The 565,897-nt window shown below is 43.1% G+C and overlaps 11 protein-coding genes, 4 long non-coding RNA genes and 1 pseudogene across 55 annotated transcripts; 7 read left to right on the top strand and 9 right to left on the bottom strand.

The window, feature by feature from the left end:
• Window positions 1–27,991: 27,991 nt before the first annotated feature.
• LOC310695776 lies at window positions 27,992–30,240 on the bottom strand. Its single transcript, XR_014520227.1, has 2 exons — window positions 29,054–30,240; window positions 27,992–28,300 (listed from the first exon to the last, which is right to left on the bottom strand). It is a non-coding gene; the product is annotated as an uncharacterized lncRNA (long non-coding RNA).
• Window positions 30,241–30,288: 48 nt separating this feature from the next.
• CHKA (choline kinase alpha) lies at window positions 30,289–59,957 on the top strand. The gene is made up of 12 exons (XM_083480390.1): window positions 30,289–31,174; window positions 39,371–39,482; window positions 47,922–47,975; window positions 51,155–51,268; window positions 51,663–51,796; window positions 52,300–52,404; window positions 53,423–53,481; window positions 53,928–54,015; window positions 55,281–55,389; window positions 56,569–56,675; window positions 57,769–57,850; window positions 58,799–59,957. Exons 1-12 carry the CDS (start codon window positions 30,855–30,857, stop codon window positions 58,856–58,858), a joined length of 1,344 nt encoding a protein of 447 aa, XP_083336516.1. The 5' UTR covers window positions 30,289–30,854; the 3' UTR covers window positions 58,859–59,957.
• On the bottom strand, window positions 45,610–55,084 carry LOC310695795. Its single transcript, XR_014520232.1, has 2 exons — window positions 49,212–55,084; window positions 45,610–48,242 (listed from the first exon to the last, which is right to left on the bottom strand). It is a non-coding gene; the product is annotated as an uncharacterized lncRNA (long non-coding RNA).
• Window positions 59,958–73,823: 13,866 nt separating the features above from the next.
• LOC310705744 (synaptotagmin-5-like) lies at window positions 73,824–85,977 on the bottom strand. 3 transcript variants are annotated; one of them, XM_083500535.1, is made up of 7 exons: window positions 85,813–85,977; window positions 84,212–84,428; window positions 83,205–83,320; window positions 81,524–81,919; window positions 77,053–77,172; window positions 75,861–75,972; window positions 73,824–74,644 (listed from the first exon to the last, which is right to left on the bottom strand). In XM_083500535.1, exons 1-7 carry the CDS (start codon window positions 85,897–85,899, stop codon window positions 74,343–74,345), a joined length of 1,350 nt encoding a protein of 449 aa, XP_083356661.1. In that variant the 5' UTR covers window positions 85,900–85,977; the 3' UTR covers window positions 73,824–74,342. The 3 variants fall into 3 exon arrangements, with proteins under 3 accessions (XP_083356661.1, XP_083356662.1, XP_083356663.1); XM_083500536.1 differs by having other exon boundaries at window positions 84,212–84,374; XM_083500537.1 differs by having other exon boundaries at window positions 84,212–84,371.
• Window positions 85,978–97,355: 11,378 nt separating this feature from the next.
• Window positions 97,356–117,861, bottom strand: RNH1 (ribonuclease/angiogenin inhibitor 1). Of its 2 annotated transcripts, none has more exons than XM_083487149.1 (10): window positions 117,718–117,861; window positions 107,484–107,583; window positions 106,333–106,503; window positions 104,577–104,747; window positions 103,736–103,906; window positions 102,451–102,621; window positions 100,953–101,123; window positions 99,379–99,549; window positions 98,566–98,736; window positions 97,356–97,994 (listed from the first exon to the last, which is right to left on the bottom strand). In XM_083487149.1, the coding sequence occupies exons 2-10, from the start codon at window positions 107,567–107,569 to the stop codon at window positions 97,907–97,909; spliced, it is 1,371 nt and encodes a 456-aa protein (XP_083343275.1). In that variant the 5' UTR covers window positions 107,570–107,583; window positions 117,718–117,861; the 3' UTR covers window positions 97,356–97,906. The 2 variants fall into 2 exon arrangements, with proteins under 2 accessions (XP_083343275.1, XP_083343274.1); XM_083487148.1 differs by lacking the exon at window positions 117,718–117,861 and adding an exon at window positions 112,831–112,963.
• Window positions 117,862–120,052: 2,191 nt separating this feature from the next.
• Window positions 120,053–208,596, top strand: LOC310695360 (uncharacterized protein). 3 transcript variants are annotated; one of them, XM_083479532.1, is made up of 15 exons: window positions 120,053–120,123; window positions 179,370–179,671; window positions 181,400–181,473; window positions 182,287–182,372; window positions 183,343–183,382; window positions 185,056–185,136; window positions 188,171–188,278; window positions 192,255–192,364; window positions 193,337–193,385; window positions 195,000–195,120; window positions 196,270–196,364; window positions 196,945–197,010; window positions 197,416–197,515; window positions 200,075–200,227; window positions 201,367–208,596. In XM_083479532.1, exons 3-15 carry the CDS (start codon window positions 181,408–181,410, stop codon window positions 203,052–203,054), a joined length of 2,763 nt encoding a protein of 920 aa, XP_083335658.1. In that variant the 5' UTR covers window positions 120,053–120,123; window positions 179,370–179,671; window positions 181,400–181,407; the 3' UTR covers window positions 203,055–208,596. The 3 variants fall into 3 exon arrangements, with proteins under 3 accessions (XP_083335658.1, XP_083335659.1, XP_083335657.1); XM_083479533.1 differs by lacking the exon at window positions 120,053–120,123 and adding an exon at window positions 120,742–120,862; XM_083479531.1 differs by lacking the exon at window positions 120,053–120,123 and adding an exon at window positions 121,031–121,289.
• On the bottom strand, window positions 189,310–192,247 carry LOC310695802. The gene is made up of 2 exons (XR_014520233.1): window positions 190,696–192,247; window positions 189,310–189,748 (listed from the first exon to the last, which is right to left on the bottom strand). It is a non-coding gene; the product is annotated as an uncharacterized lncRNA (long non-coding RNA).
• Window positions 208,597–215,074: 6,478 nt separating the features above from the next.
• HRAS (HRas proto-oncogene, GTPase) lies at window positions 215,075–282,484 on the bottom strand. 4 transcript variants are annotated; one of them, XM_083480603.1, is made up of 6 exons: window positions 282,462–282,484; window positions 234,298–234,452; window positions 227,906–228,084; window positions 220,476–220,635; window positions 218,896–219,020; window positions 215,075–215,357 (listed from the first exon to the last, which is right to left on the bottom strand). In XM_083480603.1, the coding sequence occupies exons 2-5, from the start codon at window positions 234,406–234,408 to the stop codon at window positions 218,901–218,903; spliced, it is 570 nt and encodes a 189-aa protein (XP_083336729.1). In that variant the 5' UTR covers window positions 234,409–234,452; window positions 282,462–282,484; the 3' UTR covers window positions 215,075–215,357; window positions 218,896–218,900. The 4 variants fall into 4 exon arrangements, with proteins under 4 accessions (XP_083336729.1, XP_083336726.1, XP_083336727.1 ...); XM_083480600.1 differs by lacking the exon at window positions 282,462–282,484 and adding an exon at window positions 266,696–267,744; XM_083480601.1 differs by lacking the exon at window positions 282,462–282,484 and adding an exon at window positions 265,161–265,307.
• Window positions 282,485–282,574: 90 nt separating this feature from the next.
• Window positions 282,575–324,169, top strand: LRRC56 (leucine rich repeat containing 56). 7 transcript variants are annotated; one of them, XM_083480183.1, is made up of 15 exons: window positions 282,652–282,896; window positions 284,090–284,337; window positions 286,603–286,767; window positions 290,415–290,584; window positions 294,754–294,841; window positions 297,162–297,222; window positions 304,978–305,074; window positions 305,433–305,630; window positions 308,571–308,748; window positions 310,935–311,132; window positions 312,932–312,996; window positions 314,379–314,509; window positions 316,456–316,649; window positions 320,651–321,020; window positions 322,516–324,169. In XM_083480183.1, the coding sequence occupies exons 3-15, from the start codon at window positions 286,737–286,739 to the stop codon at window positions 322,706–322,708; spliced, it is 1,974 nt and encodes a 657-aa protein (XP_083336309.1). In that variant the 5' UTR covers window positions 282,652–282,896; window positions 284,090–284,337; window positions 286,603–286,736; the 3' UTR covers window positions 322,709–324,169. The 7 variants fall into 7 exon arrangements, with proteins under 7 accessions (XP_083336307.1, XP_083336312.1, XP_083336309.1 ...); XM_083480184.1 differs by lacking the exon at window positions 284,090–284,337 and adding an exon at window positions 283,729–283,820 and having other exon boundaries at window positions 282,672–282,896; XM_083480181.1 differs by lacking the exon at window positions 284,090–284,337 and having other exon boundaries at window positions 282,575–282,896.
• Window positions 324,170–325,820: 1,651 nt separating this feature from the next.
• LMNTD2 (lamin tail domain containing 2) lies at window positions 325,821–365,569 on the bottom strand. Its single transcript, XM_083480129.1, is given in 16 exon segments — window positions 325,821–326,032; window positions 330,201–330,283; window positions 332,167–332,315; window positions 333,952–334,142; window positions 335,108–335,227; window positions 336,439–336,634; window positions 339,717–339,831; window positions 342,827–342,963; window positions 344,283–344,380; window positions 345,558–345,656; window positions 351,812–351,973; window positions 353,376–353,457; window positions 357,769–357,954; window positions 361,818–362,030; window positions 365,444–365,478; window positions 365,480–365,569. Coding segments are annotated over 16 exon segments (2,088 nt in total). The 5' UTR covers window positions 365,555–365,569; the 3' UTR covers window positions 325,821–325,885.
• Window positions 341,126–454,251, top strand: RASSF7 (Ras association domain family member 7). 17 transcript variants are annotated; one of them, XM_083480415.1, is made up of 9 exons: window positions 341,131–341,236; window positions 341,597–341,691; window positions 377,546–377,666; window positions 391,836–391,892; window positions 438,934–439,084; window positions 442,490–443,397; window positions 446,044–446,212; window positions 448,587–448,694; window positions 451,207–454,251. In XM_083480415.1, the coding sequence occupies exons 5-9, from the start codon at window positions 438,982–438,984 to the stop codon at window positions 451,236–451,238; spliced, it is 1,320 nt and encodes a 439-aa protein (XP_083336541.1). In that variant the 5' UTR covers window positions 341,131–341,236; window positions 341,597–341,691; window positions 377,546–377,666; window positions 391,836–391,892; window positions 438,934–438,981; the 3' UTR covers window positions 451,239–454,251. The 17 variants fall into 17 exon arrangements, with proteins under 17 accessions (XP_083336543.1, XP_083336541.1, XP_083336530.1 ...); XM_083480413.1 differs by lacking the exons at window positions 341,131–341,236; window positions 341,597–341,691 and adding exons at window positions 365,626–365,663; window positions 392,499–392,623 and having other exon boundaries at window positions 377,541–377,666; XM_083480414.1 differs by lacking the exons at window positions 341,131–341,236; window positions 341,597–341,691 and adding exons at window positions 365,688–365,706; window positions 392,499–392,623.
• LOC310699469 (AP-1 complex subunit sigma-3-like) lies at window positions 389,326–390,082 on the top strand (annotated as a pseudogene). The gene has a single exon. The product of its transcript is annotated as an AP-1 complex subunit sigma-3-like (transcript).
• Window positions 454,252–466,916: 12,665 nt separating the features above from the next.
• On the bottom strand, window positions 466,917–471,573 carry LOC310695810. Its single transcript, XR_014520235.1, has 2 exons — window positions 471,405–471,573; window positions 466,917–470,281 (listed from the first exon to the last, which is right to left on the bottom strand). It is a non-coding gene; the product is annotated as an uncharacterized lncRNA (long non-coding RNA).
• A 15,625-nt stretch (window positions 471,574–487,198) lies between these two features.
• PHRF1 (PHD and ring finger domains 1) lies at window positions 487,199–512,397 on the top strand. Of its 6 annotated transcripts, none has more exons than XM_083479436.1 (18): window positions 487,199–487,415; window positions 489,410–489,524; window positions 490,786–490,899; window positions 491,843–492,081; window positions 492,764–492,847; window positions 493,461–493,582; window positions 494,503–494,603; window positions 495,131–495,297; window positions 495,467–495,596; window positions 497,045–497,169; window positions 497,488–497,675; window positions 498,001–498,120; window positions 504,048–504,202; window positions 504,960–507,722; window positions 508,635–508,711; window positions 509,538–509,798; window positions 511,054–511,182; window positions 511,385–512,397. In XM_083479436.1, exons 2-18 carry the CDS (start codon window positions 489,434–489,436, stop codon window positions 511,520–511,522), a joined length of 5,004 nt encoding a protein of 1,667 aa, XP_083335562.1. In that variant the 5' UTR covers window positions 487,199–487,415; window positions 489,410–489,433; the 3' UTR covers window positions 511,523–512,397. The 6 variants fall into 6 exon arrangements, with proteins under 6 accessions (XP_083335562.1, XP_083335561.1, XP_083335566.1 ...); XM_083479435.1 differs by having other exon boundaries at window positions 487,213–487,415; window positions 495,125–495,297; XM_083479440.1 differs by having other exon boundaries at window positions 487,214–487,415; window positions 491,972–492,081.
• Window positions 512,398–518,036: 5,639 nt separating this feature from the next.
• LOC310695451 (malignant fibrous histiocytoma-amplified sequence 1 homolog) lies at window positions 518,037–535,205 on the top strand. 3 transcript variants are annotated; one of them, XR_014520083.1, is made up of 11 exons: window positions 518,037–518,274; window positions 519,714–520,593; window positions 521,480–521,771; window positions 524,333–524,522; window positions 525,974–526,164; window positions 527,254–527,735; window positions 528,310–528,463; window positions 529,875–530,034; window positions 532,607–532,677; window positions 533,768–533,868; window positions 534,697–535,205. XR_014520083.1 is itself a non-coding variant. In XM_083479927.1 (11 exons), the coding sequence occupies exons 1-11, from the start codon at window positions 518,196–518,198 to the stop codon at window positions 534,712–534,714; spliced, it is 2,622 nt and encodes an 873-aa protein (XP_083336053.1). In that variant the 5' UTR covers window positions 518,037–518,195; the 3' UTR covers window positions 534,715–535,205. The 3 variants fall into 3 exon arrangements, 1 of the variants encoding a protein (XP_083336053.1); XM_083479927.1 differs by having other exon boundaries at window positions 528,310–528,467; XR_014520082.1 differs by lacking the exon at window positions 528,310–528,463.
• Window positions 535,206–539,058: 3,853 nt separating this feature from the next.
• On the bottom strand, window positions 539,059–556,105 carry IRF7 (interferon regulatory factor 7). Of its 3 annotated transcripts, none has more exons than XM_083480318.1 (12): window positions 555,805–556,105; window positions 551,552–551,693; window positions 550,271–550,436; window positions 549,376–549,571; window positions 548,847–548,932; window positions 547,509–547,560; window positions 545,533–545,616; window positions 544,834–545,055; window positions 543,836–544,048; window positions 543,074–543,457; window positions 541,148–541,266; window positions 539,059–539,575 (listed from the first exon to the last, which is right to left on the bottom strand). In XM_083480318.1, exons 2-12 carry the CDS (start codon window positions 551,572–551,574, stop codon window positions 539,429–539,431), a joined length of 1,692 nt encoding a protein of 563 aa, XP_083336444.1. In that variant the 5' UTR covers window positions 551,575–551,693; window positions 555,805–556,105; the 3' UTR covers window positions 539,059–539,428. The 3 variants fall into 3 exon arrangements, with proteins under 3 accessions (XP_083336444.1, XP_083336445.1, XP_083336446.1); XM_083480319.1 differs by having other exon boundaries at window positions 547,509–547,557; window positions 555,805–556,032; XM_083480320.1 differs by lacking the exon at window positions 544,834–545,055 and having other exon boundaries at window positions 555,805–556,032.
• Window positions 556,106–565,897: the final 9,792 nt, after the last annotated feature.

The following is a 565,897-nucleotide window of genomic DNA, read 5'->3' as shown; positions in this document are numbered from 1 at the left end:
CAGGACCACTCTTTATCTGTTTAAAATTGTAATAGTGGGGAGTAGAGACAGAACAGTCCACTAGACCTTGGCTTTCCTATATCCAAGCCTGTTTCTGTTATATCTCCCACTGAGTTGTAAAGCAGATGAAACAAGGGAAATCCTTACATAATTAGCGTGTGTGTTAAAATAAATATATCTGGTTTTCAACATTCTCTGCTAGCTCTTAGTGGGGTGCAGTTCTGCTGACTCTAGGATAGTTTCCAAACTTTGGATGCCCACTGAACAGTCTTATTTCTGGATTAAAATTGGAGGCACACATCGTGCTTAAGCTGAAATACAGTCAATGTGTGTTCTCTGAGCTCCCAGAACTGTGAGCCCATCCTCCATGCAGCTGCTGGATAAAATGTAACTTTGATGTAGGCACACAGCTGTCTGCCCTCTCATTTGTTCAGTTAACTGGATTTTGAGGGCAGGACCAGAGAAACTGAGAAACGCAGTTACTGCTGGGCTTTCCCTGTGACTGCTATATCTTCAGCTGCACTGTTCATATATTAGCGGAGGGCTTCTGCCATGCAGGGATTCCCTTCTGCAACTACAGAGCGGGGCAGTGTGTGAGTGTGTGTGTGTGTGACCTTTTAGATGTTGCTGGATTACATCTCCCATCAATCCTGACCATTAGCTATGCTGGCTGTGGCTGATGGGAGTTGGAGCCTACAAGCACATCATTTTAGACTTGCTCCTCTACCTTCCCACTAGCTGAAAGGAAGCAAATTCTGCTCCTTGTCTTTGTCAGTGTTCCCAAGGGCATCTCTTTATTTTCTCCCACTTCTTCTGCAAGGGAGCAGCACTATAATGGCAAAATCTACGAGTCTGTAATGTCAACGACTATTTTATTTATATAGTTTTAATATTATGTTCAAGGCAGTTTACATCCAAACTGACAAAATGTACCAAAATACAAAATCATAAAATAATGCAATAAATCATAAGGCTGTAGTATGTAAATGCCAAGGTATTAAATGGCAATCCCTTAAAGTTCAATTCAGCAAAATAGAACTACAAAAAACAAGCCCACTCATACAAACCAGTTCATAGTAACTTCGTTAATCTCAACAGTCAAATAGAGGGAAATGACCCCAAGTTAAAGGGTGGGGTGCACTGTGTCTCCCATGGAATATAGAAACATTCCTACACTTTCTGTTTAACTAGCATGGAATAAAGGCCAGTTCTCCAAAATAAAGTACAGCTGGCGACCCTGCTGCTGGCTATTGTTTCTTTCTTGGCTGAACTTCTATAAACCTTTAGCTTCCTAAGCTTCAAAGTGCTAAATGGAACTTTGCTTTACTTTAGAACTTTACACCTTTTCCTCGGAGGTTCTCGAGCTGTGACCTGCTAAATCTCTTCTGCTACAAGAGATTTTTCCTCCAGCTGGTGCCATGTGAGGTCATCCAAAGAAGTCGACTAGTGGTTAGTTTTGCCATTAAAAAAAATAATTGCCATGTATGAAACAAAACACTGTGCCTTTCATCACATTGGAGGGAGGTGAGAGGTTTAAGTGAACGGATGGTTGTTCACTATGTTTAACTGTGTTGAATTGACTGGAAAGAACTGGTGGCTGCATTCACAAAATCTGAACTGGCAGAGGTCAGTGAGGAACATTTAGCTACCTTAGCAAATGCCTGCTGCCTCACAGCCTTTGATTTTTGTAGTGAACCGTATTTAGTGCTGTACTTGGCATGACCTTTGACTTCTATTCTTGCTATGCTCCCACTGCATGGCTTGATGTTTTCACATTTTGAGACTTTTATTTTGCATAAATGTTCAGTAGAGGCAGAGCTGTGTGTGGAGTTTTTTATTCTGCACCCCACCCCCGCCCCCCAACCACTGAGCCTCTTGGGCTTGCCAATCAGAAGGTTGGCGGTTCGAATCCCCGCGATGGGGTGAGCTCCTGTTGCTCTGTCCCAGCTTCTGCCAGCCTAGCAGTTCAAAAGCATACCAGTGCAAGTAGATAAATAGGTACCACTGTGGCGAGAAGGTAAGTGCTGTTTCACTGCGCTCTGGCACTCGTCACAGTCCTCTGTGCACCAGAAGCGGTTTAGTCATGCTGGCCACACGACCTGGAAAGCTGTCTGTGGACAAACGCCGGCTCTCTCGGCCTGAAACAAGATGAGCACCACGCCCCATAGTCACCTTTGATTGGACTTAACCGTCCAGGGGTCCTTTACCTTTTCCTAGTACCTAATAACAAATATATTATGTCCACACATAGACATGGATGTGAATAGCTGCCTTTGGCGCATTGATGGCCTGAATGTTGCAAGAGCATCCTTGCCTATTGACTATTTTTTACAGGCTAGAGGAGATCATGTGGCTTATTGGTCCTTGCATAACATGCAGGATGAACTCTCTTAAGCTACTTAAAAAATAATGTGTAGCATTTGCACAGCAGTTTGTTTTTTAGCATACTATAGTAATCCTAACATTTAGAGCAGGACATTATTCATTTTCAGGATTTATAAACTGCTCTACATTCAGACTAGGACAGACCATAACCAAAATACAAAGCATAAAAATGATATTTAAACCAATAAGAATTAAAAGCAGCAGAATCAAAATAGACTCCTTGAGAGAAACCGTGTTGGGCCTGGCTTTCACTTCAAAGAGAAGAGAATGCCAGAGACCAGACGCTCCAGTACTAAAAGGTTTGCTGCAGGGACATGTGGCATCATCAACAGATTGTCATTCACAGATCTAAGTGACCAGGGTGGGATGCAGGGAGAGAGCAGGCTTCTTACATGATACATGCCCATATAGAACGTGGGGAACTGTCTCTTAGAGTGAGTCAGACAACTAGTCCAATATAATCTAGCTCAGTATTGTTTACCCTGGCAGGCAGGAGCTCTTTAAGGTTTCAGAAAGATGTATTTCCCAGTCCTACATGGAAGTGATGGGAACTGAACCTGAAACCTGTGTGTATTAGAGGCAGCATCTGAGGATGGGTGAGAATGGTTAAAGCCATATATTGGGTCAGCTTCCTGACTCATAGCTCACACTCTTAAGCCCAAATAGTACATCGCTACCATTTTTTAATTGGCTGAGTTTATCCAAATCACCCATAGCCCCTTGTTTTTTAATATCAAATATTCTATGGATTTCGATCCATAAGAGGAACTAGGAATGTTTGCTATGGAAATCATATACTTTGTATATATGCAAAGGTCTGTAGCTATGAAATATACTTGGTGCATGATATTAAATGGGAAATCAGCGACCAAATCCTCTTTAGGATTAAGTTTTATGTAAGAAAGTTAATAGACTAATATCAGTTTTTAATTGGAAACATGAATTGAACTGGAAAAGTAACTATAAGCCAATAAAGATAAACTGATTTCTGTAATACTTATTGTTACATGCCAGCCCAATCTCCACCGAGTGGTGCGTGAGACTTTGGGGGTCCCAGGTGCTTACCCAGGGAGAACGTAGCAAAGATGCTAAGTGAAAAACACAAGGGAATGAATGTAATCCTAACACTGAAAAAATGGGAAAACAGATTGTTTGATTTAGTCACCCATTTAACAATCATATTAGAAGGGTGTGTGTTCGTGCAGAGAACAAAATCTTTGTTGAAAAATGGCTGACACCCTCCGACAGGGAACTTGGGTGATGAGAGCCACTAAAAACTAAACCCTTAAGATGCTATAAGAGTGAAGCAAAACTAAGTGCATATGAATCCATGATAACTTCAGTATTGTAAATGGGATTAAGGTTAACAGGGATTCACACACTTGGGTTTGTTTTAGACTGTGTTTATGCGGTACTTAAAGTTACAGCTGTGCAAGATACTTTGTTGTGTCCAAGCCAAAAGCAAAGGGTGGCTCTGCCCAACTTTCCTAGAAATGCCCAACCCATCTCGATATCAATGAATAAGGCCTATTTTCATTGTACCCGGCCTTGCTATGCACAAAGCAGAGATAGGTCACCTTTGGCCCTCCAGATGAACATTGGCCAATCCTGGAGGGGAACTGGAGTCTAACAACGTTGGAGGACCGCAGCTTAGCTACACCTGGTCATTGTGTAACTATATGCACTCTAACTACACTGCATGTGCTCCCACCAGCAGAAGCATAGCATGGGGGGAGCCAGGGGTGCTGTGGCCCCGGGTGCAATTTTGAGAGGGGGCGCAAACAGGCACCCCCACAGCAGGTTCCTTCACTGGAGTCTGGCTCAGCACCAGAAGGAGCAGCACCTTGGCTGTGGCACTTGCGCCTGGTGCAGCTCCGCCCCCCGGGTCAAGCCTGATCCCGGTCTGATCTGGCAGCCGAGAGCAGGTATGTTGGTGGCAGTGCTGCCAGCCCCCCTCATTGGCTGCGAGGGTGGCACCCTCTGACCCAGCGGCGGAGAGCATGCCACTTCGGCCACAGTGAGGTGTGCCCACGGCGCTGCCAGGTCAGGCATGAGCCAGTAGCGGAGAACAGAAGGAGAGTGGGCAGCAGCTTCCTCACCTCTGAACTGTGGTGCATGGGAAGGCACCATCCGTGCCCCACCCCCTTGGGGGCGTATGTACCCGGGTACGCCGCTGCCCACCAGCATATGGCAATTACACTGTCACTTTATCCTGAACACCAGCCCCTGTGTGCTATTGCCTGCATCACCTCAGTGCATAGGTGTTTGCTTTTTCTTTTTTTTGTGTGTGTGTTTTTAAAAATACGTGTGGATTATTTTCTTTGGGTAGGGTGTGGAATGACAGGTTTCTACCTATACTTTAAAACAGACATTTACATAAAGTCCTTTTTCCTTAGGAAATCAACCGCACACATTGAATAGTAAGTTGCGCTAAATGTAACGCATTGCTATGATGCATTTATTTCCCAGCTCCTCCTCCTCCTCTCATGCAAATAGCTTTTCAAGAGAGCTTGTGGATGCTTTGATAACAGATATATATACTGCGCTCCCACCAGAAGAAAACTCTGGGTTGAGTCAAAAGCTGATGGGCTGCAATATGCATCAAAACGCCGCGCCAAACAACTCATGACTTCGTACCTTTGGCAACACAGCTGTGTGGATTGGCCTGTCTGATTCCTTCGCTGTCCACCCCACCTTTGCAGTGCAAAAAAATTGGCTTGCCTGAATTCACTGTGACATCAGGTGATTGACAGGTGGGTGGGGATCTACCCACCCTTGGAAGTGTTACAGTGGATCTAGCTCCCCAGGCCAGCTCTGATCCATGGTGACTTTATACCACTAGTTAGGTAGAAGAGCTGTTCAAACAAATGTATACACAGTAAAAGAAGCATGCATATCACACTTCAGAAGTGGCAATGTAGATTCCACAACCCCACACTCAGGGTTATCTTAGTGTGAATCTTCTCTTGTAAAATCTGCCTAAGAAACGGTTAAGAGTAAAGGCACTTGATATCCATTAGTCTTTCACCTAGTTCTCCAGCAGGTGGCGCTAACACTCCAAATCCTGGCTCTTTCTCCCAACATTGCCCATAATCACCTTAAAAGAAAAGAAAAAAAGGAGCTGTGCTTAACTTCCAAAAAGAGCCTGGCAGCATTCAAAACTGCCTGGTCAGTCCGCATTGAAATCCCTGCTCTTCATTCTTACATCTATGAAAGCCTGCCGTTGCTCAGTGGCGAAGGCACTCTGCCAATTGGAAGGGCGGGTTCCTTTATTATTGCTGGAGATAATCTCATATTTGAAAATGCATTCCAAAGCTGAGCCTTTATAACCCTGCAACTAATTAAACTTTGAATCCAGAAGTCCTCTGAAAGAACAGCTGATCCAGTTGGTATTCTTCCTATTTTAACAGAGTATCTATAGAATGAGGTACGATGCTAAAAGGGAAAAAGAGGTGATCTCAGTTGTAGAGTGACAGAATGAATCCTAACAATAAAAATAATTGCTATGTGGGGCATGGTGTCATCAATATGGCAATCACACACACAAACACACTTTCTCCTTTCCTTCAGCACTGATCTAAGAAATCATCCTACCACTGACTAACATTCTGATAGTGTTATTCGTACCTTTTGAAACATAAAAAGAATGATAAAAGAATGGGGAAGGAGCTGATCCATTCTTCTTTTCTTTTTTACTAATATCATGCTGGGAGACATTACTAATTGGGTGCTTGGGACACAGTTTGAACCTAGAGAATCTGGATTTGCTACACTCTTTGGATCTTATAGCGCAGAACTCTAGAGCTCCTCTGTGTGTGAGCCCAAAAGCAGAGTGGCAGTGGTGTACATGTCTTATTCAGGTCAGGGAAAGAACTGTGAAAAGAGACTTCCGGGTTAGCGCCACCGGCAATGGCGGGCTTCCTCTGATCTGGAGGAACCCGCTCCGTGAAAATCAGGGTCTGGACCGCCACGGCGAGGCGGAGACCCATCAAAAACCACAGGCAGGAGAAGCCTGTGGACCTGGGATTTCGGCTGGCACCTACTCACGGGGAAACCTGATTACGGGGATCCGAAGCGACGTGGGGTGAGCGGCGCGGTGCTTCGAATCGATTGCTCTTTTCACGGAGTGAAGCCGCATTGCTGTTGTCGGAGAGCGTTGACTTTTTTTCCTGTGGACAATTGGACTCTAAACAAGTACCCGTGAGTAGAACAGAAAATTGGATTACTAAACTTCGTCATTTGGCACCGAAGCGGGAAGGTCTAAACAGGAAGTCTGCCTTCCGCTTTTGTAAACAGCTTGAAGCAAAGACATCGCAAGCTAAAGTCTGGAAAGTCATCTGTAAAGGACTAAATTTCCATAGGTTAAAACTACAAACCCCCCTTGGAAGCAGGAGAAGGGGGGGAAATCTTAAATTGTTCAAGCCTGCAGGAGAGGGAGTAAAAAAAGTTAAATTTCTATCATCTTGAACCTGGGAACGGGCTGTCAGATAAACGTTTGGGGAAAGTTCATTGACTGTGAATAATAACGCATGTTGACAGATAGTTAAATAAGAAAAACATATTGACTCCAATGTTTCCTTTTGCACTAAAAAGGAACAAAGATTTGAAAAACGAAAGCAATTTTGTTGCTGGATCTGCTTGTAAAAGGATGGATACAAATAGAAATTGTTTCCTCTAGAGGGAGCTTTTGAACTGTTGTTGGAGTGGACCTGGGAAACTCTACAGCTGTAGAGATTAGAGAGCATGAGAAACAGGCTCTGACCTTGGATAAGAATGTTGACACAGGAAACCTTAGTGTCTGCTTTGTGCAGGACAAGTGCTTTGTTGGAGCAGCTTCATGCGAAGATGGATTTGATGACTACTGTAATTGATAATTTCGGTCAAACAGTGACCACTGATATAGAACCTGCTCAACAACTGACCCAGGAATCTGCCCTGACAGGGCAAGTTGCGGAGAAGACAAAGGAGGAGGTTGTTGTTGAACCTCAAGTAATACAAGTTGAGAGAGATGCGGCCCTGCAGGAGCATAAGCTGTCGTTTCTGAGGACTGAATCTGGAGTGAGGCAGACTTGGAGAGATGGAGTCCTGTCGGGACTGGAGATGGCAAGTTGGTCAGATCCTCCTATGCAGGGATGCTTTGACCTTTGGGATTTGGTTCTGGGCCAGGAGGAGATTGGACTGGTCGAGGCACTCAACTTTGGAGGGGCATTGAAGTATGTTTTGGAATATTTTTTGGATTTTAGTGCTAACCATGGAGAACGGGCTGACCGGCCGAGAAGGGATAAAGACACTCTTAGGTTGTTCCCCCGAGATCTACTCCTCAGAGACAAAGGAAGGAAATTAAGAACAAGACCAGCAGAAGACAAAGTAAAGTGCAGGTACAATTATGAAGAAGATCTGCAGAAGGGACATGGAAAAGAGTTAAGAGCCTCGGACATAAGATCACCAGGTTGATGGACTAGATGGAACAGATAGAAAGGACTGACAGAACCCGAGACCAGGAAGAAGAGACGGTGGATGAAGATTGGCAGAAAGTTTAAAAATTCATTTAGAGAAATATTGCAAAATTAACGACTGTTAGGAAAATCTTGGAATGAAACTATTAGGCTTTAGTAGAAATGTTATAAGGAGTTATGTATAAAAAAGTTTTTAAGTTCTAGGGTTTTTTATGGTAAGATAAGGCTAAAATAAATAATAATTAGAATACAAAAAAGGGAGGTGTGAGGAGGTCGAGGAAACAAGTTAATGAAGATAAGGGTATGGGAATACTGGATTTGTTTTTAAATTTATTTTTTTGTTCTTGTTTTTGATTTTGGTGTATTGTATGTTTGGTACTTTTTATTTTCTTTTTATTGATTTGTATTGTTTAATCTCTTTTTTCTTTGCTTTTCCTTCTTCTCTCTTTTCTGTAACTTTAAATTCCCAATAAATATCATTAAAAAAAACAAACTGTGAAAAGCCCACATTCACCCTATTGGCTCTAGAGCAGGAAACACTGTGCAGGGACATATATGTGTGTGCCTGTCTGTGTCAGTGAGCATTTTCTTAACCTACCAGGTCACTGAGTTCTGATGACGCACAGTGTTGATTTTGGAGATTGATTGCTAGAGCTTCCCACTGACTGACCAGAGTAAACAGTTCACACTGCAGCCAAAGTTCACTGTAGCCAAGCTGAGTTGTCATGTTCCAGTTCTCATTGATAAAAAGGAGGGGGTGGGGGTGGAATATAGAGCTGGAGTCTTGCCAGATTGTTGATGTGTCCATTCAAAGGGCAGCATGGAGCCAGATGGCTGTATTGTTACACACCGCTCCAATTTCCATGAATGTTACGAGATTCCAGGGGTTGCAGACATACTTATCGGGGTCTGTGTTCCCTTTTGGGACAATGAGGCACAACAGATATTGTGGTGTCTTTACAATATTTGATTTTATTTACACACACACACACATATACACAACCTGTGCCTAGATGGACTGCAGGGCATTCACATCCTACGGGGGTCTGTCTTCCCCCTTAAGGAAAGCACTGGATTCAAAAGGCAACCCAAAACCATCCTCTCTGTCTCTTGGTTCCAGCCTGTCATCCCTGGATCACTTGAAGTTCTGCCCCTTCTTTGCCTTCTTGCTGCTGACTCCCAGGACCTCCTCCCAGCATATGCCATTCAAAGCTGAAGCGCTGACCTCACCTTTGCCTCTGTCCACTTGCACTCAAAAGAGAAGGGCCCCCTCTCTCCCTTGCCTGGTAGCCTTGCCCTCTGATGGTTTCCATGATGGACCATCACTGGAACTTTGTCCCCTGCTAATGGCCCACCCAGCTAGCCCTGCTATGCTTGGCTCGGCTCATTAGCATAACTAAATCCAGGGCATTGGTGCTGGGGCCCTGGGTGCCCAAGCACCCACAAAATTCCCCATGAAGAGACAAATTTGAGCCCCAGGGCCATGCATACTGCATGGCACCCATGGCCCTGGGCACCCACAGTCGTGGGGTCATACTGGCACTCCTGTATTTAATCAAACCTTGATGAATTCAAGCTTTTACTAAAACCAGGAATTATGGAATTTAGGGGAATTTGGCCCTCCACAAACCCACATTCATAACAGCATGTTCTCTTTTATGGCAAGCTGATCTTAAGACTCTGATCCTCCACAGCTCTGGAAGAACACTACAGAAACCACCTTGCAATGTCTGAGTGACACATCCATTAAACAAAACGTTGACTTGAACTTTGGGGTAGGTATCTGCTGTCACAGCAATCAAATAATTTGGCTTGTATCTACAGCTTGATATGGAGCTTTGAAATACCGTAATACTGAATAATAATCCCGCTTGGAAGAATAGAGAATGTGATCTGGTCTGACATGTTGTCTCTATTAGCTTCTGTTAATGTTGTGAAAACATCAGAGCCTTGTGGCACTCTAAAAGATTAAGGGAGAAATTGCATGTTGCACAGAAATAAATGTTCATTTCTACTTGCCTGATGGAATGACCTTTCCTCTCCTTCCCAGGGCGGGGCTCTCTGATCCCCCAGAGCTGCTTTGTCCTGGCTCCTGATAGTGGAACTACTTAATTGATCTAGCCCTTACTGATTACTTGTAGCACAAGCTTTCATGGATTAGAGTACACTTTTTCAGATGCATGGAAGGTTGTACTCTGTTGGCAGGAATCTGTATCCATCTGCAAGAATGTGGAGGAGCACAGCTCTGGTCTTCTCCCTCCCTGCCCCCCCCCCAATAGCAGAATCAATGATGCCACATGGCAGAGCAGTCTTTGCTTGGGACACGCCAGATGATGTCTGGCCCAAGGTCACCTAATGGCTCATGCATGATCAAAGATGTGAATCGAAGTCTCGCCAGTCAAAGTCCAGCTCAGTATTGCACAACTGTCAACTGATCCCTGACTGTCAACTGGATGTTATGTTGTGCTCTGCTGCTTCTTTGGGTTAACACAGCTGACACGGTTATGGGCTATCCATGAGGGTGGGGGGGGCTGGGTGTTGTGCTCCTGCAACATTTATCACAACAACTATCCCTCTCCCTCTCCCTCTATGGGGCTGAATGGCAGTGCAAGCAAGGACAGCGTGTGACAGTTCTATAGAAAATGTAAGGTAAGGAAAGTGACCACAAGAGCAGTCATGCCCAGTTTGCTTTGTTGACCTACACCTGCAGTGGGAGAAGAATGCTTGGTCTTTTTTCAGCCCTAAACAAAAATGATCAAACTCTTTAATGATGGTACTGGTGTTCATTTATTTATATAATGTTGTCAAGAGTTCATTCTGTTTTAATGAAATGATGGAAATGATAGGGCTTGAAGCCACATTCCCTGAAGATGCTCAAAGCAGGTGTAGCTGGTGACACCGGCGTAAGACAATGCGAAAAGGCTGGTCATGGCTGGTGGGCACGGTAGGAAGACTGGATAAGGGCAGGGACTGACATTGTCTCTCTTTTGCTGATCCAATTTAGCCTAATAATAATAATAATAATAATAATAATAATAATAATAATAATATAGTAATTTATTATTTATACCCCACCCATCTGGCTGGGTTTCCCCAGCCACTTTGGACGGCTCCCAACAGAATATTAAAAACACAATAAAACATCAAATATTAGAAACTTCCCTAAACAGGGCTGCCTTCAGATGTCTTTTAGAAAGTCAGATAGTTGTTTATTTCCTTGACATCTGAAGGAAGGGCGTTCCACAGGGTGGGTGCCACTACTGAGAAGGCTCTCTGCCTGGTTCCCTGTAACTTGGCTTCTTGCAGTGAGGGAACCACTAGAACAGTGTTTCCCAAACGTTTTTGGGCAACGGCACACCTGTTTACCGGGAAAAAATCTCGCGGCACACCACCATTAAAGCCCCGCCCCGTGACGTCAGCGCGCAGCGTCACGCCGGGAGGGACGCACAAAAGTGAAAGTTTTTTCCCTTCCCCTTGCCGGGGTGGGAGGAGGCAGCAGAGCGAGGGATTGAGGGACGGCGGCAGCTGAGGCGGCGGCGGCTGTTGTGGTGGTGGCGGCGATAGCGGGCGGAGGAGGAGCCGTCGCCGGGAGTTGCTGCTGCTGCTGTTGCTGCTGCTGCCCGGACATGCCGGCCTCCTCCTCCTCCGCTGTCTCGCGCTCCTCCCTTTTGCGCGCGCTGCCCCGCCGCTCGGCACCAGCACCGCGGAGCCGCCCCCGGCTCGACGCGGATCCTCGCCGCCGCCGCCTCTCGCCGCCCGACTCGCCCGCCTCCCTCCCACGGCACACCAGCCGGTGTCTCACGGCACACTAGTGTGCCGCGGAACACCGGTTGGGAAACACTGCACTAGAAGGCCCTCGGAGATGGACCTCAGTGTCCGGGCAGAACGATGGGGTAGAGATGCTCCTTCAGGTATACAGGTCAGCACCAACACTTGGAATTGGGCTGAGAAACGTACTGGGAGCCAATGAAGGTCTTTCAGGACTGGTGTTATGTGGTCTCGGCAGCTGCTCCCAGTCACCAGTCCAGCTGCCACATTCTGGATTAGTTGTATAAAGCATTAAACAACCACTGGGATTTCTGATTCATTTTTAAAGCTGGTGCTGTATGATTGCCTGTCACTTACATTTACTTCTGGCGTCATCCAGTGGGATAAAGATATTCAGTACCAAACTCACCAACAGCAGAAGAGGTGTAATTGCCAGTTGATGCTGCTGCACTGAATTAAGTCCCCAATTCGCCCCAAATAATGGCATTGTTACTGTGACTCACCCACCTGACTTTATCCTTTAATGGCCCAGGAGGAGTAGGGGAATGTTTCCTTTATGGAAGGTGATGACTGGGAGAATTACAGAGATCATCTCTGGAATGTGAAAGGGCTTTGAGAAAATGACCTTCACTGCTGATGGGGGCAGGGAAGAAGCTGGTGGAAGCAGAAGCAGTTTGATAAACAGGGGGAAACAGAGATTGTGGGTGGGATGAGTTGCAAGCAAAAAGCTAGAAGGATCTTCAGGTGTAGGATGCCTGATATGAGATAGCGGTTCTTCTGTCTCGTAGGAGTGCACAGGCTGTTGCTGATGGGAGAGAGATCCAGCTGCAACCGAGGAGAAGAATGCTGAAGGTCATCCTTGAGAATATTTGTGGGAATGTGACCTCAGTGGCCCTGCTCTCTGGGTCTTGTGAGACTGTTGTAGCAGCCAATCAGAAGCGGTGTTGGGGCAAAACAAGCAACATTCTGGAGACAGGTGTGTTCGCGTTACCTGCTTCCAGCTATTTACCCCTTAGCTGTTCACATCAGCAGGGCTTCAATTATATTCTGACCAAGGGGCACTGACCGGGTGGGATGTCTTTACTCTAGGCACAGGTTCACACACCTTGGCTAGAGATGAATTAGGAATGCCTTAAGGACTGAACAATGCATCAAACAATAGTATGCTATAACAAAGTAAAGGATACATATGAATTTTGGATAACGTTGAGTGAACACGGATTGAAAAACAGCACTGGAAATGAGGTTAGTGCACAGGAAACAGGAGCCCACCCCTTGCTACGCCTCTGTTTTGCCCATGGAAAATATAGAAAAGGGAGTCAACCTACCAAGTTACCCAGAGAATAGGAACTGTTCCTCCTCCTGCCTCTCCCCACAGATGAGACAGCACAGGTGCTTGAACTAGGTGTAGCCAATTTCTAGCTACAGTGCCGCTCACTCATTTGCTAAGGCTGTCTTTGCCCCCCTTTTCAGGTTCTTGCCAAGGGCAGATCTAGACAGTGTTTCTTTAGGGATCAGCTGTGCTGCTGGAGTACAACCTGTTCCACACATCCCAGGGATATTAGCCCATGCTGGCCTCCATGGGAGTAGACAGGATTGGGGGGGGGGGCGCAGAACTGACATGATGGGTCAGTTAAGTATTTCTATTGTTTTGCTGAAGACAGGAGTGCCTGGTGTGCTCTGGTCCATGGGGTCATGAAGAGTCGGACATGACTAAATGACTAAACAACAACAAATTGTTTTGCTTGATGGGAGGGGGGACCTGCTGCCCCCCCCGCTATGCCCATGGATAATTGCTGGCCTAGAACTATCTACCCAGACAGGTTTCTACTCTTGGCAAACAGGCAAGAGTCTCCTGGAGGGAAAATGTTTGCTTTTTCCGAGGATTATTCATGTGCTTTCATCAGAGTGTCCACAAAAGTTGCTAGCAGCTGCCAAGCAGATATGCTCCAGGGCTAAAGGGAAGCATTTTGTATATTGGGGCCAGCCCTGGAAGAAATGACTTGGAACTAACTTTATGCAGGGCATTTTAATACACAAGGTTTTGAAAATTGGCAATACGGGAGAGAGGCATTTGAAGAGCGGAGGAGAATTTTGGCCAGTGTAGGTTTTACTTTACTAACGTATAGGATTTCTCGGTCCTAAACATACCTGCTCAGAAGTAAATCTTGCTGAGTTCGTATTACAAACTGAAGCACGAATCACTCTGAGGCTCATGTGTGAAAACAGTCTGGGCGGTTTTGCCTGCTCAAAAGGGAGAATGAAGGAAAGCAAAATCCAAGGCTGTGTGAGTATTCCATGATTTTGTCATGCAAGCATGAAATAAGTTGATATTAGGGCCTGGGTGCAGAGTCAGATAATCTAAACGTATTCATTTATTTTAAAGTCAACAGGTTTCCAACACATGGCTCTGAAGATAGACTTGAAAATGTATAAGCAATGCCCTGTGAAATCTCACACACTGGACTGAAGCCAAGTAAGATTTCCAGAAGCTGCTGTAAGAGAGAGGCAGGGCTCAGAATCACACCTTGCCCCACCCTATGGCTAATAGAAATGGAATAAATTCTATATAAAAAATCACTTTTGTCCAAATCAGGGGTGGGGAATCTCCACCTGTGGGCCAAATTTGGCCTGGGAGGGATCCCAATTTAGCCCATGAGGCCGTTCCTCACAAGTTACACCCACTTGCCTCATATTCGACATTGTATATGATGTAAGGTATGGGGCAGATACTAACATGGCTACAAAGGTACCATCAGGAGCTAAAGTGAGCCCTTTTACTGAAGCAAGAACCCCTCCAGCAGCATGAAGCAGTGTGCATTGAAACTGTTGCTAAAACTGAAGGCCCTCACCTCATTTTAGCAGCAGATTCAATGCAAACCACCTTGTGTCACTGGACCAAGGCATGCTTTCCCCTTCAACTGAAGGACCCCAGAAGAGGTTTCCCACCACAGTCTAAATGTGTCAGAATTTGGATTTGTTCAACTTTTCTTCCTTGATGTAATTCACATCCTGACCTTCAACCAAAGTTTCCCAGGGTAGCTGACAGTGATTAAAATTAAAAGTCAGCTATACAAATATAATGAAACCAATAATATAAATGGAACAGAAATTTAGAATAAAATAAGTCAACAGGAAATCCAGTAGCAGCTTAGGCCTTGCATCAACTATAGACATGGAGAGAAAAAATGTGCAAAAACTAGTGCAAAAAACAACTGTAGTCTCCATGGGGAAGAAGTTCCACACCCAGGCTGCCACAGTAGCAAGTGCATTGGTGGTCCTAAGTAAATGCCATCCCCACAAGCCCCATTGCTCAGAACCACATGGCACAGAAGAGGTGGCTAGCTCTGCCAGAAGATGCCATGGCTAAGAGTGTAAGCAGATGCGTACCCATATTCTTATTTAAATTGCCAGCAGGTGTGTTTTACAGTGCTAGGTATATGTTAGCCTGGTCTGGCCTTCAGTGTCTTGTCTGACTGTAGCAGCAGCAGAAGCAACTCTGCTTCGCCATCTATCTGTTTCCCTGGTCTCAACCAAATTGGTTTATATATTTAGCATCTCCCTGTTTTGTAAGTTTTCTTGGCATGCATTTATTGACAGGTAACGATTGTCAATGGAAGGACACCAAAGGGAGATAGAGGAGGAGGAAAGCAAGGACATCTGGAGTGGGAAAGTGTCAAAGGCAACAGCAGCAGAAGGAGTGTGATGAAGTCAGAAGGAGGTAAAACAGGAGGAGGCAGATAAGCGACTGATCTCCGGATGGGAAGACCTTGGGAAGGGAAGACTAAACATGAAGGAAGGACCCAACACTCTGGAGATGCAGGCAGCTGCTTTGCCACAAAATAAGGGGCAGAAACCTTCACTGATTTTGGCACATAAAATCCCCAACCAGGTGGCATGTTTGCTCTTATTCAAGCTGTTTTAGGAATAATGAATAGGTTTTCAGTTGCATCATCATGTTAAGACTAGAAGTATGGTATGATCTTATGGTATTTACTCCTATGTATTTGATGATACATTATAATGCAACTATAACCATAATTCCAGTTACAGATAGGTAGCCGTGTTGGTCTGCCATAGTCAAAATAAAAAAAATTCCTTCCAGTAGCACATTAAAGACCAACTAAGTTAGTTCTTAGTATGAGCTTTCGTGTGCATGCACAGTTCTTCAGATACAATGAAACAGAAGTTGCCAGATCTTTCTATATAGTGAGAAGGTGGGGAGGGGTATTACTCAGAAGGGTGGTGGGAATGGGAATGGGTGGTGGGAATGGGAATCTGCCATCACCCATTCCCACCACCCTAATGAAATTCCTTCCAGTAGCACATTAAAGACCAACTAAGTTAGTTCTTAGTATGAGCTTTCGTGTGCATGCACACTTCTTCAGATACACACTTCTTCAGATTTATAACCATAATGTTAGCCTTTGGCTACTGTTATTAGGAAGAAGCTGGTGCTGTATCTCTTCTGCAACATTTCTAAGACTTTGTTGTGTCTATATCCATGCTTCAAAACTAGATTAATTAATACAGGGAGGTCTAATTTTCTGCCTTGGTCAAAGCATTTTCTAATCTGAGTATCTGGTGTGGAAGATGCAAGGTCAAATTCTTCCCACTGCCTTGTCTTTATACATGCAGGTTTATTTTGCCCAGTCTTAGCTCGCATCCAATTTATTAATGGGAACAATTCTTCTATCAGAAGTTTAACATCAGACACGGCCTTCAGCAGTTGTGGGGAGGGAGGATTTATTATGCTTCACAGCTCCTGAACCCTCCCCATGGTTGGGAGATGCAGTATTCTTTATTTATTTTGCATACCTTTGGCAAAATAAGTCAAGGGAAGCTGGGGGGGTCACCAACATGGCGCCCTCCACATGCTGTGGGCTACAACTCCCATTAGCCTCAACCAACATGGCCAGTGGTTGGGGATGGTGGGAGTTGTGGTCCACAGTGGTGGAGTTGTGATTTGCAAGGCCCTGCACTTGCGAGTGCACTGCATTGGCATAACGCACCTGCACTGCTCCATCTGCAAACAACATGCAAACACCTTGGGCCAGGGCTTGGATGTAACTGCAGGTGGAACCAATGCACACCGTCCCCCCACCCTTTAAAAAAAAAACCCTTCCAAGGGCAGGCAAAGCAGAGGAAGTAGAACAGTGTTGGCACTTCCCCCACCCACAACACCCTCCAAAAACCCAAGAGGTGGCAACTATCCTACCACTCCTCTCCATCTTTGGATGCTCAGTCAAATCCTCTGCTGCAAAAAGGAGGTGAGGCATTGACATCATGGCCAAATGGTGATGGAAGTAGGCAAGCTTTTCCAGCTCCATGCTGCAGAGCCAGAAGAAGCATTGTGCCAGCTTGCATCAGGTTGGCAACCCCCAGGTTAGATGGCTGCCTGTATATTAAGCTTCATAACTTTCTTTCCAAAAGGGCTTAATACTTCTTTTAAAAATGCAAACTGAGTCCTTGCTGGCATAGGCCCTGGTGCAGTTAGTCTTTTAGTACCATTATGAATCCAGCCCTGCTGGACTCCAGAAACTGCTATTGCCTAGTGTCCAGTCCAAACAACTTAGTTATCAATCAGAATTCTGACTTCGCTCACTGGTTAAAAACACTGATGGGCGGCAGCAGCCAAGCTGGCTCGTGTAACAGAAACTGGTTAGAATGGTACCTACACAATGTGTTTCATAACATTGCAGATGACACCAAACTGGGAGGGGTAGCCAATGCCGCAGAAGACAGAATCAGGATTCAAGATGACCTTAACAGATTGCAAAACTGGGCCAAAACTAACAAAATGAATTTCAGTAGGGACAAATGAAAGGTTCCGCACTTAGGCAGGAAGAACCAGCTGCACAAATATAAGGTGAGGGACATCTGGCTTGCCAGTAGTACATGTGAAAAGGATCTAGGGGTCTTAGCAGACCACAAGCTTAACATGACGCAGCAGCAAAAATGGCTAATGCTGTGCTAGGCTGCATCAACAGAAGTATAGTGTCCAGATCAAGGGAAGTAATAGTTCTGCTTTATTCTGCCATGGTTAGGCCACACCTGGAACACTGTGTCCAGTTCTGGGCACCACAATTTAAGAAGGACATATTGACAAGCTGGAATGTGTGCAGAGGAAGGTGACCAATATGACAAAGGGTTCTGGTAACCAAGCCTTATGAGGAACAGTTGAGGGACTTGGGTATGTTCCTGGTAAAGAGGAGACTGAGATGAGATGATATCTTCAAATATCTAAAGGGCTATCATGTGGAGGATGGAGCAAGCTTGTCTTCTCCTGCTTCGGGGGCTGAACAAATGGATTCAAGTTACAAGAAAGGAGATTCCAACTAAACATCTGTCATGTTTGATGATGTTGAGATTCCTGCATTGCAGAGGGTTGGACTAGATGATCTTGGAATCCCTTCCAACTCTACAATTCTATTCTTCTTCTCAGAAGGGTTACTTTTTCTTTTTAAAGAAAGCTCAAAGTCGGGGGCTGTTTGGGGGAGCCAATGAAGACCTTCATGGCTGCTGGGCTGGCAAAACCTGCCCTAATGGGCTGGCTTCCGCTGACTTTAACTGAAGAACAAGAGAAATGAAGAGCAAAACAATGCAGCAAGCTAGAATTCAGCCATGGCACTTTGTTGCTTGTGTCCTGTTTCAAAGGTATCCTCTCAGTTCACAATCTATTATAACAATGAAGGGGGATGGAGGCAGCTTCAGTGCCCTGATTCTGTGCACACCTATAAATCTGCCACTGGTAGTACAACAAAATATGTACTGCACCATGTTGGCTGCCCCTGATGTAAACCATTTGTAATTAATTCAGGTTTCGAAACTTTGCTTTTCTCAGTGTAGAATCTGGACAGTTATTTTAAGCACAGAGTGGACATGCTTCCTGTAAGGTTTTCAGTGCTGTAGACACTATTGGTCATCAGCTGGGGGTCATCATAACCCACGGCAAGTGGGGTGCAATCTGATTCAAGGTGAGGCAGCTATTTGTAGGCACTTCCACTTCAGTCTGTTGAGCAAGTCCTGACTACGGCATTGCAGAAGAAGGGGAGCATCAGAAAGTTGGAGAGATGGGAAAGTAGAAGAAAGTGAGGGTGCAGGAGGTTACAAAATAGAGCCCCTATTGAAGGCTGGAGTCAAAATCTGGATAAACAGCAATGGAAGACTGCTGGTCTATCCAGTGCCAGATGAAAAGAAGAGCAGGGCTCCTTCACCTGGCAGAGGAATTTCAGCAGCCATAGTTCACATGGTGAAACTCCCTCTCCTATGCAGCTATTAAAAGGTGCAGGAGCCCCTTCGTCTTTTGCATCAGGTCACTCTAGCCGGAAATGCAGCTTTCAGAAAGCCCTTGCACCAATTATTGATGACTTTCATGGTACACGCTCTAAAAATAAAAATTCTGACAAAGAGTTGGCCCCCCGAGCAGCAAGCCTGTAAATCTTCCAACAACAGGCCACTGTGCTCTGATGAGCAAAGCTAATTTGGAGGAATTGACATTGAGGGACTTGGCTCTGAACAAGCTGTGCAAACAGGAACCCAAGATAAAAAGCCTTGAGTAAGAGCTACTAAAACAAACAGTGTGTGAAGTGGCATGCTGGTGGAGTGGCCTCCTCAAGGCTAGAGTAGTGAGTGGGTGGGAAGGAAAGTTCCCTGAAAACGCTGCTTGCTTTGCGCTGCACATCTCCTTTCCTCTGTGAAACATTTCAGCACATGATCTGAATTAGTTTGCAGGACTGGCTTGCCAGTCACTGAAAAAGAAGGTGGCAATTTTCTTTCCCGAGGTATGTGTTAATCAGCTATATGTACTGAATGTACAATATGAAGGTAAAATTTAAAAATCTGGACTCTTATTTCTCCCCTCCCCAGGGTTTCCTCCCAGGCACTTCTGGTAAAAGTTAGCTTTAAGTATTTTCAGAACAGCATTCAAAGTCTAACCAAAAGGATGGCATTCACCTCACCAGCCATCCCTTACTTTGACAGAATATTGGGAATTGCGATTGTGCACTATAGGATACAGTTGTACCTTGGTTTTCGAACAGCTTAGTTCTTGAACGTTTTGGCTCCTGAACGCTGTAAACCTGAAAGTGGGTGTTCTGGTTTGTGAACTATTTTGGGAAGCTGAACATCCAATGGGTCTTCCACGTCTTCTGATTGGCTGCAGGAGCTTCCTGCAGCCAATCAGAAGCCATGCTTTGGTTTTCAAACATTTTGGAAATTGAACGGACTTCCAGAACAGATTCCATTCGACTTCCAAGGTACAACTGTAGTTTTATGTTTCTTATAGTAATTTTTATTAGTTTTACATATAATCACATTGCGTCACATCATATCCTCTTATTAAATCTCTTTGGCTCTACTCTGTCGACTTCCCTCCCTCCCGCCTAATGGTTTACAAAATTACATTTTGCATCTTTGCATTTCACTTCCTTTCCTATTCTTGTTATATCATTACCTAATATATTAAATTACGCAACCTGAATAGGTAGCAATTTCATCTTACAAATCTTCATACAACCCTGCTAGTAATGTTAGTTGCTTACAGTTGTCTTTCAATTACAGTGGTGCCTCGCAAGGCAAAATTAATTCGTTCTGCGAGTTTTTTCATCTTGCGAATTTTTCGTCTTGCGAAGCACGGTTTCCCATAGGGTATTAACGGTTTTAAGAAAAAGGAAACAAACTTGCAAGACGTTTTCGTTTTTCGTCTTGCGAAGCAAGCCCATAGGGAAATTCGTCTTGCGAAGTGACTCAAAAAACGAAAAACTCTTTCGTCTTGCGCGTTTTTCGTCTTGCGAGGCATTCGTCTTGCGAGGTACCACTGTATAATATAAATTTATTCCAGTCTCTTTGGAATGCTTGATCTCGCTGGTTCCGGATTCTTTCCGTCAGTTTCGCCAGTTTTGCAAAGTCCATCAGTTTCATCTGCTACGCTTCTTTTGTTGGTACTTAATGTTTCCATTTTGGGGCTAACAAAATTCTTGCTGCAGTTGTTGCATAGAAGAACATTTTCTTATCTTGTCTCAGTATCTCTTTATCTGTAGTTTTAAGTTTCTATCCCTCGTGACTACAGCATGGAAGCCATGACCACCAGCCTCAGAAAGCAGATGGCATCTGAACATTGCTTCTAGCAGCCTGGTGCTGTAAAAACCTGGCCTTTCCTCAGTTTGCCCAAGCCTGCATTGGCACTAGCAAATGAAGAAGAAGAAGAGTTTGGATTTGATATCACACCTTTCACTCCCTTTAAGGAGTCTCAAAGCGGCTAACATTCTCCTTTTCCTTCCTCCCCCACAACAAACACTCTGTGAGGTGAGTGGGGCTGAGATACTTCAAAGAAGTGTGACTGGCCCAAGGTCACCCAGCAGCTGCATGTGGAGGAGCGGAGACGCAAACCCGGTTCCCCAGATTACGAGACTACCGCTCTTAACCACTACACCACACTATGCTTATAAGAAACCTCAGCTGTTTTCTGACAAGAGGCAACCTGCATTTTAGGCTCCATCACTCAGAGCCAAGCTAGACATACCTGGGGGTAGCCATGTTTGTTCTTTACTTGTCTCCCTCATTAATTTATAAAACAGGGAGAAGAGAGAGTATCCAATTTTTATAACAAAAGTGGAGGTGGAAGAAGCTTCTGTTTCCTTCACTCACACAAAAGCTCTTCATAAACACATGTTAGTAATAGTAGTAGTAGTAGTAGTAGTAGTAATAATAATAATAATAATAATAATGTCTAGTTTAGACCCTGGAGATCTTCTTACTCATTGCCATGGAGAACTCTGCTAAGATTCTGCTTTTCTTGGTACAGCATTTGATTTTGATTTTTGTTAGCAGAAAAAAACATTGCCCCATTATGGTTTTTATTGTTGTAAAGCACAATTGATATTCACTTGATGAGTCATAACTGGACCGAAGTTTAATTACAGCAGTGCTACTGCTACCATATATTTTTCTTTTCTTTTCTTTTTTCCTGATGGGCAGCTGGTGGGGTGGGGGGTGAGTTCCATAATGCAATTAAGGCAAATGGTTTAGCTGGTAGCACTTCTGCTCATCACAAGCCAAGTGGGCAGGGGAGTAAATGTACTTGCAACAAATAATGGATTGTCCCAGTGTTCTTAAGCGCCGCCAATCATTTCAAGGGACACAGAGTCCTCACACACACCTCTTCTGGCAGGTTCGGAACGCCAGCAACCCTGTTGTTAACTGAACCAGTAAGAAGGCAGAATCTGGTCTGGGAAGGATCAGAGAGGACCCCAGACTTCCCATGACTCTGTTTCTAAACCAAGAACTTCCATAGAAATAATTCAGAATATTGAATTCTGATTAAAGTTTAACCAAGTTGTGGTTTTTTTTTAGGACACTGGGTGATATTCAGCCAAATTTTATCCAGAACAGACACACTGAAATGAATGAACATGACCAATTAGAGCCATTTATGTTTATTCTGAGGATAATAATAATAATAATAATAATAATAATAATAATAATAATAATAATTTATACCCCACCCATCTGGCTGGGTTTCCCCAGCCACTCTGGGCGGCTCCCAACAGAATATTAAAAAGACGATAAAACATCAAACATTAAAAACAGGGCTGCCTTCAGATGTTTTCTAAAAGTCAGGTAGTTGTTTATTTCCTTGACATGTGATGTGAGGGCGTTCCACAGGGCAGGTACCACTACCGAGAAGGCCCTCTGCCTGGTTCCCTGTAACCTCACTTCTCTCAGTGAGAGAACTGCCAGAAGGCCCTCGACGCTAGACCTCAGTGTCTGGGCTGGATGATGGCAGTGGAGACGCTCCTTTGAGAAAACTTAGTTGACTACTACCCTTCATGTTTCAGTGCTTGTCCAAATAATCCAATATAATTTTCAAAACCTACTTCCGAATCATTTGTTTCCCCCCCATTCTTCTATATAATGAGCTCCCAAAATCCATTACCTCATCTTCCCCTATTTCCCATCCTTCCCACCTTCAGTCTTTCTTCTACCCAAATAGTACATACATGACCACTCATCTAGCTTCATTACCTTCCTGTCAGGGAACTGACATCGGAGCTAGAGGCGGAGGGAAGGCTCTCAAATGATGCTGGAGAAGGGCCCAGCAGGGAGAGAGACAGCTCAATAGATGGGGAAGCAAATCAGCGCAACACCAGGGATAAAGGGGGGCAGATGGGGGAATCAGCGAGAGGGCTCCAGGACTCTTCACCGGACACCAGCGGGGAGAGCACGGGTCAACACTTTACTTTGCTGCATATTTTGTGATTTTAAATCTCTGCTGGGGTTCTCTCATCAAAGAGAACTTACCCCAAACTTGGATCTTGGCATCCACAAGTACTCCTTTTTATACCCATTTTTTTCCTCGCACCAACAATCAGAAGGGCAAAACCCTTTTGTTTTTTCCTGCTCAGGTAGTATACACTGTTCTGTTCAGCTTGTTTTGTAAACTTTACCAGGATTTTCTCTCTGGACTCTGCCTGCCATATTCAGCAGCAATTGACTCTGCTGGTGCCCATGAGTACAGCCTGAAGGGACTGTTGCTGTTCAGTTTGCTTAAGCATAAAGAGAGGCGATATGTAAGGCAGTGCATGCTAAGAGCAGTGGTTCCGTCTCTAGCTTAAGCCAATATTTGCCTAAAGCCTAATGGTGATTTATACGGGAGTTATGTTGCAACAACTCCCACGTTACTCATTTGGATTCTCAGATATCTGGTTAATAAATGCCAGGCCACATCTGTAAGTTCATCAGGTTCACAATATTATCAAAGTGCAATGGTGAGAAGTGAAATGGTTAGAATACCACAATTTGTTTATATCTATATTTTGTAGGATTGTCTTCATAATTTTTATACTTGATTTCCTTTCTCCATAAGCTGATATTATCTGTTTGTAGGTAGATAAATATTATTCATTTTTAGGCTTAATTAATGAGGTAGAAAGCAAGTGTGGTCGCCCCATACACACTAGTTCTTGTAATTGTAAATATTGTAAACAAGTCACAAGGTAACAAGTGAGAAGGAGCTGAGGAAAGTCACGTCGTGTGAGTCCCGTGTGAATCGTTCATCAGAGAGAAGATCTGAGAGCAAGCTTACCTTGGGGTTCTGTTCTGATAAAGATTAGGGGGATGCAGAGTGTTTTCGTTGTTGCTGAAGCAATAAATAATCAGGACAGTCTTTTTTTTGCCTAGTCATGTCTTTCAGTACCAAGTCCCAACAATGACATTTTACTACACAGCAAAATGCAAGCAAATAAGAACTGAACTATTAAATTACAAATTGCTCTGGTAAAGTGCAATCTCATTAATGGAATTGGCCTGGGGAAATCCAAAATGTAAGGTTCCATTGGCACAGGTTTATGCAGGGAGATATAAAGAAAGAAGTTAGGATAATCAAAATTTGTTCAAGGATTGTTATAGTTTCTTGAATTTGTGTTAATGAGAGAAGACTTCAGATATAATACCTGAATTGTATCCTACACATTCATTCTATTTAGCCCAATGTAAAAACACATGCCTGATTCTTTGTTAGAAGTTTAGCAATTAGTGACTCTATATTGCAGCTTCTCCTATGCCTTTAATTGTGTAGGCACAGCATAGCAATACCACCCTGGATTGCCATGACCCCCTTAAGCCTTTTGCAACTTAGTGACCTCTACACGTAGCAAACTGTTCTTACAATAATCTCACTGTCTATTGAAGGTGTTTCCCAACCCCTGTCTTAAACTGGTTTTCCCCCTAGCCTGTGATTAGGAATGAACCAAGTAGACTGGCTGACACAGAAGCTGGTCCAAATATTTGCTCATAGAAGTTCTTATGCCTCTAGGTGCAAGATAAGCTTGGTCCTCATAAAACTGAACAAATACAAATACTTCTGAGTCAGAATTACTGCACGCACCTTTTTATCAAACACGCCAAGCAGAGGGAGCAATTGACTATACCAACCATTTTGTCTTTGAAGAGCAAACCTGTTATTCGAGCAAACTATTAAAATTGATTTACTCCGACTAGTATAAACAGTTGAAGTGATATCCCTCATTATGGTGATGATGATGATTTCAATTTGTCAGTCACCAAAAACACTGCAGTCCCTAGCCAACTGACAACAAATTGAAAAGCATACAAAAAATTAAAATATAAACAGCCTGCAGTTATTCAGCATCATAAAGTACCACCAAATCCTTCATAAAGTAATACTGTACTAAAAACAACATAGCAACTCAAAGCAGGTGAGCTCATCCTTGTGCTAGAGAGATGTTAATGTAGGCTCCAGGTAGGCCTCATTGGGGGCAGCATTCCATATATGTTCAGGAAGTGTGTGAGGATGTCATGTTTCCATCTACCATATCCACAGGAACAGCTAGACCCAGCTAGCAGTGGATGGAGGTAGTACTTTAAATCCAGGCCTGTACATTGAATGGTTTCATCTCAAGGACTTTTCTAAATGGGACTCTGGCTCCATGGGTTGCTTCCACCCTGGGGTGCAGGGGAGAGGGCCTAGGCACACTTACCTTGTTGGAATCCTTATGCAACAGGCCAGCATATGACCTGAAGGGTTATATGCTTCCCTAATATACAGCAATATATTAGATCATACAGTAGGGGATGCTGGAGGCCTCCAAATCGTATGGGAACCAGAAATTGACCACTCAACTGAAGAACACAAATGAGAGGGTATGTGGACTATTCCCCACCCCTAAAACCATCTCTGCCCACTTACAGAAGACCTTGCTGAACGTAATCTTGCACTGCCACTGAACTTGTCAGACTTGCTAAAATCAATCCCTCCCTCTCCCCTTTATGTTGGAAGGGTTGTGGAAAACTTGGTTCAATTGTTCATGTTTGGTGGGAATGCCCCGATGCTTTTTTTAAAAAATCATATCCATAATTACAAACCAACCTCTCTCCAAATCCTGCCTTAGCCCTACTAACACTAGACATAGACTTTGGCTCCAGCTTGCAGTACAGAGAATTAGTAGGCTTTTTACTGATTGCAGCACGACTAGCAACAGCACAACAGTAGAAAAACCAGTCTGAAATAGCCCTGAACATAGGGGAAACAATATCTGGATACAGCAATGTCTGAGGGTCTCACTACACTACAGAAATGGATTTAGGGCAGTGTGACTAGTTCCACAACACTGGGTGCCAAGCCTAGGGGGCGCTGTGGAGCACTGCAACTATGACATAGTGAACTGAGCAGAAATGAAGGCAAGGGTGGGGCTGAATTTTGGCCTTGCACAGGATGCTGCTGAAATGTGAAAGACTAAAATTCTTCCCTAGTCACTCTACAGAGGAGAGTGATCAAATCCATGACCAAAAGAGACACCTTTCAGGAAACCTGAACCCTTTTCTTGAACCATGTTAATGAGCAAAATCAAGACTTTGTTGTACCAAGTGCCCAGTCTTCACAGTGGAGAGATTATATTAGTTAATGTGTTTGACTACTGAATGTGTGAGATTATGTTTAAAGTCAGAGAATAGAACAGACACCATTAGATGTACTGCTGGGTAAATGTTTAACGCTTCTTGTTTTTGTATCTATTTAAAAACCAATACAAACTTGTTTTTTAAAAAAGGTCATCAAGATCACTTCCGAATGACCTGTTTATTGAAAATTTATCCTGGCTTGCTTGCACAAAGTTTGCGGGGGGGGGGTATGCAGCAGCTGCTAGTTACTGAGCATTCATTCTGATTTGTTTGGCGGTTATCCACCGTCAAGTCAGACAACTGTTATTGCCACAGTTTCCAGTGCATTTTCCTGGCCCTTTCATTTTTGGAAGTGGGTTTGTTGTGCAAGAGGGCAAAATCCAATTTGATTGTGCCATCTGAATTTGTTGGTATGTTCACAGGTTTTGGAACTGGAGACTAACTACAAACACCTCAGTTATGCAGTGATGTACTTCTTGGTCAACATAAGAACTTAAGAGCTCTTCTGGATCAAACGAAAGGCCTACCTAAGGACTAGTCAATGTGGTCTCTTCACACGTGAACCACAACTCCTATTATCCCTGAGCATAGTCAATGTGGGCTGGAGCTGATGGCAGTTGTAGTCCACAGCATCTGGATGGCACCATATTGGGTTATCTATTCCAGCAGCCCGTTTTCCACAGTAGTTGTAATTTTTTCCTTGATTTTCTTGTTTTATCTTATTGTAGACTGCTTTGAGGTTTTTTACAATCACACGATGTATGAGTTTTATGAAACAACCAAAATTGGGGAACCACTTATATCTGATGCAATAGCAAAATTGCAAAATTTGCTGTAATAGCAAATTTGAGTATAAACAGCAAGTCCCAATCTTGGAACAATTCAAGTTTCTTTGCACTTACCTGTTGACGAGAACAAGCAATAGTCTGTCTGCCGCTTGCTGTTACCAAGGAATAAAATGCCTGCTGTGTTTCTTGTGTTTTCTTCAAGGTTCAGGAGCTTTCACTTTGGCAAAGAATAAAGAAAAACAGAGGGAACACGTCGTATCAAATCAACCAGATGTTTTACCCAGCAAAACATAATGATCCATTAAATTTCAGCTAGGAATTGGGAGAGCTGTAATATTCAGTCGCTAATGGGACTGTCCATAAATAATATTAATTGCACTTTTAGAAACCTTTCAGAGCACCTTTTGCCCTTGCTGCCATTTTTCAGTGTAGTACAGACCCATCAGAAAGTAAGCCATAGGTATCACTACACCCCTACCAGCAAAATATTTTATGCCTGCCATGATGGAATATATTATCTTTATTTTTGTGTGTCAAACATAGAAAGTAATGAATAACACTTTTTTATTTTCTAAACTACTCCTTGAAAGAGTAGGCCCAAACTAGCCACCATGGGAGAGGTCTTCCCAGGGATGTCTAATGAAGATGCATATTGTGACTTCCTCATGCCAAGCACATCACCAGCACACTTCACTGACCACTACTTCTGGGAGCAAGGGAAACCCTTAGGTGTTATGAGGGAGATGTGTGTGGCAGCCATATGCTACCTCACAGTTCAGCTTCAGGCTATGAAAGGCGGTGTGTGTGTGTGTGTGTGTGTGTGTGTGTGTGTGTAGCAGGAAGCTGAGGGAAGCCTTGGAATAGGGAGAAGCAAAAAGGGCCCAAGGGACACTGGAGCATCTGCTTTGAGTGCAGAAGATCTCTGTTTCAGTCCCCAGCATCCTCAGACAGAACTGGGAATGTCCCCTTTTGAAACCCTTGCTGCCAGTTCGTGCAGACATCACTGAGCTTAATGGACCAATGGTCTGAGTCATCATAAAACAGCTTTTTGTGCTAGGCATTCACACTATTCACTGAGTGTTTCACTACTGAACAAAGTTCCATTATGCTGGAGATGGGTTCCCCTGCCCCCCACCTTTTCCTTGCACTTGAATTCTGCTCAAAGAAAACCCAGTATTTGCATTAAAAGCAAACTGACCACATGGAGTAATGCTTTATGTAAATGATATTTGGGGCCTTTGAAGAGTTTTGAAATTGGTGGGTACATAGGGACATAGTCATTTCCTTTCTGCTGTGTCTGTTGGTTTGATGTCTCTGCTCTGTGCTTGCTGTGCTCTTTCTTATATTATTATATCATTGTTTGAAGATGTAATCTCAGCTGTCATTGTAAGCCATCTTGGAAGCCTTTTTGGCTGGAAGGCTGGGTGTGTTTTCAACCAACCAAAATTCTTCCAGCACTACCAGAATCCAGTAACGCTGCTGAATCTGAACAGTGTTCACCTATGGAACATTTCCAGCATGCATCAGCAGTTCCATTGTGGTTTGTACATTTTGACCTTTCACCTTAAAAACAACCCTAGCAAATTTAGCATCCATAGTAACAGGAAGTTAATTTTTTCATACTCCAGTGAGCTGGCAAAGAACATCTGAGGCAATAAGAAAACTGCTTCAATCCAAGTCAGTAAGTCCATGAAGTTGATGGAAACCAATATGCTGTAACATATATTGAGTCACTTCTTACATAATCATAGCCATAGTCAGTGTTGCCAGGGAACAGAGTTTAGTTTTCTGGGATTGGTGCCATCTAAGCCTTTTATCTCATGACTTGCTGTACCTGGGACAGGTGTAGCCCTTTGCTCCCTGCACTGTTATCTGAAATCCACACTAAAGAGCCATGCTATACTTTTGGAAAATAATGGCATCATTCTACAAACCTCTGAATATCTATCTATCTATCTGAACTCAGTGGAGAAATTCTATGTAGCATAAAGATTATCCATTTGACCCAGCCTGCTTCCTCCAATGACAGCAGATCCTGACATTTTAAATCATACTTCGTACTCTTCTGCAGGAAACAAATAATGTGTGAAGCAGCTTCTGGGCCTTAAAGAAGAAATAGAAGGAGAGCACAGATTCTGGTTCCAGCAGACCATTACTGAGACACGCTAGATTAAAATATTGTACAGTATTTTAAGAAAGAACCTCCACCCCAAAACTAGTCAGACCTCTTGAGCAAACATACATCATAGTTATTACTCCAGGAAGCCCATCCTTCTTCTGTTAGTTGAGCAACAACAAACCTTTTGTTATGTGAACAAGGAAAGAGGATTGCATCCAAGATGACATAGATACAGGAGGGTGAGGGATCCTGATTTTGGGGATTCTTGTTTTCATTTAGCTCTTATGTGGATGAATTAAAAAGGGGAGGGGGCATTGTTTTAGGCTGAATGCAGCAGCAGCACAGACTCAAGATTTGAAGAGCTTTTTGTGATTTGTGGGTTTGAAAAGTAGCTTCTTTGCTTATTCCTTTATGACAAAAGAGGCTCTTTCACAACCTGCAAAGCTGACACACTGGTATGTGGCATCACATGATTATGATGTCACCACGCCAAGAAATTGCCCGTTCTAGGGAGAATCAAAATGAATCCCAACCTGAGCGGATTCTTTTATTGCAGAAGGGAGTGGACTTAAGGATAATAAACAAAACCATCCATTTCCCCTAACCACTGATGTCACATTACGTTCAATTCATTACACTATGAGTCAGCACTTGGGACTTTTTTTTCAGCCGTTAACTTTCCAGATGCTAAAGTGAGCGGCAACCTTCCCCCTCCTCCCCATTTTCTCTAAATTGTTGGTGCGTAGCACTCAAGCGTCCAAAATGAAATGCTTCAGTTTTGCACTGCTGCCGACTACTTGGCACTCGGAGCGGTGGCACCGCCGTCGCCTTCAAAGGAGACTTTGTTGCCGCCAATCTCGCGACAAACAATGCCGCAAAGATTAAATACCGAACGGAATGCGGCAGAATTGCATCGTCTTTGCAGCCCGGGCGGAGATGTTGATACCCTGAACCACATCGAGGAGGGGGAGGGGAAGGGAAGCCTACTCTGTCTTCTTGCGTTTCCTCCAATGATGCGGTGCATATTCATACCCATCCCACCTGCCTCCGCTTCCGATTACTTTTATTTAGTTTTAGTTTGAGATGTGAATCCTGAATAAAATCACCCCTGGTCCACGTGCCCGGGGAATGGGAGGAGGCTGGCCGAATGGATCAAGAAAAGAAAATGGAGTCTACAATACAAACAAGGGAGTGGAAATAAAGAAGTGCGTTGTGTGCGAGGGGGAATACACAACTGGCGGCGAGAGAGGGAGCGTGCAGAGAACCGCTGGAAGATGGAAAGCGGAGGAAGAGCTGCAGGCTGGGCTCGCGGAGTGGGTGGGTGGGGGAGGGAGGGAGTCTGGGCACAGCCGCCACTCCTTTTGTGCGCGCCGAGAGAGGCAGGAGGGAGGAAGCGGGGAGAGCAGCCGCCACCGCCGCTTGCCGCCACCTTGCTCCCTCCTTCCCCTCCCCCACAACCCCAAGGTTCTCTCCTCTGCATTTCAGCCTATGCGTATCGCAGGGATACGCGCGAGAGCCTAGGCAGCGCCGGATAACCAGAGCAACGGGGAAGGCAGCCAATGGACTTCCCGCGCCGCGTCTTCCCTCTGCACCAATCAGGGAGAGGCGCGGCCGCAACCTTGCGGTTGGCTCGGGCACGCAGCCAATCAATAGAGAGGAAGAGAGAGGGACGGCGGGGGGGGGGGTTGGTGGTGCGGATGCGAGCGGGTGGGAGGGGGCAAGGCTGATGAGCGCGAGGTGAACGCGCGCACGAGGTCGGCGTGCGAGCGGCTATAAGAACCCTCGCGAGCGCCGCGCGCCGCATACCGTCTGCGGGGCTCGAAGGCTGGAGGTGCGCAGCTGGGCATTTTCTGTGTGTGCGTGTGGCGCTACCGTTGTTCCTTCTGCCTCCCGAGCTCGCTCTCCTCTCGCTCGTCGGCCATGAAGACCAAGTTCTGTAACGGCGGCGAGGCCGACCCTTCCCCGCTGGGGCTCCTGCTGGGGTGCGCCCAGGGCCCGGTCTTGCCCGCCCTCACCCAGTCTCCCTCGTCGCCGCCGCTGCCGCCTTCCTCTCACGCCGAGGCCGAAGCCAAGCAGCAGCCCCTCGCCTTGCCGCCGACGCCGCCGACCCCTCCCTCCCCGCCGGCGGAGGAGCAGCCCGACCCCCGCACCCGCCGCAAGGCGTATTTTTGGTGCAGGGAGTTCCTGCGGGGGGCGTGGCGGGGGTTGCGGGAAGATCAGCTCCGCATCACGCCCATCAGGTCAGCCACATAGGGGTGGGGGTGGTGGGGTGGGGGAACATCAAGGGATCAGCCTTCTAGGGTGAATGAGATTAAGCTCTGTGTGTCTCTGAGCGTGTACAGAGTGCCTTCTCGTCGTCACGAAGCAACCACATCTGGCATCAGGTTTCCAAGAGAGGGTTGTCCCATGACGATGCGGCCCCTTCAAACCTGAAATGAGGGGAAGGGGTGGGGCTGTCGGCTCTTGTCGGACCTGGCACCTTTTGTCTCCCCACAGTCTTACTGATAACGACGTTATGGAGGGGAGTCATTAAGGCTTCATATCGGATCTATACGCACTGAAATGTTACAGGGAAACCATTGTCCATATGGTGGTACTGTCGTTTTCTACCAAGGGCACGCCACTGACCTCCCAAGAGTAATGGAAGGGTATGAGGAGACCTATGTTTTGGGGAGATGGCAGCTTCACTGCTGCCAAGGACCTGTCGGTGCCTATATGTATCTAGAGATGTTTCTGTATATTGCAAACATAGTGTTGCCTTATGTGTGAGAACATTTGAAGGTATCTCAATAGATAAATTAGTTAGATGAATGATTGACTCATTCCTGATACCTTCCTAGGCCATTGTTTGCACTAACCATGGTTTAGAATCCTTACAATAGTTCTGGCTTAAAAATGTATAGGAATATTGTAGTCTAGAGTTGCTTGACTGCTTTTGTTTCTCTTTTGCACTCCTATGGAGATAGAGCAGTAGCCCCAACTGTGAATTCAGACATCACAACCATATACAGTTGGCAAAGCTTATGGTTAACAAGCCCATTTTAAGACATAGTTTGTTTCCTCTCCCCCCAGTTTACTGGATAATTTATGAACTGAACCCCACAGTTCATCTTCTTTAACCATAGTTAGTGAATTGTGCCATTATCTACTCTTCAGAACCTTTGACACAAATGGGATAAGAATAGAAAGTAATGTGTGGACGTCCATTAACTTTTGGGAGCACATCTTTTATCTCTCTGTAGTATAGTATGAGACAGATTTTTTGACCACAAGCAAGGGTAGGGTGTGCATACATCTTTCAAGCCATCCCACAGTGATAAAGATGTTGTCTCTGTTAAGCCTTGAGCTGTTTTGTTGAACTCAGAAGTTACTTTCATCTAGGACAGAGTTTCCCAATCTTTGGTCTCCAGTAACTGCTGAACTACAACTCCCATCACCCCTAGCTAGCAGGAGCAGTGGTCAGGGATGATGGGGATTGTAGTCCAAAAACATCTGGAAGCTCAAGTTTGTGAAACCCTGATCTAGGAAATTAAATGAATTCCACTACATGTGTGGCTAAATAGATATGTATGTTTGTGCCAAAAATGTGTTGCACTTCACAAGTTTGATTTATTCAGTTTACTATTTTGAATTGATTTCTATACAGGAATTGCTTGTGTTCTACGATTTGAGCTGATGATATTCCTGGAGGTTTTTGTTTGCTTACATTAGCCCATAGTCCGAAAGGAAAATCCATTTTTAAAAAACTCTTTAAATACACTACTAAGTTGACTTCACTGATTGTCTAGTAGCCATTAAATGGGAATGTACCATTCAAAAAAGCTTCAGAGGTGATGAAAAGTTTAAGGCAATATTTTAAAAATGTGAGTCAAACTTAACTTGTAAGATGGTTTCTGAACAATGAAATGTGTATTCTACCCTGTGATTTTTTTTTGAATGAGACTGCTCAGCAGTATGAGTCATTTTTTGGCAACAAGTTACTGTAGTATCAGGTGCCTTGCTCTGACTCTCAATGCCAGCAATGAGTAGATAACTGGCTTGGGTATAGTATGGGTAAGTAATCAGGAATGGAAATTTTTAAAGATTTTGTATAATTGCCTCTGAAGAAAAGAAGTAAAACAAAAACCTTTTCTAATCACTTTAATTTTCCTAGAATGCCCAACAGTTAATACTCATACCAGATATGTCAGAGAGGGATTTATTGCCTTGTAATTTTTTTAATTTAAAATGCTTTGTTTAAAATATTTGTCCTGTCCTTTATCCCAGATCCATGGACAAGTAACATTAATTTTGAAAAACTAGAACCAATCCATTGGAATACATATAGCATTTCCCCATTTAACATGTTTAGAATGTTAATAGTTAATCTGAACTCTAAAAGCCATAGTTGCAGAATGTTCACAAGTAGCTGGATTCTGGCATTTGGCAGAATCACACTGGTGTGTAAAAGAGGTCATAATGTAACCCAAGAGGTCACAATATAATAGTGTTGAACATTATTACAGCCCAATTCTAAATACTGTATGTTGACTTAGATATATGGAATACTACGGAACTTAGTGGGACTTAAATTTCCTTTTAAGTATGCTTAGGAATGTAGCTTTAATATCTCTATAGTTTATTTAAAATAGACACTTTCTTAAACACACAACTGTTCGCAACTTTTAGCATGCAGTTCCTGCTGTTAAACGTTAATAATCTTTGCAGCATTGTGTCTATTCTTGGAGCTGCCATTTATAAAACTCATCTGAATCCCTATTTTGTATAAACATTACTTTAGTGTACAATCCAATACATGCCTACTCAGAAGTAAGTCCAATTGAATTTAATGTGATTTCCTCCTGGGGAAATGTGTATAGGATTACAGCCTGAATATGTTCTAGGAACAATCAGGAATTGTGATTAAATTTGCTTCAAATATACTAAAACTATCCAAATAACCCATTTTAGTTAACTTTGAGAAGTGGTCTTGTTCTATCAAAACATGGATGAAAAAGATGGGTGCATACTGCTCCCCTTGTGGTATCAAAACCAGAAACCAGCTTCTAGGATATCTTTACTTTTCTATGGGTTATATACTGTATAAATACATAAGAATACAATTCTTTTAGATACTGATATAGCTGTATTTAAAATAATCTGGGACTGCTGCCTATCTGTTGAGCCATGATCCTCAGCATCGGCAGTGCTTTGTTTCTGAGCAAGTCTGCTTAAGCTGCAACTGAGAATAGACCCACACGGTTTTTCCCCTTCAGTATCTCTTCCATCTCACATGCCCTGCAATAAAGACTTTACTCTTGCAAAAAACAAACCCCCCCCCAAACACCTGGGAATAGTTCCTTGCTACTTATCTTTGTGTAGAGCCTCATACCGGAGTGGGGGGGAAACCCTTCACTTCTGGAGCAGCCTTTGCCAATTCTAGCTTGGTCTGATGGGAGTTGTAGTTGAAAATATCGGGAGGGCAACAGCTTGTTGAAGGCTGTTCTGGAGTAACCAAGTCTTGGGGGTTGTAAACTTTATGGGGCCTTTAGGCACATTTGAAAACCAGAGAAGCAGTTGTTAGATCTATCTAACAATAGATCCTTCTTTCAACCCTAATTTTAGCAGTTGCGGGGGGAGGACCTTGTGTGTTCCAGGGGAGGCTTATGTGGGTGCATACACAGGTGCAAGTGCCGCACTGAAGACCCTTCACATCCTCCAAATGTTTAAAATGTGGGCATGACTAAACACAAATTTAGGTTTCTTCTATAAGGTTTTGTTTAAGAGGTGCTAAAGCATTGTTTTTCTGCTACTGTAAACTTTCACTTGTACCTGAAGAATAAAGAAGTGTGTTGTGGAGGGAGGTGCTTAATTTCGCCTACCTGTTTTTCTGGTACAGTGGTGCCCCGCAAGACGAATGCCTCGCAAGACGGAAAACTCGCTAGACGAAAGAGTTTTCCGTTTTGGAGGTGCTTCGCAAAACGAATTTCCTATGGGCTTGCTTCACAAGACGAAAATGTCTTGCGAGTTCCTGCGGGGTTTTTTTCCTTCCCCCCCTTTTTCTAAGCCGCTTATCAGCTGATCCGATAAGCCGCTAATAGCGCTAAGCCGCTAATCCGTCAATAGGCTTGCTTCGCAAGACGAAAAAACCGCTAGACGAAGAGAATCACAGAACGGATTCTTTTCGTCTTGCGAGGCACCGCTGTACTATAGGTTTGTTAGGGTAAACACAGAAAACTGTTGAAAGAGTGGGTGCACATACCTGTTTTCTGGTCCGAACCTTCCCCTACTCAAGCTGCTTTTCTCTCACAGAAAGAGATGTCAGGTTTTTCAATATAGCATGCTGTTCATCCTTAAAGTGCTGGTCGAAAGTTTTTACTTTCTGCTGCTTTGTCATCTTTTTCTGGTATATAGCTTGAGTATTCTCCGTGAAGGTTCTTAGTGATAGCAAATCAAGGGCTTTTCTTTGCAATTGAAGAAAAAGTGCCCCAGCTGCACTTCAGTTTTGGGTTTCTTGTAAAAGATTAGGAGTAGGGAATAACTCCAAAGAAAGATGGGCTAACTTGGCAGAGAGTAGTTTCCGGTACTGTACTCCTTTCTGTTGTAGTATCTTTGTGTAATTTGATACTCTGGACACAGATCGAGAGTAGCTTTTTGTGGTTTAATTATTAAATTGGACTATTCTGCCTCTAGGAAAAATAATCCAAACTAGCAAATGCTGCCTATCTCAAATGTTTGTTCATTTAGCTTCATACATATTTCTTCATTTAGCTTCATAAACCAGTTATGATGGTGTGCTTTTCCTCCTGAATGGAAGTGCACAACAGGGCTTGCTTTCAGATTTAGAGCTGCTACTACTTCAGCAGTACAAGCAACTGTAAGGTTCCTTGGTTTCAACTGGTGCTTTATTAAAACGAATAAGGCAGCAGATGCTTTGCATAGGCACATTCTTGCTGAAGGTTCCCCTCCCCCAACAAATAGATGTGTTGGCAGCCCAGTCCATTTATGAAATAAATGAGTAGCAAATTGCATCAATATGAATTGGTTTAAGTTTCTTCTAGTACTTGAGAACTTCAGCCAGGAAATTCCCCTCTTTTAGACTTGCTTAGAAGCAAGGCTACATCATCATCAGCTGGTCTGTTGGGGATTGCAAGCTAGAGTTCTTTCTCTTTCTTCTTCAGGAAAGAGAAAGTTCTGCCTGCCACAGTTCCCACAGGGCAGCCCTGTTTAACACACAGGCAGCATTGCTGAAGTTGTGTGTGAGAGGAGCCTTGTTAGCTATACATTGTGTAGAGGAGCACATCACTAATGTGCCCCTCAGATGAGGGATGGTCCTGCCTGCCTCTTAAATAAGAAGCGGGTGGTGTCAAAGCTATGTGCAAAACTATCTGCATTCTTCTGTTTAGTAATCTCTCATAAATTTAGAAAGAATGAATGCTAAGCAGGGGGCATCACAGGAAGCTGCTTTTATATCAAGTTGGACCATTGGCCCATCTAATTCCATATTGTCAGCACTGTCTGGCAGTAATGCTCTAGTCTAGGGGGTTTAAAGCAGGTTCTTTTCCCTTCCTGGAAATGCCACGGATTGAATCTTGAGATCTCATCTTGTAAAGCAGGCACTGAGCTGCAACCCTTCCTCTTACACAGAGCAGATACCCTAGTGGAACATTCCTTTATAACTGCGTATCAAAGGAGTTGTGCCTTGAATTGCTTCACCCTTTGTAGTTTGTCATGACAATTGCACTTTGACAGTTGAAATTAACGTAGTAAAGCATAAGCTTCAAGAGGCATCACTTAAGAATAATATTTTATTTATATGGCGCCACCCAATTTGGGAGAAAGGTGGGCTTCTATGTACACGAAATGAACACATTATAGAATCAGTGCATGTTGGAGGCACCCACAATAGTGTCCATGGCAAGGGCCTGAGATTCGAAGCTTTCTTTTAAAAAGGTAAGTCTCTAGCCCTCCTAGAAAGAAAGTAATGAAGCAAAGTGTGCAGCTATCATTCTAAGCAATTTCTGTGAAATGAGTCTGCCTACTCCCTGTCATTTTTTAGCCAATCAGTGAGTTGTCTGGACACAAGGCAGTAGGAGTCCCTGGGGTCCTAAATAATTACTATTTCCCCCTACACATGGGTGCACCTTTCCTGCATCTGTCTTATTTTCTAGTCCTCGAGTCCACCCATTTGCTGCTCTGCTTATTTTGTTTTGCTGCCTATCAGCTACATGGAGCAGGCAGCTCCTTCAGAGACTTTAAAAAAAGATGTGAGTTGAGGTAATGACCTAAATTAGTCATGGCCATTAATTTCAATTGGTCTACTCTGAGTAAAAGTTTATTACAACCCATAATAATTATAAGATTTCCCCTGGTTGTTCCCAAGTTGCTGTTGTGGGGGGGGGGGAGTGGGATTGTTCTCAAATTGCTTGGGGACTGGAGAGCATTATCTTCTCATCGTACAAAATATAAAAAATTTGAGAAGCTTGTAGGTGATATTCAGCCTCAAACGTTACACTAGTTTGGGCCAGTATTGCTCAACTACAACTCTGGTGATTTATTTAATTCATTTTCTGTGTTTTTTTTCCTTTTTTAATTCAATAAAGATAATATGCGTTTGTATTTCTAACTATGCCTCTGTATGGCTGACTGTAGCAATTGAAAATTATTCCTGGATTCAGTTATATTTTATTTTCTAGCTCTAATGTATAGTGACACGCAGCATAACAACCAAGACTTAAAACTGTGTGGAAAAGGAAGTTTTTCAAACATTTTTTGTTTACCAAAAAAATTCAAATGGATTTTTCCTAATTGGAACAAGTTTTGTTCCTGTGTGTCTCCTTTTTCTGCTCTTTTGGAGATGGTAGTCATTTTGTATTAGGCCACACCTCTGGTAGCAGCCATTTTGTGACTTTGCCCTTGGTATTGCCCTTATGTAGATTGTCAGTTAGGAATAAAGACTAAGGGGTTAAGCTGAACCAATGGCAGAATATCTTAAAGTACCAAATTAACTCCATTACAGCACTCATTGGTCATATACGCACCCCAGCCGTCTATAACTATATTCTATCTTCTGAGCTTTCAGAAATGTCCATGAAGTTCCACCATAGCACAGCAGTTTTCACTTTTCATACTCCTGCTGTAAATGCCTTTGGTTTTACAATAACTGGATGAATTAGGCTAGCTTTTTGAACTTAAAACATAGAATTAGTTCTTAATAAGGATATGTTTTATTGCTCTCCTAGATGATATGTGAAATTTTAAGAGCACACTAGAGGCTTTTAATGAGGTGGGAGGTAGTTTCTCTTGCATTCTCTGCACTACAGCCAAGCTGCTTGCAACTTCTCCTTCAGCACCTTGTTGCTAGGACCTCAAATGCTGCTGTGCACCACATTTGCACTGCGAGGAAGAATGTGCTATGCCACTTTGTTCCAAGAGGTAGTCATCCCAGCTTTTCTTCACCTCCACCTGTTCTCAGAGTAGAATACATCCTGGACTGAACAGGGCCCAACACCCAGATGACTTCACCAGTCCAAAAACTCATTTCGGAATGGGGTGGAGTGGGTGGGTGAGGAGAGGGGCAATGCATCACTAATGCATTGCACCCCTTCTCATCTTTCCAAAACCAGTCAGTAAGGTAGGAGCCATGCCCAACCCAATAACTCTTTTAAGGAAGCAGATAAAATAGATGTTCCCTCAAGGCTGATGTGAATATCAATCGTCATTATAGGGAAAAATGTGGACTGCTTAACTTTACTGAGAAGGACTAATTGTGGTCAGCCCATTCACTATACCTCAGTATTGTATACCTCATGGTGGTGTTGTGATAAAATCAGATAACTCAATGTATAGTGCCTTGAGTGAATGTCTTAGAAGTGCAGGATATATGAAAATACACTTTATAAGCTCAGCACTCTTATATACGGTAGCATTTTATCATTGTAGAGAACTCATTGTTATAAATAATCTAACAAACATGCTTTGCCTCTAGTCACATATTATGGTCCTTACCATTGTCCAAAATTATTTATTAGCTGTTCTACCTTAAACAGTGGCTTTGGAGACATAAATGCAAAGTACTAGTAAACATAAATTTCTTCCTAATTCTTCTAACTTATATTTAAATACAGATTTGGGAATGAAATTCAAGCTATGTATTAATAAAGTTAGTGTTAGGAGTAGAACCTGGAAGACCAGGGTTTACATCCGTACTCTGCCATGAAGTAACTCTACCTCAGAGGGTTGTTGTGTAGATAAAATGGGGAGTGGGAGGAGCATGGAGGAAATGTGGAATATAAATGTAGACATAATATAGTCAGTGCTGAAAAAATAGAAAGTTAGGCTGTGTAGAATAGCTCTTTCATGTCCAGTTGTCTAATTCAGGGTATTGGAATCTGAACTTCAGTCATGTGAGAAGTGCAAGTGTTCATATGTGTAACTCATAATACTTTCCTTCTTAGGGGAGGCCTCAGCAACATGCTGTTCCAGTGCTCATTACCTGATACCATGGAGACTGCTGCAGATGAACCACGCACAGTTCTTCTTCGCTTATATGGTGCCATTCTACAAATGGTGAGTATTTGGTGTGGGGGAGTGGGCTGATGTTTAAACATCTTGCATTAGAATAGGCTTGAAAATAGATTTTATTGCACATGCATAGTCTGATTTGAGAACTCTTCAGTTTAGATTTGTTCATTTCTTATTGCCTAGAAATTGCTTTCTACGCAGATCTCAGATGTATAGTTTTTTTTAGTTAGTGCGATGCACTGTCTTGTCAGTATGCATGCGGACGTTTCCTGGAGTTTTACTATTCAGAAAAATTGTCACTTATTACCCTCTTTGTGCTTTGCAGACTTAAACTGAGAAACAACATTCATGGTAAATCTGATAACTGTCTAGAATTGCGTTGAATCATTAACTACAAGCATATAGCAGCTTCAAGTCTTTCCCCAAAATTCCTTCCAGGAAACATGTACCAAGCTTTTACTGTCAGTAATCTAACAGCATTTGGTAGAAGCACTTCATTTTCCCTTTTCCCATTTTGTTGCTTCCAAGTGCATTGCTCTGGATGCATGCAGATGGAAATTGGAAATTGAGGCCATGATCAATTCACTGGTGCCGTATCTATGGACAAAGGATTCCTGTAGATCCAATAGCGCTCCTGTTTACTTATGTCAGGGTTTTACGTTATGCTTCAGCCACATTTCCAGCATGATTCACAATATATATAAATGACAGGATAAAAATACAAAACCCAGAATTGTGATATGCATAGCTGCAACTAAAAGCAATTGAACTTAAAACATGGGAAAATACATGTCTGTGCTTGGTGCTGAAAAAAATAGCAATGTGTGCATCAGACAAGCCTCCCTGGAAAGGGAATTTTACATGCAACATCAAGCAGGCAGTTTCTTTAGTTGCCATCCACTTGTTTCTGATGATAAGGATGCCTGGAGGAGTACTTCCAGAGATGGCCTCCAATAATGGACACGCTGACATGGAGGTGGGCCTTACTTCTGGTACCCAAGTCTTAAGCTATGTAAGCCTTTAAAGGTAAGCATCAGCACTTTGAATTGTACTTGGAAATGGACTAGAAACCAGTATTCTTTAATTACCTGTGAGGATAGATCCCAGTTAATAGGAATATTTTGAGCCAGTTGCAGATTCCAAGCAATCTTCAAAGGCAGGCACACAAACAGTTCATTACAATAGCTCAGGGATGGCAAATTAGATCTAGCCCGCTTGTCAGTGGGAATAATTGGGAGTCTAATCAAAGTGTGCCTCTGATTATTCCTTTCTAGCCCTGGCTGGACTGCAAAGGAACATTAATGGTTCAGTTGCAAAAATGGGAGGCTTGCTCAGCTTTCCCTAATGAAAATACGGTAGGTCTTCTGTTTGGCACCAAAAACAAGTCCAGCTTGGGGCAGGAGTTAAGTGCAGTTAGGAGCTCCCAAGTGGAATCAATCCCACAGAGCTTTTATTTTGCGTCAAATTTAAAAGGTGCTGAATGAAGGCCTTGCTTGAAGAGGAGCAGTTAGGAGTGCACTATAACACTCCTGATTGTTGTTTCGCAGCTGTGGCTGTATCTGCTGTACACCTGACGTCACAGGATGTTGGTGGGTTGGAGTTTTCCAAGCCATATTAGTTTTCCAAGCTAATCCTAGAGGTTACCAGGGTATGGTCATGCTATTCCTGTCTAGAATGAGACTGCAGCTGCCATAACAGTCTTAAGTAGATGAAAAACACTTTGTGTCGCAGAAGCTATCTGAGCCATGTGACATAAGTGGATCTAGGAGCACCTCTTGGACTTCTCTGTTGATCTTGTGGGAATCCTTCACACACAGGTACTGCACCAGCAGTGGACTGAATCATGCCACATATTTTTATGTAATGGTTGTGTTTAGCCACAGAATTTACACACAAAAATGCAAGTCTGTTTATTTCTTTTAGACATAGGATTCACTGTGGCATGTCTGACGAGTTGTAATGTGCCTCTGAGTAAGTTCCAGTGAGCAGGAAATGGCCTTAGGTCCTAGGTATAGATGTTGGTAGGTCTGTATTAAAACAATTTGTCCATGTAGACATTGACATACTCTTGAATTTCCATTTGTGAAATGAACCCACGTACAAGATTGTTGTCACTTCTGTGTTTTATACACAACACATTATCATTTAGAAAATGACCAAGCAATTTAGATTTAACGTATCTTGAATTGCTTTCTGACCAGCTATTTTGAATCTAGATTTATCAACAGAATGACAATCAACAACTGTGCATTAAAGCAGTTAATGATGTAGTAATCTTGATAGAGAGTGTTGAACTCATTGGCAAAATACAGGTAATCTATGACTAGTAAAAGGAAGATTTTCTCCTTGCACTTGCACTCTACAAGGGTGGCAAAATGAGTTCTGCTGTAACACTAAACAGCTGATGCATTATGGATAAAGGGATAAAGAAAATGCATTCACATATACAAACGATTATAGCAGTGGGGTAGAGTTCCCACTCCTATGGAGCTTCCTCATTGTAAACATATGCTTAGCCCCCAAAGTATCTCCACTTGCTTGTACTCCATGTTATAAAACTGATATACAGGCAATTTCCATATATTGAAATGAAGTGTTCTGCATGCCTTCATATAACTGAGAACAATGAGATTACTGGGGCATCAGTTGGTGCTTGTAAGTATGAAGCTCGGATTGTGTATTGCAGTATACAAAATACTTGGATTGGAAATATGTAAGCAAGTTACTGCTGCAATGTCTTTCTCTGGTCCATCTTAGCAATGTATTACAAGGAAACAGTGGCTTGAACCATTGGCACTAGAACTATCAATTAAACTAACAGTTCAGCGATAGTTACACTGAATGTTTTATTTTAACAAATTATTTAAGCCACACCCCTGGCTTTATAAAATCTTCAGTGTATGAGCTGATTGCATATTATAAGTAACCTTTATTTGTACAGGCTGCCTGTACAAAGTAGTTTGTAGAAATTAGGGCATCAGTGATTTGCTAATGTTTTCATCTGAAAAAAATAAGGCAGCGTTTTCAGGATCTCAGTAGTAATTTCCATCATATCTGTTGTAATCATTGTACTCTGAAGAAATTTTCCTATGAATATCCAAGTTTGGAGAATCCTAAACCAGAACATGGGCACATACTGCTTTCCCTCAATACCCACTTTTTAAACAAAACCTTCTGTGTCCTTATATGAAGAAAATAACACTGGAGCTCAGAATTTTTCTCCAAGATCTAGTTTGGCCAATTATTTGAGTGTTAATATCCTAACCTTTTTTGTCTTGGTATTTAAGATCTTTTGAGATTTCTAACTTCCTTTATTTCCATAGTGGCAGTGAAATGACTGCTCTTGTTGGTGCAGTTCACTAAGGGTTAAGTAAGCAGAGACAGTCCCAAGGTAAAACTTTCAGATTATATTGAGGGTTTCAGCATAAGCATTTGTCTTTTCCAGATCAGTATTCAATGCATAAGCAAACTGATTGTGCTATAGTTTTAGATCTTCATCTGAGATCTTAAGGAACTTCCTTGTACCAAACAGGAGTAATTTAGAAGAAAAATAATTTCAGTGATGCTGATATTTTTAAAAGTTCCGGGGATGCTGGTTTTAAATACTGATGCACATACGTATAATTTTCTTGCACTATTACTTACCCTCAATATCCATCTGTATGGCTTAAGACAGAAATATAGCTACCAACAATTCCAGCCATCATTAGCAATCATTGGAGTGATAAGAGTTGTAGTCTAACAACATCAGGAGGGCCATATGTTCCCCATCACTAGTTGAAACAGATAACATTTTGATTATAACTTAATTCTTCTTTGTTTATGCCTGCATGCAGAAAATAATAGTATCATTATCAAATACACATGTAATCTGAGGTTCAAAGTTTTGCCCCACCTCCCCATTCATTCAAAATTTACCATAGAAAACCAGTCCAGTAAATTTCAACTAAAGCCTTCTTTAAAAACAAACACTATTATTTACAGGCTAACAATGACTCCAGTTTGCTTGTCACATAAATTCTGGAAGACACAAATGTCAGTACATACTGTTCAATATAAATTGTTTCAGGTTGGCTAAAGTTACCATGCAAAAATGGCATGGGGCCTCCCTTAGTTATAGCTGTTATTTTAAGCCACATTTTATGCATGCATGATATGAAGGCAGGAAGTGAGCTTAGTTGGGTTGATCTGTGTAAAACTTGAAAGCCTGGTTGAGATTACTATAGTCTCCAATCACATAGGTGAGCTACTTTTTAAACAAGCTGAATATTTGTGCTTTTGTGGAATTGCTATTCTAATTAATCATTGGTGTGTTTGAAAAGCAAATGCACATGCTATACCTAGGATTCCCCTCCAAAAATCTGAAAGGATGTCTTAATAGCAGTTCAATCCTGTTACATCCACACACACATACACATATGAATGAAAACTAGAGTAGTTGTTGGCACCATTGCTTAGCTTTAAAAGGATTCATTTTTAGAAATGATTTCCTTGTAACAAAGAAACTAATGTTGGTCCAACAAAGCAATTTGAATTTGGAGTTCAAATACAAGTTCTTGCTTCTGTACACTGACACAAACTACTTTGCAGTATTGTTCATTGTTTCAAAGTACAGTGGTGCCTCGCAAGATGAAATTAATCCGTTCCGCGAGTCTCTTCGTCTAGCGGTTTTTTCGTCTTGCGAAGCAACCCTATTAGTGGATTAGCAGTTTAGCGGCTATTAAAGGATTAGCAGCTAAAAGGCTATTAGCGGCTTAGAAAAAGGGGGGGAAGCGAAAAAAATAGGAACACTTGCAAGACGTTTTCGTCTTGCAAAGCAAGCCCATAGGGGAAATCATCTTGCGAAGCAGCTCAAAAACGGAAAACCCTTTCGTCTAGCGGGTTTTCCGTCTTGCGAGGCATTCGTCTTGCGGGGCACCAATTTAGTACTTAATACCCATATATCCCAATTAAAGAAAGAGCTGGGGATAAGGGCCCGTGCCCTATTTTTGATGGCCAGGTATAAAACTTGGTTTTGCTATTACTAACTGTAAAATCACAATATTGTATAATAAAGGAAGCATTTAAGACTACTTAATCTTCCTATAGTCCATCATTCACAGTCATTTTGAGAAGAAGGTTGTGAGTACTGACTGCAATTCTGTGGTATTGAATACCTACTTTTTCTGCTTGTAACTAAACAAATATATAGAATTCTGCAATTGTAAAACTCCATTACTGATGTGATTCTTGCTCTTAATGTCTTGTAGCAAGGAATAACCACAAATGCCTCTTAGTGGCAGATAATTTGATAGCTGCACTCCTGTTAAGGGGACACTTGTTTTGTTGGGTGGCATTAAGGGTCTTCTGGGGGTGATGTACCATTTTAGTTGTATGTGCATGTGTTCTCTGCTGCAGGCTTGTCCATGCGATCGTGCCTAGAGCACTCTGGTTTCCAGGTGACAGACACGATTCACGGTATAGTATGAGATCTCTGAAGTTGGAGCATTCTCTACGGGTTTCATTTCTTTATGACTCAGAGTGTGAAGTTATCATGAAAATGCTTGCCTTATTAACATTTTTATAATGTCCAAACTGTTGAGAACTGACTACTAAAATAGTGCATTAAACACCCCACCTTCCTTTTGCTCCTTTTAAAGAATGGTAACTTGATCAGAAGTAAAAAGGATTAGGGATGTTCTTGGTGTTAGTAGGAATGTTGTAATAACATCTCTTATTCTTTCTGCTGTAGCATATTTTATTAAAAATGGTTGACACCACCTGTTTTGATGTTTCTCAGTCTTGAGAAACCTCCCTCTGTAGTCTCAACATTGCAACTTTTGTACTTATATTTTAAGCCTGGAATACAATTGGGTACAAAACTACCAGAGATAAGTAATTTCATCTTGTAAAGGTTAGGTGCATGGCCTGCAGAACTGGCCAGGATGATAAATAATGCCAAACTCTTGCTAGCTTTTCTGATGGCAGAGGAATTGCCACTCTGTCATTTTATTACTAAAGTCTGTATTTGGGTATTGACATAGTAAGACTGAACCTTAGTTTTCCAGGCTGCATTTCAGTTTATACTGGTAGCTTTTCTAGTGCTAAACTTCAGAACTTATTGTTATTACATGACAACCCAGTACAAATATGACCAGCTTCATATTTTGGATGTCCTGTCTCCTCAACTGGATTCATATTATCATGGAATTACATTCTCACCTCTCATCTGTTATATATAAATAGAAACTGTGAAAAGCAAAACATAATGTTCAGCCTAAAGTGCAGTAATGTATGATAATCAGTATTACTAGTTAAATTTTGCTGTTAAATTAGCCTTGCACCCTATTTTCATTTTTAAAAAATCAAATTGTACTACCAAAGAAAGTTTGGGCCACAATAGTGAAAATGGTATCCCCATCACTTCAATTTTATATGGAAGATCTGCACAATAGCGGTTTGTGCATTTTATAGTATTAAATTGGAAAATGACTACATTATTCTCTAGTCTCTTACTTCATCAGACTACTACGGCCTTGAGAGGCAGAGGTGGTAGCATCTCTTCATGTTTATAAGAGACCAACTAGCTTACTCTATTAAGCAGGTCTTGCTAACAAGCAGGAAGGAGTCTGACAGCATGATTACACAAAGATGATGTATTAGATGCCTGCTCATCTCAAGCCTCTGCAGGATATCAAACAGCTACAACAGCTTTTTCCTGCACCACAATCCCGTTAGCTTAGTTTTTGGTAGAAGCTGTACAATAGGTTTCCTGTTATCTCCTTGGAAATTGGCCATTGTCCACACAATAAGAGTCCTGTTTTAAGAATGTACTGGGTCACTATCTAAGCAGGTATCTGGAATGTGGGCAAATTAGTCTGGTGGTTTTTGCTTCAAAGTTCATGAAGCAAATACCTGAATATACTTTTAGCTTTAATGCTTTCCAGGCCCACTCTTTTTTTTGGTTGATACAGTCAAGTGTAGTATAGAATTCTTTTATTTGGATATCATATCCATAACATTTTCTTTCACTTCAAGCTAACAAACCAGTTTGGACAACTGAGGTTTTTTAGCGAAGTGTTTGAAGAGTACTAATGAAAAAATACTGACCAGTCTTTTCAGTGTGTAATCCAAGTACATTAGGTGGGTACTTTCTATGATCCTAGGAAAAACCTCTCTAATCCAATTTGCTTCTGATAGATTATACCATCACAGGGGAGCATCAAGCAGTAACTACTTCTGGGTGATATGCAGCTTTGACTGCTATTCAAGAAGTAGCCAAGGAGAAAATGGGGGCACTGACACATTATTTGTATAACATTGCTATTTTAATATGCAGTTGTAAACTTGCCCTTGTGAATATTCAAGATATGTGTGTTCATTGAAAGGGATGTAGTTTTACTGTAGCATATACTTATTCTTCTTAATTATAGCATTCTAATGGAAAGAATTATTATTTATGGGAAGCCATTTATTTCAAGTTGGAGCAAGGCAGCTGTGAGAAATTCATAAGCCTTTAAACAATTGGTATTGGTTATTTGTCCATTTGGTTCTTGGTTAAGGAATATTAGAGCAGAAAAAGTATCCTCAGTTCCATTGCCCTCATTTAATTTTAATAATTTTAATTGAAGGCTTCCTTTAGGGGCCTCTAAAGTAGCGTTGCAGATTTGCATCACTAGTAGCCATAGTAAACTACTGCTTAAAGGAACTGCAAAGTGGAATGGGCCTTATAGCTTTGAAGTTCTTAATGAACTACAAAGATTTTATTTCTGCAATTATAGTAAAAGCATGTGCCATTGAGTCCAGAAGCTAAAGCACAACTTGGGACCTTAGAAAATGCTTTGCGATAGGTCAGAACAAGCACGCTTCAGTTCGCTAGGTCTGGAACTGAAAATTGCTTTGCTTGCTTATATTGCTTTGAGAAATGACGTAAGATTATATCTAAAATGCCTTAAATATTGTTGTTACTTTACAGTAGAAAAGAGATCTGTCAACAAGTTGTAACTGGGATAAGTGAGTGCCTCCTTTATGTGTAAAACTAGATAAAGTATTATGTTTAAATAGTTTGTGAATATTGCTATATTTCCTTTAACTTGTTTCCACTGTTCTACTGGCTTGCTAGCTTGCATCTTTGTTGCAAAACTGAGTTTATAGTAAAGCTTCACCTGGTCCTTCCATATTTGGATGCTTCTGTGTACGGTACTAGGAATTTTGGGCTCCCAGCTGCTGTAGTCATACAGAAGACCACATCCCGTGCTAGTGGTCTTGTATGTTTTGTCTCTATAGGCAAGCTGATATATTAGGTTTCAATGGCACATCCTTTTTTTAAGTACCTAGAGTGATGTCTCGTGTGAAGTTGCATATCTCATCCTAATACTCTGTCAGATGAATATCAAGTAAATAGCTGTAAGACTTTCCGAATCCTCCTAATTGTGATGGCTGCAGCTTATTGCTTATGTTGATTTTCAACATCTCATTGTAAATGTTGACTTTTCTCATTCATAGAGGTCCTGTAATAAAGGAGGATCTGGACAGGCTCAGAAAGAAAATGATTTACAAGTAAGTTTTATCTTTTTTTTGTTACCATATCAGGCTGCTGCTATAAAGTGCAATATGTATTTGCTTTTTTATACTCTTAGAGCTTTTTTTAAAAAAACAAAACCCAATTTGCTCATGTCTAGGTCCTGTTTGTTTGCGCCAGTGTTTCAAAAACAGTGCTTTCCGCACCTGTCTTTGGGTTCTTACGTTCTGTAATTCTAGTCTAGGGGGTCTGCATGGTTCCCCTGCATAAAATAGGTTTCAGTAGGAAATACATGACACACATGACTGATATCAGTGGCGTAGCGTGGGGGGTGCCAGGGGTGCCAGCCGCACCGGGCGCAACACCTGGGGGGGGCGCGAGTCCAGAGGGAAGGGACAAGCAATCGAGGCTTGGTTGGGGTGGGGGGTCGTCGTCTCCGCCACTGCTTCTGTTTTCCGCTGCACTGAGGCGAGCTGGGCGCGGCCAGGCATGCAAGCGCTGCAGCCTGGGGAGCCGGCGCCTTAGCGCCTCGCCGTCGGCGGCGCAGCCGTTGCCCAAGCTCGACAACTCGTGGAGGGCGCCTCTCTCTCTCTCTCTCTCTGTGCCTGGAGGGGAGGGGCTTTCCCTGCTCTTTGTTCCGTTTGAGCAAACACAGCAACGAAACAGAGCAGGGTGGGCAGTAAGACCCTGAGGCTGAATGCAGGAAAGCAGCCGCTTTCTCTTTTCAGGTTTCCCTTCTCCGGTACCTACCCACCCACGTTTATTGCGAGGGAAATCTAGCTGACTGCAGGGAAGGGGTTGGGTGCATGTAATGTGTGACAAAGGCATCAGGTGTACGTCTTGGGTGGAAAGGGTATAAGGGTGGGGAGGTAGAGTGCATTTAAAAAAACCAAAACATTGTGGATTTAAACAAGGAAAATGTAGCATAATCTACTGTTTGTAAGGGCCCTTTGGGATTGGTTTTACCCATCTCAGACAGTTAGCTCATAGTGTAAATAAAGATGGCTGTTGTTTACATTTTTTTAATAAAAGCATCAACAACAATCCTTTTGCACGGTCTGTTGTGCTGTGTTGCAGAACTTTTTGCAGTTGCAGGATTAGGGATGGTGTTCTGTGCTACAGTGGCGTAGCGTGGGGGGTGCAGGCTGGGCCGGCCACACCGGGCGCAACATCTGGGGGGCCGCGCTCCACGGGTTAGGGGCCGCAAAATCCACGGGTTAGGGGGCGCAAATTACTTGCCTTGCCCCGGGTGCTGACAACCCACGCTACGCCACTGACTGATATTACAATTTGTAAACAGATTTGAGGGGTAACACTTCATCCTATGGGTTCATACAATTTATTCGCTTTAAGGGTTGTTAACAGTAAAGCATGCAAAACTTCTAAGATGACCTAGGCTATTCTTCTGTCCTGTCACATTGTGTAACCCTGCAGCTGTGTTTGTATATAATTATGTAGTACCGTAATTCACACTGCAAGGTACAGCAGTTCTTCATAAGCAAATCCGTTCAAGAAAAAAGGTTGCAACTTGCTGCCTGATCCAGCACAGACCTGCTGCAGAGAAAGTACTGCAGCCTACCAACATGTCCCCCATAAGCAAATTACTCATAGGGGGGAGACCTTTGAGGAATAAGAATGCATCTTAAAATAACTACTTAAAACATGGATCCTATCTCTGAATCCTGAGTCTACATTTTCGTAAATGCCTAACTAAAACACTGAAGGATTAACCTTGAAAGTCTCCATTTGAATTAGTCCAATAACTTTGAAGTTAAAAATTAACACCATTCATTGCCTAAAGCTTATTCTCAAATTGCTTTCAAGAGTTCTTTGAGTAAATCATTGGTAATTATAAAAGCCTTTATTTCCAAAGGTGCAATGAATCATTCATAAGATAAAGACAAAACTGAATTGAAACTAGTATATTTTTACTGAAGTACATCTGAACTAAACAATTTGATCTTGGATCCAAAGTATATGGCAGTACTTACTTTCTAGTATGCCTCTTTGAACTAGCAAACCTATGCAGACTACAAACATCATTTCTAGAATCACTCAATGAATCACATCAGCATTCTGCTTAAAAGACGGTCAGTAGAACAGTATATATTTGTATTTAGTGTAGTGGAATGTGTGCTGTAGGTCTACTTTGTATAAAACTGGCTACCATACATTGGATTGGAATTAATATGGTATGCCAAATCTAATGTAATCACTAGTTTTAGAACTGCAAAGGTAATAGCAAAATCAAGGTTAATTTTTAACCAACCTCATAGCTTAAATTGTTGTATTTTATTTTTATATTCAGTGCAAAAATTCAGTACGCAACACAAACAGTTAAATATTTAGAATTCCAAGTCTTCGTTGACTATATATTGTGAAGGATGAAAACAGCTGTTTTCTGTTAGTGATAAATTACAGTTTAAGAAATTAATACAGATACAGATTTGGATAGTTTTGGTTAATCAGGAAAGTATTCAGTGTACATGGCCTGACTGAACATAATAAGATTCTTAATCAGCTGGTGCTATTCAGGTCCTATTAAAAATTGGGGGGGGGGAGACTTCCTCTTGAGCAGTTGTGAGTGGCCTATGGGCCAGATTACCTTGCCAAAGGTCCTTATTTAGCTTGCAAGGTTGTTTCCTCCCCATTCTTGCCCACCTGGCATCATATGCAACATCAGGTGTAGTGCAGTAAAAGATGCAGCTGCAAATGAATAATGGGGTATCTTAAAAGTGTGCTCCTGGTTTGTTCCTTTTCCAGCTGGATTTGTGCTATGGTCTTATGGCTGGTGAAAGTAGTAGTCCAAACATCTGGAAGACACTAGATTGGTGAATGCTTAGACGAACTTAAAGAGGCATATTAACTCTCATAACAGGGAACTTTTGTTTGTAAACTCAAATAGTACTCATTTATTATTTTTTAAGCCACTTGTTCTCATTCTTAGACTGGAAGCTAGTATTACAACCCACCCAGTTGGTCAACAGGTAGCCAGTAATAAATTCTAATACTGTGATAGCATAATCTAAGTCTTACACAGTTTTTATTGCACGTTTTGCAATACTGTAGTTTGAATACTGCAATATTCTGTATCCGATTCTATATCTGAATCTAACTGATAGTTGTAAATCTCTTTTTGTTAATCTCCTCAACTGTATCTCCCTTCATATTATATATATTATATAAGTACCTGATTCAGTTACTTTGTTTTCTTTAGGGTGCAGAAGCTGTGGTTCTGGAGAGTGTTATGTTTGCCATTCTTGCAGAGAGAGCTCTTGGACCAAAGCTCTATGGAATCTTTCCACAAGGCCGGCTGGAGGAATTCATTCCTGTGAGTGCCAACTATTAGTATGTGGAAGTTGTAACTGAATAGGACTGTGTCCTTCCTTGTGGTGCTAGCAAAGATAAATGTGAGATATCTGCTAGTGTGTAGCTTTCTGTAGTTTGATTTGGCATAAGGAGAATGGAAGCTGCTGTCTCAGTTTTTGGATTTAACTCCTTATAGCTCTTAATTAGGGTGGAGCAGAGTGTACTGTACCCTACTCAGTAGTAGAGGAACCTGTGGTAAACTATAGCAGTGGGAAACCAAAGTGCACCCCACTCACTTCCTAGGTTCCTTATATTTGTTATTATCATTATTGGTTGGTTGTTTCAACAATAAAGTTGATATTGAAATTTCCAATGCTTGTATTCCTCCTAATTAATATCCATGCTATATGTTTCAGAGCAGGAAGTTGGATACGGATGAACTGGGCTTGCCTGATATATCAGCAGAAATAGCTGAGAAAATGGCTAGGTTTCATGGTATGAAAATGCCATTTAATAAAGAACCAAAGTGGCTCTTTGGAACCATGGAGAAGTAAGCAATTGTAATTTTATTGTCTATAATGTTAGATAACTAAGAGATTATTTATTTAATAAAAAAATAAAAATAAAAATTGTTATCTTACATTATTAAATTTGTATACCGCTGTATACCCGCAGATCTTAGGGTGGCTACAACATAAAATCACAACATAAAAACACTGTATATGTATATATATATAACCCCACACATGTTAAAAAGGGCATTAGATGCTGATCAGCCAAAGGCCTGGTTAAAAAGGAACGTTTTTGCCTGGTGCCTAAAGGTGTATAATGAAGTTTAATGCCACTTATTTCAGCTCAAAGGAGGGGTTTATTGGAAGGTTGCCTCCTTTTTTATGGTGTGGAAGGTATCTTTCCTTGGGCTAATTTGCGGTTGCCAGAAAGTCCTTTATAAAGTTTCTGTTTTATTTTTATTACACAATTACTTTGTGATGGTTATGGGGAGAGGCGGGGGAACTGTAGAAATACTAACTGTTCAACAAAATCTTTGTGCAGGTACTTAAACCAAGTGATGAGAATCAAGTTTACCAGAGAGTCACGTGTTAGAAAACTGAACAAGATCCTCAGTTACAACCTGCCTCAAGAAATGAAAAATCTACGGTAGCGTTCTAACTCTTGACAATTTTCATTTGCTTTACAACTCTCAAGTGACTGCAGACATTTTCAGTCAAACATAACGTTAACTAAAGAAACTTGCATTTTATTATTGTCTTGTATTTTATTATTGTCAGTGGATATTCCTAAACATCTAAGTATATAATTACATTGTAGCCGATTCAGACAACAGTGTTTTGATTGCTTAGCTTGGAAGTTTCCTTTTAGTGCACCACACAATGAAATTCCAATATAGTCAAATGGTCTAGCGTTCATTGGGTCTGTGCACAATGTTACAGCAAGTTAAGTCACTTCTGCAGAGTGTTGTCCATTGCAACTTGGATCCATAGAGATAGTCAAGGTAATTTGGGTTCCATACTGTGGTATAGCAGAAGTCTTTAACCTAGTTCTCCAGTGAGTGAAATAAATGATTAGATGCTTTAGAAATGAAAGCTGCTTCTTCCTTGGAAATATTTTAACAAGAGACACTCTTACCATGAATTATAATGTCAGCTTCGCTGTCCACACACAGGCAGTAAAGGAATCTCTAGTAGGCCTCCATGGCGGAATGTAGACTTGTTAAAAATAATAATTCTGGAGGCACTACGTGGTTCCTCTGCCCCACCATCCACAATAAACATTCTAAAAGGAGAAAAATAATTTGATAACATTAGAATCTCTTAAGCCCTCCTGACAGACCATTGCTGTTCCTAGAGTGGGGGAACGGAAAGCCAGCAAGTGCCTAAATGCACTTATTTGCAGTGCTTTGCCTTTTCCTTGGGGTAGGAGTAGGTACAGGAAAAAGCAGCTTTAGTGGACACACAGCTTGAGGAGTTTTGATTGAGAAGAGTTGTAATGTCTGCTCCTGAGGTTCTTCAGTGGCGGTAGGCAGCAGAGAGCTGAAAAATATTCTTATTTGCCGTACACTTTCAACACACTTTTCTTGCTTTTCTTTTACTGCTTAAGTGAGAGAACAGTTGACATTAGAACTACTATTCAGTTTAGCTCTTTTTCTCTCTTCCAGGTCCTTGCTTGAAGCTACTTTATCTCCAGTTGTGTTTTGCCATAATGACTGCCAAGAAGGTATCATAACACTGTTGCATTATTTTAAAAATGTAATAACTTTGCTTGAAAGTTTGTCTGTTACAAATTAAAGTCATTAGTTTGAGATAAATACCATATCATAATTGAAGGAATATTCTGTTTAGAATCTAGAACTGGTTTTTACTGGGGAAAGGTCTTAAGGCTGGAGTGAGACAGGCTAAGTAGTGATGCAAACCATGTTGTATCTTCATTACTTGCAGGTTACAGTGAAGAAAAATCTGGGCTGTATTAAAGTAAATCAACTTTGTACAATAGCCCCTGCTTATATTGTATACTGTGATAAAATAATACGGCATGGACAGTGCTGTTGTACAGCAAGTTGCCAATATCCCATCACAAGAAATGGAACCTAAGTTGAATAGAAGTAGGGACAGGTTATTTCAGTCTTTCCCAGTGCTTATTACTTTATATCTCTCTTCTCCCAGGAAATATTTTGCTTCTTGAAGGTAGAGAGGATTCTGAGAAGCAAAAATTGATGCTTATTGACTTTGAGTACAGCAGCTACAATTATAGGTAAACGTTGGACCTTTGTATTTTTCCAAAAACGAAATTTCCATCTTAGTTTTCCTCAACTATATTTCTGTACTTAGCCGTTTATTGATTTATTGAGATTTCCAGTGTTTCCCAAGTTTAATAAAATAACTTTGTGTTTGTATCTAATGCTTGAAAATCAGACTACTTTGCTAAATACTGGAAGGATTTTGAAAGTTTTTGCTAGATATATTTTGATTGTGTTTATGCTAGTCAGTAGCATTAAAAATTGCCTGTACGTACTCGCTTTCAGTTAGTAAAATGTAGCTGCAGCATTTTGTTTTCTTCTAACATGCTGTCTCGCCGGTACCTGGCTAACTTACTGGTGTTGTTACAAATGGAAATAACATCCACTGATAATGTTTATGGTAAAGCTCATGCTTTACATGTATAACATCCCCAGTTCACTTGTTTGTATTTTCAGTTACAGCAGTTGTTTGTTGGTTAAATTTGCTTGTTGCTTTATCTTGCATAAAGTAACCCAAAGCCACTTAAAGCCTCAACAGAGATACATTAAACCAAGAGGAAAAAATAATACATTAAAAACATCCTCCTCACTTCCAAAAGGTCACAGATAGTTAATGACCAAAGACCTCATTATAGAGGAAAGTTTTTGCCTGGAGCCTAAAGATATATAATGATGGTGCCAGGTGAACGTCCCTGGAGTAAGAGTTGAACAATACTGGCCTAGACTAATGTGATATTTGATGCTAAATGGCATCTGCAAGCTTCTCAAAATTAGGTGTGTGTGAGATGGTAGCAATAATTTTTCTGCCATTGTACTGTGATCTCCCTTCCCCAAACACATTGGGAACAATCAAATTGGTGGTAATAATGATGCCACTTGAATGCTGCTCCTAAAAAAAACCCTATACCATTGTACTGTAAATGACCTATGCAGTGAATTCTTAGTGAATGTCTGGTCTTTACCTCCTGCACAGCAGAGACATGCCTAAGCCTCATTCCAAAGTTTTCACTTTTGCTTGTGGTTAGAAGGTGGGATTCTTTAACATCTACCCACATTTACTGTGTAATCGTATTTGCAAAAAAATAGCTTCTAGGAGCAACCTGATCTCAGATATTGGATTGAAACTTGTTATTAGTATATGTGACATGGATTTCTGTGTCTGTGGATCAGTAATGAGGAGCCATGAAATGTTAATCTGGGAACAAGCAATAGAATGTGTTTCTGGTTTTTTTTGCAAAGCTTAAAAAATTCCTTATATTTTGAATATTCTTCACTCTAGAGGGTTTGACATTGGAAATCATTTCTGTGAATGGATGTATGACTATGTGTATGAAAAATACCCATTCTTTAAAGCGAACTTCCTGAAGTATCCCTCAAGGAAGCAACAGGTGAGCAGTAAAACAATTACCTTGAATTTTGAGGTCGTCTGGCTTCCAATTCCATTTCTAACTATCTGGATGTGAAAGGGATTTCATTTCAGAGCTTAGTCTGTGGGTGATTGTAGCCAGTGAAGCCAATGTTGCACAAGCAGATTTCTAATCGTACATCTGGATTTCCCCTTCCACTCCTGCCGCTTGCAGGTCCCTCAAAGTCTGCTCTATAGTGCCACCCAACCCCAAGCAGGTTTTGAGGGGCATGCAAGGGCGAAGTCTTATTATGTAGCCAAAGTCCATTTCACTGATAGGCAAACATAATTTGCTGTATCTTCCGCTTTAACTTTACAACTTGTCATACTCAATTTTTTCGACATTGTAAAATTTTATAACATGACCTCAGTAGCAGCCGTTCATGTTGCCCCACAGTAGTCCCAAAATCCCAAGTCCTCTGTAATAAAGTTTCTGAATTTCAGTGTTTGCTTAAAGAGCATCTAGAGTTGGAGGCAATGTTTATTACATACAGGATATCTTTTGTTAACTTCAGTACTCATGTCCCATTTTATACATGGCCAGTTAGTAATTGTTTTGCCACTATAACACTAAATCACATTTAGATTATTATTATTACCATATTTTTCCATATACGATGACCTTTTTTATGGAAAAAAATTAGTGATGAATTTCTTACTTTTGGGATCCCAAAAATAGGGGTTGTCTTACACATGGGGTCAGGTTATACACAAAAAAATATGGTAATTAAATTTCCATACCACCCTTCAAGGATCACAGGTTGGTTTACAGTATAACACAAAAATACATAACTTAGTAAGAAACGAAAACAATAACCACTCCAGCATAAAAGCCATAGATTGTTTATTTAGCCAAAGGCCTGGGAGAAAAGGTGTGCTTTTGCTTGGTGCCTAAAAATAATGTAACAAAGGCACCAGGTGAGCCTCTCTGGGATGAGCATCCCACAATCTTAAAGACTGAGCAACTTGTTTGGCCTCATGGAAATTTGTTAAAAGCAAAACTGGAATACAAAACTCTACTAGGACCAATACTTAGCTAAAAACAAATGTGACTGCAGGTATTAAAACTTCTTTGGAACCGTGCCACTGATTTAATAGCTGAAAATACCTATTTGCCCAAATGACTTGAGCCACTGTTCTGACTGCTTTCTGTGCTTTTCAGCTCCACTTCATCTCCAGTTACCTAGTTGCATCTCAAAGTGGGTTTGAAAATCTGAGCAACGAAGATAAGTCCAAAATAGAAGAAGAAATGTTGGTTGAAGTAAACAGGTAACTTCTGTCTTCATTCTGGATTTACAGTATGTGATCCTGTTGCTGAATTTTGCTTTCAGTGAAAATGTAAATTGTTCATGCTGCCTTAAGAAATCTTAGCAGTGTTTAATCTAGACTGTGCTCTGAAATGGTTAATTTTAAGCAATGAACATCTAGAAGCTATATATCCTTAAAGTAGGACAAGTGGGGACCCATATGGAATATTATCCATAATCATTTGTCCTGACTGGTGGAGCTCATTTGCTGCCTGCTTTGAGAACAGCTACTCCCATTTCCTAGAACTGAAGCAGAGGGTTCAGGGTGCAATGGTTAAAATCACAAAAAGCATTCACTCAGGGACATTTTTAGTTCTAAACAGCAATTCAAAGTATTGTTGTTGATCTTGAAAGCCCTAAATGATGGTTCTAGGATACCTTAGGGGGCATTTTCTCTCATTCCAGCCTTCCTGTGCCCTAAGAGGCCCTTCTGTGGAGAGGCTGAGGTAACATTGGTTGGCATGAGGGCTTTCTCAGTGACTGCACCCAGATTTTAGAGTACCTTTCCCCATGAGATCTATTTGGACATCCTGCTTTTTCAATGACTGGTTAAAGGTTCCCTGTCCTGGTAAGCATTTGTCTTGCTGGGCATGAGAGTTTTAGGGGACGGACCCTCACTTTTAGAACGTTTATCTGCTGAACCTGCATGGCAGATTCCTGCATTGCAGGGGGTTGGTATAGGTGACCCTTAGGATCCCTTCCAACTCTTACCATTCTACGATTCTATGAACCTGATTTCTGTTTTTCATGCTTTTACTTTATTTTTATGACTGTGGTTTTAGCTGTTAGAAGCTGCCTTGAGTAGTGCATATGTACTGGAAGGGTAGAGCATAAGTTTTCTACAATAAACAAACCACTCCGGAGGCAGAGTGAGAACGCATCCGGAGTTGTCCTCCTTGAGAAGTTGCATTTCTTATGTATTCTGTATGGTTGAAATGAGCATGCTGTTGATGTAACAAATCCTAGACTACTTCACTTTGGTTAAAAGAGGCAAGGGTGAATTTTACATTATATACTGGAACGTCTAAAAAAATAATACATTGTGTTCTTGACAGGTTTGCCCTTGCATCTCATTTCTTCTGGGGTCTGTGGTCCATTATACAGGCAAAGATATCATCTATTGAGTTTGGATACATGGTAAGTCTTCAAACTTTAAATGCTTAATGCTCAGCGGTGTGATTACTATGTCCATGAAATATAGATTACTCTACCTGATAATTATACCCTACCAAGCCTATGTTTGTACATCATTCAGTCTAACTGCCAGTCAGCCAGGACTGATCTTTGTTGGTGCAATACTGGAGTAGGTAGTGTATACAAGACCTTAATGAAGGGGCAAGAACTTCCTCCACAAAAGAGCCACATTCCCTCAGGCATAATTTGCCAGAGGCAAAAGTGGGGAGGGCACAGGTGTGCATGCACATAAACATGAATGGATTTGGGATGGGTGGGTAGATAATACTTCCCCCCCTGTAATTTGCATTGGGGGAGAGAGCTCCCATTTGTTCTAGTGGTAGGTTTTTCCCACTGTAAATTGCAGATTTGGGATGCCTGCTCTAGTTTTAACACGAGTGGAGAGAGAAAAATGTTAAAGTCTCCTGAATTTGCTGCATTTCTGAGCTGGCCAGGGAGACAGGTGTCTCTCCAGACACAGTCTGGAGGGGTGGGGAGGCCTGGGGAGGGAAGGCCTAACTGTCCAGATAAAAATATTCACTGGACCCAGAGGCTCACCATCCCTGCCTTTATGGATGCTGCTCTTAACACCCCAAAGAGCTGTCCATCGACATTACAGATGCCTTGCTTCAGTTATCTCATCAGTTTGATTTCTCCCATCTTATTATTGCTCTTTGACTTATTTTCAAAAATATGCCTGTAATATTCAGTGACAAGACTTTGAGTGGAAATGTAAATGTAGTTATCCTTTGCATCCATATTGTATCAGTAAAGATTTAACATATGTGACAGCTGCATTCAAGGCAGGTTTCTGGTATTTCATGCGAAATGTGATAGTTTGGCATTCTTTAATTGCTCTGGCATTAGGACAGAATACAAAATGACTCAACGATAATATTTTACGTCACTTAGGACTATGCACTCTCAAGATTTGATGCCTACTTCGACCAAAAGAGGAAGCTGAAAGTGTGAGGGTTGAAGACTGGACAATCTGTTTCTGTACTGTATAAGGAAGGCAGCTGGGCAGAAATTCCACTGTGCTTAGGCTACTGTAGTTGTAATGAAGGTTTTGCAAATTCCAACTACTCGGATGCAATGCTGAAGACTGCACAAAATGGCTAAGTTTACTTTTTTTTTACAGTTTCATAAGTCCTTGGAACGAGAATTGACAGCTGAAGTATAATATAACAGTGCAATATCAAGCTTTTAATCTAGAAGGTATTATGAGGGAAACCTTGAGTTTTAATGTGAACCATCCCATACTTCAAGAGTAAACAGTGTTAACTGTGGGTACCTATTTTAAGTAAGATATTTTTATCAAATTATCTTAATGCATTCTACATTTCTAGCATCAATGGGAAAACCACAATTCTGTTTAGGGGAAGTTGATATACTGTGAATTTTGGCTGAAAACCCATTTGAACAGAGGCTGTTCTTATGGGATAGGTCAAGCCATTCATCTCCAGAAAACTACTGGTGAACTAACACTAAAACATAATGGCTAAAAACCAACGAAAGGGTGCATTCTGGCTTCTTTCCATGCAGACTAAGGTAGCTTTCACATTCTGATATCTCGGTAGAACAAGGTACAACAGCTGCATCTCCAACTGGAACGCACGAATTGCTGTCCGATTAGTTCATTCCACATCTCTGACCAAGGATGTGCATTCACTGCCCAGCAACAGTCCTGCAGTATTGCATTGTTGTACAGGATGTTCCCTGTGCAGGCAGCACTGGGATGAGTGCCTTGAATTCCTCTACCTGCCCCTCTCTGGCTTGAGGGAGGAAGAGAGGGGCAAATGAGACGGGGAGCAAGCGAGGAACATTTGACCAATTGTGGCATGCTGGTGCCTTGTGGGGGCACACGGCTCCTTGTTTAAAACCCTGCTGCTTTCCCCATCAGCTAAGTGGATGTTTCTTGTGCAGAAAAGACATTAAAATATATACGTGAACTTTACAATAAGTGTATGTTACTTTGAGAGCTTCTAGAAACATATCTTTTACCATCCTTATTTGACTTGTGCTTTCTGCTAACATGTATTGTACAAATAAACTTTTTTAAAGTCTTTAACCTTTTGCTCTCTTTGATTCTTACTATGCGGCACATGTCATTTAAATTTTACCAAATTCTCTAAATGAAAGGTATTGTAAATATGGATATTGTAGCATGCCACAAATGAAAGCAAGCTTGAGGATTTTATGGTGTTAAGTGAGAAATTCTAATAGCACAGAAATGAAAGATTCCTCATGGTGGTCTATGTTGATCTCAAGTCCTGTGTTGAATTCGAGCCAGATACAACCCAAAAGCTGAGAACTAAAATAACAATGCCTCTTAATAAGAAATAGCCAGGTGACAAAATGCAATGGTAAGAAGGTTCTGGTAGTTAGGGGGAAATGCAGCAATAAAGACGATTAATTGCTGGCCTTGTTGGGTTGCAGGAGGGATTGTTTTATACTTTAGCAGCGTGCTCTCTTTTCTGGAAGGATAAAATGATATACGGTATGCAAGTAAACCTGCATGGATCAGTAAGAAAATTCAATCATCCACTGTATTCATGAATTTGAGAGAACTGTGCTGTATATTCCTTTGTTAACGCAGAGTGGGATTCACTTAACCAGCCCCTTTAGTGGAAGCCCTGAGGTAGCCGTCATATTTTTAATGCTCTCTTTTTTAAAAAACAACAAGCATTGCATGTCGAAAGCTCGCAGGTCGTAGAAAGGTTTAATGCAGCCTTTGTGATTTACTATAATAGTTTTGCTACATGTTGGACATTTTTGTAGATGGGAGAGCATTTTGTGATGTGGCCCCTGTTCCTCCATCCCCTGGCAATTGTAATCAAGGGATACGCTCCAGAATGCTACCACCTCAAGTCTACTACCTCTAAAGTGGTTAATATTAGCCACATTCTACATTAGCTCCTTAGTACCAGCGGGTGGCGCTGTGGGTAAAACCTCAGCGCCTAGGACTTGCCGATTGCATGGTCGGCGGTTCGAATCCCCGCGGCGGGGTGCGCTCCCGTCATTCGGTCCCAGTGCCTGCCAACCTAGCAGTTCGAAAGCACCTCCGGGTGCAAGTAGATAAATAGGGACCGCTTACCAGCGGGAAGGTAAACGGCGTTTCCGTGTGCTGCTCTGGTGCCGGTTCGCCGGAGCAGCTTCATCACACTGACCACGTGACCCGGATGTGTCTGTGGACAGCGCTGGCTCCCGGCCTATAGAGTGAGATGAGCGCACAACCCTAGAGTCTGGCAAGACTGGCCCGTACGGGCAGGGGTACCTTTACCTTTACCTTTTACATTAGCTCCTTGCGCACACTAGGCAACTTTCTCTGGCCCAGGTGTTGCAGTGAATACAGTTTGCTCTCACCAGTAGTTTTGCCTGAACAACACAGTGAGTCATCTAGCTATATGTCGCTCTTCTTAGAGCAGGAACATGTAGATATAAGAACACTGCAGTGAGAATGGAACATGTTTCTAAATGCAAGTGGTTGTACTAATTATCAAGCCCAGCAAGGGAGAGGAAACTCTAATAATAGACTTCTTCCTGAATCAAAAGGAACGGAACACAAGTTGTTTTTGAGTTTGATGAACAAGGAAGTTCACAAGGTGATGAGTTTTAAACATAAAAAGGCGTTTGAGGGTGATTGGCCATCTAGGCCTCATCTAGATTTAGCTGCATTAACACTTGCATAAGTGGTGCTACCGCTACTACTTAGTTTGGTGAGATTAACAACACAGACGTTAATAAGCAAAGGGATTCTACAAAAAAATAGGCAAAGCAAAGGTAAGTCATCTGATTCCCCCCCCCCCTTTATAAATGATAAGCCTTCAACACAAATTGAAAACATCACCTTGTAGAAGTTGTGGCTTTTCTACCTTAAGCCCTTAAACAAATAAATTGAACCAACTCTTAAAAACTATCCTCAATGATTGGGGGAAATGACACAAAAAATTGAATTCTGTGGTTTTATATATCAGGACATAATAGCAATCATTGGTCCCTAGCAGGCCTTAAAATTAGATAAATACAACCTCAGATGAGCAACAACACATGACATATTACACTGTGTTAGGAAGTTCACTGGGTGACCTTAGTCGAGTCACTGCTGCTCAGTCTAAATGACCTCACAGGGTTGTTGTGAGGAGGAAATGGGGAGGAGGAAAACTATGCACACCACCTTGAGTTCCTTGGAGGAAAAGTGTGATAAATTGCAAAAATTAGGTGAACAAGTAAAATATTTATTCCTAAATTGGCTCTGCAAAATGTTTATGATGGGGAAAATGAACACCTGTTACTGAAAGAATGGATTTAATTCATGCTGGGTGCAGTCAGATTGGTGGTAGCATGATTTTGGAGAGCAACCAAAAATGTGATGTCAGAGCAAAACTATGCCAAATTCTGGTTCATGGCTTCTGCAGAAAAACGCTAACTTTTCAAATACATTTGGACAAGGGGCAATCAGGAAATACGGATTTGCTGTATGGCAATACTTTAATTTTACAAATCAACAAGAAGCACAACAGCAGCTGCTGAAAATTTACCTTGAACTCAGGGAAAGTAAATGGAACTGTCATCTAAATTAAAGATTATTTCTCAAAATGTGAATACTGTGATCATCTCAATCATTCATGACCAATAACAACAAAAACCTCTTAATTGGTAAAAATGAAGCCTTAATGTACTAGTTACAGCTATGCTGCTTTGAAACAGCAACTATAAAAATGGTTTTTTATGCTATCACAGATGAGGAATATTGAAACCATCTTAAAAATAAATCCCCAGTTATACTCTTCCCATTATTCTGCATGTTAACAGAGAAAGTAATACCACGCTTGTTGAAGCCAAAATGTTTCAAGGACTTGAGCTATTTTTGGGAGGCAGAAGATTTATCACAAGAAAAGGCCATGGGAAATAATTTCTCAGCTCGCTGAACAAAAATACAGATAAGGAATCAATATAATGGTAGTTGTTGAAACAGGGTGGAGTTCGCCTAACAAGTTGTGTCAGCGTAAGCCAGGGGCCAGCAACCTTTTTCAGCTGTGGGCCGGTCCACCGTCCCTCAGACCATGTGGTGGGCTGGACTATATTGGGGGGGGGGGGGAGGAATGAACGAATTCCTATGCCCCACAAATAACCCAGAGATGCATTTTAAATAAATGCACACATTCTACTCATGTAAAAACACGCTGATTCCTGGACTGTCCGTGGGCCAGATTGAGAAGGCGATTGGGCTACATCTGGCCCACGTGCCTTAGGTTGCCTACCCCTGGCGTAAGCCCTGCACAAGGTCTTTGCTTGCTCAACAGACCTTTGTCTGGCTGAAGATGTCAATTCCCTTCCCCCTGCAGTTAGTAGAGAGTAAATTGTACTGTGCTCTCTGCATGAGTGCTTTCCATTTCACGTTTACTTTTATTTTGACCCTAAGATCCGTTATACATAGACCCCTAGCAGCACACTTGCTACTGCCTCTGTGCCTGTACTCAAATCTGTAAGGAGCATCTAAAGTCTTCCAGCCTACATGATGCTTTGGCAGGCATACTTCTTCACCTACCTAACACCCAGTTCTGTAGCTAAATATTTCCCCAGAATAATCATGTTCTCAGATTAAATTCAATGATCCCTAGAAAATTGCATTAATCCATGTATCCAGAAATACTTCTTCCCACCACACAGAGCATGTATGTTCATAATGCTTTTATCGCACTTAAATAAGCCCAGGAGGTTCTCAAATTTGTTCACAAAAGATGTCTCATCATAAAAGAATCGCATTGAAATCTGGTACCAGAAACAACGCGGTGTCCCTATGGGACCAGGGTTATTCAGTTGTTTTTTCCTGCCATCGTCCTTGTCTTCCCTGGTGTTGCCTCTGCCTACGTCCTCTGAAGCAACAAATGCCAATGGACTTCACTGCTTGTGGCAGGAATTCACAGCCTTCCTTCCACATAAACCACACTGAACACTGAGCTCCCTGAACTCCCTGACTTAAGTGCGTCAGCAGGCAGGAGCTTCCTGGACATGAAACGGATTAAAAGTTTTCCTTGAATCTGTCTCGGAGCACACTGTACCTACTAAGTACAGTGGTACCTCTAGTTACGAACTTAATTCGGAGGTCTGTTCTTAACCTGCAACTGTTCTTAACTAGAGGCTTGCTTTCACTAATGGGGCCTCACACAATTTCCGTTCTCATCCTGGGGCAAAGTTCTCAACTCGAGGTAACTCTTCCAGGTTAGCAGAGTTTGTAACCTGAAGCGTTTGTAATTTGAGGTACGACTGTATGAGGTTCCCTAATGCTCAGAATGAAGCTTGAATTTAAAACTTCCCAGGTGGCCTACGATTGTGACTTGTTCAGTGTTAAATACAAATGCCATTATAATCAGCACCCAGCCAGCATGAAAATGAATGAGTGGAGCATCTTATTGAACATGTCAATCCTCTTATATAAAGGCACCGTCTGTTTGAAGAGCTAGCCAGTCCAAGACCAGCATGATCCACAGTGGTCCCTCTTTCCTCCCCCATGATGGCCTTTGATCCCCACTTCAGCCATCGGATGAGGTTGATTTGATCCCCTACCCCATGTTCCTGATTTAGCTCTCCACTCACCCCTTTTTCCCTGGCCAGGGTGCGTGTGCCATTTTGTGATTCTCCTCAGGTGCCAAAATGTCTTGAGCTGGCCTTGCAAATGAACCACGGAGACTGGGTTAGGAGGAACAAACTTTACTTAGCAATGAGCTGCTACCAAATTAGGATACAAAAAAAATGAAACTAGTCAGCTTTTCCTGCTGGTCTCACCCAGAATTCCCCCATGCAACCATTTCTAAAACTCTTAATTCCTGCTCACGTTACACCTGACAGCAGACTGAAAAGTATTTCATTTCTATAGAAATTATAGAAATTGTTTCTAAATTGGCATCTGTATGTTTAATTAGCATGTGCAAATAACTCTCTTTTTTGGTGGTGCATTTCCTCTTGTTTGGCGATGTTTCATGGACCACCCTAGTAGCTCCCCTCAAGTCTGGTAGCCATTTTAAAGCACAGAAAATGGCCGATAGCCAGCAGTTTCTCCACCCAGCTCCCCATCTTTAATGAGTTTGATGTGTCTGGGCATCTATAATAAATATCACTTCAGCACTAAAGATGTGGAGGGAATCATTCCCTCCACCCTGACCCTTTCCTTTCCCTTTGGGCAAGTTCTTTCGAGGTGTGTTTGCTAGGAAGCCCATGACACAGAGATGGGAGAGGAGGAGGAGGAAAGATTTCTTCAGCAAGCTTTGACAAATCGCTGCTCTTCCTTTCTATGCACAATGCCAACTGCTTTGTCACAAGGCCCAGTGGCAGAACGGCCTGGCTCTGAGACTACAGCACACTAGCCCTGCTATTCAAAATGCAATCCATTCTCACTTGCCCTGCTGCCAAAGTGAAGTCAGTGTTGGGAATAAATAGCACGAGGAGCGTGGGAAGGAAGAGTGGAAAGGGGGGTGTCAAATTGGAATGCACAACACATACTCGCTCTTTATATCTTTTGTCTTTTGCTGTTATTTTTGCCTCCTCTGAGCTGGAACTTGCACAGCCATGGCAGATTTCTGTGTGCAAGTAGCAAAGGCTTGTAAGGAATTCTGCCCAGCTTCATCCCATCCTGGGGCACAGCAAGTTGGGAAACAATGCAGAGAAAACCTTGGTGGGGTATAAGAATGCCCACAGTGCATGGCAGGGCTGCTACAGCCCAGGGATGAGTTTTACAGATCTGTGCGACTAGAGCAACATTACAGGACTGGATGAGTTCTTTTGTGTTTTATTCTGTAGAGCTGAGGCTCTATGCGCCATATTCTGATTTGCCATAGATAGATAGAGTCTAGCCGAAGCCATTACCAACGATTGCCTTTCAGATAGAATCAAGACTACGTTCAAAGAGTACTTCAACACACTGCCTTGTTATGCAGGGCAGTAATACAGGGATAGCTAACGTTTCTTGGCCAAAGAACCATGGCGGGCGGGGGAGGGGGAGAATGTGTCAGTAGTGAGTGTGACCACTTCACATTTGCTGTCTCTCACACACTCTTGCAAGAAAATACACAGATAGGAATGGATCACTCCCTCCACAGCTTATCTATGCAGATCAGAAAAGGTGGGCTATCACCCCATCTTTCCTTATCAAATGACAAATTGAACGACTAGGAAGGGAGTACAGTGGTACCCCGGGTTACATACGCTTCAGGTTACATACGCTTCAGGTTATACACTCCGCTAACCCAGAAATAGAACCTCGGGTTAAGAACTTTGCTTCAGGATGAGAACAGAAATCGTGCAGCAGTGGTGCGGCGGCAGCAGGAGGCCCCATTAGCTAAAGTGGTGCTTCAGGTTAAGAACAGTTTCAGGTTAAGAACAGACCTCTGGAATGAATTAAGTATTTAACCCAAGGTACCACTGTACTTGGCATTCCAATCAGGGCAATGGGCAGCACCCACCCCAGCTCTGTGCCTATTTTATTTTTGTGTCTGCTGCCAAAATCAGCAGGGAGTACGACATAGAAATTTGCCGGAGGAGCCCCCTCAAATGGGGACTCTAAACAACTAAAGCAGGCAGTTTCCTAAGTATAGGTTGCCATCCTGCAACCTACACTGCGAGTCCCGAGCATTGCACCCATAATGGTTTTGCTCTTTGTCAGCCATGTAAGGAGAGGCAATAAGTTTGCGTTGGTTTCCAGCAAAGTGAGAAGCAAAACGGGACGTGCAGTGAACCATCTATTTTGTCCGGTGTCCCAGCTCCAGAACAGCACGTGCCACAGAAGGTAAGAAATAAACAGAGGCTTCAGGCCATACTATTAATGCCTGAGTCGAGAAGGACGTGTGACCAGTGGGTGGGTAGGCCTGGCAGAGTTTACATTCCCCTAGAAGCTGAAGAGATTATATCCAGTGTCACAATTCTGGCCAACATAGCCCATAAATAGCACACTGAATAAACTTCATTTGCCTTGCCAGGCTTCACAGAGTGATTTAAGGAGCACACTTAGTTGCACTTTAGCACAGTGTCTCTACGCAAGGCTGAATACAGAGAGAAATCTCCCTAATGTCAGTGAGGAGCTAAATAGTTTAAAGTTCATCAACACAAGAGCCTGAAAATTCCTTGAAATCGGTTACCATAGGAAACAAGACTTGGCAGGAACCTTAACGGCTACGATACAAAAGTGTGCTTGGATTTTATGTTCTTCAGGCTGCTGGGTTTTTTTTAGCTGAAATACATGTTGCACCATGTTTTTGATATCATCCCGAGCATAAACAAGTAAATCAAAAGTGAAGCCCACCAAGAGTGTAGAACCACACCCAGTTCTATGAAATAATTCTCAGAAACAACATGAGGTTAGCAGCAAACAGAGAACAATCAGCCTACCCGGCACTGCGATATTAACAGCTTCCATTTGTAACTTGGTTTCTCACTGAATTAAATTCACCTAAAGAGTGCATGGAACCATTTTTCAGATGCAGCTTGCCAGAAAGTGCAGCCTCCACGCCATCACATTTTTCATGGCTTACCACAGCTCTGTATGCGCATGTGTGAATCAACCCTAAGACTTGTTTCACTGTGAGATAAGAACGCAACAGCAAGAGAAATGCAATAATACATGGGGCACCCGTAGTAGTAGTAGTGAAGGAATGAAGGTGAAGACAGGTGACCCCACCTAGGCCCGAAGTCAACCCCCCCCCAAAACAGCAGGCTCAAAGCTTCTCAAAGCTTTTCCAGGTGCAATATTTTTCCCACCCGAGGGCAAAGACTCATAAGGCTACAGTAGTAGTAGTAATAATAATAATAATTTATCTATACCCCGCCCTCCACAGCCAAGACCAGGCTCAGGGCGGCTAACAACCAATAATAAAACAAGTTGATTAAAATACAATTTAAAAAAGATTAAAATACAACATTAAAACATTAGGATGCAGCCTCTTCACAGGAGGAGAAAGGAAAAAGAAAGAGGGGGAGGGAATCAAACTGATTCTAAGCCAAAGGCCAGATGGAACAACTCTGCCTTATAGGCCCTGCGGAAAGAAATCAGATCCTGCAGGGCCCTGGTCTCATGAGACAGAGCGTTCCACCAGGCTGGAGCCAGTGTTGAAAAAGCCCTGGCTCTGGTTGAGGCTAATCTAACTTCCTTAGGGCCCGGGACCTCTAGGGTGTTGCTATTTATGGATCCTAAGGTCCTCCGTGGGGCATACCAGGAGAGGCGGTCCTGTAGGTATGAGGGTCCTAGGCCACAAAGGGCTTTAAAGTAGAGCCCACTATTTGTATTTCTCCAAGAACAGCACCTGTTTAATCCTAATGCCACTGCCATGATGCCAACCAGGCAAACCCAAATGCAGTGTGTATCCTTCCCATGGGAATCTTTTAAAGAATGGACAATCCCAACAACAAACACTTTGAAAATAGGTTGTAGTTTTTCTTAGGGGGTGCTTTAGGAATTTGACGTTTGTTTCCAGTGCCAGCAATGGTGTTAGCCACACACACACACTTGTGTATACACACATACAGGCCCTTCTCCTCATCTAATCTGCATGATATATCACCTCATGGTCGAACCAAAAGCTTGGAAGAGGGCAATTTTCATCTCCATCAGGGCACTGGGTCTGCATCAGGTGTGTGGGGAACTCTTGGCCTGCCAAATGTTGCTGAACTAGAACTCCCACAATCCCTGTTCACTGGCCATCTTTGTTATAAGGTGCATAATCTCTGTTGTTTCTTCAGCTTTGTAAACCGCCTTGTGTATAATAATACAGCAAGGCGGTTTACAAATTAAAAGCGAAATGAAATGAAACTCTACCAAATTTATATCGGCATAAGCTTTTGTGGATCAAAACACATTGATCACGAAGTAGACCCTAGCCCACAAACACTTATGCCACTATAAGCCCATGGGCGTTTCCAAACTATTGTGATTTGGAGGTGGGATCCAATCACATATCAGCAAATTCAGACTGCATAATTGAAGTTGATTTGGAACATGGGTGCAGCTCCAGTTCCTGGCAGAAAGGATATTTTTTGCTGAAAGGAAACTGAAGGGAAAATGCACTAGAAAGTATGGGAAAACAATTGCTCTGTCATATAACCTCCTTGCAAATAAATCAGGATGAATGCTCAAGAAGCAACCAAGCCATCTTAAAGGTGCCAAAAGACTTTCTGTTGATTTCACTAGTGGTCTTCAGAGTGCTGCACTAGGGGACAACAAATATAATAAGGCATCCCACAGCCGTTACATGAACAAACAGGGCTGAATATGGAGTTAAAATTCTGCCCCTTCAGCACTCCAGTGCAAGTTATAATGAAGGCACAAGGTGAAGCAAAATGGAAGGCACTGCCAGGGTTTATACATGCTCCATGATTCACAGTCAAGAACATACTGTTCTGGGACAATCAGACCAGCACACCATACTAATGGTCCACTATTTGAAGGCAGTCATCCTACACAGCATCATGGAATTACCATATTTATCTCTAGAAGGATTCAGTATCCTCAGAGTTCTTTGTAGATATACCACTGGATACTCAAGTCCACCTTAACAGTTTAGTCACCAGCAGAGCTGTGGCATGAATTAAAGGTTTCATAATGGGAGTGTTAATGGTTTTGATATTCTATTCCTAGTTCCTTTCCCCTGGGAAGCAAACATGAATAGAAAACTACCCATTTACTGTAATAAATGATGCAGGAAGAGTATATTGATGTAAGAATCCTCACCTACTGACTTCACTCAAGCGGCAGTGATTAACATCCAGTATGAAGATCCCGTTTCTCATTTCCACCCCACAATGATTTTATTAAATTGTAGGTTCAGGAGGGTGCCAAAGTCTTCCGAGTCCAGCTCTGCCAGGCCCCAGGGAAGATTGCTTACCACAATACACATACCCCATAATCCTGTCCACAGTGTAGTGCATAATGCAAGGCATCAGAGCAAACAAGGTTAAACACCACAACAGAGGACCTGCAAATTAGCCAGCCCCAGATAGCTCAAGAAAGTGAACCACCCCACATTCTACAGGAGAAATAAAAAGGATTAACTAATGCAAGGGTAGAGATATTGCTGGGCTACAACTCGTTACCACCGACCAACAGCCTTGCCAGCTGAGGCTAATGGGGGTTATATTCCAAGATGATCTAAAGGGCACCACATTGGCTACCCCTAACCTGAGTAGAAGAGTCTGAGAGGATACAAAATCACACGGGTGCAAGGTGCCAGAAAATTCATAGCAGTTTTTCTTGTGAAAGGGGGATATATATGTGTGTCAGTTGGCTTTATGTTAAAAGCAATCAGATCAGTAAACCAGGGGTTTGCTGACATGCTTACACATTTACTATGGAGGGTCAGCGGTCACACAGCAATTTCTTTTTACTTAGCCATTCAGTTTTCGATCTGCTTCTGGCAAAGCAGCAGCAGGGCAAGGAGTTCACATAACTCAGAGATCAACCTCCTTACCGTTCATTCACTTATGCTGTACTTCCACATTTAGCCTGCCCCAGGGTCACAAAAGTCTGAATTCAAATACTGCATGTTTATTTTTAACTTCTTGAATGGCTAAGCAAAAGATCCCTGATAGGCACACTAGGACATTTAGCTTCCGCATTCAGCGGGAAGCAGATCTGTTCCTGAGATTCCACACAGCATTTAACGTAGCGTAATATCCCCCATTACAATCTAGCAATGCTCACCACCCCCAGGGTAAACGCTAAAGTGCACCAGCCATAGGAACCTCAAGCAAGTTTCCATTTTGTCCTTTAACTTTCATTTGCACGCTTGTTTTTTTTAAACACAAAATCAAAACAATTAAAAGAGGGAGAGAGAAAAGGCAAATTCCAGTTATTGAAAAGCAATGGGAGAAGGGAACGGACTACAAGGTACATAATGGCAAAGGGACAAGAGGTTCAAATCCTGTGGATCATCACTTTGGTAGTGGAGATTTAATCTAATCACCAATTCCTCTTTCTCCCAAATCTGTGTGGAAAAATGTAATCTTTTAGATTACAGTGGTACCTCAGGTTAAGTACTTAATTCATTCCGGAGGTCCGTTCTTAACCTGAAACTGTTCTTAACCTGAAGCACCACTTTAGCTAATGGGGCCTCCTGCTGCCGCCGCACCACCACTGCACGATTTCTGTTCTTATCCTGAAGCAAAGTTCTTAACCTGAGGTACCAGTTTTGAGTTAGCAGAGTCTGTAACCTGAAGCATATGTAACCTGAAGCGTATGTAACCCGAGGTACCACTGTACTGTACTGTTGTAATGTGCACAAATAGCCACTAGGGGCCTAGGAGCCAACTCCTAGGGGCCAAGGTCCCTTTGCCCCCCCTAAAATATTTGAGGGACCCCCACAGTTGAGGGGAATTCCCAATCAAATGGTGTGTGTGCTGTGTCACATGATCGATTATGCGGAACAGGGTTTATCTCCCCCCCAATATTTTATTCAATATTGGCTGATTAACATTAACATTCTGTGGCCTTTTAAATGTGTTTGTGGGAGGAGGGTTATTAGTTTGTGCTTGTTTTTGCTTTGTGATATATTTTGTTTTCTAATTTTAAGTTTTTATGTTGCAGACCGCCCTGTGATCTTTGGATTAAGAGCAGTATACAATTATTATTATTATTATTATTATTATTATTATTATTATTATTAAGCATACAGGCTTTAGGACCCAGTTGAAAAGTCAACAATTATATCTGAGATAGGTATTTGCAATAGAAGTCAGCGGCTGTTACATATTCTGCACTCATTCAGAATCCAAATAATGTTCACTGACATTCTATCTCAAATTAAGATTGACATGGCTTCTATCTTTATTTATTTATTTATTAATTACACTCCATCCAGCAACAAAGGCTCTGAGGGCAGGGCACAGCAACAGTAATGACACAATAAAAGCAAAACAAGAATACAAAAACCAGCTGAAACTGACACGGGGACAAATAGAAGACACCTTCTTTATGGCTCCCCTTTATGCCATACAAAGCCCAACAAGACAATGACAAAAATCCACCAACAGCATACAAATCAATATGGCTAACCTGATCCAAAACACCCACCCACCCCACTCGCACATGAAAACAAAGACCACCACAGCCAACCACAAATGCATATCCACACCCTAGGGCCAACCCCAACCTCTCTCACCACCAAAAGAACACAAGTGAACAGCAAAGAACCTGCACAAGCAATGCTGACACCAAACCCTACATATAGTAAGTAAAATAGAAACATTGCCACCCATACCCCACTCCCACCCATCTTCCCCCCCCTCCACCTCTTTCCCCCTTTTCTTCCTAATGTCTCAACAAATGAAACTGATTTGTCAAAATGTTACTGGGGGGGGGGGAATATAAGAGAGAGACATTGCACATACTTTTGTAAATCAAGAAAATCTTTAATAATAATAATAATAAAAAGAATACAAAAACCATTTCCATCCAAACATGAAAAAGCACAATAAAATGGCACATCTTAACAATGAAAACTCAGCAGACAACCACAGATAGATATAGACGGATGTGTTGGGGGGGAGAGAGAGAGAGAGAATCAAGCGTGGGAACATTTAAAAGCTCTTTGCCTGGCACTGAAATGATATAAACACAGGCACTTTGCAAGCATTCCTGAGAACACTGCAGAGGTGGCGTACCAGAAGCAAAAAGACTCTCTCTGGCCATCACTTGCTTTGAATGACTAGGGCACCCCAGTTCATATTAACATCACAGTGACTGAGCAGACCACTAGGGAGGAAGACAAACATCTGTCCACTAAACTATGTAGGGCTTTAAATCTCAGTACCCACAAGTTGAATGGACTCTGAAACCCATTGGGAGCTGGTCAATCTGCTAGCATGAACTGGAAGTGTAGAGGCAGCGTGGGGTGGGCACACAGTGGATTTTCATCACTCGTGATGAAAAAGTGTCTTTAGCTTTGCTTTCATCTCTATCAGAAGCTCCCTTATATTATCATTATTTCTTGAATTTATATACCGCCCTATACCCGGAAGTGTCAGGGCTGTTCAGGAACACAGGAACTGTCAGGAACACAGGCAGCTGCTTCCTACCAAGCCCAGCATTGTCTACACTAACTGGCAGCAGCTTCAGAGTTTTCGGACAGGAGCCTGACTTGGCGTTGCCAGGGAGTTGGAGCTGTCTACCCCTGAGCCACAGTTCTCCCTTCACTACTGTGCTGGCAGCTATGTGGGCCCTCAGGCAGAGGTCTTCCCCAGACACATTAGCTGCGATCTTTTTAACTGGAAATGTCAGGGATCCTACATGGGATCTTCTGCACACAAAGTGTGTGCTCTGACACTGAGCTATAGCCTCTTCCCAGCTGTAGGCCAACTGGCAGAAAATGTGGCAAATGAACTTGAGTTCAAAATGGAGAATGAACACAGGTTTCCTATGCAATCCTAGGCATCCCATTCCTCTTCCTCTCCGTGTCCAATTCATCCCTTGACTATTTTAATGGCAAGGGGGTGTCTGTGTTTTCTTAGTGTGTTTAAGCCCCAGTTCCAGCCACACCATGCTGCCATTAGGTTCCCCAATGCACAGTGGCGTAGCGTGGGTTGTCAGCACCCGGGGCAAGGCAAGTAATTTGCACCCCCTAACCTGCCGCCACTGCCAGCTTCTTCTTGCTGCTGCCTGGTCTGGTCTGGTGTGGTTCTCTCCCGCGCTCAGCGCTGCGCTGGGCGGCCGCTGCACTGTCCCTCCCCCAGATAGTCCCTCGCTCTCTCTCCGCACCGCACGCCTGGCACCGCCCCCCCTCCACAGTGGGCGGCGACCCGGCGGCTCGGATCGGATTCGCACAGCCAGCACTGCAGTGAGAGAGAGTGAGTGAGCCAGGTAGGGGCAGAGAGCTGAGAGTGCGAGCGCCCCCCCAGATGTTGCGCCCGGTGCGGCTGGCCCCCCTGCACCCCCCTCGCTACGCCACTGCCAATGCAGTGCCTGTGAGCACAAATGGAGCCCTCAGAACACCCACCTTTGGCACCAATAAAAACATACAGTTGTTTTGGCTTTTTGCTTGTTTGTTTGGCAGGAGAGTTGCCTGCTTTTTTCTTAGTGTCACGGGGCACATGTGGCTGTTTGCTCTCTTTTTTTGTGGGGGCTGGGTTCTGAACATTGCCAGTTTTTCTTCTGTGAAATGGGTATATTTTTGGTGCCCACAACCGTTTCTTTGATTTCCATCTATGCCCCTTGGCCCAGTATCCTTGTTTGCTATAAAGTACAATGGCACTGTGGCAGTGATGGGGGAAATCCTTTTCTTCAATAGAAACACCTGCGAGAATGAAAAGAAATAAGTTTTTCATGAAAGAAGCCACGTGGCCTCTACTGCTGCTGCTCTGACCAAACTCTGCCGGTCATTATTCACCTCTGCTTAAGAGGGCTTGCTTGGATGCTGAAGCTCCAATGTTAAGGAGGAAAGTTTGGGCACATCCACATAACTGCAAAATCCTCCTTTTAAATGAGCAAAGGGTGCCACTTAGCTACAGGGTGCTGGATGGACTGTGCCATGCGATGCCAGTGGTCATTCATATCGTTGGGTCCTCGTTTCCCCAGCACAGCCTGTCCTACAAGCTGCTTGCTTCTGGGACGCAGCTCATAAATGGAAATGAGGAGAGCACAATCCCAAACTATAGGCTGAGGCAGGTGGAACAGGAATGTTTCATTGAAGACAGTAATTGATGTGAGGGTCTTGGGCTTGGATTTCTGATGCTTCTGCTTATGGAGATTGCAGAAGACATCGATCCTTGCATATATACCTGGAACAGAAAAAGCATCAGAAGGAGTGGCAACATGAACACCAGAGTCTCTGTCAATTCTGGAGTTATTGACCCAAGATCACAACTATTCCTCTGAACTGGGCAGAGATTTAATAATTTATCTTTTCCTTGCATTAAGGCTGAGAGGGAGGAATTTGACGATTATTGGAAGCAGCAATACCTTCTATCTCTGGGAGAGGGAAGACTACAAATGTCTGTGACACAGCCATACAAGAGAGGCAAAAGGAGGAAGAATCTAACACTGCAAATGAGATATAATGAGCTAAGGCTTCAGAAGCACTAAGAACAACATACTCTGGAGCAAACTGGATATGCATATTAATCTCTAACTTGGTCGCAAGAAAGCAATTACAGAATATAAAACAAGGGTTCTAGTAGGGTTGCCATATTTCAAAAAGTAAAAACCAGAATACATCGAAAGCTCTTTTTTTAGGAAGACCCCAACATTCTTGAGCTTTTTTTAAAGGAAAACCCAAAAGGGCAAAGTGTTGCTTTTTGGAAATTCACCCCACCTTTGAAATCCCAGTAATGTCCAGGATAATCCAGATGTATGGTAGCCCTAGTTCTAGAGATCTTTTGGAAATTTAGATAAACATGAACTCATATTCCAGTAAAACAAAAAACAAAAAAAAAAGCAAGCCTGTAGTCCTCATCTTTGTATGGAAAAGCCTTGTAGTTTTGTATCTGCTGGTGTCCGAGATCAAAGCTGGACTTCCATTTATCAGAAGATGAGGGTCCTAGGTCCCTATATAGTTCCCCCACTCCCTTCAATTATTATTATTTGGTCATTTCTCCAGCCCACCTATCTCAGTTTTTGTGCTCAGCAGTATGCTACATTCATTCTCTTCAGTCACATCTTTGGACCACTTCCTGCACTACAGCCTGAAACAACTTCAAGGGGACAGAGATAGTGAGCTGGGATTTCAAGATTGACTTTATGCTTTTAATGCATGGGGTGAGGAGAAAATGATCATTTCCCAAGACACTCTCCACCTTCAACTATTACTGCTACAGTGTCTGTAGAACTTTAATCTGGCTCTAATGATACCAAGACTCTACATCTCTGGGTCAGTTTTTATCAACATATTCAAGAATACACCTCTCTTGTGAGTCACCGCTTTCCAGGTGGGACAGCAGGTCCGAAGGAGGCAGCACCCAAACATCAGGGAAAGAACAAGAAAACAGATATATTTACGTTTCTCTGGACTGTTGTACAAGAAGGCAGTTTTCACTTTTAGTAGCCCAACCTCTATCTTCTGAGAGATCGGAAGACACTTCAGTGACACAAGAACTTCTCCAACTGTGTCCTGTGAAAAGATGTAAGGGAAACGCTGGAGGGGAAGGCCAGCAAATCCACTTGCAATTCTCCTTCAGCCTTACCAACCTTGAGGCCCAGGAATTTCCTTTGGATTGGAATGGGGGAGAGAGAAATCAGCTATGGCTTATTGCCACCCGCTTTTTATTTTGTGTCTGTTTCTTACTCTGTTGCTTCTATGGACAAGGGGTGGCAGTTTCTTCCTGTGGATGCTTGTGGGCAACAATTCATGGCGGGGAAAGGTAGTAAGTTGTTCAAAAGCCACAGAGTGAAAGTCTACTTGGCACAGAGTGGGCTATTCTAAGTGAAAAACAGGGTGGGAACTATTACTAAGGCCGTTGGTTGTTTAATCTGTTCGAATGTATTGTGTGCATGTTTCTGTTCTACCCAGGTGTTTGGTTAAACTGGCTTAATTTTTGTCGTTGTACTTTTGCTTGTTTTCCTTACAACAGAATAGTTAATTTCTTGTTTATTTGATTTGGTAAGATTCAGCATGGATATTGAAATCCCTCGGGCCTGTTGTCTTTTACATTTCATCTTGTTGGTTTCAGCTTGGTTTTCCAGCTTGCCAAAATTACATTAAATCTTAATTCTGTCTTTTATGGTGTTAGCTGTTCCTTCCAGCTTTATGTCATCTGCAAATTTATAAGCATCCCATCTATAAATAGGAACTCTGCAGCTCTGATAATGCACGAATCATGTCTTCGTACTTTTGAGAATTTTCTGGGTGATCTCTCTTTGTGGCAGTCTCCTTGTGTGACAGAAATCCACTTGCACAAAGGGACTTTCTATTTCTCCTTTTCCATCCCACTCTAACCCCCCTCCCCACCAGGCACCCTCAAAATCATTTCTGGAGTGTTCCCTCAACACTTGGGAGCAGATTTTGTGGGTGAATTGAAGGCTGAAGGGGTGAGAAAGGGAAGTAGATGCCCCGTTCCATGAGCAAGTGGCTGCTTGCACTACTCTTGATCTCACCTTCTGTGTCAATAACCTGGAATTTTTATTTTGTAATAAAAAAATTAATGTAGGATTTTGAGAATTCTTCCAAAGTAATGAAGAAATCCCCCACTACCTTTGTCGCCTTCTGCAATTCTTCACAGAATTCGATCTTTCTGGAAGTATTAAGTGCATTCAGAGCTATTCTCACTTCCCCCAGAGGCATATGCCGGGAATATCTGTCAAAGTGTTTAACCTGTGGAATAATTGACATCATAAAATAATAACAATAACAATAACAGTAATAATCTGTATTGATTTATGGTGTTTATTCCTGAAATGCTTCACATGCATTTATCCCTGCAATTCATATATATATATGCATAGAAATGATGATGATGATGATATACTAATGGCCCTATAAATTAGGCCGACGGTATTATCCCTATGGATGGTGGACTGAAGAGAGATAGTGGTTTGCTTAAAGCCACACAAAGAGCTCAAAAGTGAGGCAATATTTAAACTGAAAATTTCTACACATAGACCACCATAGTATATGAAGTTTGAAAAGACAAATCAATAGGTCATAGTCAATTAATCTTTACTCAGAGTAGACCCATTAAAATTAGTGGACATGACTAACCGAGTGTAGTCTGAGAAACAGTTCAGGCTTCCTCAACCTCGGCCCTCCAGATGTTTTGAGACTACAATTCCCATCATCCCTGACCACTGGTCCTGCTAGCTAGGGATCATGGGAGTTGTAGGCCAAAAACATCTGGAGGGCCGAGGTTGAGGAAGCCGGAGTTACCATAGTTGAATACAGCCCAGTATTTCCTGTAAAGGTCATAAGACCTCAGGGGAATTTCCACTCAGATATGTAAGACGGTGTTGAAATTCCAGGCCTTACTTTGCTCACGCAAATTGCTTAAGGAACATTTTCCTGCATCACGTAAGTTGACCCTAGATGCTGTTTCTCAGTTCAGGTGTTATTAATGTGATTTCCACATGAATATTTTGCTTTTCATTCCAAGTGCAAAAGTTTGCACTCCATTAATTAATTATGGCCTGGATTTGAACCCATAATACAACAATACAACCACTACCCCACACTGATTTTCTGGGAAATAACCTTCATAATTATTTTACACTTATTTGAACAGACACCCCACCATATTCCTTATAACACAAGTCCCATGCTGTTGCTTTTCCCATTATCTGATTTGTTCAGTTGCCGCCTCCCTTTCACACTGGGGTTGATAAAAGCACTATTTCATTCACCTCATCAACAAACACGTCAAAATTTTATCCATTTGCTTTTTTGTGTAGCTCACAAAAACAGTTTCCCCTACATGCAAGATAAAATGTAGGTATGTAGTCCACCAGGCAGCCTGAGAAGCTTGGGGGAGGATTTTTTTTTTAAAAAAATGGCTTAAGAGCCCAATATATTGAGAAAAAAGGAAACATACGCTGACAGGAAATGCACAAATAGCAGTAATGGGGCACCATGTGTCAAGCCAAGCAAAAGGAATGGAACAAAGTGGAACAGAGGGCAACCGCATGTACCCCATGGTTGCAGGAAAGACATGCACTTATTGGAGATTTCCACAAGATGGAGGCATTGCTCCATAGGCAGCTGAAAGATCAGCAGTTCAGATCTATGATGCACCTAGTTTTTTATTTACAATTAAAATTATATCATTACATGCTTTGAAAGGGTTTTCTGCCCCACCCCACTCCTCAAACCACATGACTATAGCCCTGTGTTTTTTTGAGGCAATTTCTTCCCTCATTTTGAGAACAGCAGCTTCATGTATGAAATGTCATAAAACTTCAGCTTGCAAGTCTCAGTCTTAGTTAGTTGGTGTTAGGGCAATGGTGATGCTTCGCATCTGTATGTATCTGAAAAGCCTACCAAGCTGGAGCTTTCTTTTCTGTGTATAACTTCATCCGGAGTTGTTTTCTAAGCCTACTATTTATACAGCAGATCTGGACCTTTCTCTGCTTCTGTATGGTGGCTGGTACTGCAAGCAAGATCTACACTTTCACTGTGCGTGTATCTTATATCAGATTCCCAATGAATTACAATGGTACTTTGGTTCTCAAACGCCTTGGTTCCCAAACGCCAAAAACCCGGAAGTGTTCCAGTTTTCGAACGTTTTTCAGAAACCGACGTCTGATGCAGCTGTTGGCTATTGTTTCTGGGGCGCCTGCACCAATCAGAAGCTGTTTTCGAACATTTTGGAAGTCAAACGGACTTCTGGAACGGATTACGTTTGGTGCTTTTGTTTTTGCTATTTATTTTGCGTTTTAGTCTTTGAGGCTTTTTTGGTTAATTTGTTTTTGTGACTGTGTGGAACCCAGTTCAGCTACTGATTGATTGATTGATTGATTGATTGTGTGACCGTGGAAATGGATAAAAGCCCCCCACCCAAACAATGACTATAAGCAGTGCAGGTAAGAAAAAAATATTAATGTTAATTTTTATCATCTACAATACTGTCTTATTTTATAGTACATTGATTAGTTCTTTCATTTTATGGATCAATGGTCTCGTTAGACAGTAAAATTCATGTTGAATTGCTGTTTTAGGGGTTGTTTTTAAAAGTCTGGAATGGATTAATCCATTTTGCATTACTTTCTATGGGAAAGCGCGCCTTGGTTTTCAAACACTTTGGTTTTGGAACGGACTTCCAGAACGGATTAAGTTTGAGAACCAAGGAACCACTGTATACCCCAGCCAATCCACACTTCACAAGATAACAAAGATTGCAGGGCATAGGGGGATGGAGGAGTGCTCAGCCCCACCTGCAGCCACTGCTTTCCCCTTGCAACTGCCCTCAGGCCCCCCCTTCTCCTCTTCAGCTAGGCTCACTTCCATTTTGGAGCCTTTTTGGGGGGGACATTTGCAGTGAGAAATCAGGAGCCGGCAGAAGAGTTCAGTATCTCCTCCTCCTCCTCCTGGCTGGGAACTGTGTCTTTCCCTCAGCTAGGAGAGATGGCACCTCTCAAATGTGTGGGGAGGACCTATACATGATTTTGGCAGCTCGACTGTCTATTGCAGTTCAAGGGAAAATGGCTCAGAATCTCACATACCACCCCTTACTGCATGTAGATGTGACTTGAGATTTAAACAAGGGCTGGAACTTCCAGGTGCTTTCCACATGATATGGCGTTGCCTTCTTACACATACATACAGCAAGACCAACATTTGCAAGGCAACCCTCATTACAAGCCTGGGAGATTTGGAATTACACTTGACTTCGGTATACTTTATTTATACGAGAACAACCTCCATTTTCATATCTCTCTCTTGGGACTGGACTTTGTTACTCACCTTAAATACAGACGAACCTATGTTACATGCCTCCTATTTGTGTTGTGTTTTCCACCTTTAAAAAATATTTCTTATAACTGTCTTTCATGTTATATGTACACTGAAAATCAGCAACAGCAACAACCGGGGGGAAACCGACATAACATTTCACAAGGACAGGAAGAAACACCACAGACAGAATAATTGCCAACCAGGAAGAACAAGGATATAGCTTGAGTGCCTCACTTGTAGTTCTATAAATCATCTAATGTGTCAGCACAAATGGAAGTTATTCATATTGCAGTTGTTGTATAAGGGATTCTTATTTTGACTGGAATGTAATTGAAATTAATAAGATTTTGGAACGCAGAAATAAAGAAAATAATCAAACCATCAAATCTAGCATGCAGGGGGCCACCTAAATTATATAATTTAGTACAGTGGTACCTTGGTTTACGAACTTAATCCGTTCCGGACGTTTGTTCTTAAACCAAGGCACGCTTTCCCTAGTGAAGCCTCCTGCCGCCGGTGCCCTTCCACCGTTCAGATTCCGTTCTTAGACCAAAGTAAAGTTCGCAAACCGGGACATTACTTCTGGTTTTGCGGAGTTTGTAAACCGAATTGTTTGTAAACAGGGCTGTTCTTAAACCGAGGTACCGCTGTATTTGAATGAATGGTATTAGAAATTGTATTATAATTTGGTATTGTTATAATGAGGCTATTATTGGATTGTAATTGAAAAATTAATAAAAATTCTTATTAGAAAATATTTTAAAAGTCTATTTAAAAAAATATGTGGGGGAAGAGGAATGGAAGAGAGGAACCTTGGGTGATGCAGGTCTCTGGGCTACCGAGGAGAGGAATCAGCATAACAGAAGCATGAGAAGGGACCCTGAGGATTATCTAGTCCAACCCCCTGCAAGGCAGGAATATGCAGCTGTCTCATACTGGGATTGAACCTGCAACCTTGGAGTTATTAGCACCATGCTCTAACCAACTGAGCTATCCATGCTGACCTCCTTAATATTCTGGGGCATATCCACTCCCTTGAAGCCGCCTGCCACTGATTCACCCGAGCCCCCACCTGCTTGCACTACAGCTTGGTCTGAAGCAACAACCAGGCTCACCAAGACTCCATTACCAGCCACTGAGACACACTAGCCCATATCATCTGGCCTACTTTTTTGTGGGAACAGAAGTTTAGTGCTAAAACACTGAACCAGGAATGTGCGAAGCTCTTCTCTAAATGCGCCCTTCTGTAAAACTATAGAAGACTACCCACTATCGCTCTCACCTGTAACTTGATGCTGCTTGTTGTCAGTTCGGCCTCCTGCAGGGTACAAGTAAACTGATCCCCAAAGGCTGGGCTGCTGGAGTTCTTTGCAACGTGGGTCTGCCATTCGTGGACAATATACTGGAGATCAGGAGACTGGGAGGAGGCCCAGCTCAGCAGCCTAACCTTGACAAAGGTGTTGGTGCACTGTTGGATGGGTAGGCCCAGGGCTCCTGTGACGGTCAAGAGGAGCTCCAGCTGCTCTTTGTTGTAGAGAAGCGAGAACTTCAGTTTGCCTGGATACTCATCAGAAACAACTGCATCACTACTCAAGTTGCCCATTTCATGGCTATTTTCTGAAGCTGGTGGCGAAAAGCAGATCCCAAGCTTCTTGAGCTTCTTTTGGATTCTTTGGATCTGGACAAAATGAGAAAGGTGTGCTCTTAAAAGTGACTGACTTCTGAGTAAACAAACATTGGGTTGAACTGTTATAGGCGTATTTATTTATTCATAAAAAATACTTGTATACCACCATTTTAAAACGATCAAATGGTGGTTTACAACAATTATAAATACACAATTAAAAAACACAGATCACTAGCTATTACAGAAAATGTTTTTCTTAATTGTCTGCATAGGCCTGGCAGCATAGAAAAGTCTTCGGCAAATGTTTAAAGGTTAATGCAGAAGATGCCTACTGAATCTGTATTCTACAGGGCTGGGCCAATGAAAGGCTCAGTTTCATGTAGATGTCCAAGGAGTTCCATCAGCTTGTGGGACAACCAGTGACGCACCTATGGATGATTTCAGTGATCAAGCAGGAAAAGAAGTGTTCAGGCAGCCCTAAGGTATCTTGAACCTAAGATAAATTAATACAAGGGCCTGGAACCTGGCTCAATAGTGGATGGGCAGCCACTGCAGATGTTATCACCATTAGCAGTCTAATGATGTCCCCTTCAGCAGTCTGGCCACCACTTTCTGCAGCAGCTGGAGCTCCCAAAGAACAGATATCCATAGAGCACATTGCAGTAAACCAGCCCCAGTGCATGAACTACAGTGGTCAGGCTATTCCTGTCCAGGAAAGGCTGTAGCTGACCAACCACACTTCGGCTTCTAGCGACAGGAATGTACCCAGGAGTACCCAAGCTTACATATCTGCACTTCCAGAGGAAGTGCGACCCTGTCCAGAATGGGTAACTTGCCTACCTCCCAGACATGCAAATCACCCTCTCAAAGAGCTTCCGTTTTTCCAGGATTTAAACAGTTTATTGGCCCTCAACTAATCCAGCACTGCATTCGGACACCAGTCCAGAGCTTGCATAACCACTCCTGATTCAAATGTTATGGAGAAGTAGAGCTGTATGTCATCAGCATACCAGTGACACCTTGCTCCAAGACTCCTAACGAGTGCTCCCAATAGCTTCATATAGATGTTAAATTAATTATATAGGTTCAGTTGATTAAAATAACATAAAACAACATCCCATTTAAAAGAGCTGTAAAACACTTCAGGGATTGAAGGGTGGGGTTCTGATGTTACCAACACCAGCCAGTCACTGCTATGCACAGCTGCACACTGATAGATATCTTTATTGTCATTGTCCCATGCAGAACAATGAAATTGAAACAACCAATTTACCCCAAACTCAATGCCAGGCAGGTAATTCCACATATGGTTGCAACCAGGGATTATTATACTTGCCTTGACCTCTTGAATATACTCTCGAGCAATGCCAAGAAGAGGTGTCTGCGATCTTTCCCCCTCGAAGGCAAGCTCTTCTGATATCCTTCTCCGGGCTTCATTGGCAAATTTTCTTTCTGCAAGAACAAACATAGCTGAGTGCATATCATCAGAGACAAGTAGGTCCATACATGAATATAAGGGGGGAAGGAACAAATATTTTTCAAAAAGGATCCTTGATGGGTCGGAGCATGAAAGGGTGGTATCCATTGGCCCTGGTTGGGCAGAAGACAGAAAGGGCAATAGGCAGAGCTAGGGTGAATGATAGGCAGAGCCAACTAATATCAGTTTCATCCCCACCCTCCTCCCTTCTGAGTTATGTAGCACTGAGACTAAGGAGGAGGCTGAACTGGAGGTACGAAAGCAGGTAGGTGGGGGCTGGCTGAGAGCAGACCAAGGTTGGTGGGCAGTGCCCCATTCTCCTGGGTGGACCAGCCTCTGCTTGGTTGAACGCATAGAAAATTTTTATTACAAAGTAATGAGGTCATAAGGAAATGATGCCTCCTACCAAGTTTTGCATTAGAGTATTGTACAATAAAATGAAAAGCTGCTCACATAGGTTTGTCAGCATGCACCTAGATATAATGCCCTCTTTGTGTTTTCATGCACCTGTGCAGCTTCCATGCTTGCAATTCCCCCCATTCAGATTAATGGAAGGAGAGGGGATGTGGAAAGGGGATCCGCTCGCAGAGCTATGCCTCCATTGACACGAATGGGGAAGCTCTTCTAAAGAGCAGTTGCACCTCTTCAGTTGCCTTCAGTTCTTTCCTAGTTAGGCTGCAAGTGTTCCTGACAAGAGTAAGAAGCAAGCCCAGGAGAGCGAGGCTTATTCAAGTAACACTCCAACAAGCCTTGTCTTTTTGTGATAGGTCATCGTGATTTTCCGCCTAATTTGGCTTAGTCCTTGATATAATTGTTCAACCCAAAGGAACACATGCTTCTTATCCACAATGTTCTCTGTAACGTACCTTCCCATAATCTGCTGGACTTCCGGCATCTGCTCAGTTGGCAAGTCAGAATGATTAATGCCACCACCAGCAGGAGAACAGACAGTGCCAACATGCCATATTTCCAGATATCGGGGAAGGGCAGCTGAAGTAGGCTGAGCTTTGGCTGGGTCATAGCTCCCTGCTGGAAACAGAATGGATGCCCTTCAAGACTACTAGCAGTCACATCATGTTCAGTCTGTACCATGGAAATGGAACCACATGGAACAATGTCCTCCAGATGTTGGGCTCCCAATCCTCATCATTCCTAGCAAGTATGGCCAATGAACATCTGGAGGTTACCACATTGGTAATCCCTGGCCTAAAACAAGGTTGGCAAGCCTGCAGTCCAGGATCTAGCTAGGCAATGGATTTGATGTGGCTGCTAACCCCCTTCTTTCCCCCCACTGAAGGCTGGTCTCTACCATGAATGGAGAACCACAGTTTTGTACTGGGGAGGAAAATTCCCTGTCCCTAGACCCATCACTCAGATAAGAGGTTTCAACTTTTAAATATGTAAAAAGCAAAAGCAAATGGGCAAGTGTTGCAAAATGCCTGGATATGTAACTGCAGGTGAAATAACACCATATCTACATGGCCAGAATTTAGTTTTCAATTAGGCTTATTGCCCTTTCCTTCAAGCTGCATTCCCAAGCTATCCAGCTTGCGAAGGCCAGGCCGGTGACCTGTATGAGCCTTACATTGTCCACTGGAACCTATATGTTATGGGGCCATCTCTTTAACCCTGTTTTGAGTAGCTTGCTTATTAATAAAAATATTCAGTGCAGATAAATACAGTTCTTCAAGCCAACATGCAGACATGTCACCGCTGCGAAAGCAGAGTTTAGACAAGATCCAAAGAAGCCAACGTGAAAACCTTAACTGTGCCAACGAAGGTGAAAACTAACAGGGGGAAAGCGGTTGCCTGAGTTACAGTCCTGAATTATGGGATCTGCAGCTTAGCATCGTACTGTGCAAAATATTAACAGGTGTTCTCTTCAAAATATTTTGCGCACATATATTTATCCATTATTTTCCAGATATCTTGTGCCCCAACTTTAAAAACCAAAACAACGATGAGTCAGTCATGCCTTGTTATTCATGCTTACTTGACTCTCCCTGTTGTGGCTGCTGCTGCTGCCACAACAGGGGAGAGGGATCTCGGGTATGCTGGTTCAGTGCACCCAATTCCCAGAAGCTATGCTGCTTAGTTCATGTGAATGGATGGGCAATCTGCAGATTTGCTGGATGCAGACAATCTCAGACGGTGCACAGGATGTTCAGTCATTGGAACTCAGGAGGAGATGCCAATGCTGGCAAAGTGCAGCCACATGCCACACCGTGCCTCCTCTTTGCAAGCACCGCTTGCCACAATTCTGATTGTCCTCTAGAGTACAAAGGCATATTCCATGTCATCATGTCTCAGTGGGAATCCACAGGAGAGCCAGTTTGCTTATGATTATCCTACAACAGGTGTCTCAAGCTCCTGGCACACTGTGAACCTACCACCTCCACTTGCCACAACACACCCACCCACTCACCCACCCACCCACTCACCCACAAGCCACAACTTTGAATCATACCTTTTCAGACGCCTGCTTGAGAAGGGAGATCCTGGTGCTTGCTGCAAAAAAGTGGTGTAGGACTTCCAGTGCAGAAAGGGCTGGCATGCTTCACCAGAAAAACAAGTTCTGCCTCATACAGCAAGAAAACTGGGATACAACTGATCTGGATTCATTCTGCAGAGCTGAAAAATAAGATCTTTATCTCCTTTTCCTAAAACAAAGTGCAGGTGCCCAGGTGCCCAGATCTCTTTTAAGGCTCAGGATCAGCATCTGGGACTGCTTTCAGATGACACCAAATCTATTAGCTACCTGCTTGCTAAAACAAGGAGAATCTGCACTCCCCTGATTTATGTTGCCCCAAAGCATTTTGTACTTGGTCAACACGGAACCAACTTCCTAGAGCTATTGCACCGTACAATTTAATAGGTATGTTCAGTCACCCTGAAACCAGCACATGTTTAGGGCAAGAGTAACTACAACCTGGGGTGGCTTTGTGTTTTCCTAAAAGTAACAGATTGCTCCAGAATTCTGATTAGAAATATAGAATTCCATGGAAATTAGGATGCAAGTGTCCTAACAGGGGCCAACTGGGCGATGTGTGCTCAGAGAGACATGCACACACCATCATTCCTATAGGTAAGAGAGTTTTTCAGCATAGGTAAAGGTAAAGGGACCCCTCACCATTAGGTCTAGTCGTGGCCGACTCTGGGGTTGCAGCGCTCATCTCGCTTTATTGGCCAAGGGAGCTGGCATACAGCTTCCGGGTCATGTGGCCAGCATGACTAAGCCACTTCTGGCGAACCAGAGCAGCACACGGAAATGCCGTTTACCTTCCCGCCGGAGTAGTACCTATTTATCTACTTGCACTTTGAAGTGCTTTCGAACTGCTAGGTTGGCAGGAGCAGGGACCGAGCAACGGGAGCTCACCCTGTCATGGGGATTCAAACCGCCAACCTTCTGATCGGCAAGTCCTAGGCTCTGTGGTTTAACCCACAGCGCCACCCGCGTCCCCCAGACTGCCAGTTACTCACCTGTTAAAAGCCAACTGATATTTTGCAGAGAGTTTGGCACAAGAGCAAAGGAAACAAATTCAAATAGAATGGAACAATAGAAATAGCATGTAAAGAGGGCTGGCAAAGTACAGTAGTATTTCGTAGCCCTAAGCAGGGGGAAAGGTATTCCCATATAAACCAAGAGGCACTACAGATTTCTCCTGCAACAGAGGGATCAGGGGTGCATGGGCTTCCTGGTCATACCAAGAACAGTGCAACAGCTGGGCTCATGTGGGAGGGCAGCCCTTGAATTCTGAAACAGGTCACGTTGTCTATCTTACTAACCTCAGGTGTAGTGGAGGATGCTACCCTGTCACCAGTTTTGAAAAAGTTTCAATTTGTAGTCCAATCATCTTCAAAATGTGAAATGGGGGTGCCATTCTGACCTTTGCCTCAGAAGGCAAAATGCCTTTCGTCAGCCCTCTAGTTATCACAATTACACATCTTCTGAGATGCTCAAGGAAGCATATGTGGTTTATCAGAGGAGGGAGAAAGGTTGTTTTCTGCTGCTCCAGAGAAGCGGACACGGAGCAATGGATCCAAACTACAAGAAAGAAGATTCCACCTAAACATTAGGAAGAACTTCCTGACAGTAAGAGCTGTTTGACAGTGGAATTTGCTGCCAAGGAGTGTGGTGGAGTCTCCTACTTTGGAGGTCTTTAAGCAGAGGCTTGACAGCCATATGTCAGGAGTGCTCTGATGGTGTTTCCTGCTTGGCAGGGGGTTGGACTCGATGGCCCTTGTGGTCTATTCCAACTCTATGATTCCATGATTCTATGATTCTATTCTATCCTCACATCCACCCTGTGAAGTAGATTAGTTTGACTGGCCCAATGTCACCCAGTAAGCTTCATGGCAGAGGAGGGATTTGAACCTGACTGTAGTCCCACACTTTTAACCACCACACCACACTGACTCTTACACACCTAATGCATTTGCTAGAGGAAAAATACACATCATTAGAGGCATTCCCCTCACTTACATGTGATGATCTCATGCGTGACTGCATATATGCCTGGCACTAGGAAATAACTAAATAATTCAGTTCATATCTGGAAATGGCAGGAAAGAGCTTGAGAGTCCTTGTGGCTCATGAGAAGACCTTCCCCAGAGCCCAAAGAGCACACCAGTGAGAGCGGAGAAGAGACTGGAGGCATGGCAGGGCTTTGTTTGGCTGCTCCGCTTCACCTTGTTTTTGGTATGGATCAAAGAGAAAATGGTACAAAGGGCATTTAAAGGGTGCTCCCCACTTTACATGATTTCACTTATGCATACAGGGGCCCTGAACACAACCCCTATGTAAATGGGGGGACAAACACATCTGTATATAATCTGCTATATGTTTGGGAAATTTGCTTGTCCATTTGCTATGAGTTTGGGGACAGCTCTTAAGATATCATTACCAAATTTTGCGCAATGTTTCCTCATATCAAGGAACAGGTTTTCATCTATGTTTGAATATACAACTGGATGCCATTTTGAATCAAGATGGTGCACCGAACCTTTCAAAACTGCACTGATTTGAACCACCAATTGCAAAACTTAACTGATTTGGGAATTTTAAGCTACGCCGGGTACAAGGCTCCTATTGGAGAATAAGCATGATGCAGAGTAATCCTTGTTGCACTACACTGCATTGCACTATATCTTTGGTGATCACTCGTAGCCGAGTAAGATTGTCTTCCATAAACACGGTTTTAACAATGAGACTGTGACTGTGGAGGCCGATTCTGGACCCCCAAGTCCTTCCACAGAGGGGACATTAGTTCCCGGGCAGGAGTTGATCCTGGTGAGGGTTTGCCAAGCGTGCCTTCCTCTTAGCATCTTTCTCCCTTGCGTTCTGAGTTCAAGTGTCTTCAAAGTCCATGACACCTTTGGTAAAGGCTGTTCTCCAACTGGAGCATTCGCAGGCCAGTGTTTCCCAGTTGTCTGTGTTTATAATACATTTATTTAAGATTTGCCTTGAGACAGTCACTATATAGGCAGCAGGTGGTGCTGTGGTCTAAACCACTGAGCCTCCTGGGCTTGCCGATTGGAAGGTTGGCAGTTTGAATCCCCATGATGGAATGAGCTCCTGTTGCTCTGTCCCAGCTCCTGCCAAACTAGCAGTTCGAAAGCACGCCAGTGCAAGTAGATAAATAGGTACTGCTGTGGCAGGAAGGTAAACGCTCTGGCTTCCTTCATGGAGTCCCATTGCACAGAAACAGCTTAGTCATGCTGGCCACATGACCCAGAAAGCTGTCTGTGGACAAACACTGGCTTCCTTGGTCTGAAAGCAAGATGAGCGCCACAACCCCATAGTCTTCTTTGACTGGTCTTAACCATCCAGGGATCCTTTACCTTTACCTTTTTTACCTATATAGGCAGCCAAGTCAACCAGCACTACCTATTATTCTGGAGTGGACTTAGTGAAATTATTCCCTCTTTATCAATTGTAACCACAAAGGCAAATGAGTAAGGAGCAGCCTTCCCATCAGGTTATTCTGCACCACTGAACACAAAGCTCATATGCCTTCGGGCTGGCCATATCCCAGAGCAAATACTGAGCACAAGAAGATTCCTGCCAGGAATGCCAAAAGACATTTCAAGGGTCAGAGAACAAGGTGTGTGGGGCCAGAACATTCCTTTGTCATGGAAGCCTAGCCTGTATTGAGAGAGTGAGTGCTGGCACTTGTCCCCTTGTTGAGACTACGGCAGCATGAGAGCATTGAAAGCTTTGATACCACGTCATCTAACTTCCCAGCAAACCAATCAGAATGAATGCTCAACAAAGAGGTTGCAGGGAGGAACCCTAAGTCTCAAACATATTGTGGAGCCCATCTTAGACATAACATGGTTGCATGCATCCAGGCCCCCGTTTGCTTTCACCAGGGGAAAAAATGACCCAGTCTGCAGATGTAGCAACCTAACTTCCTACCCATGTTAAAACCACCAAAGACTTACCAGAACTCAAGATCCTGAGCATTGGAAGACTCAAGATCTACCCACTTTGGAAGAATGGCAGATGAAGGTGATAGACTATATGGGACTGGCTGAAATGACCGGCAGAATCCGTGACCAGGGGAAAGAGACGGCGGAAGAAGACTGGAAGAAATTCAAAATATACCTTAAAAACATTGTAAAATTAATGAATGCTAAAATGTCGTGGTTTTTTTTTTAAAAAAAGGAGATTACAGCTGTAAAAGATTAAGTGTGAGGATTTGCTGAAATAATTTTTGAAATTGGGATGTAGAAAGGGGAGGTATGGGGAAGTCGGCGAAGTAAGGTTTAAGAAAAAGGCACATGAAATTATACATGTTTGTGTGTTTTTGTTTGTATTGTGTATTGTTTGTGTTTATAAAAACTGTGAAAAACCAATAAAAATTTTTATAAAAAAAACCACAGAACTCAAGATCCTGTTTGGAAGTGTTGCAAGAATATTTGTGTTTGCTTGTTTATTCTTTGTGGACATCCAAGAAAGTTTTTAGCAACCCGTTTTTGTTTGGATTTGTGTGTTTTAGTATGGTAGCCTGTGTTATGTTCTGGGTGTAACACAGGTGTTATGTAGTGTAGTTTCACCCTGGGCCAACAGGGGGATACTGTATATAGTTTTCACTCAGGTCTGTAGATAGTTTTCACTCAGGTCCGCGTCTGTTATTTTAGGCGGGAACTCTGGGCTGTTGTGGTTACAGTGTTGACAGCCGGCTGCCTATAAATACAGGCCGGCTGAGCTGTTCGCAGTCAGTTCTATTCCAGCTTACCATAATAAAGAGCTACTTGAAGAAATCGCTGTGCCGGCTGCTATGTCAACCCACGACTTAACACTGGCGACGAAGGTGGGATGGATGGACACCAGAGCACAGCCAGATGCGGCCAGCCTCTGAACTGAGCTGAATCACTGAGCTGAATCACAGAGCGAAATCACTGAGCGAAATCACTGGGCAGAACCAGTTCAGAGCTGACTGTTCTGGCTAGAGCACTGTGTTCCATCCATCGCCCTTCACGCCGGCATCGGAATCATGGCTTCACTTGTGCCTCTACCGCCTTTTGCGCCAGCCTCTGAATCATGGGACTCCTACCTCGCTCGGTTCGACTGCTACCTCCAAGCCAACGAGCTGACAGAAGTATCACAGGAGCGGAAGCGGGGCCTATTCCTCAGCCTCTGTGGGCCTGAGGTGTTTGAGACGGCCCGAGCGTTGGTTGCGCCTGAAGCAGTCCAGGCAACACCATGGGACACGATCCAAGAGAAGCTCCGCAACCACTACGCACCAAAGCCGTCCAAGATTGCTGCCCGCCATGCGTTCTACCACCGGAACCAGGCAGAGGGGGAGGCTGCAATGCACTGTGAGTTCCGAGACTTAGACGATGCCCTGATGGATCGAATCGTCTGCGGGGTCCGGGACATCCATCTGCAACGGCGCCTCCTAGCCAAGCCAGACCTCACGCTACAGAAAGCCATTGAGGAGGCTGTGGCCTCAGAAGCTGCTGAACGCTCCGCCCAGGAGATCCGCAAGTCCAGCAGCCCGCGTCTTGCTAGGGAGCCAGTTCCGGTGCATCATGAAGAGGCCAGCAGTGAGGAGGCATCCTCCAGTGAAGACAATGACGTGCACCAGACAAAGCGGGAGCGCAGGAAGTTCCAACAGAAGTCCAAGGGCCAACCGGAATGTGCTGGCTGCGGAGGCAACCATTCCCGTGCCAAGTGTCGATTCAGAGACGCCATCTGTAGGAAGTGTTCCAGAAGGGGCCACATCGCTAAGGTCTGCCGATCAGCTCCGTCTGACACCCCCCCTTCATCGACTCGCAAGTCCAAGTCTTCACTCCAGTCTGCCAAGGAAAGTTGTTTCGCTCTCACCAACTGCCGCTGCCCGTCTGGAACCACGATTGGCCAAACCGACTCGCCTACGCGACGCAAGCTGAACGTCACGGTGCTCATTGAAGGAGCTCCATGTGACATGGAGATCGACACCGGGTCTGCCCTGTCCATCGTGTCATGGAGCTCCATCAAAAGACTGGTACCCAGAGTGTCCAAAAGGCAACTCGACTCTCACCGCGTACACCTGAGAGACTACCAGGGAAACGACATTCCCGTGGTAGGCGTTGGCCGGTTCCGGATCGCCTTCAAGGATTTTTCGGGCCTGCTCCGGTTGGTGGTGGTCGAAGGTCAGCGGCCAAGCCTCCTAGGGCTAGACTGGTTTGATGCCCTCGGCCTGGAAGTCACCGGCATCAACTGCATCTCTAACGCAGAGACTGAGGGTCTGGTCAAAGACTTTGCCGAGGTTTTTGACGGCACCTTGGGCCAATATACAGGTACGCCCATCTCCTTTAGCCTTGATCCACAAGTCGCCCCCATCAAGCTAAAGCCACGCCGGGTTCCCTTTGCTCTCAAGGCTAAGGTGGACGAACAACTGGACAAACTGATCGCCCAAGGAGTTTTGGAGCCGGTTGACCACGCAAAGTGGGAAACCCCCATCATCACGCCTGTCAAGCCAGATGGGTCGGTGAGAATCTGCGCTGACTACAAGTGCACGATCAACAAGGCACTTCAGCAGCACGCTTACCCGGTTCCTGTTGTCCAACACCTGCTGCATTCCCTGGGTGAGGGTAAGGTCTTCGCTAAGCTGGACCTTGCCCAAGCCTATCAACAACTGCCAGTCAATGATGCCACTGCTGAAGCCCAGACGATCGTCACCCACCGGGGGGCATTCCGTTGCCGCCGCTTGCAGTTCGGGGTGAGTGTGGCTCCTGGCATCTTCCAAAGCCTTATGGAGCGTCTCCTGCAAGGGCTTCCGGGCGTGGTACCATATTTTGATGACGTCTTGGTGTCTGCAGACTCACACCAGCAGCTGTTCGAGCGCCTCCGTGCCGTGCTGACCAGGTTCCAGGAGGCCGGGCTCAAGGTAAAGAGGGACAAGTGCCAGATCGCTGTTCCACAGGTAGAGTTCCTGGGCTATCTTATCGATGCCTCCGGTCTTCATCCAACCACATCCAAGATCCGCGCTATCCAGCAGGCCCCCGCCCCAAAGAACAAAACGGAGTTGCAGGCATTCCTGCGGCTGCTGAACTTTTATAACATGTTCCTGCCCCACAAAGCCACAGTGGCTGAGCCTCTTCACCGACTCCTTAGCACTAAGACGCCTTGGGCCTGGGGTCATCGGGAGACGGCGGCCTTCAACGCGGTCAAGGCTCTCCTTTCTTCAGACAGTGTGCTGGTACAGTACAGTGAATCCAGGCCGCTGGTCCTTGCCTGCGACGCCTCACCTTTTGGCATCGGTGCTGTCCTTAGTCACCGTTTTCCAGATGGAAGAGAAGCACCGCTCGCCTACTTTTCCAGGACACTATCTCCGACGGAACGGAATTACAGCCAGCTCGACAAGGAGGCATTGGCACTTGTGGCTGGAGTGAAGAGGTTCCATGAATACCTCTATGGCAGGACTTTTGACCTCATCACTGACCACAAGCCACTCCTGGGCCTCCTCGCCGGTGATCGTCCAACTCCACCGGTCCTCTCACCACGCATGCTGCGATGGACTGTTTTCCTGGCTGCCTACCACTACCGGCTCATCCATCGCCCGGGGAAATCGATGGGCCATGCCGACGCCCTCAGCTGTTGCCCTCTTCCAGCATTTGTGGAAGACCCGGCTCCAGCTTCATCGCTCCTTCTGATTGAGGATCTTCCGGCAGCGCCTGTATCGGCTGCCACTGTGGCCTCCGCATCTGCCCATGATCGCACCATCAGCCGGGTGCTCAACTGGGTGTGGAGGGGGTGGCCACAAGGGCCTTTTGCATCGGAGTTCCAGCCCTTCGCAACCAGACAACATGAACTCTCAGCTCATCGCGGCTGCCTGCTGTGGGGAGACCGTGTCGTGATTCCCCAGGGACTCCGTCAGCGCGTCCTGGAGGCTCTGCACGTTGGCCACCCGGGAATTGTCAAAATGAAGGCGTTGGCTCGGTGTTACGTCTGGTGGCCTAATATGGACGATGCCATCACTGCCTGGGTGTCCGCCTGTCAAGCGTGCCAGGAGTCGAGGCCTGCACCACCGGCAGCTAAGAGACACACCTGGGAGACGCCAAAGACACCCTGGTCGAGGGTGCACATCGATCTGGCTGGCCCCTTTCACGGCCGGACCTTTATGGTAGTGGTGGACGCCTATTCCAAATGGCTGGAGGTCGCCCTGATGCCCTCCACCACTACCGAAGCTGTCATCCGGGTGCTGCGAGGCCTGTTTGCAACGCATGGGTGTCCTGATGTCCTTGTCTCTGACAACGGACCGCAGTTCACGTCAGGCACGTTTGAGCGGTATCTTTTGGGACTGGGCATCCGCCATGCCCTAACGGCACCCTTTCATCCATCCAGCAACGGGCAAGCGGAAAGAATGGTGCGCTCGACAAAAGAGGCACTGGCGCGCCTGGACCGGGGAGACTGGCATGAGCGGGTCGCCGAATACTTGTTCGTACAACACATCACCCCTCATGCGGCCACAGGGAGGAGTCCGGCTGAACTGCTTATGGGCCGCCGCCTCAGGTCACCGCTCGACCGGCTACACCCAGACTTTGCCGTGGCTGAACCCCCAGGCTGTGCCAACACACCACGGTCATTTGTCCCAGGAAACCAGGTCTTTGCCCGGAACTATGTGGGGGACATCCCTTGGGTGCCAGCCACAGTAGTGGGAGTCACTGGACCTCGCTCGTACCAGGTGGCACTCGAAGACGGACGCTTGTGGCGACGGCACATAGACCAGCTTAGGCGCAGGGTTGGGGACTTGGACACTACCGAGGTGCCCCCAACTGCGCTTGCGGCTCCAGAAGAGACACGTACAGATGGCGAGGCCCCACCTACACCTCCCTCGCAAGCTGCCAGCGTGGAGCCGAACCAAGCCGTTTCAGAACAGACTCAGACCACTCCACTTGCGGAGGCTCCACCCACAGCAGCGGATCCAGGGGAGTTGGTTCCAACGCCACCTAGGGTCGCACCACAGCCTCAGCGAGAACTGTGTGGCCCTCCGGACTTGGCTACCAGTCCCCGGCGGTCTGGCAGAGTTTCCAAGCGCCCAACTTATTTAAAGGACTATGTTGTTGGACAGGTATCACTGTTGGTCTAAGTATGGGAAATGTAACCGATATGCTTTTGTGCTTAATTGAACCATTACGCGTAGTGCTGTATATAAGGAAACCATTACGATTGTAACTAACGCCTTATCTCGGTGGGGAGGGGTGTTATGTAGTGTAGTTTCACCCTGGGCCAACAGGGGGATACTGTATATAGTTTTCACTCAGGTCTGTAGATAGTTTTCACTCAGGTCCGCGTCTGTTATTTTAGGCGGGAACTCTGGGCTGTTGTGGTTACAGTGTTGACAGCCGGCTGCCTATAAATACAGGCCGGCTGAGCTGTTCGCAGTCAGTTCTATTCCAGCTTACCATAATAAAGAGCTACTTGAAGAAATCGCTGTGCCGGCTGCTATGTCAACCCACGACTTAACAACAGGCTTCAGGTAAAAGTTTACAGATGCCTTAGTTATATACTACCCTTCCATTAAAAATAAATTATCAGGGCAGTATACAGCTAGGGTGGCTGTGTTTCTACTTTACAGAGCAGGGTCCTCTCTTTGAAGAGCTGTATGGTCCAGATCAGCATGAAAGATAAAGGACCCTAAGAAAAGAGTGTTGCTGCTTGTCTAGGCCCAGTCTTCCCCACTATGGTGAGATTCATTGCCATACACACATACACACACACACACACACACACACACACAAGTCTGTGTACTCTTATGGATTGCCCTCCAAAAGTGGCCATCCCATTTAGGCTAGCAAAGCAAATCATCCGGCAGAATATGAAAGAATTCAGCAGAAACAAACATAACAGCTGGAAGCAAATATTAAACAGAATTTCAGAAGCCCAAGGTTATACAGAAGTTTTAAACAAAGCTGCTAATGGCATGAGGAAACGTAACCAGTGGTTTCCATCTTGATTCTGGGCATGAAGTTTTAAGGTGTCATACCGACACCTAGTGGTTGGTTCCAGTTATCCACAAAAGGTAGCTCAGTCAGACAGAAAACCAAACATTAGCACCTCTTCACATTCTATTATCCATTGGAAGGTGAATTAAAACAGTGAGTGCTTCCAGGCATGTGTGCACATGCCAGCCCACATCACCCTACTCAACCTCCCCATTTAATGCAGATTTACCTTTTTCCAGGGAAAATCTGGTAGTGTGTTGGGGGGGGGTAGAGTTTCTGGCAATGCCTCTTTTTGCAAAGTAACCCCTCATCCAGAAAAACAGGATCATTTTGCCTGACTCCAAACAGAGCACAATCTTCCCCTGAAAACCTACAATGCTCACCCATAATGCAAAAAGGAAATGATGCATGTTTCTGAAGATTATGTAGGGGAGATGCACTTCCTGAGTAAATATTTTAAGATTATTAGAATGGCACAATTCTACTCCAACATCCTACCAACAAACCAGGAATAAACTTTTTTTTGGGGGGGGTGCATACTTCAGTGTTAGAGCATTTGTGTTGCATGCAAGAAGGTCCCAGATTCAACTTCCGCCGTCTCTAGTAGGGCTGGGAATGTCCCACCTGAGACCCTGTAGAGCTGGGCTGCCAGTCAGAACAGGCAATGCTGAGCTAGATGGACTAATGGCCTGACACTATTTAAGGCAGCTTCCTATATTCCTTTGATCTAAGACCTTGATGTTATGTTCCTCCTTGCCAGCAATGGAGCTGGTCCAGTCCCTCTGGGGTAGCAGAGCCATCCTTTTCCTTCCTCATCATTGTCCTCCCCCCTTGGGATGCTTCTCCTCCTTGTCCACCTTGCTATATGGAGCGTTGCCTTCCCAGGCCCTTCCCCACTCATAGACTCTCTGCAAAGGAGAGCAAAATCTCACTTCTTCTCCTCCAGAGCCTCAGGCTTGACTCCTTTTCCCCCCTCTTGTCCAGCCCAAGGCTTTGAAGAGCACATGGTGAAGTGGTTAGAGTGCTGAGCTGAGACCAGGGTTCGAATCCCCCTATCAGTTATGAAGTCCACTGGGTGACCTTGGACTTGTCACCATGCCTTGGCCTAATCCACTCACAAGGTTATGGTAAGGATAAAATTGGGATGAGGAAGAATCCTGTAGGCTACCTAGGAATTAAGGCACATTAACCATTTATTCAGGTGAACTGTCATCTTTATTGTCTCAAGACACTTACTGAATAATGCGAATGAACAACACCCAGAGCACCAACCTTCATGTAAACCTAGTATTACCTTACTACAAGTCCAGCTACACTAATGATATATCATGATTAACTACAATCAGTCAAGAAGAAAAATAGTATACCACTGGTGTTGCACAGAGCCATAATGTATAGGTAATATTTTCTTTTTAACTTGGCTGTGTATATGGGCTTTAAGGAACTCATGAAATGGTACTTCAGGTCTGAGCTTCTGAATATCCAAAGGGACCAAGATGTGACCCTTTGGTGTTCTTCACCATCAAAACCATAAAGCCATAAACCAAAACCAAAACCATAAAATCAGAAAGATAGTCTCTTTGCAATCAAACTTTATTTTGTATTCCTACAGGGCTAGATTTGTTGATCAAGATACAAAAAGTTCACTCCTTGCATTCTCAGCAGAAAATATTAATATCAGAGATACTTAAGGGGAGGGGCAATGTTGCGTCCTAATTTTTGGCAATTAAACGATGGGCATTATTCCCCAATTTTTCTAAAAGTCTCCAATATAGTTCTTCCTAAGGGAAGAGTTTCAAGTCATCTGCAAGTAACCATTATTGCTTTATGGCAGCTGGCAGGAGACGTATTCTACTTTGTGCTGATCTTAGTATTTCCCAAGAGGCAGAAAACCCACCAGCATATGCATTCTGGACTCAGCAGATAATTCCAGAACTTTCCCCATGCTGCCTCACCACTGAGGTACCAACACATTCCTAGCTTTGAATGTGGTTTCTACGCATATCACAGCTCCATGAAATCTGGAATCATAAAAGTCCACCATCATATGGTCTGGTGACTTGGTTTACAAAAAGAATCCGACAGAAGAAAAGGCAGCCGAAGTGGTCACAGCAACATTGCACCACTCATGTAACAACTTTAAATCCAGGCTTTGATTCTTCCAGGGCCTTCAGCTCATTATCCACGTCAGCAGTCCAGTAAGTGTCGTACAAACTGCAAGAGAGTTCAGATGAGAGTTCAGACATTAATGGTACTGAGAAGTCATGCAAAGCAGGTAACCTCCCTTATCTGTAAGAAAGAAGCAGCACACACAACACTCTATTTCCCCAAGGTGAAAGGGCTTCCAATTGTTAACTTCCATTTGTACAGAGAGAAGCAGTCTGGCTACTACGCCTGCCACCAATGGAAGTAAAACTTCCTTCAATATTAAAACTAGACAGAGGCTGTTCCTGATGAACAGACCCATGTTTTCAAAGAAGGAAGTCTAGGATTCATATTTTCGTTCAGGGGTACAGAACCTGTGTGCTTCCAGGTGTTGCTGAACTGCTCCATCTCCCATTAGTCCCAGACAGTGCAGCCAATGTAAGGGGTTGTAGTTATGGATGTTGGAGGAATCGACTGAAAATGGGTCACCATGCAGGTTTCATTCTATCTGCTCTTAGGGGTTCAGATGCCATTTTAATTGGGGGGTGCACTTATGGACTTCGTCATCAGACCCACATCTCTGAAACGCCTCCCCCAACCTCATTCCCAATGCCTATCACAGCACAAAAGAGTCACTTACATCAGGTACTTCAGGTTACAGTTGGGACTTCTCACTGCTTCGCAGAGCTTACGCACACCCTCATCTCCTATATGGCTGTAGCTTACATCCAGTTCTTGCAGGCAGGGTTTTCCAACGATGACTTCGGCAAGCTTATCGCAGCAAACCTCTGTGAGTTCCGATTGTCCCAGCCTATGAAGAAGGGCAGAATAAGCACCAGACATATCCATAAGGGAGGAATATCCCTGAAGATGTCTCCCCTGCTGAACCCACAAACAAATTTCACACTGCTGCCTTTCAAGCAAGCATTCAGCTAATGTGAAGAGGAACAAGTCTCAGCCTAGGAAAAACGTAGTTTGCCTTTTAGTTTACCCAAGTGTTCCAGCATTAAAACATGTTCCAAACTGGCAAATTTATTTTTATTTATTGTAAAACTTGTAATTGGGTATTTCACATCACATGCCCTTCTTTTCAAGTATGGCAGGCTGTCACCATAGATGAAACATAGCCATGGAAGAGATCTGCTGCCAAGCCTTAAGGCAGGCTTCCTCAACCTCGGCCCTCCAGATGTTTTGAGACTACAATTCCCATCATCCCTGACCATTGGTCCTCCTAGCTAGGGATCATGGGAGTTGTAGGCCAAAAACATCTGGAGGGCCGAGGTTGAGGAAGCCTGCCTTAAGGCAAAACAAAGAGGCACCAGAATGCCAAACAAGGCAGCCCCCTCCCCTCCGTATTTACAGCACTAACGCAAGAGTTTTAAGCTCAATAACGTTTTAGAAAAACCTTAACACATTGTTTTCAAGAGAGCAACAAATGTCTAAGGTGACTTACCAGAGGGATTGCAGGTTACAGCTGGGGCTCAGAACTCCTTCACAGAGATCAGTCACTCCTTCATCACACAGATTATTTCCACCGATATGCAGCTCTTTCAAAGTCCCGTTCACGCTGAGAGCAGAGCCAAGGCTCTTGCAACAGGCTGAAGTCAAACCACATTCTCTTAGCCTATGGTAGAGAAATAAGAATATCTCTGACAAGTCTGACAACTCTGCAGTGCAATAGCCATCTAGGGTTACTTTTCCTTTCTTTGGAGTCAATCCTATCTGACCAAAACAATATGAGAAACAGACGCAATACACATCCATTATAACTTTTTAAAATGGTGTCTGTTAGACAACTTGTAGCCATAAACAGATGGTAGATCAACATCAGGCAAATCGCTCCAGCAGAGAAATTAATAGACTGAGTGAAGAAGGCAGGAGGATGGGCTGACAATTTTAGAATGGAATTATTTAGTTCCTTCTCCTTTGGTAATGGAGCAGATTCTTCAACAGGGCCATCCTTGACTTATGGCTCCCTCTGAAGGGACACTAAGCTAAATCAGCTGGGAATTATATCAGGCAGGCTTGATCTAAAAGACAAGGCACAAGGGCAGCCCCATATAGACAGCATTGCAATAATCAAGTCTTGAGGTTACCAACTTTTAATAAAAATATTTGTTTATATATATTTTTAAACTCATGCATCAGTTCTCCATGGTGGTTTTTCAGCAGGGGCTATATTTTGAACTGAACCAAAGGCTGAAGGGTCAGCAACATTTGCCCCACTCAATTGCTCCCACATGGGCCTAGATGACAAATCACTTTCTTTTCCTCTTAGGAATAGCCCAACTTTTCATATGTATCATTCACTTATTATACCCAAGTTAAGCCTTCTCACACCTGACATCCAGCTGTTTCAGACTACAACCCCCATCATCCTGACCTTTGGTCCTGCTTGCTGGGGCTGGGGGGGAGTTGCAAATCCAAGAAGGGGAGGGCCAGAAGTGAGAGTAGGCTGGCCGAGGTCATAGACTGTGTGGTGTGGGAGATGCTGTCCTGCCAGACTGCTGACCAGTGGTGAGGAGTCTAGGAGCATGCAAATGGCTATCCAATCCATCTGCTCAGCCATTTCCTAGCAGCCCTGATGACCTGGGCACTTTCCTTGCCTTGGCTGACCTCGGAGGAGAACTCAAACAAGCTTTGGCCAACTTGAAACACCTGACTCATAGACTTATTTGAAGAGTGTTGTTGCTGCACTCACCCCCTTAGTAGGAGTAGTTTAATATTTTACGGGTTCCCCCTCCCCCTTCTCTATTTGGTTTTGGTCTGCTGATTCTCTCATGAAAGACAGCTGTTATTGTTCACTGCAACTTGACTTGGTGGACAAAAGTTGTATAAAGGGATCCTTATGATCAGAAGCTGGAATACTGTGTCATGCTGAAAGTCCTTGGAGCTGGACTGAGCCTCTTGATAAATATCCTTAATAGTCACAGACCCATCCTGTTTACTCATGACTTCCTTGTTACACCTGCAAAAAAAAAAAAAAAAAAAAAGCCACAACAGAAAAATAAGCCTCCAGCTCCTTACCACAATGACTCAAGTTTAGATTTTGGGTCCTTCAGTCCTTGGCATAAGAACTCCATCCCTGCATCTTTTAGATTATTTCCAATCAGGCTCATCTCCTTGAGAGTCTCTTTGGTACCAATGACATTGGAGAGGTCCTTGCAGCCAGGAGCTGAGATATTGCATTCCCATAACCTGAAATAATAATCAAGTCACTGTCTTTAGTCACTGGCAAGATCTGAAGTGTGTGTTATAGAAACTTCAAGCTGTGTGTGCTGTTTGGAACCCCTGGAGTCCACATGAGCGAGTCCGTTTGCTGTATTAAGACAAATCCTCATACACCAAGTTTCCCTCCTGCATTAAGCAGGAGCAGCAGACATCTCCAACCAAATGCGTGTGCGGCCTACAATGGAAACCCCATGTCAGCCAAACAGACACCTGCCAGAAGCGAAGTGCATTTACCAATGTGTCTAAGCCTGAAAGGTCCAATAACTCCTTAGGGCAGGGATGGCTAACCTGTAGTCCAGTTACTGTTGGAATTCAATGGCCATCAGTCCCAGCCAGGATGGTCACTGGTCAGGGATGTGGTCCAACAATATTGGAAAGCCACAAGCTCCCTGCCCTTGATTACGTCAATAAGTGTGTGTGCAATTTGGATAAATGACCCTTATTTACATAAACCTCCACACTTTCTCCCCTGGAAAATTCACCAGTGAAAGAAGCAGCCAGTGAGTGCTGCACATGGAGAGTTCCACTGATGCAACAGGTCATCCCTGTCCTCCAACCCTCTAAAACAGATTTTGAGCATTTGCAGAAGGCTGCAGAGGAGGTAAATTCTGTTGCACAAGCAGAAGTCTATTGCACTAGCAAGAAGAGCAACACTGGATATGAAACATTTAGCGTTCCATCTGCAAAACTTGTTTGGCAAACATTTACTTGGAGTCCTAGGAATTCACATTGGTGAAAAAAACGATTTACGGAGGATAGAGCCTTTACCATTGATTCCCATTGGCACTGCAAGAGTTTTAAAAAGCTCTGTTTTTCCAGGGCTGGGAAATGTACAGGCTTGCAGGAATGAAGTTTATGAGACTGAATTCTGCACGTTTTGTAACATGAGCACCTTTCAGGATCAGACATGTAGTTAAACAGATCTGGCTCCTACAACACACAATTCAGTATCCACCAGCACAACACAACCCACTATCTATTGCATTACAAAAAGGTACACATCTAGAAAAAAGTAAAAAAGGAGGTAAAAAATTACAAGGTTTATAAAGATATTATCAAAAAGGTACATGGAAAATATTTGAATTACACAGAAATTATTTAACTGGCACAGGAATTCTTTACAAGATGCATAGTAAAAAGACACATTAACACTCACATAGGGACACGAAAATACTGCAACCACAGTGACACTATTTGAAAACCAAGAAGGATTATATATATATTTTTAGAAAATAGTCCGCTCTTGTGACAGCCTAGTTGACAAGCTACACCTGCTCTAGATAAAGCCACTTACCACAGCTTGCGTATTTTGCAGTTGGGATTCAAGGCCCCCTGGCACAAGAGGGATACACCTGCGTTACCAATCTTGTTCTCGCCTATGCAGAGCTCGGTCAAGGACGACTTTGAACTTAGCACAGCGCTGAGGTCCCGACAGCTGGCAGGTGTGATGTCACAGCTCTCCAGTCTGCAGGAAAGCAAGAAGCCAAAGCACAAATTACGTTCCGTTCAGCAACCCTGCCCACAGCTGCTGCCACACACTAGCAGACGCACACATTATTTCAATTTTGCCAAAACTGCAGTTTTATTGGTCAGTAGTGAAACGCCTTAGAGGCTTATTGAGCACTGCAACCCCCCCCCCCAAAAAAAAACCCTTATCGAAATGATTGTGCATCAAGAATTGCAGTGGAATATGCAGTGTGTGTGTTTCTTTGTCATGAGATGGTTTTAGGAGAAAAGAGAACCTTCAATTGATTTTATTCAGAAGTGGCATCACATTAATCTTAAAGGAAGATTCCAATGCGCTGTAAAATTGCATATACAGTCGTACCTTGGCTTTCGAACAGAATGCTTTCCAGAAGTCCGTTTGACTTCCGAAACATTCAGAAACCCAGGCACGGCTTCCAACTAGCTGCAGGAGCGTCCTGCAGCCAATCAGAAGCTGCGGAAGCCGTGCTGGACATTCGGCTTCCAGGGCAAAGTTCGCAAACTGGAACACCTACTTCCGGGTTTGCGGCGTTTGAGTTCCAAGTTGTTCGTGAACTAAGCTGTTTGAAAACCAAGCTACAACTGTAACATGTCACACACACTGCCAAGACTTCTGCTTTAAGGGCCACAATCACAGAGGTTGCAGCAAGCAGGCACTGTTACACCCCACCCAAACCAATTTCTCCCCCCAAGTTACCCAGGAACCAGCTGAGCAGTTACAGAGAGGGGGCTGCTCCTTCTGCGACTTGTTGCATTAAAGCCCTCCACATGCATTGAGGGGGGAGCTCCCATTGAAGCTTCCTTCACTCGGCAGATAACCAGACATTTCTTCTTAATGGTGCCCCTCACTTTGAAGGCTCGTGAGAGCCATGAGGAGCTTGCGTAACTGCCCAAGCGGTTCTGATCGCCGGCAAAAATGCAGGAAGCACTGACAGAACCAAAGAGGTGAGCACTTCCAGAGAAGCCATGAAAGTTGCAGAAGAGACCATGGCTGTTGGTGAAGGATGTGTGGCAGGTGCAGTGAAGCGGGTGCAGCCTAAGCAAGAGGGGCTGAGCCTGGGGAGAGAGCCAGGGGTTGGAAAGAGAGGCCTTACTGCAGCGATTGCAGGTTACAGTTGTCGTCCAGCACGCCCTGGCAAAGCTGCTTCACTGCGGCATCCCCTAGTTTGTTGTTGCTCAGGTTGAGTTCCTTCAGGGATGGCTTGGTGCGCAGGGCAGAGCTGAGAGCCTCCACGTTCTCTGCTGAGAGCTCACAGTACTCCAGCCTATAGGAGAAGAAGAGAAAGACCACCACCCCAATAGATAAGAAGGAGCCTCAAACAGTCTGGCATTTTCAAGCACAAAGCTTCCTCCTTCTGAACACATCTGGACCAGCCCTCCACAACCTGGTGCCTCCAGAGGTTTGGGGGAGCTCCGTTGTCCATCATTCCCACCCAGTATGGTCAATAACCAGGGATGATGGGACCTGTAGTCCAAAAAACAACTGGAGACTCCTAGGTTGGGGAAAGCTGATCTAGACACAATGATTGTTCATGTAATTGTTTTAATGCATAGTTTATACTTTAATGTTTGTGTTGTTAGTTTGTATACCTGTTGCTTAAGAAGCTTATTTTGGCATTAAGGAGTTTATTAATTATTATTAATAGTAAATATTTTCACCTGTACCAGCTCTGATCTCTCTTGGATATTGTTATCAGAAAGTGTGTGTAGATCTGAGAAAAGACACTGTACAAAACACACTTTGTATGACTTTTTACAAGTAATTGGGGGATGGGGAGGAATTGTTCACCATCAGCCTCAGCTGTTTTCATCCAACTCCTTGAGGGTAACCCACGACCATGGCAAGATGCATCTTAGTTCGAAAAGAGATGCTTTCTAACTTGAGAAATCTTCTCAGCCAAGAGATCTTTGCTAACAAGTCTAGTAGTCACTTACTGAAGCTTCTCCAGCTGGCAGTTGGGATCCAAAAGTCCCTGGCACAATATCTTAACTCCTGCTGTGCCCAAACTGTTGTCTCCCAGGTGAAGCTCAGTCAGGGATGGTTTGCTGCTGAGCACAGAACGGAGACTCTCACAGCAGCCTTTGGTGAGGTTGCAGTTCTGCAGCCTGGAAGAACAAGGCAGAGTTAAGTCAGCCTCCCTAAAACTCCTCATTTATTGTTTTACCTTGACGCCTAGGTAACTGAAATATTATTTGAAATATACTGTACAATTCTGTGTTTGCATAAGACTATATCCTAAGCTTACATCTATAAATTCTCTGCAGATGATACTGATGCCCAGGGGGGACCAAATATTAACGCTGCTGTCTTTTGAGTGGGCAAAGGCCATGTATGTCCCTTAAGAGTTCTCTCAAGGGCACAAAGCTTCTCCCACCACAGCTCCTTTGTGCTATAGGCTCCCTGCCCCCCTTGATTTTTGCCTGCCTTATAGGTTTACGGACTGGCTTAGAAATGCTTGTTGGCTTTTGTTAGATGCAACACAAGGAATCCCACAGCAGAAAAAGAATCCCTATACAGTGTGTTTCAAGCCCTACCAGCCCAGCAGGTATGTAGAAAAAATGCTGCCTAACAAGTCATAACACTTTACAGAGTTTTCAAGAGGAAAAACAGAGGAGCCAACCCTCTGCACTCCTCTTCTCAGTCATGTAACTAGATACACCATCCCCTCCACAGTGATATTTTCTATATATTCAAGCCGTGTGTTATAACTGCAAACTGTGGTAGGAGAAAACAGCCTACAATATCAGAGACTGCACTGCACTAGTGCAGCCCAGACTGACAGGGGCCATTTAAGTCATCAAGCCATAAAGCCATATGATCAGGAAGGCCGTAATTGCCATTTGAAGAACAGCAATTCCAGACACATTTTACTAGAAGCCACTTTCCAGACTGCTCTCTGGGGTGCTGGCGCTAAAACCGAAACACATTGTTTCAGTTGCCAGGATGAGCTTATGAACACAAAGCCCTCTTGACACTTGAGATGTTCTTTGATCTGCTACTAGTTTCATATCTCCAGGTGCCCAGTACCACTTCACCCAATTCAGGAGTAGTCACAGAGATCCATTCCTTGTCCCATATGAAGCCAATAAGCCCATGTGAGCTTTAGAAGACGTGAGAGCTGGAAGAACTCAGCATCTAACCCCAAATAGGTAGACAGACAGACAGTCAGGAGCCCAAGTCCTGCAATCTAACCTATTGGATCTCTGTAAAGGTGAATCAAGGTGTGGCAGTCTTTTAAGAGCATGCAAAACAGCACCATTACTTCTGGGCAATGTTGGGGGGAAATACATTTTAATGTATTTTTAATCTCCTGTTGGAAGCCGCCCAGAGTGGCTGGGGAAGCCCAGCCAGATGGGTGGGGTATAAGTAATAAATTAATAAATTATTATTGATTTCCCCGCCTACTTGTATGCCAGCCCAAGCAAATGGTTTGATTATAGGTTAGCAGAGGTCCCCCAGTCCAGCTGCTCCAGGAAAAACTCATACAGTGGTAACTTGATGGGAAGAATATAAGAAGCAAAGACCACAGTTCAACAATAGCAAAAGTAGTTTAAGCCCAAAAGGAATTCTGAGCCACTTTCTTAGCCAGAAGGGATTTTATCACTGATAACCTTCCTACTGTGGACATTTCCATCTGTGGAGACCTTCAGCTAACAAAACTTAAGCCATGACAGATTGTAGGGGATTTACCATAGTTTCTGAAGGTTGCAGCTTGGACTCAGCAATCCTTTGCACAGCAACTCTACAGCAGCATCTCCCAGTTCATTGTTGTTCAATTTGAGTTCAGTCAATGTTTGCTTTGTGCTCAGAAAGGCGCAGAGATCTTTACAATGACTAGCTGATAGACTACAGTCATCCAACCTGAGAATGAAGGGGAAGAGGAGCCGGGTGTTAGCTCTAACAAACCAGCGGAGAGAAACATTTCTCCTCTACAGAATTCTTTTTCCCCCTTCCAGCCCGATTTGGAAGATTTCCAGAATATTTGAACAACAAAAGGTGAAATCCAACATTGTCTATCAGCAAATTGGAACCCTTGTTACAGCAGATTCCCCATATACCCTTAAGCAGTGCTTTTTTTCTTTAAAAAAAATGTTTCGAGGTACTCATTTTGACTCAAGAAAGTCACCATTTTATAGTTCAAATTGGGGAAAATAAATATAGTAAATGGACAAAAGTACAAAGATTCACAACATGTTTAGAGGTATGCGTACCTCTGAGTCCCCCCCCCCAAGAAAAAAAAGCACTGCCCTTAAGCCTCCCATGCATGCACAAAATAAATCTGCAACAATAAAATAATTCAACAAGCAATATGATTTTCAAATGAAACAAGAGCAGACAAAAATGGCTGCTGGTTAGAAACAATTAAGTTAGACATTGCTTTCATTCGCATGCAGCACTATGCCAAACCATGGCTTACAGCAGTGATGGTCAAACTTGGCCCGCCAGCTGTTTTGAGACTACAATTCCCATCATCCCTGGTCCTGTTAGCAAGGGATGATGGGAGTTGTAGTCCCCAAAAAGCTGGAGGGCCACGTTTGGCCATCACTGTCTTACAGGAACAAGCCAAAATCATATCTGACTTGCTCCTTCCCCTCTGTGTGCTGCTGCTGCCACGGTGAACTTGGGCTTGTCTCTCCCAGACAAACCATGAGCAGTTAACCAAGAACAAAACTTGGTAACTGATAAATGAGAATGTGAAATCTGGTTGTGAGAAGCATCTCTAGGTATTTTGGGGCAAGCAAGCATTACACCAGCTCAAGTTCCATCGGAATGGAACTCCTGCAGTTGTGAGACTTTATGCACACCTTAACACACATGGCTTTCGCTGACATTTTACTTACCTGATGGTTTTGTACTGGCTCAGGGTTGGAAGAAGTTCCTTCCAGCTGGACCCACTGAGCTCTTTGGACTGGATGTCAAGGTCCATTTTTGATGCAACAGCTGGAGAGAAGCGGGGGGGAGAGAGAGGTGTTATTTCCCTACAACAAGGGTCAAGGGGAAGGCTAATGTTCCCATTCAAACTACAGTGTTTTTGTTTGCTTGTCTATAGCAGAAGCCACTATGCTGCCCTCCACATGTTGATGAACTCCAACTCCCACCAGCCTCATGATGAGTGCTGACAGCCCAACAGCAGCTGGCGGCCTCACTGCTGGCCATCCCTGGTCTACAGCATTTGCAGCTATCTCAGTTGCAAGCAAGAATTTCTCAAAAGAAAAACTCCTGCATTTGCTCAAGAGCTAGCCCCCTGCTGAAAGGTCCTGTTTGTGGCCACTTGCAACTTAACCCAAAGAGGCCCCTTCTTAACAAGAGCTGATGCAACAGCCCGAAAGCACACACATGAATCATGCAACACTTTTGTCTCTCTGCCGACAACTGGTCTTAACCACATTTACTAGAAGTGAACCTCTGAAGGGCAATGTTTCAACATTTGTAAACTTTAGCCTCATTCTGAAGGCAACTACATTCCTGATCTGCACAGCCTATATTTGTAGTGAATATACGAGTTTAGAAAGGGCCCTTTGTTAAATGGAGCTGGCACTATGTTTACTCTGCAACTCTGGTATTTGGTACTGTTAATCTGGACCCTGCTAGGCCTGCAGCACCAGCAACTGCACTGGGTTTAACACACACAGCACAGCAGCCACGGTGGATCAAATCGGATACGCCATTTATTTGGTAATTCATGATCTACATCTTATGTAGCTCTGCCTGTATGAGCAATAAAATAAATACAAAAGATGGAAAATTCCACCTTCTGTTCCAGTTCTCAATAGATATAAAAGGTGTATTGAGAACCGTACTGTGATATCAGTTGATTCATTCTGAAAGTGTTTTTTTCAGGGTGAGTGTTTTTCTTCTTCTTTTCTTTCCTGATACTTGCTGTGCTTCATGTTCTTTCTCTCACCTGGTGGCCACAAGATCTTGGCCTGCTGTAAGTATGACTCCCTATATTCCTTGGGAGGGGTGGCTTTAAAAAAGAAAAAGCTTCATGAGATCTTCTCATAAACCTCCCACATCACACTTGGTTTGGTGCCAAGGTTAGGCCAGGATTTGTGATATCACTTTGCAAAGTGATAGAACTATTATATCATTCTCTCCAAGGGGTACACGTTATAATCAGCTTAATACCATCACAAACCACTCCCCTGAACTCCAGGCATTTGGTACCCTTGGGGTTCCCCCCCCCCTTTTGAAATTTCCAAGTGAAATTTGATATTAATCAGTGCTTTTTTCTATAGACAATGAAGTTGTTGCAATAAGTGCCACACTTTTAGCCTTTTGGGGGAAATGGTGCTGGTACTATGTACCTTTCAGTACCTCCAGGGGAAAAAAGCACTGAGCTTAATTATTCTGGGTTGAAGTGCTGTTACGAGACATTTCTGAAAGCTGATTCACCAGTGAGCTGGCAGAGAAAGCACATTTCATCAGCTCCAGAAAACCCAACGCAAATGCCCAACCTAACGACTGGATCTTCACAATATCTTTTCCTGGAAACAACACAGAAACAGACTCTGTGAATACTTGTCAAGCAGGTCACCTGGTATTAATATTACTGTGCCTCAGAAGCTAGCAACGTTAAACAGTTTTAAGGAAGCACTCACCTATGTGCAACTCCCTCTCACCTCCCTTTTCATAGCACAAAGCAGACACTGGATACTGCTGCCAGGAAGGGAAGTAGGACAGGTGAGCTAATGGTGCTTCACCCTTTCCATACCCTGTCATTTGTCCACTCAAATTACTTTCCACCAGCTTTGGATAGAAAAAGAGCTAGGAAAGATATGTGGTGGGGAGCCTATATCTTTCTCCCAAATGGGCGTGGGATGATTTTGAGTGGAAATAGCAGAAGGAGACAGGGTTACCTACCTACGACACTTTTTCTGTGCCTGATCACAGATTATGAAACTGTCTGGGGGCAAAAAAAAAAAAACCAACCCTCCCAAGTAATAGTTCACAAATTATCTGCCTGGTTTGGCCATCAAAGGACATATATACACATATATATATATATATATATATATGCAGGTTTTGGTGTCCTCGGGTGTCTTCCCGTGTAAAAGTTGGGGTGTCTAGGCGACGTTTCGACGAGGTCTCACTCGTCATCTTCAGGCTGGTGCTTTCGGCTTCTTGTTACTGGAACAGAGCGGGATCTCAGTGTTTGAGTTCCTATAAATACTGTAGAGGGGTGTGGTGTATTGCCTCAAAAGTTCTGGGCAGAGGGGAAGTTCCTCAGCTCCAGAAAACCCAACGCAAATGCCCAACCTAACGACTGGATCTTCACAATATCTTTTCCTGGAAACAACACAGAAACAGACTCTGTGCCGCATATTCTTTTTGTAGGCTGATAAACTGCACAGAGAGACTCTCAAGCCTTGGGGAGGTATTTGGCCATATGATATTCACTTCCAAGTAGTTCCACTAGAAAAGTTTGAATAACCAGTTCACTACTGATCACCTTTAAAGGAAACAGACCACATTGTCAGCATGTTCCTGGACATATCAAAGAAGGAAGTGTTCCCTAGAGATCACCAACTGTGCCCATACAATGCTTCTGGCTTAAACCATCTGCCTGCAAGAACCTTGCAAATTCCAGTAACGTCACTAGAAATTGACAGTTCCTTCCATTCATAGAGTTGCAAGGGACCAGGGGGGGTCATCTAGTCCAACCCCCTGCAATACAGGAATCTTCCACCCAACATGGGGCTCGAACCCACAGCCCTGAGATTAAGAGCCTCGGGCTCTACCAACGGAGCTTTCAAGCCACATCATATCCTCCCACTTTGCACAGATGAACTTTGGCCCCTCTCCAGGTAACTTTGTACCTCAATTTGTGCACTTTGTTGTTCCATCTGTCAAAACATCGCAATGCGTATAAAGCTCTGGTGGCTTCCAACTAGAAAAAGGAAAAGGACCATATCCGCAGATTCCCAGAACTCGGGGCACAGATTCAATGCTTCTCCCATGTTACCATTTTATTGCCTTCTGGAGGGATACTCTTGCACTATAGCACAATGAAAGCATGCACTCACACATGGAGCTTTTGAAGTGTGGAAAGTAGCAAGATTTCAGGAAGAAGCACCAATTGGAAATGAAGCAGTATGCCTACTCCGAAATCTCAGCAGGCACAAACCATATTGAAAGTGGGGTCATGTATCATCAGCCCTATACCATCATGAGCCCAAATCGTAATGAATGCACAATAAAAAGGACACCTGAAGCCTGTTCTCTTTTCTACCCCCTATTGCGATGGCTGGAAGAGACCACTAGTTTCTAGACATCAGCTATTTATAGCTGAACACACCCTTTTGGATAATTAGGCATCTAGGGATTTTCCATCCTTGCAACTCTATTCCCTTTCCTGTTTACATCATGCATGCAAATACAACATATGCAATGCCTGTCAACTCCCAGTCGTTAAGAGGAAAAATGTACCAAGTTGATAGGCTTCACTCAAAAGAAGCTGCTGGTTTTTGACAGCCATTATTTTACAATGGCACAAACGATGGTCCTTCACTTGTTCCAGGGATGGGAAATGTGTGGGTGTCCTTCTCTTTGGCTGTTGGCTACCCCCCCCCCACCCTTAACCATTGGCAATGCTGACTGGGACTGATGGGAATTGGCATCCAGGGAGCCACAGGTTCCTCATCTCTAACTTATACCAACAAAGAACTGGACTATATGGTCCTATCTAATATGATACGATCATAGAGGTTTATCATAGAATTGTAGAGTTGGAAGGGACCATGAGGGTCATCTAGTCCAATCTCCTGCAATGCAGGAATCTTTTTGCCCAATGTGGGGTTCGAACCCCTAACCCTGAGATTAAGAGTTGCCAGAGACCTATTTGTGAAAGCAGTCGGCTAATACTTTATGCCTCTCAATTGAACAGTCAAGAGCTCCAGTTTGTGGGGTGGGGAGAGAAACCAAAGCAAGCATTGGGAGGCTGGTTGTAAATTGCCTAGTAGTTGTGAGTTGTTTTTTATCTAGATGCCATGAACAATTAAAAGGAAATTCAGCAAGTTTGATTCCTGTGTTAGAGCATGAGCAACAGCTGACAATAGGCAATGCAGGGGAATGCCAACCACATGCTTTTCAAAACTGAAGCGCACTGCAAAATGCACAAAACCTCAGGTCACAAAACAGCCTGATGCCAGCAGTTGAGCAAAGCTAGCTAATGAAACATAAAATGCTGTTCACAGAGAAAACCGACATTCTTTTGGAACCATTTAAGTACCAGATTCATAGAGCTTGGGCAAGGGCCTTGCAAAGCCCAGCCCTCTGCTCTGTGCAGAAAACCCAGAGCGGGAGCATCCCCAAACAGACCTGGGAGTCTGGCCTCTGCGTGAAAGAGACAGACCCTGTCTTCCCTCAGACCAGCCTTTGCTAACCTGGTGGCCTCTGGGTCTTGCTGGAATACAGCTCCCTTCAGCCCCAGACAGCTCACCTAACCAAGATCTGACACCCTCCAACTTCAGCTCCACAAGTTGGCAGCGGAAGGTTTCCATGACAACTTCCAAACACACAAAACACACAGATCACTGGTGCCATTTATCCTCTCAAAGGATGAGAGCGGGAAAGCAACAAAACCCACCCATTTCTTACTGTGTTGCTACTTTGAAATGCCACCACTGTCCTTTGCAAATGGGAGGGAGGAATCCTCTATATACCTACCCAGTGCGAGTTCTTCCAGCACAAAGTTTCCAATATAATGTTATTATTCAGAAACTGAGCCACCGCTGCACACTTTCTGCCATAGTGAAGGGACAGAACTGACGGCTCATTAAAGTCATGCTATTTTAAATCGGGGAGGGCGGCTATTACAGCATATAAATGACAATGAATTGAGTTTATTTCACTGAAGCCCGAGAGCAAGTGCTCATTCCTAGCTAGGAACCATTTTTCCAGCCCCGATCGGCCACTTTCTGCAGTGTCAGGCTCAACAAGGAAGAGGCTGGAGTGCCTCCCTCTTTCCTTGCGACACAAACGCGTCAGAAGCGGGTTAATTAAAAACAGGAACTCAAAACCAGCCTTGCTTTCCAACCCCGCTGCCTAAACTAGAAATCCATTTTTTGCGCGCATCTCAGGCACCTATGACACCTGGTTTAAAACAAAAAACAACAACCCGACCACGCAGTACTTGTTGGCCAACCCCAATACCTTGAAAAGAGAGCGAGGTCTGCGCTTACTTACCCGATCTTCGGCCCGCGCGGAGAATCAACCCAAATACAGCTCTGCCGAAGCCAAGCGCCAGCGCCGCCGCCGCCCGAAACGCAATAAATAGCTTCTCGGCCAACCCGCCCCTAACGGGAAGCGCTGGAACTAATCTGCCTAGCCGAGCCCCCTTCTGGGCGGCAAAGGGAGAGGTTGGGCCCCGGGGATCGCACGCCTACGGAGCCGGCTGTAGTAATTAGACGGGCTCTGCTTTCCCCGCAACCAAGACGGAGCCGATTCTGTTTGGGCAAGCTCGATTCCCAGGGCGCCACGTGAGGCTTTCCCAGGTGTGTGGTGACGCATCAGTCTCCTCTTGGGAAGAGTAATCGCAGCAGCCACAGGCGGAAGGGAGTCCTGCTGGTTTTCTACGAGTCCCCTTGTTTTTACAATACCAGAGGTGCGAACGCCTTTGCTAAGATGATCTGGGATAGCTCTGACTTGCCCAGAGTCTGTAAATCTACCTCTCGATTAGGTTGTCACATCCTTGCTTTCGACCATTAGTGTGACATTCAAGAGGTGCAGATTCCCCCCAAAAGCAGGAATCCTATCCCAGGTTGCCAAATTGCCAAAATTCAAAACTTACAAATTTGTCGCACACACCCTGAGATTTTATTTATTTTTTAAGAAGTCCAAGCAAACAAGGTTCATGTTTTAAGAACCTGATGCTGGAAGGCTGATGTTTTCACAATTTTCTTCACAGGTTACTTTTGAAAGCGTGTCTTTATGCTTTTCTGCAAACAGGTGAACCTGTGCAACAAGCAAACTTTTGACCACTGTCTTATACTTCCAAGCATGAATTTTCACACACAACACTGCAATATATCCCATCTGTACAAAATAGGTCCAGTGATAACCTTCTGCATTGAGGAGGAAGGGGCCATGCTGTTCATCTCCTCTAACTGGCTAGGGGTGATTGATAGCTTATCCTGGTATACACACTGGAAGGATGCCTCTTTGAACTCAGCAGGCCTTACTCCTAAGTAAACATGTATAGGATCAGTATAGGATCAGGCTGCAAGTGTGCCCTGGAGATGCTCCCACAGAGGAATAGTAAGTAGAGCAGAGGAGCATGGCAGCCAAAACATTTTAATGAACACATACAACTAAATAAGGTTTTCAAAATGGGACTGAGAGAGCATTGCTGCTGTTCACCATTTCTGAAAAATAACTAGAAGTGTACTCTTGCCCAGAAAAGGTATAGCAGGGTGTGTATAGGTGATTAAAAAAAAAATCCCACCCATCATATGGCATAATGCCAAAGACAATTTCCAGGAGTACCTCAGATAAGCACAATTCATGTTATGAGGCAAATAATGTTATGTTCATACCTAAAGCATAAAGTCCTAGAAGCATCTCACCTCTTCCATAGCAACAAAAATATAACACCAACAACCTAAATAACTAACAATTTGCTACCCATTTAGGACATTCAAAATCTAGAACCTGAGGTGGCTGCCTCACACTGATAAACAGCAACTGCCACCCCTTGTCCCCATGGGCATCCATACACGTAGATAAAAATCAGCTGTTCTTGTTTGTCCACAAATCTATAAAAAGATGGAGACAGAGCTGATGTGGGCCATGGAACACTGATAATTGTCTGTCTCCTCCATTCTCTTCTCCTTCTGCCTGTGTAATCAATTTCAGACCTAGCCCAAGGCTGCCAGGTCTTTTCATACAAGCCTCTTTCAGAAATCCTCTGTTAATTAAGTGCCCTACACTTTGTCCCCCTTTGGAAGCATCTAGCTTTTTACCAGAAGGTTCTTCCAGTTGAATTTGTTTCTGGCCATACACAAATCCCATATTCTGTCCTGGTGTATCCTCCCGCAGCCTTGGACTGCTCCCCTGTCCATACCTGTTCAACAGTGTGGTGACCTTCATTAGTCTTAAGTAATTCCTGACATCCTTTTAAAAGACAACTGCCTATGAAGGAAATTCCAGTTTCCTCTTTTGGTAAATGCCTCCAGCAAAGATTACTTTGTTCTCTGATTTCACAAGTTCTAGTTCCTCTTACAACCGCCTGACCTAAGGAGAAGCAAAGGGCTGTTCTTCAGCTTTGCAGTTTGAAACAGGTACTGGGTGGAATTCAGTGTTGCATTATGTTAAACAATCTGTCTGCACAACCTTCTTGGGGAGTGTGAAACAGGAGTCTGGTAGAGCATAGGGATGGAGGAATGGGAGTTGTGAGACGTGGTGCTCTTCCACACTTCCACTTGTCCTGCCACTTTCCTCTGGGTAGCCCCACTGTTTACTGCCAATTAGAACATACATCAATCAGTTTTTCTATGGATTGACATTTGTTCTGATTCAGCAGTAAGCAGTGGATTTTCCTGGAGGAAGCAATGGGGCAAATGGAAAACCTCTCAGACCCGTGTTTTCTAGGCACAGAATAAGCAGAAGTGTGGATGAGCTTTTAGTGCAAAAGGAAGAAATTTCAGAGGCTACAGGGAGAGTCTGTTAGGGAGGCAGATGCAGAGAGAAAGGTTCTGTGGGTATGCATTTCCATGGGCTTTTTTAGGGGTGGGGTGGGGAAACCCAAATAAAGCATTGAAAGGGGGAACACCCTAGTCATGGGTAAGCAAACTAAGGCCCGGGGGCTAGAGCGGGCCCGATTGCCTTCTAAATCCAGCCCACGGACGGTCCAGGAATCAGCGTGTTTTTACATGAGTAGAATGTGTCCTTTTATTTAAAATGCATCTCTGGGTTATTTGTATGGTGTAGAAATTCGTTCTCCCCCCCCCCCAAAATATAGTCTGCCCCCCTGGAGGTCTGAGGGACAGTGGACAGGCCCTCTGCTGAAAAAGTTTGCTGGCCCCTGTGGCCTAGTCTCTCACCAAAAAAACAAACACCTGAGCAGAATTGTGCCTGCACATTTTGCCTCCTAGCTCAGGTTCTACAAATTCTAGAAACTTGCTCATTTTAAATGATAACTGGGGATCTGGAGATTATGTTTTACCAGGGGAGGAGAAACTGCCACGTTTGTGGGATACCTGTTGGGCTCCAGTAATGCAGGCTGTGCACGTCAGCTCTGAAACACCAACATATTTATGTACTTAGCACCGAGACTTATGAACTTTGGCCAGTTTCTTGACAAAAGACATTGCACCATAGCACTGATGGTAAACTTCTTGCTGCAGTGTATGTAGACTCACAAGGCTCTGACGGATAAGGTCATCCCAACCCATTCAAAAGTCCTATGATTTTAACAGCATGATTATTCAAACCATCTAAATTGGAGGACTTGATTTTACATAGTAAACTTCTTGCTTCGATGTGTCAGTGCTATATTGATTTTAGCGTGGCTGTGCCTATGCACACTGAGAATAAGTCCCATGGAATTGACTTATATCAAGAAGTCTGTTATTGAGCAATCTGAAGCTCTTTGTGGCAGTGACTGGCTGGTGCCAGGGAGTGGGTGGGTGGGTGTTATTCTGCTTGCATCTTGCTCCTCCTTTGTCTTGGGTTGTAGGAGCCACCCTCATCATCCTGCCCAGATACTGAGGTCCAGCTCCGAGGGTCTTCTGACAGTTCCCTCATTGTGAGACGTGAAGTTACAGGGAATCAGACAGAAGACCTTCTCGGTATCTGCACCCATTCTGATGTCAAAGAGTGGTGGTGGCCTGGGAACAATTCCAAGGGCCATCTGAAGAAGACTAGGGGCCACATTCAGGCCCCAGGTTTCCATCCTTGCCATAGGCACCTGGTTGGCCACTGTGGGGAACAGGATGTTGGCTCAGCAGGGCTCTACTCAAATAAATCCAGTCCCTTTGGAATAAATGGGGCTTTGGCTCTTACCTTTTTTCTAGACTGGGGCAATTGCTATTGAAAAACTGTCCTGGGAAATCTGCTGAGTAGTGGGGTACAACTCTTTTAAATAAACAAAGCAGACAAATGTTCCCTGTGTCCTGCATCACGGTGGACACTATTTGGGAAAGAGGTAGTGCCCTTAAGAAACATTAGGAAGCTGCCTTTAACCGACTCAGACCATTGTTCCATCTTGCTCAATACCACCCACACTGACTGGCAGCTACTCTCCAGGGCTTCGGACACGGTTCTCTCCCAGCCCTCCTTAGAGATGCTGGAGATTGACCTTCTACAACTGTGGTTCCTAACATGGGGCACATGCCCCACAGGGGGGCAATTTGATTTTTAAGGGAGGCAATTCGAAAATGTGTTAGACCAAGTTAATGGCCTTTTAGGTTTTCTCCACGTGAATCGGAGTTCACTTTTTGAATAATAAGAATTATATGTCGCGGGGGGGGGGGGCATCAGGATTTTAGGTGGGGCATGGCCAAAAAAAGGTTGAGAACCACTGTTCTACAAGCAGAGCAGATGTTCTCCACCCCACAGAACTTGCGGGGGGCGGGGCTTCTCCTTCTCTGACTTATTCCGAGCGCTAATCCACGAAGCGGGAAACGGCGTCCTCGCTTTCTAATGACTCATCCATCCCAATCCACTTCTCCAGCCTCATCATGAGCTGGCACTGGAAAATAGTGCGCCATCCCCGGCTGCTGCAGGCGGCTTGCTGACCGCGCCCTTCTTGCATTCGCTACCGAAACTCCTAAACGCTTGCATCCCTCGTTGGAGAAATCCCAGAGGGATCGCAGGGCTGAGAACTCCGACGCAGCGCCCTAAGCCACAGCGTAGCAGCAAACTGCGCGAAAGCACCCGCGTTCCTCTAGCGGCGGCCTGTGCTTGAGGTCAACAACCGAACAGAGAGCCTTTCTTTTTTGCACAAAGAAGCGCCATCGCGCCCTTTTATGACCGCCTTGGCCCTCAGATCGACTCTCTGCGCGCATCCCTCTCCAGGCCAGCCGCCCAAAGCTCCTTTAAGCAACCCCAGCTTGCCCGGCCTGCCATACTTACTGCGCGGGTCTGCCTTGGCAAGGAAGCTGCTGGGAAACGTCAGCCGGATACTTCCTACTCTCCGCCTGCTGGTATCCGCGCAACCGCCAGAGTTTGGGCTCCGCGCGCTTCCGCATTGCCAAATCGCAAGGAAACGCGTTGGATTGGGCGTGTAAACTTGCTTGGTTTTCTAACGGATGTATGCCCCCGATCATTCCTTCCTACACGTGTTGGAGTGGGGCAAGATCAGCAAGAGACACGCAGCAAGGGTGGCTAGTGTGTATGAACAGTTCTTTAAAAGAAGCGGGGGTTAAGAAAGGTATGCTGGAAAGCAAAGGGACTGGAAGCCCCCGCTGTTAGGTATTTATTGCATTTATACCCGACCACTTTCTCGAGGGGGCGCACATGGTTCTCCCCTTGCTCATTTAATACCCGCAACAACCCTGCGAGGTAGCTTAGGCTGCAAGGCTGTGATTGGCCCAAGGTAAGCTTCATGGCCAAGGGGGGCTTTAAACCCTGGTCTCCTCCCAGTGGTTTTCCCGGTCCGACACTATAACCACTACACCACACTGGTTCCGCGCGATCACTGATGCGCTCTGATTCCGAGTACTGGAAGCAACGTCACCCCTTTACAGACGCTTTTGCTATCTACCGACAGCCCTGGAAAGGCACGGCGCATGCGCACATCTTGGTCCAGGCCTGCTGCTGGGATGTTGTAAAACTGCCGCAAGGTGGCAGCGGGCAGCTTTCTCCGGCCCGCCCCTTGCGCGGCCCGCGCTGACACAACCGAGGGTTTTCTCTACCCTTCCAGTCACGCGCCAGGCTTAGTTACAGCTCCACGGCAACTCCTGATTGGTTGGAACGGCAGCGATTCAAAATGTGATTGGCTGCTTGTAGGAAAGGGAGAGTGTTGGACTCTTTATTTGTAATTCTCCGCTGAAGGCTGCAATTTCCTCATGCGGGCGTCTGGAATGCGCAGCTACCAGCAGCCTTTCCTCCTCGGCATCCAGTTTCCTATTCAAAAGAGCAACACCACCTTCCTGTCATCCAGCCGCTCTGCAGCAGGTGCTGTCCAGACAGTGAAAGCGGATTTTTGCATAATATGTCTATGAGCAGCAGCAAGGTGCCAACACTTATATAAAATATTTGGCAGAGCAGGAAAGCCCCGACCCACATAATCGATCACATGATGCGGTGCCCATCGATTTAGCCCCCCCCCCAAAGTATGTTATTGGGGCAGGGACAAAGCCCCCTCTGCCCCTAGGAGTTGGCTCTTGTGAGCAGCAATCACAGGGGGATTGTGTTTTATTCATTCATTTCTTGACCCAAGGAACTCCAAGGACATGGCTCTCATCTGCCCAATTCATCCTCCCCATAAGGCTGAGAGACAATTGCCAGTTCAAGTCTTCTCAGTGAACTTCAGTGCTGAAAACAGACTCGGCCCTGGGCCACTGGAGTCCTACAGTCACTTACCAAGCAGACAGCGTACACAGGGAATCTTTAGACCATAAGCCAGTGGGAAGGGCATGTATGATTTTTAATTTTTGTTACAATGCCTAGCAATTTTAGGTGTAACAAAGATAACTATCGAAGCAGATGAGTGAGCCTTCAAGTAAACTGGTCACAAGCTGTTAAGGGCTTCATATATGAATACTAACACATCGAATATGGCTCGCTAATAAATCAGCAGCCAGTCCAAGTGTAACCTTTGAAATGGAAATCCTGCTAAGGTTATGCTTCACCTTGGGACAGCAATTGATGGTCTGTATTGTTTTTCTGGAAGAGTTATGATTATCTCTGTTAAGTGAATAGCAATTCATTTGTTCCAGCATTTATTTTGATTTATCCAGAGAGCTGTCTGATTTGTGTTGTAAAATGTTACTGAAGAAGCAGTGTGTTCTGAGTTGTTAGGTGGGTTGGTGTCTCTACTGTTTGCTACATTTTGAGCTCAAAGTAGAAACAGATAGGAAGATCTTGCCATCAAATTCAGCTTTGACTTCTTTAGCAAATGAGCAAGGAAAACAAACAGGAACCTAATGCCAGAAAAAACAAAGATCTATACATATACCATCAGCTCATGAAGGAACCATAAAAAATCCTGAGACAGACAGTGAAGCATCTCTTCACTGCCCCCACCAGCACACGAGCGCTGCCCGGTGGCGGCAAACTTCGGGGGATGGCAGCCCCCTCAACATTGGGGAGGGCTCAGCCCCCTACCCTACGCACACCATGTCAAGAGAAACGTTGCCGAATTGTCCAGCAGAGGGCGCACAAGATACCTCGGACCAGCGTGATGTTTGAGGTGTCTTCTGGATAGCTCATGACCAAAGCGTCGTGATTGGCTAATTCGAAATAATCATATGAGGAAGAAATAATGAGCTTCGGACTATATATTTTGGCAGGTGAAGGATTACATATGTCACGGAGGTATTCATTTTTATATTTAAATGCTGGGCTTTATAATTGACTGATGATCTTAGAATTGAATTTAAGATTTAATAATTTGCTGCAACTGAGCATAACGTGCAATGCTTGCTAACTGGATTTATTAAACAGCATACATTTGAAGCACAGTGGCGCCAGTTCTGTATTTGTAAACTATGAGGCTGAAGTCTGATGAAATAATATTATATGCACTGGGATTAATAGAACTAGTCACGAGGTCTAGATTTATTTTATTTTATTTCCAAGGAAGCAGACTGCCTTCTTTTCGCTTGCAGAGCATGTTTTTGTTTGTTTTTGCTCTGAATTTTCCACAAGGGAAAATCATAACCAGCTGTAACATACAACAAGAACAGGACTAGCATGAACAATAGCAGTCCCCTCAATCTCTCAATAGAAGGATCTTTCCTACAACTGTAGGCTTGAGCATTGATAGAGGATTGTTAGAGGGGCTGCAACAACAACTGAGTACTATAGAGGAAGAGGCAGGCAAAAATGTAACTGGAGAATGCGGGCATCGATCCCGCTACCTCTCGCATGCTAAGCGAGCGCTCTACCATTTGAGCTAATTCCCCCTCGCGATGCAAGTTTCCCTTCAGCCGTTATAGATTATTACTCAACAGCGCCTGCGCTAGTTATAACGTTTTATCCGACTTGTTCTTGTGGGAAACGAACTTCCTCGCCAAACTTAAGCCTAGTTAAAACAAACGAAAAGCAGAGATAGGTAAGTTCTGTCACCCAGCGAAGAGAAGCCAAGCGGGGCTGGCGGGGGGAGAGAAGGAACGGTCTGTGGGGTGGGGGGGGAGGACTACATTTCCCATGAAACATCACAGCGCGCATGCGTAACGTTTTCCTTTAGCTCGCTAGGCCCCGGCGGCGAGTTCCTTCAGTCAGAAAGAGAGAGAGACGGGGGCGCGTGCGCGTGTGCGTGTGCGGAGCAGCTGCTTCGCATTGTGCGAGGCGGGGACTGTTTGTGTTGCCGCTCCTCTTGGCGCGCGCGCGCGCACACACACACACACACATATACAGAGCGGCGGCGGCGGCGGCAGCAGCATCCTCCTCTGCCAGAGGAGGATGAAGAGCGTGGCGAAGGAGGAGGAACGGATTCCAGCAGCCGGTTCGGCGCGCGCCCACTGCCCCACCGCTCTGAGGTAAGAAGAGGGGAGCCGGCGCCGCTCGCTCGGGGGCGAGCGAGGGAGATGTCGCTGGGTCCTCCTGCCGCTGCCGTCCCTCGCAGAGAGGGGCGCGGGAGCCGCCGTCCCGCGGGCTCCGAGAGAAGGCGACGGGTGTGTGTGTGTGTTGTGTGTGTTCGCCGCTACGAAGGGCGGGCAGTGCGGGGATGAGGGCAGGAGGCGTGCGCGCGGGGTCTGTCGAGGTGAGAAAGGACTTAGCGGGATAAATGCATTATCGTGTGTATGGAAGCGGGAGGGGGGTGGTCTGGGTTGACAGGCGAGGGGAGGACTGTGCGGGGCCGGCTGCTCCCTTTCCTGCGCCTGTGTGCGCTATAGGGTGGGTGGGGGGGGGTGGTGTCATATAATAGTGAACGGTTCTCGTGTTTTAGTTGTGCCCGGCGACCAGAGCGCGTGTTTACGTGTGTGTGTTGTTGTTGGGTGGGGGTGGGGAGTCGGGTGCACGCGAGGCTAGGAGGGTGTGCGCTTCCATAGTGGGAGGATGGAATTTGTGTTATCTGGATGTTGGCGGACTTGGGGAATTGGGTGTGTTGTGCTATTGTGCATGTGGAGCGCAGTCCTGGGGCTTGGAGAGCTTTTGTGGGATTGTGGGTAGGTCTCATCTGGCTTGGGCTGTGGAGAGTGGAAAGAAGCCCGGCATTGGGGGTAAAGTGGAAGGAATATAAGTTCATTGTATTATTGTCCCGAGAGGCTATGAATGGACGAAAGGCAGATGATGTTCAGGGGCGAACTGCTCTTTTCTTAAGTAGATGCTTGTGACTACACGCAGCATGAGCGAGGAGGAGACAGCTAGAAGGACCTATAGTTTTCCCCGTCGAGTTGTGACCTTTTCTGTGCTGTAGTTGGCACATCTAGAAGGGGTTGTACTGAGTTTATTAAATTCTTATTACAGGAATGATTTGTCAGGGGTAGATGAGAAAGCAGAAGTATAACCTGGTAATTTTCTCTTGAAGGGAAGGCATGAATGGAGTTTTCAGAGCATAAGAAAAAAGAGACTGCATTCTCTTCTCTGAACACCCAGAAAATGTAGTGACAGTTTCCCTCAAATGTGCAGGGTTCCATGTAAAGCACATTGCTACAGCCATAGGTGAATTGTTATTCGTTACCTTTTTGCAAAGACCAGCAAACAGCAGTGGGTAATCAAACCCTCCTGCTATGTGAGAGGGCTTGGTCCAGGTGTTTGTCTCTGTGCCAGAAAAGTCCAAGCCAGTATGAATACATACATTCAAGCAGTGGAAACTTTCAAATGGCTCATTGTCTATTTCGATGCTTAGTGGGGCTTTCATTTCTTCCTTTGACTAATAGTAGGCTCTGGCTTTAGTTGAGACATTGCTAAGTAATGGAACTTACATTATACAGTTCTTTTTTCTGTGGTTGGAATAGTTGCATAGAAAAACTATTCACAAATAATGGTACTCATCCACTGCAGACCATTTTAATACAGGGCACTGTTGCAGTATAGTCTCAAATAATTAAGAATTGTATAAACCAGAGGGGGCAAAGCTTGTAAATTGGAGGGGAAACACATTAAGGACATTTAAGAGAACATTTGTGTTGAAGACATCCCACATACTTTATTGTGACTGAAGTCTTTTTGATACATTATTACTTTAATAATTGAATAAGCACTGGAGGTAATTATATGGAATATTTGAGCTCATGAACCAAGGGTTATTTATTAATTAAATCCTTAAAAACATGGAGTGCAATACACAGTAATAGGATAGGTACCAAATACTCTGGCATAATCCAGTGAATTTTGGTTGTGCGGATCTGTGAGACAAGTGTGAATATCTTGCATTGATTTCACACATTTTGAGACTTACTTTGTATGGGGTCTTAAAAGTTTTGAGTGTGTGAAGCAGTCCACATGCATACATCTAGCTGTGTGCATTCATACACATCTCTTTGATTATGAGGTCATCAAACATATTTCCTTTCATAACAACATTGCTTTGGGGCTGTGCACTTATTTACCCCAAGCTACTGGATTTTGGTTGGCATTTGTAGTGGCAATTCTCATTAGCCAAAAGTCTACTACATGTTGCTGAGTGTTCTGCTTTGTGTTTTCTTACCTTTCGTTTTGATAATGGATTCTGCATTTAATCATTTCCCCAACTTCTTAAGTAGTCATCCCTGCTGTGCAAAAGTATTCTTGGCAATTGGTTTTGAAAAATTGTGCAGGCTTCATTCCATTAACATCCTAGCAATCTTCTTGTTCCCTTTTATCTTCCCTGCCTTGTTCATGTGGAAGACCTTATTGATTTATGTGCATATGTTTTTATTCTGATGCTTCAGAGCATTTCCTACATCTTCTTACTTTTATTGTGCATGGTGATAACTATACCTGGGTAATGTTTCTTTGATGTTTTCAAATCACAAAAAATAGCTTTATGTTTAATGAAGGAACTCTTTGAACTCTAAGTAGCCGTGAGCACTTTGGATCCATTTTGCTTGGACAATATTGGATTAAGAGGCATTAGGTAATTACTGCATAATATGTGTGTTTTCTGTCACTAGGAGTTCTGAAGTCAAAACCAGTTACATGAATTACTGTAAATGATGAACTGTAAATGTGGCAGGGGACTTTGAAGGGATTAGCTTACTCTTATCATGCTGTTGCCTCTGTACATATATGGCGACTCCTCTGCCTTTGGACTTGCAGCGTCCTTTTATATTATGTGATGCAGCTTTATAACCTCTGTTATATGCTTGATTTATATAGAAATGCTGCTTTCTGTAGAAGGAAATGTAATTGGAGGAAAGCAATAATCATTTTGATGTCATAACATTCCTGGTAGACCACTGTCTCGATTGGTTTTACTGTTGGAGACAAGCTGCTTGTTTGTAGAAATTGCCTTTTACATCACAGCATGGGCACATACATGAGTTAGAACATGGATTATTCTGCACAGAGTCCTCTCTCTGGACTTCTTTCACAGGTAGGAGTAATAATAAAAGACTGCTACCCTATTGCCAGTCTCTGTTGTTCAAAAATGAATGAATGAGGCTCCTAATCATTAGCAACTTAGTTAAGAAAAATGGTCCCAAAGAATGAGGCATTCGAAATGGTTGTGGTGAGGTATCTTGCTGGATCAGCAAATGCTGGTGAAAGTTTGTTATCTCATTACTAGAAGTTTTATTAAAAGGCATTGTCTTCAATTTTTGTACGAGTTTTGTGTTCATTTTATAGGTCATGTATATCTTTTTAGGATCCTTCCAAATGAAGGCTTAATACTGCAAACAGACCAGGTTGTTAGCAATTGCCCCCTCCCCCCCCCAACATCAGATTTCCCATTGAAAGGATAAATTGGATTAAACTGTGGGGGGATACAGGTTGACATTTGGGTGACAGTAATGTGTGGATGCTGCAACAATTTACATGCATGAGGAGTTTCATATCCGAGATTCTTGGGAACCTTGGTAAAGGTGCACTCAGTGGGGTTTTTTAATCTCGATAAGGAAAGCTATGCCAGCCAAGAATACTCTCATGCTGCTTCCGAATGCTCTTGATGCACTGTGCACAGGGGATGACTGCCCCATTTTTGCCACCCGAGGTGAAATGAGAAGTTGCTGCCGCTTCCCCACTGAAGCCAGGGTGCTGCTGTTGCCTCTCCTTGCTTTGCTGGTGCCTGTGGAACTTCAGTTCAGCCATGGGTGCCTCCCACCCTCTCCTGTTGCTGGAGCAACAGCAAGAGCTCGCCACTGCTTCTCCTCCCTTCCCTGGTGATGGCAGTGTGTGAGCTCAGTGGCAGGCAGGCACAGCTGCGGGAACTGCCACACCTGGACTCCGTTGGGATCCTGCCGCCTGAGGCAGTTACCTCAGTGTGCCTTACGGTGATGCCGGCTCTGGCTGTGCATAATGAGAACAGCGGAGCTCTTGCAATGGTGGACCCTTTGTGGCCTTGTGTTTCTGACAAATACATGACATTACAGCTCCCTACAACTATCTTTGCTTGGTTTCTGCATCCAAAGTGGTACAGAAGCCAATATATTAGCTTCATGCTTCTCACTGATAGAGGCTTCTTTAGATGAGAAAATTTCAGAGATGTGGAAGCCTCCTTGCCCTCTAATTGTATGGGGTGCAATTGTATTTTTTCCTGTTGTGTGATGATCCCTGGCAATAGTAATAGTAATCATGGGTGGGTGATATATTCAACTTAGACCTACTCAAAGTTAGACCCATTGGGTTCTATCCAAAGTACTGCTATCGAGAACGTTAGGCCAGCACAATAATTTCTCCTTATGTGACAGGATGTTCTTTCCATCTCTTTCCCCTCACCCTACAAAATCTGTTCTGGGGGTTTTCTAACTCTCCAGAGCAGATTTGGAGATTGTGTGGGGCATGTGCAGGGAGAGGAAAGTGAGGAAATCCTGGTGCTATTCCTTGTGCTAACACAACTATTTAGATGAATACTGTACCATGTATTGCAATAAAGGGATTTCACCCTATAATATATATATAAATCAGGATCTTGGGAGGCAGTTGAGACCAGAAACAAAGTTATTAAAAGAACTATCAGCACTGCTCCACATAAATCTGTATTACTAGTGTTACAAGTACCTGTTAGACAGTGACTCTGGCATCACTGGGGATGAGCAACACACTTCCCACTGTTCCAAGCCCAGCACTGCTTGAAATTTTGTTTTAGTTCAGTAAAGGTTGAACATATTCCTAAAGCTTACTTATTCCTAAAAGTGTACTAATGGATTTGGGCAGCATGTCTGTTTTGTTTCCTTTGTTTCTGCCCTGGTTTTATAACATATTTAAAACTATCCACAAAAATGAGTAATAGGGATATGAGCATAGTTGACACGATTCCAGCAAATATCAGCCTGAAGTGCTAAATCTGTACAACAGGGTTTTTTGTGTGTGTTTTTAAAGTGTCTGCTAATTCTATTAATGGCACTGTAGTCTGAATGATACAAGACTTATTTCCAGGATGAAGTTAATACTTGGACTCAAACTGAAATTATCTGCCTGCTTGTGGTCTGGTGTTAATAGAGGATAACTGAGAGCTCTTTTCTGTGAAGGAATTTGTGAAACCTGAGTTTGGGTATAAGTGTTAGCTTTGAAAAAAATACTGGCATTGAATTTATTGAATCATGAATCTACAGTTCAGTTGACAATTATTTTTAGTAATGAAAAGGAGGGTTTTTCAGAGTTTAAGAAATAAAGAAATTAAATACATGAGTGTATTTTACATGACTAGCAGATATTTAAGGGAAATGGCTTTAAGAAAATAAGCATTGAGAGAATGCCTGACTTGGTTTTATTGTGAATGTCCTTATGAATCCACGATACTATGAAGTCTTGAATTGCATAAATACATAGAGCAATTAGCTATATTTTTCCCATAATAAATGGGAGTTAGAGTAACACACAGCACAACTATACATCTTCCCTCTGCACATTTGTAATTGCTAGTCTTTTGTGGCAGTTTGACTATTCCAGAGGAGTTAGGAAATGTAAAAATTTAAAAGCATTGTCTTAGTCCTGGAAATAAAAGTGGAGCATTCTTCTCTTTGTCAGAATAATTTGATTTAGAATTTTATTCTAGCCCTTTTGCAAACCATTAATAGCTTTCACTCAAAGCAAATACTTAGTCTTGACAAGGATGTACACATGAACCAGCAGGACACCTCCACTGTTGAGCAGATTAAGCACTCATTCCTTTTAGTGCAGCACAGAGTTTCCCTGTTCTGGAAGTTACTTGGCTTTAATCCAGGGAAATTGTCCTTGAAGCATGTGGTATCCATTGCAAGAGGCCCAAATGATATATAAATCCCAGATGGAGTTATCGTCTATACAAAATTTCTTCAGACAAAACAAAGGAATATAGTCTTGATTGTGGTTCTGGATGGACAGAACCCAGCCTTATTTTTCGAGCCAGTTTTCCTTGATGTTAACACCATCATTTAATGCAGGTCTAGCTACTGCCAAATATACTCCTGTATAACGTACTGCTCAGTCTAGCTCCCCTCCAGGTTGTTTCTGCCCTGTTGTTCAAAAAGGAAAACTGGTCTCTCTCTCTTCCCCACCACCCAGTTTTCCTCTCTTTATATATTAAAAATTATTAATCTATTCCTTAGAAAATCAGGAGACAAGAGGGACAAAGCCAACTCTACACATAAATTTCAGTCAGCTACTGAACTAATGGGAAATGTGCCCTGCTTTCCAACTGCTGAAGCTCTCTCACTGGGTCTAACTACTGCTGTAATTTGGTATTTCAATTTAGAGCTTGACATGTGGGAATTCTTGAACATTTCCAGTTCTAAAGTACATCAGACTAGAAACTTGTTAAGATCATAGCTCTGGAGCTTGTTAAACAAATGTCATGTTCATAGAGCTTCAGGGATAAAGCCAACATGCTGTTCACAGATCAGGGGGGGGGGGAATTCTGACTCTTTTGTTGTGCTAGATAGATGCTGCTCCCACTCCGCTGGGTGAATTCTGTAGCTAATATGGTGAAAAAATACTATATAATTCTGTAATTGAGTTATGATTGGACTGGGACTTGGTGCATGAACTCAAGCCACTTCCAGCCCTCTAAGACACAGGCTTTGGTGGGAGAGGATGGTGAAGATTGAGGTTGTACTGTGTAATGGATAGCAACATCATCAGCTATGCACAGGACTTTTTTTCCAGTCGTGTGGATCTGTGAACTTCTGAATCTGCCTCCATTGATCTGAAATTATACAAATTCCTTCTTGTTTGTACACTTTTTATTTTTATTATTAAATTCATATATCTGAAAATCACAGAACAAAAAAATACAGAATGAGAATACAAAATACATCATAAAACAAAGACAAAACCCCCAATATGAATATCAGTATACATTCTGATAGCATTTTTGATTTTGACTTTACTGAAACTAGGGAAGTAACAGATGGCTACAAAATTGTGCCTGGATGGCTTAACCTCTTCCTTCTTTAGGGAACAACTGTTATCTCCTGTTGTTCTCTCTCAGATCAACCAAGAATGTCCTCTTTGATTATTTCATCTCTGCTGGTTGCGGAGACAGGACTTCTCAGTGGCTTGCTCATAACTACATAACGCCTGTCTCTTAGTTGCTCCCAAAGGCCGGGCTCTAAGAAGTTTGAGATGGCAGCTGGTGAATGTGTTTATGTAGGAGGTTTAGTTTAGTTTTACTTATGTTGAATAGTAACATGATCAACAGTGCATGCAATTTCTTAACCTTACTGAAGGCATGTAATTAAATGTCTTATATTTTCCCTTTGAAACCAGATGTTTTGGAGGAATTAAAACTGCTGCATTGGTTTTCAAGACTTCAATATAAATGTTGCCTGCCTGCTTTCATCTTTCCACATTCATTATTTTGGGGGGTTTTAGTGACTAGAAGCTAGTAACACTGTCCTTTTGGCTATCTAAGCTTGCTGTGTAAATTCTCAATATAGACTTGGGAGGTCATAAACTATGACTTGCCAAACTACTATGGTATATGTGGAGTGCAGACAACAGTGAATAACATTTAGTTTTCTGTTCATTCAGTCCTACATGCTTGCAGTGCTTAAGTGCTTCAGGATGAATAGTTTTTGAGCTAGTTTGTCTGCGAATGTTAGGCTCTTGAGTGTAAGGCTTAAATATTGGAGGCGGTTTTTGTAACACAAGTTATTAGTTGCACCTAAATCACATGTTGCATGCTTCATACTAGAGAGGGCTATAGGAAGTGGAAATATTTGGCTACATATCTGATAAAAATAGTTGCAGGAACTGCTACAGCTACATGAACTGCAGCTCTGGAGATGTTTTAGCTTATCTAAATTTAGCTAGTTCCTCATTTCTTATTTTTTATATGATATCTGACTCTTCTTAACTCCTTTCTGTAGAGTCTCTTTGCTGAATGAAAGGTCACCCACTGACTTGACAGTGCAAAAGGATTAAACTACAAAATCTTGTGACAGGGCACTCTTCATTCTCACAGAATTTAGAGATTCAGGATTGAGGTCAAGCTTGCCAACTGAATTTTCTACAACTAAAGCTGTGTTTTTGATGCTCTCTAAGTTACTGGTACATTTGTGTGTTCAACCAAATTAATTCTTAATAGAGGCTCATCCAGAGGGTGGCTGGAGCCAAATCTTTTCTGCTTGCTTTTTATTAGCATGGAGCTCTTCACTTCTGAGGGCCAGTGGCTTCAACTGTCGTCTTCTTATGGCTGGTTGCATAAGGCAAAATTGTGTGGTGTAGTGGTTAGGAGCGATAGATTCATAATCTGGGGAACCGGGTTCGCGTCTCCGCTCCTCCACATGCAGCTGCTGGGTGACCTTGGGCTAGTCACACTTCTCTGAAGTCTCTCAGCCCCACTCACCTCACAGAGTGTTTGTTGTGGGGGAGGAAGGGAAAGGAGAATGTTAGCCGCTTTGAGACTCCTTCGGGTAGTGATAAAGCAAGATATCAAATCCAAATTCTTCTTCTTCTTATGTGTTTCACTTCCATTAAAAGAAAACATTGCATTTACTTTATTTTGTTATGAAAGCCTGACTTCTGAAATCCGTTTGCTATACATGGGAATTGCCAGTTATGCCGGGGTTCCTTTCCCAGCCACTGCACACATCACTGGGGTGCATGCAAGTGAGGATTCCCCCATTCTGTCCCCACCCTGCCCCCTGTTGATGCCAAAAACAGCATGCACAAGTCACATGTGCATGAGAGAGGAGGTGCCTGAATGATCCCACACTGTTTCCACTATTTATACACTTTTTATCGAAATGTTCCTCTGTACATAATGTACAAAGTAAATGCAAGAGTAAGAAGTAATGTCAGATATAGTTCAAATGTTAACAGAACTGATCAGTGCTGTGCTTGAAAGTTGGCTATTTATCTGATCTTTCCCTTCAGAATAAAAGTATCATTTGGCAAGAACTGAATCTGGCTTAGGCAGGCCTCATGATGTTGGTTTTTACTTCTGTTTATTAATTGTGACCCCCTTCCTCTTCCAAGCATGCATAGTATGCTTTTAAAGAAATCCTCCTGACAAATCCGCAGGTAGGGTTAGGGAGCTATTTCTACAAAGTCATTCAGTGAGCTTTGCTGCTGAGCAAGGATTGGTGTCTCTCCCTGCCAATGCCCCAAGTCAAATACCCTAGGTGCCAGACCTCTGTGGTTCTATGAGCCACACAGAGTATTAAGTGCAGTGATGGGAAACCTGTCACTCTCCAAATGATGACAGGCTACAACTTCAGCCATCCCTGACTATTGGCTATGTTTCCTGTCGCTGATGAGAGCTGGAGTTCAACAACTTCTGGAGTTTCATGAATTAGCCACCCCTGTGTATTAAGACCATTCCTGCCTGAGAAGGTGATTGGTAGCATATTTCAGAGTTGCTTTTAAATGGCATTCTGTTGAAATCTGGGAAGCACTGTATATCTGGCAGTGGCAATCATTGTTGCCTTTTCCACTGTTTCTAAGTGATTCCTCATCTGCTGCAGTAGGGAGAAAGGTTGTGAGATTTATTCTCTTGGTGCTAAAGAACAGTCAAAACTACAACCATGATAACATAAATTACACAATGCAGTACTTAGGCCTTCATATTACTTAGGTCTTATAAACGTGCAAATATGAGGTACTTAATCATGCCGCAGAGTAATTCCTAGGCTACTTTCACAGAAAATATTGGCAAAGCACATTAAGTACTCATGGAGAAATTATCCAGGCATAATTATTTCATCTCTGTACTGCTCACACACAGAAGAGTGAATACAAATGAAGAAAGAGAAAAGTGTATATATCCATTTGAGCAGTGCTTTTCTTCAGTTATCACCAATGGAGATAAAGGGAAGAAGTAGTTTCAGTTCTAAGAGCATCTTTGTGAATGGTATCTTGAAGTGGTGTGCACAAAGATTTGTTTGGGTGATTGCCAATAAAGGTGCACATATATATAAGAATTGCAAGTAATCTGAGAACAAATGCAATGTTAGAGTAGAGATCAGTGTCAGTGGCAAACCTTGGGGTCTCAAATTTCAGCAGTACCCTGTGCAACACCAACATTTGGCCCCCTGCACCTTCCATTCTACATCATAGTTGTGGTGCCCCTGAGGCTCCATGCTCAGTGCAACTGAACCAGCTGCTCTCCCCTAAATCTGCCTCTGTCAGGATTATGGTGTCAGATTCATGGGGTTGGAATTCCAACTTCTCATTTTGAAAAGTAACATATTTGCTGTTGTATCATTGTCCTCTGTTATCTAAAAGAACACATGTACTGTACTGCCTCAATTTCATTTGGGACTAGAGATATGTACTTTTAGCACCTTTTAAAAAGCTGTGTGCCTTATAGAGGTATTTGACAATAATATTTAACACCATTGCAAAAAAACGTATTGAGCAGACTTCCTTCAATGATAATGTCATGAGATTTGTTTAAGAGTCCTATAAAATATAGAAAACAGAATTCTCTCTGCATAAATAACATGTGATACTTTCTCCAGGTGACAAGTTTTTGCTACATTATGTGTTACTATTAATCTCTTCCTAGTTCAATAACTGTTAGGTATAAAGAGCCTTGTGTACTGTGAATGGAAGATTACAGGAGCAGATGTTAAAATCTAGAGGATTTTAAGTGAAATTAAAGTTAAGTTAAAAAGTTAGCTGATGTTTTGTGGGAGGGCCAGCTATACAGTGAATTAGTAGAAACTAAGTTCCCTTCTACTGAAGGAAATATTGTTAGAAAGTGGTATAGGGGAGAAAGAGTCTATGTGGCAGAGAGAGCTAGAATGTACTGCAGTTATTAAACAGTTAATGCAAATCTGTTATTAAAAACCCACCAAAATAACTTCATGATTTTCAGAACCTTTCTTTCTAGCCTGAACCATCTCAGCAGGATTCACCTGTGATGTTTTATAACTGCATCACCTGTGATGCTTGGATTGTGCTTTTGATGATGGGAAGGAAATGATGTCTTTTCAACCTGCATCTGTGATACATCCCATTTCATTTAGTTTAATTCACTTCCTAGTTCCCATTATGAGGGCCTATTCCACTGCAGCAGAGGCACTGCTTCATCTGAAGTTAGATGACAACACTGTGTTATATTCAACAAAGTTGTCCTATTAGTGCAAGGCCTGTGTATTGGACTTCCTCTCCCTCTGTCTTCCCCAACATTTGCTCAGATTGCAGGGTTGCATGGAGAGAAAGAGAAGTCCCATTGCTTAGCTAGGTGTCTTTTCACTTACAGGACATTTGATGTTACCAAATGTGTTTGAAATTGCAAACCTATACTGTACCTAGTTTCCTGGGTGTTCTGAATAAACATGTATAGGATTGTACTGCAACTTCTTTATGTAGCACCATCTAAGATGAGTACGAAGGACCTAGTGAGGTCAATGAAATATTAACACAATGCATTCATTTTGTGGCTTAGAGAGGTAAACTGATGGGCTGTTCATTAATCTTCCATTCTTGATAGTCACTTGGTTTTAAAAATTGGCATTCTTGTACCAGACCATCATGTCACCTTAGATTCTGACCTCTGTATGCTGGTATGAAGCAGAATCTCCAAACACAGCCCAGGAGAAGGGGCTGGACCAAAGTCTTCATCCAGATAACAGGATTAAAGGAAATAAAAAGCTGAAAGCAGAATAATGGAGTTGGAGTATATAAAAGGGAAGGTGATAGAGTAGCACGTCATGAACAGAACAGATGGGGGCCCTGCACAGCATTAGCTGCTGTGGATCTGATATAAATGAGGAAAAGGTGAAGAACCACCATGCTCACCTTGGTTGGCATTTCTTGTGGCAAGGAGATTGGGCTTTACTCTTTTCCAGTTCTATGAAATAGAGAAGTGGGGGGCGGGGAAGCAACACATTCCTGATAATCAAACTCCTACAGTGTAGTAGCTGACATTGGGAGTAGAGGGAGAAATCACAATCTACAATCTGTCTACAATCACAGTTTCTCAGGTGGAAGGAGTGTTGGGGGATGGAGACAACTGTGTTAGTGCCATGCATTATCCTGAAATAGTTTGAATTGTGCCAATGGATGCCAGGCACTTAGATCAGATGCTCCCTAAGAACATATTCTCAGTATCACCCCTGATATTAAACTGTAGAGTGGTGCTATTCTGTGCTCTTAGAAGAACACACTGTGCCATTTGGGGTTGCAATTTAATCCCCCCCCAGCTGTCCATTAAAGGAAAATTCCTGCGATATATGTGGATGTGTTAGGAAGGGGACACCATCAAACTACAGTTTCATGTATGAGCCTTGTTTTCAGATTTACTAGTGATGCAGAGAGAATCTTCAAGCATTGCAGCTGGTTCTCCAGGTGTAGTTTCAGTTTTAGCAATACCTTTTCTGTTTGTGCCATTTGTTAATGTTAACATCATTAAAGCTCTTGGCTGAATTATATGAGGAACGGCTTAGGGAGCTGGGCATGTTTAGCCTGGAGAAGAGGAGGTTAAGGGGTGATATGATAGCCGTGTTCAAATATATAAAAGGATGTCATATAGAGGAGGGAGAAAGCTTGTTTTCTGCTGCTCCAGAGAAGCGGACACGGAGCAATGGATCCAAACTACAAGAAAGAAGATTCCACCTAAACATTAGGAAGAACTTCCTGACAGTAAGAGCTGTTCGACAGTGGAATTTGCTGCCAAGGAGTGTGGTGGAGTCTCCTACTTTGGAGGTCTTTAAGCAGAGGCTTGACAACCATATGTCAGGAGTGCTCTGATGGTGTTTGCTGCTTGGCAGTGGGTTGGACTCGATGGCCCTTGTGGTGTCTTCCAACTCTATGATTCTATGATTCTATGATATGGGAGGCAGAGGAAATATTAGCAACATTTTATTTCCCTTGGTGGTCACTTTCACTACTTTTTCTTCAACATAATTGGAAATCTGGTCTTTTCAGGATGCAGGAGAAACTTACACTCAGCTGCATAGTTTGTATTGTTTTAATCTTGGTGCATTAGACAACATACTGTTTTAATGCACCCATTTCCAAAGTGTGGAATGTTTCCACCATTAAGCGTAACATCAACAGAGAGATACTCATTTCACTGACACTAAAGCAAATTGGATTTCTGCAGAAAAAGAAACAATTTGCCACTGAAGTGGATTTGTCATTCTATTATTTTCATGTTCACTGTGTGTATATGTGTCTGACTCATACTCAATAAAGTGATTATTCTCACTTTGGAGTGTGCAGTCACTTAAGTTTGCACTTAAGTCTTACATGCTGTAGCTTGTAGCTTTCCATGCTCCTTCTAATCCACGAAACAATGATACATTCATGATGTCTACAATATATAAAAGTGTTTTTGTGGGGGGTAGTGTATCTCTGTTGAAAGAATTGGAATAGAATAAGGTTTTAATGTAAACTTTTTTGCTTAGATCCTGAGAAGTGTCAGAGGAAGGAGTGGACAGAGGGTGACTTTTCTCATTCTTTCTGAGCATTCTGAAAAATCTGTCCTGAGGGCCAGGGAACCTTCCTGAATAAGGTGGGCTGACTGAGGATCATGGAAAAATATGCAGAGGCAGTTTTAGTGAGAAAGCCTCAATTTTTCTTGAGGTAGCCAATAAGTAGTAGTAGGAGGCATGACCCTTCCATAGGGTTCTAGCAGTTATATAAGAATTGAAATAACCTGACTATTCTTATGCAACTTTTCTCTGAAGCTTTTCAGTTGCTTCCATAACCGTGTTTGTCATGTGATAATTACTACTTTCATGTAACAAATTGATTGGGTTGTATCCAACAGTCATTTTGTTTGCACAAGGACTTTCACCTGTGCAACAGAACTTTGCCAACTTCTCTTCCCCACACGTGCCTCCCAGATTTGTTCTGTGGTTTCCCCCAACCCTTCTGAGCAGATTTGGATGGTGGCATGTGGGGAGAGGGTAGGTCCTGATGTGCAAGCAGAAGTCCTTGTGTGAGTGGGGCAACTTCACTGGGTAACCTGTTTGCAGTGTTAGAAACTGAGATATAAAAGCTAGGAGGTAAATGGCACCTTAAACCTAGGTTATGGGCACCACAATGGAATGGTTAGGCACACTTTGTATAACAAGAATACAAAGCTTAAAATGAATGAACTGCAGCTAAAATCTTATGTTCATTTTTCACATGATCTAGTCCTCATCTGAAGACTGCAAAAAACAAAGTCATGCTTCCCCTGCGTGCCCCCTTGATATTCTTATGAGGGTCCCTCAAACTGCTGCCTTTCTGTAAAGCCAGCTTAGAGGCAGAACCTATCAGCTTGCCTGATGCTGCAGTGATTTCTTGGAAGTCAAGCAGGCTGGAATTTCTCCTCCCACGCCCTCAGCGTCAGCAGTGGCAGTTTTAATTTGAAATCATAGGCACAGTACTGCACCCTGAGCTCAGCAATTTCTCACGCTAATGAAATTCCCAGTCGCAAAATGTGCCTAGAACAATGGGAGTTTGTATATAATGCCTGTTTGTATATAATGGGTCTTGTGATTGTAACATGAACACTGTTGTCTTCAGAGGTGAAGTCATTGGTTGTAATTGACTTTTGATTCCTACTGTTGCAACCAAGGACAAGCCTACCATTAGGCATGGTGAGATAACTTCCTCAGGCAGCTGCTTTTGAATGTCATAAAAAGGCAGCAAATGGATAAATTATTTAATTTGTTGTATTTTTACTGCTAGTGAGGGGGAAATATGATTGTCGGATTTTCTGCTTAAAATGCCCAAATAACTTGGCTGGCCATGGGTGCACGTGACTTGTAGCAGCAGCATGTCTTGGTCTGGGCCTGGCCACAACTGGTCATGTACATTTTGGTTTACAGACTTGTGCTTTCTCAGGTTGGCTTTTGCATGTTCCAGCATACAGTGAATGCAAAAGCGCTGGTTCATTTGCATGTTTGCTTACTTTGCATGTTGTAACACGTGAATGCATCCTGAAGTAGGCTGCTTTTCTATACACATTTACCAGGAAGTAAGCCCCATTGAACTTACTGGAGTTTAATTTTGAGCTGACATTTGTAGGATTGGACTAAAGCAAAAGTGCAGATTGTGAATACTTTTGTTATGAGGATATTTGCATCAATTCAGACATTTAAAAATGTAGCAATCTTGTAGCTGTGGTGGGGCTGGACATACACTCCGCTTCCCATATGATATTACAAGTATCCCTGCTTCAGTTTATTGTTTAGTAACACAGAAATCAGAGGTATGCAAGTAATGAGGGTACATGTGTATGTCTCATCTTTCCAGTGGTACCTCGGGTTACATACGCTTCAGGTTACAGACCCAGGCTAACCCAGAAATAGTATCTCGGGTTAAGAACTTTGCTTCAGGATGAGAACAGAAATCGTGCAGCGGCGGCGCAGTGGCAGCAGGAGGCCCCATTAGCTAAAATGGTGCTTCAGGTTAAGAACAGTTTCAGGTTAAGAAGACACCTCCAGAACAAATTAAATACTTAACCTGAGGTACCACTGTATATTGTGTTGTGGAGTGGAGTGCGCACATGGAAATTTTCCATTCACCCATAAGTATAGTATTGCTGTATTTAAAATGTTTGAAGTGGCCCTACATTCCCTTTACTAAACTGATCTGCCACTTGAAACAGCTTTGTCACAATTTCTTAACACAGTGCAACACTTTGAAGTGTCTTTTTATATTTCATTTGAGAAATGTGTCTTAGCATGCACAAAAGAGTTTTTTTCTTGGTTCTTAGCCTCCTGGTTACACTTTTGTGGTTTTGTATACTTTTGAACAGGATGTAGCAACTGAACTTGATGCGGCATCGGATGAAGCCTAGAAGTATCCACAAATAGAACATACTTTTGCAAGCAAAATGTGCAGTGAATAAAAAAGTAAAGTGAAACACATGTTGCAGTTGCTTTGTTTGGAGGTAGCTGGAAATGGTTGCTCCTCAAATGATTGAAAAGTTCAAGTCTCTTTGCACTTAGAGTGCAATTCCTGTTGATTACTGGAAGTGCTTGCCCCAGTTCCACTGAAGCTAGTGGCAAACAGTGTTGAAGTTGGTTACTAGTTTCCTGTTCCTTGTTTCTACAATAGTTTGAAACACAGTCCAGTCTGAAAACATAAAAAAAGAATTAAAGTTTGCATGTCCCTAAACCCCAGCATCATATTTGGCTGAGGTCCGCAATAGATTTTTTTTTGCAATCAAAGCTGTTGCAGTTGTGCAATGCTGTAGGACAACTTCATATTCATTTTACCAGTATGGTCAGCTTATTAACAAATTGTATGCTGCACCAGTGAACTTGTGAAAGACAGAAGATCCATTCAATTTTCTGTATTTGAGGTGAATGGCTTCATGTTGATGAAGAAAAAAGGTTCTCATTGACTCCAATTTATGCAACATGGTTCTTTAATGTTGTATGGAAAAGAATTCCATACAGCGTGGGATACTTCTAATCCTGTATTAATGTTCCCTAAAGCTAGATGATGATGATTAAGTGAAGCAATATTTCTTGTAAACCTGGTTTGGTTAGAAATGGTGTAGGGCACTGAAGTTTGTTTTGTTGCAATTTCTTATGAAGAGTAGGAGCAGGGTGTGTCTGTTCTCACTCAGTTCTAAATGTGGTTCAGTATTCTGTGTCAATCTTGATGTGCTAAGCTTGGGGTTTGTTCTAAGAGCTGAACCAGCAGGAGTCTGAAAACAGTCTGAACCAACACTCCCAGGCAGGTAAGCCCCAAAGAGTGGGGAAGAACACATTTTGTGAGTTATTCGAGGTGGATTTAAGAAAACAACTATAATAGAAATAGTTCAGAATGCACACGTACATATTTTCCCAGGTGTCAACATCAACTTGAATTTATGTCCAAATTGCATCACTGTTTCATTCCTCCAGTAGCTTTCTTAAGCTACACAGCACAAATTGTTTAGTTGAAATGGCTCTACCAGTGTCAATAAAAAGAATAATTAGGTTTTTAAAAGTTGGCTCTGTATACATTTCTGTTTACCCAAGGTACTGCACCCAAAGTACTCCCAATGCTGGTTTGTAAAGCAGTGTTCATATGATGGCCACAATCCATATCTATCATGTTGCTTCTGATGGAATGCTGCATTTTGATGCACCCCCCCACCAGCATCAATCCATATTGAGAAAAAGATTGAGCTAGCTGCGTTTTAAGATAGTAATTACACAGCCATACAGTAGATTGATCTACATGGAGCCCTGCAAGACTCATGGTTGCTCAGCTTGTCAATGGCTAAATTGCTTTACTTTAGTAGTTCTGGCAAGGTGTCCTCTAAAGTAGCTAGAGGTAATTCACAAGAATCTACCACGGAGTACTGCACCCTCCTCTAGTATACTATGGGGACAGATAGGGACTGTTGTTGTTGTTTAGTCATTCAGTCGTGTCTGACTCTTCGTGACCCCATGGACCAGAGAACGCCAGGCACTCCTGTCTTCCACTGCCTCCCACAGTTTGGTCAAATTCATGCTGGTAGCTTCGAGAACACTGTCCAACCATCTCGTCCTCTGTCATCCCCTTCTCCTTGTGCCCTCCATCTTTCCCAACATCAGGGTCTTTTCCAGGGAGTCTTCTCTTCTCATGAGGTGGCCAAAGTATTGGAGCCTCAGCTTCAGGATCTGTCCTTCCAGTGAGCACTCAGGGCTGATTTCCTTAAGAATGGATAGGTTTAATCTTCTTGCAGTCCATGGGATTCTCAAGAGTCTCCTCCAGCACCATAATTCAAAAGCATCAATTCTTCGGTGACCAGCCTTCTTTACGGTCCAGCTCTCACTTCCATACATCACTACTGGGAAAACCATAGCTTTAACTATACGTACCTTTGTTGGCAAGGTGATGTCTCTGCTTTTTAGGATGCTGTCTAGGTGGGGATACTGTCTTGAAGGGGACTAGCTTGAAGAAATGCTGCAAAATGTAAAGTGCACAATAGCTCTTTAGATCATAGGCACATTTTATGGTGGTGGAATGAAATCAAGCAAGTGGTAGGGTTGGTGAGGGGGAGAAAGGTTTAATATTTGTCATCTGAGATTATAAACCTGTACTATTTACACTTAATTTACAGAGAGGGGAAATACCATAAAATAGCTAGAACACGTAAACTCAAACATGGACTGCTTTGGATATATGAAACATGGGTTGAACGGGAAACCTTGGCTATGGAGGAGAAGTTTTATATTTTTCATTTGTAGCTGCCTTGTACCACTCACCTAGGAGTAAGCCACATTGAACTTGATCAGACTTACTCCTGAGTAAATATGAAAAATACTGTAAAAAAAGAGAAACAACAGCATGAAACTTACATATGTTAACTGATGCTTCTTATTAACGTGTCTTCAGTGTAACTTATTTAAAACTTCAGACACAGATGTGTGTAGAAACTGAAGGAAAAGATAGCTGTGTGCCACTTGTGAATTCCGGTTGCTTTTTTCTCTTTCAGAACATCTGCTAATGCTATTTGCTGTTTCTCTTTTGTACTGTACTACATTACTTGTAATCAAAGCTGTCCTGATATTTGCATGGCTACATATTTGCCACACATTCTTCATAGTGTGCCAGTCAGAAGGATCACCAAGAGACCACTGAAATGTTGGTTGCTGTCAAGACAGGAGAATTCCTACGTGCACCAAGAGTTTACTACTGTTGTCTTGGGGGGGGGGAAATTAGATCATTCCCTTACAGATTACATTAAATAATGATGCACATAATTTTCGTTAAGCAGGTAAATTACATGATGCCTATTGGCCAGTCAAGTACAGTCGTACCTCGTTTTGCGGCCAGGATCTTTTCCGGAGCCCTGGCCACTAGCTGAAAAGGATGCAGGGCAAAGCACTACATCTGTGCGTGGAGCAGTTTGTGGTTCTGCGCATTTGCGATTTAGCGCTTTGCGCATGCGCAAGCAGCAAACCCAGAAGTAACCCATTCCGGTACTTCAGGGTTTGCCGCGGACGTTCACTGGTATGGATGCTAGACAAGGCGGACGTTTGCGGAGGTATTACTGTAATGGATGTACTGTATGTTTTCAGGACCACATGTGAACAAAACTAAGTGGAAGGCAGGGATTTGGCTACTGCTGTGCTTTAGTCACCAGGATTTAACAGCTCAGCCTTACACAGCTGCAGTGCTAAGTGAATCAAGCATGCTTTGTTCTACATAAAGTGTTGTTAGGATCCAGTTAGCTTAAAAACTAAGCTCCGTGGAATTACCCAGTTATTCCCAAGAATGTGTGTATGTCACTGTATTTTAGGAGGCAGCTGAGGATGAAATTGTACCATTAACAAAAGCAACCAAAAGTATTACATGAGAGACTTTGGGAACAAATGTCTCAATACCATGCTGGGATGCTAATATGAGAATAAATAGCTATTTCAAAGTCTCCCCCTCACCCGCTGCCCAAAGAAACAATGGTCACTGTTGTCCTGTATTGATATTCCATAATTTATCTTTTCTTCACAGTAGTAATCTTTTCTATAAAGGTAAGAGACACCTATAGAAAGAGTTGCAAGATTCATGTTATGGCAATGTTCTCATGCCAAACACTTCATCGGTAGAGACTTATTAAGGAATGGGAATTCCTGCTCCGTCCTCTTGCATTCAACTGATGAAAAAGTAAAGAACATTAGGTCCTTCACTTGAAATTATTCAGCATTTATTACCTAGTTTCTGTAGTGTTCTCCCTCACTCAGGGCCAAATTAAACATTATGCAGAGTTCCATGTGACTTTCCCCTGGCATTTTTTTTTTGGGGGGGGGGAGGTGGCAACCAGGAGATGAGGAAGAATAGAGAGCTGTGGAGAGTCAATCCTTTCCTTTTTTATATTGTTTTTTTCTCCCCAGATTACCACCAAATCACCTTTCTGTTTTGTGGGATAGAAGATAGGTTCATACAAACTTTGTAGCATGGAAGGGTGAAGAACCCTATACTCTTTCTCCACTCCCACTTGCAGCCTTTAACAGCTGCTATTCATATATTTAAAAATGTGGAAACTTACAACAAAAGCATAGTTTAGTTCTTTCTAATTCTATGGACTTCTTTCCTGTTTGTTAAAGCTGTGTGCATCTCCTCGAAAATGGTACTAATTTGTTTCCATAACCTTGGTTCTTTGCAATGTGTCTCCACATTCTGTCTACAGTTAAATCTACTTCCATAACGTTGCAGCCTAGACTGAAATAGCCACCCCTCTCTGGTGACAAGAGTCATCACTTTTCTTTGGTAACCCTCTGTTGTGGACCAGAATATTCAGAAATAGACACATGTATCCTGTATAAGGAGACTGTGCCCCCTTTGCTTGAATTTGCTTCTTAAAACCAAGTGTAGTTAAGTTAAAGCTAACTTAAAGGGTTTTTAGTGAAATAGCTATGGATGAGAACATGGCTGCAGAGATTACCGTAGATAGAAAGTTATCTGAAGCAGATGTTAACTTGGTTCCTTGATAGAACCTTTAAGCACTTCCTATTTATGTTATATTTTCCCTGATGTAACCTAAAGGGAAAGACCTGTGTTTCTATCATTCAAGGTAAGTCCTCTGAAGCTGGAATCATGGCATTTTGCTTTATTTATTTATAGGAGTTTTTCTAAAGTGCTGTTACAAAAATATGTACAATATAGCATTGCATATCCTTTGACCAATGAGGAACAAACTACATGTGACCATTTAATAGTGTGGTTGCCATTAATATCCAGGTTTTTATTTTTTAAGTTTATAGTAGCAGCAGGATTACAGAGAAGGAGGGGAGCCATTAAACTCTATAGCCCTCCTCACACGGTCTCTACAAAAATGTCCTCTCTGAAGCTGCTATTTACGTTTAGAAGGATTAAGAAGCTGTTGGAGGATTCCTTCCATTGTCAAATAATAGCTTTTAATGTGTTTCACTTTAAAATGTACATGTAAATTGCACTCATGCAATTAATGTAGCATTTAATTTAGCCCTCTAGTTGTATAGAGCCCTTCCTTGCATTGAGATGTCTAGCATGAAACATTAGCATGTATTCTGGATGTGTTGAAGCTCTTTAATTTAATGTCAAACGTGGCAAACTAGATTCATCTGTCTAAAAATGTGTTCAATCAGAGAATGAAAGAAATGTAGAAAATCGCTACAAATGTTTTCAGCTGCTTCCCTGTGGATATGGTCCCTCTATGACCTCTTGATGATTTCACATTCTTGAACCAAAGGCAAGGTTCACAACTGTCTATTTCTTCTTAGAAGCTCAATATCTCATCAGCACTGACTGTTCTTGTTTTAAAACACAACTTCCCTCTTCCTACAGTTTCAATAAACTTCCACCATAGTGTGTTAGAGTCTTCACTATGGTTTAAAATTTAACAAAACCTGAATCCATGGTATCAAAATGTGACTGTGTGTCAGTTTGTTTGTGTGTTTATACATTGGTACCTCGGCTTAAGTACTTAATTCATTCTGGAGGTCCGTTCTTAACCTGAAGCACCACTTTAGCTAATGGGGCCTCCTGCTGCTGCCGCGCCGCCGGAGCACGATTTCTGTTCTCATCCTGAAGCAAAGTTCTTAACCCGAGGTACTATTTCTGGGTTACAGTTACAGATAGGTAGCCGTGTTGGTCTGCCATAGTCAAAATAAAAAAATTCCTTCCAGTAGCACCTTAAAGACCAGCTAAGTTAGTTCTAGGTATGAGCTTTCGTGTGCATGCACACTTCTTCAGATACACTGAAACAGAAGTTGCCAGATCCTTCTATATAGTGAGAAGGTGGGGAGGGGTATTACTCAGAAGGGTGGTGGGAATGGGTGGTGGGAATCTGCCAATCACCCATTCCCACCACCCTTCTGAGTAATACCCCTCCCCACCTTCTCACTATATAGAAGGATCTGGCAACTTCTGTTTCAGTGTATCTGAAGAAGTGTGCATGCACACGAAAGCTCATACCTAGAACTAACTTAGCTGGTCTTTAAGGTGCTACTGGAAGGAATTTTTTTATTTCTGGGTTAGTGGAGTCTGTAACCTGAAGCATATGTAACCTGAAGCTTATGTTACTGAAGGTACCACTGTAAATCATTCAATCCAGTAAGTAACTGAATTGGTTCCTAATGTGCCTTATGGCTGCCCTTGCCATAACCTCATTGTGGCTTATCCTCCTTGAATATTGTCACACTCTGCACAGGGAAAGCGGTTTTTTGTACTTTTCCAAGTTGCAGTATGAACTGCAACAAATGGGTCATAGTAGATTTCAAAAACACATTGCAGGATATTTTGTATATTTGTAATAATTTCTTGCAAGATTACTTCAAGACAAAATACAGATTACAATTAAACTATTTTATGGAATTTTCTGTCTTGATTTTCATAGTGCAGTGATCCCAGAGTGGGTTACATAATAATTTAAAAAATGATGTTATACATAACTCTCATATCACATGAACAAAAATAAAATTCCCAACTGTGTCTCCAACAACACAACCAACACTGGCTGCACTTCCCCACTACAAGTCTAGATAAATTGCTGAGTTTCTAACAGGTGCCTAAAACCAAATAAAGTTAGTGCCAGTTGTACTTGATGGGAAAGGGAATTCCAAACCCTGGGTGCTTCCACTGAAAAGTTCTCTCATCATGTAAGCTTCACCCTTCCTTTCCTCCCTTATGCAACCTCCAAATCCGCTTCTGAGGTTCCCACTACCCTCAAATACATTTTGAAGGCACATTGGGGGGGGGGCGTTGCTAGGGGAGGAAAAGAAGGTGAAGTCCCATTGTAATATCGGATGTCTGGCTCAGTCGCACAGTGACACCTTTGGAGTTTACCATTTTTTTACAGAATGCAGAGGAGCAAAATGCATTACTATAATGCCAAGCTATTTTCCACTACTTGTTGTCAAAGAATAAAAGTTGCACTTTTGGTTTGAATATTTTTTTATTTCTATTAAAATGTTCACAAATATAATTTCCAACTCTTTCCTCCTCCTCTTTGCTTTAATGGTTGTTGATCTCTCTGGCACAAAGGTTACTTTGACTGTTCATTTGAACAGTGTGGCTAGATTTTTCCTTCATCAGTCTGATAATCCTTCAGTCGTAGGGGGATTTCTGGATGTTTATTAAAGTAGAAAAAGCAATTTGGGTTCTGGGACACATTGAACTACTTACGTTAATTAGAAATTCACAAGATGTGAATGAATCCTAAGTGCATACAGCAGGGTATATGCTGTAATTGGTTACAGAACTGAAACTTTTTCCTCTAGAGTAGTCAGCACTTAAAAGCTCCACTCATGTCTAATTTCTAGGAAAGAATTCTCTATGCTAATTTCTTGTGTGTTTTGTATTTTGCACATTGCTTTTCGTTTGTGCAATCAAATCCAAGTTTGGTTACCATTATTTAGGCTCAAACACGATGCCATATTTCTAACGGAAAGCATGTTGACATCATACGCACAGCAAAGAGAAGATGTTTCTCTTCCATTTCTGGTAGATGGGCATTCATCATTTTTCTGTGTTCAGTCTCATTTGGTACTAAGCAGAGATAGAATTGAAGCATGGTGCCAGTAGAGCTGCTTTAGCTTTCTGTCTGAAAGGAGGCAAGAACAGCATAAAAACCATTAATGTTGGCAACATGCACAAATCTCATGTACATAACCATGCTGATTATTTCAGCCTTTGGAAAGCTTTATTGTAGAACTTGGGTTGTATACAGATGTCAGGTTGGCCGAACTCCACCCATGGACTCTCCCACTTTAGAGGGAGTGAGTTATTTGCCAGTTCCTCCTTTACCCTGTAGGATCCTGTTTTCTCCCATAACAGCATGGGAAGTGATGCTGGGAGTTGCAGTGGTAAGGTGGACTTGGTAAAAATTGCCTCCCTTCCATCTTTCAGTCTTGCCCTTGCTGGCTATAGGTGCTTTCTACAAGCAGAAGTAGTCTGTTCATTTGTGGAAAGGAAAGTCTAGATCCATCTCCCCGTGTCTTGTTAATAAGATGGAATTCTCTCTGTGTAGTCAGTGTCTAGATCTGACCTGGAAACTTTGCACTACTTAGGTTTCTGAAAGCAATTATTCCAAGGAGAAGTCACAGGAATATAGTGTATGCCTCATATCTTCTTCTCTGCAGGCATATCATCTTGTGAATATTATTGCTTTGGTAATGCTAGTAAAATTTAAGCTGTTTAGCCTAATATTGGTTGATGTATGTGTTCCTCCAGTTTTAAACAAACTTATTGAAATCAACCTGCTTAAAGTGTGGAGGCATGTCTGACGACATTCAGCTTTCCCTTGCCTCTGTATCATGAAACCCAAGAGGACATGATCACTTGCTCCTAAGGATTCCAGTACTTCATTTTGTACGTTCAGTTCCTCCATGCTGGTGAGGTCTAGGTGCAAGATAGACGATCTCCCTTGTTGCTTCTTCCACCTTCTGGTCAATGAAATTATCAGCAAAACAATGGAGGAATTTGTTGAAATTTGGGACCCCCCCCAAAAAATACAATGTTCTACCAACATTGAACTGAGTTTCCTACAGATAGAATTAACAAGTTGTTGGTTGATCAGCTTCCTGCCTTCTAGCAGATATAGGGAGAAATTCAACCTTGCGCTAAGACGATTGTTCTGTCTGGACAAGCATTTCAGCTTGCCAGAGGGAACAATTCTGCCTTTTCTCCCTCTTTCATCATTCTTACTATTAAAAGGGAATCTACTATTAACCTGAAAAATTATTGTGCTAGATTGGATTACAGATTGAAAAGTGAGACATGTTTAAGTGAACCATCTTTAATTTTTTTCTTGTCAAATATGTACATGTATATTTGGACCACCAGCACATGTATGAGGCCTGCATACTGACATCCCCATAAGAGTCTGAAGTTGTGAAGTGCTTTCTTGTTGTCAGCCCCACTGATTGACTGGGGAAGGGCAGTGGGGAAAGCTTGGGGCCCACTACAGTATTGTCTGAATTGCTGTCCTGTTATTGCTCCCTTTCATACCTACATAAGAAATAATGATCTAGGGAGTTATGTTGTATGTTTTTGTTTTTTTAAAAAACTATATTGACTTGATAGACTGGGAAGTAGAATTTAGCACCTCTGCTCCAAAATTATACTCCTAATTAATTCTTCACCTTGAATAGCAATAGGTGTAACAAGTGGTTGTAGGGCTGGATAAGAAGGGACCATAGCGTGTTTCAATAGCATCTGAAGGTGAATGATTTTCATTACATCAGCTGTGCAATGACTGCCCTTTAAACTCTGTCATGCCATCTTAATTTCATAAGCAGAACATTGTTCAAAGGAGCATTACTACATCCAGACAAGCTTAATGATCTGCATAGGCTAAAAACTGAGCCCATTTCCTGAATTAAAAATCAAAATGCTTATTACATTTAGGAGACAATTACAGGTTTCCAGCAGAACATATGCTTTTCTTCAAGGAAATATATATATAAAAATCAGAAAGTGGGCATTACTTGGATATTATTACTTGCTGGTTTATATCCTCCCACCCATTTTACCTTAATCAGATTACTTTAGGAAAAATAGTTCACTCTCAGGAGTCTTTTCCATTTGCCTAAAGATTCCATATATATATAAAGATTCCACATTATGTTGGGAGGATCCTACATGTGTTTATATGGAGAGAAGATGCCTTCCTGCCAGAGCAGCTTTCCAGCATTTTGCTTTGCTTTGTATCTGAAATAGTGTATATGTTGTTGTTCAAAAATATTTCTGTTCCACCATTATATCAATAAGACACCCAAGATGGCAAAAACCAAAACCCATGCACAATCAATAGATCTCTCATAAAATTAGCTATAAACCACAAGCATAAAAAGCCAAAGACATAACAGCAAAATTATTTAAAAGTAAAAAAGGTAGCTGCAGATTGATTATATATGCAGGAGCAACAAGTAGCAGGTCACTAAAGTAACACACTTTCAAATGCCTTTTGGAATAATAACATTATTTTCTCTCCATCAGAACGTGAGTAGAGAGGAAAACAAATGGGTCTTCCAAGGCAAAGAATTTTGAATCCTGGGGTCAATTGCTCAGCGAGTTCACGCCTGTGTGGTCATCTAATCCCTCTTTGAGGGCCAAGAAACATGGAGCAAGGCCTCTTACAATGATCTGAGTGATTGGCAAGCTCTTATTTGGGGTCCTTCAGATATCCTAGGCCCAAACCATTTAGGACTTAAAAGGCTTGCATGTAGTTACATTCATGTTCTTTTTAAACAAGACCTGCTTAGACCAAAACCTTTTTTTCACTTTAGCCAGGAAGATGGTTGTTAAACTGAGGAATGTTCTCCATAGCTGTTGGCATGACAGCTGGAAGGTTTTAAGTATTTAACTTGTGCTGAATAGGCCAAAATTTGCAACAGTGTAGCTTTAAATAGGAAAAGCAAGTGTTTCCTACTGTGCATGTTAACAAAAGGAAGAATAAGACATTGCTATTTTGGAATGATCTTTTTGGAATTCCTTCCAGTCCCTTTTGTTATTACCGCTGTGATCACTTGGCATGCACCCTTAGCCCAATATTACTTATGAATGAGTTAAAAAGCATAAATCTTAATACTCACTACATGTATCCTTCCGTTTTGAGGATTGCCCATTTCCTCCTAATCTCTGCATCCTGATCAATACGAGGAACTCTCCTCTAGTTACTACTAAGTTTACTTAACAATCTTTTGGAGAAGCACTTTATCAAAAGCTTTTCAAAAATACAGAGTCTACTAGATCACCTCTAACCACATGCTAACACTTTGCTATCGCTATGAATTGCAACCGTTTTGGATTACAACCAATTTTTTGGCGAAAGTGCACCTTGGGTTACAACCTGTTTTGGTTTACAACTGGACCTCTGGAATGGATTGTGGTTGTAAACCAAGCTACCACTGTATGTCTAACCCTTTTGAGTTTTTGAGCAATACTAATTCTTCATCATTGGGACGCGGGTGATGCTGTGGTGTAAACCATTGAGTCTAGGGCTTGCCGATCGGAAGGTCGGCGGTTCAAATCCCTGTGACGGGGTGAGCTCCTGTTGCTCGGTCCCAGATCCTGCCAACCTAGCAATTTGAAAGCACATCAGAGTGCAATTAGATAAATAGGTACTGCTCCGGTGGGAAGTTAAATGGCATTTCCATGCACTGCTCTGGTTTCGCCAGAAGCTGCTTAGTTATGCTGGCCACATGACCCGGAAAACCTGTCTGTGGACAAACGTTGGCTCCCTCGCCCAGTAAAGCGAGATGAGTGCCGCAACCCCAGAGTCGTTCACGACTGGACATAACTGTCAGGGGTCCTTTACCTTTTTTAATTCTTCATCAGCAAAGCTTATTCTTCTATATTCTTGGTAATTTCACCTTTAATAATGCTATCCATCAGTTTTCTTACAACAGGCATTTAACTAACCAGCGTGTAACTTCCAGAATCACTTTTTAAGAATTGGTGTTATATTGGCCACTTTCTGGTCCTCAGGTAAGGAGGCTGGTCTTTTCAGTAGTAGCATCCAGGTTATGGAGTGCCTTCCTCAGGGAGGCTCACCTGGCTTCTGTCCTGGCTCAAATTTATTTTGGCTCCAGGCAAAACCCTTTTTGTTCCCACGGTTTTAAAAATCTTTCTGTAGCTTTTAAATTAAATATAGCTTTTTATGTTTTATTCTCTGCTCTTCGTTTTTGGTCTTAATTTGGCACTTGTTTTAGTCAGAGTTTAGTTTAGTTTAGATCTGGGTCGATAGTTTTGTATTACTCTTTTTATTGTTGCCTTTTAGCTGCTTTGTTTTTAGGCTGTAAGGCTCCTGGAGAACCTTTGTTATAAGGCAGCCTCTAAATATAAAAAATAAACAATGCTTTATAGGCATAGTGCCAAGAAATGTGTAGACTTCTCAGCAGTGGCAATAGTTTGTCTGATAAGACCCATATGCTATTTCTTTTCAAAGCTATTGCTTCCATGTACATTCTTGGATTTCTATCAACCTACTATAGCTTTTCTGTAAAGTTTTCCTATGAAATACTAGTGACGGCTCTTTCAGTTAAAGCAGGTTCATAAGAGTCCAAAATACTTACAGGAATAAACCTTTTTATGAGACTGCTTAAAGGCAAAATGCACACATTGAGCAAATTACATTTTCATTTTCAAGGGGCAAAGAAGACTGCTGTTGTTTTTTTAATGACACAACATGAAAGCTGACTTTTCTACAGTCTCTTTCATTTTAGCTGCAAGTTCTTTCATCAAAAGGTAAAACCTCTCGTCTGAAACTTTATCACTACCAGACTGCCAAAAGTCAGGGGCAATTGATGTTGTAATTAGGGTTTTTAAAAGGCTGTTGTGGAACACTGAAATGTACAGTGAGATCACTTGTATTTCTGAAGTCTGGTGTCTGGATATCTCCTTTTTGCATGAAACAACTCTAGCAAAATTGTGTGGTCTTCATTGTATATAAATGAACATCAGTCTATTACTGAGAATATTGCCACTACAGCTGATGGATTATTGTTGTCTTTAGTGCTGATGAATTATTCTTTTTCCTTGTAATGCAACATAGATCACTGGGAGATTATATAACCTGTCTTATACGTGTTGTAGTGTGTGAGAAGAGGCATATACTGTGTTCAGTGCATGGTGATTTGGGTTGTTAAATCATGCTTTGCAGTGTACGGCAAAATAAAAATATTCAGAATAAAATTGTAATGGCTATAATGAAAACACAAAAGCTGCACAAAATTATTAATACTGTCAGTCACAAATAAAATTTCATAATCATGATGTCCAGCAGTTAACCAGGAAAAGTCTTGCAGAACAAGTAGGTATTATGTTTTTTTCTAAATTCAGGGCCTGTCAGGAGAGCTTCCCTCTTTGTGTTGGACCCAGGCAGTGTTAAAATTCAGTAGATTTTTCTGCAGTACTTCAAATGAAATTTACCAGTGTTGTTTATGTATAATACAATAATGACAAGTTGAAGGTCAGAATCAGCACCTCAGATTGTGCACAGAAGCAAACCAGGACCCCTGTAGTTGCCTTCAATATTAATTGAATATTCTTCCACTCCCTATACCAAGTTTGTCAGGCCATGAACTATAGCCAAGGTTTTGCTATTGTTTTATTGCTTCTGTTTGTCTGAAGGAGACAAACTATGAGTCTAGGTTTGGATAATGCTAAGTCAGACCATGGCTTAGCAGCAGGACCATTAGAGGAATGCAGCAACTGTGATCTTCACTCTGGATGCCCACATTTGCTCACTTGTATGAAGCCATGTTTTGGCTTAGTGTTTTGAGCAAACTGAGTCTTTAAGTGGCTTTAGTCAAACCACCTCCTCTTAATCTTAACCCTCATCTGTGGTGCAGGGAAAATAATATTGATCGACCTTTATAATATTGTAAAGGTTACTGAGAAAATGTTTTATGCACTGTTTTAAAATTTCTAATAAAAATGGTATTTTAATACTAAACAACGACTACATTGTTACTCAATGCCTCCTGCACCATCCTGTAGACATGGGAAGATAAATAGAATCTGACTCTCTATGTAGTAGGAGATATGGGAAAGGCCCTTATTTGAGAATGTGTTTTTCCAGTCACCAGGTACAAAGCCTAGACTTCCAGTATGTTATAGTGCTCTGCCTGGACCCCATGGCTTTAAGATGAGCTGCAGCTTAAATAGGGAAGATACCATGTTCACCTGCAAATATTATTGCTAACATGTATTTTCCCTAAGAAACAATACTTGTAGTTTTGTTGTTCTAATGGTGTTTGATCCCTTAAGGCTGTACAGTTGAAAGGAGAAACCATATGACAGCCTAATAAGCATGTAGCAGAGAAAGCAAACAGAAAAACACAGGATTCTGAGTCATCACTGAAGTAGCGTGGAAAGCCAGAATGAATTGATATCTTATTTATTTTTATTTTCAATAATGTATATACTGCTCTTCCTCCCCAAGGAGATCAGAGCAGTATATAGTAAAACAGTAAAAGCAATATAAAATGTAAACAAATGATAGAAAACAGTGAAACTTGGACAATCTCAAGGAAGGCTCCAGAGTCTGATTTAAAACAACAATTTGAACAGCCCTCCTGAGTGTAAACAGTGAAGGAGACATGCATCACAAGTCCTTTAAGCTGATCTAAATAGTTTAAATGTTTCTAGGAAGGAAGCAAAAAAATAAATTATTTGCAGGTAATTGCATTAATTTGACCTTGGACATTAATCCTAGGAACAGGATCCTGAGAGTGGTAGAAAAGTAACACAAATTAACAATTCCAATAAAATGCCTTTATTGGTTGCTTAGCAAAAGCTTTCAAATAACAAAAAATGGTGGCTGAATTTAGGGTTTGTAACAGTAACCCCATTAATTTAATACTTTAAAAAACAAACAAACTCCTATTTTGAGGCATCTTTATAGAGCTTGCACCATATTGCGGAGGAGGAAAATGAATTGCCTGTCCTTTTCTTGACACCCAAAACTTCCCATTCCTCTATGCACATGGGAGTATGTTCTAAGTGTATTGTAGCATACAACGTGGTAAGAAGAGGTACTTCTCTGTGGCTCAGGGCTCCGGTTGTATATGCAGAGATCCTGGAGAGGACAAGATATGAGTGTTTTGTCTTTCTTCTGAAGGCACAATGCTCTCCCATCTATGTGCTATGGATATATTTTAGTATTGCTTTCAACAAGGTCTGTAAACACTGGTGACAGCTCTTGTTCTTTCAGTATGCTAGTGTATGCTAGCCCATTAAATATAAATATATAAATAATTTTTTATAGTTCCCTAGTGGTGCAACAATAAAATTGCTAATACATTTGCAATGCAAAGCGCAGGCCAGTATGGTTTCAAATTGGTTGGGGGACTGTGTGTTGAGATTCCTGCATTGCAGGGGGTTGGACTAGATAACCATCGGGGTCCCTTCTAACTCTACAATTCTGTGATTCCATCAGTGTATTATTCTGTATAAATATATAAAATACATAAAAGGGGGGAAAGGAAGACCGAGGTAACTGTTGACCGGTGAGCTTGACATTGATACCAGGAAAGGTCCTAGAATAGATAATCAAACAGCTGGAAAGATTTGGATGAATATGTTAGTTCTTGAGTTTTAGCCCATCTGCTGAAGAGGCTTTGTTCTCGCGAGCAGCTGGTTACTTGCTGAATCTTACTGAAGCAGCTGGGAGAGATTTCTTTTACAGGGCCTCCCCTTTTATTGTCTTCTCCATTTCCGCTTCTTAGCATAGATGTGTGTCCTTTATTCCTACCATAGCAGCATATGGTACAGAGGGTGGAAGTATGAGGCATGCTTACCAGAAGTGAGTGGTACTGTGTCTCCAGCTCAGAATTTTCTGGCAGTTTGTGCATTCAAAGGCATTCTTGTATGTGAGGCTAATACTTTTAGTAGTGTTTTAGTGGGACAGACTGTGTCTTAGTGCTCTTTGGAATGTATATGGCCTCTATCATAAATTTATGCATAATGGTTAATTGAAATTTCAACTTTGCTTTCAAAAAGCTGTAAAAAACATTCCAGGTACCTGGACAGTGTAGCATTTTCTAATCCCATTTGCTTACTCAGTTATTCTGGAGAAACCAGACAATATTACTTCCATGTTTTCTCTGTTTTCCCGTGTTTTTCTCAAGTGCTCACTTGCCTTGATTTGTGGGACTTTAAATATATTCAAGATTACAGTGTAGACTGGTGTGGCTGGTGACAGATACATGTATTCTGTATTGCATGCTCCTCTGCCATGTACTTTAAAGCAGTGTAGTCCCTTCTGCCATTGCATTTCCCATTAAAAAAAATGTCTTTGTGCAGAAGCTCAAAAATCCAACATCAGCAGGGGTGGGGGAACCTGTTAATGCATTAAAATGCATCGGTACAGGGCTACTTTTGTGCATGTTGCACTTTTCAGGTACCTAGAGGGTTGAGGATATTGCCCATCTGTGTGGAATAGGCCCATCAATACCGTGCCACCCACAGTTGTAGTTAAGACTGGCATTGTTAATGAAGATAAAAGTGCTATATTTAGCAATGTGTAACACACTTATAATTCCGTATCCAGCTGATTGCAGTAGAGCAGGACTATGTAATGGTAAAAGGCTCCAGTGCAGGCATTCCCAAACTCGGCCCTCCAGATGTTTTGGGACTACAACTCCCATCATCCCTAGCTAACAGGACTAATGGTCAGGGGTGATGGGAACTGTAGTCCCAAACCAGCTAGAGGGTCAAGTTTGGCCATGCATGCGTCTAGTGTAACAACACTGTACATCCTAAAACTGAGAATTGCAATAGTGCGTTGCTAATAAGTTTGATTTAGCTTTTTCACCTTCACGGTCATTTAAAACAGGCGATCCCCTAATATTGGCAGTGTATGCTTTTATATTTTAGATATCCTTGCTTGTTTCATGCTGCATGTACTTACTGCAGAACAATTAGGCTAACAGATGTTCCATGTATTGTCAGGTCATAATTAGTCCTACAGTTCACTGCAAGTTCAGAGCTCTAACACAGACCATCTCTTTTAATTATGTACTTCAAAGAAAGTCAATAGCAGTCATGTATTTTTACATTTTTATCCAGATAACTGTCTGTTCATATGCATTATTGCATTAATTACCATGAATATAAAGAGACAGATAACCTCTCAGGTCGTGTATCCATAGCAGTGACCAGAGGAGGTATGACCACTGGAAGGAATGCAGAGAGAAGAAACACTGTGATGCATATGTGGCACCAAAAAACAGATGCCTTCATCTGCCCCAGCTGCAAAACAACAACAACATGTCTCTCTCATATCAGCTTCTACATCCACAACAGGCACTGTAACTCTTCAACAGTTTGACTACACCCCCAAAGGTGCACTCCTCCATTGTCTGCTGAGACAGATGGATGCCAACGGGGAACTTTACCCATGTTATTTTCACTTACAATCACCTTCTTGATTTGTTTGCAGTTCTCTTCTCCTGAGATGCAGACTGTAGGATAAAATCTTATTTTTTAGAGACAGTCCTTAATTTGACCATTTATGACCTATTCCATGTTGCTGGAGTTCAGTTCACATCATGGATGTTCCTCAATTCCGCTACTGCTGCTGCTACTACTACCACCACCATTCCAAAAAAACTATCATTTTTGAACAGCTGATCTAGTTAACTTTAGCTGGGGTTGGATGGTGCTTGGGGAAAACTGCAAGGGGTTACCAACCAACAATACATTCACTGAGTTGCTAAAGTGGCTTCTAGCAGCATACCTCTCCTCTGGGAAAACACACTGAGTGCATGGTAGTCAACTACATTTTTGCTCTAAGGCTAGGGATTCCCTCCTCTCAACCCTTCTGTGTACCCTGTGCTGTCCCCAGGTCTGCTCTGGTGGGCTGGGGTAAAACCCAGAAAAGATTTTGGAGGTGCACAGTGGGAGAAGAGGAGTAGATTGTTCCATTGTGCAAGGAAAGAATCATTGCACTGATAGAACTCTCTGCTTAGTGCTGCATTGACTACAACCCCCTATGTGTGGACCTTTCCATATTTCTTAGAGGTGCTGATCCTGACTGGCAGATACTGGGGGGCGGGGGATGACAAAAAACTTTTGGAGACCTAATAGGAACTATCAGAGAGAGGAGAGAGCATATGACTCTCAGACCCAAAGTTCTGCTTTCTCTCTCCAGGATGATCTGTGTATAGGGTTGCACTGTTAGTTATAGTAGGGAAAGGCAGCTGGGAGATGGCACAAAAGAATTGATGGAAAATGTTAATTTTGAGGAGGTATTTGAGCTTCAGTGTGGCTATACCAGTGAAGTGGCCACTGTATCCTATAGCTCCACAACTGGCATATCTTACCCCATAAGTCTAATTGAAATGCCACATTCCCTTGTTTACCGCTCTCTGAATGATGGGTGATGGGAGGTGCCTGAAATTTTCTGAAATGTATGTATTTAAAGTAAACTCTTCCCCATTGGCCAAGTAGCTTTCCGGGGGCTTTTTCATTTTGCTCTGATGTGGTTGTAGTAAGCCTTTTAAAGAATGGCAGACCTTTTGGTACCATGAATCCTGAAAGGATCTCACAGATGCAGGTCCACAAAAGGGTTGTCTTTTTTTTTTTTTAAGCATCAGTGCAAATTCAAAAAGATTGTTATCATCTTCTGCAGCCAATGTGACTGAAAACACCCCACTGTTAACAGAACAGACAGTTTGCCAGACCATAACGATAGGTTAAAAAAGAGGGAAGAGAACATATGTTAAGCAGACACAGTTTAGTGGTGTCAGATAATAACCAAAGCTCATCAAAAGGGCTGTATTATCAAGTTACCTGCCACTATGTCAGAATTTTAGACATTGGTCAGCATTGTAAACTATAAGGGGAAGAAAGAAGTGGATGTGTCTTGAGAACCTTGCTTGTAGTTGCTGAACTTCTTATGGGTTAAGACAGTGGTTTTCAACCAGTCTGTCATGGCACCCTGGGGTGCCTTGGATGATGGTCAGGGGTGCCACGGACAACAGTGGCCTCTGTCCCTCTTCCCTTCCCTCCCTCCTCTGATGACCTCTCACATCTCTGCCTCCCAAAGGCTTTCACAGCTGTTTGTTGCAGCGACTCTGGCTACAAGCTCCCTAGGCAAATGGTGCCTCTGGGGCTGGCCAGGGGGTGCTGGCTGACAGAAGCTGAGATGGCCTCAGCAAGCAAGCAAGCAAGCAAGCAAGCGGGTGAGGGAGCCCAGCTCACCAGCCTGCCAGCCCTTGCTGTTGGGAAAGGACAGACAAGTGGGAGGCTGGGCAGGCAGGCAAGTGTTGCACTGGCCTTTCTTGTGCTTGCTGTGTGCAAGGTCTGCCTGGGAGCTGACTGCTGGCAGTAAATGCAGTATGTAGCTTAGATTAGATGCTTCAAGTTTTAAAGGTAGACTTGGTGGGGGTTTTTTTAAACAAAGCCATGGTTCTCTCTCTCTCTCTCTCTCTCTCTCTCTCTCTCTCTCTCTCTCTCTCTCTTTTAAGAGGACTGTTTATTCCTGGATGACATACTCATTACTACATAGTAAGCAGAGCAACAACAAAAAACCAACTGTTCATATTGTGTTTCCCTATCCTAGCTATAGAATATAGCAAATGGGAGGAAATGAGAGTACAACACTAGTGTTGAAGTATGTGCTAAAACACTGAGTATTCCTTTTAAAGAGAAGTTTGTTTGATCTGCCAGTGTAATATAGTGCCAGCACATGGGATTTTACTGTACAGGACAGACGGCTTGTATTGGCTCTACTGTCAGCTCTCATTTTCACACAGCTCAGAGACCACAAATAAAACAGACCCCCACTGGCAGGATGTCCTGGTTTTAACAGTTTCAGATGGGAGCGGTGTCTGCCCTGAGGCATCAAGATGCTTTGCATATTGGGCATTTGCTAGATCCTGCTGGGCAGAGGGAATTCCATTGATTCCATTTTAGTGTCCATCCTTTCATGCAACAGTAGAAGCACTTCTGTGTTAATGGTTTGGCATTTATTTATTTCATAAAATTTATATAGCATTTGACTGCTGAAAAAAACCTCAGAACAGTTTGTAAACTTGTTATTTATTTATTTATAAACATAGTTATATACAACTGTATCATAAAGATACACCACAGCGGTTTACAACAATATAAAAACATAAAACCAGATGTTTAAATTATAAGAAGTTAAAAACAAGTTAAATGCAAAAAGAAATTGAAAGCTCACATTAATAGACCATTGTGGGAAATGTACTCTTAATTGCCTGCAGGTGTTTAAAAGCTGGCACCTCAGGTGCCCACTGAATGTCTATTGGCAGGGTGTTCCACAGGATTGAGACCATAATAATAATAATAATAATAATAATAATAATAATAATAATAAATAATATAATTTATTATTTATACCCCGCTCATCTGGCTGGGTTTCCCCAGCCACTCTGGGTGGCTTCCAACCAAATATTAAAAACAATACAGCATCAAACATTAAAAACTTCCCTAAACAGGGCCGTCTTCAGTTGTCTTTTAAAGGTAAAATAGTTGCTTATTGCCTTGACATCTGCTGGGAGGGCATTCTACAGGGCAGGTGCCATTATCGCGAAGGCCCTCTGCCTGGTTCCCTGTAACCTCACTTTTCGCCTGGTTCCCTGTAAACCTCACTTTACCTGAAACCCCTGATAAGAGCAAATGGCATGCTAGCCTCAATTATCCTGAGGGAAAATTGCAGGCAACAGGGCCCCAAATGTGAGAAGAGCGCTACAGGGTTGAAGGGGCTCAATTGTTGGGCAGTGGAGGCTAGAATGATGTAATGTAAGTCTTCATGTGAAGCAACCAGTGAAGTCATTCTGAAAGCCCTGTCTATCCCCCAGGCTTACTTTCTTCTTTGTGTATGCAGCTTTAATTCACTGCATTTTGTTCAGAACCGCTTTATATCAGGTTCTCAGCTTCTTCCTGTATTAGAGCCAATTCACATTACATTTTGATGAATTGAGAATTTGCACATTATCTGATTTGGCCCCCCAAGCACAAACGTCAACCATGCTTTATAGATCTACGGGGGGGGTGGGGTGGGGTGGAATTCGCATTCATTAATTTCTATAAGGATGGCAAGAGCCCAAACTCCTTCATCATAGTCACTTACAAGGTGGCTCTAACCCTCAGATATGTCCTATCTACACGAATGGCACACCAATTTAGTTTGAGTGCATGTGTTTGTGTGTGAGTTTACTGTATAAAAGAAGCTGCCCCGCTTAATTGGCTGAACTGGAGAAGCCGATTCTGTTGCGGTCAGGTTGGTATCAAATCTGGGCACCTTTTCTCCACATCATCCTTAGAATCCCAATATGTACAGATTAAAAATTAAAAACAAGCTGTATTTTTTGGTAATCGCTTCATAAAAATATTGAATGCTTTTACAAAAAAACAATTTCCACAATTTACCTTAGGCTGCCAGATCAGTAGTCTGAAGGACTTTCTGAGAACTGTGATCTGTGCAAGCTGTGATAGCTTTTTATGGTTTTGGATATATTAGGCAAAGTGATGACATAGTGGAAAATCCATCCAGTGTAAGTCAGAGCTAAAGTTCCCACAGGAAACTTAGAGAGGTTCTTGACTAACTGTAAGCAATCTGTAGATGTGTATGTTTCTGCACATATGTATATACACATCTTGAAACTGTGTGGTTGCTTAGCTGCCCTCTTAGGTTTTGGAGGATTTTAGTGAAGGTTGATAGAGACATGGGATACTGTCCTTCTAAAATATTATTCATCCACCAAGTACATGTGGACTTTTGCAAATAATTAACCTTGTGCTGGTATTGGCTTATTTCACTAAACCCATTGTTAACGCTAACCACAGTGTGTGCAGATTTGCACATAAGAAACCAGGGTTAATTGAAAACAAAAGCAAATGCTTCTAGTTTTGCATCCACATCAGAGAAGGGGGGCAGAATAAGAGCATGAGTCTGGTGCATGTAACATTGAACTTTAGTTTAGCATTACACGCAAGTACAGGAATTGTTTCCTTTTATAAAATGTTGACAAAGATATTTTATTAGAATTGCTTTCATATACTATTTATATTGGAACAAGTGATACATAGTGAATGTAGTATGTGCACGCTCAGAGGATGACCTCCAAACCATCCTAAATATCTTTGCAGAAGCTTACGAAAAGCTTGACCTATCACTCAACATCCAAAAAATCAAAGTGCTGCACCAATAAGTACAAAATAACCCCTCTGCACAAATCCAACTCAATGGTGTAACGTTGGAAAATGTTGATCACTTCTCCTACCTAGGCAGTTATCTTTCCACCAGGGCCAACACTGATGCCGAAATCCAGCATCGCCTGAGCTCTGCGAGTGTGGCTTTCTCCCAATTGAAGTGCAGAGTGTTTGAGGACAGGGACATTTGCAGGGAAACCAAAATGCTTGTTTGCAAAGCTATTGTACTTACTATATGCTTGTGAACCTTACTATATGCTTGTGAAACATGGACCACGCATAAACACCATCTCCAACTCCTCAAAAGATTCCATCAACGGTGTCTCTGAAAAATTTTACACATCACTTGGGAAGACAGGCGAACTAATATCAGTATGCTGGAAGAAGCAAAAATCACCAGTGTTGAAGCAATGATTCTTCAACATCAACTTTGTTGGACTGATCGTGTTGTACAGATGCCTGATGATCGTCTTCCAAAGCAACTACTCTATTCCAAACTTAGAAATGGAAAGCGTAATGCTGGTGGTCAACAAAAGAGGTTTAAAGACTGTCTCAAGGCAAATCTTAAAAAATGTAGTATAAACACTGACAACTGGGAAACACTGGCATGTGAGCGCTCCAGTTGGAGAACAGCCTTTACCAAAGGTATCATGGGCTTGGAAGACACTCTAACTCAGGACACAAGGGAGAAACATGCTAAGAGGAAGGCACACTTGGCAAATCCACACCGTGATCAACTTCCACCCAGAAACCAATGTCCCCACTGTGGAAGGACGTGTGGATCCAGAATTGGCCTCCACAGTCACCTACGGACTCACTGTTAAAACCTTGTTTATGGAAGATAATCTTACTCGGCTATGAGTGATCACCAAAGAAAGAAAGTGAATGTGTATGTATAATTCAAAACTTAAACACTATTTTTCATCAACTGTGATGTATCCCCAAGAGTAATGCTTTCATTTCTGTTTTTAAGGCAAAGCTCAACCTACATCTGTTTCTAACCATTGGCACTATTAATTCTTTTCCTTGCCTATCTTATCAATGCTTTTTTTTTTTTTTTTTTGTATAGACATACCAAATTGAGGGGGGAAAGAACAACTTTGGTTTGAAGTGTACTGCTGTTGCATTCAGCTATCACTGGTTTAGGGTGTTCATTCACTAGTGTGTAGTAAAGTAGATTTCCACAACTAGAATTTACTTGCATTATTCAGACTGCACAGCTAGTCACACATGTGTTTCAGTCACTGGGCTTTTTGCCTTGCTAATATCCTCTATCTTCTATGGTGGTTAGTACAGAGAGATTTTGTAGTTGTTGTGGATAGCTCCCTGAAAAGAACAGATCAGTGTGGTATGTTTACCAAACTAGTAAATATGTTATAGAAAAAATTAGTAGAAATGCAAGAGTAAATCACGCATGAGGTGGTGTGTGGTAGTGTGCTCTGGTCCATTTTTAAAAATGGTTTCCCCATACCCCAAAAGTGCAAGAGAGGAGATCTTTGTGTTCTTCTATCCCTCTATAGGAAAACTGCTCCACAGTTGCTAATTTGAAAGGTCTCTAATATGTACTGCAAAGTTAAGGGTGATTTGACTGTGCAGATCTGACCACAGAAGCATTTAAATTAGCTTACTCTGTATCAGGCACATTTGGTGACAAGTAAAGCAAATTATTCCTCTGAGATGCCAACAATGAACTAATGTCTCAGATGAGTTATCTGCATTCAGTGCCTGCTACTGTCTCTGTGTAGATTGTCAGTGCCTCATCCCTTCCCCCAATAATTAATTATAGAATACATTGCTTCTGAGGATCACCAGTCTCTCTCCAGATGCCAAGGCACAAATCCAGCTATTATACCAAAAGTGACACACTTTGATAGCCTAGGGCAGCATTATTGTAGACAATTGCTAAGGGTAATAGTAACTCATTAACACCTGGCGTGGGTTTCACTTTCTGTCCCCCCCCCCCCACCTCCATAAGACAAATAGCTTGTTTAGCTACTTCCTATATTAGAGAATCACAGAGAGAGTCATCAAATACGATTACTCACCCACTTCTGTTGCCTGCTATTCTCCTTACGTTTTTAGAGCCCAGTGATAGTGATCTCTCTGGGCATTACTTCTACATGCTTTTAGTAATGGAGAATAGTCATGTATTTTTATGTTACCTAAACTTCTGTATTTGCCTTTTCAGCCAGACACCATGTGCTGCTGGGAAATGCTCTATATTTAGATATGATATTGCAGAGATGAAGAACCTGTAGCCCTCCAGATATGGTTGGATGCAACTTCCATCGTCCCTGGCTACAGGTCATTTTGACTGAAGCTGGTGAGAATTGGAGTCCAGCAACATCTGGAGGATTACAGGTTTCTCATCCCTGATTTGCTGTGGGGTGAGTGTCATTGGCTGCCAATTCATTTCTGGACCCAGTTCAAAGTGCTGGTACTTGATCAGCGCTCAGACCCTTACCTTGGAGAATGCCTTTTTCTCTATCTGAGCATCAGGGTCACCTGGAGCTATGTTTGTAACAAAAATTATTTAGCTTCCTCCCTCCTCTACCTCTGGAGGTTGGTAAAAACACTGCTTTTTCATAAAGCCATTGGGAACTGCTGATAACTGATTGCTGTATTTTTATGATCTGTCTAGAACACATGTCTTGGGTACTTCTGCTAATGTTTTAGTGTTGGATTGAGTGAGAAATGCTTAAAGCTTCCTGCCAAGTTCGCTTTCTGTTCTAAAATAATGTGGATCTATTCTAATCCATAATCAAATGAATGCAAATGAGAAATATGTTTTCCTTTATGTTTCTATTCCTATTCTCTCTTTCTGATTCCCTATAAAACATTGTGCAACATACTGTAATCTGGCATTAAGTACATGCATTCTGTTGTTTGTTCTTCTGATGTGTTTACAACTAAAGTTCTTATTTGAATTACATAATCCAAATTACTATATGAAGAGGTGGGGACAGGTCCAACACATATGGAATAAGGTTCCTTCTTTTTGTTTGCATCTCCAACATATGTTCGTGTTGTTTTTATATATTTTAGCCAATTTACATGGAGTTATATACCACCGGTATATAATCTTCATGAAGTTTTCTTTTATTAAATAACAGGCCATGAATTTTAAAACTATTTTCCACAATCTTTCCCAATCTTCCATTAGAATTGGGTATCCAAAATCTTGTGCCTATTTAACCATAACCTCCTTCACTTCTTAATCTTGTGTGTTCCCAATATAATAATAATCTATAGGTTTTTGATAATACAGTGGTGCCCCGCAAGACGAATGCCTCGCAAGACGAAAAACTCGCTAGACGAAAGGGTTTTCCGTTTTTGCGTTGCTTCGCTAGACAAATTTCCCTATGGGCTTGCTTCGCAAGACGAAAACGTCTTGAGCTTTTTTAAAAAAGCCGCTTGAAGAGGCGCAGTTGCGACGGACCGTGCTTCGCAAGACGAAAAACATCGCAAGACGAAAAGACTCGCGGAACGAATTCTTTTCGTCTTGCGAGGCACCACTGTATTTTCTTATTATTTATTAATACTTATTTCTCTAATTTTGATAACTGTGTCTCAAATACATTTTTTGTCTAATTTGAAGATTTCCTTTAATTGGTAATATTGTAGCCAATCCAAATCTAATTCTTCATGTTTTTAAATGATTATTTTCCTCTTCTAATATGTCTTTATATGTTGCCTAGTTGCTGTCCATGTTTTTCTTTTTAACCACAATAACCTCCAAGGGTGGTAGCCACCAAGGTGTCTTTGGTTCTAGTAATTTTTTATATCTTTCCCAAACTGTGTATAATGATTTTCTAATTATATGATTGAGGAAGCCTCTGTCTACCTTTACTTTAGTATACCCCAGATATCTGTGCCAGCTGAATCTATTATCCCACCCCTCCATATCCAATATATTAGTATTTTTCAAAATCATCCAATCTTTCATCCAACAAATACATATAGACTTATAATATAATTTAAGATCTGGTAATGTAAAACCTCCTCTATCCTTTACCTCGTTAATAATTTATACTTTATTTTCGGTTTATTTCCTTGCCATATAAACTTTGCCAATTCATTTTGCCACTCCTTGAAACAACTTGTCCCACCTATTATTGGAATCATCTGAATTAAAAATAGCATTTTGGGTAGCACGCACATCTTAATGGTCGCGATTCTTCCCCATAATGATAAATTTAATCTACCCCAAATTTCTAAAACTTTTTTTATCTCCCTCCATACTTTCACATATTCATCATTAAACAAATTTATATGTTTTGTAGTGACCCAAATTCCTAGATATTTGATTTTTTTTTTTACTATTGATAGATAGATTGTATCTCCTGTTTATCCCGCTCTTCTATATTTTTCACTAATAATTTCGTTTTGGTTTTGTTCACTTTAAATCCGTGAGAAAGCGGATTTAAAGGTTGATTGTTTCTCAAGACAGACACACACACAGAGAGAGACACCTTTTTCAACTTATAAAGCAACTTTGGGAGGAGCCAATAAGAAACAGAAATGCATCTGAGTGCGTATACGTGAATGCCTTGTTCTCTTCCTGCCCACTGTCATTGAGTTGCCTTTAGTCTGTTTTCCAAATGCATGTTTCAAGGGAGAATCCAAGCTGTGTCTAACAGAAGGTTGTTTCCTAGGAGATGGAGGGAAAATCCAGATGCAGTCAGTAGTAGCATGGAAGAAAAACAGTGGGAGATGGGGTATTACACTCAAAATAGTTACTTGAAAGGGTTAATGAAATGATTGGTTTGAAGTCTAAATTTCATTGGTGTTTTCTCTATTAGAGCTTGTATGTGATCCCACTGTTTTTTTTCATTAGATTTCAAAATGCACTCAGCTTGTACTTGCTTCCAAATGTGTTTTGAATTAGGGTGTGTGTCCCATTGATTTCCATGGCATTTACTCTAGTGCACTGTGTTGAGCACAGGGATGCCAGGGCTAATTTTACAGCAACACTAGAGCAATTTTCTTTATATTAAACATACTGTAGTATTTACAGTTCATTATGCTTCTTTACAGAAGAAACTGAAATGTGTTGTGTTCTTGTGGCTCATACAAGCTGTTTAGTAACACTGCATCCTGAAAAGTCTGTTCTGCTTTCACTGGTACACTGAACCGCAAAGTGCTGCAAGATACTTGAACAGCTTCTCCTCTAAAAATACCATAAAAGGCTGTGTCCTTAGAAATTGGGCATGGGATTTTTCCCACCCACATTACTTCAGCATGATTCACTTGGCTGCTGAAACAGTTTCTGAGCTCTGGTGGTTGTCCCATTAACATTACTATAAGAATCTATGCTGGTTAATGTGGGTGGAAAGGGAGAAAGAGGGGGAAATAGGAAGAAGTGGTCATAGGCTAGTGAAATGACTTTTATAAAATCCAGCTTTAAAATGACTGTTTTTCTCCATCTAACCCCACCTTGGAATGAAAAACCACACCTCTTGGCAACAGTTCACAACACAAGACAATAGCTGAATTTAATCTCTACTGTGTGAAATACTAAAAATACCTTCCTTCTTGGAAAATGTAACCATTTCCATTTGAATATGATGCTCAAAGAACACTATCCCCTTTAACTGTCTTTGAATAGTAGTTAACATGAATCTGAATCCTTGTCTGACTTTTTTCATCCTTTCTCTCACAGCTCGCAATATTACAACAGTTAGTGTTAATCAACACTTAAAATAGACACCTCTTGTCTTTTAAGAATGCCCCTTTGTCTTTGGACTCGGATCAAATGTTTATGATATGCTGTAAGAATCTGAAACTTATCACATACACATGCATTCTGTTTCTATTTGTATGTCTCAATTAGGTTTAGTTTTGGAGGTAGTACTTAGGCATGAAGATTTTGCTGCAGGTGAAGTTTAACCACAGAATTCTGGAGCAGGAGAAAACGCATGATAATACAATCTTTTTTTAAAAAAATGAATATTTCACAGTGAAATTTGGTTTTTGGTTGAGAGCCAGTGTGGTGTAGTGGTTAAGACTCATAATCTGGTGAAATGGGTTCGCGTCTCCGCTCCTCCACATGCAACTGCTGGGTGACCTTGGGCTAGTCACACTTCTCTGAAGTCTCTCAGCCCCACTCATCTCACAGAGTGTTTGTTGTGGGGGAGGAAGGGAAAGGAGAATGTTAGCCGCTATGAGACTCCTTCGGGTAGTGATAAAGCGGGATATCAAATCCAAACTCCTCCTCCTCCTCCTCCTCCTCCTCCTCCTCCTCCTCCTCTTCTTCTGTCTACCACTGTCTCAAATTCCTCTAATATTAAGTAATTTGTAATTGGAATATAGAAAACATTATTTCATCCGGTATGGAATTGCCTTGCTTTTATCGCTCACAGTTTGCAGAGACTCCACATGGTGTCATCATCCACTTCTAATCACCCCATGTTTTCCCAGTGCTTCTATCTTTTTTATTATCACAGAAAGTTTGACATCTATCGACTGCTCTTCCAGTCTTCTCAACCACCACACATGTCCTTAGTGCTACTCTTCCATCTTTAAGAGGGGGCGTTTTGAGATACCACAACTTGGCATGCATACACTATAACCTTAGTGGTAGGCATCATTTAATAACATTGTTTAATCTTTCCCTCAAATAACACCCCAAGCACTTACCTGGATAAATCTCTTTTTCACGTATTAAATTGTTAGTAAAATACTTCTTAAATAAGAGTGCTCTACAGTAGTTATATAATGTTATAATATAATGCCAGTTTAAAAAGTAGAGAGAAAACAATCTTTCTGGTTTGCCACTGTTTTAGAAATATGCTCTTCCACCTATAAAATCTACACTTTCAGTCCAAAACAAACTTTAAACATGTTTCTTGAAATTTCCTGGGTAGTAATGGGTAATCATGCTTAAATGAGGACAATAATTTACTTTTTTAGGGATCATTTGGATTCTCTGCCCCCCTCCCCCCATGACTGCTTAGAGGCCTTCCTGATCCCCAGTAGCTATTTCATGCCCACTGATCATAGTGGGATGAACATAAATGAAAAGTGCAATATGTCTTTTAGTGTGGAAAATCCACTGCAAATCTGCTGATAGTTCAGTGGAAGAACAGTGATTTAATCATGCTAGGAGCCACCCATCAGGAGCAGCCCAGGATAGCTTGGCTTATGATACAGAACATGTTGGTCTAATGATCGTTTTATTTTCCTTAGCATTCGCATGAATCAATGTGTGTAATTTGATACTGTCACCGGATGTGGGGTAAGCATAAAAAAGGGAACAGGGAAGGGAAAGGGCAAACTAGGGCTTATGACTTATAGCAAAACTGTTGTGCACGTTTCAAATGGAAAGAGGAATGCCTCACAGTTTCTTATCTGGTGGGAAATCTTACCATGTTCTTCAGTGGATAATTGTATTTAATTTTTTGTTTATTTAAAATTATGAGCTTTTGGCACTCAAAGCAGTTTACAACAATAATGAAAACTACGCAGCAGTCACTGCAAAAATAGAATACAGTTAAAATCATCTTAATTAAAATTGAGAAAGCAGCTAGACAAGATCATGTATGCCACAGGTTACTACAGCCTCCTCTTGGGCTGTATTGCTTCATTGTGCATTGAAAGCTGCAGATCTGCACTGTATAATTACGTAAGCATTCAGTCATTGGTTTGACTGAATGAGACAGAGGTAGCAGTAGCAGTAGCAATGTAGATGATGTAATCAACTTCTGTAACGGTAACGGAAACTGATGTTATTTTTATGTTATGTTTGGATATTTCTTTTGAAATTGTTGATTTGTTTTCTCTTTTGGTTATCTAAGTGAAATTCAATAAAAAAGAAATTGGGGGGGGGGACTTCTGTTGATAAAAGTGTGCAAAACTTTATATTTTGGAAGAGTGAGAAGAACGCAATTAAGGACCAAAGACCTTTACATGTTAACTAGTAGAAATTTGTCCTCTTGGGGGTTTACTGTTCCAAATGTATCACTTCATGTATCTGATGAAATGAACTGTATTCCACAAAAACTCATGCTGTGATAAATTTGATATTCTTTAAGGCGCCATGAATCTTTTTGTTATATTAGTTGTCATCCATATAGAAACATGTAAGCTTGGCCCCTTGACTTTCCTGTATAACACGTTATCTGCTTTCTTGTGTCTCCCTCTTCAAATGGTGAACATAAAATATGCTTCTGCTTTGACCTTGTGTTGGATGCAAAGGAGGGTTGTGCCACAGAGTGCTCTAGCTAGCCCTCAGAGAGATAAGTTGGAAGGGACCGTGAGGGTCATGTAGTACAACCCCCTGCAGGAATCTTATGCCCAACGTGGGAATCGAACCCATTACCCTGAGATTACAACTGAGCTATCCCAGCTGAGTCACTTCCACATGATCTGCTGAGCATTTATTCTGATGTGTGTATGTGTGTGTCATACAATGACCAAATTTTGAGCATTTGTTCTGATTTGTATGTGAGGAAGTTGTGTGTCAAGACCCCAAGGCCTCTCCCCCCCCCCCATGAAGAATAATGACACATGTACACAGTATATTAGGTTAATGGTTATCGGGCAAAATTTAGGCCACAACTTTATTGGTTACAGAATGTGAGTGGCATTGGCTTAGGCACTGGGAAATGAACAAACTCTATCTGGCTCCTGGCCGCCGTGCAGGGAGTCCTGTAAGGGTAAACCACCAATAGGGGGAGCCCCCCCGATGTGCATCGACTCGAACTCCCCCATGGTTCCCAATGGGGTCATGGCATGGCCCTAGCCCCTCCGTGGACTTCGGACAAGATCCACACCCCCAGACTCCTTTATCGGAATACCCTTCAACATGGAGGGGCAGGTGATGGCCACACTTCCCCTCCCCCAACAGAGTCATACCAATGCCTAACTGCCAAACCTTACAAAGTTGTGATGATTGCTATGTGGTAGGTGAAAACCAAATGGCCAGTGCCAATTTGCCAGATGGAAAAAATTCCTACCAGGCCCCTCAACGGCAACCAACCGCAGTCCATAGCAAGGCCAAAGCTGAAAAACCTGGAAAAGGGGAGGGAGGGAGGGAGATCCGAGGATGTGAGCCAGAGGAAGCTCCCTGGCTCGCGCCGGTGATTAAATGCAGCCGGCCACACACCCTGGCCAGCCGGATTGGCAGCCAGGCAATGATGTGGCTGGGTCTCCCTGATGACGCGGGATATTCTTCACGTCCCGACGCCAGCAGGCAGCCATGCGGTCAGACTGCAACCCCGCCCTGCTTGGAAGTGGAGCAGATTTGTACAACACCACATCAAGCAATTGTTATATTTTCCTATTGCTTTTCTTACCACAAAAAGTCCAATTTTTAAAAAATAGCAGGTGGTTGTGCAAGAGGTGGTTGTACTTCAGTAGCGCAATCTGAATTTGCTTGTATGAGATTGAATCTCACCTGTGACATAGCAGCAGTCTGCAAGTGGCATAGGTTTGCAAGTTGCTGTAGGTGGACAGGTGTGGATGAAAGGAGATGGATATGCCCTTTATACAACATCTGATTCAGGGACCTATATGCCACCCCCTTGCAGCTATAATATCTGTGTTGGAGGGCAGTTTGTATCAGGTCAGTGGATGGGGTGGTCAGAGTTGATTTTTGCTCCTTGCCCTGCAACCCCAATCAAAATTCCGCTGGTTGCTTTTGAGATAAATATGTTGGGCATTCTGTTCAGTACACTTCTGTACTGGGGCACTCTCATTCTTCCTGTTTAATTTTATGAATATAAATAGGCTTATCAACAAGCCTTTTAAGTTGAGATATTTCACTGTCTGCATCTGTATTGAAATTGTTCTAACAATGTTTTATTGCTTGTTTGCTGCCCTGAGCTCCTTTGTGAGGAAGGGTAAGATATACATGTAATAAATATATAAAAAATAGTAGTAGTTGTACTAGTAACAGATTGTGGGTACGGATGTGGGTGCTAATATCGCATAAAAAATTAAATGGCACTTAAAGTGGATATAGTAAATGAACAACAAAAAAATGATCTCAGACTCCATTCATTTGATGTAGACTTGCTCTCCACCCTTTCCTATTACGGTACCTTCTGGTTTTTATTCTTATGTTATTTGCTGTCAAACTATGAGCCCTGTTCTTATCAGTCTGTGGTTATTTTACAGGAAATAGTTGTACATCAAACAGAAAAGAAAACCGTGCTTAATAATACAGCTACTCTGCCTCCATATTAACTGCTTGTGTGCTTAATATTATGTATTGTTAAGTTTTCATTAAAGCTCACTCTTGAACAGTGGATCCACTTTCCTAAGAAAGCTGACTTGATGCATATTTGTTATTGAATGGTTATTGACTATGGTTGTTGTTTTTTCTAATAATGGGTTGCCTTTTGTAGCAGAGAAACTTGCAGGTACAGATCCTGCTGCTCTGCAGCATGGTTATAGCTGGCTCAAAGATATACTTCTACTTCTGAGCCCAACAAGATCAGGTGGTCTGAGACACAAATAACATCCCACCTGGTTTTATAAAATGGTCTTGCTCCTTAGTTTGACCAGCCTGCTGTTGAGTATAGGTAAAGCTGCTTACAGTCTTCCTAGAAGCCCTACAGGGACCACTTATAAGGCCTGACTGAAGGGACTTGGAAAAAGTTTGCAGTGTGGCATGGAGATCAGGTTAGCAATGTGGGAAATGTCAGAAATTCTATTGGCATAGCCAAGTCCCTTGCAGGAGCCCAAGCAGTTTTGCAAACTTTGTGGTGTGTATACTAACTCTAAATGTTGCATTTGTTTATTTTGTATGCAAGTCCTCCTGACCTTCTGTTTGTGGTTTCTTAAAAGCAAATAAATAGTTGTGTTTCAAACCAGAAATTTAAACTTAGTAACCTGGATATAAAGTTCCTTTTGCTTTTAAGTGCCTGACTACAAGTGTGCTGTAGAGCAGGCTGTGCCCCCACATGGTTGCTTGGGTTTGGGGAGGAAGAGGTGGTAGAAACTACAGCTGCCTCATTGCTGACTGCAGTAGGGAATTTAAAGGTTGTCCACCGATCTCTGGATTGTGACTTAGTAAGCCTAATAAGGAATGAGACCCTTGGTTCTCCCCTCTCCTCACTGCATTGGCAGAGTTGGGGGGAAGTAGGACAGTATGTTCTGTCCTATTAAACAGCAGGTTCCTGACTCAAAATTCTAATTTTGGTTTTGAGTCGAGAGCTGTATAATGGAGAGATTTCCAATCACACTCTGTGATTGCAGAACACATAATAAGTTTGAATGTACCCTGCCCCCCAGCAGCTTATTTGTACAGTTGCTTTTTTAAAAAGCTGCTTTTGATTCTGGATGTAAGAACACAAGTCCTGCACTTTTTGCAAGACTGGCACTTATTTAAAAGAAGCTCAGATTGCCATGAATGTGTGAGAAGCCATGAAAGTCACACTAGAACTGGTTGTCCAGAGTTCAAATCCCTACTCAGCCATGAAGCTCACCTTGGAGACAGGCACAGTGTGGTATCCTGTAGATGCACAAACTTTTTTTTTTAAAAAAAAGAGCTAAATGTATTCACAACACATTTAAATTTCTCTTGAATATAAGTCTGTCTTGGGTTTAAAAACATTTGAGAATGTCATTTGTGGCACATTTTATGTTTGCATTTTGATCACTCAGCATCACTGTACACAACTAGGCTAAAAGCCTTGTCTGTACCAGAAAAACTTTGGAACTGCTTTGCCTTTGACATCACCTTTTCTTATTTGTAAAGTACTATAAGATTTGAGAACTGTAGCTCTGTTTAGAAGTCTCCTCCAAGCTGATTCTTATTAGTACTAAAAGAACAAAAGGGCTTTTCTTTTTCATTCTCCATGGGTGTTTTCCTGCCTTGATGCTTTCTAATGTGCCTGGAGAACTTAAAAGAAAAACCTGTCCAATCCTAATTCAAAGCTTAGACTCTTTGTTCTAGCACAAAGGACAGAGTTTGTCCCCAGCTCTTGGGCCTCATTTAAAAAAAAAAAATCCAGTGCTTCCTTTTAGGCTGCCAAGCAAAACCTCACCTATTATCATCAGTAACTTTACTTGTTAGGTAGTTGTTGATAATATAAAGCCTCCTGAAAATAGAAGAATTCCCCTGCATCTGTCTCCAGTCCATGGCAATTGAAGGACCTTTTTAGGTGACAGGCAGTATGCTATTTTGACACCTTTAGTTCCTGGAAGCTGGCAACAATGTGAATAAACCAAATAGGAAATCTTATTTCATGTCAGAGAGCTACAAACGTAGCCCAGGTGACTGACTGTGCCCTTGGAAATGCCTCTCTGGCCAGTCTGTTCCAAAATGCTTGAAGAGTAAGGCAAGGAGAAGAGCACTCTTCCCTTCCCTGGTTTCTCCCCAGCCCCCTAACAGACAGCTAACTTCAGACATCTGTCTTCAGCTAGAAAAAGCACCTTGATGATTAATTGTTGAATAACATACTGTGTGCAGTTGGAACAGGGTGTCCATACAGATATTCTACAAAGCAAACAATTGTTCCCAATTTGAGGCAAGCTAATTTTATTTGAGCAGTACATTTGAAGAAGGGGAGGTATCTGCCTAAAACTCTATGTGTGTGACCAAGCAGAATTGCCTAAAGGCATCATCTTCACTGTGGCATAAGATGCATGGTTTCCCTGCATTTCATAGTTGGCGTTTTCCTTTTATGATATATTTAGATTGGTCTCAATGCTTGCATTATGGGGCAAAGGGTAGAAGATGTTAAGTAAATCCACAAGCCTCATAATCCCTCAACAACTCCCACTGTGTTGGATAATTTGTGTTCCCTGTAACTTTGTAAATAGAGCAGTGTGGGTGGTTGGGGGCAGCCTCTTCTGGCCCCCTTCCATTTAAGCTCTGATTTATCCAAATGTTTTAAGTATTTGCCATATTAAACCATAAATGCAATTGAGTAGTGGTAAGCACAAAATGATCACGTTCTTCAAACAACAACCACCCTATATTTTCTTACAGCCTTATTTTTACCAGGTTCTACAGTACACAGATAGGGGTTTTTCCATGCTATTTCTGAGAGCACCTTTATAAATTAAGTTTGTTTAAAAGGCAAGTACTATTGTTATGGGTGTTTGCAGGAGTTCCCTAAGGAGGCGTGGATGGGATGATCACCCATCCACTCACCCACCCACACCAAGCAACAGAGGAAAGCTCTACAAGTTCTGGCCACTGTGTGATTACAAGGTTTGGGCACCAGATCTACTGAAGTGGGTAAACATGGTCTCTGAGTAACTTGTTTCCAGGCCAGTTGTCTCCATAGATTCTCACTGGGTGAAACTGCTGTTCACATATTAGGAGACCTGGCATCCAGATGACAAACTTTCTACCTGCAACAGAAACCTCAATTCTTTCCCTGCCTCCCTTCATTTCCTCCTGCTGTTAATTTTCCACAGCTTAACGCTTCAATTTAGGGGCCCATCCATACAGTGGTGCCCCGCAAGACGAATGCCTCGCAAGATGGAAAACTCGCTAGACGAAAGAGTTTTCCGTTTTGGAGGTGCTTCGCAAAACGAATCTCCTATGGGCTTGCTTTGCAAGACGAAAATGTATTGTGAGTTCCTGCGGGGTTTTTTCCCTCCCGCCCCTTTTTCTAAGCCGCTAAGCCGCTTATCAGCTGATCCGATAAGCCGCTAAAAGCCGCTAATAGCGCTAATCCGCTAATCCATCAATGGGCTTGCTTCGCAAGATGAAAAAACCGCTAGACGAAGAGAATCACAGAACGGATTCTTTTCGTCTTGCGAGGCACCACTGTACTTTAGTTGGATTTGAAATCCCGTGATTTCAAGTCACAGGTTGGAGACGATTTTTGTGTGTGTCCCTCCTCTTTCCCTAAGAAAACCCGCTGTTTACTGCTGAATCAGAGCAAACGTCAATCCACAGAAAACCTGATCGATGTTTGTTCCAGTTCAGCAGTAAACAGCAGGTTTTTCTAGGAAAAGTGGTGGTGGTGGTGGTGGGGAAATCCCCTCTCAGATCCATGATTTATTTCCCCACCCCCTTGGAGTGATCAGGGTTTGATGGTGCTGTCCTGCTAGTTAAAGAAAAGTGCCCCTTACGTTCTGCTCTTCAAAATGTGTAAAGGAATAAGAGATTCATGTGCTGAGTACATGTAGGTGTGGTTAATAAATTATATATGATGCATAATTTATTAATAAAGCATAGACATAATTTATTGTAAATAAAAGATGGCCATACCATTTATCATTTAGATCAAGCTTCTTCAACCTCGGCCCTCCAGATGTTATAGGCCTACAACTCCCATGATCCCTAGTTAGCAGGACTAGTGGTCAGGGATGATGGGAATTGTAGTCTCAAATTATCTGGAGGGCCGAGGTTGAGGAAGCCTTGTTTAGATAGCAATATCTGAATATCCTGCAATTTTATAAACATGGAATACTCCTTGTTATATGTGAATTATTTGGAGTGTGTTAGATTGTGAATATATAAAAGGTTAAACATTTTCATTCCAAATTAATTAGCATACAGTAGCTGTTACTTTTTTCATACTCATCACTAATATATTTTATAAATTTGGTCTTAACTCTCACACACTTGTTCTAATCTAACTCTCATTTTCTTCATTATATATGTAATATACAGTGATTCATCTGATGCAAAAGCTACGAGAGAATGTGTTTGTGATCTGTAAAATATTTCTTGTCTTCTTCCACCCTTACCAAAGAACTTTTCATGGCATTCTATGACTTGTGCTGTTTGTATGAATAAGCGTGCCTTGCTTTGTGTGGCTGAATTTCTTTCTGATACCAGAACTCTCATTTTTATCCAGTTCTTATGAATATGAGTTACAAAAATCTCAGGGTAAGAAATAATCAAATAAAAATCACTCTATTTTTTACGGTTGTGTTACATATTTAGGGCTATCATGCATATTATACCTATGCCGTGTGTCAATTGTGTGGTTCTTTCTAACAAATCAATTGAGTCCCAGCCACCTTTTATCCATAATGTGGTATGTCTGTGAACCAGTAGCAGGAAACACAGACCCCAGACAGCTAATGGAAGGAGGGGTTTTAACGGCTGTTTATCCAGATTTTTAGGGGGTGGTGAATTGTGCCTTGACGATCAGTCTAGACTGGGTGTGCATAGCAGGGAAAGCACAGCTACCAAATAAATTTATTATAATAATAAATAAAAAAACCTAATGAGTTGACATGGGTTAGGGCAGAGGGAAAATCATGCTATGCATCACTGATGTGGCAGACAATATCCAGGACTACTAAGCCATGTTTTGTCAAGCAAAATATGCCAATGAGAGGCAATATTGCATTTTAGCAAGTTGAAAATGTGGTATTTGTCTTTGCAGAGATGGATGAAATATCTGACTGTTTCTCTCTCTCTCTCTCTCTCTCTCTCTCACACACACACACACACACACACACACACTCTCCCTCTAACAGCAGAGATGCTAAAGGATGTTTGTCCGCAAGACTCAGTTCAAAGCTGCAACCAGATTATATTCTGGCCAATTTTATTTATGTATGATCAAGTTGATAGAAGTGGGTTTCAGTAAGGAAAGGGACAAAGTCCTGTTTGGCTGTGTAGCTCACTGTAGTTACTTTGAAAAAGACATATATATATTTAACCAACTTCACAGAGCAGCAGGAAGAATAAAAGATGGTTATTAGACCACATTGTTGAACCACATCACAGTCGGCCCCAGCCTGTATTGCCAATGGTTCAAGTTGATGGGAGTTTTCATCCAACATCATCTGGAGGGCCACAGGTTCCCAATTCCTATTATAACTGGTCCTCAGCCTTTAGGTTAGATGAAAAAGAAAAACCATGTGCCTCATACATGCACAAATATAGGCCAAGCAGAAAGAGCATCAGTGGAAGTGAGCAGGCCAGCAAACCTCATGCAGTATGTGTGTTCAGTCAGGGCACGGTGACAGCTAATTTTCTCAGTGCTTCCTGCTGTGAAGAGCAGCTCAAGGACTCTCTTGAGCTTCTATTCTCGAGGGTTTGGCTTCAGACAGTCTCAGAACCTCATTATCCCTCAGTTTTATTTAAATACCATTATTGAATAATTGATATCCAGTAAGTGTAGAAAGCATCTCTTCCAGTGTTCAGTGTCCCACAGAAAAGGGGGGGGGGAGGAAGCACCCCTTCTTTTCATTTAGAAAACAAAACAAAAAACATCTTAGAACATCTTTCCAGAATGTGAGTTGTTACTTATAAACATCAGGAAAAAATCCAACTGTTAATGTTAATTGACACAGCTCTGGGACATTATGTAAAGTGACTTTAAGGCATAAGACCCCATGGACACAGTGGATTGCAGAGATCTGCAGCCTTATACAAAAGTCATTGCAGGGATTTAAGATACACTGTTTGTAATAATAAAGTGTGCTTGATGATTTTTTCCAGAATTAGAAGTCATTTCCAGCTTAAATGCAACATACAGGTTATGGGACTTTTAAGAAGAGGGTTATTGTTTGGTTTGGGCTAAGAAATTATCAGTCAGAACCAACAAGATTTCCCTCTTCTGGCCATGAAATACTAGGTTACGTGCTGTGGCTGCTTAATGTTTAAAACAGAGTGCAGAGATAGTTAGCAACCATATTTAACCAAGTTCTATGAAAGATTAAGGGACAACAAGATATTACAGCACTGGCCTGGCTTGCACATGACACCAAGCCACAGTTTAACAAACCACAAATCAAGACTGAATTGGCCACAGATGCTTTTCTTCTTGATTTCAGGGGTGTTTAAAGGAACTATTTTAATCAGGTTTAATGGCAAACATGAAAATAAAATGCAGGAGAAAGTGGTTGGCAGTTTTGGAACAGGACATATTTGTGTGTGTACAAAACACTTCCAAAGGCACAGCTGCATGTATTTGATCCTTTATGGAACATAAGAATGATTAATTTGTTTGTAAAATCTGTGAGAGAGGGGCTTAAGAAATGTGTGCATGCGTCAAAGATTTTTCTTCAGTTTGTCTACTTTTTCTGGTGTGGTCGGTACAATTTAATACTGTATGTGTCAAGTAAAAGGTTTTTTGTTTTGTTTTTTGTTTTAAACCAAGACCAAAAAAGAAACTCTTGTTTCTTTAGCTTCCATCATCTGGCAGATGAGTTCTAGGCTGAAGCAAAACAAATGTTTGTCTTAATTATCCTCTGCAAGATCTAAAAATAGCAGATGAAGAATTGCTGTGGAAGGCTTGGAAGAAAATGTTGACACTGAAGAGTTTAGTGTCTATTTAAAGTAGTTTGTCTCTGCTAGTATCACACCTACTTATTAACATCTTGTTTCTTCATTTTAAACCAAAGCAAAGTATACTTCTAACATGCAGAAGCAACACTAAGCTGTCCATCAAGTCTATAGAAAGTAGGAGTTGGGAGTACAACCTGTCCTATCAAGTCTTTACTGCTCATTACAAAAATATCCTCCCACTTATTTTCTGTCAACTCCTTTTGCTGATATGGCTCATCCAAAAGTATATTTTAAACTTTTATCTGGGTTGGTGGGAAGGGGAGGTCGCAGACTCAGAGGTTAATTTAGTTGAACTGGCCTGATGCCTAGCCATAGGGTACACCTTTATAACACTAAGCAGAACAGGGTTCATGCCAATGTGAAATCAAAGTACAGTGGTACCTCGAGTTACATACGCTTCAGGTTACAGACGCTTCAGGTTACACACTCCGCTAACCCAGAAATAGTACCTTGGGTTAAGAACTTTGCTTCAGGATGAGAACAGAAATCGTGCAGCAGCAGCACAGCATCGGCAGGAGGCCCCATTAGCTAAAGTGGTGCTTCAGGTTAAGAACAGTTTCAGGTTAAGAACGGACCTCTGGAACGAATTAAGTACTTAACCCAAGGTACCACTGTAGCTGCCATCATTCTGTTACATTTTCTATCAGGCTAGGAAGGTACAAGGTTAACCCTGAAGACATAGCTTGAGCACCACTCTCAGCATAGAGATCATAGGAAATCTCATCATTTCCACAGTAAGCATTATAACTACTTCGTTGCTTGACAACACAAATAGGTTTGACCATTGCATTGTGCTGTTTTACAAGTGATGGGTCAGGTTGCTAAGACCGAGTGAATGCCTGGATTACTGTAAAGGTAGTGAATCATCCTTCTGAGAGCATGCTTTGAGTGGATGGAGTCATGGGTGGAACAGAGTTGTTTCATATGTGCTCTTCATTCTAAAAGTTGAAAAAATTGTCAATTTCAAGCTGAAATGTCACTTTGTGACAAAATGGCACCGGTCTCATGGAGAAAAAACAAATAGGAGTGTGCTCTGAGTCAAGAGGCGTAGCTAGGACACTGGCTGCCACACTGTGGCATGTAGGAGTGACACGGTGGCTCGGGCGCCTGCAGGCTCGCAGTAAGGGGCTTACGCCTGCCAGCCACCTCTCCCTCAGCTGCCCTTTAGATGAGGGGGAGGCAGCGTCAAGGCTCTGCGCAGCGCACCCTGTCCCGGCTTGCCCCACCCAATGGTAGGCTTGCCCCGCCCCCATGGGCAGCTCACTTGAGCACAGGGCGTGTGTGCACTGCCCTGGGCACCTGGGTGGCTAGCTATGCCACTGCTCTGAGTGATTCCCAACTGCTGTGAAAATAGAATGATCATGTAAATTACAGCAAAATAGTATGAGGGCCTAATGTAGCTCCATCCTGTGCTGTGGTGATACAATTTAAAATGCTAGTGGTGTGCAGGGATGGGCGGCTGAATGCTGAATAATCCCCTTGCAACTGCTTTTCTCCAGTTGGACTTGCTTTCAATACTGGAGCCCACTCTTGAGAGGAGCGTGGGTGAGTTTAGCACATCTTGCCGGGTCTCCCACTTTTAGTATTCCAAATTGTACCTCCATCCCTTGCTTTGCACTTCCTTGGTGCAAAGGAAGGAGGAATCTCTCAGTTTCACATTTTTCTGACCTTCAGATCTCCAAATTTCTGCATTCGTTTGTGATTTTCTTTTCTTTCAAAAAGTCCTCATGAAATGTGAACAGAACTGAATTTCCCTCTCTATCCCAGCTTGCAGCAGATCTGCTTATGGAGACACTGATCTATGGCCATTGCATGTCATTTTGATTGTTGTCATATAGCTCTATCTCATTGCTCCCTCTTCTCTAAGCGAACTGGTTAAAAAGAATCAGTTTAACAACTGGTGTTGTGATTACCATTCTATGCTGGGGTGCTGTGCTGTGTGCTACTTCTTTAAGTTCTTTCTTAGTTTTTTCCAGAAATCTAGAAATCCAACTCAATCTGTCTCATTAAAGAATACTAACATCTCGTTTCTGCTGACATGAGCAAAGCCTTGCTGGGAGGTGGGCAGGGTTTTTTTTGATGAGTTTTATGGGTATCTGATGCATAGCATTTCTTTGAAGCCTCAATGACCTGAAGATACTGGTGCTGAACACAACTGATTTTGAGAGCCAATCGGCCATGTCAGAAAATAAAAGGCTGATTAAAATCAGATGTTGCCTTTAAACTGAGCTCCCTTACATAAGCAAATTGTCGACAAATGACATAATGCTACTATAGAAATACTAACTCCTGTGCTTCATACTCTCTCACCCTCTCTCTCTCTCTCTCTCTCTCATTCATTTTAAAAACTTAATCATGAGTGCCTTGTAAAGTGACAGCAAAATTCCACCCCTAAAAAAAATGCAGTACAGCATGAACAACTATTTACTGTTCAGAATAAATTTTTTTGCTAGCTAAGAAAAAAGTATAACTGGTATCAGAAAATACACAATGTTGTTAGATTGGGCTAAATCAGAGGTATCCAAAGTTATGTACTATCTAAAGCAGGGGTCTGCAACCTGCGGCTCCGGAGCCACATGTGGCTCTTTTACATCTTTGCTGCGGCTCCGGGGTGGATACTAGTGAGGGGAGGAGGCGCATTGTGCACCCCGACACTCCTCACTGTGGCGGGCGCTGTACTGGCTGTTACGTCGCATGGGGGCGGTGCGTGCGTTAGTCACACACCGTCCCGACGTCACCTTCCCGCCCGCTGTCAGATCGTGGCTCCAGAGATATATTTGTTTTAAATGTCACAATGGTTTTGCGGCTCCCAGTTGTTGTTTTTCCTTCGGAAACGGGTCCAAGTGGCTCTTTTTGTCTTAAAGGTTGCAGACCCCTGATCTAAAGCATACAGTGTGTTTTGCATAAGGAATAGTTTGTCTCTGTGAACTTCTGCACATATTATCTTATACAAATTCTGCTCCTTCCTGAAATCCCTTAATTGGTGGCTTCCCACTGGCAGACCCAGGCTTGAGATTTGTCTACCCCAAACAAGTCATTAGGAATAAATGAAGGAGAAATCTCATGGTTATTCTAGAGTGAGATAAGCCATGAGTGCAGGTTCACACATAATGCTAATCTAGACAATGGTTTTAGCTAGCACAGTGGCCATGATTTTTGCTCTGGGATTTTACATATCTGCTCCCTTACTCGAAGTAATATGAGAACTCAGTTTGTGATGAAGGCATTTCAATTCTTGGGGGGGGGGGTCGTAGTTTTTGAGGCTTAAAAAGTTATATTTGTTTTCAAATTTCCTCCCCAGTCAATCCATTGGAAGAAGGAGATCATCTGCATAAAAAGGAAAAGCAATATTTATTTCAACCTGACCAATGATCATCAGTTGTGTAGAAAAAAGCAGAAAAGTTTTCACTGACTATGGAGTTTGGTGGGCAAGGCTGAGAGGGACCATGCTAATGACTGCCTGAAAGTGCCAGCTGCGGACGGAAGAGGTGGATGCAAAGAGGCACATTGAGCACTTGGAATGTTTTCTGTCAGGTAGCATCAAGGAGGGAGAGGCCACCCCAGCCTCAAGACGTGCAGCGTGAGACGTAAGGACCATCTCAGGTAAGGCCTTCCGTGTTTCATCTGCAGCATTCACTTGTTTCATTTCCTGTGAATGCTTATGTGGATTTAGTGCTTTTGACAGAGCAGAATAAATACTGAGGCTAAATAAAGGGTTACCATGATTTAGGGCTTCCAGCTTGTGTACTGACCTACTTAGTATACTCTAAAGAAAGAAAGGGAGACTCAAAAGGCTGAGACTTCTGCTATTCCTGGACTTTTTCAGTGCAGGTGGAATCCCATGATGAAAGAGACCCAAGTTTTTGCTGCTCTACAGTTTTTCACCCAATTTGCATGCCTTTTTCTGCTGGGGAGGTCTACCCCAGGAGGTTTGAAACCAGTTCTGAAACACCTCCATGTTCTGTGATCAGCTGTCATCCTTCACAATCCTGGCAGCATTTGTACCACACAGAGTTGGCCGCCATTTCATAATGTTCTGCTTAACCTATTCCATGGATCAGGTTAGGTGGAAGAACTTACTCCTGATGTTAACTATCTGTTCTTTCCAACCACATAACCAAATTTATTGTGCATACGGGAGTGTACCTGTCATGAGCCCTATGGAGACCTCTTGGCATGACTAATCAGAAAGAGAGGAGAAATAGGATAAGAGGGGGAAGCTTGTTGTTTGGGAGAGGCCCAAGTAGTCTTATCAGAAGACACCCCCACCCCAGTGGTGCCAGATATTCCAACAGAAGATGGAGGTGCATCCACTACCCTCCCTCATGAACCGATGGCAGTCTTGTATTTTAGTATCTGGTTACCATTAAATTCCTGTAAGGTGCACAGGGGGTTTCATAAATGCAGAATAGGTGCTAAAATATATCTTCAGTACCACCCACCCCTTCAGGGACATTTTTCTTGCCCTAGGTATCCCAAGACTAGAAGTAACCCATGCAAAATGAAAAATAGCCAAAAGAAATGGGTTTAGGACTAAATTTTAGTTGAGAGAGGTGTTCAGCACTCTCCATTCTTCTTTATTTTTAATTGCCCTTCAATCCTGACCTCTGCTTTATGGGAATTTGGTGTGGCCTGTATTCTAACACAGTGGTTGTGCTGTCGTCTCATGCAGTTAGACAGGTATAAGTGAACGGCAGGATAAATTAACTCTGGTTTTTATCTTGAACAATTCTGGACTGGTAGCTTTCTGTCTCTATTTAAAAAGCATTATCAACATGTTTGATTAGGAGAGTGTCTAGGATTGCAGTTGCATTCCCCTTGTCATCACAAGTATGAGTCACAGCTTCAAGTCAACCCTTTCCTGTTGTTTTATTGCTTTTGTAGTTGCTTTGTTTATCTCATATTTTTGCTATGTTTATTTTATACTGTTGTAAGTGGACTTGAGTTGGCATATTATTATAGATAATGGAATATAATTTTCATTGTAAATCAATAATACTATATGTATATTCCTATCTGTAGAAAATTTGATAAATGTGATTGAAAACCTGGAAAGATTTTGAAGGTGCTGCTTCTTGCAATAATTACCTTTAGTTGCCTGTCTTTTTCTTGCTGGTGGTGATTCCCCCCCTCCAAAAAGCTTGAGTTGTGCAATATGAACTCAGTATATATTTTATTGGGATTTTGCAGCTTAAGCCTGTTATTTAGCTTTAGGATAGGGCTTATCGCTTTTAGTTGTAAGTGAAGCCTTTTTCTATTAACACATTTGCCGCCCCCCCTGCTATGACTGCTGCATATAATGTCATTGTTCACCTTTTCCTTTTCTTACAGCCTTTGACATGAAGAAAGATATAGATGCCTTAATAGCAGAGGAAAGGGCAGAAATCATTGCGAAGTATGAGAAGGTAAGAACCTTGCTTTCCTCCCACTTAATATGCTACCAACCAAAGATTTATTTTGGCTTAACTGTCTACAGAACACAGGAACTTGTAGTAAGTCAACCAGATTCAGAAAATAGCAATATAGGATATTCAATTTTCCCTTGATCAATGCCATCCATCTTCAAATCATCCTTATTATTTGGTTTTTCATACATTTTGGAGGGATGAAGGGACCATGGGGTCCTAGCAAGTGAGGGATTAATTGGCCCCAGTATATTGACTATATTCTATGCAGCTTGTTTTCGCTGTGTGCCCTCTGGTTCTGCAGCCAGACATGTATTTCCCCAACACTCTGCAGAAAGCAGAAACTTCAGTAAAGGGTTCAGGGTCTCAAAACACAATGATAAGGAAAGCTATAAGTGCTACATTTTCATTTCCCATCCTTGGTCCTTCTTGTCCATAATGTATAATCTTTTAAATGGTCCCCTCCAGTTTCATGCTGAGCCACAGGCAAAGAAGAGCAGTGATACTGTAGTCATTGTAGAAGTGAGGTACTTGCAACCCAAAACAACGTATTTGTGCCCAGTGCATATCATAGGTATGCACTGCTGCCATTGTACAAATATTGTACAAATATTAGTTCATACCCACCCATCACTTTGCTGACCTGCTTTACGCTTATAGCTTATAAAAGACACAAAATCAACCCATGGTTAGTCTCGGATGAGTAAAAATGACATAAGAACAGATGGCATCATAAATTTTCTCCATTTCTTCTCAAAATGATATCATCTGTTAGTCACCATAGTGTAAACTATTGTGCAACCTTCTTTACAGGGAAGGCAGGAAGGAGCTCAGATTGATCCATGGGAAGATGCTGACTTCACTCTCTACAAAGTCACTGACAGATTTGGGTTTTTGCAGTGAGTTCCCCTTTTCTTGTCCTCTTCATTTTGCTGAAACTAGTGCTGAAGGCCGCAGTTGCATCCCTTTCACTGTCATGGTTGTGTCCTCCACCACTGTACCTCAGCCAAGTGCCTTTACTAGTATTTTTGTCCACTTGTGCAAGTCAGAAGCAGAGAGAAAATTACTTTCTGTTGCTTATGAAAACTCCTGCCATGATAAGGTACAGCTAAGCTATGAGACAGCTTGGTCCTTGGAAATCAATATTTGTGTTTCCTTTATATGGGCAGATTATATACTTAGGATGTAAACAGTTTCTGAAAAGCATGGAAATGTAGCAGTGTTTCAGCTTTCTACAGCTGCCCTTTCGAGGGATGCAGGTGTTCAGAGTGGGTATCATTTTAACCCCTCTTTTTTGCCACCTCTATTATGTGGTTTATGCAAATTTATAGCTTTTTGTTTTATGTATTGTATCCATCTGTGAACAAGAGCCCAAGGGAGATCTCCCTTCTGACACTGTTTCCACATTTTCTGGGGCCAGGCATCATTGATCAAATGTGAAATAAAGAAATGGTCAAGTTAACAAGAACCTCCTTAGCCAAGTAGTAGACCAGTAAGCTGCTATGGGCAGTCTCCACCTAATGCATCCCATCAGTGCAAGAATTTTCACCTACACAGTGGAACTTCCTCCCTTCTTCACTCATACACACCCTGTAGCCTCTCCAAATCTGCTGTGGAGGGTTGGAGGAGCCCCTATAACAGATTTTTGGGCAGTAAAGGGAGAGAAGAGTGGTGAAATGTTCCATTGCAAAAGCAGAAATCCTTGCACTGGTGGAATGAGTCACTTAGTGCTACTTTATATACAATCCTATGTCTGTCCGTCCCCCATCATTTGAAGCTTACCGTCAGACCTCCTTTCTGTACAGGATCACTTTGCTTGTACACTTCTTGCATTATGCATTGGTTCATTTAGAATTTTTCATCTTTCAGTGAGCATGAGCTACCAACCCGCAGTGCTCTGGAGGAGAAGGTAGGAACTGGGAGCTTTTCTTTCTATGGAGTAATTGGGGGGGGGTGGCAGCTGCTGCTGTGTTTGTTTTTCAGTAGCAAGTGATGAAAGACACTGCAATTATTAACATAAGAATCTTAGCTCTCTGGATAAATAATAATAGCTCTTCATCCCAACATAAACACGCTTGCTTGGAAGCAAGTCCTGCTGATTTCAATTAGACTTCCAGATGACTGTGTTTAGGCCTTAGTCAGCTATGAAGATAATGGAACTTCATCACAAGGAAGGTTTGATTATATTTCCTCTGTAGATTCTAAAATGCAGCACCAAAACTTCACATGCAAAACTGGGAGGCTGCTTAGCAGCTTAGCTTGACCTGAGGAAGAATGGTCAGCTGCTGAATTCTTGTAAATTTTGCTGGCAATAATTAGAAGGATGGTTGGGCATTATGGATAAATTAGAGATGAGAAAGTGTGGCACTGTAGTCATTAGATCTGCAAACCTAGTTGAGGGAGTCTAAGCACCTCACTCTGTGATATTCCTGTCTTTTTTAGGGTCAAGTCCATCATCCATCAAATCATTCAGTATCTTGCTTGTGGGTCATATGTGCTGTTGCAGTTGAATGAAAGAGCATTTGCCATGCTCAGAGTAGGTTTATGCAAACCTAGCTGTACAGCATTTTGTTAAGCCATATCATACATTGTACAGTTTGGATGAGATTCAAGATAATAATACTAAAGGAATAGCACAGGAGTGCCTAACCTCAAACTCTCTAGATCCTGTAGTAGATAGGTAGCCGTGTTGGTCTGCCATAGTCAAAATAAAAAATTCCTTCCAGTAGCACCTTAAAGACCAACTAAGTTAGTTCTTGGTATGAGCTTTCGTGTGCATGCACACTTCTTCAGATACCAGCATAGTTTTCTTGCATATTCAGTGGGATATGTGGATTGTAGAGGGTTCTTAATTCTAAGACCCTTGGGTATAATGTCCAGGTTCTTGCATTTAGTAAGAAAGAAGATATCAGTCTGTACCTGTGCAAGTTTCTTGGTGAGGTTGATGGACTTCCATTTCATGCGGCTCAATGTGGTGCCTTCCATGGTTCCAGTAGTAGATAGGTAGCCGTGTTGGTCTGCCATAGTCAAAATAAAAAATTCCTTCCAGTAGCACCTTAAAGACCAACTAAGTTAGTTCTTGGTATGAGCTTTCGTGTGCATGCACACTTCTTCAGATATTCTTCAGATTCTTCAGATATCTGAAGAAGTGTGCATGCACACGAAAGCTCATACCAAGAACTAACTTAGTTGGTCTTTAAGGTGCTACTGGAAGGAATTTTTTATTTTTTCTCTAGATCCTGTTGGACTCCAGCTCCCATCCTTTTCAGCCAACATGGCCAATAGTCAAGGATGATGGAAGTTGTAGTCCAGTAATATCTGGAGAACTAATGGTTTTCTACCCCTAAAGTAGCATATGAGCTAAAATTTTATTTGGAACCTTCTACTTTCTAGCATAAGGAATGAATGCAGTTGGGGAAATTCCTTCTTGTCTGTTTAAAGCTAAAATATTTAAAGCTAATGTCTTACATGCACCATATGACTCTATATTCTGATGGCTTGGATATCTAGCTCTCCCTCCTTTCTTGCTCACACAAATTGGAAATAAACCCTCTAAACTACACTTTCAAAATTCTGTTCCAGCAAAAACTTCAGGAAATTGAACGAGTGGACAAATGGCTGAAGATGTTAAGAAAATGGGGAAAATACAGAAACAGTGAAAAGGTGCGGAATTGTAACACATTTTAGTAGCATTACAGTGGTACCTCGGGTTACATACACTTCAGGTTACATACGCTTCAGGTTACAGACTCCACTAACCCAGAAATAGTACCTCGGGTTAAGAACTTAGCTTCAGGATGAGAACAGAAATTGTGCAGTGGCAGCGCAGCGGCAGCAGGAGGCCCCATTAGCTAAAGTGGTGCTTCAGGTTAAGAACAGTTTCAGGATAAGAACAGACCTCTAGAACAAATTAAGTACTTAACCCGAGGTACCACTGTATTCTAGCCTTTATTTTAAGAAAATGGAAGACTGAAGAGTGTATTGTGTCCTTTCTTTTCACAATTGTGGTGCCGAAAACTGAGTAGGCCATTGAAGGCTTTGTTTCTGTCCTCTGGCCACTTTCAGCTATGTGAATGAGAAATGTGTGTAAATTTTTCAAGAAGATTGCTTGGGCCTCTGATTACAGCAGTACTTAATCCCAGTTGCTGAGTCTGACTGTTCAGTAACATTCTGTGGTGAATAATGCTCTGTCATACTCAGACTAAGGCATACGAATAAGCAAAAGGAGACTCCCCAATTGAATTGGAATTTATTAGCAAATTTGGCATTGTGGAATTAGGACTCTGCACATTCTGGGAATGGCTAGCTCACTACAGAAAGAAGCATACTAGACCCAACAGAGCAATTACAGAATGGTGAAGTGTTCATTTTGTGTCATTCACCCTACATATGAAATCTCAAATACTTAGTGCTACAACCGTCCCATTGTAATTAGTGTTCGGTTGCATTTTAATAATGGTCTTTTCTGTGTTTTTAGCTTGTTCTATTTTATCTGTGTAAGTCTCCTTGACTAGGGAAAAAACAGGATATAAATATTATAATAATTGTAAAAATGGATCATTTAGTCAACTGTGCCTAAGGCTTAAAAAAGTCCACCAGCCTTAAAGCATCTTATCATGCTGGAAAAGGAGCCCAAATATCAGTGCTCCTAGTCAGAGTTGTTCAACAACGTGTACATTGCACTAGTTTTGCTTGAATTGCAGGTTTCAGAGAAAAGGATGGGAGAGAGAGGCCTGGATTATGATCAGTGGCATTTGGCAAGCAGTTATTTGCAGAGTTGGTTGTACTGTAATTTTAGGAGTGCATGGGCCCTAATCCAAATGAAGGAAAGTTAAAATGCTTCCTTCTTGTAAGCACCTTCTTCTAAGAATTAGGTGAGCAGCTCTGCAATACCATGTAAAATTATTCAGCTCCCAGAGGTTGGTTTGTTTCAATTTGTCTTCTACATTTTCACCAAATGGTCTCAAAGCATTTATCAACAATAAGATAGCAATAAAAATACGGAATAAAAAAACATATAAAAACATAATAAAATATCCAGAGCAAATCCTTTCAGTTGCCTTTGGAAATCCTTCCTTATTTAAAAACGTTAAGAGTCAGAGAAAAACATGAAGGGAAAGAGGGAATTGCTTTCTCAGGGTGGATTATTGTTTCCTAAAACAGTTTGTTTCAAAGTGAAATGGCTGCCCTTCTGTGATTAGTGATTCTCAGGGCACTGAGGCATTTTACAACTTTGATTTTAAGTGGATGAGAACTTCAGATAGATAAACTAGAGGCAGTTTGTTCATTATAATTTTATTTTGTTGGGCACTTGCTCCCTGCAATGCTCTGAAATGAAATATTGGCAGAGAAGTAGTGCTGAAAGCTATTTACTCTACATGCTGTTGGGTTTGCACTAATTAAAAATCGAACTTTTAGAACCATAGCAAAAATCTGCTCCGTTCTCTGTAGACTTCTTAATTGTATAAGAAAATGCAGTTACCACTGATCTCTGAAGCAATGTGGAAAGGAATTTAACTAGCCTGGGATGGCCTGGAATCCTGGGTATCATATAATTTTTGTACTGCCATTGTACCCTGATTTAATAAACTACTGGTATTTATTGTGGCTTAATCTTTCCTCTGCTCATAGAATATCCCCCCATACCTTTCATTTTCTTTTTCTCATTAAATCAGTACATTCCAGTCCAGTTAGGAATACTGTAGTATTCAGATATCACACTGTATAAACATGGATTTTTTGTGAGCAGGGAATATGGTGCCCTAAAAATCTCTGTTTGAAAAATGTATACCGGTAGCTTTTATGGATACACAAATAAGCATGTTAATATCTGAACAGGTTCTGGTGAAACCATAGAAGCTGGGTGGTGTGGAATGGGGAGAATAGGATTTCTACTGAGCAATTGGTAAAGGCTTCAGTGCCTTGCATAGTTCCTCTTTTTCCTGTTCAGAAGTAAAAATAATTATGTAAAAAGAGGTAATTGTATGATTCTATACATGTCTCAAAGTGCTTCTGTTCCTGATACAGAATTTGTGTTACATTGCTGCTACATTTTGTGTGTGTGTGCACACGCGCGCGCACACACACATTTGTGTATTCAGGTGCCTTATTAAAACAATCATGATTCAACAAAGAATATAAGTGAAACTTAATGCACTGGTGCTAGTCATAACATCACCCATTTATTTCTGTGACTGTACTGCAGAGTCTTACCCACTGCTGGTCTATAATGAAAGAGCCAATGCTGGGGTTTTTTGTTTAAAGGTCTGGCCTTCTCTAGAATGCCTTATTCGTCTTATTATTCCCTAGAGAACTTGAGGGGAGTGAAATGGAGAGGAAGAATAAGTAAAAAAATGTTTTGCTGAATTGACAGTCACTTGTTTCAAGATTCTTTGAGCTTCTTGAGCAAAAATTAAATAGACCAGTGCCATTATATATATGTACACACACACGGGCCGGATTCAACTAAGTTGTTGCACTAGTTGAAGTCAGCACGACAAGTGCAGTGGGACTTCCTCCCCTCTGCTTCCCCCAAGGGATATCTCACTGGGACATTTTGTTTCAGAATGACTAGATAATCTGTATAAGCACTGCCAACCTGCTACAAGTTTTGTTACATTTAAAACACACACCCACACACCCACACCCCTCAGCAGTTTGTTCTGATTTACTTTACTTTTCTTTTAAAACTGTGTAGATGTTCCGCAGAGTTTATAAAGGGATTCCCCTCCAGGTGCGAGGCCAAGTCTGGTCACTCCTGCTGGATATTGAAAACATTAAGATGGAGAATGAAGGAAAGTATGAGGTAAGTCATATTTGGTTTCATACAACACAGAAGTTCATGGTATGGTGGGACACTAACCAGCCAACCGCTCAACTGCTTCCCCCCCCCTTTCAGTTCAGTAAGTTTTTCAGCTTTTTTCTTCTTCATATTTTAGCACTTTAACTTACTTTAATTCAAAAGTGAAGGAAGGCATTTGACTGTCAGAAATATGGTGTGCACAATGTTCAATGCTTCCCTTCTCTGTTTTAAAAAAGATAGAGAGTAAGTGAGCTCTCCCGTGCATAACTGTACAATAGGAGAATGCATACCCTCCAATAAATGAATGAATGAATGAGAGAAAAAATGTTTTTAAAAAATGCTTATCAAATGCTAAATTGTCCTAATTAGTTATGTGACCAAAGTTATCCAGTTGATGACCATGATACTTCTGCAATCATATTCCACACAGCAATGAATCACTCCCAGGAAGAAGAATATCATTTTCCCAAACACGAGACTTTGCGAACCCTAATGCTGAAAACCTGTCATATCCCCAATACAAAAGCACAGTCTTGAGGAACACGCAGACTGTATGCAATAAATGAAAAATATGGGTGTGAAAACCTAAGATTGTAAAAGATATCTGTACTTCTGTGAAACAAAGTATATTTGACTGCTAAAACACTATTCAATACATATTCCTGGGTCCAGAGATATCTTGCAGGAACAGAAATTTCCTTGTGCAAGGCAGCCCCACCAAATTATCTTAGTTTTCCTCTATCTTCTTGTAGGCTCTTGAATCACATTGTGTGCCATTCCAGGGGCTCATTAACTCTCTGGAACAGCTTGAGGGCAGGCAAGGGATAGTAGGAGAGGAACCAGGAAAGCTCTACTGCATGAGCAGAGTTTTGTTTTGTTTATCTCAGGATTCTATCCATTGATTTCTAGGCTGCTCTTCCTTTTAATAAAAACAGCATAATCTGCATCAATGACCAATATATTGGGAACTGTGTGCTGCATAATATGGAACTTGTGAAGAGAGACAGAATAATCAGACTAAACACCAACCTTCATTTTATATGTTACTTTTACTTACCGGTATCTATCATGTTTTTTTCTGGAGATTTCTCCCATATGTTATTTATGATTTTTAGCCTTTTTTATATACAAAAAATAAATTAAGTACCGTAAGTATCATTTAAACAAAAATGTATATAACAGTATTTGCTTTAGCAATATCTCCCTACCTCAATTTAATCCCAATTTTAGGGATTTTTTCCTTGGTAGCAAGCACCTGGTCAACAATGATTTGTCACTGACACCCCTGGAAGAATTCCATTTCTAAAAGCAGGCTTGTCACAGATGCAAGAGATTTATTGTCTTCTGAAAACTTTTGAGCTGTCCTGTTTTCTCCAAGGTTCTTTCCACAGCCAGTCTTGTGTCTCATAATATAAAAGCCACAAAGGTGCTTCTTTTGAAAGCAGAGGCACCATTTATACAGCCAGTTCTGTACTGCAAATGAGAGTGGTGTTTATTAAGAAAAGCAAAAGCATTTTGAAGGGGGGATTCAAACGGCTCTGTCATTTCCCAAATTATATGCATATGCCACAGTTAGTATGGGCCAAAACTTCAGAGCGAACATGTGATTGCCACATGCTCTCTGAAGCCAGAGTGGAGTTAACAACAGGGTCCACAAATAATTCTCTGTAGACCCCTCATCCTCTTTTCCTGGAGTCCTCAGAAATGTTTGATGTACAATGTTTAATAATTCAGACAGTTTCTTTCCTCAGAACATAGGAAGGAGGAAGGTGCTTCATCTGTGAGAATCTGTCAGTTTCTTATTTTGTTGAGCCATTGAGTCCCATAAACAATGTTTTGTAAGCCTATCAGTGGAACTTGGAAGTATGGACATAAGACTCCAGTTGGTTACAAAAGAGCGTAACAAAATCAGTTCTTTTAAAACATCCAGATAGTTGCAGAGTATAAAGTAATCACATGCTACCTATGAACACATGACTGGCGTGTCATCGATCCCAACATTTCCCAGTAACTACTTAGAATCATAGAGTTGGAAGAGACCACAAGGGCCATCGAGTCCAACCCCCTGCCAAGCAGGAAACACCATCAGAGCACTCCTGACATATGGTTGTCAAGCCTCTGCTTAAAGACCTCCAAAGAAGGAGACTCCACCACACTCCTTGGCAGCAAATTCCACTGTCGAACAGCTCTTACTGTCAGGAAGTTCTTCCTAATGTTTAGGTGGAATCTACTTCCACTAACTAAAACAGTTGTACTTCTGAGGCATGGTTATCAAGAGAATTATCTCAACTATTGCCTTTGCATCCTGTTCAGGGGATGTTCCCACCTAGCCATGTCACACAGCAAGTGATTAGAATAAACAAAAGTCACAAGCAGTTTAACTAAGCTCCTGAGGGGTCTGCAATAAACAAGAGACTCACTGTATAATAGGCTTTTCATGAACATAAATCCAGGAAATCGGCTCTTCATAATCCTCCTCATCCTTCGTGCCACCTGAGGCCAGAAATTAGCTCTTCGTGATCTCAAAGAAAGCCGGAGCCAGATTTTCATAAGGGAATGTGAAAGGATTGATTTCCAATAAAATCTATGGGCCTTTGTCGTCCAAACTATTTTAAGCATCTTGCTACTAGAAACAAAGATTCATGCTTGCTTTGGCTACAGCTTCATATCCAAATCCAGCACGCCTTCATCTATGCAAAATACATTCTGTATGCCCCTCTAGATTGGAGTTTATGTGTCTGACCAAAGTGTGTGCACACATTCTTCCTTCTCTGTCAGCAATCCATTTTGCCAACTCAGGACTATTTCCTTCAGTTTGATTTTTCACAAAGGGCATCTGTGTATTGCTTCCATCAATGAAAGTGTAATGCATTATCCATGTGCTTCTTTGAGGGCAGACACAGAAGGTTATGTTGAAAAGCAGGAGTGTCTGGCATGCAAGTAGACTGGCTTATATAGAATATGATGAACTTCCCAGCATGTTCCCTTGAGTAAAAATAATAACATAAGCGACCTGCAGTTTGAAAAAGACTCTGGGAAGATTGGGAAGATTTATGGGGTGGGACTTTTGTGGGATATGGCAAAAAGTTACATCAAGACAGCCTAAGAGATAACTGTAAAGTATTTCAGAATGTTTGTCTGCATTTGAATATTGTCATAGCTTGATAGCCCCAGATAACTGAACAACAGAAAAGTCTCTTTTGAGTTATTTGGTTAGTTAGTTGTTACTACACTTATATCCCACATTTCCTCCAAAGAGGTCAAGGTTCTCCCCTTTCCCATTTTATCCTCACAAACACCTTGTGAGGTTGGTTTGGTTGAGCGATAGTGACGGGCCCAAAATCACCCAGTTAACTTTATAGTTGAGTGGAGATTTTAACCCTGGTCCTAGTCAAACTCTCTAATCCGGCATTCAGGGTTCTGATCTGGCTCTCAGAGCATTTTTTTCTAACTCTCCCAAAACCCCACAAGATATTATTGGTGCCATAAGAGAAAAAAGCGGGGAAATAAAGTAGACACACTAGAGCCCCAGCACCCTAGTAAGGATGCAAATTGCTTCCTCCCTGGCCAAACATTTGCTGAGAGCCAAAGGGATGATTAACGCCCCCCTTCAACTGATCTGCACAGATTGGCTGTGTGCTATTTATGGGTTCACTCTCATGTATGTGAGAGTGTGGGCTGGCTACACCTACAACTGGTATGGAGCCCCCAGAGGGTTACCCAAGGGTGAATGTGGTCCTCTGGCCAAAAAAGTTAGCCATACCAGCTCTAACAGTTAGTTAAACCACATACATAAGTAGATTTTCCTTACCAGTAACACCTCTTATTTGACTGCTGTATTATTCCAAATTATGTGCATCAACTTCAGTTAGTGTTTTCTGTTGTCTATGTTGTTAAGCCATTCAAAAGCAGAGATTCCGATACCTCTAGATACTTCAAAATATTTTCTTAATGCTTTAACCCATCTTCCTTCATGCAGAAAATGAAAGAACAAGCCAAGAGTTTCTCATCAGAAATCAAGCAGATAGACCTTGATGTCAATCGCACCTTTCGAAACCACATCATGTTCCGGGATCGCTATGGAGTAAAGTGAGTTTCTCATGGATCTTCCCTCCTATTTTAAATATATATTATCTGTGATCCTTTGTCCAGCTGCTTCGTGTGCTTAATGAAAGCTTCTAGTTCCTGGAAAATGTCAAGGAAAACATAATGAACAGAGATCATGTAAGTCTCCAGGGAGATGATTATGTAAGAGTAATTAAGAAAAAATAGAGTACATTTTGATTCCAAGAAAATTTAAGCAAAGGAAAGAAATGGTAGCAAATAAATATTGCCCCATGAAGGACTACTGAAGAACCAGACATCACCCCATTGCTTTCAGAGGGAGGGGGGCACACCTTTTCTCATTCCAAATCTATTCTCCAGTCCTCCCTCTTCCTAAACATGCTTAGGATGTTAAGTTCCAACCTTCAGTGGATAAGGTGGAAGGCAAGAACTGGCAGACTACAGAATCATCTTGATGTTGTTTAGAGATGATGTTTGACAAGAGGACAGAGTCTCCCTCTTGCTAGTGCACCCTTGAGAATATTGCAACCTGTTTGTGTGCTCACTGGATTCCACAACCCATTTATTTATTAATTAAATTTCTCTACTGCCCTTCGTCCGAAGATCACAGGGCACTTCACAGTATAAAAACACAAGAATACACACCATAGTAACAAACAAAAACAATACCCCCCCCCCCCAGTTTAAAGGGCCATATATTGTTTAATTAGCCAAAGTCCTGGGAGAAGAGGAATGATTTTGCCTGGTGAAGTTGCCAAGCAAGCTTCCTTTGGGAGAGCATTCTCCATATGGGGAGACACACTGCACATGTTACCATTGTGCAGTGTGCCAGTTCTACTGCTTAGTTTCTCATACGATTACAATATCCTTCTTCTGAAGCACTACAAATAATGAGCACCTTAGCTGGTAAAAAAAATAAAAATAAAATACCAAAAAAGGGCAGATCCCACTCTTTGTTGTTTTTACTCATCCTTTTTTTTCTTTTTTCTTTAATAGGCAACAAGCCTTGTTTCATGTCCTGTCAGCCTACTCAGTTTACAACACGGTAAGCTGTTAAGAGATTCAGCAGGAAACTGAAAAGTGTTATATGGCAATAATGTTTTGTTTAGCTTAGAATAAGAATTTAGTTTCTGTCAAAACATACTGCTCTTGTACAAGAAATGAATGTACAGAAAATAGTGAGTGGCATGGAAAAATGATGGGAAAGTGCAATGAAAATTGTGGGATAACAGCAGGTCAGATGATGTCGCATAACCTCCACACAAACAAATCAGGATGAATGCTCAATAAACAGTGGCAATGTATAACCTCCACACAAATTTGGCAGAAGCAAATGGGGAGGAATGCAAAATGAGGTTATCTTGAAGAGCCTAGGGTCATTAAATACAGGAAAAGTACTTGATTCAATGTATATCGTTTTCTTGGATGGTATATTTATAAAATTGCATTCATATCTTTAGCTCCAGGTGCTGCTAGAAACATTAATAATGCTGGAAGCAAAAACCAAAACAATTAATGGGGGTGGGGGTTGTTCATGAAACTGGAAATTCTACAGATTTCAACCATGCTGTGATAGCTCTGTTTTTGATACAAAGAAAGACACAGCCGCATATTTGGGCCTTGCTATCATCATATTTTCTGAGTAGCTTTTCTGTGACTCTGACCTACTATTTGAATGGAAGATATTGGTCAATTCTCTTTGTGACTTCTTTTACTGCATTCAGTGGCTGCTTCACAGCTGAAGACTCCAATTTGTTACAGTCAGTTAAGTCACTTCCAGCCACAGGGCAGAGAAGAGAGAATATGCTTAAATTAGCTACAGAATTTACTGTTTCCATGAGCATGGGGAGACTCATCCCCACCCCCTTTAACAGAAGATGCTTATCCTATTCTTTGAATTGGCTATCCAGCAAGAATTTAAAGTGGCATGTGTGCAGTGTTTCTGTTTCATGCAGTGCTGCCTATAATGGTTGTGATATCTGAATTCACTTATTGCAAAGTAAGGAATTACTTTTATTACTCTGCAAATGCCAAGGCAGATAAAAGTCCATCATTATTATGCCTATATTGCAGGGAGCAGGACTGTAATAGGGAAAGAGTGAATTACACCAGCCAAGTGTTACATGCATTTTGCTGGGTAGAGGTATAGTGCATGGCAGCCTTGAAGCTTAGTTCATTGTGGCATATTGGGGATTTTATTGGAGGGGGCAGAGGGGTGCTGTGAAGCTGACTTGAACACCAGTGCAATTGATTAAGGGCTGGAGTGAGTAAAGTGAGCCAGGGAAAGAACAGAGAATTCCAGTGGTAAATGGGGATGTTTTTGGATGCCTGGTCTACACATAGGCAGATGGCAGGTCTACCCACTGAGAAACAATGAGAGGGATAGATCTAACATGCAAGCTTCTCAGAGACCAGGTCTACTCAGTCCTCTGCTGCCCAGTCACCAGATCTGCCAGAAGGGCCTGCTGCCCCAGAAAAATTCCTGCAGACTCCCATGTCCAAGGATCACCAGTCACCCCCTTGCCTGAATAGTTTGGATAAAACTTGTGTCCCATTCAATGTACTTATGGGAAAGTTGCCTTTTGTTTTTGTGTGTAATCTCTACTCTCCTGTAAAGCCGATCTTGTGTAATGTGTGTCTGCATCTTTGGATCTTTCAGGAAGTGAGCTACTGCCAAGGAATGAGTCAGATTGCAGCTATCCTGCTGATGTACTTAAACGAAGAGGATGCCTTTTGGGCACTGGCACAGCTACTTACCAATCAGAGGCACGCAATGCATGGTAAGGTTCAGCTGAAAACGCTCTTACTCTTTCCTGCCACCTTTGCAATATTTTGTTTGTTTATTTCCTTTATCATACATATTGTTAAAAGCTAAAGATAAAGGAACCCTGACAGTTAAGTCTAGTGGCGAACGACTCTGGGGTTGCGGCGCTCATCTCGCTTTACTGGCCGAGGGAGCCAACGTTTGTACCATCCTTCAATCATATTCCCAGGGCACTTTACAATAGGTTCTGATTTGCTGGACTTGGGAATTAGGCTGTCACCACTTTCTTTTTTCCTCACACCTCTCTCATTACCAATATATGCAACGAGGGTAGGGCTTTGTACTTTGATGAATATTTTGTAACTTTGAAATATTGTGATACCTAGGTACCTACAGGACTCTGCTTTAAATATGTAGCAAAATGCAATTCTTAACTGCGACTCTTCAAACACATCCAGAAAATGTTGGTCTGTTTGAAACTTGGCCACATTTAAGCTCCTTTATCATGCTGAAGCTTTGGGAAGGAGCAGAGAAGAATAATCTCTGTGCAGACTGTATTTTATTGAAAAAGGGAGGGTAGTTTGTATAATCCTGTAAGTAACAGGAGATTAAAGTTTGAGAGGTCGCTTTGACCAGCGCCTTGATCCCTTTGCGTATGTCTTGGCTTGTAAAGAGGACCAAAAGAGTCCTCTGGCTCTCCTTAAAAAACAACAACTTAGGTTTAAAGGAATCGGCTGCATTTTAGTGATATTAGAAGTTTGTGGTGCCATGTTGCATTCTACTGTTGTAACTAGCAGTAATCCTATCAGGGATGAACAAGGCCTGGCCCAAAGAAACTCAAGTCACAGTCTTATGAGCAGTCTTGGCTAAGTACAAGGTATTTTTGGAGAATAAAAATTACTCAACCTTTTGGATGTTCTGGTCTGCCACAGCATCCATGGGCAGAGTTCTAGATCTTGTCCAAATATGAAACTGCAAAACTCTGTTTTATGGACCAAACACTAGAGTTTTATATGCACATATGACATTCACCTTGCTTGGAACTGCTGGTATTTGGGCATTTTAGGAAAGGTCCCCATCATTGCACCCAGATCAGATGTTGTGCTGCTCTTTTTTTTTCTAATTCCTTCTGACTCTGTGCTTTTCCTCTCTTTTTCCTTCCAAGGATTTTTCATTCCTGGTTTCCCAAAGCTACAGAGATTCCAAGCCCATCATGAGGCAATCTTAAGCAAACTCTTTCCAAAGCTGAAGAAGCACATGGTAAATTTTTTTGTGGTTAAGTGAAAATTTGCTGTGTGTGTGTGTGTGTGTGTGTGTGTGTGTGTGTGTGTGTGTGTTTGTATACCCTACTCTTTCTCCTAATGGAGCCCAGGGTAACAACCATGTAAATATAGAGCTATCGAAGTATCATCTTTTGTTCACATATTCACAAGCACATTTTTCATCATGCACTACTTCCTTTTTAAACCTTTATTGCTCCTGTTAATGGAGAATGTGTCATTTATCTCAACAATTTATTCTGCAATTATGGCTGAACAGAATGAGGAACTTTTAAAAATCTGGATAATTTTATAGGAAAGCTAGAAGCAGGCAGCACTTTCAAGATAAAATGAGAGAGTAATTCAGCCACTGACAGGACATGGCTATCAAATTCAAACATAACTACAGTACATGGTTATTGTTCCATTTAACATTTGAGGGGAAATACAAGAATATTTAAAGAATGGGAAATACAAGAATATTTAAAGAATGCCAGTTTTCAGAGTTAAAAGAAATATTGTTTGCAACCCTCTAACTTGTCTGCTCAGTGAACATTTTCCTCATTTGTACTCTCCCTTAGGACAAGGAGCAGATGTCTACAGGGATTTATACAACAAAGTGGTTCCTTCAGTGCTTCATTGACCGGGTATGCGTCTTGAGGAATGATGTGTTCAACGTGCTTATGACTTCAGTGTCCTTTTTCCTTGTACCATATAATTTGTGCCTGATCAAAATTAATATTGTATTCTGCTTGTATTTTCATTAATTAGGATAATGATCTAAATTAAGATGGGACTGGTAAGCGAAAAGTCCTGTTATGCATAGGATTGTCAGTTGGACTAATTTGCTCTTTAACGTTAAAGTGCCCAAATGGGAATCAAATCTGTCTGAATTTACTTGCTGGAAAGATAATTAATACCAAAGTACAAATAGACTTGACTCTGGCTTGAAGATATGTATTGATTTGATACAGGACATTTTGCTACTGTGGCTGTGCATTGTGGTTTATGTGCAAATGTATAACATCTAAATTTTCTAATATTATAAACAGACCCCATTTACTTTAACTCTGCGGCTATGGGATATCTACATTCTGGAAGGAGAGAGGGTTCTGACAGCCATGGCCTACACTATCCTCAAGTTGCATAAAAGTAAGTTGTTTCTCTCAACTGTTCAATCTGAATGGTGCTAAGAACCTGGGAATGTAACTTTATAAAAAGAGAGCCAATTTTTATGGGCAAGAATCCTGCAGTTTCCCAAAATATTTTGTGTTCCTTTCATTGGCTCAAATATAAAAATGGCAATTCTTGGACTTCATATTGCATTTGTTCATGTTTAAATGCTTAGCCTCTTTACTAAATAGGTATCGTGATAAGTTGCTCATCTGCATCACGGGCTCTGTTAGCGTGCACTTCCACACCAACTCTTGAAGTGCCATTTTGTGATGCATCTTCTAGGCCTTCCTTGAAGCCACAGTGAAAGCAAGTAGGAAAACTAATAACCTAATTCAACTCTTTCTGAGCCTGCAGGAAAGCTCTTCATTTCACCATCCAGTGACTCAAGCTGGATCTGCTAACCAAATATTTACCAGCATGGAGCTGAATGCATTGTAGTTCAGATGAACTCAAAACAAGCCGAAACCACAATTATTTTCTTACATATGTTCCAGAAAATCTTATATACCGTTACAGAACTTACTTTATAAGGGGTAGTACTGGCTTGTTTGGCTGCTCTGCTGCATATTAATCCAACTATTAGGGCATTGACTGAGTGCCAAGCAGTGGCGTAGCGTGGGGGGTGCAGGGGGGGCCGGCCGCACCGGGCGCAACATCTGGGGGTTAGGGTAGGGGGCGCAAATCCACGGGTTAGGGGGCGCAAATCCATGGGTTAGGGGGCGCAAATTACTTGCCTTGCCCCGGGTGCTGACAACCCACGCTACGCCACTGGTGCCAAGTGTACCTGGAAATCACTTATATTACTGCCATGTAGTGAGGTTCTCTGTAAGCCACCAAATGGAGATATACAAACTATACAGCTAGCTAGATGTGCAGCAGTCCAATGTGCAGTCTTAGTGTTCTCTTCTTCCATCCATTCCTATGCCACTGCGGATATTTAATCATTTGTTGTTGTGGGAAGGAACTCATCTGATTGATGCAGTGAGCCACTGAAAACAAGTGGCTGATCACGGAGGCATTTACAGATGTGGATCCACAGCCTGCTGAGCCCCACCATTGCACTGATGTGAACAGAGAGGTTTCAGATTACTTAACCATTTTTATTTTATTTTTTAATAATTTGTCTATATGATTTGTTCAACAAAACTTTGCTTTTGCATGTAGGTTGTCTTGTATATAATAGGTGAGCACTGCCAGCCCTATGAGGAGTCCTCGTAGGATGCCTTGCAAATGCATTCTGTGTCTGCTGCACTAAGGAATAAGCTGGAATACCCATATATCTGTGTGAAAACTGTCTGAGCGAACCACAGTTTGGGTGGAGCTCACTTGTGTCTAGACAGTCAATAAAGGTTACCAGATGGCTTTAGCTAGCTGCTACTTTGTGCAAGGGGGAAAAAAACTGCCTTAAGTCTAGCATCTTGAACATGTTCAAGGGTTAAAAGTAAATTGTGTGCAGAAAACTAAATATCTGTCCTGAATTTTAAAGGAGACACAATGTAATTTGGTTTTAAGTGGTTTCTTTTTCTTCTAGGACTTATTTTTCTTTTCTTTGTTAGAGCATGTGCATGTGGAAGGAAAAAAGTGAAGGGCAATATTGAAATGCTTTTCTGACAAATTCCAGAGGAGGTAGTCATTTTAGTCTGTTATAAAACACACACACACAAAGAAGAGTCTGATGGCACTCTAAAGACCATTGGACTTACTGTAATGCATTGTTAGAAGTTTTTGTAAGTGGCATTCACTTGGTGGGCCACAACCCAGCCTGTTGGTCAGGCAAAGAAAGCTATTTGTTCAGAAGTGAAATCCCCAGGACAAGAATATGTGGGCAGTGGGAGCAAGATGGATGGAATAAATGCATTGCACTGTTATAATGTAGTCAGTGTTTATATGTAGTATTTCTGTGTATGTATAGCAATGTATATGCAAAAAAATTCATTTACATTGGCCCCAAAGGCGGAATGAAAAGGAACAGATTTCTGCACGCAAATTATGACTGACATTAGATATGTAAATACGGATGCTTTTCTGTGAAGTTATTCTGAATGCATAGAATTTAATTCCTGAGGATTGTGCATTTTCATGACCAAACAACATTGTCAGAAGCTGATCTGATGCAAACAAGTAATAGAGTGCAGCTTTACTCCCCCTAGAGGTGTTATTCTGAATCTGAGTCTGAACCATTGTTATAATGCCCAAAATATGGCTGCAGACAGCAGTGTGCCAGACATTGCTTTATTCAGGCAAGAGGTTCTGATTAATCTAAATACCACAATGATGAAGTTATGCAACACTATAAATTTCCACCAGGCTAGATCTAAGGGCATTAATCAGAGACAGAGAAAACTGTAAGTATAGAAGGCATGTAGAGGCATACAAAGCGGAACGTATCAATGACTCACACTTACTGCAAATTTTACCTTTTTATTGTCTGCATTGATAGTTGTTATTTTGTTGAGATCAGCATTATTCAGTGGAAACTATATGTCTGAACTCTCATGGTATCTTCATTGTGCTGTATTTTCTGCTGCCTGCCAGAGCGCTTGTTGAAAATGACCCTAGAGGATCTAAGGGAATTCCTGCAAGAAAAAATTGCTGGCTCTTTGCATTTTGAAGATGATATTGTAATTGAGCAATTGCAAGCATCCATGGCTGAACTGCGCAAAATGAAATTTGACCTGCCACCCCCGGGTAAGCAAAAGTAGAATATGTGTAATATTTTTATGATCTGCTGTGAACCCAAGCACACTCCCTTCACCTCCCCATCTCTCTGTCTGAGCAGAATTCAATTGGCCTAGCCTCCAATTCCAGTTAGAAGCTAGATGGGGAACTATTAGCACAAACACAAAGCCCTTTCCAAAGCCAAGACTGGAGAGGCAGGGTCTGGGGAAGTGTTGCTGTACTCCATTAGAGTTCACTTGCCACCATTGGGAAGCCCCTCTCCTCTCTTGAAGTGGGACTGGGGGGCCTGCATCTGATGTTGGGGCAAAGAGACATGACTATTCAATGATTCTGTTGGTGTACTGCCCATCCTGACCAAGCCGGCCGAGTTTGTCTTGGGTGTGATGTTGGAGGAACCCAGAACTGTGGTTTTGTGTGACTTCGACATCCAAGATGATGTTGCTCAGGTCTGGCTCAGGAGTTCATGGGCCTTCAGTGGCCTGTCTCAAGTGGTAATGGTAATTGGTCCAACACACCCATGATTTAGTATTTGCTCCATGTGGGGAAGGGGTAGTATTTGACCTTATCTGTTGATAGTGGGACACTACAAACCATGCACTACATCAAAATGGTGTGGTGCTGTGGTGGCATGCAATTAGGGGAGTATATATGAGTTCTCATGAAACACACTAGGAACTGTGGTTCTATAAGAAGCCCAGGAGTTCTAAATAGAGTGCTTGGTGTCAGCAATTCCTAGCCTTTGGGGGGAAGCTCTGGCAGGTTACGGTATGAACATGAGCATGATCCAGCAGGGCTCTTCCTAAGGTCCATCTACTAGCCCAGTATCCAGCAGCCAACTAGCTGCCTCTAGGAAGCTCTGAAGCTTCTGAGCCCTACTTGAGCTGTTTGCATATGTGCATGAATGTTAATGCAATATTTAAAAAAGAACCCCATTTAAATCAGATGAGGGGAGAGCTGCAAATATCACCATGAATTGGGGGGGGGGGGGAAGAATATATATGAATTAGATGTACTAGACTGACAGGTTGTTGTTCCTTTCCTGACCACTTGTTAAATTGGGCTACAGAAAGTTTGGGTTCCTTTCAGCTGCCCTTCATTGTTGCACTTGGATTCAAAATAAGAAACTAATGTGTGGCTTTTCATTACAGCAAAATCTGAAGAATTCCCCAAGAAACCTCTGGGGCTGGAGCTCTCTCTCAATCCAGTGTCAGTGAAGCCTAATGTTGCAGCTAACGGCCAGAAAAAGGCGGCCGGGGACCTCAACCATGACAAAGATGTTGTAATGCAACCTTCTCCAGATAAAAGTCCTACTTACTTGAACAAAACAATAGTTAATTCAAATAAGGCAATGCATGAGATAGCCTCTGTTCCACAACCCAATGGACCACCCATCCAAGCTGAACCAGCTGATGTGCACCAAAATCCATTCCAGAATCATCATCAGCCAAGCCAAAAGTTTGAAATGGAAGAGAAACAAGTAGAAGAAAATGCCAATGAAATCCCATTGGAGGATGGTCCTATAATGCTGGATGATATTGAGGTCATTGGAGAAAGTCAGGATGTGGTGATGGTCTGTAAGGTGGCTGAATCATTGGAGAGCAGTGGCGTAGAGAGGTATAGTTTACAGGAAAATAACCCCTGTCTTTTTATAGATGATATAGACCACGCTGCTCCCCAGCGGCTTCAAGGTGAGACAGATGGATTGCCAATGGACAACTCTCTCTGGGAGGAGTCTCACTTGCAGAGCCAGACCTTAGAAGCAGACCTGTCTATCACTCCCAATAGTACAGAGACAGTATCAGAGTCAGAGATATTCTGCCAAGTGCCATTGCTTCCATCTCTTGAAGAGAAAAGAACCTCAGAGTTGGCATCATCTGTGTGCAATGATGCAGCTCTTCAAGATGGGAGCATCACCTGCTCCTCTGAGGATTTATTATCTGAAGATGTTGTGCTGCTTCCAGATCACCTGTACCAGCCTCCAAGTCCAGACTTGTCTTCTATGGCAGAACACAGCCAGTCCACAACATGTGACTTGTCAGAAAGCACAGCTGCTCCATGTCCGACCAAAGCACTTGCTGCTCTTCTTCTCCCATTTCAGGATGGACAACGGCGACCTTCTAATGCATCTCAGTATGATAACCTGTCTGAAGGCGACAATGGAGAAGAGAAGTCTCCTATACAGGTGCCCGGTTCTAAGAAACTGGCAGTTTTAATACCACAGACTGAGCTCTGTGCTCCTGTGTTAAAGTGTACAGTGCCCAAGTCTGCATCAGTTGGGGAGCTAGAAAATCTGCAGAGGCAAAATTGGGAAATGGTAGATTTGATGCAACAGCCCAACGAATATGGCCAGCCCATTTCATTTGCGGTACTGCATCCTCACAAGAACCACCCTGGTGGGGGCAGTGTGCCAATCTTATCTGAGCTGGACTCCGAGATGCCGTTGCTGTCAGAAGGCTTCCAAGCCCGGCCCACTTCATCCCCGGTGTTGCAGGAGCAGCACAGCCCCTTCAGAATAGTAAAGACTACCACCCCGCTTCACTTGGCTCATGCTACTGAGCAAGACTTCTCAAGCAAAAAGCAAGTGGCTCTGCCCTTGCCAGAAGCCAGCTGCCATGATGCAGGTGATGCTGACACACTTCTTCCTGTAGCTATGGAAACCCTGGGTGGGGATGCCAGGGACTGTGACCAGAAGTCACGGAACACTTTGAGTGGTTCACCTGCCCTTCAAAGGCCAAAGCCAAAAATCCCACCCAAGGTTTTCAAAACTCATTCAGATAACAATTTCTACCCCGGCTGCCCTCCCATGGTGCAAATGTCTAAGTCAGTCACATTCTAGTAGAGCTGAGAATGAGGAGATTAAGGTTTCACAGCGCTTATTCATGAGAGGTTTGGAATGAGGAAACACAGCCTAAGGAGGCAACTGCATTGCCAGTCATACTGTATGCCAATAATTCAGGATGGAGCTTAGAATACAGGCCAGTAGACAATGCCTGTAGATGGATTCTTTACAAATTTGGGTTCTCCTCTTCAGACAGCTCCCAAAGTGCTTTTGAATCGGCTTTTCATCTCCTCTTTCACACCCGAGTAGATGTCTAACAGATTTAACCTGACAAAACCATTTGAACTATTTCTTTCCAAACCCATACAGCTGAAAATTTAAGGTGAGCATTAGAACACCAGGGAGGTGGAAGGAGTCATTTAAGGAAGCAGGCAGGCCACTCAGCTGTAGGTTTGGGCCAGTAGCACATCTTTTCAGTAGCAATAGTGGTGCGGCTCTTCTGTTTCAGTCTAGCAGCCAGTGTAGTCCTATAAATTAAGCAGTGGTTGATTCATGTCAGGAAAGTTAGCTTTTACAGCATCTATGCAATATCCAGCACACATTGTTCATGTGTGTGTTCTCTTGCAGTGAAACCAGGCGACTCAGCATGCCTGTTCTTTAGCTCCCTCACTTGTTTGCACTGATGAGGATTCTCAAAGATTAGTAAAAATATTTCATGCAGAGGAATGCTTTTCTGTTCAGTTGAACTGTGTGATGTCCTGCACATAGAGAGCAAGAGTAGTTTCTGAAAGAAGCCAAGGCGGTGGGCTGGATTCCATGCAGCTCACCAGGGATGGGTTCATGTCCTTGGACCACTTGCATCACCAGGAGGGGTGACTGTGGCAGACAGAAGAACTGTAGACAGAAGAACTGTCTACCCGTCTCTCCCTCTGTATTTTTCCTGTGCAGATTCTGGAAGTGAGCTGGCTCACAACCATGCAGGTGACTCAAAAAAGCTTCTGTAAAGAGGGGCTGCGCACTTGTACAAAAACTAGAACTGCTCTGTTATTCTTAGGCTGTTGGCAAACCACAAGAGTCCCGTGGAATTGACACTAAGGATACCATTTCCAGCCTAGCCTTGTGGAAAGCATGTTGGAGATGATAGGAAAGTCATCAAATTCTTGTGAATGTTTACACAGACATAAGCCCACTGAGTTCATTGGCGCTTACTACTAAGTAAGTGTGCATAGGATTGCAGCCTTTACTTTCCTAGATCCTTGATGCCATTCTTTGCCCATTTGTCTGTCAACAAAATGGCCAAGACAGAAAACATAGCTTTAGAAGATAGCCTTTCCTAGGAACGTAAGGTGTGCTGTAAGAACGTGTATAGTCCTGAAAACTATAGCTTTAGAAGGGAGCTTTCCTAAGACCTGGTTCTTCAAATACAAGCTTATACTTCATGCCTGACCTTCTTTCCAGAGCTGTTGTCCATCAGTATTTGCCCCCAGCCTTTTCAATGAATTATCTAGTTTTCACTCCTGGCTCCAAGAAATGCCTCCTTAAACAGATGTCTGGTTTGAAGTGAAGGACTGGATAGTGCACAGTTGCTTGTTTGAATGGTCTATTGCTTTTTAATATTTTTTATCTAGAAGTGAGGGAGCAAAGCAAGCAGTCTGCAGCTGGCAATCCTAACTTCCCTTTGCTAGCCACGAGGAGAGGCTACTTGTTTAGCCCTGGGAGCCAGGAATTCTTCTAATGTCACAGGAGCTTTGTTTATGATTTTAGGGGCTTGTATAGCTTCTTGTCTGCCTCTTCCTTTGGTGAGATGGGGAAGAGGGAATAATAATCCTTAATTCTTACCTCATGGGGTGGTGTGAGGCCTAATGATTAGTTAGTTCTTGCAGTGTTCTTGAAGGAAAAGAAGAATGGCGATGGGGGAAGACAAAGATTGTGCTTGTGTGGAATTTTACATTTTACTTCCCTAACTGCTGCACAGTTGCTGAAAAATGTTTGTGTATATCAATCGTTTCAGGATAGTATTTCAAGGGTAATGACTGATAAGTCTTCATTTTGCTCATTGGCTTCTAGAACAGAAAGAAAAGTGTTGAAAAACGGTTGATATCTAGGTTAGATTTCCCTCAATGCACACAAGACTCCTGTTTGCTATAGTTGGAGCAAAGGTTAATAGGAAAAAGATGGGATCCTGTTTAGTCAAATATGTGTTCATTCTACCAGTCTGATCTTCCAATTTCTGTATATTTTTTTATTTGTACCTCCATTTTCAGTCTAACAAGGTACGATCAGAATTAAGGTCATCATGCAATACATTAGTTTTAAAGGTGCTTATCCAGAAATATTTCACAGCTGTCAAATGCACATCCCAGTTAGCACCTACATGCCTTGAACTTGTGACGCACATTTTCCACAAAAAGAATTGCTAATGGACAATATATGCTCTAGCTAACTGCAGTAGGACAGCCAATAGTTACCTTAAGGAAAGGCGACCCTGCTGAGCTTTAGAGCACTGCACCCTAGTGGAAACAGCAGATGTTGCCTCAATTAGCTCTTTGGCTACCAGACAGCCAGAGAGCAGGACTGTGGCCCAATTAAAGTTTAAGATTATTTTTCAAAAATTATTATTAATGCATGCCACACTCTTCCTTGTACAACTCCTGGCTTCAAAATGTTCATCCGCAGGTGTCTGAGCAGTGCTATAATGTGTGGTCTCAAAATCAGCTGTTTAATTTCTGGAGCACTATATGTTTCAGTAATAGACTGGTACGATGACAAGCCACGGTGCCTATCTGTGTGCATGTCCTTTTTCAAGCAGCAGAACCAAGCTGGCTGTTGTTGTTTCGTTGTCCTAGCTTTTTTGTGCCCCTGTCTATTGCAGACTCCCAAAGAACTGCACAGGAACCAAGGGACACTTTGAAACAAAATGAACTGTAGCAGAACTCTACGAACTAGTCACTTTCCTCCAGCCCATTGGCTTTACAGCTGTTTCTTTTGGAGCCTTTCCTTTTCTCTTGATTCATACTGGGGCATTCATGGTCCCTCTGCCCCCCCCCCGGCCCCCTCTGGTCATAAGCCTGTGGCAATGAGCTGCTTCTCTTAAGGGCTTCCTTAAGAATATTGGGTTACTTTTTGCCTTTATATTGATTGCATATGCTGATCAGATTGTTTGCATCTTCAGAAAAAAAAAAGAATTGCAATGCATGTACGACTCACTAAACTGACCTTGCAGGAAAGCTCTAACACTTTCAACTTTTCCGTACAATGGGAGGGAGTACAAACGTGAGTTAAGGGTAAAGGAGTTCTAAAAATGACAGTATCATGGCCTGATTTGCTGTGAACCAAGGAGGACAAGTCATTTTTCTCCATGCAATTGATCAAAAGATGCAGGATTCTTTGCTGGGCTACTCTCCTTGAAACACAGCAAAATCCGGGAAATGTCTAGAGTTTTATTTAATCAGCGTGCTTCTTAAAAGGGACAAATCCCCAAAGAGGAGCAGACTTTGTATTACCTTCTTAAGGCATGACACTTCTCAAGCCAATAACTTGAGCAACCCACAGATCACTGCAAGGGGGGGGGGACCTCTGTGAGGAGTTGCAGCAGACATTAACCATGTGTAAGGTTACTAGGAAAATGTATAAATCAACTCTCTGGTTCTACCCAAAATTAGGTAGATACCTAGAGGATAAGGCAGGCTATCCACCCATCTTGTTTATGCTTTAGAGGTGTAACTGTCTTATTTACATTAGAAATGTAAAATGTAACTTTACATATAGGAGTTGGTCACAGTGCATATTGTACTTTGAAAAGGCATTCAGATAATAACAGTTGTGCAGGTATTAGTAAAACCTGGATGAAATAGTAATTAATGTTAGATGTATTTAAAATGTACGATTTCCCTAGGCAGTACAGCCACCCAGGTAAAAACTGATAAACAACGCCTACCCAGTAGGATCTCTGATGTTCATATGTGCAACATTCCCTGTGTGCAGCATTCTCATGTTAAAACCCAGGTGGAAGCTTTCTCTATCTGCAGTTATTGTCTAAATCTCTTTGTTGAGGGACTTTGTTGTCAAGCTCATGCAAACATTCTTCTCTGCCAGTGGCCTGTTCCAATTCTAGTTTGGAAGCTGCTGTTTCAAACTGGAACAGTAGAAAGGAGGGCATGGTACTTTGTTTCCCTTGCCGAATTACTCCCCCCCCCCCCGAAATTCCCTCAAATCCGACCAACCTCTCTCTTGGAAATGGCACTGGGACCAAAGCAAGTGTGAGAGTGACAAGGGGCATAAGAGGGCTTACCTTGGTGCACATGCCTGAAATTCTCCATCCTAAATTTTAGTTCAGTGTCACGTGCAGATAGGAAACCAATTTGATTCTGCTCTAACAGCACAATTAAATTTCCTGATGAAAGACCTTTGAGACATTATGGAAGTGGACCAGAATGCTAAAAAATTCAGCTGGTATGCCTGCAGCAAAAAAAGAGGATTAGGTAATGCAAGAGTGTAAAACAGACTCCAAACAGGATGCAAGAGGGACTAGTACAGTGCATCTTATGTGGAAAGATAAGAGGGTATTTAACCAAGATAGTAGTTTTTCATCACACTATCTGTTTTTCAGGTTCTCTCAGCTGGAGAGGACTAGTGAGGAGTTAGAAAAGGAGCAACTTTTTGTCCAGTATTCTAGCAACATTAGGGATGCCCTTGTACAAACTAGACTGCCATATGCAGAAAGCTATTTGGATTTCAACGGTATCTAGTTTAGGCACTATTTTACATGGTGTTTTGTAAGCTTAATGCTTCCTACTTTTGGACAATGCATTTACCACCTCTAGTTGCGAAGTGAGCTCTAGAGAGGTTTGCTAGTGGTATTTTTCTTTTGATGCCATTATTTCCTATTCAGGTTTGCCACCTTTAGGAGCATGCCCATTGTAAGTCAAGACAGGACAAGTACAATATCTCCCTTGAAAATAATGTGTGCTTGGTGGGGGCTCTGGAATATTCAGTGCAAAGACGCTTACCTGTGCAAGTAGGCAAACAGCAACTTCACCTGCTCTATAGCAAACAATGAATGGCTCCTACAGCCTTCCTAAGTAAGGGGAATGGAGCCAGTATTTCTTTAGGAACTCAGGAAAATACTCCCTCCCCCCACCCCAATCCCCAAATGGTGTGCATGTAGCCGAGATGTATTTAGTTTTAATGTTCAGCTAGGGGTTGGATCAGATCCAACACTTTTGAGCAGAAACAGTACAGCCATGTGGCAGAAATTCAGCATGGAGGTTCTGGAAACTCTTCCATTGTTGAAACTTGTAACCTCTGCAATTCAGTAGATTGGTCCTTTTGTGCACTTTGATCGCTCTGCTGCCATTGTCTTTTTTTATTATTACATTTTAATTGCTATTCTTGTTTACACTTCTTGAGAGCTTCCTCTGTAACTCCGTGTATTGTATTATTGCTTTCATGCCTTTTTATGTATATGCTTGGGGTGGGTGGGGGGGTGGGAGGGCAAAACAAAAACCATTCACTTTTTTTATTCTGATCCAGAAGGACTGTACAGTGTTCAAATGCTGTGTTTTACATGGTTGTAATAACAGTTAAATTTTAGCACAAACGGCTGCAAATTGATTCTGTAATTTGACACATGTGGATTTATTTCTTCTTGTGCTGAGCTCTTGTGCTGGGCTGGGCTGGGCAAGGCACTCAGCTAGAGAGCACCAAGAGTTCCCATGGGCACTGGGCCTCTTCCTATGGCTGCTGGAAGAAGTTACATGTGAAGAGGAGGGGAGCTAGAAGTTATTCACCATTGTTCATCCTATGAATCTTACTTAGAAGAAATTTGGCCTAACTATTGCAGCACCAAGTATGCCAAGCCTAAAAGGTAATATTTGTATCCAACATGGAACACTGCTATATCACGGCTTGTCAGCACTATTCCCTTGGCTAAGGATGTATTTTGCTTGGAGACACTCTGTAGTAGCTGGGGAGCAATGATTTCATGCAATCTTTTGCTGGGATGGTGCCAAAACTTTGGAGTTGCCTTCATGTGGACAGTACTATAAGTGTGTGTGTGTGTGTGTGTGTGTCCCTGGATGGTTAATATCCTTTCTGGGCTAATGGCAGGCAAATTCTAGTTTTCTGCTTCTATAGTACTTCACGCTAAGAATATGCAACAGTTGTAGGCTGTGGCCTGTGACCCGATAAACTAAAACAATTGTCTGCAAGTGGTGGGTCATGACTCGCTGCTGCATAACAGCCTGACTGAACTTGGGTCACAACAGAACCACATATATATAAGCTTTAAAAAGACAAAGGAATGGGCCCCTAAATGCACAATTGAGCTTCTGGTTCTGAAAGGGTAGAACACTATTTAAAGTACAGCAATAATTTACAAGGATGGCAATAATTTGCAAATTCTTCAATTTTACAGATCATTCCCTCTACTGTGCAGATCAGATGTCAATCACATGCATCTCAGATGGATTTTGTCTTTTCTTCCATAAGCAGCTAATTCCAGCTTTGTTCTTTGTTGCTGATACATAGAGGTCTATAAAATTATGCATGGCAGGGAGAAAGTTTTTTCTCCCTTGTTAATACTAGAACATGAGATCATCCAATGAAACAGAATATGGGAAGATTCAAGACAAAAGGACATAAACGGAATCCACTACTGCAAGGTATTGTTAGCAATGGTCAGCAAGACTGATGGCTTTAAAAGGGAGCTGGGCAATTTCATCGAGGATAAAGCTATGAATGCCATGATAGCTGTGTACTATCGCCAGTATTGGTGACGTTATGCCTCTGAATACTACTTAATGCCACTTAATACTACTTAATGCAAGCAGCAGTGCGGAGAGTGCTGCTGGGTTCCTGTGCTGCTTCTAGGTTTCTTCTAGGCATCTACAAGAGAGCCAGTGTGGTGTAGTGGTTAAGAGCGGTAGTCTCGTAATCTGGGGAGCCGGGTTCGCTTCCCTGCTCCTCCACATGCAGCTGCTGGGTGACCTTGAGCTAGTCACACTTCTCTGAAGTCTCTCAGCCCCACCCACCTCACAGAGTGTTTGTTGTGGGCGAGGAAGGGAAAGGAGAATGTTAGCCACTTTGAGACTCCTTCGGTTAGTGATAAAGGAGGATATCAAATCCAAACTCTTCTCCTCTTCTTCATCTGGTTGACCATTGCGAGAAGAGGATGCTGGATAGTCCTCATGTCTGATACAGCAGGTCTGCTCTAATGTTCTTAGGCAATAGTAGCCATTGCAAAAGATGTGCATAACATGACAGGTCCCTGAAGATGCGTATTGTGTTATTGGTTGCTATGTTGGTCTCAAGCGAGTAAAATCAAAATCAGTTAAATAATGCATATCTTTTTTCCTCAGTTTTAAGTTACTGGTATGCAAGTTCAGTGGGGAAACAGCAACTGCAATGTTTATACTACTGAATGGGCTGTGAAAATCACTGCCATTGCTGCTCTTTTTCTGCAGCTTGATGCAGCGCCTTGTGAACCTTGGAAGTTTGCATATTTTAAGTGCCATCGATAAAGGCTGCTTTTGAAATGCTTTGAGACATTTCTGTGCTCACAGTGTGGGTGTCTTCACACTGTCGCCACTTGTGCTGACAGCTTTTTAAAGTGTGGGTGTGAACCACAGAGGAGGCTCCACAAGCAGGTATTCGCCTCTGAATTGCTTGCTATGTGAGAGAGAAACCACGTGGAAGCAATCTGAGAGGAAGGCACAGGTGTTTGAAACACACTAAGCTGATTGGGGAGACTGAATTTTTTTTTGAGAGATTCTCAAAACAGCAATCATCAGATACTTGTGTTGAATGGAATATTTGGTTCTAAGGGTAGGGTACTTAAAAAAAATATATCTTTGAGTTTAATGTAGGCCTAGTTGCCACAACCAACCACTGCTGTGTCTGCAGTTCAGACATAGCCGGTGGTTTAATTCACTGCACAGAAACTAGGAAGTTAGGAAGAAGGCTGGGTTACAATCTTTCCATCCATCTGTGCAACTTTTTCCTATGGAGGAGTTCCAGCATGCGAGTCTGTCTTTGTGGCTGAAGTGGGATATTCCAGGTGCAGGTTTACTGTCTTAGTTGGCTAAAAAAGGGGGAAAAACTTTGCCACTAAAGGTCCAGAGAATGTGTTTAGGTTAACGGAAATATCCTGCTAGTTTAAATGAAAAGATGTAACTTGAGAATTCTTGCTGTGCTCACTGAAGGATTTTATGTATCACAGGAGTGTTTTAGCTAGTACTTAATTAGCATTGCTTGCTTAATAAGCTAGCTTCTACTTTTGCAGAGCCAGCTGGAAGTGTCGTTACATTTGCCTTCTCTTAATAAGCACACTGTGTGCCATGACGTTCTCCTACATATCAGCTCCCTTGGAAGCAAGAGGCACTCCTTACAATTCATTCCTTTAAGCTTTGAGCAAGAAATGCTCTCACAGGGCTAGGACCAAAGTGCAAATTAAACTTCTCCGTGCCCTGTCAGTCCTCCTCATAAATGTTTACATAGAAAGTGGAACAGGAGACAACTTGCAGAGAGACTTCCCTTACCAAAAGAAGACGAAGGCAGAGACTGCTGCAGCCACAAGAGGGCACTACCCCACCCTGCTTAGACATTTTGGATTTTTAAAATAGTTTTTCCATGTTATGACTTGTCTTCAAGTTTGCACTATATTGTTTTCAAGCAAACCAGAACATCTGGAATAAGCATGAGTACACACACCTCTTTTGGGGGAGTAGAGAATCCCCTCTTTTAGACTCGGCACTACTGAGTTTGAACATGAGACTTTGGACAACAGCAGCAACATTCTGAACTGGTTCAGAGGGAAAGTGCTAACTGCACTGGAGGCCCTTAAGACTTATACATCCATTGTTCACATGCTTTTTGCAACCTGGTGCTCCAATTTTTTTTTTTAATGGTAGCCAATGTTTCCCCCCGCCCTTTGTGAAGAGTTCCTGCCTGTGTTGCTAATCAGTCAATGAGTCAGTCCTGAATAATGGCTGCTAAGTAGGGCCTGGAGTGGACTTAGGCCCAAGCATGGCTCTTTGTCCTATTTTTAACTTAAACGCAACAGCAGGGAAAACAGAACAATAGTGAAGCCTGTTCATCATCCCAGCTGTAGAACCTATGTTTTTCCTTTAGCTTGGACAATTTCAACCTATCATTAGTCTGTTCTGTTAGATACATTTCTATCATAACAGGCTAGCACTGCCTATAGCAAGGAGGAAAAATTCACAGATGAAGGTTGCGGCTGTGATTTAGATTTAAATGTGGGTTTTCTCACTCATCTTTTAGGTTTTTTTAAAAAGCTTGGCAGTAACAAATGAGCCAGTTCCCTATGCCAGCTCTTAGGTGGATTTCTCCAGCTTGGTTGAATTCAGGAGCAAGGCAGGCTATCCTTGACAGAAAGGAATTTCTTCTGCTCTCTAAAGGGATCCAGCATCAGTTCCATAAAGAAAAAAAGTCACTCACTTGGATTCACATGCAGTAACCCCTCTTACCTAAGTGCTGAGGGCTCTTTAAGAATTATTAGTAAATCTTTCACTCTCAAACTTCAATTATGGGTTGGAATACTGTACTCGCAGATGTTTAGAAAACCGGAAGGCATAAGGGCCCTGTCTCATTTGTTGTCTTCAGAATCCTGGTGCCAGCTGCCTGCATGAAGACCACCATCAGGGAAAACTAACGTTCACCTTGTCAGATTATTCATGCCTCCTCCTGCACATCTATTGTGGTGGGACTGTGGTGATATAGCAGTTTAGACAACCTCATATTATGCTTACCTGATTGTAAAAAAGGTATTCAAGGAACCAAAAAAAGTATTCAAGGAACAATAGCAGCTTTGTCTCTGCTGTGCTGCATGTGCCATATTTATTTCTCCCATCATCATATCCCTGCTACAGCTGCTTGTATAACAAATGGCAAAACTAGAGGCTGTCTCTGTCCTCAGCTCTGAATCAGTAGTTGGATATCTAGCCACTATCTGCTGTCCAGGTATGCATACACACTTATGTACAAAGATGCTTTCCCCACCAAATGCCATGCCAAACTGAGCTAATGAGAAGTATTTGCAAAGAGCCCCATAGGAGATCCTGCTCACCATTTCTGCTTTTGTAGTAGCCTCAAGCAAGTGTTCATTTGTAGCCTTGTTAAGGTTGCATGATCCAACAAACTTGTAGCATGGGGTGAGGAAACTAGCTTTCTCCATGTTGCTGAACTACTTGCTATCGGCTATGCTGATGGGAACTGTAGATGGCCACAAGTTCTCTACCCCTGCTGTAGAGAATAGAAGTTATCCACAAAGGTAGGAATAATAATAATTTGTCAAGAGAGTATGCAACTGTATTGAGTCATCTTTGTTACCAAGCAACAGCTCTCTCTCTCCCAAAGACAGCCTCGGTTCAAGAAGATCAACCATGGAGGTGGGACTAAGATAGGACAGATTTCTGAGCATTTGTTTTCAAGAGAGCACGTGGTCCTATCTTCAGATGCAGCACAAAAAGGTGACTTAATACTCGGCAAACTTTAGAAAAAAGGTATCAAACCAGCGAGGTGCAACATGCAAATAGTCAACTTCAAAAATAAACACACCTTTGAGAACAACACTTTTTAATGACATTTAAGGCTAGATTTGGGTTCTCTTTTACACCTCCAACATTGGATCGACCCCCCCCCTTTAAAAATCCACACCAGTCACCTAATTATTGGAAGAAACTTGTTTCCCTTAGCTCAGCTAGGGCCGAGCACCTGGCTTGACTATCTTACTGGCAAAACCTTTAACAAAACAGCAAGTATAATTGGTACAGTCACATTAATACAGAGGAGCTGCTACCTGAAGAGCAGGAATTTGAGCTGTGCATGCAGCAGCATAGGCACAGCGGCTGCAAAGGAAAGAAGAGGTCAGAGCAGGAACAAGGAAACACACTCCTGTGCCTCCAGAGACCAGCTGCCCCTCCAGGAAGTTCACAAGATTTGCAACAAGCACATCAATGCAGTCAGCCCCAGCACAGGCAACAAGCATAAAAAACTGCTCAGGAAATGGCCAAACTTACAACAAAGAAGAAAGCCAACAAGTGACCATTTCTCGTCCATTAGGCACCCCTCCCCACCCCTTCATAAGACACAATGGTTCCGGGGGAAGAAAGACAGCACAGCTCCCAATGCCCTCCCCCCCCCCACAAAAGGGACAAGAAAGAGCTGTTCTCCTTCAAACTCCATCAGGTAATTAATGGATGAAACAGAAGTTGGGCTCAGTGAAACACAGAGACTAAAACTGAGAATCAAACATCCTTCAGTTGCAATCAACAAGCTGCTGTATAATCATTTATATATTTACACATACACACAAGTCCTCCCAACACCACAAAGGGGGGGGGTGACATGCTGCAAAGGAACACCCCCCTTCTCTCCCCTTCTTCACACACACACACACCCACACCCACTCCAGGCCTGCAGGGAACTTTCACCAGGCAGAACTACTCTCCGCAGAGAAAACTCACCGGGTTGTTCTAGCGCAGGGGAGAATTAACAATTGCCAAGAACAACGAGAAGGAATCGTCTTCCATGTTTATGCCAATGTAAACCAATAGGGGCAAAGGTAAATGAAACCCAACTCTGGGAACAGCAGTTTGAGAATTGGCTTAGAATCCATTCATAAAGGAGGTATGTTTATATGTCTTCCCCCCACCTCACCCCCAGAAATGGCTGAGACCAGTAAAGAGTTTCCCTACCACTATAGAATGGCAGAGTGTCAGTGGGTGGAATTTCTTGGCAACGCTTTCTGAAGAGGTATGATCTTCTGCAGGCCACAGCTAACTCTCTTTCTGAGATACAGTGGTGGAGCCACTCAACCCACATTTGCTCTTTTTCTATAAAAGGCTTCTTGAAAGAAAAGCAGCAGGCCAGGGCACAGCCACAGCTCCAACTAGGCTTTGGCCCCTGCCAAGGAGGCGAGCTCAAAGAGGCTGAAGCAGCGACCTGCCTGGCTGCTCTGCATGGGCCTCCCCCTCCCCTCTGCCAGTGCCTGCTCCAGAAGAACAGGCAATGCCAGTCAATCCTCAGGAACAGGGACAGAGATGCAGAAACCAGTGTCAAGACCATCATACAATAATTTACTTCCATCTGTGGCTTTGTACAAGTTGCCAGGAGAGGGAGGGAGGCAAGGAGAGGAGAGGAGCGTTTCAAAAATAAAAATAAAAAATAGTTCATTGCAGGCCTTGGTGAAGTTTTGAGACAGTCTGTGCAGAGCTCTTGGGGCCTGCAGACACCATCTCGTCTGTCCCCTTCCCTTGAATCCACTTGATTCTTCTTTCATGTCGCCTCTGTCTCTGCACTACACACAGTGGAAATCCCTCCAAGTCACAGTCTGGTCAGCTGGTGAACAGAGAAGACAGATATTAGAACAGCTCACCATTTCCTTAAGCACACATGGTTTCCCAATATATAACACACTTCAGAAACCTTTAAACGAACACTTTGCATTCTTCCTACCACACAGTTTTAAACAATGCCAAAAGACACAGAAAATAACTTTGTAGAATAAGAGAAATCCAGAGGGGGGACAGTTTGCTTTGGAGAAAGCAGTTCTATGACACGGTTTTCTCCAGTGTGCTCTTTTCTCAAGGTTTGATGGTGTGGACTCTGTGGCTGCAGCAACTCTGAGGCATGTTACCACTCATGGAGCGGCCTTTCTGCAGCAAACAGCTAATGCTTAGAATAAGAAGATGGTGCTCTGTTACAGCTGACTCTTGACAAGCAGAGCAGTAAGTTCATGCAGCTGCTAAAAAGCTACCTACTACACAACAGGGCAAATTGCTTAGTGCCAAGTGCATTTTGGGGTGTTGAACTTGATAGCTACTGAGAATTCTCTCCTCTCCCTGCCCCCAACTTTTACTGACTCTAGTTCCTTCCAACTTTTCATGGCATGGTTTGAAAGCACATGACACAGCAACCACGAAGAAGCTAAGAAAGGTGGGTCAGTGGGTTTGGGAGAGCAGCAGGGAATCATATGAACACAACCCAAAGTTCACTAAATTTCGCCAGCATTTTAATAGCAATGGCTCTCTTCTGGGAAGAGGTCTGAATTAGTCATTTTCTTCCTAAACCAGATTTAAGTCCAGATTCCCATGTTCATGTATATAACACATGGTGTCTTGCCCCTCAATGATTTACAGGCGGCTGTGTGAATGGTCTCCCTTAAAAAAGAATGGCATTGGCTGCAGTGGCTTAAAAGCTTCCCATGTGTGACATTCAATACCTGCTGGTGGTGGTGACAAGGTGGCTTAAATATGATGTCACCGTGGAGACTCTTTGTCAGTCAACTTACAACACCAGCTGGCCACAGAAAGCATCAAGACTGCTTTAATTTCCAGTCACTTGGCCATGCCTATCTCATCTTTCACTACCATTGAGCTGTGCTGTTTTAAGAAGCATAGCAAATTTAAAAAACAGTATAAAAATAGTATCAACATTTAACTAGGAATATGAAGGAAGTTTGGGTCAGTAATTGTATAATATTTGATAATGCTGAACTTCTCATTGAGGTTCCATTTCTTGCAGGAAAAATGGGTGCAGTACTCTTTAGTATCCTCGGGATGATGCTGTGACTCTTAAAGTCCATTACCCAAGTTCTTTGATTTACCCATCCACTGAGCATACAGTGTTTGCTGCATGTGGCTATTGGCCTAGCCATGGGATTCCAATATAGGCAAATCTGGAGAGAATGCATGGCCCAATCTGTGATGCCTTCCATCACGTGCTTTAGCGGTAACAGTACCATCACCTGTTTTTAGTGCATAATGCTAGCCTTATAAATAACTATCCAAAGGATGGACATCTACTGTCTGCTGATCCCTTCACAGTCACGGCACTGGGAATGGCTCTGCTGTCTCACAGCTACTACTACTTTGATACTAGAAGACAGAAGAAGGCTTTAAGTCCACTATGATCTCAGCTCTGCTTTGTGTTAGGCAATGAAGAGATGAATGCATGTGTGGCTGCCCTCTCATTTCCTTGAAGTACCACCCTTCTGGAAACTCAGAAGGCAGACTTGAACTCTGCATACACATGGGGCAGCTTAGAATCACAGAACTGCAGAGTTGGAAGGGAAAATTACGATCATCTAGTCTAACCCCTGCAATGCAGGAAACCCTTTTGGCTTGAACCCATGACCCTGAGATTAAGAGTCTCATGCTTTACCAACTGAGCTATCTATGAAGAAGGCTAAGGCCTGGCTATCATAATATATATTCATCCTTCTGGGTCTAGCATTCAGTGTTATGCTGCTTTTCTCAAAGCAGATATAAGATAAGGCTGGACACAGGTCAGGTGGACAGAAATGGCCCAAATTCAGTATTATTATTTTTTGGCCATCATTAGGGCAAAGAGGAAGGAAATATAGCCACAGCGCCCAAACACTGTTCCCAGCATTAAACATAATATGCAATTCTAATATGAAACGCTGGAAGATAGGGGATTACAAGATACAAACGCTACATGAACAGACAGCATGGCAACCAAAAAAAGGGAATTCACCTTCTGTAAAGATAGGACCTGTGGTGGTGGGATAAAAACTTGCAAGAAGCTTTCTATAGCTGGAAAGCTATTCTTTTGCATGACCCTGTCACTCCACTGCTCCCCTTTTAGGAATCCTAGACATCACACTTCCTGTAGCTTTACCCCTGCTTATGCAATTCTCCAAAGTCTTATGGGGACAGCTTGCTTTTACAGAAAGATGCTGTCCAACATAAAGCTGGATCCCATTTGCACTGCAGATAATTACGGGAAAACCAGCTCCCATTTCCTCCACAAAAGAGTCGGGACCACACCTATAAGCACATTGCCAAGTTATGCACTCCTCACTGGCGCAGCTTTCTAGTAAGAGAGAGAAAGAGAGGAGTTCAGGAAGGCCAGACCTTGACATTCCACAAACAACGAGGGTAGTGAATGGGGGTGTTGAAAGGAACACACATTTGGCAAGAACAGGGCTTTCTCCTCCCCACAAGCTGTTGGCAGTAGCATCTCTCTCAGGGCAGGCAGTTTAAGGAGCGTTTGGGATTCATCTGTGCACTTTCAGCAGCAAAAGAACAGGAAATGGCCCCCTACCCAACCAAACTCACAACCCCGGCCAGAGGAAATGCTCTCAGACATCTGGATTATTTGCACATCTGGAAACCCCCCTTTAAAACAACAATAGCTGCCCTAGGTACAGCTCAAGAATGGGGTCTGCTGGGAGATCCCAACCGACTTGACATCCATTCACTCTTCTGTCATAATTTTTCAGGCAGAGTAGAATTAAGTGTCATTTTTTTTATAATAAAGCAACACACAAGCTGCTGCTTCCATAGAGAAGGGAAGAGCTCTGCTTACTGCTCAGCTACACAGGAAGGGTAGATTATACATTAAGTTCCATACAGTGAATGTAGATATTCATACTTATCTTTGATAGTAAGCCAGTCTAGTCTGAAGCATCTCCCCCAGTAATTGTGATCAAAACACACTTTTAATTGCTCTAGAACTGTAAAACACAGGCTGCAAACTGCACCAGCCACACCCTACACCTTCCAAAATGCTTGAGGGACACCATCTAGTTCAGGCACCCCCAAACTCGGCCCTGCAGATGTTTTGGGACTACAACTCCCACCATCCCTAGCTAATAGAACCAATGGTCAGGGATGATGGGAACTGTAGTCCCAAAACATCTGGAGGGCCGAGTTTGGGGATGCCTGATCTAGTTCATAAATATGAACAACTAAGGGAATCACCCACTGCGAACAAGACTGAGGAACTCAGCACAGTGCCTTTAATGCTCATTGCTTCTGGTTTTGCCCCATTCAGGAGGTAAAAGGAACTCTTCAAGCACTTAAGTTGCAGTCGATGATTTGGGGAAGTGGGCATTTCCCCACCATCTTACCTTAGTCATGATATCACACATTTACAATTCATGCAGCCTGGGCCACTTTCATCTGGGGGATTCAATTTGCGTAGTTTGTGCTGCCGGATCTCCCGCACTAAAGTATAGAAGGCATCTTCAACTCCCTGTGAGAGAGCAACAAAGTGTCTTGAGAACAAACTCCTCTCTCTCACACACACATACATATTCACCAACACCAAATGTCCATCCAAAAGAGTCACTGAGAATCCATTTTCTGTTGCCGATGGGGTTGGTTCTGAATGCATGGACACTAGTGAAGAAAACAAAGACTACTTCTTTATAGTATAGATGAGAACTTGGAAATATGGATGTTTGATTTCAGAAATTGAGAACACACAAAATACCCTGTTGTTGTGAACTAGTAACACACCATTTCAACCTGTGAAGTCTGGTTCACAGACTGACCTATGTCTTCACACAAACATCTGTATTGCCTGTGAGTCTGTAATCACATGGAGAGAGCCAGGTATAAACTACAGGCCATATAAGGATATGGCAAACTGCTATTTCCCTGTGCTTTTTGCCCCCAGCCAGAACGCACCTCTCAGGTGGGTGCCACTGCCATTGTAAGAGAACAAGAGGTGAGTTCTGTCACCTCTTTTTCTGGAAAAATAGCACTGGTTATTCCCATGAGCACAGCAGCACTTTCTGTGTATTCTGCACTGCCCACTTTATCTGACCTCATGCCTCCACGGCGAGACCATTAACAGAGAGAACACAGAGGTGCCTAAACTTGGGCACAGGAAATGGCTTGTACAGAACAGCACAGTGAGAGTCCCTAGAGAACCACTGCCTCCGGCTGAATCCTTGTCTTCGCTGTCACTTAGAAGACTGCAGCCAGTAGCTGAGCCAGGCTGCTTGCCAGCTTTATCCGAGCATCGCCTTAATGGAAAAATCATTCTCAATCCCAGCCTCTGTAATTCACACTTATGTTCCCCAGCGCTCAGGGGCCATCAGCAGAGGCCACACAACCTGCTGCGTAATTAGCAGCTGGAGCACTGGGAGACCGACAGCACATGTGTGGCGTTTGCTCAGTGGGGCTACGTGCCAGCCTCACTCCTGTCAATCATGCAGCAGTCTTATACAAAGGAAAAGGAAAGCCCAACATCCATCCTTCTGTACAACACATGAAGGTAAGCAGGCTACCAGGAAGGGAGTGGAAGAGAAGGGTGGGGAGACAGGGCTTTCTGCCATTACTAGAACAACTGGACAGTTTCTCCCAGCCAGAGAAAGGGCAGAAAAACACTCAAAGCAGGCTTTTAAACTTGGAATGCTACACTATGAAAGTTGTGCTCTTCCTGAAAATTGGGGCCAAACGCTCATTCAGTCTCAATAATTTGACAGACCAAATCTGCAACTTGCTGAGATGTGATATGGGGATAGCAGAATCCCCATTTGGTTCACATGCCCAAAGCTTTAGAAATCCTCTACTGAAGTTATAGCTCGGTTTTCATAGGAGCTAGAAGAACACACTAAAAGATGATTTCTTGGGAGTACAGGCTGGATTCTTCTCTTTGTTCCAAAGGTGGAAAGTAATTGCCCGCCTGCCCGCTACATACCTGTCTAGTCTTGGCCGATGTCTCTATGTAGGGAATCCCATAGCTCCGAGCCAGCTCCTGGGCTTGCCGGGTTTCCACAGTCCGGGCTGGAAGGTCACACTTATTTCCCACCAATACCATTGGGACATCATCAGAGTCCTTCACCCTCTTGATCTGCTCCCTGCAGAGGAGAAAGCAAAAGTTGAGCAAATGAAGGAAAAGCTACCATTTTCTGCATTTTTAAGGTCCTGATCAGAGACGATGAAGCAAAGCAGAATGGTGCTGTAGACATTCTCTGCCTCCCAATTTTGCAAGTAGGGTTATATATTGCGTTTATTTTATTTAACAGAATTTGTACACCACTTCAACATAAAAAATATCTAAGCGGTTTAAATAAAATATGCCTGAAAATTGTCAATAAAAGCCGAAAGTTAAAAAGAAATGGATCAAAACATTTCAAAATGTAAATAAAACCAGGAATTTAAAGAATACTTTTAAAAACCTCTTAAAACGCACCTCACCTTTACATTTCTGGGTAAAAAAGGTAAAGGCAAAGGTACCCCTGACCGTTAGGTCCAGTCGCGGACGACTCTGGGGTTGCACACTCTGGCCTTGCCTAAATAAACAAGTTTTTAGCAAGCACCCAAAACAGTACAGCGAAGATATATAGGTTGCAATCTGTGTCCTGCCCCTTTTGAAAAGTTAAAGGCTAAATAAACTCAAATTCTCTACACAGAAGGAAGTTTATCAAGGCCAAGGTTCACACTGGCCATTTACTACAACATCTCTTCCACAGTAGCGATGACACTTCAGCAGTGTTTGTTCAGCATTGCTACTACTGGAAGAGCCTCGTGTCCCAAGGGAAATATGTCTTGCATAATTTAATTTAGCACAATATTTGTTTATGCAGAACTTGGTGGCGTTTGAGCAAACACTGAAGTGGTAGAAGGTGAGAACTCGCAGAACCGCAGATTTGAAAAACACCAGAAGGCAGCTCAAGTCTAATCCCTCCCCACCCCTCAAAGAATGCCAGGAACATTACCAATCCACACACATCTGCCAACAAATTAAAACCCATGATCTTGATGCAAAAAAAAAAAAAAGGAAAAAGGGGGGGGAGGAACTGGCCTATCACAGGAAGGTGTGGGGCTTCGGAACAAAATGGAGGGACAGGAGGCAAATGGAACAGGGGCCAGGACACAACAGCAAGGGAGCTATACTAGAGGTCTCCTGGTATCAACCTGTAATGGGTATGAGTTACTCGTGCATAAACTGGTGCCTCTCTAGGCTAAGTTGCCTTGTTAAACCTTTCTGACTGCACAGCCCTTGCTCATCGCGGCTGCCTCAATTGCTGGCAGAATCCGTCAGTGGGCGTTTCTTGAACCTCTTCCAACATAAAAGTTAAAATAAAAAAATTCCTTCCAGTAGCACCTTAAAGACCAACTAAGTTAGTTCTTGGTATGAGCTTTCGTGTGCATGCACACTTCTTCAGATACCTGAAACATAAAAGTAACTGAAACATAAAAGTTGTTTGACACTCAGTCTCCTCCTCCTCTCACTGCGCGGGCGTGGGCAGCGGAGGACCTGGGCTCTCCTCACTGATGTCCAGTGAAGAGTCCTGGAGCCCTCTCTCCGATTCCCCCATCTGCCCCCCTTTCTCCCTGGTGTTGCGCCGATTAGCTTCCCCCTCTACTGAGCTGTTTCTCCCCCTGCTGCTGGGTCCTTTGCCAGCATCATCTGTGAGCCTCCCCTTCGCCTCTCGCTCTGATGTCAGTTCCCTGACACAACCCAAGTGCAGAACCACTGCCAAACATCCTGATGCTTGGGGTTCTGAGCTTTCAGCAGACACAAACAGCCAAGAACAATAATGATAATAATTTACAAACAGAAGCGTAGCTTTGTTAACCTACTAGGGGAGCGGGGAATATGCAGGATGATGTGTATAAAATATTTGTGCAAACAGAAGTGAATATTTCACTGTATTTTTCTTATGGTCAAAAATGACTCAAGGTATCCCTGTTTTTCTGATATTCAGCACTGAGAATTGAGCAAGAAGTTAGTGTTTATGTGTGCACGTAGCATTTCTTGAAGGAAAGCTTTGTAGCAAACTCATCAGGAATCTGAGGATAGAGTGATTTGGAAAAGCCGTCCTGCATCTCTTGAGTCAATGTCCCTCAGTGTTTACATCTTTTGAAGTAGGGAGTTGAGCAGTCATCTGTTTGAGTAACAGAGGCCTGGCTCTTTCCCTAGGGACACATGGAAACATCCTGCACCTGGACAGCAGCCCGGTGGCTTGGGGAGATGTATGGCCCTGAGCCTGGGTGTAGTCTGTTGTTGACAAAGGGTCTGTGCTCACACCCTGAGCGATGTTCTTCCTGCTCAGCACAGTGGGACCCTGTTTGCCACTCTACAGTCACAGCTCTCAAACATTGCCATAGCAGAGTCTTTCCAGATCAAGAAAAAGAGATCCTCTGAGCCGTTTCAAATATAAGGCAGAAGAGAGGCCCTTACAGTTGCATAAATATGCTTAAATATATATAGGCAATGCCATCTGAAATCTTGAAACCTAGAGAAAGAGCAGGTTACTTTTTTAACAGAGACTGGGAACAGAACTTCATTGCTCAGGAATTTCTTGCCCTACCCCATGTCTAGTAAGAAAGGGGGAAGCAGAATAAATTGTGCAAACTAATGTGCTTAATTTGCACAGTTCATGTGGGAACCAGGTTTTCTAGTGCAAAATCTGCATTGTCTGAGCAATATATATATTGTGAGCAGGCCGGAAAGAAAAAGCATGGATCTCAAGGAAAGACACCACAACATCCCTTTCACGAAAACTACTGCTCCATTAATTAGCAGAGAAGCTGCTTCTCCTTTTAACCTCCCAGAAACATTAAAATGCTACATTACTGAGCTCTCACCCTGGCCCATCAGCAGTCTCCTTGGGATAATAACAACTGCTATTAGCCAGCTGCTGAACTTGATCATCAGGTAAAAGCTCCATTTTTCGGGTGGTGGAATTGTAGAACAGCATAATCTGAAAGTGGAGTCAGCATGGTCCCTCTGTTGGGATTCGCAGGATACTGGATAAGTCTGCAGGCTTCAACAGGATGATGCAATACTCTGCTGGGTCAGAGTGACTCAGCAGGAGTGTGATTAGTGTAATTGGCTATCACCTGTTTTAAAAAGGAAAGCCTGTTTAACAGGGGGTGTGGTGGTTGTGCTGTAGTGTGGTGGTGCTGTGGTGGAGAGTATTAGTTTGTAAGTACTCTGTATGGACTGTTTCTTTTGTAAATGCCTGTATATAACTCACATTAAAAAGGACTGCACTGAAAAACCTGGAACTCTTAGTGCTTTGCTGAAAACGCCGCGTGGAATACGCGACAGGGTTATGGGCCCAGCACGCTTCCGCTGTGCAAGAGTACAGGTGGCAGTTATCTAGCCGTGGGTGCTGGAGGTGAGCTGCAGGGATGGAGCAGTCCAGAACTGGCGTGTTGCTGGAGAAGCTGACGGCCACGAACTACAGCATCTGGTCGGTCCGCATGCAACACTTCCTCAAGCGTGAGGGCCTGTGGAAGGTGGTGGAAACTACACCGCAGCCCCCTGAGGAGGATGAGGACGACGATGAAAAGCTGGCACTAGCAGAGGCCCAGCTTGAAAAGGATGAGAAAGCTTTGGCTACGATCATCCTTGGAGTGGACGACAGCCAGCTAGTCTACGTAGCTGATAAGGTGACGGCAAGTGAGGCGTGGAATGCGCTCAAGGCTGTCCATGTGCGAGAGACAGCTGGCTCACTGATAACACTGACCAGGAGACTGTACCGGTGTCGGAAGAAACCGGGGGACTCCCTGGTAAACCACCTAAAATTCCTAACAGGCTGTTTCCAGGAGCTAGCCTTAAGAGGGAGGCCTGTGGGGGAAGAGGACAAAGTCTTTATAGTCCTGAGTTCCCTTGATGACAGCTATGATATGCTGGTCAACTCCCTCGAGTCTGTAGAGACTGATAAGCTGACTCTGGAATACGTGACCGGACGGTTGTATGCAGAGGAGGACAGGCGTGCAGAGCGAAAGATGACCTCAGCCCAGCTGTTGGAGCATCCCAGAGGGAACAACAGCCGGGAAGAGCAGAGGTGTCGGGAGCCGGAGAAACAGCCAGGAGGAGCTGCTGCAGACCAGCCGGTGGTCAACAAAGTAAAAAGGTGTTTTTGCTGCAAGTCCAGTGGACATCTGCTGCGGGACTGCCTGAGGAAACAACAAAAACAGCGGAAGCACAAGTGGCAGCAGAGGGAGTCTACTGCTTGGGTGTCTGCAGATGGTCAAGAAAATGAGGAGCTGTGGGTTCTGGACAGTGGAGCTTCTCAAACCTTTTGTAAAAGAAAAGGATTGCTAACTGATGCTAGGGCTTCAAACAAAAAACATGTAAGTCTTGCTACGGGCCAGAAAGCTAATGTGGTTTGTGAGGGGGAGGTTGTGTTCCCACAGCTGGGACACACATTCAGGAATGTATTGTGTGTGCCTAGTTTGCAAAACAATCTCCTGAGCATTCCTGATTTGGCAAAAGCAGGCTTTGAAGTAAATTTTGTGGGAGATCAGTGCCAGATAAAGCAAAATGGGGCAGTGTTGGCAAATGCTAGCCTTAGAACTAATATGTATGTACTGCAGTGTGAATCTAAGGTTGCAAATGTGCAAAATGTCCCGACCCATGATATGTGTATTCATCTCCTGCACAGGCGTCTAGCCCATGCTAGCTATAAGGTGCTAAACAAAACATTGGAGTTGTGTGGGGGGATGAAAAACATAAAAAGTTGTGATAATTACTTAGACTGCAATATCTGCAAGGAGGTTAAAAGCAGGGCTTGCCCAGTAGCAAGAGCAAGCCAGAGAGAAACCAAAAAACCACTGGAGTTGATCCATGCAGATGTAACTGGTCCTTTTCCACCTAGTGTCTCCCACAACAAGTATTGTTTAATCCTAGTGGATGATTTTTCTAGATTTGGCTGGGTCTATCCATTAAAGCAAAAGTCTGACGTTGCCCAAACTTTGAAGTTCTGGGTAAGAAGGGTAGAAAGGCAACTTGGTGAAAAGGTGTCCTCTATTCAATCAGACAGGGGAGGGGAGTTTATGGCAAGCTCCCTAAGAAACTGGTTGCGTTCCCAAGGGATTAAACATAGGCTTACCAATGTGGCCACGCCTCAGGAGAACGGAGTAGCAGAGCGTAGAGGAGGTGTCTTGCAGACACAAATGAAAGCATTGTTAGCAGATGCAAATCTTCCAATTAAGTACTGGGCTGAGAGTATTAAGACCGCGAATTATATTGGGAATCGCTTGTGGTCAAGGGTACTAGATGACATACCCTATAAAATTCTCTATAACAAAAGTCCCAGTTTGCAACATTTAAGAATCTTTGGGACAAAGGCATGGGTTGACATACCTGTGAAAAACCAAAGAAAAGGTGGGAAAAGGGCACAGCAGTTGCTATTTCTTGGGTATGAAAGTGGTACGAAAGCCTACAGGTTTGAAGATGATAAAAACCTTTTGAGTTATAGTCGATCAGCCAGCTTTAATGAGCAAAGAAATTGGCCCAAGATACATGCAAACCTGCTGCCAGAAAAAGTTTTACTGCCGAGCACACCTGATAAGGCAGTTGAAACAAAGCTAAGAATTGGCAGCTCTCCCAGAGAAACTGAAAGGGAGGAAGTAAAGGTTGAGCATTTTTCTCCAGCTGCTAGCATGGAGCAGGGGAGAGAAGAAAGTGCAACAGGGACAGGAGGAGGTAGATCTCCAGAATCAATCCACCCCAAAAGCAGTCCTGAAGGTAGCCCAGGGGGTGAGATTAATGAACCAAGGAGGTCTGCAAGGAGTAATAAAGGTCAACCTCCAGACCGTTATGGGTTCCCAGCCACCATAAACCAGGTTTGTGTAACTGAGCCAGAAAACTTTGAAGAAGTGCAAGAGTTACCTACTCTAGAGAAAGAGGCGTGGTTAAAGGCAATGCAGGCAGAGTATAACTCTCTGCTAAACAACAATGTGTTTGTACCTACAGAATTGCCTAAAGGTAAAAAGCCCATAAGCTGTAAGTGGGTTTTTAAAGTGAAAAAACTGGCTGATGGTAGTTGTCAGAGGAAAGCCAGGTTGGTTGCACGGGGCTTTACACAGAGGAAAATGATACATTATGATGAAGTGTTTGCCCCAACAGCAAAGGCTGAAACAGTAAAATCAGTTTTAGCAATGGCAAGTCTGAGAGGGTGTTTACTCTCTGAGTCAAAAGGGAAAAATCGAAAAGTTACTGAAGACATATGGAATGGAGAGGGCAAATGAGGTTGACACTCCCATAACTACCCAGTACAAAAATGAACCAGAAGGGCAAAAATGTGAGAATGCAACAGCGTTTCATTCTCTGTTGGGTTCTCTGTTATATTTAAGTTGTTGGACAAGACCCGACATAACATTGGCAGTGCACATGTTAAGCCAAAGAAGTGCAGACCCAGCTCAGAGAGATTGGGTAGCACTTAAAAGAATCCTAAGGTATCTGAAAGGCACAAAAGATTACAAACTGGTGCTGGATACAGGATATAATCAGCAAGTGTATGCATACGCTGATGCCAGCTGGGGAGACAGAGAAAATGGAAAGTCTACCACTGGCTATGCCATATATATTGGAAATGCCCTGGTTCAGTGGAAATCCCAGAAACAAACATTTGTTGCCACAAGTACTTGTGAAGCAGAGTACTCAGCCATAAGTGAATGTGTGTCACAAATAGAGTGGTTTGCTTGCCTAACAAAAGAGCTTGGAATACCTTCTGAAATGCCAATCACTGTGCTAAGTGACAACATGGCTGCACAACAGCTTGCTAACCAACAGAACTTTAAGAGCAAGAGTAAACATATTGCGATAAGATACGGAAATGTGAAAAATGCTTTGGAAAGAAATGTGTTAAAGGTACAGCACTGTAACACAAAATGTAATGTGGCAGATTTGTATACAAAATGTTTGGATGCTCCTAAATTTCGAGACTTAAGAGAATTATTGGGTCTCAAGCCTTTGACTTAAGGAGGAGTGTTGGGATTCGCAGGATACTGGATAAGTCTGCAGGCTTCAACAGGATGATGCAATACTCTGCTGGGTCAGAGTGACTCAGCAGGAGTGTGATTAGTGTAATTGGCTATCACCTGTTTTAAAAAGGAAAGCCTGTTTAACAGGGGGTGTGGTGGTTGTGCTGTAGTGTGGTGGTGCTGTGGTGGAGAGTATTAGTTTGTAAGTACTCTGTATGGACTGTTTCTTTTGTAAATGCCTGTATATAACTCACATTAAAAAGGACTGCACTGAAAAACCTGGAACTCTTAGTGCTTTGCTGAAAACGCCGCGTGGAATACGCGACACCCTCCCCTCCAGGTCTTCCTTTTCAAAAGGAATATGATACAATGCCCTCTGCTGCTCAACTCATTTCTACTGACCTGTACTGATGAATGTCTTCAAAGGACTTGGTGTTGTTAATAGCAAAGACACAAAGGAAGCCTTCTCCTGTCCGCATGTACTGGTCTCTCATGGCACTGTACTCTTCTTGGCCTGCTGTGTCCAAGATGTCTAACAAACAGGTCTCTCCATCAATGACAACTTGCTTTCTGTAGGAATCCTGCAGGGCCATAGGAGAATTAAGAGGCATTAGAAGAGGAGCAATCAAGCAAGCACCAGCGTATCTCCTCTATCTGTATTTCATTTACTTTGCCTATGGCAATCCTGAATCCTACCTTTTTGTTTTCTTTCTGCTTCTCTCCTTAGTGACAGAACCAATGGAAGAGTAGCATGCCCTGGTCTCCTTGCTCTACTGCCAACCCGACCCCCTCCCCTCCAGCTGCTTAACTTGCTTGTTACCTTGACTTGATGTTTTCATCACTGGGCTGAGACATCATCTCAGCTGGGGTCCTCCCTTGCTCGTGGATGTATAGTCCTAGCTTACTTTCCCTGGTTACTGATGGAGCCAATTAGATTAGAAGGCACTCATCTGAAAAACACAACTGAGATGCTGCTCAGCTGCTGGACTCACCCAAATCTAGTGAGTAGGAATTTTAAAGAGGGGTGAATTTAGGTCAGTTTAGCTCTCTCTTTATCTTGCCACTGCCACCTCCTCCTCCAGGTTCCTACACAAGACTCATTTCTTATCAAAGTCTCTCCCTTCTTGAATCTGATGCTCACTCCTGTGCCATCAAATCTATCCATTGTTAAGCCCATGCTGTGTCTGCCTAATGACTACGTTAAGCCCTTCTGCATATGGACACTTCTGTGCAGCACTGGCCTCTCCTACAGGAGCTCTGTTTCCACTTAAAATTCAATTCATGAATTGCTGTGGAAGAGGATGCTCAAATGTCCCAGGGAATGCAGGACATAGTCTGTTAGCCTGCCAGCACCAGTACCTTCAATAATAAAGAGAATCACACAGTAAGAAAGGGGAAATTAGCAGGAAGGGAGGACTTTATTGAACATAATACTATAGCCATTATGTTCTTTTCCTCCAAAGAACCATCTCACAGGTCTACGGTTGTTGGTGGGCCTGCCTTTAAACTTCCTGGTGGCAGGAGGGGGGTATGGACTTTTTATCTAACAGAAAGCAATTCTTACACCTTAATTTAAAGAGCAGGAGGGTGTTAACAGGTCAGGAAGCCGTCTCAGTCTGAGTGGATTTCGATTCTATTACCCTGCTGGTTAAAGCCAGTCTCTTAAAATGGAAAGAGGAACATTTGAAGAGGTGACACCTCTGGTGCCAGAGTAGCAACTAATACAGCCAAGGCCCTGTTCTTGGAACTGACAGGGCTGCCTCAGGACAGACAAGGTATGCCTTTGACACCAGAGCTGCCCAGCCTTAACACACCTATTTTCTTAGCTGTATTTAGTGTATACTAATCCTTCTAAAAGCAGCTTTGCTCAAGGGAGAGTCACAATCATCTCCTGTGGTCACACCACATACAGGCCAGTTAGTAAATATACCGTGGGCAAGCACTGAATGGAGTTCATGTGCAGAATAAGCATTTTCTGTGTGCCTATATCCACAATACAGCACATCATGACTAAGTCACACCTATGAGAACACCCAATAGGTCTATTCTAGCATTCCATTCTGCATGGCTATAAAATACACTGACTGGAAAGGCTTCCTTCCATTCCCAAAGGCCAAGAACCCATTTTCTCTCAAATTCTGAGAGAATTGTCCCTAAAATCCCCAACAGTTTTAACAATCCCAACTCATTTGTGGCATTAGCTGTTCTGAGAAATACTTCTAAATTGGATATAGTAATTTACCAGGTACTTCTGTGATGGCAACTTTTGAAGGGCTATGGACTCCCTGAAAAAGTGAGTTCACACACAGTTCATCCGCCCTAATCTTCCACAGTAAAGTCAGAGGCAAATAAATTCATTCAGCTTTTATGTGATCTCCTTTTCCATCTTTAGTACACTACCTTGGAGTTTCTGGTTTTCAACTTTCTGCCTAGCAACCTGAAAAGTGAAACTGTGCTTGCTAGAGCTGAGGGAAAAAGGCAGCAGCAGAACACAGCAACACCGAGGATAAGGCACATGCACACTTCCACCATATGCCTCACTACCCCAGAGCTATCTGAATAATGTACACTGTGCATAGCTGCCCCTTGCTCCTGGAGGAAAACCAAGGGGGAAGGAAGTGAACAGCTTGACTTCCAAAAAGAACCAAACATTAAGAAGGGGCCTCCAAATTCCTTTGGAAACCAGAAGCATACCTATTAATTCACTAGAGTGTTACTGTTCTGACACAAACAAAGGTATATATATCAGCTGCTGAATCCCACAGTCCACTCTTTAAATATTCAGAAACTGCCCAGATATGCTTCTAAGATATGCTTCACTGTGACCATCCTAGTAACTAACTCTCCAAGGGGGACCTGGGAGACAGAACAATAACTGAAAAGCCCAAGAACATTGAGTGATTGCTTGGCTTGATGCCAGCTGCTTTCAAGGTGACTGGCATCTCACTCTTTCATGAGAGAGGGGGAGAGAGAGAGGCATTTATATAACCCCATCAATAATGTATCAGCTGCCTCCCCAATGGCTTTTCAGAAGCGTAATGGAAATGGTCTCTTTGGTTGCTTCAGCACTGTGTTCCCATCTTTGTATACAGATGCAGCTTGCTTCAGTGTGGCTCAGGCTGAGGGTGCGTACATCTACTTTTGAGGGAGGGGAGGAAACCTCTCCAAAAGAATACCCCAATCCCCACAATCAAAATAAGGGATATCAAATTAGATCACAGTATAGAAACCTTCACAGACCCTTTCTGGCTTCTAATGGCAAGTTCCCACCTGCACATTCATCTGTCAACTGGTTCAGTACCTAATGATGTGATCATGTGAAACTTTTTCTAACACAGATTACACACACCACATAAAACAGTTGACACATTTAGCTCCCAGTCATTGCACAACCAGCCCTTAATCTGTAAGCAGGCTAAATGAGCATGTTTTCAAAGCATTCTTCACAACCAAAAGGCTAGAAATGTGGTCTTTTTTTAATTAAGTAAAGGTTCTCAGGATTCTGCAGCTGCACCTGAAATATTCAATTCTACAATGCACAAGACAATCATTTGCAGACATATCCCATATTACTAGATCACTAATTACATGATAGCCTTATCCTGCTAATTGTTTCCGTAGAAGATGTTTGCATTTACATCATAATTTAATTGCATAATTCACATCATAATGTAATTGCATAATAATTGCATGTTTGCATTTACATCAACTTCTCACAAGGAAAACAGAACCAATGCATATACAGATCCTTAGCACTGAACTTTTTAATTCCAAAAATAACTGAGTAAGGCTGCAATCCTATGCAGTTACCTGGGAGTATGTATCAATTCACAAAAAGGGACTTATTTTTTTAGTAAACATGCACACGTATCCAGTTTGTCCATTTTGTCATTATTAGCCAGATCCATTGTCCCCCCCAGATTTTCTCAGCCACCATTCTTGCAGTTAAAAGACTAACTGGGATTCAGCATGGTAGGAGAATCCTGCCTTGGAATCCTGCGACTGATTAGACTGCTTGGAAGCGCAGCAAGAGCACAGATGTTTTAAAAACAAACCAAAAGGGAACATCAGCTCACACCAGTCAAGGGGCTCATAAGGAAGAGAAGATCCCTGAGGGAAGCTCCAATCTGCAAAAGTAATCAGGCCCACAAGGTAGTTTTGGCCAAGTCACACCCACCTGCCTTACACCAGATGTTATATTCTGAGACCACCAGGCCTCCCCAACTTGGGCCATGAGGCTGCTTTGGTCAAACCACAACCACCTGCCCTACACTTGGGTGGGAGAAGTAAAGACACAACTGGGCCAAAGGAGGGCTTGCAAGCGTTGCCAATCAACTGACAGTTGGGGCCTGCACAGCTCCAAGGGAGGTGCTTTGCAAGCCCAGACAATCAGCTGCTAACCCACACAGGCAAAAACATGCCACCCGATGTTAAACTTGGCCCCCAGGGGAGATAAAGGTTCAGCCCACCAGCTAGATCCAGTTTCCCAACGCTGCTGTGACACCGGAACTTAAAGCAACATAGTCAGCGACTGTGTCACAGTGCCTACCCCATTCCCTCCCTCCTTCCCCTAATCAAAATGCCTGATGCTAGGCAGTGGTTGGGGTTATATGAATAAGCTTTACTCAGCACGTTTTCATTGTACTGGAAGAACTGCAAGTAGTAAATAAAAGCAAAATAAGAGAAGAGAAAGCTAAACTGAGAGACACAGAGGAAGCAAAACCAACTCCCTACCAAAAAGAAAGCATTTTAATACTTCTCTTAGTCAAAAAGCAAATTTTAATAATGCTCCGACAGCTGAAGAAAGTTCCAAGTTCAGAAATCTGAAGAAAAAAATACATTCCCCCACCCCAACAACAAAAGGGCCAAAGGTTGTAAAGAATGGAAAGTCTGCTGATGAGATCATCTCTGAGATCGTCTATATAAATCAGTTCTGTAAGTACAAATTCTGAAAATGTGGGAGATGTGCTGCTTTACACTACTGATATCAACACCTCATTAAATGAACAATTAGAACCTTAAAAATGCTGATGAGGTCTCAGGTTTTGAGGACCATATTTAAGGTCTGGGAAATCATCCCTGACCACTGGTCCTGTTAGTTAGGGATGATGGGAGTTGTAGTCCCAAACATCTGGAGGGCTTATGCCTGGTTAAGCACCTTTGGAATCCTTAAATGCTGGTGGAATGACCTTAGCAAATGTGAATGAATGCAAGAGGCCTCAAACAAGTCACCAATTTTCACCTAATTTTGCATTAGCAGAATTTATTTATAAGAACTCCAACTCCCAGGTATCTTTGTTCCCATTTTATTGCACCCCCAATGGTTCTTCCCCAGACAACCTATTGGGGGGGGAGGGAGAAAGATAGCTTCTGGGTTATATAACACTTTAGCCCCTCAAGGCTATGGAGGGAAACATTCTGTATCAGGGTGATGCAAAAGCAATCTTTCAACTTCTCTCTTTGCAAGGAAAATCTGGGACAGGCGCCACATGAGATTGCTGAAGGAAGCCCAAAGGTTATATGCAGGTGTGCACATATGTATGTGGCATACACATGTACATGTGTGTGTGTGTGTAGGGTTTGGAGGTGTGAGTGGGTGTGTATATAAAAATGTTTTTATTTAAGCTATTTATATTCCATCTAAGTAAGTGTGGGTGTGTATCTCATAGAACCGTAGAATTCAAAGGGACCCTGAGCCCAGCCGCCTGCAATGCAAGAATCTCAACTAAGGCATCCATGACAGATGGCCACCCAACCTCTGCTTAAAAACCTCCAAGGAAGGAGAGCCCACCATCTCTCGTGGGATGCTGTTCCACTGTCGAATAGCTCTTGCCATTGGAAGGTTCTTCCTGATGTTTAGTTGGAATCTCCTTTCTTATAACTTGAAGCCATCGGTATAGCTTCTCTAATCTGTTCAGGTCATCTTGAATCCCAATTCTGTCTTTTGTGGCATTGGCTACCCCTCCCAGTTTGGCATCATCTGCAAATCTGATGAGCATCCCCTGAATTATAACTTCATCCAAGTCGTTTATAAAGACATTGAACAACACCAGGCCCAGGATAGAACCCTGAGGCAGAACCCCACTTATCACTTTTTTCCAGGATGAGCACTCTTTGGGTTTGGTCAGTCAACCAACCAACCAACCAACCATATGCGTTTTATGAACAGCATGCCAAGAGCAATGGCTGCAGGTGAAAGGGACAATCACAATACCCGCCACTGCAAACACACCTCTCCCTGATTTTTCACATGCAGAAATTTTTCCCATGGAGACCATTAAAAAACTTTTGCAATCTCCCACTGGCAACCTGGAGTTGTACTGTTTCAGAATGACTGTCTTGTGAATTTATTGAATGTGTAGATTAACATACAAAACTTGCACCAGAGGTGACTCAGGTTTGCAAACTCCCTGGCTAGTACCTTATCCACAAGGAGAAAGCATGGCAATAATTAAACTCGCTACAAGCTCAAAAAGTGGTGGAGCTCATGGTGGCTTGTAAATATTTTTTTACCAGCCATTCTCTTTCAAGTAGGATTGATTTCAAATTGACTTTGTGTCTCCTCCACAGCATCTCTCCTACTGTGCTTATTATTCCATTGAGGGCCTGCCACTCTGCAAGGAAGGAGAGCTTTTGCTTTTCTTCTATAAACTGCTTCTGAAGTTGGGTTAAGCTTTGTATTTGACTGCTTTCGTAGGAGCCCATGGTGGATGCAAAGACAACCAAGGCTAAAGGGGGAGGGAGATTAAAAATAAATGTCTATGGCTTAGTTTTGAACATGAGCAGGTGCTTACCTCTATCGTGGGATCATACTCATCAACAAAATGGTTCTGGATAAGCTGAATGGTCAAAGCACTTTTCCCTACGCCTCCTGCCCCAACTACCACCAGCTTGTACTCGGTCATCTTCTGGTCAACCCCGGTTCAGGGTTCCCTCAAAACACAGCGGCCTGAAAGAGAAGAGAATTGGATATAAAGCACATGAATATTGGATGAACTCCTCAGCCCCACCCTTAACACAACTATTTGCCATTAATGCTACTTGACACCATGGCACAGTTAACAGCATCACAGCATGACGACGCAAGAGCCTCTGGAGCAAAGCAAAAGCAGCTACAGCAAAGGCACTTGGTAGTCAAGGTCAGCGGTCTATTCAGGTTATTCTGCTGGTACAAGACCCAGCTAGTTGCAGATTGCTGTCATTACAGGAATGTGGACAGCCCTCAACACCCACCCAGAAGCCCTGAAGGGGATTAAAGCCCTCTTATTAGAGCCCTTTTAAGGAATTATGTAAACAATGAGCAGGCAAAGCAAAGCACGGGCACGAAGCAAGAAATGGATATTCATTATTCAGGCCCAGTTAAATCAATGCTTAGTAGTTTGCTTTAAAATACATTGTCAGAACAGTGCAGATGATGAAGAGTGTAGTTTGGACAGGCTTCAAACCCCACCCCTCCCTGTCTTGACTAACTTAGCCTTTCACATGGCCAATGCAAAAAAGACAAAATGAGATAAACACTTTGCACACGAAAAAATGGGCTACTACTAGTGACACAGAATGCCGGCTTTGCTCTTTCATGTGTTATGATGAAGTTTTCTCTCTCAACAATGAAGAATGATTATTATCAATGTTGAAAATGAACTGTCATTGCTAGGCAATTTCATAGACATTTTGGGGGGCAATTCACATTACTAGCATATTACCCGGTTATTTGAGAGACCATCTTACTCCTTGTATTCTCAGAAGGTCACTGCGTTCTGCAGGAGAATTTCTCCTTGAAGATTCTAATTTTTTAGAAGCCTGGTCTATAGTTACTTGGAGCAGGGCTATCAACATGGCTGCCTGAGGTTTAAAAACAATACAGAACACACACACCTATCTTCAGTTATTAGTTTTTGCATTGTTTTTAAAGCTATTTTTTATTTAAATGGTCTAGAGACTAACAAGGAATGAGATTCATAAAATACTTTTTTGATGCTACTGCTACAAGTCCTGATCACTTCTTGTATGCATACAGACATAATTTTGTTTGTATGCTGCCTTTCCATAGGCCAAACCACACTCAAGGAGGCTTACAACAGGAAAAAATACATAATTACAGCATAACAAAAGTGGTCACAAACAATAAACAAAATATCAAAAATATACAACCAAAGTAAACTATTTCCACATAAATCATAAGATCTAAAATAAAGATACAAAAAATTAACATCAATAACAGCAACAACCCTCCCCCACCATTCATGCAAATGTAATGCAATGTAAAAAGGGGGTAAATCATGGAGAGAATTAGCAGCAATTCCTACAACCACAGTGACTGAAATAAGTGCTGCCATAATTAAGGGACTTGGTGCCAGCTGTATGATAACACATTACGTTTGTCCATTGCAAACATGTGGCTGAAGATGATTCTGACTGCTCATATGTAGACAAAATATGTTCTGTGACCTGGTCCTTATTCATAACAGCTTCCATTTTCTCCAGCCCTTTTTCATGTCCTATTTTTGAGAGGAATTGTCTTTATATTTGCAGTACGTTTCCGAGCACAATTCAAAGTGTTGGTGTTGACCTTTAAAGCCCTAAACGGACTCGGCCCAGTATACCTGAAGGAGCGTCTCCACCCCCATCGTTCTGCCCGGACGCTGAGGTCCAGCGCCGAGGGCCTTCTGGCGGTTCCCTCACTGTGAGAAGCCAAGTTACAGGGAATCAGGCAGAGGGCCTTCTCGGTAGTGGCACCCGCCCTGTGGAACGCCCTCCCAGCAGATGTCAAAGAGATAAATAACTACCTGACATTTAGAAGACATCTGAAGGCAGCCCTGTTCAGGGAAGTTTTTAATGTGTGACATTTTAATGTATTTTTAATCATTGTTGGGCAGGGTACAAATAATAAATTACTATTACTATTACTTTAACGCTACTGGAATTGCACACATTTTCCATGGGCAGAAGGAAACAATTTATTTTTTCTCTTGATACTCTGCATTATGCCTTTTGATGGCAAGTTTCCATTAGTGGCATTAAGATCAGACACAGGCACTCAGTAGCAGAACTGAAAAACAGCAGCAAAGTGCCTTTTATCCCATTTCTCCTTTATCATTTATTATACTGATACCCCCGCCATATGGCCCCAGAGTGCCCTCAGGGCGGCTTATGTAACTTGATAACAAAAATGTAGGAACAGTACAAATATCAATTTAACTTACTAAAACTACAGACGCAACAGAGAAGCAGAAACAATTAAGAGGTCCAGTCTTAAATAAATAAAGCTGGGGGCTTGCTCACATTAGGTGGCACCCCTCTTCCAGAACATTCTCAATGAAAATTCTCAGGGGTTCCAAAGAGAAAAGCCCCTCGTATTTCCTACCAGAAACTCCAAATGCCATGGGGATGCAACAGTGCTTCTCTGGTTAGCTTAAAGCAGAGATGGGAAACGTACAAGCTGCAGCAATACCTGGAAGGCCACAACTCCCATCATCCCTGGCCACTAGTCATGTTGGCTGAGGTTGACAGGAGCTGTAGTTCAACAGCATCTGTTTATGGTCCATTTGGGAAAGGGCCACACCTCAGTGGCACAGCATCTTCTGTGTATATGGAAGGTCCTAGTCTTAATCCCTGGCAACTTCAGGCAAGGGTGAGGGAGATCCTAGTCAGAAATTCTGGAGCCGTTGCCGGTCAGTGTAAACAACACTGAGTTAGATGGACCAAAGGTCTCACTCAGCATAAGGCAGTTTCCTATGCTCATCTTCTTCCTAACCTCCACATCCCTGACGCAAGGCTTCAGAGGGGCCACATCCCTGCTCCTTCTGCCTACTCTCCTCAGCCTCAGCTCAATTCTCACAGAAGAGCGGGCAACACGGAACTAATTAATTCTCCACGGGATACTCCCCAATTTCAGAATGAGAGACATTGTAATGAGGAGCCCCCCATGCCAGCTGGAAGAAGCTGACAGTCGAACAAAAATGCACTAGGCATGGCTATCCGCAACCTCTGCTGTGTATCTGGGGGAGGGAGAAGCAGAAAGTGCTTTTCAATTTTGCTCTGCCATTTTCAGCAGGATTCCACCCCCAAGCTTTAGCTACTTCACAATATTTCTATGGAAAACAGAACAGTCATGTCTAAGCAGATGGAGGGGGGAAACCCCTAAAAGCCTGAGTATTGAAAAAAGAAAAGCAGCCCATCATCATCCCTAGCTTCTGCCTGCCAGAAGCCAACAAAAAGGGTCAAACGCTAATGATCTGAAACTGTGTGTGCCTGTTGCACGGCTGCTTCCATTTCCTCTCACTGGTTGGAACTGCTCACAGGGAGGAGCTGCTCCTGTTTTCATCTTTGTTCAGGCTCAGCAAAAATATATGACCAGTGCAGGTGGCCCCTGGCCTAGAAGCACAGGCATCAAGATCCCACAGACTTTCCATTATGTACTTTGATTGTTGTTGTTGTTGATGATCTTAGCTTAATTTTTCACCAAGTCTTTTAGATGGGTAGATATAACAGAAGAGGTATCCCTTGCCTTCTCAGCTTCAGGAAAACTTCCAAGGCCTACTGGAATGTTTCCACTGCAAAAGTGGCTACCTACAAAACACAAGCTTGTTACTTATTCAGGGTCCTTTTCTCTGGGATGCTACCTCTGCACACAGGTTCACTGTTATAGGACAAGGTCAGGCTTCTTCAACTACTTTGCCTCCTACTGCTGTGCATAGATCTAATGGACTGAGAAGGCAAATCAGCATGGAGGGAGCCATCAAATCTTCAACAGAGTAGAGGATCACACCACTTGACAGTCGCTAACAAAATCTTTTTGTCAAAGGGACAGAAAATTGTTTCAAAGTAAACACATGCCTGCTCTCATCCAGGGGCTTAACACTTGAGTAGGGCTTCACCTTGGTATCTGAGCTGACTCCTGTTATGATACTTAACGTTTAAATTGCACTTTAAATTTTCCAAAAGCTTCATAAGCACTAGCTCCATAATCCTTACAGCAGCTCCGTAAGGCAGGCTTGTATCCATTCCCACAAGGCAAGTGCTGACTGCAACAGGCAGGCCAAGGCAGCCTCTTGAAAGAGCTGATTTGTGGATTTCACACGCTCCGCTACCACACCACCTCTGAACAGCTATCTTCTAACAAGTGGTGGCAATGTTTTATTTCAGTTTACGATATATGTATACACCACTTTCAAATGTTTTGAAAGATAAAAAGGTTGTGAGCCCTTCCTACATACAAAATACCCTCCTAAACAACCTTCGCCAAAGCCCCACATGGCAACATTTTGCAGTTCACTAATTCTCTATTATTTCCAGGATGTGACAACTTCTGATTTCAATATGTGGGAACCTGTCTCTTGTGCAGGTGTAACATCACTCGTTCTCATCATGGTGAGGAGATTGGAAGATTGCCATGTGCTCCTGGCTTAATTCCCCCATGCCAATTCCATGGATTATTTTAACCACAATGAAGTGGTTATGCAGACAGAGTGTTACATCAGTGGCAACCAGGTTTTGTTTCAACCTGAAACCCACTTCAAACTTTTAACTCTGCTGTGATTCAGCAATTAATTTCATTCACGCAGATTAAGTACTGATCAGCATTAGAGGCAACTGGCACAGCGGTGCCTATACTCCCATAACCGTCTCCTTTATGCAGAGGAAAACGGTCACATTAATGGCCTAATTAGTGGCACACAGAGGAAGATTTTAGGATCCTGAATTCTTTTTTGATGTTCATCCATGCTGTACACACAGCCATCTTGCACAAAAAGGCCCCACATATGCACGGAAAGCAGTTTGTTTCTGTCTCCTTGGAACCCACAGCATCCCTATAGTGCTAAGCTTCCCTCTCCAGTGGAGGTAACACAATGCCCATGCTGAGGATAAGCCCACTGCTCTCCAATTATTCCAATCAGATCATCACCTTGTCACAAAGGGAACACAAGTGAGCCTTACAAGCAGGCAGGCACACAGGACTGGCGCTACAACTCAAGAGTTAGGGAGCAGCAAGAAAAATATGTAGTACAGCAGGGGTTCCCAAAGTGGGGGGTACAGCTTCCTGGGGAGCAGCGGGGTTATGGGTAAGAGGCATGGGGGCAACAGAAGCTGCTGGAGGTGTGAATGACTATCAGATTTTGAAAAGCTGGTATCATTAGATCAAGTTCATCACTTTTCTTGAATTAATTAAACTAAACAATTTGAATACGATTTTGACTTACATGTGCAATTAATTGCTACTGTTAAATTTTATTGTGTTATTATTTTCCTTAGTGGGTCGTGCAAAGCGCTTTTCTGAATAATGCCTTTTTATAAGGTAGGGTAGAGGGGCACAGGGGATGAGTTTATGGAACTAAGGGGGGGCCGTGTGGTGAGAGAAATACATGAGCTAGAAGCAACTCATTTGCTTTTAGAATCAGAAGCTATAACCAACAGAACATCCAACGGAACATCCAATAGCCATATAACTGGGGAAACAACACTATTCTAACAATATTCTAACATATAATCAGTACTTCTTACAGTTTATTTTCAGTTACAAAAGTCTGATATCCAGTGGCGGAGATCCACTCCTGCCCAAAGAACACAAAGAATGTGGGAGAAGAAGAGGTCAGTTTTCCATTTCATACCATACTTTAGATATACTAAGTACAGTGATACCTCGGTTTTCAAACTTAATCTGTTCTGGAAGTCCGTTCTTAAACCAAGGAACACTTTCCCTGATGAGGTCTCCGGCTGCCGGTGCCCTTCCACCATTCAGCTTCCATTCTAAGACTGAGGTAAAATTCGAAAACCGGGACACTACTTCTGGTTTTGCGGAATTCATAAACCGAATAGTTCGTAAACAGGGATGTTCTTAAACTGAGGTACCAGTGCAGTGATGAGGAAAAAATTGAACGGTTTCCAAGTATCATCAAAGTGTGGTGCAAAGTGAGGCTGAACCCTCCCCTTCCTCTGAATTCTCCTCTTAGAGGAGGAACAGAATCTGTTTCTCCCACCTAGCAGGATGGAAGACTCCTCCCCCTCAAGAGTTTTCCATGATGCATGGGAGAAACTGAGGCAGGGTTCTTCCACTTTATGCTGGGCTCCTAGCTAGAGATACCGTATTTTTCGCCCTATAGGACGCACTTTTTCCCCTCCAAAAATGAAGGGGAAATCTGGGTGCGTCCTATGGGGCGGGTGCGTCCTATGGGGCGAATGCAGGCTTTTGCTGAAGCTTGGAGAGCGAGAGGGGTTGGTGCGCACCGACCCCTCTCGCTCTCCAGGCTTCAAGAACACATCCGCAGCCTAGGCAGCCCTGCGGGACCTCCGCAGGGCTCCCCACACTGCAGATAGCAGCCTGCCGCCCAGCGCGAGGGGCGCCCTGAAGCAGAGCGCCCCCCGCGCCCGGCAGACACCCGCAGTGTGGGGACCCTTGCAGGAGTTCCCCACAAAGCTCCCCACGCTGCGGATAGCAGCCTGCCGCCCAGCATGAGGGGTGCCCTGAAGCAGAGCACCCCCTGCGCCCGGCAGACATCCGCAGCGTGGGGACCCTTGCAGGAGTTCCCCGCAGGGCTCCCCACGCTGCGGATAGCAGCCTGCCGCCCGGTGGGCGGGGCGCCCTGATGCAGAGCGCCCCTCGCGCCGGGCAGACATGGGCCAGCCCCACAAGCTCGGGGGACAGCAGGGAGGCGCAGCGCCGTCATCCCGCTGTTCCTCGACCTGGTTCGGTTTCCCCGACCTGCTTTTGGGGGGGAAATAAAGGAATTTTCCCCCCTTTATTTCCCCCCCAAAAAACTAGGTGCATCCTATGGGACGGAGCGTCCTATGGGACGAAAAATACGGTAATCACCATAAATGTTCATGGCTGTTGCCAACAAGCCAGCAACTATCCAATTGATTTCAGACCATGGCGGGGGATGGGGGGCAGACCAGCTTTTCTGCAGGGAGTGATCTTCAATGCAGTCTGGTCCATTTTGACAGATGTGCTCAAGCCCAGGAAAAAGTGTTATTTTAAAAGAAAAACTCTGAAAAGGAGTGGGTGATTATAAAGAGTCATTCCTCATTATTAGTCATACTGTGTGCATGTGCAGAAAACTGGCACCTGTGACCCTCGTGCAACCAGATTTCAGGTAGCAATAGCAGCCTTGATGTACAAAATATTTTCCAAGCGCTTGAACTACCACAAGATATCTCCACAACTGCAGCTCATCCTTGAAGAAAGCAAGACAGACTATGTGGAAAATGAGAAACAAAAAGTACATTTATTATGTAGTAAACCAGCTGTGCCAAATTGCCTCAAAACATCCTCCACTGCTGTGACCCATCATCCCATGGCAGATTGCAGAAGTAACAAAGTAAATTTCAAAAACACACCCAGGGCATAATGCAGCCAAAGTTAAGCAGCTTTAAAATTCCACTGATATCAACAAGAGTTAAACACATGTTCAACTCTCCCACTGAAATATTGAAACTTGATGTGCCTTAAATCACATTACAGTGGTACCTCGGGTTAAGTACTTAATTCGTTCTGGAGGTCCGTTCTTAACCTGAAACTGTTCTTAACCTGAAGCACGACTTTAGCTAATGGGGCCTCCTGCTGCCGCCGTGCCGCCAGAGCACGATTTCTGTTCTTATCCTGAAGCAAAGTTCTTAACCTGAAGCACTATTTCTGGGTTAGCGGAGTCTGTAACCTGAAGCGTATGCAACCCGAGGTACCACTGTGTTTAAATAGTCAGACCTGGTTCCTACCCTTTCTTCAAGAAACTCTGGACTGCAAACATGGCATTATTCTGTTTTATCCTCAAAACCCTGAAAGGCAGATTAGTCCACAAGATAGCAACTTCACTTGCTAAAAGTCACCCTGTGAACTTCATGGCTTAGAATTGAACCTAGGTCTCTGGAGCAGAGACCTATATGCTCCACCACAGTCTTTCACATCATGCAAGGTAATAAATGTTTTAATAATCAGTGACCTTCTAAGGCTTTTAATGCACAAATATTAATGTACTCCCTCTGGCACTGCAACAGTCAATGTGGTGCCCTCCAGATCTTGTTGGATCACAACATCAGCCTCAACTAACATGATCAGCAGTCAGGGATGATGGGAACTGTAGTCTAAGGACATATTGGCTACTCTTGCTCTAATATCTGCTAGGAAGCCCATTTTCAGATACTCTGTCTAATCCGGTTTGGCCATTCTCCATTCATTCCGCCTCTTTCAGACTTCACTTCAGGAACAGAGATGGTCAAAACCACCACCTTCTAGATTTGCACTAGTGAACAGAATTCAAGCCTGATAGTCAGAGAGCATGAAGCGATGCTATATTGTCTGCTGAAAACTGACCAGTGCTCGATAAGAGAACCATACATTCAAATTAACCCTTTCTCTCAGCAAAGCAAACTCAGACTGTGTGTGCACCATATTTTTAAAGCACATTATTTCCCCCAAATAATCCTTGGAACTGTAGTTTGTTGATGGTGCTGAGAATTGTAGTTTTGGGGGTAAATTATAATTCCCAAGATTCTTGGGGGGCGGGAATAATGTACTACAAATGTATGGTGTGTACGCAGTCTCATTTTCAGAAGTTTTAGTTCCATTCTGTATATAGCCTTTTTGACTTAACATGCAACTTCTTCATGGAAGGGAGCAAGATGTGTTTTTCCAAAGTGGAAGCTATTCAAAGGTTATTGTGATTTATTTATTTTTTTAAAAAAGAATAAATATTTTAGTCATTAAAAATATATTCTGAAAGGTATAAAAAACTGCTGTAGACAATTACTTTTTATTAGTATCTTGCAATATTTTATATGAAAGTACAGTCTATAAACATTTAAATACATAAATATAATTTTGCAAGAATCAATCTAGGGTTTTCTTTCTCAGTGGGAAAAAATATTAAAGTAAGAAAGGTAGTATGGGCTTTCAGCTGGGTCTAATCACACAGGTGCAAAGCCACCCTTTGCCCTGACATCTCTCAACCACAGAATGAGACTTTGGGGAGCATATGTATATATATTGCCTTCTGTGCAGGATAAGATATAAATCTGGGTGGCAACTCACTCTGTTGACAAGCTAAGCTAGTCTGAATCCTTTGGAAATGACACAGTCCCCCTCAAAAGCAAGAGATAATATAAACTACAAAGGAACGGAACTGTTGGCATTGTCTGACATGAAACACACACACACACACACACACACACACACACACACCATTCTTACATGAACACTTCTTGAATCATGACATTTTAGGTCAGTTTCATTTGTCAGTTAGCTAAATGTTTACATGCAATCCTTCTTGCATTCAGGATACATCAGCTTTGTCACCATCCTTCTGATGGGCTCCCCAGCAACCCAGAAACTGTGGATATGACTTCTCCTATCTGCAGCAGTAGAAAGTATCAAGTTGCACCCAGAACCATCTGCACTTGTAGGAAACCTCAGGAGTATGTGACTACGAGCAACTTAAAAAGAGCAACCACTAAACTAAGGAGCCCATCCTCACATAGTTTCATTTGACAGAGTTACAGTTCTGCCTATATCAATGAAGGGAAAAAAATCTTTTAATACGTCCTCATTTGCCTAGTCTGATAAATGCAGAGCCAACACATCTGGAGAAATTATGTTTCTTTACACATATATAAGGAAAATGCAATGCTATCAATGGAAGCGTTCTACTTCTTTTACTACACAATGTGCATTCATTGGGGAAGGAACCACCAAATAATTAAATAAAAAAGTTCCTTCCAGTAGCACCTTAAAGACCAACTAAGTTAGTTCTTGGTATGAGCTTTCGTGTGCATGCACACTTCTTCAGATACACACTTCTTCAGATATCTGAAGAAGTGTGCATGCACACGAAAGCTCATACCAAGAACTAACTTAGTTTGTCTTTAAGGTGCTACTGGAAGGAACTTTTTTATTTTGACTATGGCAGACCAGCACGGCTACCTATCTGTAACTCAAATAATTAAATGTATTTATCACCTTGTTTTCCTATGAAAATTGACTGTGTAAGTTCAGTCTCATAAAAATATGTGTGCCCTGGGTTAGTGAGAGATTTTTGGAAAACAGCAAAGCTTGGTATAAGGTAGGGGTCCTCAAACTTTTTCAGCAGGGAGCCTGTCCACTCTCCCTCAGACCTTGTGGGGGGCCAGACCATATTTTGAAGGAAGAAAATGAATGAGGGATGATGAGCGGCACGCGAAACGGCTCCGGAGAAGGGCTGCTTTAAATGGCGGCCGCTTGAGAGGAACGCTCAGCCCACCGCGGCTCCTGTGTCTTGCAAGTGGCAGGGGCTGGGATGGCGGAGGGATGATGAGCGGTGAACGAAAGGGCTCCGGAGAGGAGCTGGCGCCAACAAAGCCCAAGCCCCTTCCTCCTCTAACAGTGGCGTAGCGTGGGTTGTCAGCACCCGGGGCAAGGCAAGTAATTTGCGCCCCCTAACCCGTGGATTTGCGCCCCCTAACCCCCAGATGTTGTGCCCGGTGCGGCCGGCCCCCCCTGCACCCCCCACGCTACGCCACTGTCCTCTAAGCAGTGCGGGGAGAAGCCAGGAGGGGGGAGGGGATGGCACCGCCATGTGAGGGGGAGAGAGGGAGAGAGAAAGAAAGCGTGTGCTGGCGATTCACACACTGGAGAACCATGCAGCGATTCCTGGACCATCCGCAGGCCAGATTTAGAAGGCAATTGGGCCTAATCTGGCCCACAGGCCTTAGTTTGCTGACCCGTGGTATAAGGGGTTCATCTCTTAGCCATAGCTACTTTTGCTTTTCTGGCCAGCTGGAGCAGAAACTTCCAGGGTAAGCACACAGAAAGAGAAATACCTGGATATGCTAAAGATGCTCCCAAACTGCAACCCAGCTAATGTCTGCCTATATGCAGCATTAGCAGAGGCATGGGTTAATTAATCTGGCAACAAGGCAATAAATTAAGCAGAATCTGATATGCTGAACTTAAGGGCTGTACTTTAAATCTTTAAATTCATAGGCAGGTTTTTGTCTGTGCAGCAGGGCTGGAGCCATTGTGGCCCCATCTCAGATTCAGCCTCTAGACTCCTTGACTGCATTTGTTTACATCCTGAGCTGTTCTTTCCGTACACAGCAGAGCATCCAGGATCTCAGAAAGAGCTACAGCAAGTCTATGAGCCAGCACACTTTATTTGAGTGGAAAGTGATCTTAATAGCTCACTCATCCGTGAGCCATTCTCAGAGCTCCATCTCCCTCCCCCAAACTGGGCATTGTGAGAAATCCTCAAGACTGAGATCAGCCAATGAACAAGGGACAGCTTGCAACTCTGATTTTTCTCATGTTAGAAAAATAACAGGGGTGGTTGTTGTTTAGTCGTGTCCGACTCTTCGTGACCCCATGGACCAGAGCACGCCAGGCACTTCTGTCTTCCACTGCCTCCCGCAGTTTGGTCAAACTCATGCTTGTAGCTTCAAGAACACTGTCCAACCATCTCGTCCTCTGTCGTCCCCTTCTCCTTATGCCCTCCATCTTTCCCAACATCAGGGTCTTTTCCAGGGAGTCTTCTCTTCTCATGAGGTGGCCAAAGTATTGGAGCCTCAGCTTCACGATCTGTCCTTCCAGTGAGCACTCAGGGCTGATTTCCTTCAGAACGGAGAGGTTTGATCTTCTTGCAACGGGGGGGGGGGGGGGCTCAAATATTTTATTGGGGGGATAGAGGGACCTCAGCCCCTCCTATAAAAATACATTTACATTTCAAAATGCTCTTTTTCCTAGAGCATCCATCTAAATTTAATGTTTCCTGCAAAACAATATTAAGCACTTGTTAGAAAAGAAGGCATACTGGATGCTGGCCTGTTTTGCATGCTTTCTTTTGCTGAAAAACATAACTGGACACTAAGTAGCAGATTTGCAAAGACACTTTTTGTACTAAAGGAATGATATGGGCATTCAGGACAGAGAGGAGGGACAGGAAGTCGTGCAGAAAGCAAACAGTTCCAAAACTTATGTGTATGCAAGAATCAACAGTTCTTGAGTGTTAACATGAACTTGCCACACAAACTGAGCCACCAGCACATTCCAGTTCTATCATGCTCCTGATGCTGCTCCATTCTGAGTCCTCCTTTTCTCTGCTTCTTCCTTCAGGCAAATTCAGTAAGAGACACATCTCATATGTCTACCCTCATAGGGTTGCATTAGGATAAAATGGATGGGGATGGAGAGAGAACCATGCTCCTTGGAAAGGGGGAGCTGTAGGAATTGCAGGGACTGCAAAACATTGGCAGATAAACCTTAGGAGATGCACTGATAATCCTTAAACATTTCACGTGATAATAAAGTGTAGCATCATGACATAATTAAAACCCATATCATTTACTTTCCACGAAGAGATGTAAAAACGATCTCGCCTTATGAAAAAGGTGTGTGTGTATGCATGTGCTAACATGTAACAGCATTCCAGGCGGGCAAAAGGACAAAGTGTGCCTCAGGGCACATTTAATGTGCACGCCATCATGAGTAAAGACATTTCACTTCCTTGCTTGCTTCTCTACTGATCAAAAAAACCTCTGCACAACCAGACTCTATATAGTTATCATACCATCACTATACTACTTGGAACTCTAGAGCACAGCACTTCCTCAACCCAAACCCCAGTTTAAAAACCTATGTTTCAGTTTTCTCTAAAGCTATCCCCATATTGGGTGAGACGCTGTCCTACATTCCAAATCCTGAAGTTTACAGCCTTCAACATTTTTGCAAAATATGACAATCTGATTAGAAAAACAAGGTGTTTCCAGACAACCGTGATGGTTAGAATATTAGCAATGTGGCCAAGAGCAAACATAACATTGCCAACCTCTGCTGGAAAGAAGTGGGAGCATTACAGCGACACACTGTCCATTAGGTGTGGAAATTTGCGATCAGAGATTTTAGTGTCACAATTTAATACCACCCCTCAATAAGATGCTGGTGCTCTTTTTAGCATAATCTATAAAGAAACGTTGGTTCAATGTGATTCCCCAGGTTTCTTTTCCTGTTTCTCCTTCCTAGCAGGGCTCTATGACCCCTGAAAGATATTAAATGTTGGATTATAGATAACTTTCTAAGTTCCATCTTTATTGAATGGCAGGAGAATCGTGCATCTGGGATATTCCGAGTGTCAGGCTTCTACAATTTCAGGCACTGTGGAAAGTGTTTGGACTATTCAGATTTTAAGTACCCAAACTTGGTATCAAAGTCATATGGCAAAGCAGAATATGATATTAGCCATCCTTCAGTACAGTTGTACTTCACAAAGTGTTTTATTGGGAACAACATATTTGCTAAGCAACGACTTGCCTCATGATCCAAAATTTCAGTATCATTTATTTCCTCTCCCAACGAATTATCACCATCTGTGCTTAATGATAGCATTTCAGCAAGAGACTCTCCTACAACACTTATGACGAATACCTTTCTGATTATGGTAGCGCAGGACCAAAGTCTTGATTAAGAAATGAGATCTTCTTCAATAACTTTATCTACTGAATGATTTTTAAATATTACCCACCCCCAAGAAGCTGTTCACCAAGGCAGAAGTTAAAACCAAGGCTGGACTGGTTTTCAATATCACAATATATCACCAGCTAAGGCTCTAAAACTGATAAATGATGTTATTATCAATCACTTCATGGGTACTTTCAGCAGCAGGTAAGCCAAAATGCATCCCAACAGGACTTTTGGTTTTGGGCTTGGCTACCAAAGGGTGGTATTCCAGACAATCCAAAGTATGGTGATGAGTCATAATGCATACAAATAATCTGGGACTGCCAGCAGGCCTGCTAGGCAGAAGTGGCAGCAGCCTGGTGGTGGTAGGATCAACAACAGCTGGGGGGGAGGCGGCAGCAGCAGCAGCAGACTGGCACAATAATCAGCAGCCTGCGAAGCCTCGCCCCAGAAGTGGCTGGCGGCAGTAGAAGTGGTGGCAGCCTGCAAGGCCTTGTCATGGTGGCAGCAGGAATGGCGGCCTCCGAGGCCTTGCGGTGATAGCAGGAGACGGTGGCAGAACAAGAGGTGGCCTGCAAGGCCTTGCTGAGGCAGGCTGCCACAGCTTCTACCATCTCCCACTACCGCCAGGACTTGCAGGTGCCACCACTTCTTGCCACCACGGCAAGGCCTTGCAAGCCCTACTGTTTGTGTTGCCAAGAGGCCTCGCAAGCTGTCATTACTATCGCCACCACCTCCCACCACCACAAGGCCTCGCAGAATTCCGCTACTACCATCATCTGTCACTGCTGCGAGTCCCAGCAGGCCACCGCCGCTTCTGCTGCCAAATCCTGTCGCCACTGCGAGGTCTCGCAGGCCTATGCCATTACTGCTGCCACTTTGAGTCGCTGTCACGAGGCTTCGCAATCCACTGCCGCCAATCTCTGTCACTGCTGTGAAGCCTTGCAAGCTGTTGCCGTTACTGCTGCCATGAGACCTTGCAGGCCTCCGCTGCTACTGCCGCCACCTCCTGCCAAGCTCCAGTCAGGAGGACCTAAGCCTATAGCCAGCTGATGCACATGTTTCTCTCTCTCTTTAACCTATCAATGCTCCACTTCACTTAAAAGAATAAAAAAGCAGCCTGAGTTCCTCTAAAGAAAATCAATATAACCAAATAAACTTTTAGAAGCTATAAAGGCTTCCATTCCCTTTTGAGTGCTCTCCAGGCAAAAAGATTTATTGTAATTATGTATTGGGCAAGAACCAGTGTTCAAAACTCCCATTGTTCTAGGCGCATTTTGTGACAGGGAATTTCATTAGCACGAGCAGTTTCTGAGCTCTGGGCGCAGTACTGCACCTAAGATTTCAGATTAAAAGGAAGGAAAGGAGGACCTTTTTCTGTCTCCAGCTACTCTCGGAAGACTGGAGAACAGACCCTCTTAAGAATATTAGGGGGTGGGCAGGGGAAGGACTAGACTATGTGAAAAATGAACATAATATTTTAGCTGCAGCTCATTCGTTTTCAGCTTTGTATTCTTGTTGTAAAAAAAGTACACCTAGACATCCCACTTTTGCGCCTGTAACCTAGGATTAAGGTGCCATTTAGCTCCCAGCTTTCATATCTGTTTCCAACACTGGCAAGGACATACTTCCTCCTCTCTGATTCAGTATTTCTTAATCTCAGTTTTTTTATTGTGTTTCCTTATTTTAATTCAGCTGTTTTGCCTTCTGGTTCTGTCTCAATGTTTGCGGATGCACAGGTAAACTTTTTTTAAAAAAAATTAATACCGTATTTTGCGCCCCATAGGACGTACCGGCCCATAGGACGCACCTAGTTTTTTGGGGGGGAAATAAAGAAAAAAAATTATTTCCCCCCCCCCCCAAGGTGCGGGGCTGGAAGAACCAGGTTGGGGAACAGCGGGTAGGCGTGCTCCGCCTCCCCGCTGTCCCTCGAGCTTGTGGGACTGGCGATGGGGAGAAGTGCGCTGAGTCCGGGACTGCAGGCAGCTCTGCGCAGCCATCGGGAACCGGGCGGGACTTCGCACCCCACACCCGATGGCCGCGCAGAGCTGCGCTGAGCCCGGGACTGCAGGCAGCTCTGCGCAACCCTTGGAGCCGGTCTCCCAAGGGTTGCTCAGAGCTTCCTGAAGCTTGGAGAGCGAGAGGGGTCGGTGCACACCGACCCCTCTCGCTCTCCAGGCTTCAGCAAAAGCCTGCATTCGCCCCATAGGAAGCACACACATTTCCCCTTCATTTTTGGAGGGGAAAATGTGCGTCCTATAGGGCGAAAAATACGGTAACTCTTTTTAGTGGATTTATTTCAAAACTTGTACACGTGTTGCTATTAATGACAATGTAATGTGTGCACACTCAGAGGATGACCTCCAAACCATCCTAAATATCTTCACAGAAGCTTATGAAAAACTTGGCCTTTCACTCAATATCCCAAAAACCAAAGTGCTGCACCAACAAGCAAAAAACAACCCCTCTGCAGTACCACAAATCCAACTTAATGGTGTAATGTTGGAAAGTGTCAATCACTTTTCCAATCTTTCCACAAGGGCCGACAACAATGCCAAAATCCAGCATCGCCTGAACTCTGCAAGTACAGCTTTCTCCCGACTGAAGCGCAGAGTGTTTGAGGACCAGAACTTGCGCAGGGAAACCAAAATGCTTGTTTACAAAGCGATTGTACTACCAACTTTACTTTATGTTTGTGAAACATGGACCACTTATAAACTCCATTTCCAGCTCCTTGAAAGATTCCATCAATGGTGTCTCCGAAAAATTTTACACATTGCTTGGGAAGACAGGTGAACTAATGTCAGTGTACTGGAAGAAGCAAAGATCACCAGTGTCAAAGCAATGATTCTTCAACATCAACTTTGTTGGACTGGTCATGTTGTTCAGATGCCTCATTATCGTCTTTCAAAGCAACTACTCTATTCCCAACTCAAGAATGGAAAGTGAAATGCTGGTGGACAACAAAAGAGGTTTAAATATGCTCTCAAGGCAAATTTTTAAAAAATTTAACATAAGCACTGATAACTGGGAAACTCTGGCCTGCGAGCACTCCAATTGGAGAACATGGACTTTGAAGAAGCATGAACTCAGGGCAAAAAGGAGAAAAGAGCTAAGAGGAAGGCATGCTTGGCAACCCCTCACTGTGATCAGCTGCCACCCGGAAACCTATGTCTCCACTGTGGAAGGACGTGTGGATCCAGAATTGGCATCCATAGTCACTTATGGACTCACTGTTAAGACCGTGGTCATGGAAGAGAATCTTACTCAGATACGGGTGTTCGCCAACGAAGAAGAATATAAGATTTGGCTTCAACTACAAAAGCAAAATATGAAACCTACTCTTCAGTTACTCTGCATATTTGCCATAAAGATCAGGAATGTTAAGCATTCAACAACCAATATGGATCTTCTGTCATATTGTATTTACCCGGTGTCCTATCTTCTGGTAGAATGTTTATGTATTGAGCATATGGTTATTTCAAGTATTATACTGAATTTGTAAATCACTTTGTGTTTCTGTTATCCAGGAAAATGGATCCAAAAAGAATGTAATAATAAAAAAGAGTTTGTAGCAAAATAGGCCAGATGTTGGTAACTATGGGATGGTGCCATTCCAATGAGAATTTGCAAACACTTGGAATCCTGGTGCCTTAAATCTTGCTTATAGCAGTAATGGTTTATAAACAGTGCCATAGAGCAAATCCATATAGGCTATCATGAGCAGAAGCCAGCAACTCCTGAAATAGGTTAACATATATTTAAGAGGTTCCAAAACCTCACTGATTTCCCTAATGTTTAGTAAAAAGACACACATACAAAGAGAGATCATTGTCTTGCTTCATTCGATTGCTCCCCACCCAACAAGTTTCATGGCTGAACAGAATCTCTCCAGTTCAAGTCCAACATACTCTCACACCTCTTGTTCACTCTTCGTAGTTCCATGATATCAATGAGGTACCCAATAGAGGGTGTCTTATTAAAAACCCACAGGAATGCATTTAGAAATTGCTATGCTAGTGAAGCTAATTTGCTCAGACTTGTTCACAAGGAAAAACATCAATGCAGGTGGCGGAGTCTTCCAATGATCTTCTCCTACCACAACAGCAAAAGGGAATGTAGCAGGAGAGGGAAACACACTAGCCTGCAAGTGTTCACAACAACTGGCAAACATGAAGAAGAACAATAACCAAAAACAAACAAACCCTAAAACTTGCTAGACTTTACACCTATATTTAAGATCTCAGCACCACCCCCTGGATCTTCCCATAGTGACAGCAATTACAGGTTTCATAACCTGTCTAGGATTGATAGGTTCTCAACACAATGCTACAGAACATGAAGGTGGCACAATATCACAATCCCTATCTGTGTTACAGCTATGAAACTTTGATATTGTAGCCATTTCCTTTTATGAAGGGTTGGGAACTTCTTTCAGTTGAAGGGCTGTGTTTCCTTCTGGGCAACCTCCAGGGGCCCCATGCAAAAGTGAGCAGTGAAACACATGTAGATTTTACCTCTACACAATAGGTTACTTTTGACAAGGGCTCACACACCCCTGTCAATCCTCCATTCAAGCAAGCAGGAGTTATTATCAGTGTTCAGCGATACTTTCCAGTCATGCAAACACACAAGGATGGTGCAAAATATGACTGGTGAGGGGTGAAACCTGGGAAATATGACTTGGCCAGGGAGAATCCCAAGAATCAGATAGAGAGGCCTGGAGGACTGCATTCAGCCCTAGAGCCCAAAGTTCACCATCCTTGTAGCATGGGTACCTTTGTCTTCCATCTCATTGGTTTGAGAGCATGAGGTGCAGCTACTGCTGTACAGTTTCATCGCCCTAAGATGGATTCTGTTTCATAAAATGGCTCCTGCGCACTGGCTAAGGGCTGGTCCCAGACACTACAACAGTGTGGATACATTAATAGGTTCGTAACTTTTCAGGTTTTGGGAAGAAAAACCAACCTGAGTCAGACACAAAGCAAGCCAACAGTGGATCCCTCCAATGAGGCACCTGTCTCCAACTTAAAAACTGAAACCAGCATCAATACTATTTCAGCTTTGTACAGAAACAAGTCCAGGAACAGACAAGCTGAAGATGGGGGAAGAAAAAGGACATTAGTTTGGACATTAGAACAAGAAGATCCCAGAAAGGAGTCCGTGGAAAAGGCTTCATGCAAGGCCACATCCAACTATCACAGCTGTAGAGGCTCGCTATTGGAAAAGGTTGGAGCAGTGTTAGAAACTGAGATAAGAATGCTAGGAGCCATTGTAGGCACCAAAACAAAATGTCTAGGCAATGAATCAGGGGGTCTGCAACGTAGTGCGGCAGCAAAGATGCTCTTTTGCTACTGTTCTACCCCACCAAACACCTGATTCACCTGGCAATGCAGTAGAAGCAAAAAAAAAAAGGGGGGGGGGACTTGTCTTTTCCTGCTGGGCAAATCAGGTGTTTGACAGGGATAGAGCATCTGTCAGACTGGACCCGTCAGACCAGCTGACTGCAGCCAGGCAGGTGGAGATGTGACTGGCGCCCGGTAATTTCAAATGCTGGTTGGAGCTACCTGTGCCTACAGAGTTGTTCCTTTTACTTTTGGCAGCAGTCTCACCCAACCCTGTATGACATAAGAGGGTTATAGACAGAGCTGTAACCAAAGCAGCCTGTCCCATCCTCAGTGTATATGGGTTGGCATCATTTTATAAGTGAAGAGAATGCACACCAGTTAGCCTTAACTGTGGTCAGCATCAATCCAGCTGTATCATATGTAATGCCACAGTGGGGAGGAGAGGCAAAATTCACACGCTATAAGAGAGGTACAATTATGATTAAGTACTGGGGGTATTAAGTGTATATCCACCCTTTAAGTCTTTTAACTAGACACTGAGCAAAAAGTGGGCATCAAAACTTTAGGTCTTTGCATTCAATTAACAAACCTTCATACAAATGCATTACAGCCCTTTCTATAAAGCAGCTTGCCAGTTTCTCACAAACCTAGCACAGCAAGTAGAAATTTTATGAGTGCTCAAATGCACTGAAATACGTGCAAAGCTATGGGGGCAGGATTATGCTGTGGAAAGATGTTGGCTGTTGGCCTGGGTGTGCTCTGTATGTGCTGAAGTCTGTGATTAGTCATGCTTCACAAAAGCTTCAGGGATTGCTGTTCTCATCCTACAGACTATTAGCCAACTGTGGGGGTTGAAGAAGAGGAATGGCAGGATTATCTAGATTCAACAGCTACCTGCTAGTAACATATTCCAATTACTTGCCCAGGCCCCACGATGTGAATTTTCTGCAATCTTTTAAACTTACTTCTGTGTGGAAGGACTGAACTCTGTATTTTTTACAATCCAGCCCTCTGTCTGCTTACACTCAACAGTCCTAACAGGTGAATCTGGGCTTGTTCTACAGTGTGTGTATGGTTGCAGTACTACTGGAATGAACCTAAGATTCTAGCAAAGATGCCTAGCAGTTAATGCATAGTGAAATCAGTCCCAAGATCCCAAAGGCAACTTTGAGGGCACATGACTAACAAAAAAGACTGCTCATCCATACTTAGCAACTGCAGTTGCCATTTATTTATTTATCCAATATTAAGCTCACCTCAAAAGTTAAGCGTAGGGCATGTGAATGTCTAATTTATTATTATTATTATTATTATTATTATTATTATTATTAATCATTTATACCCCGCCCATCTGGCTGGGTTTCCCCAGACACTCTGGGCAGCTCCCAATAGAATATTAAAAACATGATAAATACAGCAAACATTAAAAACTTCCCTAAACAGGGCTGCCTTCAGATGCTTTCTAAAAGTCAGGTAGTTGTTTATTTCCTTGGTATCTGATGGGAGGGCATTCCAGAGGGCAGGTGCCACTACCAAGAAGGCCCTCTGCCTGCTTCCCTGCAACCTCACTTCTCGTGGTGAGGGAACTGCCAGAAGGCCCTTGGCACTGGACCTCATGAATATGGGAATAGCTGATTGGCATACCTGCAATGCAGAATGCTTGTATTCTCACAGGAGCAACACTGAAGTACCCTAACTAGTTGTATTCAAGCCTATTAATCATTCGCTTAAATGATAAATCTTTGAAGAGATTGTAAAAAATCCTTTTGTCCAAAGAGCAGAGTACTGACAAATCATTAGCAAACGCGCTCTTCCATATCTTTCCCTTGCATCGTCACTCTGTCTAAAGTGATAGTTCACTTGAAAGAAGAGTCACATTGATTAAAAAGTTTGTGCTCTGGAGTAAATAAGGCCTCCTTTGCTGATGCTAGAGAGCTTCCAAACCACCAGTTTTTTAAAAAATGAAACGTCCGCTCTTAAGGTCTTTGCCCAGGGCAGCCTCTCAGCCACTGGCTCTCTTCCTTGATCTACTCTGGACAACTGTTAATAACACCCTGTTTATGAATATATATGCCAGTTTCCCCCCTCAGCTATTCTGTGGTCTTATCCCTCACACTGTGCTCATCAACTCCCTTTTTCCATCCACCTCAACTGTCAAAATCCCATCTAACTAAACCTGACTGCCTTTCTTTGACAAATGACTGCAACCTCCAGCCAATTGGAGTCTTGCTCTCATCCAGGCCAATCCGAGTGAATTTACCTGTTAAGCTCCACCTAATAAAATCTCAAAGCGGTAGTCTCACTCTTCTCTGTCAGAACTTGTTACCAAGGTCTATTGCTACACAGGTTTGCAATATCATAACGGTACAAAGCCTCGAATTGTCACAGAACATTGCAGACACACACATTTACAGACATTTATACACCGAGAGAGAGAATTTCTTCACATTCCCCAACTCCAATATCCATTGTGCAATCCTCCAACAGCACCAAGTCCACAAAGTAATCAAAGTCCCTCAGAGATGTTATGTATTTGGGTCAACTTGCAGAGGCCAGACAGCTGTTTCTGCTCAGGTTTGATGGCAGACCAGCTGCTTTTAAGCAATGACTGAGTTCACGCAATGGATTACATCACACATATTCTGACAGTTCCTGTGCCAGGCCCTGGTTAGGTGACTGAAGTTCTAACTTGCGAGTAGTAGTGCGGGTAAATGCACAACTCTGAGTAAACAGAGCAATTCGGAGACAATGAGAACCAGAATATGACACATCCTAGCAGTACCAACAACCTGGATTCAATGCAAAATGTTCCCCCAAAAAACCCTTCCCATCACCAACCTTTAAGGCCAATAATGAATATAGCACAGGTTGATATAGTACACTGCTAGCAGCAAATATCCAAACAGACAAAATGTGACTACACCAATGTATTGTTTACAGTGACATCACAACATTGCTATAATGCTCATACGGATCAAACACTTATTTTATGCTTGAAGTAGATTGAAGCCAAGACTGACAGCATGGTAGAATCAATCATACCATTTCTCCCAGGTGAAAGGAGAAGAGGAGATATTGTTTAAAGTCTACATAACCAGGTTTAAGATATGTGCTACTTGCCTCTAACATTTTCACCCCCTACAACACCTTGGCATCCTTACAGAAAGCAGAAATAAAGGTTCTAGGAGTAGAGCAACTTCACACGTAGGTCTCCATTTTGAAAGGGTTTATTGTTTCTTCATCTCTACTGATCTTTGCCAAGAGGAAAAAGAGGATCAATACTTTTTTGCCTATATTATTAAAACACTGAGAGCCCACCAACAAACAGCATAAATTACCACTGCCATCCCCAACAAGCAAAGTTCAAAAGCTTTGCAACTAAGCAGCAGGAAGGACTTAAGAAAACCATCTATCATCCACCATGCCTTTATGGGAGCAAACTCAACCCAGAGAAAGACATCATTTCCATGAGCAGAAATTGTTCAGCTTACAGTATATGAGAATAGACAAAGTGATAGACACTTTGGCCATTTTCACACAAGGCTTAAAAGAGTTTATGCTCAAGTCTGCAAGTGTCAAACCTACATTGGGTAGAATGTACATTTACTTGCTCTTCAGAACTCTATTCTGCAGTAACAACATTCAGACGCAACAGAAAACAGACCAAGAGGGGTTAAAATGTGCTTTTTTTAGAGTTGTAAAATATCACTCTACGTATTTACACAGAATCAAGTTCTAACAAGTTAAATAGGACTTGGTTCCTCGTTAACTATACTGTATTTACTTATGCAGCCTGAGAGAAAATGTCGCAAGACAAAATAATTTTTATGTGTTCCAATGATGCTCACAGATTGAAGATAACAGAAATGCCTGGAGTTTAGCAAAAGCAAAACAAAAACTTAAGGGCTGATACTTCACTACAGTGATACTTAGATTTCTGTCCCCTGGTCCCAGTTGTTATGCCTTCTCTTTAATCTGATTTTATACACTGAAGACTGCTTCTCAAGTAATGTCTTAGAGAACCATGGTTGCCACCCAGTAAACAGTCAATGGACTGGTTCACACATATGTGCATGAAGTAGTAAGAGGCTAAGCAAAGTCTCAGGCTTATACACTCCCCCTCCTCTCTTTGTATATGGCTAGAAGGACTTCACTAGTATCTAGCTTCCATTTTTACTAATCCTGGCCAGCCCTTAGGTAATTCATCAGTTTCAAAACAAGTCCAGCTTTACACAATGGGTTATGAAGTTGATGGTATGAGGAATCTCTCCCTTCACTCCACTCCCAGTGTATTGTGGGACTCCAACTACCGTATTTTTCGCTCTATAACACGCAGATTTTTTCTCCTAAAAAGGAAGGGGAAATGTCTGTGCGTGTTATGCAGCGAATGTGTGGTCCCTGTAGCCGAAAAATAAGGCAAAAATCAAACCGCGCTTCAGGGAGAAGGGAAGCCTGAAGAGAGGAAGTGGCAGCTTTCCTGCATTCTGCCTCAGGGTCTTACTGCCCACCCTGCTCTGTTTCGTTGCTGTGTTTGCTCAAACGGAACAAAGAGCAGGGAAAGCCCCTCCCCTCCAGGCAAGTAGAGAGGAAAGCAGAGCGTCGCTCTATCCTGTCCCTGCTCCGGAGGGAACAATGTTTGTGAAGGGAAGAGAGATTACAGGTTCGGCTTAAAATTCTGATTTGACTTCCTGCTTTTTGTTTTTGGAGACACACAGCATTCAAATATGCTTTCTTCCATTTAAAAGGATGAAATCCTTAAACAGTGGCTGGCTTGTGTGGGTGGGTGGGGGAAAACTTTTGCCTTCCTTTCCTCACGTTATAGCCCTCTCCTGCATTCTTAGCCTTCTGTGTTTTTCCTTCCCTCCCCACTTAAAATGTGGTTACAAAGCATGGATCCACATGGATCCTCAGGATCTTTGCATTGGGTCACCCCAAATTCACCATCAGAGCACACAGCATGTCCATGGCTACAGCCTGTCCCCCCCCCAAAAAATCACGCACCCACTGTTGCCTGGGGCTGCAATGGTGCAAAAACGTGGTTACAAAGCATGGATCCACAGGGATTCTCAGGATTTTTGCATTGGGTCACCCCAAATTCACCATCAGAGCACATAGCATGTCCATGGCTACAGCCTGCCCCCCCCCCAAATCACGCACCCACTGTTGCCTGGGGCTGCAATGGTGCAAAAACGTGGTTACAAAGCATGGATCCACAGGGATTCTCAGGATTTTTGCATTGGGTCACCCCAAATTCACCATCAGATCACATGTCTGTGGCCACAGCATGAATCACAAAAATGATACGTCCACTGTTTCATTCAGAATATTTTTTCCCTTGTTTTCCTCCTCTAAAAACGATGTGCGTGTTATGGTCAGGTGCGTGTTATAGAGCGAAAAATACGGTACCTTTGTTCCTGGACTTTGGCCTTGCTAACTCAGGTTGAAGGGAGTTGGGAGTTAAACATCTATTGGGTCATAGCTTCCCCATTCACTGTTGAAACCAGGAGTGCAAATTCAACAAGATTCTTATCAACATCCAATACATTCCCCAATAATAATTGAGAAACAATCATGTTAACAAAGGTCTGATGGATTCCACACAACTAACTTGGAAAACTCTAACAAACTGAACAGCATACATGAAATGAATCCACCCCAGTCCATCACCATTTTATACCCATACCAAGGTAAACTTTCTCTGACTCTGTTGTACCTGGAGGAAATGCCATGTAATTATTAAATATATAGGATTTTTAAAAGCAAAGGAAGTAAATAAAGGAAAGAGGTTTTCAAGAAACACTAAAGGAAAGAAGAGAGAAAGCGCACAAGAGCAATAAAAATTGCAATGTGAGGAAGATGGAGGTTACCAGAATATGAGAGAATAGTCTCCCAAACCTGTAATTTAATATGACATATTTTCACTGGGAAAAACACAATTATCCACCACTGTTAACTATACTGTAACAAAACAGGATGGTATTCTATATATTACTGGATCATATAAAGGAGACAAAAATAGGTTTGCAACTTTCAATATTCTCTGAAAGTTTATCAAAATGCCATTTTACAAGGATCAGTGTATTAAAGCAAGTGAAATTTAAATATGCTTGACTTTTCTCCCATTTTTATCTAACCACAGTTTTAAAACCAACATGCACATAAGTATTGGATATACAATATACATTTCATGTTAACAGTGTCCCTGCCATCCAAAGCATTCATTGTTTACCATTCAAACATCCATCTCATTCACTAGAATTCTTGTTGGGAACATGTGAAACTATGGAATATTTTATCACCTACAAAGCTATTAACTGCACTGCCTGCAATCCTATGCACACTTATCAGGAAATAAGTCCCACTAAAAACACTGTGTGGCTTACTTCCAAATAGACATGCCTAGAAGTAGCCTGTATTTGCAAAAAGGCAACATCATACATGCACCTAAGATTGGGGGTGGGAGGAGTGGAGAACACGTGGCTATGACAAGGAACAGACATTCGAGATAAATGTAGCTTCCCAACACTCCTTCAGTTTTCAAATATAAAGTTCTATTGTGTAAAAACTAGCATATGATGTCATCTCTCTGAATACACAATAGTAGAGATTCCAAAGATACCATTCCATGGCTGCATCAACTTGCATTTTAATGCAAATGCTAAATGTATTAGAAACTAGAAATCTTTTTTTAAAAAGTACTTACACAAGTATATATGCAGTATACGTAACCATAAGCAAGAACAAAAACAAATAGAGCAGTGTTCTTCCTGACAGCGTTGTTCAGGGTGATAAAATCATGTTTAAAAACCAAATAGTCAGGGCCTCATCTGAAGGAACAAAAGATGAGAGAAGGGGTGGGGCAGGCCATTGCCCATCAGGCTGCAAATGACTCTTATTTCCTATGCATTATGCTAATCAAGTCAGTCATTTCCACCTGACTGTTTTTCCCCACCCCCAGAAACACACCCTACAACCATTGTTCTTGCAGCCAGGATTCCCTTTCCATCTCTTGTAACAACAGGCTATGCAGAAGGACAGGAATCAAAGCTTTCCAAAGGCAGAGATTTATCATCCATCAGTCCTTCTATTTGCTCCCAGGACTGTCTCTGCCTTTGGAGAGACTCATCACCGTACTTTGGATTGTCCTGAATCCTTGCCCTTTGGTAGCCAAGCCCCATACCAAAAGTCCTGTTGGGATGCATTTTGGCTTGCCTGCTGATGAAACTGAGTGTGTGATGATTGATAACATTGTCATTTATCTGTTTTAGATCTCTTAGTAGTAGCCATTGCCAGAACATTGTCCTGTTCGCCTCTGTACAGTTCCATACTTATTTCAGACATCATGGTAGATTGCAATGTTTATCTGGTGATAACATTGCAGTGTTTAGCTGGTGAGTTATCGCAGTTGAAAACCAGATATTGCCTAGCCCTTACACACATTGTGATTTGTGATATATTGCCAGCTCAAATATTATGAAACAATTATCATGATGTGAACTTCAAACCGGTTTTGGAAGATATATCAATATATTGCCCAGCCCTACTTCCTTCCAGGGTGACAAAGCCTTTGCCAATCCCTTCCTCCCAAGGACAGGTTGTGTGATCTAGGCAAACCTGAGAGGACTTGAACTATGATCTTAACCATGCACTAACTAGCTGTCATGCATAGTTATTTTTGACTGCAATTTCCCACACTTCCTTACTGCATAAATTCATTTCTTAAGAGAATCACATGAGGATTACAATTTGATGGACACTTCTGGAATTTACCCTGTGTATGGAGGGTATAATAGTTGTACTCTATTTATCATTAAATAAGTATGTAATTCAGTGGCATTAGGGTTAAATAAGTTAAGAAGCATGGAGAGAATATTATGTCTGAGGAGAAACTAAGTACTGTAAAGGACGGCAGAAGGGGGGCTTTTGTTTGGATTTCTATGAAGCAGTTTGAAAATTGGAGGTGCTTTCAAAATCTAAACTGTCCTTAACTTATGTGATAGGGCTGCCTATTGCTGGTTTACAGATGCATAAAGGCGAACAATATAAAATTAAAACATTCAAATGGTGTTCCTGAAAGTAGTGTTCTACAAAGCTCTTCCAAGTGTTTATTTATTCCACACACAGACACACCCCTCCACATTTTGACAATGCCCTCAAAGGTATGGAATCGGAGACAGAAAATACTTTGAAATTCCATTCATGGAAAATTCAAATTTATACTGAAAAAGAGGAAAAAGTAAAGGAACCAAACAGAAACAATGAATGAAAGGGGGGAGGAGGATGAATTTCTAAATGTCTAGATTACTCGTCAGTTAGAGATTGTGATCTTTTCCAGACCTTTATCCTGCCAGTCTAGGACACTGCTTTCACAATTTGCCAGCACGTAAAACTGTCAAATGTTACTGATAATATTACTGCAGCAACAACAACTACTGGCTAAACATAGCTAGCAAACAGCCAACAACCCTCCTCTGTTGCTTGCCCCCCAACAACTAGTGCTCAGAGCCATGTCTGATGTTTAATTACCAACTAGAAAGTTCACTTCAGGCCACTGTTCTAAAAAAAAATATGCACACCCCTATGTTTTAAAATGCACAAGAAAGCAGCAAGGAAGGGTTGCAAACATGACCACTTGTCAACAACGCTTACTATAAATACCTCCCTCTTTTCTTTTTTAGGAAATTAAAGTTCTTTCTTCTTTCCCAGTACTGTACACAGTTCTATGCAGCCATATTTTTAACAAAGAAACTATCCATAAAACCCTGTTTATATTAACATGTAACAAACCCTGTTTTACCTATGCTGTGGGACAATGTTTCAGCTTCTGTAACAAATGTGTCATTAGATTATAAATTACATTTTATACAACAAAAAATTATATTTAGAATTGATTGGAGTCCGCTACATTTGTATAGAACGGGACTACCTACGTCGACAACATGCTGCTGGAGATGTAATAAGGGAAATGCTTCTTTGAAGCACATGTTTATGAAATGTCTGACACTTACAAATTTGTGGAGGAAAGTACTAGGATGCATAAATACTACATTAGGAAAATATTTAAAATTGACTGATGATAATATTACTTGAAACTATATACCAACTATAAGGGGTTTGATGATGGGCCATATTGTAATCACAATTTTATGTATTTTTTATCTTTTTTTCCTTTCACTTTACTTCCTCACTGAAAACTTGCAATAAAGTATGAATATAGAACATATGTTTATTCATTACTCATATGCAAACAGATTTTACAAACATATCTTCAATAACGTGTTTTTAAATTGTTTTTTATTGAAAGATTTTCATGGATAACAAACGCACAGATAGTGCCTATATTTTCAGTTCATAGAATCTTTTCTATAGGTCAGTTACATTCTTAATAACATATTTAACAATAGGTGCAGTCTTAGATACAGAAAACAAGAACCTGAATGTAAGAATTTTTATGTCACTTTGGGAAATTGTTTTTAGCAGTAATGCTACCAACAAGTTTATTACATAAACCAAGAGTCAAGGAGAATATTTCTATCGCTTTCAATTCCTGCCCAGATTCATAATTGCAGCTCCACAACTCTGATGAAAAGAATATGAGCAAGTGAAAGAATGATGGTGCAATCCTTAAACATATCTACTCAGAAGGAAGTCCAACTGGGAGTTGTTAACTAGTAAATGCACTCAGTAGTGCAGGCTAAAATAAGTGAAATCCTACGTATCTAGGCAAATACCAAGACCTCATTAAATTTCAGGAGACTCCTGGACTGATTCCAAGAAAGGACACTGAATAAATAACCCCAATCCCTTTGTTCATTAATAATAATCTTATATGACAAACCTGTATAATAATAATAAAATATTGTATTATATTGCAACATGAAATTATCATTAAGTGATGAGTTGTTTGAAAGTTACCTGGATTGAGCCTTCCATAAAAGTTCCTCTTTATTAAAGATTTTGTATCTTGTCATGAACTCTCTATATATTCACACACTCACACTTAACCACTGTTTATGTTTGTTTGTTTGTTTGTTTGTTTGTGCATGCATGATGGATCATGTCCACCTTGGTGAAGAAACTTACATTTTCCAAGCCTTGAGTAAAAACCTTTTAGATGCCAGCAAAGAGTGACAAATTCATTTCCTTCCCTATTACACCACAAGTGCACACCCCCATATTTTCCACATTTATATATCTGGGAAGCAGTCCTCAAAGTAGTGTCAATGCACAAAGTTATTAGAATAAAATGCTTTCCCCAACTCAACTCAACTCAACTCCAACCCCACCTACCCCCGCATTAAAAAGTCTTGTTCCATTTGTATTTTTCAGTCCTGTTTACCAAAGGTAGAACTTCCACTGCCTGTGCATGACTTAATTTGAGCCAGGGCTCAGAGAGAGAACCAGCTTGGTCATCCCAGGACCATCATACAGCAACATCCAGATAAAGAGTAATGAATAGAAAGGTGTTGGGTCACATCTGAGAAACTACAGCTAGTATTCATCATCTAGAAATAAGAGGTAAATTTTTGAGGGCAGAGGACTTGGTTTTCAGATAGATTTGAGAGCCAGCTTCTCTCTTTTAAAATAAGCCACTATGCCCAGGCAAAGTTCTAACTTTGTGATGCTGAGCAATCTGTCACCAGCACCACTTGACAGCATCAGGAGGAATTACTGATTTGCCAGTGATTTAAATTATTTCAGTCACCAAGCAGAAAGCCATGATTTGAACTGTTTATTTTCAACCATTTCCCCATGAATCAGTTATTTTCAAGAGAAAAGACTGTCCTAAGCAGAGAGGACTTCCCCCCCCAAATGAACACAAGTGCTAGACTAGATTCAAACACAATCCGATGCACATTTTCCACTTGGTCCAAGAAGAGTGCACAGGGCTGCAACATCAGTCCATCTCCAACAAGAAGCTGCAATAGGACACACATGCTTTTGAGCCATTAGTGTAGCTTACATTCTCTCCACCCCCTGCTAGAACTGTTGTTATTTAGTATGATAAATCATTGTTGATTCCCCAATATTAGTAGGCCCCCACCAACAGGGGCACCTGACTGATGGGAATGATATTAAGTCAAGTGTTCAGAGAGAACAACAAGGCACAAGGGAGCAGTGCCTTCCGCTTCCATGGGTGGAGTTCACAGGTGGGTTCTGAGTAGCTCCCACAGGGAGCTACTACACACTTAGTCAGTGGCCAGATTTCACTGTCTGGAATGACTTTTGTCTTTAACAACAGGATGTGAACCTCTCCCACCCTGCTTCTAGAGGGAATAAACTCATTCCGACTATAGCTCAGTACAGGCTGACATTACTGTTTAGCCCAAGCAAGGACAGAAACATGCTTAAAATGATTTGGCAGTGGCCAATTTCAAAATCTGGCTGCCAGTGTTTAGCACAGGGCTCCCCCCCCCCTTTTTTTTTTTTTTGGTGGTGAGGAATGGGGCGGTCACATTCCTAGGCACACAGCATGGAATTTCTAAGATCCTGGGCCACCAGGCTCCTGGGATTTTGCCCACCATTAACTCAGAGAGCCAGAGTCCCCCAGCAACTATTCTCAAGTGACAGCTTGCAGCACTGGGAGTGGCATAAACTAGCAAGGAAGGAAGCCATATTAACCCCTCCTCAATCAGTGCACAGTCATACTAGGAAGCTACTGCAGGCTAGAAAGCAACACAGGATCAAAGCGAAGGATTAGGGGTCCCAAAGGGGCAAGAATATAAAGCACTTATCGTTCTATGCAAAAAAAACAACAACCCACTGCTGCCGCCTCCATGACCCTCCTCCCCTAAAGCCTTTCAAAACTATAACAAGGGAATCAGGGGCACTGCTATTCTATGCACTTGCCAAAAGAACAGCAGCCACCTAGATCTGCGGCTGTGAACAAACTTACTTCATATCATCTCCGACCACTCCCTAAATTGCAGATGGATGCCAGAAGAGTAAGTGAGAACAAACACAGAGGTACTCAGAGTCCTGGCAAAATAAAAAAAATAACCAAGCCATAGAGCAAAAGACTCTGGAAGGAGGAAACAAGCAGGCAAAGGAAGAGTCAGAGCAGGCTTCGGGTTTTGTTTTTTTCTGGAAGATGCAATGCCCCTCCCATATCCCCCTTTGCTTGGCTGGCAGGAAGTGTTTACAGAAAGCAGAGACCACACAAACCTAGGCAGGGAGGCAGGCAAGCAGGTGATTCTTAACCCTCCATTAGCCCCAAACACTGACAGACTGGAGGACAACAAGCACACTGTGCTGGGGCGGAGGGGGAGCGAAGAGAGAAAGAGATCACATAGTCAGCCTACTTCCTTGTGTGCAAACAAGATGTGCAGGTCCACAGCTTTTAGAGCTTGTGGTACGAGGTGGCTACTAGACTAGGACAGGGGGTGACAGTATTGCCCCGTTACCCCTTCATCTGCACACAAGCATCACACCATGCACCTGCAAATCTCGATGCGGGGATCCCTAAAGCATGGATACGCAAGCAAGCATCTTTACGAAAGGCTCAGCTTGTAACAAGTGAAGGACTAACAACAAAGGGGAGGAGTCAGAAACCTCAGAATGAAGAATACAGTGCAACCACATGCCTGAAGAATACAGGAGGCTACACCCCTCACCCTCGAACGTAACACTGTCACCCCTGCCCTCCCCATCTACATGGAGACAGGCGCACCCCATTGCAGGCTGATAGTCTCTCTCTCTCTCTCTCTCTCTCTGTGTGTGTGTGTGTGTGTGTGTGAGAGAGAGAGAGAGAGAGAGAGAGAGAGACGCACACGAGGCCATTTTCTCAATACACACACACATCCACTGTTGCTTCCTTGTCAGAATGTATGACCTCACGCTTCCCTCAAGGCTCTTCTTTCCAAGGGACGCCTCCCAAACTTACCGTCAACAACCCACCCCGACACACACACACACACACTTATGCCCCTGACTGACTCTCTTATACTTGGGCGTTTAAAATGCTACCGTGGGGAGCGGGGGGGGGGGGGCAGAGCTGGACTTCACCGTTCACTTTGGAAACTCGGATTACAGCTGCAGCAGCTTCAGCTGCGTTCCAGGAAGAGAGCGCGTCCATGGCAGGCGAGCCCGCCTTTTTGTTGGCCGGCAAAGCCCTGTTCTGCGACGCCAGGCTGCCTGCAGCTAGCAGCTCTCCCCGCTGTCCCCACACATGCTCCCTGGGACACGCCGCCGGAGCCACTGCAGTGCTTGCGGCTGCGAACTACACCCATCGCTTGGAACGTCTCCTGAGCAGGCTGCGAGGAGAGACGGGCGACGCTCGCCCCACAGACTACTGGGCACTCGGTTGCCTTTCCTGTTCTTTTGCTGCTGCTAACAAATTACTTTTCCAAGGGAGAAGGCTCGGGGAATGCACTGCTCCCGCCCACCCACAAAACAGCAAAATAAATCGGGGCGGGAAGGGGTTTTACTCACCGTCTGCTGTCCCCCCCACCACGAGGCTACTTTCCTTGCAAAGGCAGTAGAGTAAAGCTGCGCTTTTCTCAGGGGAGTCAGTGGGGCTTTTTTTCTTTTAAAGGCAGCGTGGGGAGCAATGCAAAGTTTGCATGGGGGGAGGATCAGACCCCCGGGATAGATCCACAGATCCTTGTGTCCGTTTGCCTGCAGGCGGCTGGCTGCTCCAAGTCAGTTCCCCGCTGGCCCGATGCAGTGGTGAACTTTCCACCTAGGCGGCGGCGGCGGAGCCCCCTTCTTGCAGCGCCCTCCCCGCATTGGCACCCAGCATCCAGGCGCTCTCAGTGCTGCGGGAGGGCGGGGAGCGGCGGCTGCTACGGCGTCGGCGTCGTCAGCCTGGACAATGTGTGTGTGCGCGCGAGGCGAGCCCCAGGCGGCGAGCAGCACACGCCCAAACTCCGCTCGCTCCCCGCCCCCTCGTCACTCACAGCCTCCTCCCGGAGCAGCCGATAGGTGCTTGGGCTGAACCTCGGCGCCCCCCGCCGCGGCCTCTCCGCTCTTCCGACCTCGTGGTGGGCTGCGGGGCCTGTCAATCACGCCCCGCGCTCCCTTCTCCCCGGGCCCCGCCTGCCGGCCGCGCCGCTACTGCTTTGGCCTGGGCGCGCGGCGAGCTCTGAAGGGGCTTGGAGAGGAAACGGGCGTCGCGAGCGGCGAGCGGGGAATTGCCTCTTCTTTTGCCACGCTTATTTTTAGAGCTCTCCGCTTCCTCCAGTCAAACGAAGCTTCCTCTCCTTTCTTCCGGGTGCAGCTCTCTCCCTTTCCCGCTCAGCAATGCGTTTCCTTCCATTCCTGGCTCCCCCCGCCTTAGTCTCCACTCTGCAGGCTCCGCGTTTGCTTCCCCCACCCCAAAAGGCCCGCTTTCTGTACGTGGCCTGGCTGTGCTCTGTCTCTCCACTCTCCCCGCCTTTTCTCTTTCTCATCCTGCCGCCGCCGCCGTTGCTGCTTCCATTGGGCGCCTGTCCCCACGCTGTTGTCTGTTTTCCCTGCTCAGGGGTGGACGGCGTGAGCTGCCAGGCTGTGAAATGAACAGGGCGCGGGAAGACCGCCTCCGCCCTGGGGGAAAGTCGTAGTGGGGGTCGCACAAAGGAAGGAAACGAGGGGTCTGTCGCAAACTCGTCGTGTTCTCCCAATATTGGTCCAGGTCAATTAATTAAAACGTTCCCCTGCATGAAAACGCAGGTTCCAATGGTTCTTTAGAGGACATTCTCAAAAGTAATCAATATTTAAGTTTGTTTTTTCTCCAGAAGCTTTTGTTTTGCCGTAACCTCCACCCTACTACTGAAAACATAAGATTCTGAATTAATTCCCATAACCTTGAGTGTGAGCATTCAAGCGTGGTTAAATTAAAGCACGATGAACTAGGGCGGAGGGAGGTGTATTCTTTCAAAGCATCTTTATGTAAATATGCTCACCAAACATATGCAGAATGCCCATCAAGTTGGCCATAGTGTGAGCAGAGGAAGGTCATTCTTACACATCCATGGACTTCGCATTCAGGCTACAGCTTAAAGTTGAGTACATATGGATAGATAGATAGATAGATAGATAGATAGATAAGCCTGCGGAATCGTGAGAACTCAGCAACATGATTGCTCTTACTCTGCTTCAGTTAATGTGCATAGCAGGTACAGATTTTTTCTCTTCCCATAGAAGTGGTTGATAGCCTAACATTTGGTGGTCTAGCATTGGGATGGAGGCTTAAGTTGTCCTCTACTCCCAGTGCCCAGGGTGTGGGTCAAGTTTTTCTGCCTTTCAACCAGGGCCCAGATTGCCAACACTTTACACTGTCCCATAGCAGTTAGGGGGAGCCATGGAAAGCTAATTGTACTTTTGTTCTGCATAAGGTCTACCCTCTGTTCTGTTTTTTGGCCAAGCTAAAGTGTCAGAACTCAAGAACTGGCTTCAGTTTTATACACTGAGTGGTAGAATGATGACCACTATTATGACAGCTGAGGGACAGAGATAATGAATTGCAATGTACTATTTAAAAATTATACAGCATAGGTATTATTTATTTCAGTAAAATTATACCCAATTCTCTTCCATCATGGAACTCATTGCAGTGTACATGGGACAAAATGATCAGATTCAGGCATGCTTGGTTTCAGCAATGCGGTTGTATCGTGCGCTTGAACCATTGTGGCATGTACTGCAAGACAGCAACCTAGATAGCAGTCTGCAGCTGCTACAGGGTTCCAGAAGGGCAGTATGGCCATTGGAGAGAGCCAGAGAACCATTGTTAGGTGCAAGTGATTAACCCTTCTGTACCATCTTGCAGCTTAATAAATTTTAGTGCCAGTTGCATTTGTTTTCACACATGAAGCAAAAAGTCAAAACGATACCTTTCCCACATGTTCTTAATCGCATACAAGCCCTATGCAGACATGCTAGTTAGCCCCCGGACCCTCAGCATATTAGAGGCTGTTGCTGTCGTATTACCCACCCTTTAACATCAGATCCCAGGGTGGGTTAAAATTCAATGTTAAAAACAAATTAAAATGAATTACAGTCACAGGAATTGAGTGGGTCCTGGAAACACATACTGAAGATGTCAAAGCCCAGGGTAAAAAATGTGTATCTTCAGCATGTGATGGAAGCTATATAATGAAGGTTCCAGACACACCTCTGGGGAAGGAATTCCATAACCAAGGAGCTGCCACAGAGACTGCCCCCTTAGCTGATCTCAGCACTTAAAAGGGAATATAAAATAATAAAATTTTATTTATATCACGCCCTCCCCAGCCAGGCTCAGAGCGGCTAACAACAGTAAAGGTAATACAGCTTTCTAAAATCAATTCATTCTAAAATAAATTCAAAATCAAATTAATGGCAACCATAGGGCTAGAGTTCTGTGAGGATTACCAAAGGAGGGGGTCAGGCTGTGCCTTGGCCAAAGGCCTGGTGAAAGATGTCAAGTCCCGCAGGGTCCTAGTCTCTTGTGACAGAGCATTCTTTCAGATATTTTGTGCCTAAGACATATAGAGCCTTAAACACAAATGTTTAAATTTATACATTGGACATTCCATTACAACAGGGGCCAACTCAAACCAATGTGCATGGGCTTCACTCATGTTGAGAGCTATGCAGTGGGGCGGACCTGTGCACATGTGATTTCTAACATATGGCCATTGGGCTCTCCAATGGGGTAAGGTTAGCAGAGTCATACCCACCAACAACAACAACCTGTGTACAAATAAAATATCTGCACAGTGCTATAGAAAGATGGAAACTGGAGCATCGACATAGCCAGGATTTATGGGGGGCAGGCTTTATGTTAATGGGGGGGAGAACCAAGTTATCTGCGACACAATTGGTCAGTTAAGTATTTTTATTTAATTACTTTATTTAGGAGGGCAGCTGCACCCCTGGCTACACCCATGTATTTACATCCATGTACAGTACTGGAGAAAGGGAAACAGCAGCCTTTCTGTAAACTGCAGCCTTCAAAAAAATGTTTCTTTTTCAAGTCTTGTACAAACAGGAACACCCTGTAAATTCACCCTTCCTCCCACCACTGATGGAACAGATCCTCACACAAAATATAAATGAATAGTCACATCAAGAGCACCCAATAAAATAATTAAATGAAGGTGTCTGTCCATAGTCTGCCACTGTTGCTCATGGTTGGTAGCCACGTTCCTTTGTATATATGCAAATGAAATAAAGTCAAACCAGCCTGCTTCACTTTATTGCATGATAAGGTTTATTGAGTTCCATGAACCTCTTACGTTAAAGTAGGTTATACTTTTATATGGCACATTTCATGTAATTATTATATGATGTAGTACAATAATCTGTTAATCATGCCTCAGTATTACACTGCAGGCTATTCCAATTATTACAGGCTGAAAGTAAGGGTTTCATACTTGAGGTTTTGTTCCTTCTATGCCAAGGGAACATGTAATAACCTATGCAAATTAATCCACTTTGTGCAAATTATCTGGATTTGCCTAAACTTGCTTGATTTGTAGAACTTATGCTTAAACATTTTTTATCTTTGTTTTTGTTGGTTGGTTGGGTTTTTTGAAGCACTACTGTAGTTTACAAAGGAAAGAACTGATGAACAGCAAGGATGCTTGGGTAGAGGAACATTGCTAGAGGCTATAGAAAATGATAGCCATGCAAGACGTCAATGAACAATGGCACTTTTGGCAGACACATCATGATTTCCTATATAGGTTTGCAACCATGAGAGCTAGAAACTTGCTTTGTTTTCTGAAAGCTTGGTCTAAGATGTTAAGGCAACAGTCATATTTACAAAGGCACAGATTGCTAGATACCAGATTGGGTGAAACAGAATCACAAAAGAGAACTAATGACTTTAACCAAACCTTATGGGGCTCATAATCGGCAAGAGTTCAGCCTAGTGAAAATACAATCACAAGTGAGGTAACAGCTGTTTAATCTGTGACAAACACTCCTAGGGCTACATAAGAAAGATTTAGGAACAGTTTATGAAATGAACTCCTGAAGCTTCACAATATACACTAGACTCAGCTCTATATAATTTTACAAACTCTTTTATTAGCTAGTGTAGTAGGGACTGTTTGCTTCAGTCACTTTGGGGCTCCCCTAAGCCCTGCTAATCAGAGAGGGAGGTTGCAGGATTTGCTTGCTTGAGCGGATTCCCCTCCCGCTTGCTACTCACAGTGATTCTCTTTGCATCCCTAAGGAGTGCATAAAATATTACATATGCCAAATTACAGGAATGCATGCTGACGACAAATCAGGGGATCTTAAAACTACAAAACCTCATCACACAGGTTTTGCTAAATTCTGAGCATATATTTCTTGAGAGGTGGCATGAATATACAGAAGTATATTTGCCAGAAAGATAATACAATGGTACGAGTTAAGAACTTAATTTGTTCTGGAGGTCCATTCTTAACCTGAGGTACCACTTTAGCTAATGGGGCCTCCCGCTGCTGCCGCACCGCTGTTGCACGATTTCTGTTCTCATCCTGAAGCAAAGTTCTTAACCCAAGGTACTATTTCTGGGTTAGCGGAGTCTGTAACCTGAAGCGTCTGTAACCCGAGGTACCACTGTACTATGTAATATGAAATATGACTACTACTGCTAATACTAATTTGAAAACAGTCCCAGAGAGTCTGATGTAGTAGACAGCATCAGACCCTTTCCTAGTGACTATTCAAGGCTCAATCATGCAAACAAAAATTTCCCTTAAAAAGCATTTGGCCCTGAACCAGCAATTTGTGAAGCTCTGTGATTCTAAAAGTAGTGTTATTTTTTGTGTGGAACAGATATATCAGGGTAAATAGTACTTTACTCCATCTAGTTGTGGGATTGTAAGGAAGGTAGTAGAGGATATATTGTTTTGATATTATCCCTCCTCACTCATGCTAGTGAGTAAACAGCAAAGCACATTCCCATTGCAACTTATTGGAAGCAAGTTGATGATTTCTTAGGTAAAGGTAAAGGGACCCCTGACCATTAGGTCCAGTCGCGGACAACTCTGGGGCTGCGACACTCACCTCGCTTTATGGGCCGAGGGAGCCGGCGTACAGCTTCCAGGTCATGTGGCCACCATGACTAAGCCGCTTCTGACGAACCAGAGCAGTGCATGGAAACACCGTTTACCTTCCCGTCGGAGCGGTATCTATTTATCTACTTGCACTTTGATGTGCTTTTGAACTGCTAGGTTGGCAGGAACAGGGACTGAGCAATGGGAGCTCACCCTGTTGCAGGGATTCGAACCGCCAACCTTCTGATCAGCAAGCCCTAGGCTCTGTGGTTTAGACCACAGCACCACCCGCGTCCCCTTTATTTCCCTCTTAAAATAATAACAACACAACACAGTCTTCTTTAAAAGTAAGAATAAAATTTTACTCACATTCAGTTCACAGCAGTAATCTGAAGGCAGGCTTTCTCTTGTGGTTACAGTGAAAAGGAGTCTGAGCTACGTATCTCAGACTTTCTGCTTGTGAGCTCCATCCTTTGTGAAGGCTGAGCCATGCACTAGCTAAGAATCAGGAGAGTCCAAGAGTAAGAGAGTAAGAGTCCAAGAGAGAGATGGTTGCATGGCCAGCTCTTTTATCTGCACAGCTAGGGTCATGCCCATCTACCTGGTCACACACAGGGGGAAGAAGCTCCAGAGCAGGTTTGACAGGAAGTCCTCCCTGTCTGGAGCCACATTCCCCTGTGTGTCCATTCTTGCCAAGAGGAAAATGTTGTACTTGACGGCTCTAGTAATAATACATCCCACACTAGCTTTTAATGAAAGTAGTGTTTGGGGGTTTCGGTTTGTTTATTTTTTAAGGGCACACACCTGTTTCCCCCTGTTTATTGTGAGAATACCCTCTAGAAATGATTCTCTGTTCATTTTTCCTCCTGAAGCTATCGCAGGAACAGAACTAATTTGAAGTGTACCAGTTATGCATGACTACTGTGCAGTGAATCTGGTTAACTGCCAACTTAACCTTAATATGTCAGTCAAATTGATTGATTGACTGAATTTATATATTGCCCTATATTCAGAGGTCTCAGGGGGTTCACATAATAAAATCAAAATATAAAACCACAAAATACATAATCAAAACCCCACCCCCAAAAAACCCACATTTTAAAAGGGCATAGGATGTCAATCAAATCAACCTAAGGCCTGGTTAAAAAGGAACGTTTTTGCCTGGCGATTAATGTTATATAATGAAGGTGCCAGGTGAACTTCCCTGGGGAGAGCATGCCACAGCCACTGCAGAGAAGGCCCATTCTCATGTTGCCACCCTGCAGACCTCATACTTGCCATGTCTACTATAATAAAAATAACAATATTTAGCATGTCAGTACCAATTGAGATTAGCTCCATATGTATTAGCTCAGAAATTCTTGACACAGACAAGCATTACCTCCCATACTGGTAAAGCGTATGTCCCCACATGCTCCTTCCAAACGCTGGCAACAGAGTGTTTTTCAGGCTCTCAGCAGGCTAGGAGTGGAGCTTAGGCTCTAAACCAGTGTAGGGCAGGGGAGTGGCTCAGTAGTACATCACATGATTCACATGTAAACAATTCCAGGTTCCATTCCTTGTATCTTCACATAAGGCTATCCACACAAGGGTCCATCTCTGCCTGGCCCCAAGGACTCCCTCTAGGCCACGCCCCTTCATCCAGTCACATCCTCACTGGTCCTGCTCCACACCCTCCTCAAGTGCTTCAGCCTGGCTGGAATCTGTCCTTGAGCTGATAAGACGTCTTAGATAGAGAGGCTCTGTGTGTAGAAATTTCTGGAAAGAAGCCGACAGTACAAACCTAAGTGGCAAATCTGCTACTCTTGTCCACGTTTGCTTCTTGCCCCATTTGCTTTTGCCTCCAGCTGCTGCTGGGTTGCCTTGTAGAGAATGTGGTCCTTGGTCTGGACAAGGGTCCCTTACCCTTGGGGAAGACCATATTGAGCTTGAGGGAGTGATGGGCTGCCACAGAATAACACATCTTCCTAATTTCAAACTGTGGAGTGAACTGCATCTTCTGAGCCCAATTCCTTCTCAAGGGCCCTTTCACGTTCTGAGGGCGGACTGCAATGTAAAGGATGGCTGGTTATTTGCAGAGGATGTGCTTCCACCAGGTCAATTCCAACCCTTCATCCATGAATATTTTTTCACTAAGTTCCACTCGTTATCCTCTATTGCAGATGCAGCAAGGAACTGAAATTAAAACATAGTGGCTTGGCTAAATCCACCTAAGGAATTTGTGGCCTGAAGCAGGTTTTGAACTGGACCCCTTCACCGCTGACAACCTCAGTCACTATACTACAGTGCTGTTTGAAGTCCTTGGTACAGATCAGGGCTGTATTGGTTCAACACCATCCATGTATCTTTAAAGGAGATATTCCCTGCTCTCATATAGTGTAAAGGCTATTCAGAAGCAAGTCCCATTGTGTTTAATGGGGCTCACTCCCGAGTAATTATACATAGGACTGCAACCTAGGAGCTTGCAATCCAAGCACTTTACCAAAAGATATCTCACAATCCTGCATAATAACCGTAGAAGCATGAGATTTGGCATTGGTTGCGTCACAGAGAAACTCAGGTTTTCTTTCCTTGTCTTTCATCATTCATTCAAAGTGTATTTCCAACCCTCTGGGCTGGGAAGATTGGCATGAAAGTTTGTGAGTGATGCCTGACAAAATCTCAGCAGCTGGGGCAGGACTGGGGAACTGATTTTACTTTCTTGTTTTGACAAAAAGCTAACAAAATTACTGTGCAATCCTGTGTATAACTTCTCGGAAGTAAATCCTATTGAGTTCAATGAGACTTATGTTCAGATAAGTTTGCATATGACTGCAACTTGGGCTGTAATACTATTAAACACTTATCTGGGAATAAGCCACATTGAAATCAATGGGATTTGCATTTTCTGAACAGGCACACACAGGAGAGCACTGTTAATTATCTAAATATAGGAAGCCCATGCAAATATTGATAGTTTGCATAATTTGTACAGGTTACAGAATTTAGGTGTCTGGATACAAAATTTGAATCAAGTTTGCACAGAATTATTTTAAGGCCACTCTGGATGCCCTGCTTCTTGAGCATTCATCCTGACTTGCTTGCACAAAGCTTACATGGAGGTTACCGTATTTTTCGCCCCATAGGACGCACCGGCCCATAGGACACACCTAGTTTTCTGGGGGGGAAATAAAGACAAAAAAAATTATTTCCCCCCCCCCCCAGGTACGCTGTGCTAATCCCGAAGCTTGGGGCGTGCGGAGTTCAGCACGCCCCAAGCTTCTGGGTGCTGGCAAGCTCTCCACTAGCCGTGGGAGAGCCGCGCGGCTCTCCCATGGCTAGCGGAGCGCTGCGCTAATCCCGAAGCTTGGGGCGTGCGGAGCTCAGCCGCCCCAAGCTTCTGGGTGCAGGCAAGCTCTCCGCTAGCCCTGGGAGAGCTGGGTCTCCCACGGCTAGCGGATAGCTTCCTGAAGCCTGGAGAGCGAGAGGGGTCGGTGCGCACCGACCCCCCTCGCTCTCCAGGCTTCAGCGAAAGCCTGCATTCGCCCCATAGGACGCACACACATTTCCCCTTCATTTTTGGAGGGGGAAAAGTGTGTCTTACAGGGCGAAAAATACGGTATATTATACAGTATCCGGTCTTTACTGAGCATTTGTTCAGATTTGCTTGCAAATGCATTATACTACAATGAGGATTCATCCTGCATTCACTCTGATATGCCTGCAGAGTGCTTACATGTCTTCTCATTAGACATCCCACACTTTTCAATGCATTTCCCCATCACTTTACAAACTGCAAGAAGCCAGATTATTTTTTAAAGAAAATTTGATGCATTAGGGTGACAGAACTCTTTAGTCCACTTTAACTACATAAACCTAAAGTTCTGGTATGTGCTTGAATCCCTCTTGAAAAATAGTAATAGTCCAGAGGAATCCTTATTCTGTTTTGATTTAAACACCCACACCCACCCACAAAATACAAACACACGCCTCTGCTGAAGGATATACTTTTACAGTCCTGCAGCATTTATCCATAATGTTTCACAGATGGGACACATGCTTTTCGCTCTGAAACCAAGCAGAGTGTTTTCAGAACTGTCCCTAAGGAATCTAACAAAAATAATAAGGTCAAAGTGAATTGGCCCTTAACAAATAAATCAAATTCTTTTTGACTTTCATGCATATAATTTCATGCACATGATAAATGTTTAAATCATTTCACATGGGCATCTATCTGCGGGTGGAGGTCAGTGTCTGCACACATACATAGATAAACCATAATCCCTAGATTCCCAGCTTTCACTAAAAAAAAGAAAAAGAAAAGGAGTTCTCTAGCACTTGAGGAACCCAACATACGAGACAAAATGTGCATGCACTACTCTCATTAGTCTTGGGATACACCAGTTTGCTTACCACTTTCAGTCTTTTAACCAATTAATTAAGTCAGAGCAGTGATCGACATTTAAGAAAGCAGATCTAGTCAATTAAACAAGACGGATGCTAGAGTGAAACACCTGTAGACCACACTGTCTTTATTTGTTTTTAAGCTTTTTATGATGATCTTTCTAGGTGCAGAAGTAATTGCTGCCCTATAAAAAAGCAGTCTTGGAATCCAGGATTTTAGTGTCGCTGTGATTGGGGAATAGTATATAACCTCCGCCACCTCCCCAAAAGAGGAAGCAGCAAAGACAATAGTCCATGACTTTTCCCATTCAAGGTCTTTCCATACCCAAATGTTTATTCTTTATTGTAAACATTTTAAAACTTACTATACTAATATCAATGCAGATAAAATCTATCACTATTATACCCATATTGTAGAGGGCAGGAGTATGGCTAAGAAAGCGTGGGTCATGCCTGTGAGATAACCAGCCTCATATAACCAACATGCTTAAGTCTTATTAATGCATGAAGGGGTTAATACCATAGAGTAAGCTGTGCTGCCAGGCTTAGCTATGTCCACTTCCCCTCACCTTGGGAGGAGTTAGGTAATCAAGGCTTTATTCTCCTGGAGTCTGAGAAGCTTAGCATGTAACTAGGTTTGAGCTGGTTGCTCCAGCTTAGTCACATGGCTCTCACAAGCCACTCTTCAGTTCCTATACCAATGGTTTAGGAACTTTCACCACCTTGTAATTAAGCTAAGTTTTACTGCATATGCAACTTTTCTGACGCATATGAATTTGGAGAGTTTGTAAGTTTTTAACTTGCCAAAAGTTTGGTCTTTTCCTATGCTGGCAAAAGAGGGATTATTGTTTTTTTGAAAGAAACATTTTAAGGGAGTAGTTTTGAATTCACTTGGAGAATCCTGAGAGAACAGGGTTAAACGCAGGCTACCTTATGAGTTCATGGCCAAGGCAAGAGCTGAATTAAGGACATACTATCTTAGAAATCAGGGACGCGGGTGGCGCTGTGGGAAAAACCTCAGCACCTAGGGCTTGCCAATAGTATGGTCGGCGGTTCGAATCCCCGCGGCGGGGTGAGCTCCCGCCGTTCGGTCCCAGCTCCTGCCCACCTAGCAGTTCGAAAGCACCCCTAAGTGCAAGTAGATAAATAGGTACCGCTTTATAGCGGGAAGGTAAACGGCGTTTCCGTCTGCTGCGCTGGTGCTGGCTTGCCAGAGCAGCTTCGTCACGCTGGCCATGTGACCCGGAAGTGTCTTCGGACAGCGCCAGCTCCCGGCCTCTTAAGTGAGATGAGTGCACAATCCTAGAGTCGGACACGACTGGCCCATACGGGCAGGGGTACCTTTACCTTTACCTTATCTTAGAAATCAGTCACAGTGGTACAACAGCTTCCCAAAGAGCTTTCTTAGAGAGATGTTGCTGTACATTTCTGCTGAGCAATGCCAAGGGTGGTGTTTCTTCACAAGCATATGCATGTATGTCATACCACTTTGCTCTTATTCCAGTCCAGCCTTGTCCTAGCCATTTATTGTGAGCATTTAGGTTGCCATACACAACTTCTCCAGGGCAATTGGAAAATGACATCAACACATAGCTATTTTAGCTAGTCATGTTTGACAAAGAAGAAGATGATGAATAGGACAGAGGAATATCAATGTATTCTAGAGGAAGGAGAAATGTCCCAAGTCTGGCTCTTGATTGATCTATTGGCGTTGACTGCAAAAAGGATTCAAATAAATAAGTACATCTCACATTGTCTGGTTATGGTAACACACACAGATAGTGTGAGTCAACTAATTTTAAGGGTTATAAGCACACACACCACAAACAAGGTTGCTAGGACAGACCAGCAGGTCTGAACTTTCATTAGAAGCCAAATCATTGGAGCAAGAGTTACTTTTAGTTCTAATTACCAGCCATTTATATACATTATATAAAGCATTCCCGTCTGATCCCCACCTGTTTTTCTAAAACCAAATTTAAGACTTTCAGATTGATAAACCTAATGAAGGATCATTTTCAAAATTCAGCCGTGAAGCTCACTGAGTGATGTTGGGCCAGACACCTATCTCTCAGTCTAACTTACCTCACAGGGCTGTTGTGGGGACAAAATGGGGAGGAATAGAATCATGAACGTCACCTTGAACTCCTTGGAGCAAAGGTAAATGGAATATAAATGTAAATGTAATAATAAATAAATAATCAAAGCTCAATAGCTTATTTCAAGGCCATTACCCTGTTATAAAAACAACTTCATGATGAACACAAGCTCCTTCCAGAGTATTTCAACCACAGATCAACATGCTTCTCTACAGAACTGTGAATGACACACAACAGGAGTAACAACCACTACCACTGTGAAAATGTTTGTTGATTTGCTCAGGTTTCCTGTTCCCCATCTGACTTGTTCAAGTGGCCCTGCTTTGAGCATGTGCAGGGTCTATGACAAATTCTAATTTGATTTTCTGATTGGGTCCTAGCATCACCATGACTCTATCAGATTCCCCAGCAGCCCCTCTGTGGGTTCTCCATGGGACAGATCCCTAACACTTAACACTATTTTCGCCAGTGAAGTTAAAAGCATATCCATTAATTTAGCTGTGTGTGCACGTGTCGCCTCCCCACTGAACTATGTCTACAAGTGTCATAATGTACAGAGTGAAGAAGCTGAATTAATGCTCCTTGTTATGTGTGAAAATGCTCTCAGCCTCTCCAGCCTTTTCTTTTCACGTATCCACTTGGTGTGTGATATGTTACCTGTGGCTACTTTACCAAGAAAACTTTTAGCAACTCTTTACAGATTGCTTCAAAGCAGCTCAAAAGTTGATCTGCTGCAGATATCAAAATTGATCATTTTGACATATATATATTATAGGAAAAGCAAAGTGCTTCCTTTTATAATCACCTTGCAATATGATACAAGGACTTTGCCATGGCAACCCAGCTCATGAAACAGAATAATGTTGATCATAAGGTATAGGTTGCTATGGTGAGTAAAGCTGAGACTGGAGCTTTGCATCATCTAGCAAGCCAGGTTTGTGTCAATAAGAGCCCTTGCCAGGATGCACCAGAGATAGGGGTCAAGCTAAAAGGCTAGTTACCAACAAGAGACAAGGAGGGGTAAAGTGCAGAGCTCTTAGCACACATCTCCACAGCCAGCAATTAATAATTTCAACAACTTCTGGAAAGAATTTAGGCTTAATCAGAAGTTAGGAAAAAAAATTATTCATGAGCAGGTGTGATGTGGCATGGGAAAATCCTGCGTGATGTTCTGTTTGTGAACGTAGAATCCACTCACTATGATGAAACAACAGCAACTCATTGCAGTGCAGGCTGGGTGCAATGCAGAACTGTGTAACTTGGATTTGTGCTGAAAGCTATACACAGTCCTGGGCAAACACTGTTTGTAGGCAGGAACAAGTTAACTATAAGACTACTTCACATTATGTAACACATCTGAACCCTCTAAAATGTTTCCCACCAATCACAAATGTTGTTATAGTGCTTATCCTGTATATATGTGAGTTCTGCATAGAAAACTAACAGATCCTCTGCATCTCTTCCATTTAATGGCCTTCAACTCCATTGCCTATGCTCCCCATCCCTGTCTATGTTCACTTCTCTTGCCAAATCCCCCTTCCCCACAACAAACCCCCTTCCCTTTGTCTGGGGGAGATCTCCCACATTTGTTGCACTGTAGCACAAAAATGCCCTTATTTATTGCATTTATATCCCATCTTTTTCTCCAAGGAGCTCAAAGTAGCATACACTCTTCTCATGCAAGCCCCACAACAACACTTTGAGGTAGGTTAAGCTGAGAGACAGCAACTGGCCTAAGGTCACGCAATGAGCTTCATGTCTGAATGTAAAGCAGGGCAGTGGAGTATGTGACCTGAGGAAAAAGATTTGAGGGTCAGAGAGAGGCCCAAAGGGCCACATTCAGCCATCAGGCTTGAGGTTCCCCAGCCCTGCCTTATCTCCCATCCAGACCATGATGACAGAGGCTCTTTCCTGTGAGTAAGGAAGAGATCAGCAATAGGTAATGCATCACAGCAGCCATTACACTCTAAACCATGTTTTTTGAATTTCTCCTGATCAGCAAAACTCCTTGACACGAAAAGGAACTTTGTCAATTCAGGTAATGATTGGATTGCTGCCCCTTATAAAACGTATGACTAAGATGTTCATCTGATGCTGAGGCACTAACACTGAGTAATTTCCTAGCACTCATTAGTAACACTTTTTTTATTTAAGAAAAGAAAGTATTAGCTATAGTTTCCCCGCAGTAAGCTCTTTAATCATCACAGCTTACTGGCAGAGGGATTTGTGGAGTAGCTTATATGATCACAAAGAGAATTAAATGCATCACGCTTGCTCTGTATCCTGCTAAATGATATATTATAGGAGACTGAGGCTGCTGGATTCCCATAAAGTAAGACGTATATATGAATTTCAGACTTGGTATCCATGTAATGTTAGGGAGGATTTTACAATGGTGTTGTGCGAGTCCCACTGCATCTATTAACCTAATATTGCACTCATTCCACAGAATACATGACAGAGCATTTAACCATTCACCCTCAGCAATGCTGTGTGTTTCAGGCTATCTAGAGATATGCAATAAAGGTGCCAGGCAAGCATACATGGGGACAGTGGGGAGCCACCACAGAAAAGGCCCATTCTTGTGTTGCTAACCTCTGGACTTCTCACAGAGGAGGCACACAAAGGGCCTCAGATGATGGTTGCAGGGTCTGGGTTGGTTAATCATGCTATACTGTATATACACACAAACACACCCTTATTTTCAAGTCACTATCTTCTTTTGCTATCTTATTGTTTTCAGAAATTCAGAATCGGCTCTTTAGCTTTCTCAGGCCATGCCTATCTTATTCAGTCATCTGAGCGTGACATAATTTGTCCTCTATTGCAGCTCCAGAGGGAATTTGCTTTATCATTGTACAGCTTTACTGTCTACAGATCTTACAGGCTTCTGCATTCCCTTGGAAAACACCTCCCTGTGGTATTACACAGTGGCAATAATTCAGAGTCTAAATGACTCTTCTGGGATGCTGTGCTAGCAAGTTACAGCTGTTTCTTTAATAGGCTGCATGAACATGCACAGAGAAAAAGAGCAGGAAAAAGAAAGCGTATCTTCATGCTTGTGTTTGTGAGCACTGAAAGAGTTGTTCCAACATAAAATGTGATTTTACTCAGAGATTTCTTCTCCTTTAAGGCTGTGAATAGCGGTTTCACGGTCAATTTCTGTATTACATTTTTGTACATGCAGACACCCATTTATGTATGTGTGAACAACCACACATACCCTAGCTTGCTTCAATGCATGCTAGGGAATGGATGTTGCATAGAGAATGGCTTCCCAGTAGGTATATGTGGAGAGAAAATAATAGTACAACCTTCCAGGCTGTAAATTTAGGCTTGTGCATTTGATCTGAAGTGTAAGTACAACCTTACACGCACGACCACACATCTGGAGCACGTGTACCAGGATAGCAACTGCTATTGAGGAAAAAGGCACTCCTACAAGCCTGTGGGGGTTTTCCCTTGCCGCATTTTACAGACTCTCATATTAGACCATTCATTTCCTTCAAGCAACTTACAGCTCCCTCTTCCCAGCACCCAAACTGCCCACCTATTCGACTCAATCATGCAGTTTCCATACAGCAGATTCTTGATCAGCTTTTCGTAGCCCGCAGGAAAGATCTTCCTAGAGAAAAAGGACAAATAACACAACCCCTCGGATTTAAAGCTTGCAACCCGACTGCACACTTATCCGGACCAGGACTATCCCGGTTGCACCAGCGCAACTTTCTTCCGAGGGAACACGCTTCAGACGTGACCTACCCATAGCCAACCTCCTCCACGCAACACCTTCGGGGCGGGCGGAAGCCCCCCAGACCTTCTCCGCAGCTCCTCCTCCCCTCACGCGCAAAGCGCCGCCGCAGCCGCTTCTTGCCACCAATCCGGCACCGAGGCGGTGACTGGCTCCGGGGCCCGCCGTGCTCATGACTATGTAATACGCGTATTCAAATCGAGCCGTTGCCGGGGCAACCCGAGGCCCTGTTACTCACGCGAATCCCTGGAAGTACCTGAGGAGGCAGCGCGGGCCCGGGAACTGAGGGAACCCAAGGCTCTTCTTCTTCGCTGGGGCTTTTTTTGGCGAGAGCAGCCCCTTCTCTTTCTTTGCTCCTCTTACTCTGGGGGTAAGGGAAAGGGGAGGGCGCCACCTTTTTGCAGCCCGAGGAGACAAGAAGCCGGTAGGCGAGAGACTCCACCCTGGTGCGTGAGAGGCGGGAAGGGACAGGATGAAGGTGCCGCCGCCCCCTGCACTGTTTTAACAACTCTTGGTTTCAATATTACCTGGAAGCTTTGCCCCTAAGACTTGATAAGGGACATGTACTCTGCATATTCGCAGCGAGCATCCTTACTGGGGCCGAGTAGTTATGCTTATTTTGTGGGGGGGGGGGTCCTCTGCTAGCATGCTTGTTGGGGAGCAACCGCATTGAACACAGCGGGGTTTCATTCTGAGTAAACATGCAAGGGAAATCACTGCATGGCTAGAATCCTTTGATCGCTTGCCTAGAATGTTTAGATCGAATCATAGAGTTGGAAGGGACCGTGAGGGTCATCTAGTCCAGCCCCCTGCAATACAGGACTCTTTTTGCCCAACGTGGGGCTCAAACCCCTAACCCTGAGATTAAGAGTCTCATGCTCTACCGACCGAGCTATCCAGGTGGGAATGTCATTTTTTGTAACTTGAATCCATTGCTTTGGGTCCTAGCCTCCAGAACAGGAGAAAATAGCTTAGTGCAGTGGTTTAATTCCAAGTGGATTCAGGTGGAATTTTAAGTGTGCATCCTTTTTAGTAAGGATGTTGCAAATGGTAAGGCTTGCTTCCAAATAAGCAAGTTATTGTTGACTTCTTGTTAGTGATGGAGTTGAAATATGCTTGCAGTTCATATAGCTACTTCAGGAAGAACTTTCTGACAGCAAGATCTGTTTGACAGTGGAATAGACTTCCACAAGAGGTGATGGACTCTCACCTTCCTTTTAAAGCAGAGGTTGGATACCATTTGTCATGTATGATCTAGTTGAGATTCCTGCATTGCAGGAGGTTGGACTTGATGACCCTCAGAGTCCCTTCCAACTCTACAATTCTATGATTCTATGGCTCAAGCAAGCAAGCCATGCTGTAAAAGTAGGGCAAGCACAAACATCCTTCCTTGGGGTCACTAGCAAACATACTCTGTAAAGACAGTCCTTTTTGACTTCAGATTTGGCATCAGTTAGCCTGAGTGATCAAAAACCCATAGGTTTACTTTTGGGAAATTGTATTAGATGCCAGTGGCTAAATATGTTTTGAATAACTTAATAATGTTTGGTGTGTGTTTCTGATGTACCTTCAGAGCTGTCTGTCCCTTTGTACACAGATGTATCTGTCTTTCAGCATTTGCCTCTTTTATTTATTGCAGGAAAAATTTATCAGGAAGATAAACAGTAATAACTAATAAAACCAGTGGATTTGCTTAGAGAAGATTGAATGGATGACAAATAAATGGAAATAGAATAATAATGATAGAGAATAAAGACAGACAGAAACTATAGCACTTGTGATAGAAAAAGCAGCTTTGTGTGTGAAGCCCAAAGCATATTTGACATAAATACTTGCCATCATATTGGTGACATTGCCATTATGAACAGCAAGAAGAAATAACTGGAGGTAAATGCAATTCAGGAAATTCTGGACAAATCATTACTGATGAGGCAACTGCCTTCATATTATTTATACAAACTGGTCCTCATACCATTTTATTTCTGGTTTCTAAAATGCAACAGAAAAAGTTGCAAAATGCATAATGACATTTAAACATACATGTTTTGCAGACTGACTTGGCCTTAGATTCTAATGTACGTTACCTGAAGTTTGCAAAAGGAAATTTCCTGTCCCCACTGTGGCACTGCCCCTCTGCAACCAACTGTGCCCCTTGAAAGCCTCACTGATGGGCTAGGAGACACTTTCAAGCAACATAGGATGGGATGTGGCAGCCTCCAGAGGGATGGGGTGGGTCCTAAAACAAATATATTAGATGTCAAAGGCCAGGGTAAAGAGGTGCCTCTTCAGCATGCAACAAAAGCCATACAATTTAGGTGCCAAGGATGATGATAATGTATGTGAAGTACTTTCCATGTACTAAAGCAATATGTAAAATACTTTGCTGCTTCCTCTGCAAAATTTAAAGTTGGGTTTGGATTTTCTGATCTAGTTGACTGAGTTACCCTGCCAAAAACAAACCCTAACAGCCCGCTTTTGTGAATGTTTATTGAAAGTGTCTATTAAGGGGCTTATTCCCAGGTAAATGTACATAGGATTACAGCCTAATCGAGGGAGGGGAACCCTCAGGAGAGAGTTTCAATTAGTCTTTTTCTCCCTCTACCTTCTCCCACCTTCTGTTCTCTCTCACCCTGGCATTCCTCCTCACTGCTCCTAAAACAGATGGGCAACCTTTTTTCTGTCAAGGGCCACATTCCCTTGGACTGCTGATCTGCTGATCTGCTGGGAGTGGGCAGAGCCAGAATTACTGGTACTTATGATGGACATTCATTCAGAATAAAGACCACCCTGTTTCAATTTTCACTGACTACCTCAAAATAAAAATTCCTAATACTTTACAGGTCTACTCAGAAGTAAGCCCCACTGTGTTTGATGGGATTATTCTTAAATAAATATGCAGAGGATTTTTTTTATTTAGTACAACAGACCAATATAGCTAATGTTCTGGAAAGCAAGTGAAAAAATTCCTTTGTGATTCTGGTGTGTGTGAGTGTATTCAGAAGCATAGTAATTTGATATTTGATAGTGAGGTGGGGAAAACTTCTTTTCTGGACACCAAACAACTATGAAAAGGTTTTTTTTAAAAAAATAAAAAACTCATCAATTATCTATAAAATACTATCCTGTATTCTGAAATGACATAATAGAAGGTGGGGCACTTAAAAGTCAGGAAAAATAAGGAGGAAAGAAATGGAGAGGAAAGACCTCTGATGTGATGGAAGAATGAGGCAGTTTAAGGAAGCATTGGGGCTGCATAAAATGTGGTTTGCAGGTTGCCCACCTTGACCATGAAGATGGGAGTAAGCCAGGAAGGACATCTGCCATCAGCAAATATATATTCAGTAATGGGCCAGCTTGTGAAACAGTTCATTATGATATTCATAATGTAAATGCCCTCCCTACCTTTGTTTTCCCTTACCTTTTAGAATTGTATTCAAATAACAGTTCTGACAATTTCAGGATTAGATTGTATAGAATGCAGCCTGATACATAAATATGGGCAAAAATAGTTTTTAACATTAGGGACTGATTGGTGTAATAGCAGTTTCCTGGTGACATCATAGTAAATCTCAGCTGTGGAAAGATTTTTTTTCCATAAGAGGACACTTTTTGCTAAATTACACTTAAAATGGCATTCACAGCTTCCTGAGGAGCCAAACCCTATATACAGTCTATAGCTTGCATAGATTTTCTTACTTTTTGTTTAGTAGTGCTTAAACAACTGCTATTGCCTGAGAGTGTGGGCTGCAGCAAAGTCTATTGATTAATTTAGACACTGTACCAAGATTTTCATCAAAGTTATATTTGTAGAATGTAGAAAGGATAAGTTTGATTGTTAATAGAAATATGTGTCAGAATGGGTGTTATATTATCAAGTAGTCAAATTATGTATTTAAATGTGCTCCAAGCTTCTTCAGGAAGGGAAGAGGAAGGGGAAAAGTTGTTGAAATATATTGTTCTACAGTATTACTTTGGAAATCAATGCTTTTTTTAAAAAAAAAAAAAAAGCTTCAGGTGTAAAAGCATTTAGAGCAATAATTTCTTGAATGTCCAAATTTGGCAGTTGCCATGATACTCTGAGGTGCAGGGGTGGTGGTGGTGGTAATTGGATTGATAGTTGAACAGATACAATTATAAATTGCTTTTTCCCAGAGATTAACACCAGAGAGAGAGAAAACATCTTTGTACTGAAAATGGAAAGAGTGCTTGCAAACTGACCTGCTTGCTGGACAGTGCTACATCTGTTACACTCCTTCACATGCTTCATTTGTAGAATCTTGTAGTGGATGACAAGTGCAACACTCCAGTTACTTCCAGGTTAGTCACTAAATCGCACATGTGTGGGCTGCTCTTGAAGATAATATTGGAAACTTCAATTGGCTGAGAACATTGTGGCCAGATTTGTGCCAGGGGTCAGCAGGATGGATCATATTAGGCCAAGTCTGTTCCACTTTCAGTTTGTTTCTGGGCTCTATTCATCATATTGCCTTTGTCCTGCAAAGCCTCTAAGTGACCTGAGAACAGCATATCTCAGCAACCACCTCTGCCTGTATGAACCAGCTCAAGCCAAGCGCTCAGGTTCTCAGACTCTCCTTGTCTTCCCTTGGCCTGTGGAAGTAGAACTGGCAGAGAACAAGAGAGTGGCCTTTTCCGTTGTGCCTAAACTATGGAATAGACTTATTACAGAGACCTGTTCTTTGCCAGCTTTTAAGTAGGCTTTTATCTTATTCCATTTGGCTTTGTTGTGGTTAGAGCCTCTGCTGATGTTTTTAGCTTGCTGTTGCTGGTATAATTTTATGATGCTATTTTAACTGCTGTTCTTTATTTATTTATTTATTTATTTTTGAATACCTTATATTGAGATTTCTATAACAAGTAAATGATATTTTTGTAATACAATAACAAAGAAGAAACCTAAAAAGCAAGTTATACCATAGAGTACAAAGCGACTAGATGACCTTTGTGGCCTCTTCCAACAATTCTATGATTGTGTGATTCTGTATCAACTCTTCTGAGCTTACAGACACTTGTGTGCCCACCTGTATTTCCTATGGCACCTGCAAAAGGTCTCTGTAAATAGCCCCTAAAAATCTACGTTGCATGAGCAATTGTTTGCTTTTGATGCTCAGCCTCTCCTACATTGAAATTGAAAACCCAATATATAATAAAATATTGAATTGCATATTCACAGTGGGTGGCGGCATGCTTCCAGTCGCACAGCACTCACTGGGACAGGAAGGTGGTGAGATGGCAAAATTAGGAGTGCTCCAAGGTGGTTGCAGGCCAGCAGGTGCACACACTCATTTGAAACTGCAGCTGCCAACCTGGAAGTCCTCCATCTTTGCTGTCACCACTTCACCCCAGCCACATTTCAATGAGCACAATACTGCTGCCACCGGATGGAGGACACCACTATCTCCGCCCTGCCCCTGCCCAAGCCACTTCCATAAATTGATACAGATTTAACAATGAATCTGTGGCACTATACTTGTTTAGCAGTTTTCAATAACAGTATGTAAATCTCTTCTCTGCCACTTTACAGTTCGGTAACTCTACTAATTGCTCTCACTGAACCCTGTTACTCGTTTCAAGGTTCTACTGTTGTATTACAGTCTATGACAGAAAGATCTTTTTTGGCCACCGAGAAGCTCAGGTCATTAGGCACTTGAAATGTTTCTCTTCTTGCCTGCAATCTAGTTGCACTGAAAAGGGGGAAGTGGTCTCTCTATAAAGCTACCATGGGTGTGGTCCTTTTGTGCAGCGGTTTTGCTACACAAAAAGATTCTAATTTGGGCTATCTTTTAATTGCTCCACTGTTAATTTTATTGCGTTTTACACATATGGAGCTGGGCATGAAAATGTTGTTCTGCTTGCTAATTCAGTTGTAAAGCAATTACAAGTAACAGATCAATATTGGGAAGTATAAAATCAGGAGCGTAACTTCAGATATTAAACCACGAATTGATTTTCTTGTCAAACCATAAGTAAGTGTTGCTCTAATACATGTTTCAGAGATAAGAAAGCATTTTGCACGGCAACTGTAGTATTTGGTAGCAGTGAAATAAATCATTTTATTTCTCGTGTGTTGATTAACTCTTTAGGTGCACCATCTAGTGATTTATGCATTCCCACCATTGCATTTGGTTATATAGGATTATTTTACAACTTCTCCCAATTTAAATAAATTCAATGCTTTTTCACCCATCAGGAGGTAGAATGACAAGATCTTGCTCCCATTCATAATTTATATATTTATTATTTATTAAATTTATGGCCTATACCAGGAGGTCTCAGGGCAGTTCAATTTATGACCCTATGGGTTTGAATTTGTGGTACCTGGTGATTGACCTGGAAAGAGCACTTGAATTTCTGATGAAAATGTCAGCCTAGTATGCGGCAGTGTTAGAAACTGAAATATGAAAACTAGGAGCTAAATGGCACCTTAAACCTAGGTTATGGGCACAGCAACAGAATGTCTAGGCGCATTTTTTAAATAATGAATACAAAGCTGAAAATGAATGAACCGCAGCTAAAATATTATGTTCATTTTCCACATGGTCTAGTCCTTCCCCTGCCCTGCCCCCTAATATTCTTAAGAGGGTCTCTTCTCCAGTCTTCAGAGAGTAGCTGGAAGTGGGGAGGCAGAAAAAGGTCCTCTTTTCCCTCCATTCTGCAGTTTTAATCTAAAATCTTAGTTGCAGTACTGCACCAAGCTCAGAAACTGCTCACGCTAATGAAATTCCGTGTTGCAAAATGTGCCTAGAACCATGGAAATTTCAAACACTGCAAGCAAGGGAGGACACATTAAAGATGTGTCCGATTTATACATGGTTTGCAAGAAGTGGGTATCGTTATACTAGAATGCAGGGTCTTCCAACAAAACTGATGTTGGGAGATTCAGAGCATGCAGTTTATACAGTGCATAGTTAAACTTTGGAATGTGTTCTTACAAGACAGAGTGAACTTGGATGACTATAAAGAGAATTTGACAAATTCATGAAGGATGGGGCTCTCAATTAATACTAACCATGAGGACTGTGTTCTACTATTTGTCTGTATACCAGTTGCTGGGAAGCACAAGTGGAGAGAGTTGCTATTGTACTCAGCTGCTGCTTGTCGCCTTCCTATAGGCATCTGTTTGAACACTGTAAAAATCTTATGCTGGACTAGATGGAGCTGATCCAGCAGAGCTCTTCTTTCACATGTTTTCACATTGTTATGTAATTTCAGGGTTCCCATGATGAGGCTGTATAAACCCTTTACTTTTTAAATAAATGAACTACAGTAGTTGAATTTCTTTCATTTTTCTCTAAACAAGTAAAGTTCATAGAATACTAGAATCATAGAGTTGGAAGAGACCACAAGGGCCATTGAGTCCAACCCCCTGCCAAGCAGGAAACAAGCAGGAAAGTTTTTAGTGCTACTTTTATTTCTGGGTTGAATATCACTCTTTCATAGTTGTTTTATAGTCTTTTATGGTTATTACCGTATTTTTCGCTCTATAACACGCACCCGACCATAACACGCCCGTAGTTTTTAGAGGAGGAAAATCCGTAGGCATGCCACCCGTAGGCATTCCCTCCATAACACGCACAGACATTTCCCCTTACTTTCTAGGAGGAAAAAAGTGAGTGTTATGGTGCAAAAAATACGGTAATTGACAGCTTTGTTTGTTATTGGTTCTTGGAATGACTAAGCATTTGTGGGTGAATATAATCTAAAAGGAACAGTGGGGATTGAATGGTTTTTTATTTTTTGCCCAGAAACAGGAATGTATCACAGTTACATATATGTAATGAAATGTGAAATTCAGGGTGTATAGGTGGAACATTTTATACCGGTTTTCAATGTCATTGCAATTTTAACACCACACTATCTAGATGCATCAGACTGGCTTTGACTTAAGAATGTAAAAAGTAAGTGCTGAAACCAAACAAGTTTCTCTTCCTGTGGTTAATGTTTAGGACATTCTGGGATGGACCTAAACTGGAAATTAGGCCGAGTCTCAAGACCAGGTTCTGCTACAGTTCGGGTCACAGATTTGGGTCGGCAAGGTCTCCTGAATCCCAGCCCATCAATTAAAGATGATGATGAAGAACTACTTGTGAATGAATATCTTTCCCCCAACAAACTGGTAAGTAGATACTAATTTAATGCATCTGGAATGAGAACTCTGGAATGGAAACAATCAAATTAGGCTTGCTGATATACATTGTATTACTGTGGCATATCTGATGGACTTCCAGTCAAATTGGACTACTGAAAGATGCTTTTGGTACTCCTGGCTACCTCTCAGGCACTTCCATAAACAAATATGACTAACACGAGTATTAATTAGATCCTACAGAGAAGGATTAAAGGGTCCTATTTTACAGTAACCTTATTTCTGTTTAATAGCAAAAGGATTAAAACAGTCTATATTCTAACATCGCAAATATGATTAACATCCCTGAATAAGAGAGGCAGAGAGCTGCCTCAGTATATGGGTCATACATTTGGCACATACAAATCGTTCAGTTTGTTATGCTAGTGGGCTTCCTCTAGCATGGTATTGTCAACCTTGAATGTCAGTGCAGTTTGCCCAGCATCTCACTCACACTCTTTGAGGTTTGCTTGTTGCTACCTGATAGCTTTAAAAGCAATAACTGCATGGACTGCTCCTGAGACCTACCACTGACCTGAAGCATCCCTTCATCCACCTTTCATTGTCCACAGAAGAGCCAATGTAAAACACTGCTTCCTGTGTGTTATGCAAAGGAGATAAACTTTCCTATTTTGTTAATATTTGAATAACGTTTTGTGTTGGTAAAATAATTGTGCTGTAGGAAAGGGTATGAGTCTGTGACTATGCCCTTGTGACTATGCAGTTTTTATGTTGCAGCATGCATTATTTACTCGGTTACTAATTAAGGACTGGGAAAGGCCTGGGGTGCACTGGAAATGGCTCACATCTGCTGGCAGGGGGATAGCTAGACAACAGGCTGCATTTTGATGGGATGAAGATGATGGAAAACAGGCAGCGACATGCAATGGTAGACAGGGCTTTCTGTGGGAAAGGAGCTTCAGCAAGGCTGCTTGTGGGCCATTTCCTTTTCTTTCTGTGTGGCAGCTGAAGGAAGGGAAACTTTGATTTTAAAAGAAATTTGGGGATTTCAGTGCCTCTGTCAGCGAGAAGCAGACTATCAAGTGAAATTTCACTAAGAGATGTAATAGAAGCAAAGGCGTAGGAGGGTTGACATCTTTATCAAAACAGCAATTGCTTTTAGAGTGAAAGCATTTTATTTGGAAAGTGTAGGGTGTAAAACCATCAGGATGTCCTTGCCCTGATCAACATTCTCTGAAAGCTGTAACTGATTAGCAAATGTCCAATCTGATCTCACTGTTGCAAGGATGGGAGATGAAATGTTTAATGCTCTCTCACATTAAAAAACCCAAAAGCATCTCATTTTACATACAGAGCTAGTAAAATTAGTTTGATCCCCTATCTGCAGTCTGAAATGAAACAACCCAGTAAGACCCATGTGTGGTGAGGCTTCAGTCCTAAACAATTTAGCCCTTCAAATATTTGGGGCCTGTTTCCATCCCTGCTGACCTTCTTGGGGGTTCTCATGGTAGTGCCACCTTCCTCAGAAGTGTAGGGAATGGCAGCTCAGGAGGGATCTTTCTCTGTGGCAGTCCCTAAGCTGTTTAACTCCCTCCCACATGAGTGTGAACAGCCCCTTCATTGTACAGCTTCTGCCCTATGCTGAAGACACACCTCTTTACCCTGGTCTTTGACAGTTAAGGCATGTCGTTTTGTTGAATGTATATTGTTCTGTTCCATTTAGAATGGTCTTGCTTGTTTTATAGCGCCAACAGTTTTACCTGTGTTTATAGTTGTATAATATATTGTTGTGGCCTGCCATGGGATGTTATGGTGAAGCGTGGATAAGAAATACTATAAATAAATAAATAAAATAAAATAACCAGTGCTTTTTTTCTAGGGGTGTGCAGGGGTACGCATACACCTAAACATTTTGTGAATCTAAGTTTGGCCTCATTGAGGGGAAGTATTTCAATATGAGTAGGAAAATGAGAGTACCCCCTGAACATTTTTTTTCCAGCACCAACTCAAACTCTTCAAGTTTTCATGTGTCAAGATTTTTGTAATGCAGTACTTACCTTTGACAGTTGCATTCTTTTTTTGCCTAATAGGGACTTTCATTTGGCCTGAAAGTTTTGAGTGGGCATTGTTGGAGCAGTCACTTCCTGTTTTTTAAAATATAGATATACAATATTGCCAAGGAAACGCTAACTATGTTTGCAGCACGCTTTAATAACAAGTCTAATGTAACTATTATTTGACCTCTTGTTGCTCAGGTTGAAGCAGCTGCTTCCATACTGTTAACTTCCTTTTGCTTTTTCAAGTTTAAAAATAGCACTGCTGTTCAACTAATTGATTAGAAACAAATTTCCATTATGTCTTTTTTAGTGTTTAGAACTCTTTAATGGAACAGTAGCAGGAAATCATTTTCTCACCAACACACTTACACAGTCTTAGCATTTTTTATAGCTGGGAGAAGACTCTGTTAGCCTTTCAGAAGGAAGACAATATTTTAAAATTGAAGCTGTGCGTGCCTGACTTTTCCTTTCCTCTTTCAAAACTTTAGGCCCATATCCTACTTACTCTTGGGTGTGGTAGAGTATAGACAGTTTCAAACCAGTTTGCTCAGCATATTTATTACTGCCGTGAGTGTATTTCCTTGTGCATATCCTTATGCATTTATATCTTTTGCTGCCTCTCTGAAAAGAGAAGATGAGTCCAGTATGAATCATGCATTGAGCATACAGTCAGTATCGTACTACAACAGCTAGTGCTGGACAGTGTATAAGTTTGTAGTAAAAAGCAAGTTTCTAGTCCTCATGGTTGTAGAATGACTCTACGATTCTATGAAATAAGCTTGAAAAAGTGTTGGTTATTCTGAGTCTATTAAGTCTTCTAGTGCTTAGGATTTTTTTGCTCTGCATAGCTTCCTGTCCTTTTCCATGGAGCCATGTCAGTGCGCCTACCCTCATTTACTTTCCATTATTATCTGATTTATTAGTACGAACAATTGAGAATGTGGTGTTTCAATTTATATAATTGTAAATTATATTTTGTTCAGTGACTAACTTTTAGTACCCGGATTGCTGATTTTCATAAATTGTGGTCATTTATTTTTAGGACTGGAATGTGCACATATATGCATATGCAAACAGATGATAGAAGAAATGCTTTTCTCTGAATAATAGATATGATGGCATCTGGGGATATGCACTTAACTACTGTTTTCCACAGAGAAAACTAAAGTTAGTGGGTTCTATCTTATATTTTTAAGACAGAATTACTTCCTTTTTTCTTGGCAGATGATTACTTTTCATAGTTGAGGTAAATGCATTTGACAGGGAGGCCACAAATAGAATGAACAAGTTCAAAAACATTTCAGACAGTTGTTGAAGTTTTATAGAAAGGTGATGTGAGGGGGAGAATTTTGTTCCCTGTTGAAACTATTGTATTGCATGACATATGCAATCTAAGAACAGATGCTATCCCATCTATGTGCTTTCCCTTTCCTTTTTCCACTTTGTCAATTCTTTTTTAATTGAACATTTATACATTTAAAAACATTTATACTAATATTCATTTTTAATAGAGTTCTGCCTCTTCAGTTATAGAGCAGAATTCTTACATTAATATATATATGTTGACTTCGAGGGCTTTAGGTGCCCTTCAGAATGGTATTCTAACTAGGTGGTGTCCTACATAGTTCCTGCAAAGCCTTAAACGTTGACTGCAGGTCTAAGGTGTCCTATAAAGGAAAAAAGGAAACAACTTTTGTCTACTTCTTGTCTCTAGTGACTATATATTTTCCTATTTTAGACTGCAATGCTAACCGCACTTATCTGCGAGTAAACCTCATTGAATTCAATATAACTTTCTTCTTAGTAGATTTTAACACAGTTAAGATTGTGCTGTTTGTCTCTCGAAAGAGGTTTCAAGTTGAGCACTACCAACTTCCCATCAGTTCTGGGAAACTTAGACTTTACCCAAGCAGCTCAGCTGTTTTTCTTTCTCTTTCTAATTCTCTGTCGTATTGCTACACATTTCCCACTCTTCTGTAGAGAACCAAAGCTGTATGAATGTTTAGCACAGAAGCTAAACATCAGGTTTGAGGCCTTCTGAGAACGCTTTGTGTAGGACTGAATTACTAGCAGAAAACTAGTTTCTTTGTAGAATATTATGATAAAGGATGCAAGTTTCATACTCTTTGCTTATTGTTGTAGAAAACACTGACTGGGCTAGATGATCTGCGTCAAGTGAAAGCTCTAGAGATGCATGTAGACACAAGAGAGAACAGCCTTGGAAACTTTGGTGAGAAAACGTTTTATTCTGGCTCAGACCCTCTTAGCCTTTTATTAGAGCCCATTGTGCTGCAGCTGTGAAAAGGTAAATTCCATGCTCAGGACTATTAGGAAAGGAACTAAAAATGTAACTGCCGTATCATAATGCCATTATACAAATCTATGGTGTAACCACGTTTGGAATGCTGTGAAAAGTTCTGGCTGCATCATCTCAAAAAGGGTATTGTAGAGCTGGGAAAAGTTCAGAAAAGTCAACTCACATGATCAAGGGGATGGAGCAACTGTCCTATGAGAAGAGGGTATGACACATGGAGCTTTTCAGTTTAGAGTTAAAGGGAGTCATAAAATCATTCATGGTGTGGAGAAAGTCAATAGAGAAATATTTTCTCTCTCTCATAATGTTAGAACTGATGGACATCCCAAACGAAAGCAAGTACTTCTTCACACACCAGATAATTAAATGCTGGCATTCTTTCCCACAAGAAGGAGTGATGGCCACCAAGTGGTTAGCTTTAAAAGACGATTAGACAAATTCATGGAAGGAAAGGCTATCAGTGACAGTCTGCTGCTGAATGTCTGTTGCTGGTAATCACTAGTGAGGAGCGTACGGTTGCACCTAGGTTCAGCCATCTGGTTGGTCACTGTGAGAATGTGATGCTGGACTAGATGAGCCATTGGCCTGATCCAGGAGGCTGTTCTTATGTCAATTGGAGCTAAAGAAAATCTCTTTAATACTAAAGAGGTAGAAAAGCTCCAAATGGAGCAGCTTTCTTTCTGGGGTTTTTCTTGAGGGAGGTGGCATTTATAAAGGTTTCATTTCTAAATATAGACAGGATTTACATTCAAAGCAAGCTGAATGAGCTCTTATTTGAAAATACTGGTTGGTAAACTCATCCCTTATGCTACCAGGTTTCTTTATGGAAGAGCCATAAATCAAGTTACCCGTGGCACACCCTTATTTATTTGATTTTTGCCTCCTGGCAGGCACACTAAGTTGATTGTCTGTCTGAGGCTGCCTTCTTCTCTGGGTGAAGAAACAGTTTAATGAAAGAAAATGAACTTGAAGATTTCTGACAAAAAGAAAATAGTCTTCGTTAAATATGCATACGTAGGGGAAAGCATTTGGCATGCATCTGTTTCATGAAGCCTATTACTTACAGAACAGATTTATCCTGTAATAATTTGCTTTGTAATACTGATTATGACCTACAAATGGGCTCATATAAACTATGCATAACAATAATCTACACTAGCAGCAGTAAGAAAATGCTTGTGCTACAAAAACTTTAAGACTTATTGAACGATTCAGAAACTGGACAATTAATTTGAATCTTATTTTCTACCTAACCGCATTGTAAGATCAAAATGGAGACTCCCCACCCCACTTGCATATGGGTAGAACAGAAAAGAATACAGAACACATGTACACCCAATAACATTTCACTCTTATTGCTTATCTTTGTTTTTGCAAGTGCTGGAGGGTGTTAATTAATTGAAAGATTTTTAATAGATCAAATGGTTTGACCAGATGTTGTGGCCCTAATAATTTGTAACATACAGAATAAGAAAATTCTTGTTTGAAAGTGTGAATGGTCACAACTATGAATTATATCTAGATAATACAGTGGGTGGCATTTAATTAAGTTTTACTTAGAGTAGGCCCACTGAAATTAATGCAGCTTAGTCATGTTCACTAAGTCAGTGAGTCTGCTCTGAGTAAAACTTAGCTAAATACCCAGTGCTTAAAAAAACAACACAACAACTAAGGTTGTGTGGATAAATATGAAGAGAGGAGGAGATGGATAAGTCAGGAAACTTTGGCTGGATACAAGCAGCAGTCCTTGAGAGAGTGTTGAAAAGGCTTTGCTTCCTGTAATATATACACATACAAAATACAACATTCTGCAGAACCTGTTTGACCAGCGGTGAAAATGGGAAGAGTGTGCACACGACAAGCAACAATCCTTCTTTCAAATCTTCTTTAAATCTGAGAGGTGAGAGGGAGATAGTTCCCAGCAGAAGCAGATGTAGGACACAGGGAGAGGTTCTCAAAGGTAACTTTTAAAATGTCAAGTTACTAGTGATGTAAAATATAATCTGACAGTATGTGATCACTTCCAGGCAAGCCTTCTTTTAGTATGGATTCTTCATATGGCATTAGTCAGAGAAGATATGTTGCACCACAAGAATCAATCAGAAATTATGGTGAACAAATATATAAGCTGTACCATTAAAACAACTGCAGTTATGACATTACATGTCTAAGAGGATCACACATAGACTGCTTTTACCAAACTGCAAATTGTTCCTTTTCTTCCCTGTTCTTATAGGTGCTTATCTGCCTAATCTAAAACAACTGAAACTGAATAGCAGCATGCTTATGTCAGTGAGGTAAGGAGCTATAGTACACAAAGTAAAGTCCAGAGTACGCTTTCACTCTCTGTCCCCACCCCATAGCACCACCTCTCAATAATCCAGAGTGAGCTAGTTCTGAATCTGCTATATACAGGGAAAACCTTACTGTTGTTCTATTGCAGTAATAGGGAACTTGTGGCCCTCCATATGTTATTTGACTACAACTCCATTGACCAAGTTATTTTCATAGTGTTTAAGTGTGTTTTGCACTGCTTTGGAAATGAAAAATGTGAGGTTTCTACTTTTATTATTCTTTTACTGGATAAAGTGGAATGCTTTTGCAATCTTAAGAAATTTATGTATCTCAAAAAAATCACATGGAAAGAGCAAATATATCTTGATACCTTTTAGAAAGATATAAGCACTACTGATGATCTGTAAATAACAGAACCACACGTGGTTTTCCAAGTGACAGTAAGTCGTTCCACGCAATATTGTTATACGGTATGTGGTGGTGAATTGCAAAAGCACTACTGTGACCATATAACACAGCAAGCAGAGCTTATGGCTGAGTTTGGCAACAAGATAGTAGGCACAAGGGAGAAGGCCTGAAAACCTTCCTGTCATAGAATACCGTATTTTTCGCTCTATAACATGCACCAGACCATAACACACACATAGTTTTTAGAGGAAGAAAACAAGAAAAAAAATATTCTAAATGAAATAGTGGATATATGATTTTTGTGGTTCATGCTGTGGCCACAGACATGTGATCTGACAGTGAGTTTGGAGTAGCCCAATGCAAAAATCCTGAGGATCCATGTGGATCCATGCTTTGTAACCACGGAGGAAGGAAGGAAGGGGAACCATGGATCCTCTGTTCACGACTGCAGCAGATCCCCCCCGCCACCCGCAGGCATTCGCTCCATAACACGCACAGACATTTCCCCTTACTTTATAGGAGGAAAAAAGTGAGTGTTGTGGTGCAAAAAATACGGTAATTATGAAAAACACAAAATTTCCTTCTCCAGCCTGCAGGAGGCAGTGTTTGTGTGAAACCATATTTGGAACTCACTACAAAACCTTTTTGAACCTGTTACACCCTTTGCCCTCTCTTTTTAATGCCAAGACCAAAGTGACCTTATTTCTCCTATCTCAAGGGTGAGAGCCCATGCTTTCCCCATTGCAATTGCAGCAAAGTCTCTCAATATTGGTGTGTTTATTTCTCAAATATCTAGAGGTTGGCCTACTTATTTTTGCGCGGTCAGTAGGGAGACTTCGTACACAAAATGTGATGAAAAGGTATTGCTTTAGGTCCTTGTTAATTTCCTACTTTACACTTATTTTATGAGGCTTTTACTCTATTGCTTCCATCCATCTCTCTCCAGCCAAGTAATATCAGATTTATGAAGTAATAATTGAGGGAGAAACATGGAACACGCTCTGAAGAGAGCAAGTTAAAAAACTATCTTTTACTCTTGCATGATGACATATGTTACTTATCTCCCTAATGATTCTGGCAAAAAGGACTATATTTCAAAGCTAATGGGGTATTCGTTCTAGTCTGGCTAACAGCCACCGTTTTTAATCTAATTGCTTCTGCTTTCTAATTTCAGGGATGAGTAAAAGGATATATGTAAAATCCTAGATAAATACTTTCTTAAAACGTAGGCTGTTCTATTAGATGCAGCATCCGTAGCTGTGCTTTCGGCATATGCAGTAATCCTCAACTATTAAGTGACCTGTCATTTTCAGAGTACTGTATCACAAAACCACCTATTTGTTTTGAGTCACCTTTGCACTGCTTTATCAGTTAATGTACAGTGGCTGCCATTTGCCTGGAGGGCTAAGGTAGGAATGCCAATAAACATACAGTACAGAGGTGGAATTCAACATTGTAGTAGATGGATTGTTCTGACAATGCAACCATCTCTCCTTGCCAGACAGAATGATCTCTCCTCTCCCCACACACTGTTCTGAGGGTTCGCATGACCTTCCTGAGCAAATTTGGGGAGTGAAGGGAGTCTTGTTGTCCTTCCAGGACTCTACCAGGGAACATGGTAGAGGTGTGTATGATTATGAATTGTATGGAGAAACTGGAAAGAGATAAGTTTTTCTCATAATACTAGAATCCGGGACCATCCAGTAAAGCTGAATGTTGGAAGATTGAGGGCAGACCCCCAAAAAGTAATTTGTCACAAGGCACATAATTCAACTGTGAATTCTGCTCTCAAAGACATAGTGATGGCCACCACCTTGGATGGCTTTATTATGTATCAAATTTCAAAATTATTTGACCTGTCTCTTTATGTAGAGCCCAGAGGTTGAAAACTATGTGAGGAGCCCACCCTTGCTGCAACATCTTGGTCCCAGAATCAGGCTGCAGTCCTACATCCACAAACATGGGAGTAATTCCCATTGAATCCAGTGGATTTTACTTTTGTGTAATGTAAAGAATTGTGCTGCTGAGACCTTTAGCAGGCAGATGGTTGGTTTTCATCAAACCTGGTAGTAAGGATTGTTCTCTTCTTTATGAAAACTCCCAGATCTTCATCATTTACCTTTCCATTCAATGCAGGTGTGGGTAACCTTTGGCCTTCCAGACATTGCTGAACTACAACTCCCATCAGTCCCTGCAAGCATAACCAATGGTCAGGGAAGATGGAAGCTGTAGTTCAACAGCATCTGGAGGTCCAAAGGTTCTCCACACCTGATTTAATGTGGTGGATACTCGATATTATATTTTCCTCCTTCTTGCCCTCATTTTTGGTTGCGATATTTAGAAATATGGCTGTTTGCAGCAAACCAGAGATCTAATCTCAGTTTGCAAGCCTCCAGATTTCTATTCAGGAACCCAATACCACAAATGATGCTGTCTGTCTGAAAACAGATACGTACATATCTAACCAATTTGAAATGCACCTGCAACACGTTGCTCCCAGCGGTTATGTAGGTTCTAAGTGATTTAGTCAGAAATGAGAGAGGAACAATTATCATCAACCGTTGAGAAAACGCAAAGAATTGAATGTTGGGAGATAATAGTGTAATTAGGCAGCTGGCAGGAGAGTTGCCCATCCTTATCAGTCTCCATGGCAACAGTGGTCCAAAGAGTCATCAGTTACAGCGAGGAGTAGAACATAATCTTCAGCAAGAAAGATGAGATCTATAAAGAGTTAGTTTTTCACTCTTGTCTGTCACTTATCTGCTTTCTAAGACAATTACCCTCCAATATCAGACTAAGAGAAAAGTGGCTTAAGGACAGTAAATTAATCTGCATTGCTTATTATCTCATTGGCAAATATACAATGAATTCAGAGCTTGAAACTTGAAACTTGCAGTTTATACACTGTATTTTCATAAGTTGGTCACAGTCTACAAATTATTATTTTATTTTGTTTATTTTCTAGAAAAATGATATATTATTCTTTTGTTAGAAATATTGCCAAAAGGATAAGTTTCAATTTAGGGCAAAGATACTTTTGAGACACAGGTATAGATTAACATTATAAAATGTATTCTTTAATGCTAAAAGGCCCATGTATGCAGCAAGCTTACCAAAAAAAATCTTTCATGCGTCTCAAGAACACACTACAACAGGAGTCGAGGTAATGGTCATTAATATGTCAGTTAGGAGGGAGGTCTAAACAACTTATTAGGCATAGGAATATTAATAACTATTAAACAATATGATCAAAAGTGCCTACTTGTACAGAGGCTGCAAACTAGAAATACTAAGTTGTACTGAAGGAGTTCCCATGGAACATGTTTAGATATGGGCTATCTTTTCACATTGGAAGTACTGTACCTGCTAGTATGTACCGCCCTGTGTTTTTTAGATTTTGCAGAATCAGTCTTTTATTTTAGTGCTGTACAAGTTTATCTTCCCTTCTCTTTATTCATGTTTTTAAAGGGTAATAAATGTAAACATAGCTCTTGTAATTATCTTGCATTGTAAACTATACTGGCATGGACTCAAGAGAAGTGCTGGCAGAAACGGATTGGCAAAAAGTGACTTTTCCACCCCCTGGCACCACAGACTTTCTCATTCTCTAGCCAGTTGTTTCTCCCTGCCTTCTAATTTCTTTATTCCACACCCTCCATTTGAGCAGAAACTGGGCATGTGCAGAAACTGCCCAGCAGAGGGTCATGGAGGCCATTGTTTACATCCCTTAGTATAGTTTGGAAGCTGTACTAAGTGAAACGATTATTATTATTATTATTATTATTATTATTATTATTATTATTACTACTACTACTACTACTACTACTACTACTACTACTACAAAAGGAAATCAAACAAGTTAGCCATAAAAATGGAGTGATACCAACTATTTCTTCTCCATTTATTATTGCAAACCTTCAATTCCAAATATAAGAAATTATGTATGTATATGTAGTCAAAGTTGATAAACAGAAGAACACAAACACATATTGCTAGTGGAAAAGAAGTCTATTAGAAAAATAGGAAATTTTGAAGCACGGATCTGTACAAATTAAATGGAATTTTCTGCTGTGGTAGTGCTTGTGCAGATTTATGCTTTTGCGCTCATCAGTGTTAAAACAAAACAGAAAATTAGTACTAGTTACAGGTAGGTAGCCGTGTTGGTCTGCTGTAGTCGAAACAAAATAAAATAAATAAAATAAAATAAAAACATAAAAAAATCCTTCCAGTAGCAACTAAGTTAGAGACCAACTAAGTTAGTTATTGGTGTGGTCTCTAAAGTGCTACTGGAAATATTTTTTTAAATTTTTTATTTTATTTTATTTAGAAAATTAGTAGACATTTGAGGAGCCACAGGAGATAAGTGCCAGAGCTGCAAGAAATGAAAAGTTAAAGGGGGAAGTAGAGGGTGTGGAAAGGTGGTTAGTAGAACCAAGAACTGACCCAGCTATATAAAACCAATGCAATCTGCCTGCTCCCTGGAGTGGAGCGGTTTTGTTCTGGATGTTTCACCACTTATTGAAGTATCTCTAGATTGAGGTAGTTCAGATTCAGATGGGGAAACAAGCATAGTTGCAGCTGATTGAAGGTAATGTCATGTGGATGACTCTTGATTTAACGAGAGAAGACAGGCAGAGTCCAATCCACGCTAAAGCCAAATGCGGCCAAGCCCTGAATTTGCACAAGTTCTCCCATAGAGATCCTGAGAAAGTACCAGAACATTCACATCAAATGGAGACCTCTTGCACCTATTCTCTGATCTCATCCTGCACACTGCTCCATTTAGGAGGGCCAGGCGGCTGGGCTCTTGGAGGGGTAGAAGACATCAGCTTAAAAGTACTGGGGCAGCATGCCAAAGGTGCTTGTAGCAACATGCCAAGGGAGGGAGGGTTATACTGGAATCCTACAAGGAGCCCTTTTACACCCTTCTCCACTACATGGCGGAGGGATGCGGGTGGCACTGTGGGTAAAACCTCAGCACCTAGGGCTTGCCGATCGCATGGTCAGCGGTTTGAATCCCCGCAGCGGGGTGAGCTCCCGTCTTTCGGTCCCAGCTCCTGCCCACCTAGCAGTTCAAAAGCACCCCTAAGTGCAAGTAGATAAATAGGTACCGCTTTCTAGCGGGAAGGTAAACGGCGTTTCCGTGTGCTGCGCTGGTGCCGGCTCGCCAGAGCAGCTTCGTCATGCTGGCCATGTGACCCGGAAGTGTCTCCGGACAGCACTGGCCCCCAGCCTCTTAAGTGAGATGGGCGCACAACCCTATAGTCGGACACGACTGGCCTGTACAGGCAGGGGTATCTTTACCTTTAGCACTACATGGCAAAAGCAGAATTGCAACCACAAAGTTTAATCTGTATTTGAAAAAGACACATTTTTGAGACCTTCAAGTTAGCTCAGTTGGTTAGAGCGTGGTGCTGATAACACCAAGGTTGCAGGTTTGATTCCCATATGGGACAGCTGCATATTCCTGCATTGCTGGGATTGGACTAGATGATACTCAGGGTCGTTTCCAACTGCAACTCTATGATTCTAAGTGATTGGCAGCAATTCCTATTAGTTTCAGGGGGTTGCTGGTGTGAAGTGCTTTGAGGCTGGGCTACCACTTTATTTTCTTTCAGGATCTTTGACATGACATCTGGAATTACTTTAGGTTTAAACTGGTGAAGCCAAAGGGAGCCTTCTTCTGGTATCTATCCAATAAGTTTTTGGCTCAAATGAACCTATTCCCAATAGTTTTGAATAAAGAATTTATTGAGTAAATTGTGGTTCTCTCAAAATGCCACTTTGTGCCAAACCACACTGGCTTTCTCCCTTGTTTTCAAGAAGTGTCCTCAACTCAAAGAATTGGATGTCATGAATGTGTACTATGGAAGGATGTGTAAAAAAGGATTTTGCAATGCATAATGAAATGTTGAGTTCTGGAAAATCATTAGTGATAAATTTTACTTTACTAATCCTTTTAGACAACAATCCTAGCTACACTTATCAGGGAGAAAGCTCAAGTGAACACAGTGGAAATGATTTCTAAGTAAACATGCATAGAATTCTGTTGTTAGTCACTTTTATGCTTCTATGACTTCATCTCCAAAGACTCCTTCATTGCTTGGAGAAAACACTCAGTTTAAAGCTTTTGGGTTCACTTTCAAATACTGCAGTGCAAAATTATCCAAGCCAAGCTCTCAGGTATGAATTAATTCAAGTTAGTTTTGGATTGTTGAACACCTAACTCAGTGGGCAGTTACTTTGGGATCGCAGACACTTTCCTTTTAATCAATTAATGTATATGTGACCTTATTATAGCATTTATCTCTGGCACTTAGTTTGAAAATTAATAGGGCAGAATATTTTTTTGACACATGGGGAATCAGAGCCGAACTGGAAAAGGATACACTAGGGGAAGCCAAATCGGTGCATCCAGATGTTCCACTCCAGCTACCACCAGCCCCAGTCAGCATGGTCAATGATTAGGAATGAATGGAGCTGTTGTCATCTGGAGAGCACCACATTGGCTATCCCAGGCTTATATCCTGTATCTCTCTTTGGGTGCACATATCTGGTTTTGCATGTGTGTGATGGGTATATGTATGAACTCATATCTCTGAAAAAATCAGTGTGTGTGTGTGTGTGTGTGTGTGTGTGTGATGGGGCTGCCTACTCCAGCCTCATTGCCTGGGGCCCAGTGACACCAATACATGTTCCAATCCAAGCAGAGCTTCTTTCCAGCTGGGTTACTCTAATACAGGGGTTGTCAACCTGGTCCCTACCACCCACTAGTGGGCGTTTCAGGATTCTAGGTGGGCGGTAGAGGGTTCTACGGCACAAGTTGAATCCTCCTTCCATTGAGCACTGGTGGGCGGTAAGGAAAGATGCATTAGTGGGCAGTAGGTATAAAAAGGTTGACTACCCCTGCTCTAATATCTTCTCTCTCCAGCTGCCAATGAAGAAACAATGTAAGTGTATGCTGTCATCAGCTTTTGAGCCTGAGCAGAATAAACCGCAACATCAGAAATCCCTGCGACAGAAGCTGAAATGTGCTTTCTGTAAATCTCCTGTTATTTATTTATCCAACTAGATTTATATACCACTTAATTAACAAAAAATCTGTCTTTGAAAACAACTATACATAAAATTGATCAAAATATAGATAAATTTAGCAATTTAAAAATATACGTAATAAAATTACATGTTACATTACTCATATGAGCTCCTGAATATAAGAGTGTTACTGTGAAACACAATGGATAAATTTGACCCTCAATCCAAATCTCTATTGCTTTGCCAAAGATGAAAAATACTAAAATGAACTGAATACATAACCCTTGGAACTTACAGTGTCAACTTTCCTTAAGGGACCTTGGAACAGCATTGTCTAATCTTCAAGTCCTCTGGATGGCTCGCTGTGGGCTTCCAGATTTAGATGGTATCTCTTCCTGCTGCTCTTTGAAGGTAGGTCAGATTTGAAATATTTCTTCAGTTGCCCTGTTTACTTAATGTTCAGCTTCTTTTTATGAGGCATTTATGAGGCAGAGAACCTTAAGTTCCTGTCCATTTTCTTTCTTTAATTGATGCTGGAGCCTTTTAAAAATTAAGTTTAGGTCTGATAAAAATCAGTGCCATTCCTTGTACTTAAAAGGTACTTCCATCATAATTTATCATGTATTGTGCTTGGCAATTCTGGGTCTTGAGGGGGTCTAAAGTTCAGTATTGTGCCATATCTCAAACTGCAAGCCATGGGTTCATTGTCATTACTTAATGTGCAGTGGTTAAAACTTCATGTTGATAAGGTCCCTTTGGTTTCCTTTAGGAACTCTACATAGCATATAACAATATTGCTGACTTAAGTCAACTTAGCCTGTTGGAGCACCTTGAGATTCTCGACCTAGAAGGAAACAACGTGGAGGACCTCAGTCAGATTCAGTATCTGGGGCTCTGTGTTACTCTGTCTACCCTTACAGTGGAAGGAAATCTTATTTGCTTGAAGCCAAGCCCACAATCTCCAGAGGTAACTTGGCTTGCTTTTAGATTTCGTTTAAAAACGTGCATCTGTGTTTTAATCTGATTACGAGAAGATACTGCTTAGCACAGCATAGTTTGCCATGTGAATGCTTACCGAGGGAGGCAAATGCTACCCACTCCAAGTGAATAGCTAAGTAGCTGTTGTCTCTAGGAACATCACCTCGTGCTCGGCCAGAGAGGGTTTTTACAATCAAGCGGTCTATAAATTTTATGAAATAAATAAATAAATGGCAACTGACTTAAGCACCCCCAAGCACTGGTTGAGCACTGTGAAGGGAGTTCTGCTGAAATCAATGGGATGTGTTTATATGAAGATGTTTCAGAAAAGAAAGAAATAATAATGGCTGCCTGGTTTGTACATTAAGCATGGCCACAGCTTTCTGAAACACCCTTGTTGGTGGCTGCAGTTCAGAACCTATCCTCCATGTCAGTTTTGTTCATTTCTAGTACAGGAATCCCTCTTGCAGGTTACTCTTGGAATTCTCAAGAGATTCAAAGCCAATTTGTTGTGTAATGGGGGTCTACTGTGTAAGTAAGATCCTTGCGGCGTACACGGCAAAAATGTGTTCCCCTGGTACATGGGCAGTCTTGTATTGATTGTGCTTGTGGCAATTTAAGATCAGCAGCCAAAATCCTAGACACATGCCTACCACAACAGAGAGGGCTTTTTCAGCAGTAGGGAACATGCTAACACCTGGAATATTGCACATGCCCCATCAACAAAGGCCTTTAGAGGAGCCCCAAAGACTTATTTATTCTCAGCCACATTTGCTTAAATAAGATTTATTGGCCTGCCGAGTTGAATTGGTTTCAGCTATAATTATTTATTGGCGTTCAGTATTGTTGGTGGGGTTTTAAAATAATAATAATAATAATTGAAACCACTGCTGAAACAAAACTTTCCCCCTCTGTTTTAGCAGCGCTTTCTATGAAAACCTCCTTGCGCTGTTGAAGCAAGGTATGCTCCCACCACTCATAAATGGATTGGGAACATGTCTTCCCCATCGAAAAGCAACCAGGAGCTCTCTTTATGCTCATGGTTGTTCCTTTATAGCCACACGGGTACCTGTCCTACACCTTATACCCCATATGATGCCTGGTGAGGGGCAGGTGGGTGTGGTTTACAAGGAACAGCCTCGCAGTCCGGATTAGACCTGCAAGCTGGAGATTCCCCTCTTTGCACTGTTGCATCTAAGGCCATGCTTCATATTTGCATACCACCTTCAAATGTAGAAATAATACAAATATATCTTCTAGACTTCATCCAAACAAGGATAGCTAATAATTCTGCCTGGCCCTTTCTATGTAAAATAATAATAAAATTACATACGGTATACTGATTCGGCTAAATTTACAGCTCTCTCTACAGGCTGTCTGTTTGCTCAGTGTAATTTGATTTCCAGATGAGCTCATCTCTTCCAGACATTAAAACCCAAAGCAACAATCTAATGATGAATGTGGTGGTCTCTATCACAGCTGTTTCAATAGCACTCTGTGTCCATATATATGTGTGTGTACATGTACATGCATTACAGACTTGTAGACTGGAAAACCTATAGCTTCCATATAACAGAAAGCAAATGCACTACGTAAAAATATGATTTTTTTCTTCTGTACTAGGTATTTACCCTATTGTGGGAAAGAATATAGGCCGAAAGTTCATCAGCCAGTCTTAACATTATACAGATGGAGTAGCAGTTTGTAGTTCATTGAAAGTGGGGGGAATATTCCAGGTGCATATATTTACCACTACTGCTACTTTGCTTCAGTTCTCTTGTAGCACTATACAAAATCTAGGGGTGATGCACCCTCCCAGAATCATGCAATCTAAAGGCTGCTCCAGAAGATGCAGTTTTAACGCATGTGTCTAAAGCCATCTGTTAGTAACCAGCAACTGTGGCCTGGGGGCTTAGTCCAGTCCCTAGGGGCTTCCCATCTGGTCCTAGCATAGCGCCTGATCTCAAGGATGCCTCATAATGCAGCTTGTCATTTCTCCTACACAAGATGAGTCATAAGCAAAGAACTCTGACCTCCTCCTCTCCATCATGTGCAGCAGAGGAGGCTTGGGGGAGTCCTCCCTTTATGGACCCCAGCTGCTCCCTCTTTGCTTGGCCATGGCTGAGTCACAGGAGGCAGTAGGTGAGGTGCATAAAGGGGGGGGCACTAAGAAAAGCCTCTCTGGCTGATCACACTTTGCCTTGCCTTAAGTTTGTGTAGGAATCGGTTAGTAGGAAGAAAGTACCGTAGATGTAGCCCAGTAGTTGCTGACCAGGTTCTAGTTTCCTATATCTTAAAGTGCAAAAGAAAAAGGTCATAGTGGAGGTAGAGGAAGCTTCTGTAGTCTAGATCTAGAGTGTGTGTAGTTCAGGTCTGCAGGATCTACTTTGCTTTTTTACTAGAACCCCGAGAACCACAGACAGCCATACACTTAAAATTAAGGAACAAAGGTGCTTCTGAGCATGTGCTCAGCCCTGGATTTTCTTCAGCACCAGAACTAACCAAAATTAGTCCTGTCACACAGCATCCCACTCCTAGTTTTTCTGTAAGGTTTCTTCTTTTCAGCAGACCAATTGTAAGGCCCATCTAGATGTAAAGTGATTTTACACTCTTGTCTCCACACCACAGTTCTAGTCTGAATCAAGCTCTCTGCGCCTGCTAGTTTGGCCTAGATAAACTAGGGATAGTTTAAAAAGGGGGGGAGGGGAGAAGTTAGAAACTCTTGCAAATCTACTGTAAATCATCCAGGACTCTACTAATAGAGTCTACATTCTACCCATCCCTGGACTAGATGAGCTAGTGGACTTTGTTTCATAGTGTCTTTATGTGGTTCCTGCCCACTTCTCAGATTTCCCTCCCCTCTCCCTTGTCAAAATGTGTTTGAAATGACTACACTGAGAAATTTCTGCTTTGGGTTTTTCCCCCTCAGGTCCCAGACTACAACTACAGAGCTGAGGTGAAAAAACTCATCCCTCATTTAAAGTATTTGGATGAAATACCAGCAGACCAAACTGATCTTCCTTTCCCATGCAAGATGAACAAGGAGTGGCTACTTGTCAAGGAATCCATCAAAGATGGAAGTCTAGTTGAAGAGGCATCTTGTTCAGGCAAGCCAGATTATTTCCCAAGGATCCATTTTTGCTGGGGACAAGGTTTCAGGGGGAGATAATGTGTACATACATAGATCCATGCACACTCTCTTGTACGCACCAGAGCCAGGCCTGGTTATCAGGGATAAGAATGGGCAGTAGCTTTTGCAAGAGTGTAAGGGTAGAGTTAGATGTGATAGCAGCAAAAGTGTGTCTTCACAGAGAACACTCTAAACAGCTGTAAGACAGAGAGAGATAGGTGTGGCTCCTCTTGTATGGTAGGTGGGAAAGGAGCTTCAAAGCCCTCCACGTCCTGCTCCCCACCCCCTTGGCTCTCACACTGTTTTTCTTCTCAAGATTTGCTAGGGAAAAGGTGGCTAGAGATAGTGAAACAAGCAGCAGGCAGTGAAAGGGTTCAGAAGCCTCCCACTGGCTGCTTCGCCATGTTTGAAATTGTCCACCTCACCTCACCAGCAGCAGACAGCATTTGAAAACTTTGGTCTGTCACTGTTAACATCAAGGTTCAGCTGAATACTACCCTAAGGGAGATTTTATTATTATTATTATTATTATTATTATTATTATTATTAATAATAATAATAATAATATCCCACCCACCTGGCTGGGCTTCCCCAGCCACTCTGGGCGGCTTCCAACAAAATACTAAAATACAGTAATCCATCAAACATTAAAAGCTTCCTTAAACAGGGCTGCCTTCAGATGTCTTCTAAAAGTCTGGTAGTTGTTGTTCTCTTTGACATCTGGTAGGAGGGCGTTCCACTTGGTCCAGAACAGGAACAATGAACTAATACTGCCTTCTTGATGAAGTTTTGAAGCTTATTGATTATACTGCTTGCAGTGAAATTCATTTCCCAGGAGTTAGACATCCTGAAAATTATGGATTATTACTGTATTTATTTAAAATACTAATGCATTTCCAAAATAACTCATTAAGGCTCCAAAGTACTTTGTCTTTTGTTCCATTCAGAAGTTAATGACCTAGTATTGTGCTGTGTTCTTTGATTAAACTGTTCCTGCTCTTTTCACGAGACCTTCTGGAGATGATGAGAAATTTTAGCTTTGAAAATACAATAATGGTGTACCAACACACACCACTGACTGAAATTATGACATAGATGACAACTTTGTTTGGAGCCATCCTGAAATATATATAAAAAATCAGAGACCAGTTGATGACAAACCAGAACTGGTGGCATATGTTTTGCTAGACTCCCATTCCATAATTTTTACCTAAATGTGGAAACCCTATAGCTGGATCCAAAAAAACTTCAACTGTTATTTAAGTCATTACCATTTCAAAGTTGGTTCCAGTGGCGTAGCGTGGGTTGTCAGCACCTGGGGCAAGGCAAGTAATTTGCGCCCCCTAACCCGTGGATTTGCGCCCCCTAACCCTAACCCCCAGATCTTGCGCCCGGTGCAGCCGCCCCCCCTGCACCCCCCACGCTACGCCACTGGTTGGTTCTGAATACCTGCTCCCGTACCTGCATTCTAATCTTCTTTCTATACCTTGCTGTCAGATATTTACATCTCTACAGAACCAGGGTCAGCGGCGTAGCGTGAGTTGTCAGCACCCGGGGCAACGCAAGTAATTTGCGCCCCCTAACCCGGGGCAAGGCACGTAATTTGCGCCCCCCCTAACCTCTAACCTGCGAGTTGCCGCTGGCGCTGCTGCCCAAACGACGCCGCTTGCCCGGAGGAGGAGGGGGGCAGAGAGGCGAGGAAAATGCAACGGCCCAGCCGCTGCAGCAGCAGCGGCGGAGGCGGGGCTGTGAGGAGGGGCTGCCTGGCGCGTCCTCCGCGGCGAGCGCTGAGAGCCGCTGCCTGCCGGGCGCCTTCAGCCGGGCGCCGCGAGACATGCGGCTCTGCTACAGCCTGCGCCCGAGGCTCTTCGGCGACTCCGGAGGCAGCGAGCGCGCCCCCCCAGATGTTGCGCCCGGTGCGGCTGGCACCCCTGGCACCCCCCACGCTACGCCACTGACCAGGGTGGCTGGAAGATGACACTGACAATGAAGAAAGCTAGCACTCTCGAGGCTCCAACAGGAGAGCGCATGAGCACCAACATTACCTTAGAATACGGAAAAGAATTTCCTTTGCTCTGCTCATTATCATTGCTTTGCTAAACTGAACATTTATACCATCTTATTATGTGTTTCAATATCTCACTGAACCACCCCCCCGTTTAGATTCTTATTTAGGACCTGTAGCAAGAAGGCCCGGCTCTGCTGTGAGACCTGCCATAACTCAGCTCTTGTCAGCTTCTCGACCTCAGGTTCCACAAAGACCACTTAGCGCCCATTTGCTCTCTGGTAGTAGCACCCTCCTGGAGGCTACAATCTGTGATGAGATGTTGCCTGAAGATGACGCCAGTGACTTGACACATGGTAAGGGAATACCTGGTTCCATTCTTGCCTAACCTCCCATTTGCAAACCTTTCTTCCAAAAGCATGTGTGCATGTGAACAGATGATTTAAAAGCATTCTTGCTCTCCCATATATTTCCTTGAATGACATGTATGTGCATTGGGCACAGACTTCTATTTTTGTATAGCTCTTTCAGCTAATAGGACCATGGAAATATACACAGTGGGTTAAAAGGCATTGTTTGATGGCTCAAACTTCATTTCATTTCATTTATATTATTGCTGCCCTTCAGTAGGATGATCCACTATGTCATAGTGAGTTTGTCCCCAGCTCTCTTGCCATACAGATAGACAAACTTCTGCCTTACAGTGACTAGATGTAAAGAGACTACTTGACTATTATGTTGAGCTGAGCAAGGTGAGATTTGTCCATTATTACAATCTCCACCTCAGTTCACCTTTGCATGCTATTCAGTGGTGTCGAAGCAGTAGCTATGCACCAATAGTTAAACCAAAATGGGAAAGCCTACTACTTCCTTTCCCTAAATATGAAAAGCAGTGAATGAGCCAGCTGTATTGTTGAATATGTTAAAGGGAATGGGCAGATAGCATGCATAACAGCCAGCCATTGTTCTTTCTCTTGCAGTCCTCTTTTGCCTGCTTGTAACCCTTCTTCAGCTGGCTAAATATTCGCTCCCTTGCGATTCCCATGATGCTTGATCCTATGCTGCTATTAAGCTTTTCCCTTGACCAATTTCCACCTGAATAGTGGGAGAATTTTCTCTCCCTGAACCCCCCCCCCCACTGAGCTTATGCTGCTCAGCTGCCTGGGAAACCAGTGAGAATGGTGAAAAGAGGGGGTTCAACTGAAGAAAAAAGTTGACCTTGATCTGTAGCTCTCCCCCTTCCTGCTGCTCTGCTGATCAGTAGGAGAGTACATTGCAGACCATGTAAGATTATGCAGTGGGTCAGAAGCAATATAGGGAATGCAGATTGCCCACTTCTGGACAAGACCTAGGAAAAAAATACATGTTTCTTAGAGATTATGAGTATTGACCAAAGAATGTGGTCAAGAATATAAAAAAAAATCAGTCACATTTCCCATGGCCTTTTGGGAGAATGTGTATATATTTACCAGTGTTGAAGAAATGATTCTTCAACATCAGCTTCATTGGACTGGCCATGTTGTTTGAGCAACTACTCTATTCCAAACTTAAAAATGGAAAGCGTAATGTGGTGGTCAACAAAAGAGGTTTAAAGACTTTCTCAAGGCAAATCTTTAAAAATGTAGTATAAACACCTATAATTGGGAAACACTGGCCTGCGAGTGCTCCAGTTGGAGAACAGCCTTTACCAAAGGTGTCATGGACTTTGAAGATGCTTGAACTGAGGACGAAAGGCAGAAACGTGCTAAGAGGAAGGCACGCTTGGCAAACCCTCACCATGATCAACTCCCGCCCGGAAACCTATGTCCCCACTGTGGAAGGATGTGTGCATCCAGAATTGGCCTCCACAGTCACTTACGGACTTAACTGTTAATACCATGTTCATGGAAGACAATCTTACTCGGCTACGAGTGATCGCCAAAGAAGAAGAAGACCAGGAATTGTGCACAAGTCCCAATTCATGGAAAGATTATGGACACATTCTCCATGACACTTGGTGAATGTGCTCAATGGCTGGTTGTTATGCACATTAACCATACAACTTGCATTCCCTTTAACATACCGGTATATAAGCAAGTGGGATGACAGTATAGGAAGATTTCTGTGGCTGTGAAATGGTAAACTGGAACAAACCCTCTTACTTTTCTTTTTCCAGGTGTCAGCAGAGTTATTTGTGGGAACCCCATCAAAGCTCTTCATGCACGGAGACAGAAACTAGGTGTAGGTTTTCTTTCATATATAATTTCTTTTTTCTTTTTCTTTTCTTCTTGGCAAGCCAGCATGTCATTAATTCTAGGGAGATAAAAGCTGAAGAGTTCTATAGAATTCCATAGATTTCTACTGTGTAGAAGACCATTCTGAGAAGAAACAAACTTTGAAAAAAGTTAATTGCATGTCTGTACAGCTCAAGCTGCAAGGCGGTGTAGGGCCTTCCATTGTAGGGTGGGATGCCAGCACATGAGAACATAGAGAAGTGACAGATATCTATCTAAACTATCACTGCATCCCACTAAACTGCTGTCTACTTTAATGGAGAAAATAAAACATTGTGCTTCAAGACGCTGGGCTTCTCCGCAGTTACGTTTCCTCCTCTCCTTCCAGGCACAGTCCACATGTTAAAGCTGCATGTCTGAGTGTCCTTTTTTTACTTCAGAGATTTCCCTGTGAAAACCCGCTCTCTGAAGCTCATTGGAGCAAATGGCAATCCACTTCAAAACCGAATTGATGTTTGCTCCAACGGGGAAAGCTCCAGGACAAACACAACACTTGTGCACAGAACTTTTAAGCCTGGACCTGTGCCTGGAAAGTGTGGATAAGTCCATTGTTTCAGTGAAGGGGTTTATAAGAGGTATGTGTATCTGTGCTCAGAACACATAGAAGTGTGTTCTGAGTCCTTTATTTTATATCTCCTACTGGGTAGTTATTTTAACTTCATAAAGTCTTGATTTATTTTGCTTAAAGAACAACTAGAAGTGCACTGTGTGTGTATACACATGGAGTGGGTTTTTTGTTTTTTGTTTGCCACACATAACATATTCTGGTTCTCTCTGCAATATAGACATCATCCTTCATACAAACCTTGTCTCATAATTATGGGCATTTTACAAGTTATATAAAAGCTACCTCGTGTCTTGGTCAGGCTGGGCTTCAGAGCGGCCTTGCACACAATGGAAGCCCACTGTGAAAGCTGATAGGGGCATTGCTGAGGGGAGGATCGCAGCAGGGTGCCCTGCCTCTCCTCAGTTCCTTGAATAATGATGAGTGCTGATGAAGGAAAGGACACTGCTAGGACACCACCATTAAACAAGCAACAGGTGGAATTGTCATGGAAGCAGCATGCCTGGCCCTGCTGCTCCTTCATCCTGCAGTAGTCTGCCAGTCCATGCACCCCACCCCATCTTTTGTGGCTCCACAGCAGTAGCCCGGTGGTGTAGCATGCACTGGACACAATAAGAGGAATTCTTTACCTCAGAAAATGGTTGCAAAAGGAAATTTAACTTGTAAAAAACAAACAATCTGTGGTCCTGGAGAAATGAGAAGTTTTCAGTCAAATATATAGTGAACAGCAGATGTGTTCTGACATTATCTCACCTATGTTGTAGCCTACAGTAATGAACCTGTTTCAGCCACCAAGTCAGCTGGCAGTACATCCCTTTGGCATTGAAGAAACTGATTATGTAAATACGGACGACATCTACGCTGAGCTGAAACTCCTGAAAGAGCATCACCTCCAGTAAGAATTAAAATTTAGTCTTATTAAGACAGCTTGTCAAGTGAGCTACTCCCCAGATAAAGCAACCAGTGAGCACTGTAAGGAATGAACACTCAACTATAAGCTGACTTGCTTCTGTCCAAGCCATGACCTAGGCGCAGGATACCTTAAGGATCACCTCCTCCTATACAAGCCTGAGTGCTGCCTAAGATCTGATGGAGAGCCCCTTCTCTATGTCTGTTATGTGGGGGGGACTGTTGTTGGGGATAAGAGAGAGGGAATTCTAAGGGGTCGTACCTAAATAGTGGAATACTTTGTCCCATGAGGCTCAGTTGGCCCCTTCTCATGGTATTTTGCCTTGGCCAAAACTTTACTGTATTTGATTTTTATTGACTTTTTTACCAGCTTTTTCTGTTCTATCTGTTGTACCTGTCTGTTTTTAATTGTGTGTGGGATTTTTTTAAATAGCATTGGATTTTATAGCAGTATTAATTGTTGCTATCTACCCTCAGCGATGTATAAGCACTAGAAGGGCAGAATATAAATATTTAAATATATATTTTGATTAAAATTATTAAATAAACATTGCAAAATATCAAATGGAATAAAGTAGTTGATAATATCAACCTTTAGCTTCTTTTCAGAAAACCTGTCTTGCTCCAAGATGCTCCGTGCTGCATCTCTTAGACCATTCTAAACACACACAAAACTTAAGGCATGTGAACTATGGAAACTTTTGTGACCCAGCACATTTACCCCATTTTTAAGGACCCTTGCTCACTAGATTATCCTGTTCTCAAAATTAGCATATGAAAGTTTAGTTCTCTGCCTGTTTCTTCTCACTGAGATAAGATAAGCACTTAAGCCACCTTGTGGCAGTTCTGAGGAATTGCCCTTCACGCTTAAATTCTGATGTAATCTGTTCCCAGAACTGATTTGTCACCTGTTAAGTCAAGATGTTCTTCCCACGGATGAGGTAGTCTCTTTTTACAGATTGGAAAACAAAGGTTGTACTAACAGAGATTCCCTGCAGACTATGTTGTACATCGGGAATAGGGAGCCTATAGCCCTCCAACTGTTGGGGTTCAACTCCCATCAGCCCCAGCCAGAATGGCCAATAGTTGGCATGATGATGAGCATTATAGTGCAGCAAACATCTAGAGGGCACCAAGTAACCATTCCCTGCTGTACATCTTTGGCTCACATCGTTGCCGTCAGTCAACCTTGCTGCTCACCTTGGAAAATTGTCGTGCCAGCATGATTGCTGTATGTCTGGAAGGAATGGTGTAGGCAAGGCTTTTCCTCCATCTCATCAATCTTTCTTTCGGGGTTTTTGTCCTATGTTTCAAATTTAGCATTAAAGTGCAATGGGGAGTTCCTGTGTCTATCTGTGTGATGGGACACACACCTACACCCACACCCATTTTTTAAAAATTGTGTTAATTTATTCACAAAAAATTTAAATTGCTTTACAGTTGCTGCTTCAAAAGCAGTTAACCAAACAACGAAATAAAGCCTCTTGAAACCATCCTATGAAAATTCATATCAATGCTAAAAATAAAAACACATAAAATGGGGCTAATTTTCAAAAGCACAGAATAGTCTCCATCCATTTCTATAATGCCATGAGAGGGAGCCAAATGAACAGCTCCCAGAAGCGAGTTCCAAAGCTTTCAGAAGGGTTTTTGGTGGAAGCTTTCTCTTTGTGGCATTTCTTCCAAAAAGAGACTTGCCAAAGCTCAAATCTGAACATCATCTAAAAGTGTTGCGAGAATACAGTGCCAGGGTTAAAGCTTGTCTCCGAAGGAGTATTGTAACATGGAGTATTTTACTCTTACTTAGATAGGGTCATTATATATTTTAAATCTATAGATTCTGGTGTGCATTATGTTTTTTAATGTGTCAGAACATGTGGTTTGGATAGGGCAGGAAGAAAATCAAACTTACTAGCATCAAATTTCTGGCAGGCACCTACAAGCTCTCCAAAGGGCAAATTCTCCCCAGGAGCTAAAAACAACACCAACATTAAGTGAGGAGGAGGAACACTACAGCCTGAGTGACAGCTGTGATGAAGATCTGAAAGAAGCCACTCAGGAGGAGATCATGGAAATCACATCATCAGATTCTTCTTGCCAGTCCCGTCTTTCTCAGTCGTCATCAGGTACATTATCCTAATGATTAATGCACCCCTTGTTACTGACAAGTAACAGCAATTATATGCCTGCCTTAGGTTTTGTAGTTCTAAAGTTCCTGTGATATGTATGTATCTTTGGCAGATTTCCATTTTCTCTGTCAAAAATATGTGCATGGAATTATCTTTCCTATCCTTTTCTTCTGAGATACACACATGGGGATTTTTCTGGCTAACAAAATAAGCACAGGTTGGCTTGAGTAATTATTTTAGCAAATTTCCTATTTGAGATGTTGTTGTTTAGTCGTTTAGTCGTGTCCGACTCTTCGTGACCCCATGGACCAGAGCACGCCAGGCACTTCTGTCCTCCACTGCCTCCCGCAGTTTGATCAAGCTCATGCTAGTAGCTTCAAGAACACCATCCAACCATCTCATTCTCTGTCGTCCCCTTCTCCTTGTGCCCTCCATCTTTCCCAACATCAGGGTCTTTTCCAGGGAGTCTTCTCTTCTCATGAGGTGGCCAAAGTATTGGAGCCTCAGCTTCACGATCTGTCCTTCCAGTGAGCACTCAGGGCTGATTTCCTTCAGAATGGAGAGGTTTGATCTTCTTGCAGTCCATGGGACTCTCAAGAGTCTCCTCCAGCACCATAATTCAAAAGCATCAATTCTTCGGCGATCAGCCTTCTTTATGGTCCAGCTCTCACTTCCATACATCACTACTGGGAAAACCATGGCTTTTACTATACGGACCTTTGTTGGCAAGGTGATGTCTCTGCTTTTTAAGATGTTGTCTAGGTTTGCCATTGCCTTTCTCCCAAGGAGCAGGCGTCTTTTAATTTCGTGACTGCTGTCACCATCTGCACTGATCATGGAGCCCAAGAAAGTAAAATCTCTCACTGCCTCCATTTCTTCCCCATCTATTTGCCAGGAGGTGATGGGCCCAGTGGCCATGATCTTCGTTTTTTTGATGTTGAGCTTCAGACCATATTTTGCGCTCTCCTCTTTCACCCTCATTAAAAGGTTCTTTAATTCCTCTTCACTTTCTGCCATCAAGGTTGTGTCATCTGCATATCTGAGGTTGTTGATATTTCTTCCGGCAATCTTAATTCCGGCTTGGGATTCATCCAGCCCAGCCTTTCGCATGATGAATTCTGCATATAAGTTAAATAAGCAGGGAGACAATATACAGCCTTGCCGTACTCCTTTCCCAATTTGGAACCAATCAGTTGTTCCATATCCAGTTCTAACTGTAGCTTCTTGTCCCACATAGAGATTTCGCAGGAGACAGATGAGGTGATCAGGCACTCCCATTTCTTTAAGAACTTGCCATAGTTTGCTGTGGTCAACACAGTCAAAGGCTTTTGCATAGTCAATGAAGCAGAAGTAGATGTCTTTCTGGAACTCTCTAGCTTTCTCCATAATCCAGCGCATGTTTGCAATTTGGTCTCTGGTTCCTCTGCCTCTTCTAAATCCAGCTTGCACTTCTGGGAGTTCTCGGTCCACATACTGCTTGAGCCTTCCTTGTAGAATTTTAAGCATAACCTTGCTAGCATGTGAAATGAGTGAAATTGTGCGGTAGTTGGAGCATTCTTTGGCACTGCCTTTCTTTGGGATTGGAATGTAGACTGATCTTCTCCAATCCTCTGGCCACTGCTGAGTTTTCCAAACTTGCTGGCATATTGAGTGTAGCACCTTAACAGCATCATCTTTTAAAATTTTAAACAGTTCAGCTGGAATACCATCACTTCCACTGGCCTTGTTATTTGCAGTGCTTTCTAAGGCCCATTTGACTTCACTCTCCAGGATGTCTGGCTCAAGGTCAGCAACCACACTACCTGGGGTGTACGAGACATCCATATCTTTCTGGTATAATTCCTCTGTGTATTCTTGCCACCTCTTCTTGATGTCTTCTGCTTCAGTTAGATCTTTACCACTTTTGTCCTTTATTATGGTAATCTTTGTACGAAATGTTCCTTTCATATTTCCGATTTTCTTGAACAGATCTCTGGTTCTTCCCATTCTGTTGCTTTCCTCTATTTCTTTGCATTGCTCGTTTAAGAAGGCCTTCTTGTCTCTCCTTGCTGTTCTTTGGAAATCTGCATTCAGTTTCCTGTATCTTTCACTATCTCCCTCGCATTTTGCTTGCCTTCTCTCCCCCGCTATTTGTAAGGCCTCGTTGGACAGCCACTTTGCTTTCTTGCATTTCTTTTTCATTGGGATGGTTTTAGTTGCTGCCTCCTGTATAATGTTGCGAGCCTCCATCCATAGTTCTTCAGGCACTCTGTCCAGCAAATCTAAATCCTTAAACCTGTTCCTCACTGCCACTGTGTATTCATAAGGGATTTGGTTTAGATTGTATCTTACCTGTCCAGTGGTTTTTCCTACTTTCTTCAGTTTAAGCTTGAATTTTGCTATAAGAAGCTGATGATCTGAGCCACAGTCAGCTCCAGGTCTTGTTTTTGCTGACTGTATAGAGCTTCTCCATCTTTGGCTGCAGAGAATATAATCAATCTGATTTCGATGTTGCCCATCTGGGGATGTCCATGTGTAGAGTCGTCTCTTGTGTTGTTGGAAAAGCGTGTTTGTGATGACCAGCTTGTTCTCTTGACAGAACTCTATTAGCCTTTGCCCTGCTTCGTTTTGATCTCCAAGGCCAAACTTGCCAGTTGTTCCTTTTATCTCTTGATTCCCTACTTTAGCATTCCAATCCCCTATAATGAGCAGAACATCCTTCTTTGGTGTCACTTCGATAAGGTCTTGTAAGTCTTCATAGAACTGGTCAATTTCAGTTTCTTCAGCACTAGTAGTTGGTGCATAAACTTGGATTACTGTGATGTTAAAAGGTCTGCCTTGGATTCGTATCGAGATCATTCTATCATTTTTGAGACTGCATCCCAGTACAGCTTTCGCCACTCTTTTGTTGACTATGAGGGCCACTCCATTTCTCTTACGGGTTTCTTGCCCACAGTAGTAGATATGATAGTCATCCAAACTGAATTCGCCCATTCCCGTCCATTTTAGCTCACTGATGCCCAGGATGTCAATATTTATTCTTGCCATCTCATTTTTGACCACATCCAACTTACCCAGGTTCATGGTTCTTACATTCCAGGTTCCTATGCAATATTTTTCTTTACAGCATTGGACTTTCCTTTCGCTTCCATGCATATTTGAGATACCTATGCTTAAAAGAATCACAAGACCCGAAGTATGTGCTCAGAAGAGAAATAATGCTAACTTGTATCAACATTGTATTTGCATTCAGATTACAATATTTTTGTCCCTGCCTTCTGATTTCAGAATATGAAGGCAAGGAAGAAAGAGAGAGAAAGCAGGTTGTGATGGCAAGGTTCCAGAGACCAGAAGTTATAGGGTATGATAGGGAGGTGCATGTGAAGAAGCAATTCTGATCATTTAAACTACTGGAAGCCATAGGAGATCAAGATTTCCTTTGATTTCCCATGATTGAATGCCTGCCTACTTTCCAACTTTCCACAGTAACTATTGGGTTTTTTAACAAACACCAAGATTCTTTAGAAGCTGTACCAAGTAGGACGTAAAGTGTGGAACAGAGAGCTTTTCCCATTCAATCTTTGTAACTTGAATGATGGGAGAGTTCAACTCATACTGACGTTCTGTGTACACTGCATAGGGAGTGAGTGCCATTCAGTTTAGTGGGACTTATTTCTGTGTATACGTGCACTGAATTATACTATCAGTCCTTTAATATTTTGAAACCTCTCATAGCTAAATAGATGGAAATTCAGGCCATTCTAATAAGAACTGGTCTAAATCCACCTCAGTTCATGAAAGCCTCTTAACTACAGTTGTTGTTGTTGTTGTTGTTGTTGTTGTCGTCGTCATCTGTCTGTCTCAGGAGACAATGGAGGAGTGCGCCTTTGGGGGTGAAGTCAAACTCAAACTGTTGGAAGGTTACAGCACCTGTGTTTGCTGATTTACTCTCTCAAGTGGATGGGAGTGAAGTTACATGCTCTGCTTCTAAATTGCTGTGCTTTCCCTTTGTATTTCAGATTCATTGCACGTCCAGGAAAATTCATTGCCCACCATTATAAAGCGCTCTATTGTACCCTCTCCTCCAAAAAGTCCCTCACCTGCATTCGTACAGCGAGTGAGAACTGAGTTTGTTGGAGCTAGACGCCTGAAAGTGCACAGTTCAGAAAAGGCAGTTCTACCGAAGCCACAGCCTTCATCAACTCAGAACAGTGATACAGTGCAGAATGTGTTTGAGAAGACTACTGTTCAGAGTCTCAGCAGAAAACCTGATTTCTCCTTATCTGATACATCTATCTTAAGTCAGAGGCATAGGACTTTTGGCCCCGACAGCAAGCAGACCAAGAGACCTGTTTCAGGACCAGCAACAATTGGACCAACAAACATCAGGTTGGGATATTTAGGTAGCTCTTTCACTAGGATTGCTAAACCAAATGGAACAAATCCACATGGGATAAAGGCTGCTTCATAACATCCAGGATGGAGTGAACTGTGCTTTAAAGTTTAACCCATTGGCTTTGGTTTTAAGCATACCTAACTCTCTCTCTCAAGAGTGTGATTGCAGGCTTTTGATCTTATACTTACTGCTTGGTTTTCTGTTTTGGGTGGTGTTATCCTTCTCAAAAATGAGTTCCAAGAAGCTTCATTGACAACTTGCATCTAAGATTAGCTTCAGCTGTTCAGCACCTGTCCACTGCACATCTCCCTTTCATAGATTAACAATGGATCTATCTATCTACCCTGCTTTTCAGAAAAAATTGTCTCAACAGGTCAGCACAAGGAGGACCATCTGGGAGGTTTGGAGGTTCCTCTATATACTCTTCCTCTTGCAGACGCATCAGCCTGTAGTGCAAGCTAAGTTGCTCCTGACACTAGCAACATATTAATATTAATATTATTATTATAACATTTATCCGTAATTTACTACATAAAATGTCTCAAAGCAACTCACAGTTGGGAAAAAACATACAAAGGCAAGTATTTAAAACAACATCAAAAGAATAAAACAACATTATTTACCCAAAGTGCTCATCCTGCAGCATTATATAAAGGATGAATCCTACACCACCCAGCTAAAAGACAAACACCAAAAACAGCTAGGTGCCATATGAGCCCAATTAAGAACCAAATGCTAGGGTAAATAATAATGCCTTTGGCTGGCACCTAAAAGTTAATAATGATGGCATCAGGCATATCTCCCTAGGGAGAAAATTGCATCACCCTCACTGAAAAGACCTGTTCTCACGTTGCCACATTCCACACATTCACAGACTCTGGATAGGCTCCTATGAGGAGAGGCAGTCTAAGGCACTGAGGTCTGAGTTACATCAGTCTTTGTAGATGAAAACCAGCACTTCAAACTGAGGCTAAAAACTAATGGGCAGCCGATGCATTTTGGGCAGGATCTGCGTTATATGCCTTCTGCTCCCAGTTGACAATCTGGCTTCTGAATTCTGCACTAGCTGCAGTTTACAAATTATCTTCAAAGGTAGCTGCATGTATGATAAAACACATTGCAGTAATCTAGCCTAAAGGTTATCATAGCATAGACTACAGAAGCAAGGCTATCCCAGTCCAGAGAGGTCTGCAGCTGGGCCACCAGTCAAAGCTGATGGAAGATACTCTGTGCCACCAAGGCCACTTGTGCTTCCAGTGACAGTAATGGGTCCACAGGTACCCCAAGCTGCATGCTGTATACTGTATCTCTGTAACTGAGTGGTGTGTTGTTCTCTATGCTAATGAGGTGGGACATAGGGGGTACAGAAGAGGTTTTATCCCTCTTTGTTGCATCCAGCACAGAAGGTTAAGTGACTATACAATTCTAGCTTCGTCTCTGAAACATATTTGTGCCAACTCACTGTACTCTGGTGTTTCTTGTTTTCAGAGCCTCTGTAGATAGAAAGCTCCTCAAGATGATCAACTCTCATCAACCTGCTGTTCGCTCATGCACAAAAATGCCAGAGGGACTTGCAGTTCTGAACGTGGTCCGCCCTCTGACTGCCAAGGCTGCCTTGCAGAGCTTGCCGAGCAAGCCAAATATCTCAATGACGGCTCAAAGCAAGACTCCCAAATTGTAGGAAATGCCCTCAGCAGCTGTGCGTATGTTGTTGCCAAGTCACAGACGCTTTCAGCTGCTTTCTGTGTTTCCCATCTTCCTATGAGCAACACAGGCTGGCTTCTCTGACTCATCACGATCTCTGAACACAGCAGTGCCCTAGGTAAGCAAAGCAGTTTAAATAAACAATTTGATTGACCTCAAACAAAACTGCTGCTGCGAATGGAGAATCTGCAACTCCCCTATCAACCATTTTGGCAGCTTCTGCAAAAGGAGGAATGAAACTTGTGCCGCCATAGCCCTTTCAAGTGACTGTATGCCTGATGTTTACAGCAGCTGCGTGCCTGGCCTCATGGGCAGGGTGGCCCCTTTGACTCATCCAGTGGGAGGAAGGTACAGACCATCCTTCAGCATTCCCTCAGGTATCCAGCTGCAGCTACTTCATGTGTCCAACTGCTGTCAAAGGGATGCAGTCCCTCTTGTGAAATCATACAACAGACTGGGAAAGCTGTGTAGAATGGAATTGAGTGTGCTTTGAGCAGAACTCTCGCTTTCAGAGCACATCCTTGATTCAGGCACGGACTTGGATTCCACGTTGATGTAGAAACACTCCATCTTGCTTGAAATCATTCTTCTCTATTCTTTTTAGCAGGGAAAAACTCAGTAGTTCAGAAGGAGTTTGGGAGAGGGGGATTGAGCACATCACTTTGTTTTTTTGTACTTGGAAGGAACTCCTGATGCTCATCCAGAATGCTGTCATACAGATATACCTGAATTGGGTGGGTTGTGTTTTCTCCAAGCCAGATGTCCGTTGTAAATATATTTGCAGTGGACAAGGTTGATTCCCAACAATCTCTCCTTTACCTCATCTTTTTCATGCGTTTTTACCACAAATGTATTTGCAATCAAATGTTCTGTAACTTTTTTTTACTAGATCAGTTTTAAAGGAATACAAGAATATGTGTGTGCGTGCATGTGCTTGTCTGTGCGCACACAAACAGGCACACGCACATATTCAACCACTGCAGGGAGCTTACTCTACTTTTAATAACATTTATTCTGCTTTAGAATACAATATGAAATGCTATGAACTGGTATAATCTGATCTGGTTTGCATAACAATGTAAACAATTCCACCAGGCCCCAGGTATGACATCTTATGGATAAAGTCAACACGTGAGCAGGTATTCACAGATGTTGCGAGCAGCAGTGGTTGTGAGCATGTCAGCAGGAGAAAGTATGCTGCCACAATCATGGGAATTGCTGCTGTCTGCATATGTGATAGTCAAGTTCACACTGTATATTTGTCCACACGAATCCCAAGGACAGTTGGGACTGCTTGCAAGTAGAACAAAAGCTATGTATGAACTGGCACTCAAGACAGGGATATTTCAACAATTATTGTGAATATTTTGAAACTAAGTACTGTAATTGTTTAAATTATTTTCTGGAAGACTATTTATAATACATGAATTATGCAGCATCCCAATCTGTAGGTCATTTCTTTCTAGTTGAATGTTTGAAATGCAGAATGGAGCTGAAACCAAGAACGTTCACACCATATCTTCAGCTTGTCCTTTGAAGCCAAAACCTTTAAAGAATATAAGAAGATCTGGGACATTCATACCCTTAGAAGGCATGCAGTAAATGGAGCACAATTCATAGAATGGTGGTTCCCAGAAAATGTGTAAAATTGGCCTTGGCAAAACATGCACCATTTAAGCCAGCTTCCTTCTTTACACCAGTGTCTCATTTTGCAATCATAATTAAAATTCTCCTCTGTATATAAATGGTGAGAGTAGGGGTAGCCAATATGGTGCACTCCAGATGTTAGACTCCAACCCTCATCAACCCCAACCATCATGGCCAATGGTGGGCATTAAAATTCAGCAACATCTAGAGGGCACCACTTTTGCTACCCTTGGTATGGGGGAGACCAGCAAGTCTGACACACAGTACCCCCAAGTAGCACTGGATGTGACCACAAGAATTCTGGGCAAAATTACCCAATCACATCCAATTTTAATAGGAAAAAAGCATATGGGAGAGAGGTGCTGAATCGTTCCTCAACCATGATGTACTGCAGCCATCCTCCCAAATGTTTTCTTCCAGCTGGGCTTACTTCCAATCTGTCTCTTTTTATGTGGTAATCTATGTTTAAAGACATGCCTAGATTGCCCCAAATGCCAAATTATTTTCCCAGTCCCCGGTTAATGTGTTAGTTTTATGTTGATCCAAAGCCAACTAACAATATTGTTTGGGCCACCCCAATCTCTGCCAAGCGATAGTAAGAGATTTCAGGGGATTTGGCACTTAACCAAGGTTGTGTTTCTGTTGGGAATCAAGGCGCAGCGGAGACTAGCGTCTTTATGAAATATGGTTTATTCTACACATATTTACAACCTGGGTTTTGATGAAGAGAGAGAGTTCACAGCATTTACATCACAAGAGGGACTTGTCCTTCCCAGCAGTGCAGCCTTGGATTCAGAGGCATCCCAAGCGCCTTCCCCATGTCTCTTTCTAACAGCCTGCTGCTCTGCCCACTTCCTGCCTTTCTTCCCAGAAACCCCAAAGTGTCTATTGCAAAAGGACATCCTCTCTTTCTGTGCTGACATCACGCCCCACTGTTACCCTGGGAACCTCCCCCTCTCAACTTTGCTATTGTCTTCTGCTAACTTAACACACGGCTGGGGGAAAGGACACCATCTGGATGATCAATTGTTCTTAATGGACTGGTAGTTATTTTATTTATTAAATTTGTATACTGCCCTCTCTCCATAGATCTGAGAGTGGTTCACAACATAAAACAGTTCTCCTGTTCTTAATGGCATCGATGCTATCAGCAATCTCCTGAACTGGTTCAGCATGAGTTTTTTCACTCGCCTGGCATCTTTCCTTCATACTTCAAAAAATTAGGGGTAAATTCTACCCCTTTACTAAATTTAAGATAATGGGGAGTCTCCCAAATTCCTAGCAATATGTAGCTTTACTTCTTTTCTCTGCCTCCTAAAGCCTCTTTCCCGTCACCATTAATGTGGTGCTTCTTGTCTTATGCCTTCCAAGATAGTTAAGCTGGCACAAAGAACTGCCTCGGAATTGGAAGGGAAAGTCACAAAGATACATGCCAGGCAAACTGCAGAGTTGTGCTGTGTATTTAAAGCCATGCAAACCACCTTTGCTGCTGACATTCATCAGCATGTCATCTAGCAGGACAGTACCTCCTTAGGTGCAGATCAGTGATAGTGGGCATGTAAGTCATATGCTTGAAGCCATATCTTGAGCGAGCACTCCTCTGTCCTATCAGGGACACCATGGGAAGTGTAGTATCCAGCGTAGTCTTGAATTCCTGAAAAAAAGGACACTGCTGTTACCAAACGATAGCAGCATTTAAAAGCAGGTGTGTGTGGCTGGCATTTGCCTTCAGGACTTTGATAAATATAATTATACACTTTATCCAAGCCCAATACTCTGCTACTAAAACTAAATTACACGTAATAGTCATAGAAACTCTAAAGAGGAATCTTGTGTTGCACCTCATTATCCCTGTCTGTCTGTCTGTCTCTCTATCTGTCACACACACACACACACACACACACAGAGAGCACACTTATGTTACCCAGATGTGGTTTTAGTACAGCATACCCTTCCCACCGCAGCGGTACCATTTATCTACTTGCACTGGTGTGCTTCGAACTGCTAGGTTGGCAGAAGCTGGGACAGAGCAGCGTGAGCTCACCCCGTCCCAGGGATTCAAACCGCCAATCTTCTGATTGGCAAGTCCAAGAGGCTCAGTAAGTTTAGACCACAGCACCACCCATGTCCGCTGCAATGCCGTTTCTGTGCTTCCGTCATAGTGTTCCGCTGCACCAGTAGCAGTTTAGTCATGCTGGCCCATGACCTGGAAAGCTGTCTGTGGACAAATGCCTACTCTTTCGGCCTGAAGTGAGATGAGTGCTGTACCCCATAGTCACCTTTGACTGGACTTAACTGTCCAGGGGTCCTTACCCTTACCTTAGCATAGCATACTACTCAAATCAGCAAGCATAGTCCAGAACCTGTTATTATAGGATGAATGCTCCATATGTATGATGTGTTAGTGGCAGTGAAATCTATTAACATCTGCCCTTTTGTGGAAGTGTTGAAAGTATCAAAGCCTTTCCCACTCTTAAATATATCCAAGACCTCTGCCCAAAAGAGAATAAAGATTTCTCCTTTTTCAAATTTGGCAGAGAAAAGAGGAACATATTTGTCAAAGTCACACAACAGACCTGTGACACAAGCTAGAGGCAAAAACATCTACTTAACTCACTAGAAGTTAGGAATCTAAATGCCATTTATTTATTTGCCTTTGAAAAAATTGCCACCTTAATTCTACTAAAATACTAACTGGTTGTGCAGGGGGAGACAGGGAAGTAGAGCAATTTAATTCCTCCACTAAGGATTAGCAGTAACATTTTTTTCCTAATATAAGGTCTGCCAAACAGCCTCTCTGTTCATCTAATTTTCAAGGTTCCTGGAAAAGGCACATTACATGCAAGGTTTTTTTTTACATTGGTTTTATTGTGACTTGTGGGGCTACATAAATGACAGAATGTAATAGCAGGAAGCCTCATCTTTAAATAAAGGAAATTACTCAAGGCCTGAAAATGTGCAAGACTTTGGGAGGCGCCTCTTCCTCTGCTGCAGATGGATGCTACAGCAAGTCATAATTTCAGACATCAACACTGACCTAATGAATTAATAACATGGAACTGGCAGGTGTGTAGGAAGACTTGGAATTATAGCGGGTTCAGCTAGGATACTTTTTACTTGTGTAATCACAAAATAATAATAACTGATCCCTCACATGATGTGAACCCAAGGAATCCAATGCTAGTCCTACTCAGAGTTGACCAATTGAAAGTAAGAAGCATGACTCTTGTGTCCATTAATTTCAGTGTGTCTACTCTGAGTAAAACTTAGTTGGCTACAACCCAGAATGCATGCATGTACTTATTTTATAATATTTCCTGCCCTTTAATGTAAAACAGTTCCAGGACTGCATTTGCATGAGCAGCAATCACTGTGGCTCTTTCTGTGTGTTTTTCCATAATCATAGCCTGGCACTGGCACTTAGGGGGCAGGGGCTGTTTATAAGGGCCAGCATCTTTGCTCTTCTGCCGTTGCCCATTCTACTCATATTAACCTTAGAACAGTCCCTGGGTCTAGTTAAAATGCTGTCATCTTGTAGCGCTGCTATCCTCACGCTATGCAATAACCACTGGTTCTTTACACTCTTTTTTGGAGTTAATGGGATTTGCTGCGCACTGTGAAATTGTTATTTAAGTAGACACACTGATATGTATCTAAGCAAGCAAGAGGTAAAGAAAATAGATTTCTAATTTAGCACAAAAGAGGGCTTTCCAGCTGAAGTGCCCGGTGAGTCAATGTTGAGACTTAGGTATTCACCCAGCCACCATGTACTCTTCCTTCTATTTCTCCTATTCTTTCTCTTGGGACTTGCCTATATTATCAGTTTATCCTGGATTAGAGCTAAACAAAGGATGGGGATTGGAAAAGGTCCAGATGTTCCTTCTAAAACATCCAACCCTTGCAGGTTAGCAGAACAGAAGTACTTATTCTCCTTGAGCTAGATTCTCCCTCTGTCTGCCACCTACCTTTGGATTTACTCCTACAGCCTATTGTTTCTTCAAATCATCCTGGTCTAAAGGAGCTTTTATACAGATAGCTAAACTAACCCCTGCTCCTCCAACTCTGTTATATAAAGGAACCCCTGGATGATTCCACAGTCTATACTAAGATATGTTTCATTCACTCCCTTTTTATGAGGAATCTACCCAACACCATCCCTTTTTGGTTCTTCCATCATTTCTCAGGCTGTAGAAAGTCTGTTTCCCCCCCTCCCAAAAGAATCAAGAGCACAGTCTCACTAGGTGTACTTGCCCTTGGTGCTACTTCTGTCTGTTTAAAGAGGCGGGTATTAGATGGGCAGAGATCTATCGTGCAGGTGAACTTGTCAAAACTCTGCATACATTCACCATAACCTTTGCGGTAGGTACTTTTTATCACCCTGTTTATGTTATTTAATTGATCTCCTAACTAGGGCTAACTAGTTTTTCCAGCTTTTTTTTTAAAAAAATAATGTTAGCGTGCTTTAACACCATAATGCTGTCTAAAAATAAGAAATAAAAAGCTTTCTGGTCATTGCCATTAACCCTGCTGCAAAAATGCCAATGGCCAGAATGCTTAAAAAAAAATTTTTTTTAAAGCATTATAGCATTGTGGTGCGACATGCTATAGTGCTCTTTTATTTTTTATTCTTTATTTCAAAAAAATGTTTTAGTACTAATTTATCTTCTGTATATTTTGGAAAGTTTCCTATACGTTGCAATGCCTCTCAAGATATTATTTACAAATTTGCCATGAGGGTTCCTAAAGTGGGGGTGGTAGTCTTCATTAATGTTTGACATCGGCTGCCATTGATTGGACGTTGGCAGACTGAAACATGTCTTTAGCGTGATGGCCCAATTTTTGGTGGGACAGGTCCAAACTATGCTTATTTCAAACTCTACATGAGGGCTGCTGAAGTGGGGGCAGCAACCGACTGCCATTTTGAATCAAGATGGCAGACTGAAATGTGACTTGGGCATGTCGTTGTCCAGTTTCTGGTGTGATGTGTCCAACCTGCACCAATTTGGACACCTCAGAATATATCATTTCACTATTTAGCAAATTTGGCATGACAGGCCAACTTGTGCCAATGTGGATGCCTCTGAAGATATTGGCCAACTCAGCATGAGAGTTCCTGAGGGGGGAAGCAGCGAACTTCATCTATGTTTTGATGCTTGGTGCTATTTTGAATCAAGATGGTGGACCAAAATGTGACTTTGATGTGACTTCACTCAGTTTTGGTTATGGGTCCAAACGGTGCCAATGTGGACACCCCTGAAGATATTGTTGCCCAATTTGGTGTCACTTTGCCCAATTAAGCATCATGAGTCCAAACTATGCCAATTTGGATGACTTGAAGTTATTGTCCCCCAATTTGGTTCCAAGATGGAGATGGTCATCCTGCTCTATGTTTGGAGGCTAGACACAATTTTGAATCAAGAGGGCATAGTGATAGTTGCAGATGAGATTTCCTAAGGTGGAAGAGGTATTTTTTGTATATGTTTGGATACCATTGGATGCATTGAGCCCTGCATTGGTGGGGGGGGGGAGCCCTGCATTGGTGGGGGGGGGCATGCACAGCAGCCATACTCACAAATCATACTATCCATTTAAAAATCACAATATGTTTGGGTTTCTTAGAATTCCCACACAGCACCGGACACTTTCTGCTAGTTGTACTTGTACTATGCTTTGGAGAAGGAAACCTCTGTTTCCCGTTTCTTTATTCCAATGTCTGATTATCCAGCAACCTTGGGCTCAGAGGTGCCTACACAGCATTTACAGTACATCTCTGGGGAGGCCACTAACCTCTCCATGTATTTGTTATTAATGAACATACTTACTCTAGCTTCTGGTTCCATAATTTGAGGCTGCCGTGTCTGAAAAGCAAAATCTCCCTCGCTGGTTGAAGAACTGCTATTCTTTTCTGCCAAAGAACAATAAAAGCAGAGTGCCTTATTAGCACTGAAATTCGCCCCCACATGCACTTTGCCATTTAATCTAAACTGAAGATGGTGTCTAAAACACCCCTTCCCCACTTTAGAAGAATCATAAACAATTGAACACCTTTATCTAGACCCACAGAACAATGGCTGAGCACAATGTGTTTTGGAACTCACACAATAGCAAGGAGGGCTCACAATTTATCCCTTTCTTACCACACACCTCATTTAACTTCTTAGCACATGATTCCACACACTGCAGAAATAACAGAGCAACTGGGAATGTTGGTGGGGAGAATGTGTTCATGTGTTTGGTACCATCAAATGATGGGGGAGGGAGACATAGCCATACTTGTTCATTTAAAAATGTATATCCTACTTTTTGAGTAACTTCTTCCACAAAGTTGTTTACAATTTCCAATTAGAAAACAATATCTAACAGTAAAATAAGGGTGCTTCAGGTAACCTTGACCTAAATCATTCAGAGCAGGGGCAGGAAACCTTAGACCCAGAGGCCAAATGTGGCTCTCCGGGTGCCTCTATGTGGCCCTTGGGACACTCCCCATCTCCTTCCCAGACTGCAGCCTTCACTGGCCCTCATCCCCTATGGCACTTCACTTTCTCATTCTGCCTCCTGCCACTTCCTTTTCCTCTGCTGTCTTCCAGTTCATGCCCCTTTCCTTCCTCTTCATTGCTCCGCTGCCAGTCTGAGACATGAAAAACACATTGCACTGAACGAGAAAGTAGGAAAGAGTGTCACTCTTTGAAATTTCCTCCTTCAGCTCTATGTACTTTGCGGGGGGGGGAATACCCACCTTTGCCATGTCATATCGGGGAGGCAGTGAATAGTGTGCTCAATGGTTTTGTGGGCACCAGGGGAAATCCTCAAGGGTGCCACTGTGCCCATGACCACAGATTTAGGTACTGTAATTAGATTGCTCACTGCACATTGGTATTGTTTCTTGGTGTGCATCTACACTAAATGAACCTGAGGCTGTGTTTTGTGAGATGTTGAGAGATTTCTGTCCTCCATCCATTCAGCTTCCAGGATATTAGGTGGGAGGGGGAACATTTTTATTACCCATACAGTGGTACCTCGGGTTACAGACGCTTCAGGTTACAGACTTGACTAACCCAGAAATAGTACCTCGGGTTAAGAACTTTGCTTCAGGATGAGAAAAGAAATCGCGCGGCGGCAGCAGGAGGCCCCATTAGCTAAAGTGGTACCTCAGGTTAAGAACAGTTTCAGGTTAAGAATGGACCTCCGGAACGAATTAAGTTCTTAACCTGAGGCACCACTGTATTTAGGTCCCTAGTGTAGAATTGTCCTAAGGGGCTAACTATATGGTATGTGTACACACACCGAATGGAGGCCCAACACCATTCTGAAATGAATAAAACTTTGGAGGGGGGAAGAAGTATTGTGAACAGAGTAGGGAGGACAAAAAGAGGGAATGCTTCTCTCTTTCAGTATCTACCCTTTTTGTGCTTCACATTTGTCTTCCAAAGCAGCAGGGAATGGGAGTGGGAAACTGCTTAGACGGTGATATAGAGCTGAGAAATGATGGACAGGAAAGAGCTAAGCAGGCAACCTATCTTTGCTGATGCTCTGCTCAAAACATTCCCTCCTAGAGCTATTTTTCCTTCTTCTTTTTTAAAGAAGGCATCAGGGATCCATACCATCGGTTTGCGTGTGATGTGTAGTTAGTTTCAGTTATGAAAACATTGAATTAAGCTATGCTTCTAAAATTATTTTTTATTTATTTTGACAAATATTGCACAAAATTCTTCCTTAATGCACATAGCAGTACACAGATTACCATATATTTAACAACAGATATAGTTAAAACAGAGTTGACTTACATACCCATGAGTGGAAGCAAAGTTTTTGAGGAAACTGAATATAAGCTGGAAGTTTCGCTGCTTGCATCACTGATTTTCGTCCTGATACCTGTGGCACGACTAAGCAGCATTTTGCTACTTTGTGCAGAATCAAAAGAAAAGTGTCCATGGAACCTGAACAGGAAAGAAAGAAGATTGACCCAAGAGGAAGCTCACCCTGTTAAAAGAGTCGGAATAAGCATCAGCTCCTTGCAACCAACACTATCCATTTCAAACAGCTGCAGGGCAGCTGCAAACACTTCACACTGGTGCATCTGGGCACTGAAAGTGATCAACCTGATCGACTTTATATTTTGGAAAGTTGTTTGTACACTGCACATTTGGACACCTCTTGGACACCTCTGTCATAATTTTGCATAATGCTTCCTGAGATCATGGAGCAGGTTTTCGTCTCTTTGGATACAACTGGATGCCATTTTGAATTAAAATGGCAGATCAAACCTTTCAAGACTGCACTGTTCTAAAAATCGGTGCTGGCATCTAAAGATTCAGAGCCACAAATATACCACTTGTCTGATAATAAATGTTGGAAATGTAAAGAAACCGAAGGTACTTTCTTCCACCTTTGGTGGACGTGCCCAAAGATTAAGGACTTCTGGGAAATGATATATAATGAAATGAAAAAGGTACTTAAATGTACCTTCCCTAAGAAACCAGAGGCCTTTCTCTTGGGCATTGTCGGCCAATTGGTGTCAAAGAAAGATAGAACATTTTTTATGTATGCTACAACAGCAGCAAGAATACTCATAGCAAAGTATTGGAAGACACAAGATCTACCCACTCTGGAAGAATGGCAGATGAAGGTGATAGACTACATGGGACTGGCTGAAATGACTGGCAGAATCCGAGACCAGAGGAAAGAGACAGCGGAAGAAGATTGGAAGAAATTTAAAATCTATCTTAAGAGATATTGTAAAATTAATGAGTGTTAAAATGTTATGATTATAGAAAGTAAGTGGACTACAGCTGTAAAGATTAAGTTAAAAGAAAAGAAAAGAATACAACTAGATAAAATTAAGGGTGAGGATTTGCTGAATTAAATTTGAAATTGGAATGCAGAAAGGGGAGTTATGAGGAGGTCGGTGAAGTAAGTTTTAAGAAAATAAGGTTTTGAAATTATACTTGTTTGTTTTTGTGTTTGTTTGTTTGTTTGTAGTGAGTATGTTTATATAATTTGTGAAAATTCAATAAATATTATTATATAAAAAAATAAAGATTCAGAGCCACAGTCTTCAGAGGGCATGAGTTTGATGTTAGCAGTGTGATAGTAATGTTATGATTTGCACTTAACACTAAACCATAGTTTGTTTTAAACCATGCTTTGTTTAACAAAACGCGAGTTAACCACAAGTTGCCTTACAGACAATCAAACAAAACACGACTTGCTTCTCCAACATTTGTTTGGTTTTTGAGCTAATCTTGCCTCATGCCTTTCTAGTTTTGTGAATTTATAGAAGACAGGGAGTGTCAAACAAGCCATGGTTAAGGAAAGGTGCTAGGTTCACATATAACACCAAACATGTAAAATAAACCAGGATTTGTGAGCCAATAACAAATAATGAATTCAGCTTGTGGTTTGTATGCAGTAAGCAAACTATAGTTAAGTGGCTCAAAAGGGGTCATGCATAACACTAAGCTATGGTTTAATAAACCATGGCTTAGTGTTATGTGCAAACCATTGCATGATACTGACTGTACTCCATTCCTTCTACCTGTTTTTCACCAGCACACTCCTAGATTGAATCTCTACCTTTTGTTTACCAAGATGCCTGAAGTTCTACGAATTCGTTGGGACGAAGCTACGTCTGGCCTCGAAGGCAAGGACTCAAAAGTTTCATCATCTTCACTGAGGGGAAATTTGTCCACTGAAAGGTCCACATTATCGCTATAGGCATCTGCAGCTGCCATGAAGTGCTGAGGACCTCTATATTGTGAGATAATCTTAGAAGATGAAAGTGAAAGGAAAATAAAGTTATTCACCAGACTTCAACATTTATATAATACAGTACTGCTTTTCAATGCTCCCATGGTAGTTGACAATTTGTTATATCAATGCATGAGAAAAGGACGGATTCTCTCAGGATCTATTCAGAAGTGGATGGTAGACATTCCCTCTTCTGCTTTCCCCTCAGGGCATGAAAGTCCTTTAGCATGTCCTTCATTCCCAACAGCCATAAATGTGTATCAGCTGTTGATCCAGAAATTACAATCTAGGATCACATACTTAGGTTTATATTCATTTATTCAAAATTTTAGAAGTGGCCATTAATATTTAGCTGCTGGCTTATAACTACTAATGCTCTGCTCCAAACAAGCTGTGATGCCATTTGGTGGCTGCACATGATGTTCTCTTCGGGGCAGGGGTACTATAACTGACACACAAAATAAACACACAGAGATACACTGTTCCCTGGGTGTGGGAAACCAATTGCAGCTTCACTCACCATGTAAACAACACCTTAAGTCACAGAAATGCCATAGGTCTTTGGTGACCTCATTCAACAGAAACCAACCCCAAGGCACACTTTGGGTTCACATAAACATCTCACTGTTTACAGTGTGCATAACAGCCATTTCATGTATATTCATGAGCTCCACCACACTCAAATACTGTTTCATATTACAAATCTATGCTTAAGTTTACTCTGATACAATGCCACCCTACGTCATGGATAGCCAATGTGGTGCCCTGCAGGTGTTGTTGGACTACGATTCCCATCAACCCCAACCATCATGTCTTGTGTTGTAACCCAACAACATCTTGGGGGGGGGGTCCCACGTTGGCTATCATTACCTTAGGATGGTCAACCTTTTGGGCCTTTCCCCCTTTTTAATTTTTAAAACTCAGAAAATTATAACACACTGTACACCCCTTCCCCTCCAGACTATTAAACAAAGCAATTCACCTGGCCATGGTAGTCACAGAGGCAGGTCGTGCATTCTGGACCTGTTCTGAAAAAATGTTGCCTGCTTAGTGGCATGTTTGAAGCTTGCTCATGAGCAAGGTTGGCCCCTGCAGCCCACACCTATAAAATATAGTGCAAATGGATGAGACACAACCTTAATGTATGACCTACAGTACCTCCCATTTTCATCTGTAACTGTAGCCTGGTGCCCTGTTTTTGCAGACCTCATGGGGAGAAAAGCTACTTGGAAAGACAATTTGGAATGAAAAGGAGATCCAGTAAGTGAACTAGTCCAGAAAACTACTACTAATTTGTTAATCCCTTTTGGCCTTGCTCATTAAATTCCTGTGCAGTCAGGAAATCTGCTTTAAAAAAACCCTGGTCTGGCAAACATAAATGCTTGTGCTGATGGAGCAATTGTGTTAGCACGATGTTAAATTCCACCCATATATAGTCTATTATTTCCCTGTAATGCTGGTAGAAATACATTCTGTTTTATTGGTCAGAATTACACATTTCTGGGAAAGCAGCACTTCCCATACAACCATTTTGCTTTTAAAAATATTTTAGTACCCATAAGCGCACAGTACAATTTAGAAATATTTCAGATAGAGACAACTGATTCCTTCTTTCTTTCTTTGCTCAAACTCAACTTTTTTTAGGATATAGAAAAATTTTATAGCAAAAATAACTTTTTAGAGTTCTTAAATCCAGTGGGCTAACTTTCAGTTCATATTGATGTCATCTGTCTGAAGCAAAATGTTTTGGACTACCTGTGGCATGAAATTATTGTTCAGCAAGATAATATCTTATATACCGTAATTTCCATGTATTAGACGAGGTTTTTTGACTCAAAAATCATGTCAAAAAACTGGGATTGTCCTTTACACGGATATTGGGGGGGGGGGAGTTGCGAGCTGCCAGCCAGCTGGTTAGCAGTCGCGCAACTCCCCCCCCCCATGCCGCTGTGGGAGGTGTGTACTCTAGGGAGCGTTTCCCGCAGCTGCGTGGAGGGGAAGCTGTGCACACCAGGCAGTTGGTTGGTGGCCGTGCTCTAGGAAGCTTCCCGCCCTCAGTGGCGTGGGGTGAGTGGATGCCCACTTTGCCAACCCCCAGCAATGGATTTGCTGGGGTGATTTTGATGGCATGAGTGCAATTCCCCCTAAAAAAAGCTCAACAACTTTGGGCCATCTCCCCTCATTTTCTTTAAATTTAGTCCCCCAAAATAGGAGGTGGTTTATACATGGGGGCGTCTTATACATGGAAAAATACGGTTTGTATATCTATATCACACTCAGGATTGGGAAGCAGGAGAGGTCCCTGCTGCTTACTGTGATATGATGCTGTGCAGGCAGAATGGTGCCATTCGGGAAACGATAGATAGACACTGGGAAGTCTTTAACCCACTGCTGGATGATGTAGCCACTTAAATCTATTTCCTTGTTCAATAATGTATTGAAGATTCGGACAAATTTGCCCGTATTATGTACACTCACAATCCTTAATGGTCCTGAACCAATATGGCATCTAGGGGAAGAAAGTGGGAAGAGGAGAAAAAAGATGGGTTAGGTGTGACTGGAGGTGAGGGGAGGTATCTAGGGCTGCCATATTTCAAAAAGTGAAAATCCAGACAGGTGGCGGGTTAGAAGTCAACTGAGAGAAGCACAGGCAGCTGTGAAGAGAACAAGTCTTCTCAGAGACCAACTTAGTCATCTGTAACTCTTGTACAGTGGAAGTTTGGTTTCTGAACGTCTTGGAAGTCGGTTGTTTCAGTTTTCGAATGCCAAAAACCTGAAAGTAACTGCTTTGCTTTTCGAACGCTTTTCAGAAGTCAAACGTGCCACACGGCTTCCATATTGAATTTTCCATAAGTAAATGCTTCCAGAAATGCATGCTTCAGTTTTTGAACGTTTCGGAAGTTGAACGTCTTCCAGAATGGATTACGTTCAAAAACCAAGGTTCCACTGCACTTAGTTTCCAGTATAAGGAAAATGGCGGTCTGAAGCTACAAGAGTAGTAGCAGCTGAGACAGTTGTGAATTGTCTGGAAACATAGTAGAATTAGAAAAGGATCATTTAGAGCAAAGCACGGATCACCAACCTTTTCTTGCTCATGGGTGCATTTGCAAATTGGACAAACTGTCATGAGCACTACATGCACACAATGGCCAAGCACACTCTGTAATCTTTCTATTGGCTGCAACAAAATGCTTTTCACAAGCCTAATTTCAGCAGGGGAAGCAAGCCTCTGAGAACCAGTGAATGCCTCTGCATGTGCAACTGCACCCATGAGCACCATCCTGACAATCCTGGGGTAAACTATATTTGGGGGTGGGGGTGGGAGAGAACACATCTATACAAAGTCTAGATTACGTACATTCTATGCCTTCAAAGCACATTCAAAGAACATTTTTCTCCTCAAAGAATTATGGGCACTGCTGTTTGTTAACATGTGGATTTGAATTGTAGCTCTGTGAGGGGTAAACTACAGTGCCCAGAATTCTTTGAGGAAAAGACTGTGCTTTGAATGTGCTTTTAAGGTATAGAGTATAAACAGCTATAGTTTCTTGGGTTAACTACAGATATACATGTTTATCTTCAACAGAAATATTTTTATTATACTTCCAATATTATTAAATATTTGCCATATGCATATTGGCCATTTGCAATTTCCTAGTGAATACCAGGTCTGTGGAGGAGGAGCAGAAAAGCCTGACAAGAAGCTGTGTCACAGATGAACAGGCAAAATAGCACATCCTGTCAGAGATCATATTCGCTCCACTTCCATTACATATTCCAGGAGGATGGTAAAAGCAATAAAAAATAAGAAGCCAACTGGGGAGGTTAAAAGCCAAAAAGTTGTGGGGGGGGAGGGGAGGCACATAAGAAGGTAATTAAAGCACATGGATTTAGAGCGGATGTGATAGGGAAGTGGTCTGGTAAAGTCACTTCATCTGAGGTGAAGTGATTCTAACAGCTATTCCTTAAGCAATGAGGTTTGTGTGGTAAACATGACGGGATCATTGGCAGGATGTTGGCTCTGTGTGTGTTTGTGTGTTTGTGTGTGTGCATGTGTGCACACACGCGTGGGGGCATGTAGTCATGAGTTGAGCAGATGTTTGCACACTGCACAAAGTGGTTACAGAGTGGGTTGCTGCTTTGTGAGTTTAAGGTGATGCTGGAGGTGCTAGTACAGTCATACCTCGGGATAAATATGCTTCAGGATAAGTATTTTCGGGTTGTGCTCCACGGTGACCCGGAAGTAACGGAGCGCTTACGTCCGGGTTTTGACACTCGCGTATGCACAGACGGTCAAAATGACATCACGTGCATGTACAGAAGCGGCAAAATGCAACCCGCACATGCACAGGCTTGCAGTCGCATCTTACGTTCTGTTCAGGATGCGAACGGGGCTCTAGAATGGATCCCGTTCGCATCCCGAGGTACCACTGTAATGGACTTGTAAGTCTAGATGGCTGATGCTTTTAAGCACACAGTTATCCACATAATGTGAAAAGCCCAACTTCTTCCCAACTTTGCTTCTCTGGGTCTTTATAACTTACGATTCTTTGGCAGCTCCGGATTCACCAGATACCTGTCTGACAAAATGGCGGGGGGTGCCTCAGGGGTGGACCCTACCCTCAGTGGCGTAGCATGGGTTGTCAGCACCAGGGGCAAGGCAAGTAATTTGTGCCCCCTAACCCGTGGATTTGCGCCCCCTAACCCCCAGATGTTGCGCCCGGTGCGGCCGGGCCCCCCCTGCACCCCCCACACTACGCCACTGCCTACCCTGCATTGCTGAGGGCCTCCTTCATGTTGATCAGTGGTGGACAGCAGGTAGGGCCAGAACATTGTCTCAGAAAAGGAGCACTACACAAAAGGATGGGCAAACTGATGAATGATACAGGGCCTCAAAAAGCGCTCCGAAGTGGGACAGCAAACACTAAAAAGCTGAAAGTGGGTTGCTTGTTCTGCACTGTTGTCCCAAAGAGTGCCAAGTGAAACTTGCAAAGAAAGGTCTTTGCTCCCTGCTCTGAAAAAGCTTATCTCCTCATTTGAAGGCAGAACTACTATTGCACTATGAGAGGATGGGGTGGGTGGCCGCTGGGTGCAGCTTTCAGTGAAAAGGTGGACACAGGTTTAGCCAGGAGTGGTCAGCAGGGCACAGCAGCCTAGGTTGGCATTGGTCATCTGGCTTCCCATGGCAGAGGCTGCTGCCAGTAACTTAAGAGGGAAAAGGTGACAGGGAGTTCGGCGGTGTACCGGCACTGGTGGAGCCCATCAAACACTCCCTCCACTGTGCCCACACTGTGCCAACATCCCTGCCACCTCACCCCTCCCCATCTTCTTTACCAGCAGTGAACTCAAAATTGGAAAGCCAGGTAGGCAACTGGGTTGCTACTGGGTGGGTGCACCCTGTCTTTTACTGACTGAGCTTTTACTGAGAATCTCTCACACAGTGGAGTAGCGTACAGACCATCCAGGAGGAAGGAATAATGTTTGCTTCAAAATGGAAAGTAACAGAAAGCATGCAGGAGTCTCTCCTTAAGTCTGGTGAAACTGCAAGGCAGAGGCTTCTCACACCAGAGTTGAGCTCTGAAGGTACTCACCTCCTGCATTCTTCTATGAAGGGGCAGGTCAAAATGTGAGTGTGCATTTCTTCCTCTGACAGCTGTCCAAGAGTGAGGCGAGACTGTGCAAGGCTCCAACGATCCAGGGAAGGAGCTTTCGAAAGTTGAAACATAATATACTCATATGGCATATGAATAAAAACTAATGAAAAACTAATGAAAACTTCCAGGGAAAAACACTGTAGCTGAAAGTCAAACATTACACTGTGGTGATATTAGCTGCATTAGAAAAGGCCTGTGTGCCCTGGGAGAAGGCAGATGAGAAGCCCAGGCCACAGAGCACTGGCCATTAGCTCCAATAATAAATAAATACATTATACAAATAAGTTATCTGTATTTATGAATATTTGTTTATTTATTTAGACACGTCTTTTCCCCCTGACGGAACACAAGGCTGCTTACATATAAAAATGAGAACTGCTAAAAACATGAAAAAGAACAATCATTAAAAAGCAATTAAACATTGATAGTAAAACTATATACATATATAACACGTATAAAAAACCATACAAATAATTACAATAAAAACAACACGGCATTAGCCCTTTCATAAAAAGCAGTCCGTACCCAAAAGCCTGTTGAAACAAAAAAGTCCTGCTGGTGGAAGGACAACAAGGCGGGAAGCAGTCTAGCTTCACTAGGGAGGGAATTCCAAAGTCTCCTGTGTCCGTATCAGGTGGGATCATGAATACTAATTTTTAATAACTTATGAACATTGTAGAGTTTAAAAAAACAACAACTGTTACCTTCATGTCATATGTATTGGATAATTTATCTAACTGAAAACTGGAATTACCTCACTTAATCAATCAATACACCTGCTCAGCCACTGGCTGAGTCACTGTGCTATGAAAAGTTAAAATAGTTTAGTTGCTCAGAAAGAATGTGCCAGCACTAGGCTCTAGTTTGTTTTGCTTGCCATGTTATCGGGGAGGAGAGGAGAATAATTGCTTTTTTAAAAACCTGACAGACAGATAATGACATACAATTGTGGACTTTAGTCCCCAAAGCTTACGCCATTATGGACGTGTTAGTCTTGAAGATGCTACAAGATTATTTGTTGTACACCTTCTTTGACACAAGTGAAAGGCCAAATGTTCATGAGTCCAGGATCAGGATCAGGAGGGAGAGAGGGAAGGCTGCAGGCAGGGCAGATGAAAATGCTCATGTAGGAAGAGATTCCCTCAGGAAGTGTAGGGAAGGACACAAGGCCCAGAGAAAAGTAGTTTAAGGAAGGGGCTGGAGAAGTCAGGCTAGGGATCCATAGCCTGAAGAGGAAACAGTCTTGAGAGAAGGAGGGACAAGAGGAGGCAACAACATATGGTGTGGGGTAGCTGTATAAACACAAGGACCACTAGGTGGCGCTGGGCCAGGAGAAAGGAAGGGGGAAAGAAGGGAAGCTTTCAAGCAGCTCAGTATGGTGTCCATGTTATCAATTCCATGGAGGGCTTGAGAAAAGATTTTATGTGTCAGCAGGGACAGGCAAGGGAACTTTGGAGGTAAAACAGTGCTCATTATGCTTTAGAAGACCATGGGGACAGAGAAGGAGTAACCAGCCAGCTTTGCAATAGTTTTCTTTTGTCATGGCAAAAGGGAAGGTTGCCTCTGCCAGCCTGACCAGGCCTAACCCCATGCTTGGTGGGTTATGAGCCTAGGGTGGCAGCTTTAGGGCTTTTGGTTTGTGTTCCTGTAAGAACACTGGTGAATAGCATAGCTAAAGAGTAAATACGTATTTTGTTTTACAGAGAAATCTCACCACATAGAAAGGAAATTCTGTTATTTTTCCATAATTACTTGTTTGCAGGATTGTGCTCCTATAGCGTGAAGATGATTCATCCATAAGTTTTATTTTACTGCAGGAAAGTCATCCACGGACATGGGAAATAAACAATGCAGTCCTATGAATGTCCACTCAGAAGTATGCCCAATGGAGTTCAGTGAGACCTACTCCCAAGTAAGTGTGTATAGGATTGTACTCATAGCCTCAAAAGGGGGAAGCTCAATGAGGTGGTGGGAAATACTGGCATTAACTAACACTAGTTAGTTATACTAACACTAGTTTGTTAAACTATATACTATAACTAGTTTCCTCTGACCCTTGCATTCCATTATTTCCCCAAAGGTGTAGATTTTCTTTTTACCTGCAAAACATGACATGGCTGATTGGTCACTGAATGGCAACAAATGGTGGGGTATAGAGTTCTTAAGAGTGAGCTGTTGAAGGCAAGCCTTTGCCCCCCACCCCTTCATCAGGAATTCATGTTGTCCCTTACTGCTCATGGGGGAGGTGGGGAGGACCTGCAGCTGATCATCTATGTTCTGTAACTTGTGAGTAGACTGAGAAGCCTGTTGTTGCTTAGGTCAACCTACATAGCTCTGAGCCACAGTGCTCTTTTCTTTTAAACTGCTTTGTCTATTTGTCATCTCCCCTCCTGTTCTTTATAAAGCTTTGTGATTTAGTTAGTGGGGTCAGAGGTGCGTGTGTTTGCCAGTATCAATGATTCTTGTAATTCTCCATGTGCCTAGAATGTTTGGGTTCCTGCTTCAGGAGTCTAGGATCGGGGTTGTTAAAGACCAAAAAGTTAATCTGTTCTCTGGCAGATCTAGGGAGCTATGGGTTTGCTTTACTCTCTGAGTGAACTGTAAGTGATGCAGGGTGGCTTATTCTAGGTTCTAGAGATCCAATATTTAATTGAGCATCCCCAGATTTCTTCTTGTCTGGGGAAAGGGCTGTGAGCTCATAGGGAGGTGGTGGGGGAGACTAATGGCTAATCAAGGCACAACTGGCCAACCCCAGGTGGGCAGCAGTTGTGTGAGGAAGGGGTGTTAGAGGCTCGCATTCTGTCATAATTGTGGCAATGACACTGTTACAGAATACATTAGAGAAAAACCCAACCCACAAGTCTGAAGAGGCTCTGTCAGTAAAGTCAATGCTTTAGCATACGTGGAACAGTCCAAGAGATTAACCTAGGTTACATTGGGCCTATGTGCATTGCACATGTGTGTGTGTGAGTATGCATTGCATGTACGACTTTTTGATCAACTAGCCAATGCCGGACTATTTTTAAAGAGGAAGAATTTGAACTTACTTTTCCCCACGGGCATTTTCTCAGAAGATGGTGCCGTATTGAAGGAAGACGATTCTACCATTTTGGGGTCAGCCACTGAAAAGATGTCTGATTTCTGAGAGGTGAGGACAGCCAACGAGGATGGTTCAGAAGGTGAACTGTAAAGTGGGGGTGGGGAGTTTGACATGCATTCCTTTGGGCTAATCCAGAATTTTCAACAAACAAACCCACATATTCTTCTCAGTGCTGTATTCAGATGAATACCCAATACATTAGGAGCAGTGTGATATCCTATCCACATAAAATGGGGTGCTGTGGCGCAAAGTGCATAGCCTATTTGCTTGTTCTTGCAAAAGAACTAATGGAAAATTTGTGTTCTAGCACTGGAGTGGGGAGTACATCTTCATCAAAAAGATAGCAGGACTGCTGCACGAGGAAAGGGATTTTGCTAGCCTTTTCTGCTTTACACGGCACTTCCGCATGGAAGTTCACTGTGGACTTGGTAGTTTGTGCGTGCAATTTTTTTTGTAGTAGTCACTTGACATTGTCCTCATAAAAATGTCACCCTATATCCCGCCCCCCGCCCCCCCAATTTAATCTGCATTTGCTATTTCTGCAGGGTGGCAATGGTGGTACTTCACGGATATTTCACACACCCTGCCTGCTGGAGCAGAGGCATCTTCTCTCTCTACTTCCCACATTCACTTTAAAGAGGACAGAAACTGACAGCTTCAAAAGGGGGGCATAGCAGGGACACTAGGTTGGGGGGTGGGAATCCATGGTGGCTGCCATACCATACAACTCCTTGCTTGTCCGTCCCCCCCCCCACAAGAGGAAATACATAGGGAAGTACTGATTTCACCATAACAGAGGCGGGGAACTTCAGACTAAGTGGGTGAATGTGCCCCTCAAACCTCTCTAAATGGCTCCCAGGACTCTCCCCAGACCTCATCCCCTCCCCAGCCTTACTCCCTACTGACCCTGCTTCTCATACTCCTTGCTTATTTTTCTTTGGCTGCAGCATGTTGTGAACTGTCTCTTTCTTGGATGGAGGACAGAGAGGGGTATGCGAGTGTGTATAGAATCTAGCCTTCTCATTGCTAGAATCGTTGATCCGCTCACTTTTCATAGAATCATAGAGTTGTAGGGCTGGAAGGTACCTCAAGGGTCATCTAGTCCAACCCCCAATGTGGGGCTCCAACCCATGACCCAGAGATTAAGAGTCTCATGCTCTACAGACTGAGCTATCCCAGGTTCAAAAGCATGCAGCCTTCTGCTTGAAAAAGGTTCCTTTGACCCTGCCCTATAGCACTGCTGAGAGGATGTAAAGCAATAAACAGAGGACCACGGGCTGCCTTGGATGCTTCTACTACATTCTCAGGTGTATTCAGATAGCGACTTACCTCAGACAGGCTGCTGTTTTTCTAGCAAGCCCCTTTTGGTCCTTTCTGTCACAAAGCCTGTGGTTTGCAATTACCTTTCCTGTGAGCTTCCCTCCAGCGCACCATTGTGTGCCTTCTCTAATTTCAGGATTATTTCATCTTTTTCCTCTTCAGTCAGCGAAATACTTCCAAACTAAAAAGCAGGAAGAGTGATGACACCGATAAACACCCGATTAAGGAAAAGGTAACAATACTGTATTTTCCCGTGTTTAAGACTATATTTCCCTCCAAATTTTTTAAGTTTAAAATTGGGGGTTGTCTTATACACAGAATGTTGCAATTATTTATTTCTTACTTTTGGGCTCAAAAAATAGGGATCGTCTTATACATGGGGGCGTTTTATACACGGGAAAATACAGTAATTCTGTGAAGTGAAAGCTATGTTCCCTCCATGAAGCACACTAAGCAAACCCATGCCCAAACAAGGGACCGCCCAGAAGTTTATTCCTTATGTAGGACTGCCAGATTACCTCTTGAAGGCATTGCCTGCTCCTGGGGGGGGGGGGGACACTTGTGTGGAAGTATGTGTGTACACACTTACTTGTGTGCGCACACATACACAGACCATGGGTTCCATTGTGTCAGGTCCTATTTTAAAATAGGGAAATATTGTCCCAGCACCAATAACTACTACGAACCCCAAAATTTCTCTCCCAGAAACAGTGCTTGTCGGGAGTAAGTCCATTATGGCCCCAACCCACACTGAGTAAGGCAGTGACCCACTGTTGGGGGTGTGACAAAATGTGAGGGTTTCACTTCAAAAAGTTTACAAAACAATAGCAAAACTCTGGCATTGGAACCCAGGCTTGAAGTATTTCTTGATCTGCTTCCTGCAATTGCGTTTTGGGGTGATAGCTATGACCCTAGCTTTGAGTAGCAATTGCTCAGTTGGAGGGGTGCTGCAAAACATGGGTTTTTTGCTACCAAGTGCTGCAAAACAACTGCAAAGGTTTGGCACTAGTTTGGAGCAGATCCCAAATTTTGGGGTTCATAGTTCAGTCTGTTCTCATTTCAGAGCCATTAACACTTAATCAAAAGTCTATCTTCCTCTGAATTTCACGGGAGTAAGGGAACTTGAACAATAACAAGGTACAAAGTGTGATTACAGGCAAACTGTAAGCAGGCAAACTTATTATACTAAGATGGTACACTTAATAAGACCATACTGGTTGCTTCTAAGGCTGCTCCATTCAACTGAGATGGGCTATATAGTATTGTGCTAGATGGCAGTGTTTTTGTATGTGGGTTTTGAAGAGTCAAGTATCTAGCCCTCACACTCTTCTGGGTTCTCTTGTCTTCATGGCACTGACCTTATGAAAGGCATCCACAAAGCTTGTGTGCTTTGGAATTCTCCGAAGCCGTAGATCACTTGTTTCTGATGTTACCTTTGTTCCTGTCTCTGACCAGAGCTACACAAGAGGGGGGGAAAGTCAGATACTATTAGTGCCTGCCAATCCCTCAAGTTAGAATTTATTTGTTGCATTTTCCAGCTATTGATAGATCAGCCTTTCATGAATTTGTCTAGTCCCTTTTAAAAGGCATCTAAGCCAGTGACCATCACAACACATTAGGGCAGCAACCTCCAGAAATCAATTATGCATTGTGCAATGAAGTACTTCCTTTCATCTTTTACTGTATGACCAAACCTCTACCATGATGTGGGAGGGAGAGAAAAAACATCTACTTTCTTCACAGTGTGCATTCTTTCCTAAGTCCCATCTTAGTCACCTTGTATTCTAATCTTAAAAGCTCCAAGCATTTTAGACTTTCCTTTCGGGGGGAGGTGGTCTAGTTCCCTGATCATTCTGGCTGCCCTATTATGTAGCGTTTCCAGCTTTGCAATGTACCGTATTTTTCGCTCTATAGGATGCACTTTTCCCCCTCCAAAAATTAAGGGGAAATATGTGTGCGTCCTATGGAGCGAATGCAGGCTCTTTGGCTTCAGCGATAGCAATGCGAAGCCTCCAAAGCGCAGAGGGAGCGCTCCCTCCACGCTGCGGAGGCTTCACATTGCTTTCGCTGAAGCCTGGAGAGCGAGAGGGGTCGACCCCTCTTGCTCTCCAGGCTTCAGCGAAAGCAACGTGAAGCCTCCGCAGCGCAGCAGGAGCTCCCGCTGCGCTCCGTAGGCTTCAAGTTCCTTTTACTGAAGCCAGGAGAGCAAGACTCTCCTGGCTTCAGCAGAGAGGGAGAGCTGCGCAGCGCCCCTTCAGCGAAGCGGGAGGAGAAATGGAAGGGGCTCCGTTTCTCCTGCCGCTTCGCTGAAGGGGCGCTGAGCAGAGAAGGGGAGAATTCCCCCCCCCTTGTTCTCCCCCTCTAAAACAAGGTGTGTCCTATGGTCGGGTGCTTCCTATAGAGCAAAAAATACGGTATATATATATTTTTTTCTTTCTTTTTTTTAGATGGGGTGATCAAAGCTGTATACTGTATTCCCAGTTCCACCGTATATTTGTATAAAGGTGCTAGGACTAATCCTCAATCCGTCTGGTAGACCAGTCGTTTTACGACTGAAAAGAGTGAAAAGAACAATGGGACAAGCCATACGTCTCTGCAGTGATGGGGAGCGGGGGGCACATGGGAATCAAGGATGGGACAAAGGAGGTAGCAGGAGACAATAAGCGACAGAAAAGGCAAGGGCAATGCCTTAGCAGAGCTTGGCCAGAGGGAAAAGACTGATTCAGTTATAAATGCAACCAATCTGTAAGGCCTGGGACTCAACAGCCATCATAGAGCAGAATCAAATATTTTTGGCAAATGCTCAGGATCTTATTAGTGGTGATGTTTTGTGACTGGAGTTACTTTATATTTTGCCTTTTTAAAAAATATTTTATTCTGATCATTTGTGATGAAGCAGGCTATATATTGAAACAAAATACAAGTGAAATAGCATATGTCAGCACTCTGCATAATCTGGGGCTTTGATGTGTTCGCTTTAGAGAAGAAAAAGGAAAACAGGCATCAAACTTTTTGCAAGCAGTGAGTGCCCCCTACTGGCCAGTTATTGCAATTAATCTTGGGTCTACAGTAACACTACTGTACTTTTAAAGATGGGTTGCCATCATCTGAGAAAGAGAGAGGGGTATTAGTACTGATACAGACACAAATTGAGAAAAGTGGGATATAAGTGTGGGTGAGAGAGTGTTAGTTCTAGGACAAGTTACTTTAATGTGGATGCACATAGGAAATAACAGAAGTTTTAACCCAGGCAGGGTGGGGCAGCTGTTTTTGTTTTTAAAATGAAGGATGCCACACTGCCATAACAAAACCTGAGTAGTTCAAACACTGTTCAAGCACAACACACACACACACACACACAGAGAGAGAGAGAGAGAGAGAGACCATAAAGCCAGTCTATTGGTCTACTTAGCCCTTTTACAACATATTAACCAAGGCAGCTCCTTGATTTGATATATAGACACTACAACTGTGAAAATGAATGTGGCTTACAGTCACTATGTTAAAAGTGTTGAACTTGGATCTGAGTTCCTATCACAGCTCAGTTCAGCGGTTGAACCCAAGTGCCCTTTGACAAGTCATAATCCCTCAGCCTTTATTTTTCAGGAAAAGGATTTGCCTCAGAAGGCAGTTATACTTATGAACCCTTATTAACTTATTATACTAAGATGGTATGCTTCTGAGGCTGCTTCATTCAACTGAGATGGACTATATAGTATTGTGCTAGATGGCGGTGTTTCTGTATGTGGGTTTTGAGGAGTCAAGTATCTAGCCCTCACACTCTTCTGGGTTCTCTTGTCTTCATGGCACTGACCTTATGAAAGGCACCCACAAAGCTTGTGTGCTTTGGAATTCCCATCAGCCCTAACAAGCAGGGCCAACAGCCGGGGATAGTGGGAGTTGTAGTCTGAAACATTTGAAGGGTACTAGGTGGAGAAGACTGCTGTGATAGAAGTGCTTCTTTTCAAGATTCCAGACAGCCTATCAAATGTGTCCTCCAGAAACCTAAAAATTATAGTCATGGGCAGATATGCATGCTCATGCCCCATGCAGGCCCCTCTCCAATGCTATTGATGCATTGGGGTGTGCCTTCAGCAGGGTGAGGGTTTGTGGGTCATGGAGATTGCCAACACACATTCAGCAGACTGCCTCTCTGCACACTTGGTCCCAAATGTATGAATAGCAATAGAATCATAGAACTGTAGAGGGTCAATTAGTCCAACCACCTGCAATGCAGAATCGTTTGCCCAACATGGGGATCAAACCCACAACCCTGAGCTTCAGAGTCTCATGCTCTACCGACTGAGCTACCCCAAATCAGCGAAGGGATTATGCAGGGCAGAGGGGTTTGCACAGGGTGAACATGCACAATCCAGATCTCTTGACTGCTTAGAAGCTTCTCACGGGCCAGCCTATGAAATTCGATGCTGAATTTGATGAACCTTGAGCAGGGCTCTTCTTATGCTCTTCTTCAATGCCCCTTCAGCTCAGCTGCAGCCTCAAGGTGTCCTCCTTCTCTTGCCTTGCTTTGACGCTGCAGCTTATGTAAGCAGTTATGTAAGTTCTGGACTTTTTCTGAATCTTTTAAAACTCATTTCTCTTACTAAGTTGGCTCACAAAGTCTCCATCCAGGAATCATCATCCCCATTAAGAAGTATGGTGCTGGGGTGCTGGTCTTTTTCTTTACTGTCGGAACAGCACACTCTGAAGAAGCTTGGAGGCTCTCTGCACAAGAGCCTGCGGTGTCCCTGGGCACATGATTTGTAAAATACGGGTTTGCTCTCGCCTGCTCTGCTCCCTCTCCTCTCCCTCTCCTCCCATTAGCCACTTGGCTGTTCTGTGCACACCTCTCTGTCTCTCTGAAACGATGTCAAGATAATGAAGTAATTGCTTTGACCCAATCTCACACCTCTCCTAACCTTTCCTGTTAAGCTGCCATTGTGGAGCTGCTTAGACTTTCCTCTGAGCTTTGAGTTACTGACATCTCTGAGGGACAAAGCTTCACTTTGGCCCAGGAGCTTTCCCTGTTTCTCACATGAGCTTTCTACAGCTCAGCATTGTCCAGACAGCCATGGGCAACAAGAGCGAGTCATTGACTGGGAGAAGGGCAAGGAGTTCTGCCCCCTGATCTCTAATTGATGCTCACAATAAGCCCACAGAGTGCTGAGACGGAGCTATACTTTTTTCTTGGTTTCAGTCCTTCTCATGGGACTGCATGCACTCACTGGCAGAGGAAGAGGAGTGCAGGGGGAGTCCCCCCCTCCCCGCGCTGGGCACCCCGCCCCTGCAGGCGGCCCCCAGGACATGCTCCAGCCCCACCCCTGCCTGCTCTCAGCCCCCCCCCCCCCCGGTGCTGGAGCATGAAGCTCCGCCACTGCATGCACTCTCCTTTGTGGGTTTGTGGTGCACTTGATATGAAAAGCTTCAGTGGCATCCCAGCTACAACCATTTATTATTTTATTACATTTATATACAACCTCTATATACAAGGATGGCGTACGTGGTTCTCCTCCTTCCCATTTCATCCTCACAACAACCCAGTGAGGTTGGTTCAGCTAAGAGATGGGGACTGGCCCAAGAGCTTCAGGGCTGAATGAAGCCTGCTTTCGCAAGTCCTAGTCCAACACCCTAACCAATGGGTGCGTGGGAGTTCCTGCCAAGGTGTCCATTTCAGCAACTTGGGCTTGCTGTTTAAGAGGGGCATTTGCAGTAAGTGCAAACTGACAATACTCTGCTACCACTGATGTCACGTGGTGGTTTTGACTAGTTTTGGGTCTTGATGCTGCTGTCCTGTGCTTTCTTTCTTTTTAAAAGTGGTTTAGCTCTTCTACATTTTCTTCAGTTGTTTACATATACCGTATTTTTTGCACCATAACACTTTTTTCCTCCTAGAAAGTAAGGGGAAATGTCTGTGCATGTTATGGAGCGAATGCCTGCGGGTGGCGGGGGGGGGGATCTGCTGCAGTCGTGAGCAGAGGATCCATGGTTCCCCTTCCTTCCCTCCCCCGTGGTTACAAAGCATGGATCCACATGGATCCTCAGGATTTTTGCATTGGGCTACTCCAAACTCACTGTCAGATCACATGTCTGTGGCTACAGCATGAACCACAAAAATCATATTTCGTTTAGAATATTTTTTTCCTTGTTTTCCTCCTCTAAAAACTACGTGCGTGTTATGGTCTGGTGCGTGTTATAGAGCGAAAAATACGGTAAACTGTACAGTCATTCGCTGATAGAGGAAGGCAGGTCTGTTGTGAAAGGAACATTAGGAAATACTGTAAAAGAGAGAGAGAAAGGGAGAGAGAGCGAGAGAGAGAGAGCGCAAGAGGCTTCCATCTCTGTTCCAGTTCTTTGGGATATCATTCTGCATCTAGCACAGCCAGGACTTTTCCCTGCTAACTGCACTAATAAATCACCAGCTAGTGAGTCCATTTGAAGCTCATGCAGTTTAATCTCATTTGAATCCTGATGCATGAAGAATGTCTAGTATTCTGTTTCTGGCCTCAAATGTTTTCCCAGCATCTAGCCAACCCCCTAGCATACCAACACTGCACCAATCCTCTGCTTCTCATTGCCTCCCTCCCTTCTGGTGATTGACAGGAGGCACACACTTGCATTAAACAAGGGATTTATGGTGCGGTGTGAGCCAGTTTAAAAAACACACACACCGAAAAGCCTTCAAAATATTACTTTTTGTAGCAGTCTCCAAAAGCCTTTCTTCCCCAGGGTTAGGCATCATAAATGCCAGTTGCATGCTATAAATGCTTCATAGCGCAGGGGTCAGCAACCTTTTTCAGCCATGGGCCAGTCCACCATGCCTCAGACCATGTAGTGGGCCAGACTATATTCTGGGGGGGGGGGGGGAATGAATGAATTCCTATGCCCCACAAATAACCCAGAGATGCATTTTAAATAAAAGGACACATTCTATTCATGTAAAAACACGCTGATGCCCAGACCATCCGTGGGCCAGATTGAGAAGGCGATTGGGCCACATCCGGCCCCCGGGACTTAGGTTGCCTACCCCTGTCCTAGCGTCACGTCGCCCCCCCCCCATGTACTGGCATTTTTCAGAATTGCTATGCTGAGAACACACCAGCAAAGTAGTGAGGCAATAGGCAGCATTCTTGCCGAAGAAAAATATACATGTAGATAAGGTTCAGGATTGGATAAAAATTCAGCCCGTGGCTGGAAAGAGAAAATAATTTGAAGTGGAATGGAGGAACTGATGATGAGCTACGTACGTATTTCTTGCTTCAAAAATCTGTTTGAACATAAATAATTGTGTGGGACACAAGTAATGTCTATGCGCACCCCGTAGGTACAGCTCTGCGTACCACCTTCGTCTCTTTCAAAAACTGTTGCCTTACATCAGCAACTTGTAAAACCAGAAGCAGCAGCAAGAATATATGCAGTCCAATGTTAATATCCAATGTTAGTCACACTGAGTAGAAGCCATGAAATCAATGAGCCTACTTCAAGTATGACTTAGCTGGATATCACCGAATGATTATACTTCTGTGACTTACTTATTATTAAATGTAAAATAAAAACACTGCATTCTACCGGTTTTCAGTACAGTGCATCAGAGAGTATGCATTGTAGCTCCTACCTCGAAGCACTCGCATGCTAATTTGGCCCCTTCATCCAATGAAGTGCTAGACTCGGAGTCTGATTTGTCATCCGTCTTTCTCGAGGGGGGTTTTGCTGCCTTTTGCAAATACATAACCTGCATTTTTGTCTTTGCAAGTTTATCTTCCATCACTTTTATCTCCTTTTGAAAAATAAAAAGGGAATGATGGACAAGAGAAATAATGGAAATTAGAGGCTTATCAAAAAGCAAAGGCCCAAATTATCTGCCAGCAAAAGAAAAACCAGCAAAAGACAGGCCTCATTTAAAGTTTATTCCAGGATAATGTTTCTTTCCTTTTTCCACTGATTTCACTAATATTCCCAGCTACTGAGATGAGTCTGCATGATCACAGATAAAATGGTTGTATTTCTGCTTAAAGATTCTTGGGATTTCAGCAGATGTTAAACTCATGAACTCAAACTGCAAAGCATATATGCTGAAAGAGCCTGTTAAATATTAGGCCAGGAGCCTGCAGTTAACAGCCTGGTGCTATGCATATTTACTCAGAAGTAAGTTTCACCAAGTTCTGTAGGGTTTACACCTAGGCAAGTGTACATAGTATTGCAGCCCAAATTCCACACAGAGTGTACAAAACAGAGTGTTAATACATCCAGTTTTTAACATTATTTAATTATTTTTATTTATTGAATTTATATTCTGCCCTATACCCGGAGGTCTCAGGGTGGTTCACAGAAAAGGTCTGTCACCTCCAGTTCAGACCCCATGAGCATCTACTTGAAATTTATATATTTTTTGCTCCAACATGCATCACTTGATACTTGTTTACATTGGAGATATAAGGCCTTTTCATAAGTGACTCTGGAATAGGTCTCACATGGCTGTTAATGAGAGCTAGAAAGTCGAAGAAAGGCAGTTTTGGATCAAGTGTACAATCATCAACATCTGTTTCTCATTATTTTTATGAATATGTAAAATACAAAAAACCATCGTAAGTGTTATGCCCAAATGAGCACATACTCTGGCAAAACAAATGTGTGTTGACAATAAGGCAAGTGAAAAAGGAATTTGGGAAGCACATTGCTAGAAATATTAAAATCAACCAGGAGAAATTATGAAAATATGCCAGGGAGGAGATTGAACCCTAAATTGACAAGAGAGTGAAAGGTGTGCTGAAGGTAAGTAAGGAGATTGCATAGAATCTAAAATTTACATCCATCGTCTCTAGAGAAAATATAAGACAGATACCTAATCCTGAACTGACGTTTTCAGGGCAAAGTCCTTAAGAACTGACTCAAATAGACATGAAAAGACATAGGCCTTACTAACAAATTAAAAATTAGCAAATTACTAGGTGCAGTCAGCATCCACCTGAAAGCTGGATTTTTTTTAAAAAAAGAATCCAGGAGGAATCCTGGGAATCAACAGGATGATCCCTAACCCAGCAAGATTTGCCTATCTTCTGGTCCATTTTTCAATATCGCTGTTTGTTTACTTTGTTCTTTAAATTGCCACTTGGAGGTGTTTGTGACATCTGGCCTGTCAAAAAGGCCACCCAGTGTTACTGTGTCTGTTACTCATTCACCTTCTCATGGTTCTTCTTGATAGTCTTCATCTCATCATTCAGCTGGTCAACTTCTGCTTGAAGACCTTCTTCCTTTGGGCTCCTGCAAACAAGCGGAATTAAAACTTTGCTTCAATTTTTCAGCTGTGTTTGGAGAAAAAGAAATCCACTAACATACACATTAGCTTATCTCAGAAACTGATAGTTTCCTATGCTCTGTGATCTATACTTCTTAATGAAGAGACTCTTCTTAGAAACCCTAATGATATTCTGCCCTGAAACTGAAGTCCCTGTGAAACTGAGTTTTCCCTGGATCCTCAAGATCCTACTAAATATGGCAGGATATAATTAAAAATAAAAACAGCAGTTTGCGTTCACAAAGTGGAGCATTAGAAATACATGTAAATGGGTGTGTGCGTGTGGAAGAGTGATGACAAAGGCAACAGCAAAATCCATGGCAATCAGAATTATATAGTAGAATAAAGGGAAACTTTGATTTGTACTACTGAAATACAGGCAACTCCCCATTTGCGCGGGGGTTGTGTTCCAGGTCATTGTGCACTTGCATGAAATTGCTTGAAATTGAAAAAGCTGTGAGTGGCTGCATGTGATCCATAAACAAGGTGAGGTTTGATATAACCTGCCTGTCCTTTCTCTGATCTGATCCTGATGAGCACGCCAAGTTGGTAAAAATTGAAGTCTGAGCACATTTTCTCTTCTGAGAACCTTGCTCTGGTTGCTCCCTGCACTGGTTGTGGCTTGCCTCCTCTTGACATCCCCTCTCCAGGACTGATGTCATGCCTTGTGGGATAGCAGCCTACAATTTATATAGGAACATTGCTTCAAGGCAAGATGAACTCTTCCTTGGCTGTCAGTTCTTAACTGCACAGCTTAAACTCAAGCGTCAACTTAAATTCAGAAAAGCAAAGAAGGAAACCAGCAGGATTGATAAGCGAAGCCAGAAAACTATCTTGAGCAGTAGTAGATGTAGGGCTGTTACACATTTGCTGTGTGGAAATCTGATGGGCTTCCTTCACAGCAGCACTTCTGTTTTGTGGATTATCACAATTCCCCAGCCAGCACTCAAATGTAAGTTATGTTGCTGGGAAATGCGATTCTTGGCTTAGCTGGTGCATTCAGTGCTCTTAAGGTAAAGGTAAAGGGACCCCTGACCATTAGGTCCAGTCGTGGCCGACTCTGGGGTTGCGGCGCTCATCTTGCTTTATTGGCCGAGGGAGCTGGCGTACAGCTTCTGGGTCATGTGGCCAGCATGACTAAGCTGCTTCTGGCGAACCAGAGCAGCACACGGAAACGCCGTTTACCTTCCCGCCAGAGCGGTACCTATTTATCTACTTGCACTTTGACATGCTTTCAAACTGCCAGGTTGGCAGGAGCAGGGACCGAACAACGGGAGCTCACCCCGTTGCGGGGATTCGAACCGCCAACCTTCTGATCAGCAAGTCCTAGGCTCTGTGGTTTAACCCACAGCGCCACCCGCTTCCCTTACCAACAACCATATAGAATGTGGTTGTGGAAGGGCCATGGATGGCTGTTGAATAGTACCTTTGTCGTGGCTGGTGGTGAGCAGCACAACTCCCTCACACCCAACCCATTTTGTGAGCTTTTACTTTTTAGGGGTGGTATTCTTTTGGTTTGTTTTTTTTAAAAAAACTGTGGAACAAAGGAAGTTGCCTATATTGAGTCAGACCATTGGTGCATCTACCTGAGTACTCTCTGCACTGACTGGCAGAAGCTTTCCAGGGTTTCAGACTGGGGGCAATCTTAACCCTACCTGAAGTTGCTAGGAATTGAACCCAGAATCTTCTGTGTGTCGAGCAGGTGCTCTGCTACTGAACTACAGCCCATGCTGGTTGTTTGTTCATTTATAGCCTAAACCAGATTTTTTTTTATTATAATAATGATGATGATGATGATGATGATGAATTCTAACCTTTTCATGGCTAGGAAAAGCAGCCTAGATATCAAAATACTTTAGGGACCGTCTTCTCCTGTACAACTTCCTTGAATCATTAAGATGAATGAGAGTAGATATGCATACCTGGTTCTTCCTGCTTACAAAGTGAAGCTGTCCTCTGTCAGAGCACAGAGCAGGACCTTAACGGTAATGCTATATCCTGGGAACTACCTCCCAGCCTGAGCTCCATCCTTCTGTCATTTAGATGACAATCTCCTCGTCACTCGTCGGAGACATTAAAATGCCTACAACATTCAGGTGTGGCGGGTTTTCTTCAATTAACCACTCCATTTGTGTTAGAATCATAGATTTGGAAGGGACCCTGAGGATCATCTAGTCCAATACTCTGCAATGCAGAGCAGCTGTCCCTTATGGGGATCAAACCTGCAACCTTGGCATTCTCAGCACCACGCTCTAACCAACTGAGCTATCCAGATGGTAAACAAAATTTGCTTGTTTCTGCCCAGCAAAGCATAAAGTTTTGAACTGATTTCACTGAGTGGTATATCTGTATGCACGTTTACTAATGGTTGCATTATTTATTTTTAAAATAACTTTATTTCATTTGACTTATGATTGGCACCCAAACAAAATAAAAATTACCTGTGCTATCAACTGCACCAGATCTGCAGAAATCAGTAACCAAAGCTTATCGTGGCACAGAGAGAAGTATGATCTCCTGGTCATGTTTACAGATCAAGTCATTTTTAAAGCTGGAGGTAAGAGTGCTTTAATAGCTAAGCATTTCAGATACTAGTGATTCTATACTACCACCACGCTGGACTTACTTCTTATGGGCCAGATCAAAAGGGACCTTAGTCAGAGTTTCATAGCACAATAGATGTCCTGGAATCCTACCATTAAAAAAGGCTATTCTTATAGCAGGCATTGTGGCTGCCCTTTGCCACATGCAGATTATTCATGTTCTGGATCACTAGGTTTGAATGGGTGCTTTGTTTCCCTTGCTTCCTTTGCAGAGGGAGAATGGCATTGTTTGTCCAGTGAATCATGGGATGGATTGCAAAGTATAACACTCCCTTCCACTCTCTCTCCTGAAAACAAGGAGAAAACTCAGTACAGGAGTAACTCTTTCTGCTGGAGAGGAGACTTGCAAATTTCGTACACAGACAGTTCTCTGCGTAGCAAGATACATGACAAATAGGGATTTCACCTGGGGAACTAAGTCTGATGAGTCATAATTCTGACTCAGAGCCATTCTCTGAGTCTGAGACACCACACATAGAAGAAAGCAGTAGACTGAGATAGTAGAATTCAGAACTGGCACTGTTACAGGTGCCTTGTAATATCCATTCCACACTCTTAAGAAATTGATATTCTATTCTAATGTGGGAGCACTTACACTTTGGAACTCCCTGCCTAAGGACATCAGGCACCTTCACTGTACTCTTTATTCCACCTGCTTAAAACAGTTTTGTTCCAGTCTATCTAGACATAGAATCATAGAATTGTAGAGTTAGAAGGGACCCCAAGGGTCATCTAGTCATCCCCATGCAATGTAGGAATCTCAGCTAAAGCTTCCATGACAAATGGCCATCCAACATGTAGAAGTTACATGCATTTTCTCTCCTTTTAGCTAGTGTTGATTTTACTATATCTTTTGCATGCTTTCATATGCTTGTTTTTAACCATTTACACCGATAATTTTAACGTCTTGTTTTATCCTTTTGCAAACCGCTTAGAGGATTTATATATGCACCTCCCATGCATCTCATGTTGCAAATGGTTTGCATCCAGATTACTGTGTGACTTTTGTAGCTCAGTTGCACACCAATGTGCAACTCATCTCTGGTGTAGTGGGGAATCACACAGGTCTGTCAACACACCAGAATGGAGCCAGTGTCAAACTATTTAAAAAATCCCAATACAGAAATAGCTTAACAATCCTACACATTATGATAATCTGTTAGAGAGATATATCCTTAAAAGTTTGGAAGAGCATAGCACTAGCAGGAAGGTGGGTATGTGTATGGGGAATGACGTCTGCTTGCGCAACTGAACTTCCACACCATCTCCTCTCCATAGCCCCCAACCTGTTGTGGTGGTTTCCCCAACCCTCCAGAGCAACTTTAGAGGGTGTGATAGGGAGAAGGGAGAAAGTCCCATTGCATGAGTGGACCATGTTCTGCACATGCAACAATTTGGTTGAATCCACCCAATATGTTAACCTTCAATAAATGACTTTAATCTGCAAATCATGTTTTTAATCCTACCTTTGCGAAAGGTGTTGAACCTTGCTTCCTATGGGCGCATCTGCACAATACCCTTTGCCCAGCACAGAATAAATCCTGCCCCTTCCAGCAAAGCAGCTCTTGCCCTAGGTGTTACCTGACAGCCACGGCCCTTCTTTTTCACCTGTAATTTTGCAAGTGCTTTTCAGTAGGCACATACTCCAGTTTTGTAAAGCTTTATGTTGCTCACCTCCTAAGTGGCAGTTTTTGCCTTGACTTCACAAGTTGCTGCAAAATACAGCCAAGCCGGTCGGATTGATCTCTCCTGTTAGCATTTTTCAGTGCCATGATTTCCAGATCCCTCTGACGCAGCAGCATGAGCAGCGTTCGTGGATTTTCCATCATGTCAGGGCTCAGCTGTGGAGAATGGGTTGCCCTGCAAAGGAAACAGCATGCTATGGTTTGTATGATGTATCCCGCAGGGCTGATTGCCGAAGAATTGATGCTTTTGAATTATGGTGCTGGAGGAGACTCTTGAGAGTCCCATGGACTGCAAGAAGATCAAACACATCCATTCTTAAGGAAATTAGCCCTGAGTGCTCACTGGAAGGACAGATCTTGAAGCTGAGGCTCCAATACTTTGGCCACCTCATGAGAAGAGAAGACTCCCTGGAAAAGACCCTGATGTTGGGAAAGATGGAGGGGACAAGGAGAAGGGGACGACAGAGGACCAGATGGTTGGACAGTGTTCTCGAAGCTACAAACATGAGTCTGACCAAACTGCGGGAGGCAGTGGAAGACAGGAGTGCCTGCCGTGCTCTGGTCCATGGGGTCACGAAGAGTCGGACACGACTAAACGACTAAACAACAAACAACAACAATCCCACAAGGAAGGCCACTTCTTGTCTTTTCTAAGCAGGTTTGAATTCTTTCAGAAACCTGTTTGAACAGAGAGTGGGGCAAAAGTACTGTTTATATGCAAAAACCTTTCGCAAAATTGTTGGCTGTCTCCAGCGAAGAAACTGTCATTTTTCCAGGTTGGTTATATGTAGGTGATTTAAAGACATGTGAGGTAAGAGTTTTTGTTATGAGCCACAAGCAGTGTTTTGTTATCCTTCCTGCTGGATCTGTACTGTAATAAATCTTTGCTGGTTATCTGGAGGTTTCCAGTTCAAACATGCCATTTGAGGAGTAAAATACATCTATAACTATGGGTCAGAATTCTTACTTACCTGCCCATCTCTCTTAGAACCAGACTGGTGCAGTTTTTCCCTGGTATTCTGAAACATTATTGCTATCTGGAGAGGCACTCTTGTGCTAGAGTGCAACAAAATCATAGAACTGTAGGGTTGGAAGTGGCTTCAGAACAGTATGTCTACCCCAAAATGTTTGCAGGCACAAACAGCATTAAAAGTGGGGGTCAGGTATCTGTCGAATCCTAATGCCACTATGGGCATGATTCGTGAATACCCAATAAAAAGGATGCCAGGAGGAGCCTTTATTTGCACTCATCTCTTTTCTATACCACTGTCAGGCATCAGAGGATCCAACCCCCATGGTGGGTTGCCAGGAATGGATAAGACAAGGAACTTTTCTTACCAAATTGCCTTTTATTCAATATGCACAGAGAGAGGCTTAGAAATGCAGCCTCTTGGAAAATGGCGTTGCTCCAAGTGAGTCTCCACCCGTCCCTCTCTCCCATTATGTCTCATCACTACAGGTGCTGAGATGTGCCCTCTGCTTCTGAGCTCTCTGCTCTTCTACTGTCAATGCCTGCCGGGTTCTAGGAGAGGGGGCATCTGGAATGCTTTCTAAAGACACTGTGTCCTTCATCTGTCCCCCTCTGGTGCTGCTTCTTCCTCCTCTCCCATTATTTCTCAGCTTTTCCCCTCATCTGCCTCTGAGCTGTGATCTCCCTCAAACCCCTGCTGTAATTCTGAACTGTCTTCTTCTCTGGAAGGGTCAGGCTGGGGAGGCAGTCTCCGCCATTCCTCCTCTGCCCAGTCCCTGACAACCACTGTCTCTAAAGTTCAGTCTGCATCAAGTGTAGGAGCCTATGATCCTCCAGATGCTGCTGAACTACAACTACCATCATCCCTGATCTTTGGCTATGCTGCCTTGAGCTGATGGGAGTTGGAATCCAACCACATCTGGAAGACCACAGCTTAGCCACTCCCGGCCCACACATTCCATTCACCAGCTACTAGAGGAAACAGTTTGCATGTGGCTGCTGCTCCACTTTGGGGCCTTAGTATCTAGGACTGGCTATCAGATGGGTCTGGTTCTCACCCAAATATTAAACCTGTGTGTGGGCTGGATGGCTGCAAATGGGGAATCTTTAGCATGGTTGAATGTTCCTCCTTTTCCTTCAAACACATACACTCCCCTCTGCACAAAAAAGTAGATGTCAAAGGGGAAGGGATTCTAGTTCAGTTTTATCCCTGGAATCCAATTTATATGTCTATGATTATTTTTGGTACTGAGGAGGAACATCTTAATTGGAGGGCCCAATCGGCACTTATGCTATCACGTGAAAAGTATATAATTAAAGCAAGTTAAAATATCAGAAGCAGCAATGAAATGGAACCATATGAATTCAGCAGACAGATGAAGCCAAAATCAAACCCAGTTTAGACTGCATGCCACAGGCAAATAAAAATAATTTTGCAGGGGACTGGACGGAATTACATCAAAGTTGGCATCAGACAGGCTTTCCTGCTAAGGGTATTCTACAGATGGGACACAATGACTGAAAATGCCCCCTCTTTCCTTATCCCTTAGGAAGAAGGTTGGCTGTAAACCAGTCTCCATAATTCAGCTTTGACATGAATGCATTCACCCCTTATTCTTCAAGATGTTCACCTGCAGTCTAATGCACCCACATGGCTGCTTGTTCTTGCATTAAGCCAGTTTCCCCAGAGCCCATCTTGACTCTTCCTAAGTTGGAATAATTACAGATGGCCTGCTATTCTGGTCTCTGTTCAATAGCCTCCTTTCTCTTTTCCTCCTTCTTACTCCTTCCCCTCACAACTCAGGGGTCAGCTTATTTTGGCTCCAGCATTCAGGGATTCCTATGATATCTTGGCTCTTCTAAGATTAAGAGGTTTTTCTACCTGCCTCCATCTGTCTCTCATTTATTCCACTTGATCTCACAAACAGCAAGTTGAGTGGTTTTGTTTGTGTTCAATAGCCTTTGGTTGCTAGGTGGGGGGGTGTAAACAGCAAAAATATGCCATGTTATCTGTTAGATAAAGGCAAATAAAGGGATGGTAGAACCAATAATTTTCAACTCTTGCTAAAAACCTTCAGAAATAGAAAGCATCTTTTGCATTTCAACCCAAAGGTTACAAGCATGGCTGGAAGCTAAGCTTTTGCAGAAAAACCCCTGCTAAAGCCAATCACTCCTAACTTCTTTACAAGTAACTTCTGAAAGGTAAGGCTAAGTTTAGTAGTTGCATAGCAGAAGGAATCTGGAAGTTTTTCTCATTTCCCAAGCCTTCCTCTAGCATCATAAAATGACAAACTACACCAGCTGATATCCCTTCTCCTGCTTGATTACTGAGACTGCAATTCCATCAGTGTTTGCTTGGAAAGAAAGCTCTTTAGATAAAACGGGACCTACTAAATAGAGATATATGCTCCTGCGCTGCACAGGTGCACGAGCTGCGGCTTCCTTTACATCTTCTTTTTGGGTTAGCATCCCTCCTTGTGAGCCCAACAAGCTTCATTCCCAGTTTACTTTTGTTTATTCTGTCCCATTATGAGACAAAGGGCATATGGCTGCCTCACAGTCCCATCCTTACAAAACAAAGGGAACGAGGCAATTCATCAGCTTCAGTTATATACCCAGGAAAGGGTGGATTTCGTTATTTCAGTGGAGGAACAGTCCCCAAAAGTAAGTGCAAACATGATTGAGGTGTCAGCCATTCAGATGGCAAACTGCACAATTTTAAGTTAACGCTGTATAAACCTTTGCAGGTGTGTGGATACAGTAGAATAAAGCTCATGTCTAACCAGCGGGTGTTAAGATACTTATGTTCACTTGGGTCTATAAAAGGCTCTAAAAAAAAAGAACGGGAGCAAAATTGTGCTGTGCCAGCTACATATAAGAAACAGTGAAGCAACCTTCCCTAGCTAGATGCCCTTGAGATGGTGTTGGACTCTACTCTTATCGTCTCTGAGCGCTGGCCCTGCATGCTGGAGCTGAGGGGAGTTGTAGCCCAAAACATCCCGAGGGCACCAATTTGGAGAAGGCTGCTCTAAAGGTTATGAAGGAATCCATTTATGAACAATGCTTACACACTCTGTTTCTTCGGGGATTCAACAGGAGAAGGGGAAGGACTGGAGCTGTCAACTCTTTCACTGTCCAGATTGGGGCTGAACATCACGCTGAGTTTGAGGACAGGAGAATCCTTCTCCTTTACCCCCACGAGCTGGCTGTTAGCGGCATCGCTATCTATTTCATTTTCATCTTCTTCCACAATGACTTCTTTTATGCTGGATTTCTTTTCCCTGTGAAAAAACAGAAATGACTGTGCAGCATAGATTCTCTGCAAATCAAAACATTCTTTACTCTTTTACTCTTCCTATGAATTGCAACCACCAGCCATTTTACACATAGCATACGAACAAAGCTGAATTTACTGCTTAATGTGCCCTTGACTTGACAGAGAGCCTCGGCCAAAGTTAGCTTCTAGATCAGTGTACCTATATGATGCGTGCATGCTTTTGCCCTCCTACTTTTAGCCACTTTAATATCATATCTTTTAATGATAGTTGATTAAAATGCTAGGTATATACCTTAAAGTGCAGCATGTGAAGCCCCTCTCTGTGTGATTCTTCTTTGTATGTTGTCCTGTCACTCTCCCAGTTATAGTCTTCATCTAGAACTGTTGTGGGCAGCCTATGGTCAATTACATGCAGTTGGCAAGGATGGAATTGTGGGATGGCAGAGAGGGGTGAGAAAGAAAAGGGGATGCCCTACCTACTTTGGCTCTGGCACAGTCAAGAATTGGCTGTGGACCACCAACCATTGGTGGCATGTAGGCCCCAGCAATTTACCCCTGAGAGAATGAGGTCCTTGACAGAAAAAAAGGATTGCTCTAGAGAGCTTCCTACTTAGAGAGATGGCACAAAACATTACAGTTTTGACCATACACTTACAAACAAGGTATCAGAGTGCAAAATCTATGTGAATTCTGCAAAAAATATCTCTGAACATGTGTGGGCAGCAGTCCATCCTCCTTCGTATGCATCACTTATTGCAAAATCCACATTCCTCCCTCCCCTTTTCTGATATTGTTTCACATATATTTCTTTTCTAAAATTTCCCTGTGTGGGTAAAAAAAATCTGAGATCGTGTATCTGAGAAGAAATGGGAGGAGAGATACAACAATAAATGTTTGTTATCCAATATATTTGGGAACTGATATGCTTTTCTTTACACACACAATGAGTGCATCTATAAAACTCACTATCATATGCATATATTGCAGCAAATATCAGAAATTGTTGTTATTGCCCGTCATGTGGGAGCACTGACAGTCCCAGTTATGTTGTGTGAATGTTCAGTCATGAACTTATTGACAACGGCACGAGAATGCAAACAACAGCAACCAGGCAAATTTTGTGAATATATGGAAGTGCAACAGTAGACCAGTGAAAGTTTACAACTCCTTGAATAAACACTGTAACAATGCATTCCAGAAATATATTTAATATGTTGTTAATGGGGGAAAAGCTAACTACTAAAAAGAAATAGATTTTGTTCAAAACACTTTGAGCAAGCATGTGGTATTTGGTTTATTATTCATGCATTTAAATATTTACTTTTATCAAAACCCTGAGAACAATTCAGGTATCACAAAGAAGCAAAGAATGCTGTGAGAAGATGAGAATGATGAGAAGGGTTTGGAGTGAGGTGCCCTCAGAACGTGGACAACACTCTGTCCTATTTCTCTCCTCTGAGCCATGTGAGGCTGGACAGAGATTTAATATGCCAGTGTTCTGGATGAGGGATAATAAACAAAAGCTGAATCCTGACAAGACAGAGACACTGGGAGTAAGTGGTTCTCATGTCCTGGAATTAGCTGTGTAGCCTGTTCTGAAGGGGTTGAACTCCCCTTAATAGAGCAGGTACAAAGTCTCCCAGATCCAGCATTGTCTTCCCAGGTCCAGGTGGGCTCTAAATCCATTCACAGGCTGGTCTACACATGCATGTACACTTTTTTCTACACTATGCCTGGCAGCTAAATGTGTGAAGCAAATTGACTGAATTACAAATATTGTGCTTGAAAACTAATCAAAGTTCTCTTTGTGTGGTTGCATTTAAGATGGCCTATGTAGACATTCAGGTGATATTTGATGCACTTGGTCTGGGAGATGGGTTGAAATTCTTTCTTGCATAGCCCTAGATAATCCACTTTCCCTCACCTTTATTCTAAGTGGATAAAATGGAGGTGGAAAGTGACCCAGTGGAGGCTTCTGTTTAGGAAAATGGGGTACTGTGCCACCAGCACCAGCCTGCTCTCAGCAAGCCTGCGTTGCAGGGGGGTTGGACTAGAGGACCTTTGTGGTCCTTTTCAACTTGACGATTCTATGATTATTTTTCTATGATTATTAAGACCTTGCCTGCCTGCCTGCCTGCCTTCTTACTGACAACCAGCCCAGGGGGTGGCACTACTTGTCAGCTTCCTCCTCCTTAGGCCCATTGTTTCCCTCATAGAACTCAGCATGGATGAGAATAGGAACGAAAACAGAATTATTTCTCTCTGCCTGTCATTGGCTCGAGCTCCTGCTACTCCTACTGGTGTCCCGCCCTTCTGCCCCACCAGCCCCAATGAACAACAACCACTGCTAGCTGTGTTACAGGATTGTTGTAAAGGCAAGCACAGTACAGTGGTGCCCCGCAAGACGAATGCCTCGCAAGACGGAAAACTCGCTAGACGAAAGGGTTTTCCGTTTTTTTGAGCTGCTTTGCAAGATGAATTTCCCTATGGGCTTGCTTCGCAAGACGAAAAACGAAAACGTCTTGCAAGTTTGTTTCCTTTTTCTTAACACCGTTAATACAGTTGCGACTTGACTTCGAGGAGCAACTCATAGAACGCGGTGTGGTAGCCTTTTTTGAGGTTTTTGAAGACTTTGGTGATTTTTGAAGCTTTTCCAAAACTTCTTTTAAACTTTTAAAACTTTTTTTTGGAGGGGGGTTGGATTTTGGGTTGGGGTGTTTGGAATTCAAGGACTTGGTGTTGGGGAGGGGTTTGCAAGAATCTGGAAGCTTGTGTGGTTTTTTTCTGCATTTTTCTGATTTTCTGTGACCATTGGGCCACTCTGCTGTTTTTTTAAAAAAATTCTGGATTTGAATTTCTGTGTGGTGGGTGGCTGGGGGAACAGTTGAGGAGGGGGTTCTTCAGCAAGAAGCAAAGAGTGGAAGAGGAACCTTCTTCGAGTTGTCCCCCAGAGTCTTAGAAAATGTACTGTACACTTTGTTGATTTTTAAATGTTTTTCTGTCATGTTTAGAAACTAAATTTATTGTTCCTTCAATTTTTGAAATGCTCTTTACAGTATGTGTGACTTTAAAGAGCACTTAATAAACTCTTGTTGTACCAAATTTGGCTTTGTTTGGACTTTTTTTGACCATAGGAATGCATTAATTGAATTTCAATGCATTCCTATGGGATTTCGTGCTTCGCAAGACGAAAAATTCGCTAGACGAAAAAACTCGCGGAACGAATTAATTTCGTCTTGCGAGGCACCACTGTAACACATAGGAAGCACCACCACTTCAAAATGGTCTCTTAAGTTATTCTTCCTCACTACTGCCGCCACCAGAATAATGGGATCCAATAACTAGGTTTGCTTGCTTATGTTTTCCCAATCAAATAGTTGCTTATCCCCTCTCTGCCCCATAACCCCCATAACTCACATGGCTATCTTTCCTCTGCTGTTGCACTTAGGGGATGAGCTTTGTGATCCTAGTACTGTTGGTTGTGTCTCTGCCCCAGAGGCCTAGCAAAGTCTTTGTTGAGGTCACCATAGTAACGTAGTAAAGGAGTGGGAGACAATGAAGTATGATGCAGGGAGGGAGACCAGAAGGAAAAGACCCATTGAGGAGGGTGTTATCTTGGGGCCTTCCTGAAAAATCCGTAAGTCACAGAAGTGATTTAGAAGGAGGGGAACATTTCCCCTGTATGTAACTTCTTTTTCATACGAAGCAATGTTAGTTTAGATTATGGATTCTTGAAATCATCAGCTTTGTATTGACATATTGCTCATACTGTGTTTCCACACTTAACTCCTCCATGCACAACACAACATACCCCACACAAACACATGCCATTATAATTGAGAAAACTGCAACAGAAAAAGAATGAACGGGAAAATAATAATAATAATAATTTATTATTTATACCCACCCATCTGGCTGAGTTTCCCCAGCCACTCTGGGAGGGAGAAGGGAGTACAAAAGCAAGATTTTGGTTTGTGTATATATGTACACCTGTGGTTTCTCATTGCAGCAAAATATGTGAACTGATTCCATTGAGAAATAGTTTGCATATGTGGTTCAATCTTGATGGTTCATTCTCATATGCAACACTTCATGCGATGAGCAAACTTATGTGGATTGACGACATGAAGCATGGCACCCCAAGAAAGGGACACCAATGCTTTCACATAGTTCTTAAATACCAACCAACCATGTAACCATTCACTTATTCTACATAGGAGAAATCCACAAGAAGTTTAGGCAAGGGCAAAGTGAAGATGGAAGTGAGGCAGGGTATGTTAAGACTGTCTGGGCACCCAGACTCAAACAGAATGGATTGATAATTCATGTGACAAAGAAGGTAACATGGAAAAGAAATAATTGTGTAAGCCTACTAGACCACAAAATATGGCAAGTGAACCCACAACCTTTGAAAGAACAACAAAGGGTTTCTAACACTATTATAGCTGGATCTGATCACTTTAGTTCCTGCTCACATTACACTCTCTACCTATATGGATAGGATTTATCAACAGGATGCTGTTTTAACAGAGTTGGCTTCTCTGCTTGAAGCCTTCATAAAACACTTGTTGGCTGAGTTCCCAAGACAGATCGTTTTGTTGAGTTTGCAAATGGAGTGTGTCATATTGACAAAGCAGCAAAGGCAATAAATTATTAAGAGTTTGTCTGTAAAGGCAGAGGCATAAAACATGCCAAATTCTCAAACGGAGCAGAAAGTATATATATAGCAAATCTCCCTTTTTTTGTATTTGTTACTCCTTCATCTCTTTCAGTCTTTCCAGGCCCAGGTCACATGTCACAGTAAGCCATAGTTTACTATGAATACAGAGATGGTTGCTGCTTCACTCTTCCACTAGTGGGAATGGGACTGACAAACCATGCTTCCTGGCTTAGTATTATATCAGAACTGGGGATGGAGGGTTGTTTTGTTCCAAACCACAAATGGTAAGCCAAGAAAAAGCTTTGGCTTAGCATCATAATTTATTTGGAATGAACCTCAGTCCCTGGTGTGGACATGATGCTACGTCAGGGATCGTGGTGCTCCCAGTTATACTAGGAGTGCAGTAGGAGCCATCTGCTCCTGGACACACGTGCAATATCACCCTCCTGTTGGTGATCCCTAGCAAGGGACATTTAGGGTCATACTACTCTGGTGCTGCCTTTCCCTCATTGTTCCTGTGTTGTAACTTGCATTTTGTTTCCGCTTCTGCATATAGTGCTAAACCATGAGAGTTACGTTTGCACACAGCCATAGTGTTAGATGAGGATAATTTTCTACAGAAGTTGGAAACTCCTACATGGCAGAACTATCTGGCTGAAATGTTATGAGTCTGTTTAACACAGGGGTGGAACCAAGAAGTGGGCCCAACCTACCAAGATATGATTATCTTGGGGGCTCAGTATTTAACCTTTTACTTGTGTTAGCTAAACAGAAAGAAATAAAGATATTTAGAAAATTGGCTTTATTGTTTAAAATAAAAATTAAATAAATTAATAAAAAGGGCTTTTCTTGTATGCACACACAAATATAAATACATGCACACACATATACACAAAAACATATATACCATTAAATAGATGACAACTGGCTCCCTAATGTCTCATTTTATTTTATTTTTGGTTTATTTGTCTTGCCTCCTGGCTGGTTAAAGCTTCCTGAGTTAGAATACCACCCCTACAGGGTAGGTTAGACTGGATGACCCCTGGAAGTTAGTTCCAGCTTAATGTATCTATTATAGTCTTTTTCCTTTGGTGTTTCTTGACTTTGTTTTTGGCCTCAAAACTCAATGGGTTTGTTGACCTAAAGTTAACGTTTAGCCTCCTTATCTTTATATCCTTTTCTTTTAGACTTAGGGAAGAAGATACAACAAAGCATATTTGTAGAGATTTGTCATCCAATTTACATTTGGCTTGAGTAGGGCTTTACCTGCTTTTGTGTGTAGAACAATAGAAGTTTAAATCCCTCTTGTTGACCACAGATTTCCGCATCATAATTTTAGCTTGTTGTGCAGTGCAGTCTTCACAGCGCATCTGAGTGTTTCGCAAATGTTGACTATTGCTACTATTTATTGGAGGAAGGAAATCTGGGTGTTAGAATTCTATGCTTTTAGGAATTGCAGTCAGAAACATGTTCAGTATGCTCTTCATCTCTGCCTTGTGACCTGCCAAAGAATCTGACATTTGATTTGGCTTCTTAAGCAGGATGACTTTCTTTTTTAAATATAGTAATCATTGCTAGAGATAAATGCTGGAAGCAAAAAGTGCCCAAGTGCTTTTATCCCCCTCCCTGCCAAGGAATGTGTAGAAAATCTGATAAATGCATGGAAACCAAAGTGGGCTTTGAATGGGATATTTTGTGGTCAGGATTCAAGGCTTCCCGTACTAATGGTTCTGATCAAACTCAGTAACTTTGGACAAATTTTGTAAAATATTGCAAAATTTATTCTAAGCTCAGAATGTACATTTTCTTGCTGCAGAATTTGGTTCACATGTGCAAAATCAGTCTAACTTCAGGCCACTATTGATTGAAGTTAGGAAATACAGCTGTCTAGAAACAATAAAATAAGTTGTGATCAGTATAACAATTCTTCAATATGTCCCAAGCTTCCCATTTCACTCCAGCTGCAGACCAGTTTGCATGTTTCTGCTCAATTTAAGTAATGAGGGATGACTTATGTGTAATAATCTTTCTTCCTCCCCCCACTCTGTCAAGAAAGGGTGCTGTGTTAAAGTTTCTTTTTCAAGCTGTCTAGACATTTTGACATCTTATGACTGCAGAGCAAAGAAAATCAAGTGTCTTTCCTGTAATTAGAATTTTGTTGCTTTTGCACCCCCCCAAGGAATTGATTATAAGACTAATATTGTCTTGGTAGGGGGTTGAGGGAGAATCCAGTGGGGGGCATAATTGCTCCCTTCATTTCTGTTACTTACTTTTTGTACTGTCAATTGATGATACTTAGGAGAAAGAGAAGGGGAAAGCCAAACATCATGACATATTTTGCTTTATTTGTTCAAGGTAAGGTGAAATGGGGAGTGTTTTCAACGTTTAAGGGCTGTTTTAATTGCCCGTGTGTAAAATGTGGTTGTGGGTAACATTTTATATCCTGTTGTAATATTTTCTAAAAATAGGAAAAGATTGGGGACAAACTAAGTTGAGATAAAGTATAGACAAAATCTTAAATATTTTGCAGCTAAAATGTTTGCATTTTGTTCATCCATCAATTGCATAAATCGGCTTTTTTCAAATTTTTGCTCTGATCCCTTCCTTGGTTGCTAATACAATTTGTTGATGCTGTTTCAAAGGCCAACTTCTTACAGTTAGACTTGCTAATTGGATTTTTACTTTACAATCTATTTAGTCCCCTGTGAACATACAGTATGAACCTTTAACCCAACTCAGCACCCTCCTGACTCTGATTCTTGTTCTAATAACACATCCACCTGAGCACGGCAGTCTCTGGCCTCATAACAGAGCCTTGTGTTGGTTTCTCTAGTCTGTTGCAACTGTTTTGGGAGAATTGGTATTGTGTGCGTCTCTCTGACAGGTGGCAAGGTAAGGGCCTTTAAACCTGTAATGTCATTTCTAATCTCATTCTACTCTGTGTTCTAGTATGTTCTAATCTTCTTTGCTATTTACAGCCTGTGCGGTGGTATAGAGATCAGTGTGTTTTAAAACACGAAATCAAAACTCCTCTTTTTTCATGTTTTAGTGTATCTCAGGTTGGCCATAGCTGAACATAATATCAAGTCACTATCACTACCACTTTACGCTTGCTAGCTACAGGCTTGTAAATATGTACTTGCATGGTAGCCTGTGACAAGGAGGAATAAACTCCAGACCAGCAGCAATGCAAGCTTTTGTAATGTACAAAATACAGTGGTACCTCGGGTTAAGAACTTAATTCGTTCTGGAGGTCCAGTCTTAACCTGAAACTGTTCTTAACCTGAAGCACCACTTTAGCTAATGGGGCCTCCCGCTGCCGCTGCGTGATTTCTGTTCTAATCTTGAAGCAAAGTTCTTAACCCGAGGCACTATTTCTGGGTTAGGGGAGTCTGTAACCTGAAGCGTCTGTAACCCAAGGTACCACTGTAGTTGATTGTTTTTCTTCTTTCTCTGCATTGTTTTCCCCAGCAGTATGAGTAGTTGTGTAGGCTGTTATTTTTACACTACAGTTTGTTGTATCTGGATGAAATAGCAACCTGTGGTTAATAAAAAATGCACCCAAAAGCTTCTGAATACCTTCTTGTAGCTGTGCCAGAAGAAGGGATGAATGGGAGTTGTGTAAGCCTGAGCACGGTCCATTCCCCTCACAATAAACCATGGTTTATTTTGACACTTGAATGCAGCCCATGGGTGGGATTCTGGCATCCATGCTTGGAGTAAACCAATCATTGGTTTTAATGGCTCTACTTTAAACATGAATAAGTCTCAATCCAATCCAATTGTTTTATTTTTCCATCAGTTTCTCATGTAACTGTCCAACCTAAGCTCTTGTAGCCTCCATTTTTAAATCTTTGTGACCTTACTGATTTTGTACTTTGCAGCATGGTAGTGTGTTGCTATGGATGCGATTCACAACAGCATTTTTATCTGCAGCTATATATAGCTATCTGCATTGGGTACTTTCCTGCTCACTAGCTATAATGTTGACAGCTGTTTCAGGGAAAGAGACCCACTGCTATGGATAGGATAGGATAGGATAGGATAGGATAGGATAGGATAGGATAGGATAGGATAGGATAGGATAGGATAGGATCCATTAGAATTCAAGGGGTTTGGAGTTAACATGGAGAAAGTGGGGTGGTATGGATTTTAGATGCTGAAGTTAGCATTTACAACATGTTTGTGACTACTGGCTTTCCTAACAGCACATGTTTTATTTGATCAACATTGTGTGCTTTGATGAACTGGATGGTAGGAAGGAATCCTTTAGGAATGAGATAAAGGGCATTATCACACAACCAACAAATTGAGAGCTTTGACTTTTATGGGGGTGTTAGTATTTGAAAATGTGAGAAAAAGAAATAATGACATTCCATTCTGAATACATTTGCCTTTTGGGAACACTCTTCCTCTAGTGGGCAGGAGTGTGAGAGCAGCATTGCAAATCTGTTAGGTGAAACAAGGAAGCATGCAGGCTAATTCTAGATACTCGTAAGTTAATAATGGATCAGCATTGTGATAGCAGAACCTGAAGGAATAGTGCTATGATAATTTGTTGGGGAAGGGGATCCAGGACCCATCTCTGGGTGTGCTCCTTCTCCCCATCATCACAATGAGGACTCAGGAGCCTGAAAATTTGGGAAACCCATACATTGCTAACCAGATGTCCACCATTACCCGAAACCACAGTATACCTGCAACTGCTGTGGCTGTCTCAAACAACAGAAGCCTGACAGCAAACCCTTCTGAAGAATTGTCATGGACCGGCTGGACACAGAGGAATGGTGGGAGGAAGCAGCTGGGGAACCCTCAAAGGATGAAGGCTCAGAGATTGGTGGTGAGATGACAATGAGTGGGCAGAGGGAGAAGAAGAAGAAGATTGGGAAGACATGTCAGAAGCTGAAGAGCTAACAGGGCTTAGTGAAGTGAACAGTCCAGAATCAGAGCTAGAAGCTGCAGTAGGAGAGTGTGATGAGGGAGGTCAAGAGGCAGAGAGATGAGTCAGGCTGGTGAAGAGGCATGGGTGTCTCCCCCTTCTGCTGCGACAAGCTCTCCTCCCCGCCCCGCCCCCCCCGGTCTCCCAGAACCAGGAGAGTCATAAAGTGGGAGGAGCAAAGACAGGCACACAGGCACAGTCTCAGATTGGAAAGGTGGGGACTTAGGCCGCTTTGGGGAGGAGGGGACCTTCAGTCTCAGCAACTGCTTCATGGGGGCAAGTCCTACTGAAGAAGAGTCGCTGTGCTCATTAGGCCTGATACTCCTATGGAGATCCTTCACTTACTTTGTGTGATTTACTGCTGGTTCGTACAGAAATAACTCTTTGGGCACATGTGAGAGCTATTTACATAAACGGTTAGTGTTTGCAATGCATACACCGCAGGGCCAGCCTGCCCATGAGGTGAGGCAATTGTCTCCGGGCTGCTGGTTCCAGATAGCTGGGAGCGGTGGCAAATCCAGCTCTTGAACAACGTGCTGCTCACTGCCTCTGGCAATTGTTGGCCGCCTGCTCTGCTGCATGTCCTTTGCCCTCATGCCCATTGCCGCTGCTGCAGGCAGTGTATGTGTGGGTACATGGCAGGTGCAGCATTTTCTGTTTTGCCTCTAACGATAAGACATCCAGAGGCAGCCCTGATACACTTGTTTTAGTGCAACCAGTGCAACATCTTTGCACTGGTGAAAACCAGTACCACAACCCAAGGCAAACAGTGAACTGAGGCCTTTTTCTGTTGAGTTGTTTTAATTTAGGGAAAGTACGTCCAAGAATGGCTTTCTTGGACCCCAATTATTCTAACCTTGTTACTTATAAATTGGATCAGAATAATATATCTTCTACAGAAAGCTGACAGAGTTCTTGAATTCTGGAACTTAATAATATTATACAAGCTTGCATTGATAGAACAATTTTGAATTACTTCACATAAACATGCATTACATTAAAAAGTAAATCAATACTTCTGGGCCCACATCCAAGACCTGAGGTGTACAATGCACTTCATTTACGCAGTCCCACTTCTCTAGTTGCCTTGTTCTTACATAATTTTGCTTGGTATTCTTTTTTGGAATAATATCTTTCAAACAAAGTCTATAATACTGAACTAAAATATTGCAAAGTTTGCCTCATGCTATTTCAGTGGTCTCATTTGCACATAACACCAAACCATGGCTTGTTTAGCTTAACTATGCTTTGGTTAAATGTTTGAACCTAGCCTAGCAGATTAATCATGGGTTTTTTCCCTGTCGGCAAACCATGATATGCGGCCATGGTTTGTTTTTGGCTGACAACGCATGGCTTGTTTTTAACTGTAGTTTGGTGTTATGCTTGATTCCAACAACTTTGCCTAATCAATTTGTGTGGGGCCACCTCCCTGCTCATAAGGCTACAAATAAATGAGACAAGCAGGTGGAAAACCAAGCTTTGGAGAATCAAGGCACATCATGTTTGCTGGTCTGTGAGGCAACTTATGGTTTATTAAACATTCACATTAAACATTCACATTGTGTATGAATTAAACTGTGAGAGTACATCCTTGCTATGTTCTCTGCTATATTGCTTATGCTAGGCCCAGTGTGTAATCAGTTCTATGTGGGAAGTAGCAACAAATATTGAACCTTGGGGAACTTGCTTGAGTTGAAGATGCATATTGGTGGTGCTGGTATTACTCTTGATTTTGCATGAACTTTCACGGTAACTCAAAATAAGCAGGCTGAGTTTATCTGGGTGGAATAGTTACATAGCTCATGAGTATGCTTTCAGCTCTTTACACAGGGGATCTTTTATACAAAGAACCAAGGCTTTCTCTGTATGTGCCTAAATCCAAGCCCGGTGTCAGCATGTGGCAACTTTGAGAAAGTGAAGCCTGTCTGGGACCCTCAATGCCAGACAGTTTGGAGCAACTATTTCCCATAGTGCTCTGGGACACTGTAGAAAAGTAAAATGGCCACAAACTCAGTGTGCTGTTTATTGCCACTTCCAGGACCATTTCACAGGACCCAGAGTCGGAGGGACAGGGGCGAAACTAGGCTTTATTTAACCCGGGTCAAAGACTCAGTTTGACACCCCCCCACACACATTTCATACACCAACACACAGGCTGGGAGTCTCAATGGCGCTCCCTCTGGAGGCTTTACCTGGGGCAAAAAAAAAACAGTCCACTCCCACCCCCCATAGCTCTGGCTCTGCGGAGGGAGTCCACTGCAGTGCAGTTTTCTGACTCAAACCTGACCCTGCTTGTGTTTATCTTCCACTTCCAACACTTCTTCATAGCCTTTATCTGCATGAATTAAGTATATCCTAGATCAGGCACAGGAGGCTTCTGAAGAGCAGTACAAGCCTGATACTTCTCTTCTAACTTCTCCAATATTTAATAAGTTACCTGAGAAACAAGCTCAAGATGATGAGCTAGAAACTGTTGTAGAGCTTGCATTCACAGTAAATCACAATTATTTCTTGGTTCACTTCATTTTGCAAATGAATTTACGTAGTCAAGAAGAAAATCCACATTTGGAATGAATAATTAAGGCCATTTTGCTCTCCTCTGTGGCAGTGGCAGGGTAAATGAATATGTAATATGTGATGCTGGATCTCGGCACAGTCACAATACACAGAAACCACACGCAATAATCCAAAACTGTGAGCAGGAGATTTGAAGCTACAATGCCCTGGGATTTACTGTGCTCTAAATACAAATTTGAGGCATGGTTGTTGTTTTTCAGGATACTAAATTCAGTAGCAAGTAGTGGTAATGTAATTCATCCCGAGAGTCGTGTGTGCCTCTGTTTAATTATATAGTAGCTGGTCCACATAAGAGCTTTATGAGCTGGCTTATGCTTTCAGACACAAACCCAAAGCAAATCAGCTGCACTAACAGTGCAGCATGCAATGGACTCTTACACAGTGGTACCTCAGGTTAAGAACTTAATTCGTTCTGGAGGTCCGTTCTTAACCTGAAACTGTTCTTAACCTGAGGTACCACTTTAGCTAATGGGGCCTCCCGCTGCCGCCGCACCGCCACTGCACGATTTCTCTTCTCATCCTGAGGTAAAGTTCTTAACCCGAGGCATTATTTCTGGGTTAGCGGAGTCTGTAACCTGAAGCGTCTGTAACCCGAGGTACCACTGTAGCTTGTTTTGCAGAGTTAGAAAAACCAAAACCAAAAGCCACACATGTAGCCTTTAGTTAAAGCTGTAAAAGCTTCGGCTTGTGCCAAAGGCACAAATTCGGTTGTCATGTCAGCACCTTTCCATTGCATCAATTAGAAGAGCTTGAATTACATTTCTCATATGCATTCAGATAATTAGAAACTCTCCCCACCCCACCCCAATGTGGAGATGTGATTACCACAGTGAAATACAACCCTAAGTCTGGGTTATAAAACAGATGATTCTAAACCCCTCCTCCATCTTTTCACAATAATGTCAAGTGATGGACATCCTGTGGCAAAAGAATCAAAATCTCTCATATAAATTATTGGCATCTGAACTGGTAGTGACTCACAAGGAACAAGACCTCAGGGCCATAGTGGATAGCATGATGAAGATGTCAACCCAGCATGCACCGGCTGTGAAAAATGGTGAATTCCATGTTAGGGATCATTAAGGAAGGGATAAAAAGAAAACAAAACTGCCAATATCAAAACACACTTATACTATGGTTATACTATCTCATAACCTATGGGGAGACCACAGTTGGGGCAGTAGGTACAGTTTGGGTTGCCTCACTTCCAAAAGGTTATTGTCATCTGGAAAAAATCCTGCAGATGTTCATGCCCTCAAGCATGCTTGTACCTCTCTCCCCCTCCCCCACTCTGTTTTGGCAGCCTGAGTTTGCTATTTGAAGGAGTGATATGACATAGCAACAGGTAACCTGTTTGGTTATGCAACATGCTCTCTATGTCCCAAGGGCAAGACAGATACAGAGGGAAACATATAATTTATATGCAGTGGAGCTGATGGGGCAGAAATAGATGTATGTGGATATACAGGAGCTACATGCACAGTAGGTGGCCCCTGCTCATTATTCAGTTGTGCTGAGTGAGACTAAGGCCCTTTCCCACACAGTTTATTGTATACACACCATATACCTTCCCTCAAGGCTGTGCTTCTGTTGTGGGAATATGGTAATGCTGCGTACTTCACATAGCAATATATGGGGAAAGTTTGTTTCTCTCCCTCTCCACCCTTCTGCTATTCACTGCATTTTTGGGTGTTGAAATTACTGCTGAGTAGAAAGTGGTTATCCAAGTGCCATTGGTGTGTTTGCATAATGCCCCTTCCCTTCTTGCCCACACCAAATTCAGCTACTTTTATTGGTTCTTATTTTGTATGCGGGAATTATTTAGAGGTTATGTGCTTCAAGCAGGACCATTAGGCAACTGCTGCATGGAGGTCAGGGGAGCAGTGGAAAGCTGTTGGAAAACAATTGTGTGTCCCACGAGGCCTCTTAAATGTTTCCTAGGCTAGTCTGCTGCCTTCAGTTGCAGTGAGCTAACTATACCGTCTTCATTTTTGAAAGAAGAGTCAACTTTCAGTCAGCTTCTGTTCACGGGGTGCAGGGTGCTACCTTTAATGTTTGCTGTTTTGTTGCGTTTTTATTTTGTTGGAAGCTATCCAGAATGGATGGGGCAACCCAGTAAATTATTATTAATAATAATAATAATAATAATTTGCCTCAGGCTGCAAAATGTCTTGGCCTGGCCCTACCTCCCAATAGGAGCACTAATTGACAGACATATGGAGATGGAACTCTATGGAGCTCTGCAACTTGTAGGAAACCTACCCCCCACATGACAACTCTGAGCCAGTATGTGAACTTCTTACAACAATGTTGTGGTGTAGTCATGGTGATGCATTAGCAGCAGAGAGTGAGGGGGCTTGAAATGCTCAGGCTCTGACCATCTAACATACATAACTGTGGTTTCTTTCCTGCATCACCCCTTTTGCAGCTTGCTAAACTTGTTATTCCAATTTCTTCTCCCAAGAGCTCCAAATTATACAATTTGGGTCAGGGGTGCTGGATAGAAATTTTGTACAGGGCCCAGAAAATCCTGTGGGCAGTCCTTCTCATGTAATCATATTATTGAAAGGGAGGAGGCTGAGCATTAGCGAAGCCACACCTTTTGTCCTCTCCTTAACAATATCTCTCCATTTTGTGAATATTTGTATTTTTTGGAATTGACATAATTCGCTGCTTCATTGTGGAGCACACGTCTTTTTTGCCCTTTTAAAATAAAGGGTAGATGTATGTGGACAGCCACACAGATATCTTCTTATCTAGTTGTAGCTGTGAAATTGCACTGTTGTCCTCGTGAGTGGGACTCGAGGGAATATCGTGCAAAGGAAGAAATGCAGTTGGAGCACATTTGGACTGGCGGTGTGGAAAGCCCCTAGCCCTTGCCTCCTCGGGCCTCGACTGACTGCCCTTCCATTTCTGGTCAGGTTAGCTGAGTCAGTAACTTTCAACATGAAACCAGCAGTTAGAGTCAGATGTGAAATGACGGCCAGATAAAAGATTAAAAGTTTTAAAATCAGATTTGTGGGAAGTGCAAGGCAGGTTCAGTGCATTGACTCAGCCTCATCCATTCTCCTCTCGTGGGCCCTTTCTCCCCCCTCCCCTCCCACTTGCAGCTTTGTGGGACAGGGCTTAAATAGGATTCCCGTCAAGAGGGGCTCTGCAGGAGCGGCTGAGGGGGGGGGGGTGGAAAGCGTTGGAGTCGTACAAAGACAAGCTCCCTTTGGTCCTTATGGATATTGTCATGCTTTTCATTCAGACAGACACGGACGTGTCACATGACCTAGGGCTGAGAGCCATTCTAGCCCTGAGGCCTGATTGGTCAGTGGCTCCTTTTTTGAAAGCCTAGGTGTCCGTGGCAACGAGAAGCAGATCAGCCATACTTTCCTGGGCTCTGAGACGAGTGCAGCGCGGACAGAAGAAAGATCAGCAGCACACAGGACCACAGCAGCCAGCAGGACTTTCTTCAGGTACCTATTGGCTGTTTGGGTGGGTGAATGGGTTATTTATTTATTTATTTATTTCTAGTCAAACTTTTTGTACGGCAAATAATTGTGTTGGTGAACTCAAGTGAGGTGTTATCATTCTTCCCAAAGCCTCGCTGAATGCATCCCTGCTTTTTATAAGAGCTGTTTTACAAGACTCTTGGGAGTTGCACCTGTTATAAAAACCTGTGAAAATAAGTATTATGTTGGGAGTTGTATTACACGTGCCACAACCCTGTTTCTGCTTCCAGAATTTTTCTCGCTGTTCGTCAAAAATTAAATGTGTTCATCGGTGGTTTTCATAGATGTTTAGACACCAGTCTAACTCTCAGTGGGGTCCTAGCGTCCTTCAAATGTAGCATTAGAAATTCCCTAAAGGCATTTGATTTACAGTTTAATCTGAAGCACATATACAGTATAACACCCGACCTACTACAACATGGAGTTCAGCTGAATTTTCTTCCAAGTATGCTTGCTTAGGATTGGATGTTCAAGTATATGGAAAAAGAAACTTTTTTTCTTTTGGCCTCTTGAAACACACCAACTCTCTCTGAATTGGTAGAAAACAATGGCCAGAAACCAAGCAGCTTAGGGAGAAACTAGATGTGGGCAGCCACATGTATGCATGCATGTGTTTGTCATATTCCCATATACGGTAAATGGAGGGTGGAGGTTTCTCCCCCCCCACACACTTTTTTTCCCTTTTACACACAAGGTATGTGCAGTGATTCTCAAGTTGAGATTCCTGCATTGCAGGAGGTTGAACAAGATGACCCTTGGGGTCCCTTCCAACTCTACAATTTTATGATTCTATGTGCAAGGAAGGGGGCCATTCCATGTGTCACCTGACTGCACTTCGTTGCTTGAAACACTTTTCTCCCCCACCTTGCTCACATCTGGTAGCAAAGCTGGGCTGGAAGAGAAGTCGTTTGAGCAATGGAACTGAGTGAGGTAAGGAAGGGGAGGGAGAATGGTTCTGCTGCCCCACACCAGCTCTCGGCATAACATTACAAATACACCCCCTGTATTCCATGTTTTTTATATATATCTGAACAAAGAGGACACATGAATAAATGAATGTGCCTGCCCTGTCTTTTCTCATTTAGCCCTAAGGCTGCCATCTCACTTACTTCTGAGTAAGCATGCTTGGGATCTTGCCGTAATAACCTGATCTAAGCATATCTCCTTGGAAACAAGTTCTTTTGGTTTTTAATAGGAGTTGCAACAGCACAACCCTATGTATATTTAGTCTGAAGCAAGTCCAACTGTAAGAAGTATTCTCTGTGAGGGGCCGTGTCTACAGGACTGTGGCCTTTATTTCCACATCAAGTGGCCTTTATAGTATTTCAGCCTAACATACAGTTGTAAGATAATGAATGACCATGTCCAAAATTACGGTAATTCCCAATTGGAGGAGCAGACCTTCTATGTGGCTATGTTAAAACGATTTTCACAAGGCTTTGTAACAGCCCAGGCAGGGTTCCTGGAAAGGTGCTTTAAAATGCACCTGATTTTTATTTGTTTGTCTTATGTTAGACTACTCTTGGTGATGAAAAGAACAACTAAAATTATCACGTGCCTGATCCAGGGCTGCTAAACAAATTACAGCAGCATAAGGAAGTACGCTGCTTCTAAAATATCCCGCCTTTAATGCTAAAGAGAAACCTGTCAGCACAAAGCTGTCCTCTGTTCCCCTTCAGGCCAGCAGAGGAGCGAGTTCTGGGGGTGCTTGGTTAAGCCAAGAACAGGAACCACTGGTTGAGGGGAGCTCACTTTAAAGAAAGGCTGGGAGCTGCTGCTGCTGTTGTGTAGGAATCTGAGAGTTAATTTGGAGAAAGACCTTCAAGGATGTGATGTTACTGAATTTCAGGCAAGTTGTTGACAAGCCAAAACAATGCCTTTGCAAACAGGGAAAATCCAAATTAAAAGTGCAGAAGTTATTCTGGAATGTAAAGCTCAATTATTGTAGTTTGCTCCACACTCCTTGCTCTGAGCAACTGGTTGCTTGAATTTGTACCTCAGGGTGCAATTCTGTGTTACTCCGTGTTACCTCAGTTTTGGGTGAGGTTAAGTTGTACACAAATAATATGTTAGGCTGCATCTGTAGAACTTGACATTTGAGATTATTTCCAAAGATGAGAGTAATGGAGTGCAGTCAGTATCTGTAGTACCAAACCTTCATTTTCAGCCAAGCATAGCAGAAGCATTGACAAGTACCCTATGGAGAGTTATTGCTCAGCTCTCCTGTTTTAGCTTGTTGCTCATCACACTCAGAAATGTTGCCTTACTGCAGCCCTTCCAATGAGTGTAATCAGCATAATAGCCTAGATTGGTTCCACAGCTTCTTCTCTAGGTGGTTGGTTCACGGGCTGATGAGAGCATTTTCTGGCTTTGATGGTCAGGGATAATTAATTTACGATGTCATATAGATCAGGATGTACATTTACTTCTTCTATTTGCCTCAGAAAAAGACTATAATGTACATTTCCAGATGCTGAGGACAATTTTGGGTGTTGAGTACAACCATTCTGGAAGAAGTCCATTGCTGATGGTGGGGTTGGGTGTGTTTTATATATCAGTGACTTTAATCTTTTGTATACCTACTAACTTTAATCCAAGCTTTGACATGGGACCCACTATTAAGTTTACTTCTCTTATTTTCTCTCTCAGCCCTTTTCTGTATCACCCTTCATGCAGCCTAGCCAGCCCTTTTGCACCAGCTGCTGATGTACATGTGTCCAAAAACCACCATCTTAGATGACATTGCACACACAAACAAAATGCATGGCTTTCCTCCCTTGCCAGAAATCAGTATCAAAGCATAAAAAAAAAAATAGAAATTGGTGTGAAAAACATAGATGCATAAAACTTTGGTCAGATTGCAGCCCACTTCTGGGTCATGTATAGTGTATAGGTCCTTGCCCTGAGGAACTTACTATCTAAAATTCAATATGCAAAACAACAATGGAAATTGAGGTACATGGAGGCAGAGGTAAACAAGGAAAGAATACATACCTAATTAAGGGCAGATTCACACCATAGATTTAAAGCACAACACATATTTAAAGCACCTTACCCCCCCCCCCAAGAACTGTGGGAATTGTAGTTTGCCCCTCACAAAGCTACAGTTCCCAGAACTCTTAACAAGCTGCAGTTAGCAGGATTCCCTGACAGAAATCATGTACATTGAATGTGCTTAAATGTATGGTATGGTTCTGCTGGAAGTTACATGTGCTTGGACTTGGTTACAGCCCTCCACACTCACCCAGTCCCAGCCGTTAATGGGCAGGCGCTTGCATGCTGGGCGCATGTGGGGGGTGCCTGGTTCACGCCCCCAAGCTTTTGTGCCCAGGGCCACAGCCCCCCTGTCCCCCATGCTATGCTAGTGGGTGAAGTGAGCTATTACCAGTGGAGAATCATGTGAAACAAAGTAAGGTGGTACAACAACCTTTGCATACTTTTCTTTCCTTGTGATGTATGTAGTAAAATACTATTGATCAGTAATTGAACTTGATTTAATTCCGGTGGAATGAAGATCATTATCTGCAATCCTGCACTGTGCTAGATTGTTTGGTTGATATAAATTACTCCTACAAGTAATTACTGCAATAAGGGCAAAGGTAGTAGTAAATTTCCTCTCACAGAGTTTAATAGTGATATATGCTATTTATTATTTATGGCAGCGTAAATCTGTAGCAAGGTTGATTAGGGTGCAATGATTTGAAAGATAAGGGTATAGCTGCTAATGATGAACTAGTGGATTGAAGACAACCTGGTTAATTGAACATTAGCAAAAAAGATGTACTGTACTGACATTATAACATATTTGAAAGCAACACTGAAGATCTGATGAAAGTATATGCAATTATGTCCACATTTAGAGCAAAGCAAGCATTGTTAAACCTTTAAGCGATGATTGGCCAATGCTTATCTTTGCCTCAAACTACAAGAGCTATGGACTTAATTTCACTGGGGAATTATTTCTCAATTCCATAGATGTTTCTTCCAATGCAATCCTGTTTGCCTTCAGCAAATAGATTTTTCAAGCTCAGAAATAGATATGAGAAGCCTGGAACTTCAGGACTGTAATCCTGTAATAGTAGTAGCAAATGAGCGCACAAAATGTAGCTACCAATTGTTTTAATTTTTCAAGGGCAGTTGGAAGGAGTACCAAGGGTCATCTAGTCCAACCCCCTGCAATGCTGGCATCTCAACCAAAGCATTAATGACAGATGGCCATCCAGCCTCTGCTTAAAAACCTCCAATAAAGGGGAATCTACAGCCTTCCAAGCAAGTCCATTCCATTGGGGAACAGCTCTTACTGTCAGAAAGTTCTTCCTGATGTTTTGTTGGAAATGTAAAAGTGTTATTGAAAAATTCCTTACCTTCCACTTTTTCATGCTTTCCCCCCTACACCTGTTTGCAGCCATTGTTCCTATAAACCTCTGGCACATTGGGTGAGGGGGAAAGGATGTCTCCATTGCTGTGACAACCAAGCCAATTCTCCTTTGCACTACCAGATTTACCCAAATATGGATCCCAGTGGGAGTAAAGTGATTCAAGAGGAACTTCAGCATTTTGATATGCATTGGAATACCGGTACATTATTTTTAACAGAATGCCTATTTGGGTATTTCAATGTGATGGGTGCATTCTTTATTCACTCTGATAAGTTCCATACACTTTTGTCAACAGATGCAAAAAATGTCTAAATGTACCTTTCTATTTTAACTGAGCACCCGCGAAACTACCTGTACAACAGAAGGCACCCCCCCGCCAAACCAAATTAAAGTTTTGATAATACAGGATTGTTGGCCTGAAGGTTTGACACTATGCATGTTTACTCAGAAGTAAATTCAAACTGAGTGGGGATTAGCTGCTTCTTCACAACTGCATGGCGTTTTGCTCCAGCTGTAATAGGAAATGCATATTTTCTTCATGCTTTCATGGTAAGCATGCAGTGCCAACAGCAGAACAAGTCGTCTTCAAAACCATGTGGAAACTCCACCTTTTGCATCTGAAACCTCCATTTCTACTGTGCTTCAAGTCCCAGCAGGTTCCCTTGCCTTCTGCTCTGTGCTCAAGCATGCTTGAGAAGTTTTTCTGGAAAAACTTAGATTACCGTTCCCAGTGGCTTCCAGAAGAAATGAAAGTGCATGATAAATTAATTCCCAAATTCTTATTCTGAATCTAAAATCTGCTATCCTAGGAGTGGGGAGCCAAATGTAGTTTTTCCGGTCTATCTTGATGGCCCGCAGGACTCTTCCTCAGACCACACCCCTCACTGACTTTGCTTTGCACCATCCTTGAATAGTTCTGGCTGGCTGTAGTATGTCTTAAACTCTGTTAATGCCTGTCACTTGCATGGCTGGAGGGCACAGAGGGGTGGGTGGATGTGTAGGAACTAGCCTGCTGTGTAAAGTTAAAATTTACATTTTATGTAAATGTACTCACATATGCTTTTGGCCCCTCCCAATGGCATATGGCCCCTGGAAGATTACCCAGAGATGAATATGGCAGTTGAACACAAAAAAGGTTCCACACCCCTGTGCTGTCCTTTTGTAGAAGGGAAATTATAATAAAAACTAGTCTTCTGCTTCATCTTGTGATCAGAAGGAGTTAGATGACAAAGATAGCAACCCCTCAAGCATTTATAGATTTTAATCAACGTTTCTTCTTTGCCTGTTTCCTTTGTTGGAATGAGATTTCTGTGAGGCAGTGAAATCTTCATAACAGGCCAACAACTAAGCCCTCCTCTGCTGCGTATAATGGTTCCCCACCTAAAACAGCCCCCTGGATTGTGGTCGTGTTGTTTAGTGTTGTCGTTTAGTCGTTTAGTCGTGTCCGACTCTTCGTGACCCCATGGACCAGAGCACGCCAGGCACTCCTGTCTTCCACTGCCTCCCGCAGTTTGGTCAAACTCATGCTGGTAGCTTCAAGAACACTGTCCAACCATCTCGTCCTCTGTCGTCCCCTTCTCCTTGTGCCCTCCATCTTTCCTAACATCAGGGTCTTTTCCAGGGAGTCTTCTCTTCTCATGAGGTGGCCAAAGTATTGGAGCCTCAGCTTCATGATCTGTCCTTCCAGTGAGCACTCAGGGCTGATTTCCTTAAGAATGGATAGGTTTGATCTTCTTGCAGTCCGTGGGACTCTCAAGAGTCTCCTCCAGCACCATAATTCAAAAGCATCAATTCTTCAGCGATCAGCCTTCTGATTGTGGTCATAGCCAACCTATTTCTTCTTCTTCTTTTACTTTGTTTTGCTGATTATACATGCACAAAAGCTTTTGAAGATGTGACTAAAAGGAAGCAATGGCATCTTGTGCTTGTTCCTTCCCTTTTGATTGCTCATCCAAATGCAACAGGGAGACAAACACCAGCTCTTTGTGAGAATAACATTGTCCTATGCCCTGGGGTATCTATCATGAATGCTGTGTATTTATTACATCCTTTTTTCATATTATGCATTCAGCAAGGCTGGAAAATAATTGTCCCAAGCCACTCTACCTGTCAGACAGATGCTTAAGTTAATGATGGATTAAGCTGCTTTTGGATGGAAATACTGTTAAAATGGGTTCTAAGTAGCTCCATCTCCTTATCCCTGCTTTACATTTTTAAAAAGGTAGATCCATGTTTAAAGACATGAATCTTCCATAGTCATGTGTAGTTTAGATTTGAGCTGGCAGGAAGCCACTGCCAGTCCTAGCTCCTTGATCTTGCTTCTGTCTGAGTGTTACATAGTTGTGCAAGCACATATTTATTAGGTTCACACCTAGGTATATGTAGATAATGAATGTTTCATGTATGTGCTGAAAAAAATACAATGCATGTAGCATTTCTCAGAGTTGCAACAGCGTATTGCTCCTTTTGGAAGTGTGTGAGAATAATTCAACCATTTCAGTTTCATCACAAGAGTTCAGGTCTGATGATCCCTCTAGAGCCCTTCTCCTCTTCTATTCACGAGGAAGTACATCTTCTGTGCCAGAAACATTTTCAGGGTGCCTACACTTTCATTTGGGATGAGGGTGGCGCTGTGGTGTAAACCACTGAGCCTTGGGCTTGCCAATCGGAAGGTCAGCAGTTTGAATCCCCACGATGAAGCAGTTCAAAAGCACATAAAAGTGCAAGTAGATAAATAGGTACCGCTCCAGCAGGAAGGTAAACGGTGTTTCCGTGCGCTGCTCTGGTTCACCAGAAGCAGCTTAGTTATGCTGGCCACATTGTAGGAATGAAAAAACTGTCTGCGGACAAATGTTAGCTCCCTTGGCCAGTAAAGCGAGATGAGCGCCGCAACCCCAGAGTCGTTCACAATTGGACTTAACTGTCAGGGGTCCTTTACCTTTACCTTTTTACACTTTCATGGGCATAGCTAGGATTTATTTTAGGGGGGCAAGCTTTGTTTTATGGGGGCAGAACCAAGTTTCTTTGCAATGCAATTGGTCAGTTAGTCAAGTATTTTTATTTATTTACTTGATTTAGGGGGGCAGCTGCCCCCCTGGCTATGCCAATGGCACCAGGTATTTGGAAGAAGAAGAAGAAGAAGAAGAAGAAGAAGAAGAAGAAGAAGAAGAAGAAGAAGAAGAAGAAGAAGAAAAGAAGAAAAAGGAGAAGAAGAAGAAGAATTGTTGAAAAGACCAGCAAATCAGTCTTTTTGCAACTTACTGTCTCCTCTTATTGAAGTACTTGGAAACAATACCTGGTGTCTGTATCAAGGCATCACCTGGTGCCTTCTTCACTTTATCTGACCTTATGAATGTTAATTACAAGTAGGCAGATTCTGCACTGGACAAAGTTTTTGTCAGAACCAGATTTTTATTCTAATTAATTCTACACCAACTCCCGTATTTGATCCAAAGCTCAGCAAGATTCTGGAATTACTGTTCCAGGACCTGTAAAGGACTGCTAAGCATCAGTGAAGATGCACAGAGGCTTCTGGCAACTGGTCAATGTTGACATTACCAACATTGACATGCAATGCTCTGGTGGGCTCTGCACATGTGCAGTGAGAGTGAGGATCATCCTAGGCCATGCAAAGCCTTCCTGAATGTGTGTGGTGCACAGCTCTGCAATCTCACCTCAGTCCTGTACTTCAGGCCTCTTGGCCAACACAACATTGCCACATCAGTAAAGAAGCTTCTTTGTACATATGCAGCACTTAGCATGACATGGATGTCTTTTGATAGAACAGTACTGGATTCTAGTGAGTGCCAGTTTGTTTGTTTTGCCACTACATCATGAATAGAACTGTTGTTTCACTGCCAGCTTCTATCTGGAACAGAATTTGACAGCAACTCGACTGGCATGTTTGTCATCACTTTCTCTCATCTCTAGAGCTTGTTTGTTTTGAACGTTTTTTATAATTCTTCATAATAATATCAGATTACAGGGTGTTGTACAACATACAACATATAAGACAAAAGACAAGAAAACAGCAGATAATTCTTCACAACTTCAAAACAAACTACAACATGTGCAAGATCGGTATGTGATCAGGCACTTCAGGTATTTGGGTCTCAAGCCATTTAGGGCTTTAAAGGTAAGGAGGAGGAGCTAAGGCACAGAAGAGTGAAAAAATAAATTTTATCACCCTCTATTGAAGATCTTCTCTTTAATCCTGTTTCACAGCTCCCAGGACATATACTGGTGCCCCTTAGTCCTGTCCGTGACATTGTTTCTGTCTTAGCAGAAATATTGTCCTTCTAGATTTTACAAGGTTTTATTTATTGCTTGTAGCTGAGGTTTCATCCTTAATACAGATCTACAGTTTACAGAATTAGCCACTAGAGTTAATTCTAAAACTTAAGAAGTTTTGATGAATTCTAAATTCTAAATATTTAATTAGTTAAAACATTATAACATAGTAGGTATAGTATCTCCTGTAGTTGCACATAAATTAGCCGGTTTTCTTCCAAGAATTCATAGCCACCAGTCATCAGGAATTGTTTTATTTTAAAGAAAAAAACAGAGTAGGCATCATCACCCTTGGATAATTTCTGCATATGCCCCCCCGTGCCAGGTGGCCAGGTGGGTAAGTCATAAATTAAAATTTCTCACAGTTTGGTGTCCTTATTTCAACAGCAATAAATAAAGCAACATAAGAGTGCCTCTTATTAAGCAATATTATAGTGAGATGACTGTTGCTTATTGCAGAACTCAAAAGCTTCATAGACAGAGTTGCAGAGAAGATTTATGTGTCCCAGCTTACCCCCCCCCCCCAATTATGAAACTGAACAGGTTTGTTTCTACCCCAGCTCTTGCCTGCTCTGTTGGTGACCCTTCTGTCCTCCTTGGCTCTGCATGCAGAAACATCTGGATTCTGTCTGTAGGCACTTCAGAGAGACCTTGCTCAGCTAGGTATATCAGTACAGCTCAAACTGAAGATGTGCAGTCTTGTGTTTAAACCAGACTAAATCAACTGTCAGGGAGACACATTTCCCAATGACGCTGATGGACATCCCTTTTTCACATCCCATCTGTGATCAATCTGATTATGGAAAAGTTATTTTTCACCCTTAATGTGGATCTCTTCTCCCTGCTGGGTAGTGCTGCGCATGATTTTTTTGTGAACCAGTCAGTCATGCAATTTAATGTGCACAAATGGCTAACGTGTGTCCCGCCAGAAGTTGCCAGGACTCTTACTACCATCATCTGTGACTCTTGGCTATGCTTTAACAACAGCTGGAAAGTCTCCTTCCAGAGTTCCCTTCCAAAGGGCTTGTCTATTCAGAAGAACAAAGTAATAGGCCTTACTCCCAGGTAAGCATGCAGGGTTCCACCCTAAATTACTACAGGCCAGAAAGTGGATGTAAGAAGCTGTTGGGGTAGAAGGCATCTCTCTCAAAGGACAAGAAGATAAAATGTCATTAACAGAGGGTTGGAAATCAGATATGACTGAAATAACTACTATGCATCATCTGCTTATTATTAACAATCAGTAGCCTGCTTTGCAATGTAAGAATAACAACCCTTTGCCTTCTCCTCAAAATATCTTCACATTGTGCTCTGTCCACACCCCAACAAGTGAGATCAGTATCATACTCATTTTATAGATAAGTAGACTGACCTCAGTCAAATAATGATCTCACTTAGTATAGTCTCCTGCATTTTTAATGGGAGATCTCCTTCCAGCATACCTGCTTCATCTCAGAATGCTTGCACTCCATCTGAAAATAAAATTGGTGCAATTTTAAAAGAAGTTGCTGGAAATTAGAATTCGTTGTTATATTTAAAATTAAAAACCATACATAGTTAATAATTGAGACCTTAGTTCTTCTCTTATAATGTAAAAGGCTCAAATGTCATCTAAGACATTAGGTCAACTCTGCTGTTTAGGATTTTGATATTAGTTTTCTGACAATAAAACTATCATTATAGGTTTGCCTCGCAGGGTTGCCATATTTTGAAGAGCGAAAAAGAGGACATATTTGCCGGTGCTTGAGGCAGAGGGGAGGGGAGGGGGTGTAGGAGCAGGTACATTCTGCAGTGTCCCTTCAAAATATACAAAAACAAGGACCTGGTCCTTTCTTGCATCATGCAAATCTCACACAGTATGTATATGTTTTGCACTTGGTTGTCTAGTACTGCGTATCCTGCATATAAGGTAGCCCGCTCCTACACCTCCGGACATTTTGGCAAATTCAAAAAATCCATTCGGACAGAGATGTTATCCCTGAAAAAGAGGGTATGTCCTGGAAAAAGAGGACATATGGCAACCCTACCTTAGGGCAATACCTGGCTCAGGTCTTGGACTTATATAAGAGAGTATCTCAATAGGAGCTAGTGGTAGAACATGGCTGCTTGGTACAGGGCCACTCTGGGATATTCTGAATGGGGGGGTGAAGAGGGCAGTAGCATACCTCTCTGCCCATCCCCTACCCCTAAGGGTAATCTAGGTTCGGTGTCTTTGAAAGGCATAGGAAGGAGTTATGCCAGAGTTTGGAGTCAGGGAGTATGACAGAGTGTGGCAGAAAGGCAGGGATGGGGAAGATGGGTTTTAGGGGCTCATCTGGAGAGCAAAGATGGCAAGTGAATTGCTCCAATTCTGTAATAAGCACTTTCTAACTCAGTGCTAGCTCACATGCAGATAAGGGAGTTGATCTGTGCATATAACTAAGTGATCCAATGGACTAAACTGCAGCCCATGCTGTCATTTACCAGAACAGAGAAAATTTGTGCCTCTGTTTTAAAGTAAATGTGAATTGGCTTTTTAGCTTTGGTGGTAATTAGCGTTGGGGTTGTACACGAAGGAGCCAATAAAGATATTGCTGAGAGGGCCAGCGATGTAATGGCAAGGAGGGAGGCCACTCCTTGGCCACAGGCCTGTCCTGGCTGCTGCCATCAATAGGAAAATGTAGCTCATTTTAAAAATAAGTTGGCAAGAATACAATTGCTTATGAGCAGGTTGCTTCTTCCCATCTTGCGCTTGAAACAAGTATGAACTGAATGACTAGAAGGTATGCTAATGCTGCTAACTATAGGTCAGTCATCATAGATTTAAAAGTAAAAAGGTCTAGATTCTATTCTTTCCCCTGTCCAAAATGTCTGGTTGACTTTAGGCACCTAATTCCCCCACCTTCCCTTCCACAGAAATAATAATAACCTTGTCCTTTCGAGGGCGAGCGGCTGGGAGTTCACCTGTGCCTGCGGGGGGGAGGGGGGAAGACCCGCACAGGGCACGTGGCTTGGAGCCACCCGAGGTGGGGAGCGCCTCTCTGGCAGCCATGATGCAGTTTATACTGCTCTTCAGCCGGCAAGGGAAATAAAGACTCCAGAAATGGTTTATTACACTGCCTGAAAAAGAGAAGAAAAAGATCACCTGAGAAATTGTGCAGATTATTTTGTCTCGCAACCAGAAAATGAGCAGTTTTGTTGACTGGAAAGACCTCAAGCTTGTTTACAAAAGGTACGCTAGTTTATATTTCTGCTGTGCCGTTGAAGAGCAGGATAACGAACCCTTGACCCTAGAAGTTGTTCCATCGTTATGTAGAGCTATTGGACAGATATTTTGGCAATGTGTGTGAACTGGATATTATTTTCAATTTTGAAAAGGCATACTTTATTCTTGATGAGTTTCTGATGGGAGGGGAAATTCAAGAGACTTCCAAAAAATCTGCAGTGAAAGCTATAGAAGATGCTGATATGTTACAAGAGACAATGGAAGAATATATGAGCAAGCCTGCCTTCTAACTAGAACCTACATAAACAGAAAATGAGGCTCCATACCAATGGTATATGGAAAATCTGCCTGCTCCTGGATTTTATTTAACAATGAACCCCTCCCACCTCAAACCCTCCTGAAGGGGGCTGTCTATGCAATAGTCAAGATGAAGGTCAGCCATAATAGCACAAACATGTATTCTATTTTATATGAGCATGATAGTAAACTTTCTTGGCTGTCCTGATTGAATGTTTGTTTTTACGGCAATTTTTAGCTACCTGCCTTTCACTTCCAAGGAACAGATACTAGAACACTTGAAGGATATATTTATATGACTTTGGGTCAGTTTTTGACCAATTCAGTGTAATTTTGTAATTAAAAAAATAAATAATAACCTTGTCCTTTCATGCAGCAATTTGAAAGAATGAATCAAACATAAACACAGGGTGTAGGCCATCATTTCAGAGGCTATTAACTAGGTCTGTAAAACATGACATCACTGTAGCACCCAAAGCACAGACTAAAGCTAAAAGGGGCAGCAGGAGAGAAACAGTACAGTTACATTTAGAGCAGGGTGTTCTGAAGCCATCTTTTCTTATTTTATTATTTTCCTCAGTTCATCAGATATTGGTGTTTTTTATCCTATTCCTGGAATTAATTTTATTTCTTTGGAACTTGGTTGTTTGCTGTTGTTTTAATGTTGCAAAAAGTATTGATGTTTCTCATAAGTGTATTTTGGAATTACCAGAACCATTTGGTTGTTTACATAAACATTCACAATACACAGTTTCATAACTATTACATTCAGTGTCAAGAAACAGAAAATAGGACCAGCAAATCTAGAAATATGAAGAAAGAATCCCCAAAGCAGTTTGTAAAAGTCTAGGCATCTGAGTATCAGGAGAGAGAAGGTAAACCTTCCTTAGGTGGGTATGTCCCCAGGTAAACTTCCTGACACAGGAGGAACCTGGAGCAGGGCATGTGAGGGATACTTAGATGTCATTAAATGGTAAATTCCATTCCTTAGTTTTGAAACTACTTTATTGGCTACCAGATCTGAGTTTCTCCTTTACCCTTATAATGCACCCCCCCAGCTTTATAATCAGTCAGGTACAATTTCTTTATTTCAGTATTAGATTGCCATCAACTAAGATCAGAGCTATTTTGTGGTGGCCCTGGATTTAGAGAATGCCTTCCCTGGGTAGGTAGGTAATTTTACATCCTCCTTCTGTTTTCAGAGACAGGTAAAAAATTATGTGTGTTCTTTCATGCTTTAAGGGAGCTAAGATCTTAGATTGCTGAATTTTTAAGATTCCGTTTTAGTTTCTACAACTCTTTCAATAATGTGCTTTATTATATTAAAATGTTACATGCAAACCATTTTGAAAACACTTTTGATGATAGACGGTATTTAGAAACTCAGGAACAAATTCAAAATTGTGTGGTGTTGAATGTTCCATATCATTGTGCCCAATGGAGCCACCCCTTCCACCCCCCTGTTTTGTTATGGAGGATTCTACCCTCATCCAATTTTTGAAGCACAAGGGCAATAGGAAGGTGAGGATGGAAAAGCACCGTTGCATAAGCGGAAGTCTCTGTGCACTGCTTTCACTGATGGGCCTCATTAGATGAATCCTGTTGTAAATAATTACAACCTGCTTAAAAAGGTGGAGTCTGGGAATTCTGTTGCCAAGATTAAGTATATACTGCATGTTTGAGACTAACTTCAGTATTTGGTAACAAAGAATACCTTTTTGTTATGCCAGTGGTGCCATGGACCCCCTGGGTGGGCTACACGTACCACCAGTTGGGAACCACTGTTCCCAATACAACATGGCAGGTGGCTTTCCAGCTGTTGCAACTGACCAATAGGCTCATGGGTGAGAAGGATAAAACAGACATCCACACTAGAAGAGCTAAGAGAAGTGTCCTCCAGTAGTTTTCCTAGAGTTACAACAACCCAGAAAGCTAAGCCAGTATTATTATTCTTAATTGCAGATGGAGTTGGACTGAATATGAGAAAGACTAAATCTACTTAATGAGCTCATAGCAAAGGTGAGATGGGCCTTCAAGATTTCCTGGTTCACTGCTGTGTACTTGCTCATTAATGCTACAGAAGCTTTAAGGATTGGAATACTACTAGCACAAGACATGGGCAGCAAACAACGTTGGATGCATGGACGTAGCCAGGGGGGCGGCTGCCCCCCTAGATCAAGTAAAACAACAGAAATACTTAACTGACCAATCACAGCAGTTCTGGCCCCCTAACAAAAGTCCTGCCCCCCCCCCAACCAAATATCCTGGCTACACCCATGGTTGGATGGTTTAATACTCTCTCTTTACCTATGGGTTCCAGGGATAGAGTACTTTGGTTTTCCCGATCTCAGGTCAGCACTCAGTAGAGACAGGCAGATGTATAACCAGTTGTTGTTGTTTAGGCTTAAGAGAGGGCCAGCCCATGGGACTAAACCATACTAGGCAAGTATGAGAGGCCTGTTCTATGAAAAGCCCCTAAAAAGGATTCAGTATGCAGTACCGCAACAGAGCATGCTTTTGTGAAGTTTTGTGGCGCAGTACAGCTTCAAAACAGGCAGCATTTCTCATGGCTCACTTCTGGGAAACACACCCAGGATCTGAATTATCAACTCTGTCCTTATGCAGGACTTGGTACTAGAACTTGAGAGCAGAGAAGCATTTTGAGAATCAGGGAAGGTATCTAAGCAAGTGCTGAGACAGGCTTGTGCTGTGCTGTGCTGAAGTGGCTTCTTCATGTTTGGAGAAGAGAGGTCAGTGCTAGATAAACAGTAACGCTGTTCCAGTAGCCCTAGTCCTCCCATAACACTGTCACTGGGGAGGGAAGAAAAACTCTGAACAGCTGCAGCTTTATGCTTTTGAACCTAGCTGTACAAGACAGGGTCAGTGGGTCACTGTTGTCAGTGCCCCTGGGAAGGAGGAATCTTCTCCTGGAGAGTCTTTTAAAAAGTTAACTAAATTAGTGTGACTGCATTGCTAACTGCTTGAAAGATCCAGATGGCTAAGGTCATCAGCTTCCTTGCAGGCAGACACACTGAAGCTGTTTGCATTCCCATACTCAGTAACATAATGAATCCTGCTATGTCCCAGGAAGGGGGGTGGCGGGAATGCATGCTGGTTGGTACCTGTGAAAAACCAACAGTGGTGGGCCCTGTGTGGGGGTGGATTGTTACCAGCTCTGTTGCTTCAGCTTTGTTTTTCTTCACAAACTGGTTTTATAGCACAGGCTACAATCCTAAACACATCTAAGTGACAACAAGCTTCACTGAAAGTGGTAACCTTATTGCATTTAACGTCTAAGGCTGCAATCCTAACCCCACTTGCCAGGGAGTAGGCCTCACTGAATTAACCAGGACTGACTTTTGTGTAGACATGGTCAGAAATGCACTGTAAAGCATTCCTTTTACATTGCAATTCTATGTATGCTTCCACTTAAAGTCTCACATGACCATCCTATACATCTATACTTAGAAGCAAGGCCTGTTGATTTCAATAGGGCTTATTCACAGGTTTGTGGATATAGGATTGCAGCCCAAGGCCCTCTTTCAACATGGCAGTTTGCCTCCAAAGAGTAACCTTTGAATAGGTTCCCATTCACTCAATTTGTTAAAGCATAACTTTTTAAAGAAATCCCAGTATATAAGTAGGACAAACCAACAGACGTCTAGGGGTCTTATGATTCCCTTGCAATATATATTTGTTTAGGCATGCAGGGGATCACTCCACAAAAGAAATGTGTGACCTGAAAATGGTATTCTATGTAACTTCATCGGCTCTGGGATCAAACCTCAGGGTTTTCTCATAGTAGAGACTACCATGACATAGTCCTTGTGTTTTCAACGTGAGCATGTAAAACAAAAAAAGTTATTCATGCAACGCCATCCATTTTAATGGTGCTCTACAGAGCTTTAGCAATGAAAGCATCTCTGCAGTTGGGATTGTGTTAAAGAAAATACCTGTGAGTTTTTTCTTACCTGGCTGCCTTTTGCTTTCCATATTTCATAAAATGGAATCATAGTGTTGGAAGGGACCCCAGAGGTCATCTAGTTTGCTGCATGGTGAGTGCAAGCTGCAATGTGCATTGTAACACCCAGGGTCAACATTATCACTTCTGAGAACAGGCTGTAGCAGCCATGGGACTTTTGCCAGTAGGAGACTGTCAGTGTCAACATGCTACACAGCTTTTGACAATCACCCATTGATACGAGCCTTGTCCAGAAAGAGAAACTTCCTTGTGAGAATATCTTCTGTGTGTGGTGAGCCAGGAGTCCACCATACAATGTAACTTATCTGCTCCCCCCCCCTTCTTTCTTTTTTCTGCTGCTGCTGGGGCCTGGGTGAGGAAAAAACTGCAGTCAGTTGCCCACAGTTTCTCAAAGCTTAAACAAATCATGCAGTAAATTCCCAAGTTCAAGACATATGTTTAGGGACATTTTAAATAAATACATACATAAAACTTTCCATTTATAACTTTTCAGTAAGATAATGTCGACATTTAATTGTCCAGATGAATAAACTTATACATAGTGCCTTACTTTTCAAGAAGAGAAAAACCCTTAAAAAACCCAGAAAGGGGAGTGAAATAGGATAAATTCCAGTTAAGATATGAATTGGCAGGAATACTAAAAGCAATTTTAAAATAGAAAATGTTCTGATGTATCCAAAATAATTTGAAATCCATACTTAAAATCCTATTCTTTACCCCTTAGTCCTTCAATGAGTGGGTAAATATGAACAAAAGGACCCATTTACTGATAACATTGTGCAACTGCAGGTGATGAGCACCTGGGGCTCGTGTGTGTGTGTGTGTGTGTGTGTGTGTGTGTGTGTGTGTGTGTTTACAAGTGCTGATCAAACACTTCTCTGCTAAGATCAATGAGAGCTGCAGTTTCTTCCTGTCTCTGAAAAGTATCTGTGGTGCTCCAGTTACACTTAAGTAGCAGTAAGAAGGATCCTACCTTTCCTTAGAAGATTTGTTTACTCAATTATCAGGCCAAAGGGATGAGAAAGAAGGGTGTGGAGCTGAGGTGGTCCATCACCAGGTCATCAGGGTCATGGAATAAACCAGAAGGCATAGCTAGGGTGCAACAAAGTTAAAAATTCAGAAGAAGCTTTGTGGCTGTAGATGTCAGATCAAGTAACCACCTGGAGGGTTGCTTAGGCAAACTTACTTTCACAAGGCAGCAAAACTTAATTTAAACCAGGACTCAAATATGTATTGAATCCCAGGTACCAGCATTTAAATGTTTAGGTAATGTTTTGGAGGACAGGCACTTTGTGTGCAAGATAATTAAATTAGCTATAGATCAGCTGAATAACAGAGCCACCAATGCATATTTTGTGTACTCAATAAGCATTATAAACAAATATAATTCTTAACAACTGGGAAGTGAAGTTCATTGTGCGACAGAATCAACTACCAGTTTCGCCACCTGGCCGTCAGCCATTCACAGACTTACTATACGTTTCTCCTTTGCATTTAATCTGCATGAAATTAACTCCAGAGAATCTTTGGGTTAGGCTGATCCTTGGAAGACAGAAGCAGACAGAGTTCTGTAGCAACTTTCAGTGTGGCCTTCAGTACTTCAGCAAATCAGAAATGAGACCTGCCCAAGTGGAGGAAGCTGTTACGGATTGGGTCTGTTCTGGACTCCTCTGCCTTAGCACTATGTATGAACCTGGACCAAACAGCTGCACGTCAGAGATCCAGGATCTTTAACCTGGATTTGTTCTTGGTCTACTGCTTATGGTTTGTAAAGCTCATGGATAGTTTGAAATGAGTCTGGTTGATTCAGGTTCAGACACAATGCTAAGCAAGCCAAGCAGCTCTACTTCCTAGTGTTCTGGACCATTTTTTGGTCACACTGGTGGTGTGGATGTGGGCCAATAAACTGAACTTGAACCCTGGGAAGACGGCAGAGCTGTGAATTGGTGGTTCTTATGCCTGGGAGTTTGGCCAGTTGCCTGTTCTGGACTGGGTTGCACTCCCTCTGAAAGAACAGGTTTGGATTTTGGGGATGTTGCTGGATCTGACGTTGCCTCTAGTGGCTCAACTACCCTCAGTGGCTAGGAGCTCTTTTTATCAGCTATGGCTGGTACACCAACTACGGTAATTCTTGGACAAGGCTAGAATGACCATAATGATTCATTCATTGGTAAGCTCAATTGTTGCAGTATGTTGTATGTGGGGCTATCTTTGGGCCTGGTCTGAAGGTTTTAGTTGTTGTAAAATGCTGCAGCTAGACTATTAACAGGAACAGGGTATCACCACCACATAACTCTGGTGCTTGAAATCTTGCACTGGCCGCCCATATGCTACAAGGCTAGATTGCAGGTTCTTGTATTAGCATCTTGGGACCGGGATATGTGAGGAACTGCCTGATCCCTTATATCCCTGCTCAGTCACTGAGGTCTTTGGAGTCACTTGTTTTGGTTCCCCATGACTTGGATGCATGACTCATATCCACAAGGAGCTTTGCATTCAGTATTGTGGGCATTCAAATTTGTGGAACATCCAGTAGAGGCTGAACTTCTGGTGCAAACCAAATACAGTGCTACCTCGGGTTAAGTACTTAATTCATTCCGGAGGCCCGTACTTAACCTGAAACTGTTCTTAACCTGAAGCACCACTTTAGCTAATGGGGCCTCCTGCTGCTGCCGCGCCACTGGAGCACAATTTCTGTTCTCATCCTGAAGCAAAGTTCTTAAGCTGAAGCACTATTTCTGGGTTAGCGGAGTCTGTAAGCTGAAGCGTATGTAACCCGAGGTACCACTGTACCGGTACTTTTGTTTTTATTCCAGCAGGCTTCTTGCTTTAATTCTGATTTAACTCATCTTTAGTCTTACTCCATTAGGTCTTCTGTACACCACTTAGTGGTGAATGATTAAGCGGTATGCAAATTGTACAAACAAATACAGTAGGCCAAAACTGCCTTCCAAAGCCTTTTTAAAAGGCCTGACAACACTCCAGCTTTGCTAACAACAGTAGAATCTGCAGCAGGTAACATTGTGGCACTGGCCTAGGTAGGAAGCTTTAAGCCAGTCCTAGCTGAGCACTGCAGTGGGGAGGAAAATTCCACCTTCTCTGCTTTTCTGATCAAACATCTGAAGGGCAGACAAAGTGAAATTTTCCTCCTCCACATGATGCTGGGTTGGACAGAGAGGTTTAAACCCATTCAAGTTCAGTTCTGTAATGAGAATGAAAAAGGGCTCCGTGTTCTCTGCAGATCAATCCGAATGCATTTCTAGACTATATTCTCTTTCAAGAAGGATGGTGTATTTTAGGGTGATGCATACGTTACTTTAAAAAAAACTAGCAAAGAAAAAATTAATTAAAAGAACAATTAAGGTAGTTGAGTGACATTGTATACACATTTTGCAACGTAAGCATTTTAAACAAGGAAAGACACTCCCTAAAGCATAATATAAGCCTGACAGTGCCCACACAGCAAATATATTTATTTTAATTAGTGCAAATGGCATATTGCATTTGTGTGACATGCAATCCCAGAAAAAGTGGCCTAACCAGTCATCTGAGAAACAAAGCACAGAACTGTTTTTCTAAAACCACCTATTAACTAGTTTCTACCACCTCCTTGTCTGTGAAAAACTCTCTCATAGCTAGTTATCTATTTATTTATCTGATATATTTGTATCCTGACCTTTCATAAAGTTGCTAAGACTATTTCCTAGAATGTCATGAATTCTCCTGGAACTTCCCTTTGTGTATTGATCGGTGCAGGAAATTAGTGTACTGCCAGCCTACTTTCACCCAATGTACCAATAGGGCTCCATCAAATATATGATCTGTCTAGAGGATAAATGGAGCAATTCTCAACCTTTCATAGCCTTTTACCTATTTAATGGCCGTTCCTCCCAGATACTCTAAGCCTTGAAACATGTAGATCTGAACCTGTGTGTGTGTAGTAGTAGTAGTAGTAGTAGTAGTAGTAGTATTATGTGTATCTGAACCGCCCTGAGATCTTATGATGAAGGGCGATATATAAACAAAACAAACAAACAAACAAATAGTAGGAACACACAACAAAGAATGGCTAGAAAAAACATCTGTCCTTTTTTTGCCTTATAGCACTTATGCGTTGAAACTGGCAGACCACACTCAGTCTTCCAAAGGATCAAGAAGAGGACAGTCGTCCACTTGCTATGACAGGGAAGCTGTTTTAGTCCTTTGCCATAGTGGGAAGGATCCTGCTTTTTCTTGAAGCTTGTTCTTACTGCCTCCCTACCTGCTTCTTTCTTTAGCTTGTATGATTTAGATTTCGGAATACATGTACCTGAATTTAAGGACCAGCCCAAAATCTTTTGAGACAGGGGCTCAGCTTCTTTAAAACCCTAATCTTTAAAGGCTTTAGCAAATGACTGGAGTTTAGAAAACATCAAGTAGACACATTTCATTCCTGGCAGTTCTCTAAACAGAGATTATTTTTTCAAGCCCCCATGTTGATTGCTGCCAAGAAAGGCGACAGTTTTATGGCACCGCCTTATCGTCAGCGAAACACAGGCTTTTAATTATTTTTATGAAGCAGGTTTATCTTGCTGCATTCAACAAAAACTCCCTGTTGGCTTTTCCTTTTGATTATAATCCAGATCAATGTGCAGCAGGGATTTCCCCTTGGGGGAAAAAAATCTACAACCTAGAATCATATAAACCAGAATGATATAATCATTCTGACATTTTGACATTCTCTTGTTCAAGTGGCTATTCCAAACAATTTTGGTAAAACAGGCTTGCTCTTTCCCTCCATGGAAATAAACAATGTGGTCTAAAGAACCCAAAGAGACCCTGCCCCTGAGCTGGTCACTGCCTCATACACATGCACCTATTATTTGTAGTGTAAGCATTGTAGTTGTAAAGGTAAATGTAAAGGGACCCCTGACAGTTAGGCCCAGTTGCGGACGACTCTGGGGTTGCGGCGCTCGTCTCGCTTTACTTGCCGAGGAAGCCGGCGTACAGCTTCTGTGTCATGTGGCCAGCATGACTAAGCCACTTCTGGCAAACCAGAGCAGCGCACGGAAACGCCGTTTACCTTCCCGTTAATGCGGTACCTATTTATCTACTTGCACTTTGACGTGCTTTTGAACTGCTAGGATGGCAGGAACAGGGACTGAGCAAACAGAAGCTCACCCCATTGCGAGGATTCGAACTGCTGACCTTCTGATCGGCAAGCCCTAGGCTCTGTGGTTTAACCCACAGTGCCATCCACGTCCCTATTGTAGTTGTAAAAGCTGGCAAACAAGTAGCAGTAGCGCAAATGAAGAACAGTATTTCTGAACTGTATTAGAGCAAGATGGTAAGTCTAGGAATTCTGCATGCAAATACCTGTTCTGTTCGCAAAGCCCAAATTTAGGGATAATGAAGAAGAGGAAGTGGGTTGCATCAAGCAGACATTTACAAGTTACACTTTGATACAGGAGATCCATGATCAAGATATCCCACAGCTTTTTCTTTTTTACAGATCAAAGCAGGTCTATAGGGTGGGGGAGGTGTTGATTGAGATAAAGATTTTCTCCACATCAGGGAAATAACATTTGTACAAGATGCTTAAAGCCAATAGCAAAACCACAATCTGCTAAGCTATTTTTAATCAACCCTCCCAAAAGCTGCTCTGTCTCCCATAGGGGAAAACATGCAAACACCATTCAAGTACCTGTATGTTTTTCTTCCCATATAGGACAAATAACAGCTTTGGGAGGGGAATTTGGTTTAGGAAAACAGCACGGGGTTAAACATTATCACCTAATCCAATTCTCCTCATTCCCTCTACTTTAAAAAATAAAAAAGCAGGGAATTCTGATATTTTTCACCACACCTGATTTGGTTCAAAGACTTCTGCTCTGAAAACAGACTTTTCTCTAGTGGTAGGGAATCCTATCATTGCTTATGACACCTAATTGCTTATGACATCCAAATAATACTCGCATAATTAACTGCTTGATTCTTTGAATAGGCCACTCAGATGGAGCCACTGAGTCACTTCCTTGTTTTGCTACTAGCTTAGATAGAAACTGGATCAAACTCAGGAAGTGTACTTTTGACTCAGGTGAAAATAAAGGTGTCAGCTTCTGACTGCCAGCAGCTCAGGTGGTATATCAGGTTGTTTTCTTGCAGATGCTGGTAGGATTACAGCAAAGCACTCTCCATGTGTCAGCTCACATCAACTCCAATTAGAGTGTCATTATGTTGCCAATGGAATACTTAGCCTTAGTTGTGTGTGCAACTTAACATTTATCATCGTTTTAGAGGTGCTTTGTTTAAAGGGAACTTAGGGTTGTAATCTCTTTTTATGGACACAGGAGACTCTATGCCTTAAACTGTGGCATGAGAGGCAAAAATCAACAAGGGATAGTTTTCCCTTCTTTGCACCTATTTCCATGCTGGGAAAATCTGCCTTTACCTGCTTATTTATTCCTGCTTGCAGCTAAAGGTACAGAGTATAATAGCATAAGAAAAGCCTACTGGCTCAGGCCAATGGCCAATCAAGTCCAGCATCCTGTTCTCAATGTGGTCCACCAAACACCTATGGGAAGCTCCCAAGAAGGACCCAAGCACTTTCTCCTGAGGTCTGCAACTGGTGTTCAGAAGCATTACTGCCTCTGATTGTGGAAACAGAGCATAGGCATATTGGCTAGTAGCTCTTAATAGGCTTATCCTCCATGAATTTGCCTAAACCTCTTTTAAAGCCATCTTAATTGGTGGCCATCAGTGCCTCCTGGGGTAGTGAGTTCCATAGTTTAACTATGTGCTGCATGAAAAAGTACTTTCTCTTATCTGTCCTGAATTTTTCTGAATCTTCCAGCATTCAGCCTCATTGGATGTGCATGAGTTCCAGTGTGATGAGAGAGGGAGAAAAACTTTTCTCTATTTAATTTTCCCATGCCATGCATCATTTTATGAACGTCTATCATGTTACGTCTTATTTGACTTTTCTCAGAAATTAAAAGTCCCCAGGGCAGGAAACGAGATGCCAAACCATGTCAGTATTCAAATATGGGCCAAAATGTTCTTAAATGTTCTTAACTGGAACAACTGTGTATCATCTGAACAATTTCAGACCTATATACTTTTCCCTGGGGACTTCTCAGAGCAATCACTTTGTAACTTACAAAGCAATTTGAATTTTCTGCTGCTTCTGGGGCTCTGCAGAGCAACAGAGCTAGTGTCCCATGCACAGCCTGGCCACTCAGTGGTGAAAAGGGTGGGAGGGAAGACAGATTGGACCCAATCCCTGTGTCAGCTCCAGGCTGGGATTGGTTCCTACATTAGCCAGCACCAGTTGTGGCAACAACTTAGTTCTAGCAGATCTCAGGGCAACCCAGGCTCACCCTCGGACCATGCTATTTTGGGGCTTCTTTGCAGGAATATTGCTAGTGCAATTTCCACCTGCTTTCTTGAAGACTGAAAGGAATGGGAGATCTGCACCAGTGGAAATGGAGCTGAGCTGACAGAAGTGAGCGGAAGGATGCCTCTGCTCAATCCAAGCACCCCACAGTCAGTGTAAGGGAGTTTGGATTGCAGCTTTAATCTCTCATGGTACTGAAGGATCTGTACTATTGGTTTGTTTTTTCCTTGTGAGGCTTTTAAAAAGCTGTTAGTGATATTAAACAAAACTGAAAGCCAGCAATATCTGTGCCATAAATAGAACAAGCAGGGGCTCGCTCCAAAGGGGGGAAAATGATGATATTTTACTTTAAAATGCTAGTGGAGTGAAAGACCAATGGGAACACGACATAGGGTATGAAATAAACCCAACCCAATGGTCGAAACTGTGCACTAACCCACCCGTTAAACCCTTCTCAGGCAAGAGGAGGGAATTCACTTTGAAACTTATCTACAGATAGTACCTAACACCACTGGCAGAAGAACGGGGGGCTGGGGGGAGTGCACTGCCCCCGGCACCATCGGGGAGGGGGGTATCACAGCTGCTCCCTGGACACGCACCGTGCACCCCCACCACGCCGGGCGCCACGCCCTCGCATGCGGCATGCCATGCCCCCAGGACACACGCCACAGCCCCACGTGCAGCATACCACGCCTCCAGGAGTGCTATGCCACGTCCTCACCTGGTCTCCGCCCCTCATGCTGTAGCATGCCACTTTGACACTGCCTAACACCACATAAGGTGGCAGTGATGCACCCAGGAACTTCACCTAGGTTCTGGAGAGGCTGCACCACCATGAGAACACACCTCCACATGTGGTGGGAATGCCCTAAAATTCAATCCTTTTGGGTATCAGTCTTACAAGAAATCTGCAAAACAAGTAATAGAAGCAACTCTAGAATAGTCCATACTAAATATTTCCCAGGGCAATAATGCACACTTACATGACAGATAACTCATAAGTCACATGCTCTCAGCAGCTAGGAGTGTCATAACTAGACACTGCAGGGAACTATCAGGAGTGTCCATGGATCACTGGTACCAAAGTGTATGGAAAACCACCCTACTAGAAAAGCTAACAAACTGAAACTATCACAAAGACAAATAAAGGAAGGTGCTTTCACCCCAGCATGGCTCCCTTTTATTACATACACAGGCCAACAAGACAGTGACTGATCCTCCCCGACATCATATGAATCAATATGGCTAAATCAACCCAGCAACGCCTCCATGTCACACACATCAACAAAACACACTGCAACCAATCAACTGCAGCCAACCACACCCTGGCTTGTGATCTCTTACTCTGCCAGCAAAAATAAGACACCTATCCACGTGATGCTGACAAAAAAATGTGCCACTCATATACTATGTAAAGAATGAAAGCCTAATGTCTCCCTCACCTACCTCACTCTTTCCCCTTCCCCCCTCCACCTCTCTTTCCCCTTTCACAAAAAGTGTTTCAAATTGGCTGTAATTTACTTGTATGAAGGATTCTTCAATTTGAAAACAGACACTGACTGTACTTTTATTGCTTTAGAAAATATAATAATAATAATCTAGTGGAGTGGATCTATATTCACTGTCCAGTGCTTGGGGCTGCTAATGTGAAGATAGCACTTGTTTAACATAATGGGAAGAAAACTAAGGCTACAGTACTATGCTCAACTTGTGCATATCTTTCAATAAATGCTTTCATGGATGGATTTTTAATTGTATTTTAACTGCAATTTGTCACATGTGTATAAAAAATCCTGTACTGTGAGACTACACACCTAAGTACACTTAGTATGCAAAATATCATATTGACCTCAGATTTACTTCCAAGTAAGCCAATTTACTAGATTGGATTACACTAGATTTCACAATCTGGTGCTCTACAGATGTTTTGGTAACAACTTACAGAAGCCTCCATAGTGATTTGGGGTGGAAATTTTTAGAGTGCTGAATTTTCCTGTGGAATTTTTCCCATTTCATACATTCATTAGTAACAATGGACAGACACAAACTGCAAATACATTAGGCAAGTTTGGCAGTTTCCACGTTTTTAACCTTGTCTGCTAAATACAAGTAATTTAAACATGCTAGATTAGATCACTTCCTGTGGTTTCTGATATCAGATTTTTTCTGATGCAAACTGAGAATTTTTCAGTGCACAAGTTCCCTTTACATAATAGCCTAATTTGCACCAATTTTTTTTTTTGTTTTCTTTGTTTTGGAAAGCCCACATATGGTAACTGGGCCCCAGCTGACAGGGCCAATAGTCAGGGTGAAGAGAGTTGGGAGTCCAAAAACATCTGAAGGGAAGGCTGCATTAAACAACTGCAACATATATGCAACCCTGCCTCTTGTTATTATCATCACATAAGATGGTGACTTCATATGCAAGTGTTAGCAGTTAATTATGTAGCTAGTAATATAGAGTACTATGGCTATGCTGACCTATGCCATTCAACAAGTCATTGTCTCTTTTTACTAAACAAATGTAAATTTGCCCTTGTTTTGTTAAACTTGGTTAAATGTACTACTCTAGAGTTCCTGGAATGCATTGCAGTTTCTAGCAATAAGAGGAGGAAGAATGAGAAATGGATTTGATCCAGCTCTGATTAATGCAAGGGCAAATATTTGCCATGACTTATTGCAGGAGTATGGGGTGGAACTGGATTAGGTAATTCAGTCTGAGATAGAGACAAAGCTAAGACTATAACATTAATATCCCAACTGTAAACATACATTATGGGAAGTATAAAGTCCCACTAATTTCAGTGGAACATCCAACCAAGATTTTTTTTGAATGAATCTCAGTGGGGCTTGCACATGCAAAGTTTATATGTCACCGAATAACAACACTTTTGCCACGGTGTGTTTACCTGCCCCATGCCTGACCATGTATGACACCAGGCATGGGATGGGTGGTTGTGGCTTGGGGAGCACAGCCCCTCCAGACCGAAATAGGACTCCTGCCAATTAGGCCCATGGAAAGCTCCCTACTTCTGTTATATTCTTTCTGCTGAGTCACTTATGAAAATAACTTCAAAACCTTCGAACAAGGAAGTGCAGATTCCTGATTCAACCTGCCAAGTGGATCTGCCGGTGCTGTAGAGCCAGGATTCCTGGTGCGAGAGGTAGCCTCATGTGTCACCAGGTAATTAAGAGTCCCAAACTCCCAACGAAGTGGCCTTGGAAGAGGTAAGCGCTGGCTTTGATCAGGTGTTTGTTTACCTAAAAGCTATGGGAAAAGACCCAGGAAAACTTGGCAATGCTCTGGATGCAACGTGATTGGCCTCAGGGGAAAGCTCTCCTAGAGCTAGGGAACGATTCCAAAACCCGCCTTCTGCCACGGATATCGATTTCAAAAAGAAACGCAAGCTCGTCTTCCTCCAAACTTTGGGAAGCTGCTGGTTGGCAGCGGAAGGGGAGCAAACGGCGCTTCCTGCTCTCCCCCGCTGCTCTGTTGTACTTCTGCCCATACCTGGCATAGCGGGGGGCGGGGCGGAGCCCGGGGCTGGGGAGGCGGGGCTGGCCAATGGGAGGAGCGCGAGCCGGGCGCTCCGGGCCGGTGCGCTGAGGCGAGGCGGCAGGTTGCGGAGACCAAGCGAAGCGTCGCATTTCTTCTGCCAGGAGCTCAGCTGGGAGAGGTATGTGCGCGCGCGCGCGCCGTGCCAGCCGAGGCTCCTAGTGCGTCCGCCGAGAGGGAAGGCAGGCGCCAGCGAGCGAGCCAGCAACTTGCTGCAACCCTCGCGGGGGGCCGCGGCCGTGGGGGGCGCTTTACGAAACCCGGAGCCAGAAGAGCGAAGCGGAATGCTGCACGACGACACCGAGGGGCCAGCTCGCCCACTGGAGGGGAGCGGGTGACCTTGCGCCGCGGGAGGCAGGAGCAGTTCTGCCAGCGCCCAGAGAAGGCGGAAAGAAGCCGCACAGCCGCCGCCGCCGCCGGAGGGGCTGGACTCGGGAAAGAGGATTTGCTCGGCTGTTTCTGTCCCGGCTTAAGCGAGCGGAGACTCGGCCAGGTAAGGGAGTATGCGCGCCATGGACTCTCGGGTCGCTCTTTCTCCCTGCCTCCCACACGGACACCGTTTCCGTGTTGTCCCGTGCGATTTACCCGTCTTCTGCCTTTACTTTTGGAGCCCCAGAACCCCCCTTCTCTCCAGTCCCGCCGCCGCTTCACACAATTATTACCCCGCTCCGCCCGCTTCCCTCGCGGGAGCCGCAACAAATGCCTCTTTTCTCCTGCTGGGTCGCTGGGAACGTCTCTCGCTCTCCCTTGGTTTCCTCGGACCTCTGTATTGTGGGCCCCCTCCTGCCATGGGCAGCGCCTTCCACAAGTTGGGAATCACCCGCTGGGCGAATCACCCGGCACTTTTATTTCCCCCTGCTGGTCCCCTACTGGGGGAGGGTGGGGCCACCTCGCGATCTGCCTCCCGTTTCCATTCCTTGGGGAAAATCCACTCGCTCGCAGCCTTCGGCGGAGCGGCTTAGCCTGTTCAACCTGCTCGCGTCTCTTTGCTTCGGCCCCCGAGAGTCGCACATATTTGAGGACCGAGTCTCTGGCTCCGCCGTTTGCCTATTGGCTCCTGGGCTTTTCAGAAGATGCTCAGCCTGCCGTAAAATCAGATTATATGGCCTTGCGGGCTTAATTTTTCTGGCGGCGCGGCGGGCTTCCCTCTCCCTATGTAAAGTTAGTTGATTTTCTTTCTACCCCCCCCCCCCAAACCGTGAGAAGATCTCATTGCGATGTTGAAATTGAAGCACGCATTGGCCATTGAAGCTTGAACCGCAAGCACCCACCAAATGTGCCGCAATGTATTGTGATTTACAGTCAGCTGAGGCTCAGCTATGAATACGTGTTCCTTGTTGCGCTTGATTTATAAGCATGTGGCCTCTTCCTTGAACTCTGCTATTTGACCCACCCTACCCCTAAGGCTCAGAGCATGTATCAACAGCTATAAAAAAAAGAAACCAGTCTGTGAATGCATGTGAGCTGTACCAGAAACCTCTTATCAGTAAACGTGCATAACAGTAGGCTAGAAGACTGCAATCCTCTGTACTTATTTGGAAGTACAGTGTTTAAGACTTTGGTGCAATATTTTCTCCTCCTCCTTTCTTCTGAAAATGTAATTGTTTTCCCCCCAAATACAGTTCTCTATCTGCTCAAGAACATCTCGTATTAGAAACATTTTACTGTACCAAGCAACTATCAAAGTGATTGGTAGGAGGCGAGGATGAGTAGGCACAGGTGGCACCAACAGTGCAGCAGACTTCGTTTTAATTGCACTTGTTGTGTTTACACTCAGCCTGGCAACAGGTTTTCTGCTTTTCTGCGCGGCTCCATCTAAAGTTAAGGAGATGAAACAAACAGCCTTTTCATTATGTAACTTTATACACTTCCCTGCATTAATAAATCCCTTTGCAACCAATGCTGAACTGCCAGTTGCTTTGCATTTGCTTTGACTTTCAGACATAATAAACTGAGAGTAGAAGGAATGCATCTTGTAGAGCTTGGCTAACGATGTAATATTTGTGACTTTTCAACAGAGACCAATTTGCATGTGCTTCCCTTTTCCTGATACAGACATGCAGCAGCTTCACTAGTCAGTCCATAGAGTAGAATAAGCACCTTTAGAAGTGATACCTATAAGCAGATTCTCTGGATAAGGTAAACATGTGTGAATCAGCCATAAACTGCTATGCCTGTTATGTAAATCTGGCTGCTCCCCTTGGGCTTGTCCTGTGCTCAACCCCTTTCCCCAAGTGACTTCCCGTATTAGGTGGCATTGTTAGAACATGTGACCCTGGGTTGGAACCCTCTGGGGGTTTGTGCGGAGTTTTGTTACTGACTTGGGTTGTGACATTAGACAAATTACTCTTCTGTTGACAAAAGCAAGGTAGCGTACATCAAAAGGATTCATTTGATTTACTCATGCACCTTATTGGATTCTAATTATAATCACCCAGAAGAAAGAGGCTTGGCTGTTGCTATGAAAGGTTTGGTCAGTGAAAGCCTCAGTGCAACATGCAGTAGACATTTTAATTTAAAAAAAGCATGAAGGAAAGAATTAAAATGATGCGAATACTATCCTGACTTTATGGAGATGAGAGATGAGTGAGTTCCAGGTGGGTAGTGCACTGGAATGTATTACAGAGCTCACCATATGTTGAGTTCTATGTGCACTGTTCAAACTCAAGTGAGTACAGGATTCCTTGAGATATGGAAATCATAGGTACAGAGTTGTGGCGCCGGCTGGTTCAGGGGCAAAACTAGGTTTTATTTCACCCAGGTCAAAGACCCAGTTTGGCACCCCCATGCACAAGCCTCCCTGGAGGCTTCGCCTGGGGCAAAAAACCCCAGCTACCTCTCCCAGGTATGGCTCTGGGCTGCATCACTGTCTAATGTACTACAAAGGCTATAGCAAAACGTTCTCTCCAACTCCAGCTATCCAGCAACACTGTTCAAGGATAGACAGTTGAAGTAAAAAGCCTAGAAGGCAAGATGGGGCATATGCAGTATTGTAAGGTTAAAACTGGATAAACCATGGCTCCAACTTTCATATTTTCTAATGTATAAGCGGAATCTAATGCAAAGAAATACTTTCTTTAAATAATTTGTTGTATACATTGTATGTAGATTACTCAAAGCTGTAAGAAATTGCTGAATGAAAAGGCATTAAAATATATTCTGATTTCATAGTGCAAACACTTAAGCAGGGAATGCCTTACATTTTTTGTCCTCCTTGTCTAAAGGAATAGTACAGTGGTACCTTGGTTTGCAACCGTTTTGGATTACAATCGTTTTGGATTACAACCATGTCAAACTCAGAAGTGTGTGTCCCTTTTTTGGATTACATTTTTTATTATTTTAATTACAACCCATTTTTTTGGAGGCCCCATTAGCGAAAGCACGCCTTGGGTTACAGCCTGTTTTGGTTTACAACCGGACCTCCGGAACGGATTATGGTTGTAAAACATGGTACCACTGTAATTCTATTTTTTATTACAACACTATGATAGCTATAATAGATATGGAGTTTATCTTTAACAGGTTATACCAAAATGCTACACTGTAACTATGTGGCCTTTTTCATATGCTTCAGTCATGCTCAGGGAACAGGAAATTTTATGTCCAGACCAAGCCACAGCATGTATCAAAATGCTTTTATAAAAAAAGTTTTGAAAAATACATTTAATTTTGCATAACTCACTGTCACCATCTAGTGTCACATTTGTATATTGCACTTTACAGCAGATTTAAAACGTTTTATTTTCAGCTGTTTAGCTGAGTCCTTAGTGTTACTACCCCTCTACATGAGATTGGATTAGTGCGTGAGAAGAATTCTGATGGGGATTCACAAAAGGGAGCAACATGCGTTGGTGAAGTCTTTTCAATGACCACTGTGGGATGGATGCATTTACCTTGGCATGTTTAATGGAAGTCCTTATGGAATAAGACAGTAATCTGTTGTATCTGATAGACCGCCAGTAGGTCCAAGTCTATTTACTAATGGCAAAAACCCACTCCAAGTTCACATAGATTTGCTTAATGCTGATGATATGTATCTCTGAAGTGGTGTGGGATTTAAGTGCCATTACAGCACACTCCTAACCATGTCTACTCAGAGGCAAGCCCTATTAAATGCAGGGGATTTAATTTCTGGTAAATAGGGTTACGATTACTGAGCCTTGCCTTCTGATGCTCCCCCCCCCCCCGTGATGTTCAAAGTATCTGTTGGATATTCATGTTAAATGTGGTTTACTCAGAAGTAACTGAGGAAAGTAATTATAGGATTACCACTGAAACTACCACTTGACATGTGTCACTAGAAAAATTAAGTTCCTTTAGAATGCTGTTAAAACTATTTGGCAATGTTACATAGGTTTCATTATATGTGCCTTCTTGACATTTGTAGGGTTTAAGTGCAGGTGAGCATTTAAGATGAATGCTGCTCTGTGGGACTAAGCATGCTTAACATGCAAAGTATATCTCATAATGAAAGTCCATAACAAAGCTATTACAGGACAGAGGTGAGAAAGCTTCTTTATTTACCATTTGCATACAAGGCAGTGTTGAGAATGCATCCTCAGTTAGCATCCACATACTGTTCATATTGAACCATTTGCTCAGAATTGTATTGACTTAACAATACCATTTTAAATTGGCTACTGTCTGATTGCAGAATATAGCAAAGTGAAAGATGAAGCTTCAGGATGTTGCCCTAGAATCTGTAACTGTTAGAATTCTCATTTATTTTGCTAAAAATATGAAGATATCCTTTGATGATTAATGAATATGGTGTAAATAGGCAAGCTCTCTTTGATTGCATATGCTTTGAGTACACTTTGTCATCATCAAGATTTGCGTGCCCACTACATCTGTAGTCCAAAAACTGTAGTTTTGACTAGCAGTTACTAATTACAACGTTTGGGATATGTAGAGGTGTGGGAGAGAAGCATGTGTGTGCACTTGGTTTGTGCACTGAGGAATATAAGTTATGTAAAAGCTTGTGTGTGAAAAGATTAAAGATACTTGAACTAACTAGCAAGTTGTAGGTGGAGTCTTCATTGGGAAACATAGCTGTCAATGTTTTGCTCCTGCAGAATGTACATGCTAAGGTCATCATTTGACAGACAGTGTTGTTCATTTCATTCCATGAATGCAGTTTAGAATTGGGCTAAATCATTAAAAAGAAGCACTAATCTCTATTACATGAGTTTTAAATTGGGTAGGATGCTATTAAAATATGTCAACTGGTGGGTTGTGATCTGTCACTGGGTCACTCATGAGTGGCCCTGTGTGGTCTGCATGTGGTTCTCACAAAAACAGGAGAGAAAAACTGACTCTTTATAGAACAGCCCCTGGTGAAAGAGGGAATCCTTTCCAAAACATGTTAGAGACCATTAAAGTTGCCTTTCTCAGGAAGTGTCAATCTGCCACCACTTTTGTTAGCTGCTGATTTGTTATGAATGACACACAGGCCCAAAGGAAAAGGCGCTTATACATGCTAGGGGAAAAGAAAAGAAAAGCTAAAGTGAGTATTGATGCAGAAGTCAATGACTAGGCTGCGTCAAATGAAAGTCAGAATGGGAGACAGAAACTTTAAAAAAATGAAATACCGTATTTTTCGCTCCATAGGGTGCACCGGACCATAGGGTGCACCTAGTTTTTAGGGGGGGAAATAAAGAATTTTTTTTTATTCCCCCCCCCCCCGGCCCAAAAGGCAAAGAAGCCAAGACAGCCAACGGGATGGATCCCACTCACTGTCTTGGCTTCCTTTTTAGCCGCGGGGCTGGGGCGGGGGAAGCCCGAGCTTCCCCAGCCCCCAGAACGGGTCCGGCAGCGGGGGCGAGGTTGCGCACAACCTCGCCTTCATTTCCAGAGCTTGCTGCTATCCGCAAGCCCTCTGAGCCCAGCGGGAAGCCCCGCCGGGCTCCGAAGGCTTGTGGATAGCTGCCCAAAGCCCGGGGTGCGCAGCGCTGCACTCCCTGGGCTGCAGGCTGCTATCCTCAAGCCTTCGGAGCCCGGCGGGCACTCCTGCCACGCTCCGAAGGCTTGCGGATAGCTTCCTGAAGCCTGGAGAGCGAGAGGGGTCAGTGCGCACCGACCCCTCTCACTCTCCAGGCTTCCAGAAAAAGCCTGCATTCGCTCCATAGGACGCACACACATTTCCCCTTCATTTTTGGAGGGGGAAAAGTGCGTCCTATAGAGCGAAGAATACGGTAAATGTGCGTGTCATGTTGAAGGTAGTCATTGCATCTCAAAAGATTGCTGTTAAATATATCGGATTAGAGCAATTGATTTCTTTGCTTATCTGGATGTTATACGTGTTTGCCTCTTGTGAGTTTTTCTCTTATGCTTCAGTGAAAAATAGGAGAAGGGAGATAAGGATTTCACTTCAATGAAATATGTGGGAGTAGCTTGGATATGCTGCCAAGTCACAATACATTAATTATGATCTTCAGGTTGTAGCTGACTGTTTAATTCCTGATATACCAAAAAGTAGAGGTTTATTTCCTTTTCCCATGGAACAAAACCAACATGCCTCGCTCCTGATATGGAAGTGATCTAATCAAGAGCACAATTGCCACTCGTGATTAAGGGTGGTAATTCAACTTCGTTTTACTCAGAGTGGACCCACTGAAATTAATAAACACGACAGAGCTAACTATCATAATTTCAGTGGGTCTACTCTGAGTAAGATTTAGTTGACTACCACCCTCAAAATATTGGGTCTGGGGACTGGAGCCTATGTTGCTAGAGAGCAATTTCATTGCTAGTGTTCAGTCCTCAAAGTTATGAAGTACTAGAAAATAAGAATGGTTGTGGATTTATGCAGAAGCGCTTTTCTTTCAATATGAAGTAATGGCAACCAGGTGACATTCTGTACAGCAGGGATGGGGACCAAGTGGCCCCCTACATGCTGTGGACTCTGGCAGTTGACTATGCTAGCCAGCACTGTGATGGCAGGAGCTGATGGAACTTGTAGTCCAAAATGTCTGAAGGGAACCAGGTGCGCGAAGTAATATCTTCGTCTCTCCGTGAATAGTTTGTTGCAGTGTTGTGATTTGGATAAAAGATCAGTACTGGAGAGCCATTATTGTGTGAGGGTACAGTTGTGCCTCGCAAGACGAAAAGAATTCGTTCCACGAGTCTTTTCGTCTTGCGATGTTTTTCGTGTTGTGAAGCACGGTCCGTCGTCACAACTGCGCCTCTTCAAGCGGCTTTTTTAAAAAAAGTGCAAGATGTTTTCATCTTGCGAAGCAAGCCCATAGGGAAATTCGTCTAGCGAAACAACGCAAATACGGAAAACCCTTTTGTCTAGCGAGTTTTTCATCTTGCGAGGCATTCGTCTTGCGGGGCACCACTGTATATCTATGCTAAGGGACATGGGTGGCACTGTGGGTTAAACCACAGAGCCTAGGACTTGCCGATCAGAAGGTCGGCAGTTCGAATCCCCGCGACGATGGGGTGAGCTCCCGTTGCTCGGTCCCTGCTCCTTCCAACCTAGCAGTTTGAAAGCACATCAAAGTGCAAGTAGATAAATAGGTACCGCTCTGGCGGGAAGGTAAACGGCGTTTCCGTGTGCTGCTTTGGTTTGCCAGAAGTGGCTTGGTCATGCTGGCCTCCCTCAGCCAATAAAGCGAGATGAGCGCCGCAACCCCAGAGTCGGTCATGACTGGACCAAATGGTCAGGGGTCCCTTTACCTTTACCTTTATATCTATGCTAAACGCCTGTCTGAGGAATATATTTTCATTTCAAGAGGCTATTGAGAACCGAAATCCCTGGCTTCCCACCCTTCCCCTATAATGGATAAATATTTCTGCCCTCTAAGGGAAAAGAAATTGCTTCCTTTGGTTCTATGTTGCTATTTTCTCTGAGTTTATAACATAATGTTTGAAAATATCAAGGTAGCACTCCACCATCTGGATATAATACTGACAGCAGCTGTGTTTGTAGCTAGATGAGGCAGATGTGCAAATTGTAGAAGGGAAAGCTGAGGCAGAGAGAGGAGCATTGTCTTAACTGAGAATAACTGATTGCATTCCACTATGTTGATTACGACCCTTTTCTGGGACTTGTCCAAACACTGCTCTTATGTTGTAACCCAGAAATGAAATTCTACCTTTCTCCCCACAATGGCTTCAATAACCCACAATGGAAAGGTAGGACTGTGCCTATTTAGCTGCCTTCTGATGCATGTTAGGAATTAAAAAAAGACCTATAAATTTATTAACGTACATACAGATTTTGGTTTTAGCTGCCCTCTTATCAGCACCCCCTCCCCCCCAAAAAAAACCTTTTAAAATATACTTTTTCTGCTATACACTTGTGAAAACAACTGGACATAGAATCTTGGATTTCTATATACACATCTTTTTCTCTGACTTGATTATTACCCTTTTATTTATCATTGTGTTTTTCTTTATTTGCAATATTTATAATTAACAAATAGTGATGCATACACAACTGATTTTATTTTTTATTTTTTTTCCCTGACCCCAAGCACCACATGTCCATTCAGTTGCATTTAACTTTTAAGTCATTTCAGTTTTTAAACAAAAGTATCATTCCACAAATCACCATGTGCTCTCAGATGCCTATAACCATGTTCTATCAATGTTACATAAATCTATGTCATTGATTGAAATGCTGTGATTTTCTTGTCTGTTTGACTCTTGGACATGGGTTGTCAGTTTGTCAATTAATATTAAGTCGCAGAGTTGTGTGATTCATATCTCAAACAAGTATGTATTTAGAGTCTTCCAATACCTTGCAATAATAAGCCACATAGCAGTCATCAGGTGAGTAATGAGATTGAGATCTTAGTGGGAAAGTTGTTGAACACTTTCTGAATAATATGATAAAGTGCTATTTTAGGATTTAAAGTGATTTTGCTGCACTATCAGGTATTTGGGATGCTGTGACTTTTTAATGTAAAGATAGTTGTTATAGGTTTGTGCATAGATGACGTTATGTAGGTATCTTAGAACTGGGAATGCTAAGGGTTGGTTCATTGTCTGATTCCTAGACTGCTGAAGTGGTCACTAAATCTCTTTAGGATTTTAATATTTGTGAAGATGGGCACTACCATGTCAGTTTTATCTGCACAGTCCTTTGAGTCCCTGGCCATCATATGATTATTTTTTTCTCACCATGTTATATTGCAAGCTGAGCTGATATTTGTATGCTGATGAAGTCCAGATTGGTTTTTGACACCTGGTGTCAGTTGCTGACCCCCCACCCCAACAGATTGCGATTGGGTGTTAAAAGCCAATTCAACACACCAGTCAGTATAGATAGAACTATGCCTATGGCTGTATAGCTGGACACCATTAAAACAAGCTGTGTAGCATTTGATCTGCACATAGGCTTCTACCTCCACTTAGCTGAATTGCAACATAATGTCAGTTGAGCATTAAGCCCTAAATGTGACAGGTAGACACTGACCAGAACCGGTTTGTTTATTTCTGGGGGAAATGCAAGCCAAGTCCTAGGAGATGGGAGACATGCTATGCATTATGCTTGAAACATCTTTCCCTGTTGCTGTTGCATAAGTATGAAGAGCACAGGTAAAAAAAAAGTATCTGATAACGGCAGCATTGACATGATTACTCGGAGCTATTCTGTGATACCTTTCCTCTCTGTTCAATTTAAAAAGACCACCTGCTGAGAAGCAATGATTTGTACTTTGGCAGCTGAACACAAGCTGCTTAGCTTGTGAAGGGTGAGATAACGCTGTGAGTTTTTCTGAAAGATAGCAGACTGAATTGCTTAACTGCAGGCGTGGCTCAGTTTGAGTGGGGGGGGGGGAAGACCCATTATGAATGTTTTCTGCTTAGGATTACCCCCCCACACACTAATTAATAACATACACTGCTCCCAAAAGTGGGCACTTGCAAAACACACCAGTATCCTTACCAAATATTTCAGCCTTGAATGAATGATTGGCTACTTGTTCAGTCCCCTGAAAAGGTTGGTTTTACTTATTTTAAAACTTCTTGTTGTAAATGAATATTAGTGAAAGTGTTTGCAAATCATTACTGGGGAAAACATAGCAAAAACCTTCAAGCATACATGAAACTTGGATTTGTTAAGAAACATTCTCTCTATGATTCTTAAAAAGATCCTGAAGACTTGTTGAATACACATATGCGAAATTTGTATTGCTACAAAACAAAACCCTACATTTATTTTCTCATGTGGGAATATGGTAACTATTAAGAGTGATAGATTAAAAAAACCCCCACGCCCCAAAACTAATGTTTAACTACACAGTCTGTCACCTTGGAAGCTTGACTCTGCACATTTACCTCAGAGGTACCACAGAGCTCAGTGGCACATGCTTTTAAGCAGGGGTGTGCAAGAGCTACAACTGCTGCTGGAGGCAGATGCAGAAGAGGAGGGTGAAAGACTCTGTCATCTGCTTCCCTCACTTCTGCCCTGGATTCTTACTACATCTCAAGTAGTCTTGCATAAACATCAAGCCTTAGTGAGCGGCTGAAGCTGTTATGCTTATCCTTCTAACATGGAGAAGGTGCCTTATTGGTACCTTGTAGGCATGCCGTCACCCTGCTGGTCTGGCATAAAAAGTCTGGGTCTCTCCCTCGTCCTATTTCTTTATTGACCTGTGTGAGAAGTCTGATTTGATATGTGGCCTTTTCATCTTTGCTATTAATTACTAATTGATTATAGCTAGTTCTTCCTTAGGGTGGAATTATCGTATTTAAATTTATGTCCAAGTGGTTTTGTATCTTGTTTGCTCTAGCAGGGGCGCATGTGTGCATTGCTGGCTAAAATGTGGGTTGTTAGAACAAAGTTTCTTTGTTGTCCTGGGGAGCGCAAAACAGCGGGTGGGTCACAGCATTGTTAGAGGCCAATTCAGACAATATATATATTGACAGTGTTTTAAAATTCTGTTTGATAATGTTTAAATTTCCCTCTAATAAGTTACCCAATTTAAGTTTTGAAAACAATAACTGTATGCACACCTTTTTCCAGCAGGGAACTCTGTAGTGCAGCCAATCCCTCCAGGGCCTTCAAATCTGGTTTAATAGTAACAATGAGTCAAATATTCAGAACCGTTTTTTTGGCAAATGGTGGGGAGAATGCTGAATGGGGTATTTTATTTTCGTATCTTGCTTTTTGTCTGGTTGTAAATTACTATTTAACAACTTGAGTACCTGTTAGATTTCAGAAGCAATTTATTGTAGTTGAAGCATTATTCCCTGGTCAGCTGTGGATTTCAGGGTCCCCAAACAGCTGTTATCTTTAACCTGGCAGGAAATAGCCCGTCATTTATTTGCCTGATTCTTAAATGGCAAGAACATTGTGATTCCTAGAATTGCTGCAAAGATTAGTTATATGGAGCAGCACAAAACTACTTTCTTGACTCATTACTTTATCAGAATGATTCATGATATGGATGTGCCATTTCCACTAAATTACATTATTTTCCCTCCCCTGTCCTTATGCTTGTTTGTTGAAAGTGGAAAAAGTAAATAAATACTGTAAAAAGATACATGGCTACTGCTGCTCACTGTTCAAATGCTTGCCAAATTTTTACATGTTTGGAAATCAGAACTATGCCTGTGTTTTTGATAAGTTCCAAAAAAAGACAAAAGAAGTGTACAGCAGCTTCTGTTTTTTGGCTTGAATTCAGTAAAGATAAAATTTAAAGACTGCACCATGTTTAGAGTAGAGCACAACATAGTTTGAGAGATGAGTTTCTGCAACTTGTAAGCTTCCAGTACAGTATTTGATGAAAACTTTTATTTCATGGGGTGCAGTGGGGAGAGAACAAAGTGCAGACTCAAACCCAAAATGGGTTTGCTTGTGTGCCTGTAATTGTATTCACTGGTTTGCCATGTAGGGTCTGTTTCAACTGGAGGAAATTTCTAACCTGTGCTTTCTTTTTCTCATCTTGGAATTGATGGATACCTCCTTATTTTAAAGGATTTGTCTTGTTTATAAAGTTTTGGATTCATTATATTCCAGAGTGCTGTCACCTATTTAACTAACTTTACACAATTGCAGAACAATAAATCTGCCCAGGATCACACAATCTGCTGTTGAAAATGCTGTCATAGCTCTTAGGTTCCAGGTAGTGTACATCAAAAGGCAAGATCGTATCGCCTTTTAATGTTCTGAATTGTAACTCACACTCTGAACTAGCAGTATTTTTTTAAAAAAACATATTCTACGTTTGTACAAAATACGTCTCTTACTGTTAAAGATGGTGGTGGTGATGATAATAATAAACAGTTCCAGCTGAGACAGGCTAAACGGACAATAGCGGGAGTAACAACAACTTTCATATGGTATTTGAGCAATATTGTCATGAACACCATTCCACCCACCCTGTGATGCAGGCCAGACTGGAAGTGCTTTGTGAATTTATTCACAAGTAAGTTTTCTACTGTAATGAAATTGGAGGCAAAGAGTGTCTGCTTATGGCCTTCTTTGCACAACTGCCTCTTAAGCTATCTGATTTGCTGCCACCACACTCCCCTTTAGTACCCTCTGCACCCAGATGGAAGTGATTTCTTGCAGTCCAAAGCAAGTATGTTTAAAATGACAGCTGTGCTTCCTGGGCAAATTCTTCTCAACTTATTAGGAAAGCAGGGCTAGCCTCCAGCTACCTATCCCATCCCAGAGATCAGAGCAGCCTGCTCCCCACAACCCCTGGTCAGGCCACACTCATTCACACCACTAGTATGCGTCCAGTGTGTAGGCATGTGGGAGATTGCCAGTTCTATGGATTATTGCGTTAACACAGCCAAGAATCCCACAGCCAATTTATATGAAATTTATTAAAAAAATAAACAAGGAAGAAGTTGACAATAGGCACAAAGCAGACTGTTGTTTCAAGGTGAAAAAACCAAAAAGAACCATATAGTTAGAGTCTAGCTATTCTTTCCTTCTCTAATTAAAACAGACTTCTGGTCTCCTCATAAGTAAAACAGCACAGATGGTTAGTTGCAGGTTTTCTGATGGTGAGGGACAAAGACTGTATGGGCACAGTACATTTTAAAATGTTCTGTATCCCAGTTAGCCTTGAGTGACCACTGGTGGTTTCCAGCTAATTACCACCAGGTTTTCCCTGTCTCTCTGCTAGGCATTCTAATCTGTAACCCATGGATTTGGAAAAAGACAAGCCTTTCTTGCTAAGACATGGAGGACAGAGATCAGGACCTTTTTGTCACAGCCATTCCTCTGTGCACCATAGCAATAAGTCAAGGGTAGCCTCTGGACTTGAGGGGCAGTCACCTGAGAGGAAGAAAACAACTGGTCACCACAAATCAGGGCACAACCCTGTTCCTCCCATTTACCTGTCCTTTTAAGCCTTGCATGTGATCCCAAGACTGCTCCACCTGCTTGCCTACCCAATCTGGTGGGTAAGCAAATCCACCCAACCCCATAGTTTAAATTAACAAAGTTTATTTAAAAGCAATAAAAGAGAGCAATAAAAGAGGCTAATGAAAGAACATACAGAATTCTAAATTGTATACTTACATTGACTTACATAAGATCAGCATCAGGCTTGCCAGATGCAAGGGTCTCTCCTTAGTGATCCATGAGAGATGCCATAATACAGTAAATAGCCCTCCCCACCAGGGTGACTAGATAGGGGAATGATTGGCAGATCAATGGAATTCTACCAGTCAGGAGCCATCCAGGCTGGGCAGGGTCTGCTTCTGGTTCACTGAGTGTCTTGGGGTGATTCAGAATGTTTATTACAGACTAGGAAAAGGAGATGAAAGAAGAACTGGGATGTCAGTTCCCATCTACCAGGGGCTCAGCAGATTCAGAACCCACAACCTTGTCTTGTAGATTCAGTTGAAATAAATAGGGTAGAAATAAACTCAAATAAACTGAAAGAAATAAACTCAAGAGGTTTAGCGATTCTCCACAAATTCTCATTTACCATACCTGAGATCTTGTAGTCCCTGGATATTTGTTATCTATTGCTAGCATCCCTCTGTCTTAGTCAGACAACTTTCTCCAAGGTTTCGGAAATAAAAGAGGGGTGATGATATGCAAGATATTGTGGAACCACTTCCCCAAGTGGAGGAGCTATGACACTGATTGAGTGGTTGTGATGGTTTGTCATCTTTATCTATGAGAGGGGAGTGATTGTCCAACTGAAAGCATTTGTCCTCATTCAGTTAACTGTGATCTGGCTTCAAACACACTTGCACCATGGCGGGATTGCTAAATAGCTATGGAGAGCTCCAGCTAAGACAGTTTCCTACCACCAAGTATAAAATGGTGCTCTCCCATTGTTGCAAAGGCACACAATGTTGCAGTGTCAAACCCCAGGAAGAGGATGACATGAAAACTGAGAGCTGCTTCTTCTCTCAACCCTTTTTGAAGATAATTTCTGATCGGAATCAGAGGTAGACCTCTCTTATGGGTGAGCACTAGTCATGAGCTTTCTTTATACCAGCTATGGTTTCTGGGCATTAAGTATGTGTGTTCAAGTCAAATGTAGAGTTGCTGCTTCTCTATCTTTCTTTCTCTGCAGGCAGGATACTCTGATCTAACCTGTGACTTGCAGATTTAATACATTTAGAAATAGAGATGTTTAGTCAGACACAGCTCAGGGACATTTTTCTTTGTCCATAGGATTTGTTGTAGTAACTGGCTGGGCCATATAATGCATTCTTGAAAGGCTCAAAAAGCAGAAGGTAATTCAAACTGGACTGCAACTCCCATCATCCCTGGGCTTTGGCCATTCTAGCTTGGGCTGAAAGGAGTTGGGAGTCCCAACAACATTTGGAAGCCACCATGTTTGCAGGGTGATCCTAACTATGAATTTTTTGAAACGGAAAAAATTGCTGCAAAGAAAGGAGGGGAGGTTTGAAGTCACTAACTAGCTCATCCTCATTTTGCAATTGGCTTCTGCTACAAATTGGTCTCCTGAGCTTGATCCTGGAGAGAACATTGTACACATGAACCAAATGTGGTCCATAGCAGCCACTGCTTAGTAGCTTCTATATAAAGGTTTGTGAAAGTCTTTAAATAGTTTCTAGCATGTCACTGATCACAGAAGAGAACACACCAGTGAGTCACTATTCCTGGTAGTGCACATTCAGGATTTTGGCATACAGCCCTTCATTACCAACTCTGTGTTCTCATTCTGGTAGTTGTTTATCCTATCAATATCACCTGGGATAGCCGAAGTGCATTTTATCACTGGATCATACTTTTACCTTTGAATCCTTGTTTTCTAATTGTCTCTGCTGATTTATTTTACCAAAACAATAAGAAAGTTGCCTGCTTCTACTACTCTGTCTCAGTATGATTCTTCCAAATACATTTATCATAAGATCCCCAGGAGTAATAAATACGGCACAAGTATTAGCCATGTTTTCATAAATGCCCTTTCTCTTCTTCCTGCCATCATTTCCCACTATGTGAGGAGCCCAAGCAGAGGGGTTGAAGAGTTGGTGGGTTGTCGTGGGAAGAATACCTATCTGTGGATGTAACTAGCTTTCAGGATCAGGCCAACAAATGTTAGTGAAAGTCAGTAGATAATTATCATGACAGCTCACTTGTCATTTTCATTTGATGTGTATTATGTCTGGTAGCTTAATTTACCCTGATTTCATGGGTTCTTTCTGAGGTATTTTCACAAATTGGGCTTAAGCTAAATGTGTGTTCTTTGTGTTAAGGAATTTTAAACTTGCCTAATTTTAGGAAAACTTTGCACCATCTTATAACAGTAAACTAGGCAGAATCCTAGGTAAAGGTAAAGGGACCCCTGACCATTAGGTCCAGTCATGACCGACTCTGGAGTTGCGGCGCTCATCTCGCTTTATTGGCCCAGGGAGCCGGCGTACAGCTTCTGTGTCATGTGGCTAGCATGACTAAGCCACTTCTGGTGAACCAGAGCAGCTCATGGAAACACCGTTTAAAATGGGAGCTAAAGTTACTTACTTAGTAGAATTTTAGCACTGAGAAAATTGGTTTGCTAATTATATATACCACTCCTTTTCCTAATGTGAAAATAAGTATTTAATAGTTAGGCCTAAGCAACTGTCAGAATCATTACAGAGAGACATTATGTCATTTTCTAAAATGTGGCTACCTCTGTTCCTTTTATAATTCAAGTTGCGCGACATTATGCTTCAGTATGCCTATACATTATTGTAATAGGAGCTGTGGTTCAGCCACAACATATCCAACTAGTTCAAGAGGACAGGGCTCCTACACCTTTGATGTAGAAGAGCAGATTTCAGCAGGTAGAACTTGTCATGTAAGATATACCTGCTTGAATTTGCTCTTTTGCACAACTGTTAAAGGTGCAAGAGCCCTGTTTTTTTTCTTCAGTTGGCCACCCTATCAAGAGGATGCGGAATGGCTACTTGTTATAATACCGGAATTGAAAGAAAGTTACCCCTGCTTTTAAAGTAAAAACCCATACAGTATAGGGAACCAATGCAGTACAACAACTTCATTGGCTTTGAACTTCCCCGGAATCTGCTGCTGAAGCCCTATTTGTGTTCACAGAAACAGCCATTGTTACACGAGAGAATGGCCAGGTAGAATTAACCTTCAGCTTGAGTAACCAGATAAACTGGAGTGAACATGAGCTGAATGAATGGACACTTTGTGCCTGAAAAGGAGTCATGCTGGCTTTCCAGCATATGAGCAAGATGATAATATACACATATAGGGTGTACTGAAACATTTTTGCAGCCTGCTTTCTGGCCTTATACGTATGTATGCAACATCACTGCAACAAAAAATGTAGAGGGTTTCTCATATAATTAACACAGACTTGTTAATCGACTAACTTACCTTTTGTCTATTAATCGTCTGCCATCTAATATAGCCTTAACAAATTTGGATTATGGTACCTGTCCACCCAGCCACTGCTGTTTCTAATTGAATCAAATGAAACATTACAGAATCTGCATGTGCTGCCTGAGCTTTAAAAGACAAGTACAGCTTTAAAACCAGAAGTTTGTGTGTATATATGAGAGATTGAATATACAAGTACATGCACATTTAATCAGTTTCTTGGATTATGTTGCTGGGTAAAGTTGCAGTAGGGGTTTAAAAGGAAGTGTTTATTTGGATCTCCTACACAGAAAGAAACATTCTGTATAGTGTAACCACTCACTGTAGCATTTTCAGCTTTACAGTGGTACCTCAGGTTACATACGCTTCAGGTTACATACAATTCAGGTTACAGACTCCGCTAACCCAGAAATAGTGCTTCAGGTTAAGAACTTTGCTTCAGGATGAGAACAGAAATTGTGCTCCAGCAGCAGGAGGCCCCATTAGCTAAAGTGGTGCTTCAGGTTAAGAACAGTTTCAGGTTAAGAACGGACCTCCGGAATGAATTAAGTACTTAACTGTATTTTGTTCCTTACAAGCTGTAGCTTCTCCTTCTTTGAAAATACAGTAAGAAGGAAGTTTAGAATTAACTGGTGTCGTGGAAAATAAAGTTTTGTGCACAAGCCACTCTCTTGAATAAATTCTGCTGTGATAGTTTTCAAGCACTGCTGTAACTAAGCAAGTGCAACTTAAATAGTCCTGCATTCTTATTCTATTTGCTCCTCCCTTTCCTGTTTCTTCTGTGGTCATATTAGATGGTAAGCTCCTTGAGACAGGGACCTACACTTTTGAAGTGTAAAAATAATCACAACAGTAGCAGTTTCACAACAGTAGACCTTTGTTTCTTCTAAGTATGGTATGTGAAACAGGACTGCTGCCTTTCTATTTATTTTATTTTATTTTTATTTATTTATTAAAGGTATATAACGCCCTTCATCCATAGATCTCAGGACAGTTCACAACATACCGTATTTTTTGCCCTATAGGACGCACTTTTCCCCTCCAAAAATTAAGGAGAAATCTGTGTGCATCCTGTGGGGCGAATACAGGCTTCGCTGTGCGCACCGACCCCTCTCGCTCTCCAGGCTTCAGGAAGCTATCAGCAAGCCTGGGGAGCCCGCGGGAGTTCCTGCAGGGCTCCCCACACTGCGGATAGCAGCCTGCCGCCCGGCACACAGGCGCCCTGAAGCAGAGCGCCCCACGTGCCGGGCAGACATCGGCCAGCCCCACAAGCTCGGGGAACAGTGGGGAGGCGCAGCGCCGCCATCCCGCTGTTCCTCAACCTGGTTTGGTTTCCCCGACCTGGTTTTGGGGGGGAAATAAAGGGGGAAAAAATTCCTTTATTTCCCCCCCAAAAAAACTAGGTGCGTCCTATGGGGCGGAGTGTCCTATGGGACGAAAAATATGGTACATTGAACAGCACAAAATGAATTGCTCTTGGAGTGGCAGATTTTCCTCAAGTTTGGAGGAACCCTGACTGCCAACATGCTTCTTGGAGCACCTTTTCTCTTTCCCCACAGCAGCCAAGCTTGTATTCTGTTTGCTCTGTGTGAGCGCATATAGGAAGAATTCTTTTGCTTATATTATATTATTCATTCAGAGAATGCAGTAAAACTGACAAATCCATAAGGGGTGATAATAATCCAAGTATTTATAGTCCAAAGTTATCCATGTGTATATTAACAGTGCAGAACAGTCCAACTCTCCACAACAAATAATTGAAATTGAAGTAAACATTGAAGTTGAAACTAGATTCTCACTTCTGTGCTTATCCTTTTGGAGCAGCATACTGTAGCTGGTTTTTTACCCTGTGTGCTTGCAAATACAGTATAGGAGGATTTTGCACAGGGATTTTGAAGGGGTTGCAATTTTGGTGTGACTGTTGCTCAATCTTGATGACAGAAATGACTGAGAATGCCAGTTTCATTTATAATAATGATCCTAGCAAATGCATTTTTTTAAAAACCCAGTAAATGTAATCATAACAATTCTGGGCCAAGATAGTGGATTTCTGAGTTTGTGAGGCTGTTGACCCTGAAAGTCAATTTAGCAGCTAATCTTCTGCCGCATGAAAATTACAGGTTTCTCCCAATCTCTTCCAAGATGAACATTTGAAATAATCAAGCCAATACCCTTTCAGCGTGGCTATATAATTGCTATTTATATTGTAAGAAACTACATAAAGATTAAAAAAGGTGCTCTGCTTCTGCTAACCACAATTTGAGGCAGTGGTTTTCTAGCATATTTTGATCCTTCATGGGGTGATACAGCAAAATTAAGATTTAAGAGAAATTAAACAGTAAAAATTGCAAAATAAAATTGAGAAATTATGCAAATTGGTTCATTTGCATACTTTATGCTGAATGTGGGTATCAGCTTTTGATGCAGGATTTTAATTTTTGTAGGACAAATATGTCCATTCCATGCCTTTAAGTAAACAGTATTTCTGTTCAGGAGAGCATACATTTTGTTGACATTCATGAGGACATGTTTTACAAAAGAGAAGTAGAGGGAAGGTGATTTAAAATGTTTGTGATCATCCACACACACAGAGACAAGTCATTGCAGCTCTTTTCTCCGAATTTTGAAATTTCCATAATTAAACAGGGTAAGTTAATGCAATAATTCTCAGTTGTTCAAATGGAGGATAAAGAAACATACACAACTTTGTGGGAAATGTGTACATTGTGGATCCAATAAAGCCTTGAATTTCCCTAACATTTTAAAATAGTCCAAATAGTATTTTAGCCAAAACGGTTGCCTTAAATGGATTGGAGAAAATAATGTAAGATGAAAATTGTTCTTGCTAGGAAAGGCAAGAAGATAGTAAAATGGTGGCAGAGCAATAGTACGGTAGGGTGCAGTTTAGCCATGCCAGTGTCAAGGGTTTCCACACACGTTGGCATCACACATACCTTTTCATCCTTTATGCTGGCAAGCAGAATACAGCATCACAGGACTCATTGCAAGGAGGGCATGGAGCAGGGCCTACTGCATAGACAGATTCTTACCTCTGCATTAAGCCATAGTTAAAATAAAGCCTTGACTTGCTTCCCCAAACAAACTGCAGGTGGCAAACCAAGAACACACCTTTGTTTTTGCTTGTGGTTTGTCTGGAGAGAAACAACCCGCGATCCTGGGCTTAGAAGGACGCAACAAACCAGACTATGGGAGGAATTCAGCACCATACTGTTATGATACTTCCACTATCACAAGCATTTGTGTTTGCCAGATGGAACTATCCCCCCCCCACCCTCACTCTTCTGGGGGTTCTTCTGCCTCCTCCAACCAATTTGAGGGAGCAGGGGAGAAGACTGGGTTATGTTGTGCTAGCAGTTAAGTTTAGTTGAATCTGACCATGTGGCTTGGTTTTTTCCAGCAGCTCAGGTATTGTAACATGTTTTCTTACCCATAGTTTGTGTGAACACTGCACATGCACACACCAATTTGTTTTTCCTTTTTATTAGGAGGCCATGTGAAAACGTCATCTAGAAGATTGTGCCATCTTGCCACCTGTCTCAGCTCTCCCTGTCCTAAGTATCCATATTTTGGAATTTTGAAAAACAAAAAATGTGCTTCTTGATATAATTGGCTTACATAGCAAAAAAACACACAAACAAACCAGTATCCCCCCCCCCCCCGATTTATGGATTCAGAACAAGAATACTGTTATTTTGGGGTTAGATTTGGCTTTGCTTGGAAACTGAATGCACAGGTATTATTAATGCCTTCAGGTGTAAACATTTTCCCCATCTGTGGAAGACTTTGATGTGGGCTCCAAACACCACTTCATGAAAAAAGGAAGCTGCAGTTAACAGACAAAGTGAAACTTGCTTCCTCCTATTGCTGTTGGTGTTGACAACCATTCCACTTCCAGACACTGCATTCTAGTAGAATGAAATCAAGCAGCTAAAGCCTTTCTCCCATTTTATCTTACACATCAGCAATCTGGAATGCTGCTTGTATGGGAGGCTGAGCCAAAATTTGACAGTTCTGTCTAACTTTATTATACACAATCTCTTCAAAATAGTTACGCTTATCACCAAATGCTCATGGCCACATGCCAATAGCCTTTTTATTAAGCTAAAATGATGATTGAGCAACTATCTTAAACTGAACTGGCTACGTGATGCACATAGATTTTACGAGAGTGGGCTGTCTGGCAGCAGAAGCGTAGTCACTGTGAATGTGAATATGATTTTACAAGTTTTTGGATTGTTTACGTCTGAAGTTTGCTTTTCTAATGAACTGTAGTGTTGGGCTTATGTTGCATTCCAGTTCAGCAGAGTAAAAGACGGACTGGAATTCTCCTTAATGTCATTGTCACCGGAATTCTTCCAAAGTAAAACCAGTTCTAAGGCTATGCTCAAGGTTAGACCAAATAAAAATGCAGTTCAGGAATATTTAGCCTCCTTTGTTTCACTGGCTTCTTAAGGTCAGCATTAGGGATGCATATTGGTGTTTTTGCCTGGCCCAGTAAAATTATCTTGAGTTTATTGGTAGTTGTAGATTATCAGCCAGAATTTAAACTGGAATAGTTTTAAAGAGACTTTTTGGGAGTGCGACCATTCTGATTGCCTGAAGTCATATTGCTTGGCTATGGTTCAGGCCTCCCTATGTAATGTTATCTTGGAAGGGATGCAGGCCTGGGGTGTTGTTTTTTTCAGAGCAGGTGTGATTATACTATTGTCTCAGCTCCCAGCTATAATTGACTGGACCTTCCTCACTTTTGCAAGTGAATAAGCTGACGATGAGGCACTTTTTGTGACATATTAGCTTAAAGAAAGTAAGAGAATATGGGAAATAAGCAGAGGTTGGATCCTTTCTTATTTTTCTTTTATGGAGTTCCTAGTTTAAATGGTAATATTTCTTTGAAAGATGGCTTGCATTTCTAATTTAAAAACCAAAGGGTGAAAATCTTTGGTTAAAGCTCAACAGGCTTTACAAATTGAACCTATGCAGTAGAATTCAGCAGCACTGAATTCAGTGGAGCTTAATCCTAGGAAGCTGTGCTAGGGTTGCAGTTATACTGATCCTAAGGAATGGGGTTTTACACTATCAGCTGCTGGTATGTGTGCAGTGCAAGAATGAATCAGCCAACACAGCCGCCTTAGTTTTTATACTCTTCTTGTGTTAATATGTTGATGATTTGCATTAGAGAGAATGATTGAGACTGTGTCCTGAATTCTGGGAACTGTAGTTTGTTAAGGGTTGCTGGGATTTGTAAACCACAGCGTCTGGAATTATTTGTGAGGAAGAATATGATTTGAATGTGCTTTAGTGTGTATTCTATAATCATGTTTTGAAAAGGTTTCTGTACCTGAACCTAAGACACTGTAAAAATGTATTGTTTCTCCAAACTCAGCTATTCCCCCAAATGATAAACTGTCTCCTTAATAATGGAGACTTCCCACTCAAAGCCAAATCAACTGTTAATGGAATAGGAGTGTCTTCAAGATGCCCAGGCTTCAAAAAAAGGGGGGACGGGCAAGGAAACAATAGAAATATTGAAACAGAAGGCTTCCTCTTGATCTAGTTTCTTTCCAGATACTATACAGTGGTACCTCAGGTTACGTACGCTTCAGGTTACATACGCTTCAGGTTACAGACTCTGTTAACCCAGAAATAGTACCTCGGGTTAAGAACTTTGCTTCAGGATAAGAACAGAAATTGTGCTCCAGCGGCGCGGCGGCAGTAGGAGGCCCCATTAGCTAAAGTGTTGCTTCAGGTTAAGAACAGACCTCCGGAATGAATTAAATACTTAACCCAAGGTACCACTGTATTTAGTATACCATACCAAATCTTGGGCATCAGTGGTCCTTGTCAGGTGGGCCCACCTCATCTAGGGATCTAGCAATTGTGCAGGTCGATTTGCCATGACAGAGCAAGGACTCTTGTTATGATGGGGTTGTTATAATGGTACGATGAGATTTTTCTTTCTTTACAGGCAGAATAAGGCAGGCTTTCCCCCCCCCATTCCACTTAGGAATCACTGCCTATGAAACATCTTGAAGCAGTCTAAAAAATAAAAACATATGTAAAACAATTTCATATATAGAAACTTTTTTTCAAATCCAATACAAATCAGACTGATATAAAAACATTAATTTAAAAGGCTAATTGAAAAAAGAAGGTTGTTGATATGTGCCTAAAAAGACAATAGAGAACCACCTTCTTCTTCTGACAAGTAATTGGAGGGAGTTTCAAAGGGTAGGTCCTGCAACACTAAAGGCCCATTTCCTACATCTTAAGCATCCTGATGGGGACCATGTTTGCCTTTGAGACTCAAACAGTAGGTTACCCATTGTTCTCTCCTGAATCTGTATAGGCAATATCCTTCTTCAGTATATATTTTTAAAGAAGTGCTGTCTAATAATCTCTGAGCACACCACGAAGACCGAAACAGGAGTGTGTGATGTATTTACCAATCTGAAAAGACAATAATCTTTAATTTACTTTTTAAGTGCACCTTTTAAAGGTGGGAAAGCACATGAGTGTAATGGGTGAACCTCTCTAGGGATTAGGGATTAAGTAAACAGAAAGCAACACAGCTGGGCAACATAAAGAGGTTTGTGTTGTCTGTGATCTGGTGGTTTATAAAACACACACACACCAGAGCCTATCTGAGATGACTTGATGTTTCCTAGCAACCTGAAATACCTGTTCTTTGAAGCAGGGTTGTAGGCTTTTATCTATGTAAGAACCTGTTTAAATGTAAACACACTAGCTCATCTGGTTTGAGTAATACTTCCCCTTATCCAGCTGTCAGTGTGACCTGCTGCTAAGAATCACAACATAATGTGCATGTGGGGAATGTTGGTATGGCTTTTCCTGCCTTTTGGGAGTCTTTTAATTAAACCCCAGTGATAGAAATTTGAAGATAAACTCTGTACACGCTTGCAAAGGGATTAATGGGCCTTGCATTCTAATTGTTCTGCTGCTTTTGGTTACAAAGGAGAGGGAGAAATGGGGGGGGGGGAGGCGGGACTGCAATAGCCTGGTAGAAGTTCTCTGAAAATCCCTATCTAGATAAAGCAAAAAGAAAAGTGTGGTAGCAGACTAAACTCTATTGTAATGCCTCTCATGTCTGTAATAATTTTGGATATTCGCTATAAGTTTTGTGCAACTTAATCAGTTTTCTGGGTAGTGGAAGGATAAGGCAGAATGGAAGCCACATATCGTAATCATTTTTCATAATTCTCTCTTAAGTTGCAGCTTTACTTTACAGGATTTAAGGTATGGGAAAAGTTCAGCATTGTGCTATTACAATTATTCCATCAGTGCAAACATTTATACTTGCCAGATAGAACAATCTCCCCTCCTCCCCCTGCATGTTGTTCTGGGGGTTCTCCTACTACACTGCCCAAGCCAAATGGGGAGCGGGGTGCAGCAGGAGGAGAGGGGGGCAAGCACAGCTTTGCTAGTGGTACTTAAAGGTAGCTGTTTGCTGCTACCCATTTAAGAATCTACAAGGGCAAAGAACCAAAAATATACAATGGCATGTGGTTCTTTTAAATCATAATGTTAATTTGAGCTGCTACTTTCCTTACACTCTTTCCCCAGTATATATAGGGTGTCCCCCCACGCACAAATAAGGAGCAAGAACAACTATATGAAACATAGCTGTTGGTTAAATTGTTTTTCCTACATTGCACTTGCAGAAAGCACTATAGAGGAGCTGCTGGTTAATGATTGCCAAGGGTAAATAAGCAGGGCAGGGCAGCAGCAAGCAGCAGTCAAGTGGGTTCCTCCCCCCAATACAGTGGTACCTCGGGTTACAGACGCTTCAGGTTACAGACTCCGCTAACCCAGAAATAGTACCTTGGGTTAAGAACTTTGCTTCCGGATGAGAACAGAAATCGTGCGGTGGCAGCGGGAGGCCGCATTAGCTGAAGCGGTACCTCAGGTTAAGAACAGTTTCAGGTTAAGAGTGGACCTCCAGAACAAATTAAGTTCTTAACCTGAGGTACCACTCTACCCGGAACAAACTTGGCAAGCATTCAAAATGTATTGTTTTTCATGCCTGAACATACAAAAGGCTTAGCTGCACTTTGCTGCAGTGTTTGTGCTGTTTAGTGGAGGTTTTCCCCAAGCCATTTATATTACTTCTCCAATAAAAATGGTTTGTAACTTCTAAATGACCTTTTCCTTTTGCTTTCTGGACATGCAGGTGTTCAAGATTTGAGTGTGCAAAAATTGTTTAAGAACATTACTTGCACCTCAGAGGAGGTTGATTTAAATGCTGGATTAGCTGGTGACAAGTAGGCCGGAGGAAGTAAAAAGCTGTCTATCTGAATTGTTTTGTGCAAGTTCGATTAATTTGAGGAATTAGATCCTCCTCAGAATATGAATACATCTAACACCAACAGAAATGCCTCTTGTTTGCCTCATAAACAACTTTTAACTATATTTTATGCTTAGTCTGTTGTTGTTTTTTAATTGACAAAAGAGCAGCAATAGTTCATTATAATATTTAAGCTAAATTTTATTTCACTGCTGGCAAAACAAATTTAGGACAGTAACTTAATGACAGGGCTGGTTACTATGTTGTTTTAATGGCAAGCTTGTTAAGCTTTGCTAGGTCAGATTTCATAAGATCCGCAAATTACAAAGATGTTAGGTAAGGGACCCCTGACTGTTAAGTCCAGTCGTGGTGGATGACTCTGGGGTTGCGGTGCTCATATGGCTTTACTGGCCCAGGGAGCTGCCGTTTGTCCGCAGACAGCTGATCCGGGTCATGTGGCCAGCATGACTAAGCCGCTTCTGGCAAACCAGAGCAGTGCACGGAAATGCTGTTTACCTTCCCACTGGAGCGGTACCTATTTATCTACTTGCACTTTGATGTGCTTTCGAACTGCTAGGTGGGCAGGAGCAGGGACCGAACAACGGGAGCTCACCCCATCGCCGGGATTCGAACCGCCGACCTTCTGTTTGGCAAGCCCTAGGCTCAGTGGTTTAGACCACAGCGGCACCCGTGTCCTTACACAAAGATGTTGGGGGGGGGTATTAATTAATATTTCCTGTGAGAGCATGTGGTGGTGTTATTGTGTGCTGTCTAAGCTGTTGTGGTGCAATTCCTGTTAATCCTTGGCTATGAAAGGCTGCATTATGTGGGCTAGGAACTGAAAGAAAATGTCCATATTTTCCCTATCTTGGATGACACACTGTTCCATATGGGAACTCAGGCAAAACCTATGGGTGTTTCTACTCCTCTATGTTCCAGATACTAAATGTTATAATTTTTCTCCTTTCTACCTTGAACTTGTCAAGTTACCCTTCTTTGGATTCATAGATTCCTTATGTAGGGTTGTCATATTTCAAACAGTGAAAATCCGGAAGAGTTGTTTTGGCAAAAACATGGAGGCGGGTATCCATTTTGGAGCTTTATTAATGGGAAATTGGCAAAAACGACACTGCTGTCATGGGCTGCCATATGTCCAGATTTTCCCGGACATTTTTTTTCTGTCTTCCGGCCAGACACTGCTGCTGATTGCAGTATTTCAGATATGTCTGGGAAATTCCGGACATATGGCAACCCTACCTTCTGCATTTTCTCCACTGTGCTCACTGATTTTTCCCACTGTGCTCACAAATCATAGTGAGATAAGGATGTGATCTGATTTTATGAAAGGATTTAATAGGAAAAATTACTACTTAGAAGGTGAGAGCAGCAGTCATAATTTATTTAATATTTGTATGTGTGCACATGCGGGGGAAGCAGGTATGCTATGCAAGAACTCCAAATAAACTTTAATTGTGCACCCTGAACTTGCTCTTACATGATTGAATCCTGCAGTCTTATAGCAGTCTTATAGCTGACCTAGGCCAGTCAGGGTGCTGGCATGGGATTACTTTGACTCCTGTTAACTAGGAGTACAAAGCCTTAGATATTGACTGCAGGTTCTGTTTCTCTGTGCAACTCACCAAAAGAATAACTATGCCGTTTTTACACACATGGTTGCAATTAAGCCTGTCTGCCCATGCATCAGACCTTTTAAATTTGTGGTCTTGGAGAAGAATTGGATTATTAATGTCAAAATTGCTTGTGTAAAGAGGCCTCAGCTGCTGTGTCTGACAACTGCAGTCCACGCACAGTCTGTTCACTCTGCCTGAAGAGTGTTGTGAAATGTGGCTGTTTCAACTTTATTAGAAAGCAGATGATTTACAGCGTTTATGGATTCTTTATTATACTGCTGATATTGAGAATGTTATCCTCCTGCTGTGGTAAAAGGGTGCTTATTGTCAGGTTGTGGTGCTGAACATACAGGTCTTTGACAAGGAGCCTTTAAGGGCATGCCCCTCCCCCAGCCTACTTATGCAGGTGCCTTTTAAAAGCTGGGCCCTTAACAAGAGAGACTGAAGTGTGCAAGATGCATCCTTGATTTACAAGATACTGTGCCTTGCAACAAATATGAAGGAGAGCATGGGAATTGTCTTCAGATGGTTATCTGAATATATCAGGCTATTCATATTGGCTTATTTGAAGACAACATACCCTTGGGAAATCTTGATTACCAGTACAAAGAAGGGATTAGTACTATTGAGTTTATTCAGGAGGGGGAATAGCGGGGAATCTAGTTGCCTTTGTTCCTGCTAAGGAAGAGTGAATAGTCTCACTCAGAAGATTGCCACTTAGCACTTTCATATTACAGCAATGCTGCTCTTGTAGTAGTAGTAGTAGTAGTAGTAATACCCTGCCCATCTGTCTGGGTTTCCCCAGCCATTTTGGGCAGCTCACAGCACATAGCAGAACATATTAAAACATCAAGATTAAAAACTTCCCAATACAGGGCTGCCTTCAGATGTGTTCTAAAAGTCAGATAGTTGTTTATTTCCTTGATATTTGAAGGGAGAGTGTTCCACAGGGAGGGCACCACTACCGAGAAGGCCCTCTTCCTGGTTCCCGAAATGCTCCTTCAGGTATTAAAGGTAGAGTTAAAGTTAATAACACTTCTGAAGATGATATCCTAGGCCTTACTAACTTACCAGATATTTTCAATGTATGTCCCAATTTTGGATTAGCAGGCCTGCAGCAACTTTATGGTCCGTGCATTACTTGATTGTTGCTGCTTAGTAGATGCTATCCCTTCCCCCGCTTCTTCAGGAAATAAATGTTTCTTTTTATAGTCGCAGTTGTCTTGCCTCCTGTTACTTCTTTCTTCACCATGTGCAGCTTTAAAAAGCTTTTTGCATACTATATATTAACTATGTACTAGGATTGAAAGAAAGTTTAAAAAAATGCATCTTAAAAGTCAAATCAGACTGCAAAAAAGGGATTATTCTTACTTACTTGTTGAAATCCACCAGCTTTTCCCCTGCCACTGATGATTTATAGAACTATTTCCTGTTCGCTTCACTTGTCAAAACCTTCTGAAGTCACTCTTGTGAAGAATAGCTGTATTACCATAGAATCCATACAGTGAGTTATTGAAACACTAGTGTGTTAAAAAATAATAAAACGGAAGTACATCTTTAAAAGAGCAAAGCCACCATAAATAACTTTATGTGGTGCTCTGCAGCTCATAGTGCTGCTCATTATTGGTGCTTCCTGTTTATTGCTTAATATCCACCTTACTAAAAGCTTCATGAAATATTTGAAATGGGGGAGAATGGGGAGATTCATAAGTGCCCCACACATCCCTCCTCCTCCCTACAGTTGCCTTTTTATTTTTCTCAGGAAGTGCCTTATTTCATCCAGACATTTAGACCTCATCCGTAGACAAAAATAAGCACAGTTACTAAGTCAGACATGTCAGGATTTACAGCCAAACCTAAATTATAGCACCTGAAAGCCACCACTTCATATAATGTCAACCTCTTTAACAGCTGGCGTGCTTATGGCGCCACTGATGCCAATCCGTAATGCAGCCCGAGGCAGCATTTAAGTCTACCAATCCCAGGAAATTTTAAATGTTTTGTCACATTTCTGTGATAGAGTTTAAGCTGGGCCATTTTGCAAAGAATGCTATATTTCCCCACGAGTGGCAAGTAGTATTTCTCTTGCCTGGAGAGTCTGCAAGTGAATAAGGTGGTGCGGCTCTTCGCTGATGTTGCATGCTTGCTCCTATGAATAAGACAGATCCACAAAGAAGCATTTTTCAACAATAAGCAGTTTTACATTCAGAACCATCTAAATCGCCTTACGACTAAACATCAGAAAGAACTTTCCCTCAGGAGGTTATGGACTCTCCGTCATTGGAAGTTTTGAAGCAAAATGTTGAATGGCCACCTGTCATGGATGCTTTAGCTGAGATTCCTGGATTGCAGTACAGTGGTACCTCTGGATGGGAACGGGATCCGTTCTGGAGCCCCGTTCGCATCCTGAAGTGAACGCAACCTGCGCCTGCGCGTGCGAAGGTCGTGATTTGCCACTTCCGCGCATGCGCATGACGTCATTTTGAGCGAGCGGCGAAACCTAGAAGTAACGCGTTCCGTTACTTCCGGGTCGCCACGGAGCATAACTTGAAAACGCTCAACCTGAAGCGAGTTCAACTTGAGGTATGACTGTACGGGGTGTTAGGGGAGGGGCGGTATCTCTGGTGGGGCATATGTCGTGCTTCTTCTGGGTAGTTTGCCCACCAGGTCCCTGTGATCTGTGGCTCCTAGAAGCTGTCAGTCTGCAACAGTGGCCACACCCCAGGTAACAGTTTTGACCAGGTGAGGGTAGCCAATGGGTATTTCCCTCGGTATTTTAGGGACTTTTCTATCCCCTGCATGCGAAGACAGGCTCCAGCAGATTAAGCAGATGAGACCCGATAGTGGGTCCAATGGTCAAGAAGGCGGTTTCTGTACACGCTGAACAGGGAAATGAGGGGCAGATGGGGCTCATCAGCCTGGGAAGGTAGCCCATCTAGGAGAAGGAAAACTCTGATCCTAAACTTCCGCTGCCTTGTGGCTATACTCATTCATGAGAAAGGCTTTGGGAGCAAATCCTGGGGAACAATCTGTACCCACTGCCTTATTGTGGAACATCTTCAGGAGAAGAAAAGGCTAAGAAGCAAACCTTACACAAATCTGGAGTGGCGTCCCTAAGGTGGTTGGACGATGTCTTGTATACCTCCTTCTGGCAACTCCTGCAGCCAAGCTGGTGCCAAACATATTGCTCTGCTTTCCTTTGGATCACATTAGTGAGGCAACCCAGAGGGGTCACTTCAGTGCTGCAAACACAGCAAAAACAACATGGGACTAGATGACCCATGGGGCCCCTTCCAAATGTACAGTTCTATGGTTCTGTGATTCTATGATTCTATGTGTTTTGTTGGAAAAGTCCAGATAAGTGAGCTGCCTTCAAGCACAGTGCTCTTAAACAGTAACCTAGCAGAAAACAAAATTATGAAAGACCTAAAATCTTAAAATTCCAACATAAGAAGTTTCCAGGACTAGGACTTGAGTTTCAAAAAGAAATAGCTGTGATGAATTGATGAAGGTTTCAAGAAATGTGAACTGGTTCCTTCTTTTTGTAGCATGTTTTTATATATAACACAACAACTAGAGATAATCAAATAAAGTTTATTGATTAGGGGCCATTTACACAACTCTCTTAGACCTTGGCAGATGTCTGCAAGTCATCCCATGATGGCTTCAGTCATGTTGAGCCATGCTGAGCCAGTTGTGTTTGTGCCAGCTGCTGCTATGTGCTGAATTTTAGACCAGGATTGGGTTTTGACATACCACCATGAACAATAAATTATGAATAATCACTCCCTTTCAAGTCCTCCTAGTAATTTGGTATTTAATTCTGTGATACAAGAGCTTAATATGAACTGAAGCTACTTTCAATATTTATAACTGAGCATGTACCAAGATCAAACAATATCAGTTCAATATTACTGATGGAAATATTTCTAAGTTACATCTGTTTCTGGAACAGGATCAATCACTTCAGCATCTGTGTTGCATTTGCTTCCTGGATTGTTTTTTAATCTGATGAAGAAATAACGGCTGCCATATATATATATATATACTTGCCCTTCATCAAAGGCAATTGGATTGAATGGAAATCCCCATTAGTGACTAAAACATTCTTGTTGAGAAATCATAATTTATTTTCACTTTTTTTTTTTACGGATGCAGGCAGAGAAACTGACATAAAATGTATTCTTTTATATTAAAATGATTTCCGCCCTTTTCATCTGATACTTTCTACTCAAAGGTGCAGCACTAAATGCAGATTAGATGTGTCTGTTTTGTTCTCCTGGCCTGCTGAGATTGGAAAATACCTGCACCTGGAAGAGGTGGAGGGACAGAGAATGAAATAGCAACTGTTAGAAAAGACGAGCCAGTCAGAATGGCAGCTGAAGCTTGCAGGGGTCTGGAACAGGGAAGACAGGGGAAATGGAGCCTACTTGTATGTCCTATCTAAATAGTATAAATGCAATACAGTATACGTGCCTTTTTTCTTGCCTTGTTGTATCTGGCTTGCCTTGCTGCTTTTGTCATCTGGAGTTTGCATGTACCATTTGTCTCCCAGCCGCACTGCTGGACTTAGCCCCTAGCCCCACCCTTTAATATGCAGGAATTTTCATCTGTGAAATGTTGGCAGGGATGTGTTTATACTGGAAATCTCTACCAAAAAAAAATTAGTTCAATAATTACTGCATATAAGCATTACACTTTTAAAAACAGAACATTCCTGAAATGTTTAGTTTACATATTTGTGGAAAACTGAGATGTGAGAACATATGCCTGCTTCATGTTTTGCTTGAAACTCTCTAGCAATTTGTTGCCAATGTGGATGGGCTATAATTTTAGGGTTTTCAGTTTGATGATAGTAGCAGGTGCTGAGCACATGTTCTGTGGTCCAGTGGTGGAGCGCCAAATCACCGAGACACAGTGATGTCTCATGGCTTGGATCTAGCGGCCCTACCTGACCCTACCTACCCATGGCCATTGCTCTAGAAGCAGATAGCCAAGCCAGACCCTGGTGGGCTGAGGTTAGTTGCTGTGTGTCCCACTGCACTGAATCTTTGCTTGGGGCCAACCCTCTTATTAGGTAGAGTGAGGCAATCACCTCAGACAACATGCTGGGGAACAGCAATGAGGTGCTAGGAAAACAGCACTGTGTGCCATGCAACTTCCCCTTTGCCGTACCAAAGTTAGGTCTCTGCCTTCAAGTATGGTAGAGGGCACTGTATATTACTAGTGTTGAAGTCATATTCAATTGCCAGACTCATTGAGTTCTGAATGTGGACTATCAGGGAGTCGTTGTAGTTGTCCCATTCCCCCCCCCCCCCGCCTGCCCCATGCAGCAAAAGGTGACAAGCTCTCAACAATTAGCAGTCCCAGAGATTCTTGTGTCAAGGTAAGAGAAGAGCCCCAGCGTGGGTTGTGGTGTAATCTTAAAATTAAAATAAGAAGTTTTATTTTCATGACTCATGAGAATGTATGTATGAAATGGGGTTGTGCTGGGCTGAAAAAAAAGTTTTGGTTGATCCTCGTTTTCTCATATTCTTTTGTTCTACTGTTCTGTTCAACAGCGCCTGAAATGGTTAATATTTTTCTCTTAGAACTATAGGGAGAACTCTATGTAAATCTTACGTGTGAGTTGAGAAATCTGAAACGCACCACTAACAATGTCAAAACTAACCTGCTCTTTGACATGTTGTAGCGATATTATTGGGTGGGTGTTATTTTCTTTTCCTTTTTCCGGGTGATGTACTTTTGCACTTCACTCTGGCTGGGAGAAAAGAACATTTTTCAGGTGTGGCATTGTCGGCCAAAGGTGACTTTGTAAGAAGGGCTGGAATCCAAGAGGCTGATATCCAGCCAGTAAGCCACAACCCTTCATTCTTTTCATAGTTCTGGTAGGCAGCTGATTAACACCAGATTAGCGCTGTTTAATATTTAACTTGCAGCATTCTTGTTCTCTGGTATCTGGGCTGCTGAAGCATTGCCAGCTGCGTTCTTCAGGCTTGTTGCACACCACTAAAAAATGAGGAAAAGTGACTTGGAGAGACTTTGGGTTAAACATACAAACATACAATTTCCAAAATGCTTTTAAAATAAAATAGCTTGTTCTCTGACTTACCCAAATATTAATATTTATCTCCATTTAAGTTTCATGTCAGAATTACAACAGTAAATGTAAAAAAATTCCTTCCAGTAGCACCTTAAAGACCAACTAAGTTAGTTCTTGGTATGAGCTTTCGTGTGCATGCACACTTCTTCAGATACACATAAATGTAGTTATCCTCTGATTTATCTGGAATCCTGATAAACAGAACTATGCTTCTCTAAAGACTTAAGTGATGTATCTTGAATAACTCTGAAAAGGACTTCATCATGTTGATGAAGTGAGAAGTAGAAGGAACAGGAGCTGATTAATGTGTGTGCAGCATACCACTTCAGTCAGGCAATTTTTGAAAAGGGCAAAGCAATTTTCACTAATCTCTTAGCCGGTTAGCCTAACCTATTATCTCCAGGAACCTGTTTTAGTCCATTAATGACACCTGGCCTAATGCAGATCTGTATTTCTATTCATATGATTCAAACTGTACGACTTCACTGCTTTATATGCTGCGGCTTATCATATGATTGCAGACTTTGCTTATCTGAATATTAGCTAAAGCAGATAGAAGGCGAATTTACTATATGCATATGTTTGTATGATTTCTTATGGATGCTCTGGTAGCAGTTCTACCCTCTTATGTCCTGCACAGTCTTAAAATGAGCACCATCTCTGATCTCATCTAAGTTCTCTCATGCTGGTTGGCTACATCTAGGCAATGTGTTAGGATTGTTGTTGCAATGCTAAGCTCAACAACATTTGTGTCCAGATTTTCACTTTTTGAAATATGGCAACCTTATTATAAAACAGAACTATGTTTTAGACTCCTGTTACTCTTCATTCATGCAAGCTACCCCATACAGTCCGTCTTTGGGAACTCAATCAGAAACATGAACAGGATAAACTGTAGTTAGCTACATAAATTTATTGGTTTCTGAAGTTCGTGATTAGCAGGGGGCTATTGCTGACCTATCTGGAGTGGTGAAATGTCACATCTGCATTCTGAATTGTCCTAATTGTCGTATTTTATTTTGGAGAGATGGGATAGAAGATCTAGGAAGCTGTGAAACTGAAAAAAAAAGGGGGGAGGGAATTGTTTGTAATTTCTTTTTGAGCCAGAAGCTTTTTCTAAGAAAACCTAGAACCGTCTGTTGGAGCAGATGGGCAAGAAATTGGAGGGGTGGGAAGAAGAGGTATAGACACCTCAGAACTTCCTTGAATGTTAGCCAATTAGCATTTTTGCTCTTGAAACAATCTGTATGTGAAAATGAAATCAGACGGCAAGCTTAAACTCCTCTTTCTTTAAAACATCTCTGCAGGGAAGACCTACTGCAATGATCCAGAAAGTTTAATCCACTGTTTTGGTGATGGAGCTAAAGGTCTGGGTGGATGGTGTCCAGCGGGTTGTTTGCGGTGTCTCCGAACAGACCACATGCCAGGAGGTTGTCATAGCATTGGCACGTGCCATTGGTAAGTAATCGTTACACTTGCTTGGTCTAAAAGTAAGCTTGCAGTTTAATCCTTTACAAGTTTCATTGGAAGCAAGATCAAATGAAGTTAATGTAGCTTATGTTAGTAAGGATGGCCATTATTTTCTAATACATGGGAGATACATGAATGTTGCCATGTTTGATATGCATAGCTTCCAGCTACCTTTTTTGGCATCACGTTCATTATTATTTTTTTTATTATAGAAGGGATATTACAAAGCTTTGTGTGAAAATCATTTGTGTGTCTGGGCATACAGGTAGGCTTGTTTCCCAGATTTATACTGTTGCTACAACTGAAAAAATACCTTACCTCCATTTTCCCCACTCACCCCTTCCCTCTTGTATTTTTGCATATATTTTTTTACTTCTAAGCGCTCTTGGGTTAATTTGGGGAAGCTAGTGGGCTTGGTGTATGAGGGGAGGAAGAAATACAGGTAAAGGGGGATAGGATACAAGTTTGCACTGGGGTAAGGGGGAAATAGGGACAGACAGCTGGCTTCACTACAATCACTAATGAAGCTATTAAAGCGCTTCATATTGTCGCTGCTTATACCTTGTTCAGCAAACTCGCACTTCCAAAACCACATTTGCTGAACTAATGCAGGTGTAGAAGAGGCTTTTGGATGGTGAGGGGGTTGATTAAGAGTAGCTTACCCCTTCTGGCCACTTCTCCACTACCAGTTCCTCCTAAGCAGCCTCCACCTGAAATGGGCTTACTCAGTGGTAGGCAGCCTAAGGCCCGGGGGCCAGATGCGTCCCAATCACCTTCTCAATCCGGCTCACGGACGGTCCGGGAATCAGTGTGTTTTTACAGGACTAGAATGTGTCCTTTTATTTAAAATGCATCTCTGGGTTATTCGTGGGACATAGGAATTCGTTCATTTCCCCCCAAAAAATATAGTCTGGCCCACCGCAAGGTCTGAGGGACAGTGGACCAGCCCATGGCTGGAAAAGGTTGCTGACCCCTGGCACTTCTAATTCTGGGGAGAGGGGGGAGTTGCACTGCAGGAGCATACAACAAATAAAAACTGTCAGAGGATACATGGAAGGGGGAAATGAGTTGGGGGAGATTTAAAGAGCCAGTCTCTCATATGGGTACTCCCTTGCAAATTCCTGCTCTTTCTTAACTTTCCCTATAACTCAGTGCAAATAAGAGAAATCTCTGCCTTTTCCTGAAATGTTCTGCATGTGCCTGAGGAATTTATGAAGTGTGTGTGTGTGTGTGTGTGTGTGTGCGTGTGCAAGTTGCTAGTGAGGACAAATGCTATCTGATGCCCCTTTCCCTCAAATTGTAGTTGGGCTGCTGTTTCTGCATAGTAGGATGTTCTGCATTTCATTTATCCTCATACGCCTTTTTAAGTCCTTTGTGAGACAATTGGCTTTCAATTCCCATAACACATTTTCCCGAGTAGATAATGAGTGATGCACTAAAGTAGTGATTGGGCAGCTCTGGTGTTTGTTCATGAAGCCTTCTGCCATATACAAGAGGCTTGGGTATTGTTTGCTACCTCCCACGTTCAACAGTCATACTGCATTTCACATGGTCAGAGCACAACCTTGATTTACATTTGCAACATACAAGGATGACTCAGAGCCCTCGTGTTTGTTTCCCCCTTAACTGTTTTCTGGGCAGATCAGTACTCAGGCTTACGCTGTGTTTTGTGATGTGGAAATGTGCTAGGAACAGCAAGTGAAGCTTGTATTAGCCTCCACTTTTGCCCTTTAACTAGATTTAGGGGTACTTGTGTCCTGACTCTGCAAGATAGGGTTTCAGTTTCAGCTTATGTAAGTACTCCATGAGCTGGTAAGGAATCATCAGGGCTTTTAAGGCAAAAACCTTGTGGGCTAGCAGCTTATTGACTCACTACTGGAAGCTGTTGGAGCTCACAAAATCTTGCTAATGAGAACTTTGCCTAAAAGGGTTTCGGTTTCTGCATGAAAATGCTCCCAAGAACTGCAGCCAGAAAAAATGTTAATGGAATTTGAAATAAATCTTCCAAAGTCATTCCAGATACTAAGTGTGTGCATTAAAATGTCAGATTGTGGAGAGAGGAGGCCTTGGGAGGCAATATAGCAAGTGTGGGAGAAGATAAAGAACACTTTCTGGTTTCCCTAAAAAAATGTATAACAAATGACAAAGCTAACAGTGAAATAAACAGTTAAAGGTCTCACATTGAATTATTTGCAAATACCCTGAGCAAGGATGGTCAGGGAGTTCCAACTAGATAGAATCCATTATATGATGCTCCTCAACATAAAGCACCTCTCCAAAAACCCTTCTGAAAATTTGGTGGTTACATTCCCTCAATGGATTAATAAATGGTATGAGTAGGAACCAAACAGTGTCAAAACACCTCTGGTTGAGACTGACCCTTTGCCTACCTGACAGCATGGGTTAACTTCTCAGATAGCGCTAAGCACTAAATTGGGCTGCACCAATTGTCCAAGGAAAAGTCTGAAGAAGTTTTCCAGCCACCTGGTGTCATCAGCCTGTCAGCTGCCGGGAGAAAGCTAATTGCTTCCTTGTCTGGGGACCTATTGACAGGGTCAAAGAGGAGGACTTGTTCATGAAACTGGTTGTTTCATGATTTTTGAAAGGTGATCAACACAGGGTATGGGATTCAGTGTTGCGGTAAAAGGGCTATGAAATGGGGAAAGAGGTCCATTCACATAGCACCTGTTCCCCCTTCCCACTGTTCTGGGGTTTTCTCCAACCCTCCAGAGTGAAGAAGTGAGGCTCGGACACTTAGCCGAATCCTGCCCACACTCCCCAAAAGGCACATATTCCCCATCACTCCCAAAGGAGTCTATTTCAGCAAGAGGTTTAAGCATGTTGCTAGCTTGTCATGTGTGGAAATGAAGCTCAAATCCTAGCTCAGGGTACAAATGGAGGTGGAACTGCTGCATTTGGAATGCTTCCTATTTCCTCTCCTAGTGGGTGTAAACATTGAGGTGTAAATGATTAAGTTCATGCCTAACCTTGAGTTATAAGAAGATAAATTGGTGTGAATGTCCAAGCCACCTTCTAAACCAGAACTGCTTTCTGATGGAGCAGTAGGGTAAACCTAGTTCTCAAGGATGGAATTTCCATGTCAGATGTTGAGCTAAAAACATGTGGCCCAACTTGGAATGGGAGCTGCGTGGGCTGAGGGTCACTGGCAAGACTGCCTATTGTTTAATTTGTTGACAGATCTATCAGTTTTCATAAATGATCAGCGTCCACCCACCCCAAAAACATCCAGCCTTCTGGTGTAATGGACTTGTACTTGTGAGAGGGATATTAGGGTGGAATGTGAGCGTGATGCAGTTGGAACAGGGCAGGAAGGGTTATTGGTGTTTCTGTAGTGAAGAAATGCTCCTCACTTACGCCTGTCCCTCTTCTCAGGTCAAACAGGTCGCTATGTTCTCATCCAAAGACTACGTGAGAAAGAGAGGCAGCTTCTCCCACATGAATGCCCTGTGGAGTCCATGGCCAAGTGCGGACAGTATGCCAATGACGTGCAATTCATATTGCAGCGCACAGGCCCCAGCCTCACCGAGAGACCTTCTTCAGACAGTGCTCCCCAGGTACCCGAGAGGACGTTTGTCAGGGCTAGCCTGCCCATCAAACCCAGGCCGGTCGGCACAGAAGTGCCCAGGCCCAGGCAGCCCAAAAAATCCTTAACCTTCAACCTAGGCCCTATGGCCTCCGGTGACCTGCATGCCAAGAACAAGCTGAAGCAACACAAGAAGGACAGCGTGGGCTGGAGGGAAGGTGCTAGTGGGGGCCTGCTTTCCAAAGAGGAACTGTTCAAGACCATACTGCACCAACAGGAGCATCTCTACTCCCTGGAGATGCAGGGGGATGCCTTGGAAATGGACCTCCGGCACTGGGAATTCAACAGAGGCTCCTGCCAGGAGGACGAGATCCTGCACCTGGAGCAGCTGATTCGGCAAAACGAGAGTGAGCTGGGTGAGGAAGGGTTTTGGCAGAGTGAACTGCGCTCAGAGAAGGAGTGCGAAAGGGAGCGCCAGGAGAAAGTCCACACCCTGCGGGCCACCATGGAGGAGTACACGCAAAAAATACATGAGCTTATGGTGAAAACGGAGGCCTTGGAGAGAGAAATTCAGTGGGAGATTTCCGAGAGGGCCAAGAGGGCAAAGGAAGCCCCGAGGCAGAGCCCTTCTGAACTAGAGGAAATGGCAGCTAAAATGAAAAGGGATCTGGAAGCTAAGGCCAAGCAGAGTGCCCACCTGGAGAGCAGCTTGGAAACTGTGGGGAAGGCCTTGGAGGAAGCAGAGCAAAGCCTTCAGGTATGCACTTCACAATAATGTTCTTTGCTGAGGGGATCCCTGGATGGGCAGTTGCCTTCCATGATGCATGATTGCATACCCATGTTTTTAGGCCTCTAAATGTTTTTCAGAATGCAATTGAACATTATTTTTACTTATTTTGCAATTTAAATTACTTGGGCGCAGAATAAGGATGCAGCTAATAGTATATCTGTTAGACTAGGATTCTAGGTCTAGTTGCAAAAAATAAGTACATCCCCATAAGACAAAATTCTACAGGAAAACTGTATTGGGGTCTCCTTTGCAGCTTTGGGCTTCCTTAGAATTCTACCCTTCCAGGCGTTTAGCCGTAGATTAGGTGAGTTCTGGAATCTATTGAGTTATAAACCTGGCAGGTGGCAGTAGAATGTGTAGCTGTTACATCAACCAAATGGAAATGATCTTGCACAATGTTGTATGTTCTGAGACGGGGCACTAAGCTCTTGGTTGTTTCTGTTGAACGTAGTTGAGGACTCTTCCCATGAGGATTATTATGTGGTTTAGCTGGGATGGAACCAGGGAGATTAGCATCTTGCAAGATCATCAAACCCAAAGGAATTAAAGCTGTTTTGTGCCTGAATGGATAGAATGGGCCTAATAAAGTTATACTGCAACTCTTCCAGACATGAGTTGAACCTGATTATGAGGTGTGCAGTCCTTCAGGCATAGTACTGTGATGTGTTGGTTTACATAGGAATTATATTTGTGGGCATGTGTGTGTGCACACTTTGAGTGTGCAAAATGGTCATTTGCATGTAATCTAACCCTGAAAGCATCCTACAGTAAAGGGAACATTGCTTTGGAACAAATGTAAAAATAAAACCATTAAATAATGGTAAAGGCTACTTATTTGCCAACATCAAACCAGCTACCACTGTATTTGTAGAGTAATCCCCAAACTCCATACCCTCCAAGTGTCCCTATTTTCTAGGGACGTCGCTGATTTAGAGAAGCCGTCCCAGTTTCTGATTTGATCCCGGAATGTCCTGCTTTTCCTTAGGACATCCCTATTTTCATTGGAGAAAGGTTGGAGGGTATGGAGTTAGACAACCCCTGAGCTGTCTGAAGGCAATCCCATATTGGGAAGGGTTTTTTTTTAATGTTTAATGTTTTATTTTGTTTTTATATATGTTGGAAGCCACCCAGAGCAGCTGGGGGCAACCCAGTGAGATGTATGGGGTATAAATAGTAGAATTTATCATTATGGAGTGGGACATCCTTATTTTCATTAGAGAAATGATAGAGGGTATGCAAGCTGTGCACCAAGCACACTACTGTGTGGCAAAAAAAATAAAAATGAAATAAAAATTAATCGTCTGTGAGCCCAAAGCACCCACCCACAGCAGAGCCAGCCTGCTGTATCCCTGCATGAATCACTTCTCTGATTTTTCCTGCTTGCACTGCAGGCATGTCATTCAATACATCAGGTGTGTTTCACCCAGCTTAGTCACTTCCGTTGCAGCAGCAGCAACACAAGCAGAATTATTTGCCTTTGGAGGAGGGAGGCTCAGAACTGTGATTTTGCTCAGGAACATTGCCGGGGAAAGCAAAGTACTATATCCTTGTGTTTGCTTCTAGTTTAATTTAGCTATTAGAAATCTGTGTTTGAAGGTGTTATAGCAGCATGTTAATTATGTGCATCTTCAAAACACAGGCAGCTGTTGCTTCTTTTCTGTTCTTTGCTTTAAGCAAAAGTAAGCAGCAGTAATAGTCCTGAGTCTTCTCCTGGTTCTTGTTTAATTATTGACTAGACTTTGGTGCCATCTTATGGCCAAGTAGAGGAAATGCTGTGCACTGTACTGTACTGTACTGTACTGTACTGTACTTTTTTCCTTTCTTTCTTTTGCCTCTGTCAGACTCTGATTATAAGGACATGATTGTGCATGGGTTTGTGGGGGACCCATTAAAATAATTCCAAACTGTGAGAATAATAATAGCCCCATGCACATCTGTGGGTTTGTTTCTCCTGGCTGCAGGCAGGGCACAATGAAGTGGGAGCAATTAAGCAGCACGCTCACTGTCTTGACAGCTAAATAAATAGACTATCGTAACATACAAGAGCCATTACGAGAATCAGATAGATTGTTTGTCTGCAGGTCTGTGCTTTTCACAGTCTATCCTCAGTCTTTATAGCACAGTCAGAATACATGGGTTATCTTGCTCTCATGTTTCAGTCTCCATCTTCAGCCACATTCAGAAGGAAAAGAAAATATTGTCATTCTGTTAGCAAAGAGGAAAATGGGCCACCTGAGCAATGCAAAAGTGGGGTGGGGGTGTGCTTGAGATTGTATGGAGTTAGATACTTTGCTAGCAAGTTGTCTAGAACTGGTGGATAGATCTTCAGTTGCACACCCAACACGCACCACACAGACCCACACCAGATTGCCAGCAGATACTGACTTCATGATAAAGAAGCTTTTGGAATGTGTAAGCATCCAGGAATGATCTGGCCACCTACCATATTATTCCTGTCAGCTCATGTAGTTTCTGGTAGATTTCTGCGAATGGTCAAGAAGCAGAGAGAAGGGAGTTGGAGGAGGCTGGGGTGGGATCAGAAGCCTTTCTTCTGCAGCTTCATATCTCAGATGAAGATAAGTTCACTCTGCCTGTTCCTCCTATATCTTACAGGCCCAGAACCAAGAGCTGGAGGACCTAAATAAGGAGCTGAGGCAGTGTAACTTGCAGCAGTTCATCCAGCAGACAGGAGCCATGGTGACTTCCCCACAGCCCAGATCAGAAGCGGAACCCCAGCTGGATGAAACCAGCTCTGAGCTGCTGGCTCACCAGAGAACCGGAGGTTGGAACACAACTCAAAGGGTGGGCAAAGTTGGGGGGAGAGGGGAGGCAGGAGACCTCACTTTAGTTAAGGCCTCCTACTGTGCTTCCTCTCATGTAAGCTGGTGGGGAATGTCAATATCCCCAATTTTCTTGCCTCTAGTTGTGACATCAGCAAACATGGAAACATGCTGTGACATCAGCAGCCCATGGAAATGCATGGTGTGGCTTTCTTTGAAGCCTCCCTTTAAAATTATCTGGCTGGAGAAACAAATGGACAGCAGATACAAACTTTTCCATAAATCTATACTGCAGTAGCAGGGAATAGCAGTTGGGGGGGAGAAGGTGGATAGCTTACTGGGCAACTGCTTGAACTTTGCTGTATGGATCTTGCATCCAAACACTGTGCTGGGTACAGCTTCCTTTGAAAATATACCTAAAAATGAAATGTGAAGAAAAATGGGAAGTTCTAAGTGGAACATTTAGCACAACTATTTAAGAGAGGAAAAAGTCAATTTCTGATTGTTGAACTTGCTCCATGTTAAACTCTGGATTCCCACATATTACCAGAAGTGCAACACAGTTTAAACAGGGTAGATTTCTAAAAGCATTATATAGGTTTTGCCTTGTGTTGGTAAGGTAGCATCAAGCAGTTAAGCACTATAAAGGTCCACAACTACAGCAGTGATGGTGGCAACTGAAATGTGGTCCCCTTCCCACTTATTCAAGAATATTTCCTTTAACATAGTATCTGAGTGGGCAGCCTCCGGGAAATGGTCTGGACTAGAGTTCTGTTCTGCTAGTTGCCTATCTCAGCTTCAGGGGGGAAACAACACAGAGTATTGTGACATCTTAAATACTACAGATTTACTGTGATGTAAGCTTTCATGGGCAGAGAGAGGGGTTCTACTGAGATCTGGCATTCTCAAAGCCCAGCATCCTATGGTATTTTAGCTAGCTAGCCTAGTCTTTGAAGATATGTTAGCCCTCCCTTAACTTTGCAGCGGCTGCATATAGGCCAGCCTAAATGAGAAACTAACTGGGTGATATTCAACACTTGCCCTTCTCAAGGCAGAATCATTGAATCTAATAGATATTACCAACTTAGGTTCATTAATTTCAGTGGGTCTATTCTGAGTAAGACTTAGCTGAACACAGCTCATTTTTTTTTTGGGGGGGGGCACCTGTGCTGAAGCTCTTGCTGTGGAATGTGGGCAGCAATTGCAGCAGTGTAGTTCCCTGGGTCTGTCTTGGCATGACCTGCACAATGCAGCACCACCTCAGGTATAAATTTTTCTAGTTTCCAAGAAAAATCTTGAAGTTGACAGCGTGCATGTATGGAACAGGCTTGGGTGTTGTTGTTTTTCTTTTTGCACCAATACACAATTATTACTGATTTTTCACACTGATGCGGTGTCGGCATAAGGTGTGGCCTTCCACAAAATCAATCAATGAGAAATGCTGGTGCCTGCCTGCCTGCCTGCCTGGTCACAGAAGTTGGGTCCACTAGTACTCCACGAGATCAATACAGTGATTTATCCAGCTGGAGAAAGCTGAATTGGGATGAAATAGCAGAGATATCAACTGCGAATGTGGGTCAGAAGTGGCAGCACAGGACACATGTTGGGCACCACTGATGAGGGGGAAGGGTGCCTTAAAAAGTCTGAGATCCTTTGCCAGAAGAAAGCATATTGCCACATACCAATTAAGCAGCTTTAAAGTTTACCATAATGGGGGGGGGGGTTGGGGGGGAGAGAGAGACAACAGTCTGTTGTTTAGTTGTGTGGCAAACAAACAGTGTTTCCATGGCTGCACAGCCAGCCAAATCAGTAGAAGCAGGCCATGGTAATGCTGTAGCGTGAGTTTATGCACACATTGGTTGTTGTTGTTTGTTTGTACAGAGCATAAGAGAGAAGGTATCTGCCCTGAGCAGCTTGCAATCTGAAATTCATCACAGAGGAAAGGGAGGGAGGGATAAACAGGGAAGCAATGCTTAGTTGCATATGTTCAGATTCATTGCCATACAAAACCAGGTTCAACATCCTATTTGTACTGGACAGGAGAGGGAACTTGAATCACATGGCCATCTCCTGACCTCTTAATTCTGGTTAAGGAATTGGGAGCAATGTGTGTACTTACAATGTACTGATTATGCTACAAATGGGGCGGGGACGGGGGGGGTGGAGAAGAAAACCAAAGGTGTAACTCCCGTACATTGCATAAAGTTCAGTTACATATATATACCCAAAGTTCAGAAACCCGAGGAATGTAAGGAGGTATGACTCCAGAAAGGCGGAGCTTAAGGAAATATGTATCGAAGTGCTGCTCCTGAAAATTCAGGGCTATTTTGTTGTACTTTTGGTTAACTGAACTGTCACCATGATTCTTTTCCCTAGATCTACTTGAGCCCAGCACAGATTCTCCTCCCCGAGCCACAGCCAAGCAGTTCCTCGGCAATCCACGAAACCTTCAGAACCCCCTGGTGTCCAGCTTGAACCCTGAGGGTGTGTATGTTTGAACTGCCCTAAGCCTCTTGTGTGCTGAAAACCTGGTCTTGTCAAGCAGTCCTCCAGACGTCCTAATCTTGCTGGGGGGGGGGCTGCTTTCATCTGCAAGGAGGTGGCTGTTTCTACAAACTCTTCTTCTACTCCTCAGTTTTTCTCTCCTGCCTTCTGTGCTGCTCCTCTTCCTCCTCTCTCCCCCCTCCTGAATCAGCAGCTAGTGGCTCGGTTGTTTTGCAGGGGGTGCCCATAAACTGTAGCATGTTGGGGCCAGCAGTAACCAAAGAGAAGGGAAGAGAAGCTGAGGGTGGGAGTAAGCAGAGAATAACAGGAAGTTATGCCTGCTGTGTGACATGATAGGCTCGGGCCAAGACTGCTCTTGTCACTGCTCCACTGTGCAGTGGGTGAGAGATCAATAGACACTCACCAGTAACAGTTTAATCACTTGCAGGATGGCATTTTGTCTCGGAGCAGTTGCTTTAGCTACACAGTGCAGTATTGCTTACTCAGCTGAGGATGTTTGCTAGTTCAAGCCTATTTAAAACTTCACTAGCAAAGACAAAGCCCTGCATATTCAATTCGCTTGTCCTTCACCCAAGGTCATTCTGCCAAATTCCTTTAATGTCTCATATTTTAGTTAGCAGCTTAGATTCCTAAAGAGTTGATGGCAAGGGGATCTTTTCTCTTTTATAAACTCTTACAGAATGTGTGGCTGTCTATCCCTGATGAATTAATTGCAGCCCTTTCTTCATCCACCATTGTTAGTTTCATTTGACAAATGTAAATTTTAATCCCGTATGCTGAGGATATGAAATATCTTGCTTCAAAGTGCACCAGAACTGGTCTGTACAATTTTAAAATGCTAGTCTGTACTTGCTGTCCAGCAGTGAGTTCTACCCTGCATTCTGCATGGATCGGCTGTGTGATCGAGTTCCCTGCATATGACGTCAGGACCAGAGGTTCCCATTCCTTGTTTTAAAAAGACACAGTTTTAGCTTCCTGGTTTAGCTGGTCAGTTGAAGCCATTTCCTGGGTTATGGCTGTTGTTGCATGCTGACAGCTTCTAGGAGCCACAGGTGAGCACATGAGTACAGGTTGGGAACCAAAGGTGAACAAATTACCCTGGAAGGAGCACGATGTGTCCCCCACCGGAGCTACCCCCCCCAATGCCCTGCAGACCCCAGCCAGGATCTTGAAGCACACTGCCCAGACTTGTGCCCTAGGGAGGTCACTTTGGTGCTGCTATTGCAGTGGTTTGACTTCACCCCCAGAGGTGCACTCCATTGTCTCTCAAGACAGGTGGATGCCAAGAACTATTTTAGCTCTGAAGGAAACAAATGGTAATTTTAGACAGCCTGGCTGAAAACCAGCACAAAGTAAAAGGTTTCCACTCACATCCTGCGAAGTGGTGTCATGAGAGAGAGACAGACAGACAGACAAAACATTTAGTGTTTTATAATGCAATCAGTGCATTCCACGTGTTGTCCCTATGGACCTTAGTCAAAGCAACTTTGAGACACAGCAAGGCAAGTAATGCAGTATGTCCACGTTGTCTTTCCAGACCAGTTTTTAAACCCTCGAATGGTGATGCTGGTGACGATATCACTTTGTGGGAATTAGGACCCAATGCATGGAATAATAGTTTGGTGATCTAATTGGCCAATGATGATGGGCCCAATATTCAGTTTTGAATGTTTTTATCTATGCAAATAGATTTATCTCCTGTTAACTTGTCCTGGGCAGGTCCCATTTGTTTGAGTGGGTTCTGTTTTTAAAAAGGATTCCTGTGGAATGTTCCACTAGAGTGTGGTGGTGGTCCTCATCCCAGCAACCTTCACTTTGTGGGCAACCTTCTTGACTGAGTCTATAGAGAGGGTTAAAATTAAAAGCCGGATCCTCAAGATATTTCAGAAGCGATCTAGGTGCAGTATTTGGGGCTTTAAATTATCTTGATTATAGCTTGCAGTTCCCTCCCACCCCCATAACTATTTTTGATGGCTATGGAATCTCAGTCTTATCACAACAAAGAGCTAGGAATCCTTTACAGTTATAGCATCACAACAGCCTTTCTATCTATTTTCTTGGCTGTGCTACATTAAATCAGAGTTGGTTTTCTCAAGCTGGTATTCTGTCCTTGGAGAGTTCTGCATATTTTAATGGTGAGAATGGCTTCTGAGAATGCTGATACTTTGCTTTGAATATAGGAGCAAATGATCATGAAATTCTCTGTTGACTTGAACTAATTTTCTGTGCTTGTGGTACAGATTAGGTGGGCTTTCCCATTTTGTGATACTACTACAGTAAGGTACACCTCTTAAATTTTCTCGTGTGATCATTTCAGTTTGATCACACTTTCGTGAAGAATCTGTCGCTATTTCTGTTTGAATCTGCAATTGCATGGAATAGCATTTCCTCCCTTCCCACCCCTGCCTTCCTCTCTGTCTTCATATTCTGGTTTATCAAACACTAAGCCATCATAATGGGGTCACTTCATTTATTTTTATATGTCTTGCAGTCATGTCAGCAAAGCAGAGCATCTGGAGGTAAAAAGGCCAGCCAAGGAGGACTGATTGCCTTGCGAGTATAACTGTATAGAAATAAAACCCTATTTCATGTATGTATTTGACTTTTTATCATAAATGGATGGATATAGAAGGTTGTGCAAAGTATTTTTACAGACTTTTTTTTAAAAGAACTTAACGCATTGGAAGAAACAGACCGGTTGTATTTTTTATCACTACTACCCTGTTTGTTATCATTTAAAATGAAGATGCTGTTTGTGGCTTCTCTGAAAATTTATATAACCTTTCTATTTCAAAACTTCATCACACAAGAGGACTAAATGGCAGCTGCCCTGGAAGGGTGTGAAACCTGCTGGAAAAAAAACTATCCAGAGTGTATGTGCATGAATCCTCTGTGTCCATTCAGAAGGTTATACCGCAAGCTACTACCATACAGTGAAAGGGTATTTTATCAGCCAGATGTCTTTACTGGACTGAACCAACGCACTATAGTGCTGCCACGTGTGCATGATAGCAGTTTTTACCTTGTACGTTTGGTATTTTGTGAAGATGCACATCTTGCTTTCTTTTTTAAGTTGGAATGGGATAAACAAACTGTTCTATTCTTGGTGAACCTATAAAGATGAAGAAATGTTGCCCTGAGACAGAATTTGTGGCCATCAACAGGTCCCTTTCATACTAAGGACCTTTCAGATCTGGTAAAATGGGATTCAGGTGCTAGCAGTATCTTGCCATTTGTGCCTCGTGCCAAGTATTGCACCATCCACTATTACACAAAGAGACTCGACTCTCTTCATCCTGTCCAGGTATATTTCTCTGCATAGTTTGGTGAAGGAATGTATAGTAGTCCTCTGTTCTAAACTGTTCCAAGGCCCATATGGCAAAACTAAACTTTTCCAAGCGGGTTTTCCCAGACTTTTTCCAATTGTTGATAACTGTGAAATTACTCCAGCGGGGACTGCAAACTAAGAGAGTTCTCCTCTGTTGTTGAGTGGCCAATTCCTGGGTTTGTGTATCTTGATATTTCTCCTTTGCAAAGTAGCTTCTGAAAGGCTGCTTGTTTTGTGTTGCATATGCTGCTCTTCAAATGACTTACCTGTAGTGGCCTCTGCTTTGGCAAAAGCCTCTATGTCGTTCGGAGAGAACGCACATTGTAAACTCAAGGTTCGATTCAGTGTGGCTTAAGATGCTCAAGGCATCTGCTATAAATTTAAAAATGAGAACCCTAGGTCTATACCCCTTTTCACATTTATGCCAGTGCCCCACATCTCCTGTACATTGGCCTCTGCTTGTTGTGGGCCTTATCAGATGGGTGTGGAGTCCCTGTTCAAGGATTTTGAGGGTGGGGGCAGGGAGGAGGGAAACGCAAAGCAGTAGTGGCAGTAATGAGTTTATCTTTCCCTTACAATTCACAACAGGAATTTCCTTTCGAGTTACATTACACAGGACATGCTGTTGAGCTTAATCTGGGGAAAGTAGAAAACTGTGTGTGTGAGAGGGGGGGTGAGAGTGTAGGGGAGCATGTATATATATATATATGCATGCTTTTGTGTGTGTGTGTGTGTGTGTGTGTGTGTGTGTGTGTCAGATTGCCAATGTAAAAATTGGCATTCTGGTTGCTGAAAGGGGAAAGCTTCTTCCCACCCGCATCTCCCACACTCTTAGTTAGTTGTTTCTTGCATTGTTTGTTAATATAATTTGGTTGGGTGCTCGGAGTAGACTGTGAAGCTGAATGTGCTGTTCAACATTAACTTCAATATGGGCATGCAGTATGTTGCTGTAATTTAACTGCTTTTTTTTAACACTCTCTTTAAGCCTTCTTCAAAAATAAAAATGGGAGACTTTAAACAAGTTAGAATGCTGCTCCCCCTGCCCCCAATACATCCATGGAGAAGCTTCATACATGAAGTGGCATTTTCACATCATGTTGATGCTTGCTATTCAGAAGCCTAAGAAAAGAAAGGATAGTTTCAGAACTTCTCTGCTGGACACCTTCCCTTTATGAGGCTGATCATATACTACTGCAAATAATCAGCCGAAGCATGTAAAGTTATGTAGAAAAAACCCACCTTGTTAAATATTCAGCCTACTAGGTGGCACCTCAGAAGTACCAGTTATTATGTCTGATAGAACAATTCCCAATATAATGTAGTCTTCTGTTTTACTATCTTCTTAACTACTTGGACATGGATGGAATGCTATCATTTCTCCATTTGCAACTTAAGCTGCACCCATAAAGCTTCTGTCCTGCATAAGTTCAAAATTAAGAACAAAAAATGCTGAGACATTCCTTAGTTCAGTGGTAAAAGGTGCAGCCAATATCTTCTTACAAACTAGTTGGAAAATAATTTCAACATTTTTTAAATCCTTGTTGTTTTGGTGCTTACATTTTAAAAAGAGAGCTCTTGCTCATTTTTTTACCAGGTCTGAGTGGAACCAGTAATGAATTTTTACTAACACTTTTATGTTGCAAACCCAACTTGCTTCCAAACACATTCCACATTTTCTAGGACAGTAGCACCGAACATCCTAGACTGTTGCATTGATAAAAGCAGATAGAACCCCTTTCATTTGTATAAGTTTGAGTCTATTTAACATACATTAATTTGGTCTTCAAATAAAAAAAGGATAAACTTTTAACTCCAATTTTCAAAATGTGTGATGGAAGCTGCTTTTTAACAGCCGTGTATTGGAGTATGATGGAGGGAATGAAATAACAATTATTGGTAGCATTACTTGCTGAACTCTTTATTTGGCCAGTTAAGGTGCATCTTTTATGTATTTATAATGTCCAAAGCTGATGTGCATTCTCACTGTGAAACCAAGAGAAGCAAATTGGCATGGGAGGGTTGAATGGATGTTTGAGTGGGAGGCTGTGAATGGCTCTGGGAGCCCTGATCTTGTTTTAAAATGTCTTTTGTGTATTATATAAGAAATATGACTTGTTTTCTGATTAGGAAAAAAAATCCTTGTATGAATGTATATCCCATGCACTGGCATTGTCTGGTTTCAAATTGTAATAAAATTCCTGAAAATAATTTGCTCTAAGGTGTGTCTTTGCGTACCAAAGAGAGTTCTCCAGCCTTGTTCCTGGGCGATGACTCCACCTGAATGTCACAACAAGCCCATCCGCACATTACATTATAGCTGAGCTGGAAATGCAATGGAGGAGTAAAATATCAGTGCAGCACTGCCGCTTGCAGAATGGCCTGCGTCCAACAATTCCTCTTGGCACGAGTGGTGATCACACTGCCACGTGGCATCCATTAACACAATTGCAGGTGGGTTAGAAAAGAACGGAAGTAGAACACTTTCATCTTGTTGGGGTGGCTTACCTTCCCCAGTCTAAAAAATATATAAAATTGGGGTGCCTGTTAAGATATTGGGGTGAGAAGCAAGATTTAAAATCTAGATGAATTGCAAAAACAAAACACATTGTGGTTACTTTTACATACCTCATAACTGTAGCACTTTTCAGGTCAGTCACTCCCAGAGCCTCACCTCCTTTTAGCACAAGGATGGTGATGTGTCTCTAGCACATAGATGCCTCTACAGTATGCAGAAACAAGGATGTTGGCCAGAAATGTAGGCACAGCTGTTGGTTTGCTTAGTAGTCCATGTAGGTTGCCCCCTTGACCCCAAAATACCTTACTGCTCAAGAATATGTAGAATAGTTGTAGCTATCTAGAGAAGGGGTCAGCAAATTTATCAGCAGGGGGCTGGTCCACTGTCCCTCAGACCTTGTGGGGAGCTGGACTATTTTTTTGGGGGTGAACGAATTCCTATGTCCCACAAATAACCCAGAGGTGCATTTTAAATAAAAGGACACATTCTACTCATGTAAAAACACGCTGATTCCCGGACCATCTGCAGGCTGGATTTAGAAGGTGATTGGGCCGGATCCGGCCCCTGGGCCTTAGTTTGCCTACCCATGATCTACAGTGATGAAAATGCAGGCTGTACGTTCTCAAAGGTACTCTTGCTTGCTTTAGATGTTTCTGTCTCAGAGTTCCGCCTCCGGGCTTATACTGTCAAGAACCCTGGTTCAGATTAGGTCCTATCAGCTGTATTGCAGTGCAGAGAAGGCAATGCGATCTTATCTGATACCATTCTGTGTTCTAAGAGACAGCAGGCCATTTAAATCAACATTGGTTCACCCTGCTCAAATACAGATGCTGTGTTTAACTGCATTCCCACTAAACAACCTCCTTGTTGTCCTGTGGGTTCCTCCTGCAGAGCACATTACGTGCCTCTCTCCCCCCCCCCCCAGCAAAGCTAATAATCTCTGCAGGCTCCTTTTTCAAAAGTAATCTAATCAACTTGGTCTGTTTCTGCAAAAGGACTTCGCCATCGTTAATGGTTAAATTTAAGCATCTTTTTCTTTCCTAATTCTATCCTCTCCCCAACTCTGTCAGTCAACACTGGAACTCCATCTGCTACTATGGCTCCAGCAATCCAGGACTGATGGACAGATGACAATAGAAAGGTGGTCTCTTGGGGGCCCTTTCCAGCCAACCAATAAATGAGGCTTGCATTCCAAGCAGTGAAGAAATGGTAGACATCATCTAGTGACAATGGTGCTAAATCCCATCAAAAGAAATGTATGAAGTGGCCTCACTGTTGGAGTGGTATGTTGGCAAGAAGACACACAAGTGGGAAATGCAACAAAATGGTGCATTAGATCCTTGCCCTTCAATAGGACTGCTCCACCCTTTTTTTTGAAATAATTTTTATTTGATTTTACAAATATAAAATTATAGCAATACAACCATACACATACACATTTGGAAATTCCTCAGAATCTCTGGACTTCCCACTTTCCCCTCCATGGGTCCTATTATTAACCTTTTCAACTGTATATATTTCAATAGTCCATATTTTATATAACTCCATTAACTCCATAGTACTTGCTACATTGAAAGTGTTATTGTAATCCTGCTAAAGTTTCCATCTGCTTACAGTGGTCTCCAAGATAAATTATAATTTTTTTTCCATTCTTTGTTAAAGTTTTGGTCTTCTTGGTTCCTGAGCTTCCCGATCAATCTTGCCATTTTGGCATAGTCCAACAGTTTAATTGGCCATTCTTCTCTAGTGGGGAGGACTGCTCCACCCTTTCCGCTGTTAGGGGCACGAGCAAACAAATTAACACTCTGCACTCAGTTTTAATTTTTCAGAAACACTCTGTGGCTCCTGAGCATGCTTGGTTCCAATGGGCTGCATTTGGGAGGTTTTGCCTCATAGAGCCACCTTTTGTGCTTTGGCACACTTTGGGTGACTGGAGCTTGCTCTTTTGTTTTCGAGGGCCCTATTTGGACTCCATTACAGTGGTACCTCAGGTTACATACGCTTCAGGTTACATACGCTTCAGGTTACAGACTCTGTTACCCAGAAATAGTGCTTCAGGATGAGAACAAAAACCATGCTCTGGCGGCACGGCAGCAGCAGGAGGCCCCATTAGCTAAAGTGGTGCTTCAGGTTAAGAACAGTTTCAGGTTAAATGCGGACCTCTGGAACGAATTAAGTACTTAACCTGAGGTACCACTGTATTGTCAACCTGGAGGCACTCACTTCCTTACTTGGGAGGGAGTAAAATAATATGAAAAGAAATTTAAAAAAGCAAAAAAAAGTGCACTAAATAGCAGGTCCAGAAACCTAGTGGGAGGAGAGCCTGGGTGGATTTCATATTGCTGTGTTAAACAGCTGCTCAAATGATTCTTTTATTTTCACAAATATTTGTTTCTACATGCCAGTGCCACTAGTGGAGCCCGCTCTTCACATGGCATCAGGTGAGCCTCTCTGGCCAGAGCATTCCACAAATGTGGAGCCACCACAGAAAAGGCCCATTCTTGTGTTGCCACCCTCCAGACCTCTTGTGGAGGAGGCATACAAAGAAGGGCCTCAGATGCTGAATGCAGAGTCTGGGACAGTTTATATGGGGAGAGGTGGTCCTTCAGGTATAGCGGTCCTAAGCCATTTAATACTTTATAGGTCAAAACCTATACTTAGAATTGGGCATGGAAACTAATAGCCAGTGCAGTTGGGCCAGGATCACTGTAATATGCTCAAACCATCTTGCTGGCCGCCTTATTCTGCAGTAACTGAAGTTTCCAAACCATCTTCAGGGGCAGCCCCACATATAACCCATTGCAGTAATCTAACCCAGAGGCACCACAATGGTCCAGCATATCCACAGCCACACCTGCAGATGTGTAGGATAAACAGAGTTGTGTGTCATCACATATTGAACTCTGAGGAACCCCACATTGATGGTTCAATGGGGCCAAAGAGCATTCACTAAGAACCACCCTCTGGAAACAACCATTCAAGTAGGACTGGAACCACCACAAAGCAGTGCCACCAAACCCTAATTTGGACAGCTCCTCCAGAAGGATACCATGGCTGATGGTATGGAAAGCTGCGGAGAGGTCAAAGAGAATTAACAGGGACACATTACCCCACTTTCTTTCCCAACAGAAGTCACCATACCAGGCAACCAAAGCAGTTTCTGTGTCAAAACTGGGCCTGAACCCCGATTGAAATGGCTCTAGATTGTAATTTTTTGAAGACCAAAATGTAAATTAAGCAGGATCCATTTTAATTCTACTACAGTGGTACCTCGGGTTACATACGCTTCAGGTTACAGACTCCACTAACCCAGAAATAGTGCTTCAGGTTAAGAACTTTGCTTCAGAATGAGAACAGAAATTGTGCTCCAGCGGCACGGTGGCAGAAGGAAGCCCCATTAGCTAAAGTGGTGCTTCAGGTTAAGAACAGTTTCAGGTTAAATACGGACCTCCAGAACGAATTAAGTACTTAACCTGAGGTACCACTGTAGATCCAACTTTTACCAACCAAGATGCAGTGGAAAACACAAAGATCTTGAAATAGAAGGGGCCATGGCTCAGTAGCAGAGAACAAGCTTTGTCCCATACTCAAATCCTAGCATGTCCACTTGAAAACAGTATTGTCTCTAATGAGCAGCGCAAGTATCATACCAAATGGGGTCAGAGGAAGTATGTGTCCTGGTAAGCATCCCTGGTAATAGTGCCAGGAGCAAGAGAAAAACTTCAAAGTCTCCCAGCTGAAACCATAGAACTCAGTATGAACTATTGCAAATTGAGCACGCTCCTGTCTGCATAGCCCCTCCATCCTGGATTGTTTTGAGGCAAATATAAGTCTTTCAAATTCCACAGTGTCCTGAAATGTGTTGGATCACCCCTTTGTGCTTTACACTGGTTTTCCAGTTCAAAATAGGGCCACAAAATAATCTCCTTTGTAAGCACATCAAATGGACAAAATGCTTTAAGAACAGTGCCACTGAGCCACTCCACCGATATCAAGTCAGCTTCTGATGGCATTGTTTGGCTTTTGCACACAAGACAGTTAAGATGCTTGCAATTCCTGACTATCGATCCAGCCCATCAAACTGTTCTAGAAATAAAACCATCTTGTTTTACACGTACCCTCCTACAGCTCCATTGCTGTTGCAGTGGGAAACAAAGCTCAATAGCTCTTTGTAAAGAATGTCACAGAAAGTATTGATGGTTAACAGCACACATCACGGGCTTCTGCTCATATGTATTCGTAAGCCACCAAGGATCAAGTCCACATTATGTGCCATGTATTTTGTCCCCCATGACATTTATTTTATTTTATTTTAACTTTTGAAGGCTTTATCCTCAGTAATATGGAAACTCCCAGAAAACATCACATCAATGTCTAATTTTCCTTCATTGTGTGCATTTTGAGATGGCTGCAGTCAGTGATTTTTTTGTTTAGAAAAAACTATGTCCCTGTATGCACCATGAAGTTGTTATAGTAAGTGCCACACTTTCAACATGGTGGAGGGGAGGTGCTAGTACTGCATATCCTTGAGTACCCCCAGAAAAAGCACTGGCTGCAGTGTTAATGATTTCTGGCAAAATGGATTCTGCTTACCTGTTGTGGCAGCAGCACAACAGCCATTACCTGCTGGGGGTGGGGGGTGGGATCCTCTAAATTAGATAAAGTAAAATCAACTTCACATCTCTCCTATGGAACAGGATTTGTTAATGAACCCTTCAGGATATTATAGCCTTTTTATTTGCCTTTCTGAAATTCCCTCAGTCAGGGAAGTCTGAAAGTGGTGTTTACACTACTGCCATCTACTTAGTATTTTACTCTTGCTGCTGTCTAGGAGATTTTGTGGGTTAGCTATAAAACATAGCTGAATAGCTGCAAAGCCAGTTGAGTTTAATATGCTAATAAAATCCACAGAATAATGGCTGCTGGTGCCTTATGATGACATTTGGTACAAAAAAAATAGAACCTGGGCCAAGCAGAATGCAAGATGTGTCTGTTTTGGCTCCATGAAAGAGATTGTTTTCTCCCTTTCCCTGTACGCTTTGTGAAGTCAATAGGCTACTAACACAGCATCTGAGGAGTCCAGTTGTAGGGGTCTGCACTGCAAAGGATTCCGCCCCCCCCCCAGTACCATAGCCCTGATCTGATTCAGGTCTCCTGCAAATGGTATTAACTTTTCCCTGTAAGCCCACATAAGACTCTAAAGAGAATCTCCCTCCTGAAACTGACAGACCTTAGTTCTCTGCTCATGAATTCTGTGCTGCTCAAAAACCTGCATTCCTATACCTAACACAAATTTGTTGAAGGTAATCACCTATTTCCACCCCCTCATCACAACTAATCAATAGTACGTTGACAGTGAATATTTTATGACTTTTAATTTATGCATGCAAAAGCTTTACTAAGTCTAAAACTGACATTTATTTTTAAACTGTTTTATCTTTTAGAGGCATTGTACAAACAAGAACATTCTGCAACACATCCTCAAACCAACATTTTTAATGGTGCCAAAGGCCAGCTAATTGGATTTGGTTTGCAAACAGCTAACCTGCTACAAACCATTTTTATTTGCCATGTTGGGTCAGACAGGACACAGATTTCTTTAGAAATGTAGGCAGCCTTCATCCTGTGATGACTTAAAGGCTTGCCGCAACTTAAAATGAATGTTGAATATGCGTGTAGATGATTTATATTTAGTTTTCTGGGTGGACTTGGAATTTAGCTTCTCAGGGAAACACCTGCACATGATGTCTGGGGGAAGTTAGAGATGCATATGTTCACATAAACAATGGTAAGAATACCTTTGTTCTAGCATGAGAAACAGCACAGGCACAGGGGTCCCTGCCAGTTGTGCTGGGAAATAAATAAATAAATTCTAACCTGGAATGGCGGGAGGGAGATGGAAAGTCTTTGTGCCTCACGAGGCGACCCTCCTTAGAGCCTAAAGAGGACATCAGTGAGCCAAAAGTCCAGAAAAAAACCTACTCCAAGGGCTCCAAAATGGCACATGGGAGCTCTCGCTGCTGCCGCACTACCCCACTCAACAGGGAGATGGGCCTTTTTTGCCCAGGATACCATTAGTGCCGTCTTACCTTGTGAAAGTTAGTGGTAGGCCAGCCTCTCGGTGAGGAACATGAAAGACCTCCACAAATACCCTACTCCCAAAATTCTCTACAGCAGCCCTCTCCTCTCGTTCTTTCAGACTACAGTTTGGTTAGGGAAGACTGCTCTACAGAATGTAGAATATCGCTTCGCTTCTGCCCAGTATCACCTTTAAACAAGATACCTTCACTTAGCAGAGAGGCAGAGAGAGGGGGGGGGGGACACTTCAGCCCCAAGCATCTTGAAGCCATTCTGCTCTGCTATTTATGTAAAGAGGAAGCTGTACTTCTTGTGACATGCCACCAGTCAAGTTAAAGAGCTTTCCTTAGCTGGTGAGCCTCGCAAATCTCTTGCTCTCACTTCATCACACCAGTAGCAGGCTAGATGGATGGTTATTATTCCTGAAAGCCAATGAACGCTGGGCATATGCTCTCATTTAAAAGCATCTGCGCATCTATGACAAAAAAGGCAGACCATCTCCATGTTCTACATTCCTCCTTTGGGTGTGGTTTTTAAAGGGGGGGTGAGCTTTGCGCAGAGGTGGCGTCAATAATACATTTCTGCCATTTAATATTTTATTGATGATTTGACTTCTTCTGCAGCTTGCTGTTCCCATTTCAAGGCTGCTGGTTGTTTCTGATTAAAGTTTTATGCCTGACAGGAGATGCATCTCCTCACTACACTGGAGATGCTTCTGGTCCCGTCCCCCCCCCCCCAACCACTACAGAGCAGCGGGAAGGAATTGCTGGCCACCGTACAACAAACTATTACTTAAGCATGGTGTGGAAAATGAAGAGGAGATCGTGAGGAGGAAGGGCTTGAGCAAGATTCTGAGCCCTGAGTGCCTCAGCTGGCTCCTTCCTGAGGTATTCTGTGGCAGCAAGCCCAACTGCGCTTCTCCATGTGGGCATCGGCCACAGCAGCCGAAGTCAAGGTGCTCCAGCGCAACACTTTACTTGCAGTCCATGATGCGCTCATCCTTAGTTTCCATCCATTGTTGATTCCAGAAATCCCAATGGAACAAGCCATTGACAACATTTGAAAAAGTTCTACGGGTGTTCAGAACTTCCCATAATACAGGCCTCTCCTCTCCACTTCGCCTCTTGGTCAAAATTTGTGACTTCAGTAGAAGCCGGGGTCTAATTAACGGGTCAGAGGACCAGCAGCTCCAAGCCATTCTTGTTTAAGCAACTTGCAAATCGCAGCTTAAAATTTCAAAGCCTGGTAAGGCAGAGGATTTAATTGACTGAGGCTAAGAGCTAGGGTGCTTTGGGTTAGACATGAGCAGAATGCCCTTGGCTGTTCAGTGCTACTGATCACAAGGAAAAGGAGACAAGACTCCACAAGAGCCCCTACAAGTCATTGTTATTAGCGAATGTTATTGGTAAACTTGCCTCGCCCCCGCCATCTTTCTACACTGGGCCAAGTATTGGGATGAATGCTCAGGCAAAAATGAGAAAGGCCTAGTGCTACAGAACAATTAGGCTTCAAGCTTTCTACTTCTGTCACACAGTTCCTAAGAGGGATGGGGCTTGCCACTTGCCTCCTAGTATGGAAATTTGTTCAGGCAAAGCAACAGTCCGCCTGTTTGGAACTCAGCACTGAAGCAACACAATTCCCCCAAAATCCTGCCCTAGATTTGTGAAGGCCCTACTAAGCAACATCAGATTAATACTTTTCTTCATCCTGGAAACTCAATGGTAAAATAGGTATTTACAACCACATAACTATGACAAAGCCTTGTACCATTCTTTTTCTGTTAGGATTCAAATGGACTATGCTCTGGAAAATCATTCCCATTTTTTAACGCCTTATTTTCCTCACAGTTTTAACACCCACAATTTCCAGTTGGAGATAGTTCTGCTTCCTTCATATTTGAGAATTCAACCTCATAGTTATTTAACGAATAACTATTAATATATGCAGTCATTGCTGCATATATATCTTGTGCAAAATCCATGTGTGAGTCTTCCCTGTGAGACATTTTGATCCCACTTGACCAGCCATACCTGGAAATAATCATGCATACAGCTAGCTGGCATCTAAATACATCCTCTGGGATACATGACGTCTGGACAAAAAGATGACATCCTTGGATGGTAGATGGATATATCTTGACCAGGAACTGTGAGCTACATTGCCCATTCTGATAAGCTTTAACTTCCCAAACCTTGTGAGCAGGAAGTACAAAGGCTGCTGCAGCATTCTAGAAGAAGAACCCTTGTGTAAAGGAAACTGGGTTGGCAACTGCAAGTGGTCAGGAAGGACACCTCTCGTGGCTCCTCTCCCCATCACCATACTTGCTTCACAGTGGTCAATTAACTCCATGCCCAGCAATGTGGTCCCCTCCGGTGGTTTTTGGACTCCAATCCCCATCAGCCCTCAGCACCACAACCATTGGTCAGGATTAATGGGAGCCATACTCCAAAACACCTGGAGGTTACCAAGTTGGGGTAATGGCTAGAGGCCATTTTGTTTATTATTTTGTTTTTGCCGCCCCTAAATCTTACCTAAATCTCTTTTGGGAATGAACCAAGATTTATTCACAAAAGCATGTAAGGATGCTGTTTGCTGACAGCAGGGTGCAGCCACGAACTTGCCCCTGACGGGTTCCTTCGGAAGGAATCATGGCCAAAGCAGGAGGTGAGTTTACTTCTGCTTTCATAACTGGATTCCCTCATGCTACAAGCATAATAATTTGTACAGAGTCAGCATCTGATTTTAGCTTCTGTGCTGCCCTAAAGATACCAGGGAGAACACAGATGGAGCCTGAGGACATTTTTATGTATGTGAAGGAGGGAGTATGGGGAATGGAGGGGGGGTGTCTCCTCTTCAAAAGCCATTCCTTATTCAAATAATTATTTTTTTTAATGAACAATCAAAGGGCTGCTCTCTTTACACAGAGTAGAATTTAACTTTCATAGTCCAAGCTGGGATTTCAAATCATCTCTTTGTGGGCATCATCAGGCATCCCTCCCCTGCCAGCTAGACAAAGAACAGTTGAGCAGCAACATCACATGGGTGGATATGTTGTATTTCCAATAGCTGATGAAGTCATACCAGAGGGGTAAGGTCACCAGTGTGGTTGTTTTTGTTTTGTTTTGTTTTTTAAGATGGCAAACATCAGTTCCTAGCAGCATTGGTAAGCTTATTTCAGATTCAAGCAGACTTCAGAGTCACTTTCTATTGCGCTCGATGCTTTCCTAGTAAACAATGCAGCAAGCTGCGCATTTCATGGAAGTAGTGAGCAATGCATTATGCCAGCATTACTAAACAAAATGTGGCGATATGGCGGGGTGGGGAAGAGAGGGCCAACAACTCTCCCTACACATAACAGAGGGAAATCTAGCCAATGGCAGAGAAGAACCCTACAGAGAACAAGCATGCTATAAAGTGTGGTGGTTGCCTGATGTTGCCTGCTCTTTCTGTGGAGGTGGCCAGTTTGCTCTTCCTGCAGCAGCTAGAAATATTTGATAATGGAAGTTCAAGAGCAGAAACAAGTTCTTTCCCAACTCACCCAGCTTAATCCTCCTCCCTCGCCAGCTGGGCACCTCCATGTATTACATACCTGCCATTTCTGCAAGGTCCAGAACTCAAAATACTGAGTCAAAATTGAGGCCACAATCAAAGGAGAATCTGTGGCCCTCCAGGTGCTGTTGGCCTTCCATCAGCCTCAGCCAGCCAGCAGGGATGATGGGTGTTGTAGTCCCGCAACATCTGGAAGACCAAAGAGCGCCCACCCCTGGCCAAGAATGTGTGTCTTGGCCTTCCCTTGTAATGTAGGACAAACCAAAAGGTAGACTATGTAGCAGCAGTGCAAATTTCTGTATGTTGGGTTTCTTGCAGCCAGCTTTCCCAAGTCTTCTTTCAGGAATTGCCTGTTACATAAATCCAAGGTCTAAAGTACAGGAAGAGACCTGGCTGACTCCAACGCCTTTCCAGGTGATGTGCAAACAGGAGTTTTTTATATATACTAGAAGGGGCTGCTTTAGCCAAGAGGGCTCATCATCTTCGGGCAGATGGCTTGCAAGCAAGTTAAACAAGAGCATTTCAATCAGGGAAGTAAGACTCAGTAACACACAATACAAGCCTGTTATCTCTGCCGCTGCCTTGTGTCAACACACCCACACACACTAGGCCATCCAGATAAGCAAAGCTGCTCTCAAATAGTCTCATGCTTAGGGTACTGCAAATGAGTCAAGCAGTGTAACTTCAAAACCCAACAAATCCAGAAGGGCACATGTCCTATGCAAGAGACACTTAATAGCAGGGAGACAAGAGTTTAGGATTCGCCTTATTATTTTTTCAGCGGCTCTTGTTCTGTATCAAAAGATTCTGACTGTTTCTGGATGAGCAAGTTCTCTATCCCAGTGGAATTTCCTGCCAACTGATTTTAAGAAGCATTATGTAAGCCTCTGCTAACATTGATGTGAAAGTAACATGTGCTCTTCCGGTGCTTCAGAAACATACTGCTCTCAGCCCCAAATGCTATTTACATTCTTCTAGGATCCCACTGGCATAGTCAAGAGACTCTGGCACACATTAGGAGCAGGGAAGGGTGTCTCAACCTGCCTTCTCCAAAAGGAATTATAATAATACATCAGAGTACAGTGGTAGCTCGGGTTACAGACACTTCAGGTTACAGACTCCACTAACCCAGAAATAGTACCTCGGGTTAAGAACTTTGCTTCAGGGTGAGAACAGAAATCGCACAGCGCTGGCAGCGGGAGGCCCCATTAGCTAAAGTGGTACCTCAGGTTAGGAACAGTTTCAGGTTAAGAACGGACCTCCAGAACGAATTAAGTTCTTAACCCGAGGTACCACTATATCTTAGTCAAAAGAATTCTTAAGAAGTTAAACGGCCTTCACTGGCAGTTCTTACAGCACTACAGTACCATCATGCCTATTTCTCCACTTGAATAGTGTTATGCATCAGAACATAACAGCCTGATGGGTCAGGCCAATGCATCCAGTATCCCGTTCTCACAGTGGCCAACCAGATGCCTGTGGGAAACCAGCAAGCAGGAGCCGGGCACAAGAGCACTCTTCCCTCCTATGGCTTCTGACTCCTGGTATTCAGAACTTTACTGCCTCAGACACTAGAGGCAGAGCACAGCCATTGTAGCTGGTAGCCATTGATAGCCTTATCTCCATGAATTTGTCTAATCTTCTTTTAAAGCCATCCAAGTAGGGGGCCATCAATGCTTGGAGAGGTACTATCATCTGTCCTGGACCTTCCAAAATTCCAATTCATGAGATATCCCCGAGTTCTAGAGTGTTGAGGAGGCAGACTTTTCTTCATGCACTTTTCCAAGCCATGCACAATTCCTTGCATGCATGCATGCATGCATGCAAGTCACCACTTCCTTGCCTTTTCTCTAAAAGGTCCTGAATGCTTTCCTCATAGGGAATTGCTCCGTCCCCTTGAATCACAGGACCTCTCATCTTTTTACACAGCTAAGCTTAACCCAGGAGTCTTTTTGGAAGTCCAAGTATACTCTGCAAGCTGAAACAACTATCAGTATACTTAAAACTCCCAAATAACTTATAATCGGTTGTGAGACAGGACTTGCCCTTGGAGAAGTTATGCTGGCTGTGTAAGCAAGACTTGTTCTCCTATGTGCTTGGTTATTTAATATTTAGCAAAACTTTACACCACTTGAGCGTCTGATCTTACATTTTTTATTTTTTATTTTAATGCAGAGCCTTCATACTTTGCTTAAGTAGCCTGCATTTGAATTCTGGTATCTTTGCTTTCATAGCTACATGCTTTAATCATGCATGACCATGGATCTCAATTCTCAGTATGTAAGTACTGGTAGCAAAACAAGAATTAAGATAATTTGACTTTTAACTCATAACATTCATCATCAAAACAGAAATACCTGAAAGTTACCATTTAAGATCCCTGCCTTATGTTGCGGGGAGTGGGGTTCACAACAAATAAATTGATTTTTCTCATCAGAAATGTGCACTGTTTGCATTGTTTAGAATTCAAGGTCCTCTTGAGATCTCTAGAGTCCATAGTCTTGATGAGGATACTAATATTTCTTATTGTTCCTGTACATATTTACAGGTCAGCTAAATGGCAAATGAAGTCACAACGAAAGAGGAGTATAAATGCAGTGACTTGGATGGTAAAGTGTTATAAAAGAAGATGAAATTAGATCCCCTCCTCATTTTCAGTAACTGAGGATTATCAAATGTGGCTCATAGTAAAGCATATTTCCATCCCAAAAGTAACACACACACACACACATTTTGGTTGCAAATTTTTACTGATTTAACAATAAGACAAAGATGAAGTGACAAATAATATTTGCAAATGCCAGCAACCTTCCAGTAGATTACATGATGAATTTCTTATGTTATATAATGCTTTACAAACTCTTATTCAGCCTTGCCACAAACCTGCATTAGGTCATAATTATTCCCATTTTACAGATAAGCATACGAGTTCATGAGCCACTGCAATGGGAAATTTACTGGTGGGGTACCCTGAAAAAAGTAAATCTTCCTTATAGTGAATGTGACGCTATCTAAAATCTTGCTTATTTTGAGCAGTATCGTATAGGTAATTTACACACAGTTGTAAAGTTGAGAACGAACAACAAACTGTAGGTAAGTTGATTGTTGGTGGCTAATGGATCCGTTCTGTTCGAAGAAGTCATCCACTTTCATTTAGAGAATCACATTAATACATAATGAATATTTCTCCAGGTTTCATCACTAAAGCTGGTTCTCACATTCACATACATCACTTGATTACTCACAGCTGAATATGTAAACCAGTTCCACTGACTTCTTTTAAAATGAGGTGATAAAATTATTTCATGTCTTTGATTGCTCATTCACACATGCTATTTGATCTTCTAGTATATCAACTGAGGAGCATGCCTGGATGAGTGTGCCTGCCTGCCTATAAGACAGAGGCATATGTGTTGTCGTCAAGGGAATTGGTAACAAGCAAAGCTGGCCATTTCATCTATGTTGTTGGTACTGCAGAAGACACATCTCTCTAGGAAATTCCCTCTAGCTTACTTAGTTCACAACCTCTCTGATGAAAAAGACACCCAGTGAACTGCAATGAGGCGTACATTGTAAGGTGTACTGGAGCACTCCCAGAGTCTGGAGGAGCACAGCACACAAACCAAAGACAACCTAAGAACATTAATCAACCAACAGCTGTCAGCATCACTTTCCTTTCTGTCTGGGCATTGGAATTAGATTAAGGCAACTATGTTTTTAACCACCCTACAGAGGCCAGGCAGATCTGTGTTACAATCAGAAGCTGCAATGTATATGTAAGGAAATAATATATATTTTGGCAACACACATTCCACAAATCATGCTAGCAAGACATTGAGCACTACCATAGCTCTTTGGGCTAGTACAACAATTAATATTTGAAGCAGTTTTATGGTCCCACATTTGAGTAGCTGGGGAGGCATATATAGCATCTCCTTTAGTGTTTGCATACTGCTTTGTCAGTAACTACACCTTCATTTTCCTGGAACCTCACTGTGAAAATAAACATATCTGAACAATGAGCCAATGCAACACAGTGGATTGCTTGACTACCTAGGGAAATTTGGGTCCAAATTCCAGTTGTCACCATGGATTCCTTAAGTATCACTGCCAAGAGTATCTCCCTCACAATTTTGGTTGGGCAGCAGGAGCGCAATGACCTGCTTAATACGATTGTGATTAGGAGGAATGGAATAATAATTGTACAACATTGCACATAAAACTAGTGTTAGACAGAACCAACAGAAGTGATACAAAACCACGGTAATCTGGCAGTTTTTACATCATGAACAGAATGACCTACAAGAAAATTTTAACCATTCCTTCAAGCAAAATTATTTCATAGCCAGACATAAAAAAGTAATAATTTGGCCATCCTAGATTCCTTCTACTGGACACAAATGGTAAAATGATAGTCACCTGTTAATGCCACATTTTCATTATTCACAGGTTGTGTTTTCACCTCTTTAAATGTTATACCTTAACCATCCCAGGTGCCGTGGGAGAAGACACCCCCCAAGGGCATTTGCCTACTCCACCTTGCTCTGTGTTTAGACTATGATGCAACCCCACAGATATCCTCCTAGCTTGCTCAACTATTTTCTTTACTGTCCTTTTCTCTGCTCTCCAGAGAAACAGGGCCTTGACAGTTTCCGGCGGGAGGGGGGGAATCACTGTGTGCATTCCCCATGCCCTTTTGAAGAGGAAACTCCCCTCTTCTCTTTCTTGAAGCAGCAGCAGCAGCAGCTATGGAGTAGCAGGGAAAGGAAGAGTGGGTGAAGCTGTTCCCAATATTGGTGAAATTGAAAAAGCTTTTCCTCCCATCACTTTTCTGCAGGGAAAATGTAAAAAATGTGAAATGGCAGATTGAAAAACAAACAAAAAAGCACTTCAGGTAGAAAACCTCTTCGCATGGTTCATGAAAATGAAAGAAGCCTGAAATGCAGTTGTAAATATACTTTCCTGCATGACCAATCAGTTTAAAACCCTGACAGCGCACATAAAACTGCATTTCTGCCTTTCATGCAGGAGAGAGGCTTGTAAGTGTTTGTTTTCCTACATTTATATCCTGCCTTTCGTCCATTATGGAATTCAAGGTGGCACACGGATAGCTCTGTGGGAGAGGGTCACTCATCCATCTGACCTAGATCAGATCAGCTTCAGCAATGCGGTGGTCTCATGTGCCAAGGACTTTTAAGTGGTCCATGTGTCTGAGATTACAGGCCATTGCTTAACCCCTTGTCCTGTCCTAATCTGCACCTACAGGACAAGTAAGCGGAGAAAGGAGCAAGAAACCACAAAGACCTCAGAGGAAGGGGGGAGAATGGTTGCAAATGATGCTCAGAAGATCAGAGAGCGCCCCTCACACTTGTAATTTCTCAACTGCCTGACTCACTCACTCATTACTATACCGTGACAGGAGGAAGATTCTTTGATTCAGTACAATCTCCACTAAGCAACTTTTTAGAAGTGTATAATTTTATTTTATTTTGGCAAGGGTGTTCAATCCCTTAGACTGACCATCATACATTTACCCACACAGCTCTCTGCTTCATTCTGTATGCATTCCACTTCATTGATTTTATGGGAAAACCCAAGAGAGTCCAAGCCAAGTAGTCTTTGCCAATTGCACGCCTTCCCGAGGGAAAGCACAACCTATTTAATAGCACACCCAACACATTTTATTTTGACTCTTCCATACATCCTCAAAGGAAGGAACATACATGCCCATGAGTGTGCACACGTCAACTCTGCTCTTCTGCAACAGCCATGGACGTGCAAGCTTGTTAGTGGTTGATGTCCAGCTCTTGAAGGAGTCTTTTCTCCAACTGCATTCAGACTGGAAGAGGTCACCAGGCTCCAATGTGTTGTTTCTTCTTGGGGAAGGGGCAGGAGGTAGCAGGAGACGACATAGTGATGCCCGAAAAGCAGGTTAGCCGCTGTCACACGCACAGTGGGGGCACTAGCAGCACAATGTGCGTTAGTCAGTGGCTCACCTGCTTCTGGAGAATTAGACCACCCACAGGCAGGCTGGCTCTTCTAAGATGTCAGCAACAGACACCCCACTACCACCCCCCTGCCCCTACCAACATGGATCTGAAATACACAAGAAATAGATCAGCAGCAGAGTCACCACCAGCACTCCCTAAGACCCAATATGTTCGGCCACACTACTTCCCATATTTCAACACATACAAAAATAAGCCCAGAAAGCTTCTGTTTCAACACCCCTGGGCCATTTCAACATGTGCAAGACAGATGCAGACCACACCAGAGGGACTTTCTACAACACAGGACAAGGCGTCAGCTGCAGGCGTTTTGAAGTCTCTCCCTTTGGCCACTTTTTGCTTAATTCTGTACTGCACTTTCCCAACACAAAACATCATGTCAACTTGGAAGAAACAGGTCAGTCCAGTGAAAAGTGGATTCCGAGCCCCCAGCTAATTCACAGAAAAGAAAGGAAGAGATCTTGCTGTAGAAGTTGGAGCAATAAGGAAGTTCCGTTTCCACCTGGAGGACAATTCCCCGCCGCCACTTTTACCCACTGACTTAACTGGATATGAATTACATCCTCTGCCACCCCACTTGGTGTTTATACAAGCACAGGCAACCGAACAGCGCAACCCCTTTTTGCAAGTCTGCTCAGAATCAAGTTATACTGATCGCAAACCAAAACGAAGCAAGAAGCCCCATTCCTTTCCTTGCACACCCTGAAGCGGAGCGAGTGTGGAAACCTGGCCGACCAATTAATCGACCGGCTAATTTGCGACAAAAGTGAAACTGCTTCTTTCCTGCTCAATGGATCAGCTGCAATTTCATTAGGCAACGAAGCGTTTCGAAATAATATTAAGAAGGGGAGGAAAAAAGTTAAATGGAAGTTCAGAGCCCTTTCCCAGAGCTGGGGGGGGGGGGGGGATCGAGGACTGTCAATGACCTGGTACGAACTTGCTTCCGTTCGTTCCTCGGCGAACATCTACACTTGGCTTTGACGACTTAAATTCTTCCCTGAGCACGGATGCGCCTTTTAATTGACTTGGCCGGGAAAGGGGGGGGGATGCTCTATGCCGCACGCTGAAAGTGAAACCAAGAAATGCTACCCCCCCCCCACTTTTTAAAAATGCTTTCCCTTAACTGCGCCCAACCTTAAAACACCCAGCCGGAAACCAAGCCCTACCCCGAAGCCCCAGCACCCACCTCCCTCCCTAGTTACCCCACTTACCTGAACTTCGCAGGCGCCGCCTCTCCTCGGGCACTTTCCACCCGGCTCCTTTCGGCAGCCTGCGCTGCCCACTTTCCACAGGCAGGAGGGAGAGCACGAGCGAAGCAGAGGCAGCGGCAGCGGAAACTTCTCCTTCCCGGCGTTGCGCTGCGCTACCCAGCCCACGCCGCTGCCGCGCAACCTGCCTTCTCTTTCGCTCCCCTACCCCGCCCTGGCTACATGCAAATCGAGGCTGGTGACGTCGCGCGGCGGGTCCGCCAATGGAGGCTGCGCCCGGCTGCCGGCCAGCCACGCCTCCCGCCGCGCCCGCCAATCGGCGGAGACCCCCTCCTCGCGCGGGGCTAGGCAGCTCCCTCCTTCGCCCTGCCCCGGGAGTTACAGCGCGGGGTGCGGCGCGTTCGGTTCTGCACGTCCTTACTTTAGGGAGGAACCAACTGTACTTGCCCGAGAGTCGATGCCGCTCTCCTCCCGCCCGCCCGCCTCCCTCCCCCCCCCGCTCCCTTTCCCGCAATGGTTGCCGCCGGCCAGGCTCCTTTCCAGGAACGCGGCTGGCGAAAGGGCCGGGCGGGGTCGAGCCCGCGGCGTCGCGTCCGCCGCCTTTCTCAGTTGGCGCGGTTCGGCTCCCCTCGGCCGCCCCTCCCCTCCTCGGGGGCGCCGAGTGGTACAGCCCAGCCTGGGCTTTGCCATGAGGACAGTGTCAGTGCGCACGTAGCAAGCGCAGAAGCGGCAGAAGGCCGGGTCCCAAGCGGCGCGCGGTGCCGGCAGGGGCGGGCGCGCGCCGCGAGATGTTTCCCCGCGCGGCCGCCGAGGCAGCTGCTGTTTGCAGCTGGCGCGCGCTGTCCTCAAAGGCTCTTTCGAGCGCAGCCCGGCCGCTCCTGCTCTATCCCCCCCCTCCACCTCTCCAAAAAGGTAGACGGAGGGAAGGAAACCCCGCCCTGCTCTTTTACCTCATTTGCTTCTTTAAAGGATGCGCGCGCGTGTGCGTGTTTGTGTGCGTGCAAAAAGCCCAAGGGATCTGGTTTATCTTTAGCACGGGAACAGTACATTCAAGTCTGTGCGGCAAACGCTACAAATCTTGCACGCTGCCTGAGGTGGTGGTGCAAATCGAAGGCATTTGTGCACCTGAGCCTCGTACTTCAAGTTGGGCTCCTTGGCGTCCATGGATTGCATGGCTCCTTTCGGACACTTTCGTGTTTTTTTAAAAAAAGTGTATAGAACCATAGTCGGAGAGGTGCATTTGAATTTTTCTTAAGTGATGCACAGAACACATGAAGGGGCATCTGAATGTATTGCTTTCAAGCCCCGTTATGTCTACCTTGATGCGATTTTGAGATGCTGTTTCATCATCTTCCACTGCGGGAATTCTAGGTTTGCAGGAATTCTCAAGGGTGGACTTTTAGTACAATGTGACCTTTTATGAACTGCATGGCACTTCGTGCAGGAGTTGGGGCAAAAGACTTGCATGACAATTGAGGTCTCTTAGCTGATCACATAACGCCTAAACGTTATTATAGCAAACTCCCCTCTTGCATTCCAGAAAGGGTATCTAGTGGCATGGCCCTAGAACGCACACACAACACGTGCACATGTTTGCACATAGATTATGTTTAACATATTTTCTTAATTACACAATTGTTTTTGTTAAATGTAGGCTAGCAGTATCCCGCCCGCCCCCGGCCGTTTCTTCCAACTTTACAATTCTATGACTCGATCAAGTATGGGCAAAGGATAAAGTGCAGAAATGGCAATGACAATGCACTACTACAGCAATCCTTCCAAGTAATTTGTAAAACCTCCTGACTCCCCACCCCAATTTTACGATGAGATTTACAGAATTGCTGTCAACTAAGAACAAGAATTCTGGGAGGAGGAGCGTGTCGAACGCCTTCAGCACTTGCACTCCCGGCTCAGCCTCAAATAACAGTGTGGCAAAAGTGTTACATAAGAGGAGAGACTCAGCCTATAGCGGCGGCGGAGGCTGCAGTCCAGAGGACGGGAATGCAGGGCAGGAAGCTTTCAGGCCAAAAGAGCAACGATGCAGAAGGGATTTGTGCACAACTTATGCAGGCATGGAGGGGAATGGCTACGGACTACTGCCCCCTTACCTCACTGCATAGGAATGGGGCACGGGTGGCCATGCTGAATAGGGACACTGGGATGATGCCAATTAAAAAGGCATTAATCTTACTGCTACCGTTTCCCTGTCAATCGTCTCCCTCCTACCCCCACTCTCTTCTGCCGAGATTTACTCCTTTGCCATTTCTCCACCTTCCACACCCCCCCCCCGCATTTTCCCTTTTTCTTCCCTCCCTCTCCTCTCACCAGTGCCCCAACTTGCTGCTTCCTCCCTCCATTTAGTTCTTTCCTATCTTGCTCTTTCTTCCCACTCCGCATCTAGAGTTTGCGTTGGACCTGGAGCATCTTGCCAGAGCTCAGCGTTTGTGCTTGGAGGGACCCTGCGCTCCCCTAATGATGAGCAGCCCCATATAAACCCTCAGCAAACATCCTCAGTCAGTCACCCTGAGTCTTTCCATAGCTCCTGCTGCCCCCCTTTCCCTGGTAGACAGCAGTGAGTGGTTTATCCTAGCCACTGCTAAGGCAGAAGGAGCCCTAGGGGCGTTCAGCTGGCGTGCTTTCAGAGGACCCCAGAGAGATCAATTTAGGAATTGTGTAGAAGGGGAAATTCCACCAGTTGCCGCTCCTATCAGTAGGAACTGCGGTGGGAAAATATTTTTAGGCAACTGAAAGGTATAGGAGCATCTGGACTAGGCAACCCCCCCCCTTACTCTCTGACAAGCATCTGTGCAAAAACAAAGGGAGGGCTAATCATATACTGCTTTGCATTCACCCCCCCCTCTGGATTACTTAGTTAATTCCACACTTGCTCACTGCTTTTTAAGCTGTATGTTTGCCCCTCTGAGCCAGTTAATCGGCTGCTTTTAACACATATCCTTTTCTGCCTTTAGAAACAGCATTGCTTTCATATGTCATATGTGACTGGCATACATACTGGCTGCCAATCTAATGTAGATTCAGTGCCAAGGAAAGTGGAGTTCTGCAACCAGAATGAATTAGCCAAATTAAGTACATTTCAGAGCATTCATTCTGCTCCCAAGAGGAAGTGTTTCGAAGAGTTTGGGATTTTTAGCAAACACTGGTGTTACGTGAACCAGAAAAAGAAAACCGTAAACCTGCGATGCTCCACAACTTCCCTGCCTCTCGTGTTCCATGTTGCCTGCCTATTCATACAGTGAAGGCATGTTTCCTGGTATTCCATCTAACTTTGCTTGGTAATACTTGAATCTGTGTTTCTAGCTGTCCCACAACAGCACTAGAAAACTGCTGCTTTCCATTACTTTGGGTGGCTTCTTGCTTACTTCATATGCCAATTTCACTGGAGCAAGCTATCTCTGGTGTTGGCAACTTGATAGGCTGAAAATATTTCTAGTCTACATACACAGCAGACTAGCACGTGTACAAAACAGCATGGACTAACCTCCTTTACTGGAGTGTAGTAAGCTCATTGGTTAATCTAGTGCTGCTGGCATACATGCAGAGCAATACCAATGAAGTCATGGAATTACAGTGGTTTAGAACCACTGTAAATGAGATTAGACTCAGGCTAATTGTCTTTTGCAGGGATTTGCAGTAACTAAGCCCTAAAGACTTAGATCCCTTTGCATGAGTTTACACAGTTTTAATACTTGTACACAAGGTCTTCCAATACATGCCAGTAAAGAAAAGGTACTGGTTTTGTCCAAGGGTGATGGCTAATCATTTTTTCAGGTGGTCATTTTGGCAAAGATTAGCACATGATACATGTTTTAGCTGTGTTGTGAAAAGTATTTCCTGGTTTTTGCAGACCCAGGCTGCTGCTGAAGGCACAAGAACAGGTTGTTGTGCAGTTTCTTTCATGAGCAGTGGGTCACTTTACCCGTGTCTGCTACCACTGGATTGCGACAATTAGGTGATCTGTGAACTCCCTACTGCCCCATGCTGAACCACATGCTTGAGAGCAATGGGGCAATACATGAAGGCTTAGAGTAAACTCCACAGAAACCAATAAGGACTCGCCCCTCCCAAATAGTTATGTATCAGAAGAGAAGCATCCCAAAAAGCAGGGGTGGGGAACCATTTTCAGACTGAGGACCAAATGCCAGGGGTGGGTAGGGCCAGAGTCAAAAGTGGGCGGAGCAACAAATGCAAATGTTTCTCATGCTGTAGGCCACTGACCTCACCTCTATTCGCAAAGCATGAGGCATTGTAGGAGTTGAAGGACACATTCCAGCCAGGCAAAAATATCGGGTGTGAAGCAGGGCCAATTAGAGGAATGGCCTAGGGGAGAGGTCTGAGGGTGAGAAATAATAATAATAATAATAATAATAATAATAATAATAATAATAAATATTATTTATACCCCGCCCATCTGGCTGGGCCTCCCCAGCCACTCTGGGCGGCTTCCATAGAAACCAAAAATACACTAAAATATCACACGTTAAAAACTTCCCTGAACAGGGCTGCCTTAAGATGTCAGTTTTTCCCTGGAGAAAGAAATACCATCTTTTAAAAATCAAAGAGTTTGTAAAACATTTTCTGCAGATTTACTTTGTTCTAATAGGTGGTTCCTTGTCCATTTAATGATGATGATGATGATGATGATAAATAAATTTTTATTTATACCCCGCCCTTCCTGGTTCAGAAAACTGGGCTCAGGGCAGCTAACAACAAATTTAAAACACTTAATTGTAGAAGCAGCATAAAATACAGTATAAAAACATGAATAACAATAAAATTCAAAGTTCATAAATCAATTTGGGGGAAAGCCATCTAATAAGCATTAGATAGTCACCAGGGCTAGTTGGCTGAATTAGTCCTACTTGGGCCAGCGAGGAGGCCAGGGGAGAATTAGCTGTGGGGTCTCAGAGTGGGTAATCTTCATAAAAGGGGAGGGGGAGGGAAGAGAAGGGAAATAAAAGATCAGGTTGAATTCAAATTAAACGCCAGGTGGAATAGCTCTGTCTTACAGGCCTGACGGAAGGAGGATAAATCCTGAAGGGCCCTAGTCTCATGGGACAGTATTCTACCAGGTCGGAGCCATCACTGAAAAGGCCCTGGCCCTGGTGGAGGATAGTCTGACTTCCTTATGGCTTGGGACTTCTAAACTATGGTTATTCATGGACCTTAAGGTCCTCTGCGGGGCATACCAGGAGAGGCGGTTCCGTAAATACAAGGGCCCTAAGCCGCAAAGGGCTTTAAAGGTCATAGCCATCACCTTGAACCTGACCCTATACATGACAGCAGTGTGAGCCTGAAAATACTGGTTATACTACACACACACACACACACACACACATGCACATTGCTGGTAATGCCCTTCAATAAAACCAAATCTGTTTATAGCTCACAGACACACCTAGACGTTTGCACAGTTTATATTCAGCCTGCCCCACAGCTGAAGTCAACGAGGATAAACGGACCATACAAAGCTGCCTTATATTAGGTAGACTTCTTGGTTCATGTAGCCCAGAACTGTCTCAAAGTGAGACAGACAGATGCTCTTCAACAGCTCAAAGGAAAGCCTTTCCCAGCTCTTTGATCATTTGGAGTTGAGGGGCGTGAAACCTTCCACATACAAAGCATGAGACTGACCTCTTAGCGACAGCCTTTTCCTCAGATTGAATTAGTTGAAATCCAATAACAAAATTGATGTGTCAAGTGGAATGTAGAAGTGATGAGGATTTCATACACCAGTTTTTCACAGAGACTCTAGATCAGTGGTTCCCAAGCTTTTTTTAGCCATGCCCCACCTAAGCGTCTCTAAAATCCTGATGCCCCCCCCCATGACATATAATTCTTATTATTCAAAAAGTGAACTCCTATTCATGTGAAGGAAGCCTAAAAGGCCATTAACTTGGTCTAAACAAGCTTCCAAATTGCCCTCCTTAAAAATCAAATTGCCCCCCTGTGGGGGCATTGGAAATCACAGCTTTGGATAGTTTGTGTAAAATATTGAAAGTCCTGAGATCCCAGTTTGCTTCAAAATGATTTTTTTAAATATCCAGTCCACCCCCCCTCCCCGCCTTAAGGTTTATTATTTGTCATGCTTAGCTTTCCCCAGTTTTTATAATTGTTGACAGCTCTTTCCTCATTGACCCAAACAATGACCTTGTGAGGTGGGTTGAAGGCTGAGAGAGGGAGAGTGACTTGCATGAGACCACACAGAGAGCTTGGTGGCTGGCCTGGGATCATCTGATGGAAGCCTGGGAGAACAAGGATAGCTTTCCAAGTTAGTGTTCTTTGAATTTCAGTCCGATCTACTGTGGAGATCTCCCTTAACAATCTAAACTGGTCGAGCCTTTATTTGCCTTTCTGTGACTCACAGAAACACTTTTACAGCTCAGCAATAAAAATGAACAGTCCATGGCTGGCTTTACGTGGGAAATGTGTCTGTAGTTCTAATTATCCCAGTGTTTAGCTGTGCGTGACCATACACCGGAGAGCACATCGGAGGCTGGAGTGGATTCAAATCCTCTATGTGAAGACAATGGGGTGTTTTTCAGTCAGAGCCAAAGTATATCTTACAGTCAGGGACGAGAGACATCAGTGGCTGTAATGTCCAAGAAATAATTGAGATGGTGGTCTGTCTTTTATCTTTGATGTCTCTGATGTTTTAGTGTTTTATGGTTGCTTTATTTGTATTTATTGTTGTTGTCCTCAAACTGTATTTAAAATGGATAACTTATCTTCTGACTTGTGGTGGTAGCCTCCTTGGGCTTGTTGAGGAAGAGTAGATGATGATATCATTATTACTATCATTTTATTTCTCACTACAAAGAGGAAATGCAATAATTGCTGGATTATATTTCATTCTTTTAAGTCAGATTAAAGATATTATTTAGCAAGATATTCATGTACATTATCCAGATTTTGATCACGTTTCCAGCATTGTAATGTATTATTATTTTTTGTTTAGAAAGCAATAATGTAAAAATAATATTTAACATGTATGTGGGCACCTTGCTAAATGTTTCCGGTAACGTATTTTTAGTTAAGTCAATCATTGCTGATAAGCCAGTGTCAGCCTAGGGCAGGGGTGGTGAACCTATGCCACACGTGCCAGAGGGGGCACTCAGAGCCCTCTCTGTGGGCATGCATGCCATCGCCTCAGCACAGAGCCGGCAGAATGTGAGGGTGGCGCATTGAGTCCTCAGCTCAACTTGGGTGGCCAGAGCGCCATATGCGTGGGGAGTCGGCGCAGGAAACTGCGTGGCAGGAGTGGGATGTGATGCCCGTCAGGGTGTTAACTCTCTCCAAAATGGGGGTTGCAGCTATTCTTTGGCCTGAATTCATTGCGCCCCATTGCATGGAGGCTTCTGGAGCATATCGTGGCAATTAATATTTTGTGCGAGTGGGTTGTGAAATAGCACCGGCAATTATTATGGTGGGCCCTCAGTTTCGGATGCTGCACAAGCAGAACAGTAAAGAGCCAAAATCCCCAAACTGGCCTGGCTGCTGCAACGCCATTAGGGCTCCTTTTGCTCAGCTGCTCCACGTGGGATGCCCAGACCGAGAAGGCGCCCTCATGGCTAGGGAGGCGCAAAGGGAAGGGCCGGATGGGGCATTGGTCCCTTTCGGATACGTGACGCTATCCCCAAGCAGGCGCTCATGTTGTTTTCAGAGGCTGGGCGTGGATCCTAGGATTTGTGTCCTCGGATGGGACGTTGGGGTGGTGGTTGTGCAAAACAGAGCCACAACTCCCAAGGTGCGCGTTTTCCCTTGGGGAGCCTCTGCTGTGGGTGGGGAGCGCACAGCGTTTTGCACGTGCTCAGAGGCGCGCTGCCCCGTTGGTGGGCCGCGTTCCTCCTCTTGCTGTGAGGTTGAGGCTTTACACCCCCTCTGGCCAGTCGGGGCTGGGCGAGGGAGTGGGGCTAGCATGTGGGGCAGCCCCTGGGGCCCTTTCAGGAAACAGTAGCACAATGAGGGAGGTACCACTCTGCATGCGCTCAGAGGGCCACATGCTTGCTCGGGCTGGAGCTTAAAAGCGGGGAATCCTTAAAGTGGAATTCTCTGCCAAATAATTTTAAGTCAATGAAAGCACTTGGGATTGCTTTCCTTACTTAGTTTGGATCATCTTAATGCAAACTTTTACAAGTTGTGTCAATGAAAGCTCTGTTATTGTGTTTTTCTCAGTCTATAAAAGCTTCGCCATCACTGATCTTGGGCATTTCTTGCAGCTCATCACAGCAATATGCCTTGTCATCATGTGGCTCTGAAAGCTTACAGCTTCCTGTGTTTCCTGAGAAGTCAAACAGCCCAAGTGTTAGTGGCAACTAATCCATTTATTCTAGGAAGCTGCCTTATACTGAGTCAGGCCTTTGGTTTATTTAGCTCAGCATTGTTTACTCTTCACTGGCTTCCAGGAGCTTCTCGGTGTTGCAGGCAGGAGTATTTCCCAGCCCTATCCGGAGATGCCAAGGTTTAAACCTGGGACCTTTGGATTCAAAACATGACCTCTACCACTGACTTCCCTCTCTTAAGAGAGAGACCTGTGCACTCAGCTGATGAGTGCCCACCTTAGGATGCTCATGCAAGCATGAATTTGATGGATGGGTGTAGTGGTGGGGAAATGCACCCCTTAACTGGGGCCACTAGTCAGAGAACAATGTATGTGATTAGAGCTGTACCAAATCCAATATTCATTGTTTTAGTTATTTATATATCATGACTTTGTATGCAACACTCTTTGGGCACGTAATCAGCTTACGATAAAATGTTGAAAGCACTATAAAATAATGAATACATAAAAATAAGCTAAAAATAAAAAAGTGAAGCAAACAAAAGGAGCATCAAAACAGCATCAGAATAATCCAGATAAAACCAAGGAAGGAAAAGTAAGAAGCCTGGTGGTTGTTGTTGTTTAGTTGTTCAGTCGTGTCCGACTCTTCGTGACCCCATGGACCAGAGCACGCCAGGCACTCCTGTCTTCCACTGCCTCCCGCAGCTTGGTCAAACTCATGTTCGTAGCTTCGAGAACACTGTCCCACCATCTCGTCCTCTGTCGTCTCCTTCTCCTTGTGCCCTCCATCTTTCCCAACATCAGGGTCTTTTCCTGGTGGTATTTGCCACTGAAAAGTGGATGTCTGGCAAAGTTTTATGAGATGATCATTCCAAGGCTGAGGCAGCATCACTGAAAAGGCCCTTTTCTCTGCACTTCATATGGGGGGGTGGCTCTGACAGTGATTCCAGACTATGGGCAGACAGATTTGGAGTCAGGCCCTTTGCTCCAAGTCTCAAAGCCCTTTCAAGCTCAAGACCTTAAACTGGAATGAGAAATGCTTGTAATCTCTGATCCCGTTTAGTAGCGCAGCAGCAGTATTCCGCACTTTCTGAACCATCTTCAGAGGCAGATCTTCCTTGTTTTACTTTGCCAGGAGCTTTTTTATGACTTTGCTTGCATTGCAGACCCTCCAAGTGTCCCTATTTTCCAGGGATGTCCCTGATTTAGAGAAGCCATCCTGGTTTCTGATTTGATCCCGGCATGTCCTGCTTTTCCTTAGGATGTCCCTATTTTTATTGAAGAAATGTTGGAAGGTATAGAGTTATCTGACCCCGGAGCTGTCTGAAGGCAATCTTGTATAGGGAAGTTTTTTAAAAACGTTTAATGTTTTATGATGTTTTTATATATGTTGGAAGCTACCCAGAGTGCTGGGGCAACCCAATAAGATGTGTGGGGTATAAATAGTAAAATTATTATTATGGAACGGGACGTCTCTATTTTCATTGGAGAAATGTTGGAGGGTATGGCATTGTGTTCCCCTTGTTTTACAGCTCCAGCATCTTAAGAATTAAAATGGTTGAGATATCTTTGAAGTATTTAGAGAGTACCAGCTGAAGTTGAATGTATTCCTACTTTTTTTTAAACCAGCCCAACAGGCTGAAATTCCACAGGTAGAGATTTCTTCTCTCCAAGCCAGGAAAAGCTTTGCCTGCTACATTTCTGCATTTCAAGGTGCCGGCACAGGCACAAGGACAAGTAGGAAACGTCAGGTGATTACACAGGGAGTCTGCTGTAGATGAAAGACTAGCATTTGGGGTTTAGGAGCACTAAACTAACTTCTCTAATTCCTGGCCCTCCCTTCCCTCTTCCTCTGATCCCCCCCTGGAACTGTATTCTCTGCTAAGAACAGCCCCAAACATCAACAAATCCTGCTTTGTTCCAAAAGAGTGCTTCAGATTGCATCTGGGCGGGCTTCCATTCATAGCGGAGGCCTTGTTTTCCTCCTCAACATTCAGCGTCTCATGAATTATAGCTGGAAAGGCCGTTTCCTACTTTTGCTTCGTTTCATTCTCAGCGTTGCTAGAAAGGGACAGCTGAGGCTTCGCTTTGGTTTTTTTAGTCTTACCAGGGAAAGGCACTCTCTACCCTCCCCTGGTTTCTGACAAGCTCCCATCCCAAGGCTGAGCAATAAACCTACATGATTCATGAGTACATGTTATGTATAAGGGAGAGAGATTGCTTCGTACGTTTCCCAGTTTCCTTGGGAGTCTTATGCTTTTAACAAACTGCCTCTCCTTGCAGATAAACTCAAAGGTCAGTCTGATTCTCTGTGTGCCTACTCAGAAGTAAGCCCTACTGAATTCAATGGAGCTTGCAGCCACCTATGCATGCCACCAAATTGCAGCCCTAAGGGCACACCAGAGAACAGGCTATTCTCCACCTTGGCGCTATTGCATGCTGCCCATCTGTTATGATGTCCTCCCCAGAACAGGCCCAGAAACACATGGAAAGAATAACTCCCAGGGTTCTGGGAAGCTTAGGCCCTACGCTTTGCAGACTAGGAGTGAAGAGAGGGAGTACCTGATCTGGTCGCAGTGGGCCAGGCATTGGGGAGACAGAGACCGCCAAAGCTTCCTCTCCCACTCCTCCCTGGTCCCACTGCTTCACCCCAGCAGCTTCCCAGTCCAGGCACTCTCACAGGGCTGGTCAGCTGCTGGATGGGGTGGGAGTTAGAGGCATGGCCAGATGCAGCAGGGGGGGGGGGTTGGTGTTAGATCTCCCAGACCCTTTGTTTTTTGAGCATCGATTTAACAGCAGCTACTGTGGGCAAATGGTACTCGGACCATAATGTGGTGGGAGGGGGAGATAACCGCCCCCTTGTTTTCCCAATTAAAACCCCACCTTCCAAGTTGCTATTCTGTAGAGGAAGGGCAAATACCGGTACATTTCCCCTACAAGGCCAAAAATAGCTTGGGGAAGCAATTTTATTTGGAAAACATTTGCCCAGGAGCTGCTGGTGGTGGGGAAATAATCCTCTCCATCCCCCGCCAGCATAGCAGTCCCAAACTCTGCTATAGTGATCAGATTGTTGGACCAGGACCTGGGATACCAAGGTTCAAATCCCCACTGTCATAAAGCTGTCACTGAGTGACATTAGGCCAGTCACTGTCTCCACCTGCAGTGCCTAACCTCCCTCATTGGGTTGTTGTGAGGATAAATTGGGAAGGAGCTCCTTGGAGAATAGGTGGGATAGAAAAATAAATAATCTGGATGGGGAAAGATGAACTTGAAGCTGTTAAATGGGGGGGGGTACAGGAGATCCTAATTGCTTATCTCCTGGCTCGTGTCTCGATTCGTTCCTACAGGTAGCTTGAGTTGCCACTCTATTTTTCTTGGGAGAACTACTATGCCTTTTACTCAGCCTTGCATTTAAGCACTAGCCTGGTAGCCATAGGTGACAAGGAATTGCATGCAGGTGAGTGAGAAGGCTGGTGGAGCACTCTGCCTGTCCTTAGTGAGACCCCAGCAGGCTGGTACATTGGGTGGGGGCACGCTAGTAACTTTTGTGGGCTTATTTACAAAGCTGCTTAAACTGTCACATAGCAAACCGGAATTGAGCAGCAGTAGCTTCCCCCATCATGGCATGCTTGGAAAAGTTTCACTGGCTTCATTTCCACTTAGATCACAGCTATGGCACTGAAAGGGTGTGGAAGCTTGGCAACCCTATTAGGCATCAAGTTAGTTGTTCGGTATCCTGGAATCACCTGCCCTTTCCCTTTAATGCCATTTCCCCAGGGGTTTTTGAAACAATTGCTCATTTTTCCAGCCGTCACTAAACTGAACATAGTAACAGAGGTACCATTGGGAGGTGCAATTCTTACTGTGGTAGTGCAAATTCGTACTAAGCGCACAGCCTATTTGTTTTTTCCCCTTAAATAGTCATATTGGCTTTAAAAGGACTACACTGCAAATGATCTGAGAACGGTAGCTTTAATTGCATGCCAGAATTGATGTGTATGCATTGCTCTGGGCATTCCTGCAAGACATCAAGCAAAACTTCCAACAAGCCCCAGGTTGTATGCTTGGACTTCCAAAAGTTTTTGCTTAAGTCCCTCACCAGAGGCCCTGAGTAAACTTAGTAAGATGGGGCGGGTGGATCAATGTACAGTCATACCTCCGGTTGAAGTAGCTTTGGGATGAGTATTTTTGGGTTGCGGGCTGCGGTGACCCAGAAGTAACGGAGCACGTTACTTCCAGGTTTTGCCACTTGTGCATGCGCAGACGGTCAAAATGACGTCACACGCATGCGCGAAAGCGGCGAATTGCGACCCGCGCAGACGCGGGTTGCGTTCACTTCGGGATGCGGACGGGGCTCCGGAATGGATCCCGTTCGCATCCAGAGGTACCACTGTATTCAGGAACAAGAGCCTAGATTAAACAGGCAGTTCTCATAACGGAGGAAAATCGTAAATAAGATAACTAGTGGGGGACTTGAGGAAGGCTATACAATTATGAATGGTTTTGGGGGAGAGGAATGGGATGTTATTGCTCATTATACTAGAACTACCCAATGAAACTGACTGGCAGGAGATTTCAGGCAGACAAAAGAAAGGCCTTCACAAACAGTGCATGATAAATGTGTGGAGTTCACTGCCATCAGGCCTCCTCTAACCTCAGCTGTCACCTGGGGCAGCCATTCCACCAGACTGCCTCAGTGGGAGAGATGGGAAGCAGGGTTTATTCCATCAGCTTTGCCAAAAGACCAGCTCCATCAGCCCCTCCTGCCCCTGAACTGTGCCGCCTGGTCATTGTCAGAATTTGTTGTACCAGAGTTTGATATTCTTCTTCATTCCGTGTCCCTTTTTCCTTGTGTGTCCTTTTTTTTAAGTCTCCAGGTAAGGACCGTCTTGTTTTAATTGATTGTTTCAAAGCTACTCTGGGAGCTCTTTTGTCTGAAGAGCCAGGTACAAATAATCTAAATCGGAGCTTTCCAAATTTTTCATTTTGGCGACACAGTTTTTAGACATGCATCATTTCCTGACACAGTAATTCAGTTTTACTAGCAAACCAGAGGTTAAACCAACCCCTTATAAGGGTGTTTGCGTGACACACCTTCACACTGCAGCCAACACGCTAATGTGTCGCGACACACAGTTTGGAAAGCTCTGATCTAAATAAAGAAATCAGAGACGACGAGGGCCACTAGCAAAGGTTGCAATTCTACCCCCTTTTTCTGAGAGCATTCAGCAGGACTTTCTTCCGAATAGCCGGGGTTAGGATTGCCCTGTCAGCCATAGCAGACATAAAGCGCACTCCATGCATTTCCAGGAAGCATTTGTGTGTGTGTGTGTCTGTGTGTGAATTTACATTCCCCGTTCGGATAACGACACATTTAATGCAGCGCAAATAAGCGATTAACCTTTCTCAGTTTGGTTCTTGCTCTTTGCTTCCACGAGCGCGTTTTGTTTTGTCTCGCTGGGTTAGCTGGAGCATTAATAACACCGGGCTTCCCGCTTGCGCTAGCTGTATAATCCTTATAATCCCGAACTCTTTAGCAAGAGAATACTGGCATGCAGTCCTGCCCATCCGTTCCGCGGGGTTTAACACGCACGGCTCGCTCGCATTCGACTGCAGGGTGCGGCGGCCTGGATGGGTGCTCCAGAGACCTCTTGCGGCAGAACTGCGGAACTGCCGCTTGGCGCAGAAGCGCGGAGGTCCCCATCTCTTAAAACTGCCAGATAAAAGAGGGAAACGCTCTGCACAGACGTTGTTGGGCTTCATTCAAAGCACGTTCCACTGAGAGAGCACAATCCTGAACGTGCTGAGGCACGAAGCCTCTGCTTAGTTCAATAGGTCTCACTCTGTGTAGTGAGCGTGCTTGGGACCGCTGTCACAATTGGCAACACTAAACCGAATTACGCGGACACTGCTTTAACTTTCAGCAAATCAAACAGACGTTTTTGGTTGAAGCCTGCTTTAAGGAACCCACCAAGTTAGTAGAGCAACGCTTTCGATTCCGAAGGGGCCTTGCAGAAAGCCAGGAATGCGTACGTGCGTGGGAATCCGTGTCTGGAGAAGCCGAGCGCTTCTTTCGTGACCTAGGCGCACGCAGTCGTTTTAAAGAAAGGAAAACTCAGATTTGTAATTCCTGATTCCATACGGTGTTGAAAATTCAGACATGTCCCTACCTTCCATCGAGCTTTATATCCGTTTATCTCGCCCTTGCAGATGCGCAGCTTTCTAAGCTGTGTGTAAGGTTAACAGTTCCCGTAATTTACGAGGTGCATAGCTGTCAACGTTTCCCCTCTTTTTAAGGGGGATATATATATATATATATATATATATATATATATATATATATATATATAAAAACCCATATATATAAAATAAAATTCCTTTCTGGCCAGCCAAAGCAGTGAGCAAGCTTCCGAGTCCACCAGAACTCTTCGTCTGGTTGGATGTTAAACAAAGCTATCGGATATAAAGAGCTGGATTGGTATTTAAGTCATAACGTCTGCACTAGTTAAAAAGTTAGTTTTTGTTTGCGCATTGTCCTAGAAGGGCGTCGTTGGAGGGAGGGGGTGGCATGAAGAGCTCCCGCACCTCGGCATTTGCCATCACTCTGCCGGCTTCAAGAGGGAGTTTTGGCAGGCCTGCATGACAAGTTGCAGTCGGCAAAAGGGAACCCCCCCCCTTCAAGTGTTTGGACCAGAGAAAGCCCGCATCTGTAAATCCCACCGACCTCGGCCTCTGAGCCAACAGGCACAAAACCGGGCTGCCCAAGGTGCAGGCGCTGGGTCGCCACAGAGCATAGCTGTCAACGTTTTCCCCTTTTTAAGGGAAATTCCCTTCTTCCGAATAGGATTCCTCGCAAGAAAAGGGAAAAGTTGACAGCTATGCCACAGAGGCGCGGCGAAAGAGCGCCCTGGAGCGCGGGCAAAGGGCCATCCCTGACTAGCGGAGGAGTTGCTTTGCATGGTTTCATTTTTTAAGATGGGGGCCTCTCTAGTTCCTCCACCGTTCAGTAAGTAATAGTTTAAGGGGCGACACCTCAGCGAGAGAGAAAATACTTTGCACGCATTTTCACTGTGTATTTTTTATGTTGTGAGCCGCCCTGTGATCTTCGGATGAAAGGCGGTACATAGATTCGCTCAACCAATCAATGCAAAAGTGCCCGGGTTGAGGTCCCAAGCCAGAAATCTCAAGTCAACAAGGGTCTTTCCCGAGACCCGAGATAAAATGACACGGTTCTGCGACCAGCAGCGCTGTCAGTTTCGCAGGCAGCGAGCCCGCATTGCGCCCCCCGTTTCGCTGTGTCGCGAACTCGCCCCGGCGAAACAGCGCCGCCCAATCGCAGCCACTGCCCTGGAGCGGAATCCGGGCGCTCACACTGCGCCGCGGCTCCGTGGGGCTTCCGCTCTAACTTCGCCTCTTCTTCCGCCCTTGCTCTCTCCCCCCCCCCCCGCGTTTTGCCTCGAAATGGAACAGTCCTTCTCGCCGCCTGCCGCGTCAGGTAACCCGGAACATCTGCGCGTTCCCTTCCGGGTCGGCTCCGGAGGCGTTCTCGGCCTTCCCAGCGGTCCTGCTTTGCGACGCGGCGTCTGCCACCCCCTGCCCCGCGCCCCGCTTTGCGTTCCTTTGTGGGAAAAGGGGGTGTAAAAAAGCAGCCGGTGCGCGTGCGCATTCCTCTCCTGTTCCGGTCTACATAGCCTTGTGGGGTCCCCTCCTGGCAGGTGAGCGGAGGGGGAGGATCCTTTGGGGCCTCCAGGTCAGACCAGGGAGCCTGGCTGGGTGAGCGGAGGTGGCGCCCATTTCCGGGATGGTGGTCCTTCAGAGGCACCCGCTGCCCGGATCCGACGACCCGGTGACGGGCGAGGAAGGCGGTTGCGCTGGGCTGCTGGCTGGAGAGTCCCGCACTTCCTTCTCTATTTTAAGATGCGTTCCGCTTTTCTGCTTTCCCAGTCCGGTGGGGGGCCTATGTCAAGGATGGGGAGCCGGCGGCCTTCCAGTTGTTACTGGACTCCCAGTGGCCCGGTGGTGTGGGAAAACTGGGAGCTGAAATCCAAAAATATTGGGAGCGCCCCTCCCCCCCCATCCCAGGTATAAGTACCGGTACTAGAATTCAAAAATGAGTGGGCCGTTTCTGCCTGGTGCAACAGTCTTGCATTGCACCTGATGACATTCTCGCCAAAGACTTATTTTCTGTATTTATTTTGCTTTATTGGTGTGTACTTGATTTGCCTCTCCTTAGGCCACTTCCACACTATGAGGGAAAAGGTAACATGCAAAGGACTGATACCACTGTTTGCTGACTAGTCAGGCATAAAGTATGTATTTTATTTGCTTGGAGGGCTTTTACAAATCTCATCCTTCAGCACTGCTACCCCCAGATATGTTAAAACAATAAAATAGTGGTTTAAAAACCCCCAACAACTCAGCACAGTAGGGTGAAATCCAATTCAGGCAATCTTTTTTATTATTATTTTAAAGAAAGGTGAAGAAAAACGTCTGCCTGGCACTGGAAAAGATAAAAGTGTAAGTGCCAGACCAGAGGGATAGCATTGCATCAGTGACATGCCATAACTGATGACCATTCCATGAATGGGGTGCCTTAACAGAAAATGCTGCCTCTGTCTGCCACCCTTCTGACCTCTGGAGGCAGGTGCTACTGGGCTTGAGTAAGTGGGCAGGTTCATGTGGAAGTAGGTGGTCCATCAGATACCCATGCCCCAATTCATATAGACTGTTAAGGTGTTCTAACCTGTTGGATATAGGGTTAGGCTGAGGTCCAACCCAACTGAAGCTCAGTATCAATAAAGGAACAAGGAAGAAAATATGTTTCCAAACTGTATAAAACTGACTCCTATACCAACAGAACCAATCCTCCTAGCCGTCCTAGACTGAGTTTAGCAAGTCTGGCATAAACCCTCAAAAAATTTAGCATTGCTTGCTTTATTCCAGTAGCTGCAGCCTGATGTGGGGAAAATCATTTCATATTTATTAGCACCTACTAAATAAATAAATTATAGCTTAATAAATATCCTATATTTCTAAGTATTAGCATAACATTTCTATGCAATTGGTATTTTCCTAGATGCAGATAAAACATGACTTGGAGGTCCAGGCTTGCTCTCAGATAGCATGGCAGAATCAATTTGTTTTCAAATCCAATTTAATTGTTGGGCAGGGGTGGTCAATTGTGGGCAAGAGACTTTCTTGGAAGAATATTTTTATTGCCTAACTGGTTCTCCAATCCTGTTAGGAAATATGGCATGCCTTCTACTTGTTGATATGTGTTGAAAACATTACAGGTGTGCAGCTGTCTGTAAAGTGTTTTAATAATCAGTGGAAAAAGACTGACCTGGTCACATACAAGGTGAAACTGGACCTGCCCTGCTCATTGTCTTTTAGACACCCACTATCTTGACAACTGTCATTCTATCACCATGGAAATGATGTCGCACAAAAATATATACAGATTATTACTGTTGCCCACCAAACTCTTAACACGTGTGTCCACATCTCCTGCAAAAGATATACCCTGTTTAATTGCATCTCTCTCTCTCTCAGTTTGTAACTTAAATGTTCCCTAATAATATTTTTTTTCTGTATGTCATCCAGAGAATGACATGGTCCAGGTTGCACGTACAAAGTCACAAACAATGTATTCAGCGTTTTGTGTTGTTTGCAAAAGTTTGCCTTCAATTTGAAACTTGTTTCTTGTTAGGGAGCCAATTCCAGATGCCCTGCAATGGATGATGACAGTCAGGACGAGCTCATTAACAAGAATGCTGCAGTAGGCAAAGTCAAAAGAACGACTGCACTGCTCTTCAGCGACGCAGGTAACTGAAACTAGTCGGAGCCTTATTTTTAAAACTGCTGGAGCTTCTGAACCTTAAGGCATTTACAAGAGAAAACTGGTCTGTGGTTTTGTGTTTGGAGATATTCTTCATGGCTTCACAACTGTATAGGCATAATTTATTTCCTAGTCACTTCAAAGCTTGGATGTAAGTGAGGTTTGCAGTTTTACTCTATAAACGTTAAGACATTTCTACAGAAAGCAACTTGGTGGTCTTTTTTAGAAACCATCTGCCTTTCCTAACCTGAGGCCCTCCAAATGTTTTGGACTACAGCTCCCATCAGCCTCAGTCAGCATGGCCATTGGCCAAAGAGAGTGGGAGTTGTACTCCAGCAACAAGGTGCCAACCTGGGCAAGGCTGTTTACATCATTCCAGCTTTTCTTACGTTTAGCAATCTGAAGCTTCATATACATGGCTCCTTACTTAGCTAACACTGATGGCTAGAATTCCCTACACAGCCAAATGCTATTGCAAGCATTAGCCGTTAAGACTCTCATGCACGTTAGTGTGTGGTGCAATACAACTATTGGGTTTTTTAGCAGAGGAAGTAAGAGAACAACAACTATCTTTTTTTCCTTAGAAAACCAAATACCCTGATAAGAATAACAATGTGAATTGATTAATGTTACACACTTTGTTTGGCCTAATTTTATTTTGTTTCAGCTATTCATGGTGGAGGGATGATAAACAATATGCAGCTTGAAGTCCTGCTCACACCCTTCCTTTTTGTTTTTGAGATTCGCAGCTCACTGCACACACATTTTCAGCCATGAGAACTAGAAATCTATTCTTTTCTGGTTGGAAAATAAAAATAGAGGTAGACTCTCAGAATAATTTTGTTTCTGATACCAATGCCATGTTTTTGTATAGATGTACTGATTATACAGTTTCGTGTGTGCATATGTAATATGCAAACAGAAACTAAATACCAATGGTCTTGGATAGCTCCTAATACAAACTCCTATAAGGGAGACTGGCCACTACTACTGCCTGTTATTTTCTTCATGAGTCCCTCCCTGGTGGTGGAGATGTAGTTACTTGATGTTGGCAAGAGATCAACACTTCCGATATATGGAATGGTACGCACAACCATGGAGGGGGAAATACCACCAGTACTACATGTTAATGGATGGTTGGATTTTTTTGTAAAGACTTTGGTTTTTCTTTGCCTTACATGATAGTTGGCCCTGAGCACTCATGTTCTTCCCTTCTGTGCCCCTCTTATGTTCCTCTTGTTCAAAAGAAAGCAGCGATGGAAATAGTGGGGACTCTGATGACACGGGCAGTGAGGAGGAAGGTGATACTGATGAAGATGGAGGTGAAGAGGATGAAGAAGGTGAAGATGAAGATCTAGAAGGTGATGATAAAAAAACAGCTCAGTGTTATGCTCATTACTATTTTATGGAATCAAGTTGTCTCCAGCAGCTGTTTAACTGGATATACCGTGTTGGGCCATGGTTCACACATGAAATGAGATGAGATAGAATGTAAACTGTCATTAGCATATTTATCTCTCCATTCTTTCAAAGATCTCAAGCAGCATTCATGCTCTATGTGAGTGGAATGCTTATAACAACCTAGACTGAAATCATCCACTTTGTGGGTGAGCAGGAATTTGAATACCCTGGTCTTCAATCTCAACATTTTGATCCAGGTGCAGGGAACCCTTTTCAGCCAGAAGGCCACATTACCTAGTGGGAAGCTTTCTCCCGGGGTTTGCATACCAGTGGTGTGTGTTGCATAAGTGGTTGTGTGCCATTCTTTTATCCAAGCAAGCAGTATTGTCACAATTCAAGGACAGGTAAAATCACTAGAGGAGAGTGCAGAGCTGGGCCAGTGAGAGATGTGGCCTGGAGAATGGGTATTGGCTGGGCTGGGCAGAGTCCCAAAAGTCTGATAGAGATACCTGGAGGACCTGTGGTTCCCTATATCTGCTTTAACCACAGTACTTCACTCCCTCTTGCTGTGCAATACCCTGATAAACACTGTAACTTTATTTGGGTTTTTCTTTTTCCTATCAAGCAAGCCATACATATGATGACTGCTAGTTAACTGAAATTTTAATATAGCATTGGGCTACTGTGCGCCCACTGGTGTTGAATCATGGAAATAGATGGGATAGCTGTAGAGTGCCGGTTCTGAATAATGCAGCCTTATGAAGCTTTAGCACTGAAAGTGGGTATTCATGCTCTCCCAGGAATCTATTTGACTGTTGTTTCTCTTCAGGATCATAGGGCACTTCAATCCAAAATGCATTATGTGGAAATAAATACTAAGGAATTATTTCATTGTTTTGTAAGATTCAGAGGAGGAGGAAGAGGAGGAGGAGGAGGAGGAGGAGGAAATGGAAATGGCTGCTACGCAATCAACACATTTGGTTAAAGCAAAGCCGCAACTTAATGGAGGCTTTCTTTCTTCCTCTGATGAAGATGCTGAAAACTGCCCAATATGCCTCAACACATTCAGGGACCAGGCTGTTGGAACGCCTGAAGACTGTACCCATTACTTCTGCTTGGATTGTATAGTCGAGTGGTCTAAAGTAAGAAATCTTTAGATAAGTGTGATTTGTTGCATAATTTATCTTACTCAGTTTGTTTACAGTTTTTTTGCAAAGGCAATAAACAGTATAATTTGAGGTGACCTGATAAAAATAATACCATACCTGAGGCAATTTTCAGATCATCTTGTGCAAAATGCGTCATGATTTTTGTAGAGATTCATTGTATGGGATCAAGTTGTAGTGCAGATTTACAGTCACTGGCTAAGAAGAACTAGATCAGTAGAATCTACCATTTTAGTTATTATCCTGAACTACTAGAGCCCAACCTTTATTTAGTTTTTGCAGTAATAATGTGAACCCAGTAGACCTTAAAAAGTGCATGCGTTCATTACCTTGTTCTCTTTTTCTATAATACCAATAATATTAGTTGCTCCCAATCTTGTTATTTGGGTGATATAAAAACCAAAATTGCTACTCTGGCAGAATCTGGCAGATTTTGGCTTACCTTAGCTAAAAACTGTGCTTGATGTGGTCCCCTTACCTTAGTATGGTTTTTAATGGTTTTTATGTATGGACTGTTTTAATTACTTTTACTTTTCATTTTTAGCTGTTTTAATTGTTTTATAATTGCATATTTTATTGTTGTACCCTTTCTGATACTTTATGGTAAACGGCGGGTAAGAAATCAAATAAATAACACATCCCCTCCTTCTCTTTGCAGAATGCCAACTCTTGTCCAGTAGATCGCAAACTTTTTAAATCTATCTGCGTTCGAGTGCGCCTGGGTGGAGAAATCTTGAAGAAAGTAGGTTTTCCATTGACTTATGGAAAGTTAAAAGTCAGAATCCATGTTTCATGCAGTTTTTGTAAAACTTTTTGTGTCTGCTTTCTCCTTCAACTCAGAATTCATTGCAATTTTCCCCTTCCTGAATACCATCCTAAAACTTTGAAACCTTTCCTTAATGGCACTGTTGATGGGAATTGCTCATTTGAATGAATGGTTGTGGTTTTGGAATAAGCAATTTTTCCAACACTGATTTTCAGAAGTAATGTTTTTTGGGTAGGCTACAGCTGTCACTTAGAGATCTGGCTTATATGTGTATGCGTAGAAGGGCCTTTCTATACACAGCCCAATCCGTGTGTGCTCTCTTTATGGTGGCTTTCTGTGGGATGGGTCTTCTAGTCCTTGCCTAAGAACATTGTGGCTTGTATTGCAGGTGAAATACCAGTGAAGCATGCTTTTATGTAGAGAGCATAGGGGAACAGGAATGTTGTGCCCCATTGCACAAAAGCGGATAATGAAGTTGACTGGTGCTTGGCCAGGTGCAAACACTATTGAGTTTGCAATAGTGGCTATGCTTAGTGTAGCTATTAACATGATAGTGTAAAACTTCCTAAAAATGTTCAACTTTGCTCAGATTCCTGTTGAGAATGCAAAATCTGAGGAGGATAATCTGGAGGAGGACCCTACCTTTTGTGAAGTGTGTGGCCGAAGCGACCGAGAAGATTGCCTGTTGCTGTGCGATGGCTGTGATCATGGGTAAGGAGTTCTGCCTTTAAAAACCCTCCTTGGGTATGCTACTTTTGCCTGATGCTTTCACACTATATTAGGCCTGTAGACGCCTCTTTCTCTTTTATGCTGCCTGTATTTTATGTTATTAATTTTCTATACCACGCTTCCTCTGAAGATCACAGGGCAGTTCACAATATAAAAACACAAAAATATATAGCGTAATTTCTTCTTCTCACCACCCCCTCTACCCCGCTAGGTTGACATGTTTGATGGGTATGGTGCCTTTTTTCCTCTTGCAGGGGGGAATGCTAGAAAAACATTGTTGCTAGAAGATCTTCATTTTTCTTAGGCAGAACTTGAAAATGTAGCGTTTTTTCCCCTTCATCACTGAGATAAGGCAGCTTATACCATAAAAACAGAGTGTGCAATAATAAATTATAAAACAATTTAAGGTGTGAAAACAGCCACCAGATGTTTACATGCTATAAAAGAAAAACGAAATTTTGTCATTGTAGGCTCAAAGAAGACCTGCTTTGCTTTCTCTAGGGATTTTTTTTATTTAGGTGCCCATTACTTAAAGCTAAGTGGGAGGTGGTCCTTAATGTGCTCTAAGCCTATAAGAAGAGGATAGAAGGTCAATGAATACAACATAGGGCACAAGTTGGCCTTGTTTGGGAGATACTTCCATAGGAGCAATAATAATGTATGCCCTATTCTGTGCTATGCTAGAACCATGAGGTACTTGGAGCCATGCTTTGATTGAAGATTTGTATAAGCAGCCCAGCTTGGGAGATGAGGAGGTTTCAAAGAGTTGCAGAACTTCCTTTGCACTCAAAAGAATTATGTATGTCTCTACAATTGTCTGCTACTGTTGTTAGGAAGCTCCTGCATGTATCATCTTAGTGAAAAAAAGATGTTTGTCTGGCCACTTTCTTTCTTTTTAAAAGATACCACATGGAATGCCTTAATCCTCCGTTGAGTGAGATACCTGTCGATGAATGGTTCTGCCCACCATGTGCACCAGCAAATGCTGTGTCTGTTGATGCTGGCAAGTATTTTCTTTAGTAGCTCAGCTTTGCATTGTAGAGAGCTGTTCTTCAAGAAAACAGGACTTTCCCACAGCTTATGCAACATGACTTTTATTGAGATAGGATTTCCCCATATAAATCAATCAATATTACTATAAATAAAAGAACACTTGTTCAGTGTTAAAAACCAGTAACAAAACAACGTTTTTATCTCACTACTTCAGCTAATGTTGGTGTCCATTGTACAAGCTTGTAACACCTAGAGTCAGCCACACCATTGCATTGGCATCGGTGAACAGTAAATTGCTCCATAACCATCTCTTTATCTAAACTGGTGTTTGGATCTGGTAGTTGCCTTGGCAGGGAAAACAATGCACTGTCCATGGGGAATTCTAAAGCAAAGGGATTTAAGGAGCTTTCTTTTTTTCCAGAACCCTTGCCAGTTTTGTTCTGGAGGCTTAGCAGAATGCCTGGATTTAGGTCTCTAGAAAGGTGTTCAGGTGCTGGTTGAAACACAGCTGACAGCTGATCTTGTTTTAAGAAACAGATCATGTGAGTGAAGAGGAAGTTGCTTCCCTCATAGCTGATGTCGTCCCTACCACCAGTCGACTACGTCCCAGTGTCCGAACTCGAGCTATAGCCAGAACACGTCAGAGTGAGCGTGTGCGGGCAACAGTGAACAGGAATCGCATAACAACTGCACAGCGAATTCAGGTACTGCACATTCTGAGGGGAGGATTTTGAGTGGAGAAAGCTCCTAATTGTAGTGAAGAGACGGTTTGATTTAGGAAGAAATCTGGGCTTGGGGGGGGCGGGGGCGGCTTTTCTACTTCCTTAATTTTGTAGTAAATCAATAATTGTGATTTCCCATCTTGATTTTTAGCATGTACCAAGATACCTTATGTCTTCCCTTCTTGATGAAACCATTGATGCAGTCGCAGCAGGGCTGAGCACAGCTGTATATCAGAGACCGCTGACTCCTCGAACCACAACCAAGAAAAAACGAAGAGGAGGTAATTTGCTAAAAATGGTGGTGATAGTTCTTAGTTAATTTTTTATGAGGCTTACACAGCTCTCTTTCCACCCTTTCATCTTAAAATAATTCTGTGAGGTAGGTTAGGGTGAAGCTGTTTGATAGGCACAGGAATCACCATGTGTGCTTCATGGCTCACAGTGGATTTGAACCTTTGTCTCCCTGCCCTCCCCCAGTATGACATCACTAACTGTTTCAATACTCAAGCTGTCGGTGGATTTCATTTATTTATTGGTAAACTGTTTCTGTGCCTCCTTTTAGCCTTCACAGTGAAGCCTCCATGGCAGCTAAACAAAACAGACAAGCGTAAAACAACAATCAAAAGGCCCAGAATATGAGCAGCACCAATAAAACCAGCAGGCAGCTAAGAAAGGCAGAACACGCAGCAGAGCCTTCTCTGAAGATTGAAGTGCATGGCCTGGTTCATGTGGGTGCAGCAGGCCCTATGTAGCTGTCAATAACTCTAGGGAAAAACAAAACCGCTACCAAGTGTGTGGGATATTAATGAATATTCAGATGGCAGCTGCACTTGAAGCTGGTGGATTGATTCAGGTGTTTGTTTTGACATAATAGCGCCTTACAGATTTTCTTTTGGTGAGGTAACTAGCCACTTTATGGACCCTCAGATGAGCCAGGGTTGGAGGGTCTTGCACCATACATGCTCCAGGCATTCAAGTGACCAGCCATTAGTTTCATATGGTCTGTAACCTCTGATGGCTTTACAGTGGCTTTGTTCACACATAAGAGCAAACCATAGTCTGAAATAAACTCTGGTTTACTGTGAGTGAGCAGTGTGCTGATGCATGCTGCTCGGTTGTGCCTGCTTCCCTTCGCCCCACCTGGAGATAGGAAACAGACCACAGAGTGGCTGACCTAGTTTTATATGTGAAACCAGTGCTTGTGGTTGGTGACCCTCTAAATAAGCTGTAGGCCAAGAACAAACCTTGACTTCTGCTCATGGTTTGGTCGGAGAGAAACCACAAGCACTGGTTCTTGTGTAACCTAAGCCAAGTGTGGTGGCTTGTTTTTCCCAGCTTGAGAAAAAAGGTGGTGCAAAGCTGGTGCAAATTAGCAGAGGGCACAATCATGTTGCTTATTCGCGATAAATACTAGTTTGTTTTAGACTATGGCTTTCCATGACATATGAACCTGACCAGTGTCGGCAGGGCCATCTGAATTAATACCAGTTTGTTGAAGCCACAGGAAATGAGAGGTCAACAGAGAGTGAACACCTCTGGAATAATCTCCATTTATTCTCTCCTGAAGGGCATGTCTCTTTAAATTTAGGCTGTGGTGTTTCTGACACGTGTTTCTTTTCCTTTTGAAAATGGATTGTATTTAGCATTCAGATTACAGAAGTAATTCAGGTTATAGCCTGTATTTGCTGATCTCCAACTCCAAAACCTTTCTATATTTTACCTAATACAGGGCGGAGAAAGAAATCAGCAGGTAAAAAACCTCATACCAAGTCATCTGCTGGAAAAAAGAGCACTGGAACTTGGATTAAGAGACGCAAACGCCGAGCAAGGCGGAGGAAGGGAAAAAAAATAAAAGTATGCTCCTGGATTTTTCACCAATGCAGAAATTTTTCTATTGTTTATGCTTTTCTTCTAATAGAGCATTGTTACAATTTTCTTGTAATACAGCATTATTTATTTAGGAGTAATTATTACTTTATTTCATATACTCAGACAGTCTCCAGGCCTACTGGCCAAGGTTTTCACCTACTTTCTGTGATCCCCTTTAAGAGGGTTGCAGAGTAGAGAATGCAACCCCTCATATTTCTGTGATACGTAGTCATGTTTTCTATTTTCGTAGAGTTTGGTGGGAATCCTGTTCTGAGCATAAAGTTAACCTCTCCTTCTTCCCAGGTGAAAACTGAGCTGACTTCTCGTTCCCGAATTGCAAAAACCCTTCGTCTTGGCAAGCCTGTACGTGGCATTTCAATCCCTTCCATGTACAAACCAATGGAACCCTCTCTTGGCCTTATGAGAGCAGATATTGGAGCAGCCTCTCTCTCTGTGTTTGGAGATCCTTTTGAACTGGATCCTTATAACAGGTATGAAATATGACAAATGGGAAGAAAACAAAGAACTGCAGTTCAGAAATGCATGGAGACTTTATCTGTGATAGGCAGGAAAGAAGAAAAATGGGGCTAAATCCAAATTAGATTATAAAGCTTATTTAGGTTAAAGCTAATCTTTTAAGTCTGCCTACTCTATATGTTCCTTAACCTATTTGCTTCCCTGCTATTTCAGAAACTTTTATAGTATATCAGAAGACAGAATTTGATCTTCTCAGTTTGAATATTTCATTTAAGAAAATAGGCAAAGCTCAGATAAGATGGAAGTTGGTTGTGATCTTCAAAATTTTCTCTCTCCTAGTAATGAAGAGCTTCCTGTAAATTCAGCCTCACCTGTGAGCAACAAAAGAAGAGGCCTTTCTCAATCAGCACTAAGATCCCATCGTCCTGTCGCTCGACCAGTCGCTATGGGGCTTCCTGGGTAAGGCCAGCCACATGATGCTCTATTATACAAAGCAGCAGCAAGAGAAGTGAGGTGCACAAAGTTCTCTTCTAGTTTGTAGTCTCTCCTGTTTTTCACACTGCGTTGAAACCTCAAGCCCTTTCTGCAGTCTTCATGGATTCATGCTCAGTGCCACAGACCATAGCATAGTGTGTGTCGTGTGTGTATATGTGGAGAATTATAGGATTGTAGAGTTGGAAGGGACCCTAAGGGTCATCTAGTCAACCCCCTGCAATGCAGGAATCTCTGCTAAAGCATCCATGACAGATAGAAAGACAGTTCAAATCCTGGCTTAGCTGTAGTTGGCTTGAAGAAGCTACAATCCTTTCCTTTCTCAGTTTGCTGAATAGGTCACTATTCCTAAAATTACTAAGGTGATGACTCTCACCTTAGTGAGCAATTATAAATAGCAACCATATAACTCTAAATATGCTCTCTCTTTTACACACACACACACACACACACACACACACACACACTCATTCTCACTAGTTTGATTCTCTCATTCCACCAGACAGGTGGAAGGGAAGCATTTGATACAAATGTCGCCCAAGACTCTGGAATTCCTAGGAAAGCTTGTGAAAGACCCCTAAAATTAGTCAGAAATTCTCTAATTAGGGGAGCGGGAGATCTCTGCTGGCCACCATGAAATCCTAAATAAGCATATTCCTGAGATCAAATTGTCATCAAATTTGAGGGCGGAAGCTGAGGGTGGGAAAGGGACAAGGACCGTCTGCCCAATTGTTTCTTCACACATAGCACATCCATATTCCTTCTTTAGACTGTTAGCTCACCCTGATTTTTTTTGTAGTGGTGGAGAAGGGAATATTTGCTTGTGGGTGGAGTCTCTTGCTGTCATTTATTCCAGTGAGACATCCCTGCTGCTTCCGTCACGGGAGAGGGCTAAAGAGAGAGGCTCTCCATTGAGCTTGCCTCCTGTGCAAAGAATACCTTACTGCATGCTTATCCCCATTCCCTGCTTATTCAGGCCTCATTTTGGAAGCATGCTTAAAAAAAAACAACACCCAGCAAGCTTACCAATGCAGTGTTCCACATGTTCAGCAATGTGTTTCTAAAGCAGCCCTTAGGCTGCCAGGTTCATGCAGTCCTGGGCTACTGATCCTTGGCATGCTAACATTGCTTCCTACAGTGCTGAGTACCTGGGAACCCTGTTTGGGTCTGTTTTGTTCAAGGATGCCCAATGTCCAGTTCAGATCAGGCGTCTGCCGGCTGGTAGAGCGTTTTGAGGCAGTTTCCCTTTAACTGGGGCATGAGGTGGAATGTTGGAGCTGGGAGGTTCTCTTGCAGTTGGGAGCGGAGAGCCCTAAACAAACTGGAGGGAAAGGGTGGGCGACTGGGAAATTTGCCAAGAAAGGAGGAGTAAATGTGTAAGTGGAAAAAGGGGAAGACAACAAATGGAATAGGACAAATATTCGGGGATTTTCAACATGGGTAATCTGGAGGATTTTCTTTGGCGTTGGGTGGAGGTTATCACAGCCCTGCTTTATCACATTGAAAAAGATGTTTTCGGTTGTAGTTGTTGCTTTAATAATATTAAATTTACATGGTGCGTTAGAAAGAATGAGGGAACCAATCCCTGCCCCAAAGGGCTTACAGTTTGTTGTGCTAGAAAATGGTACAAGGGGGTTGATGGAGGCAGGGGGTACAGAGGGGAAGAATATGCAGTTGGGCTCAGTTACAATGGGGAATGGAGACTTGAGGAATGGGATTTTGAAAAGGTGGATTTTGAGGAGGGATTTTGAGGAAGTGAGGGAGCTTGATGCCTGGCTTTGTCCCTGAGGCTGAAGACTCAGACTACAACTAAACATGATAAGAAGCAGCTGTTTTGTTTTGTCTTGTGTTCACATGTCGGTTTTGGTTCACGATATAAATGATGGGTAGGGGTCTGTTCACTGCATCAGAAGGGGTGTATGGATGACATATTTCATGATTCACAAATTCTATGGGCTCTTTTGAGACAGTTATGTAAAGCAGTTTCATTTCTTTTCGCTTTTGTTAGTTTTGTTATTAATTCATTACCACTAAGTTGCTTAGTGGTTCTCTCCCTGGCCCCATTTTATTATCTCAATGACCCTGTGAGGAAGGTTAGGCCGAGAGATAGCTCAAGGTTTGCATACTAAGTTTTCTCAGAGGAAAAAGAATCATTTTCCTTACTTCAGATTTGAACAGGGTCATTTGACTGGATTCCTGCTCCTCTCCCCGAGAGACTACCAAAACTGAAGCTTCTGTCTTGTGGATCCATGCCTGTCAAATTTTTAAAAAATGCTTTAAGGTTTAGGGAGCTTTCTGCTTCCTTTTTATTAGGAGCCAAAGCGTAAGCCGAAATCACTGAGATGTTCTTTCTAGAGCCAAAGAGGGCCAAAGCTCATTGAGAATTAGGGGAGAATCTACAAAAGAGCAGGAATGCAGCCAAATGTTTGCTTCCAAAGAAGGCAAGTTCCAGGTGAGTTATTACAGGTAAGGCAAAAGCAAATTGGAGTTCCAAAATGGGAAGTAGCTTGTTGCAGCAGTTTGGACTTTTCAGAGCACTTAGCTTAAGGGGTGTTTGTGTATGTGTATTCAGGATAAGGCTCCTGGGGAACACCAAAAGCGTATTTTAGATGTATGTCTGATGCTATGGCCATTCCAGTTTGGACACTTAATATATTAATATTTTTATTTGTTTCAGTACTGTGTATCTATCTTGCCTTTCTAAGAAGTGATCATGGTGGCAACACCACAACAGAATTTAAAGCAATATATTAAACAGTATAGCTATCATCGATTTTAAAAGTAAACAATAAAAAACTCCATTGAAAACAGTCAGATTTTTTTTTTAAGTGGGCCTAAAAAATATTGCTGGACAATATGCCTCCACTACTCATTGAAAAGCAGTAATAGGCTGGGCATATTTCCTTTGGCAGGGCATTGTATATTCTTGGCACTATCCCAGAAAACCCCTCCCTGACAGAAGAGTTGAGGGCAGGGCTTCAGTAGATGATCTACTAGAAAATTCATATGGGCAGCAGTGATTCTTCAGGTACAATGATTTGAACTTGTTTAGAGCTTTCAAGGTCAAAAGCCAACAACTGATAAGTGAGGGATTGCCTTCCTTCCCTATATACCTGTCTGTTGACTAAGGTGATCTATGGGCAGTGCTTTATTTCTGGGGAGACTCAAAGATACACAGTACTGGCACCTTAACCGCCCCCATAAAAAAAATGTTAAAGTGCAGCACTTACTGTAACAACTTAGTCCCAGCACCATTTTTTTCCTTAAAAAAAGAAAAAGCACTGTCTATGGGTGCCCACATAGTAGAACCTCATGCATCAGAACTTGGTTTCATGTCAGCTTAGACTTAATCTTTCAATGCAGTAGCAGCTGCCCTGTGCAGCATGCTGCCCGTTGCAGTTGAAATGCATACAACTCCTTTTTAAAACCTTTAAAAAAACCTTTTTTAAAAAAATCACAGGCTTTTCCAGAAGGCAGTCTTTTGTTGTTGTTTAGAACTGCTTTATTTGTTCTTACCTATTTAGTTTTTATTTTATATCGTTATTGTGGTGCGGGGCTCTTTAGTGGTTTATAAATATCCTAATGAATTGATAACCAGTGCAGAAAGTGTAAGGTGCAAGTGGTATGCTCCAGTTGGCTTGCATCATCCAGCATCCTAGCAACAGTATTCTGGACAAACTGAAGTGTCTGAACTGTCTTCAAAAGCAGCCTCATTAAAAAGCACATTACAGTAAGCCAAGCTGGAGGTGACCAGTTGTGAATTCCTATGCAACTTACGCATAAGTAAGCCTCACTGAGTTCAGTAGGCCTTCCTCCCAGGTCAGTGTGCATTCTAAAGCATGAACAATTGCAGCCAGATCTGGTTATACCTGCTTGGCTTATAGCAGTGGGCGTATTTCCATGTTATGCAGGCAACACTTGGTATAGTTACACTGCTTTGCCACATTTTAAATGCATGATATATAGTGACTCCATATATTTTAGATCAGTATTTCTTAGCTCTCCACATTCTTGACAATTGCACAATGCCCTTGATTTTAAAAGTAACAATGGGAGGGAAGTGTGATGTATAGAATGCTTACTGTGAAAAGCAAGAGTGACTAGAAGTCCTTCTGCTTATTCTGTAATGTTGGTGTTATTTGAGAGTAAGTGTTTGTAGGATTAGTATGTGTGGAGTTGCAGGCAGAGTTAATGGTTCTGCAATAGGTGTGAAGCCTGTTAGCTCAGCTGCGAAGCAGGTTGAGTGTAGAGGCAGCTAGCTTTTCTCTCAGATGTGGCCTTGGCTAAGCAGAAGGAGTTATGGATCTAGGAATCCACAAGAGGTACATGTTTTGGAGCCATTTCAAAACATCAGTGGAGCATCTTATTTGTCTCACTTCTTTTTTATGGAATGTCTGCATTGTTTTCCTCCAGTCTTCTGGTTTGGAGTCCCATTTTGTAATTTTGGGGCACCTTCTAATGAGATGGTTGAGTTTAGTGAGCTTCTTGGGTGCAAAGACACTGATACCTAAAATACTGGGGGTTCTTTTGTAACTCCTGTGTTTTGCAGTAGGCAGTCGGAAAGCTCAAACTCACAGTATCAAAGCAGAGATGTGAATAAAACTCACCTTTTATTTGGCCGAGGTCGGCTGATTTGTTTCACTAATGAAGTTTGTTTTATACACTGAGTTTTTTCCTTTATTTCTTTGTTACTTGTATCTCTTTAAATAAAAATGTGGGTGAGATGGGGTGTTTTTATTGTGTTCATTTGGATAATTGAAAGCTGTTATAATTTGCTTTTTTAAAAAAGAAAGCAACTGCTTCAAGAGCAGCAGGAAGAATCTGTTAGGCTGCAGCAAAGCAAAGAAACGCTGCTGCTGCTGCAAAAGACTTACACAGGCTGAGCAGGCTGCTTATACACAGTGCACAGGACCAAAATGATTAAAAACAAAACTGCAGCTGCCCACTGGTATGGATGGGCCAGACTAAAACATTTTAAGGCCATTGGGTTTTGGTGGAGCAGAATTTAGGCTCCATTTCTATATGCTCTTAACCTGAGAGCAAATGCCATTGAACTCAGTTGGCCTTACTTCTGAGTAGATTTGCAGAGGATTGCACTCTTAAGCACACGTTCCGTTCTCCAGTTGAAATCAACAAGTGCTCAACTTATGACTGGATTGTGCTCCATGTTCTTTCTTGCTGTCTCAGACTTAGAGAATGTTATAAGTGTGTAGTAGGCAGAAAGCCAAGATGGTACTTCAAATGTTGTGTTATCTGAAGGTTCTGGGTTTTCAGAAATGCCAGTTGCAACACCCACCCCTTCCCTGGTCTTGGTAAATGTTCACATAGCTTATCCAGCTGGGGACAAGTATTGGATTGAAAACAATTATTGCAGCATTTTTTATATTGCTTTGGTTTCCATATTATATGTGTTTCATTATATTAGCTGTTTCAGGCTTCATTTTTGGAAGGAAAAATGGGTGCAAACATTAAATGAAATGAGAATGAGATTCTGCAGGTTTTCTACACTTGCATTGGATTGTGGAGTACAGACAACTCTGCATATTACCGGGTTTCTGCCCCACCCCCACCCCCAATAGCAAGGCTTTTCATAGTATTTTCAGCCCTCTATAAAGAAAATAATACTTGACCATTTATTTTCTTATCCCACTAGCTATAGTTATTTTGTATGCCATCAACTCAAGGTAGGCTGTTTCTTCTGAAAACACTGGTAGCAATAGGACTGGTTGGGGATGGCTCATCTTTAACCTATGTAGCTGCCTCAGGTTTGTGGAGATGTGCTACAGTCTCAAACCTATATTAATAGGATGTCAAAGATCCTTTCTTCATTATGATGTAACCAGTATAGTTCTGTATAGTGTGAAATCAGAAGGCATGCCTTGTGTAATTTCTAGGAGGAGTGTTCCTGCCTTGACACCTGAGCCAGAAGCTGGTCCAGCCCCTGTGCCCGACCTGTTGGGGAGCATCCTGACTGGACAGAGCCTCCTTATGATGAGTGGTTCTGACGTCGTCATTAATAGAGATGGATCGTTGACAGCAAAGAAAGCAGGTAATGCTTAGTTAGACTGATCTGAAGTTTGTAAGCATGTTATGCGCACAAGCACTTTCTAATCCTTGCAAGCAGCAGGCAAGCAAATGCCATGTTGCAGCCTGTAATAGTATGTCTTGAATTGGTAGCCAGAGTTATTCATAGAGTATCATAGAATCATAGAGTTGGAAGGGACCCTGAGGATTATCTAGTTCAGCCTCCTGCGCTACAGGAATATGCAACTGTCCCTTACGGTGATCGAACCTGCAACCTTCGCATTATCAGCAGCACGCTCTAACCAACTGAGCTACAAAATCAGTACATATCAGTATTTTGTTTATTTGTCAAAGCATAGCAATAGAAGAGAACAGTATAGGACTATTGACATTGTACTGCTGTTGTGCTTTCTAGAATGTATCACATTAATCTGAATTTCATAAAATAGACCAATTGATTGCCCACATTTGATTTGGTAAGCAATATATGTAAGTGATCAGAGGTTATACGGAATTAGTATGAGAGAGCTTAGGGTGCAATGACCAACCCTTTTATTTTTTAAGTGTTGACACTTGGAGGTGTAACTTACTGTCATACTGGAAGTTGTGCTAGCTGGCACAGCTGACAGTTCACTTGCATAGTGTTAATTAGTTGCTAAAACCCCAATTCTGTTGTCCCGTGTTAACTTCATATTAAAATTATGGGATGTTATTGTCGGTATAGAATAGTACAAGCAAATGAGTGGGAAAACTTTCATGGGTTTTTCTCGTGTCTCTTTCAGTCTCTTTGCTGCATGACAATTCAGCAAGCAATTCAAGAGTGGAGGAAGGCTTGGAGGACAGTGCCCAGCAGGGGGCTTCCCAACTGGGGACTCCAGTTAGTGGCGGCTCTGCTGCTGAATCTTTGGTTTCTTCACAACTGAATTCGAACTCCAAATCTGCTGTCTCAAATACTTGCGCCTTGTCCTCTTCTTCACTAAGCCTAGCAAACAAAGCAGTGAATCCATTGCAGATTACATCTGGAAGGGCTCCCATTAGATTTGAATACTCAATGACTCCAAGGTCTGTTCAGGCTCAGAGTTTAGCAAATCTGAATAGATGTGGCCCCAAACTGGGTGAAGTATTCAGATTTAATGGAGGCTCTAAACTGCCTGGGGCTCCTCTTTCTGTATCTTCTAAATTATTGTCCAATAACTCGAGTTCACTCTCAAAACCCGTACCTGTGCGGCAGCCTCTGAAATTGTCCCCTAAAAGGCTTGATATCTCTGAACTCCCCAGGATACCAAAGATTAAAAAGGAATCGACTAGTGGACATTTGGGATTGCAGCCGGCCAGTGACCGAAACAGTGATATTCCCAGCTCCTGTGTAACACAGTTGACTGGCAAAGGGAGTACAAACCAACCAGCTGGTGATAGTAAAATGGAGGGCAGCAAGTCGCGTGCTCCTCAGAGACAAGCGCACACAAGTGGAGGCTCTGCTGCTGCACATGCCAGTTGCACCTTTCCTCCTTCAAGGGGGAACGTTGGAAGCTCATCATTTGAGAGCTTTAAAATCAACATCCCTGGAAATGTGGGACATTCCAGCAGACTGTCTAATCCTGGGTTTTGCAATACTTTCCGGCCTGTGGACAATAAAGTACAGCAAAAGGAGAATCCGTCGCCCCTCTTTTCGCTGAAAAAGACTAAACCAGTCAAAAGTGAAATATATGATCCTTTTGATCCAACAGGCTCTGATTCAAGCTCAGCAAATAGCAGTCCAGAAAGATTGCCCCTTGCTAATATCACCAGAACAATATCCATAGCGAGTCCAAAAGTCCAGACATTCCAAACAGTGCGCCGCATTACCCCTTACACACTGGAAAATGTATTTGGATCAGGGGCCGAATCATCAGATGTGCCATCAAGTAACACAGAGTCTCATGACGATATGATAAAGGAGAGGCTTGTGGAGCAGGTATCTGATGCAAAACAAGAGAAAGCTGAGGAGGAGGAATTGTCAAGTCTACCCTGTACATCCTCTGCCATCAAGCAAGTCACAGATGTAGAGCACTTAAATGAGGAGGATGAGAATGGTCCTAGGGTAGTTTTTGAAGATGACCTAGGTAAGGCTAGAGCGAAAATTGAGGTGGACAGTTCCGTAAGAGAAAACAGTCTACAGATATTACCCAAAAATGAGCAAACAGAAAAGCGATCTTTTTCAAGATCCCCATCAAATTCCAGTTCTCGAAGCCAGAACACATTAAAAAGAAAAAAGGCAGCTACAAAAGACTACAAAAGCACACGATCAAGATCTAGATCAAGAACGTGTTCAAGAGATAGAAGCTCCAGATCTACTTCTCGCTCCATTGAAGAGAAATACAGCAAAAGCCACAGGACTAAATCAAAGACTCGGCATTCCTCAAGTGACCGCTCCAGTAGTTATGAGCGATTGAAGAAAAAGAAAGCAAAGGATAAGACGAAAGACAAAAGGGCAAAAAGCTCCTGGGCAAAAGAACACAAGAGATCTAGATCACGATCTGGTAGTCCAGGCAACTCTTCTTTTGAGTTGTATGAAGGTCGGAAAAAGAAAAAGCACTCTGCCACTAGAGGAAGGGGGAGGGAATGTTCCCCATCAAACAGTGCTGAGAGAATGAAGAAAAAGAAGCACAGAAGAGAGCGAAGCCATGACAGGTACAAGAAGGAGAGAACCTCAAGGTCCCGAGAGAGAAAGAGATCTAGATCTAGATCCCGGGAGAAGCGAAAGAGGAGATCAAGGTCATCCTCACCATCAAGACCCCGGGAGTCCAAAGGGCCTAAGTCTAGGGAGAAACAACTGCAACCTAGGTCACGCTCCAAAGAAAGGAAACATAAGCCGAAAGAGATGCCACTGCTACCTCTTCAAGAGAAGGACCAGAAAGGCCAGAAATCCTCAGATGATAACTTGGGCAGTTCTCTTGATCATGCTCCTCCTTGGACCCAAGACTTGGAAGATTCAACACAAGAATCATTGAATGTTCATCTAGACCTGATGCCTATACAGGAGAGCCCTCCAAAAGAGATAGCAATGAAAGTTGATTTAGAAGAGACCATTGTAAAGGAGCAAATCTGCAAGAAACTTGTAACTGTAATATCTTATCAGGCAGAGTGTGCAAGTTCTGGAGGGCTACCTGACACTATAGATACTTCCACTGGGAAGGAATTGGCAGCAGGCTATGAGTCACCAGGACTTGCTAGCCAAAGTAGTGAGCAACTGGAAGAAACTGAAGTTAGAAACGAAGATATTGATGATGTGTGCCCATTTTTATCAGACTGTCTTCCAGTGAAGGAGGAACTTGTACAGGAGCATGATGAGCCAATGCCAATTAAAGTTTTGCCTGAAATCAAAACGCCAACAGAGACTAAAGGTGGGGGCCTTACATTGGGTGAGAATGCCACTGATGTAAATAAACATGAACCAGAAGCAGTAGCTCAAGGTCCTGTGTTGAAATCTAAAGCACCAGTGAAAAGAGTTACGTGGAATCTTCAAGAGGAAGAAAGTGATGCAGTGACTGCAGACAAAGCAGCAAGTAAGTGCATGGTAAATCTTCAAAATGGCAAAAGTCGATGCCATGGGGATAGGAGCTGCTTTTCTCATTAGAAGTGAGACGGAATGTAGTTGGTTGTCATGGTTCAAGGTTGGATTGGTCCCACTAAATGAGAGCCTCAGGTTATGTTAAAAATAAGGGGTGCAGTTTCGCTGTAGTTTGGCACTTACGTTAGTGAGTATTCACCTTGCATGCGTTCTCCTTGCTTCATGCCCTCTGACATTGCCTTTTTTTGGTGGCAATCCAGTTTGCCATTACCTCTAACCTGGCAAACTGGTTTTCTCTTTCCCAGAAAGCAGAATTCCAAAGCAAGATTTTTTTTTTCTTGGTTTGGAGGGGAAGCTTAAACTATGGTTTCCATTTCTGATGTAATAGCAAACAATGCTTGTTTTTGTTAAGTAAGCCATGGAGTTCTCTCTAGCATATATGCATGCGTGCTTAAGCAGTGTTTAGTACTGCAAGGAATTCTTTAAAACTTTCCAAAACAGCTAGAGTTATTTAAAGAGAGACTTGATTCCTCCTGTTACACTTGTTACATGTGTAGTTTGAAGATTATAACATGGGTATGTGCATCATAAAAACATAACTAACTCATAAACAAGCATAACTCTTCCACCCTCATCCTGGATCACAGTTCATAAACTAAATGTCTGTGCCACTTTTAATGAGCTTTAAGCTATGAATTCAGCTTTGCTAGGTATTTCTAGGAACTTAGAGACGTGTTTGTGCTTGCAGACTAAAATCTCATTTTAAGAAGTTGGGGAAGCTTGTTAAACCATCTGTACTGAATTCTTCTGAGGTTGTCATGAAGTTTGATAACTTGAAGTGTTTTTATTTGCTGTGATCATCTAGATGTTTTGTTCTGATATGCTTTTCTTCCTGGGGATCTTTCAGGGGTGCCATTCTGCAAACAGCAGAGAACGAAAGAAGGGGTCTGGAAAGCAGAGGATTTGACCCAGACATTAAATCAGGTGCAGTTAACTGAGCCTCCTCCAACCAATTATATGATTCCTGAGCCTATGTTTCCTGATCTAGATTCCTCCCAGGTTGGTTTCCACGCCGTAAGACAAGTGTCATGGGAGGCCATTCCACTCCATCTGTAAACTTGTGCCCCCAACTTGACTTCATTGTGGAACAGTCTTCTTCCTCTCCCCCCCCCCACCCACATGTAGTACATTTCATTCAGCCCATGTACTGCAATAATTTTTCTGACTTTGGCATTCCCCTACTTAAAAGATTGAAACTGTGTCCTGCTGCTTTGCCATGGGCTTGTGACTTCTAATTTCCAATAGCTTATTAAATATGTGGGGTTTTTTTTAGACATCTTAAAATCAGCTATTAGACTGCATACAAACATACTTATTGAAGACCACCCACTGCTCACCAGTGGGGCTGATGTGAGCTCAGTATTATCTTAATTTATTACCCCCATTTCCCTCTAAGATCCCAGGATAGGTTACAACAATTTAAAACAAACTTTTCCCTTTTAGAATTAGCAGAAAGTAATATACGTGTCCCTTTAAATGAACGCTGTTCTTGTAATCCCTATGGATCATATCCCCACCCTCATTTGTTCAGAACATAAGAATAGTCTGATGGATCAGGCCAGTGTTCCAGTGAGTACAGCATCCTTTCCTCCCGGTAGCCAGCCAGGGAAGCCTAAAAACAGGACCTGCCCCACCAGTATTGTCCTCGCCTGTGATTCCTGGCAGCTGGTATTCAGTGGCATTCAGAAGTAGAGAACATGTTGTGATATGAGAAGTGGTCTGTGATCTTTTTCTTTTCCTTTGTTTTCAGGTTTACAACCAAAACCTGCCTCTGACAGCACCACTGCCCTCAAGTCTGCCTCCCTATGCGCCTGTTAGTCAGCCCACCGTCCAGTTCATCATGCAGGGGAGTCTCCCTCTGCTTAGCTGTGTGGCGGGACAAGGATTGACTCCGGAACCTGGCAATCTGGCAACAGCTTCAGAACCAGGAATTCAGGCAGCTTCCACAGGAGATACAGAGGAGAAAGGCAAAGCACCTAAGTCCCCTGTGGATAAATCAAAAAATGAGGAGGTGAGTGTAGGTAGATGGCTCGTTAAGATGATGAAGTTGAACTCATGGGCAAAACCCAAATGGAGCAGCACACTCGCACAACAGCCCTTGAGCGTGCGGGAGCCCCATTCTTAGCATAGCACAACAGCCAAGTCCAGTGCCTGTCTTAGTGCAACTGCTATTCTACTTGGTGACATTTAAGCTTTGTGTACTACCTCTTGTGCTACTGCTTGCACAACATCAACTCTCAAACTGCATAGGATCTCTCCCATAAAATCTAAGAATTCTCCTGCTGCATCAGACTTGTCTAGTCTTTCAGAACAGTCAACAGATGCTTCATGGAGAGAGCTATCCCCAACCCTTGGTTGCTAGAAGTAAATCACCACTGAGCATTTAAATATTTTGGTGAAACATTAAACTATTTTGTTGATAGACCTGTCCTTTATGAATGGGTCTGATGCTTTTTAGATACACCTAAGCCACTGGTTCAGCTGGTGGGTCCTAGCCTGATCCTAGGTGGGTTGCAACAGGAGCACTATGAACATGCAAATATATGGTAGAAGATCAAGAAATTGGTCCCCAAATGTATGTTTCGGTTAAAAGCGGGTTCTGGATTTGAAAAGGTTGAAGATAACTGGTCTAAGCTATTCACAGTCACTGTAATTTGTAGCAAGGCATTCAGTAAATTAACAGTGCGGTTCATTAGTAGGCTTTCCCTGAACCTATTGTACAGTGGTGCCTCGCAAGACGAAATTAATTCGTTCCGCGAGTTTTTTCGTCTAGCGAATTTTTCCCCTTCAAAGCACACTGTCGGAAAAGTTTTGGAAAAGCTTCAAAAATCACCCAAAACCTCAAAAAAGGCTACCACACCGCGTTCTATGAGTTGCTCCTCGAAGTCAAGTCGCAACTGTATTAACGGTGTTAAGAAAAAGGAAACAAACTTGCAAGATGTTTTCGTCTTGCGAAGCAAGCCCATAGGGAAATTCATCTTGCGAAGCAGCTCAAAAACCGCAAAACCCTTTCGTCTAGTGAGTTTTTCGTCTTGCGAGGCATTCGTCTTGCGGGGCACCACTGTACTTCCTGAGGAGACCTGAAATAATACAATGTCTGCATATCCCACTTAATCCCCACCCCCCATTTCAGCACAACGAGGACTGCCACAGGGGAAGCAGCATATTTTCCTCCTGTAATTTAAAAACCACTGCTCTGATAACTTAGTTTGAAAACCCTACTTGCAGGCAGCTTTTTGGTTAACTGATTTTTTTGTCCTTTATAGTACATGAAGAAACTTCACATGCAAGAGAGAGCTGTGGAAGAAGTGAAACTCGCAATTAAGCCCTTTTACCAGAAGAGGGAAATCACTAAGGAGGAATACAAAGATATTCTTCGGAAGGCGGTGCAAAAGGTGACAAGAGGAAATATCTTATTTTAAACTTAGGCAAATGGCTATGAAAAGCCCCATTTAAGTCATGCTCTGTAAACTGAATATTAGCTGCTGGCACAAGACTTTCCTTCTCTTTCAGGTAGTGAATTTGAAGTCGAAAAAGGCAGGGTGATTTAATGCTAGGTTCACAGAAACTAACTCAATCCCCTTTTACCATTCCTAGATCTGCCACAGCAAAAGTGGTGAAATTAACCCGGTGAAGGTGGCTAATCTTGTGAAGGCTTATGTTGAGAAGTACAAACATATAAGGAAACACAAGAAGGCGGACCCTGAAGAAGAGCCCCTTGAAACAGGGAACTGAAAAAGGCCAAGCCCCAAAGATGAAACAAGTGGAGGCTTTTCTAGCCAAGGATTTTCTTCTTCTGCAGAGGAAAGCAGGGATAATGCAATTGCATGTTGCAAGACACCCCTCCCCACTCAGCAACTGAACGTGGTCGGGCCTTCCTGCAGGGTGACCCATTCTCACACAGGGATGGGCGTGGATTGGAATGCAGTTCAAGAGCCAAATGTCAGCAGATCCCACTCAACTTGTGGAATAGCTGGACAAAGAAAAGTATGTGTGTGTTGGGGAGAGGACACACTATCAATTTTCATGGCTTTGATCGCCCCCCCCCCTTTTTTGGTCTCTGCACCTGTCTTTCCAGTTTAAAACAGACACTTTTATATGCAGTGTACAGCAATGTATACTTGCTCCTACTGTGTTCTTATTTATCAGAAATGTGGATACTTTAGCGATTTCTCAGAAATTTGGTTTAATACTTGAACCACAGTATTTCTAGCCTATTCTGTGATAAACTTTGACTCGCTCTGTCTTACAGGAGTTGCAGGCGTTTGCTATCCTTTCTAAATCCACTCCTGAAAACACTGCTCCAGAGATGGCATTCATTTCCCATTTTGTTGAAATATCTCAAATGAGGAACTTCATTTTGAAAGGGCGGGGGTGGAAATTGGTGGAAGGGGATTTGAACTATGTTGAAGCTCTTGTGAATAATGTGCTGAAGGCTGGTTTTGAGTAGTTTTGCATTCAACGAGCTGCCTTTCACTGAACAGGGAGGGTGGGGGGAGTGGAGGCAGAGAAGCACCATTTGCAGACTTTCAATAACAAACCTGAGGTATGCAGCAAAAAGGATGTACAAAGGAGAAATGTGACAGTTTATAAAGTTATTTTGAATTGTTTGTTGTTCATAGTGGTTCTTTGGTTGTGGTATCATTATTAGTATCTATTAGTTAAGTACAGAGACTGGGGGGGGGGGGGTTAGTCAAAGATACAGTTTCCAAGACTTGGGGATCAGAAAGAGGTTGTGAGCTTGCACCCATTTCCCCACCTTTCCATCTGGGTTTGGCTTTACATGCACAAGTCAGCCTTGAGATTTACCTGTTTGGAGTAATCTGTTGTCATTGTTCTCTTCTCTTCTCCCCACCCCTCCCTAAACTGGGGTGACCAGTAGGTTCAGCACCTGCCCTTTATTAAAACAGTGAAACAAGTTACAGTGGTACCCCGCAAGACGAACGCCTCGCGAGACGAAAAACTCGCAGAACGAAAGGTTTTTTCGTTTTCGAGTTGCCTCGCAAGACGAAGTTCCCTATGGGCTTGCTTCGCAAAACGAAGCTTGCCCCGGGGACAGCGGGTCTTCTCTTTTGAAGCAAGGGGCGGCGGGGAGATCGCTTCTCCCCACCGCCCCTTGCTTCAAAAGAGGTCCGGGGGCAGCGCTTCCCGCTGCCCCCGGACCTCTTTTGAAGCAAGCGGCTGCGGAGAGAAGCGATCTCCCTGCAGCCGCTTGCTTCAAAAGCTGCCCCCGATCTCTTTTGAAGCAAGCGGCTGCGGAGAGAAGCGGGGTGGCTGGGGCAGGTGTTCCCGTCCCCCGCCGGGCTTCGCAGCACCGCTCCGAAGCTCGGCGGTGGGGGCAGGTGTTCCCTCCCCCCCACCCTGCTTCGGGGCAGCGTTCCGAAGCGGGGTGGCTGGGGCAGGTGTTCCTGCCCCCCGCCCGGCTTCGCAGCACCGCTCCGAAGCTCGGCGGTGGGGGCAGGTGTTCCCTCCCCCCCACCCTGCTTCGGGGCAGCGTTCCGAAGCGGGGTGGCTGGGGCAGGTGTTCCTGCCCCCCGCCCGGCTTCGCAGCACCGCTCCGAAGCTCGGCGGTGGGGGCAGGTGTTCCCTCCCCCCCACCCTGCTTCGGGGCAGCGTTCCGAAGCGGGGTGGCTGGGGCAGGTGTTCCCGCCCCCCCACCCCGCTTCGGAGAAGCGATCTCCCGGACATCTTTTGAAGCAAGCGGCTGCAGGGAGATCGCTTCTCCCCGCAGCTGCTTGCTTCAAAAGAGGTCCGGGGGCAGCGGGAAGCGCTTTCCGCTGCCCCGACCTCTTTTGAAGCAAGCTGCTGCGCTTCTCCCCGCAGCCGCTTGCTTCAAAAGAGGTCCGGGACCTCTTTTGAAGCAAGCGGCTGCGGAGAGAAGCGATCTCCTTGCAGCTGCTTGCTTCAAAACAGGTCCGGGACCTCTTTTGAAGCAAGCGGCTGCGGAGAGAAGCGATCTCCCTGCAGCCGCTTGCTTCAAAACAGGTCCGGGACCTCTTTTGAAGCAAGCGGCTGCGGAGAGAAGCGATCTCCTTGCAGCTGCTTGCTTCAAAACAGGTCCGGGACCTCTTTTGAAGCAAGCGGCTGCGGAGAGAAGCGATCTCCCTGCAGCCGCTTGCTTCAAAAGCTTTTGAAGCAAGCGGCTGCAGGGAGATCGCTTCTCTCCACAGCCGCTTGCTTCAAAAGAGGTCCCGGTTACACCTGCCCCCACTGCCGAGCTTCGGGGCGGTGCTGCGAAGCCGGGCGGGGGGCAGGAACACCTGCCCCAGCCACCCCGCTTCGGAACGCTGCCCCGAAGCAGGGTGGGGGGGAGGGAACACCTGCCCCCACCGCCGAGCTTCGGAGCGGTGCTGCGAAGCCGGGCGGGGGGCAGGAACACCTGCCCCAGCCACCCCGCTTCGGAACGCTGCCCCGAAGCAGGGTGGGGGGGAGGGAACACCTGCCCCCACCGCCGAGCTTCGGAGCGGTGCTGCGAAGCCGGGCGGGGGGCAGGAACACCTGCCCCAGCCAACCCGCTTCGGAACGCTGCCCCGAAGCAGGGTGGGGGGGAGGGAACACCTGCCCCCACCGCCGAGCTTCGGAGCGGTGCTGCGAAGCCGGGCGGGGGGCAGGAACACCTGCCCCAGCCACCCCGCTTCGGAACGCTGCCCCGAAGCAGGGTGGGGGGGAGGGAACACCTGCCCCCACCGCCGAGCTTCGGAGCGGTGCTGCGAAGCCGGGCGGGGGGGCAGGAACACCTGCCCCAGCCACCCCGCTTCGGAACGCTGCCCCGAAGCAGGGTGGGGGGGCGGGAACACCTGCCCCCACCGCCGAGCTTCGGAGCGGTGCTGCGAAGCCGGGCGGGGGGGCAGGAACACCTGCCCCAGCCACCCCGCTTCGGAACGCTGCCCCGAAGCAGGGTGGGGGGGGGGACACCTTCTGAAGGCGGGCGGGGGGGGCGAAAGTCTTTGTCCCCCCTGCCTGCCTTCCCAGGGGCTTTTAAATCGCCCCAGACAGCGGAGGAGTCCTCCGCTGTCCCGGGGCGATTTTAAAATGCCGCCCGCCAGCATTTTAAGATCGCCCGGACAGCGGAGAAGTCCTCCGCTGTCCCGGGGTTTTTTAAAATGCTGGGGGTGGGAAGAAAAGCCCTTGTCCCCCCCCCCAGCCTTCAGAAGAGGTCCGGGGACAGACTGTCCCCGGACCTGGTCTGAAGGCGGTTTCCCTAGGAACGCATTAATTGATTTTCAATGCATTCCTATGGGAAACCGTGCATCGCAAGACGAAAAAACCGCAAGACGAAGAGAATTGCGGAACGAATTAATTTCGTCTTGCGAGGCACCACTGTATAGATTTGCAATACTATGAAGAATATCCAACGTACAAATAAAAACACAAAAGCAACTTTGAATAAAAACTGACCGATGATGGGCTCTGCCTATAAGCCATTAGATAAGATGGCCACCATAATACCCAGCTACAGTTTTGTTTCTAACCTTTTGCAAAAAGGACTACTTTATGAATTGCGTGTCTGTCTTTATCAGCAAGAAGATAACACAAGGTTTTGTCTGTTAGGCCTGCCATATAGCTTTCGCTGGGGACAAGATCCTCCCCCTCCCTTTTGAAGACCACAAAGATAGCTACATGTATGGGTCTTTGTCTACTTTCACCCCAGATAAGAGGATGTTATTAACTGAAAGTGGAGTTTGACTGGTCTAGAGAGCAACATCACAATCCTAAGAAAGCAGGGCTGGCCTTAAGCAGAGGGAAGCAACTGCCTCAGCTGGCAGATGCTGGGGTGGGGGCCAAAGGTTGCAGGCCCCCAACTGTTCCTCTTGAGCCCCCTCCCAACTATTCCTCTCTGCTACGCCCCACATGGCCTGCCCTGTGCTAGCCTGCTGTCCTCAGGAGCAACAGAGGAGGCTATCCTTTCAATGGTGTTGAAGTAAGATTTGACCACCTCCCCACTTGGCTTCAGAACCTTAAATGAGGGGTGTGCCATTTTGTCCTTTGCCTCAGGCAGCAACATGTCTTGGGCCACCCCTGCAAGAAAGGGTCACACCTGCGAGTGTGAAGGAATATATATATATATATATATATATATATATATTTGTTTTCGTAGATTTTCACGGGTACAGGAATGCAGGTTTTGGTGTCCTCGGGTGTCTTCCCGTGTAAAAGTTGGGGTGTCTAGGCGACGTTTCGACGAGGTCTCACTCGTCATCTTCAGGTTGGTGCTTTCGGCTTCTTGTTACTGGAACAGAGCGGGATCTCAGTGTTTGAGTTCCTATAAATACTGTAGAGGGGTGTGGTGTATTGCCTCAAAAGTTCTGGGCAGAGGGGAAGTTCCCAGGCTAGTGTTCTTTTCTTCTTTTGTTCCTTAATTACTTGAGGGATATCTTGAGTGATTTCTTGAGTGATATTCTGAGTACCACTTAGGTGGGTCATTAGGTCATTGAAACCAATGCTTTAGACAAGTCAGAACACAAACCCAAACTTTGGCTCAGATATGTTGACGACACCTTTGTAATTTGGCCACACGGGAAAGAAAAACTAGATAGCTTCCTCACACATCTCAACAGCCTACACCCCAAAATACAATTCACTATGGAAATAGAAGCCAACAACCAGCTTCCCTTCCTTGACGTCCTAATCTACAAAAAACCTGATGGCTCCCTAGGACACACTATCTACCGGAAAAAAACACACACCAACCGCTACTTACATGCTCAATCACACCACCACCCTGCACAAATAAACTCCGTAGCCAAGACCCTCATCTCCAGAACCAAACGCCTGGCTGACAAAGACCACTTGACAACTGAGTTACAGAATCTCTCAAATGTGTTAATCGCCAATGGATACCAGCAAAACAGGGTTAAGAAGCTAATCCAAAAAGAAACACCCCCCAAAAACCAAGACACGGAAGAAAACAATGGCATGGCCCTCCTTCCTTATATCAAGGGCACTACAGATAAAATTAGCAAAATCCTCCATAAACACAATATCAAAACAGCCTTTTGCACCAACCAAAAAATAGCCAATATCCTCAGAAACCCCAAAGATAAAATCCAGTTGGAAAACCAAGGGGTCTATGAAATACCCTGCAAAGTCTGCCCAGCCACGTACATTGGACAAACAAACAGACGAATAAATGCACGTATCGCAGAACACAAGAATGCCGTCAAAAAAGAAGAAAAATCTTCCTCTCTTTTCCAACACATGAAAGAAACAGGACACGAAATTAATTTTGCAGATTCCAAATTGCTCTTTAACATGGAACATCACCACAAGAGAATAATCATGGAAGCCATCGAGATAGAGAAACACCCTCACAACATGAACAAGCGTGACGACACGTCCCGCCTGCCAGACATCTAGAAATTAGCCCTCCCCACAAAAACCGACACCAGATCCAGAGGCACACAGAACACCACCACCAATCAACCACACCAGACCCAAACCCAGACCCTCTCCACAGATAAATTACAGACACCATCCAGTAACCAAACCATAGTGGCACCTCCGGATGCTGCACCCCCCTGCAATCCCTACACAGATCTGGCTGGCACAGGGCACAAAACCACAGCTCGCCCCTATACACGAAGCCAAGCCAAAGCACAACTAAGTGCAGTACAGCCATCTTCCCAGAAAAACTCTTCACAAATTCAAGAGGTCAAGACACGAAGGCTTTAGCAACTAATCCACACCTAATGACCCACCTAAGTGGTAACCAGAATATCACTCAAGAAATCACTCAAGATATCCCTCAAGTAATTAAGGAACAAAAGAAGAAAAGAACACTAGCCTGGGAACTTCCCCTCTGCCCAGAACTTTTGAGGCAATACACCACACCCCTCTACAGTATTTATAGGAACTCAAACACTGAGATCCCGCTCTGTTCCAGTAACAAGAAGCCGAAAGCACCAGCCTGAAGATGACGAGTGAGACCTCGTCGAAACGTCGCCTAGACACCCCAACTTTTACACGGGAAGACACCCGAGGACACCAAAACCTGCATATATATATATATATATATATATATATATATATGCAGGTTTTGGTGTCTTCGGGTGTCTTCCCGTGTAAGAGTTGGGGTGTCTAGGCGACGTTTCGATGAGGTCTCACTCGTCATCGAGACCTCGTCGAAACGTCGCCTAGACACCCCAACTCTTACACGGGAAGACACCCGAAGACACCAAAACCTGCATTCCTGTACCCGTGAAAATCTACGAAAGCATATATATATATATATATATATATATATCCCATTTCACTGGCAATCATATACTGGGGAAACGGCTGTGGTGATTTTAACTGTGTTGCGCCTTCAATTTTGCCCCACACAAAGTTTCACATCTTGCACAATTAATTGTGGGAAGAAGAAGGAGGTAAAAGCTTTTGAAAGAGAGAATTGAGGAAATGAAAGCAGATGGTTACGTCAGAAGGATATAGCCGTGGCTTGTGGAGCAGGGAGCGGCAGGACAACAACATGGCCCAGCATGGATCTAGTGAGTACCTGCCTTTGATTCCTACTGATTGCTGCTGCTTGGAGTGGAGTAGAAAAACAATGGAAGGGGCAGTGCTGGAGGAGGGCTTGGCCAGGTGCTGGGTGCTGATGCTGGGCCTACCTGCCATTTGTTAGGATGAGAGAGAGAACATGCCATCTTTAAAATAGTAATCCTGTGCCAAGAGACATGTTCAGGTTTTGGCACAGGCTGTGCATAGAATCAGAACTTTCTCAGTCCTTCTCATTGCAACATTGACAGACAGAAGAGGCAAGATGTTTTAAAGCTGACCTTTTCAACTACGGCTGCTTAACTCCTCAGCTACGGGAGCTGCAGCAGTGAAAAGGCCAGAGGAAGCCCCCAACAGCACAGGCTGTTCCTGTCTCTTATGAGTCCCTTTTATTATGCTCTTTGTGTTCAATGCAGTGGATCTTTTTTTCAAATAATGTGTTCAGAAGTAGGCCTGGTTAGAGGAACTGTATTGAAATGAGTATTAGAGGAACTGTATTGAAATGAGAGCTGGTGGTAGGGGCCATACTTATATTTTAAATCCTGCCTCATTTGTTGAGCTCTGTGAGAATGACTTCTGACTGAAAATACAAAAATGCACTGGGTGGTCTTGGACCAGTCAGCTTCTTTGTCTTAACCTACCTCACAGGGTTGTTGTGAGGATACAGTAGGGAGGAAGAAAACCATGCCTGCCACCTTGAGCTCCTTAGAGGAAAGGCAGGATATAAATAAAATAAATACATACAAACAAACAAACATAAAATAAAATAAAAGAGTGGGCTATGTAGGACCTTAAGCATACCACAAGTCCTACCCCATCCTGTCTCCAATTTCTCTTGCATTTACGTGCACATACAGTTACAGCAACCTGGTTATAATTTAACTACCCTCCTATACTCGGAACCAGGCAGCTAAACAGTAGAAAAAGGTTAATTCCAGATGAAGTGATGTACGGTAAAATTCTCTGTATGTTTGTCAGAAATAATTCCCTCTCTAAACAATTAGGTTTTGTTCCTAGTAAAAGGGTTTAGCATTACACGGTTAAGAGCTGGAGCGTTAACATGTGTGTGTGCAGCACGAAATACCGTATTTTTTTGCTCTATAAGACGCACCAGACCACAAGACGCACCTAGTTTTTGGAGGAGGAAAACAAGAAAAAATATATTCTGAATCTCAGAAGCCAGAACAGCAAGAGGGATCACTCCACAGTGAAAGCAGCAATCCCTCTTGCTGTTCTGGCTTCTGGGATAGCTGTGCAGCCTACATTCGCTCCATAAGACTCACACACATTTCCCCTTTTTAGGACGGAAAAAGTGAGTCTTATAGAGCAAAAAATACAGTAATTTCAGCAGTGTCTGGCAAGCTACTCACTTGGAAGCAATGGTCCTTTTTCTTGATGATAAATCCAGTATCTTGTGCCCTCTGTTCATCAGATCAAGGGCAAGAAGACTACCGCAATGAAGTGACACTTTCCAGACTTAGGCTCCGAGTGGTTCCACCTGAGGTCCTGCAAAATAATGGCATAGAAAGCTTGAATTTAGACCGGAACAAGCTGAAACAGCTCCCTGGGATTGCAAAACTTTGCAACCTGAAAAAGCTGGTTTTGTCTAAAAATGATATCATAGACTTTCCAGAGGAAATCAGGAGCTTGGTCCATCTGGAGAAGCTGGAACTCAATCAGAACCAAATCCGTGTTATTCCAGAGGGAGTCTTTTCCTGCCTTCCAAAGTTGAGACATCTTCGACTGAACAACAACCGCTTAGATAGGCTTCCCAAGGACCTGGCAGTCTGTTGCAGCAGCCTCCAGTACCTCAACCTGTCCAACAACTTGTTCCTAGCTATCCCTTTGGTGGTCTTGGAGCTGAAATGTTTGCAAGAGCTCTACCTGTATAACAACAAGCTGCGCCAGCTTCCCATGAAGATGTTCAAGGAGCTGCCTCTGAAGATGTTCAAGGTCAGCGGGAATCCTCTCCGGGAGCCTCCCTATGAGGTCTGTGCAGGAGGCCTCAGGCAGATCATCAGCTACTTCGACCAGCTGCAAAACAGCCGAGCGGAAGAGGACAGGCGAGTCAAGACCATGTTCCTGGGGATGTCCTTAGCAGGGAAGTCCACCATTTGCAAAAGCCTGAAGCAAAGGCAAATAGTTCGAATGTCGGAGGAAGAGCGGACCGTTGGGATTGAGATCAGCGAGTTCCAGATTCAAGGCTTCACTTTTCTCTTCTGGGACTTTGCTGGCCAATTGGAATACTATATGACTCACCACATGTTCATCACCCCACAGGCTCTGGTCATCTTGGTCATTAACTTTCAGCAGTAAGTGTCATCTTCCTTACCTTGCGAAGGGAGGGCAAAGGGGAGCGTGGCTTTTAAGTCCTGTTGGCACCAGCGGGGTCGATTTACATGTGTGCTTCACATTCCTGTTTATAAGTGAATGGGATTTAAACGTGTTGCCTTTGGCTAAATTTGTACTCCTGGGTATGAAGTTAGCTTTTTTTTTGTCAGCCAGAAACTCTATAATTGCAGGAGTTTTATCCCTGCTAGTACTGTATGCCCATCAGAGAGCAGTGAGCTAATGAAGTCTTAAATCTTATGCACACTTGGAAGTAAGCTCCACTGAACACTTTCAAGCAAACTTGCATAGGCTTGCACTGCATGCTAAAGCCTATTGCAGAGGCCTTAGTTAGACATTGAGGTGCACTACTCATCATTGCACCCCATCTAAATTAAAAAAGACAACAACAAAGCATGCTTTCCATTATTCACTGAGTGAAATCTTTTTTGCTTGGCCACCACCAATAAATTAATATTACTTTTATGGAAAATCATTATTACTCTCTTCTTATGGATATTTTCACAAGTGCCACAATTGCAAGCTGGGAAGAATATATTTTTCTCATAGCAGAGGCCACTTCTTAATATCTGTATTAAGCTCCGGTCGCATCCACAACATGTATTTAAAGCATTTATCATTCCCTGAAAGAATACTGGGAGCTGTATGTACCCACAGAGAACTACAATTCCCAGCACGCCTACAGTTCCCGGGACTCTTTGGGGGAAATCGTGTGCTTTAAATGCATATTGTGAATGTGACCTCACTCTCTTTGTGAGCTACCAATATTAGAGAAACAAATTTGTTTACCCAAAGAATGTCAGGGCAGCGGGCTGAGTCTGTGAGTGATCTGGAACTTCCCTTTTTCAGGTATCAGCAGAGCGATGACTCCTTCAAGGAGCTTGTTGGATTTTGGATTAACAACCTCTTTATGCGAGTGCCCAATTCTGTGGTCCTTCCCGTTGGAACTCACATAGATGTTTGTTGTGAGCAGGAGGTTAAAGAAAAGAAAGAGGATATAATGAGCAAGATCCAGGACATGCTGGATGAGAGAAAGAGCACCTTAGCCCATCTCATTGCCAACCTGGAGGACAATGAGGAATCAGAGTTCTTTGTGGACCAGTGGAATAGGCTGAAGGAAATGGAGCAATGCACCCTTACGGTGAGGAAAATGTGGTGTATTTTGAATATTTAGGATGCCCTACATCAGGGGTGAGAAACCTGTGGCCCATCAGATGTTGGACAGAACTCCCTGACCATCAGTTACAATGCCTGTGGCTTGACCTGAGTTAGGAGTCCAACAACATCTGGGAGGCCACAAGTTTCCAGTCCCTGCATTACAGAATATGATGTGATGTAAACTCCCAAGAGTGTGTTGGTTGGGAAAGAAAAATTAAGTAGATAAAAAGAGAATTCCCTGGATGCCAAGATTCAGGTTTGGGACAAGTACCCTTGGGTGAGCAGAGATTTAAAATCACAAAATATGCAGAAAAGTGAAATGTGTAAAAATAGACTGTTGGACCTTTAAAATATGTCCTTGTGAGTTCCAAAACTTCCCATTTCCCCATCATAGGGGGAAAAACATGTTTGGGAAGTTAAAAATAGTTTACTTACAAACTATTCAAAGGTCAGATTCATGTGCTTTTCCATACACCAGTCAGAAAGCACAGGCAGTAACATGGCTCTCTTGTGCGTGGTGCCATCTGGCCCCCAATTTGTCAACTCCTTAGTCAAAAGTAGGATGTGAACAAGCAGCATCTTTGTTGGTGGGGGGGTGTATATAGACATTTTGGAGGCTGGGACATTGAACCTTAAGAACAAAAGAAGTTGCCTAGAGCAGTGTTTCCCAACCGGTGTTCCGCGGCACACTAGTGTGCCGCGAGATGTTGCCTGGTGTGCCGCGAGATGTTGCCTGGAGGGAGGCGGGCGAGTCCAAAAAAGGTTGGGAAACACTGACTTAAGTTTCTCTTTCAAAAAGGAAACGTGGGTTAAAGCGGCGACGCTGCCCCCCACTCACTTTCCTGCTCTGGCTTCCCTAACTGTTTTCCGAGTTGCGTCACTGGATCCAGCCCCCTTTTCCACAGGTGACACGGGGCTGGAGGGAGGGAAAGAGGGCTTTACGTCGCGCACAAAGGCAGCCTCCTAGAAGCGCTCTGGGCCGGCGCCGTTTCGCCGAAGGCGCCGGAGGACCCCCACCCTCAGCTCCTTCAGAAAGGAAGCCCCGCCCCTCGGCTCCCTACGAGGCCAGCCGCTGCACGCACGCGCCGGCTCGTCATCAGCTCCGTCTGTTCTCCTGAACGAGCAGGAGAAGGAGCTCAAGCGGCGCCTCAAGCGGCTCTACCTGGCCGTGGACGAGCAGGAGACGCCGCTGCCGCGCTCCTGAAGCCCGAAGGACAAATTCAGCTACATCGGCCTCTCGCAGAACAACCTGCGCGTCCACTACAAAGGTAGAGGGACGGAGGGAGGGCGAGGCCGAGGCCACTGCCATCCCCAGGCCCCCTCCGCCTCTTCCTCCGAAAGGCAGGCTGAGAAACTCCCAGGGAAGCTCTGAACGTCTCCCCCGAAACCGTCGGGAGGCTTCAGTTGTTGCCTTTTTCCGCCGAGGTCGGTGGACCCCGAGCCTAGGCTTCCTTCCCGCACCCCGCTTTCCGAAGACCGCACACCAGTTGGGCCAGTACATATTCCCCTCCCGTGACTGGAGCGGAATAGCCCTTTCTCTTCTTCCCCAACCCTTGTCGTTGGAGGAGTCCCTCAGTCCCTCGCTTTGCTGCCTCCTCCCCCCCACCCCCAAAGCTTGGAGGTTCCCCGGCAAGGGGGAGGGAAAAAATTGAAAGTTACACTTTCGTGCGTCCCTCCCGGCGTGACGCTGCGCGCTGACGTCACGGGGCTGTAATGGTGGTGTGCCTCGAGATTTTTTTCATCAAACAAGTGTGCCTTTGCCCAAAAAAGGTTGGGAAACACTGGCCTAGAGCAGACTAAAAGTCCATTCATTCCAGGGGTGGGAACCTCTGATCTGGGGGCCAAATATGTCCCACAAGGTCACCCTCAGTGGCCCTTGAGACTAATGCTGCAGGCCATTGAAACCCGCCCTAAGCACACACCCCTTTTGCCAGCCCACACCACTCACTGGCCTTACTTTTACACCTTCCACGAGTGCTTCGGCCCAGCTGGAATGTGTCCTTGAACTTTGATAATGTCTCTCACTTGCCTGAATGCAGGACCGAGAGCAGTGTGTGAGTGAATTACAAGATATCCTGCTGTACAAAGGTAAAATTTATATGAGTTGATCCACCCCGTTTTTCCTCTGGCCGTGCCCAGCGACCTGCTTCCAGTAGTGGCTAGCCTTGTGCCTGTGGGCACCCCCAAGTGGAACCTGAAGTTATTGTTCCCCAGCAGTTGATTCTTTGAGGCATAAATCTTCAGATCTGGGAGGATGCAGCCAACCACCACTGACAGATGACTTCTTTCACTTATGAATAAGATACTTCCTTTCATCTGTTCTGAATCTAATGTCCATCTAGAGATTTAGTTTGATTGTAGGAATCTCAAGTTCTATGACACGAGCAAAGCCCCTGGCCACCAGCATGCATAAACCATGGACTGCCCACCAGAATAACAAGATGCCAATCTGAGTCTTCGGTCGTTTGCATCTATTGCTTGCTTGTAAACTGTTTGGAGTTTTGGTTTGTTTGTTTGTGGCATCTGTATATTTTTTTGCCCCAGGTTTTGGACCTTGTTCCCGTCAATTGCATGGATTACGAGGACATCAAAACACTCGAAGGCACAATTCTGAAGCACGTCAAGAATGAAGCTGTCTTCCCGAATGTCATCCAAGTTCTGCCCCCTATCTACAAGCAAGTAGAAGCTGCAATTGTGAATATTGTGCAAAAAAATGAAGAGTTGGCAGAGCATGGCAAGTAACTGTTATGAATGGGCATTTTGCGCCTCCCCTCTCTTCCCCCTCTTAAATGCAAGATCCTAGCCCTTGAATAGGTGAAGTCATGATGCAGAACAGGGTCCTTCTGAACATTTGGGAAGAGATGTTGCTTGGGGTAGTAGATCTGCTTTCGTTGCATGTGGAAGGTTCCCAGTTCATTCCCCAGCATCTCTTGGGAAAGACTCCCTTGCCTTGAAACCCTGGAGATCATCAGCATAGATGAAAACTGAGCAAGATGCACCAATAGTCAGACTCAGTAGATGGCAGTTTTCTATGTACAGAGTGTATTTCGCTGAAATACACAGCCACCATCACAGCCTCCTCCTAAACACTTGCAATAAGGGTGATGGCCTCTAGATTGCTTGGGGGAGAACCAAAGTCTCTGAGGCAGTCTCTCAGACAGCTGCCCCTCAGGACAATAGCAGGAGGCTGATACCGGCTTCTCTTCTGTGGTCAATTTGCTTATTTTTATAGTCCACCCAGCCTGAAAAGTTGGGCAGGCCCCTGTTTTAAACATAATAAAAATCCAGTAAAAGCATAAAAATCCAATTAAAGCATAATAACATTTGAACCAAGCATAAAGCATATAAAACAAAACAAAATGATCGCTGGTTGATGGCCCTGATCCCCTTCTCCAGCAAGACCACAGAGAAAACTCCCCAAACATTCATATTTAAAACTATGGGAACATTTTCACATTCCCAGATCTACAATGAATTCCAAAATAGTTGTTAACCACTTGGAGGAGCCAGCTTAAGTAAGGATGTGATTCTTCATTAGCACTGACCTCTTTAGTATTTACTGTCCTCCTCTAGTTTTGCTCCAACATCAGAACTACAGCATTTCAATCACTTATAGACAGGGATGGGGAAGACTTTCAGATCACATCTAGAGGCGAACCTTACCTACCGTATTTTTTGCTCTATAAGACTCACTTTTTCCCTCCTAAAAAGTAAGGGGAAAGGGAAATGTGTGTTCGTCTTATGGAGCGAATGCAGGCTGCGCAGCTATCCCAGAAGCCAGAACAGCAAGAGGGATTGCTGCTTTCACTGCGCAGCAACCCCCCTTGCTGTTCTGGCTTCTGAGATTCAGAATATTTGTTTTCTTGTTTTCCTCCTCCAAAAAGTAGGTGCATCTTGTGGTCTGGTGCGTCTTATAGAGCGAAAAATACGGTAATTCACACTTTGTGAAACAATACACAAACTGAAAGACAGTTCTTCAAAATTTATAAATAAATAGCCAAGTCATGTGGAAACGTGGATAAATGGGTTTAGGGGTGGAAATATGAGAAATGGAGATAATCCTAATTTGACAAATCCATCCATCCCATTCTACGGACAGGCTTATCCCAAACCTGCTTACTCAAAGTATTTCGTTCTGTGGATCCCTTGCAGTCACTAGAAACAAGTCTTCTAATGGTCCTTTAGGTATGATGGATCTGAGTTTATTACACAGAGAGCTTTCCTGTCAGTATCACCTGACCCACCTTGATGTAGAACTTCTGCGGGATATCCTGAGATACCTCCACCGCATTGGGCTAATCGTGTGGTACGAAGAGGTCAAGCAGCTGGAGAGCACGGTGTTTCTATGCCCGGACATTCTCATAACCATCTTCAAAGTGAGTGCCAGGTGTCCTTGGCTGCTTCTACACCAGATCTCTTTATGCTGTAGAAACGTTGGTTCTCTGAAGTTAGCTAGAAGGGGAATGAAAATGGAGGTGCCACACAAGCGTGTAGCATTTATTTATTTACCATGTCACAGCAGAAAGTTTTCTAGGAGATCAACAGACAACATCCTTTAGAGTGCCAAGGCTCAGCCTGAGGTTGCCAACTGCTTTACAGACGGATGTTCTGTGCCTTTTATTTATACATTACTATAAAATCTAGTAGGTAGGAATTGGCTAGATGGGTCCAGGGAGTGGTTAATGCCTCATTACAGGAGGGAGTTATGCCCACCATCTTGTTGTCCCCACTAACCACGTCAAGTTTGAACCTGATCGAGGAAATCAGTATAATGCATCTTCACCACGCCTGATCCCTTGCATTCCAAAGGCAGGCACATCCTTCAGATCAGCATGTTCACACTGCAAGCTGTAGAGGCGAATGCAAGACTTTTATGACCTTCTGGGTTGTGTTCTAGCACAAAATGGGGATTTCAGGTAATTACTGTCTAAATGAGACCACTTGCTCCAAAAGGGTTTATTTTGGAAAGATAGCAAAGGATGGACTATAGGGACAGTCTGTGCCCCCCATGCCCCCCCTTGCCATCTTTGAAACACTGCATCAGCGTCGGCATTGCATCTCACAATAGGATTGCAGATAATACAGCGGGATGGACTAGCCAGGCATGTGTGTTGATTCACCTGTGCGTATCAGTTACTGAGAGAGACCAGTTCTGAATTCCCGCCTGCCAACCACATCTTTGCTGGAAGCCATTTTCTTTCACTGACTCCTAATAGCTGCAGCATATGCTAAGAGGGTTAGGCAGGCTTCCCCAACTTGGTGCTTTCAAATATTTTTAACTACAACTCCCATCATCGCTGTCTACTTATCATGCTGGCTTGGGCTGATGGGAGTTGTGGTCCAAAACATCTGAAGAATGTATTTGCTACCCCTGATCTAGGGAAAGTGTGAGCCTTACCTGTCGTGTATTTAAGACTTAATTTTTCTATGCCTGTTTTTTTTTTTTAATGTTTCTGTTCTTCCAGACTCTTGTCCGGTATGGCCTGACGCAGCAGCTGGAGAGCATTGCTGTGGACATCTTGATAGCAGAACATGCCACCATTCGAGACCGGGCCAACTGGGTGTGGGCATTCAAGTCAAAGGCCATGTTGTGCCAGAAGGCCATGAGAGCTTTGCTCAAACACCAGCTCTACCTGGACGGCATGAGAGACGTCTTTGAGGAAATGGTGGGCAGCAGATCTCAGAAGGGGAAGCTCTTTAGCCTGCTGGAGCACTTTGAGATCTGTCTGGAGGTCAGAAATACAGAGGGGCTCAATCCAAGAGCCCGAGTGTTTGTGCCTGGATTGCCATGGGAAGCCGCACAAGGCCATGAGGAAACTCACTACTTATTTCCCACTTATCTCAACCAGAGTGAGGAGGTTTCCAAAATGTGGGGAGGAGACCACAAAGAAGACCTTCATATCCGTGTCTACTTTTCCCCAGAGATCCCAGAGGGCTTCTTCAAAAGGTAGGAAAAAAGGTGCCAGAAATTACCAAGAACACCTCCCTCTTAGAATGGCAATTGTGCTCACCTGAGAGGGGCTGGAACTGAGCTCTGGTGAGTTCCAGCTGAAAAGAAAACTCTGGTTAAACAGACTGCTGATTGCATAGAGGCCATATGACGTGATGGCCCAGCTTGTGACCAATTTCTGCTGTTTGCAGTCTCCTTTGAATTTGGGCCGCAGTCATGAAAATTTGCTGATTTGCATAACCTGGGGCAGCCACAAACATACATTTCCCACAGAAATTATCAAGCAAAAATTGCACTACAGCAAAATTTTGGTATTTTGTGTGTCTTTTGATCAGTTTGTATTTTTTAAGTAAAGTTTAATTTAAAAAGTTACATTTAGTTAAGTTTTAGTTTCTTTTGTTTGTTTGATAAATTAAACCAATATCATTTACAACCAAGAATGAGTATCTATCTATCTATCTATCTATCTATCTATCTATTCATATATTCCCTGGCTGCACACCCAAGGAAATACCTTGTGCACATGCATGATGGGATCTGAAGGCATTGGCTGTTGTTTCTCTCTTTCCAGGCTCATGGTTAAAGCTTGCTCTTTCTTCTCAACCCACTGGGTTGCAAAAGCGATATGCCTGCTCATCTGCAGTGGCAAACCTTTACTGATCAAAGCGAACAACCAGAAAGGATATAGCTACATTGAACTCAGGTGCAGAAAACCAGCTGAGAGGGCAGGTACCACAGAAGGACAAACTTTGACTCACTTTGTTGGATGTTAGAAATGATCTCCTTCCTTTGTCTTTCACCTGAAAAGCCAGCATTATCATACATCAAGCACAAAGCTTTTATGAGAAATTGGAGCAGATAGGATCATGCTTGGTTTAGGGCGTTAATCTGAAGCTTGATTTGATGTGCCAACACAGACCCGATGGTGGCAGCACCAAACTCAGCCACAAACAGCAGAAAACTTTTGCGTAGGTTAAATTTGGCAGTTTCAGATGCATGTAGTGTTATCCTGAGTTGTAGGTAGATTTATACATGATTGGGGGAGGGATTTGTAAACAATGAGGTCAGGGGGGAAGGGAAATGTGGAAAAGCACAGATGAAGCTAAAAACCTTACTAACAGTGGCAGCAGTTGATAACATAAACATCCTAACATTGGTGAGTTGACATGTAGTGTGATTAAAAATTGCGCCAATTCAACCCCACAAGTGATAATAATGAACTTTTAAATGTAATTCAGTGGAAAGCTTCATGAACCACGTGCCCTGAAATTTGGGGTCCCCTCCAAACCAGTGCCAAACTTTTGCACCATTTTGCACCACAAACTCTGCATTTTGCACCAGTGTGGAGTGAATCAGACAATGTTGGATGTTAACTGGGAACCATGGTTTGCTGTATCAATTCTTCAGTTTGGAGAGTGGTACAAAACGTGGGGTATTTTTAGTGCAAAACAAGTGCAAAACTTTGGGACTTGTTTGGTTTCAGTTCTATTCACTTGTGGATTAAATAAGCATAATGGGTTATTTGATGATGTGTTGATTAGCTGAGGGAAGACCCACACCATACATTTAAAGTACACCCAACACACCTTTTAAAGCACATAACTTTCTCCAGAGAATCCTGGGAACGGTAGTTTGCAAAGGATACTGGGAATTGTGGGGAGAAACTAGAGTCCCCAGGATTCTTTGGGGAAACCACGTGGTTTAAATGTGGGTTGAATGCACTTTATATGTGTGCTGTGGCTCTGCCCTTGCTGATGCCAGGATGCTTGTGTTAACCACATTTTTGGTGAACAGTCACTGTTAATAAGGAATTATGCCTGCAGTTTTCTGCATTTCTTCCCTTCTGATCTCACTGTTTACAGTTTCCTCCCCAATGATGTACAAATACGCCTGCAAGTTGGGGTAACATTTAGTGCATCTGATGAAGTGGACTGTAGTCTATGAAAGCTCGATTTGCTGCCTTTAGGGTACTACAGGAGGCTTTGTTGTTTTCTGTAATTTATTTATTTATTGCTGATAAATTGTTTTGCCGGCAACTTCTGTTGGCTAAAAAGATGCATCTGTCGACATTTCCCTTTAGCCAACTATCTAGACAGAAAATCCCACTTAGTTCCGTTTCTCTGTTGTCTTTCAAAGGATTCCAGTTGGTGTGGGACTTTGTGATGACAATAATCTCCATCAGCAATAAACTCTTGGAGGAGTGGCCTGGTCTCCATCTTTGTGTGAAGACACCTTGTCGGACAGCTGGCTGCCCTGCAGAATTTGTCTGGCCAGATGTGGATGACAAAAGCACAGTGTAAGTATCTCACCCCTCTGCTCCCCTGCCCTGAGAGCATGAAGTTTCCTAACTTTTCAGCAGTAAAAACAGCAAATTCCATCTTCAGTGATGAAGGCTTCTGGAGAATTTGAAATCTTGCACACTGTTTAGCGACATTTTGGTTAGCCTAATAAAGGTAATGCCTGAATATGGATTTTGATTTTTTTCTTATAGGCCGACACAGGTACCTTTTGTTATTTGCATAATGTTTAAGTTACAACTACAGTAGCTTTGGCCATACCCTGAGAACACATAGTGTATTTCAAACAAAGCCCTGATGTTGGCCCAGAGGCAAAGTGCTCTGAATTCAAAGCAACTAGGAGGATGGCTCTGTACCCATCAAAGTCAATTTAAAAACTTTCATATATTTCCAATGGGCCATTTTGTGCTCCAATGCTCCACCATATTCCACTAGTGATACCAAGAAACAAATTAACTGTCCATCTTTCTTATCACCTCTTATTTGATGTGTGATGTGTTGTGTTTTGATTTTTTCTTTTCCTTTAGGCTTCACATTCTTCTAGCTAGACCTCAGGGGGCTAATTTGCACAATATATAAATCAGACAAGTTATCTATCAAGCTTTTCTTTCTCCCACAAAGAGACCATAGGCAACACATAACAAGTTAAGTTCTCTCATTTCAAATACTTCTTTATGTTCACAACAACCCTGTGAGATAGGCCAGGCAAGTTCTTTTTTACTGTTGTTCTTTCAGTTCGCATGCCTCTTTTCCACATAAGTATGTCTAAATCCATTCATACCACACAAGAGCAAAGGGGGGGGGGAAGGAAGAACACATAATTACAACAGTCTTAATACCAATTCATTTCAAAACATGTCAAGCTAAATAAACATAAAAATATTGCTATAATATTTTAAATTCATGATAAAATAGGCAATATTGACTATTAAAAAAAAGTCATCAATAGATGATGCTTAAAATATCTAAGGCAGGGGTCAGCAAACTTTTTCAGCAGGGGGCCGGTCCACTGTCCCTCCAACCTTGTGGGGGGACGGACTATATTTTGAAAAAAAAAACAATGAACGAATTCCTATGCCCCACAAATAACCCAGAGATGCATTTTCAATAAAAGCACACATTCTACTCATGTAAAAACACTCTGATTCCCGGACCATCCATGAGCCAGATTTAGAAGGCAATTGGGCCAGATACAGCCCCTGGGCCTTAGTTTGCCTACCCATGATCTAAGGCATATGTAAAATATAAATATTTATGTTTGAAAATATTTAAACCAGATAGGCTAAAACTCTCAGGTGCTGTCAGGTTTTTATGAATAGTGTAACCAGCAGCAAGTTTCTCAAAGCTGTCAAGTTCCAGAAATAGCAGCCAGCCTCCTTTGAGCCAGCCACAAACATTCTCACATAGGCCACTCTCTCCTTCCCCTATTCTGATGTTCCCCTATTCTGATGTTCAACAGAGATGGGGGAAGTGCGGCATTGATGTTCCTCCTTCTTTCTGCTCTGGGTGTCCACACCCAAACAAACGTTCATGCAGCCTTCATGCACAAAGCAGCATAGGTCAGTTTGCCCAGAACACCCCATCACACATGGATGGTGAGGCAGCTTTCCAAAGCTTCTCCTGCCTCTGGGCCTAGAGCCCAGCATCCCAAGATCCACAGATAAGCAGAACAGCAAAGCAAACCAATTAGCACACAGTCGTACCTTGGTTCTCAAATGCCCTGGAACTCGTACGTTTTGAAAACCAGAAGTGAGTGTTCCGGGTTTCTGAACGTTCTTTTGGAAGCCGAACATCCGACGGTGCTTCCACGGCTTCCGATTGGCTGCAGGAGCTTCCTGCAGCCAATCAGAAGCTGTGCTTTGGAAGTCGGAACATTTCGGAAGTTGAACAGAATGGATTCCGTTCGACTTCCGAGGTACGACTGTACATCAAAGGAAGGGAGTACAAATATATATGAGCTCATTTTTGCAACAACCACCAATTAGTCTGGGGTTACCTTGACTACCAAGATGGTATTTGCAAGCCTTTTGGAACATTTCTACTTTAGTTCAACACAAATGGGCAGATTTCGCCAGTCAGACCAATCATTGTGTTCTCCCCCCCCCCCCAAGAGCTTAACAGTGGTTTGGTGAGATTTGAATAGGCTTTTGTATGTCCAGCATTCTAGGATTGTTTTACTCAGAATCGGCACATTTGAATTAATGTACCTAAGTTATGTGCATAAATTTCAGGGGGTGTACTCTTGAGTATGGTCAATGTGGGAATACAACCCCTAGTCCAGCATTTATCTGATCTGGAGGGTTATAGATACCACGTCCCTGCCTTAGGCTGTGTACAAGCTATACCCCTAAAGCCCATTCTTTCACCAAAGGAATTCTGGGCACTGGCAATTCCCAGCAGCCCTTAACAAACCAGAATTATTTTCGGGGGGGGGGGATGCACTTCAAATGTGCTGTAGTGTGTACACAGCCTTTGTGTCGCCATCCTTCAAGCTGAAAAGTTACCAAAAATTAATATTTTGATTGCAAAATCTGTTTACTGTTGCCTTGGTACTCCTTCCCTTCTCCAAAGGACCAAAGAAGAAATCAGAACATGTGGAACTTGTGCCTTTCGATTTGAAACTGAGCTGCTGTTACCAAAAGGTGAGACCGGAGATTTCATTCAGCTGTAGACACATTTAAACTTGGCTGGTGTGGGGCAGGAGCTGAGGAGAGACTGTCAAGTACAGTCGTACCTCAGTTGTTGAACACCTTGCGACTCAAACGTTTTGGTTCCTGAATGCCGCAAACCTGGAAGTAAGTGTTCCGGTTTGCAAACTTTTTTTGGAAGCTGAACATCCAATGCTGCTTCTGTAGTTTCTGATTGAGTGCAGGAAACTGCTGCAGCCAATTGGAAGCCGCACCTTGGGTTTTAAAAGTCAAACGGACTTCCGGAACGGATTCTGTTCAAGAACCAAGGTATGATTGTATTGCCCTCTAAAGTGCACCTGTTGCTTCTTCTGTTTTGTTTTGTGAATGTGTTGGAGGGTGATATAGACAACAACTAATAGTTAAGTGATTGATTTCAGTGGGTTTAACACATTTACGTCTTCACTGGATTGTGGCCAAAACAGGAGCTACTGTAATTGCTGGTATTATAGTATCTTGCTAGTAGGGGTGTTTTGAATCAGAAGATCTTGCCAAAGTACAGCAAGGAGGTGATTGGTGGGAGCTTTCCATCTCTTGACTCATGTCCATAGCCCAGTGCATAGGAGCCAACTCCTAGGCACTGCGGTCCCTTCGGGACCCCCCCCCATAAAATATTTGAGGGGACTGCCCCTCTCCCAAGTTGATGGGCATGGTGTGTGTGTGCGTGTGCGCGCACACACAGTGTCATGTGATCGATTATTTGGGTAGGGGTTTACCTGGTCCCCCTCCCCAATATTTTATTCAAGTTGGCACCGCTGGCCTAGTGTGTCCTTGCTCCCCTCCCCTCAGGCCTTCATAATTTCCATTACGGCTATCATTTTAGCATACTGCCCAGAGTTTGTGCTTTGGCTGCCTCCTCTACTTTCTCAAAGCATCATAAAACACAGTGCTTTTTTAGTTAAAAAGATTATCAGTGACTACCACAAAAAAACCCACTGGAAATATGAAATAGTAATGCAAAACTAAGAGTATGAAGGGGGGGAAATATGCACCCAGTCAGTAGTCGCATTTACTAGCTGGATAACTAACCATGTTATTGTTTCAGTCCCAAGTGAACGGAGCATTGCCCAGGCCCCTGCACAGTATTATGTCACCAGCTATGGCAACGCCACCTTTGGATCCAGCACTGTCCATGTGGAAAGTCAGGTATGCATGTATGTGTGGGCTGCTGTTTACTGTGCTTTGTTCTTGGGGATTTATACTTTTGTCTAGGCGGTCTTGATGAGTCCTGTTGGAGTGTCCCATATAGCTTTAAAAGGTGTATTATTATCTTCATCACTTTCTCCCCAAAAGTGCTGGAGTGTTTCCCCAAAATTTCCTATGCCAATTAGGGAAATTCAGACTGCAATTCCCTAGAGCAGGGTAACCAATACAGTGCCCTCCAGAGAGGTCTGGATGCCAACTCCCACCAGCACCAGGCAGCATGGCCACTTACCAGAGATTATGGGAGCTGTAGTCCAACACAGCTGGAGGGCACCATGTTGGTTACTCCTCCTAGAGAGTGATCAAATATAGCATGTTTGACTTATTATTAGCACAGCTTAAAAAAAAACCCCTGCAAAGCTCACCCAATATTTATTTGCAATTTGCAATAATGAAAGAGAAATCTTGACAGTACTAATGTGGAGAGAAAATCCCTCTAAGGACTCTAGTGCTATGGTTGGAGATTACCCCTCTGCTTGCTCTACACTCAAAGGCAGACCCCTGTTCTACTCACAGAAGTACAATTCCCTAGTAAAACGGATTGATTGGGAAACTGCAAGCTCTTGGAGAGGGATAGGGGTTGCCTAACAACCCCTCAGCACCCATGACTGGTTTAAAGAGGTACCACAGTGCTTTAAATGCATGGTGTGAAGGGACCCAGAGTGTCCTTGCATAAAATATTATTTATTCTGACACGTTTTAAATTAAGTTGTCTTCTTTTAACAAAATGGCCACTTCTGTAACTTTATCCCATTACCTGTTTTGTTGCAGAATATCCTGGACAAATGACAAGAGCCATGCAAGAAAAACTGCCAGCAACATTTGCAGAGATTTTCAGAGACACATTTGGTCCATGTGGCACCTTAGAAACGCTTCATTCTAAACTGACTGTTTGACCACCATAGGTTGAAAATGCAACGCAAATTCCATGGTAGAATGCCAATTTATTTACAGATATATGTGAACAGAAGTACAAGTATGCAATCTAATAAACTTCTACCATAAGTTACAGAACAATTTGCAGGGATTCTTCAGCTTGATTCATCATTCACTTTAAGTCGATTATATGCAATTAAAAAAAATCATTTTATTTGTTTCATAACATTTATACACCACGTGTTTGTAAAAAACACCTCAGAGTTAAATTTAAAAATCCACTGCAGCTTTCTAAGCATCTAGGTAAGTTTGTCTACACAACAATGTTTTTAGCAAGTGCCACAAGGAATACAGTGCTTGGTATCAACAGGCAGGGAGAACCCAAAGTGCTCATAGAGACCCCCCACAAAAAAATATTAACACTAGGGAATGCAATTATAGTAACAATAGAACTTTCAGATACACTATTACTGTAACAGGAAAGTTAAGGCGTGTCAGAAGCACATTAGCTGGAGTGTTTGAGCTGCCCATTCTCAAGGGATCTGGACAGGTAGCAAGACAAAAAGTACACTCTATTCAATACCTGCATCTTATGTAGTTTCACAAGAGTTAATGGAGTAATGGTGGTGCCTCTTTGCTCGAGAAATAAGTCCTCTGATTCAGCACTGCGTACAGTACATTTGAAATGTTATTCTGATTACTTTATTATGCTGTCTCTTACTATGCCCTGCAAAATGTCTTCTTAATGATGTACACTTTCCTGGGATCTTTTGATAAAGGGCAATATATAAATAATAAAAATAATAAATAAATAACAATGTCATATAAAAAGGGGCCAGAAACAAACTCTCCTACACCTCCCCTATAAAAAAACAACCATAAACACATATTGAATTTTCAAGCTTTTAGATTTTTGTTTTGTGGGGAATTTTGTTGTACAGAGAAAATAGTGTTATAACTGGGAGGTGGCAGAGGCTTCATTCCAGATCTTATTAGTATCCTCCCTCCCTTCATTCACTGTAGGCAACCAAGTGCTCTGCTTATGGCTGGCTCCGCTCTTAGTTTTGTCACTTCAAGGGCTGTGAATTTTACGAGCGGTTTTATTCAACTTCTGCCTGCAGCCCACTTCCAAAATTGAGAAGCCCTCTACAGTCCCTTTAATTTCACTTGTCCACATAAGTGGCCAGTGATAGGATCCTGCTTGCTAGTTGTGGGTAATGTTCAACACGGATTCTGTAAGTGCAGGGGCGTCTTACCCAGAGGCGCTAGGGGGCAGGGCACCCAGGTGCTGGGCTCTCAGGGGTGCCAAGGCGAGAGTCTGGGGCCTGAGAGTTGAGTCCGAGGAAGATGGGCTCTGCATCGCAAGTTCGGGGGTGACCGAGCCAGTGAGATGCTGAGGCGGCCGGCCAGCTCCACCCTCCTGTGTACCTCTGGCTGGTGATGAGACTGCCCCCCCCCTTAGCCTGAAGAGATCCTCTCTGGGCTCTGGGGTGGGTCTTCTGAGGGAAGTGTGCTCCGACCCTTTTTCCTGGGGAAAAAGCTCTGCTGATGGCCTATTATCAAAAGGGCTTTTTGTGCACACACTATGGTCAGACTGAATGTTAACGGATGACGTCTTGAGACCATCTACCAACAAGGCGGCCTGACTACAAAATTTTGGCCAGAGCAAAAGGCTAAATTTATATTTTCCACTCCTTGAGCATCTTAAGACACATCCATGCAAGAGCTCTCTAACTCCTAAAGCAGGAGGCACAGGAGTTGTTAACCCCAAAACTGCAGAGATATTTAAATAAGATTCCCTTCATAAGAACATTAGGGTAAAGTCACTACATGACTCCCAAATCATATCAAAAGGGAAGAGCAGGTCTTGATTTCGCCCATCAAGAACTGCTGCTACACACTTCCTCTAAACTGGAAGTGAGCGAAGAGTCTGTGGGACATCCTTCTCCAGATAAAAACAACTGTGTGGAAGCCCCCCTGGGAGCTATTCAAATGAAGGCAGTTTAAACTAAGATAGCAAGGTAAGTTTTCTGTCATCAGCAAGACCTGCCTTGGCTCCCAAGCCCCTCATAGAAGAGTTACACTGCCAGAGCTGAGAACACCAGTTCAAACCAATGCACATTTGTTGCACAGCTATGTCTTACACAGCTGCCCATGACTAGGCTTGCAACCCTCACAATCTTAACTATTTGAGATAAAACTGCCCAGCTGAAGACACACCCACTTCCTTTGTGGACCCAAACGTAACTGGATGGAGGAGCTGCTTTGCCCCTCGAGATGTGCAGTTGGCTAGACAGACAGAGGTCATCATCCCACATCAAAGAACTGCTCTGTATAAATAACAGTGGGCACTTCAGGATGCCTCGTAGTGTCACAACCAGTGCTGGCATGCACCTCTCGGAGCCTGTATCTCACCAAGACTGCAGGAGATTCACTTCTCAAATGACACTGCTACCCCATAGAGCCAGGGGTTCCATATCTTTTGGGGCCCTTGGGGCACATATGGAAAGCTAAGAACCTGTCATGGGCACCACAAAATTTCTATACTACAAAAGGAAAATTGGAGATGCTAAGAACCTTCTTCGCACCTCAAAAATAGGCAAAGCACCAAAGAGTTTATCCTACACAAATAGTAAAAACCAAGAGCAGGCAAAACATACATGATAAATACCTAAACACACTTCTCCTTGCACCTAAAAAAAGGGGGCTGGGAAGATTGCTCCCCCTCCTCCAAACTACCAGGCAGCTTAAAGTATCCACCTGAAAGCTCTCAGGGAGGAGAGGAGGAGTGTGAAGCTAAAAATCAAAGCTTGGCCTTCAGGCAGTCTGCCACCTTCTGCCCACACTGAAAAGCATTCTGGGGAAAGGAACACAAGAGTGGGGTGCCTGGATGCCTGCATTTATTTTTTTGCAGCAAACCCAGAAGCACCCCGGGTAAGGAGGGTGGGAGGGTAAGAAAAGTAAAAAAACTCAGAAAAAGCCCCGTTTACCCTTTATATAATGCACATTGTGAGCTCTTCTCAGTCCCAGCAAGCCAAACTGACTGGAACAGTTCACTTATGAAGGGAACAGCCCACCCCAACTACTATACCATTATTGCGAATTCTTTTTGCACTCTGTGCCTTAGGGCTAGGGCTGAACAACACCTGGTTTTCAACACTGTGATATATCAGCAGCTAAATACCACAATATGCTGATCTGTCATGGTGTCTGGAATGTATCGAAGCAGCCGAGATACATCGCCCAGCCGAAGCTTCGTTAAACTGCTCAGTTTGGGGGACGGGAAGCCTCCCACCTCCCAGCTGAGTGAGCCCCCATACCAGTCTGGCTCATGCAAGCTGGAGGGGTGGGGGGCTTCCTCAAAGGCGCAGGCAGGTAGATCATGAGAAGGTGCTCACCCAGACCTTTCTCAGGCACTGTCTGCCTGTGACTTTGCTGCCTGCAGGCAATTTGAGCTGGTGCAATGGATTACCAGCTAAAAATGTCTGAAACCGGTATCATTATCTGAACACCATACCGGTTTCAGACAATTTACCAATACATTACCCATAGGGCTGGGTGGAGGGCAAGGGGTAACTGGAACATAAGAAACTGCCTTAGACCAGTGGTCTGACACTGTATATCAAGTTCAGTACTGTCTACCCTGACTGGCAGCAGCTCTCCAGGGTTCCAGGCATGGTTCTCTCCCAGTCCTACTTTGAGATGCCAGGGATCGAACCTGGGACCTTCTGCATGCAAAGCAGACGCTCTACCACTGAGCTACAACTTTGAGACGGGGGAAGAGAAACTCATCTTCCTTCACTTGAAGATGCATCATAAACAGGGCTGTGTGCACGTCGGAGGCATCCAAGAGGGGGAAATCTGCAGGTTGTGGTTTGAGCTCAGAACTCTGCTTCCTGAGAATATCAGCTTTCACCTTCTATTTCTTGCCATGAAGATGATTTAAAGTGTGCCTGATGAACCCTTAGAAGCCAGAGACCTGGCTGGGTAAATGTTTTTTAGCAGTTTGGAGCAGGGCTTCAGCAATCTTGCTTTACCCATAAAGACATGCAAAATGTGAACAAGTTGTGCTAATCAGATTAACCTGCACAATTTCTACAAGACACAGAATTTGCATCTCACGGTTGCAAATTTTCCTGTTTAGCATGGAGTACACACAGCCCTGTTTTTAGCATGGTGTACAGACAGTGCATTTGTTTTATCAGGTGTATATATAACTGGCTGAGAACTGGAACGCTGCTAGATTGCCATTTTGGCTTTGTTATTTTTATGATCTGTTTCCCAATATTTACTTTTAAGTTGTTGGTTTATTTTTATTTTATAATTGCAACATACCTTCCTAGAATCCTTTGGGCTGAAGGGCAGGATGCAAATTCAACCCTGATTGTAACCCTGTTCCCAAAAGCTTTATGAAGTGCACCACTATGGTGCTGTGCACCTGTTAGTTCCAGCCTCAGATAAAAAGCAGAAGTTATGCAGGCTGACAGAATACAGAGACCAAAAAAGTGGGTTTTACTGTAGCTCCTCATGCAAGCCAAATGTGGAAGTGACCCCTTGCGAATGTGAACACACATACAAACCCACACACTCCAGTCTTACTATTTGAGATCTTGACAAGAAACATGAACTAATCCATCTCCATCATGGTAGTTAGCTGCTCTATCATATCAAACAGGCTGTTGGAGAGTTGCAGGCTCAAGTTTTCACTGTTCAAGGATGAGAAGCCTTGCCTCTGCAGGTCTTCATGCCACTGCTTACAAACCATCGGCACCAACTGCAAGACATAAAAAAGCCCGTTAAGGCTTGCCTACTTACTCCAAGATACCTTCTTGCTATGCAGCTGTCCTCAAAACCCCCCAAAATATATGCACACCCAACACCAAACAAAACAAAAGATAGACTGCCTGCAATTCTTTCAAGAGCCAAATGTCTACACTCCTCTCCAAATGGCACTTCTGGCAGAGAGGATTGGGGGCCTTCAAAACCTGCTTGATCAAAGGAGATAGCAGGATTGAAAAGAAGTATGCCCCTCCCAGACCATCTCCAACCCTCTAAAAAACCACTACCTGCCTCCATCCTACAACCAGGTAAGCCAAAAATAGCAGAGCAATAAGAATCTGCCTTTGGTACCTACTAGGTACTTATAAGTACCTAACAAGGACGCAGGTGGCGCTGTGGTCTAAACCACTGAGCCTCTTGGGCTTGCGGATCAGAAGGTCGGCGGTTCGAATCCCCGTGACAGGGTGAGCTCCTGTTGCTCAGTCCTTGCTCCTGCCAATCTAGCAGTTTGAAAGCATGTCAAAGTGCAAGTAGATAAATAGGTACCGCTCCGGCGGGAAGGTAAATGGCGTCTCCGTGCACTGCTCTGGTTCGCCAGACGCAGCTTAGTCATGCTGGCCACATGACCCGGAAGCTGTACACCGGCTCCCTCGGCCAGTAAAGCGAGATGAGCGCCGCGACCCCAGAGTCGTTCGCGACTGGACCTAATGGTCAGGGGTCCCTTTACCTTTACGTTTTAGGTAGATATCAAGGTACTAAAAATAGAGCTGGTTTCCCTCCAGGAGGAGGGACAAGACAGTGCGACAAGAGATGTCTGCCAGCCGTCAACAAGCCAGTGAGACATAGTAAGAAGTGTGTGTCAGTGTGTGTTCATGCACACCGAACAACCCCTTTTGAACACTGCTCTGTTGCAGGAAAAATGTAGAATACATCAGAGCTTGAATTAAGTAAAAAACCACTAATATGAAGGGTCATGAGGGGAACAGGTATAGGACTAAAAGACAGGGGACTGGTCAAACCCAACCTACTGCTTCTTTAGAAGTACATGGAGTGCTCATTCACACTTCCACTTGTTCGATGGCAAGAAAGCACGGGTCCAAGGGGTTTTCTGCTGGCTGCCTGCTTTCTAGCTGGGAGCTGATGTGAGTAGAAGTTCAAAATATCTAGAGGGCACCAAGTTGGCAAATGTTGGAATATGGTATTTTAAAATCCACTGGGCAACCTTGTCATTCTGCTTAAGCCGCTTCACACAGTTGTTACAAGAATAAAATACTTTGGGGGGGGATGGGGAGGTGCAACAATTATGCACAGCACCCTAATCTTCTTGGAGGAGACGTTACTTTGCACTGCCTCCAAAGGTGTTTGCGAACACATGCATCACACAGGTATGCTTGCTAGGGAGTCCAGAGTAACCGTGGTTCCTTTTCTGAAAGCAAGCCAGCTTTGCTACCATACCAGTGGTGGAAATGGCCTTCAGATTTTGTCTGGACAAGTGGACTAGAAAGTCATTTTATTCCTAAAGGCAGTACTGTGCGCTGTTAACTTAAGAGGACTGCTTTTTGCTCACCTTCACCAAGATGAGCTTGGATTCCTTGGGTTTGTCAGATGCAAAGGACTGGCCAAAGCACAGGTAGATGGTGTAGTCAGGAGAGGAACATCTCTGACCATCACGGAAAGCCCTCAGTTCTGTTACAAAAGAGAAAGATCCAAGGCTCTTCTAAGTCACTTTGGGGATCCATGAACAGAAAGGGCAATAAAAACCCCAAAGGTGTTTTCACTTGTCTTGGTAAAAAGCTACTTGTGACATGTGTGAAGGTTAATGAATAATACTGAACTCCCAAATCTCATCAGCCCAGCCCAATGGTCAGGGATGAAGAAGCTGTAGTTCAGTAACATCTGGAGGGCCTCATATTGCTATCCCTGCTCTAGGCAATATAGATTTAGAGATGTTTGCATTGCATTATAGGCCAGTTTAAGAAGAAATCAATATAAGCCTTCTATGTGAAAAGAACTTTGGAATAACAGGAAGCTATAGGAGTGGTTTTCAGTTAATCAAGAAGCTCTTCACCCAAGTTTGCAAGTGCTAATTTGCAACTGCAACAGCATATAGAGATTTAACGTGTAGGAATGGACTTCTATACACAGGTGACAAGTGAGTCTTAACTGTGGGTTTATCCACACTTCCTCTTATCCACACTTCCTCTTTCCACAGGAAATCCAGATTTCCTCTGGATTGACATTTGCTCTGATTTAGCACTAAAGAGCGGGTATTCCCTGGGAAAGGAGTGAGGCAAAGGCAAACCATGCCTAGAAAGTATGGGTCAAGCAGAAAACTGCTCCGACACATTCTTCCTAGCAAGGGACAAGCAGAAGTGTGGATGAGTTCTGTTAACATAGTTTAATAACAAAAGCAGTGGAGACTGAACAGTGGCGATCTCCTGCTCAAGCAGAGGGATTAGCAGGTTAGCTTTGTAACCTCTGCTAATACAATAGGGGAAGCCATCTCTGGTTTAAGCAGGGGGCTGTGATTCAAACCCCTCACTGAACTGGTTTCAATTTGTCTGTGTGCTGTGAACAGGTATGTGTAGTCAATGCAGGATTTAACCCTGCCTTTGCACCCATCAGACGATGTCGCAAGTGGTGTCAACTGATAGGTGGGCAGGTGTAGCTTAGGGTATGGTCTTGTGGGTGAAAGTGGACCCTGGCAGGCTAAGGGGTTCTTCACCCCTGGCCTTAGGCTCAGATGCTCAGCTCTTAGCCCCTACAACACTGACCTACCTTATTGGATCACTGTAAGGATTACTAAAATAGGGTATGTGAACTGCCTCATATTCTCCAAACCACTCCAAAAATATTAAGCAGCATTACTGCTCTCTTTCACTTGGGCACTGCCAGAAGCTTGACAGGCACAATGAAAACGGGCCACAATTAGTGCCATGTGTACCCTGCAGTAAGGAGTCCAAACTCTGCGTCAAGACATGCTCCTCAACCCACCATACCTGTTGCTTATTGCTCCAAGTTCTGCTCCAAGCTTTGTGGACTAGAACGTACCTTTAAAAAAGGGGGTGGGGAGCAGAGATTCTGAGAATGATACATTCTGCACCCAATAACAGCCTCATCTCACTCATATCCATAAAAGCTGAAATGGTAAGGCCTGGGTAGGATGAAAGTCACAGGCTACTGATAACACCCAACACCATTCATTGCACAAGGCACTTTTGAAATAGCGTATTATGGCCAAATCACAGCTAAGCAAAAAGTCTTACTGCCCCCTAAGGGAGGCCTTTTATGACATTGGGGAGGTTTTAATGCGCATAAGGGTTCCAAATCAAAGCCTTTGGGCCTGACCCATGTCTCAGGTGTTTTCTCCATGACTCAACAAAAAGCAGGTTCACAACTGTGTCATCATGTGCCTGTTTTTAAACGAGTCATGCATTAACACACAGTTTAATTTCGTGCCCACAGAGGAAATACCATGTTCCTAGAGAATCACCTTGACAGAATCTTTCATAGTTGAAGATGTCAGTTTCTTCCTCCCGTCCCAACAGCCTGAGTGGAGGACTCGGTGCTGTATGTTCCAACTCTTTGGAGAAAGCCCAGAAGACCTTACATCGACCAATTCGCCAGGCACAGATCTTATTGTTCTTCTGGTACAGCAGCAGACCCGCATTCTTCAGCAGTGTCAAGGTATGATTAACTTGCTTTTGATCAGGAAGGATCTCCGGGTTTGGAAATAGAACATGTTGTATCTGCGGGTTTCCTCCAATTTCATAGTATGGGTTGTATGTGAACATACAGCTGTTAAATTCTACTCCTGCTTCGTGCAGCAGCTTCCCGCGGTAGTAGATAGAGACATCCAGATTGAGAGGGGCACATCCTGAAAGAGACAAGACCGTGCTTAATCCAGTGGGGGAAGCTTACTAGCTCCATGCCTGCTAAGGGGTCAGGCTGACAAGCCATCTGCATCGCAGCACAACGCTTACACCGACAGAGGAAAAATGCTATTTGGTGGTAGCGGCAGGTACATTGATAGAACCATCATATCCAACAGAGAGGAAGCTATATTATCATCCGTGTGGCTAACTTAAGGCAGTTAGCAGTACAGCTCTGCTGCACATAAGCTATAGCTAAGCAAACAGCATACAGAGGTTTGGCCCTCTTCTTTAAGCCCTTGCTGCCCAGAGACCTACACCCATTGCCCTCATGATTCCACATTTGTTTTGGACTTGCTCAAAAATAGGATGCATTCACTAACCTGCATTGTTCTGCAGTGGAGCAGCATGAAGGGGGGGTTGTTCTAGTGGGGAAGGGGCAACTGGAGGTGCAAATGTGTTCTGTTCCACCATGGCTTGCTGGTTTGGAAACAGATGGCAGTCATTTCTCAACAGGTTGCTCATCACTCCATTTCCCTGAGGTTCTTCATTCAGGAAAACGTGTTCAATGAAGTTGTTATCATACAGGGCTTCTCCTAGCACAGAAGAGGAACACCTTGGGAATTCTAACAAATGTTATGCATGCCCTAGCTCAGCCTTTGCTGACCTGGTGCCCTCCAGATATTTGGCATGCCAACTCTCAACAGTCTCAGCCAGCATGGCAGTAATCTGCTTGCACAAGGCTTATGTGCAGGTGACGTGTAGCTCTTTATTGAGCATTCATTCAGATAATTTTTTTGTGAGGAGGTTATGTGACAATAAGCATTCACACTTGTACAGAGTTTATACAGTACATCTTCCCATCCCTTAGCCCAACACTTTTTAGTGCATTTCCCCCTCAGTTTCCTACTTGCAAAAAGTCAAGGTTTCTTTTTAAAGTGGATTATTATTAATTATTATTATTATTATTATTATTATTATTATTTGCACCAGAGTGCTTTAATTCACTTTAATGGCACAAACTTAAATTTCTGGTATGCAACTGAACCCCTGGGGCAAACTACTGGCAGTCTGGAGGTAACCACAGTCTTCTGCTTGTTGCTAAAGCAAATCAGGAGTTTTGCTACACCTTGTCCGTTCTGGATTTTTTGTTCATTAGGAACTACCATATTTGTTTTGGACATCTGATACTAATTCAAGCAGGCTGAAAATCTTAAAATAGTTTATCATATGCAAGTTCCAGGAATCAAATGGCGATCCAATGAATCAATCTCTCCAGTGCTCCAAAAACCACTGCGCAGCTCAGTAAAATTTCTTTTTAGCACAATTATTCATTTTGGAACAATTCCAGACATGCAGACTGCAGAGTAACTCTACTCACCCACATGGTTAGCTTGATTTATCCCAGGAGGTGTATTTTGTTGAGGAAGCTGCAGTGGATGAACGGCAATTGGCTGGGAATTCACATTTGGTGGACGTGCAGCCAGCCAGCCGTCTGCTACTTTACAACAGTTATTTGCCAGTGGTTCACTCACTACTCCAGGCACCAGAGGCAAGCAGCTGTTTTGGTCGATACAAGGGATTGTATGTGCAACTTCCCCTGCTGTATTGGGGTGGAAAAGAAACAAATCAATGGAAGGGAGATGAAGGAAGCTGCACAGAGTGACTGGGAAAACCTAGCTAGATGGATGGGGTATAAATAAAATAGTAGTAGCAGTAGTAGCAGTAATAATATATAATAATAATAATAATAATAATAATAATAATAATAATAATAATAATAATGCAACTCAAGAGAACACACTAGCCTTTATAACAAATTAAGCACAAGACAATGTGAAATTTGTATGCCATGCCTCTTGAACAAATTTTGAAAGATGTAGGGATATATAGGTTCTAGCTGCACCGGCTCACTCCCCATCACATACACACATGAAATATTGTACATTAAAGCCCCTGAGCATGAGATCACATTTATTAAAAGTATCTGAGCAGCAGCTAGAAACAGAAATGTGTAGCCATCCTTAGAACTCAGAGGCTGAGGAAGAGATGCAAGGTGATTTTGCCAAGCCAGACCTACCTAGAGGATGTTCTGGAACAGGAGCCCAGGAGACTTGTGAAACTTCATCAATCTCAGCTTGCTGCAAAACCCACTGGAGCACATCTAGATGGTAAAACAGGCATGAGCAGTGATGCATTTGGGCAGATGAAGTCTATACTGGTTTAGAACAATGTTGATGTGGATGCTGCACCAGTCCTAATTTTAAAGCGTTTAACGCCTTTGAAATTCTCTCTTCTTCTCATGCAAGTTTAGAGGAGGAGGATATGCAGACAGAGCCCACAAAACGGAAGCCAGTGCCAAGTATGTGATAAATAACCCCCCATCCTTTTGTATCAGAAAGTGATCTATCATGCCCACCCCCAGGTTCAGTGTGTGTCCCTTGCCCTCCAGAATATGAGCTCATAAAAATCAAACCAACTATCAAATCCGCTCTAGAGGAGCTGCACCTTGGCTGCGTCGCCTGTGCCTGGTGCAGCTCAGCTCCCTGGGCCTGACCCGGGGGAGGAGAGCAGGCGAGTGGATGGCAGCATGGCCGCCCACCCCTCCTTGGCCGTAGCACACCTCAAACCTGGTGGCAGCAGCTCTTCTGACCCAGCTGCAGTGGCTCTGTGGCCAGTTCAGATCTGACCTGGCAGCAGATAGCAGGAGAGTCAGCAGAGAGCAGGAGGAGAACGGGCAGCAGCTTCCCCGCCTCTCTCCAACCCTGAACTGTGGCGCACGGAAAGGTGCCCTCTTCACCCCTCCCCCCTCAGGGGTGCAGTCTTCGTGCCCGCCCTGGGCAGGGCGGGCATACACTCCACCCCAACCACACCTGTATATAGGGGGCAAGGTTTTATAGACCAATACTTAAACCTGGTAGCATAGTAGTGCACAATCCTCAAAAACAAGCGTTATGTACTGCAGACGATTAAGTTCCATTAGCAGCTTAGTAACTAATTCTGCACCAGGTGCAGCTTCCGGACTGAACCCAAGGCGGCCCCACACAGAGCACGTTACAGGAATCAAGCTGCAAGATTATCAAGGCATGAATGACTGCCACATGTTTTCAGCAAGCAACCAAAACAGCTGAATCTAATCAGAGGCATATCTAGTTCAGCACCACCTCCAACAACTGCCAGGAAAACGCCCCTGGAAAGTGCTTCTCTGGACAAGACAGGGTAGCGGTTTCCCATTTGTCAGATGAACAAGGGGATGCCTTGATTTTTTCAGTTGCTACAGGGGCTAGGGAACTGTCTGTGCATCTGCCAAAGCTTTTAAAAAAGTGATATCTAAAGGCCAGTGCCCAGCAGAAAACTGCACAGTGGTGATGCTGTTTTTTGTTTTCATTTCCATGTTAAAGCTTAACGTGTATACATATTCAAAATCCTTTTATTGAAACAGTTCCAAAAGTAATCACTCATTTGTGAAGCTTCTTTCTCTCTCTCTAGTTTCTCTGGTCATTATTTCTTTTAATGAGGTGGGCAAAATGGCTTGATGCAAGCCATATGCCAGGCTTGGAAATTTGCATGAGCAGCCCCTAATTCCAAATGGTTGGATTAGGGATTCCTGTGCGGATTTTCATTTTTTTAGAACTTCCAGTTGATCTTCCAATATCAACTGATATTTTTCAATTGCTATGCTGGGTGCGTTGTGATCCTACAGGGCTAGGCATGCTTCCCAATGGTAGCTCTGTCAGGCACGTTTCATTCCGATGTGGTGTAGTGGTTAGAGTTCCGGACTAGGACTAGCAGAACACAGTTCAAAGTCTTGCTCAGTTATGAAACTCACTGGGTGACTTTGTGCCAGTCACACTCTCAGCCTAATCTACCTCACAAGGTAGTTGTGGGGACAAAATGGGGAGGAAGAGAACCATGTATGCTCTCTTGAGATCCCTGGAGGAAAGTTGGAATGCAAATGTGATAAATGAATAAATATAGCAAAAATATGTTCTAAGCATCTACCCCAAATTTTTGTCCGTAAACCAGAAAATGAGCATTCAAGTTTTGACAGCTTACCTGGGCATGGATTTTCCAGTGACAGGGATTTAAAAATATCATCGATCTCCTGCTGTAAACCAGAAAAATAAAGTTTTCTCCAAGACGACGATACATACAAAAGATGCTGTTTTCAGCATCTTGAAATGATACTGTTGCAGCTTATCCCAGGAACTTTCAACATTTTTAGTAATCAACTGTATTTCAACTCTTGTGATTCAGAGCAACAGCCTTGCCTTTTAATTTGCAAAAATTGAAGTTAAGCCAAACAAAGACAAGAACTAGTCTGGACCTTCCAAAATGTCTTACATTCAGGATTGGGAAGCATTTTGGCCCTCCAGATGTTGCTGAACTACAACTCCCATCAGCATGACCAGTGGTTCAGCCAGATGTTGTGGTTCAGCAACATTCTGGGGGGCAAAGGCTCCCTCACACCAGCTGTGCATGCCTAGTACTGAGGGAAGCTTCCCTCAGAGCTACAGTCTCAAGAGCATTTCTCATATGCAAGGTTTCAGTCATTTTGGGTCTCTCACACATATTTAAAGTAACGTACGTTTTCAAATACAAAATTTGGGATCCAATCCTAAGCATGTCTATTATGGAGTCAGCCTGCATAGGAACGCACTGCTAAAATGGCTTGTGCTTAATTGCAACATAACCATCCCCTGTGAAAATGTCCAGTATGTATGAAGTCTGGAAAGTCTGTTGGATTTACTCCTGTGATCAGCTGCACAAAGCTGGCCAGCAACGGGACCATTACTCTTTGCACAAATACTATTTGCTAGTGCACTGGAGCACAAAGACAGGCACATCTCCTTCTTTCCTGCCACATGGCAATGACATCGTTATCACCAGCAGCTCCATAAACTGTTTTGCTGCAATGCACTTCCCAACTTCCCATGAAAACATCATGAACATGTGTTCATATATTGAAGCTCCTGGATAATTTTGTTATTTTTATATACGTAAAATTTGGAAAAAATTAATAAACAAACACACTGATCTGCTTCCGAATTAATCAATTTAAAAACCTTTAAGTTGACTGAGAAGCTGCCTCTAACAGACTGAATCCCTACAGACAGGGATTCTTCATGTGTCTGTCACCACTTGAGATGCCTGTCCTTCCATTAGTTCTTCAGCAATGTTCTCCCTTGCTCAAGGAGTTGCTCCTTGCTCCCTTGCTCACCCCACCCACCAATAATTTTTGCATTCACATCGACTTAATTATTGGATGTTTATTCATTAGAAACAAGACCCTGGTCTAGAGTCCTACACCAATGCATTGACCAGCTCTAAACTGAATAGCTTTCGAATTGTTCCACGGCCCTCTCAAACGTATTGTGCCCAACTGTATTGTACCTGGGTTGTAGACTGGTGTAGAGCTGGGGATCCCTCACTGCAGGGGCTCATATGCAACTGATCAACTTCCTGGTTACTTCCACCGACTTGGAGAGGAGGAGACACATAGGAAAAAAGACACAATGAACAACAGTTCCAGGATGAAATGCAAATACAAGAAGATACATACTTTCGAGACCTGGTTGCAGAGAACTATGGCCCCATCTGCACTATACATTTAAAGCAGTATCATACCACTTTGAGCAGTCATGGCTTTCCCCAGAGAAGCCTGGAAACTTTTGTTAAGGGTGCTAAGAGTTGTTAGGAGACCCTTATTCCCCTCTCAGCCCTACAATTCCTGGAGTGATTTAAACAATTTAACAATTGATCCCTTTTAAAAGAGATTACAATTTTTTCAGACCCTGGAATTCCCTTGAAGCATGAACAGAGAAAGCCTGTGGTGGATGCCCACACTTCCTGCAATTTATCAAGCACTTCATGTTAAAGAACGTTTTGCAGCCCTAACCCTGCATCCCTTTTCTGTCTTTACTTGTGTCGGCAGGAGGATTAACAGGCGATGTAGAGTTGCGGCTGGAGGGGATGATTCGGTACACGTGGTAGTCAGGGTATTCCGATTCAACTTCTTCAAATCTTTTTGTACTGTTTAAGGCACAGCGGAAGTTGGTTTTCCATCTGGCTGGGATTAGTACACCTTCACTGTACTTTCCGCTGACCATAGCCCACGCCTTTCCACACAGAAACATGGGAGAAGAGGAGATGGAAAAGTGTGAAAATTATTCTGATGAAGACCACATTCACACCATGTTTTTAAAGCACTATGATACCTCTTTAAACAGTCATGGCTTCCCCCAAAGAATTCTGGGAGCTGTAGTTTGTTAAGAGTACTGACAGTTGTTAGGTGACCCTCCCAGAGCTACAATTCCAAGTTCCCTAGGAAGAGGGATTGACTGTGAAACCACTATGGAAACTATAGCAGCTGCAGGGTGCCTTCAGAGGCAGGGTACATTGCATGTTTGCAGAAATGGGCACTCTGCATGCCTACCAGAGAATCTGCTTTATTATTCAGCTGCAACCGCTGGTAAATTGGACTCCAGTCTGTGAAAGCTTATGCCACAATACATTTGTTAGTCTTTTTAAGGTGCCAGAAATGGCTTTTATACTAGAGAGTTGGAGGAAGTCAACGTAGCATTAAAGAGATCATTCTGCTTGCCTGATGGAATGATCTCTCTTCTCCTTCCCCACTCCTGGTGCTGTTCTGGGGTTGGTGTCTCCTGAACCCCCTCAGAGCCAATTTGGTGGGGGTGCAGGAGAGAGGGGACTTTCCAACTGCACTACCAAAGTTCTTAAATGGCACAGCCCATTAGCTGAATCTGGCCATGGCAAATACATGCAAGAAGTCAGCCTTAGTAGAACGAGAGTATTACCTGGAAAATCTTGTAATCACTTGCCACAAGGTTCTTCCTTGAATTGTGCTTCCAAAGGATACGAAAGGTTGTGTGGGTGTCATCAGTCCAGGCCACGCTTTCTTTACATCTTCCACTGTTGATCTCATTGATCAACCAGTCAAAGAAACGGACCTTTTGACGGCCTCTGAAACAGCAAAGAGAAATACTGAACTGGAGGTTCAAAAATACTGGAGGGAATGTAGCCTAGATATCACCCCAACATGCAGCAGCAGCGTCAATTACGACAGTTGCACAGGTGGCACAATGGCCCCAGAAATCACTCGTGTCAGACCTCTAGGAAAAAGAAAAGACATGGATCCTACACAAAAACAGATGCCGATTACCATAGCAACTTCTTAATAAACAACAGGTTGTTCTGGTCTTTGAAGTCAACACTTTTCCTCATACAAATGTCAAAAATACTTTTAAAGCAGCAGCTTCCTGGATACCCCCAGGACAGGACAGCCCAGCAATATAATTCATTAAGAGACATGAGAGTGAAGAGGGTCAACAAATCAGCAGCTGGAGGGCAACAGTTGAGTTGGATGTGGACTTCAGTCTGAACCTGAGCTTGTCTACCATTTGAACCATGAAAATAAGGGTGATTCGCCTTGATGAGAAAACTGCTTGTATTAATTATTATTGTCAGAAGGCTGGGGTAAAGAAGGTGCACTTGGATTCTTGCGCAATAATCATGAAACTTGTACATATCTACTCACCACAGGTGAGGGCTGTAGTTGGCTAAGCCCAAACTCCAAAGCGCAGGCTCACCATAAAGTGGATTTTGACACTCAAGAGGAACTAAAACTAACTGGAGTAAGAAACCAAAGGAGCAACCTCAAAAAAAGTGTAGCAGAACAAACACTGGACCTATTATTATATTAAGTTTTACCTCAATTTTAGCTACCCTCAATGGCGCTACTGTTTGATCATTGGCATCTCATGCAGTAAGGTCTGCATTCCCAAAACTCAATTACTACTAGTAAGCCCTACTGAACACATTGGCTTACTTCCAAGTAAACGTGTAGGACTCGATTCGAGTATGTTCTAGTTAATATGGGCTGCTACTAAATAAATAAATAAATGCAATGTGTGTGTGAAATGCCATCCTATATCAAGCAGACAGAATTGTCAGTTTTGGCTGACAAACTCAACCAACACAGCTTCAGGAGTTATTGTGTAGAAGTGTGTGTTTGCACGCACCCAGTTCTCCCTCCCCGCCCATGCCTGCATGCCTCTGATTGCCACAAGAACACTCACCTCTCATTTGCTGGTGCAGCCATTCTGGAGTCAAATAAGTCTTAAAATATGCCTTGTGGCAAGTTGAAATATGACAGCTACACACACTGAATCTTGTACTGCTTAATGTCTTGTGGACTAATGGAAGATCATGAGGCAGAATCTGTACAGACCAGAGAAAATAAAAAGGCGGAAGCCATGTCAGCAGACTTGGTCGTTTTGATAGGTTTTATTACATGTTAGAAAACAGAGTTACTGTATGGTTGAGTTGCTACTAAGCGAGCACAGGATATATTCATTAGGTCAGAGCTTTCCAAAATGTGTGTCGCGACACATCACTGTGCCAGCTGCAGTGTGTGGGTATGTCGTGCAAACGCTCCCCACACTCCTCCCAGGGCTGCAAAGGGGTTAGTTTAACCCCTGGTTTGCTAGTACAACTGAATTACTGTGTCGTGAAATGATGCATGTCTAAAAAGTGTGTCACCAACATGAAAAGTCTGGAAAGCTCTGCATTAGGTTGTGCAAAATCTGAGGGTCCTCTATGAGGCTAAATACCATAATAACAGCAACATGAACCACCAGCAACTATCACAATCTCTCAGAAATATTACCAGAACTTCCACCCCCCCCAATAAAGTTGCTCTTCTACAATACAAGGTGCAACTGGCATATTAATCAGGGCTGATAAACACACCCTCGAACAGAATCTACTTGAGAATTCAGGAGAAAAACAGGAGCGCTGCACTTCAGGAAGTGTGCCAACACCACCCAGAATAACAACTTGCACTACTTCTCTTTTATCAAACCATCAGCCGTTTTCTTGTGTGCGATGAGTTTCAACTTATCTGACCTCACCCAGCCACTTTCCAGGGCAGAAAAGCCTCCACAGCTGCTTCAGATGGAAAGGAGAAATAAAATTAACTGTTCTTCATATTCCAATGATGACCTAATTCCCTGCAGCTGTGAAGAAGAATGTGTGAGAGAGAAAATAAGATCCCTGTGGGACTTAGAGCGAATGTCTATGGAACTAATCTGGCAATCTAAGAGCAGAACCACTACAAAAATGCTTCCATAAGTCCCCACCCACATACTAGATGCAGAAGCATATAATGGCAACAAAAGCTGCCATGTGGTCCAAGAGCAAAAAAGGAGTCCTGTCAGGGCAAGCTGGGGACATTTGCCACTTGAGGCAAAAAAATAAAATAAAAAATCCCCCACCACAGATGCACCTCAAGATTCACATCTGCTTAAATTAAAAATATTAAGTTATAGTCTATTATTATGGCTAGACAGTCAGTGTCTTTGCAATCATTTCATTTACTAATGTGATGCCTAATTCAGCCTGCTTGAGAACTGCAAAAATCCAAACTACTCCCAACCCTAAAACCTATAGTAATTTTCCAAACAGCCACACATTTCAGCCTCACTTATTGCACAAAAGTGCACCTCCTAACAATACTTTCAGCAGTTTAGGATGAAGATATCTTGCTGCAGTTACCTTCCCATTAGTTGAACCTCTGTTACATCCTCATCAGTAAAACTCCAGGCCAACTGTACACCAATGCCATCTTAACTGAAGATGCTTCTTCATGGGGCCACCAGGTGGCGCGTTGGAAGATGGCCGACAATAACATCTCTCTGACCCGTATGAGGTAATTAAGGGGCTGCTATGGGAAGTATGCAGTCTTTCTACCCCCCCCCCAGGAGACGGGGGGGGGCGCGCGCTGCCTTGCCAGTGGTGTTCACAATGCACCCCCGATCCGAGAGATGGGGGTGCCGAACACTTGGCACGAGCCCTCGGTGAAGTCAGATCTTCCTGACGCCGATTCCAATTAGCGCGTGCTGGTTAGCTTCAGCTCGGAATTATAATTGGAAACATACGATTGGAATGAAGCTGAAGCACATATATCAAGTAATGTTCAAGAGACAAGACTGCTGATTAATGGATCTCTGTGACCGAGAGTGACGGATGGATAAGTAAATCTTCTGATGAATCACCACTAGAAGACTGACTGTTTGGAATGAAGGGGGGGTGGAGGAAAAAACTTTATTTTTCTTTGCACGATGTGATATTAATAACCCTTCACCCCAGATAGAAATAAGATCGTTGTGTTTTCATTAATCACAAGCAGGAATTCAAGAACTGTGTGGGATGGATTATAACAGGAGAAAGGATTGGTGAACGGTAAGAATGAGGAAATTTTTTATGACACAGTTAAAAAATGGCATCTCGCCAAGACAGGCTTGCCGGAGAAAGAAGGACAGGGGGAGGAGAATCAGGATCGTTCGAAAGAGAAGGAATGTTGGAATGCAAGCTTGACCTGACAGAGCCTCCTTATTCATTTGATTTATTTGGCAAGCCTGAGAAAAGTAAAGGACAGACCGAAGATTAATTTTTTTTATGGAAGCGCTGAACAGAGGCTGTCCCTGAGTGATATGATCTTTGGACAGTACAAAACCCACACAAAGGATGCCTGTTTTCAATCTGCTTGTGAAAATTATCAGAGATCGCAAAGAAAGGAATATACGATAACAACAAGAAGAGAAAGAAAGTAATAAATTACTATCTGGATTGAAATGGATTGAACTGTCGAATTAAAGCAGTAATATAAGTGATGTTTGGACTCGTTCGGAGTTTTGGACTTGTGCGGAGCTTGATGTATGGGTACCCCCAACAAAATTTAAAATTTGGCTGTATAATTTGGAACCAATGTGACTTGGATAATGTGATGTGATTGGCCTGTTAATAATTTTTTTTTTAATAAAAAAGAAGATGCTTCTTCAGGTACCTCTGCTGTCTGAAGTGCAGCAGCGGACAACTAATTAGGGTTGAGGGAGCTTCCTTGGCCACCCTATCCCTTTCAGTGGCATGTTCTGTTCAGCCAGAGTGAATTTCCCCCTATGAACTTATGAGGGAGGTTAGAAAACAAATGTAATTTCAGAACCACACCAATTTACAGTAATCAAGCATTGGCTTCAAGTTACTGAATATTTGGGTAGTGCTGACAAAGGGCCATTTGTGCATTGTCAATAATTGCCCCTTGACAAAACTTTGAATAGGACCTGCCTAGTATTTTGTCTTCTGACATGTGCTACTGAAAAATCACCAGGAAAGAGCTGCTTCTCTGAGAAGCCAAAGGCGAGACTTCCCTTAAAAATGCCACTGTCCTGGTTGACTTCTGTTGCAATATTTTCTTCCTATTGACACATCAGTTCAGTGTCAATGTCCTCTTTTGAGGAATTATCATCCCTCTTGCAAAAATACAGAAGCAACCTAGACTGCTAGGCATTTTAAAAGGCAACCTAAAGTCAGACCAGGGAACTACTGCATCAGTGCTGGTTCACATGATGCAAGGCTTAATTTGTGCCAGGGATTCTTATTCGTACAACCTGTTCTGCATCAGGGACGAGGCATGGAATATCTCTGGCCTAGCCAGGGCATTACCCTCCAGGTGCTGCTGCAGGACAACTCTTATCCCTAATCACTGGCCGTGCTGGCTGGCACTGGTAGCTGTAGTGTAGCTCAACAACAACATCCCAAGGGTAGCATTGGCTACCCTTGGTGAATTTCCTCTATAGAAGGTATGTCTTTCCCTACACCCCCAGGAGCTATTTTACCACTCCTGTACATCTATGTCTGTGCAGATATATTTTTTCTTACCCCCCCCCCCGGGGGTGGGGGGAAGACAGCGATCGAAGCGGCAACTGCTGTCCACTGTGTGCTCGTCTGACCAACACGTGCTGCCCCAAAGTTGCCTACACGTGTAGCCTCCAGACATAAAGTCCTTACAAGCCGTTTGACAGTGCGCACATCGGGCAGGTGGGGATTGCACGAGCATGCTAACTTTGAATATGTTCGACCAACGCAGGCACGCAGGGAGCTGCTCCTCGGGGCAGGCGCGCAAACAACAGATAATGTCAGCATAAAACTCAACTACGGGGGCTTCCACGGGGTAAATAATACGGTTTACCAAACAGCCTTAAAAATTGTTCTCAAGAGCGAGGCAGTGCTCGCGCGAGCAACACTAGAAAGCCTGCGCAAAACTATGAGCTGCCCTTCCATAGGTTCGCTGCTGCAATCCTTCACTCAGCAGCAAATCCCACTGATCTCACCGGGACTTACTCTCAGGTAAGTGTGCATGTTATGATTAAAACGAGAAAGACAGAAAATGATGCAAGTCATTCCTCCCTCGCTCTGCACTGAAGCTGCTCTACCTCAGCGCCCCTCTTCCCCTCACCCCCGGTTCCAGACACCCAATATAAAGGTGCGTTACCTGTACTGCTACCAGGTGTTTTCTATTGCGCGGCAGGTAGTGGAATTCCGGCGACATCAATACGCTCACGCCCCCTCCGGCGAGGGCTTATATGAGAAGCCGGGACGCATTTCATTGGCTCGGAATGGCTCGGAGGCCGTCAGCGTCGGCCAATCAGAGGCAGCCGCCTTTCGAACGGGCTCTTGCCCCGCCCCCCGCCCCACGGAGTGTTTTCTTTCCTCCCAAACAAAATCCTCGCCGGAGCGTATTACGCCTCTCCCGATCACAAAACCGGCGTTTCTCGTCTCCCCTGACCATATACGGCGGTTTCCGTCCCTGTAAATCACATGATATCAACGAAAACTTAAGTTTCATTTCCGAGGAGCTCCTTGGCGGGCCACGTGGCTTGCCTGCTGGTCGCCCTTTAGAAAGCACAGGGGTTCTTTTTTTGGAAGGAGAGAGTCTAGCTGCTGTACAGGAGGACCACAAATGCGCCCTCAGAGCAGGGCTGGAATGATTTCACTTCTGCTGGCAAGCAGCCACCTCACTGCAAAAGAAGACTTTGCTAACGACCTGCGCCGCTGCATGCGGGCTGGGGCCGTCTTAAGCATATCCGGCGCCGTGGTGCAAAGATCCCTCCGGCACCCCCTTTCCCAGAGTTGTCCACCTTTTTTAGGGAGCTGACACCACGCTTACACATTATCTCTGCTTGGGGGCGGCGGCGGCGGGGAACAGGAAACATAAACAATCTTTTTTAGTTGCTTGTTTAATAACAATGCACTTATATATATGACACCACCACATTGATTTTGGCAGATTTAAGACAAATTGTCTTATTATGTAACCCCTTGTTTTTAACAATGTTGATTTCTTTTTAAATTCAGAATACAGTAGCTGCGTTATTCATATAAAATATTTCGATACAGTACATTGTATGGCATAGTTTTCCCTCAAATTCTAAGGTTCTCCTAACACCTTAATCCTTTGCTTTAATAAGGGCAAACGTATTTTAAAATAATTAAAATTTGAAATCCACTACATCAAGCCAGCTCTCAAAAAATTAACACATACTGTATGCTTCAAATACCAGTTAAGAGATTTTGCATACTATTGGTCAGGTAAGGTTAACATCAGTAGAATTCACAACAACAAAAATGCTTGCCTCTAGCACATTTCACAGCTTCAGCTGCCACACACTGTCCCTGAAAACAATGCATTGGTCAGTCTGAACCATGTCAAGTAGAAGAAGAAGAAGAAGAGTTTGGATTTGATATCCCGCCTTTCACTCCCCTTCAGGAGTCTCAAAGCGGCTAACATTCTCCTTTCCCTTCCTCCCCCACAACAAACACTCTGTGAGGTGAGTGGGGCTGTTATGGAAGTAACATATCCACAACACAAACTGTGCTAGTACTTTCTTTTCAAGTCTTCATTCCATAATGGGTACAATATGAGGGAGCCACTACTCCCAGCCTGTGAAAAGTAGTGGAACGTGGCTATCAGACATTTTGAAAATGTGATAGTTTACAGTACATTCTTGCAGCCCAATGCCAGGTTCCAGGCATTGCAGTGGGTTGGACCAGATGACCCTTGGGTCTCTTTCAACTTTACAATTCTAAGATTTAATAAAAGGTCCTTACAACATAATGCAATTTAGTCCCATATGATTAAGCATTTATAAATAAATTTCAGAATAATAATAAATTACAGATTTGTAAATCCAGGGACTGTCCCCAGGAAATGGGGACATCTTGTAACCATACTCTAACGTACGCTAGTCACCTAAGCCAACAAAGTGGGTATTACTATTATTATTATTATTATTATTATTATTATTATTCCCCACCCATCTGGCTGGGTTTCTCCAGCCACTCTGGACGGATTCCAGCACATACAGAAACATAACAAAACGTTAGACATTAAAAACTTCCCAGCACAGGGCTGCCTTCGGAAGTCTTCTAAAAGCTGTGTAGTTCTTTATCTCCTTGACATCTGATGGGACATCTGACAGGGAGGGTGCCACTGCTAAGAAGTCCCTTTGCCTGGTTTGCAGTAACTTCCCTTCTCGCAGTGAGGAAACACCCAGAAGGCCCTTGGATTTCAGTGTACCTCAGTGTCCGGACTCAACTACCACTACTACTATTTGCAGAATGGCCTGTATGTATTTAATGACATGTAGCTGCTCCTGTAGCATTCTAGCCGTTTTGAACACAACTTGTCTTCACAGTCTTTAAAATAAGTTGAAATCTTTTTTCCAGCATATTTGCAAATCAGCTAGCTTTGGGTTTCTGGGAACTTGCTATTTCTCCTATTAAAAACCCGATGCCGTATTTTGTATTAATAACAAGAATGGCTTTTTCCTGGAATCTACCCAATAGTACCCCATAATAAAGTTTCCAGGGGGAGATTGGCTGATAATTTACCAGGGTAGCTTGCTCTACAGAAGCTTTACACAGCATGAAGGTGCACCTTATGCCTGCTAATGTCTATGAATCCTGCTGCTCTCAAAAGGCACGGATAGAGGGAGTAGTTATTGGGAAACTTGGCCAGATGCAAAAGGTAAGAGGGGCACCTACACCTTTATGAGTTGTGTAGAGAGGGGCACCTACACCTTTATGAGTTGTTTAGAAGAGGAGCATACCTCACCTGGCAAGTTGCAGCCTGATGAAATTCCCTCTACTGCACAACAACTAAAGTGCACAAGCACACCTCCCTCTTTTGCATTTGGCCACCCTAAGAGTCACATGGAGCTTACCTTTCAGGGAGACTAAGAACAGGAAAGCTTGCATGCCTCACCAGAACAAATCTTAGCCAGTGTCGTCTTCTTGCACACTCTAAGTTGACCTCTCATGGCATCAGAAGCCACTGTGGGAACAGCTTTGTTTGCAGTGGTGCTGGGACATGTGCTAAGAACCTACCCTTAGCTCTCATGCTTGGCACCACTTTGGAGGAGCTTTTCTTTTTTTTACTGTTTCCACAGAAAGCTAGAGCTTGTGCGGTTAAAATCTGAGGATGCAAGATAAAATTTGTCCCAGCTGTGCCTGCCACTAAGTTGATCCTCAGATAACACCCAACCCTCTTGGGACCCCCCCTCCCACACCCAGCCAGTTTAATGATTAGCTTGCCATGGCTTGTCACACAGTGGCTGCAAACTTGTGCACTTCTGCTTGTGAGTAAGCCCCACCGATCCCGGCATGACTCACTTCAGGTATCTGTGTACACTCTGTATATTTAAAGCATATTTAAAGCATATCCTTCCTCTGTTAGGATCTGGGAACTGTAGCTTACCCCTCACCGAGCTACAATTCCCAGCACCCTTAACAAACTACAGTCCCCAGGATTCTCCAGTGTGTTTGTTTGTGTGTGCGTGTGTGTGAGCGTGTGTGCATTAAATGTTAAGGTGTGTACACAGTTGTGTGCATAGCTTCAGGCTGTTTTCCAACTTCTTAAAATCATCTAGAATTATCCCCAGTTGGCACAGAGGGATGAAACTATTTAGAAAAGCATTTATTCTTTTTTGTTAACATCTGTGTATGCCCTCAGCTTCTAAACTGCACACTAGCTAATTAAAGCACTGCTTTTTTCCAGCCAGACTTTTGCTTTCTATCCCTTATGCTGATACCAGTGGTCTGGTGGGATTCCCCTCTCTGAGGGATTTAGTAGAATGTATTTGGTGAATAAAAAACCCTATAAGTTGCAAGAGGAAGTGTGTCTTCCTCTGTGGACTTCGGAGAGGATGCAAAGATTCTGTTAACAGATGCATTCCTTACCCTGTCTGGTGATTCAGTTCTTCCTTCTGCAATGGTTCTCCAGGAGCAAAGTGGAAGAAAGCAATTACTGAACCCAGTGGCGTAGCGTGGGAGGTGCAGGGGGGGCCGGCCGCACCGGGCGCAACATCTGGGGGTTAGGGTTAGGGGGCGCAAATCCACGGGTTAGGGGGCGCAAATTACTTGCCTTGCCCCGGGTGCTGACAACCCACGCTACGCCACTGACTGAACCAAGCAAACTCCTGCAGGGATGATCAAATTGCTTTTGGAAAACGATTGCTATGGATGGAAGATAATACAAGCTAATATTTCAGGTTCTTATTGGGAGTTCTTGTTGACATTCAGAACGACCTGTGGATAACAATTCAGAACTAAAATATTTGGATCATCCACACATTTATATATATAGTTGGCAGCATTTGTATACTGTATTCTCTTTGCTCTTATCAGCAAACAACTCGTTATCTGTGCCCCGGACAGCAGCAATGACCTCTGCTACCACCAGAAGCACCTCCTAACTGTTTTTACTGGCTCTGTTCCTGTTCTTTGACAGCGGCCTGACATGCAGGAATTAAGGGTCCCTCCAGACAGGTGTTTTTTTCACAGGCATATTCTGCAGCACGTTATTGACTCAATAATAGCGCATTAGTGGTAGATTTATACTGGGCTGCCCACACAATTATTTTGCCTTATGAGTTGTTCTGCAATGCCTCCCCAACGCTATTGCATTATTGCCACCTAGAAGAGCACACCTGCGTTGTAGCACACAACAAATAGGAGAGAGAAAACCCCCCAACAACCCTGGAACATATGTGGCTTGAAAAGTTATGGGATTTCAGCACTGATTGGAAACTAAGTCTTAAAAGCAGGATCACATATAACAGCCCTGATACCCTCATGGATGCACAATAAAAAGGACATCTAGAGGGGGCCCAGGGTGGTGAGGCTTTCCCCGTCATTTGTTACATGCCACAGAAATCTCCACCTACGCTATTTCTGCATGGCAAGCCGCTGTTCAAGGCACGGGAGCAGAGTCATTTAAAAAGGCAGCAATCCTCATTCAAAGCAATTAAGTTCCATTCACTAAGTCTGCGGCTTGCTCCTACCCATTCATAGCTTCACACATGAATGGGCATGAACTGAAACTGGTAAACCTGACTACAGCCTTTTATCCTGTGACTTCGAATTTTTGCATAGATGGGATTACCCATCCCTCAGTCTTACTTGCTCCTTCTGTGGTTTGTGCCCTTACATCAGACGACTGGCTGACATAAGAGTGAAAGAAAGAAGTGGCTTGTTAGTTCGTTGCTAGCAGAAATAGTTGACTGCGACTTCTAAGAACCAGAAGCACTGTTTTTGTGCAATATGCCATCACCCTAGACATGCACAAAACTCCAGGAGATTTGCCCAAAGGCTTTCAATGGCTACTAGTCATGATGGCCATCTACATGGCCAGAAGCAAAATGCCTCTGAAAACCAATCGCTGGGAGAGCGTTAGGTGCTCAGATCCTGCTTGCAGGTTTTCCACAGGCATCTGGTTGGTGAGAACAGGATCCTGAAGCAGTTGGGCCATTGGCCTGATCCAGCAGGCTTGTCTTTGCTTGCTTACTTCTCAGGCACCTCATTTTCTCCAAGCAGTTCTGCCTACTCTTGTCTGACTTTGCAAAGACAAACCTCCAAATGTCTCAGCTCCCTTGACTAGAAAACAGATATCAGTATTTTGGTAAGTGTTGGCTGCCTTCACAACTGACATGCCCAGCACAACTGTATTGCTATTTCACACACTGTGTACCTGTAAAAATGTACAGTGTGAGTTTAACCAACACGTTTGCACGTTACCCTTGTGAAAGATCCAGAATTGGCTGCAGCTCCCTGTCAAGGATACACTTGAGCAAACCAAGAGCCGATGCCTCCCAGTGTGTGAAATGGCCCTCACAGAAGTGGTGGTTCTATTTGTCTCAGCTCTGCATGTCATAGGTGCTTTTTTGGCCTCTGGAATGCAATGCTTCCTGGCAAACTTGTTGGGTGGCATGCCAAAAGTTGGCGAAGCCAAAGCAAAAAAGCCTCCCATTCTCTTTTACACACAACACACCCACCTGCTACACATTTACATATGCACCTCATGAGCATGCAACACATTCATTCTGTCTCACCCATGCATACATATGCTCCACGTAACCTTCCCTTCCACATTTATGCTTCAGAAACCACCCCATGGGCTCCAACAGCATCAATAAAATCCTGAAATTGTTTATATCCTAGCAATCTATGAAACAGTGCAAGAACACCATGCCAGATGCCAAAAATTCAGTAATATTGGGGGAAGCATCACAGAACAACCAATGAAGCAGAATGATGTGTGGCTGGCCCAGTACAGATCTATTGCTAAGACACTGATATTGTGTCAAAACACACACATACAAAACCCCCACCATCTTATGGAGGGGATCCCAGTCTTTAAGATGTCACAAGTCGCTCTGTTTTTCCCCATCTGGCTTTGAAAGCTGAAATGTGATCTTTTCCTATGCTTGACCAGGGAACCAAAATGCCTTTGGTCTCTGAAACAATTTGAGCTATGGAGGGCTAGGCCTACATACAAGGTGCTAGTTGGCCATCTAAGTGGCTAAGTAGGGGAGACAGGTGGGAAAGAATGCAGAGCTTCTGGAGGAGAGCTGGAAATTCTGAGTAGATGAAGAGGGTGGAATCTTTTCGGTAAGAAACTGAGGCCTGGGCCCTAAGAGGTCATGCTAGTTTTGGCAGAGATGGAATGGAACAAGCAGGTGTCTCACCAGTCTAGGATGGAAAGGCAGTTGTGAGGATGAGCAAAACTTTATGGTAGTAACACATAGGAATTGGTTTGGGGCATACTATTTGAGCAGAATGAGACAGGTTTTGAATCATCATAGCCTATATATTGCAAAGGAGAACCCAGCAACCTCCTCCTACCACTCACAGTCTACATATAATATAAAAGAGGGGAATTTTGGCTGTCACAACCAGCCAAACTAGAAAGAGAAAGTATTTCTAGCACTTAAATATGCAGCTGGTTTGTGGAGGTGTTCCCCCCGACAAATCATTTTTGCAATGTCCAGAAAAATCTGTCACATGCTAAAACATCACACACACACACACACACACATACACACACACACACACAGAGAGAGAGAGAGAGAGAGAGAGCCCACAAGCTTCTCTTTCAGTGACCTCACTCACATGGTCATATTGGACTCTCAGATGTATGTAACAGAATACCAAATTAAGCTGGAGCAGCAGCAGCAGCAGCAGAAGCACTGCAGTGTCAATCAGTTCATTGCTAAAAACCCCACAGGTTGGGGGAGGTTTCAAGTGCAATGTGGGTGGGTAAGAAACGCACCTTTACATCGACACGCACACAATGGACGAGGCCATTCCTGGCATCACCTCAGTATGCTATGCTTCTGAAAGGCTTCTGAGGCTTCTGAAAGGAAGTGAAACTTGCTTGAACTCTCCATGTTCGAGAAAAGCATCTTCCAGGAAAGAGTGGGAAGGTCTTAACATCCATCTCCTGACACGCACAAAAAGTTAATTGTCGTATACCAGACAAGCTACGTGGAGGTGGGAAAGCACGTTCAGGTACCAACGTGCCCAGATAGGTCTGGGTATATTATGGCACAGCTGGGAATGTGCAGAAGGATAGAAAGATGCAGCACAGTTGCTGGCATGCCCTCTCCTACCCAACTGTTAAAGGTCTCTCTCCTCTTTGGCATCTAGTCACTTTATGAACAACTATATGTATGTGCTTATAACCAGCTGTGAATATGTATGTGTGGATAACCAGCCTCATATAACCAACATGCTTAAGTCTAAATAATGCGTGAAGGGGTTGATGCCATAGAGTAAGCTGTGCTGCCAAGGTTAGCTAAGTCATTCCCCCTAACCTTAGGTGGAAGGTTAATCAAGTCTATTGTTGTGCCTCAGTCTACCTGGAAAGCTCAACACGTGAAGAGGTTCTTTTGTAAGTAAACCACTTTTAACTTGCCAAACACACGGTCTTCTTCTATGTTAAGGGAAGCAGGAAGTTTTGGAACTCACATGGGCATATTTTAGAGGTCTAAAAGCCTATATTTACACATTTTACTTTGCTGCATATTTTGTGATTTCAAATCTCCGCTGGCGTTCTCTCACCAAAGGGTACTTGTTCCAAACTTGGATCTTAGTGCTCAAATAATTCTCCTTTCTTACCTATTTTTCCTTGCCGTCAACAATATGATCATGCATTTAACATGGCATTTCATTTGGTTCTTATTCCCTGGCTTGTTTACTTTGTACTGAAACCTTAACTGAGTTTTGCACTACAATCCATGAGCTAGGGTTGCCAATTTTTTAAACCATCTCTGCTGCTCTGTCTTTTACAGTTGCCTAAGACGCACAATTCAGGCAGATGAAACTCATCCTCATGCCAGGAAAACTTTTCCCTACTTAATTTCTGAATGTTAGAAGCATGGGAGCAAGGGCAGTAAAAAAATAAAAGAAAGAAACCACGCCCAGGTGTAACATACCTGAGTCACATCCGGACACACTTCCTGAGGCAGTGGATGGTAATGCAGATACCTGGCATTTGCCCAGTAGATCAGGTAACCAACCTCCTTGATTCATATTACATACCAGGTCAGCTGGAGACAAAAGGATCAGGACCATTAATTTGGCTTCCATCTAATCTAGTATGCAATATTTGTTAACTTCCCAAGCTCTTGTGAAAGTTGCTATACATGTGTCCAAGAATCAAAATACATTCTAGGATAGAAACCAAAAACACTAACCTGGACAAGTGAAAGAATTTGTGGTGAAAGAATCTGAGAAATCTCACAAGAACTTAGAAAAGAAACATGAAAAAAGAGACAAAGTACCTACATTTAAGAGCCTTTCCAGGAGAGGTACCAACTTGAATAAAATATTGCGGGGGCCCTGGTAAACCACACCCCCAGGGGCACTAAGTAGGGGGGCTGAGGGCAGCTCCCCAAATTTCAAACCAAAGAGCCAGCCCCCCAAGTTCTTTGGCAGCCATGCATACATGCTGTGGGGTGTGCTGGTGTCATGCACGCATGCACGCTGTGGGGCATGCGTGCACAGTGCGCTGATGTCGCATGGCCCCCTCAATTGCAAGGGCAAGACGGAGCTTGTGCCCCACATAATCAATTGCAAGATGCAGCACACATGCCCATTTGAATGGCAATGCCCACCAACCTTGCAGGAGCACATCCCTCAAATATTTTATTAGAGGTGGCCAAAGGTATCTTGGCCCCTATGAGTTGGTGCCTATGTTTCCCAGAGTATTTGGGTGTTTTTACAAACAAAAATTGGCTAGCCAATTAATAAGGGGAGGAGTGGCACGATCTTCTCTTATGACAGCAGCTTGTTGTGCTACAGTCAGAAGGGAAAACTTTTTATTGCTATGGGGATAAACATCATCTGCACATCAAGCTGCTCTTCAGAACACACACATACAGTGGCCAGTGGGAAAGCTCAGGCAAAGTCATTTTCTCTGGTCTTTTGGCAACTCTAAGTGACTCCATGATTAAGAACAAGAAGAGGGTGGGGAAGAGGCAGGCTGCCATTTCCTGTAATAGATGAGCAGTCCTTCGACTGCCTGGTTGTGCTTGTAAAATATTTAGCCAAAGTATGTTGAAATTAAAAACTTGTACAAGTATTTATTTATTTTTTGAGAAAAACAAAAACTTTAGCAATACGTATGGTCTAGGGCAGGGGTTCCTGGACTGCCATCTGCAGACTGCCTGGAGCTTTGTTCAGGAGGTGTGCAGTGTGCTTGTGGATGAAGCACAGCCATCACATGAAATATTCATATTGATTTTTTAAGTCATCTTTTTATTGCGTTTGATAACTGGGTGTCATGACCTGGCCCAGGAAATATGCCAGAACCCACAGCACACCCCCCCCCGTTGCTCTTGCCCTCTGTCACAGAGCATGTTTCTGATGCACAACTGGCCTCAGCCTGCTGAGTCTGCATAAACACGTTTCTCACAGTCACAACCACACACAGTCACAACTGCAATGTGGTTGCCATTGTCCTGTATTGGAAATATAGGCACCTCTCTCTGTCTCTTGCTGTTAGCTCTCTATTATTTTACAAGAAATTCACTGCTGTCTTGGCCTTGAAGCTCTGGCAGCTTGCTAATTCTCCCTGCACCCCACCCTCCACATCTATGAAAAGAAAATGCACTTCTGTCTTTTGCTGGCATAGCCACTATCGTGGGCCTCTCTTATCAGCTTCCAAAACAGAGAAGAATGAGCTAACTCTAGGAGATCTTCAAAGAAGAGAAGCAGTAAATTCTCCCGACCCAGATTAGGCTTCA

The sequence above is a fragment of the Podarcis liolepis genome (genome assembly GCF_965112155.1).
Source record: "Podarcis liolepis genome assembly, chromosome: 1".
Lineage (NCBI taxonomy): Eukaryota > Metazoa > Chordata > Lepidosauria > Squamata > Lacertidae > Podarcis > Podarcis liolepis.
This window is presented reverse-complemented; position numbering and strand designations above follow the sequence as displayed.

Coding starts and splice junctions, on each gene's coding strand:
- HRAS (XM_083480603.1), bottom strand. CDS start 234,408: ATGACCGAGTACAAGCTGGTGGTAGTTGGGGCAGGAGGCGTAGGGAAA. Junction 228,085..234,297: donor AGTATGATCCCACGATAGAG/GTAAGCACCTGC, acceptor ATGGCCCTGCAG/GATTCCTACAGAAAGCAAGT. Junction 220,636..227,905: donor GAAGACATTCATCAGTACAG/GTCAGTAGAAAT, acceptor TCTCCTCTGCAG/GGAGCAGATCAAGAGGGTGA.
- LOC310695360 (XM_083479532.1), top strand. CDS start 181,408: ATGAAGAAAGATATAGATGCCTTAATAGCAGAGGAAAGGGCAGAAATC. Junction 192,365..193,336: donor CGGGATCGCTATGGAGTAAA/GTGAGTTTCTCA, acceptor TTTCTTTAATAG/GCAACAAGCCTTGTTTCATG. Junction 197,516..200,074: donor TATCCTCAAGTTGCATAAAA/GTAAGTTGTTTC, acceptor GCTGCCTGCCAG/AGCGCTTGTTGAAAATGACC.
- PHRF1 (XM_083479435.1), top strand. CDS start 489,434: ATGGATGATGACAGTCAGGACGAGCTCATTAACAAGAATGCTGCAGTA. Junction 494,604..495,124: donor TGCTGTGTCTGTTGATGCTG/GCAAGTATTTTC, acceptor TCTTGTTTTAAG/AAACAGATCATGTGAGTGAA. Junction 495,298..495,466: donor CAACTGCACAGCGAATTCAG/GTACTGCACATT, acceptor CTTGATTTTTAG/CATGTACCAAGATACCTTAT.
- RASSF7 (XM_083480417.1), top strand. CDS start 438,982: ATGGAGCTAAAGGTCTGGGTGGATGGTGTCCAGCGGGTTGTTTGCGGT. Junction 439,085..442,489: donor AGCATTGGCACGTGCCATTG/GTAAGTAATCGT, acceptor CCCTCTTCTCAG/GTCAAACAGGTCGCTATGTT. Junction 448,695..451,206: donor GTCCAGCTTGAACCCTGAGG/GTGTGTATGTTT, acceptor TATGTCTTGCAG/TCATGTCAGCAAAGCAGAGC.
- LOC310695451 (XM_083479927.1), top strand. CDS start 518,196: ATGGTTACGTCAGAAGGATATAGCCGTGGCTTGTGGAGCAGGGAGCGG. Junction 520,594..521,479: donor TTGGTCATTAACTTTCAGCA/GTAAGTGTCATC, acceptor TCCCTTTTTCAG/GTATCAGCAGAGCGATGACT. Junction 521,772..524,332: donor TGGAGCAATGCACCCTTACG/GTGAGGAAAATG, acceptor TTTTTGCCCCAG/GTTTTGGACCTTGTTCCCGT.
- LRRC56 (XM_083480181.1), top strand. CDS start 286,737: ATGACAAGTGCAACACTCCAGTTACTTCCAG. Junction 311,133..312,931: donor CGCCAGTGACTTGACACATG/GTAAGGGAATAC, acceptor TTCTTTTTCCAG/GTGTCAGCAGAGTTATTTGT. Junction 316,650..320,650: donor TCTTTCTCAGTCGTCATCAG/GTACATTATCCT, acceptor TTTGTATTTCAG/ATTCATTGCACGTCCAGGAA.
- IRF7 (XM_083480318.1), bottom strand. CDS start 551,574: ATGGCTGCACCAGCAAATGAGAG. Junction 545,617..547,508: donor ACTGGAAAATCCATGCCCAG/GTAAGCTGTCAA, acceptor TTTACCATCTAG/ATGTGCTCCAGTGGGTTTTG. Junction 544,049..544,833: donor AAATCAAGCTAACCATGTGG/GTGAGTAGAGTT, acceptor CTTCTGTGCTAG/GAGAAGCCCTGTATGATAAC.
- LOC310705744 (XM_083500535.1), bottom strand. CDS start 85,899: ATGCCAGCCCTTTCTGCACTGGAAGTCCTACACCACTTTTTTGCAGCA. Junction 84,429..85,812: donor TCAAGCAGGCGTCTGAAAAG/GTATGATTCAAA, acceptor TCCATGGTACAG/ACTGAACATGATGTGACTGC. Junction 81,920..83,204: donor AGTATATTCAAGAGGTCAAG/GCAAGTATAATA, acceptor CATTTTGTCCAG/ATCCAAAGAATCCAAAAGAA.
- RNH1 (XM_083487149.1), bottom strand. CDS start 107,569: ATGGACCTTGACATCCAGTCCAAAGAGCTCAGTGGGTCCAGCTGGAAG. Junction 99,550..100,952: donor TCTAAACTTGAGTCATTGTG/GTAAGGAGCTGG, acceptor TCTCTACCATAG/GCTAAGAGAATGTGGTTTGA. Junction 98,737..99,378: donor TGTAACCTGCAATCCCTCTG/GTAAGTCACCTT, acceptor CCTTCTTCATAG/GCTGGGACAATCGGAACTCA.
- CHKA (XM_083480390.1), top strand. CDS start 30,855: ATGAAGACCAAGTTCTGTAACGGCGGCGAGGCCGACCCTTCCCCGCTG. Junction 47,976..51,154: donor AGAAAGAAAATGATTTACAA/GTAAGTTTTATC, acceptor TGTTTTCTTTAG/GGTGCAGAAGCTGTGGTTCT. Junction 55,390..56,568: donor ATCCCTCAAGGAAGCAACAG/GTGAGCAGTAAA, acceptor TGTGCTTTTCAG/CTCCACTTCATCTCCAGTTA.